Source organism: Microplitis mediator, chromosome 8, assembly GCF_029852145.1.
Source record: "Microplitis mediator isolate UGA2020A chromosome 8, iyMicMedi2.1, whole genome shotgun sequence".
Classification (NCBI taxonomy): Eukaryota; Metazoa; Arthropoda; class Insecta; order Hymenoptera; family Braconidae; genus Microplitis; species Microplitis mediator.
The window spans coordinates 6,810,919-7,285,565 of record NC_079976.1 but is presented as its reverse complement, the minus strand read 5'-3'; the positions used below and the strand labels follow the sequence as shown (position 1 = coordinate 7,285,565).

The window sequence follows — 474,647 nt, the reverse complement described above, 5'->3', positions numbered from 1 at the left end:
AATCCAGAGTAAATGCAAAGCGGGTGACTGTTAATTTTTTTACTCCCCTAGAAGCAAATTTACTCCGAAAGTAAATTTTAATTTTAATTAGATTGTAATTTTTAAATTGTAATTTTAAATTTACCGGAGAATCACAAAAAAAAAAAAAAACTAAAAATATGCACATGTAGCAAATTTAAAAAACTATAGGTGCAATTTGTTCAAATATTTTTTTTTGAATGATTTATTGCTTAAAAAAAATCCAAAAATTATCAGATGTCGGCCAACTTCCGTTTCATAGTTTATTTTTTTATTGAAACTCCGAATCGGAGTGAATGCGGATTTAAATAAAATCCAAATCACTCAGATGAAATGGCAAACTCCCTATTTACTCCGCCTGTGTAAAAAAAATGATTAAAAAAAGGTTCAACAAGTGTTGACTATTTTAAACTTCAAAACGTGACGACGACGAACTTTTTTTAAACTTTTAAAAATTCAAGAGAAAAATCAATAAATATTTTTATATTATTAAGATATTTCAAAACAAACAACGTTCAGAAATAATTCAAAATAAGTTTTTTCTGAACCTATTTTTCACTGATAAATTTTATGAAACCCAGCACTTGATAAAGCGTTAAAAAAAGTTTACAAATAAGTCAAAATCGATAATTTTTAGTATTGCCGATTGTATTTTCAAAAGTTCAAAAATTATTTGGAAAAAAGTTTGTCATTGTGTCACATTTTAAAGTTTAGAATAGTCAACACTTTTTTTCAACGATTTTTTTTTATACAGGCGTATGCGGAGTGTTTTTTTTAAACTCCGAAACTGCTGTTGACAGAATAAATTCGTATGTAAATAAAATCCGTAATCACTCCCAAGTTTTTACAAGTATCGTTATGATAAATATATTTTTTTAATACGGTCTTTATTTATTAGTTCTAGTAATTTAATCAATAGTTTTTACTATTAGTTTATTACGTTTTGTAACAATATTTAAACAATTTTAATTGCATCAGTTACTAATTAATATGCCGCATATTCGCCATAGAGTTTACAGTTTTTATGCTGTTTAATTATTTAGTCATTTTCAATAACGAACTGTCTGACTCCATATATTTTAGAAAAATTACTGAATAATTGAATTTTTTATAGGGTCAGAAACTCAGTCCTGAACTACTTACCGTAGAAAGTTTCAATAATTGGATCTTTTACTTTACCGAATTCAATTTAATTTTTTAAAATGATTACTGATATCGATTTATTTATTTTACAGATTAATGGGTGTTTGGAGTAACATAAAACGAAATCTTGTTTCAGTAATAGTTCCGACTGTTTGCGGTTTATTAATTTACGCAGATTGGCGTCATACACGTTTGTGGAAAGAACGAGTCGCTAAAGAAAATTTACAAATCCAAAATCAACAATGATTAAATTCATAAAAAATATGCCTCCAGCACAATGGGAACTGATAAAAGACATCCCACTTTTCATTTCGCCGATTGTTTTTGGTTACTGCGTTGGTTGGTTCCTTCAGAGTCACGAAGACAACAGAATGTCAAGATTTCGTGATAAATCGGCGCTATATGGCAGAGAAATGAAACCAGGTGAACCACCATCTTGGCCATGAATTTAAATTTATTTATTAAAATAATAATGTTGGAAATCAATTAATTAAAAATGTAGAAAAACATCATTTTAAATTTAAAATACAATTTAAATATTAATAAAAATTATAAATAACGATAATTATTTATAGTATTCAGACAATATTTTTTATTTCGTATACATAAATATTACAAATCCTTTTTTTCTTTTTTTTTTTTTTTTTAAATTACAAACTGAATAATTTTGTTTTTTAAATAAAATATTTACATACTTTAAGGGTATTATCAGACAGGGTTCTGTAACAATCAAACCGAAGACAGTTCAACCGACGACACTTAAATCGAACGACAGTTCAGCCTGGCGACATTTCAACTGAAAATAACCTGGACCCCCTTATTTAGGTGCCCTCTTATCAGGGATTTTTCGTCGGTTGAAATGTCGCTAGGTTGAACTGTCTTCGGTTTAATAGTTGCGGCGCCATCAGACAGTGCCCCCACTTTTTTAAAAATATGAAATTACTTTTTACTGTCATCACTATTAGAATTTTATTAATTAACTTGAAAAAATTAAAACCTGAATTGAAAAAAGGACAAAGTAGTAGCAATTTCGCCAAGATATAGAATTTTAAATTTTAAATTTCCACTGGAAGTTACGACATCAGAAACATCAGACAAATTTGGAAGTAAATGCTACTGAAAACCAGTAAACTCTGGTATGTATTAAAATGAGTGAGTGAGTGAATGTCAGAAAATTCTTAAATTGACAAACTCTAACTCATATTGTATTTAATTGTGCTTATTGTAATTGTAGTCTTTAATAATAATATGTATAGCATATTGATTTGTGATCACAAGGAGCAGCCTCCATGATCGCAAATAAATAAATTAATTTAAAAAAATTACTTACAGTTGTTATCAATTAGGAGTTGAACGAAATTTATCTAATAAATTTTAGTCTACAAAATTTGAAAATTGACATGAAAAGTTCACTGAAATTTATTTTCCAAATTTCGTTTAACTACAAATTGATATCAATTGTAAATAATTTTTTTTTAATCTATACCTCAACGAAATCACTACTACGTTGTCTTTTTTTTCATTAAGGTTTTAATTTTTTTTTTTTTTCAATCAATTGATAAAATTTCTATACGCTTATGACAATCGAAAGTCAATGAAAATTTTTTAAAAAGTAGCGGAGGTGGGAGGGGGGGGGGCACTGTCTGAAAATGGCCATAAAACAAAGAAAAAAAATAAAAAACAAAATCATCGAAATATACTAAATTTTTTATCTTTAGAATTTTTTTTCCCCGTTTGATTTGAATTCAATTTTAAATGGCTGCTATAATTTTCTTTATCACTAAAATTTTCATTCGACATTTTTTTGGCTGTTTGTAAATTATAAGCCTGCCTTTTTTTCTGTAGCCACTCATTAGATTCTTCATTCCAAGATATCGGACGATTTCTTGATTGACTTTTATCTTTTTTGACTCTAAAGCTTTTAGATTTTTTACCATCTTCCAGATCTAAATATGAATATCTTCTATTGCTATTATGATCGACCACATTATTATTATTATTTGCAGTTGTTGACTTAACATCAATTAAACCGTAATCTTGAAATTTAGTATTCCTATCATAAGAATTAATGATACTGTCACTTATACGTTTCAACATTTTCTCATCTTCAAAATTACTTTCCGGTATTTTATCGTTCATTATTCGCGAATGACGTTCACTCGAGGATCTCGTAAGAATGTAGGGTTTTTTAAATATTTCCGGATCAAATTTTCTCGACGTTATAACTAAAGACGAATCACCAACATCAGCCGAAAGAGTTGAATCCAAATCATCGTAGGTAATTTTCGGTCTTCTCTTACTTCTGCAACTACTGTACGCACTTATCGGTAATGTATTTCTACTCATTGAATTCAACGACCCATTTTCTAATCTCGATACTTGTGACTGCGATCCAAGACTCCCAGTAACGAGAGAACTCCGTGAATTCGGTGGATTCTTCATGTTTTTGTCATCCGAAAAATTAATTCCCGCGGCCAATGACCCGGTTTTTAAATTAGTTCGCGCAACAAATTCTTTATTAATGTGTTCGTTTAAAATTTTATCTGATTGCTGATAAGATTCTAAACTTTCCGTCGAACTCAGCTGTCTACTCGCTCCACTTTTAGATGAATATGTTTTCGAAAGCTCAGAAAATTTATTTTCGATATCAGCGAAATCGATGGAATCAATTTGCGATTTTCGTTTCAAATATAAGTCCGCGTGTTTAAGTTTATCTTTGAGTAATCGCTCGAGAATTCTCAACTCTTTTTCTTTTTTAAAGAGTAATCTTTCTCTGTCATATAATATGACTTCTTTATCTTTAATGGCAGCTTCTCTTGCACGCAACTGCTCCAATCTCTTCATCCAATTTATTTCAAATATTTCTTCAGTGACAGCTTCTGGACGTTTTGTCGTCGTGGTACAGCCGTTTTTATTTCCATGACAACACAATTCGTCGATACAATTTTCCGGTGTCTCTCCACGTTCGTCAATTGACATTAAACTGCTTGTTCTCATTGGCGGCTTAGGTAATAAATATTTACTATGACTATTATTTTGCTTGGGTAATAATTTTAATGTCACATATTCCGCTGTTTCGAATCGCTCGCGATACTTTTGATACTGCGGTTTTTTGTAAGTCGAGCATGAATAAGGAACCTCATAAATCGGCTCGTCGATTACGTTATATATATTATTATATTTATTTTTATCATCTTCTTTTGACAGTAACTTATTATCTAAAGAAGATTTTAATTTTTTATTTCTTAAACAGGAAAATGGCACATCGTAAATAACTTCTTGATCACAAGTTTTTTCTTCAACTTTTTTCTCTGCACAATAAATTGCAGCAACGGGTAAATTAACATCAGATTCGGCACACGATTTAACTTTATCTTCAATATTTTTATCACTACTGTCTATAATACCCTCGGATTTTTTAAACATTTCTTTTTTATTTTTCATTTTTGAAACTTTCACATCATCAATTAAATTGTCATCATTTTTCGACTCGCGATTTAAAATCGGCACAATAAATGCCTCGGATCTGAACATTTTGCTCATAATTTAAATGCCTCACATTCACAATTTGTAAATTATTTTATGATTGAGTTCGTATATTTATTGGAGACACGTTTTTTTTTTTTATTATTCTTGTATTGGAAGAAAATGTTTTCATAACAGTCGCGGTAAATGTTTAACAATTTGTGAATTACTAACAGAAAAGACGTTTAAAAGCGTTACATTCTCACATTGTGTTGAGAGAATTATGAGCGGCGTCTTGTTGTAACGGTCGAAATCGCGGAGGGTACCAAGGACCTTAACTAAAGTAACAACAATGCTGACTAAGACTAAGATATGCTTACTTTTTAAGTAGAGGGGCAAAGAAAACATCTTGGATTGGGGTCCGGTGGCAGGTTGAGTTGAGAAGCAGGTATAGAATTACCTGTTCGCAAGATCGTTTTGTGGGTTTAAATATATATATATACATATAGAGAGAGAAAGAGAGAGAGAGAGAAATTGAATGTATGTGTATAAGGGACAAGATTTTTTTTTTTTAAATCGCGTGCAAGAGAAATCTTCTACTATATAGGAAGTTGTTAAAAATAATCAACACTAACCCGTTATAATTAATTGAAAAAATTTTAATATTTGTTTTTTTTTTTTTTTTATTTATTCTTTATGTAAAAAATATTAATTATTTCGAGTAATTTTTTTAAAATAAATTTTTTACTGAAACAATTTATGTAATTAGAAATATGGGTGCATTCCGAAATGCGCTGCAGCGCAGTACAATTTTTGCGCAAAACAATTGCGTGTGTTTTTTTTTTAATATTTTAAATATTTCTATCATATTCTGCCGCCATTTTATTTTGATTCACGATTTAAAATTTTTCTCCCATTTCTAATGTTATTTTTCGAATATTTAAATTTACCGCGCAAGTAATAAGAATAATTAATAAATTATTGATGAAAATAAAAAATTTCGAGTTAACTTTTTAGTCTGATTAATATAATTATTGACACAAATAAATTTTAATAAAATTATTAAATTTCAATTTTGAAATTTCGCGCCAAGATGGCGCTACTGCGCGTTGCTGTATTCAACGTTCAAATTCTTACTGAAGTGGGGGGGTCGAATGATTGCAAAATCGATTGTTTTGTATCAACTGGCGGTCCAATAGCGGCAGCCAGTATCCTTGACAATGGCAGTAGTAGTTCAGATCTTTCTTTACGTTTAAATTGAAACACAGTATTGCAGTTAATTCGCGGAATTATCCATAAAATTTATTGCTCATAGTAATAGTTTAATTAAAATGTCCAGTGTTTGTAAAATTTGAATTGTGCAAAGTATCTGTGGTGTTGTTAAGTGTTCAGTGCTAGTGTAAAGTGTTGCGAATTGCTGATGCTGATAACTTCCAAGTTCCTGAGCAAAATCATCTGGCATCGTTTGGTGGGAAATAGCAGTTAAGTGACGTTTTTTTAGCTGTAATGCACTTGGAGAAATTTAAATTAAATCTCCAAGTGTATTAGGACACCCTTCTGCATATTATTTCCCCACCAAGGTTTGTTCAAACACTCAAGTGTTTTTTTTTTTCAATTTTTTAAATATTTTTCTATCATATTATGCCGCCATTTTATTTTGACGTATGATTTTAAGTTTTCTCCAATTTTTAATAATTTATTTTTCAAATATTTAAATTTACCGCGCAAGTAATAAGAATAAGTAATAAGGGTGCATTCTGAAATGCGCTTCGCTACAGCTGCTCGCAGCGCATTTCGGAATGCACTCTATGAGAAAAACAATTTACGAGAATATTTTTTTAAAAAGTTTCAAGATTTTTTATTTTTTATGATAATTAATGTACTTATATTTATAAATAATAAAAATATATTGATGATTTGATTATTATCAAGCATTTCTCACTGAGCCTTTGACAATTTTTACATCATCGATCGGTCGATCATTTTTATCAGTTTCTACGAGGCCTATTCGCTTAACTATTGCCATTCCCGAATGTACCCTTCCTGCAAAATAGAAATATAAAATATAAGTTAATTTGTTTTTCATTATTTTGAGTTTACAAGTCATAGTGTTACAAAAATTAAAATCACAATGGATCTTATTTTATTTCATTAAAATAATTGCCTTTTTATTGTCTATAAGCCAATCATTTTTAAATAGTTCATTTTAAAAGCGATAATTATTTGAAAAACCATAATTTCAATTTAATTTTTTTTTTTTTTCCATGAAATGTAAAAGACCTAGTACCCGATCAGAGAACTAGTACTCGATTACTCCATGTATTTGTATAGATATATTTAGTAAATATAGATATACAAAAAACCGTCTATAAAGCACACCTGCGCTTTCGCGCTTGAGGTGTGCAATACATGAGTGATCAGGTACTGAGTCTCTTACCTCGTAATTGATTTTTAAATATTTTAAATTTCATAAAAAGACTTTAATAAAATCTGGGAGTAATAAAATTGGGAGTAATTACGGACTTTATTTAAATCCGAATTCTCTTCGTCACTCGGAGTACTAGAGTTTAAAAAAAAATTCACCCCCCTTACAAAGCTGTTTTCAGATAAACATTTTAAAAATTAATTGATTAAATTTCTGGTGCGTGTTAGTGTCCGGGAGACTTAATTCATTTGCGACCATATAGAAAAATGATTACTAGATAAATTCTATCACATTTTAGTCGCTCATTTCTCGGAATTTACCGCGCAAAAATTTTCTTCTTTACAAAAAATTTTTTGTATCGCTTGTCTACCTGAAGACGGGACGTTTTTTGCGCAACGAAAAAAAAAATCTACTAGGTGACTGATTTCTAAAATGTTCGGAACTACCCCTCAAGTCGCCCTAAGCAGTCGGATTCCATAAATTTTTTTAAATTTCGTTCCGCGAAAAATGGTCCGATCTTCAGGTGCGTTATCGCATAAGAAACCATACTTTCAAATTGTAATTTCTAGTAAGCCTCAAATAGATTCAAGTTTGCAATGAAAATATTCTTAATGAAATTAAAATTTCATCTCTTAAAAAATTTCTTACTACAAAAACATAAAATTTATTAAACGTCTACTTAATAAATTTACGAAATTAAATTCGGAGCAAGAATTTAGTGAACCATAAATTCAAAATTAATTTAAATAATAAAATGAATGAATTACCAAAGATTGCATGTTTGCCATCAAGCCATTGAGTCGGCGCTAACGTTATGAAAAATTGTGACCCATTGGTATTGGGACCAGAGTTAGCCATTGAAAGTATTCCAGCGCCTAAAATAAATTACAACTTTATCAATTAATATTCAAATTATCTGTTATCATTCCCATGTAAAAAAAATTAGTTCCAAAAAAGTTCCGCATGTGGAACTTCTAAACATGAGATAGATTAAAACTTCGAATGGAACTTTTTTGGAACGTTAGTAATTTGATGGTATAAAAAAAGTTTTTATGAGCAAATTTAAAGTCAGAAAAGGACGTTTTTGAAATTTTTTTGTATATGGAAATTTTAAAAAAGTTCCATAATCACCACTTTTGACTTTTTTATGGACTAAAAAAGCCATTCAAAAATCACTACTTTTGCATCTTTTGTAGACTAAAGACGTTCTAGAAACATTTCAAAATAGTTTAAAAATCTCCACTTTTTAATTTTTTATAGAACTAAAAAAAAACGTCCATAAAACATTCCAAAAAAGTTCCAAGAACGTCCTTCTTTTACTCTAAATCTGCTCATGAAAACTTTTGTTTTACCGTCAAAATTACTAACGTTCCAAAAAAGTTCTATTCGAAATTCTAATCTGTCTTATTTTTAGAAGTTCCACATGTGGAATCTTTTTGGAACGAATTTTTTTTACACGGGTTATCAGTAACATTAACTCATAAATTCAATTATACCTGTGTGTTTCAAATCATCATGAATCTCGTCATCGAAACACTCTCCATAAATTGACACCCCGCCTTTTCCAGTTCCCGTAGGATCACCTCCTTGTATCATAAAATCTCTGATAACCCGATGAAATTTAGTTCCATTATAGTATCCCCTTCTTACAAGTTCTGCGAAATTTCTACAAGTATTTGGCGCGTGTTTCCAATATAATTCGACACCGATTTCGCCCATACTAAAAATATAAACAATACAATTAGGACACAAATTGTTGGTAGTTGAGGTTATTAATTGTTTAGAAATAATAAAATTTTATATTTTACTTACGTAGTTTCTATAAAGACGAAAGGCGGTTGCCAATGTTTGTCAGGAATACCAGAAATATTTGTTAAGGCCATTTTTTAAATTAATTATTTGTTACTTTCTTTGAATTATATTTTAAAATTTTTTGTTTACAAGTTAACGTGCACGTGTGTATTTCATACGGAGTACTTTATTACCTTCAAAGACTAAAATCTCAAATGAAGCTCTATCATAACCAGAAAAACGACAAGGAAACTTCGTGCTGCGCTTAGATGGCGCCTCGTGACTGTTTTTTGTTCAATGGCCACTTTGGCTGGTAAGTTGTCGTCAACTTGAGCGAAGTCTGCAGCCCGAATTGGACGGCGAATTCCCAGCAAAAGTTTAAGGGTATTCCCAGACAATGCCCCCCACTTTTTAAAAATATTCAATTACTTTCAAAAGTCATGATGGCATTAAAATTTTATTAATTAATTAAAAAATAATTGAAGCATTAATTAAAAAATCTGGGCGTCGGTTGACCCTGCGGGCCAGCCCCAAAACTTCCCGCTGTTTTCGAGCTCAAATAGTTCAATAATTGCATTTTATAGACCCATTTTCAGCACTTGAGGGGCCATATGATGGCTGTAGTGTTAATGTCTCGGTGTAAAAATTTTGGTGTGAAAATTACACCAAATTCGGTGTTAAATTTAGATGGTGTGAATTTATAATTTTTACACCGCCAAACGTGTAAATGGATAATTCATGATAATTTCGCGTTAAGAAAATTAATCATACAAATATTTAAATGTTCAAAATATTATTTAATATCAAAATAAAATTAATAGCATTAAAAATGTTCAATGATCGTTTGTTGCTCATTAATCAAAATTACAACGAGTAACGCGGAATGGTGTAAAAAAAGTAGATTAAACGATGTTAAAATTACACGGATGGAAAATTTACACCGAGAGAATTTTACACCGTTATTTCACACTACACAGCCGTGTAAAGTTCTCTGGATCCATTTTTACACCGTAATTTTTTACAGTGTGGTGTTGGTTCAAAACAATTAATTACTAACATCATTAATCCGATAACAATCATTAAAAAATTTTTAGTTAAGTACGGAAATAAAATAAAATAAATAGTATAGGGCCAGACAACGTAAGGACACTAAAGAAAAAATTTCCTTTTTTTTTTTTAATGAATCAATACATGATACATTATAGCTCATTTGCTTAATTAAACTTCTCTAGGGTCATCTGCTTTCTTAAAATTCATAAGTCAAAAATACTCCAACCAGTGATATACTTGGGACTGATTCGCAGTGAATATTCACTGATTTATTTTCCGAGTGGAGGGTAGATTTGATAGGTGCATTTCTTAACTGGTTGACCTGTACACAATTTCGACGAATGGTTATAGTCACAGCAATCTCCCTCGTCCCCGCACTGCAATAAAAAAAATTTGTAAATCGATTGACCCTGCGGGCCAGCCCTAAAACTTCCGGCTGTTTTCGAGCTCAAAGAGCTCAAAACCGTAATTTTAAATATTTTTAACTTGACAGATACAGGCACTCGGCTACGATTCTGAAAATAATCGCCGACATCTGATGAAAACTTTATTTTCACGAATCGAGGTGAAAACAGTAACTTCCCGAATTTTTCGAAAATCTTTGATGTTCTTAGCGGGAAGTTAAAATCTTTTAATACCATATTAATAAATAATAATCATTGTAATAAATACTAGGGTCATATACTGTAAAAAGATTGCGGAGTGAACGCGCATTAAATCCAGAGTAAATGCGGAGCGGTTGATTTTTTATTTATTTAATCTACTCGGAGTGAAACTCACTCCGAAGAGGAGTTTATTTTAAGATCAAAATTCCGAGTCAGAGTGAATGCGGATTTAAATAAAATTCAGATCACTTCGAAATCCTTCCGCTGAAAACAAAACTGTCTATTTACTCTGTACGTGCCCTGATGTTTTTTTAACTCCAAGTGACAGAGTGCATTTGGATTTAAATAAAATCTGAATTCACTCCCAATTTTTTTTTACAGTGTATAGAATAAAGTACGTAACTGCGAGCCCTCTCCCTGCCATAACTATGAACAAAATATTTAATATTGCACTGTAAAAAATTTGTCAAGTGAACGCGGATAAAATCCGGAGTGAATGCGGAACGGATGACTGTTTATTTATTTTATTCTCTCAAAGTAAAGTTTACTCCGAAGGGGAGTTTATTTTAATATTTAAACTCCGAATCTGAGTGAGTACGGATTTGAATAAAATTCAGTACTACGATAAAAAGACAAATTCCCTATTTACTCCGTATGCAAAGTAATTTTTTTGTAAAAACTCTAAAACTCCGAGTGATAAGGGGAATTCGGATTTAAATAAAATCTGTAATCACTACGAATTAACTTCCGATATTTTACAATGTAATGTGTAGATTTGGGTGGCGCAAAAAAACCGACTATTTTTTATTTTTTCGATCTCGCATGAAAATTTGTTGGTTTACGATGTTTTGAGAAGCCTCGCCAAAAATCAGCTCGATAAAAAATTTTCAAGAGGTCGCTCACGAATTTTGAAAATATAAAAAATGATGGAAATTCGGAATTTTATTTCTAAATTTTTTTCTTTCTCGTGGCAGCAATAGTTTATACTTGTAAAATCATGACTATGCTGAAAATTTCAGCCCAAAATTTGAATATTTGAACGGCGCTCAAGAATTTTGAATATTAACTGATAATATGTAACTAATAGTTTGAATTAGTTTTTATAACTCAATTATTGTCATTTTACTTAAATATAAATTTAGCATAACCAAAAATATACAGGACAGTCTTAAACAATAAAATTTGGTAAGTTTTGAATAAGCGAAAAAACCTAAAAATTGAATCAAAAAATAAACAAATATGTAAAAAACTTATTATTTCTATTTCTCGGGTTATATTTTCATTCAATGTCATACAAATTGATGGTGAGAAAATCGAGAAGCTTTATTATTAATATTTAAGGGTCACTCAAAAAGGTCCAAAAGACAGCACTCGGAAACATTCAAAATTCTTGAGTGAGGTTTAAATATTTAAATTTTGGGCTGAAATTCTCAGCGTAGTCATGATTTCACAAATATAAACTATTGCTGCCACGAGAAAGAAAAAAATTTAGAAATAAAAATCCGAATTTCGATTATTTTTTATATTTTCAAAATTCGTGAGCGACCTCTTGAAAATTTTTTATCGAGCTGATTTTTGGAGAGGCTTCTCAAAACATCGTAAACCAACAAATTTTCTTGCGAGATCGAAAAAAAAAAATAGTCGGTTTTTTAGCGCCACCCTAGTGTAGATTTACAAAAATATCAATTCTATACATACCACATCTCCCAAATCTTGACATCCTTTCTTATGTGTAACACAACTCTCGGTTAACAAAATAATGGCCAGTACGATACCCAAAATTAAATAAATTTTTATCGACATTTTATTTATTTAATTATTATACTGTTCAAAATATTTGAATAAAAATATATTTATTCTTGTGAGAAACAAAATTCAAAATTTATTTATGCTGGCAGTTAGTACGAGCACTGTGGAGTAGCAATTTCAGTATAATTGGTAATAGACTGATTCATATATTTATATATATATATATATGAGTACCTACTCAAAAAATGCTATTAAAATTTTTTTTTAAACTGATGACAGTATTGCGAGGTAAAAACACCTTATATAAGTCATATTGAGTTCAACCAACGCCAATAATGATTATCATTTTAATTAACATTTGACATAAATTTTTATGTGAAAGAATAGTCTTTATTTTTCAGCTTCTTTCGATACTTAGATATATTTTTGGGGAATAAAATGTCATTTATCGTAATTAATTTCAAAAATAGATAAGAAAGTAATTACGTGAAATTAATTAAATTTCAAACTCAAATTTTAAAGTCGTAAAACTATTTGGAGTGTTCATGGATTTTAATTCACTGCGTCACTCGGAGTTCCGGAGTTTATATAAAAATCACTCCAAATACGGAGTAAATAGAGAGTTTGTTTTTTCAGATGAGTGATTTCGAAGTCTTCTGAATTCCATTTTAATCCGCATTCACTCCGATTTGGAATTCTAATATTAAAATAAACTCTTTTTAAGTTTCAACATTAAATTAAACTCCCCTTCGGAGTGAATTTTTCTCTTATGAGAAAAAAAAAAAAAAAAAATTTGGGCATGCGCCATTCTTCTCGCAAACAGAAGCAAAATATTCAAAAGAATCTACTGGTTTCTTTAAGCAAAAGAGGTGAGAATATTTTTACCTTTTTTCGTTTTGGAAATATAGTATATCGGAACAACTTATCCCCGGAACCTTAAGGCAAGGTCTCCCCTACTACCATAAGTAGTAATTGTATTTTTATTATAATTACTATTATTAATAGTTATTAGTAATAAATTATTACATTACTACCTCTTTCAATAATATTAGTATTTTTATTATTACCATTATTATTCATAGTTATTTAACTACTATTGTATTTAACAGTTACTCTATTTCTATTATTGATAGCAAGTGATACATTGTCATCATTAACCGCAATTACATGAACATGAACATGTATTTTCATTATGATCAAAATCTTCAAAAGAAGTTTTTACAATATCATCATTGAAAGAATTTTCATTTTCATTATTATTATTAATTGCCGAATCGAATAAGTCTGCATTATTTGAATCTTTTTCCATAGGACTGATGAGATCATTCGAAAAACATTCGATTGTATTAAACTGAGTGCGATAACAATCTTCATTTTTTACCACTGGATTATTATTTTCAACTGAACGCGCCTTTAATAAATCAAAATATCTCATTATTATTTTATTCTATCATCACTACAGCATATAATATATAATATATATTAAATTCGTTATATTATTAGGTGTGTGCAAGAAGTGTTCTAATCGAATGTTACAATTCAATTCGAAAAGCCGAATAATTTGACTTGGATTTAAATTTTTTTAATGAATTAAAAATTCACTAATATTAGAAAATTTCAGATTCGAAGATTTCAGTTCGAAGATTTTTGCTCTCTACTTAAGATTGATACTAGAGTATGTGATAAATTATAAAAAAAAATTTTAATGCATATTTAATTTTACAACTTTTAAAATTAAATATATTAAAAAAATAGCGAATAATTAAAAATTTGAAATTTATTCAAAAAATTTAAAAATAACTTCGACTTTTCGAATTATCCGTAAGTTTGAATTATATGCACACATCTGATAATTATTTTAATTTATTTGTTAATTATTATTACCTTCATTTCAGCGAACAAACTTATGAAAAAGAAAATCCAAAAATTTTTCAGAAACATTATTATTATTTTATTTTTATGAAAAATAAAAAATTAACTGAACTCATATGCTGCTAAGTGTATTATTGACCGTTTAATTTTGTGATAGGTATTTATATTATTGCTATTATCATTATTATTTTAGATTAGAGAGATATCGTCTTTTTGACAACAGCAATCCAAAGATAATTTTGTTTTTCATGTTTTGATCAACTTGAATTGTTATTATTGTTAAACTTATTGCGACCCAATTATAACATTAAGATTGATATATTTTTGAACTCATTGATTTCCAATTATAGGAGTTGTCCTTGAAAAGACTAAGATTGATCAGAGTTACGATTAATGAATGAATGGGATATTATGAGGTTGCTCAAGAATTTAAACATGAAAGTTATTTTAAAAATCTACAAAAATTTAATATTTTTTCTTTTATTTACGACAAACTATATTACATGAAAAGTTAATGATCTATTTAAAATTCAATCTTCAATTATCAGTTTTAATTGATAGCTAAAGAATTTTAAGTTTGCTAGTATTCACCGGAAATGTCAAACAATATTGAAATTGATTATGATTTCAATTTTGACCTTGAATAACGCTCACGGAACAATTATTCTTGGTTGGAATATTCTATGATATAGAACATATATAGTGACATATGGAGTCACGTGGGGCAAGTGTGCGCAATAAGTAAGTGTACGCACCCTTGTCCCACATGACCGTGTTATTATTCAACAATATAATCAGAGTATATGATATATATGATTCATTTCAGAACTATAATATTTCTTATCGTCTTCAATCACAATAACTTATTTGAAAGTTACTTTAAATAAGACAATTTTTCTTTTATCCACTTTTCTTCTTGCTTTACCCCTGAATATTCATACCAACCATTATGCAATTGACTTGTCAATAATCCAGCTAGTGAGTATTGTGAGAAGTAACTATCATTTCGTCGGCATAATATAGGACTGCCCAATAAACCCCGTTGAGTATCCTAATAATAATTTATATTGATCATATTATTATCTTAGTTACGATGGTGACAATATGTAATAAAGAAAAAGAAAATTAAGTAACATATGAGAGATCAGAGTACGATGGGTTGATATCTGAGAAAGGAAAAATTAAAAACTAAATTTAGCAAAATTGACAATTTTCGAGCTCTCCCCAAGTAACACATGCTTGAGCAAGATTCTGGTGCCAGTGTATTGAGCAAAACCTCTGGTCACTAGTGTCTTTTTCTACATATGGGTCTTGCGCAAGATCATGTAGCAAGAAATCGTCATCAAGACTTGCGCATGACTTGCTCAAGGCATTGTACACAAGAATATTGAAGATATCTTAGATACGGTGCAGTTTAAAAGTTCCTGATACATTTCTTGCACCAGTAACTTACGCATGGCTTGCTCAAGATTTGCTCAAGGCTCAAGGTCTATTTTGAGACTTGAGCAAGTCAAGCGCAACTATTTTCAACTATAGTCTTCCTCCAGAATTAAGTTATAATCTGGCGTGAATTTCTTGCGTACACTCTAAAACCAAGTGTGTTACAAGTGTATTATTTTAACACATATTAAATGTGTTCTATGTTCAAGGCCATAAACAAAACTATAGTTTTTTGTAGTCACTTAAAACACATTTCACGGTGTGTTAAAAATCTATAGATTGCTTATGGCGTTTCAATGTTATTCGACAAGTGTGTTAATTTCGACTACACAGTTGGTTTTAGAGTGTAAGACTTGCACTAGATTTGCTAGTGAAATCTAGCCACAAGTGTCTGCAGCATAAGACACATAGGTAGGAAAAGACTAACGTCTATCGAACTTGAGACCAGACTTGCTCAAGTCTTGAACAAGATTGTTATATAGGTCCGCTAGTTCGGAGTATGTAAAACATCTTACTCGGGGACTAAAAATAGTCTTTTAATAGCGCTTATATATTTTGAAAATATGTGAAAAATATACTCAGAGATTTCAAATTTGTCGTAGTCACATGTCGAGCTCTGATCTTTATTGATATTAATTAATATTGGTTGTAAACTTACATATGATTTGAGATTCAATTTGTCTAGAGTACCGAAGAAATTAGCATCCGAATCAAATTCAATGGATACATTATTATTTGACTGATACAAGTAATCGTAGGTCTTATTATATCTACCAAAAAGCTCAGAACGAGTCATGATTGATTCTCTAATTTTTTTGGGTGTATAACTACTGGTTTCGTCATCTTCCATAAATATTAGATGGACACATTCTTTTTCAACGTTTGCATCATAAATATCTTTCAATGACAATGATTGTGAAATATTCATTGGTCTCAAAGAATCGATTGGATGTTCGAAAGACATTATGACAATGCCTGGAACTGTATCTTTACCGATCCACTTTATGTTCTGTTCATTAGCTATGATCATTGTAATATAAAGTAATGTAAAATATTGTTGCGCTGAAGTAAAAATATATTTAGATATTAGGGAATTGACTTACTATATCCAAATGTTGTCAATCTATGCGAAAGATGGCCTTCAATTGATGTTATTTTATACAACTCATTTTTATTTAAATATGCAACAGTGAAATCACTCTTCCAGCTAAAAACTCCAGTTGCATAGGATTCGTAACTGAATTAAAATTATTACGAAAATAATTTAAGTGAAGTAATACAAATATTTTATATTTTTAATAAGATGTAAAAATAGGAAGAGACCAATAGCGATACATTCTCTAATAGCGGGGCAATAATTATTTCTTTTGATATATAAAAAAAAAAATCAGAACTATGATAATAATTTTGCTTTTATTTTTTTTTTTTTTGTACGCACGGTTGCTAACAAAATTTAGTGTTTGTGAGTATTTTTGAATTAGAAATTTATTAATTTTTATACTTCGCAATATTGAAAACAGTTTTCGAGTCACTTATAACAAGGGTTCAAACGCATAGATGTAAAAACATGACATTTTAAACCTGTCAATGACTCGCTATTAAATTTTAGAGCTTCCCACCTGTTGCTTTATGATTGACTGTACTATTATCGAGTTTTCACAGCTTTTCTCAAATTTTATTTTCTTTCACGTTAGTATTAACCCGTCAGCACTCCCGTGATTTTTAGTGTCTCGTTTGCGCTGTATGTATAAGTAGTTCTTATACTTAACTATAGAACTCATTCATTCTTATAACATCTCGATCAGAATTTATGAGAAACTATTGGATTCTATGGGTTTTTCTAAACAGGGCTGTGAGCAAAATGCTCATAACGGGAGTGCTGACGGGTTAATTGTGGTACATCTTTTATAATGTTTTAAAATTCTTCAAATATTGTTACGTCTATTAAAAGTTTCAATTTAAAAGTGTTACTATTTTATAACTAAATTCGTTACTGAAATTTCCGAATTTCCTTAGCTGTATCACTTTTGGTCTCGTTACCCGACGAATAAGTTTTTTTTTTAAATTTAATATTGGAATTAATTTAAAATGTTTGAAAGTAATTAATTAATTAAAAATGACCATCTTAAATAGACATAATACTAACGGTTGAGCACATTGTTCAGCAGTAACAAGTGCGTTTGGATGAATCAAAATGCCCAAACACCGGTAAACCCATATTTCAGATGAAACTTGTTGATATATGGGTAAAACCCATTCAATATTGTTCTCTTCCAGCCATTTTTTCCACATATAAGTCTTTTTTGGAGTTTTGATTGTTGAAGACAGTACATAAGTTTCTTTCTCTCTACAAGTGATAATTATAATTTATACATTTTTTTCTATAAGGTAAGAGACCCATACGGAAAGATTGGAACCCGACTGGTTACTGTTCTGCACCCGACTCAGTACGGTGCTGGAAGAAAATACTCGATTGTGGTGCAGCACCACACTGATTACTGTGCGAAACCTGACTGAGTCAGATGTCTATATCACTCAGTCAGGTTCCAATCTTTCCGTGCAGTACCCGATCAGGGAACTAGTACCCGATCACTCATGTATTTTTATATCTATATTTACTAAATTTTACTAAGTCTAGATATACAAATACATGGAGTGATCGGGTACTAGTTCCTGATCGTGTACTAGGTCTTTTACTTTATATTATTATTTCATTACATATTAGAAAATGAAATCTTTTATTGAAAGTCGTTGAATCAAAATTAATAAGTTTAGGGTATTATAAAATCAATTTGAAAAGTCTTAAAAAAAAAGAAAAAAAAATACGGGAATTCAACAAAAATTAAAGACCATGTCATTATACACTGAGAGAAAAATAAATTTCAAAAATGAATAGAAATTTTAAGATGACAATTTTAAACATCGTACTTGAAACAATAGAAACCCAGGATAAAGTTTAATAACAGAATGTTTCTGTTATTCAAATATGTTAAAGTAAGATGAAAATTGTTGTTAGTATGAACTACGTAATATTGAAAGAAATTTATTAGAATTCACTATAGAGGTGTATTAAAAATCGCTTCAATTAACAGCGATATTCAATAAAGCGTTTTATCAATTATTTTTCATAATGTGAGTTTATAGTTATCTCTAAACTATAGTTTCGTATAAGTGTAGCACATAATCTACCTAGCTTGGGGGTATACGTATGACTTGACTTTGTTTATTACGGCCTTTGAAGGCAATATACATTTTTATGAACGTAATGCGTCTTAACTTTTTTTATTCAGTTTAAAAACAGATCATCGACAGCCATTTTGTAAAAATAACTTTCAAAATAATTATTTTATCGACAAATGATCCAAGTAAATCGAGATATAGAAAGTCGTTTCATTGATTTCAGTTAATTTGATGCAAGATTTTAGCGTTTGATTTAATAAGAAAAATATTTCGGGGTTTTTGAGTCAATGGATAGTAATCATTTTTTTTCTGTTGAGATTTTCAAATATTTCTTTTACTATAAATATAAACTCATATATTATTTCTTGTTTTTTGTAATTAAGAAGACATACAATTCCTCTAAAATATTTTTTCTAGATTATTTTAAAAAACAGAATACATAGTTTTTTGCGTACATCAGAATTAAGCATTTTTTAAGTAACTATATTTCGTTTCAATCTCTTTTATCACGGAAGAAAGTAGTCTACATATTTTTCAATCATAAATTTATAAAAAATTAAAACACATACGAAATTCAATATCATAATATTTACAACAACAACTGAAATATTGATCACTTTTCGTAACAGTACAAAATGAAGCTATTCAGCAAATGTAATACGTATTCAAAAATTACCTTCTTTCATGCAAATCAGAAAGTGATGCAAATAAAAAAATCATTAGAAACGCTACACATGATGCTAATAATAATCTTGAATAATCGACCTTATTTATCGATTCCATGGCAGTGTACTTTGTCATCCTCTTATTTTAAATTTATTTATTTATTTTGATATATACTACACAAGTTTTGAAACTTCACAATTAACACTCAAAGAATGATACTAATCAGCGTTAGTTACACTGTATACCTGTTATCAGACCATTAAGCCTGAAATAGATTTGTCATGAACAATAGTATAAATTCTATTGTTACAACGCTTTTTATTTAAACCAAAAATATACTGTAGTCACTTAAGAACCTCCCACTCTTAGCTACAAAAACAATTAAGTATGTACGTTATCGTAACAAAGTAATTGGGCATAGCATGCGTTAGCATCCTCACATACGCGGATTGTGATTAATGGATGTTCTGTTTTTCATTTATGATGTTCATTTATATAGTGTAAAAAATTTGCGAAAACGCGGGTTAAATCCGAAGTGATTTCGAAGCGGATGACTGTTTATTTACTTAATTTCCTGCTCGGAGTGAATTTCATTCCGAAGGGAAGTTTATTTGAATATTAAAATTCCGATTCAGAGTGTACGTGGATTGAAACGAAATCTAGATACCTCTGAAATCACTCCGTAGAAAAGACAAACTCCCTATTTACTCCTTATACGGAGTAATTTTTTAAAAAACTTCGAATTCTGAGTGGATTCAGATTCAAATAAAATCCTAATCACTCCGTTTTTGAAGTGTAGATAAATAAGGATATATAATACAGATAATTTTATTTAATTGAAAGTTATATACCAAAGAATGTAAACTCATTATTATTGTTATTTTTTCATCGGTCAATAAATTTTAATATAAAAAATCACCATGAGCTTTTGCACATCAGCTCAAAATACATAACAATATCGTGCGTACAATATTTGATTCTAGTATTTGATTACATATTTAATAGGATTTTCTTGTTGCTTCATTTTATACACTAATATATTTTTATTAATATCCTTCCATTTATTATTATTAATTACAAATTAATTAAAAAACAATTATTTTTTTTACATAAACAATCATATATTTTTTTCTCACATATTTGTCTGTAATAAAATAGTGTAGTAATCAAATACAGCTAAAATGATTTGCAAAGAAAAGTAACTTATTGTTGTCCTTTATAAATAATGTCATGATTAAAAATATTCAAGTAAAGGAAATTTTCTAAGAATCATAAATTTGATTATTAAAATAATTACAATTAAATTACGAGTTGGGAAAATTTTTGTTTACCCAATGACGTATCAGAATATAGATACCTACTCTATTAATAATGTGAGCTACACATAAAAAATGATTTCTTGGCATGAAAAATTTTTAGTCTCCCAAAGAAATTTTCATTTGCCCCAAGACATTTTTTGCTTTATGAATTAAAAACGAAAATTATCTTGGGGTGGAAAAGAAATTCTTTGCGTCAATAAATTTTTTCTAGTCGTAAGAAAACTTTTGTTTCCATTTCATAATGCAAATTTTTTTTGCGCCAAGAAATAAATTTTTTCTGTCTATACAATACACAAATTTGAAATTAATCACAGATTATAATAACTATTGACATGAAAAAGGAAAAATATAAGAACATAAGTGATTACTCCAAACGCATGATTATTAGAAAGTCTATCACAAAATCTCTCTAACACGTTCAATTTTACGAACAGCAATAATAGAAACCACTTAACTTTTTGAATGTAGGTGTTTGGTAACTCGTAAAGGTTGCATAGGTCATTAGCACGTAAAGTTGGCACAGCAAGAAGTACTTTGGTAGTCATAATAACAATAAATAAACTCTGAAAATAATAAAAAATTAATAATTCTTCTGTTTAGTGATGATTAAAAAAATATCTACACGGAAAGAAAATTATGGGAAGTTTTGCTATACATTATGGGAATGGTTCCCATAATGGAATGGGAATAGTACCTATACTATTATAGGGATCGTTCCTATAATTTATGGGAAAAGTTCCCATAATAGTATGAGAATAGTTCCCATACCATTATGGGAACCATTCCCATAATGGTATGGAAATAGATCCTATACCAATATGGAAGCCATTCCCATAATATTATGGGAACTTTTCCCATAATGGTGTGGGAACTATTCCTATAATATTATAGGAACTATTCCCATTATGTTATGGGAACCACTCAAATAATATCATAAAATTTTCATTTTTTGCAAAACAGTGTAAAAATTTCCCGAATATTATGGAGAGATCCAAATGAAGCTTCTTCGACGCTAAATTTGTTAAAAAAAATTTTTTTGTTAAAAATTTTAATATTTTTGCTAAATATGGATTTTTTTTTCAATGTTTGAATTTTTGTTTCTATACTTGATCAAATTTCTGTGTATTGTAAAAGTAATTGCCACACTTTTCTTTAAATTAATTTTTTCATGATAGTATGGGAACCATTCCCATAATGGTATAGGAATAGTTCCTATACCATAATGGGAATTATTTCCATAATATTATGGGAATAATTCCCATAATGGTATAAGAACTATTCCTATACCATTATGGGAACTATTCCTATGATTTTATTGGAATAGTTCCCATCATGGTATAGGAATAGTTCCTATAATGTTATGGGAATGATTCCTATAATTTATAGGAATAGTTCCTATAATTTATAGGAATATTTCCTATATAGGGGAGGGAGGGGCAAAAGGGGGTACTTAAGGAAATACCAAGTTTTCGAGGACTCAAATACGCTAAATCTTTTTTTTTTAATGATATTCAAAGTAAATAGAAGAAATTTTCATTTACCGTCGAAAAAAAAAAATTATTATTTCTGCGGGCAAAATGGGGTACCTCCTAAAAAAAGGTAAAAAAAAAATTCTGGATTTTAAACGAATTTGATTAAGTTGGATTTTTTTTAAAGTTATTTACATGAATAAAAATTATATTTTACATGTTAATTGGATACAAAAGAAGAAAAAAAATTTTTAATAGTTTTTATCATAAAACAAACGTCATTATTATTTTTTAACTGACAATTGATTTGTGAAAAAGTTTATCAAAAAAAATTCAAAGTAACGCTTAATTATATTTACAGAAGTGATTTTGGAATGTTTAAAAACCATTTAAAACATGAAATTTTTTTTTATCAAATTTTAGGGGTACCCCGTTTTGCCTACCCTACCCCTTCCCTTATTATAGAAATGATCCTCATAATATTATAGAAAATATTCCTATAAATTATAGGAACCATTCCTATAATTAGAGGAACCATTCCCATAACGTTATGGGTATCATTCCCATAATTATAGGAACTATTCCTATAATTATGGGAAACATTCCTATAATTATAGGAACTGCTCCCATAATATATGGTTGTAATTCCTATGATGATATAGGAAAAAATTCCACAAAATTATGGGAACAGTTTCCATAATTTTCTTTCCGTGTATATAATTATGATATTTACCAATGTCAAAATAGAGATATCCTTCAAAATGTTGGCATCAATCGGAGACTGATTAACTTCAGAAGTCCAGATGAATCTCCGCATTCTTTCAAAGAACGGTCTAGGAACATCAGGTATAGAATATACGGATTTATGCGTATGTGAGAACTCTTGTAACTGTAACATTAAATAATTATGTTAATATTTAAATTGTTACGTACGGAATGTATGTAAAAAGTAAAATTAAATATATTACAGCTGCTTCAACTCGGACACTATTTTTCCCACTTTTTTTCAGTATCTCCTCTACAGTTTTTTTAATACTATGGATCTAAAAACAAAAAAAATAACGTAATTTTTTTATCTAATAATAGCTTCAATTTAATAACTTATTACTCAATTACTTGGATTTTTTCATCATATACAGAAAAAAACGGATTTCAAAGTTTAAGTTTAGACAAAAAATGGACGAATTTTTATTATGCTGACGAGCAAATTTGAAAAAGGAAGTTGATTTAGATAAATAATATTCATTGCAATTTATAGATAAGTTTTAAGTGTAGGGGAGGGTGGGGCAGAGCCGCCCCCCTAAGCCAATTATTACTATTATTATTAATAAATTGTTTTCATCATTAAGACTGTATTTCTTTCTCTTGGCATCTATTTTTGGTTTTATATTACTCGAAAAAACTTTTTTAAGGTGTAATTAATCGTTCTCTCTCGATTACCTTAATTACTAATTGTTATTTAATAAAAAAAAAAAAAAACAATTCTATAGTTTTCCTTAATTTAAAAAATTTATCAACTAAAAAAAAAAATTTAATTTTTGTAAATTTTTAGTGACCAAATTTGCCTCTTACATGGAGAAACGGCCGAAAAATTGCCCCAAATGTCATGCGTAGGGGTAAAAATGCGCAAACATATCGGATTAATAGTAATTAGTCGAAAAAAAAAAATTTTTTTTTTTCATCAAAATTTCAGGGGGCCGCTCTGCCCCACCCTCCCCTATAATAATTTTTTGGCGACTCAACTTCCTGTTTAAAGTTTGCTCGACAGCATAATAAAAATTTGTAAATTTCGTAAGCCCATTTTTCTTTGTGTACAATTACGATGTGGAATGTAACCCGAAACCATTAATATATCTGATAACTTTCACAGAAAAAAGAATTTCTTGGTGGAAGAAGTGTTTTGCATTATGAATTGAAGACAAAAATTTTTTGAAGACTATAAAAAATTTACTGGCGAAAGAATTTTTCCTCACCTCAGAATATTGTTTTTTGTTCCAGAAAAATTTTTTCTCGCCCCAAGGAAATTTCTGATTTCAATTTATAATTAAAAAAGTTTCTTTGGTCAAGTAAAAATTTTTTGCGCTACCCTGATTAAGAAATATGATTTGCTCCATGTTAAGTGTATATCTATATATTCGTCGATTCAAATTGTTTTAAATCATTTCAAATTATTTTGAATCATTCCAAATCATTTTTTTTAATCAGGGCAAGAAATCTTTTTTCTGTGTACTTTTGACATAAAGGAAAAATTACTATTCCGTATGTAAAAGATACAAACGCTCAGTAATTTTAAATTTATGATAGAAAATTTATGATATTGAAATTAGCCGTTCTAATAATTTTTTGATTATTTTCCAAGACGATAAATTATAAAAAAAAAATATTTGGAAATTTCGTACTAATTAATTTGTTGAAAAAAAAATTCAAAAATTGTTGACTGCCTGTCAATTTTGTAATCATGATAATTTTACTTATAAATTAGTCATATTTAACTTTTGCCAAAAGTAAAAGCTATCGGATCCCATTAGGATTTCGATTACTTCCCACAAAGTAATACAGGCTTACTTCTTTTCCACGTACACGGAAATTTGTAAACAAACGTTAATTTGTTTTTGTCAAAGTAAACTTATCATTACTTAGAACAACAATATATTTAATAAGATTATTATTATCATGAAATAACTGAATATTCTAAAGTACGCAGATTATAATTTTCAACGAATTAACATCGTTTAATCCAACCGTGTAAATAACTAATAAGAAGTAAGAGTAGTAAAATGAAATAATCAAGGAATGTATCGAAGTGTAAATAAATAATATTTAAGTATTACCTGATCTTCTATAATGAAAAAATAAACAGCACGACAAAGAAAGAAGATTAATAACAGAAAAACATCTATGAGTTCTAGGTTAGCTTTGCTACTGCATCTACCTTCAGTAAAGTATGCTTTGATTGTGTAAGTTGAAAATAATGTCAGTTTCGTTATCAAATGAATGGATGCTACTAAAATCGAATTTTCATAAATATCCGAAGTTCCATTCCAATACGTACATATTTTTATATTGACTACATTGAGCTCATTAATAATGCCGGTGATTGATTCTTCACAAGCTCGTTTTCTATCTGGTCTAATTGTCTCCAATTCATTAATTTTACGATCAATATTTTCGATTATTTCTGATGTTCTTAGTAATTTTTTGCTAGTAAAGACTAAAGCTGGTAAATATGATATCACAATATACAAATTAAAGTAAACTGATACATCCCAGTATGGATTTCTAATTGATGTTAAGCTGAACATTCCAGCCAAAAATGTAATCAACAGAAATATTCTGTCACTCAAATTCTGAGTAAATAAATATCCGTTGGGACTATCAGTTGTATCACTTCCTAGACTTCTTATGATGTACACGTAGTCATCTATAAGAGGATGATCCATGCTACTATTATAATCCTTAATCACTGAGGAGAAAGCCATCATGTTATATGATATTACGCCGAACGTTAATAATATTTCTTGATAAAAAAAATAGTCGTCTTCATGGTATTTGAATTGAGAATAATCGAGTAGTATGAGGAGATTATAGAGGCTACCGAAGAAATAGAATACCGAATAGAAGATCATTTTGATTTTTATTGTTCGTCGTTAGTCCTTTCACTTTTTAATTCAAAAAATTTAAGCACTATATTGAGTTTATTACACCGATATCAGGTTACTGAAGACTTGTTTATATATGTTTCAATTACGATACTAGATCACTTTGTTTTGTTCACTGTTTCACGATGGAAGACTACGACTGACTAAATTGGAAGAATGAAAATGGTCAAGCGTACGTCAGTGACGCGCTTTACTGAATGCACTTACGATAGTAATATTAAATATGGCTGCTACGATTGGTGAAAATATAGTGGTACCAAAAAAGAACGCTTTACACACCAGCACAAGAAGTACTGGTCTATTATTAACCGCGCGTAAATTAAAATTATATTAATCGCATTTAGACGATCATGTTTTTTTTAACGTCACGAGGGATTTTTATACATAAACAAGAGATGGAAAAACAAATAAATTTTATTAGTTTACTCTTATTATTATTATGATATTTAGGTGAAAAAGATAATATATTTTTTTGATAAATCTTAAACAATTTTCAAATTAATGTTATTATCAATGAATAAATAGAACGATTTTGAACCAAAGAATAAAATTTCTTTGAAAATTCTTTCTTGATCCAAGTGAAATTTCTTATTTGATCGGAGGAAAAAATGATTTAAATTGAGAAATTATATTTTTCATAGAAGATATACTCGAACTCGGGCGTAACAATAATTTGATCAAAAGCAGTAAGGTTCATTAATAATACCACTCTCTTCTCAGATCTCGAAGTTATTGTTAAAGACTTTATAATATTGTAAATCACTTCGATTTAAATTTCACTATTCTCTGCTTCTTGCAATCTATGTAATTACGATTAATCCTTTGGTTTAATATGTTAGTGTTATTAATTAGGATCGCTCTTTCAAATTGTATTGCGAACACTGTATTGAATGCATACCTGTAAATTATAAACTTTATGTATTGTTGATGGTCCTGAAGGAGCTTAGAACAGGATCAAATAAAATTTTTTTATCTATCTATCTATTCTCCAACAAACTCTTTATTTCTTAATAAATCGGATTTTTATACTATTGTTAATAATAAATTCAAGTAACCAGTTGACTTCAACATCCAACAGGTGGCTGCTCAACCCCTTCATAATTCTTAACATAATTATAAGTAAGTTTGGGACACGTTTAATTTCAAATTAATCGCTTATTCGAAACAACTGTCAGTCTCTTTCAACTTGTTTTCTTATATGAATTAGCTATGATATAATGATTCAAATTTCATATTCTATGTTCTTATGTTGACACTCAGCACTGAATAACGTAATTCCGATTACCGGAATAGATGGCTTAAGTCCTTTGACTCAAAATAAGGGACTAAATAGCATGCTGTGTACGTCATCTTAGACGGAACATAATATATCAGTAATTTCAAAAATTTTAGGGGATTTTAGTTATAAAAATATAATAAAAGCTAAAAACAGTTTAGAAATGCAAAAAAATATCAATTTTTATTGTAATTAGACTCATAAAAACATTCATTACAAGGAAACAATTTTTAAAAATTCACAAAAAGTTTGAGAAATTCAGTTTGTTTATAAGTTCACATTCAATTGGTAAAAAAAAATATTATATCATAATTTATTTTGTATCTGACAGGCATAAATGAAACAAAACTCACAATTTATGATACAATTTTGAGAATTTTAACGAATTACAGAGTTAATAGTCAATCGAACCATCCACGACGATCATATAATGTTATAATATTTCGTAACTTTTCACAAAATCTTTCATTTTGAGAATATTTAAGAAATCCTGTGAGGTTTCCAGCAATTTCGTTGAATTCCAAGTCAAAAGTGATTATTTGAAGTGCCGTAAGATAATGTGAAAAATGTAATCGTGCATCCTGACGATATTGATTATCAAAGCTTTCTTTCGAGTAGAATTCAGCATCAACACCGAATAAAGTTAATCTATTTTTGAGAGTCTCATAATATAGATCAAGAAGCTCATCATAGTGATTCTCGAAAACTTCTTGATCAGTACTGGTGGCAAGAAATAATGCAAGCTCGTGTAGTGGGCTAGCAAATGCGTGGTTTAGAAAATCGACAAATTTGACATCTTCAGGAATACTTTCATCTGGGCTTTGACAAAATACTATATTTAAAATTGTAAAATCTCCATGAATTATTGATGTCCATGGTTCGAGCGGCGTAGATGTCCGATGATCCTTTTCTAGCTCATATAATTTCACACACGAATCAATATATTGTTTAATCGTTGAGTCACTTGCTATCATTCTAAATATATTATTGACGACCTCGATCCATTCTTGAGGATTTCTTACCTCCACTGGTGTAGATTCGTTCTTCAAAATCTCGAATTCTTCTGGGTTATTGTGTTTCATAGCTATTCCAGTAGAATGAAATTTAGCTAAAGCTTGTACTCCTAATTTTGAATGAATAAGATTTGCACCAATTTTTCGATCATCTTTGTAATAACCTTCAAATTGTAAATTTTCTAAAACAATATATCTACCATCATGTCCATGCAAATCGATTGCAGGATTGGGAATTAATTGTGAACCATAATGAACTGAAGCGATATTGAGTACTTCACTCTCGCTTATACCGCTATCAATTTCAAATCTTTTATACGCCGGCAATATTGTTCCATACATAAAAATTTCGTTTTTGAATAACGCTTCAAGAAAATATGTTTCTCGAAAACATTTAACCACTGGTAGCATTTTTAAGGTTACAGCACGATAATCATCTTGATTATTATCTTGCGGCTTAATAAATTCTAAATAGATGCTAATGATTTTACCACCCAATTCTAACTCAGTGCTGTTACAATATTCGATAGTTAATCTACCACCAAAGACGATTCTTAATATTGCTGAGAAACTGCTTAGATGGACTGTCGTCATCATTAAAAATTAAACGATATTTCAATTGAAAATAGTCTTCTTTTAAAATGTATAACTTATGTAACAAATACTGATATTTTATTAATTCTAAGTGCAGCAAGTGAACATAGAATAGTATTGAAACTGAATTAGAATAATTCATTCAACTAGTTTTATGTGTCCTTACTAGCGTACATTTTTGGCGCGCAAGCGCAGGCGTGTCATTTTTCACATATTTTGAGCCAATCACGTTTCGAATAGTTCGGCTTTACATATTTTTCATATCTTTTATCTTGCATGGAAAAGCTATATATTGTTTAAAATATATAAAAATATATATGGTGAATATGTGATAATTATATGGCGGCAAAAATATATATATTTATGATTCTATGTTTTTTACATATATTGGATAATATATTTTTGATAATATATTTCTTTTTATATAATGTTTTATATTTATCTATATATATTATCTCATATAATGCTCAATATATATTTTTGTCAAAGATGGATGTTATATATGCAATTTATAAAGTATAATATGATAAAATTTATATATATTATGACTCATATAATTAGTGATATATTGTCTGTATGTAATTGATCATACATGGAAGAACTTATATGTTTAAATCTATGGTTTGCGGTATATTGGATTATATATTTCTCAATATATTAAAAATTATATTTTTCTCGATATATTGAAAGTTATAGTCTTTATATATCTATATTTTTTTGAAAAGCTGCCCGATAGCATAGAAATGAAAATTACAAACTAAAATGCATGGTTTTTATTATGTAACATACCATAGTACGAAAAAATATGTATGGTACCATATATTTTGCAATATATTGGACGTTATATGTTGCAAAATATATGGAGTACCATATATTTAATAATATACTGGAAAATTTATATAAAAAATATACATCATACTCTATATTAATAAATATATCATTTTCAATACAATATATCAATATATAATAAAATATACCAAGATGTTTATACTAAACATACATAAAAAAAAGTTACATTGATAAAGATATAATTAATATATTGTAGCAATATATTTTTTTTCAATATAATATAATATATATATACGGCAAAAATATAAATATTATTTTATATATTCCGCAGTATATACCATTATAATATTCATATATTTTCAAGTATATTTTTTCACATATAAAGTTTTTTCATGCGGGATATTATAAGGATATTTCGAGTTCTTAGCCAGTTACGTTACTAATATTTTGAATTCATAAATTTTTCATGTCTTCTTACGGTTACAAACGTTATACATAATGATATTTGTATTAAATATGAAACGTTATCCAAGGTCTAACAATATAAAGGATGATGTTTGTGGTATACAAATTTTCTGCATTAAATATCATGAATATTAGATGATTTAGCCTCGGGTTTTAGAAAAATAGAAAAAAAAAAATAAAAAAACTATAACTGTAAGATACATAATAAGGCAACTTAACGTCTCATTTAATTCTTGAACGAACGAACTTTATCGTCAATAAAATGTGTAGTAGAAGGATCAATTTATCGATGCATAACTCGTTTGTTCTTCAAAAACATAAACTTTGATTCTGTTTTAATTAATTCCTTAAGAAAAAAAAATTAACAATGTCCTGTAATAACTTTTAGGATAAACATTTTATAAATATATGCCGTCATAAATTTAATTTTAATTTAATGATAAAGAAACTGACATGTGGATTAACAAAGTAAAGACAATTATATATAGTGTTTAGAAAACCACTATGTTTGTACAGCTCTACTGTTTGGTCAGTTGAATACTTGAATGATAATTTTTGGATTTAGTGTATTTTGAAATTTATTACTGAAAATAAACAAAAATCTAAAATCCCCGATGAATAATAGACAAAGATTAATATATAAATATGTTTCACCAACAGTACTTGATAGTATTTAAAATAGCACATAACCACTAATTGCCTTAAACTAAATAATTGAGTTTAATCCCTAAAGACAAATCTAGTTTTAATTGAAGAAGGTTCTTAGAAGTGTAGAAATATCTAGAACTATAAGGTGATGCACATTGAAACTTTTCGGGTAAACAGAAATCTCAGGTAAAACTACTTATGATGAAACCTCTAGTTTTAAACTTGAAAGCTTCTCTACAACTTTATTTATATATATATTCATTTTATAACTTTATCGACTCTAAGACAAATCCCTCGTATACAATTAATGCATACGGAGAACATCTTTTTCTGGTATGAGGGTCAAGCTCAGAATTTGATGATCTTAAAATACGGGTTCCTTTGTGCTCGCTACAAAATATAAGATTATTATGCAAAGTAAATATACAAACAACATTTGGCCAAAATCTATTAAACGCATTATTTTGACTTCCGTTATTTTTTCGTGATTAGAAAAGTAAAATTTGGTTAGTATTGCCCACCCTTAATATATTTTTCTCAACTGATACTTAATATAAGTTTTCGTGCATATACTCAAAGTGAATATGAATGTTACAACAACCAATAGGTTGACAATCAAATGCTACTCTCAACTTGATGGGAAATTAACCGAAACTGTTTTCCCGTAACTTAATAAATTCATACCCTGATAGCACGAGTTGCTCGTCAAAAAGTTGGTGTTTATTAATTTGCGACCCACTTTACGACAAATTGGCGACAACTCTAGCTTTTACAACTTTTGGCTACAGGTTACCGCCAACTTTCTGAGAAAGTTGGCGGCAGTAAAGATCCGCATTTCGAAGGCAGCTTTCTCAAAAAATTGAAGGCAACTTTCTCAAAAAATTGAATGCAACTTTCTCGAAAAATTGAAGGCAACTTTCCGTCAACTTATTGGATTTACAACTTTCTCAGAAAGTGTCTATCAACTTTGGAACATAAAATATCAGTATAGTTTATTAATATAGTTAGAACATAATATATCAAAAATTTTAGATGATTTTGGTTATAAAAATATAATAAAAGCTATAAACAATTTAAAAGTGCAAAAAAACATTAATTTTTATTGTAATTAGACTCATAAAAACATTCATTACATGGAAAAAATTTTTAAAAATTCACAAAAAGTTTAAGAAATTAAGTTTGTTTATAAGTTCATATTCAATTGGTAAAAAAAATTTATATCATAATTTATTTTGTATCTGACAGTTATAAATGAAATAAAACTCACAATTAATGATACAATTTTGAGAATTTAAACGAATTACACAGTTAATAGTCAATTGAACCATCCACGACCATCATAAAATAAAATAATTTTTCGCAACTTTTCACAGAATATATCATTTCTCGGAGAATTTTGAAGAAGTAGTTTTGGGAGGTTTGCAACAGCTTCATCGTTTATTCCCACGTCCAAAGTGACTATTTGAAGTACCGCAATACAATGTGGAAAATGTAATCGTGCATCCTGAACATATTGCTTATTAAAGCTCTCTTTCGAGTACAATTTAGTATCAACACCGAATAAAGTTAATCTATTTTTGAGAGTCTCATAATATAGATCAAGAAGCTCATCATAGTGATTTTCGAAAACTTCTTGATCAGCACTGATGGCAAGAAAGAATGCAAGCTCACGCAGTGGGCTAGTAAATGTGTGGTTTTGAAAATCGACAAATTTGACATCTTCAGGAATACTTTTATCTGGCTTTTGATGAAATAGTATATTTAAAGATGAAAAATCTCCATGAATTATTGATGTCCATGGCTCGAGCGGCGTAGATGTCCGTTGATCCTCTTCCATCTTATATAATTTCTTACACGAATCAACATATTTTTGAATCTTTGAGTCGTTTTCTATTAGTTTATATACATTTTCGGCGATCTCGATCCAATCTTGAGGATGTTTTACTTGGGCTGGTGTAGATTCTTTCTTCAACATCTCGAATCCTTTTGGGTTTTTGTGTTTAATAGCTATTCCAATAGCATGAAATTTAGCCATAGCTTGTACTGCTAATTTTGAATGAATAAGATTTGCACCAATTTTTCGATCAACTTTGTAATATCCTTGAGTTCTTAAATTTTCTAATGCAATAAATGTATCATTATCTTCATAGAAACCGATTTCAGCATTGGAATTTAATTGTGACCCATAATGAAGTGGAGCGATATTGAGTACTTCACTCTCACTTATACCGCTATCAATTTCAAATCTTTTATACGCCGGCAATATTGTCCCATACATAAAAACTTCTCTTTTGAATAACGATTTAAGATCACATATTTCTCGATAATCTTTATTCATTGGTAGCATCTTCATGATTACAGAACGATTATTATCTTGATCAGTATCTTTCTCATTATTAACTTTTAAATTAACGCTGATGATTTCACTTTGATAATTCTCACCAACTGATAACCCATTGGTCTCTAAATTTTCGATCTTTATTCCACCACCGAAGACTTTATTTAATAATAATCTTATATTTTTTTCACGGTTTTCCGACATGATTAAAAATTAAACGATACTTCAATTGAAAATAGTCTTCTTTTAAAATTTATAACTTATGTATCAAGTACTGATATTTTATTAATTCTAAGTGCAGCAAGTGAACATAGAATAGTGGTGAAACTAAATTAAAATGATTCACTCACCTACTTTTATATGTTCTCCCTAACGTACATTTTTCGCGCGCAAGCGCAGGCGGGTCATTTTCCGCATATTCTTAGCCAATCACGTTTCGAATACTTTGGCTTTACACATTTTTCATATCTTCTATATTATAAGGATGTTTCGAGTTCTTAGCCAATCACGTTACTAACATTTTGAATTCATATAGTTTTCATGACTTCTATATTATAAAGATAGTTGTGGATTAATTTCATTATTACGGTGAGAAACTTTATATATGATGATATTTTTAATCAATATGAAACGCTATTCAAGGTCTTACAATATAAAGGATGATGTTTGCGGTATAAAAATTTTCTGCATTGAATGCCCGATAGCATAGAAATTAAAATGACAAACTAAAATGCATGATTTTTATTATGAAACACACAATAGTACGAAAAAAAAGTATGGTACCATATAGTTTGCAATATATTGGACGTTATATATTGCACAATATATGGAGTACTATATATTTTGTAATATGGAAAACTTATATAAAAAATATACATCATACTCTATATTAATAAATATATTATTTTCAATACAATATATCAATATATAATAAAATATACCAAGATGTATATACTAAACATACATAAAAAAAAGTTACATTGATAAAGATATAATTAATATATTGTAGCAATTTTTTTTTTCAATATAATGTAATATATATATACGGCAAAAATATAAATACTATTTTATATATTGTGCACTATACCACATTTTAATATTTATATATTTTCAAGTATATTTTTTCACATGTAAAGTTTTTTCATGCGGGATATTATAAGGATGTTTCGAGTTCTTAGCCAGTTACGTTACTAATTCTTACGGTTACAAACTTTATACATAATGATATTTGTATTAAATATGAAACGCTATCCAAGGTCTAACAATATAAAGGATGATGTTTGTGGTATAAAAATTTTCTGCATTATATATCATGAATATTAGATGATTTAGCCTCGGGTTTTAGAAGAATAGAAAAAAAAAAATAAAAAACTATAACTGTAAGATACATAATAAGGCAACTTAACGTCTCATTTAATTCTTGAACGAACGACCTTTATCGTCGATAAAATGTGTAGTGGAAGTATCAATTTCTCTATGCACAACTCGTTTTTTCATCCAAAACATAAACTTTGCCTCTGTTTTAATTAATTCCTTAAGAAAAAAAAATTAACAAGGCCCTGTAATAACTTTTAGGATAAGCATTTTATAAATATATGCCGTCATAAATTTAATTTTAATTTAATGATAAAGAAACTGACAAATGGATTAACAAAGTAATACACTTATATATAGGGTTTAGAAAATAACTATGTTTGTACAGCTGTACTGTTTGGTCAGTTGAATACCTGACTAATAATTTTTGGATTTAGTTTATTTTAAAATTTATCACAGAAAATAAACAAAAATCTTAAATTCCCGATGACTAATAGACAAAGATTATAAAGAAAAATTTATCAATATTTCGTGTAAACAAATATTTATAAATATGTTTCGCCAATAATACTTGAAAGTACTTAAAATAAAAATAGTACACAATCACTCATTTTCTTAAACTAAATAATTGAGTTTAATCCCTAAAGATAAATCTAGTTTTAATTGACGAAGGTTCTTAGAAGTATAGAAATATCTAGAATTATAAGGTGATGCATTTTGAAATTTTTTGGATAAGCAGAAATCTCAGGCAAACCTACTTATAATATAACTCCTAAACTTGAAAGCTTCCCTACAACTTTATTTATATATATATTAGGGTGCTTCAAAAAAAAAACGTTAATTTTTTTTTTTCGCTCTTACCCCACAAAACGTTAGTGGTTGCCGAGAAAAAAATCCTCCCAAAAGATGCGCTCTCTAGCTCAACTCTAAGAGGTCGCTATTTTAATTTTAATTTCCCATCTGATTAACATGTAAAAATTTTTTTTTTTTTTTGCAAGTGTAATTAATTGTAAGCTGCTGAATATTTTTTAAATTTATACATAGATCTTCAAAGTTGAGTCCTCAAGCTTTCCAAAAACCTATGACAAGTCATAATTACCATTATTCAAATGTCAATTAAAGCTATCTAAAAAGTATCGATTTTGTAATTCAAAATGAAATTGTTAATTTTCGATTTTTTTTTTGGCTAGCTTCAATTGGGGATAATTATGACTTGTCATAGAGTTTTGGAAAGCTTGAGACATCAACTTTGAGGATCTATGTATAAATTTGAAAAATATTCAGCAGCTTACATCTAATTTCATTTAGATAAAAAAAGACGCCTGTGAAAATTAGAGTTCTTAATATTAACATTAAGAGGTTCCTCATCGCACTTTTATATTTTCTATAAGAATAACATGGAAAAAATTTTTATTATGTCTTCTGATTTTTATAAATAGCTAACGATGCATCATAGGAATAATTGGCAGGCATATTTTTGTAGGGAATTGAATGCTCTACAAAAAAAGATTCTTATCATTTTTTATGGAATCTATTTGCTCAAAAGTTATTTGAGGTTTAAGTCGAATTCATGTTAAATTTTGAGATTTTCTTACTTTTCCGGCGAAACTATCAGACCTATTACAAAATATCATTAGACCTTTTTTGTAGACTATTTTATTCCCTAGAAGTTATTTCTTGTAAAGTTTTTTCGAATTCCGCATTGTTTTCTAGTTATTTTTATTTTAATGTCATGCTCATAAAAAAATTAGTCTTCTGATCGATTTTAAGAGCTTGACATTAAAATAAAAATAACTAGAAAACAATGCGGAATTCGAAAAAACTTTATTTGAAATAACTTCTAGGGAATAAAATAGTCTACAAAAAAGATCCAATGATATTTTGTAATAGGTCTGATAGTTTCGCCGGAAAATTAAGAAAATCTCAAATTTAATATGAATTCGACTTCAACCTCAAATAACTTTTGAACAAATAGATTCCTCAAAAAATGATAAGAATCTTTTTTTATAGAGCATTCAATTCCCTACAAAAATAAGCCTGCCAATTATTCCTATGACACATCGTTAGCTACTTATAAAAATCAGAAGACGTAAAAAAAATTTTTTCCATATTATTCTTATGGAAAATATAAAAGTGCGATGAGGAACCTCTTAATGTTAATATTAAGAGCTCTAATTTTCACAGGCGTCTTTTTATATCTGAATGAAACTTTTGAACCTGTTTCCGAGAAAAAAAAAATTTGTTATTTTTTGGATCACCCTAATATTCATTTTATAATTTTATCGGCTTTAAGACAAATCCCTCGTATACAATTAATGTTTTCGGAGAACACCTTTTCCTGGTATGAGGGTCAAGCTCAGACACCTTTGTGCTCACTGCAAAATATAAGATTATTAAGCAAAGTAAATATACAAACATCATTTGGCCAAAAATCTATTAAACGCATTACAGTTTATTTACTTATTGACTTTCATTATTTTTTCGTGATAAGAAAAGTAAAATTTCGTTAATACTGTCCACCCTTAATATATTTTTCTCAACTGATACTTAATATAAGTTTTCGTGCATATACTTAAAGTGAATATCAATGTTACGCCAACCAATAGTTGGGCAATTAAATGCTTCCCTAAACTTGATGGCAAATTAACCGAAACTGTTTTTCCGTAGCTTAATAAATTAATGGTTGCGCAGTGAAACTGGTTATCTGCGCACACTTCCCGCCCGATAGTAAAGATACCAACGGCTGTTGGTACCAAAGACAGCTTGTTGTTAATCGGACTGAGAGATTGTAGGCTACATCTGCCCCTGGTATGAACTAATAGATGCAATTCAAAGAAGAAACGCTATCACGTATTTTCTTTATCAGACACCACCAATTTCTAGAAAAAAATCTAGTACACAAGTACGAGCATCAAACAGACCCTTCCATTCAACGAAATGAATGACTGTCCGATTCAAAAAAAGCGCGCCGGTGAATATTCAAAATTTTACGAAAATGGGATACAACAATAGGTTACACAATCTATTAAAACACTTGGAAACTTTTTTTCATTTTTATATTTATACCCAAGTAAAGAAAATTAAATACAAATAATTTTGTAATTATCATGATTTACGGCGATAGCTTAAATCTTTGGTTTAGATATTTTAAAGTATTGTCTAAAATAATATATACTATTAAAAATGCAACAGAAAATCATAATTTTTGTACGAATATATAAGTAATCAAACTAAATGAATAATGTGAGTAATTTATTTTATCAGTTTCTTAATATAATATTTTTTAGGAACGTAGAAGTTTTAAGCATGAAGCCATTAATTAAGTGCCACAATAAATACCAATATGTATATCATTTTTTTTTTAACGCGGTTTTTACAACGTTCTTATTAACTACTTCGTACAGTCTACTACGTTTACATGATAGTTCAACCACAAGATGGTGAATTATTCAATTAAAAATACATTTATCAACAGTTAATAAATGGAATTATTTGGAAGATGATTATAGTTAACTTATAATTTGAATAAATTAATTAATTAATTAATTAACTTATTATCATTTTGTTACAGGAACAACATAGTAAAAAAAAATTTATAAATGCAATTAACAGAATATTTTATAATAGTATATTGTGAGTGTATATCCTGAGTTACACACTAGATTTTTCATGATCACCTGCATTGGAATTTAATGTTTCAGTGTCAGCAGCCAGTCAGAAACAAGTTAATTTAAGACCAATGATGTCATCAACTATTAGCGTAAGCGTAAATTGTCGTGTAAATAAAATTAATGGTCTGAATTTATTATTAAATAAATGACAAGTATCAGAGTTTAAATTGCGAAAGCCTTCAGTCAGCGGCAGAAACTTTATTTGTTTGTTCCCACGGACGAAACAAGTTTGTTTCTGCCCGCTGACTGAATCATTCACATTTTACGCGTTTGCTAATATTCATTCGCGGCATTGGACTGAAATTATCTTCTTACGACTGGCGGTAGAAACAATGAAATCTTAAGTTTCGATGCTGGTATCATGAAATAGTATATTACATACCAAGGGAGGAAAGTGGGATATTACAACCCCCGTGTGTAATTGATAACCACGTGGATTGGGTCGTCCTACCTTCCTCCGTGGTGTACATACAATTTTTCACCAGATCTACACACTGAGAGAACAATTTATTTGAGCCAAATAAGATTCGTTTCAAGCAAATAAATCCCATATTTGAATGGACCCAATTTGAGACAAAGATATGGTTCATTTGAATGAAATCATGATTTGTTTATAGTTAACAAATCTTTGTTTTGAATTTTTTTTTAACCAAGATTTGTTAACTATAAACGAATATATATTTGAATGAAATAAATGATTTTGTTCAGTCAAATAAATCTATTTATTTGGCTCAAATAAATTGTTCTCTCAGTGCACCTGAAAGTTGAAATTTTTACCTCCGTTTGTGGGAAGAATGTCGCACGCGCTGATTCTTATCATGCATTTTCTCACAAAAGAAGAGAACGACTTTCTTCCCTCGAAACAGGGCAGGAATTTAAACTTTCAACGCAGGTATAGTTAAAAATAATTTCATTACTAAAAAAAAGTATACTCAATAAATGAATTGTTAATTTATGAAGAATATTATAATTTCGTTGAAAATTTATAATTTAATTTTCAATATGAATAATTTTTGTAAATAATCTTTTTTAACTTTTCGTTGTTTAGTGATATTTTTTTTATATAATTCTGAATTATAATGATTTATGAAAGGTACTTTTATAGTTGATCCCGTCTAATATATACAAATATATAGTTATGTTATAGGTGATAACATGAACATAATTACGCATGATTTCATTTTATTATTATTATTATTAATATTATTATTGATACTGTCATTGTAACAATGAAAAATCAAATCTTTTCATAAGTTTAAAATATATACCACGTAGGGGAGAAGCATTTTATCTTATGGCTTGCAGTATTAAATTTTATTGTGATTTAAAAAATCACAATCGAGTCGTTTTATTGCCAATTTTTATTTAAATTAACACTATACTTAGTAACGATATATTTATATCATAATTATTTACTCACATCTTTCATATATTTAATACATCAGTGTTTTAAAAATTTTTAAATTAAAAAAAAAAGTAATTTAATAAATAAGATATGTAAGCCGATCATTTTTAATGATCGTTTCATTTTTTGAAGCTTAGTAATAAAAATTTCTTACAATTTACTTATTACGAATTTCAGTTTTTAAAAAAAGTACACATTAGTATACGTAACAATTTTACGCATTCGGGGACATATATATATTATAGTGGTCGTTGAAAATTAAATTTTCTCGGGCGCCCCACAAAATCTTCTTTTTTGTAAAAAAATACGTGAGGAATTTGGTTTTTTTGTTTTAAATAAAAAAAACACGTGCCTTAGGACGATTAAAGTTCATTTTTCGATACAATCGCGGTTTTTTTTAAATATCTCATTAAAGATGCAGATTAAAGGAAAAAATCAGAGGAACAATTTTGTAGGAAATTAAATTCTTGACAAAAAAGGTCATGTTCATTTTTTTTATAAAATGTGTATTTATGAAGATATTTTAAAAAAACTTTTTTAGATCTTATCAATTGAGCATTTTAAGGAAAACGAATGTTAAAAATAAATGTACCTGAAGATCGAAACGTTTTTCGCGCAAGGAAAATGAAAAATTTATGTAATTTGACTGCTTAAGGGGTAGTTGGAAGTGGCCTGCAATTTTCGGCTGACATACTAGCGCGTGCACGAAACATTTCAAAACTCTAGATCCAGTAGACTTCTTACTTGTCATTTTGTTTTTTGATTTTCGTTTCGCGAAAAATGTTCCGATCTTCAGGTACATAAAAATGACATTTTTTCTTAAATATAGACAACTTCGTAACTCGTAACATATCAATCATTAATGCTTATTGTAATTTCTATATACTTAGAAAAATGTTATTTTCAAAATTTGTAATCCTTCAAACGCTCAATTCATCTGATCTAAAAAAAGTTTTTTAAATATCTTCATAAATACACATTTTATAAAAAAAATGAACATGACCTTTTTTGTCAAAAATTTAATTTCCTACAAATTTGCTTCTATGATTTTTTCCTTTAATCTGCATATTTCATGAGATATTTAAAAAAAACCGCGATTGTATCGAAAAATGAACTTTGATTGTCCTGAGGCACGTGTTCTTTTTACTTAAAAAGAAAAAACTCAGTTCCCCACGTATTTTTTCACTAAAAAGAAGCTTTTTATGGGGCGTCAGAAAATTTAATTTTAACGACTACCCTAATATATATATGTAATTTGAAACTACCGTATTTCAATTATTTGTTTGTTAAAATGCATTAAATGCATATTTAATAAATACTTTTTGATAGTTTTCTTTATGTTAATACTTATTACTAATTATTATAATTATAATACACATCTAATTATGCATCCGTATGATTGTTCAATTAAATAATATCGAACATATTTTTAAAAAATATTATTAACAAGTTGGTGCATATCCAAGATTTTTTCTTTGAAGAAAAAGTGATATTTCACGGAAAGTCGGACGACTATTTTCGTCTCGTCTCCAACATTCCAACATTAAATCGTAAATGTCTTTACTAGATGTTTTTGGTTTCGGTAAATATTCAAATAATACACGTACTTTTGTGTCATTGTCATTCCTACCATTATGACAATTTACATTTTCGGTGTGTAATTGTTCAAGATTTTCAACAACTTCTTCGTCGGTTAGATCCTCGTAAGGCACATGCCGGCCGAGATTCAAAATTTCCCAAAGTGTAACCGCAAATGCCCAAACGTCGCTCTTAGTCGTGTATTTTCTCTGTAGATAATTTAAGGAATTAAATAGTGTTGTCAATTAAGAAATACTTTCGACTTAATAATTTTACTAACCAAGAAAACACATTCCCAAGCCATCCAACGCACTGGTAGTAATGCGCCATCATTAACTTGATAGTAATCACCAGCATATAGTTCATTATCTGTGCCAAAGTCGGAAATTTTTATAAGATATGCCTTACCAACTAAACAATTCCTGTAGACAAATAATTTTATTATTATTATTAATATTGTTTTTATTTTTATTAATGTTATTGTAATTATTAACAGCAACACTGTAAAAAATCGGGAGTGAATTCTGAGTGGATGTGGATTTTATTTCTTTGAGTTCACTCAGAGATCAAGAGTAAAAAAAAAATCACTTCGTATACGAAGTAAATAGAGAATTTGTTTTTTCAGTGGAGTGATCTGGATTTTATTTAAATCCGCAGTTACTCTAATTCGGAGTTTTAATAATAAAATAAACTCCTCTTCGGAGTGAATCTCCTAGGATTACCCTATCAAAAAAATTCATGTGGGATTGCATGGGAACCCATAGGAACCCATATAGGAAAGTATGGCTTTATGTAAAAATCCATAGGAATTAATATAGGAGTGTATGGATTTATATAAAAATTCATTCGGGAAACCATGGGTATCTGGATTCCCATATGGGAACTTGACATAGGAACTAGGATAGATTCACTCCGAAAATTAAGTAATTGTGTTTGTTATGCTAAACTTTTTATTCCAATGATCTAGAATGATTGGAACGTTTTTCAATCCAAAAATAGTTAGTGTTATAATTTTTTTTTAATAGGATTAATAATATCAGGATGGTAACAGTTACTATCAGGATGGTAATATTTACTATCAGGATGATCATATTTACTTCTGCATTAAATTTCGTAACAGTTACTATCAGAATGGTAACAATTATAATTTCCGATGGTAACTGTTACTATCTGGATTATAAATACAACTATTTAGAATAATAATAATAATTAACTCTAGTTAACATACAGGATTGTAACAATTATCATCCATATGCTAAAAATTAAGATCTAGATGATTTATACAATCATCTCGATAATATTCACTACTATCGAATTAATAGTAGAAATTTTACGATAACTAGATAATAGCTTCTATTATTTAATTTTCTGAGTGTAGATTTCTTTGTGAGAAATTCATATAAGAATGTGGGTTTCTATATAAATAATTTCTATAGAATCCGGTGTATCAAAATTTCTAAGTATATCGTCTATTGATACCCATATATGAAAAAAAGAATAAATTAATATTCTATTAGCAGGATATTTTTTTTTCCATTAATTAGTTTGTATCAATAACGTGACACTTTTTGTTAATTTTCCTAATTCCTAATCCATACAAGATTCCTATATGGATTTAGAAATGGTGCAGATTCCTATGGGAAATCGCGTAAAAATTCTTATGGGAATCCATACTAGATTTCCATAAGGATTTGACACGGCATGAATTCCCATAGGAATCCATGTGTGAATCTATATTAGGACCTATGGTGGATTCCATATGGATAGGAAACCATACGGCAATCCATCCGATATCCCCATGTACGAACCCACGTAAGAATCTACGCTGGATTTCCCCATGGATTTTTTTGATAGAGTAAATAAATAAACAGTCATCCACTTCGCATTCACTCCGCCTTTAATCCGCAAATTTTTTGCAGTGCCCATGTAACTTTAAGATATAAATAAAATGTTTTTATAATAACCTAGTAGCTAAATCTCGATGAACGAAATTTAAATTTTCTAAGTATCGCATTCCTGATGCAATTTGGGCAGCCATATAAATAAGACAATTGAAACTAAGAGTTTTAACACCATGTGGCATAGAATGCGCATCTTCAACAGTAATATGAGTCTTTAAAAATTGACAAAGATCACCATGTTCTAAATATTCCATTACAACACAATAAGGTTCTTCACGACAACAAACTCCTAAAACTCTTGCTATATTTATATCTTCGAGTGCCGCTAAAATTCTTACATCCCGTTGGAAGTCAAGTCTTAAAATAAAGTAAATTAAATTAAATTAATATTCAAATTTTGAATTAATACTATTGTTAGTATCATCAATTACTTTTCTTTTTCACTGGCATCAGGCAGTAAAAATTTAACAGCAACAAGTCTTTTGCCGAGTGTATTAGAATCAGTACCATACTCGGGAATTCCTTCAGCTTCTGCTACATAGACCTAATAAAATATAAGAGAAAAAATTTTAATACAGAAATTAATAGAAAAAAAAGTTATTTTTTATTTTTATACCGATCCAAATGCTCCCTCGGCTAATTTAGAAAGCATTCGTAGTCGATGTCGTGGGAATAATGGTACTGTTGACTGTTCCAAGCGTTTTTTTAGTGCCGCAAGAACGTCTTGTTGTGTTGGTGACTAATAAAAAATTTTATATTTAGTTTTAAAGAACTAATTAAATTACTACGATTTTTTTTTATTTGCGTTAAGGGGCACCACTAGTGTGAAATTTTGAAAAAATCGATTTTTTTGCATATTTTAGTAGTATATACTTTTAAAAATAACATACTAAAATTTTAAGTGTATCTCATAGTTTTTTTGAGTTGCAGTCATCCGAAGGCGCTCATCGGTTCTCGAAACTTTTGCAAATTTGCTGCAGGTATGACTCGAAGACAAATCATCCGATCGTTTTGATTCTTATTGCAGTTTTCCGATTGAATAGAAAATGTCATTTTGGCAGGGAAAAAATCATCAAATTTTAGCGCAAAATTTAAAACGTTTTTTTTTTATTTTAATTTTTTTTCGATCGAGGGTCATGATATGGGAAATACCAAATTGTGATTGCAAAATAATAGAGACCCGGCCTCGCGGTGTGAGAAATTGTATGCTAGTGGCCCGAGTCGAAAAAAATTTACCACGATAGTGTTTGCGAATTATTCGCAGTTTTTTTCATGAAAATCCTGGTTCCCGTTCATTAAAACAATTCCAGAGTTTGAATGCAAAATGATCAAGACTCGGTCTTGTTCTGAAAAATTGTGTGCTAGTGTGAATTATTCGCAGTTTCTTTAATGACAGTTCTTATTTCCATACATTGATATAACTTTAATTTTTGAGCGCAAAATAATTGGGACCCGGTCTTGGTTTGAAACCTTTTAAACCAAACCGTTTTATACCTCCTAGTTTAATAAACTTTTTGGTTTTTTTGGATTTCATGCACTGAGAAGGTCACTGCAGCAGTAGGGGGACTTTTTTTTCAGGGTGGCCACAAAGAAATAATTTCAAAATTCCCTGATATTTCCTGGTTTTCCAGTAAAGTTTTTCATATTTTTCTCTAATTCAGAAATTTTATGCGTATCATTAAGATATTCAATTTATTATATTTTCATCGTCAGTAATTAAATCATTAGTATTATTAGATTAAACCAAACATTAAATTAGTATTTTATTAAAAATTAAAAAATTTTGAACTCTTGCAATTAAATTCCAGATACTTTTCAAAATTCCCTGATATTTCCCAGTTGAGTTAAATTCCCTGATAATTCCCGGTTTTTGGCCACTGTATTTTTTGGAATTGGGAGATCGCGACTAACTCGCTGAATTTGTAATTGTTCGGTCCAAAAATTTAATCATGTATTTATTGTATATCCAAAAATATGTCTGTACAACATTAAATCATTTCACGCAGTAGTTTTCTTTAAAAAAAATTTCCTTTTTCTGGTGATTACACTATTGGTGCCCCTTAACAAATAAAATCTAAAATAAAACCTTTTTATCATCAATGCGGCTGTTACGAGACGACGATTTTGAGAAAATACTGTCTTGATCATCACTGGCACTTACACTAGATACTGAACTAGACGCAATTTCGTGCGTTGAAAAGGTACCCTCGGGATTTAGAAGAGGTACGGTAACGACCTCTGGAACTGAATAATTATACAATTAATTAATTTCATTGCTCATCATATCTGTTTGGGTCACAAACACTCTATACTCATACCGGCAGCGTAATTGATACCAGTACCCATATTGTTCAACATCATGTCCTTCATTTCCATAATAATAGTGCTGTAGCTGTAGTACGGAGCGTATTTAAGAGCTTGATAAGGCTCTTGGTACTCATCTAATTTAACAAGGTCTAAAAGTCGATTGTCAAGTTCACGCGGTAATGTTGAAGTTGTGCCACCGCCAGCATATCGACTACAAAATTAATTTTCATTATCTAGTGTAAACACATTACTTTTAAATACAATATTATTATATTATGAATACCCTTCATCTTCTTCTAACGTGTAAGCCATTAGTGCTGCTCCTTTTTCGACAGTCGCACACGTTGAACTGAGATGTGATGGTACTTTAACTGCCACTGGGCTTGCAAAACATTTACGTTGTCTGTGGCGTGATACGATAAAAAATATTGCTACGGCTAACAGTAGAATTATTGCTGTAAGAACACCGATCACTACTGCCATGTATGTCGGATCATCATGTTGTGCAGTTAATACCGGAAGCTCACTATCTGATACTGTATTTTTATTATTTGTAAAAAACTCGTCTGGTAATGATGATAAATCGGTTGTTGCAAATTCTTCAGGTGTGAAATTACCATGAGCGATATCTTGAAATGAGTGACATTAATTTTTTTTTTAAATTACATTTTTAAAGCATAGACGGAAAAAAAGAATTTCTTGGAGCGAGAAAATTTTCTTGGGCGAGTAAAAATTTTTTGCAACAAGAAATCCTTTTTTTCTGTGTATGAAAAAGAATAAAAGAAAAGGAAAAAATTGAAACTGAAAATTAGTATAATTTCGACCACTTGAAAATATTTTCCGTTGGATTCGATTCTAGACTAATGTTACTAAAAATATGATACGACTTATAACAAAATAACTACACTCAGAAAATTAAATAATAGGAGTTACTATCTAGTGATGGTAAAATTTGTAGTCAATCATTTTTTCAATCTGATAGTAGTGAATACCATCTAGGTGATTGCCATTATCATACATATGATAATTGTTACAATCTAGATGATCTATGCAATCATCTAGATGATATTCAGTACTATCAGATTGAAAAAATGATTGACTAAAAATTTTACCATCACTAGATAGTAACTCCTATTATTTAATTTTCTGAGTGTACACTCAGAAAATTAAGTAATTGTGTTTATTATGCTAAATTTTTATTTCCAATTATCTAGAATGATTGGAACGTTTTTCAATCCAAAAATAGTCAGTGATAATTTTTTTTTAATAGAATTAATAATTATTTGATGATAACTTCTGCATTAAATTTTGTTACAGTTACTATCAGGATGGTAACAATTATAATTTCTGATGGTAACTGTTTCCATCTGGATGATAAATATAACTATTTAGAATGATAATAATAATAATTAACTCTAGTTAACATACACGATTGTAACAACTATCAACCATATGCTAAACATTACGATCTAGATGATTGTATAAATCATCTAGATAATATTCACTACTATCGGATTGATGGTCAAAAATTTTACCATAACTAGATAGTAGTTTCTTTTATTTAATTTTCTGAGTGTAGAGAAGTAATAGTATAAAATATAAAAATAAATAAAATAGTTTATAAATATTTTATTGATGAAATGAAATAATTACCGGAATCAAATATAACTTCACTGAGCATTATCCACTTTGATGAAAAATGGAGACGAAGTATTATAAATTTTCCGACACGGTGGTGAAGTTTAATTGTAATATTACGTGAAGTTTCAAATATTTTGTCTTCCATGTATGTATAGACTATTGGTTCACCACTAAAATAAGTTCCTCCAATACTAAATAATACATCTACTTGTGAAAATACCTAGAAATAATTTTATTATTATTTAAATCACTTCAACTCTATTCAATTTTCAATATAAATTAATATTTTTTCCATAGAAAAAATTGAAGTAAAAGAAAATATAATGAATTTAAAATAAATTAAAAATAAAACTGTCCCTGGTGGATCCGAACTACGGTAAACTACCGTAATTTTCCGTAATTAACGGCATTCGGAAGAATGATTACGGTATTTTACGGTAACTTGCGGTATTTTACGGTGATATACGATATTTTGCAGTAAATTGCGGTATTTTGCGGTAAACGTGCGGCAACAGTACGGCATTTTTACCGTAACTTTGCAGTAAAAGAACGAAAACGTACCGTAAAATTGCGGCAAACCTGTGGTATTTTACCATAAAATAAAGTATTGTCCTTTAGAACCTGTAGAAATAAAAAAGCATACGGTCCTTACGGTAAAAATTCCGCAAATCACGGTTAATTGCCGCCGTATTTAACCGGATTTCCCGTAAATTACCGAAATATGCAGCAAATTTGCCGTAAAAATATCGAATTCTACGGTAAATTACTGCAGCTTGCAATAAATTACGGTAATTTACCGTAATTCAGATCTGCCAAGGATAGTTTTTTTGAAAGTATGTCCGATAAATACTAAAATGGATAAATTGAATTTGAAAATTTTCAAAACTATAGAACACTACACGGAAAGAAAATTATGGAAACGACTCCCATAATTCTAGAAAAATTTTTCCTATACCAACATAGGGATTATGGCCATAAATTATGGGAACAGTTCCTATAATTATGGGAATGCTACCCATAACATTACAGGAATATGGTTCCTATAATTATAGGAATCGTTGCTATAATTTAAAGGAATTGTTCCTATAATATTATGGGAATCATTCCCATAATATATAGGAATGAACCATATATTTTGTAGGAATCATTCTCATAAATTATAGGAACCATTCCAGTAATATTATCGGAATGGTTCCCATAATTCTATTACAATAGTTCCTATACCATTCTGGAAATAGTTCCCATAATGGTATAGGCATTGTACCCATACTATTATCGGAACCCTTCTCATATATTATGGAAATCATCCCTATAATAGTATGGGTACAATTCCAATACCATTATGGGAACTATTCCCATAATGCATAGCAAAAGTACCCATAATTTTCTTTCTGTGTATAAAAATTTTCAAATAATTCAAAAATCTTTAATTATTTTTAAATTCTGAAATAATCAATTCTTTGAATTGAAAATAAAAAAGGTAAAAGAAATGTTTATCAACCGTTGAAATAAACGTACGATTCAAAAAATTACGTATGCGATTTAAAAAAGTTTTGTTAAAAATAAAAATTATTGTTACATACTTGAACATCTCTACTAAATTGATTATTGCAATAAAGATGAACAGCAGCGAATTCCCGTACAGTATCGAATTCAAATTTAATTTCAATAGGTTCATTATCACGTGTATCGTTTCTCCAAGCAACCCAGCCCTGACTACGTACTGAGTCATAATACCCCATTTTAAAATTATCCGGGCCAATTTTACTGTCAACTAATTGTCCCAAACCACGACGTAATTCACCATCCCAGTGACCATCATAACTTGCGTCAAAGAACTCCCATTCGTTTCCTCTCGTATCGCCTTGAGGCATCGAGTAAGCCACTATACCATCTATAATTATTAATTAAATAACCATTACCACTTCATTAAACTTAATGGCAATTACTTGAGTTCAATTTTTTTTGTTTCATTGTGACATAATTTAATTTAAGAAATAAAATAATAAATTTAAATTACCCGTCCAAAGGCAGCCATATAATTCGACCCTCATACAAACAGTCCGTCGATGATTACTGTAGGGTAAAAATCTTATTTTACTTGCCCATAATGGCGGGTCTAATTCATGTTTATTTTCTAAATATGTATTTGTATTCCCTTTGAGAATCTAAAGAGAATTAAATTTAATTATTAACGATATTTTATCGAATAATAATAATTATTAAAGAAGCTATTATTGAATACTGGTGTAAGAGAGAAAGAAAACAACAAAAGAAAAAATAAGACATTAAATAAACAGTAAATGAAAAGAAATACGCTTTAAATAGATAAGTAGGTATTTAAAGAGAAGATTTATTGAAGCTTTTACCTCCTTTCCTTTGATGTCTCTGTACCGTACCCATTTACCGAGCCGCGGGCGCCAATATTCTAACAAATAACCCTCTGCGTACTCAACTCCCACTCCATTTCCAAAACGGCCTTGAGTATTTGTACCAGTGATCATATGTACAGAATGCAAATCGATTTCGAGCCATTCACGAGGCTCACTGGTAATTTGTGCTTTAGGACACCAAGCTCCACCATGATTCTCTGTTCTTAGTCTGTTAATTATTCATACATTCATTATTGTCATTACGCTATTAAATTCAATTATTTTAAATATTAAGTAAACTGTTCGGGTCGATAAATTTTATCTGTTTTAAATCAAATAGAAATTTTATTTTTATTCTATTTTACTTCCCGAGTCGAAAAGTTTGTGATTTTAGTCTGACTGCATTTGGACTAATTGGTCTGTATTTGAACTACAGTCGATTTGTATTTAAATTTTTTAAAAAATTCTAAGCTGTTTTTGGTCTGAAGACAATTAAGAGACGAGCAACCTACAGTCACTACGTGACTGCCCAAATATCACTACTAAATTTATAAAATACGAAGAAAAAAAGGATTTCTTGCCGCGAAAAATTTTAATTTGAACTAAGAAATTTTATGCATTAGGAATTAAATACAAAAATTGTCTTGGGGCGAGAAAAGATTTTTTTGGTCAAGAAATAATTCCTTGCACCAAGTAATTTTTTCTAGTTCTAAATAAATTTTTGTTTTTAATTCACAATGCAAAGAATTTATTGGGGTAAGTAAAAATTTTCTTTAGGCGAGTAAAGATTTTTTGTGTCAATGAATCCTTTTTTTTTTCTATGCACACTTTTTTGGCTTTGAAAAGCTTCCTAAAACCAAAAGGGAGTATAAAAATCTATCATTTTGGAATAAGTAACGCGATATAAATAATATAGATATATATTCAGTGACATTCAGTCATATTTAGTGAGAGAATAATTAAAGTATTAATTTATTTATTTAAAGAAAATAAATACGATCGTCTTTTTTCTCGCGTAATTTAAATGTAATTTGAATGATATAGATAAATCTATTTATCTCAATACTTGGCAATTAAAAAGAGTTTAAACTATGAAAAGGCACAAATTCAAGTCAAGACCTATCTAATGATACCAATTTCAATAACATTAACTAATTCTATGATATAGATATGGCGGGAATAAAATTTTCCTTATTCTCTTAATAATATAGATTAGAAAAGTCTAATTTTGGTCTAGATAAAAAAAAGAAGGGGATATATTTTAAGAAATAAATCTGATTTTGATGTATAGCTGACCAAAATTAGACTACAAATGATTAAAAATAAGATTGGAAATAGTCTAAATAGAGAATAGTGCAGGCAAAAGTCGATTAAATTGCACATGTTAATTAAATACAAATAAAAAAGAACTTTGAATAGAAATAACTTAAGCTTTATATTTGATTTAAAACAGATCACATTTTTCAAACCGGGAATTTTTATTTGTATTTAATTAAGATGTGACGTTTAATCGAATTTTGCCGGTACTATTTTCAGACTTGTTTTAAATAATTTTTACTCGTGTTTTGGTCGCCTCTAGATCAAAATCAAACTTTCTTCTCAAAATATTTTGCCTTATCCTGTTTTTATCCTGACCAAAATCCGACTTTTACTGCCTATTATTTTTATTAGTCTGTTTTTGATTGTCTTGATATCAAAAACAGCTTAAAAATTTTATGAAAATTTAAAAACAGACCAACTAGTTCAAACACAGACCAATTAGTCCAAATACATTCTAGTTAGACTAAAATCAAATAACATTTTCGGCATGGGATACTTAAAATGTGAACTTTAATCGAATTTAGTCCGTACTATTCTTTATTTAGAACATTTTTAGACTTGTTTTCAATAATTTTTAGTCTGATATCGGTTGTCTCGAGATCAAAATCAGACTTTTACTGCCTATTATTTTCACTGTCGATCAAAAACAGCTTAAAATTTTTATAAAAATTAAAAAACAGGCCAATTAATCCAATTACAATCTCGTTAGACTAAAATCAGATCAAATTTTTCGACCCGGATGATTAATTAATTTTATTATTAAATGAATAATTAATAAAATATTGATTTTTAACCTCGATTGACGTGGTCCTACATTTCCACTATCAAAACTAGAACTTGCAGTAATATCTGCATCCAAAATTGCACCTGATTCCATTCCTAATGGATTTATACATTGCGCTAAAAAAAATTATTTTTAATAAATAATTTATTTCCAGTAATTAGTAACATTCACCCAGATGTAAATATTCTTTTTTATTTGTGATTAATAGAAAAAATAATAAAACTATAAAATTAGTATTTATATTCCCTTAATCTCAGATATTTAAACTACTAAATCTTAGTGTTTCCCCTGTTAGAATGTTTGTAAACTTGTGTCAAGCGAGAGTCAAAAAATATTTTAGATACAAATAGTTTAGCTGTAGAGCACGATAAATTAAGTATGTATATTTGTATTATAATGGTATAAATATAGAGAAGTAGAAACAAAAAATAAAATCACTCACAAAGATCTATACTGCGTGCTGTCGAGGCAATACAAAAAAGACACATGAAAAATCGCTGAATAATTAATGAGACAACGTCACAGAAGCGTGAGATTTTCATCGTAGTTCCGTTTTACGGGGTTCCCTCACTCTTATACTCTCTTACTGACATTAAGTCTATTTCATTATCATTATATCTGAAACGGAATAATAATAACACTAATCACAACTATAATAATAATAAATTTGCATATTTCATATAAAGTATTTTAATTAGCTTACGTTTTTTAAAAAATTTTAATTATTTATTTTTTTATTATAAAATAAAAATACACAGAAATAAAGGATTTCTTGGCGCAGAAAAATTTTTACTCGCTTCTAGAAAATTTTTTTACTTTATGAATTGAAAAACAAAAATTTTCTTGAGTCAAGAAAAAGTATTTACTCGCTCTAAGAAAATACTTATTTGCCCTAAGAAAGTATTTACTTTATAAATTGAAAACAAAAATTTTCTTGAGCCAAGAAAAAGTCTTTACTCGTCCCAAGAAAATTTTCATTTCCCCTAAGAAGTTTTTTGCATTTTTAATTGAAAACTAAAATTTTCTGAAGCCAAGAAAAAATGTTTACTTGCTCCAAGAATATTTTTATTTGCCCTAAAAAATTTTTTACACTATGAATTGAAAATTAAAATTTTCTTGAGCCAAGAAAAAATTTTTACTCGCTCTAAGAATACTTTTATTTGCTCTAAGAAATTTATTACAGTATGAATTGAAAAACAAAAATTTTCTTAAGCCAAGAAAAAATCTTTACTCACCTCAAGAAAATTTTCATTTCCCCTAAGAAATTTGTTGCATTTTGAATTGAAAACTAAAATTTTCTTAAGCTAAGAAAAATTTTTATTTGCTCCAAGAATATTTTCATTTGCCCTAAGAAATTTTTTACACCTTGAATTGAAAACTAAAATTTTCTTGAGCCAAGAAAAAATTTTTATTCGCTCCAAGAATACTTTTATTTGCTCTAAGAAAGTTATTACAGTATGAATTGAAAAAGAAAAATTTTCTTGAGTCAAGAAAAAGTATTTACTCGCTCCAAGAATATTTTTATTTGCCGTCAGAAAGTCTTCACTTCATAAATTGAAAACAAAAATTTTCTTGAGTCAAGAAAAAATTGTTACTCGCTTCAAGAAAATTTTTATTTGCCCCCAGAGTTTATTTACTTTATAAATTAAATACCAAAATTTTCTTGAGCCGAGAAAAATTTTTACTCGCCCTAAGAAAATACTTATTTGCCCTAAGAAAGTTTTTACTTTATAAATTGAAAATTAAAATTTCCTGAGTCAAGCAAAAATTTTACTCGCTCCAAGAATATTTTTATTTGCCCCAAGAAATTTTTTGCATTTTGAATTGAAAACTAAAATTTTTCTTGCTGCAAGAAATCCTTTTTTCCGTGTATTATTTTTCTCAAACATTAAACATAATTAAAAATAAACAAATATTTCATAACCAAAATTTGAACACATTCTCAAATATATATCTCATATATATTACCCAAAAGACTTTCAATAAACACAAAATATCAATAATACAATACGAAAACTATACCCAATTTATAGATGTTTGTTGATAAATAAAATATACATATACAATTTCATAATATTTACCCAATATTGATTAACACATTTATCATGCCTTTAATTAGTAGTTATTATTAAAGTGCTCTAATGACTATAATCAAATCAATAACAATAATAACAAAAATAAAAGAGGCAAATCCTACAGCGTGTAAAAAATTTTAATTAATTAATATCTGATAAATAAAGATGAAAATTAATGTTATTAAATGAGCTTACTTTTTTAATAAGCTTTCATTATTGAATTTGCATGCCCCAGTTTGCTCCATCTAACGATAGAAGAATCACAAGCACGCACTGTCGGATAAAAAATTATTGGTCCCTTCATCGATGATAAAATTTCAATAAAAGAATATTTTAAGCCCGGAAAATTTATTCTTGAAAAATTAGCCGTAGTGTTAAATAATTTTTTTACAGCATAACCATAAGTCAGTTTATTTTTACAGGAGTTATTGACAGCAGTATCAAATAAATAAAAATAATAGTTCATTATGGTAAATTTTCCACTTTATAAATCGTTACCGCGGTAATTTATACTGATTATAATGGGATAGAGTATAGAGTAGACTGTGAAAATTAAATACGATCGATAAAATTGTTAGTGACAATGCATATCATTCGCACTCCAAGACAAACTGAGGGTTGGTGAGGACTGAGGGTCGACCAACCCTCTGAGGGACGCAAATACTCGACGCCACCCTGACCTGTGGCGACACAGGGAACTCCAGTAAGCGCCAGATGTCGATCTTTTTCCCTCAGACGTACGTACATACGTACCAATGTACCTATGGTCCTGTGCCTTTCAACTTTCCCTTCACTTTTATTCTTTATTATCTTTTTTTTAGCGTTTTTTTTACCTCTGCTCCATTGATTTCATCGAACAAACATTGATTCTCTTTTATGTTTTTTATTCCTATTCATTTTTAAATTCTATTCTATTAGAAGTAGAGAGTATATTCTATATTATATCATCCATATGCTGTACTTGTACAGTCGTGTGTTGAGTATATAAAAAGGATGGGGAGATTGTAGACGAAAATGTGCGACGTGAGTGCACGAATAATTCAAACTTTCATTAAACATTTCTAGTCAAACGAGCCTGATTTTATGAATAATATAGAGTATTATCTCGGTGGAAATTCTATTTTATGTTTTTCAATTATTTTTTTTTTCTGGTGTTTAAATATGAAATAGGTTTGATTGTTTTTTAAATTATTTTATATGCTGTAAAAAATCGGGAGTGAATTCGGAGGCATTGCGGGTTTTATTCAAATCCGAATTCACTTTTACTCGGAGTTCCGGAGTCGAAAAAAAAACACTGCGTATATGGAGTAAATAGGAGTTTATTTTTTCAGCGGAATGAATATGGATTTTATTTAAATCCGAAATTACTCTGTTTTGAAATTTAAAAAAAAATCATTTTGAATATGGAGTAAATAGGGAGTTTATTTTTTCAGCGAAATGAATATGGATTTTATTTAAATCCGAATTTACTCCGTTTTGAAATTAAAAAAAAAATCTTATTGAATATGGAGTAAATAGGGAGTTTATTATTTCAGCGGAATGAATATGGATTTTATTTGAATCCGAATTTACTCCATTTTGGAGTTAAAAACAATCTTGTTGAATATGGAGTAAATAAGGAGTTTGTTTTTCCAGCGGAGTAATTTTGGAGTCAACTATATTTTATTTAAATCCGAATTTAATCGGAGTTCCGGAGTTTAGAAAGAAATTGATCCGCATATGGAGTAAATGTGGAGTTTGTTTGGCCAGCGGAGTAATTTTGGAGTCAACTAAATTTCATTTTAAATTCGAATTCACTCCGTTCTGGAGTTAAAAAAAATTACTTTACGTATGGAGTAAACGTGGAGTTTGTTTGTCCAGCGGAGTAATTTTGGAGTCAACTGGACTTCATTTAGATCCAAATTTACTCCAATTCAGAATCTTTATATTAAAATAAACTTCCCTTCGGAGTGAATTTTACTCCAAGGGAATTAAATGGATACCCAATTATCCGTTCCGCATTTACTCCATGTTCACTCTGCCAATTTTTCAGTGTATAATTACACTATTAAAATAAAAGTAATTATTTAATTACTGTTATTTAAAAAAGGACATTTTTTAAGTCGTACATAGGAAATTTTTTTTAGAGTAGGTAATAAATAACAATAAAATATGTATAGTTTAAATTCTATATATTCCATTATTACATGTTGTAGAAATAATTCAGCTATTTTAAAACATTTATTACTATTATAATATTTTCACTTTGTATTTTTTTTTGTATGTGTATTTGTGTGTGTGTAGAATTATTTATGTGCGTGTGGGGCACCATTAATTAATTACACTTGGTGGTTACTCAATATATAATTTATGTTACAATTATATACAAAAGGGGAGTTGAGTTTTTTATCGCATAGGTATTTTATAAATTACATTCATATGTACATAAAATAAATAAACTTGATTTTTTTTTCCTTTTTCTTTGTTTGTTAAAAATTCATACATATAACTTGCGCAGTTACATAGAAATTTTCGCACTTCTATTTATATTTTTATATTTATATGTATATATATAAATATATTTTTTTTACTCTTTAATTGAGAATCGTTGATTTCTTATCTAAATCTAAATTCTGTTAAAATCCCATTCGAGCTTCAAGATTTATAGGTGGGACGTTCCAGTCCAGAAATACGAGGCAAATTAAATGAAAAAAATATTAATTTTGAAATTTCCAAGATTCGTCTATTTTTATATTTTTTTTTATATTATAATCTACTAATTATTGTTCATTATATCTAAATGCTCCTTTTTTATTATCATATAATGATTGTATATTGTTTAAAATAGTTAATTAGCACAAGATTTTATTTTAAACCTGTGTCTAATTTTTTTTTATCAATTATTTTTGAAAATAAAAGTAGAGCAAGAAAAATAATTTTTTTTTAATTTATCAGGCTATAAAATTGCTTTTTAATATCAATTATAATAATAATTTTTTATCAGCAAATTTTATATGATCCTGAAATTAGCAGACAATTCAAAATTTTCGGATTTTTTTTAAACAATTTAATTTAAAAAAAAAAAAACTAAAAATATGCGCATGTAGAAAATTTAAAAAACTACAGGTGCAATTTTTTCAAATATTTTTTTTTTTATAATTTACCGTCGAAAAGAAAATCCAAAAATTATTAGACGTCGGCTCACTTCAGTATCATAATTTTATTCATTTATTTAAATTAAAGAAATACAGAAATAAATGATTATTTGGTGCAAAAAATTTTTTGCATCATGAATTGAAAGGAAAAATTTTTTGGTGAGAAAAAATTTCGTAGACCAAATAAATTTTGTCGTATTAAGAAAATAGTAGATTAGTATAAACTTATATTTTTAATCTTTGTCTCATTAAAAATTTATTTTTTTTTCGATAATTTTTGAAAATAAAAATAGAGAAAAAAATTACAATTTTATCAGTTTATCAGACTATAAAATCGCTTGTTAATTTCAATTATACTGATAATTTTTTATTAACAAATTTCATTTTTTTTTTTAATTATAAAGTACACAAAAAAATGATTCCTTGGCGCGAAAATTTTCACTCGCGCCAAGAAAATTTTTACTTGTCCTTGAAATTTTTTTGTATTATGAATTAAAAACAAAAATTTTCTGGTGAAAAAAAATTTCGTCGATGAAAAAAATTAGTATAAGATTTTATTTTTAATCTTTGTCTAATTTTTTGTAATTTGTAATTTTTTCTATTATTTTTAAAAATAAAAATTAAGCAAAAAATTAATTTTTGATGTCAGTATCAGACTATAAAATCGCTTGTTAATATTAATTATACTAATAATTTTTTATTAGCAAATTTTACTCATTTATTTTTTTTAAAATAATCAACATTTTTTTAGAATATAAATTTTTTTTTCGTTAGAAATATTTTTAAAAATCCGCTGTATCTAACGTTTACATTTAATTGATTATCATATCAGCTCGTATGTTCCTTTTTTTTTGTCATTTTATTAATTTTTTTTTTTTTTTTTAATTTAATTTTATTTTCTTTAAAAAGATTCTAACAATAAATTGTATAGTATTGCTGAGTTTGATATCATACTGTTTACATTAACGTCAGCGTAAAAATTCTCTTTCTAAATACACATTATAAATCTTTTCTACTTTAACGATAAAGATAAAAAGCAAAGCATTATTTACTTTTTTTATTAATTATTTATTTTCGCGAAAAATCCATTTCGAAACGACATTAAGAATTTAATAACGTTATTAGTCACAAGCTGGATTATGTTTGAATAAGTTATCATGCTTACCAGAAGCTTATGAACTAAAAGCCACTTAAAAAAATTTTCATTATTTAAATTATAATTTTTTACTCCCAAAATACTTTTTTTTTTTTAATAAATTTAATCTTTTCAAAATAAAATAGAAATTTTATGCTTGTAGAAGGAGCAAATAATACTATTAGATTGCAAAAAAAATATTAATTATACTGCAGTTAGCCGACGTCTAATAAATTTTGAATTTTTTTAAAAATGATAAATTATAAAAAAAAAATTATTTTAAAAAATTGCACCTGTAGTTTTTTCAATTTTTTACAGGTGCATATTTTTAGTTTTTTTTTAGTAATTTACTTGTTAAAAAAAAAAACCCAAAAATGTTTGTCGGCTAACTTCAGAGATGATCATGAAGTCAGCAGACAATCGAAAATTTTTTGTTTTTTTTCAACTCATTAATTAAAAAAAAAAAAAATTTAATAAAATGCACATGTAGAAAATTAAAAAAACTACAGGTACAATTTTTTAAAATAATTTTTTTTTAATGATTTATCGTTTTTAAAAAAATTCAAAAATTATTAGACGTCGATTAAATTCAGGATCATACTTCAGGATCATAAATATTAAATTAAAAAATAAACTTTTTAAAATACCTTTTTGTTTTCTTTGCAAAAATTCTGAACAGGTACAAATCCACACCAGATTCTCATTTCATACGTTATTTTTTATGCATTTATTATATTTTTCACTGTCATTTCGTATGAATAAAATATCGAGAAGAGTATCAGCATTACGACTTTTTAATTTAATATTTATTTTTAGTAATCTATTATTTATATGATTACATAAAAAATATTTGATCGTCCAGTACGCATCAGATAAATTGACATTTATCGTTTATTAATTTATTATTATTTTTTTTTTTCGTTTTTATTCGTATTTTATACTGCATTCTCGATATAAAACCCAACAAAAAAAGAGATCTAGAGACAAAAAATATTAATCGCTTATAGATTTTCTAGTTAAATAAAATAGAGGCTTAATTTTTTTTTTTTTTTTATATAAAGTAATGCATTTGTTTTCGTCAACGAATACATTTATGCATAGTAATACCTCACAAATGGAAGTTTCCATTTGACAACAATATTCATATTGTGACCCTTTTTTTTTATCACGCACTTAAAAATCATAGAACCACTTTTTAAAAGTAGTGGTTACTTCCGTCACTTGAACTGCTTCCATTCGTAAGTTATATGCGACTAAGAAACTGTTTTTCATACATCTATCGCTTAATTTTTTTTTTTTATCAACGATATGAACAATAAGTCAAAATCAACTGTAATCGCTGCTCATTTTTTTTATAATCGTTGTTTTATAAAAGTTTAGAAGTCATAAAAATAAGCCAACAAAGCTTCGATGAATCGAATATCTATATATACATATATATATACATTTAGACTCATTCGAAAAAATCGACTATTGTTTTTTTTTCTCGAAACCCCTTGTTAAATAGTTGCAGGGAGGTAAAATTAGATGCCTGTTAAAAGATGAGCTCTTAATATTTAGTTGCTCGTCGCAATTTTTTATTTCCCATCTAAATAACGAGAAAAAAAATTTAAGTTCCGAATTTTATACCTCCACAGGAACTCATTGTACAGATAAGCTCAGGACATAATTTTGTAGGGAATTAAATGTTGTACAAAAAAAAATTCTTTTCATTTTTTTTAAAATTCATCTGTTCAAAAATTACTGGAACTAGGAGTAAAATTGTCAGTAAATTTAGAGATCTTTTTACTTTTCCGGCGAAACTATCAGACTTATCACAAACTTTCACAGAATCTTTTTTGTAGACAATTTTATTCTTTACAAATTATCTCTGGTAAAGTTTTTCAAAATTCCACATTGTTTCGTAGTTATTTTCATTTTTAAGTCAAGCTCTTGAAATCAAAACACTCTTTTGTTTAAGAGCTTGACATTAAAATGAAAATTACTAGGAAACAATGCGTAATTTTGAAAAAATTTTTCAGAGATAATTTGTAGGCAATAAAATTCTCTACAAAAAAGTTCCCATAAAATTTTGTGATAAGTCTGATAGTTTCGCCAGAAAAGTAAAAATACTCCGAAATTTACTATAAATTTGACTCCTAGTTCCAGTAATTTTTGAACCGTTGAATTGATAAAAAAATAATAAGAGACTTTTTTGTATAGCGTTCAATTCCCTATAAAATTATATCCTGAGCTTATCTGTACAATGAGCCACTACCGAGGTATAAAATTCCAAAAAAATTTTTTTTCCCATGTTATTTAAACGGGAAACTGCAACGATTTAACCCGGAGTTCAGTCCAATACATATACATATATATATACACAGATGATAAATTTCATATTATATTAATAAGAAAATTAACATTTCTTATTTTCTCTATGATTTGCAATGTTGTCACAACTCAAATTTTTAAATTTGTCATCAATAATTTATCCTTCATTTTGTCTCTTTTTTATCTATATCACAATCGTCATCGGGTTTTTTTTACATACATGATATTTTTTATTGTTGGTTTATCCCTGTATTGTCAATTCTCATAAAAATTATGTTTTTTTTTTTAATTCTCTGTTCACTTTTTATTTTAAATTATTTATTTTAAAATTTTATTCTTATTATTTTTTATTTACTCGTTGCGTTGAAGGCGATGTCGGTTTTTTTTATAAATAGAGAAATAACAAAAATTTCACCTATTCCAATTACACTTAACATCTACAATTGGTCATTAAGTTCTAAGTGATTACGAATATTTCTATATTTAAAATTGCTGTATAGTAAAAAATAAAAGAGAAGTAAAAAACAAAATATAATACAGTTATTGTACGTGTGTTTGGATTTTTTTTTTAATTTTGGAGCACAAAAATTGATAAAAAGCCAAACACGTTTGTCGATTTTTCGTTACTCAGTTTCACAATTTATAGAGCTTCAGTCTTATAGCGTGGCAGTCGATTTGTTAATTACTAATAGCAAAAAAAGAATTTAACAAATCGATCCTATATATAGTATGTACGTTTGTATGTTAATATCATATAATGTATACAATATATTTAAATATCCGTCCAACATGAACTGACAGTATCGCAACTTATACAGAGGGATGAACTTGATAAAAAAATCACAGGTACGAAAACACAAAATATAGATATAATAAATATGAATATCGTATGAATTCGTAAAAGTGATATTAAAAAACATTAGATTAAAAAAGTTGCATATCATATGCAGTACACAATGTGAGTATATTCTTACGCGTATCTATTGTGCGTGTGCTCCCGACGTTTGCTTCCTCTTCGTTCGCGCTCAGAGATTAGTTGAGGGCTTGGAGAACTTGAATAGACTACGTTGTTAGATCCCCGAGTTGGTGGGACGCTTATCGGTGGCGGTGGCGGTGGAAAAAAACTCTGCAAACATGCCTGGAATACCAATTTATTTCATTTACCACCGCTTAAAATCAACTTGAGATTTTTTATGTATATATACAATATATATACTGTAAAAAATTTAGGGAGAGAACGTGGATTTAATCTGGAGTGAATGCGGAGCGGGTGATTGTTTATTTATTTAATTCCTTTGGAGTGAAATTCACTCCGAAGGAGAATTTACTTTAGTATTAAAACTCCCAATCGGAGGGAATGCAGATTCAAATAAAATCAAAATCACTCTGATAAAAGAACAAACTCCCTATTTACTCCGTATGCGAAGTAATTTCTTTTTAACTCCAGAATTCTGAGTGAGAGAGTGAATTCGATTGAAATAAAATTCGTAATCACTCCGAATTCACTCACGGTTTTTTACAGTACATATTACTGTCAGAAAAAATTTTTTTTTTTATTAAATACATCTCAAAAGTGACTGATAAAATAAAATCAGTTCTGTATCTCAAAAATTGAGCTGTCGCACGGGGGGTCTCCTTTCCCATTTAAAATACATTGAAAAAATTTTTTTTTCGATTTTTGGATTCTGAGATCTTGTAGGAAATTAAATTCTCTAGAAAAAAGGTCTCTTGTATCATACGCCTAAAGATGATAGAAAAAGAGTTATAGAAGTTGAAACTTACGAAAAAATCGAATTTTCAGGATGAATTTTTTTGTTTTTTATTCGTTAACTAGGAGGGTTTCTTCTTTTAATTATTTTGCTATTAAAATTCTTATAGAAAATTTAATTATCTATAAAAATGGTCCTTAGAGTCGTTTTAATAGAGCTCATAGAAAGGCAGTTACAGAGCTCTAAAGTTAAGAAAAATATAATTATTGAGAAAAAAATTTTTTTCATGCTAAAAATTTGATTTTTTCTCCCTAAGTTTTAACCTCTATAACTTTTTTTCTATCAACTTTAAGCGTATGACACAAAATACCTTTTTTGTAGAGCATTTAATTTCCTACAAGATCTCAGAATTCAAAAATCAGAAAAAAAGTTTTTTTCATTAGTTATTTACAAAATACAAAAAAAAAAATTTTTCAATGTATTTTAAATGGGAAAGGGAAACGCCCGTGCGCCAGTTCCATTTTTGAGATAGAGCTGAAATTTTAGTTTTTTTTTTTTATTTATGTAACCTAAGATATATTTAACAAAAAAAAAAAAAAAAAATTTCTGACAGTCTAATCTAATACATATATAAATGTATATACAATATATACATGTATACATACATACAGTGTATATATATAAATATGTATATACTTAGTCATAAAGACGCTTTTATTAAAACCCGAGAAAAAAAATTGTAGTAAAAAAATTATTTCTTCCAAGATAATAAATTATGAAAGTAATAAAAAAATATTTACCTTAGCGCTACCTCTCGACGATGTTTTTGAAAAGACACTTTCGTGTTCGCTACTGGTACTAGGTACTGGTATTGGAACCGCATAATCATATGTGGGATCTACGTAGTCAAGAAATAGATTAGTTGAAAATAATTTAGTTTTTTTATCTATTTTACGTAATGTAATAACTACCGATTACGCTACGCTAAATTTATTAAAAACAAAAAGCATTTACCTGAGCATTCAATATTGTCATGCAAATCCTTATTGTCAATAACAACGGTACTGTAACCATAATAAGTAGCTTGCGATGGTTCTCTGTATTTATTTTCATGAAAAGGTTCTTGGTATTCATCAAGTCTAACATCACCAAGCAAACGATCGTTCAAATCGCGCGGTAATGTCGTCAGCTTCGCGCCAGCGTAACGATCATCAAAATCTTCGACTCTATAAGTCATTAATGACGAATCTTTTTCACCAGCTGTACCGTAGGTTGATTCGGGTGACAAATGTTGGTGATTACCAGAAGGTATCGATTCTTTAGCATCAAGAGAGCTGGCGAAATTTTTCCGCTGACGGTGATGAGAAACAATGAAAAATATTGCGACGGCTAGTAAAAGTATGACAGCTGTTAGTACGCCGATTATTACAGCCATGTACGTCGGGTCGTCTTGTTTTGCTGTAGAGATAGGAATTTCCGCTTGCAGTGGAATATCTTTTGAGGTACTTTGGTTCTTTGTTCGTGGTGACTCCGTCGAGGGGGGAGATTCCGGCGTAAAATTCCCATGGGCTATGTCTGTCAACATTGATACGATAAAACATAAGTGGGATTGATTATTTATTTTTTTTCTTTTATTTATTTTATTTTTTTCGTTATTTAAACCTCTGTACTGTATATATTTAGGCTATAACTCGGTATATATATAAGATAAAAACAAAAAAATAAATAAATAAATAATGATAAAGAATGATATCAAGTGAAATATATAATATGACTCACCAGAATCAAAAGTGATCTCACTTATCATAAGCCACTTAGCCGCTAAAGTAAATCGTAACTTTATAAATCTACCAATACGATGATGAAGTTTTATTGATACATTTCGTGGTGTTTCGAATATTTTATCTTCTATGTATGCGTAAATTATTGGATCACTTATGTACCATTTTCCCCCGATACTAAATGAAATATTAACTTCGGAAAAAACCTAAAAAAAAAATAGTGTTAATAGGTACACGGAAAGAAATAGATAGTACTGGTTACTTAATATTTAAGTTCTTGTCCATGATCAAAATATTTCAAATAACTTAATCTTAGGAATTTGGACAATAAGTGAAGATGTTATATTATAAAATTTGCAACGTTTCGCTGATTTATTTCAGTTTCATCAGGCGAACTAAGAATCAAAAAATTCTCCTTGTTAATACAAATATTTGACATATGAAACAAAAATAAATAACAATAATTACTCTTATTGTTAACATCCTCGTCTAGTTTTTACAAAGTCAATAGATGCAATAGAGTAAAACAGCATATTCATAATCTCAAACATTTCCTCAAATTACAAAATCAACAACTTACTTAGATTCCTCTTAAATACTATTCAAATTAATAAATGAATAAGATAAAATAAAATTCAACAACGTTTGTCTGTCAAGTGTGTTTACAACTGACTCACTTAGATCATTTTAAATGTTGCAAATTTTATAATATGACATCTTCACTTATTGTCCAAATTCCCAAGTTTAAGTTATTTGAAGTACTGATTACTGTTCTGCGCAGTAATCGAGGAAAAGTATACGGAAAAAAACATTTTAATATGACTGATTTATATTAAAACGGGAGTAAGTCATTGCTCAACACGTACTATTACTTTTTAAACAGTAACCAGTGCTGTGCTACACAGTTCATTAAACATATGACGTTACTGTTAAAATAGTCGTTCATAGTTCAAAAGTATACAAACCTCCCAGCACAGCTCTTGTTGCTGTATAGAATAGAGGAACTTACTATTTAGTGACAGGAATTGTTACTTAGTTCTCGTAGATCTCCCTAATAGCCACTTTAGCTTGAAATTGACAGTAATTTGACAATTGAAATTACCGAAATTTGCTGCCCGAATTTGCCGACAATTTAACAACAAAACATTTGACGAAAAATTCAAGGAAAGTTTTGTAAAGTAAACTGTGCTATTAGGACTCATTAACCTCCAGAACAGTACTCAATCCTGTTCTGACATGAACGGTTACTAACTTCATATACGTCTGTAGTGTCAAGACCCGAGGAGCACACTTGCCTTTGTGACATCTATAAGATATCAGTTTTCAGGCTACTTTTTGACATACATAAGTATCGATAAGGCACCAATATAATGATAAAACGATCAGAAATTTATGTCACCAAAAAAATGTCTACTTAAAAGACTTAACACAAGTGACGACAAAAAGTAAATTACAAATAGTAGTAAAATAAGTCATCTAAATGACTTTTTGATTGAAATAAGACAGGAAAAACAAGACAACTCGTCTGTTTCCGGAACCAACATTTGTATGTCGTATTTATACCAAAAAAGGTGACTGAGACAAAAAAAAATTTGTCTTATCCTTTTAAAAGACATCTTTAAGACATCTTAAAGTTGTCTCTGTGCTACTTGGGGTATAGTAAAGACACATATGAAGTTAGTAATAGTTCATGTCAGAACAGGACTGAGTACTGTTCTGGAGGTTAATGAGATCTACGAGATTTAAGTAACCATTCCTGTCACTAAATATTAAGTTCTTACATTCTATACATAATAGCAACAAGAGCTCGGCTGCCCAATTTCAAAACACAGTAAGGGACAAATTTTTCAAAATCGATGTTTTAGTATTTTTAGTTCCAGTGGAATCTTGTGGACATGATTTAATACATATTAAAAAAAATTTATTTTTGTCAGTTACTGTGTTTTGAAATTGGGCAGCCGAGCTGTGCTGAGAGGTTTGTATACTCTTGAACTATAAACGATGACTATTTTAACAGTAACCAGTCACATCCTCCCCTTTCTGGGTAAACTTCGTAACTACTTTTTTTCCATAATTAAAATTATGAGTGAAAAACATTCTTTAGTACTGCTATTGCGTAAAAAATGCTTCAAACTTTAATAATTATAACAGAATGTTCAAGAGACTTTTGAATTTTAATATTTCCATTAACGCACATGTAACAGAATAGATGTTTTGACATGTACCTGAAGATCGGAACGTTTTTCGAGGAACGAAAATAAGAAAAAATAAATGAAAAGTAAAAAATCTACTGGATCTAGATTTCGGAAATGTTTCGCACGTCACCCGAAATGACAGGCCACCCCCAATTACCCCTAAATTCGCCTTTAGACACAAATTTCATGTATTATATTCATTTTCGTTGCGTGAAAAACGTCACGATCTTCAGGTACATGTTTTGATCGATTTCTGAAAAAAATATAATTTTGCAGTTACGAGATTTACCCAGAAAGGGGACGATACTTTTTATATACTGTATATATAGCACATCACTGATTACTGTTTGAAAAATAATAGTATGTGTTAAGCAATGACTTACTCCTGTTCTAATATTAATCAATCATATTAATATGTATTTTTCCATATACTTTTCGTCGATTACTGCGCAGAACAGTAACCTGTACTATTTATTTTTTTCCCTGTTACTTATTTATACGTCAATAAATTAATGCCAGACAGTTTTATTATATTTTATTAATTTTAACAGGAAGATAAATTTTAAACGGTACTTTTGATCATTTATATTTTTACGTCATCAGAGCAATAACTTGTTTTGATTATCATAAAAAAATAATTAAAAAAAATTTGAATAACGAAAATTAAAATTTTAATCTATAATAAGTAGATACTATTTAATAAATAGACAAATAGAAATTTAACAGAAAACCTGTTTTTTGAATATAGATGTTTTTAAAAAATATCAATATATGTATATGTATATGTATATTAAGCAATGTAATATTTCATTCATATAAAATACTTTCTATACTACAAATTATTTTTAATTCCCGCTTAGAAATTAATTTTATGTTACAAAGTGATGAAAAATAAATGTAAGACAGTAGAGTCTGGTTATAAGTCAGATCGGACGCTCTACTCACTCTCACGTCAGTTTAATTTTTTCCTCAAAGTAATAGTATAGACAGAAACGTTGCTTATAACCAGATTGCACTGTATGTAGAATATATAGGCCGCATAAATTTACCTGTACATCTTTAGTAAATTGATTATTGCAAAAGATATGAACAGCAGAAAATTCTCTAACACGATCGAATTCAAATTTAATGTCCAGCGGATGTCCAGCTCGAGTGTCGTTTCTCCAGCCGACCCATCCTTGACTGCGGTCATCGCCGTAGTATCCCATTTTGAAATCATCCGGGCCAGTACGACCATCCGTGAGTTGGCCTAAGCCGCGTTGCAATTCATCATCCCAGAATCCATCATATGTGGCGTCGAAAAATTCCCAGTTGCCACGTTTATCACCTTGTGGCATCGAGTATGACACAATACCGTCATTCCATGGGCATCCGTACAATTCAACGCGCATACAGACGGTGCGATAGTGATAACTGTACGGTAGAAATCGAATTTTCGTCGCCCAAATTGCTGGTTCGAGCTCGTGTTTAGATTCAAGATATGTATTTGTATTGCCAGGTATTACCTAATTGACAACAATGTCACTATATATCATATATATATGTACAGTTGACTATTAGAATTTAAATATATTTAATATCTATGGATCAATGAAATTAAAAAACGAAAACAAATAAATACGATACTGAAGTTAGCCGACGTCTAATAATTTTTTGAATTTTTTCAAAATGAATTATAAAAAAAAGTATTTTTTAAAATTGCACTTGTAGATTTTTTGATTTTCTACATGCGCATATTTTTAGTTTTTTTTTTTCTAATTAATTTGTTGGAAAAAAAAAATCCAAAAATTATAAGACGTCTGCTAATTTCAATATCATAAATAAATGTATAAATTTGAACAACATTAAATTTGTTAATTATATATAGGGGGGGGGGGGGGGTACTTAAGGAAATACTAAATTTTCGGGGGCTCAAATTCGTTGAATATTTTTTTTTTAATGACATTCAAAGTAAACCGAAAAAATTTTCATCTGCTGTTTGGAAATAACTTTGATTTTGCACGAAAAAGAAACTAAACTGAAACTACTATTTATAAGTAATTTATTTGTGTAATTTTTGTAAGATGAATAAAATTTTTTTACAAGAGAAAGAAAAAAAATAATGAGGTAAGACTAGATCTGAGTAAATTAAAAAAAATTATAAAATTTTAGGGGTACCCCGTTTTACCCATCTTCCTAAAAGTAATGATGTGGGTACTCATTTTACTCGTCATCACCTACACTTTAATACAACGACATTTATTTTGAAAACAATTTTTTTTTTTTTAAATAATTTTGATATTGAATGCAAAATAAATTAAACTGAGAGTACTATTAATTTTTTCTAAAATTTTAAGGATTACCCGTTTTTCCCCCCTCCCATATAACTATATACTGGTGGCTAAGTCAATTAAATTTTTCTAAAACCCACCTCTTCACCATTTACACCTTTATATCGGACCCATTTGCCGAGTTTTGGTCGCCAATACTCAAGAATATACGCCTCTGCAAATTCAACTCCTTGTCCATTTCCAAAACGTCCCTGAGTCGCAGTGGCTGTAATAACGTGCATAGTATGCAAATCAATTTCTAACCATTCATGTGGTTCCGTCGTAACTTGATGTTTTGGACACCATGCACCACCATGTCGTTCTTGTTTTAATCTTAAAAGACAAACAAAAAACAGTAGATAGAAAAAGTATATTATAAATTAAAAAACATCTTAAGAGCTTCGTTACCGAAATTATAAACGAGATAAGATAAAATATTATTAGTGTTTCTTTTCAGTGAACCATTAGATATCACGACGGTTTTTTTGTAGTAGCAAGAAAAAAAAACATTACATGTTTCCACAACTTAACTTGCCATTTCTCAAGCTGTCTCAGTAATTTAATGAATCGTGTATCCCTCTATTTCTCAATGTTTTCCCCTCACTCTTGTGACTCTCGCGGCTCTACCAAATAGAACGTGTTATGTCGTTTCACGCGGAGCATGCGTCACGAATATACCATGATAGTATAGTTATATTGTGAAGTGTAGAGCGAGCATGTGCACAGCGGGTTCCAAATTCTGAGCACATCAGCGGCTGATCCAGAAAGTATATAATAGAATTTATGATAATGGACGTAAAATAGAAAAAAGGGTCAGAAAGGGAAATGTATCGCAGGTACAAGGAGAAAAATATATATCAACCTTTACTTAAAAATATGAGTTTAAATTACTACATTCATTTTGTAATCTTAAAACGCTATTGAAATTGTATGATTTTTCCATTTACTAGTATATCTAGTATACTAATTTTTCATTTTATTATTTACCACTTATTCGATTTATGTATATTGTAAATTAATTTATAATCATGAATAAATGATATTTTAAGCTAATAATTGATCAGTGATATCGAATTTATAAAATAAAAGTTAGTAACTTTTGCAATTTTTCGGCTGGAAAAATCAGTATCTAAGATAGCAATTCTTACTTTGACCAATCATTACTTTTTAATAGATTATGCCATAAATTAATTAACTTTTACTAATAAGTCACGTATTTATACACCTGAAAGTAATAATATTTACTTATTTTTTAAAATAATTGATAGTAGTTTTTAGGAATCTACAAAAATTAGTAAACTACTTTGCATTAAGTACATAATAGTACTCATTATTGATAACAGATTCCACTTTTTACTATTATTTATTCATTTTTAATATTCTGTTTTTTCCGTGTATATTAGAATGAAAATAGGGGAGGAGGGGGCAAAGTAGGCCCCTTAAAATTTTCAAAACTTCAAAAAATATGGGGGCAAAGTGAGCCCCTCAAAATTTTCTATACGTCAATAAATTCAGATGGATAATAAGCTTATCGAAATTTCTTACATAATGAGGGCTAAAATAGACCACCGAAACTGTTCATTAAATATAATTTATTAAGAAAGTTAAAGATAGTAAAATTACGTTTTAAAGTTATATCGCAGCAGACTATTAAAATTACTTTTATATTATTAAAATACAATTGTTTTATAGTTATTTGCAAATATCACACGTGTAAAGAATAAAAAATATCAAATTCGAAATTTTTTGGAAGGCCCACTTTGCCCCTAATTTTCGATTTTTCAATTTTAATGGACGCAGCATAATGAAGTGAAAATAAGTATCATATTATAATTATTTTCCTTAAAGGCCCTACTCTGCCCCTAGCTCCCCTAAATCAATTAAATTTGTATTAGTTTTTCAACTTTTTATTATTATTGTTATTATTATTATTTATATGTCATCTGTATTGGTGCTGGTGTCAATTTTTATTTTTAAAAAATCCCTTTTTGTTTTGACGGAGATTCGAACCCTGATCTCCCGCGCGCGAGTTCTTTGCTTGGACTGTCGGTCCATTGTCTTCTTTAGAGGTTCAATTGAACGAAAATCTCTGAACTTGTAATACATATTCGTGAACTCTATCTCCACCAACTTTTAATTTTATCGATCTGATTTTGAAAAATTAGAAGCCGTTTATTAATTTTTAGTCGCTCTACAATAATACTACACCATTCATTTGGTTTACAGAAATTACTAAACAGATTGTAATTTTTGTATACTGTAGGGTATGTAATGCATATTTTTAGTTAGTTTTCATATTTTTACAGGGTAAAAAATCGTTAAATCGTATAATGAAATGCACTACTATATGTTTCGTGATATTTTGATACTTTCTTTATAAAAATTGCTGTTCGATTAACAAAGAGCACGAATGAAGTAGTAATAAAACTAATAATACAGCAACTTTTCAGATAAACATGTAGTACTAACTACCAATTTGTGATTTTTACTACACATTTAGTAATAAATAGTAAAAGTAAGGCACTCATTGATTTGCATTAGTATTTCTTACTAAAATATATAAAATATTAAAATATTTTCGAGACTCGTTTTCTCCGTGGAGATTAAATACAGGTATAAAAATGAAATGTTAATTTCTGTGATGGAAACAACTGTAGAGGTAGTCTACAACATCATCAAAGCTCTTATATCTCGATCGTTACGAGAGATAAATATATACATAAGTAGGCGTTAGGTGTATAGTGTATAGTGATATTGTGTAGCGTATAGGTTCAGTAGTAACTACACCACACGAAGTAGTTACTTAGGTATATTTTCGAGATATCTAAAACTTCAAAGAACTGCTTAGCGCACAAGCCAACGAACCCAACCGGCTGCTCTGGCAGTTAAGTGTCAAGTGCCAAATCACATAGTAAACGTCAGTGAGACAGGTTTACCAGTAGCTTAAGAAATAGATATGTAGCTTTTTAGACAAGAGATATGGGAGAAAGTTGTGTCTTTCTTATTTATATTATTACATATGCACTTGTCTCATAAACTTACCGTGCAAATTGTGGTCCGACGTTGCCGCTGTCAAAGCTCGAGCTTGCTGTGATGTCGGCGTCTGGAATGATTCCTGCTTCCATTCCCAAAGGGGCAATGCATTGTGCTGCAAGCAGAAAAAAGGAATTCGATATGCAGCCCATTACATATTCATTCAAAGTCTGTAGCTTGAGCACGACTACGACGAAACCCCATTCTCCATCCATTTGCTCGGACTCTTCAGTCACAAAAGCGTGCTTTCTAACTTTTCACTCCCACCTTTGTATATATGTATATATATATATACATATCTATATGCATATCTATAGCTACCAGGCGCGGATAAAAACGAAGAAATGCTTTCAGAAACGAAAAGTTTGAGGTGGAAAAAATTTTTTGTTACATGAATAAAGTATTATTGAAATATCTATGAGAGTTTCTTTGTGTAGCACACGGCAAAAAATAAATACTTCTCATGTTAAAAAAAATTCAGATTGTAATGGATAATATACGTGTAAAAAAATTTGTTCAAAAAATGTTCCTGACAGTGAACTTCAAAAATTGAGACAATTCTGAATGATACTGTCGGCCGACGTCTAATAATTTTTTGATTTTTTTAAAAATGATAAATTACAAAAAGAAGTATTTGAAAAAAATTTCACTTATAGTTTTTTTAATTTTCTGCATGCAGGAATTTTTTAATTGTCTGCAAACTTCGGGGTCATAAATTCTGAACTTTGAGTTGAACATTTTTGGAACTGTAAAATGATTAGAAGTGGGAAAAATTTTCAACTAGTGTGGACTCTTCGTGCAGTTTTTTTTAATTTTTTAGGCAAACTTGATTCGAATTTAAAATTTTATGAGTTCATAATTAGTTCCAATCACTCATTTTTTGAACTATTTTCCAACGACTACGAAAAGTAAAAAAAAAACTGACCCCCAAAAGTTCTAATAAAATTCAGATCTTCATAAATATTTTCATTTTTTTTTTGCCTCATACCGGAATAATTTTAGTAAAAGTCATAAATGTTCATAATTTCTGATTAACTCCTTTTTTTTAAATGTTTTTCAAACCCAAAAAATTGTCAAATCAAATCATTTTTGCTCCAAAAAAAACTTGCAGGCAAAGCCTTCACCAGTAAAAAATTCTTCACTTTTTAATTTTTTCAGTTCCAAAAATGTTCAACTTGAAGTTTAGACGATAGAGTTATATGATCAAGTTGCTGAAGAAGTCCCAATAAAGGGACGAAAAGTCCAATTTATGGTCAAAATTAAATTCTAATTTACTGTCCACCTCCTTGTGAATTTATCATTTTCTTAAGTTGATCTGAACACGATTTTAAATTAAACTTCACTTTCATGAGCGTTTTTTAAACGAATTTATTTTACACGGGTATATATATAATCTTGTTATACTTACATATGTCTATAGCGTCTCCATCGTTAAGATAGAGAATGAAAAGGTAAAAAAGATAAAAAAGCCGCAGGTTATTCATTACGACAGATGTTTTAAATGCCGATTACTTTCACGAGGGCTACTCGAATCTCATAGTCACTCGAGGATTCTTGTACGTCTGAAACATATTTAGAGAAAAGAAAAATTAATTTTATTACAGTTTTACGTACATTATTATATCTTAAATTAAATTTTATTCGACAATTATTATCGCTGAAACTAATTTTACAATTTCAGAATATAATTGAAAGTTATTGACGTAAAAAAAAAAAAAAAAAGAAAAAATAGGTACGTAGTTTAACTACCCTATGGCCCCTTATTCTCTTTGTCAGCCACAGTGATTCGTGTCGACTGGGCTGAAAGCGACGGACAAAGAGCGACATTCACGCTAGCAGCCATTATGCATCATTACCAAGATTACGATCAGACTCACGGAGAGTAGAGTGAACGAAATTGAAAGAGAAGTCGACTGGTAAGACTGCCGCAGATGCTGCTCTCTTTACTCCTTTACTTATCGTTGGTGGAATAAACTCCAGGCTAATCGACTATTTTATTTTCTTCGTTTGAGACATCGTTTATGCGACCACTGACTTCTTCTCAAGTACACAGTGAATGTACATGATATTCAAGAGAAACGGAAGAACAAGAATACTAGGCTGTAAATTATTCCGTTTTTTTCATAAAAATTTGAACATGGTCACCACAGATTTTTGAAACTGAAACTCCCTGACTTTTCCAGGTGTTCCAGTCAAATAATTAACAAATTTCCTGACCACATGTGATTATATTAAATTGGAAATATTTATTTAATTCAAAATAAAGTGAAATGAAACTTTATTTTATTATTTGTTAACGCTCATAGTTTTCCCGGGTCAAAATATTTGATCGGTTTTAAATAAAATAAAAATACTGTCATTTCAATTCAATTTTACTTCTTATTTTTATCTAATTAACATGGGAAATTTAGTCGAATTTTACCCGTACTATTTCCTAATTTAGACTATTTTCAGATTTGTATTTAATAATTTTTAGTCTAGTTTGGTCGCCTGGAGATCAAAATCATATTTTTTTCTCAAAATATTTTGCCTTCTTTTTTTTCATTCAGACCGAAATTAGACTTTTTCTGCGTATTTTTATGCGAACAAAAACAGTAAAGCAATATATGCACAGTATGCAATCCAGTTACACTAAAATCAGATCAAATTTTTCGAACCGGGTTTTTATTTATTAAATGAATAATTTTTATTTCAAATCTATGTTTTTATATAACTTACTCTGCAATAAAATATTAATAAACTTTTCATTTTCACTAGAATAAATTTCATAAATAAGAACGTTTTATAGAATATTAATAAAATATCAATCAAGTACGCGAATAATGAATACAGTGAAACTTATTAGTTCAATACTTATGTATACTTTAAATGTTTTTTGTTTTTAAACTTGTCAATATGCATGTTAACAGCTTGAAGATCCTGACGATTGGTTTCTACCAAAACTTTTTTTCTAATAGCCGTTTTAATTTCTAACTGCTTCATTTTTCCGCTGATGGAATCAATTTCTAATAATTTTTTGTCAAAATGGTCTTACATTTGAATTCGCACCGCGCCACTTTTTGAATAATTTTGACAGATAAAAAAAATTTATCAGATTTTTTCCGTAAAAAAAAAAGAAAGTAAAAATTTTCCCAGCTTTATGACGAAATTCCCTAACTTTTCCTTGATTTTTACAGTATATTTATAATTCCCTGACATTTCCAGGTTTTCCAGAAATGTGGCCACCTCACAGTAAAAAAGGATTCGTCAAAATCAACACATATAGTGTGTAAAACGAACGTTTTACACTTATTTATATGTTACTTTAACATGTTGTGTGTGAAAAAAAGTTACATACGCATATGTTAAAAGTAAAAATTTTCCCAGAATTTTTTCGTGATACTCGACATTATTTTTAACATATTTTGTGTGTTGATTTGCCAGTAACATACAAAAGTGTTAACAAATCAATCGATTGCGACAGTTGAAACAAGATAAATACTGTGTGTTAAATTGACACCAAAGTGTTAAAAATTCAACACTCAGAATTTTAACACACGCTTTTTTTTACACTTTGACGATTTGTTTTTTACTATGCATGTTAAATTATAAATTAAATATAAAATTTAAATAATTTTATTTTATTAATTTAAGAAACACGATAACTTTTCTGAATAATAAATTTTCGAGGAAAAAAAATTATAAATTTTAATCAGGTGTATAATTTTGTTCCTCAATAAAACATTTTAGGGAATAACTTAAATCCGGGATTACAATTGCGAAAAGCCCACCTGGTGCTCGCGTCGCGTTTACGATTTCCACGATCGTTGTTTCCGTCGCGAGGAGCTTTTGGTATGGGTATGTACAGGCATCAAATATATATATATATATTTATGTATATATATATAGCAGGCGAGGGAGAGACAGAGCTAAAACTGAGCATTGAAGCAAATGAGTAAGAGAAACGGCAGTCAAAAGCAGGAACAGTAATGCTTCGTCGACAGGCACATAGCCGCAGAAATGTAAATACCAGTTGGCCAATCAGACTGATTGCTCCCATTCGTACTGGGATGCTCGTCATTCATAGTAGACGGTTGTGCCTTCGGGATTTCGCATGGCAAGCCATTGAATCGACCTATTGTTCCTCAATAGGTGGTATGTATCTTCAACTCACCCTTACACTGCTTCGAGACTTAATACTCCATGCTCATTTTACAGATTAAAATGACAGCCTCCAATATTTTTTTAATGCCTTTTTTCAGATGCATTGCAGTTTTTTTTACTTTTCTTTTTCTTCTCATTTTTTAAACGAAGCAATTGGTCTATAAATGAAACAGCAGTGCTCAGAAAATAATTACTAATGAATTGTAATTCATAACCATCTATTTGTTAGTACGAAGATGGAATATGTAACCATTTATCATTTGTACAATTAATCTAGTGTACATTGTAAAAAATTGGGAGAGATTACTGATTTTATTTAAATTCATCGTTTCGGAGTTGAGAAAAAAAAACCGTCCGCACACGGAGTAAATGAAGAGTTTGTTTTTCCAGCGAACTAATTTTGGAGTGAACTAAATTTTAATTAAATCCTAATTTACTCCGCTATGAAGTTTTAAAAAAATCATTTTGCATGTGGAAAAAATTGGGAGTTTATTTTTTCGGTATCACGAATGTTTGCCTGCGGACATCAAATCCGCGACTTTATAATAATTTATATACTTTATAATATTTTATATACTTTATTTACTCATTTACTTTTTTCAGTAACATTGCAAGCGTGGGTGTGTTAACATACTATTGTAATTACACATACACAAAACTTTTGAAAAAAGGGCACATTACCGATTTACAACGTCGCGAAATTAACGTCTGCGGATGAAACATTAGGGAACCATTTTTTCAGCGGAGTGATTTCGGAGTCAACTGATCTTTATTTAAGTCCGCATTTACTCCGACTCAACGTTTCAATATTAAAATAAATTCGTTTTAGGAATGAATTTGACTCCCAATCGAATTTTCACCATTAAATTAAACTTCCCTTCGGAGTAATTTAAGGGGATTAAATAAATAAAGTCACTCTGGGTTTACTCCGCGTTGACTCGGCTAATTTTTACAATATATGCAAAAAAACCATGATAATTTCCGGTCGCTATGAGATATTTTGCGAGTTAATGATTTTCGATAGTTTGCAGTAGACTTGTATTTTTTTCCTGAATATTCAATGAAAATAATATAAAAAAAGTATGGATAGACTTCCATTGCATTTTTTATTGTCGCGTTATAAAGTTTAATATAGAAAATTCTATTAATAATAAATATAATACATAATAAAGAAATTGATTTTTCACTGGATATTTTAATAAAGCGTATAGTTATATATTATACACTTTGCATTTACTGTATCGTTACCTACAAAATTTCCATATTTTAGTATAATAATAACAATGTGACTGCTTGTGCTGAAAGCAGCATACATAAACTAATTGTGAAAAGTTTCACAAGCAGTGAGAGAAAAAAAAATTACAGACAGCTAAATCTTTTCGGTCTGTAGGTAACAGTTCAATTAATGTAGACGATTGAACAATAGACATTTAATTTCAGTAAACGAGTAAATGAATTTTTTTCAGTTGGGAAAAAATTTATAGGAAATTGAACCTGCTTTTAATTAACGATTATATACATCACTTTTTACTCGTTTTGTTCATTGAATACACTGTAAAAACTCGGGAGTGATTACGGGTTTTATTTAAATCTGAATTCACTCCGTCACTTGGAGTTCCGGAGTTTAAAAAAAAATCTTCGTATACGGAGTAAAAGGTTGCGCGTTTGGTTGAAAAATATCTACGGACAGAATATCCTGAAAATTGACGTAACAAAGGGATGAAAAAATATACCGGCACAAATATTTAATCGATTGAATTTTTTTACGGATATTTTGTCTACAGATTTTTTGTCTGATGGATATTTTGTCAATGGATATTTTTTTGCGGATATCTAAGCGTGTCACCGGAGTAAATAGAGAGTTTTTTTCCAGCGGAGTGATCTGGATTTTATTTAAATAGGCATTTACTCCGATTCAAAGTTGTAATATTAAAATTAACTCTTTTTAGGAATGAATTTCACTTCAAATCAGACATTTACAATTAAATTAAACTCCCCTGCAGAGTGAATTTAACTCCGAGGGGATTAAATAAATAAACAGTCATCTGCTCAACATTTACTCCCGATTTACTCCGTGTTCAATTCTCTAATTTAGTAGAATACACGTAAAAAATCGGAATGATTACGGATTTTATTTAAATCTGAATTCACTTCGTCACTCGAAGTTCCGGAGTTTGAAACAAAATCACTCCGCATACGGAGTAAATGGAGAATTTGTTTTTCCAGTGGAGTGATCTGGATTATATTTCCATCCGCATTTACTCCGATTCAGAGTTTTAATATTAACAAACTCTTTTTAGGAGTGAATTTTACTCTGAACCGAAGTTTCATCATTAAAATAAACTCCCCTTCGGAGTAAATTTCACTTTAAGGGGATTAAATAAATACAGTCATGCTCTCCGGATTTATTTTTTAGTGTAAAACGAACCAAATCTTGAATACAAAATGTAACTATTCAATTTTTATCATCATTAATACCCAATAAATTTTAAATTATTTTTAAAAAGTATTAAATTTTCAGTTACTTTGATAAAAAATAACAAATATCAACCTGTTTTGAATACAAGAGGTAATATCTCATTGATAAAAAAAAATAATGGTCGCAGTTCGGTTAATATCGGAAATCGAACATTGTTTTTCCACATCAAAGTAAATTAATGGGATATCGATTATCACCCATGCACTATCTGATGTATAAACTCCGCTCGTATTTTAAATTATTTCAGTCAACAAAATAAAACAAAGCGACCAACTATTACATGATTTAGATAAAAAGTAACCATATATACTTGAGTTTATCGATAACAACTGATATATTTTAGTGAACCTTGCTCGAACAATGTATAACTTAAATTTATCAAAAAATATATTAAATAATGACAGTATCGTAGAGTTGAAGATAAAAAAACAAAAGTAATGATAATGATAAATTGAGATAATAAGAAATATTGTCTAAATTAAATGTTAAGAGTAAGTGGCCTTCATAAAGACCAGGGTAATAAATTTAAATAAATTAGTCTCACACTTCCGGTGTTTCGTTTAAACTCTTTATAGAATTATATGGCATCAGGGTGTTCCCCAATTGAATATATACTCCCTTCTTCTCGGCGTCTATGTACTAGTTGTTCCATGAATACACGTGCGAGCATTGATTTATTGACGGTCATTAAACACTGACACTCGTATATGCTCAACCAATTAACATTGGCGAAAAGACTACTGGCAACAGCATCTCTCGTGTGAATGTACCAGTACATATTTATATTTATATACATACATATATATCTATATGTGTACACTAATGCAGGTGCATTTATTTTCTGTGTTTCTTAAATTTTCTCATATGCCATCTGTTCATACTCGTTTCTCAGCTTCTGCGATACGTCGTCTGCAAAGAGGGAAACGAGTATATTTATTTTACTCCTTTTCCTCCACTTCCCGGCACAACAAACTAAACCAGATAGAGTATACGGTTTATATTTAGATTATGCTCCTCGTCACTCTTCTCTCGACTGTCCTTGTCCGCCTACCGCATATAAGTACCCACCCTTGCCACTAATTTACTAAAAAAATAACAACGTTATTATAAACATAAATATTTAAAGAAGTTACTGGGAATAGTGGAAGAGCAAAAAAACATAAATAAATAAATAGTTAAGTACAGTACAGTACCCGGGTCGAAAATATAACTTTTGAAGTTATCGATTCGCCGACGGTTTTCCGAAAAGCTGTCGATTTTTGCGACTTGAATTTAATTTTTCTCAACTTTTAGAGTTTTTTTCATCTTAGTTTGAACTTATTCGTCTTTACTTCGAGCACGACAGTCATTTTTGCTGATCCAAGTCAAAAGCAAGCAGTATTTTTTAGTGTAAAATGTGTCTTTCACGTTTCACTTCACGGAAAAAAATGATTGACAATAATTGTAGTTCAGCTTCTAATTATTTATGTTATGTTCAATAACTAATGTCGTTTCAGTTAGTAAAATTATGATTTTAATTTTTAAACTGCTATAATTAACAATTAATCGTTGAAATATACTGCTTGACTATTTAAAATTACAACTTAAATTGAGTTTTCGCCTTGGTTTAGACTTAACTGGCTTACTTAGTCACGATTTAAGACGAAAAAGTCTAAACCAAGTCGAAATTCATTTGGTTTTGACTTAAATTATAGGGCGAAAAAATCGAAACTAAGGTAAAAAGCGAAAAACACATTTTACATTAGAAAATACTGCTTACTTTTGACTTGAATCAGCAAGAATGACTGTCGTGCTCGAAGTAAAGATGAATAAATTCAAACTAAGATGAAAAAAGCTCTAAAAATGGACAAAAATCTAATTTAAGTCGAAAAAGTCGAGATCTTATCGAAAAATCGTCGGCGAATCGATAACTTCAAAAGAAAATAAGGTGAAAAAAGTCTGAATCAAGTTTTATTTTTTACCCGGGATGTGTTTTTCACGTTTCATTTAGTTTTGACTTCGAAATTTCGATTTGATATACCCGGGTCAAAAATAAAATTTGATTCAGGCTCGCTTCACTTTATTTTGTTTTGAAGTTATCGATTTGCCGACAATTTTTCGATAAGATTTCGACTTTTTCGACTTAAATTAAATTTTTTTCGTCTTAGTTTCAACTTATTTGTATTTTTTGATCTTAGTTTGAACTTATTCGTCTTTAATTCGAGCACGATAGTCATTCACCTTACTTTTGACAACCAAGTCCAAAAATAAGTTATTTATTCGCCTTACTTCCGTCTCAATATATAAAAATTATTTCACCTTAGTTTTGACTTTTTCGCCTCACAATTCAAGTTGAATAAGTCTAAACCAGGATAATTTTGATTTGATTTAGACTCTTTCGTCTTGAAATTTAAGTTGAATAAGTCTAAGCCCAGTGAATTTCGACTTGATTTAGACTTTTTCGTCTTAAATCATGACTAAGTAAGCCAGTTGTCTAAACCAGGGCTCAAACTCAATGTATTTCATATCTCCGTAAAAAAAGTCGAGTTTGTCTTATGAAAAACGGCTCTAAATTTCGAGTTGGTAAACCGAATCTAAATCAAGTTTTATTTTTGACCCGGGTATATACATTTTAATTTTGAGATTTCAGAATTGCGGATTAAAAAAATAAAGAAGGATAAATGGCTCGTTGGTTTGAAACACAAACCATACCACATAATAATACAGCAGTCGGTTTAAGAGAGCGAAAAAGCCGCATCTTTTTCTTTGTAACGACGCCCTGCTTTTCATTGGCATCTCACTCACACTTATTCACTTTATACGTTACATTTACTCTCTTATATGCCGCGCAACGCCGCTGCTCATCCCTTTTCCTCTATCGATCGTCACACCATACCAGTAGAAAATACTGTCCCTCTTTGCTACGCTGTATACTGTGTATCACACTGTAAAATAGGAACAAAAGTACAAAATTCATTATTCACGTCAACGACGTGTTCATTTTTTCTCTTTTTTTCAATTACATATTTTAAACTTTATCTATACATGAATCGTTTATGTGCACTGGTATACTTTTTACTCTTTTCATTCTATTAATATAAATATAAAGTGAATTTTATATATAGGTCATATGGTGAGATCAATGCAATGATATATTGTTTGTATAAAATAACAACGGCAATATTGATTTAACTGTTAAGTAATTCATGCGTGCATATGATAAAAAAAAAAGCTCGACGAATTGAATATCATAACTGTTGGCAGACGATAAAATCCTATTTACTCTTTATAGTTATAGACGACTGAATATTAATTTAATGATACACTGTAAAAACCCGGGGTAAGTCCAGGCGGTGTAGGGGTTAAAATTTTCAGTTTTGAATTTCAACACTGAAAGCGGTGTTAAAATAACACCGCTGAAGGTATAAATACACTGTAAAAAATCACCGGGGTAAGTCCGAGCGGTGTAGGTGTTAAAATCGGCGGTGTTAAATTTCAACACCGAAAGCGGTGTGAAAATAACGCCACCGCCGGTGTAAATATTCTAGACCGGTGTTAAAATAACGCCGCCGTCGGTGTAGATACTCCGCTTTTACACCAGTTACTCCGCTTTTACACCGGTTACCCTGCTTTTAAACCGGTATTTTAACACCGTCGAATTACGCCTCCTACACCGATGTAATTTCATTTTAACACCGTGCGGAGTTAAAATGAGTCCATTTTTAACACCGCTCTTTTTACAGTGTATTCTTTATTGGTGTTAAAAAAATTGCCCGGTGTTGAAAATATTTTTCGGTGTTGAAAATATTTAACTTTGTGAATATTTTTACTTACTCGTACTACAGTTAGACAGTATTTTTATTAATTAATTAAATTATTGGTGATTAAAATGGTGGGTGTAAAATTGTGTAATTTTTAAATAAATTACGTATAACAAAAATAATTATTTAAATAAGTAGGGGAGGGGAGGGCAAATTGGGCCCTTAAGAAACATAATTATGTCATTAATTTTTTTTAGGCGTTTACTTCTTTTTAGACCCTTGATACTTATTCTCACTTCATTATGCTGCGTCCATTAAAATTGAAAAATCGAAAATTAGGGCAAAGTGGGTCCTCCAAAAAATTTCGGATATTTTTTATACTTTACACGTGTGATATTTGCAAATAACTATAAAACAATTGTATTTTAATAATATAAAAGTCATTTTAATAGTCTCCTGCGACATAATTTTAAAACATAATTTTATTATCTTTAACTTTCTTAATAAATTATATTTAATGAACAGTTTCGGTGGTCTATTTTAGCCCTCATTATATAAGAAATTTCGATAAGCTTATTATCCGTCCGAATTTATTGACGTATAGAAAATTTTGAGCGGCCCACTTTGCCCCTCCTCCCCTACATATGAAAATTGAAATTTCCTCCAGATAATATTCATTTAATATTTAAATTTTTTATATGTAATACATTTTTTTTTTTAATTTCCATACGAGTAATTTTTTTTACACCAATTTAACACCACCTACACCAGTATTATTGCATTTTAACACCGCTCTTTTTACAGTAGGATTAAAAATTTAGTAGATGTGATACTGTCATATGGATAAGGTAGGTATCGATATGAGTGCTCTTCAATTCACTAACCGATCCCCTAGTTTTGTATGGTATATATCTACATAATCCAATATCGTTTGTTAACCCGAACGTCGTTTGGACTACCCAGAGCCCTTGTATTTTTATTACGTCTACGGGGAAATCTAGCCCTCAGTTTCGTGTGCATATACCATCTGGTAGCCAAAGCCAACATGTCTCGCTCTAGCTCGTAAATCGACTTGAAGCACAAACAAGGAGGATTTCAGTACGCCCCCAAACTCTCATATACTCTTTCGAGTCACATAAATCGATTTTTTTTTCCTTTTTTTCTTTCCTCTTTTCTCATACTCTATATTTCTCTTGCTCGTTCTCTTGCTTTCCATTAACACCGGAATTTACTGAGTTAGGACAACTATTAGAGGGTGAAATTCTGTGAAATTTTATTTTTTGTGGCATATGCCGAGTCAAAGACTTCCTAAGATCTCTTGTATAAAATAGTAATAATAATTTAATTAAAAGATAAATTAAATTTTTACGTAATTATTTTTTTTTTGCGGCGCGAAAATTGAAAACGAACGGATATGGTGGGTGTCAGTTAAAGAATTGGCAAATATTCACGTACATCCGTGTCAATGATTCAGTACATTATCTTAGACCGGATGTGAAGACACCGCCGACGTTTATCGGACACGTAAACTCTTCTTCCCATTCGCCTCTTACTCCTCTACATGTGTAGTTTCCACTTGATTCACTTTGTTCTTCATTGCTTGTTGTTCATTAATATATATGTATATATATGTATATATGTACATCTTCTCTCTATATCGACCCTTATTTCATCAATATACGTACGCACGTCCTCTTGGCACGTGAGTCGCATTTATTCTTGCACTTCTCGGTTATATAGCGAAAGCCAATTTATCGGGGCTCTATATGAACATTAATCACAAAAGCGACACAAGTTTAGACCTCTAATGCTCACCCCACAACCAACGGGGTATATCTGGATGAAAATGAAAGCGCATGATGGATCGCCAAGTAATTTACTCCAGCAATTATTACATCATATAAATAAAATATACTGTACATATCCGGTTGATATCAAATTATATATACACTGAGAAAAAAATTACTTTTACATTTTTTTATATATACTGTAAAAAATCGGAAGTGAATTTGGCGGGATTGCGGATTTTTTTAAAATTCGAATTCACTCTCACTCGGAGTTTCGGAGTTTTTACAAAAAATCATTCAAAATTCAAAAAATCGAAAAGAATCGGCCTATTACTGGGTCGTGAATGGCTGCCAATTTTCAAGCATCGGTCGAAGATCGGCTAAATATCGGATGATAACGGTATGCCAAGCATGACAGTTGCAAGCATTGGCCAATCGTGGCAATCAATCATCGGCCAAAGCTTGGTATCAAGAACACTCGATCAAACCGTTGGCCAATGAACGGCGGTTAATTGTGTGCCGTTTTTATAAGCAAAAAGACGGCTGCCAATGATTCACCATGTACGGGCCAGTATAGTTAGCCATTTTTTGGCCATTTATTGGCCAGTCATTGCAAATCAGGCATCAGCCGATCTATGGGAAAATTTCAAAGCTCGGCGACTTTGTATGGGAAATAGGGCGCGTTTTTTCAACGGAGTGATTTCGGAGTGGTTTGAATTTTATTTAAATCCGCATTTACTCCGATTCGAAAATTTCACTCCGCAAATTTTTTACAATGTAAGAAATTATGCTATTGGAAATTTTCAATCTGATATATTTTTAGTGCAAAAATTTTGGGACTTCATTCAAAATCTTTTTCTTAATCGAAGAAAGCTGAGCTCAGCTCGAGATATGCTGTCTTTTTTTTTGGAGTACTGTAAATAAATTTCAAATTTCTTCTGTCAAGAAAATTATTCTTCAACTAAAATATGGAATGCCATTGACAATGTAATTGTTTTTACAAAACTTAATTTTTTTTTTCAGTCTATAAATATGATACATTTCTCATTGATACTGAAGTTCGCCACCATCTAATAATTTTTGATTTTTTTTTTCAAAACGATAAATTACAAAAAAAAAATATTTAAAAAATTGCACCTCTAGTTTTTAAAATTTTCTACCTGTGCATATTTTCATTTCATTTTTTCATTGATTTTTAAAAAAAAACCGAAAATTCTTACTGTCTACCACCTCCAGAATCATGAATTATTTATAATAAATTCTATATATATCCATATTAATTAAATTTGTGCGTGGAGATAAATACCGTAAATTATAATATAATATAATACAATATAATAAATTGATTTTAACCCTTAATATATACAATAAAGTATACACATACATTTAATCTCCATAAACCCAAAAGCGCATGCGTCCACGCTCGCGCACTCTTATATTTATTTTATCGATATTTAATTTTTCCCCAATTAATATATTATTTATATTTATAATAACTACAATATACCGACCACAGATTCCCCAATTATAATTATAATATAATTTTCCAGACATTTATATTCCACAATATATTTGCCATGTATACAATAAAAGTCATATTAATGAACGTGTATTCTATGCAAATATTAGTATTCAGTATATATGTATAATATATCATATATATAAATTCTAAATGAATGCAAATTATTGAATGAAATAATAAATATACTATTGATATTATATCAAAGATGACCTAATAGAGTCTGAAACAACCCCGAGAGTGTTCTCTAGACTGAAGTCATCAACCTAGAGGAGGCACACGCGATATCGACCTGTTAGCAAGCCAGCCAGCATCAAGTCGATATCAGAAGCAAGGCTGCCGGCATTGGCTCTATACTTCTATTGGACTGTGACTATAAACTTTCAGATCTAAAAAAAAAATCCGGCAAAAATAAGAAGAACAAGAAGAAAAAGAAAAAAATAAAGAAGTAAACTAAGAAATCTTCTCTTGAGGGTATGATATATTTTATTCATCACCTGACTAATATTCTTATATACTATTTTAATAATTCCTAATTGTCTTTACAATTCTTATATTGAATTATAGACCACAGTCGCATTTACATTTTTAACGAACGGCATACGCAGAATTATTTCTGCGTTTCCGCTTGATTCCCATCAGAGAATAAGAAATGAAGAGAAAAAAAAATTTTATACTTCGTTAATTAACTATTTAATTTATTCCTATAAAAGTCAATACTTGAAAAAAAAAAAAAATCTCACGCTGTGTCGACTGCTCCGAAAAAAATAAAAAACCGCCTAATAAATTAAATATACTTTTATATAGGATTCAATTTAAATTGAGCGGTAAAATTCCAACAAGTTAATTATATAGTATATAGATTTTATTTTACCTTTTTGTGACTGGTAATATCCAAAAAAACGGGCCAGTAAAAAAAAAAATAAAGTTATACATTCACTTGGCTCACAAAAAAACACAAAAACTTCAGTAATCCATTCATGGCTGGAAGTTTTTATTTAAAAACTATAAAATAAATAAATATAATAATATAATGTATAATTCACGATATGGAATTTAAATCACAAAGAATCACAGTGCACAAAAATTCACATTGTTATGATTATAAACGACCTTGAGAAAATGTGAGATACAGTTCGTGTAATGCCCATGACATTGGTTAACTATAATTCGTAATAGGTTTTAATTTTATGTACATGAGTAATTATTTTATAATAAACAATATTTTGGTAAACTGTATATATTTATATAAATAATTGAGTTTAAATTGTGTGTTTCGTGACCGCGGCGCGGCACTAACTGACAGCACTGTGATCAGAAGTGTGTGTCTGTATGAGCAAGAGCAGCGACGAACCTCGACGAGGGGAGAGACGGCGAAAACCCATGGGGAAGGGTCACGGTAGTTCGATCGGGCTGGAGCTCTAACAAAACTGCTGTTCCTAGTTCACCTCAGAGCCACCTAGGATATTATTTCCTAAGTTATTGTGCAGTCGGTATTCACTGGAGACTGGAACTGACTGACTGGAGCAGAGGTTTTGTTTCATTGTTTGGTGTCTGGAGCACAATGGAGAAAAGACGGCAAAAGACCCTGGAGTTTAAACATTACACAGTTGCGTAGTACAGCTGGACGATAAAAGTACCAGTCACGATTCTAAAATTAGATGACGTCTAGAATTTTTGAATTTTTTTAAAAGCGATGAATTGTAAAAAAAAATTTGTCAGAAATTTGAGCTATGGCTTTTTTACCCTGGTTAAACAACTGAATTCGACCGAATTAAAAATTTTAATTCTGTTATATTCTGCAAAACAGAATTCAACTGAATTGAAAATTTGAATTTGAATTAAACAGAATAAAACCGATTTAAAAATTTCAAATTCGTTTTAATTCAGTTTAACTCGGATTCAGTACCAGAAATTGGAGAATTGTTTTCGAATAAAACCGAATAGAATTATTTAAATTCGTTTTAATTTGGACAAATTCTGAGTTTTCTGCCGAATTAGACAGAATTCATTTTTAAACTAGGTACCGAATTAACAGAATTTAACTGAATTAAATAGAATTGAAAATTTAATTCTGCTTAATTCGATTAAATTCAGTTGTTTAATCAGGGTAATTTTTGACATGTGCATATTTTTAGTTTTTTTTTTGTAACTAAAGACAAAAATTTTCTAGGACTAGAAAAAATTTCTTGGATCAAGAATTTTTTTCTCGCCTAAAAATAATTTTACTCGCCGCAAGAAAATTTTTACTTGACCTAAGAAATTTTTGAATTATAAATTGAAAACAAAAATTTTTCTGGGGTAAGAACAAATTTCTTGAGGCGAAAAAAAAATTCTGGAACCAAGAAATTTTTTCTAGTCCTAGAAAAATATTTGTCTTCAATTCATGCAAAATATTTCTTGCGCCAAGAAATTATTTTTTTCTGTCTACTGACTTAGGGATCATAAAAAATATTGTAATCTTTAAATTATGGAGGGTAGATATACTTCTACCCTCCATACTTAAAACTTATACTTTAAAAAATAGCAGATTTAATATCGAGTAAATGCTGAGCGGGTGACTGTTTATTTCATTAATCCCCTCTGAGTTAAATTCACTCCTAAAAATAGTTTATTTTAATCTAAAGATTCAAAATGATTAATAGTTACGTAATCTCAAATCATTCCAAATTAGATTTCTTAATCAGGGCTTAATTACTCTGTTTCCGGAGTGTTCTTATTCAAACCCCGTACTCCAAATGACGAAGTGAATTCGGATTTAAATAAAATCCATAATCACTCCGTATTATAAATTTTCAAAATAAAACTTATGACAATAAACTTTTCACCGTCATTATGTTTATAGACTAAACTATCGTAACTTCAATTATTGGTATGTATCGGAAGTATTTTTCATCCCCCCGTGTTATTGTTCACCCAGAAGTACAAATAAGTTCATAAACTATCAAACTTGTAAACAAATATCCCAAAAGAGTTAATAGCCGGCTGATGGTTCAAAGATCATATTTCCAAATTCCAAAAAAAGCTGCATGCAGAACCACTCTGTGGTAGTTTCCATGGTGTCGCAATGAATGGACCATGTTAGTGATAATTACGAGAGCACGACAACAACAACGATGTACATAACATATATATATATATATATATATAGAGGAGTAGAGCCAAGAAGACTCCGGTTCGCAATAGCAATAGCACGTGAATGCGGGGTCGAATGGTTAAAGCCCATATCAAGGGGTATATAGAGTAGAGAACAAAGTATAACAGCGAGTCGTATCCCCTCGCCCTTAAACAATACTGTTGGGACTACCGGGAGTGTGTAACAACCAACTCGAGGGGTCGCGAAATATGTTGTAGAAACGAGACGGGCAACGTATGTGGTCGGCCGTTGACGCGGTATTTTATTGATTTTCCTTAGCCTTTTGGGGATGACGAGACTTGACGCGAAAGCTATGATGTTAATTATCGCACGGGAAATTTAGACGCAGGTGGGGCTAGTAGCCATGATGACGCCAAATTTAAGGAGCGCCGACACCCCAACTTTCTGTGGAATATTTCTTTATTTAGTTACAGATGGATAACTTTGATATTACTGGGTTTTAATGTTCCAGGGGTCGACTTTTATTATTGTATATACTACAGTATGTATGAATGCTATGATATCGATACTAATACTGTTACTATACGACTACTACTAGTGCCATTGGTATAACTAGAGTACGGGACTAAAGTCCTGACGACCACTGTCGACGTTGGCTTTCAATATATTGAGTCAACGGCTGTATGGGATTCAACGTCGCATTTCAAATACCTTTGTGTTGTACCATTGTCATAAATATATTCTTTTATTCCCTTTTTTGTGCCTGACATGATCCGATTATAAGTTTTTTTATTCTTTTTTGTTCCCTAAGTGGAATGCTTCTCAGATCATTTTGTTATTTTTCTTCATAAAGCCAACGACTTCTCTTTTGTATTACAATTATGCACTGTCACGGAAAAATATAACTTTTTCTGTCGACTGTTTTTCTAGTGACGTAAAAAATTAAGTTTTTCAAACGAATATTTAATAAAAAAAATTTATAAGTATGAGCTTTATTATAACTTTCTATTCCTGCCAGTGAAAATGTATAGAACAACACCCTGGTAATATTAAATCAAGGTGGATTGTATAAACTGAAATTGTATCCGGTAATATGTTAGCTAGAATTTATTTACTGAGTTTCTGTAAAAAAATTTGTTTGCTTTACAAGCGATAATCCAATAACAATAAAACAATTTTGGGAATGTAAACCAGACTCAAAAATGTAACGGAAATACAATTTGTAAAAAAAATGTATGAGGGTTAAGCTAACAAAATTATAATTTTTGAATAGAGAACTGTAAAAAATATATGATATTGACAATTGAAAATTTATAGAGGGAATTAAAAAAAAAAAAACCCAGTTTTTAGATCATTTGTGTTTACAGAAAAAAAGGATTTTTTGGTGCAAGAAATATTTTGCATTAAGAATTGAAGAAAAAATTTTTCTTAGAATTAGAGAAAATTTCTTTACGCAAAAATTTTCTTCTTGACTTACGAAAATTTTAATTTTATATTTATGATGCAAAAAATTTCTTGGGATGAGTGTAAATTTTCTTGAGGTGAACAATACTCATGTAGAAAAAAATTCGTTCCAAAAAGATTCCAAAAAGGATCGAATGTGGAACTTCTAAATTGAGACAGATTAGAACTTCGAGTGTAACTTTTTTTGAACTTTTATAATTTTGATAATAAAAAAAAAGTTTACCAAGGACTTTATATAAGCGAATTTTGAGTAAAAAAAGAACCTTTTAAAGATATTTTCATGATACCAGCATCGAAACTTGAAGTTTCAGTGTCTCTACAGCCCCTCAAAACTAACTAATTTCAAGTCGATGCTGCAAACAACTGCTACCGAATTCGTAATTCAAAAATACCTACATACAGCGGGCAGAAACATGCGTGTTTCTTCTCTTGAGAAAAAACACAATTGTTTCTGCCCGGTGTCAGTTATATTTAATGTTCATTTGCAGCCTTATTGCTCTCATTTGTTAACTTGTCACTTCAGTTTACTCATTTCATTTTTCAAGTGACAGTTTTAATTAACAAAATAAAATTACTAAAAAATGAGTGAAGATAATACTTTTGTCTTATTTACTATTTAATAACTGACTGTAAATCACATATTTCTCATTCTCTAACAGTTCTCCGCATCATCGGCTTGAAATTAACTTGTTTCTTACTGGCTGCTGACACTTAATCTTGAAGTTGGGATGCAGATAATCATGGAAAATATAGTGTGTGACTCAGGATGAAACAAGACGATTTTAGACTAGGGTGATGTCAGCCTTGGCCTGCGGCTCGGGCAGCCAACCTCACCTTAGCCTGAAATCGTCTTGTTTCATCCCTTGTCACACAATATACTATTTTTTACTCAAAATTCAGTCATATAAACTCCTAGATAAAATCTTTTTTCATTTATTATCAAAATTACTAAAGTTTCACTCAAAGTTCTCAACTTTAGAAGTTTCACATATCGAACTTTCGTGTAATTCTTTTCACACAGGTAATTGATACTATTCTACTTCTAAAATTTACCAAAATTTGTTGTATTCATTGTGAAATAAAGTTCCTAAACGAAAATAGTACATTAAGTATATGCAAATTGAATTTATTTTTATAATCAAAAATGTATTGGGACCTTGAACAATTTTTTTTTAAACCCAATCTTGTTTGTTTAATTTCTGAATTAATTTTCCGCATACCCCTGCTTATGCTAGCTTTGCGTAAGAGCTGATCCGCGCTTCCTTATACATAAATATATTTCATCGATGCGCGTGCTTAAATTGAGTTTTGCTGTATCCACACTATTATAAAATGATATAAAATGTAAATTTCTAGTGAGAGGAGACTTCGATTTACAACACGAAATTAATTTTATACCCATTACAGTTACTTTAAAATTCTTCAAAGAATATTTAAATTTATATTATCTAGTTTTCGGTTACGCGGTTCGTTAGTACAATGACAGTCATAATTCGGAATGAACCAATTTGAATTTTATTGCATCTCATATATTTATTACTACAGCAAAGAAATAGAAGTCTATTGAATTTAAATGTTGACGTTACAACCGGTTAGTAAATAGTAGTTATTTACAAGAATATTTAAATATGTAACTTTATTATCTATTCATTCTTGTCTAAACTTGTCACTATTCATTGATATTCTACTTATGAAAACCACAAAAAAAAACTCGAAAGTATTTATTTTGTCTGTTCACTGATAATATATATCACTAAGTGATAAAAAAAATTTTTTTTTTTTTGATACGTAGTAAATTATTTATAATAAAATAGAACTAGTAGTTCAATCAACTTTGGAAACGATATTGTTCGGCTTTGTTGTTTTGTTAAGGGCATTCTTCGACAGAGCCCCACACTTTTTAAAATATTCAATGACCTTGAACGGTCATAACAGTATTCAAATTTTATTAATTGATTTAAAAAAAATTAAAGCATTGATTGAAAAAAGGACAACGCAGTTACAATTTCGCCGAACTATAGATTTTTAAAAAAATTACTGAAGTTAAAATCGATAAGGAGTTAAACGGAATTTATTAAATAAATTTTGGCCTAAAAAATTTATTTAAAAAATTTTGTTTAACTCCTAATTGATATCAACTGTAAATAATTTTTTTTTAAATCTATGTCTCGGCCAAATTGTAACTGCGTTGCCCTTTTTTCAATTAATGCATAAAATTTTTTTTTAAATAATTATCAAAATTTTAATACAGTCATTACAATTGAAAGTCATGTAATATTTTTAAAAAGTGGGGGGCATTATTTGTGAATGACCTTAAGCTTAATTGCTTGACAAAATTTGTATTGAATAAATATCTCATTTCTGTTTAAAATACAGATTTTATTAACTTGTATATTTCGAGAAATGAGAACTAGTGGAATCCGCATAAAACCATTTTATTGTTGTTATTGATTGTATAAAAACGTAGCAGTATAAGATGGTTATATTTTATGAATTAATGATGAAAATTAATTATTTATACTACATTAATCATGAAATTGATGACAAAGTAATAATTTAGGGGTTCATAGGTATATAACGGTTGGTTTTGACAATACTGGAACTAATGTCTTTTTTTTTTTAGAGCGTTCGATTTCCTACGAATGTATTTGATGTTACCGTAAAAAAAATTTCAATCAAAACTATAATATCATAATTTTTATCGGTAATCATCTTTAACGGCCTGAATTTTTCAGACGGTTGGTTTTTCGCTATTTTGGCTACAAACCCTTTTTGAAGAATATTGTAGTATCTTTTGAAAATATGTCACAAACTTTGTAAAAGAAAATTCACTTTAACGTAGGGGTGAGGTAAAAACCTAGTACCCGATCACTCCATGAATTTTTATATCTATGTTTAGTAAAATTTAGTAAATATAGATATACAAATACATGAGTGATCGGGTACTAGGTCTCTTACATCAACCCTTTCACGCATAAGGGGCACATTCGTCCCCGCATAATTTTTCCGATTTGCAATAGTATACTGGCTAAGTAAAATCTTATTTAGATTTACAATTTCTTATTTTATAGTACTTTTTCAAGTTTTCGCGGAACACTTTCACATGCAATGGTAAAAGTTAGTAATAAAAAAAATACAGAATGCTAAATATCGCCTGGAAAATCACACCAATACATGCTCTCCATGTAATGTTCATTTATGTTATACTTCAGATCATAATTGTTTTGTATAGAATTTCATATTTAGTATTATAAATACGTATATACATTTAATAAATTGTATTTTCTACCATAGTTTGTGTTTATTTTGCAATATAAGCGCGCAGTATTTTATTGTAATCCATTGAAAAATGTATCCCTATTCCAAAAGCACTAAAATATACACAATTTCTGTCTTACGTATTACTTTCATGTCGAATTAGATCAAAATAGATAGATATAATATAAATCAACAAAAATATTTTTACTGTCTTGGAATAGTTATGAACGTGTAAGAGTTAAACGTACTCAGAGCTTTTCTCCATGTTATGTATAACATACTAATGGAAAACACTATAATACAATGAGCCGATGAGCGATTTTCATTATTTTTAATTAAAATAAGAGATCACTGTTTTTTTTTTAATTAAATAATAAGTTTTAGGTACTGAAGTTATAGGGTATAAGTACCATTAATAGCCACTGCTCCATTTTTGGACATTTAATTCGTTTTTTTAATTAATGATGTATAAAAAAACTTGTATTATTATAATGCGATAAAAATATCTTTGAATAAACTAAGAAAGTTAATTGTCATCGCATATTTAATGGATTACATTACTTAGATTCATCAAGTGTCCAAAACTGGCCAAAAATGGTACCTCTACCTTGTGTAATGTTCAATAATTAAAAGATTTTAATAAATTAAACGAAATAAAAATAATGATAAATTTTTTCCATACCTATGACTACTCAAAATTTAGATATGGCCTTAAATGACCAACTTTTGGACCATTCACCTTATGCTCATTATTTATACAGATTAATTAAGAATTCATATGAATATGCATTTAATATTTAGACATAACTAGTCACGCAGCGACGGCAGGTTGCTAGAAATTTATAATTTATTAAATGATAAAAATGTAATTTTTGAACACTTGTCTAACGTGAAGCTAAAATAAATTAACTATTTTTTTCTTACATAATTAATTACTAATTAATTGCTACCTAAAAGATGCTAAGTTGACATCTTCTAAATAGTCAATTAAATTTATCTATTAAAGGGCATAATTTCTAAAATAATTCAAACATTAATTCAATTTTTATAAAATTTTTATTTGCCACACCCCTCAGAAACATCTGGAAAAATTACAAAAAAAAATGATGATTAGAAAAATATCTATTGATATAAAAATTCAACTTTTTTCACAAACAGTTGGATTTTTTATTGAGGTTTTCTCCTCAATGGCAAAAGTTACTGACAGCTCAATTGAATTGTTACTTAATCTCAAAGCGTTTTTGATTGATTATGTTAAAAATAATTAATTATATAAACACATTTTAATAAAATCAAAAAAATTATACTTTCGAAATATTTAAGCTCATTTTAGAACTAGAATTGCATACTGGATTTTTAATTGTATGAATGATGTTTTTCTTCTTGATAGTCTTCAATGTTTTGTATTACATCATTAAAAATGCTTATGTAGAATATATATAAGTAACAAATTCAATTTACACCAATCAGATGGATGGGATGCCAACCCCTACCATGAACCCGTAAGTTGTAACTTTGTATTATAATTACAATTCAACAAATATTTTCATTATAAAATCACACAATTGTTCAGGATATCAGTACTAAATAATGATGACTGAATGAAAGTCCTATAATAAAATTTAGATGAAATATATGTGAAGGCAAACTATTCGTAACGTAATTGGTCAAAAGCGAAAAAATATATGCAAACGACACGAAAATATACATTAAAATAAATATATGAAAAACGACACGCGCGCGCTTGCGCGCGTAACATGTACGCTAGTTCTATATAAATAACATTCTATTCAAATCAAAATTTATCAAATATTTATATAATATAAGAAATCTATATAATAAATCTCTTTTGAAGTTTAATTTTTCAATATGTATTTTATAGATTGAAGATATGCATTTATTTTATGGTCCTAAAGATCGGTACGTTTTTCGCGGAGCGAAAATAAAAAAGCAAAATGAAAACTAGAAAATCTACTGGATCTAGATTTCTGAAATGTTTCGCAGGTGATAGTATCAGCCGAAAATTGCAGCCACTACCAATTAGCCCTTGTCAAATTACATGAATTTTTCTATTTTCATTGCGCGAGAAACTTTCCGATCTTCAGGTACATGAATTGTTTGTAGTTTTTAAATCATTTACAGATTTTTAAAATATTCGATTCTAATTCAAATATTAAATTTAAAATTACACATGATAAATTATATAAATTTTTTACTAAAATTTACAGCTTATTCTCAAGTTCATTGTTCGCATACGCCAAGTAAATATCTAATTTTCATAAATTATCAATCAAAAATTTGTACTTCTATTTGCAAAATTTTTTTGAAAATTTTTATTAAGATTTGAAAATCGATCAATTTTTCGAGACCGATTGTATTCAAATTTTCAAGACTAAATCAATAATACGCTACCGCTTATTCCAGATTCTACTTGTGTAGAAATTTGAATTTTATAATTTTAATTCAGCCAATCATTAAATAGTACAGATTTTAAATAATTTCTTATTATTTGATTATTTAAATTATTGAAGCGACTCAACTGTAATGAATGAAAATATTTTTCATATAATAAAAAGCCAACTAGGGTTCAGTACCTACCGAATTATTTATTCATCAGCGATTTCCATTTCTCCTGCATTGATGTCATCGATAAGATCGTGTGGTGGTCTTCCTTCGATGGTACATCCAACAGATTGGCAGGTTCCCAAAATTTCTTTAACAGTTCCACTGAGTTGACGAGACATAGAACGTGGTCTCATGGTACGGGCAATCGCAATGATGTCATCAATGGATAGATTTCCGCTGTGCTTGATGTTCTTTTGTTTCTTCCTGTCTCTTGGTGGCTCTTTCAGAGCTTTAATGACCAACGAAGCAGCCGATGGAACGACGGAAATTGTTGCTTGACGATTTTGGATTGTCAATTGAACGGTAATTTTCAAACCTTTCCAGTCGCTAGTGGCCTTTGCGATGTCATCACCAACTTTTTTGGGAGACTAAAACATAACATAGATTTGTCATCAAAAAATAATTTCAAATCCTTCTACTCTGATAGCCACACTTTAAAGATAGTTGCTCTGCAAGTTCTGCAGTAAAACATTTTCGGTTAACTTAACAACAAGTTTCTGGTAAGCCTCGGATAGATAATACTTGCGTGCAAATTGATGCAAATCTACTGCCGTCATCTGAATGTAATTTGACAGAAAAACTTGCCGTCGATTTGAAGTGAAATTTTCAATCAACTTAACGTCATTGTCTGACAGTAACACTTGTAGTCAAATTGAATTCAAGTTACAGACAATTTACTGTCAACTTAAAGGTAACTGTTTGCTCTCCAACACTTTCCTTTAAGTTGGCTTTAGAATATAGCAGTAACTTAAAGTTAACTTGTGGTTAAGGTGGCTATCAGGTCATATGATAAATATTACAAATAATTACAAGAATTAACAAAATTAGCAGAAAGAGATTTTGTCATTTTTTAAATAATCTAGAGTAGAAGAAATTTGTTTTTTTTTTTTTTTGGTTTTGAGTCATTATACATCAAAATGTATCAAGGTATACTTGTAAAAAAAAAAACTAATAATTTTTACATTACATTACCTAAAATGATGAGTAAAATTATGACAGCAAAAGTAGCAGACATCAGGAATTTTTTGAATTTTTATCAACAAGTTACGTGTAATTAAAATACAATTTTCAAAACATACATGACATATTTTTTATATGTAATTTTTAATGAATGTGAATTTAACTGGCAAGTGGAAATTTTGTTAATTTTTGAATAAATAAGTAAAATGTAAGTAAAATAAAAATAAATAATGTGTATTTAGATCAATGAAAAATTAGTACGCGGGTTTTTTTAAATTGCATTATTATAAATTTATAAATTGTCTCATGTTTGCTACACATTCACTCATAAAATTTTCCTGATCTCGATAAATTCAAATTTAAAAATCTTTGATTAATAAATTAAATATTAATATACAGGTATTCGAAATATGCACACAGATATTTTTAAAATTTCCTAGTATTTATGTTAATATACTATTTTTTCTTCATATTTGATCAATTTAATTAAAAAACAGAATTCAATACTCGAAAAAAAAATTAACCAGTTTCGACTATCGCACTTTCACTGTAATATTAAAAAATTTAATTTTTTTAAATTTTTCGTTCAAGTATTTTAGTGTTTATTTAAAAGAAACAATTTTTCTGACGTCTGCTACTTTCAGTGTCATAGGAATTTTGGATTTTTTGAATTCTATGGTAAAAATGAGCATGGAAATTTTGTTTTTAAAATTCTTACCAAACCAAGTGGACCAATTTTGGGAGCAAGTGAAGATGTAGCACCAACTTCTCCTCCAACACATCTCAAGAATACTGAAATTATTAAAATAAAAATTAAAATTACACGTTTACAATTACCAGTCTGGTATAACCTCAATTACGAAAAACTACAATTATAATAAAGAAAAAATAAATAAATTAAAAACATACCTTTCTTAACTTCAGTGGGATCAAATTTAGGTGGCATTTTGGTTATTTATTTAATAATAATATAAATTATTAAATAGATGTATTTAGATTTCGATAATACGAAATTAAATCACACCGAACACGCGTGAGACCACGGGAAAAAAGGACCAAGGGGGAGGCGCAAGATCTGACAGCGCCACCGCGCCGGATAACGGAAATGAGTGACAACAAATATAATCAATTTAACAACTAAATTTGAATTTCTTTTATACTGATTAAATATTCTTCTTTTAGATTATTGATTAAATATTAAAAAAAAAATGCGCCCTTATTAATTATTCTTATTACTTGCGCGGTAAATTTAAATATTTGAAAAATAAATCATTAGAAATTGGAGAAAACTAAAAATCGTACGTCAAAATAAAATGGCGGCAGAATATGATAGAAAAATATTTAAAAAATTGAAAAAAAAACACTTGAGTGTTTGAACAAACCTTGGTGGGGAAATAATATGCAGAAGGGTGTCCTAATACACTTGGAGATTTAATTTAAATTGCTCCAAGTGCATTGCAGCTAAAAAACGTCACTTAACTGCTATTTCCCACCAGACGATGCCAGATGATTTTGCTAAGGAACTTGGAAGTTATCAGCATCAGCAATTCGCAACACTTTACACTACCACTGAACACTCAACACTTATCGACACCACAGACACTTTGCACAATTTAAATTTTACAAACACTGGACATTTTAATTAAACAATTACTATGAGCAATAAATTTTATGGATAATTCCGCGAATTAACTGCAATACTGAGCTTCAATTTAAACGTAAAGAAAGATCTGGACTACTACTGCCGTTGTCAATGATACTGGCTGCCGCTATTGGACCGCCAGTTGATACAAAACAATCGACTTTGCAATCATTCGACCCCCCCCACTTCAGCAAGAATTTGAACGTTGAACACAGCAACGCACAGTAGCGCCATCTTGGCGCGAAATTTCAAAATTGAAATTTAATAATTTTATTAAAATTTATTTGTCAATAATTATATTGATTAGACTAAAAAGTATACTCGAAATTTTTAAATTTTCATCAATAATTTATTGATTATTCTTTTTACTTACGCGGTAAATTTAAATATTCGAAAAATAACTTATCAAAAATGGGGGAAAAATTGAAAATCGCTAATCAAAATAAAATGGCGGCAGAATATGATAGAAATATTTAAAATATTTAAAAATAAAATAACGCAAATGTTTTGCAGAAAAATTGTGCTGCACTTGCAATTTAAGTTGACTTCAGATTCTGCCCGTAGTTTGAAGTTAACGTACCGTCAAAGTGGCGGCTATCAGGGAAAATGCAATTTTTTTTAGATTTACAGTTGGTAAGTAAGAAAGTCGATCTGTGTCATCGGGATCTGTATAATCGATAATAAATCTGTATCATCGAGATCTGTATCACAAACATCTGCCCCCAGTTGAGAGAAAGAGAAAATTTGAATTGTAGAGGGAGCGGGTGATTTGTATTTAAATTATGAATCTCTCGTAGGAGGCGGTAGTGTACTGACATCAGTGGACACCAGTTGGCATATTTGCAAGTAAACAATATGGCGAGTAAATTTTTATACGCGGGTTATGTTGTGGTTTATATTTAGTTTATATTTACGCAAGTGTTTATCATTTTTTTTTGGATTAATTACTAGAAGTAAGTTTTTATAATTTGTTTATTGAATTTTATTATTTTCATTTTGTATTGATTTTTATTAAAGATTTTAACTATTGATAAGTAACGCGTGCATCTTATCAGCATGCTCATGCTCAATAAATTATTTTACTTTTTTTTTTTTTTAATTATTATCGCTAATTACTGATGCTTTTATTGATAATTGTTTGTTGACATTTTCAAGAGAATTTTTTTCTTTTTTAATTAATGAAATTAATTTTTTTCGTTTATGAAAATATTTGAAACGGTTTTATTGACATAACGTCAAATATTTCTCAAGCAAAAAATTTAATAATTTTTGCGGTAAAATTTTTTTATTTTTGAATTTTAAAATTTTAATTAAGTTGAATAATAAACAAATTGTATATTATTAAGGAATTTTTAATATTTTAACGACTCAGTAAATCATCAGGTAGTGAATTTAATGATCTACAAAAATAGTCTGATGTATTTTTTATACAAAATCATCTGAAAATGAGATATTTTCAAAAAAACCAACATGACATCCCTGTCAAAATTATTTTCATGATTCAAACTTGAAATTAAGGTTATCAATGATTAATTAAAAATTTTGGAGGAACAAATGAATTTGTCAGATAGAAAATTTTATGCTCTACAAAAAAAGTCCAGCACAATTTTCTTGTAAAATCAACCGGAAGTGAGATATTTTAAAAAAACCAACATGATATCCATGTCAAAATTATTTTAATGATTCAAATTTAAAATTAAAGGTAATCAATGATAAATTAAAAATTGTGGAGAAACAAATGAGCTTATCAGATAGAAAATTTTATGCTCTACAATAAATGTATAATGCAATTTTCTTGTAAAATCCACCGAAACTGAGATATTTTTAAAAAACCATCATGATATCCCTGTCGGAATTATTTTAATTATTCAAACTTGAAATTAAGGTAATAAACGATTAATTAATAATTTTGTAGAAGCAAAGTAGCTCATCAGATAGGAAATTTAATGCTCTACAAAAAATGTCTGATACAATTTTCTTGTAAAATCAACCGGAAGTGAGATATTTCAAAAAAACATTCTCAACACTCGACTACTCACAGACGTAAACTTGAAACAGTCCCTGGATAAAATGGTCGAAAAAAGTCTATGAATTAAAATCTTAAAGTTGCCCAGGAACAGTGAACAGGCGAAATAAAGTAAGATATAGTCTCGAGAATAATTAATTCATTTAAATGAAGCAATTACGTGTGCATAATTAATGTAATTACGTCTTACTTTCTTAGTTTTTTCTCTAAACTTTCACTCAGTCATATGTCATATTCACTATAATTTATAAGAAATAAATCTATATATATATACATATATATTTTTTTTTGTTTATACCAAACGTAATTATTGTAACTATTAATGAAGGCTGTTTTAAAAAATTAGATACTTCTTTACATGGCCTTAAAAAAAAAATGTAAAGAGTTTCTTTGAGAGAGAAAATTGAAAGTACGCCAGTTATTAAAGTATCAAGTATTCAACTTTATGATATTATTACATGTATACACATCTATATATATGTACATATATATGACCAAGTGGAGGTCGATCGAACGAAATAACTTTGAATTATTGAAATAACTCGATAGGTCATTATATTCGCGAGTCAAGTTCGTTAACGTTAAATTAAATACTGTATTAATTACTTATTTATTTATAAAATCAATTTTTTATTATTTTTTCAAATATCAGAATTGAATTATTGGAATAAAAACAAAAAGTTAAGGGTATGAGTGAGATATGAATAAATAAAATTAGATATATAAATGATTTGAAAGTTTTATTTATTGACAATGGCCTTGACCATCGGTAATAAAAGCCAAGTAAACTAGTAGAGCAAGTAAGCAATAGGTATTTTATTAGGCAGTCAACGGTGAAATAGAAAATTTAATATAATGCAATGCAATGCAAGCTAGTCGAGGTCGAGAAGGCACTAAGCGATGTCTTGAAACATTAACGTCGCTCAAGCTAAACTTTTCAGGTGCGATACATACTTACGTATGTGTGTACTTATAGATCATGTAGGTGTACTTACACGTAATAGTTACTTTTAGCATTGCGAATTTTTATTATGATGAGGTGGGATAGGCAAGGACGTAGATAACGTTTAATATTATGGGAATTTATTTTTTTAAAAATAATATTTACAGTAAAAGAAAAAATTCTGAAATTCAAATCTTTTGTCTTGATTTAACGAGAAATTCAGAATAAAATTTGAAATTTTTACCGCCATTTATAAATTTCTGGCTGTGAACAGTAAAATTTACTGGTACGGTAAATTTTTGAGTCATGGTAAAATTTCTTATATATTTATATATTTAATACCAGCAGACAAGTTTCTAGTAGCATAAAATACAAGCGGGTAATTAATTTGTTACTTGCAGTAATGAAAAATCATCAAGTTAAAAAAATCCGTGTGACGGTAATTTTTGTGCGGAATTTAAATAAATTCAAACAATTTATTGTCTAGCTTCTAAACTATTGGGTTTAGGTTAAAGTTGACAGAGATATTTTTTATAGAGAATTAAATTTCCTACAATAATTAACTAAGATATTTTAACCGTACCTTTGATAGTTTAATCAGAAATTCAATTCAAAATGTCCGAATAAGCTTCAAAAATTTCCAGGTACTCATAATAGAAATAAAATATTAATTTTCAAAATATCTCGTTGATTATTAGAGTTACAAAAAAATTGATAAGAACCTTTTTTGTAGAGAATTAAATTTTCGAAAAAATTTTACTCTATGACTTTCACCGAATTTTTGATCGTTGAGCCAGAATTTGATTCAAAATCACCAGTCCCATGAACTATTAAGCCCGCGTAAAAATATTAATTCAAATAATTTTTAACTCAACTTAACATTCTATTAATTTAGAATAAACTTAGTATAAAAATTCCTCATTATTGTAAAATCTTAAGTAATTTTTGTTTATTATTTACACCGAAAAAACGATTTCTTTGCGCAAGAAAAATTTTGTATTAGAAAATGAAAACAAAACTTTTCTGGGGACTATAAAAATCTTATTATCACAAGAAATTTTTTCTTCACCCTAAGGAAATTTTCGTTTCCAATTCTTGATACCAAAAATTTTTTTTGGAGCGAGTAAAAATTTTTTGCCCCAAGAAATTTTTTTTTTCTGCACAGAGAATTTTTTTCCTTACATTTACCCTACAATTTAAAGCAAACCTTAGCCAAAAACAAAATAAATACAGAAAATCAAAAACTGATTTCTTTTGCTTTATTTTTTATTTAAAAATTACTCGAAATTGGGTTTTTTTTATCCCATAATCCAACAGTATCTCGAAACGGGAGAGTAATTATTCATCCAGGCCCCGTTTTACTCACAATTAATGAGTAAAATTTACTAGATAATTCTCCCCGTGTAGTTCATAATCCTGCAATTTAATAAAACTACCGATTATACTAAACAATTGTACCAACAAAATCCATAAAAAAACAAAAAAACAACAACAATAAATAAAATAAAATAACTGAAACACGGCAAACAAAGATTACCATTAGATATCGTTATCACGACGACGATAACTTGATAAATTAGCTTCAATATCGACATATAAACCACCAGCAATGAAGTTAAATGGAATGATATATAAATGATAGCCGCACCCTCATCAGCCCATCCCTCGTTAAAACTCTCCCTTATTCCCAATTTTTTTTCTTACTTGTGTCCTTCGTCTCTTCTTCCTTTTCTCCTCTACCTCCTTTTATTGCCTCCATCTTCATATATTCTCTTAATTTTATTTTATTAACCCATCAACTGTCTGATCGCCAGAGATTCTCTAATAAACACCCGGCCCGAATACAAATTAATAATTAAGAGAGATAATATCCAATTTATTAGCTCACTTAATTAACGATAATGATTTTTTTTATTAGAATTTTTTTCTTCGTGATAAAAAAAAAAGTTATATTTATTTATTTATCAAGGTCACGGGAATAATCGTATTACGTTACAAGTGTCTGTAGAAAGAGAAAAAAAAAAGGGTTTGTAATATTAAAAAGCAGCCATTGTGCACTCACACAATAGATACGTATCTAGGTCTTGCACGGGTTTTATTAACCGTTTAATGACGTTAGATCTTATCCGCCAGACGTTAACGTAAACATCAGTGTAAACGAACGACGACAGACGATAGGCGTCGCGACGCTTTTTTATATTTTTTAATCAATCATATCATTGTAACAATAAATTTTGTACTTATTAAATTATTTATGAGTATTCATTTATTTATGCATATATATATTATATAACATATATCAAGTGATTTCCTTTTTTGAACGATGAATTTTTTTTAAAGCGATGAATGTTTAAAAGAAAAAATAATTTTAAATAAATAATGAGCTTTGATTAGAATTTTTAATTAAAATTAAACCTTGAGAATGTTGATAAAGCGACGTCACAGTAGAAACAGGAATGTTATACAAGTATTTATTCATTAGAGTAATGTGTTTATTTAGTGTGTAATTTTTAATTAAAGATCCAAGATTGATTATATTACAAGTACCTTATTTATGTTGAGTAGAAATCAAAATTCTGGCTCAGCGATCGAAAATTCGGTAAAAAGCATGGAGCAAAATTTTTTAGGAAATTTGATTCTCTACCAAAAAGGTTCTTATCAATTTTTTTGTAACTCTAATAATTAACGAGATATAAGAAATTGTTTCTAGTCCTAAGAAAATTTTTGTTTTCATTTCCTAATGCAAAATTTTTGTTGCGCAAGGAAACCGTTTTTCGGTGTAAATAATAAACAAAAATTACGTAAGATTTTACAATAATGAGGAATTTTTATACAAAGTTTATTCTAAATTAATAGAATGTTAAGTTGATTTAAAAATTATTTGAATTAATATTTTTACGCGGGCTTAATAGTTCATGGGATTGGTAATTTTAAATCAAATTCTGGCTCAACGATCCAAAATTCGGTAAAAGTCATAGAGTAAATTTTTTTAGGAAATTTAATTCTCTACAAAAACGCTCTTTTCAATTTTTTTGTAACTCGAATAATTAACGAGATATTTTGAAAATAAATGTTTTATTTCTGTTATGAGTAACTGGAAATTTTTGAATCTTATTCGGACATTTTGAATTGAATTTCTGGTTAAACTATCAAAGATACGGTTAAAATATCTCAGTTAATTATTGTAGGAAATTTAATCCTCCATAATAAATATCTCTGTCAACTTTAACCTAAACCCAATAGTTTAGGAGCTAGACAATAAATTGTTTGAATTTATTTAAATTCCGCACAAAAATTACCGTCACACGGATTTTTTTAACTTGATGATTTTTCATTACTGCAAGTAACAAATTAATTACCCGCTTGTATTTTATGCTACTAGAAACTTGTCTGCTGGTATTAAATATATAAATATATAAGAAATTTTACCATGACTCAAAAATTTACCGTACCAGTAAATTTTACTGTTCACAGCCAGAAATTTATAAATGGCGGTAAAAATTTCAAATTTTATTCTGAATTTCTCGTTAAATCAAGACAAAAGATTTGAATTTCAGAATTTTTTCTTTTACTGTAAATATTATTTTTAAAAAAATAAATTCCCATAATATTAAACGTTATCTACGTCCTTGCCTATCCCACCTCATCATAATAAAAATTCGCAATGCTAAAAGTAACTATTACGTGTAATCAAGACAAAAGATTTGAATTTCAGAATTTTTTTTTCTCTCAGAGGGAATTTATTTTGCTACAATTTTTTTCCTCTCCGATTAATATTAAAAGTAATGGATATGAGTTACGGTTTTTTTTTTATTGATAAGCTACCAGGAAGCCGATTGCACTTCTGATTCTGCAGATTCGACATGTTTTCCTTTTCAATGTTTTTTTTTTTATATGTAACTCTTCCTATCAGTAGGTGCGGTAAACACACCCATTGTTGACTCAACTTTTATTTTTAAATATAAATAATTTGCAATAAATAAAAGAACAATATTATACTTCATATATTATATATAATATTATCCAATTATTCAATTAAAATATAATAACAGCATAATTGAAAAGTATTACATATGCTAGTTATTATACAATGCAAATAGTTGACAGTTATTATCAGGATAAAAGTATGATAAATTCTTATCTATGAATTTTATTTTAATAACAATATGCATTAATTCTAACATAACTAGAGCGCTCTCGATAATAAAATAATTAAAAAACCACAAGTTGATAGGGAATAAAAATTACTATATAATAATATTAAGAATATAGAGTATATATAAGTAGTATAAACATAAGTATATAAAAAAAAGGTTAGATCATGAAGCGTGTCGTTGTGCGATAAGGAAGTAGACTCATGACATTTTTTAAAATGTCATGATATTAATCATTATACGTATATTTGTATTCATTTTAACGTATAATTTAATAGGAATGTAATGTATGTAAAGTGGAATATATTTTTATGTATATTTTTGGTAGAAAAAAAAGTTGTACCGCTGTTGTGCATACAGTAAAAAATACTGCGTGTCTGTGTTATAAAAACGGACCGTGTTAAATTATTTGTGTTAAATCAATACATTTTTTGTGTTACTTTAAAATTTTAAGTCGATGTATTATTTAACACTTAGAAGTGTTACTTAGTACAAAAATTTAAATTATCAATAATTATTAAGTGTTATTTTGAAATTAACACAGAATTTATATTTAAAAGTCAATCGATAGTTGCGGAAGAATTATTAGAAAAATTATTGTACCTGAAGATCGGAACGTTGTTCACGAAATGAAAATGAAAAGTAAAAAATTCACTGGATCTAGATTTTTGAAATGATTCGCATTCGCGCTTGTATGTCAGTGGAAAATTGCAGGCCGACCCCAACTACCCCTATGACAGTCAAATTACATAAATTTTTCATTTTCGTTGCGCGAAAAACGTTCCGATCTTCAGCTACATAAAAATGAAAATGAAATCGACATTTTATAAATGTCAATTTAACTCAATAATTTTTGCTAATAATATATTAGATTTACCATTTACTAAAAGCTGCAATGGTTATTGAACTAATAACAAAGATTTAGTTGTAATTTCTAATAGTTTCATGGAATTTTTTTTTTTAATAGTATATTGTGTGACAAGGGATGAAACAAGACGATTTCAGACTAGGGTGAGATTGGCTGCCCGAGCCGCAGACGAGAACTGACATCACCCGCAGTCTGAAATCGTGTTTTATCCTGAGTCACACACTATATTTTTCATGATTACCTGCATCGGAACTTTCAAATTCAGTGTCAGCAGCCAGTAAGAAACAAGATAATTTAAAGCCGATGATGCGGAGAACTGTTAGAGAATGAGAAATATGTGACTTACAGTCACTTATTAAACAGTAAATAAGACAAAAACATTATTTTCACTCATTTTTTAGTAATTTTATTTGGTCAATTAAAACTGTCACTTAAAAAATGAAATGAGTAAATCATGGTGGTATCATGAAAAATTAATTAATTAAATTATAAATGATGATTATAAGGCGAATACGATTGATTAATACTCCTTTGTTTTGAGATAAAACTCCAAAGTTGAGATTTGATTTATGAGTACATACTATTCTGATATATTTTAATTAATTAATTTAACCATTTATTTATTTATGGACTGTTTCTAACACACAGATTGTCTTGATTTTGATAAAATATTTTTTTGCAGTTCATATATATCTATACATACACAAGAAAAAATAATTTAGGTCTACGGTGATCTAAATTCTGCATATTACAGTTGAGATCTACAGAGATCGGGCTTGCCTATTTTTTAAATCTACGAAGATAAAAAAAAAAAAAATTGGGAAAATTACTAAACTCAAATATCAAAAATTTCAATTTTCACGGAGATTTCAAAATTTTATAATAAAAATGTTCTTCAAAAATTGTAGGTCATTATATACCTTCAAGGATCTCCATTCATTTAAATAGATCTCTGTACTCTGATCAAAGTACATCTCATTAGATCTAAGTTATTTTTTCTCGGGTATGTGTGTATTTATACATATATATTTATTTATAAAGCATCTTGTCATCACGATAGCGCCTTCAATTTAAAAAAATCGCCTTGAAATTATATAAATTCATTCTTTGAGCAATTACTTTTATCAATTTCAAATCTAACAAAAATTGATCCTTTCATTCAAAAAATATATTTTTCAAAATTTTAAAAATAACGAAAAACTACGATCTATTTTTATGACTTTATTCATCTTATAGTTTTTCAGTAAATTAACTTATTTTCCTTCTGTATCAAATAATATTAAAGTAGATATAAATATATTTCATTTCTTTAATCAATTACAGTAATTGCTACTTAATCTTCGAAAACAGCGGGAAATTTGGGGCCGACCGCAGGGTCAACTAGTTCCCAATTTTTTTTTCCTACTAAATACTAATTACTTATTACGTATTTTTCTTAATTGATTCCAAAAATTAAACTCAATTGTCTTCAAATTTAAAAAAAAAGTTAAATAAAAAATGGCGCCAAAGTAAAGGATTAAATTATACCGGCCAACGTCCGAGTCCCAGAACTTACATCACCGTCTCCATATCCATAATATAATAATATTATTACTTTACACATAGTTACCTATAGATATATATGTTCATACTTACATAAACATATATATAACATAACATACTGTTCAAGTACAAGTATACAAGTAAAGTATAAACGGGCGGGCGCTGACGGCAAAGTGGAAATAGCTAGTGGTCGTCAGTCGTCAAACACGCGAGCGTACGGTCAGACCTCACTTTACTCCATTGTAAAATCTTATATATTTATATATAAATATATATGACATACTATTTACATCATATTTAAATGCCTATTAAGTAACTTTATAAAAACATTTAATTTGCTATTGAATGTCCAATTAAATAAAAAAACCGCGAGCCTGCGAACGAAAGTGAAAAATATTTGAATTTAAAAGTGAAAATAAAAGAAATGATTTTTTAAATTGAGTAAATTTAAAAAAATTTTAAATAAAAATAAATTGAGCGGTGAATAAATGTTTTTTGTTGTTCGTAAATTTAATTGTAACTATTAACTGATATAATAGTGGATGTTGCGTGATCAGGCGTGTTTTAGATTATTAAGAGTTGCTGAGAGTACTCATTCATATATACAATTATTATATCTATATATAAGTGCATTGGACATATGACATACATGTGGTTTATTATTTACAAGCCAACTTGTTTTTATATATTATATTAATATATATGTGTTGAAATTATAGTTTACATTAAATATTTAAATTAATAATTACTGATTCGTCAAGGAAACAAAAAATTTAATTACTGTTTTATTTAATGGCGTCTGTTTTTATTTATTTAAACACACGTGACATTGGATATATGTTTGGTTTTTATGTCAAAAACAGTGAAAGTTTTAAATAATATATTGGGATTTATGGAAATGTTTGGTAAGAAATAGAAATTGTTTTTTATTGTTAATAATTTTTTTTTTTTTTTTTTAACCGCTAGAGGATGAAAAATTAATTATTACTTTGATAAATATTTTTTTTTTGTTACAATAGATAGGAAAATAAATCAAGGCCGGATTGCGCAATTTGTAGATGATTTTAATCTTTGATAGAAATAGATTTTAATTTTAAATTTAAATTTAAATGTAAAAAAAATTTTTTTTTTAATGAAGTTTTAGTTTGAGGATAAGAAATTTATAAAATTTTTTTGTTTTCAATTTGAGTACTGACTTTATTTTTTAATTTTGTCAGCAAATTTATAAAATAATTTATATATACATGTATATATTTGGTTAATTTTTTTTTCTTCAAACAAAAAAGTTGTTAATTAATAAAAAAAAAAAATTGGAGGCTCTACTACTTATAAGAAAAAAAAAATAATTATTATTTTTCAAAAGTAAATTTGGAGGGAAAATTAAAAAAAATAAAATAATTTTTCAAAACTGTAAAAAAAAAAAAATTTATTAAGAACTCGTCATTTTTTTAATGACAAATGTTTTAAAATAATTAAGTAATAAAACTGTTACATAAAAACGATTTTCCAAAAGTTTTCATGTGTGAAAATTTTCAAATTTATTAATCAAATCAATTTCATGTTTACATTTTAATTTAAAGTTACGCGCTCATATCTATTTTAAGTGTTAATCATAAACATTTTGCTGGACACATTAAATTGTTCTGAGAATTATATATTTACATTTCAAACAAATATAGATATGAAAATATATATGTATATATGAAAGTATGTAAACATAATATGTATGAAAAGAGTTTGTCGACAATGAGCAAATTCTACTTGTATGACGAAATAGTATTCATATAGATGAGTATTAAATATAAATATTGTATTAAATAACAAAGAAATGAAAAAAAATATATATACATATATATGAAATAGTGGATTTCTTTTTTAGTAGGTTTTGAGGTCAGACGAAAATTTTACAAGACAAGAATACAGTTACTGTTGTAGAATATGAGTACACGTGCACTCAAAACTAATCGCCTTGTTGTGAAATTTATCACTAAGTTCACTTTTTTTTCTTTTTTTTTTTTTTTTTTTTTTTTTTTTTTTTTTTTTTTTTTTTTTTGATAAGTAACTAATCAGTTCTACCCGAATGAAATCATCACCAAATTTTTGACATTATGTTTATTTATAACTCATTTCCGGTCGTTAAATACCAGATTTGTTTTATAGAATTAAACTGCCTACAAGCTCATTAAATATTTAAAAAATTCTAATTAGCCAATTATGATAATTTAATTATTGCGTTGTTTAAATAATTGATGCAATTTTTAAAAATGATTATGTCTTAATAATAATAATAATAATAATGGTAATTAAAAATCATAGTAATTTTAGCTTTCGGTAATAAATCTTCACAATAAATAAATCAGTAGAACTAAAAAACAATTTTTTTTTAACGATTGAAAGCCGTAACGCTCTAATTGAAAATAATAATAATTATCATCATCATTTTGCTTTTAAAATTAATTAAAAGCGCTATTAATTACTTAAAAGCACTATTAATGTCAATTAAAAATACGTCTATAATCGATAAAAAAAAAAATGATAATTACTGCGCCCTCGAAAATTAAAAAAAATTGATAATATTCTATCGACGACATTATTAAATTAACCAAGGTCTTGAACTTTTAACACATTATATATGTGTATATATATACGTACATCTATTTATAATAATAATAAGTATGTAATAATAAAATATATGAAATAAAAGTAAAAGTTTTGAGGCCAGATTGTGGATTGTTAAATTAATAATAATAAAAAAAAAGCCGCGTGGTTTTTCTACTCTCTTGTCCTCTCCCGTACTTTCTTGATCGACCACATATTCACGTGATGTACTGTCATTTGCTCCCTTATATTTCACCTAAAGACTATAGTTGTCCTTGATTTTACATGTATATATATAAAATATTTATTAATACATTATTCATTTGTGTCACTTATACTTTTAATCTATTAACCCTCCACATACTTTTCTTACTTTAAATAATATAAAGTATCATCAATACACTTGATAGTTAAGATTAATGATGGATTTGTTTGAGCCAATATTCAAGTCAAGTCATTATTGTATTAAACAAATTTTTTATATTTAATCGATAGCGAGTCTAGACTAAGTGTCAATTAAGCAAAATTAATAATTTCAGCAAAGTTTGCACCCTTGAAAAATGAATCATATATGCCCATATATGATTCATATATGACTTATGCATGCCTCAAATAGGCAAATTTTTATGCATACTTCATATATGTCATTATGTAAAGAATATACGATTCATATATAGAGTACACAGTAAAAAATATTGTGTATTTGTGTCGAAAACGGTTTGTGTTAAAAATTGTAGTGTGTTAAACTAACACAAAGTTTGTGTCACTTTATTTTGTAACATAAAAAATGTGTTATACACTCTTTATTAACACATTTTGTGTGTTACTGTGGATTCTTTGCGCCCTCTTGTGGCGATATTTCAACATAATCTTTGTGTTAAAAAGGGGTTACACAAAGTTTGTGTCGAAAATTCAACACAAATTTTGTGTCAACCGTTTTTAACACACAAACTGTGTTGATTTTACACAATATTTTTTACTGTGTATGTGTATGCTTCACATACGGTCAAGTTTCATATATGGCATATTTAGTTTCATTTATGCCCATATATAGAACAGATATGATTCTCATGCAAAATATACAGTTCATATACGGAGCATATATGAATCATATATACTTCATATATGGACAAATTTTATATACGCTCCATATATGTCTATATATGCAGCATATATGAAGAATATACAATTCACATAGATCACATATTAATTAAATATGGAGATATATGAACCATATGCTTCATCTATGAACCATTTTTATATACGCTCCATATATGACTCATATATGAATGTATATAGAGCATATATGAAACATGTATAAAAAATAGAGAATTCATATATAGATCATATATTAATCAAATATGGAGATATACGAATCATATATGGAGATATATGAACCATATGCTTCATGTATGAACCATTCTTATATACGAATCATATATGACTCATATATGACTGTATATAGAGCATATATGAAACATGTATAAAAAATAGAGAATTCATATATAGATTATATATTAATCAAATATGGAAATATATTTACCATATGCTTCATATATGAACCATTTTTATATACGAATCATATATGGAGATATATGAACCATATGCTTCATATATGAACCATTTTTATATACGAATCATATATGATTCATATATGCTTAAATATAGAGCATATATGAAACATATATGAATATTATCAATTTCATTAATGCATATACGGAGTATTTATGTTTCGTATATGGTCAATTTTCATATATGCTCCATATATGATTCATTTTTCATGGACCGTAATGAGTAATGAGTATTAATTTTTTTTTTTGTCTGATTACAGAACAGAGTTAGCAGGTGAAAACGGTATAATAATAAATAACAAGATAATAATATAAATAAATCGGCCGTGGCGTCGTGCAAGTGTGGAAAATTGTGGAGGGCATCGGTGACCATAAGTGACCCCACATGGACGCCGAGCCCCACGTGCCCATATCAACAAATGCAGATGCCACTTTCAACAGCCGAATATCCAACTTGACGTCGTTATTATTAACAATAATAACCACCAATAATATAAATTCTACCGTAACTATTACTATAGTAACTACAAATAAAAAATCAACCAAGTGCCTAAATATTTTTTACCGAGGACCAGAGTCCGACAACACCGCTGGCGGTGGTCGACTCGGGTTTATTAATATTGATGCATCATCATTATTCAAATACTTCCAAAAACAACAGACAATTTTGCATTTGTGTACATTACTATTATTACTACTATATATTTTTAATCCGTCCGGTTATTCCAAAGTACAGAAGAAAACAACGTAAGCTTGAATCATGTCCCGAAATACAGCTTCTGGTTCCGCCAACCAAGGTTAGTTTTACTATTTTTAGTTAATATTACTATAAACATATCATAAATACTCGATAATTTTTTATTGGGATCAACTATTTGAAAATATTTCAAACTAAAATCATAATATTTTTTAAAAATGTTTATCGTTTTATAAATTATCGCCGCTTTAGTCCGGAATCGGCTTATCCGAGATCAATATCAAACATTCGAATTTTTTAAAATTTACTCCAAGTTTCTCAATATTGAAAAACAAAACATTGATATTTTTGGCAAATTCTATCATATTTCAAAATAAAATGACAGCAACTATAAACTCAAATAAATTTAAATTGTTGTAAAAATAACCGAGCGGAGATTCAAAAATAAGCGGGAATATAAAATATAATAAAATGTCTAACAGTACCATCTGCCGTAGAGCTTTAACACTAAAATAATAAAAGGGTAGTAAAGACGAGGGAGGATTGGTATTCGGTTGCGCCCTCTTAGGCTTAAGCTCGATATAAAGCTTGTAAAAAGCTCCCTAGACATCCCTTTCTTACTTAATTTATCTTCAAAGCCGTTGCGTTATTATTACTTGTACCAAGTTGGTGTATTGGTAGTATTATATCTATGTAGTGATCATCGAAGAAAACAGATGTGTTACGACGCGTTACAGGCGTCGATGCTCACCTTAAACATCATTACTAACCCAGTGGATTAATTAACTAAATAAAAAAATATATATATATTTTTTATTTTATAGTAATTCGTATCGCGGTTGTTATTATCTCTGTGAATCCCGTAGTGTAAATGTGATATTGATTGTAAAAATATTACCAAGGAGTTAACGCTGTAACGTGGATGTGAAATAAAAACTAGTGAATAAACGGCGATCGTTACGCCCTTGCGTTATAGCTTGAGGACTGAAAAATGACGAAACTTGTAATGTCTAATAATTATTAATACTAATTACTCATTTTTTTTATATTAATATTTGAAATTCGAATAATAATAATAGTAGTATTAAGGCCTTAAGGTATAACGTCCTTGATTGTGAGGTAAATTATCCAACGATCTCTCGATAAGAGATTAGATAATAAGGTAATTCAAGTCTCTTGTGTGCTAAATTGTTATTTATTATTTTTTTTTATGTTAAAAAAAGAATAAATACGTTTTAATTCATTTTTTTTCTTGGAATTGTGCCCAGTAGAGAAAATTGTTATTTTGGATCTGTGACAATTTATTTTGGGGTCGTGATCTCTTTGAAGGCTTTTTTTGATAATGTTTTAATTTTTAAGTTTATTTTAATGTAACTGCTCTACCAACTGAACTATCGAAGAATTTTATATTCATTACTCATTAATAGACAATAATTATTATTTTTCTATTATGAGTATTGAATGTAATACAAATAAATATTTAAGGCGACTGTTGAAAAGGAATTTTGATTCTCTACAAAATTTTTGTCTTTAAAAAAAATCGTAGATTCAAGTTTGAAAGTTACAGCTTTTTATTAGAATAATCCTTAAAAAGTCTGTTTCGCTGTAACTTTTGAAAATCAAATTACGGATTTTTCAGAGACCAAAGTTGTAGGAAATTAAATTCCTTTTTTTTTATAGTCGAAGTATACATCACGAAGTGAATAATAATAAAAACTATCAAATAGAGTACAAAATTTACGGTTTATAGAAATGCTTAAACTTTCGAAAATGTTAAATTTTCCATTAATTACCGGCATTTAAAATAAAAATCTAAAAATCTTTCAAACTTTTTTTTTTAACAAAAGAAATAGACAGTAGACAAATTGATCTAGTTTTTTTATATCCAGTACACCGTGTTAATTCATGCCGCCGTAAAATTTGATTAAAACTGTGTACGCATACTTGACCCGGTTATCGATCTTGAATGAATTCCACGGGAGCGTCAGCGTCCATGCCATACTTATAATATTTTATTCACAACATCAACAATAATAATAATAATAATAATAACATCAACAAAACCAACTTATACTTATGCTAATGATAACGATAATAAAATATAGAAGTATCAATAAGAAAAAAAACAGAGTAGCGAATAAATTTAACAGATTGATAATTTAAAAAGAGAAAGTATTTGCTCACGCAATCTTTCAGCCGTTCTTCAATTAAATAAAGATATAAATAGTAAATACGAGTGCATTGACACGATGAAAAATTATGCTAAGATTTAAATCATAAACTTTCGCGTGTTTGTGGATCCGTCACCACGTGTTCGTTATTTGAAATAACAATATTTTTTTATATTTAAATCTTAAGGTCAAATTGTCTAAGACCAAGTCTGCTAGATATTAAAAGAGATAGTGTTGCTGTTGTTATTATTATTATTGTGATTATCATTGTGATTATTGTTGTTGAATCTTTTATAAGTTAAAAAAAACAAGTTGGGCGCCACTGGGAAACTTTACGTAATTCGATGTCTTTTGCTTTATATCTGGAAACTTTATCCTTCTTATTATAAGATTACTTTTTTAAATTTGTATTACTTAGTAGATTTATGTATTAATATTCACAGTAGTGGAAAATAATTTTTTGAGGATAAAAATATTACTTTTTTATGTACCAGATTTATAAAACAATTTTTTCTTACAATATTTTATGTATACATGGAGATAATTAATTTACAGTATTTTAAAAAAATCGCTATCTAAATTTAAAGTCTTTATCACCTTCAAATTTTCTTGATTTAAACAATGAAATTTTTTTTACATCTTGAAATGTTTTTTAATATTTCTATATTTAATGCTAGTAATAGATAAATTTTTAGTCGCATAGAATATAGGTTATGTTTACTTTCAAAATCACCCGCAACCCTATTTTTACTTGCAGTAATTAAAAGTATATTTCTTACTAAAGTTTAGCCAAAATTTTGATCAAAAGTCATTATAAATATTCTCACATGATTTCTAAGAATATCTACAAACTAAATTAAAACTATTAGTTCTCTCCATGCGTCAATAAACAAGAATTGTTTGTAATAAAAGTAAGAAATAGATTAATTAGAACAATGAGACTTGAATTTATCTTAGGAATTGATTTAAACAAGATCAATTGATGGTTAATTAAAATGTGTGTATCGCTTAACTCGAACATTAATAAGTGATAATAAAAGTAAATTGAAGAAACGTTGGATGTGACAGAGAAAGATAAGAAGGGAAAATTGTTGATAAAATGTCACCAATAAGCAGCAATAGTGATGAAAAATGTGAATCAACAAAGAGTAATAATAGTATTGTTATTGTTGATGGTGTGAGACAGCAGCAGCAGCATCAACATACATCATCAGCCTGATGTCACCATGTCAAAGTCATGTCACGTGACGTAGGATCTGGTGTAGTTGTTGAATATGTAACAGATGAGGATGAAGATGCTGTCTCGTTGGCACGGGAACGGTGCCACGGGCTAAAGGTTCGATTAGAACGTAGTAATACTGTTGAGTAGCATAGCGATGAGCGTCGAAACTGATACACTCGAACTCGAGGTCTTCGAGGTGAGTCCTATCCCTCTGAAAATGCCAGCTTAACATTTATCAAACTAATTATTATTATTTAGAAGAGGTTCTTATCTGGGACTTAAATTTCTTTAAATGTACTGGTAAAAAAAAAAAAATATTTACCTTAATTCAAGAGGCTGTTCCTCTCTTCATTACTAGATGCAATCACCCAATAATTATTTCTTGTAAATTGCTTAATTTTTTTTGTTTACTTTTAAATTAACACCAAAAAATCGGGAGCGAAGTCGGATTTTATTTGAATCCGAATTCACTCCGGATTTAATCCGCAAATTTTTAATAGTGTAATCATCCAAATCCACACTATCGATAAAACGAAGCCCTCCCAGCTTCTTTAGAATTTTTTTTATCACAAAATGACTTGAAATCGTGAAAAAAAAATGCTTTTTATTAACCCAAAGGTACGAGACAACGAAGATTGTACCGAAGAATCCTCTTGCAAACGAGCATCATCATCACTGTCATCATCTAAAATCGTTAGATCTTCAAAAGCCAAAGACATTGAGCCAATAGTGCTGGCAAATCCTACGACAAGTAGCAGTAGTACCTGGCGTAAGAAACGTAAACGTCGAAAATCAAAAAATAAGCAGCAATTACAGTTACAATTGCAGTCACAACAGCGTCCAGTTACAACTGGAACAGTAGCTCATCAAACAGTTGTTAATTTTCCATCGTCATCAAATGACGTTGAACAAACTGGTGAATGCTCAAAACGTGACTCGTCAAGTAGTCTCGGTGGTCCAAGTAATCGTCATACAACATTACGCGAATCATTGCTCACGGTACTTGGTAAATTAGTTGTATGGAAGGGTACGCGTTATCGACCAACCCCAACAAATCCAACTACAACAACATCAGCAACTAATTCGTCCTCAGCGCCACCCAATTCACCGCCACCTACTGAGTGTATTGGACGTGGAACTGTTTTTTTTTCCAGTGGTGAGTCCTCAGCTCTTTTCTCCCGTCTCCCCCAGCTCCCACTAAAAGTTATTTACTCAATATTTTTACCATTTATTTCATTATTTTCCGTAAGATCGCATGCGTATTTGAATGTATTTTAGTATAGGTTTCATAACAGAAGTATTTAGTCACCCTGCATAGGTTTCATTCCCTTGACTTGATCCTTGGAAAAAAAATTATCGAGTTTACTTATTAAGTTGCTCATTAATTCATTCATTAAATAATTTGTTGATATTATAGAAACGGAAAGGCGAATTCGTGCAAATAATCGCGAGTACAATTCACAATTTAAATATGCGGTAAGTTTATTATCTATTAAAGTCATTAATTACTACACTGTAAAAAATTAGGAGCTATCTGGACTTTATTTAAATCTGCATTTACTCTGATTCTGAGTTTAAATGAATCGTTTATTTGAGAAACCCCATAAGTCAAGAAAACAAAATTTTTCAGGAAACACAAAAAACATTTTTTTGGAAAAACTTGACATTAAAATAATAAATAAATAATTGAAGACAATAATGGTAGCGTCTCTGAAAAAGATTCCAACCAGAAAAATTTAATTTTTTAACTGAAACTACTTAAAAAAATTATTTAAAGTTGATTGACTTATGGGGTTTCTCAACCAAACAGAAAAAAAAGTTATAAAATCATTGTTTTTTTAAATGTTTGCACTCAAATCATTTATTACACTGATAAAATGAAGTATAAAATGTGTATTTGAACTCTGACAGCCAGAAATTACAAAAAATAATAATTAATTTAAACATTTTAATTAGACATAACAGTCAAGAATAAAACGACATTTGAAATTTATTGCCAAAAAAAAGCGCGAATTTGAAATAAAAAAAAAAAAATTATTTCTGTAAAACTAAAACTTTATATGTTTATTTGAGTCATTAGCTTATGGGGTTTCTCAATTAAATGAAATCGCTGTCACCCCATTAATTGTTTTTCAAATGCTGATTTGATGCATATTTTGATTAATTTCTATGGGGAGACATCCAAAGAACCCATAAATGCAAAAAACCCAATTTCGAAATAAACATGACTTATGGAGTATCTCAAATAAACGATTCAAATATTAAAATGAACAGTCATCTGCTTCACATTCACTCCGGATTAAATCCGCAAATTTTTTACAGTGTAAGTCTCTGTAACCAGACGTCGGCTGTATTAATCTGTTTAAGTCCAAAAAAACTTATTAACAAATAATTTTATCGTTATAAAGTAAATACAGACTGACAGACGCGACAATAAATAAATATCCGTCTAAAAATATATGAAGACTAATAAATCTAATGGATTTATCGTGTAAGTTAAGATTTATATTGTATCCAATTTGAAGTGGATGCTTCAAAAAAAAAAGCTTTAGGTGACAGTAAAGATGCGCAATAATTACAGAAGCAGCCTAGTCTTCTTACAGAGACGAATAATTTATATAAAAATAAAATAAATAATAAAAATAAAAACATAATTTATAGAACAATTATATAAAAACGTCAAAATATTCAGTATTGACGTTCCTGCCATTGAATTTGTTTGAACAATTTCAACGTTTGGCTAATTTTTACTTCCTATGTCTGCTGGTGCTTCAAATGATTCCTGCAATATCATCATTGACCCCAATTACCACAGCAATACCTCTTATTGGGGTACTTACACTCACTGCCGTCAAAGATGCCTACGACGACTTTGTAAGATTATTTGTTTTTTTAGCCCCTTCCCGCCCTTGCTTCTATTAATTAGTACCCTTATTTATGATAATCATTAAATGAATTGTAGCAACGACATAGCAGCGATTCACAAGTAAATAATAGAAAATCACAGACATTAAGAGGTACTCAGCTAAAAGTTGAAAAATGGTCACAAGTACAAGTTGGTGATGTTATTAGAATGGAAAATGATCAATTTGTTGCCGCAGATGTTCTTTTATTATCAACAAGTGAACCTAATGGCCTCTGTTACATCGAGACTGCTGAATTAGATGGGTACTGATAATTAAATAATCTTTACTCATATATTTTATGCAATTTAGTTAATTTATTGATATTGTTTGATAGTGAAACAAATTTAAAATGCCGTCAATGTTTGCCTGAAACTGCTGAAATGATGGACAACAACGAACTAATTGGCGAATTTGACGGTGAAATTGTTTGTGAAACGCCAAATAATTTATTAAATAAGTTCGATGGTATTTTAACGTGGAAAGGCAACAGGTAAATTAATTTTCAAGTTAGAGATGAAACGCGATTTCAGACGAGGGTGGGTTGAAGTTAAGAAGCCAAAGGCGAGGGCTGCCATCATACTGACTCTGAGGTCGTGTTTCATCGCATGCTAGTCACTGAGCCAGTTGAAATGAGACAATTTAAGACCAATAGGGTTACAATTAACTAAGAAACTAGAAATTTCATGTCCTACGGATTAAACCCATTACTTTGTAGGCAGTCCACAAAATTGCATTGGTCTGAAATTAGCTTTACTGACTAAACCGGCATTGAAACTCGGGATTTTTAATTCCGAAAACACAAAATAGTATATTGTGTGACGAGAGATGAAACAAAACGATTTCAGACCAGGATGAAGTTAGCTAACACCCGCAGTCTGGAATCGTGTTTCATCCTGAATTACACACTAGATTTTTCATGATTACTTGCATCGGAACTTCAAGATTCAGTCCCTATCTGAAAATTCCCATAGAATCCACTCAAATACGACAAAAACCGCATAGAAACCAACACAGTCTATAGGATTCTATGCAGTTTTTGTCGCAATTGAGTGGATTCTATGGGAATTTTTGAATAGGGGTGTCTGCAGCCAGTAAGAAACAAGCTAATTTCAAGCCGATGATGCGGAGAAGTGTTAGAGAATGAGACATATGTAATTTACAGTCACTTATTAAATAATAAATAAGACAAAAATATTATTTTCACTCATTTTTTATTAATTTTATTTGGTTAATTAAGACTGTCACTTAAAAAATGAAGTGAGTAAACTGAAGTGACAAGTAAACAAATGAGAGTAATAAGGCTGCAAGTGAACATTAAATATAACTGACACCGGGCAGAAACAATTGTGTTTCTTCTCAAGGGAAGAAACACGCATGTTTCTGCCCGTTGTATGAAGGTAGTTCTGAATTACGAATTCGCTAGCAGTTCAGGTCTGAAATTATGATTAAGAAGTGACAAGTATCAGAGTTCAAATTGCGAAAGCCTTTAGTCAGCGGGCAGAAACATTATTTGTTTGTTCCCAAAGGACGAAACAAGTTTGTTTCTGCCTGCTGACTGAAGCATTCACAATTTACACGTTGCTAATATTAATTCACGGTATTGGACTGAAATTAGCTTCTTTCGATTGGCTGTAGAAACACTGAAACTAATTTTCGATCCTGGTATCATGAAAAAATAATTTTTCTTTAGGTACGCACTGGACAACGATAAAATAATACTACGCGGCTGTGTGCTGCGTAATACACAATGGTGCTACGGAGTGGTAATCTTTGCAGGCAAAGATACCAAATTAATGCAAAACTCAGGAAAAACAAAATTCAAGCGAACCTCCATAGATAGACTATTAAATCTACTTATTATTGGAATTGTATTTTTTCTTCTATCACTTTGTTTATTTTGTATGATCGGATGCGGTATATGGGAAAGCCTAGTCGGCCGTTACTTTCAAGCATACTTACCCTGGGATTCGTTAGTGCCTACAGATCCACTCGGGGGCGCCACAGTAACTGCCCTTCTAGTATTTTTTTCATACTCAATTGTTCTAAACACTGTTGTGCCAATAAGTTTGTACGTAAGTGTCGAAGTAATACGTTTCGTCCAGTCATTTTTGATAAATTGGGACGAAGAAATGTACTACGCCCCGACAAACACCCACGCACGGGCACGTACCACCACATTAAACGAGGAATTGGGACAAATTGAATACATATTTTCCGACAAAACCGGCACATTAACCCAAAATATAATGACCTTCAACAAATGTTCCGTCGCCGGCAGAAGTTACGGTGACCTTATCGACGACGTAACCGGCGACATTATTGATCTCAGTGAGGTAATTTTAATTTATTTAACTAAAATTTATTTTATTTTATCAAAACCCTCCTCAAGTACACATTTGCTAGATTTATTATTACTTTTTATAATTAAATGTTAATGTTAATGGAGTTGCTATCGCACTCCGCGTGTATTGTACGCATTATTCAGCATGTGTATGCTGCATGTAGACAGACAAATCAGTCCAGAAGCCTGGAAAAGACACCGAGATAAGGATGCACTGGAAAAACGGCCAAGAGTTTGTGCGGCAGCAGCCAAAGATCAGTGTTACCGCTACTTTGCACCAGCCTCCGGTCAGTGCTAACGCACGGCTGCTGGAACAGGCTGACCAAATATCCAGCACCACTCCCGAACCGGCCATCAACGCCAGTCTGAGCGATCCTATCGATATTTCAGTACGCATGCTTATTTGTTTTTTGTTTTTTTATGGTGCCTACTTGAGTCTTTGCTTCGCTTTCACTCTGTTTTTATTAATCATCTTTTATCTTCAACCTAACCTATGAATTTTAGATAATCGACGATGCTGGAATGGGCTCTGCTAATAATTTATGCAATTAACTTTATTAATTTTTAATTAAATTATTTTTTTTATCATGAGTGTCAATGTGACAACATCAGACAAATTTAAAATTATAAGTAAATAGAGTAAATAATTCAAAAAATATTTATAAAAAATGCACTTATTAATTTTTGAATTTTTTAAATGCGCATTTTTTTTAAATTTAATTTTATTAATTATTTAGTCTATTTATTAATCATTTTAAATTTGTCTGATGTCTGCTACATTCACACTCATTTTTTTATCAGTTATTTCTGTTCGCACGTTTTTTTTTTTTTTTTTTTTGCAGATTAATTGGAATTTCCAGTCAGGGTGTCTAGTGATAAAAATCTAAGTGTCAGAAATTTTTTTAAAATTTCCGCCAATAAAAGTAAAAATTTTTCGAGTTTAAATTTAAACTTAAAAGCTGCGCTGTTTTATGGCCCATCGTTAGGGTCAATAAATTATTTTCTAAAAATTTTCTAGACATTCTGATCTAAATATAAAAATAATAATTTATAAATACTAACAAAATAATATATAAATAAATTTATGTTATATAAAAAGAAATAATATGTAAATTTTCCAGACTGTACCCCCATTGGATTTTTCATTTAACGAATATTACGAGCCGGACTTTAAATTTTATGACCCGACATTATTAGAAGCCGTACGTAAAGAGGATGAGAATGTCCATTTATTTTTTCGATTACTGGCATTATGTCATACTGTTATGCCAGATGAAAGAAACGGAAGAATTGAATACCAGGCCCAGTCTCCCGATGAATCGGCACTGGTATCTGCGGCACGTAATTTCGGATTTGTGTTTCGCGAACGTTCGCCAAATAGCATAACCATTGAAGTAATGGGTAAACGTGAAATATATGAGCTCCTGTGTATATTAGATTTTAATAACGTACGAAAACGTATGTCCGTAATATTACGACGTAATGGTCATTTGAGGCTGTACTGCAAGGGCGCCGATAACGTCATTTACGAGCGTCTGAAACACGGTAGTGAAGAAATAATGCAAAAGACCCAAGAGCATTTAAACAAATTCGCCGGCGAAGGTCTCAGGACGCTTTGTTTGAGTGTAAAAGATTTAGAAGAAAGCTTTTTTAACGACTGGAAACAAAGGCACATGGAAGCTGTACTAAGCGGCGAAGATAAAGATGATAAATTAGACGCCATTTATGAAGAAATTGAAAAAGATATGACTCTCTTGGGCGCCACTGCTATTGAAGATAAATTACAGGATGGCGTACCGCAGACTATCGCTAATCTAAGTCTCGCTGGTATTAAATTATGGGTTTTGACTGGCGATAAACAAGGTAATTTTTATCATAATGTAATGTTTCTTAGGTAGATTTTATTAAGTCTTGCTATTGTACTTGTCCTCATGGTCGATTTTTCTGGAATTTTCCCATAACCTATCATAATTAGTTGAGTAGGTTCCAAAAATATCACACAGAAAAAATATTGCTGTAATAGCAATACCGTTAGGTTACAGTAACCATCTAAAGTTTGGAAAATCGTAGATTGCTATTTTACCAATACAATGTTTTGTTAAGACGCGTTTTCATTTGTTTCTCTATTCGCACGTAAGTGAATGAACGGTACTCTCTTTGTTGCACTTGTATAGTAAATGGGAACTTTGTTTAAGATTTTCTCGTAAACAAATGGAAGTTATCAAAAAATTGAAGTGCACTTCGCTAGTTCATAGGGTAAAGCATCGGGTCTGTGTCGTTATTTTGCGCTTAGGGCTTTTATTTCAGAGAAAAACTTGGACAAAATTATCTAATAACCGTTTTTAAATCAACTATCTATACAGATGGTTGCTACGGCAATACGTATTGTTATATTAACAATACGTTTTGATATATTAATAATTTGGATTGCTATAATAGCAACCTATAGGAATCGTTAAAACAGTAATGCCGAGTATGGGGAATATAACTAAAGGATATAGTTAAATTGACTGTACCACGACTGGTTACCTTCGGACCAAATAACCTTGAACGAAATATGCTGAAAAAAATAACTTTGTTATAAAATAACTAGAAAAACAATAACCTGAAGAAATTCACATAAATCTATAACGATGAAATTTGTACTTGAAGGTTAATATTGTGCAGATTATTTAATAGCAAAGTTATTTTTATCCAGGTTATTTTATAACGAAGTTATTCTAGTTCAGGTTATTTTGTCCGAGGGCAATTTGTTACGGAACCCAAATACTTTTATTTAAAATTGAAGATAATCAATGCAGTCATCTAGTATTGCCAAACCAACGATACATCTTATGACAACTATCTACCATTAGCAATACTTCAGGTGGTTACGATAATCACATTTTCTCTCCAGAGCACTCGGGAAAAATTTATGTGCATGTAATATAACCAGTCTTGTCATCACAATATCGCCTACAATTCTTATCGGATCCTAATGAAATTTTCTCCACTTATTTTGTGGATAATTATCTTGATTCAGTCAGAAGATGGCGTGAATCGGTCGATTAGTTTAGAAGTTATGGTTGTTTGAAATTTTTACGATTTTTTTAAAAAATCGTTTTTTCACTATTACAGTTTATATAATTTTTAAACTAAAACTTATAGACAATTTCTGCAAAAAATATCTTAAAGTTTGTTTTAATAAGCTTCAATTCTCGATGCCTGTTTCGTCCAATAACTTAATAACCTTGAAAATTTGAACAAAATCAGGAAAATTAGTAAATATGGTTTGAATCAGTGATCTTTTAGCTCTATTTTGTAGCAGATTAAATAATTTTTTAATCTCACAGCTACATCATTATTTTATTAATAATGAATTTCCAAAATTTTTAGAATGTCTTTAGAAAAATCTACCTTCCATCCTGGCTGCGAGATGGCATTTTTTTAGGTTAGATCAGTACTTATTACAATAATTTAATAAATTGTTGCAGAAACGGCAATTAATATTGGATACTCGTGCCAACTGTTAACGGATGATCTAACGGATGTGTTTATCGTCGACGCGACAACTTATGATGCCGTTGAAACTCAACTAAATCGTTATTTGGAGACCATTAAAACATCGTCGGGCCAGCACAGAAAACCGGCACTCTCCATCGTCACATTCAGGTGGGACAAGGAAAGGTCAGGCTAACGAAAGAGACGGAGTACAGTCTAGTACATTTTTTCTATGCATTTTCTCCCATTCTCAATTACAATTATTATTATTATTCTTATTATTATTATTACATTGTCATATTAATTATTACTATTGTTGTTATTGACTGACAAGCATTGACACCAAATTTAATGTGGCACCGTGCCCCTCCCCTGTCCCCCTTCTTGTTATGCTTTAATTGTTTTTTTTTTAAATTAATTACGCCTGACAAATATTTTTATTAAAAATATTTTCTTGGGAATTCTCTCTTCTATTTATCTTTTTCATAATATATTTATTGTTAAATATAGTTTTAGGGCTCCATACGATTTCAAAATTTTTTAAAAAGTAATTTAAATTAATTATAGATTAATTTACTAAATCGTTAAACTATACTGCAAATTTACGAAAATTTTAATTGTTGGTTAATTTAAATTTAAATTCGGCATTTTTTATAGAAACTGATGAATATTTATGACCCTGAAATAAGCAGACAATTAACAATCTTCGAGTTTTTTTTACAATTTAATTAAAAAAAAAAAAAAAAAATATGCATATGTAGAAAATTAAAAAAACTATGGGTGCAATTTTTTCAAATAATTTTTTTTTAAGTTATTGTTTTCAAAAAATAATCCAAAAATTATTATAAGGTAAAAGATCCATTACCTGATCACTCCATGTATTTGTATAAATATATTTAGTAAAATTTAGTAAATATATATATATACAAATATATGAGTGATCAGGTACTGGGTTTCTTACGTCGGCTAATTTCAGTATCATTAATTTTTTTATTACTGTGAATTATTACTTATGTATAATTATTTTTTCTTCTTAAATATTTTTAAAAATTCATAAAATTCTTATAGTTCACTAAAAATATTTAAAGTATATTACACACAGGTCGGAATGTCGTATTTTCTTCCCTAGGTGTGTAATATACTATTATATTATGACAAGTTTGGCTTTCTGGGCAGGGTCGCGTCGAGCAGAGCCGATTAATGTCGGTAATACCCGAATGTAATTATAAATTTTTTTAAAAACATAAAGAGGTTAGATGCTACTTATTATTGACCCATTAGCGTGTGGATAAAATTTAAATTTTTTATTTAATCATCACCGATTTGGTAAACAGAATCGAGTTCTGTATTTGTTATCAAGTTATCATCTTCGTCTGACGACGATGACGATGAATTTGAATTTTTATTCTTTAACCTTTTTAAGAAATGATTAATTGCATTCGGGTGCTGCCGCCATTACTCGGCTCTGCTCCGAGTAGCCCACAGCAGGAAACGGAACTTGCCGGTAGTAATTTCGGAATAAAAATAATTATGACGTCATACACGACGCAGATAATTAACTTATAGTAAAAAAATACAATTGGAGCAAAATGGAGCCCCATTTCTATATAAATAATTTATTTAAAATGCATAATTAGTGCAACATTATTTGCATGTAAATTAAAAAAACTATTTCATTATTTTAAAAAAAATTTTTTTTTTTAAATATTTAAAAAAATAAATTAATTAGAGCTTGGGAACCCTACTTATGACTAGAACAAAATAAATAGAAGCTTACGTGTGCTACATAATAACAATCACTTGAAGATAAATTACATTTTTTTTTATTAGAAAAAACAATATATAAACATATATTTATATATAAATAAATTGGTGCTTGATTACTCACTCCTTCTCTTTCTGACTGCTTAATAATCTAGAAAAAAGAAATTGTTATTAATCTAGAATTATATTAATAATGAATTAATTATTTAATTAATTAATTTAAATAATATCGGCTTGTTCTGTAATTAATAGATAAATATTTAAATTAAGTCATTAAATAAAATCATTGCACTGGGCGTTTAAAGAGGGTGTGGATATGAATCAATTAATTAATTTTGATTACTTATTTTTTTATTTCTTTTTTTTTTTTAATGATACAGCGATACAGAGTACAACCGCGACGAGCCTGAAGATGAAATTGAATCTTCGTCTGGATTTGCTTTAGTAATTAACGGACATTCATTGGTCCACGCACTCCATCCTCAGATGGAAAAATTATTTCTTGATGTTTCTAGCCAATGTAAGTAAATTTATCTGTTATCTATTAAGTTTGAACACTAAGGTGCTTTAAAAAAATCAACAATTTTTTTTTTTCGCTGACACACCTAAATATAGTTGTACACATCGAAAACAAATTCCCTCAAAGTTTGAGCCCTTAACATTAATTTTAAGTACTTCCTTTTTTATTTCAAATTATTCTGATTTATAAAGCATGTCGTCGGTGATAGTGCTATACCACTTAACGTCGTTCTGCAATACAACGTAACTTCAGTTGTCAAAATCGCGTAACTACCGAAAACGTAATTTTACAGGACTAACTCTGATAGCCAAGTTGGCGAGAAACTGGCATCAAACTAACAGCCGCAAGTAGACGCCAAGTTGGCCGCAAAAGCTGGTATCCAAAGTTGATAGACTCTTTCTGAGAAAGTGGGTGGCCAAAAGTTGGCAATCCATAAGTTGACGGAAAGTTGCCTTCAATTTTTTCAGAAATCTGCCTTAGAATTGCGGCTTTACTGGCGCCAACTTTCTGAGAAAGTTGGTAACCTGTAGCCAAAAGTTGCAAAAGCTAGAGTTGTCGACAAGTTGTTCGTGAACTAATGAATACCAACTTTTTCACGAGCAACTCGTGCTATCAGGGAAAATAAAACTAAATATTAAAAAATCTATCCAACCAAATATTAAATAGTTGTCCATGTAAGTGTAGAGTATCATTCTATATGATATAAAACACTCAAATAATCGAAAACGATAAAATTATAATTTAAATTATAAAAAAGGGCTCTTGAATTTAGATGAAGATGGTTATTTAGGTTGAGGTTTATGATTTTTGTAATCATAACACGTTTATTAGGAGAGATAATTTTTTGATATTGTGATTTATCAATGTTGTTGTTCATGTCATCGCTTATTTTGTAATATTAACTAAAAAAATTAATAACTTGACTTCAATATTATTTCATCAAGAACTTAGACTAAAGCAGTATAACCTCACAAAATAAAAAATGTACATCAAAATATTAATTAAAGTTGAAAAATAATTTTTTTATTTTTAGTAATACTGATGTATGTTATGCAAAAAAAAAATCTACATATTATGAACATCAAATCTCATTTTTGCTATTTTTGAAGTTACTCGGTATTGCAGAGCGACGTTACGCGGCATTACACTACCACTAAATTGAATAACTTTTTTTTTTAATTACTATAACTTAGCCAGATTTTAAGCTATCGTTTTGAAACCAGTTTTTATTTGTAAAGTATTTGTTGCTTTTTGAAAGCGTATAAAACGATTTTGCTCTCTCGATCCATGTTGATAGTATCAGCTCCGAAAGTCAGTTTTTTCACTTTTTTCACATATTTTTGTTAATAGTGAGAGAACGGCTCATCTTACGAAAAATATGCATAAGATCAATCTTTTAGAAAATTTTGTGCTCTAGAAAATTGTTCATTACACTTACACTGCTAAAGTGCACTGTTGATAAGATACAAGCAGTTGAATATTTAACATTAAAAAAAATTCGTAAGCTTCATATAATAAAAATTTTTTTTCATGTAAAATTTTCAACTGCTTGTATCTTATAAACTTGCGTACAATTTATCCTTAAAAAGGCTAATTAGATTTTTAGCTAAAACTAGTTAACCTGGTTAATATTTTTCGATATAGATAAACTGCAAATGTATAAATTAATAATGAGCTGTTTAAAAATGAATAAATAAATGATTTAAAAAATAATTTTGACAGGTAAATCAGTGATTTGTTGTCGAGTGACACCTTTGCAAAAAGCCATGGTGGTTGAGTTGATTAAGAAAAACAAATCCGCCGTGACGTTGGCGATTGGGGACGGAGCTAACGACGTCTCGATGATAAAAACCGCCCACATCGGCGTCGGCATCAGTGGACAAGAGGGTTTACAAGCCGTATTAGCTTCTGATTACTCAATCGGGCAATTTAGATTTTTAGAACGGCTGCTGTTTGTTCACGGCAGGTGGTCTTACTACCGGATGTCCAAGTTTTTACGTTATTTTTTTTATAAAAATTTTGCATTCACCTTATGCCACATATGGTTTGCCTTCTTTTGTGGATTTAGCGCACAGGTCAGTAATACTGTTTATATATTTATATGTCTAAGCTAAGTCTTCTTTTAATAGGACATTATGTGACGAGGGATGAAACAAAACGATTTCAGATCAAGGTGAAGTTGGCTGGCATCACCCGCAGTCTGAAATCGTGTTTCATCCTGAGTTACACACTAGATTTTTCATGATTACCTGCAATGGAACCTAAAGTTTCTGTGTCAACAGCCAATCAGAACCAAGTTAATTTTCGACCAATGGTGTAATCAACTATTAAATTGTCATTTGCAATTTATAATTAAGCAGAAACTGTAAATACTATTTATTATCTACACTAATTTTTATAAAACTTAATCACAGTCAGAACTGTCATTTACGTAAATAAAATTAATGGTCTGAAATTACTATTAAACAAATGACAAGTATCAGGGTTTAAATTGCGAAGGCCTTCAGTCAGCGGGCAGAAACTTTATTTGTTTGTTCCTAAAGACGAAACGAGTTCGTTTCTGCCTGCTGACTGAAGGTATTCACAATTTATGCGTTTGCTAATATCAATTCGCGGCATTGGAATGAAATTAGCTCCTTTCGACTGGCTGTAGAAACTCTGAAACCTTAAGTTTCGATGATGGTATCATGAAAAATTAATTAATTAAATTATAAATGATGATTATAAGGCGAAGACGATTAATTGATACTCCTTTGTTTTGAGATAAAACTCCAAAGTTGAGATTTGATTTATGAGTACATATTATTCTGATATACTTTAATTAATTAATTTAATTATCTATTTATTTATTTATCGAGTGATTTATTATTTAATTGTTGATTAATTTTTGTTAACTAATTTATTTTCCAGACTGTATTTGATCCGATGTATATATCAGTGTACAATTTATTTTATACTTCATTACCCGTATTGGCTGTTGGTGTATTTGATCAAGACGTTAATGACAAGAACAGTCTTATGTATCCAAAATTATATACACCGGGAATGCAAAATTTATTGTTTAATAAAAAAGAATTTTGTTGGAGCGCTTTACACGGTTTCTGGGCCAGCTGTATACTTTTTTTGGTACCTTATGGTAAGTTTACATTTTATTCATTAAATAAATATATCGCTCTTAAAATAAGTCAATCAAAAGTTCTGACAATCAATTAATGCTCACCAATTTTCAGTACTTTTAACTAACTGTCAATATTCTTTATTTATTATCAGTACTTTTCAATGATAATGAGTACGTTTTATTGAATACCGGTATTTTTCACTGATGGTCAGTATTATTTTACTGATGGCCGTTACTTTTTACTGGCTGCCAATGATTTTTATTAATTACTAGTACTTTTTACTTATTATCAGTGCTTTTCACTGATAGTCAGTAATTTTCACACTGGCTATCAATAACCTTTACTGATTGTCAGTATTTTTCACTGATGATTAATCCTTTTCACTGATTGCTATTAACTTTAACTGATTATCAATATTTTTTACTGATCTCATTAATTTTCACTGATTATCAACACTTGCCATTAATGATCAGTACTTTGAATGATTGTCAAAATTCTTCACTGATGATTAATACTTTTCACTGATTGCCAGTATTCTTAACTAATTATCAATACATGTCATTAATTATTAGTATTTTTATTGATGATTGGTACTTTTTATTGATAGTCCGTATTTTTGACTAATCATCATTACTCTTGACTGACTAATAATAAAAATAATAAATTAATTTATTCAGGAACATACAAAGACGGTGTATCACCAAAGGGCTACGTACTTTCAGACCACATGCTGCTGGGCAGCGTAGTAGCAACTATATTAGTTATAGTTGTCACAGTACAAATAGCCTTGGACACGTCGTACTGGACAATAGTAAATCATTTTATGGTCTGGGGTTCGGTTATTTGGTATTTCATACTCGATTATTTTTATAATTTCATCATTGGCGGCAGTTATGTCGGTAGTTTAACTATGGTGAGTAATTTTCTAATTTCTAAAATTATTAACTTATTTAAGGGCATTCTCAAACAATATTCCCCCCCCACACACACACACACACACTTTTTTAAATTAATTGATAAAATTTTGATACGCTTGTGGCAGTTGTAAGTCATTGAATATTTTTCTAAAGTGAGGGGGAGGGGGAAAAGTCTGAATGCCCTTAACTATTAATTAAAAAAATACTAATATTGCATTTAAATAAAAACAGGCAATGTCCGAAGCAACATTTTGGTTCACGACAGTGATATCGTGTATAATGTTAGTGATACCAGTTCTGTCATGGCGATTTTTCTTCATTGACGTACGACCAACTTTGTCCGAACGGGTAAGACTGAAACAAAGATTAGCACAAATGCGTTCTCGTCAGTCTCAAGATATCTTAAGAACTCCATCAACAAGAAGAACGAGACGTTCATTACGTTCTGGTTACGCATTTGCGCATCAAGAAGGTTTCGGGCGGCTTATAACCTCTGGTAAAATAATGAGAAAATTACCAAATGGATCGGATTTTAAATTTGCCATGCCGTTTTCAAATAATGTTTCAAAACAAGTAAGTGCCGCTACGACATCTCCACCACCACCATTTTCATCTAATGACGTCAGCACGTCCGCACGTAATAATTCGCACACTAATAATCTTGATACTATTAATCTGTGAGTTTATTTCGTTATTTTTTTTTTAATCAAGAGAAACATTAAATTGAGAATTGGTATAAATAATTATTCCCACTGAAAAGAAAATAAAAAAAACCTTTCAAATGAGTATCCACAACTAGGGAGTGATTATATTTGTTTTAATCGGATCGAATATTACTATTCGATTAGAAATTTTATTATCATAATCATTCGATTTAAATTTTAAGTATTGAAATTATTTTGAAAGATACTATGAAAAATTCGAATAATTTTAATAGTTTGAAAATTAACGAATAATTTGAAGTACTCGAAATTTAACGAATAATTCGAACTATTCGGTTTATTGATAATTTGGAAGTATTCGAAAATTGGAGAATATGAATAATTCGAAAGTTTACATGGCAATATTCGAATAATTCTTAGAAATTATTCGAATTATTCACAAACTTTAAAGTCTCAGAATGAATAAAAAAATTCCAGCTAGTCAAAAGCTTATGAATAATTCGAAGTTTTCGAAAATTTACGAAAAATTCAAGTTGTTCAGAAGCTTTCGAATAATTCGAAGCATTTTAAAATAAACGCATGATTCGAACTATTCGAAAGTTTATGAATAATTCGAAAGTTCACATAAAAATATTCGAATAATTTTAAGACTTAAAAATTATTCAAAATTTTAAAAATCGTTCAAAATTTCACAAATAATTTTAATTATTCGAACGCTCACGAATAATTAGAAAACTTAAGAATAAACAAAAAAAATTCCAACTAGTCAAAAGTTTACGAATAATTCGAACTATTCGAAAATTTACGAAAAATTCAAGTTTTTTAGAAGCTTTCGAATAATTTGAAGTATTTGAAAATTAACGCATAATTCGAACTATTCGAAAGTTCATGAATAGATCGAAAATGTTATAAAATTTTAAAACTTATGAATAAATCGAAAGTTTACATGAAAATATTCGAATAATTCTAAAACTTAAAAATTATTCAAAACTTTTCAAAATTTCAAGAGTAATTTTAATTATTCGAACATAATATTATGAACTAGTCAAAAGTTTACGAATAATTCGAACTATTCGAAAGCTCAATAATAATTCAATTCCATTTAAATTTCCGAGTCATTCAATTCGATTTCTATATAAAAAATTAACCTTTAATTTGACAATTAATCGAAAATAAAAAAAAATAAACAATAAACTCACAAATTAATAAATTTTGGCATTTTTTTACGCATTGAATAAATCAATAAATTATTTATTAATTAATCACCTATTAAAAATATTAATTAATAACTAGAACAACAAAAAAAAATATATATATATAGATAGATATACATCTATATAAATATAAATAAAAATACGGTAATAATTACATAGTATTCGTCTTGATAAAAACGTCTTTGTATGATATGTCACTAAATAAAATGAACTGTAATTATATTTATTTAAATATAATTAAATGTAAAATATATTAAATTGTTTACGATTAACGGTAATAGATACATTGATAATTGCCTTTATAAATAAATATATATTATAATAAATAATAATTACAATTATTATAAATGTATCATATTATTCCAGCCCATTTAAATAAATATTTTTTACGGGTATAAATCGTCAAGAGTGTTAGTCATCACACCAAAAGATTTTAATGCCTTCGATTTATACATTAAAATTGTATTAATATTTTTGGGTTGGAAAATAATTAAGTTCGGCGACGGTCTTTTTGATGATCGCCGGATACGGAAGTGGGGGAAAACCTGCCATGCCGAACTGTCTAAATGCAGTATTGATTGTAAATTGTAAATATTTAAAAGAGATAAATATATATATATATATAAATATATAAATATTATATATATATATATATGAATATATATTAAATAATTTTTTTTTAAATTTATTATTTAGTAATTTGAATTATTTAATATATATTTATTAATAATACTATTACATATTATAATATATATGAATATATTAAATGTTAAGTATACATTTTTTAAAGAAAGTAATATATAGGTAGAAACAAACAAACTAAAATAAATAAATTTATATTGATTATGGAGGTTTTAGTAGTTTTTGTAATTAAGCCGAAAATTAATTTTTTTTTAATTAAATTTTAAATACAGAAAATTTCAGGATTTTTTTTTAAGTTTATGGAGGCTCTGGAATTTTTTTTAATTTTCTGGGGGTTGTGGAAATTTTTTTAGTTCGAAAAATTCGGGATTTCTTGCAATCTGTCAACTTTACCAAATATTTTAAAAAGTCGTAGAACTTTCTTTGATATTCTAGAAGATTAAGAAATTTTTTTTTATGTTTCTGACGGCCGTAGATTACAATTTTTTTAAACAATTTAGAAAATTTCAAAAATTTCTAGACTGTTGAAATTTGTCAGCTATTCTAGGAACGTTAGAAAGTCCTTAATATGGTCCCGGAATCTATAAATTCCCTAATCATTTGGGAACTTCTACAATTTTTCCATGTTCTAGATTTGAAAAACTAAGACATTTTTGACCAGTCGCAAACTTTCTAGAAGATTGTAAAATTTTCTAGAATACGTATGTTCTAGAAATTTTCCCAAATATTCTAGAAAGTTTGAAAATTTCTCAATATGGCTCCGAAATTAATAAATTTTATGATCTAGAAACTAAAAATTTTTCCAAATGCCCGGAATTTCAAAATCTTCTATAATTCTTTCGACCAGCCACGAATCTTCTAGAAAATTTTAACGAAACTAATTTTCGAACACAATTAATTTAAATAAATTAGACTAAAATCATTTAATTATTCACCAAAAAATTGAATTTATTTTGCTTGTAAAAAAACCAAAAATTTTTTTGATTTAATTAAATTTAGAAAAAACACTAGAACCTCCTTAATAACAATACAAAAATAATTAAAAGTAGATAAATTGTATCGCGAATGTTTGCCTTGGACTGATTTATTAAATATTTCACTAAAATATTTAATATTGAAACATTTAACGAGAATTAATAAAAAAAAATAAAATAAAATAAAACTGAAGAATATTAAAAAAAGAAAAAATCAAGTAGTGAAGAATAAAAAAATAAAAAAAATGTATTTCTACTTTTTAATATTACGACGAAAGCTTGAGGAGAGATAGTCTGCATTGGGAAAGTGTTCCACAATCAAATTATCATTTACTAATTAAAAAAAGTAAATAAATAAATAAAAATACTATTAAAAAATAAATAATTAACTAAAATAAATAATTAAATTAAATTTATTTTTCAAATGTGCCTGACGTTAATATTCAACATTGTTGGATTATTAATTGATTAATTAACTGTTTTTATTTAATTATTAAATTTATTTAAATAGTCAATAGCTAATTTTATTAATTAATTAATTGATTGATTAAACAAAGGATCTATTCATTTTCTACTGCGTGAGTTTAAATTATTGTCTGTAATTTAAAAGTCGCAATTATTTTTTCAATTAGATTATTATTATTAATTATTAATTCATTAATAAATAAATATATAAGATATTGTTTAATAGAATTGTTTTATGAGACTGCACTTGGGAAATCCATTATCATTTTTTTTTTCATTTGTTTAAATGAATAAATAATTTTTTGTGCATCATATTTTATTATTATTACTATTGTTAATTAACATCAATTAAAATGTGCTAGATTAATTATAATTATTATTAAATAAATTATAACTGTTGTAAAAATATTGTAGTATTTCAATTGTGATTTATTTTATTATTATTATTATTATTATTATTATTATTATTATTATTATTATTATTATTATTATTATTATTATCATTATTATGTAAAATATTTAAGTGGTCTCTTAAATAATAATAATTATAAAACTGTTTATTATTTTTATTTTGTATAAATATAAATAAAATTTATTTCGTAATATTTAATATTTTATTATTATTAATTAATAAAATTAATTAACGAATTAATGTCTTGTTTATTATTGTTGTCATTTTATCAAATCTCAATTACTATTTCAGAATATTTGGTTTATTTAGTGGATCTATACTTATATTAATTACTATTAATTCATACAATTAATTATCTTATGTACAAGTATGTTAATTTTGAGGTTAATTGTTTATCAGATACAAATTATTGTATCATCAATCAATTTTATTAGTGTATGATGATATGAATTGTAACAGTAACTTGATTAATTAATAGTTGCAGTTATTATTTAATTAATTAGTAAAATGGGTTTCGATTGTTTCTAGATTAATACAATCCTAAGTGTTATCTAATGTGTTATTTGGTTAATCAATTAACATAACAATTATTTTATTAATTGGCAGTGGCAATCGTTATTTGGTTAATGAATTGTTAAAACAATTATTTGATTAATCGTGACATAAATAATTGGATTAATTGTGATTAATGTTGTTTGATCGATTAATTGCTATAACAATAATTTGATTAATCGATTATGACAACAATCATTTGATTAATCAATTGTGGCAACAATCATTTGATTAATCAATTGTAACAATAATTATTTGATTAATTCATTGTGATTACTGTTGTTTGATCAATTAATTGTTATAACATTAATTTGATTAATCAATTGTAATAACAATTATTCAATCAATTAATTGTTTCAACAATTATTTGATTCATCAATAGTGGCAACAATCATTCGATCAATTAATTGTTATAACTGTCATGTGATTAATTAATTGTTACAACAATTATTCGATTAATGAATTAAGGCAACAATCATTCAATTAATTAGTTGTGACAACTGATATGAGATTAATTTATTGTTACAACAATTACTTGATTAATGAATTGTGACAGTTGTTCTTTGATTAATCAATCATAAGAACAATTATTTGATTAAACAATCGTAACAACAGTCATTCAATCAATTAATTATTATAACTATGATTTGATTAATTAGTTGTTACAACAGTTATGTGATTAATGAATTGAGGTAACAATCATTCGATTAATGAATCGTAACAACTGTTAATTGATTAGTCATTATCATGTGTTACCATAATTATGTGATCAATCAATTGTTACAACACCTATCTGATTAATTAATTGTGACAAAAATTATTCAGTTAATAACTAGTATATACTACAACTAACTATACCAAATATATGTAATTATTAACAGTCTTCCATTAGAAAAATACCTTTTTATTTTTTAATTATTATTCTCCTAATAATTATGATCTGTAATCATCAAACTTTTAATTAAAGAGACCACATTATATAATTTAATTACTAATTATTAATTAACGCATTTAAAAGGCACATTTATTTATAAAAAAAAATTGTTTATTTATTTATTCAAATAAATTCTAACTTTGAAAAACGTCCATTTAAAATTTATTATTATTAGACAATTAATTAACTGGCAATAATTATTAAACAATTATCTTAATTCTAAATTAACAAATAATGAATAAAAAGGAGCATAAATCAACGTCAGGTCTATTAATAAATAAATAAATATTATTTTCGTTGTCTCAACGCACCGTGATTTCATATTGTTTATAATTATTATTAACTATGTTAGCACAAGCTATTGTACTAAAAAAAAAAAGTTTTATGTGAAAATGCAATCATAATTGTCAACTCACGCATATTTAATTAATATTAATTATTTATTAAATGTAAAAAAAGTATATATATTTTTAATTTACTTGTTAACTATTAATTACTATTATTATTATTATTGAATAATTATTTTTAACATTAATCTTGTTTTCAATTAATATATGAATTTTTTTTTTCAAGAATAATCTGTCCAAAAAAAAACAGTAATCAGTATTGATTTAAATTGTAATTTATAAAAATAATAAAAAAGGCAGCGATGCAAATAAAATATTTTTCATGTTTATTTTCCTTGTGTGATAATCTTTATATTTCGTAACTGTAATACGTATTCGTTAAATATTTTGTAACAACCATCTAGATGACGCTCTTTGTAAATTCTTGTAGCAGTTTCGTGCGAACTGTTACGCCATTGGAGTTAATCAACTGATTAACACACTAGGTAGGGTTATGTTTAAGTATTTGAAAAAATTCGTTCCTTAATTTAATTAATGTAACGGAACCTAAGTCCAACTCCGCCGACCGGATGCCGATTCCTCACCCTTTTGGGCATACTCGCACTGCGAAATCCCTTCTTTTCTACCATAATGCAAAACATTGAGAAGCTCAATATTGGCGAATGTTATAACCCTTAGGATCAGAGATCCTGTGCGTGTGGGTACCGAACCAACAGCCACTACGAGTCCGTGCCCATCAAATCGTGGTTTCTTCCGTTGCCTTCCTAAGAAGATACCCATTTAAATTCGTTCCTTAAGGGTGGCAATTACTAACCGAATTTTCGAATCATACTTTTCTAATTACAGTCCAGTCGCGTTATGAGTCCGCCGACTTGAATTTTTTGGAAGACATTTCCCCTCTATGACTACGAAAATAATCATGTACACACTCACACGCTTGCAAAGTAGGGGAAGTGTGAAATACGGCGTTCGACTGCTGAGTAGAAGTAGGGGTACAGGAATTCTTAGAATTATATTCCCCTACACCCGTGTAGGTGGACTCATAACGCGATTCGACTGTACGTCTTGAATAATTATGCGACTCGAATGATGAAAATCTTTTGAAGAAGTATGTCTTACATTTTTTCGGAAGTTATAATAAAATTGCTGTAATAACAATCGATTAATAAGTTAAAGGAGAGCAAAATTCAAAAATTTGGTTAGTACGACCCAGCCTTAATTTGTACTAGATGCATAATATACTAAAATTGTCCCTGCAAAAGAGTGAACCTCGGGTGTCTCGGTTTTTACTCCCACTCTAGATGTTCTATGTACTAAATATCGTCACACTTTTTTTTACGCATGCGTTTAGAAGTTGAGAAATCTTCAGGTGTCGGTAGTGGGAATGATTTCCGAAGTTCATTCTTTCGGGGTCAAGTTTGACTTCTTATGATCCCGAAGATCGGAAGGTTTTCCAAAACTTCCCCTTAAGTCAAATTACATAAATTTTTTTGATTCTCGTTATGCGAAAAAACATTCCGATCTTCAGGTACATCTTTTTTATAAAGATGGTGGATTAATTCCGGTTGGTTAATTGGTTCTGATTAAAAAGTTTAAGATATTGAAAAAAAGTTTTATTTAGAAAAATATATATCTACAAAAATAATAAATAAATAATTAACTAGCGGCTGAGACGTAAAAATAATGCATGTCGTGATTCTTTGGCGCCGGTAGTCATGTATTTGTCATAAAAGTCTTGGACAAACTGTTCGATTTTGAAACCAAACTTCTGATAAAGAATCAACGCGGGATTTGTTGCTGATACATGAAGGGTCACATCCTTGCCCATCGAAGTTTGGATCAGGTGGTAGAGCATAAAAGTCCCGATTCCTGAATTACGCCACTCGGGTCGAATCAAAAAGAACGAGATATAAGCTTCGTCGAACCCAATATCAGGGACGAGAATTCCAAATCCTATTATAAGTTTTTTATAAAGCACCACGCAAGTAAAGTCTGGGTACTGCAGGCACTCAGTTACTGAAAAAATTGTTTAAAAAAATAATCTTAATGTTTAAAGATAAGATAAAAGTCCCTATACCCGATCAGTATCATTAGTCGCTCACTTCACACGGAAAGATTGGAACCCGACTGGTTACCGTTCTGCACCCGACTCAGTACAGTGCTGGAAAAAAATGCTCGATTGTGGTGCAGCCCCACACTGATTACTGTGCGCGACCTGACTGAGTGATATGCGCACACGACTCAGTCAAGTCCCGCACAGTAATCCGTGTGGTGCTGCACCATAATTGAGCATTTTTTTCCAGCACTGTACTGAGTCGGGTGCAGAACAGTAACCAGTCAGGTTCCAATCTTTCCGTATACTCATATAACAATCTTTTTCAAGGCTTGAACAAGCCTAGTCTCAAGTTCGAAAGACGCTAGTGTCTTTTCCTACTTATGCCTTGCTGCAGATACTTGTGGCTAGAATTCAATAGCAAGTCTAGTGCAGGCCTACACAAGAAATTCGTGCCAGATTATAACTCAATTCTGGAGGAAGACTTTAGTTGACCATAGTTGCGCATGGCTTGATCAAGATCTGCTCAAGGCTTAAAATTGACCTTGAGCCTTGAGCAAATCTTGAGCAAGCCATGCGTAAGTTACTGGTGCAAGAAATGTGCCAGGAACTTTCAAATTGCACCTTATCTAAGATATCTTTAATATTCTTGTGTACAATGCCTTGAGCAAGTCATTGACGATTTCTTGCTACATGATCTTGCGCAAGACCCATACGTAGAAACAGACACTAGTGACTAGGAATCTAATTATATTAAAATATGATGTATCAAAGTATTTTACAATAGATTATAAATTTAAATTGATTGACTGTTTTCAAAATCGTGCTCAGCCAGCGATTTTTAATTTTAACATTCGTTCGTCAGATTGAATTCAAGTTACGTTTGGTTAAAATTTATGAAGTTTGATATTACGAAATAATAAAGTAATAAATTTTATAAATTATTCTCCAAATCAATGAACTTATACTTCATTTTATAATGTCTTAGAGCGACTGTATTTTTAAAAAGTGGCGGGCACAATCTGAGAACGACCTTAATAAATTAATTATCAACATTTTTCTTCAAATTTTTTTCTGATTTCAAAACTACAGATAAGGTAAGAGATCCAGTACCCAATCAGGGAACTAGTACCCGATTACTCATGTATTTGTATATTTATATTTACCAAATTTAACTAAACATATCTGTATAAATACATGGAGTGATTGGGTACTAGGTCTTTTACCTTAATAACTAACAAAAATTGGAAAATCCAAAAGTGCACGCCTCGAAAGCTCATGTTATGTTTTTTTTTAAAAGTTAAATTTCGAATAAAATTGAATATCCTGCCCTTTTCCCATAGAAATTTCCATGGTAAATATACGGTAATAAAAGTAAAAAAAAAGAAATAAATAAGGAGAACATTCCTAATGAAAAATGGCGGCAGTGTGTGTTTGTTTACATGTAAGATTGCCGGTTTTAACCGTAATGATTTATTTTTAAAAAAACGAGAAGGCCTACGGTAGTGATTTTCGAAAGGAACCTTCTTTGCTTATTTCTGAAAATTTTGAAAAAAAAATTAAGTAGTTTCGTCGTCGTTCTCGAGATATCCGTACCACGTCGTTTTTTTGAACCACAGACTAATGGACGTCCACGATAAATTTTTTTTAATGAACTTTTTTTTATATTAATACATATTAGACAAATTAAAAAAAGTATCAGGATTATTTATTAGTGTTTCAGCTTTATATTGATGTGCTTTTCATAATGTGTAAGAGTAATAGAAAAAAAATATATGCACTTTAATGAGTGGAAATCGTGTGACCTTGACAGGTCGGTTATAAAGCACAACCTCTCCGCTTCGCTTCCGAGGCGTGCAATAAAAAGATGATTTTTCATTTGATTTATCAATTTATATTGAGTGATTTAATCTCAGACCAATGAAAAGTGAGTGGGTATAGAGGCTTTTACTTTAGTTGATGCTAATACTTACAATCAATTCCCGGCCAAAAGAACTGGCAAGCGAGGCTATTAATACCCGGGATGTGCTGCGGCCTGACATAGGAATAGTCGACGGTCGCCCTGGGTCTAGGCCTCCAATCGGGCTGTTTGCCATTAACCTTAGCCTCCAGTTCCTGCATGACCTCCAACCACAAGGGCCTGCAGCTGTCGTCTCTTCTAATGAACGGCTTCAACCCTCTCTGCGTATACGGACTGCAAATTTCTCCGTTCTCGCAATAGCCCATCAGTCTTTGTTCCATTCTCGCGGTTCCCAAATCCCTTCTGAATCTATCAATAACTCTCTCCCTTCCGTTCCTCGAGACCTTTTCCTCCATCTTGCCTCTCCCAGCCTCATCCCAGTCGACCAGTTTTACATTTCCCAGCCTTTTTATCCTCCTGACAACTAACTTACGATAGAGCCTCCGTATTCTGGGAGTCATTTTATCAACCCACGAGCTATTTATCGTCGACAATAAATATTCTTCCTCATTTTTATTCATCCTGACCCTCTTTCCCTTGTCCTCCTTCGTCACAGAACTTTCAACACAATCGCGTTTTTTTTTCCAAGGGTAGTCGCGTTTTTTCGCGCTACTGAATAATGACTGAGGCGGTTCTGGTTCCGTGCTACCGGTGCTGCCGTTGCTATCATTACTGTCATCATCATTACCATCAGTATCTTCATAATTATCATTATTATCATTACTACTAAGCATATCATGCATCCAATCAGGATTGAATGTTTTAAAAAATTGCAGCAAGTCAGCATCATCACTAAAATTTTTTAGGTCGATGTCTAAATCATCAGGATTATCATCCTGATCACCTAGATCTTGATGATCATCAATATGTTGATCTAGATCATCAAGCTGATTGGCAAGATTCAAATCAATGCCTAAATCATTGTCCTTGAGATCAAAATCCTGCAAAACCTTGAGGTCTTTTAGGTCGAAATCTTTGATGTCAATTGACGAAGACTCTTCTGATTGATTCAGATCGACATCAATGTCATTTAATAAATTGTCATCATCATTAGTAGCAAGGGGATCAATTTTATCTGGGAGATCATCATCAGCAAACAAAAAATTTGATAAAATTTCCGTAGGTTGGACGTACTCACGTGAAAACATCGAGGGCGTTTGAGTCCTGGAGGAATCGCCGTAGCTGTCATCGCAGGAGCTGGACTCTTCAATTACTGGTGATGAATTTAAACTAGTGGTTGGAAATTCTGGCTGCTGATGGAGGTTTTGGTTCTGTAGATAATTCTGGTACTGATGCTGGTGATGATTCTGATGCTGCTGAAGAGTTTGAATCGAAGACTGTATTTTAGCACGACGTTTGCGGTCAACAATCGCTTGGTCATTTCTGGCAATCAGCACTTCTGGGGGGTCGTTATTTATGAGCTTCCAGTAACCGGACTCTGCAAGTTCATCAAACCCGGACTGGAAAAAGATCTGGCCCTTTTTAGAAGAGTGCGATAATGCACCAGAGATTGTACCCTTCCAGTTCTTCTTTTGCTTGACATTCTTCGGGAACAAAATGTCCCAGTGCTTCTCCACGAAGGCGTTGACGTTCAAGTTCCAGTGAAAGTATCCCCGGTTGCTGATCCCCGCGGACTTGGCCCTCAGGTTGTACAGAGTCAGGATCACGATACCCAGCCAGGATATTTTCTGACGAATCAGAGTTTCTTCGTGCAGGGGGTGACACTCGACGCAGGTCAAGTCGAAGAAGACGTCGCCGATCAGTCCACCCGGTACTCCGCCACGGCGGAGACATCGCACGTGCACTGGCTCGTTACAGGAGATGCAAATTAAATTTGGATTCTCATATGGGTCACATAGTTGAGTACAATACTTGCAATTTAGTGGTTTTGATTCTTCAGGATCTTCAGCTCTTGGTTCTGATACTTCTGCTGCTTCACTCATTGTTTATTCACTTGTTTTTCTTTATTGTTGGGATTTTCATGTGTGATGACACTAGGTTATAACTACACGTGTTTTGTTGTTATTTTTACATATATGTGAATATATATATGTGTGTATAAGATGGCGCTCTTAGAAAATTTGTGCACATGCGTAATGCTAATATTCAGATTTAAAAATTTTTATATTCATTTTGCGACAATTTTGCAATTGAATATTAAATTTATGAGCCTGAAGTGAGCATGAGTGTGAGTGTGGCAAAAATCAGACAAATTTAAAATTCAAAATTTTTAAAAATGCGCATTTAAAAAATTTTTAAATTAATAAGTGCATTTTTTATAAATATTATTTTTTCATGATACTGAAGTCAGCAGACGTCTAATGATTTTTTGATTTTTTTTTAGACGATAAACCAGAAGAAAAAAAATATTCGAAAAAAATGCACCTGTAGTTTTTTTAATTTTCTACATATGCATATTTTTAGTTTTTTTTTTCTTCAAATTTAATTGTTAAAAAAAAAATCCAAAAATTTTGAATTGTCTGCGAACTTCAGGATCATATTTTTTAAAATTATTTACTCTATTTGTTTATGATTTTAAATTTGTCTGATGTCTGCTACATTCACACTGAAGTGAGCAGACAATTAAGAATTTTTAGATTTTGTTTTTTCAATAAATCAATTACGAAAAAAAAAAAAAACTGAAAATATACGCATGTAGAAAATTGAAAAAGTGACAGGTGCAATTTTTTTTTATAATTTATCGTTTTTAAAAAAATTCAAAAATTATTAGACGTCGGGTAATTTCAGTATCATAAATTTATGAGCCTGGAATTAGCAGATAATTAATGAGTGTTACTTTGGCTGACAATTGACAATTTTTTAAATTTTCGAATGAATAAATAAATAAAATTTAAGAAGAATGAAAATTTAAAAATGCGCACTTAGATAATTGAAAAAAAAGTACCCGCATTTTTTAAAAATTTTATTATTTGTTTATTTATTTAAAATTTATAAATTATCTCATATCTGCGACATTCGCACTCATGACAATTGAGAATTTTTGGATTTCGAATTTTTTTTTCAACAAATCTATTACGAAAAAAAAATATGCGCATGTATAAAATTAAAAAAGATAAAAGTGCAACTTTTTAAATATTTTTTGAAAAAATTCAAAAATTATTAGACGTCAGCTAACTTGAGTATCATTTAAATTATGAGCCACTGAATTGATTAGTGTCAATTTTAAAATTTTGAAATAAATAAATAAAATTTATGTAGAATAAAAATAAAAAAATGCGTATTTAGATAAATAAAAAATCAGCACGCGCATTTTTTCAAATTTAAAAACTGTTTTATATCTACTATACTCACACTCATTTAAAATTTCTAATTCATAATTTCAGGTTTAGTTTAGTTTATCCATTTACGATCATGGAGCTGCTGCTCCTTGTTATCAAATTTCAATAATGTTATTTTATTATTATTATTAGCGATAACAATTAAAATGAACTCAACAAAGTACAATATAATTTTAGACGCTTACTCATTCCTTCTAACAAATATAATAGTTTAATTTATTAAGGCTTACTGATTTTATAGATCCATTAAATACAAATAGCATTCACTTCGAAATTCATCTTAAGTTACTGATGTCGTAACTTCGATTGGAAGCGAGTTCCAAAAATTACAACCCGTAATCAAAGATGATTTCTGGTAAGTCATTGTTCGAGCAAATGGAACTAGAAGAGTATCCGTCTTGATTAAATCTCAACGAGATGCAACGTTGGGCCTAAGGACAAGTTTCAATTAAGAATTCAAAAACTAATTTGAATTTAAATACTCAGAATTAAAAATAAAAAAATACATAATTATTTACCAAAAAATTATTATTATTCATTACTTATATTTATTACAATACAATTTTATTTTTTTACAATTAAAAATGTATAAAATTTATAATTTCAATTTTTACTTATTAATATAATTATCATTTATCATTATAATTATAATTATCACTTACTAAATTACACCAAATAATTATTAATTAATTATAAATTTATAAATTCTTATAATTTAATGAGATGTTTGTTTGTCATTTTTCTAAACAAAAAAAATTTGTTTATATTAATATATATATGTATAATTAATTAATTAATTACTAATAAAATTACTTATTAATTTGTTTAAGTAATATGTTCTTAATTAAATAATATGATAATAATAACACTAATTATTATTGTAAATATATAAATTAAAAAATTTCAATTTATAAAAATTAATATCAACGCATTACATTAATCATGTAATTAATTGTCATGTAATTGCATTGGATTAAAATAAATTTGTAATTATAACTATTGAAAAATTAATTTGTCTAGAAAATTTTTTATATTTATAATTAAAAAAAAAAGAGAATAATTTTGATCGTCTAAAAAAATAATTACAATTTATGTTAATTTATGAGTGTTAATAATTTACGAGATTCATTAATTTCGTTTGATCAATTAAGAAGGCCGTGGGTGATTAAAAAAAAATTAAATAATTTAAAAAACACGCTGTAATAATAATGATTTAACGCGCAAACAATAATTTTCCCAGGCTGCGCCGTAACGTTTATGACAACGCGCGTTATCGCGAAGTGCGCGATGGACAAGGACGATGGTACAGCATATCGCTGACCAGTAAAGTAAGACGTTGGTGTTTGCTTCAATGAGAACCATTGCCCAGTTCATTATTATGTCCCCAAGATAATTTGGGTGTCGGACTTTTCCCCAGAATCCGGATACTATCAATTTTTTTCCTTTGTCTGTCGATATTGTTTCAAGACCTAGAAATTTTTTTAAATCATTAGTTGGTTGTTTGATTATTAGGTTACTTAAAAAAAAAGTGATTTTCATTCTCTCAGCTGATGTAAAAGTTTCTATAAATCGAAAAAAAAATTCTATCAATAGGACAATTTTTCATTTCAATTTCAGAAGTTGGCGCACGCTATTCTAATTTTTCAATTTTAATAGTTAGGAATTATATTTTTTTATAAAAAATCCTATAACTTGATTCGATGTTGAGTAAAAAATTTGAGCCATAAACATTTTTTGTAGTAAATTTTATGCTCTACAAAATTGCTCAGGAGCTCAAAGACCCTAAAACGAACGGTTCAAAAGTTACAGGTATGGAAAGTTGATGACTTTTTAAAAATAAACGTTCACTGTTTTTACACCAAACTGCTACTCTTCTAAAATTTGTTAAAATAATAATTTTGGTCGTAGCTGAGTTTTATTCAAAGTGAATTTGATAAAAAAAATTATTACGAAGGTCATACAAGCAGAAAATAATAATTTTAATAAACAAGTATTTATTAAGCATATTGATTAATTATAAAGTAGGGAATTTTTGTTAATGTTTTTGAAGACTTTTTGTAATAAATGAACTGTTACAAAAACTTTATTCGATACTTTTTGTGAGAGTAGCAGTTTTGGTGTAAAAACAGCAAATGTTTATTTTTAAAAAGTTATCGGCTTTAAACACCTGTAACTTTTGAGTCGTTCATTTTATAGCTTTTCAGCTTCTGAACAATTTTGTAAAGCATAAAATTTTCTACAAAAAATTTCCACGACTCAAATTTATTACTTAACGTCAAATAAAGTTATAGGATTTTTTATAAAAAAAAATATAAAATTCCCATGTTGTTAGTATTGGAAAATTCAAATAGCGAACGCCGACTTCTGAAATTGATGATTCTGAAGTTGAGCGACGTCTAATTTTTTGATTTTTTTAAAAACAACAAATTGTAAAAAAAAAAAATTATTTGAAAAAATTGCACCTGTGGTTTTTTTAACTCTCTACTTATGCATATTTTCAGTTTTTCTTTTTTTGTCTATCATAGAAACTTTTTTTACAACAGCCAAGAAAAAAAAATATCGATTTTTTTGAGCCCCCTATTCTTCATATAAAATTTTAATTAATTTATCATTATGATATAATTATTTTTATATCATAAAATATTTCACATTGACCATTCGGAGCAGAAGCTTCGATTCAGTTAAAAATTTAATCTTTAAAAAATATTTAAAATTCATCACTTACTTATTACTCATTTAAAATAATTTTATTGTTAATTTGTTTAAATTAATTATAAATAATAAAAAAAAAACTTACGTAATGATTCCTGGGAGTATGGATTTGAACGGAAATGATGTTTTTGTAAATTACTCCAACGGTAAATAACGTAACCAATTAAAAATGCCAACACTAAAGGCGCCAATACATAAGCAGACTTATTTCTAAAAATAAAAAAAATTAATTAGTTTAAAAAAATTTACAAGTAAATAAATAAATTACCGACTAAATACTTACACTTGTTGAGCCAATAAATATCTAGGTCCCAAAGTTATTAAAAATGGATACAGTAAACTAGCAACACATGTCATGTAACCCGTACCTTCATACAAAATTCTAAAGCTCGTTAAATTTGTTTCTTCAAAAAACAAACCGTCAAAACAATAAAACATTTGCATCATGCAAACAATTATTACAGTAAAATTTAAATTTCCAAGAGACTTGAGTGCCGCCAAATCTTTAAAGTCTCCAAAATTAAATTCCACAATTTCCGCGCTTTTTAAAATTACCGCCATGTTTATCATCAAAGTCCCGATCAAACTTATCCTGGTTAAAAAAAGTTTAACATCCAGCTTAGCAACTCGCGGATTGATTTCCCTTCCTTGCCAGTAGTCATAAATATTATATCCAGTAGATCCATAAATATTTGCAGTTGACAGCGGAATTTTCCCGCCTTTTATGTACAGAATTACTGACAAGAATGATCCAGTGATCCAGGACAGTACTGACAGACGTAAAAGATTTTTCATAAGTAAATTAACTGTGTCGTAGCCAAAGTAGTCACCAAGTTTGAAAATTATCAAGACAATCAGTGCGATGTAAAGGCCTGTAATTATTTAAATTCTTAGATAAGTTACAAATTATTAATTATCATTATCATCATCAATTAAAAATAGTTAATAATTACCATTAAGTCGGTACTGTAGTCTTCCGCTTCTCATTTGCATGCCATCAGCAACTCGACCAATTGGTAAAAATGATAGCGCAGCAACGAGAACGAGAAAAGCTCCATATCCTAGTGCGACGTATCCATTGAAATAAGTTTGGAGTTTACTCGGTACTTTGAAACCATCAAGAAGACACTTGTTATTGTGACAAGCTATTTGTGGTAATAATACTGCGCAAGGAAGTAAAATAATGATAAGCATTGCGCCGATCCATCCGAACCATTCTTGTGGTTTGCTAACAAGTTCTATTTCCAATGTTTTTTCCTGTTTTTTTATTTTATCGGTTGTTGACGAGTCAGGGAGAACTTCTTCTTCGTAATATAATTTTTGGATATCCTGGGGTAATAATTAATTTATTAATTAATTGATTTATTTATTCTATTGATTAAGGGGGACCACTAGTATGAAATTTTGAAAAAATGATTTTTTTTTTTTTGCATATTTCGATAGTCTATAGCTTCAAAGATAACATATTAAAATTTAAAGTGCACATCTCGAAAAGTTTTTTTGAGTTACAGCAATCTGAAGAACGGCTTATCGGTCGAAAATGCATTTTTCAAAATTGCTGCAGTTTTAACTCGAAGACAAATCATCCGATCAATTTGATTCGAACTGCAGCTTCTTTTATTTATGTTTCTACGTACCACAAACCTCCAGTTTTTCGATCGAATCAAAAATGTAATTTTGGCAGGCCAAAAATCATCAAATTTTCGCGCAAAATTTGAATTATTTTAAAAAAACTCCGCCATTGTATTAAATTAAAATTTTTTTCTTAGCCCGCCCGCGTAAAAAAATTTAATTAATGATGTGAATTTCATCTCGAAACTCAGATCGTAACACAAATATGACTTTCATCATGAATTTGTACCAACAACTTTAACCACAACAAAATTATGACTCATTCAAATTTTTATTCAAGTGATCCGAAGTTGATTAAATCAAAACTGATTTACGTAAATCAAGTACTTGATAGGAGACATTTATTGGTAATTTCTGAATTGATAAATTTGACAAAAGATAATAATTCAGTCAAGTTTTTATCCAAGTCATCCCAAGTCCAATTCAAAGACATAATAAATTAATTTTAGAATTGATACAGATTTACTAGACGAAAAGTTGGAGTAAATTCATGATGAAAGTCATATTTGTGTCACGATCTGAGTTTCGTCATGAAATTTAAATCTAAATTCATTATGAACAAAGTTTTTTTCTACACAAGTGAGGGTCATAGTACGGGAAATAGCTTCTAGTTTAAAAAACTTTTTGGTTTTTTTTATTTCATGCACTGAGAAGGTTTACTGCAGTGGGGGGGACTTTTTTTTTAGCTTTGGGAGATAGTGAATAATTCGCTAAATTTTTAATTTTTTTATCCTTAAACCATTAAAACGTTTGATGCAGTAGTTTTCTTTAGAAAAGTTACCAAAAATCATAATTTTTTCAGGTGGTCACACTAGTGGTCTCTCTTAATGGGAATTTAAATACTTACGGGTTCACGTTGAACTGAAAATCCACGTTCTTTAGCATCAGCGAGGTATTCATACATAATTGTTTTGCGTTCAACAGGTAGCGATACTGCGCGATCGATACCACGGAGATTTACTGAAGACTCTTTCATGAGATTATTTAGGATGCGGACTGAACGTCGTGTTGCTGTGGTTCCTTGCTGGTCCTTGAGACGAGATTGCAGAGGAATAAGCTCGGATATGTCATCGGATTCACTCATCGTACTCTGAGAATCTGTTTTGAAGCCTATTTTTATAGAGGAGTAATTTTTTTAGCCGTTTTGTTAGAAGCGTTGGATTTAATTGTTAGTTAATTTTGTATAATCACTAGGAAAAGTTTGAAAAATTATCTAATCTAAAATCAATTACGATAAAATAAAAAATAAAAATATGCACATGTAGACAATTTAAAAAATTCCATGTGCAATTTTTAAAAATATTTGTTATTTTATAATTTATCGTTTTAAAAAAAAATTCAAAAATTATTAGACGTCGGCTAACTGCAGTATCATAAAAAATTCTACAATAAAATTAACTTCAAAGATAAATTTTATTTTTAATTAGCAGCAAATTATTAAAATTATTAAATTTTTTTTTTCTTAGTCATCACAAGTTATCAAATTTCTATTTTTCTCAAAAACTTGCGGTCTAAAAAATTTTTTCCCGCAGATTTTCATGTAAAAATTCAAAATATTTTTTATAAATTTTATAATAATTAAATTTAATTATCATTGATAAATTTAAAAATCTATTGGTTTTTGTTCTTAAAAAAAAAAATTAACCCGGTAATTAATTACAATCAGATCCGACTTAAAAAAAAAATTAAACGAACACAACTATCACATATTTACTTAAGTGTTAAATTACTCAAGCATGCAATTGCCCAACAAAAATTGCTGATCAAACAACTCACTTTTTTCGTCATCAGATCGCTTGGATGTTATCTTCAGCGGGCGTTTAGGTCTTCCAGGTGAACGACCCGGAGACCGTCGACTAGGAGACCGTCCGGGTGATCTCCGGCTTGGAGATTTACGTGCTGGAGATTTTCTAAGCGGACTTTTATATAATTTTCCCCTGATCGTTCTTGCTGTACCCCTAGATGGTCTCTCCGGCTGTTAAATATTCAAAATTAACAATCTCATAAATCATCGTCCTGAAGTTAACAATTTCCGGTTTTTTTTTTCAAATCAATCACAAAAAAAAAAAAAAAAAAATGCACATGTAAAAAATTAAAAAAACTATAAGTGCAATTTTTTTTAATATTTTTTTTTTGTAATTTATCGTTTTGAAAAAAATCCAAAAATTAGTAGACGGCTAACTCCAGTATCATCATAAATCAGCAAAAAAAATATATAAATATATGAATTACCTGTATATTGTTTTCCAGTACTGTATGCTCTTTACCACCTTCGAATTGTATAACATATTTATCACCTCTAGCAATTAAAATTTTACCTTTTTTAAACTCATCAATATTTGGTGGCTTTGCCAGAACTTGTTCTCCCGCCACGAATTTCATCTCAATAAATTTTATTATTTAAATATTTTCTTACTCTGTAATAAATTATAATAACACTCAAATTATTATTATTGGATAGATAATTTAAAAAAAATTTTAAACTCTAGTTTATTTTTAAATTTTAAATAAAAAAAAAACTAAACGCGGGTTATACAAATTTATTTATTTGAATTTGGCTGAGCCTCATTTATTAAATAAATATGTAGATTTTTTTTTAAATTAATGAGTAATAAGTAGATGTAATGAATAGTACTTACATATTGCAATGAGAATGTTAAATATTTAATTTCCTTTTTTTTTGGCTTGTAAACGACACGAGAACTCAAGCTTGAGGTTATAATTAAAAGCTGTATTTTTTTTTGGGCTTGTGCTTGTACTGTACTATATATTTATATATATATGTATGTGTATGATGTGTACTATGTATTTATATATGTATATATATATATGTATAGTTAGAAATAGTATGGACGCTTAGTAATTTAGTAGAAAAGTGTTCGTAAAATAAACGCGTCCAAGCCACGCGAGTGCGCGTCACTGCAATGGCGTAAAATGTGTTCGTAAATCCGGTTCAAAATGGCAGTAAATTTTAAATGGCGGGAGTTTTTTGTAACCAATAGAATTGGTGTTTAAGCCGCCGCCAGGGGGCACTGTGACGCCCACCAAATACCCGGGAAATTTAAATTTAAAAAAAAAAATAATTAATTAATCAAAAAAATTGTATGAATTATCACGTGTACTGACTAATTACTTTTTAATATCAATGTAAATAAAAAAAATTGATCATTAATTAATTAGAAACAAGTAAATATAAATTTTAGATGTCTGTGGGCACGTAAAATTTATACGCATATTAGCAGCAGACAGAAATCATAAAAAAATAGATTTTTATTTATATTTTTTATTAATTAATTATCTTTTTTTTTATTTATATTGATACTAATTACAACAATTATTCATAATCGAGATACTAAGATCTGTTTACTTTAATTTCACTTTAATTAGTACACTTGATAATTCATATATTTTTTTTTATTGGACATTAACTTTTTTTCAAATAATTTAATTATGAATTTAAACTTTCCCGGGTAAAATATTAAATTCAAAAATAGAGGGCGTTTTGAATTTTACGCGGGTTGAGTTTAAATTTTTTGTACCAAATTGTGGAAATTTTAAATGTCAAGACTGATTATTTTGACTTATTAATTAATTAATGACAATTAAATAGAATAATTACTCAATTAATTTGTTTGTATTTTATAAAGATTTATTTATGTTTTAATATATATTTAGTTATTTATTTAAAATGGAGGGCGGTTTAGATAAAATAAATGATAATTTTGTGAGTATAGGTTATGGTTGTGAAACTTATTGATGCTAATTATTAATGATTAATGATTAATGATTGATATTTATTTTTTCTAGGATATTATTATGAATAATATTGTGAGGACACATAAAAATTTGCAGGTGTGCGTTGAAAATTTTCCGAAGCTGTTACTAGACCCGGCGATTGAGAGGGAGATTGATAAAATAAGATCTGGATTTTATGAGCTGACTAAGAATAATCAATTGCTGATTGATTCTTTGATTAATTCAAAGCGAGGTAACGGAGTTTTGTTTGAAAAATGGAAATAATTTTATTTAAAAGCTAAAGGGTCGAGATGAAAAAATATTTTGAGATTTATTTTAATGAGACTTAAAAAATTGATGGAGACATTAGATAATTATTGCACGCCTCATAACGCGAAGCGTTTGAGGTAGTGCTCTACTCTCAACACGTCAAGGTCAAGCAATTTTCTGGCCTTAAAATGATCTTATTACGTTCATATTTCATCGATAGGATAATATGAGTACACGTATATTTTTGAATTTTCGGGAATGAAACTGATAATGTATTGGTACGGAGCTATTTTTAAATTTTGTAACTTGGCGGGAAAAAATTTTTTTTAGACCCAATTCGTGTCGACTCTTGTTACAAAATTTAAAACAATTAAAAAAAAAGAAAAAATGGAGTAGTTTTCCAAATACTCTATAAATTACAAAATATTTCAAATACTTATATCTTCTAAAATATCTATGTTACGTAAAAAGTGATGAGAACCTTTTTTATAGAAAATTTAATTTCCCACAAAAATGTTCTCATTCATTTTTATAAAATTTTCGATAGTTTACCCATAATATTAATTTTTTAAATTCAATAAAAAAAATCGGGTGTATTTTTCTAGATACTCCATAAATTATAAGATATTTACAATAATTATATTTTCTAAAATATCGCAATTACATAAAAATTAATTAATACCGTTTTTATAGAAAATTAAATTTTCTACAAAAATGTTCTCATTCATTTTTATCATATTTTTGATAGTTTACCCATAATATTAATTCATCACTTCTCAAACCCCGGGTCTCAAGTCTATTATATAATTAATTATTAAATTTATACAGAGAATGAAGAAAAATTATCCCAGCTGCAAAAAAGTTACGGCGATTTATTTTTAAAATACCAAAAGCAGCAAAAACAAATTGAAGAATCCGAGCAAGAAATAATAAATTTACTTTCACAAACTGATGAGCAAAGTAATTACTGTACACATTTAGGTGCAACATTATCAAGTTTGTTATGGAAGTCATCAAAGTATCCGCAATTAATAAATTGCTGGTTAACTGAAGTACGTTTACCCTAAAATAAATTAATTTTACCTCCCACAAAATTAATAATTTATAATACATATTTTAGAAACAAGATAATGTATCCAAATTAATATCAATAGCCAACACAACATTTTTATCATTTATTGATACGTTCTCTCCAAATTTACCTCCATTAAAAAATGATATCACTGAATTTGTCATGTCATTACTCGGTACTATTGCGAATTTGACATCAAGCGGACTTGGGCGCCAGTTTTTGTTGAGTTTTGAAGATGGCAAAGAATTTGTTAAGCAATTAATAAAAATACTGGGATCATTAGCTGGTGAAACTGGCGAATCACTTGCTCAGTAAGTATACTAACATATATATTTTCATTGTAATTACACTGGAAAAATCTTTGAACTCGGTGTAGTGCAAATGACTCGGTGTCAAAATTTTCTGTGAAAATTACACCAATTATTGTGTTAAATTTAGGTGGGAATTAAAAGTTTTACACCGCCAAGGCGTGTAAATGTGTAATTAATGATAATTTTGCGTTAGGAAAAATAATCATAAAAATTCGGAAATGTACAAAATACTATTTAAAATCTAGTAACATGGAATGGTGTAAAAAAAGTAGTTTACACCCTTTTGTTAAAATTACACGGATGGATAATTTACACCAAGTAATTTTTACACCGTAATTTCACACTACACAGCCGTGTAAAGTTCGCGGGGGCCATTTTTACACCAAAATTTTCTACAGTGGACACTGTAAATAATTTTTGGTGTGAAAATAGTTCTTCGAAGACTTTACACGATCTGCTAGGTGTGAAATATCAAACGGTGTACTTTTAACGCGGTATGAGTGTTTTTTTACACCATTCGGTGTTATTATCTCAATTATTGTCCAATAATATAATCTGACGTGAAAAATTATTAAATAATGCAGTCGAACTCCACTAACTCGGACATGTAGACTTCGGAGGAGCGGAAATTTATTGGAATTTTTGAGTTAACGGATGCCCCTTCTGCCTTAAAAAGTAAGTTATGACGCATGTGCTCTTACATCAAATAAATGACGCATATATAAATATAAAGACACATACAAAAATATAGAATCGGGTGGGAGGCAGCGTAGCTCGTAGTAGGGGTCAAGATTCAGGGGAAAGTCTGAGTTAATGGAATTCGTATATAGGCTGCGACACTAGTATATCATTAATATTATTGATGTAGATCAGTTTTAAAATAAAAAATTGAATATCTAGTGTCGAAGTAATCAAGAGTTTTAATAAAGAACTTATTCATTTACACCACTGGTGGTTTGAACGTTCTAATTCACACGGTCAAAAAATTAACACCGTATGTCATGTGACCTTCACACCGGCAGTGTTAATAATCTTAACACCAAATAATTCACACTACACCGCGGGGTATAAATTTTTCAAGTGTACAATGTTCTAATAAAAATGAATTTTTAGAGTCGTTTTGATGATTTTGTACAACGTCAGCCTGAATACTGAAGGAATGAAGTATTTGCTGGAGTTAAAAGTCCAAGAATCGATTGTTAAATTTATTGATGATAATGTACCGCTCAAATTACGTGAATTAGTACTTCGTCTTGCCCAATCATTGACATACGATTTGGTGGATTTTTATGCGCTTGAGCATGTGGTGAAAACTCTTCCCATGGGAAAAATTTCAGCTTGGGCTGGGGGTACTGATGATCTCGCGGTTATTGCGCAAGGTATTATTGTTAATATTAATAATAGTCAAGCTAAAGCTGATACTTGTAGTCTAGTTTCTTCTGTATAATTATTATTTTTTTTATATCAATTCTCTGTGTTGTTTGTAAATAAATTTATTAATAAACTTAAACTTTATGAATCGGAGTTTTAAATCAAGACTTTGGTAAATTTGAAATACTAGATTTTTTATGGGAAATAATTCGTCAATTAAATCAGTAATATTTTTAATTGAAAATTTGAAACCTTTTTTTTTTGCAAGTATTTTTTACTTGGCTTCTAATAAAGATTCTGGCTAAACAATTAAAGATACTGGAAAAATTAAAGAATACTTTTTTGTAGGAAATTTAATTTGCTATAAAAAAGGTCCCTGTGAATTTTTCTATAAATCTAATAATTAACAAGATATTTTAAAAATAAACATTTAATTTCTATTAAAAACCACTGGGGTCTTTTCCCGCGTGATCGGTACTTTTGAATTGAATTGCTGGCCAAACTATCAAAGATTCGGTAAAAATAAAAAATATCCTAGTAAAATTTTATAGAGAATTTAATTTCCTATAAAAAAGGTCTCTTTCAATTTTTACTTGAACCCAATACTTAAACGCTGAAGATCAAAATAAAAATTTACCTGTATCCGCGTAAAAATTACCGTGACAGATGTAGTAATTTTTTAATTGCCGCAAACTAATAAGTTACCAATAGCCAGAAATTTTACCGTCACTCAAAATTTTACTGGACAATAAATTTGTATTGATGGCATTTAAATTTTGATTCAAAAAAATTTTTTAAGCACAAAAAAATTTTCATAAAAATTTACTATGATTCCAATGATAAAATTTTTTTCCATATAAAAGTATTTTCTAGGTCAAATAAAATTCTGAACCAGGTCAGTTAAAAATTTTAATCCTTTTTAAAAATCCATAGGAAAAGTTTTCTAAAAATCCTCAATTAATTAACAAAATTATAAAAATCTTTAAATTAAAAAAAAAAAAAAAAGTATAAAATAATTTTCTCCTAGATCCAAAAAAATTTTTTGTATTATAAATTAAAAAAAAAAAAGTTTTTTTGGGTCAAAACAAAATTTTCTTGGCCCAAGAAATCTCTTCTAGTCCTCAGAAAAATTTCTGTTTTCAATTCATAATAAAAAAAATTTCTTGCACCAAGAAATCCTTTTTTTCTGCGTCTAGTAAATTAAACAAGTAAAGAGTCTAGACCTGGTACTAGACTGCAGACAAGGATTTTATGACGTTAATTTTTGGGTATGAATAATAATAATAAAAGTATTGTATATAATAACAAGTGTATCGATCTTGCCAAGGGTATTCGTGTAGACGGGCGTGTGCTTACCAGGCGCCAGTTAACCAATCAATGAAACCAACACAAGTTTGATCATGGCCCAGTCTCCAAGTCCCCAGTCCCCAGTCCCCAGTTCCCAGTCTCCGGTCCAATAATCTAACTTGTCCCTTTCTTCTCTTAAAATCATATATATTTATATGATAACAAAAGATTAGTCAATAGCTTTGTATGTGTAAAGCTCATCATAATAGCCAGGAATCCTGATGACGGCCATCAGCTAGAGCCAGAGTGGTATCAATTGGTGGGTAGTCCGGCGCGTGCTCAGTAGCTGGTGATCGCGCAAAAGTAGAATTATGGAATAGAAGAAGAGGTGGAGGCTGGGTTGGTAGGCGATGGTGTGCATGGGTTTTAAAGCTCCCTTGGACGCCAGGAAGGAACAGAAGGCGACGGCCGCCGTCGGTTTATTGATCCCGGGGCGCTGCGGCGCTACCCAACCGCGGGATCAGCTGCACGACTATTGTCATTTTTAATAACGCATCCATTTAAGTCTATTATTATATACATATATATTAAATATATATAGAAATTTTAATTATTCAACATCGTTTTATTTACATAAAAGTGTTTATTGTTTCAAAAGTGATTGTTTATTGACTCAAGTTCGCGCAACTTATCGCGGTCTGTGAATTTTTTATATTTTTTTTTAAAAACTAAAAATACTAAATTTTAATTTTTCTTTTTTTATAAACATGTGAAATAATAAATTTTTATTTTAAAATAAAATATAATTTTTTTTCAGTGGTTTTTTATTTGCCGCGAAATTTAAAAAATTTATCGGATTTTCGTTTCACGAAATTTGATAATAAAAAAAATATTACTCCGGAAAAAAATATAAAAATCCAGAGGTCATTTGAAGGTCCTGGAATAATAATAATAATAAAAAACTAAATCAAGGCTGTCCTAGTTTCGAATGAGACTACTTATACTACAAAGTTCGATATTTAGATCAACTTGAAGTAGCACGCGATTAAGGATCAATTGTTACAAGTGAATCGCCCTAGTTTGTTGGTATGCTTAAAAAAAATTAATTAATAATAATTGTCCATTAAAATTGTTGACTAAATGATAAATATATAAATATAAACAAAAGTGTATTTAATCTGACTAATGAACGAGGATAATTTATTTGACATAAAGACCGACTGGGTCACCACATTTAAGTTTTTCGGAGGATTTTATACTGATGTAAAATTTAAATGTCCTCGAGTATGTTGGCACAATATTTACGTTAATAAAAAATTATACGGGAGACAAGTTTATTAATTTATATTTAAGTTATTACTGTTATCGCGCCTAAAAGGCGCTTAAAATGGGCCCTACTAGCAGCAGAGAGGACCAGTATGAGGAGCCGATTGGTGAAGATGAAGGCCTACAGATAAATCCCCGTCCTATATCTACTGCTGTAAGTTTCATACATTTATTTTTATTTTTATTAATTATTTGCTGCAAGTGGGCTGGGATAAATATATCATGTTATAGATATAGATGTATATGTTTAATTGACGAGTTATCATGTGAAGCAATTTGTTTAGAGAATTTTTTATTAAGCGTTAAGAATATATGTGAGTAATTATTTAGTGTCTGCTATGTGTGAGTCATATTTTATTTATATTTCTTTGTGTGATTGCGATTACTTTTTATTTATAGAATTTATGGGCGATTGTTTGTGATTATTATTAATGGTGTATGGATTTTTCTAATTTTGGAAAATTTTTTTAACTTATTTATAAATTTTGGGAAATTTAAATTTTTGAAAATTTTTTTGTACTTTGGGTTGGAATAAAAAATTTATTTTATGTGGGAGGAAGTCTTGATAAATTTAAATCGAAATTTCGAGAGAGAATTGTAGTGCGTAAGTGAAATTTAAATGGTTTGACTACTGCAGAAAAAAAAAGTTTTAGAGTAAAAATTATTTGAAGTTTTTTAAAAAAAATTGTTAATGACAATAATTACTTTACTAATGACTAAATATAACTTTTTATCATTTAAGTCTTTGAAAGTATATTTTTAACCGTAGCCTGTTTGAGTTCAACCCGAAAAAATTTGACGAGAGAACTGTCGTGCTCAGAAAAAAAGGATTTCTTGGCGCAAAAAAATTTTAATTGTACTCAGAAAATTTTTCTTCGCCCTAAGAAATTTTTAATAAAAAAATTTTAGATTGTAAAATATTTTGAGATTTAAATTTTAAAATAGAAAAGTTGTAAGAAATTTGCGGAGTGAACGCTGATTAAATCCGGAGTGAATACGGAGTCACTGTTTTTATTTAACCCCCCCATGAAATTTACTCCAAAGGGGAGTTTATTTTAATATTAAAACTCTGAATTGGAGTAAATGCGGATTCAAATACAATCCAGATCACTCTGAAATCACTCCGCTTAAAAAAACAGACCCCCTATTTACTCCATATTCGTAATAATTTTTCTAAAACTTCAAAATTCCAAAAAATTTAATGGATAGAAAAATTTTGTTTTTGAATTTTCGAAAATTCAAAATTTTTCAAATATGAAATTTACTCAAAAACAAATGATTTTTTGGCGCGAAAAATGTTTCACATTAAGAATCAAAAATAATAAATTTCTTAGGGCGAGAAAAATTTTTTGCACCAAGAAATCTTTTTTTTCTGTGTACTTATTGAAATTTTAAACAGTTTTGTACCCAAATAAAAAAATTTTTAGTAGAAACGCAATATTTTTTAAATTTTGACTCGGATTCTTTTATTAATTGCCGTAATTTCACGAACTTCACATGTAACTTTTTTTACAAATTTAATCGAAATTATTTTCGAAAAATTTAAACTTAAATGATTTAAAAAATTTTAATAATGATAAAATAAATTAGAATTAACACACTCTAATTGCTCTGTTTGATATATAATTATTTTAAAAATAAAATCACATTTAATTGGATAAATAAAATTATCTAATAAAAAACAAATTAAATATTATGCAAAACATATTATATGCTACATAATCACTAATATACTATTTATATACAAAATGCCTTTCTCCTCTAATGTAACATAAATCTCTACGTAACTATCGTGTATTTATCCCCAGAGTTCACTTAAAAAAATGAAATAATATAATTTTATTTATAATAAAAACAATAAAAATTAAAAACCTATTAATTATTCATAGAAATTGAGGTCATTGATCTTTTATTAAGAACTTTGTACTCTTTGTCTCGAACGCAATGATGAACAGTGAGTAATAAAATATATGTGGGTGGTCATTTGAATGTTATGTATCATATAAATAAATAAATTAGTACTAGTTTAAATTACACTCATTAACTGATGATGTTGTTGCTATTTAATTAAATTCAATGGGGTCTTATATGTTTGAGTTCAGTGTAATTGTCAATGTAGTTGTCAATGTAATGTGTAATGCAATGTATGCGTGAAGTTTTATTAAATAGAGGGGGATAATTGGTAGAAATAAGTCAGGGGGAAGGGGGAAAAAGAGTATCTGGTTTAGTAGTATAGTGTAGCTGCGGGATGGGACGTCCGTTTAGTGATAAGTTATACCAGAAGCATTTTAATAACTCTTGTTATACGAGCTGGTTCGTTGGATACGATAGTTAAGATAGTTTGTTATTTTAATTTGTGTGTGGACATTTTTTTGAATTGTTTTATTGAGGGTAATTGTAATTGTCCGGTATCGGGCATTTTGCACTTTACTTATAAATTAATTTATTAGTGGGATTCCCACTTAAGAATGTCTCCTAAGAATAAGGTATGATATTTTTTTAGGTTTAAAAATTTTTTTTTTGAAAATTTTTTTTGAAAAATTTCATGGTATATAAAGAGAAATTTCGTAACTTTTTTTTTGAGTTGTAGGATTTTTTTTTTAATTTTATGGATAAAAGATGACAGCAAATGAAGGCAACTTTTTTTTGTATGAAATTTTTTTTTGAAAAATTAAAAAATTTGAGTTTTTTTTAAATTTGGTACTGAGGGATCTTAAATAAATTATGGTCGTTATTTTGACGAAAATTTTTAAAATAAATTTTGGTAATAATTTTAGTAAAAAGTTGTTTAAAAAAATTTGGTACTAAAGTTAGCCGGCGACCAATAATTTTTGGGTTCTTTTTCAAACAATAAATTATGAAAAAAAAATATTTGAAAAAATTGCACCTACAGTTTTTTAAATTTTCTACGTGCATATTTTTAGTTTTTTTTTTTTTTGTAATTTATTTGTTGAAAAAAGAAATCAAAAAATTGTAATTGTCTGTTAACTTCAGGATCATTTAAAAAATTTGAATTTTGAAATTTTTTAAATTATGTTCATGATGGATTTCTTCTATGACTCATCGAGCTAATTTGAATTTGTATAGATCACTTTATAAGAAATTACAAAATTTATCAATCAATAAATAAATTTTTTTTTTTTTTTTAAATTTTTAATAAAAAGTAGAAATCAAAATTTGTTTTTACAATTTTTGAAAAACAATAAAAATAAAAAATTATTTCTTGTAATTTTGTTAAAAAAATCAATTATTGAATTAATTAATAAATTTTATTTAAAATTCATAAAATTTTGTTAAAAAAAAAATTAATCATAATAAATTATTTAACCAAACAATAATAAAAAGTGATAAAATAGATTTTTTTTATCTTAGATAAAAAGATAATCATAAGAGATTTGTTTTATTGTAGCACTTAAAATGTACTTTACACCTACAAATTACACAAAAAGAAAAAAAAATATCAAAGACTCGGTGTAAAAAGTATTTGATACTTTTTATCGTAATTTTTATTATCCCATCTATCTCATAATCACTTGGTTATCAAAATAATGATATTTGTTGGTCATGCTATCATAAGTAGATCGCCGTCAAAACTCTTATCCGTTTTAATCTCTTATATAAAACTTAATGAAATTCACAAAAAAAAAAAATCTCTTTATTTAGAGCCTCAATCTTAGAAACTTTATATGAAAAAAGTTTATTATTGATATTTAATATAAGAAATTAAATAAACTTTGCAGGGAGTATTTATTAATAATGATAAGAATAAAAAATAATATAAATTATTTCCGTTGCTGAATAAAATTACCATTTTATTGACCTTCAATTATACAAGTTCTCGACCATTTAAATATAAAAATGTATATAAGTTCAATTACTTGTTTAACATTAATAATTATTTATATAATAAATACATTTTTTTTCTGTTTGTGAAAAATAATTAATCGATTAATTAATTAATTATTATGTTCAATGAGCCAGCGGATTTTTAGTGAGAATTAATTAATATTAAAAAACGAAAATTTAATTTATTTGAATAATTAATTTTTAAAATGATAATGAATTAGAATTTTTAGAAATCTATTTTGAAGTTCCCGCTAAGAAAAAAATAAAAATTTTCGAAAATTCGGGAAATTATTGGTTTTGGTCCGATTTTCGAAAATCGAATTTTCAAGAGATCTTGACGGTTTGAGATTCTAGGAAGCTATTCTGACTAATTTCACGATGATGTCCGAGTGTATGTATGTGTGTATGTATGCATGTATACATGTATGTATTATGTATGTATGTACGTATGTAAATATCTGTACACGGAAAGAAATTTTCTTGAAAAAATACCGTTAAATTCACTGTAATCGTAAGACATAATGCAGCGCTTTTATTTATTACCATTTTTGAAATAAAAATTACGAAAAAATTTAATTATTTTGTGGTAGACTTCATAAAATTTACCGAAAACCGAATAAAATTGACAATAGACTACGGTAAAATTTGTTGAAAAAAAGTTAAAAATTTCTTTCAGTGTAACTTTGGAACGGATAAACCAATTTTGATCGTCAAGGTGTCATTCAACGCAGCTTGTCAATATCTAAACGCTGTAAAAAATTTTAATTGATCGGTAGGGTGCGTTCGGAGATATTTCAAAAATAAAATTTTTTAAAAAATGTTTTTTTTTGATAACTTATAATGTGCTCGATGGATTGATTCCAAAATCTAATCAGCTTTAAAACTTTATAAGCCGCGTCGAATGCCACCTCAACCAGCAAAATCGGTTCACTCATTCAAGAGAAACCGTTGTCGAAAGAAATAAGAAAAATGTTTTCTTTTAGTTCTTTCGAAATATCTCCAAAACGACCAGATAAATCAATTCCAAAATCTGATCAGCTTAAGAAAATAAAACGCGTCGATTGCCACCTCAATCGTCTCAATCGGTCAATTCGTTTGAGAGATATCGTAGGAGAAAAAATGGTAAAAAACGTTTTTTTTTCGAAAAGAACGGCACACAAAAAAATTTTCGAGCTTGAAAATGTATTCACAACAATTATTACGAGCTCGAGGAGCTCGAAAACAGCGGGAAGTTTTGGGGCTGGCCCGCAGGGTCAACCGATAGACCGATTTTTCTTTTCAATATTGATTAAAAAATAATTAATAGAGGTAAAAAAAAAAACAAATATAAAAATAGTTATTTTAAGTAGAAAAATTTAAGATATTTAAATTCATTTGTGATATATTGCCGGGGGCTTATATTAAAGAATTTAAAAAAAGAAAAACTCATAATACATTAGTAATAACAGTTCGGATAGCAATGTTGAACCTATACTGATAATTAAAGTGACTCTTGTTAAAAGAATATTTGTTCAGTACTTAAGCAGTGAATATTACATTATTAATTTGATATGTGAGTTTAAAAAATAGTTTTCGTGACAGAAGAAAATCCAAATTTTTACACATGGAAATAATAACACAAGAACAATTTTTCATTGAATATTTCACGGTAAAAATCAGATCTCAAAATTTTATTATAATTACGGTGTGTAAAGTAATCCGAAATTATTAATGGATTCGATAGCTTTTACTTTCGGTATAAGTGAAAAATTACTATTCCATAAGTGAAAGATACAAACACTACAAAAAATATAAATGCTTAGTAATTTTTAATTTACGATATAATATGTTATTTTTTGTCAAAAGTAAAAGCTATCGGATCCTATTGGTGACTTCGGGTTACTTTCCACAGTAATTTTTGCTAATTTTTTTTTCCGTACACTTATTGCTAGTGAAAAGTATGCCACTATTTTAGTTATTACTAGTATTGACATACTTATTACAGTAAATAGTGAATAGTAGTCACTATTTTTACTATTTAGAATTAAAGAGGTGTCTGAACTTTTTTCTCTATCACACTCGAGTTGATAAACGTTACTATTCTTGTTGCACTTGCGCAGTAAATGGAAACTGTCCACGTTTTTCGCTTCAACGAATGAACATTTTTTTTAAATGAAAACGTAGATCGCTAAATTATCAAGTAATGTATCGAGCTTCGTTCTTAATTTTGCGTTTAGAACTTTTGTTTGACAAAAAAACTCTGACAAAAATTACTGTAGGGCTTCGAACAGAAAATTGGAAACATTTGAAGAAATTCAGTACACAGAAAAAAAAAACATTTGTCCCAAATAAATCAATTTATTGGTGACTTTTTTTTAAATGTTTTTTTATGACAAACAAATGTATTTTGTATAAATAAATATGACAGTTGATTAAAATAATTTTATAATTTGACTGAAATATGTAATTTATTTGTGGTAAGTAAATGATATGTTTGTGGTAAAGATATTAAATTTGTGACAGATAACGGAAAATTTTGCGATACTTGACATATATTTAAAGCACATGGCCAAACGAACATTTATTTGCAGCAATCGGATAATTTCTTTACCACAAATAAATCACTTATTTCACGCAATCAAGCTGCTCAAATATATTATATCTTTCTCGCAATCAAGTATTTATTTGGCCATATCTAAATATATGATATTTTTGGCTGAAATAAATAATAGTCAAATAAATTTTTTTTTCAGTGTAAGAATTACAGTTTCAAAAAAAAGATTTTGGATTTTATTAAAAATTTAGTTAACAGTACACTGGAAACTGTAAAACTTCCTTGGTTAAGAATTCCGATTGAGTCTGATTGAAATCCGATTGGGTATGATCGGAATGATTCGTTTTTAATCGGAAAAAGTGCATAAAAATAAAATATTAGTTTCCGATTAAATACCATTCAAAATTTTTAGTTGAAATGAATCGGTTCCAATCGGAAAATAATAATGGAATAAAAATATAATTTTCCGATTGGAACCGATTCATTCCGATAAAAATTTTGAATGGGATTCAATAGGTTTCAATTAGAAAATAATATATTTTTTTGGAAATTCTCGATCAAATCCTATTGAAGTAAATCGGATTTCTCAACCAGGGTTTTTACTGAAAATTCCGTTTTATAAAATTATTATTTTAAACTGTAATTTTCACATTATTTTTTAAAGTGTTTCTTGTTTTCTATTCGAAGCGCCAAATTAGTATACGAAATTATAATTTTTCTTGTTTTCTATTTTCCGTACACTTTTGAAAAAAAAAAAGAAAAGAAGGACCATTGAATCTCGAGCTAAACCCAGAGCTCTTCGATTAAGAAAATTAATTTGAATGAAATCTTTGAATTTTTGAACTGAAAATATTTAGATTCCAATGAATGTGAATGCAGCTAACAATTGTCAATTTTTAAAATTTTGAAATAAGTAAATTAAATGTAAATCGAATAAAATTTAAAAAATGCAAATTTACAAAATTTTAGAATCAGTATCTGCATTTTTTTAATTTTTATATTTTTAATCGTTTAATTCGTTTATTAGATTTAAAAGTTCAAATATAATTTTTCCTTGTATAAAAAAAATACAATGTTTCTAAAAGTTATTTTTTATTTGTTTTCGAATTGCTGACGAATTAGAATTTTTTACAATACGAAATTATTAGCCCTGTTTTGAGGTTCTAAAAAACAAGACTTAATTTTAAGTTTCTAATGTTTGTATGTAAATTGAAAACAATTAAAAATAAATCACCGTTACACCTTAATTTTAAACTTGCATTAGAAATTCGGTATTTTTTACAAGAACCTTAAATATTTTTCTTAAAATTTTTAAAAATATTTATCGTCAAATTATTGTGGGTCATCTATTTATTGTTTAAGTTTTTAATTTTAAAATTTTTAATATCTCATTTTTTAAAATTCAATTCAAATTTTCTGTCTTAAATTTTGAATTTTTCTCCAAACAATTTTTTCTTGCAACAAAATTATAAATCCCGAAAAAACAAAATATTACAAAAACAGAAATTCATGTTACCAACTGTCGTTACTTTTCTAGATGTCGCTCTTGTCACAAAACAATTAAACAAAAACAAACAAACAGAAACAATAAACATTAAAGTAAAAAAATAAAAATGTAGTCATACATGCACAATATAACGGTATAATTTGTGATAATGTCGTAAAAAAATAACTTTATAGTGGGGAGTAAGAGTGATAAAATAAAAATAATAACATGGCGTCTCCGTCTGGTCACACTCAACGTATTCTACCAACATAAAATGTTTTTTTCAGTCAGTCAGAGTCTGTAGCAAAGTATAAGTATCCAATCAAATGCAAATGCACTCTGGTGTCGTCAGTCGTCGCGTAATTATAAAGAGTAGGCGCTTTAACTCCATTAAAATAAATAACAATAAAATTTAATTATACTAGACTGCACTCTGTAACTATTACACACCATTTGTTCTATAATCTAGACTAAAGGCTATTTAAATAAACATTTTATTACAAAATTCTGTTCTCATCACTCAACATAACCCTATTAATATAAAAAGTGATTTAAAATAATAATAATAAAGTATAAATATTTAAATATTTATTTATAATTTACTTTGTTCTGGTGTCGAGTTCTTTGTCTTTATTTTTATTGTCGTCTAAAAATATGTAAAATAAAATATAAAAGAATATAATTTATTTAAATAAATTAAAGGTTAGCGCGTAAATTTAAATAAAGGATGATAGTTTAAGAGTTTAAAGACCTCAGTTTCTTGTTTACGAAATATATTTTAGGATAGTTTTTTTTAAATCGAATGATGCCATATATTTTTGTGAAAAATAATATTTTTTTAATAAAAGATGGCAGCTGACTATGACGAGTTTATTTTATAAAATTCGTTGTCATCCTGTGTTACTCGTAGTGCAAGTGCTGATACATTTATATTTATTATTTTAAGAGTGATTTAAATATATACATATATATTTTTTTATACTTTATTATTGTTATTAATTAATAAGGAAATTTGTGATTTTAAATATTTAAAATGTCCCGGGTGTCACTCAACAAATCTCAGTACAGCCAATACGGCTCGAGAAGGGTTAGAAAAATCAGTACGGTGGGTTTTTTATTATTTTTACTGTTTTCATTTGTTTGTTTAATTGTTTATTTTTTTTACAGGCATTTAAATATGTAGTTAGTGTTAACGAGCGGTAATTAAGTTGGGCTAAGAGCTAACCTTGATAATACATTTGTATGGCTTGTTAATTTACTTCTAATTAGGTTTAATTAAAATGAGTAATTACTGAGATTTATGGAAGAATTTATTGTCAAAAGTACGATGATTTATTTCTTTAATTAAGTTATTTTGTTTGTAATTTAAATTTGGAAAAAATGGCGGTTAATTTGAATTTAGTTTAAATATCAACACAAAAAAAGATTTCTTAGCGCAAAAAAAATTTTTTTGTCTGTGTAATTATTGTTTTTATTAAAAAATATTATAAAATCCAATAGATTCTCATAAATTCTTATAGGGATTAATTAGAAAATTTAATTTACGGATAATTGGAATTATTCGCACAAATATAAATGATTTTCTGGGGCTAAAGCTATTTTTTAAAATAAAATTTTAATGCGACGTTAAATGATAACTCGAATATAGAATTTTATTTAAAAAAAAAATAATGAACTGAAAGTGTGACTTCAAAATTGTAACAGTATAAATTTAAGAACTGAAATAACGAAAAAAAAGACAAAATGAAAATAACGGAAGTATAATTTATAAAAAATAATAAATTGATGAATAGTAAAGAGGATAAATTTGAATAAGGAAAATTATATGAAAAAAGGAAACATTGACTGAAGAATTATTTTTTTAGCCTAATATTCTTTGCAATCTAGAATTTTTTATTTCTGTGTATGATTGTCTTTAAAAAATTAATTAATTATACGCATTCCGAATAAATTTCATTGTCGATAGCTCTGTTCTTATCGGGCCATAAAAATTGAATTATTTTTATATAACAATCAAGTTTTTATTAACTCTGATTTACCCTCTTTACTATTCAATAATTTATTGTTTTCTATGAACATTCTTTCCATTTTTTTTTTATATTTTATTGTTGAATTTTTGTTATATATTTCAAGTTTTGTACTTTCAGTTCATTTATTGTTATTTTATTTTTTTAAATGGAAGTAAGTATTTGATAAATTGTCATTTTATGAATACTGCATTTCAAATGAATTTCCGCAATAGATAATCAGATCATTGATTAAAATTTTTCTGATAAAATTTCGTAACTTTATTTGTTTATCTGTTTTTCTATTTACGAATATTAAAAAGAAAACAAATCTTAAGCGCATTATTAGTTTACACAAGCATTAGATTAATTATTATATAAATATATATATATTTTATAAACTTGCAACTAAAAAATATAAAATACTTAATATAGAGATAACTTATTAAACTACAATGAATGTATTTTGTTTATTGTTATTTAACTCGATGATTCAACATCAGCATTGTGTTATATAAATTTATCATTATCAATATATATTTGATTAGAATTGATAAAAGTAGATAGTTGACTGCAATAATTATTAAAGTAGTACATGAAAAACAAGTTTTTATTTTATGTTCAAATGTATCTACGACATTAACAAGGTTTCTTATTTTTCTTTTGTGGATCAAGGCGCTCGTTTAAATTATTTTGTTAAAAAAAAAAAAAAATAATGATGAACTTCTGTTTAATCATTTTGTTTCAATGACTTGCAGTAAACTCATTTCCGCGCATATAATTTTTTTAAATTTTAAATTTAAAGAAAGATAGTTTCAAAAATACGTAAAATTAGTTATTATAAATAATAACAATAGTAATAATAATTGAAATTATGTGCAAATAGTTCTAGATAAATATTAAGTATGTCAAGGATTTCCTTTCTCTTTTGATAAATATTTTTCACCATAACCTATTTTTATTTATGATATGGAAATTTATGTAATTTATCAATCAAAATATCCTTTAAAATTTTGTCTCATTTCAAAAATTCGGAATAGTGTTTAGATGTAGCTTCTTTTTTTTTTAACTAAACAAAAAACCAAATCTACGTTTCTTATTTTCTAAAAAGCAAATAATTTTGAATTGAATCGAATAACACTATTCGATTAAAATTGAAAAATTTTAATTACTCGAAATATTCAAATTATTCTTTTGTTTTTTAAGTGTCCGAACACTTAGAAGAATTTAAAGTATCCGCCAATTCTCGAATTACTCGTAGATTTTCGAATTATTCGAAATATTTGAATTATTCGAACACTTGAAAGAATTCAAAGTATCCGCCAATTCTCGGATTACTCGTAAATTTTGGAATTATTCGAATACTTGGAAGAATTCAAAATATTCAAAGAATTCAAAGTATTCGCCAATTTTCGAATTATTCGTAAATTTTTTGATAATTCGATTAAATTCCAATTATCTGGTTCGAACTTTCAATATGAAATTTGTATCTAATTTATGATAAATTATAAAAAATATATTACAATAATTTACAAATAGTTGAGTTTTTCCGAATATTTTGAATAGTTCGTTTCGCACACCCCTATTATTTCAATAACTTTTTTAACATGTCCACGGCGGCAGATTATTGACTATAAAAAAATATATCCTTTAATTTTCAAAATTTGAAAAATTTTTTGATACTGCATATACTGGAAACTAATTTTTTTTTTTTTTTTTGTAAACAATTATCAAAATAATTATTTTCGAATAAACTAAGTAAATTAACTATCAATTATTTATTATTGTTACAGACTGAGAGTGAATACTCAGTAGAAGAGCAAACAAGACTAACAGGAGTCGATACTGGTGGTGATGAAACATCACCGGATGATGATGCCGGGTCATTGTGTGAATATCACGATATACCGCCTCCTCCTGATGGAGGATATGGTTGGGTAGTAGTTATAGCCTCATTCATGTGCAACATGATAGTGGACGGTATTGCGTATACATTTGGTATATTTTTTGAAGAATTTGTAAATTATTTTGGAGAGGGCAAAGGAAAGACTGCTTGGGTCGGGTCTCTACTATCTGGGATGTATCTCAGTGCTGGTAATATTTTCTCATAAATTTATCAATTAGGGGCCGATCAGAAAATACGTTCGCACTTTTGGGAGTGGGGGTCTAAGAAAACGTAACGTTCGCAGCTCAACAAACAATTTTGCAATTTTACAACGTCATTCATTTCATATTTATAAATATATCAATATTGATATGTATATATTTCTGTCATAATGGGGAGGGGGTCTATCATTTGTCACGCAATATTGCTAGGGGTGACGTATTTTATGAACGGCCCCTTAGTTCATTCATTAATCAACCTATTAATAAATCCATTAATTGATTAATTAATAACTTTAGGTCCAGTTGTTAGTGCGTTAACAAATAGATACGGATGCAGAGCCGTTTGTATGGCCGGCAGTTTTATCGCGGCAACTGCATTTGTATTATCAACATTCGCTTCTTCTGTAAATATGCTTATGTTAATTTATGGTGTTATGGGTGGTAAGTTATCGTTAATTAAATTGATTAATTAATCTTGAATCTTTATAATATTTTTTTCTTTCTGTTCTAGGTATAGGATTCGGTTTAATTTATTTACCGGCAGTAGTTTGCGTCGGTTATTACTTTGAAACCAAAAGATCTCTAGCTACGGGTATCGCTGTCTGTGGATCAGGTTTTGGTACATTTGCTTTCGCGCCTTTAGCTAATTTTTTAGTCGAAACATACAGTTGGAAGGGTGCTCATTTAATTTTAGCTGGACTTATACTTAATTGTGCAGTAAGTTTATAAAACTCAAATGATTGAATTCTTAATTTTACAGCACCCGTGGGATGAGAAAAATTCTCACGCTTCGGCACATGCGTAATTGCGCGAAAATTCTATACTTTTGGTAGAAAAATAATGTTATGCACTTACTCAGTAATGGCGCGATTATAGTTTATTTGAATATTTGAGTACTTGTTTTTATTTTTAAATTTTGTAACCATTGACCAACGTAACGGCTGAAAGAAATGGCGACGAGTGCCGAAAAGATCCGAATTCACCCGAACCGTATTAAATTTTACGCCTTACTTTACTCGCGTGATGAAAAAAAGTCACGGCTTTTTAACATAAATATTTTTGAAGTGTTTTCTAAGCTCGAAATAATTTTTAAATTTCATAATAGAAAAAAAAGCATAAAATTTTATGAAGACAAGAAAAACTTCACGGTCATTTAGTTTGAAATTATTTTGAAAGAAATATTTAAAATCAAGCGGGCAAAAAAATCATAGCGCGGGTGCTGAAAGGTTAAAATTCAAAATTATGTATAAATCATAACAAGTAATTTATATTTATTTTAATAAGGTATTTGGTGCATTAATGCGACCTCTAGAGTACCAAAAACCGCCATCAGTAAAACCACTTCTCCAGCGAATGGCCGAAGAGAAACGTTTTCAAATGGAACGGGGGTCTATCGGCGGTTCGTATTTCATGGTGCAGTTACCAGATGGCTCTATGGAGAAACGTATGAAAATGCCGATAAATATAGATCCCGGTGTACACTCAAGTTTTAATCTCGATCAACTTGTACCCGGTAAGTTGGGTTAATAAAAATAAAATAACTTAATATTTACTAACAATTAATTATTAATTTATAAAAATATATATTATGAAGGTTATTATAACTCAGGGACGCCATTAACGCCAGTACCGACAGTGCCAACTTTACCAACAATCTCTGAGGTTAAAGTCCAAGAGCATTCGAGTGCAGCCACCAGCAAAAGCGGTAGTTTAGACCTTAAAAATTCAATAATTAAATCTAAAAGTAAAAAATCCATTGACGAAACAGCCAATACCAAAGATACTGTTTTATCGGTAGTCGATAAAACAGATAAACCGGAAATGGAATTTAATAAACCAATAATACCACGTAATGCATCGCAACCAGCATTTACTACTCACGTTCAAGGACTTCCTAAGAATGGATCGGTACCATTTTTTGATCGTATCCGTAAAACAAGCACTGGAGAACGATACAAGCCTAGTCTGAGTGCAATTAAAAATTCTAGAACGACCTTAAATAGTAATGGAGACATTCGTAAGAGTCTACATCTCAGACTGTCTGCTAGCAGTATGTTGGGATCAAGAAATAATAACATGGAAGCTGATGTAAATTTATACATTATTATTATCTGGGCTTGTAATATTATTTATCAAGAGTTTAAACTAATTATTATTACAGGACGGAGAGAGTATAACATTTACAACAAGTAAATCTAGTATTCCAAAGCCAAAAGCCGCGATAGTACGTCCTCTATCTCGCAAGGATATTTTTTATAGCGGTAGTATAGTAAATTTACCAGAATACCAGAGTCAGAAATCAATAGCTAATTATCGACAATCGGTAATTTCACTTCCTAAATCTGTTCGCGGTGATACGCGTGATGGTGACATGGAAAAAGGTCCTGAGCGTAAGTATTTTTAATTACTAATCCTGATAGCCATCCAGATAATCAAAATTTATCCGCAATTAAGTTACGGAAAAACAGTGTCGGTCCATGTGACATCAAATTGAGAGTAATATTTAACTATCTAACTATTTAGTTACAAATTGACTTCAACTTTCCTTGAAAGTTGACGACAATCTGCGGCCGCAGTATGAAGGCTACTTGACACAGAATATTTCTGTCAAGTCGTTGGCAAATTTGCGCGGCCAACTTATTGATGTCAAATTGGCGACAAATTGTCATCAATTGTTGCGCACCCCAACAAGTTGCAGGAATGTTAGCGTCAATTTTCAGCTGTAAATTTACGTTAAGTTGCGGATGAAATGATTATCTGGGCAGAGTTTATTAATAGAAAGTTGGTGTCAATTTATGCGCACTCAAACTTGCAATAAATTGGCGTTAATTTACTATCAACTTGGCTATCAGTAAATAACTGCTTGTTGTAATTAATTAATTGATTAATTAATGAATAATTATTTGTTTAGAATCACTATGCCCGTGTTTAGAATTACCAGAATCATTTAAAGAGGCCTTAGGAACAATGTTAGATATGTCCTTGTTAAGGAATCCTGTATTTTTATTAATTGGTATTAGTAATGTATTCGGTATGGCTGGTTTATATGTACCATTTTTTTATTTAGTTGATTCAGCAATTAAAGATGTAAGTTCAATTATTATTTATCAGCATCAACCCTTCAGGACCTACGTGATGAGAAAAATTCTTACCCTCGACGCAAGCGTAACCGCGCGAAAATTTTAAACTTTTAATAGAAAAATAATATTATGCACTTACTCGTAAAATTTATGAAGTTAAAAAAAAATCCAGGGTCATTCCGTTTAAAATTATTTTGAAAAAAATATTTAAAGTCAAGGGTAAGAAAAAACTCATTGCCCGGGTGCTAAAGGGTTAATGTATCATCTGTATACAATTTACTGTAATACATATATCACTAAATTCAAATTTGTGTACAGAGGGTTAATTATTTTATTGACTGATTAATAAATTAATTGAATATTATTTTTTTTTAATCAACAAGGGAGTGGACAAACATGAAGCGCCATTTTTATTATCAATAATTGGTATAACAAATACTGTTGGACGTGTCGTCTGTGGTTTTGTCGCTGATTTTCCACAAGTTAATTCATTATTATTGAATAATATTTGTTTATTAGTATCAACAATATCCGTTGCCATGACGCCATTTTGTGAATCCTATACGTCGTATATTATAATGGCGACATTTTTTGGTACTGCTATTTGTAAGTATCGATTTTTTAGGTTATAGTGATATTTAGTAATAGAATATATAAATATATAATGTTAATTTATTTATTTTAAAGCTGGATATATTTCACTGACGTCAATTATCCTAGTAGATTTACTGGGTCTAGATAAATTAACAAACGCATTTGGGTTATTAATACTGTTCCGAGGTGCGGCGGCCATTATTGGCTCCCCATTGGCTGGAAGTGTTTATGACGCAACTAATAGTTACAGTATACCATTTTTCATGGCTGCTTTCTTCTTTTTAATCAGTACGATCACCAGTTTTATGGCGCCTGCAATGAAACGTTGCACTACACCACAAGTAATTATTTTTTTTTTCATAGGCTTTATAATTATTCTCTATGTACGAGAAATATTCAGCGGTTTAAAATTACCGCGACAATTACAATATTGATGAGATTGATTTTTAAAGATTTTAATGTCAATTAGAAATTTTTGACATGAATCGCAAAAATTTCTTTGAATATTTCATTTCCATGGTAAATTAGAAATTTCTTGGTAAAATTTTCGCGAGACCTTTAAAAATATGAGTCAACTTTTAAAATTACCAGCTATTCAATTTTTTAGTTGTAATTAAAAATTTTTAGTCAATAAATCCGTTATCGTGGCGGTAATTTTAGCGGGGATTCAAATAAATTTGAACCTTTGTCTGTATTGTCTAAACTATTGGGTTAACGTAAAAGTTGATGAAGAATTTTTTGTAACAAATCGAATTCTCTATAAAATTTGACTGATGCATTATTACCGTATCTTTGCTAGTTTGGCCAGAAATTACATTTAAAAATAACGATAACGCGGGAAAAGACTCCAGTGATTTTTAATCACAAGTTCAATACTTATTTTAAATATATCTCGGTAATTATGAAATTTACAAGAAAATTCATGATCATCTTTTTTATAGAGAATTAAATTTCCTACAAAAATGTATTCTTTAATTTTTCCCGTATCTCTAATAGTTTAGTCAAAATATTGATTTTTAGTCTATATCTGCAATAAATGAAAAAATTTGAAATTTGATTTCTTTAAAGGCGCCGCCAGTGATAATGGATACCCTAACACCCATCGACGAGGACATAGAAGAAGAAAACGAGGACGACATCCCTGAAATAATAGAAACAGCGCCCTCACCATCGGACCCTCCCGAAAAAGAAATAAAACAGATAGAGTCCGTTCTATAAAAAAATTAAATTTAAAATCTCGTCCATTCTCAATCTTTAAATTAACACTAAATTAATTAATTAATCAAAAATAGCACAACTTTTTGTTTTCCTCTCATTACTTAATTAGTGAATAAAATTACCATTTATAAATTATGAAAAAAAAACCTCAATCAGTATCAATCAGCAGTATACTTAAATATAAAAATTCAAAAATTAAAACTTAATGCGCTTATGCAATTGCATATCTGTTGATTTAATAATTGTACTTAGAATAATTAATTAATTAGTTAATGATAAATAATCACGATTAATTAAATTTTAAATAAAAAAAAATATATGAATATTTTCTTCTGCTTTCGAAAAAATTATATCGTGATTTTTATTATTACAAAAATTTTTTTTGACTAAGTTATTATATAAATATATATATATACATATATATATTAATAAAATAAGAAAATATATATGTACATAATAGTACATTTAAATAATTAACTGTTGCGGAATATTTGTAAATAAATAACTAATTAAATAATTAAATAAATAAACTAAATAGTATGTAGTTAATTAGATAGACGCATCGTTCGCATATATATTTTATTATAATGACTTAATGATAAATAATATTAATATTAATAATAAATAAAAAAAAATCAATATACTCGATTGATGAAAAAAAAAAAAGTTTTTTTTTATTAATCCGCACCAGTTAATTTGTACTTATTTATATCTATATTTTAATATTTATTAATAATAATTATATTAATTAAGCTTTTTAATAATTGATTAAAATTAATTTTAAAAGTGCCATAGGCAATCATTTTATTGTTAAGTAATTTTTTTTCTTTTTTTTAATGATAATTTATGTGAAAACTCGGTAATAATTAATGATTTTTTTTTCTCAAGTATTGTGTGCGCACATATTGCGTGTTTGTGTGCATTTTTTTGTATATTATTAAGCTTGTATGTGTGCGTGTGAAAAAATAAATAATTAATAATAATAATAATGAAGAAGTATTTCAACGTTGCGCGAAAGATTAATTCATTGATTAATCTAACATATATATATATATACATATATATGAGATAAAAAGAAATTATTGCCTACGCGCATCGCACGCTGTTTTGTGCATATGTTAATAAATATATGTGTATATATATGTGTGTATATATATATGTATATAGATATATACATACATATACATATATATATGAAAATATATGATATGGTACAAAAAAAAAGAAATTAATTTAAAAAAATAATGATGAAAAATATACTAGAATGTTTAACGAAATTGATATATATATATAAATGAATTATGAATTTTTATTGAAATTTTTTGTTTTATTTACCTGAACTCTATTTTTTTATTTTTATAAAAATTAAACTGAGGTAAGAGACTCAGTACCTGATTAGGAAACTAGTACCCGGTTACTCATGTATTTGTACATATATATTTATTAAATTTGACTAAATATAGATATACAAATACGTGAGTAACCGGATACTAGGTCTTTTACCTTAGTGCAAATAATTTTTTTTATTAAAATTAATTAGCGAATAGAGATCGGAAACATCAAATGGAACATGAAGTTTTTTTTGAAATTTAAAAACTAAAACTTTGTGTTTTAAGAAATTATTAATAATTAATCCGTGGAGGATAAAGAAATTTTGATAAGAAATGATAACAGGCAACTAGTATATGTACACGGAGAAAATAGTCGTCTCAAAGCCTAGTAATTTTATTATGCTGTCGACCAAACTTGAAACAGGAATTCTTTAAGGGAAGCATCAAAAAATTTATTATGCTCATACAACAAATTATTGTGCTGAGTCATAATACTTACTACACGCGAGAAACTTGTCGATAAGCTTTAATAACAATTACTTTCATACATTATAATAATTGTGATGCGGCATAATAATTTTTAAAAGAGCATAACAAATTTTTGGATGCTTGCTTTCCTGTTTCAACTTTGGTCGACAGCATAATAAAAATTGCTAGGCTTCGAGCCAACGTTTTTCTCCGTGTATTTTTTATGAATAGTGACACTAATTTCATTACTCTTGGGAATGATTCTACACAATATTAAAATTTTTTGTCCATTATGATGCCTTTCAGTAAGAAACTCAAAAAGGCCTCGAGAAAATTTTTTTCGACTAGAGGATAGCGGATGAGGCTGCCTATTTATTTCTATCAGTAGTTCGTAGGTGTGCTCTGGTAAGGAGTAACTCCACACAATGTTATCATTTTATGTCTATTATCAGGCCTTTATTAGAAGAAACTCGAAAAAATCCCAACAAAATTATGATATTGAAGTTAGCCGACGTCTAATAATTTTTAGATTTTTTTTCCAAACGATAAATTATAAAAAAAAAAAATTTTTTTAATTGCACTTGTAGTTTTTTTAAGTTTCTACATGTGCTTATTTTTCTATTTTTTTTTTTTTTTCATTTCGAATTATGACCGCATCCGATGGGGAAAGATCAAGAAAAACGCTTCCGTGTATGATTTTCCTGACCAGTGGCTCGAAGATTTTTACCTATGGGGAAAATCTTTACAATACAAACGTTTTTTGTTCCTTATACTATCCTGTATTAGAATACTTGACAGTTCATATAAAAATTACTGTAATTTGAAATTTCAAAAGCTTCAATTGTTTAAATTTAAATGATCCTGAATTTAGCCGACGTCTAATAGTTTTTGGGTTTCTTTCAAAGTAATAAATTGTAAAAAAAAATATTTCAAATAATTGCACCCATAGTTTTTTAAATTTTCTACATGTGCATATTTTGGGATTTTTTTTCTTTTGTAATTAATCAATTAATTGAAAAAAATTCAAAACTTGTTAACTGTCTGCTAATTTAAGGATCGCAAATTTAATTATGCTACTATTTTAATGCACAACTCAAATGCAAAAGGTATGTACGAAAATTATCTCACTTCATAATCATTGCACCTCAATATTTAATTCGCGCTATTAACCAGCGCCGCAAATTTCTTTACCTCTGTCGGTAAAATAATTTTTCCTCAACTCTATACTTCAATATTCAAATTTAACTTATTCACATTCTCGTAAAGAAATTAATAAAAAATTTTCATTGACTAAGTAATTAACAAAAAAATATGAAATTCCAGTCTCATATATTTTTATTTTTTTAATTCATGAATAAATTAATTGATTGTATAATAATTAAATATACATGAATAGCTAATTAATAATAAATATACAAAAGCATTTAGATAGTAAGAGTGAAAGGAAACAGCTTTACTTAAAAGTATATTTATATATCATATATAATAAATATAAAAATATATGTAGAATGTTTAAGCAGCTTAATATTAAAGCTTTCATAAAAAATATAAATAAAAGGTCATTGTAATTTATATAAATATATACATTTATACATATATACATATATATATATATATACATTCATATATATATAAGTAGTCGACCCACTAAATTGTATTTGTCTCGTCATGTGTCTTGATCGCGTTTGGTAGTTGGCCAAAAAAAAAAATTTTTTACTTACTACCTCCACGTTCGCATGTACCTCACTCACTTCTATCTCTTTTACTCTTTTACTCATCTTTATCTCATATATATATACATATATATATATATATATATATATACGTATTAAAGTAGCCGGTTAACTCTTTTCGTACACTATATTCTTATATTAAATTTCTTGTTATTCACTTGCTGGCTGTCTGTCTGTTCACATGCCATTAAATATATATTTTTGATAAATTTATTATTAAATATATATGTATATATATATTGTAAACATATACATATTTATTATTAACAATTTTTTTAAAGTAATGTAAAAAAAAAAAAATTTCTGGGGAGAATGTCTATTATACGACCGAGGAATATATAAATAAGGGAAAATGGGTTGATTATAATTTTGAAAAAATTTTTAGTGAGTGATAAAAAAAATTTAGTTTTCCAAATCATTAAAAAATTCGATGAGTGTAAAATTGCGTCGAAGTAACCGGTATTCGATACGATACCAATACAGAGGTTTGTTAATTTTTTATATAGATATATATATGTACATATATGTATAAAGATATATAAAAGATATATAATTCCCGTTGGCCTCCAGTCGATCTTGTGTGTGCGTTCAGTTAATTTCGTATCGAATTATTTATTTATTTATTTATGTATATATATACATATTAATATATATACATATATATATTTACAAACTTTTGTTTATAAATTAGTCGATTAATTGAATAAAATAGGGATATCTATATATGTATATACATTTAACAGAGTTTTAATTAGATATTTTTTATGTTGGCTAAAGACCAAAAATTCTCCGCCACGTGTCTATTAAAAAATATATCAAGTGAGCGAGAACGGATTCTGTTATCAATACGATAATATTATTGTTATTAATAATTCGGTGGTTTAATCGTCACTCATTATTATTATTATTATTATTTTTTTTTTATTTTATTTTATTGGATTCATTTAGTGGAGGTAAAGTTTCTTATTTTTTAATCAAATTCAAGTGGGGGTGGGGGCAAGTGGAAAATTTTAAGTTTGTGATTTATTTAAATTGTGGTATTTATAAAAGGTTCCACGACCTCGTGGATATGTATATAAATTTTTTTTTTTTTTATTATTATTTTTTTTGCGGCTGCACTCTCCCGCCGAGTCTGCGCGATATTCATTCGCGCAAGTGACGCACGTGGTTACCACTGTGTCAACACACGTGCGTTATTCATACAAATTTTATGTTTATTGTTATTATTATTATTATTTTTAAATAATTCTATCAGATCTTTAATTGAGCGGCTGACAAAATATTTTTCTTTAAAAAAAAAATCTTTCTACAAAAAAATTTTTTTTCATGACAACTTATTGCTATTAATTTAAAAAAATATAAATATATATGAAGTAAACGACCTAATCCTCAATCAGGGATTAGTACTCGATAACTCTAGGTATTTGTATATCTATATTTATATATACGAATACATGGAGTGATTGAGTGCTAGTCCCTGAGCGGATATTAGGTCTTCTACTCTATATATATATATTTTTGAAATTATAATCATAAATTAATTTCTACTGAAAAAATTTGATTAAAATTTATAACACTTGATATATATGTATGAATATATGTGAAGTATTTTATTGTCTTTATTCAAACAAACCAAAATTTTTTCGTATATATATCCATATATATATATATGAATTAATTATCATATGAATCACTTGTGACTCAAAAAATTATTATTCCGGACGTAAGACTTCCGATGAAATTTTTTTCGACAGAAACCGAAAAAAAATTTATCTATACACTGTAAAAAATTTTGGACTCGGTGTAGTAAATGATGGTGTAAAAATTTTTGTGTGAAAATTACACCAAATATCGTGTTAAATTAAGGCGGTGCGAATTAGAAACTTTTACACCGTCAAGAGTTAAACAAAATAGAGTAGGACCTCGTTATAAGACTAGCTCGGGGCTGTAGAGGAAAAAATTTTTAGAATTGAGGTACCTCCACTGTTGTGTTAATCATTAATAATTAGAATTTTGTCGTTTTTTTCTGTTAATTAATCATGTGATACCACGAAATTTTAAATATTCTTTATGAAAATAAATTATTTAATCTACAATCTTTATGTATGTAAATTTTATCATGATACTGAAATTAGCCGACGTCTAATAATTTTTGGATTTTATTAAAAATGATAAATTTAAAAAATTAAATATTTTTAAAAATTGCACCTATAGTTTTTTAAATTTTCTACATGTGCATATTTTTAGTTTTTTTTTTTTGCAATAGATCTGTTGAAAAAAAAAATCCAAAGATTGTTAATTGTCTTTTAACTTCAGGGTTATCATTTTATCTCGATTTTAGTCGTAATTGTCGCTAGTCTTATAGCGAGGTTTCGGCACGAAACTTTTACTTTGTTGGTGGGGGAAGCGTTCCAAACGAGTTTTAACAAATTGAGGGGAATCTACTGTATATAGATAAAATAAATTTTATAACGAGTAACACGGAATGGTGTAAAAAAAGTAGATTACACCCGTTTGTTAAAATTACACGGATGGATAATTTACACCGTTATTTCACCGCGTAAAGTTCTCGGGGGCAATTTTTACACCAAAATTTATTACAGTCTACGGCCAAAAAACAAATTTCAAAGAGTCATATCACCAAAAAAACAAGATGATTGAATAACCTCATTGATATAAATATATCATGAATAAGTCATTTTGATTTATTTATAGTCGTTATATATTTTATTTAAATAATTATCATTTTTACGCGCGATATACTAGAAGCGAAATGTTAGTAAATAAATATGTGAAATAAAATAAAACAATTGTAAATACTAAAGTGAAATATTATTTTTTTTTTTTAATGAGATAAGAGTGAGTTTGAATGAACTTTGTACTGAACATATGCTCGGTGCTCTGATTTAATTATGTATTTTTCTCAATGAATTTTTTAAGTATCTTTCAAGAGAAATCAGTAAAACGTCACGATTTAAGATTTAAAGTCATTTATTTAAATCAATGGCTGATAGTCATTGGAAATGTATAGGACTATCCTAAGACCTTTGTTCTTATTCCTTTGTACATATATATATACTTTTTTCTTTGCCATTTTTTTATATTTTATTGATCTTATGATCTTATTATTAATCATTAGAGTTCAATAATCGCCAGTCAATAATTGAGTATTTATTTTTTTTATAAATAATTATTTTGAATAATACAAATTAGGGAGGGGGGTAATACTGTGGAGAAATTAATGAAAATAAATAAAAAATGCAGTGACGGAGATTCGAACTCACGAAATTAGATTTGAGTAAAATTGAGGTTTAAAAGTTATTTGAACTATTAGCGATACGGTAAAAATTAATGAGCACAATTTTGTAAGAAATTTAATTATCTATAAAAATTGTTCTTATTAATTCTTTTATAAATTTCATAATTAACGAGATATTTTAAAAATAAATATTGAACTTGTATTAAAAATCACTTGAGTCTTTTTAAGCGTTATTAGAACTTTTAAATTAAATTTATAGTCAAACTATCAAAGATACGCTGAAAATACTTCAGTTAAAATTTGTAGAGAATTTAATTCTTTATAAAAAAAGTCCTTAGTAAATTTTACGTAAACCCAAGAGCTTAGACGCCAGAGACAAAGGTTTAAATTTATTTGAAACCGCGTAAAAAATTACCGTGACAGTAACGGGTCTTTTGACTGAATATTTTTTCATTACTGCAACTAAAAAATTAAATAGCTGGTAATTTTAAAAGTTAACTCATATTTTACGCCAGTACCTAATCTCAGCATAAATATAAACAGACAAAATTTTACTATAAAGCTCAAATTTTACCATACAACTAAAATACAGAAACTAAATTTTTAGCCTCTTTGCTTCTTCTACTACACTGTGAAAAATTCCCAACAAATTTTACTATGGGTGCATAGTAACACCGGATTATAAGAAAACTGATTCAAAATTTACAAGTGTCCCATAATAAACGTATGCGTGTAGGCCACAATCGTGTAGTCTGCGCATACGTTTATTATGGGACACTTGTAAATTTTGAATCAGTTTTCTTATAATCCGGTGTTACTATGCACCCATAGTAAAATTTGTTGGGAATTTTTCACTGTATAAAATTTTATGTACCTGAAGATCGGAACGTTTTTCGCGGAACGAAAATAAGAATAAAGAAATGAAAAGTAAAAAATCTACTGGATCTAGATTTCGGAAATGTTTCACACGCCACTTGGAAATGACAGGCCACCCCCAACTACCCCGAAATTCGCCTTTAGACACAAATTTCATGAATTATTTTCATTTTCGTTGCCTGAAAAATGTTCCGATCTTCAGGTACATAAAATTTTCAACCCACCGCATAAATTTTTCCATGCAGCCGAAAAAATTATCCCTCAGCGAATCTTCCAACTCAAATATTTCCAAAGTTAAAAAAAATTTCAAAAATTCTTATCAGACCTTTTCAGTCGGCCTTCAAACAGCCAAAAAAATTTCCTAAAATCTCTCCCCAAAATTACAACCAGAGTCGCTCACTTTATATAAATCAAACAATTGAACCTAATCAAAAATTGTCTCTGCCTTCACTAAATTTTCCCACACAATCGGCAAATAATTCCACTGCTCAAAATTTCAAAATTCCCCCTCAAATCCCTAAATAAGCTCGTAATTTTTTATACAAACACCAATTGGCGCCAATTATCACAACACCGTAATATAAATTCCCCCCCCCCCATTAATAAGTCCATTTAATGAAAATATTTTCCAACTCCTACCTCGCGATTGTCAGTAAAAAAATAAATATTATTACAAATACAAAATCAATAAATAAATACATAATAATAATTATTATTATCATTATCATTTATTTTACTGCGTAAAAAAATTTCCACTTTAAACGTCATTAGTACAATTACTAATTAACAGTAATTTAATAAAATAAAAATTTAATTACAAACTAATAATAAAGATATCAAAGTACATACGCCTTATAAAAACTTAAAATTTATTGTCTTAATAAAATTCCCCAATTCTCTGATAACATTTTTTTCAATGTTTCACTCAAACAAAAGCACTTTGATGATAATTACCTGCTGTTGCTTCATGTAATGTCTTTATTATATTCCAAATAAATTTAAGTATTTAATTATATTTATTTTTTTGTAACAATTTCTCGCTATCTTACATAATTTAAGTGATAAAAAAAAATTGTACCGCTGTATCAAAGTCAAATAATAAGTGTTTGCTTTTTCGACTATTTAATTTAAAATAATCTTTTTTATTATTAAATAATCGGTATTATAAATCAGTAAGTAAATATGAGTTTTATATAAATAATGTATAATAGTTATATTTTATATAAATTTTTTATGTCACTTTTTTTTTATTTAACTAAACCTTAAAAAAAATTTTTTTTTTGGCTAATATTTAATTTTAATAAATTTTCTATATGTTTAGCTAGAGGAATAATATATGAGTATATATTATTGTAACATATCTAAACAGTACAATCTTTTTATGAGTGTAATTGTAGTGATGAAACAGTACGTCCCGAGACACGATTCAAGACGCAACAAATTCGGTTTCGGACGGGATACAATTGTTGATAAATAAAAAAATATATATATATATACATATATATAAGTATTAAGGCGAAAAGACGCAGTTGTATTTTTAGTTGTTACTTATTTTATTTATTTATTTATTTAAAATGTAAGTGATGTTTTATACAGTATTTATTTTTTTATATATTTTATATTTGAGATTCCCGGGTAATTTTGAAGTGAACGGAAATATATTTATATCGATATAAATAAATTTATACAAGTGTTTTAAATTATTCAGATTTTATAAAAATGACTTATATTTTTTTTTTTTGCGTCTACGGTTTTTTTTTATGTAATAATTATATTTTATTAAAAATAATAATATTTTTTTTTATATTTAAAGAGACAATTAAATAATAAAATTAAATGATCCTGAAGTTAACGGACAATTAAAAATTTTCGGATTTGTTTTTTAACAAATCGATTATAAAAAAAAAAAAAAATAAAAATATGCACATGTAGAAAATTAAAAAAATTAAAGGTGCAATTCTTTTAAATATTTTTTTTTTTATAATTTATTATTTAAAAAAAAATCCAAAAACTATAAGACGTCGGCTATTTTCAGTATCATTCAAATTTATGGATTTAATTTTGACAATTTAATAAAATTAATTTTTTTTCGATCTACTAGAGATTTTTGAAAAATTTGATACTATAATTTTCATATTTATTAGAATATTAGATGGATAAAAAATATCTGATTAAAATAAATAAAACTTTGACAACCGGAAATTTTATTAGAGTTATAGCGTAAGAAAAAAAATTTCCACGATTTTATTTAAATGAAATAAAATTATGTATAAATAAATGTAAAATTTTAATTTGAATACCGGTTTTTTTTATTCTCATGATTCACAGAAAATAAATTATACAAGCGATTGTATTTTATTAAAAATATAAATACAAATAATGATATGCACAGGGTGATTTAAATTGAAGGCCGTTAAAAGAGTTCGCGACACCAAGTCAAGGTCTCTGAAAAAAAATTTAAGCCGGTGCCCGTGGACAATAAAAAAATTCAGGGAGTAGTAAAAGTGACAGATAGAGTAATAGAATAATTCGGAAGTCAATCCCATGGGCTATAATAGATTTTGTCGGCAGTTATTACTATTATTATTATTATTATTATCAAAGCTAAAATGTAACTTGATTATATACTTGATCTTTAACACATTAAATTTTATTATTTACTCCTAACTCTTTAGACATTTAAATAGCTCCCAAGAATCATTCACATCTTTTACCGACTCTAATTTATGTCATTTAAATTCTTCAATTTAATTTTTTTTTACTATCATTCATTTAATCTAGATATTTCCTTACGAAGTCTCTAATAATAAAAAATAATAGTAGTACTAATAAATTTTGATATACTTGATTTTGAATTGAAATTGTGGCTGAACTATTGAACTTACGACCAAAGCCATAAGCAACTTTTTTGTAGAAAATTTAATTTCCTATAGAAATGTACTGATATATATTTCTCATATTTTCAATAGTTTACTCATAAATTAAGTTTATAGATACAAAAATATTTATGCAACTTTATCTTATTGATGAATTAGGAACTTTAAATTATAATTGCAAGTTTTCTATTAGATATACGATGAAATTGCATAGGAACAAATTTGTAGTAAATTTAATTTGCTACAAAAAAGTATTCTATGAATTTCTTTGTAAACTCAATATTTAACCAGTTATTTTAATTCAAAACACTTAAGTTCTAATTTGATTGATGAAAATAATAATAATATTAATAAATTTGATATACTTGATTTTGAATTGAAATTGTGGCTGAACTATTGAACTTACGACCAAAGTCATAAGAAACTTTTTTGTAGAGAATTTAATTTCCTATAAAAATGTACTGATATATATTTCTCATATTTTCAATAGTTTACTCATAAATTAAGTTTATAGATACAAAAATATTTATGCAACTTTATCTTATCGATGAATTAGAAACTTTAAATTGTAATTGCAAGTTTTCTATTAGAAATTCGATGAAAATGCATGGAAACAAATTTGTAGGAAATTTAATTTACCACAAAAAAGTAGTTTGTTAATTTCATTGTAAACTCAATATTTAACGAGTTATTTTAATTCAAAACACTTAAAGTCTAATTTAAAAAAAAAAAAAAATAAATAATAATAATTTCTATTTAAATAACAGATTTTTTTCCATTGAAAACATTTTATACTCCGATAACTTAACAAATAATTAATTAAACTCGCGATTTAATAATAAATATATTAATTACAAATGACTAATTACAGCAATATGATGAAATATATATATAAATTTTTTAATAAATAATGATAAGCAAGTACAGTTACCGCGTGACAAGATAAAAAATATTCGCCCGTTTATAATATAAATTATATTTTTATTTCTCTTTACTGTTAATTATTATCAATATTTAACGGACTTAATATTAATATAATTACATTCATATATATCCATATATAATGTTATTACAGTTTGATGCCCTTGTCGTGGCAGTGATCATACGACTATGGCCCCGTCATCAACAACAGAAAGCAAAAGTGACTGTTGTGAATCAACAAAACACCCACCGGAAAATCTTAAGAATGGTAACGGTAAAAATAACGAAGAAATTCAACTCGAGGATTGCAATGACACTGACAGTGAAGTAATTATTTATATATCAACTTTTTTTTTAATCAATGAAACTAATGGGTTTTTTTAATTTTATTCAAATAAATTTACTTATTAATAGGTGGAGGTGGATATGGTGGTACCACCAGATGGTGGATGGGGTTGGGTAATTGTTGCTGCATCATTCATGTGCAATGTTATTGTTGATGGTATAATATTTAGTTTTGGTACATTTTTAGACCCGATTGCTCAAGAATTTAAAGTATCAAAATCGAGAGTAGCATTTGCTAGTTCGTTACAAACTGGATTTTATTTAATGGCTGGTAAATTATTTTTTTATTTTATGGGTATATTTAAAAGAAGACAAAATTAAATAAAGTAAGAGAACCAGTACCCGATCACTCATGTATTTGTATATCTATATTTACTAAATTTTATTAAATATATTTATACAAATACATGGAGTAATCAGGTACTAGTTTCCTGATCGGGTGCTAGGTCTTTTACAGTGAAAAAAAAAAAAAAAAAAAAATGCAATGACGGGATTCGAACTTCGGAAGTAACATTAGTAATTTTTTTTTAATATGGCCATAACTTTTGAATGAATGAATATTTTTACATTCAATTTTTTGAATATTATCCCGGGTAAAAAATAAAACTCGATTTAACTCTAATTCGGTGTCGCTGATTTCAACACCCGTAATCGTTGAACATGGGTCATTAGCGGCTGTCGCTATTTAACCCTAAGAGTACACTGGGGGGTCATTTTGACCCCAGAATTTTTTTTATCCTGAAATATTTTTCAAGATAGGTTTGATTTTAATTAATTTTTACACCGTTAAAAATTAGTTAATTCAAAATAATGATAGTTGTATTCAAAAGAGCATTGTTTTACCTACAAAAAACGTCATGACGTGCATTCCGATAAAATGCATAGTTTTTGAGATATAACTCTTCAAAAGTGAAGTGGGGCCAATTTTACCCCGTGTGTACTCCGAAGGTCTGTTCGGAGGTGTGTACTCCGAGGGTTAACTGTTATTCTGTAAGGAAAAATCTGAATAAATTCGTAGGTATTTTTTGGACTTTTATGCGATAGAGTTGTTGCCAGCCCCGAAAATCCCATTTTCAATAAACATTTTCATCAAAATTCGGAGGCATGCAGGCTGTTTACCGTAGAATATTGGGACACCAACGACCCATGTTCAACCGATTAGGGTTAATAAAATCTCAACTTTTTCGACAAATTAAATTTTTGTCAACTTTCAGAGCTTTTTTCATTTTAGTTTAAACTTATTCGTATTTTTTTTATCGTAGTTTCAACTTATTTGTCTTTACTACGAGCCTGAATAAAGTTTTATTTTCCCCCGGGTAAACCAAGTCAATTTCAACTTGATTTCAATTTTTTCGTCTTAAATCATGACTGCGCTGTAAAAAAATCAGGAGTGAATTCGGAGTGATTACAGATTTAATTTAAATCCGCATTCACTCTGATTTGGAGTTTTAATATTAAAATAAACTCCCCTTCGGAGTAAATTTCACTCCGAGGGGATTAAATAAATAAATCGTAAAAAAAAGTCGAGTTTGTCTTGTGAAAAACGGCTCTAAATTTCGACTTGGTAAACTAAGACTGAGTCAAGTTTTATTTTTGACCCGGGTACTGTTGAGAAAAAGAAAAAATTGGCTAGATTTGAAATGTTTAAATAGGTTCCATGACAACTGATCCACGATAACTGATCCCCGACAAGTATCACACGATAATGGATTCCACAGACAACTGATCCTACTGACAAATTCATAAAGTAATTAATTATTAATTAATTACTATGACATGAGTAATTAAAATGAACTGTTGTAATTATAAAAAGTTAAATTATGTAAATTAGTTGTTGATAAAAATCAATTGTTGATGGGATCAGATGTCGGTGGGATCAATTTCTAGGGATCACTTGTCGTGGTATAAAATTGTTGGGATCAGCTGACGACAACCGTTTAAATATAAATAATAATAAAAATTTATATTACAGGACCATTTGTGTCGGCTTTAGCAAACAGATATGGATTTCGATCAGTAGCTATTGTCGGCAGTTTCATCAGTTGTTTGGCATTCGTATTATCGTACTTTAGTACATCGATCGAATTTCTTTATTTCTCTTATGGACTTATCGGTAATTTTCATTTCATCATTTTTAATCTACTTATATATAAGTATATTTAGTAATTTACTTTATCAAGACAATGTACTTGTGTTATAAATAATTGATCTCTTATAAAAGTATCTTATCATGTTTCTTTGACATTCCGATCTTATAAATAGATAAAAAAAAATAAATATTACAAAAAAAATTCAATATTATTTTTAAAATAAAATTGTAATCAGCTTAAGTTTAAATAACTCATTAAATATTGAGTTTACAAAAAAAATAAAAGAATCCTTTTTTTTAGCAAATTAAATTTTCTATAAATTTGTTTCTGTCTAATTTTGTCGTATCTCTAATAGAAAACTTGCAATTCCAATTTAAAGTGTCTAGTTCATCCATAACATGTAATTTCTCATCACATAAATATTTTTTTATCTTTAAACTTAAATTGTGACTAAACTATTAAAAATATGAGAAATATGTATTAATACATTTTGATAGAAAATTAAATTCTCTACAAAAAAGTTGCTTTGGACTTTGGTCGTAAGTTCAATAGTTTAGCCACAATTTTAAGTAAAAGTAACAAAAAATTTTTACTTTTAATTTTAGCCAGTTTTACTTTAAATAAATTTTTTTATTATTAAACTTTTAGGTGGAATAGGTGCAGGATTAATTTATGTACCAGCAGTAATAACAGCTGGATTTTATTTTGAGAGATGGAGAGCATTAGCAACCGGTATCGCGGTTTGTGGTTCCGGTATTGGAGCATTTATTCTTGCGCCTGTATCTCAAATTTTAGTTAAAAATTTTAATTGGCGGCAAGCCTTACTTATTCAATCTGGTTTGTCATACATAATATAAATTACAAACAATATATAAATATATAATTGAAAAATTTTTGAATAAATATAATTTGTTTTAGGAATGTTATTAAATTGCGCGATTTGCGGCGCAATGTTTCGGCCACTGAAACCCTCGCGAATAAAAGTTAAGAAGTCTGAAGTTAATCAAGAAAGAATTCGTGAAGAAGTTAAAAGCCCGCTGGTTAATGGGAAAAGTGTTTCTACTCATTCATTGAGAGGCAGCCAACATTTAGCGGTGGGTTGGATTTTTGGGACAAATAATAATGCTGAGTATCCTACTGCCGCTCAAGTCATCGCTAGTAATCCAAATATTGTCAAGTAAGTTCAATTTTTGAGTGAAATATTTATTTAATCACTACTACGTAGGCACTAATAATTAAATGCTAGAGATTTTCTTCAGAAATTTTGAATAGTCGCAAGAAAATGATTTTAAATATTTGAAAATTTTTAAATATTCCCGCGAAAAAATAATTTAAATCTACAAAGATCTGAATCCGTTTTTCTACTTGGGTCTGCAAAGATCTAGAAATATGCATTCTTTTGACCCTTGACGACCACATGGGGTCCCAAAATCCTAAAAAATTTTCAACTCCGAATTTCCGTATCTAATTTTCTAAATTTTGAACTCAAAATTTCTATTGAGATTCTAAACTCGAAATATCTCGATAACTATTGAGTTTAAAAAAAAATACAAGATACCTTTTTTGTAGAGAATTAAATGCTCTACAAAAAACATTTCTTATCATTTTTTTATAAGTCTCATATTTAACGAGATATCTTAAAAAATAACTATTCACATTCTATAAAAAATTACTTGACTCTTCGTAAGCTCTATCAGTCTTTTAAAATCGAATTTCCGATTAAACTATCAAAGATACGGTAAAATGATTTCAGTAACTTTTTTTACAGAATTTAATTTCCTATAAAAAAAGTCTCTATCGTTTTTTTCTTAAACCTAATAGTTCAGAGACTAGAGATACCAAAAGTTTTTTTAAAAAGACGTAAAATAAAATGTCTAAAAAAAAAATATTAGCTCATAAAATCTTTTTTTATGTCGTCACATATTTTAATATTCCCTCAAATCCTCTCACTATAAACAAAATAAATTCTTAATTTCACCTTCACTTTAATTTTTACTCATGAGTTTCCTTGATATAAAAATTTCTAAATAAAAAAAATGAAATAAATAAATAATTAATGATAATTATAATTAAAATATATAGATCAATCCACTCAGCACATAATATACTAGGATTGAATGGTGATTTACAGTTGAGTTCATCGGAAAAAAGATTGTCAGTGCCACTTTATTCAGATTTAGATGTAACAAAGAGTATTGAAATTAAAAAAGAAGAAGAAAATAATTTACTTGACGTGGGTGACCTAGAAAAACTTAATGGTCGATTATCTACAACAGTAAGTAATGATTTCTTTATACATATATATATATGACTATATGAAGAAATTTATTATCATTCAATAATATCAATACTGACAACAGATAATTGATAAATATCAAATCAATTATTATACCAGTATTTAATGTTGTCAAATAAAATTATTAATAGTACGATAAATTATTTAATGACCTAAAAAAAATTTTTTTTTTTCATTTCAATAAATATTTGATGAAAAATAATAATGTTGTATATTATTTATATTATGATTATGATTATGATTATGAAAAAATGTGTATGATATTTCAGTTACAAGTTCGTCGACACACAATAAGCGGTCGTCGTGATCATGGAAGTCAGTTATCATTAAAGAAAGCCGGAAGTAAACGTCATCAGCCAACCTCTAAAGATCCTCAACGACCGTTTTATCGTGATGACATTTTTTATGGCGGCTCGCTTGCACGATTACCGCATTATAAATCACAAGTAATTTTTTCTTTTTTTTTTTTATATTTTGGAATAAAATTGTTTTTAGTTTTAGAAAAATTTTTTTGGAAAAAATGACCGTGATAATCAAATTCGTGACCGAATTTGGCGTTATATGAGTACCAAGATCGATATATTTTGATAAAATAACGATTGATTAATTTATTTGCTAATTAATTATGTAAAATAAATTTTTTTTTACCATAGTGATGTGGGTACTCAAATGAGAGGGAATTTTATGACAAATTCAACTGTTGAAGTCAATTTTTAATTTTGTGAATAACTGAAAAAAATTAATTAATTAATTAATATTTTTTCATTTTGGAATAAAATAGTTTTTGGTTTTAGAAAAATTTTTTTGGAAAAAATGACCGTGATAATCGAATTCGTGACAAAATTTCGCGTAAAATGAGTACCAACATCGATATGTTTTGATAAAATGATGATTAATTAATTTATTTGGAAATTAATTATGTAAAATAGATTTTTTTTTATCATAGCGATGTGGGTACTCAAATGAGAGGAAATTTTCTGACAAATTCAACTGTTGAAGTCAATTTTAAATTTGATCAAAATTTAAACAAAAAAAAACTAATTAATTATTTTTTTTTTACAAAATTAATAAACTGATGTATAATTAAATTTTTAAGTTATCATCAGTGGGTTATCATATGTCTGTAACAAGATTACCAACAACAACAGATGTCGAGGAAGAAAAAAGTGGCCGATGTTATCTTTGTCCCGAGAGCGTATCACGTATTTTAGTGACGATGTTGGACATTCAACTACTAAAGAGTCCATCATTTTTTATTCTCGCGATCAGCGGTGGTCTAACAATGATGGGGTTCTTCGCACCATTCACTTATCTACCTGGTACTTAATAATAATACTCATTTTACTTGTTAGTAAACAAATAAATTGAACCTAATTAATGATGATTAATCTCAATGTGATACTAATAATAATAACGAACGATATGTCAAGGGGTTAGTTAAATTTTTTTTTTTTACCACCAACAGATCGTGGTATGTCTTATGGATTCGATAATGAAACTGCGACATTTTTGGTATCAACAATTGGCATCACAAACACGATTGGTCGTATTGTTTGTGGAACTTCGACAAGTTTGCCGGGTGTAGATGCACTTGTTGTTAATAACGTATTAATTAGTATTAGTGGTATCGCTACAATTATATCAGCATTATCACATTCTAAAGGATATCAATTTTTCTATGCTGCCGTCTATGGATCTAGTGTTTGTTAGTATTTTTTTTTTTTATTCATATTTTATTTTATTTAATTAACAACATCGTGTATATTATGAAAAAAAAGTACTGATCATCAGTTAATATTCACTTATAGTCAGTATTTTTCACTGATTCATATTAATTTAAATTTAACTCTACTAGTGTTATCAGTGAAAATCACTGTTTGTTTCCGTGAAATTGTAGCTGAGTTGCCAGTAAAATTCACTGATAACTGCAGTGAAACAAGAACGCTGATCTAATCAGTGAAATTAATTGCATAAAAAGTCTCAAGTATATCATTAATTCAATCAGTGGTATGTTCGGAATTTGCCACAAATTTCACTGATCGTCAGTATTTTTCACTGATTCATTTTATTTTTAATTCAACTTTACACTAGTGTGATCATTAAAAATCACTGTTTGTTTTCGTGAAATGGAAGCTAAGTTACCAGTAAAATTCACTGATAACTTCAGTGAAATAAAAACGCTGCTATAATCAGTGAAATTCACTGAATAAAAAGTCTTAAGTATATCATTGATTCAATCGGTGATATATTTGGAACTGTCAGCGAATTTCACTGATCGTCAGTATTTTTCACTGATTCGTTTAATCAATGCTTTAATTTAACTGATTTATTTTGGATCCTAATAATTTAACAGTAAGAATGAGCCACTGTCTTAATCGTTTTTATAACAGGCAGAGTATACGAAATTCGAAAATCGAAATTCAAATTATTCGAAAATCAAGAAGATTTTCAACAAATAGTTCGATTCGATTCAATAAGAAAAATTCATAAATTCGCTCTATTCGCACAGCCCTAGCAGAGTTTTAATTAATTCCAGCTATTAATTATAAAATTAAACTTTTTCTTATGAATTTATAATACTAAAGCTGTAGTTCTTAAAGATTTAAAAAATTAAAATAAACATTATTTTAATTTACTTTTCAGCCGCCTTTGCTGCACTAAGATCCATTCTTGTAGTCGAGCTCGTGGGATTAGAGAAACTTACGAATGCATTTGGACTATTGTTGCTATTTCAAGGGGTAGCTGCATTGATTGGTTCACCGCTCGCAGGTTTATATAAAACATTTACTTGTCTGATAATTAACAAAGGATATAACCAGATAACTATATAAATTCCCTAGGCTACGATATCTCTTTATTTTATTTTTTTTTTTTTTTTGAATAACTTTATTACTCTAATTTAGTAACCTGCAAAATTTGAATCGCGGCGCGCAGTAATCAAAATTATAAATTTCTAATAAAACATTTTTTTTTTTTTTTATCATCGCGGCTTTTTATTTTTAAATCTCCAACAAATATGTGATACTAGTATAAATATTTAACGTAAAAAAATTTAATAATTGCAGGTCCGTAAATAAAAAAAAAAAAATTTTTTTTTCAAATTTTGTATCACGTAAATTTCTTCCAAATTAAAAAAAATTTATTACTACCCGAGCCGAAATTTAAATCGTAGATTGAATGTACTAGACGTTGAAAACGTAAATTCAACCTTTGAAGACGTAAATAGCTGTAAAAACGTATTTTAGACGTAGTTAACGTACGAAAACATAAATAAGATATGCGTAATCGTAGATACAACCTTTTAAAACTTGCAATTAAAAAAATTAAACTATATCGGAAACATTTGATTGTCAAAAAAACATGTCTAGCAGTCAGAAGACGAGAAATAGAAATTTTCTCTTTTGGGTCTTACAGACTACTTAGTAGCTAGGAGACCAAGAATATAAATTCTCAACAGCTGTGGTATATTTTGGGCCTTGTGAGACAGTTCTGTACCGATGGGTAGTTTCTTATGCTCCATTGGGTCTTACAGACTATTTAGAAGCTGGGAAACATTTATTTAAAAATTTTCAGCGGCTTTTTAAAATCATTTTGAAGCCTTGCAAGAGATAACTCTAGACTCTATACTCTCTAAACTAACTCACGAGCTATCAGAAGATTTATCTCCTGCAAGGCTTAAAATATTTTTCAAAAGCTGATAACAATTTTTATTTCTCGTCTTTTGGCTACTAGGCATGTTTTTTTGACAATGGAATGTTTTCCATAAAGTTTAATTTTTTATTGCAAGTTTCGAAAGGTTGAATCTACGATTACGCAAATCTTATTTACGTTTTCGTACGTCAATTACGTCTAAAATACATTTTTACAGCTATTTACGTTTTCAAAGGTTGAATTTACGTTTTCAATGTCTAGTAAATGCAATCTACGATTTAAATTTCAACTCGGGTACGCGCGGTGATTAAAAATTTCAAAAATAACTGAATTTGATCAAAATCAAATTTAAAAAAAAAATAATTTTGTTTAGCTCAGAGCTTAAATAAATAAATAGAGATAAAAATTGACCGATAAGTTTAAAATAATTATTTAAAATTATTATTTCAGGAAAGCTAATGGAAGCTACTGGTAACTACGACGCGTCATTTTATTTATCAGGTACCTTAATACTCTTATCAGCAGTTATCTGTTATCCACTTAAGAGAATAAACGACTGGGAAAAGCAGCGTAACAATGCCAAATCAGATATTGAGAATTGTTGATTATATTTATATTTATAACAATTTAAATTACTAGGCAAGACTGCTCTATTGCTCTATTGCATTATTATTATTATTATTATTATTAATAAATTTATTAATATAGTCGTCATTAGAAGGTATTTTATATAATGTGCGTGATTTAAAGCACATGGAGTCAATATAATTGCATTTAATATTTAAATTTTACCGCCCAATTATTTTTTTGTTATAAATTTTATTGTAAATATTTTTTTTTGTTTATAAAAAAATATTTATATGTAATTACAGTGAATTGGGTCAATAGTTATTGAATTTAAAAATAAATATCCCAATTCATTTTATTGTAAATATATAAATATATATATATAAAAGTCTAGTGGAATATATATGACTTATGAAAATAAGTAACGAGTGGGCATTGAGTAAAGCATAATAATTACTCATCAAGTCTATTTATCGTTAATTATACACCGATTGCCATAATTATTTAATAGTTATTATTATTATCAAAAAAAAAAAAATATACATATATACATATAAATATACATGTTATGTTACTAGAATGAGTTAATAATTTTTGAGTAATTGAGATTTTAAAATAGTTTGTATGAATATTTGTAAATATTTAGTGATTAATAATACAAAAAAAAATGTTATTTTTCCAAAGAATTTCACGACTTTTCTTTTTTTTATTTTAATATCCAAGGCTTGGGTTTGGGTAAAAATTAATGAGATATTTTGAAAGGTGAGAAAATTCTGCATTAAATGAGTACCAACATCGATATATTTGGGTTTGATACTAATTAGGTCAATATGGTCATACTATAATTTGATGTAGGGGGGGGGGCTTAAATTTTAAATTAAATTTAAACGTTAAATTATTTTTTTTTAATGATATTCAAAGTAAATAGAAAACATTTTAAACTGCGGTTAAAAAAAAGATTTTATTTCTTGCGGGACAAATGGGGACCCTCTAAAAAAGGTGAAAAAAAATTCTGGATATTAAATAAATTTGATTAAATTAAATTTTCTTGTAAGTAATTTACATAAAGAAAAATTACATTTCACATAATTATTGGATGCAAGGGAAGATAAAAAATTTTGAATAGTTTTTATTATAAAACAAAAGTCGTTAACATTTTTCGACTGACACTTTAGATTTTTGAAAAAGTTTAATCGCCTACTTTAAGGGGTAACGGTAAACAATTTTTGATTCAATTTAATTCACGGACAAACACTAGAAACCTAAAATAGAGAGTCTTTAGCGTTTTTAAAAACTTTAACATAGGGCTAGAAATTTCGTATTTTAAAAAATTCTAATTCGTCTCCGAGAAAAATTGTTTTAAAATTCTCATTTACTCTACGAGTGCAACAAAGATAGTCCTGTTTATTTTTCTGAGTGTGAGAAAGAGGTCCGGTAGCGTATCCGCTTAAATTGGTAATTTTCTATTTGTTAATCACTATTTATTCAGTTTCAATTCCAAAAAAAAAATTTTTCAAAAAGCGATTATATATTGCTTAAAGTAATGGATTAAAAAATTATTAATAGTTAATTAAATTTCAAAATTTCAAAAATTGTAAACATTCTCAAGTTGATTATTGAAATACATCTGAAGTAATTTGACATTGGGTGTTCTTTTATTGCAAATTGATAAGAAAAAAAATCAATTGATTTAAAAATTTTTTTTCAAAAATCAAAATAATACTCAATTACATGTACAAGTGATTTTGGAATCTAAAGAAGCATTTAAAAAGAAATAATTTTTTTATAAAATTTTGGGGGTACCCTTTTTGCCCCTCTCCTTAAAAGTAGTGATGTGGGTACTCATTCTACTCGTCATCATGTATACTTTAATGCTACGACATTGATTTTGAAAACAATTTTTTTTTTTAATTTTGACATTGAACGTAAAATAAATTAAACCAAAAGCACTATTTATAGGTAATTTATTTAAGTGCAATTTTAGTAAGTTGAGATGAATAAAATTTTTTTACAAGAGAAAAAAAAAATAATGAGGTAAGAATAGATCTGTGTATATATACCTGGGCCAAGGTACGACTGCAGATACATTGCGACATAGTGCGAGTAGGGTGGCAAGGTAGATTCGTGGGACGCGGGGGTGGTGGGAGGCCATTGAACGTCAAGTTGTGAGCCAGAGAGGGTGGATTTGCCGGCGCACAAAGGGGTGAAATGCTCTGCGGCGCATGAGGAGAGAGAGATGCCCGTATATATACATGTATACGTATGAGATGTTTCTGCAGCATCCTGCCAGCTCTCTCTTATTCACGTGTAATTCTCTCACCCTCTACTCGGCCAATGGATAATATTCTCCTCCTCGCAGTCGGCTGTGTTCTATTCACCTAGAACTAGTCTAGTCGGCCCTACACGATTCTCTAGCTTCCTTCTGTACCTCAGTACAGTTGAGCCCAAAGCCGGGTTTACTACTCGACTTAATAATAAATCATTTTTAAATTTTACTAAACCCTTTTATTTTTTTACTTTAAATTTATAATTAATTAATTCAAAAATTCATCCATCGAAAATTTTTCCTTCGAATTTTACTCAAAATTTGTTCTTTAAAGTTTGAAAAGAGAAAATAATTTTTTTCAAAATTCCCGGTTATATTTATTTGAAAAAAAGTTATAAATAAATTCTTTTGTAGTTGATAATTATCAAGAAAAAATAAAAAATGAATTTCTAAAATTTAATTAAAAGAAAGTAAAATAAAGACGGAAAGTTATTTTTATTTTAATTAAGAACCGTCTAACGAACTTGTAAATTTAATTGGGACGTACATAGGTAGTAAAGTAACAATACATATTGTTTAGTTAACAAATGTCTTTGGTCCAGTACTCATCAGTCACGAGTAGTGAGCAATTATTATTCAAAAAGTGAGTGCGTGATTGAATTAATATATTTGTAATTTATTATTTATGACCAATAGTTCATTAATCAAGTGCACTTGATAACTTAAATATATAGATATATATATAGAGAGAGTAAATATAAGTATATATATTTATATATATTGGGTGATAGTTAATATTTGAAGATAATTCGTACAACATTTCTATTTTTCTATGACGAATTCTTACGTTACGTGACCAAATTCGCAACCATGTCTAGTGGACAGAAGGATTCACGTTATGCATACATTGCATGTCCTTTGCATGATTCAAGTAAGTGTAACATATATATATAGACATATATATTTATGTATTTTATATTTAGATAATTTGATAGTTTAGCTGGGATCGGTAGAAATTCGTTGGGAGAAATAGGGTAGAAAATTTTACAGGATTTTTTTTAAATATTTTAGTATTTATTCGTATATGACATTATGTATGAGAATAGTATATATATGAGAAGACATATTTTAGGAATTTTTTATAATAATTCAGGTACTTTAGACAAATTTTATGACTAGAGGATTTAAGAAATGAAATTTATAAACGCGACGAGCGAAACTAAGAGCGGATTTTATAAAAAATTTTTTATTTTATACACACAAAAAAAGGAATTTTTGGTGCAAGAAATTCTTTTCGCGCCTCAAAAAATTTTTGGTTCCAATTCTTAATGCAAAAAATTTTCTTGGAGCGATTAAAAATTATTTGCGCCAAGAAATCGCTTTTTTGTGTATATTTATAAATTGGGAGAGATAAATTTAAGGAAAAAATATTTTAGTGCATGGAAAAAGTAAAGAACTTCGATTTTACTGTAGGATTTGAAGTTTTTTTGGCTGGTAAAAATTTTAGGTGTAAATGGTAAAATTTAGTTTCTATATTTTAATTGTGCGGTAAAATTTTGTCTGTATTATATTTATGCTGAGATTAGGTACTGGCGTAAAATATGAGTCAACTTTTAAAATTACCAGCTATTTCATTTTTTAGTTGCAGTAATGAAAAAATATTCAGTCAAAAAACCCGTTACTGTCACGGTAATTTTTTACGCGGATTCAAATAAATTTAAACCTTTGTCTCTGGCGTCTAAGCTATTGGGTTTACGTAAAAGTTACTGAGGACTTTTTTTTATAAAGAATTAAATTCTCTACAAAATTTAACTGAAGTATTTTCAGCGTATCTTTGATAGTTTGACTATAAATTTAATTTAAAAGTTCTAATAACGCTTAAAAAGACTCAAGTGATTTCTAATACAAGTTCAATATTTATTTTTAAAATATCTCGTTAATTATGAACTTTACAAAAAAATTAATAAGAACAATTTTTATAGATAATTAAATTTCCTACAAAATTGTGCTCATTAATTTTCACCGTATCTCTAATAGTTCATCCATAATTTCAATTTAAAGTTATTCATAAAGTCCACCCATAAGAATATTTCAAAAACCATCATCTCTTTCTATAATAAAAAATTATATCAAAGTATTATAAATAAATTTCCTAATTAATTCAACAGCAAAACCTTGAACTCCTGAAAAAATTTTACTCTCTACCCTCAAAATAACTTTCAAATTAAACTTCATTAATTTATAAATTTTATCTCTACCCGAATCTACGAAAATTAGATTAATCACTGAGATTAATAATTCATTACTTTTATTTATGAGTGGCACAATATAAAGTTAATTATTTAATTTCGTACACACATAATTTAAACTGACACATTTACGGAGCTACAAGTTGTATATTAAAACTATTTATTTATTATACTATACTATACTGAGAGAGGGCAACCCGCCAACGAGGAAGTGATAACGTCTGTTAAAGGTCAGGCATTGAGTACCTGCAGTGATATTTTAAAAAGTATATTATAAATTCAATATTTCGATTTAATAATAATAATTTATCTACTTTTGGTATTTATTTTTATACCTTATATTTTTCAAAACCTAAATTATGAAGATTTAATTGAATATTTTTCCGCTCTAATTTAAAAAAAATATAACTTATTATTATTATTATTATTATTATTATTATTATTATTATTATTATTATTATTATTATTATTATTATTATTATTATTATTATGACAAAATTTAATTAAGTTAGACAAGTGATCAATATTTTTTAAACTCTCTAGGGAAATCAATCAGTTATTTGAATAAAAAATATATATATCTATATATATATATGTATATTATTAAGTGAATGATTGAAATTATAGTTTAGTTGTAAGTTAATAAAAAAGCCTTGTGATATTTATAAATGCGTATTTACCTTGTTGATCTATTATTAAGTACAGTAATTTTAGTTTTTAAACTCTTGCCAAATATATACGTAATATCTATACGGATAGAATATTATTAAGTGTCATATCATTTTGAGTTTACTACTAAGATAAATAAATATAATAGCAATGGTAGTAATTACTTGTAGTAAAACTAGTGATAGAAAAGTTAAACTCGAAAATAAAATATTTATTTTGATAAATCAAAAAAAATTTTTCGAAATTTTATTTATAAAAGTTTGATAAAATTTTTTTTGTAAATTATCTTTGTAATTATTGATTTTTTTTTTTTTCTTAAATTCTAAAAAGCCTTTTTTGTAGAATTTTCAATTCTCTACAAAAAAAAGTATCCAATAATTTTCTTAAAACTGAATAAACATTGAGATACTTCAAATTTAAAATTTCACGAATTAAATATGAAAATTTTGGGTTATTTACACTGTAGAAATCGGGAGTAGATTAGGTTGGAGTGATTACGGATTTTATTTAAATCCAAATTCACTCCGTCACTTGGAGTTTAAAAAGAAAACGGAGTTATTTCGGAGTAGTCTAGATTTTATTTGAATCCGCATTCACTCTGATTCGAAGTTTTTACATTTAAATAAACTCCCTTGTGGAGTAAATTTCACTTTGAGGGGATCAAATAAATTAACAGTCATACGCTCTGCATTTACTCCGGATTTAATCCCCGTTCATTCCGCAAATTTTTACCGTGTAAAATAATTAAATTGTTATTCAAAAATTTTAATTTTAATAATAATAATAATAATAATAATAATAATAATAATAATAATAATAATAATAATAATAATAATAATAATAATAACAATGATGATATAATAGGATTACGTGAAGAGTTTATAGCAACTCAGGTATATATAATATCAAAGAGTTTATGTGGTATGTCAAGTTATTGTCGAGTTTGCTTTGCTCAGTTGTTTGAAACCTCTAGGGATTATGCAAGTCTCAACTGTGACTGACAATGTTTTACATTAACCACATTATGTATCAAATATTTATATATATTCTCAAAAATTACTTATTAGACTGAATTAATGATCCTGAAAATTACAATCATCAAATTTCGTTTTTTTTTGTCAACAAATCAATTACAAAAAAAAAAAAAAAACTGAAAATATGCACATTTAGAAAATTAAAAAAACTACACCCGCAATTTTGTCAAATACTTTTTTTTTTATACTTTATCGTTTTGAAAAATAATCAAAAAATTATTAGATGTCGGCTAACATCAGTAGGTACTAAATTATCCATATTTAATTTTTTATATTTAAACTTGCGGCTCAATAGACAAAAATAAATCAAATGTAAAACAATTGAGACTCAATTAATATTCATAAAATATTTAAAAATTTATCAAATTAAATTACCGCAGAAATTAATGTCAAAGTTCATTGATCATCTTAAAAATATAAATATAAATTTTAAAAATATCTTGCAGTAAAAAAGTCGCATTGTCGTAATAAACGATACTATTATCAAGATTTAATATTATTTAAAGATTAAAAAAAAAAAAAAAAAAACATTTTTCAAAATTACGAACCATTAAATATGAGGAAAACAACTTTAATATTACAATCTAACTCGATACAATTTAATCGTGCATGACATGTTTAATACTTTTTTTTTATTATTGTTATTATATGTTTCTATTATTATTGTTATTGTTTTATCTCAATAAAATCACATAAGCTTGCCAAAATATCACTCGCCGGAAGTAATATAAATCTCTCTTTGGAATCTCAAAACTCGAAAAAAAAATTTAAAATGAGCACAGCCAATTTTTTTCATTATTCTCTAGTGACTTTTATTTTATATACACACATATAGAAAAATATATATACATACATATAATGTATATCTATATCAACGAGGCCATCTTCGCCATTGAACTCAACTCGTATATTTTATTTTACCTTGACCGTAACACCGTGACTTGAAAAGCTCCGCGACTATCGTATAGTAAGCTTTATGTTACAGTACAGTTCAATAGCTTTTAATACATATATTATATGTTTTACTATTTATATTGTGATATTTATTAAATATTTAAAAATAAAAAAAAAAATATTTGTCTTTTATGCTTTGGAAGATAAAAATTTTTTTTTAATTTTCATTTCGCGTTTCAAATAAAAATCTTTCAGATCTTTATTAAAAGGTTTTTTTTATTTACAGAAATAAATTTTAACAAAAGTATATATATATATATATATATATATATATATATATATATATATATATATAAGCTCCTGAGTTGAAAGCTTTCAAAAGCTCGACATAATTTCTCAAAAACTTTTAAATATGAAAATTTCTAACAATAGATTTTTATCTAAATGATTTATTATAAAATTTCTTTCTAAGCTTCCGGTTATATAAATTTATTAAAAAGTTTTAATTATTTAGTTAGAGATAAGGGAGATTGAGGCAAAATGATCTCCTTAAGAAAAAAGGACTTATATGTAACATAAATGTAAGCCCATTTCGTCCCCAGGGACTCGTTCTACCCCAGTCGTTCTACATGACTGACTTAATAGAGATATTTTGAATAGTCAATCAAAAATATCGTAGTTTTTTTTATGAATGACATTAAACTTGATTTGAGTAATAAAAATATTTTTATGTCTGTAAAAGTGAATTTATTAAAAGTGAAATGGAAGTTTATCACCAGGAAGTTATAAAGGCTGAATGTATTATGTACTAAGTACTCTTACGATTTTAAATTACCGAGTATTAAATACTGAAACTTGAGAAAATATATTTTCAAAACAACCCTTGTAAAAATAATTGTTGGAGAAAGGTTAAAAAAGTGTTGACTAATCTAAACATCAACACTTGATACAATGAGGAACTTTTTTTAACGATTTTCAAACTTATGGAAATACACAGAAAACAACAATTGACTAAATACTACAAATTAACAGTTTTTAGTGCAAAATACTTTCAGAAAGAACGGATTTCGAACTAATTCTGAACATTTTTCGTTTTAGCATATCTTAATAATATAAAAATATTTATTGATTTTTCCCTTGAATTTTCAAAAGTTTTAAAAACGTTCAAAAAAAGTTTGTTTTTAGAAATTTTTAGAAATTTTATATGGACATTCCATGAACGTTCCAGAATCATCACTTTTGACTTTTTTATGGACTAAAAAAGGCATTCCAAAATCACTACTTTTGCATCTTTTGTAAACTAAAGACGTTCCAGAAACATGCCAAAATAGTTCAAAAATCACTACTTTTGAATTTTTTATAGAGCTAAAAAAAACGTCCATAAAAAATTCCAAAAAAGTTCCAAGAACGTCTTTTTTCGACTCTAAGTTTGCTCATAAAAACTTTTTTTTTTACCATCAAATTACTAACGTTTCAAAAAAGTTCCATTCGAAGTTCTAATCTGTCTCATGTTTAGAAGTTCTACATGCGGAACTTTTTTGGAATCTTTTTGTAACGAATTTTTTTTACATGGGGTGTCACGTTTTAAAGTTTAGAATAGTTAACACTTTTTTAACAATTTCTTCTACACGGGAAATCAATGCTAAAGATTAATAATTATTTAACAAAGAATATATTATAATCTAAATAATAATAATAATAATCATGTATTAATTATTTGCTGGATAAATATTAAATCAAGAAGGAAAAATAATTGTCCTGCTAAAACATTTTTCACTTTCAAAAAATGTATCGTAATTAATCACAGATTTATCTTTTATTTAAAATTTAATAAAGTAAACAACTTAAATTTCGAACTCTGTCCTTGTTTCTGGCACACTAGTTGTATAGCCGCAGTTATTTCCAGTGATTATGTGCAAAACACCTGGGCGGTAAATTTAAAATAAAACAAAATAAAATTACGATTTTAATTCATTTTTTAATTTAAAATTATTATAATTAAAACTATTGAAACAATTTCCCATATTATTGAATTAATAAAATGAAAAAATAAAGTTGTACTGTACTTTTGCGACCGCTACTATAGTTATCAAGTGGCTAAACTTCTGAAGATATAAAAACTATAATCCGTAAAAAAAATAATCCAGATCTAACGAGATCTGATTAGATCAACAAGGATCTAATTTTAAAAAATTTTAAATTTACATTGACCTTCTAGATCTCTTTAGATCCAAAAAAATTAACAATAATACCCAACCCCATTAATTTCCTCTAGCCCTCTTAGTTACCGCGACGTCCCGTTTTTTTCTCCTCAAGGGCAATAATTTTTCCCAAGCCCCCAATGATTTATTACCCCGGCCTTTTTTTTTAACTAAAAAAAATGAACATCCTATCGATTGATAAATTCACGCATCTGAAATCTACAAGGTTGCCTCCTCGAGTTAACGTAAATCCGACCACGTGAGTTGACTCTTTCCCCACTTATATAAAATCTACCTGAGAGCGTCGCGACGACTTTGTACTCCCAGTACGAGGACGCGTCTCGTCCAGGTAACTTTATACTACTCCCTTATCAATAACCAGCCCTTATTTATTTTTTTATACATTTATTTACTTTCTTACAACTTAATATCCTCAAATGTATATCCCCATACCTCAAACTGTCACATTTAATATTAATTATAATTGACTATTCGCTAAAACTTTCCACGTGTAGTTGAGTGAGTTTGCAAACTTTGAGACATCTATTTTATTATTTATTGACTTAAGTAATTGTTATCAGCCTTGACATTGTCAACAATAATAACAAGCAAAAAATATTTATTAAAAAAAAAAAAAGTAATAAATTGTCATGACAAATAATAATAAAAAATCTAAATGATAAAATCAGTAAAATGTCATTTTATTTAGTGAAGTGAATTAGAGCCAATTGTTAAAATGATAAATGAAATTACAAATTTTAATTAGGAACCTTGAATTAAAAGCACAAATTATTAGTGTGTGTTTGTAAACATAAATAGATATTACGCTGTAAATAAAAATAAACAATAGTCAAAATGAATTTGATGTTTCGTAAGAACTTCAGTGGGGAAAAAGCTTCGGTTGGTGAAACACGATCAGGTATTACGGGTGTATATGGCCCGTGTTTGCCGGTAGCTAGTGCACCAAGTGGAGGTTTAACGGGACCTGGTGGTGCTCGGATTGGTATTCGCCCAAGTATTGTTAATGCGAGTGGTCGTGGTCCTATAAGACGTAGTCGTGAATTTGGTTATTCACCGATGGATGACCATCCGACCCATGCATATCGCACTCATTTATTTCTTTCACCGCCTTCAGGTGCCGTCGAAGAACCGACTGATCGAATTGGTCCTGGTCCCAGACGAAACTCATCTTCCCATGTTATTAAATGGGGAGGCGGTGGAAATATTAATAGTAATAATAACAATAATAATAATAATAACAACATCAATAATAATGTCGTGGGAACCAAGAGGAAGCAAAGCAATCAGACCAAGGACATTTCGGAACCACCGACTCCTACTGCTTCCAGACAGGTATGTATCGATTTATTGCCTCGATTGGGAATTACATTTATTTTTTACTGCTGGGTAATTACTTTTTTAGTAAGAAATTCTTTTAAGACAATTTTAGAATCGCTTTTGGTAAAGGATCAAAGCTAAGGAGGATATGGGGGATTAATTATTTGTGGTGGGGGTGAGAAGGCTAGATTTTGGCTGAGTGTTTTTTTTAAACGATGTTTTTTTTAGAAGATGGGTGATGAAGATCGTGGGCGTGTCTCAAGGACGGGAAAATTCACTATTATTAGATATACATTTTCTTGCTCGGGAGTTTAAAGCGAATAAAGTGTCGTGATGTTGGAAATTACGGTGGAATTGATGGTTTAATTTCGTTGGAATTTTTGTGGATTACATGGAAATATTTAATGGGAAATAATGCAATTGGAATTGAGGAAGGAGATTTTGCTTTTGGAATTTTTTATAGAAGAAATTTTTATTTTATATTTATAAATTGGGCGAGTTAAATTTGAGGAAAAAATATTTTAGTGCATGGAAAAAGTAAAGAACTTCGATCTTACTGTAGGATTTGAAGTTTTTAGGGCTGGTAAAAATTTTACGTGTAAATGGTAAAATTTAGTTTCTATATTTTAATTGTACGGTAAAATTTGAGGCTTATGGTAAAATTTTGTCTGTATTATATTTATGCTGAGATTAGGTACTGGCGTAAAATATGAGTTAACTTTTAAAATTACCAGCTATTTAATTTTTTAGTTGCAGCAATGAAAAAATATTCAGTCAAAAGACCCATTACTGTCACGGTAATTTTTTACGCGGTTTCAAATAAATTTAAACCTTTGTCTCTGGCGTCTAAGCTATGGGGTTTACGTAAAAGTTACTAAGGACTTTTTTTATAAAGAATTAAATTCTCTACAAAATTTAACTGAAGTATTTTCAGCGTATCTTTGATAGTTTGACTATAAATTTAATTTAAAAGTTCTAATAACGCTTAAAAAGACTCAAGTGATTTTTAATACAAGTTCAATATTTATTTTTAAAATATCTCGTTAATTATGAACTTTATAAAAAAATTAATAAGAACAGTTTTTATAGATAATTAAATTTCCTACAAAATTGTGCTCATTACTTTTTACCGTATCTCTAATGGTTCATCCATAATTTCAATTCAAAGTTATTCGTAAAGTCCACCCATAAGAATATTTCAAAAACCATCATCTCTTTCTGTAATAAAAAATTATATCAAAGTATTATAAATAAATTTTCTAATTAATTCAACAGCGAAACCTTGAACTCCTGAAAAAATTTTACTTTCTACCCTCAAAATAATTTTCAAATCCTTTACTAATTTATAAATTATATCTCCACCCGAATCTACGAAAATGAGATTAATCACTGAGATTAATAATTCATTACTTTTATTTATGAGTAGCACAATATAAAGTTAATTATTTAATTTCGTACTCATAATTTAAACTGACACATTTACGGAGCTGCAAGTTGTATATTAAAATTATTTATCACATTATACCATAAAAAAATTAATAAGAACAATTTTATAGACAATTAAATTCCCTGCAATATTTCGTTCATCAATTTCTACCGTATCTTTAAAAGTTCATCCATAATTTCAATTCAAAGTTTCCATAAAATCCACCCATAAAAATTTTAAATTTTTAAATACTTTAGTTTAAAAATTAATCAATAAATTCCTGCCCCAAACAAATACCTGTATACCACACATATATTTACGTCTCCATAATATCTTCAGTTAATCTTTTTCAACCTCAATCACCATTAATCAAAAAAATCCGTCCCTAATTTCGCTTCAAATTTTTTTTAAACGTAACCACACACTAATGGTTAGAAAAAATCGGTCATTCCTCATAAAAAATAATCTGCCAAACGTATCTCCAGAGCAATAATTACCCGACTCACTCAAGCAAGCTAGAGTAATTGACCATGATTGTGAACTTTATCGCACAATCTCACAAGCGCGAACTTTATGTGACACACGTGCACGATCCCGATAGGATAATAATAATAATAAAATTAGCAACCATTGTTCCTGCATGCATGACTACATCCCTTACATAAAATCATTATTATTATACAGTATAATAGCACATATATAGTTAAATACATATATAGGTAATTCCAAACACCAGTTCGACTGCCAGATGACTAAATCCAAATTCATTTTTTCCGCATTAAAGGAAACGATATATCGTTACTTTGAAATAAAATTTTATCGCGTGTTAAATAATTTTATTAATAGTTCTTTTATTTATTTATTTTTAATAATAATAATAGAATAAAAAGAACTGTCCCGATGATTTAAATGAACAGAGATGTTTATATTTATAGTAAATAAAAATATATAAATTTATATGCTTGGACATTAATCTGTCGATGTCATAATATATCATTTGGTTGCTAGTAGATTTTATCGACTCGATAGTACTGTTGTACATATATATGTATATATATATATATATATATATATATATATATATATATCATTACCTATATCGTAAACTTTATATACAAGTGAACTCGTTTAAATATTCATATGTTGGTCGTTGGTAAGCCTCAACGCTTTTACAGTAGATGTAAAAAGTAAAATCTTTTTATAATACTGAGCTTAAAAAAAAAAATAAAAATAAAAATGAAAAAATGGAGGCTTTATTTTATTTATTAAATTTAAAAATGGAAGTGAGAACTAATTTATATTTTTTTTTTAATTTCCCGCCAAATTTATATTTTATTCAAAGATATTGATAGGAGTCATATATTTTTCCAACTTTCCATAAAAATGTAAATTTTAAAAGATTTGAATTTATTTAAGTGGAATTTCAAAAAATTTTTTCGAACGTTTTGCCTGAAAAATTATTTTACGTCATTTCTGTTAATATTTCATATAAATTTAATAAATCAACGGATTTATATAAACCTTTGAAAAATTGGTTATTTAAAAATTTAGATTTTTATTTTATGACCTTAGTCTAGAATTTTGAATTTTATTGGCAATTTTTTATAGGTGTCATTTAGCGGTAATAGAACTGGAGGAATATACACACCGCTGGTAGTTTCTGGTAATAGTCCACCGAGAGGTGAACCAATATCACTTGCAACGCTGGATCGTGACTGTTTTATCATTCCATTAGCGTCTTTGGAACGTTTCCTTCCAGCTGGAGTCCCGGTAATATTTTATTGCTTTTTTATTTTATTTTATTTTATTTTTTTAGAGAATTTTATGATCACATTGATTTGACATAATTTTTTTTAACGCTGACTATATAGACAAGTTTTATGATAAATTTATCAGAAATTAAATTTCCTCTAGTTTGAGTACCCACATCGATATATTTGAAAATGTGACTCAAATTGCAAAGTGGCGGCTATTTATATTACTATTAATTAATTAATGGTGTAATTAATAACTTGTTGAAATGTATAGTTGTTGGTACTCATTTTACGGGAAATTTTATCAGCTAACGAGATATATGTTTTTTATTTGATAATAATCAAATCTAAAAAAATTGTAGCGAATGTAAGAGAATGCGGAGGAATAAATTTTGAGATTAAGGAACGAAATGTTTGTTTGTATTTATAGCATGCACCGATAGCAGATAAAAAAAAACCAGGAAGTCCGTTATCAGTTTTGGAAGTCGAAGACCCTAAACAATGTGTGCTGGCGCACTTTATGACGCCTCTTGAGCCACTAGATCCTATCGTTGAATCACCAGTTGCGATGCCGTTAGTACTGCAGAGAGATACCGCGGCTGAATTAATTGCGGAAATTGCACCCTCAGCGTCGCAGAGCATTTTGTTGACTAACATGGAAAGGAATGGTAATCTATCCGGATTTATTATTTACTTTTAATAATTTCTGATTTGAATAAAAATTCAAATTTATTCAGATTTTAATTAAAATTTTTCTCTGCTAAAATGAATACTGATTCTTGTTAAAAATTCAATGCCGAGTACCCGCATCCCAATATTTGTACTACACAAAATTTTCGAAAACCGAAATTTTTGAAAAAAAATTTTTTTTTTAAAGTTAAATGTAGATTTTTAAAGTCTATTAAATGCCTAGTAAAATGAGTACCCACATCCCAATATTTGTACTACGGAAAATTTTCAAAAATAAACTTTTTGAAAAAATTTCTTTTTTCTAAATTTGAATGTGGATTTTTAAAGACCATTGAATGCTGAGTAAAATGAGTACCCACATCCCTATATTTTTATTACATTAAAATTGAAAAAAAAAATTTATAGTTTATGAAATTTGAGTTAAATGCATATCTACTAGCCAATATTTAAAACAAAAAATAAACTATTATTTACAGCGGATTTTCCTTTTATAACGTACTATTTAATAAATAAACATAATACGGATCCCGCTGATTTTTATCAAGAAGTTCAATGCGCAGCATTAAGAAAATTCGATCCGCGAGACCTACGCTATGCTGCGAGTCATACACTCGATTTGTTCAATGAAGTCGCAACGATAGCGCGACCGCCTTTAGAACCACCTGGTGGAAGACCACCGATCCCGTCCACCGGATACATCGTATCTATTTTTAAAGTCTTCGAGGGTGATGATGGCCTAAAATTTGAACAAAATTGGCTCTACTGGACCGGTAAATACTTTTTTTTAAATTATCTAACTCTATGTACTTATCGACACTAAATCAAATTTTGTTTCGCAGGAGCCCGAATGATTTATCGTTATTTACCTAAATCCGTAGGACTAAAACGCATAACACTTCACAAGTCAATGTCACAAGGAGACAAAATGTATTTACTGATATGCGAATGTTCACAATTACAGGATAATTTATCAGCGGCGGCAATTTTGTTACCAGCATTAAGAGCGCGTTTGTGTGGTTACACAGGACTCTATCGACCGTCAGTATGTTTCTGACTTGGCAGTAAAAAATAGTTTATTTAAGTAGTACGTAACAAGGAACCAGAATCAGTAAAAGTAAAAATAATTTTTATCGACTGCTGATAATTACTGAGTCGGTAAGAAATATTTTTAATAACTGTACAGTTGAAATTTTCTATCTTTCATTCCAATTTTAATTATCAGCTTTAAATAATTTTTCATCAGTCACTTCTAAATTCTACATTTATTTGTTATCGACTGTTGGTTTCAATTCAGTCAGTAAATAATAATTTTTATGAATCATGCCGTCAAACTCTGCAGGCAAAAAGTATCGATGAACTGTACTACCAAATGATATCAATAAATTAATATATATATATATATATATATATATATATATATATATATATATATATATATATATATATATATATATATATATATTAATATAAATTAATTTTATCGACTGCGCTATTAAATTCTACCGGTAAAAATTATTTTTATCGGCTGCGCTACTGAATTCCGCCGGTAAAAATTTATTTTATCGACTGCGCTAGTAAATTCTACCGGTAAAAATTTTTTAAATCGCCCGCGCTATCAAATTAATCACTTGAAAAAATTAAATTTTCTACAAAAATAAATTTTATTTTAATTTTTTACCGACTGAAATATAACTAACGGTCGATAAAAATATTTTCTATAAAGAATGAAAAGTTATCAGAATTTTTTCCCGATAACGATTTAAATTAAAAAAATTTCCGCTCTATATTTGTACGACTAAATAAAAATATAAATTTTCAGCAACTTTTGAATCGTGCATTAAGATTTTGTCTACGCAAACTAAAAAGTAATAATAATAATAATAATAATAATAATAATAATAATAAATTAACGTATACGACATATCATATTCAAATAAGCTGTGATATATTTTATCACAATCACGACCATCGCTACTAGATAATAAAATAAATAATAAATAAATAAAATTGTAATAATAATAAACAAAAGTGACACTTTTTTATAGAACTTCTTTTTAGATTATTCCAAAAATATAAATTTTTCTAGACTTTTAATGCATAGAAAAGCATAATTATTATGCTCGTTAAATTTTTATAGTGAAAGAGGCTCAAAGAAATAATAAATTTTTCTAGATTTAAAAAAATTTAGATTCTCATTAAATAAAATAATTTAATTAGATAAATGCCGAAGCTTTGACAATAGTTAGTTATTAATTTACTAAATTGTTTTTAATAAAAAATAATAAATTAAAATGGAGTACAGTAGTCACTGATTGTGAGGATAACAAATAACAAGAGCCCTAATTAAACAAGAAAAAAATATTACCATTAAAATAAAGAGCCTTGATAAATAATAACTGTGATTAAAGTGCGTATTTAATAATGATGCATAAAACATAAACACAAACTGTGATTACATGTTTCGAAAAAATTTCAATTATTAAACCTAACTGTTCTGCCTATATTTATTAATGTAATTACTATCTATTGAATTATGCTAAAATAAATATAATAATTATCGACCAATCATTCCTGAGATTTTTTTATTGTAATTATTATTATTATTAATATTATAAATAACTTTTTTACAGATAATTAATAAATAATTAAAACTAACTGATGATTTTTTTCTTCATGAGCTTAATTAGGGGAACTTTGTTCCTAAAAAAAATTAATTTATTGTTAATAATTTTTTTGTCAGATGAATTTGTTGAGAATTTTTTTAGATTTCATTTAAAAATTTGGATTTTAAATTCTGTTATTAATTGAATAGAATGAATGCGGGCACTGCTTATATTTTTTTGTTTTAATGTAACGAATAAATAATCAAATAATGGAGAAATTAATTAATTAGATTTAAATTTCACGGAAAAATAATTAGAATCTGCGTAAATCTTCAGCTAAAGGAGGACAAATTATCAAAATTTTGAGTTTGAAGGAGACTTGACTATTGAGAAGATTTCAAATTTGAAGAGGACTATTGAGGTAAATGTAAATTTGGAAGGAGGAAAGAGTCAACTTGTGGAAAGATTTAGCAAACAGTCAATTATAATTAATATTAATTGTGACAGTTTGAGATACGGGGATATACATTTGAGGATATTAAGTTGTAAGAAAGTAAATAAATCTATAAAAAAATAAATAAGGGCTGGTTATTGATAAGGGAGTAGTATAAAGTTACCTGGACGAGACGCGTCCTCGTACTGGGAGTACAAAGTCGTCGCGACGCTCTCAGGTAGATTTTATATAAGTGGGGAAAGAGTCAACTCACGTGGTCAGATTTACGTTAACTCGAGGAGGCAACCTTGTAGATTTCAGATGCGTGAATTTATCAATCGATAGGTTGTTCATTTTTTTTAGTTAAAAAAAAGGCCGGGGTAATAAATCATTGGGGGCTTGGGAAAAATTATTGCCCTTGAGGAGAAAAAAACGGGACGTTGCGGTAACTAAGAGGGCTAGAGGAAATTAATGGGGTTGGGTGTTATTGTTAATTTTTTTGGATCTAAAGAGATCTAGAAGGTCAATGTAAATTTAAAATTTTTTAAAATTAGACCCTGGTTGACCTAATCAGATCCCGTTGGATCTGGATTATTTTTTTTACGGATTATAGTTTTTATATCTTCAGAAGTTTAGCCACTTGATAACTATAGTAGCGGTCGCAAAAGTACAGTACAACTTTATTTTTTCATTTTATTAATTCAATAATATGGGAAATTGTTTCAATAGTTTTAATTATAATAATTTTAAATTAAAAAATGAATTAAAATCGTAATTTCATTTTGTTTTATTTTAAATTTACCGCCCAAGTGTTTCGCACATAATCACTGGAAATAACTGCGGTTAGACAACTTGTTTGAGGAAACTTTCAAATTCTCAACAAATAATTAAAATTCTACATAACATCTATTATTTAATTATAAAATTTTTACCAAATGATATTTTGTTGCTAATAAAAAATTTTTAATATCCTTTGGGACCACGAAATCGTCTTCTAGCGTCAATCTAATAAAAAAAATTATCATTTGTTAATAAACATAAATTATTAACTCATATTTTTATAACGTTTAATAAAAAAAAAACTTGATACATACAATCGAACGTTTGCAATCATATAAAAGTATACGTAATGATTGACATTCATCAGGTACACTGCCATCAGTTACTTTAAGACATTCTTTAGGTGTTTTTTTATGCTAAAATGATGAAATGATTAAAATCTGAAGGTAAACTTTAATTATCAAATATCTTATAATAAAAATAAATTTGAGGTTATCACTTACGATTTTACAACAATCACTTTCTAATAAACACATTTTTAAATTAGCTCTGACACCCGCGCAACGTGTTTTGTCTTTAAGCTCTTCATTTTCACGCTCGTATCGCATCATTTTGTTAAATTTTTTTGTTTTCTTTAATAATCATACAAAAACCGTAACGATTCATCAATATATATCTCATTGATATTTATTCGTGAGAAAAACAGAACGAGCTGTGAATTCTGTGATAAATTTCATCAGCTGATTTTTATTTTGTTCGAAATAAGAAATGGATTACAGCGAATTTCAAAATGGCAGAAATTATGGCGCGAAATGATAATTTATTTGAATTTTAAAATATATGAGTGTGAATGCAGCAGATTTGAGATACATTTTAAATTACGAATCAACGAATTAGACAATTGAAAATATAAAAATAAAAAAAATGCAGATACGGATTTTCAAATTCTATAAATGCGCATTTTAAAAATTTTTATTCTATTTACATTTAATTCACTTATTTCAAAATTTTCAAAATTTACAATTGTTTGCTACTTTCATACTCATAGAGAGTGCATTCTGAAATGCGCTGCGAGCAGCTATAGCGTATATTTGAAAAATAAATTATAAGAAATTGAAGAAAATTTAAAAATCGTACGTTTAAATAAAATGGCGGCAGAATATGATAGAAAAATATTTAAGAAATTAAAAAAAAACACTTGAGTGTTTGAACAAACCTTGGTGGGGAAATAATATGCAGAAGGGTGTCCTAATACACTTGGAGATTTAATTTAAATTGCTCCAAGTGCATTGCAGCTAAAAAACGTCACTTAACTGCTATTTCCCACCAGACGATGCCAGATGATTTTGCTCAGGAACTTGGAAGTTATCAGCATCAGCAATTCGCAACACTTTACACTAGCACTGAACACTCAACACTTAACTACACCACATACACTTTGCACAATTTAAATTTTACAAACACTGGACATTTTAATTAAACACTTACTATGAGCAATAATTTTTATGGATAATTCCGCGACAATTTCGTACTTTCTCATAATCTTGGTTTGCAGATTATTAACATTTTCCGGATTTTTTGTAACCTTTCAATTACAAAAAAAAACAACATTTTAAATATGCGCGTGTAGAAAATTAAAAAAGCTTTAGGTGCAATTTTTTAAATATTTTTTTTTTCATAATTTATCGTTTTTAAAAATTTAAAAATTATTAGACCTCCGGTAACTTCAGTATCATCAGAACTGATCTATTCAATGATCAACTTCAATAAATAATTATCAATTTATATTGTTCAATTATGAATAATAATGAACACGTAACACCAAATAAAATACTATCACAATCACAACAACACTTGATTTTTATCTCCACTTAAAAAAAAACTAAAAATGATGCTGAAAGTAGCAGTCATTAAAAAATTTATTTATTTAAAATAACTAAAATAATTACTAGCAGGTAATGATTTCAAAAAATTTACGTGAAAAATTTTCAAAATTTTCCTTGAGGATATTTTCTAAAAATTTTTCTGACGACAATTTACTCGGTAATAAAAAAACTAAAATTTTTATGATGCTGAAGTTAGTCGGCGTCTGATAAATTTTTGATTATTCTAAAAATGATAAATTATGAAATTTAAAAATTGCACTTGTAGTCTTTTTAATTTTCCACAAGTGCATACTTTTTTTTTTTGTAATTTATCATTTTTAGAAAAATCCAAAAATCATAAGACGCCGACTAACTTCAGCATCATGAATTTTCATACATCGGTTACTTTCAGCGTCATAACTAAATCACTGCATCACTTTATCAATTAATAAGCAATTAAAAACTTTTAATTATTTATAAAATTAAAAAAAATTGAGACACCAGTCACTTATTCACTCAAATCACACTTTAGTTTAATAAAATTATAACGGTAACTAAAAAATACACGCAGCGACTCCCCGAGTTCTGAGTCCGCGCGACGCCATCTGGATTCAAAATTATCAACCAAAACTGACACATAAATAAACCACGTACTAATAAAAAATTAAAATTTATACGTGTAATGTTTAATTAATTGGTAATAAATAAATATTTATTATATATTTAATATTATGATTATTATTATTATAAATTAGTTTAATTATAAAAAATGGTTTTTAAATTAACATGAAAAAATTAAAAGATGATAAAAGGTATACCATAATTACTTCTACTATTATTATTAATTTAATTGTCATAGACTATTGAATAATTAATTTATTCTGTAATTTAAATTTGATGTATGATTATAACCTGGTTAGGAAAATAATAAAATGATAAGTGACTTTTTAAATTTAGACATATTCCCTATCAAAGAGGTAACCAAAGAGACAAGTCACCTCATTATGTGTTTCTTTATTCGGATGACGAAGTTGAGGATGAGGAAATTCCGTTACAATTACGAAAGCAACATAAATCATTACCGAAAAAAATTGAGGTGATAATTGTTAATTTAAAACCTGAGGATACTTTGCAAGCATTATCACTGCGCTATCATTGTACTGTGAGTACTAATTTTCTCGTTAAAAAAAAATGATCAACTGTAAATGCAAGGTGGTCACAAAAAAATGATTTTGAAAGTCCCTGGTTTCCCGGTTTTCCACATTTTTCCCTGAATCAGAAATTTTATTCGGGGCATTAAGATATTCAGTTTTTTTGTCGATAATTAAATCTGATAATTAAATCATGCGAGAAACAAAAAAAAAAGTCAATAAAATAAATTACTATGGCCTACTTCTGATTACTCGATGTTAATAATATGTAGATTAAAATATTTAATGAGGAATTTTATGATTAAAATAAATTTGAAATTAGTGATATTAAAAAAATTACAAATTTTCAAGTGATTTTCAACAGGTTGTAGCTCGAAGGAAAATGGTCGTGCAACAAAAAAAAAAAAGCAAATTGTAGCTTCAAGTTTCTAGTTTTCTGATCTCGTCATAAAATTTTTTTATTTTTCACGGTTCCGGAGTAATCAAAAATCAATGATAATTATCGAAAAAAAAATTATTGAAGCCCGAAGACCGTTTTTATGACGAGCAAAAATTTAGAAATTTTTTTTTCGATGGTTTTCTTTTCTAAGGATTACTCCGGAACTGCGCATAATAAAAAAAAATTCAAGGCCAGATTTAACGACAAGACACTTGAAGCTACAATTTACTCTTCGTTTTTGTTGTATGACCATTTTCCTTCGAGTTATTACCTGTTGAAAATCACTGGAAAATTTGTAATTTTTTTAATATCCCTAATTTTTGTGACTAGTGTACTATTGAAAAATTTTAAAATTTTGAACTGTCACAATTAAATTCTCTGATACTTTTCAAAATTCCCTGACATTTCCCGGTAGCATTAAATTTCCTGATGATTCTCAATTCAAAAAAATTTATTGAGGCCCATAGACAGTTTCTAAGACAAGCAAAAATTTGGAAAATTTTTTTTCGAAGGTTTTCTAAGGATTACTCTGGAACTGCGCGTAATAAAAAAATTTCAAGACCAGATCAGAAAGATGTGCCGTCAACTGACCCCAACAATTTGATACCACAAGTGATTCCTACAACTTGATCCTACTGTCAATTGATTTTTATCAACAACTAATTTATATAGTTTAACTTTTTATATCAGTCAATTTTAATTACCCAGGTCATAGTAATTAATTATTTTATGAAATTGTCTGTGGAATCAAGTGTCGGGGATCAGGTGTGAACCAATCAGAAAACTAGACACTTGAAGCTACAATTTGCCTTTTTTGTTTTTTTTTTTACGACAATTTTCTTTCGAGCTACAACCTGTTGAAAATGACTTGAAAATTTTGAGTTTCTTAAATATCCCATAATTTTCCTGACTAGTGTACTGATAAAAAATTTTCAACTGTCGCATCTAAATTTCCGGATACTTTTCAAAAATTCCTGACATTTCCATGATATTTCCCAGTTGCATTAAATCCCCTGTTAATTTCCGATATTCCCGGTTTGTGGCCAGCCTTAAATAATTAATCAATACAACTGCTCATATTTAACTAATGAATTATAGATATCTGAATTGAAGCGTATAAATAATATCCACAAAGAAAACGAAATCTACGCACGTCGTGTTATAAAAATACCCGTGCAACCATTTTCCGTTTTGACAGAAAATGAAAAATTAATTGACATTGATGATCAACCAGATCCATCGGATCCAATACCAAGTTCTAGTTCCAGTGCCCAATTAATAATAAATTTATCAGACGGACATGTATCAAAGGAAACAGATATAAATACTCTAATACTCAATTCAGTATGTGAGCCTTCAAATAAATTTACGAGCAATCAAGACATTGACATAAATGCTGATGATGAGACCAATGAATTATTAGCAAGAGAACCAAGAGATTCAACACCTGAAGCTAAAGTTATTGATTCATTCAAATGTTCCGGTGCTGATTGGGGCCTTTCTTTAATTCATTTGATACTATTGTTTTTATTACTGGGAATTATTCTTCCAATTATTTATATTTTTTATATTGCCGAGCATTCTGACCACCATGTCATTGTCAATGATAATAGTAATAATGATAGTCTTATTAAAAAAATATAAACAATTAATTAGTTTAAATAATTAAATTGACAATAATTACAAATAAATAAAATCTCAATACTTTATAATTTTAAAAATTAATGTGCCTTTGCGTACCTGAGATGATAAATTTTTTTATAGTCTATTATAATATTTTTAATTAATAAGTTTTACAGTAATGATGATAATTATATTTAAAATTAAATTAATTAATTTTTGTCAATTTAATGTGATAAATTATTGACAGCTAAAATATAAATAGTCTATTGTTTAAATTGTAAAATAATTTGTCTATTAATTTTTAATTTATAATTATATTGAATCATGTTATTAATAAAAGTAATTAAGTAAAAAATATATCATTGAAATTAATTATCAATCACGAATTTTTAATTTCTTTTGCGCGAACTATTTTTATTATCTATCAAGTTTAAATTTCCGCGGGAAAATTCAAATTAATACTTTGTCAAAAAAATTTTTTTCTTCTTAACAAGCGAATCTCCAGATTTAGAAAAATTTTATTTGAATTTTCTATAGAAAAATATTTTGATCAGTAGAAAAATTGAACTAAAATTCGACGGATGCCAGAAATTTTTTTTTTTTTATAATAAATTTATAACGCCCGTACTTACATACAGTCTCGTAATCGTAAGGTCAGTAGTAGTCTTCAGTACTGATAAATCAGGATATATATAATTTATAACAGGATTTATTTCATGTTCTTTAATAAAAAAGAAATAAAATAAAATAATCAATTTAATTTTTTTTTAATTTTTATTATAACTTTTTTTTATAAATTATTAGTGATTGAGATGGAGTAATCACTTTAGTCCTCGACATTGAACATGTTCTGTAACAGAAAAAAATACATATATATTTATATATAATTTACAGCAATTAATTAATAAAAACAATTTATTTATTAATTTATTTAATCAGTAGACGATTAATTGTCGTTCAATTAATTTTTTTCAGAAGACCGTCGTCAAGCTCATCATTTAAACAATTTAATTAAATTACTTAATAGGTATTAGTAATTAGTAATAATTAATCAAATTTACCTGAATGTTTTTAGAACTTTTTGAAACTTTTTTTGGAGCTTGTACTTTTCGATACTTTCAAAACATTGAAACGTACGGTTTTACTCAATGGACGACATTCACCAATGGTTACAACATCTCCAATTTCAACATCTCTGTAATAATCATAAATCATTAATCAAGTAATTAATAATAACTTAATAAATTTATTAAGTAAAACGTAAAACAAATTAATTTGGAATAAAAAAAAAATCAGTAGACGATTGTAACTTCATATAAATTTTTCAGAAGACCGTCGTCATTTATCATCATTTTATGAATAATTTATAAGAATTTTAAAAATAATTATTTTTCAATACAAAATTTATTTTGTATGAAGACAAATAATCAATTATATCATGATCTAGGTCAATAAAATTAATAAATAATCAGCTATGAAAATTAATAATAATTTTTATAACAATGAAATAAAGAAGTACCTGAAGCATGGACTAAGATGCACACTCATGTTACGATGACGTTTTTCAAAACGACTGTATTTACGCACATAGTGCAGAAAATCACGTCTTACGACAATGGTACGTTGCATTTTCATTTTCTGGACTACACCAGTAAGTATACGTCCACGGATTGATACATTGCCCGTGAACGGACACTTCTTATCTATATAAGTGCCCTCAGTTGCCTAGAAAATTTGTTACTATTATTAGTTACTTTTCAAACCCTTGTAATTTTAAAAAATGAAAAATATTTTTGATTTTGACAAATAAAAATATTTTTAATTATAATTTAAGAAATGTTTATTAAATAAAAAAAAACGATCAGGAAGTTGGCAGACAAATAACAATTTTTTTATTTTTGTTCAACAATTAAAAAAAAAAAAAAAAAGAAATATACACGTGTAGAAAATTACAAGAACTAGAGGTGCAATTTTCTGAAATTTTTTGTTATTAAATTATGGTTTTTAAAAAAAAGTCAAAAAATTGTTAGATGTCGGCTAATCTCAGTATCATAGAAAACTGAGTGTGAATGTGATGATTCTGAAGTTAGCAGACAATTAAATATTTTCAAATTTTTTTTCAACAAATTGTTTACAAGAAAAAAAACAACTAAAAATATGCACATGGAGAAAATTTTAAAAACTATATGTGCAATTTTTTTAAATATTTTTTTTTTTATAATTTATCGTTTTTAAAAAAAATTCAAAAATTCTTAGACGTCGGCTAATTTCAGGATCATGTGAATGGAGCAGACATCAGACAAGATTAAAATTATAAATAAATAGAGTAATAGTTAAAAAATAATGTTTATAAAAAATGCACTTATTAATTTCAAAAGTTTTTAAATGCGCATTTTTAAAAAATTTTATTTTATCAGTTATTTACTCTATTTATTTATAATTGGAAATTTGTCTGACACCTGCTACATTCACACTTATATAGAAAATCGTAATTATGAAAAAAAATAAAAATTCAAAAACTAACCTCACGGGGTGTTTTAAACCCAAGTCCGACATTACGTGTGTAACGTACAACAGATTTACGGGTTTTTTGTTTCAATGATTTTTTACCAACCAATGAAATGGCTTGTTGCTTTTGAAAAGCACGCTCCGTCTGTAATTATAAAAAATACATAAATAAACAATTACATAGTTAATTAATAGATAAATTAAATATATTCAAGAAAATAAATGATCAAAATGTTCGAGCACGCGGCGTGTCACGTGTAGCGTCACTTAAAAATCAATATTTAAATTATTCACGACTTTAAAGAACACAAATAATTGTTTTTATAATTAAAAATAATAATTGAGTTATTTTGCAAGTTAAATTTGTGAAAAATAATATATTATTTAATATATCTGTGAGAATAAGTAAAAAGATGAACGCATACCTGATCCGCCATGGTGAGAAAGAAATTTTGCTGACGATCAAGCGAGCGACTCAAGATGGGGGCAGACGACTAAAGATCTATTTCCATGGAAATTTACTTTTTAAGGCCAGTTTTCAAACACCCGCCATATTTAAAACCCCGCATTATAAAAATTAAAATTGCTAGCTGACATGAGACAAATTATTAATTTTAAATAAATTAAAACAATAAAATTAAAAAAAATGCGCTCACTGATTTTCCAAATATTCAAGTGCGCATTTTTAAACTTTGACTCCACTTACACTTGATTTATTTATTTATTCGAAAATTAAAAAAACTGACCACTGTCAGCGTCATTCACATATATATTTTATATATTTACTAGACTACTAAAATTTTGGATCAAAGAAACGACCCTTCATTAATTAAATTAATTAATTTACGATTTAATAAATAAATTATTTATTTTTTTAAGTTCAAATAAATTTCAATAGATGGCGGGAAGATTCAAATTTCCAGATCGTTTATTTTTTAAACTTAAAAAGACCTTGGGCCTTTCTAATTATTCTAATAAATAATAATTATTTATTAATGAATTTTTAATAGTTATTAAAAATAATTACATAATTAATTTTTTTTAAATTACTAATTTTTTAAAACTTCAAAGATTTAAAAATTTCTTTATTTTACATCTAAAATATTTTTATTGTTATTAATAATAATAATAAATATCAATTGTTCATAATAATAATTCGTTGTAATCTATGTATATATTATATATGAAGAATAAAATAAAAGGAAATGATAGTAACAAGACGTAATTCATTAGCTCCCACTCGTTATACTGACATTATTCAATAATGTTGTCTCTTTTTCTCATCATCCTCATCCGTAGTTTAAGTTGATAGTTGTCTTTAACATCACGCATGTAAAGTTTTAAGTACACATGATACAAGATAGTTTAGATAATATTTTTATAAATAAAAACCGACACATTGAATTTTGTATTCTATTTTATTAAAAATTTTACTAAATATACAAAGTTATGATTTATTAAATCAGTTAATTAATTAATTAATCAGTTTATTTATTTATTTATTTATTCAAAAAATGACAACTAAATACAGACTGAGTGATAGCGAGAGTAGTGTTACATTTAGCAATAGCGGCTCCACACCAAACGGTAGCTTAGGATCTGAAACAGATGATGAACCTCATGATGATTTATCTAAGTATGTTTATTTATTAATAAGTCAATAAAAAACATTTTTATTTCAGGATTTTATGGGTGTGTTATTAAGAAGTCTTTCAAATTTTTTCGTCTTTAATTTTTGCTTTAATTAAAAATTCTTCACTAGTTTATAAGTTACCAAAAAATAGGGATTTTTTAAGCTACTGAATTTTAAATTTAAAAAAAAAATTACTTTCTTATATAAATTAATTAATCACATAAATTATTAATTACTCAAACTACATAATTTTCAAATATGAATTTTTTTTCATATATTTTAACATTAAGTTCTAGCATTCAAAATTTTTTTTTATCCCGCTATTAAATTAATTTAAAAAAATTTAATTATTGAATTATAATCAATAAATCATCAATTTTTAGTAAACAAAAGTAATAAAATTTTTAAAAATTAAGTCGAGTAAATTTTTAATAAAAGAACTTGAAATTTTCTTCATGAATTTTTTTTTAATTAGAAAATGAATTGATTACTTAAATTTTTTTTTATCCCGCTATCAAATAAATTTCAAAAAATTTAATTAGAAAATTCTAATTAGTTAATCAGTAATTTTTTATTACACCTGTATATATTTTTAACATACGTTAATAAATTTTCTCTGATAAATATTGTTAATTATTTTTCATTTCTCCTTAATAAATTAATCATCAAAAATTTTTTTATCACAATTCTAATCAATTAAAAAGAAAAAATCACAGTTCAATAAACTTAAAAATAAAAAAACATATTCATTAATCTACTCCATTAATAATTTAATTACCTCCAATAAATTATTTAACAAAGCACCTGTAAAAAAAACAATTAATTAGATAAACAATTGATACAGTAAAACAAAATTTAATTATACTTACATGTGTCACTATCTAAATATCACCGAGATCAACAATATAAATATTTACACAACTCAGTTTTAAAACTCGCGTAATTATCACTACACAGTCTGAAGGCTCTCGTACCAAATGAAACCACTGAAGGCTTATATATATAAATATTTTAAAAACATCAGTTCTTAAAATATTCCCAAATGGTTAAGGTACGTTAATGTTAACATTATTTTATATTTACATTCACTGAAACGTGTTGTGTTCAGTGATGCGGCGGTAATACTAATTTATTATAATATATATTATAATGAGTTGCTTTACTCGCTTCGATGAGAAATACTTGATATCTTAAGTATACTAAGTATATCACTTCAGGGTTATCAGGTCATTTTTATATTAATTTTTTTTTTTTCCATTTAATATTTGCTTATTTTATTTAAAACTATACAAGGACATCATTTTTGTTACATAGATTTAGTTCAAGTTAAACTTGATAACTAGTTAGTTATTTGTTAGTGTGTCTAAGTAGAATTAGCTAATAGATTATATTTATTTTGTTAATATAAAATGTTACCGCGATATGACGTCGGTAGTGCGGTTTCTTTGCAGAGGTGATGGAATTTAAATTTTGTATTTATAAAAAATATTTTCCCGGCAAAATTGTTTTTTGTAAATTATGTTATTATTTTTAAAAAATTTAATAAATGTTTTTATTTTTAATTTTAGAGTCCCGTTGCAAGCACCGCCGAGAAGAAAAAGTAAAATAATGGTGATGAACCAAAAACATGACTCGGGAAACGATCTCGCGGATATACAGAGTCCGAATTCAACGATAACGAGTGTGAACAGTATTAGCAGTTTACTGAAAGAAAAATTACAATTATCGATACCTCAGGCGCTGCGCAGTAGCAAAAAACGTCAGAATGATGATTACAGGTTGATTATAATATTTTATTTATTGATAACATTTTTTTATCGGGTTATAAATACAATTTTTTTTTCAGACTACGAGCTTTTGTGGGATTTTTGTTTTTGTGTGTGATATTTTTGGTGGGTTTTGCACATATTTATTACACGCAAAATGTCCTACAACGCGCTTACTTTCAAAAGTTCAGGTAATTTTTTAATTTTTTAGTAAATTTTCGACACTAAAATTTTTTTTCAAAAAATGAATGTGATTTTTGAATCATTAATAAAATTCCGCGTAAAATGAGTACCCACAACAATATATTTGGTGAAGATAGTCAGTATGTGATTAACTAATTAATTAAATATTAATAATTTAAAAAAATTCTAAATATATTGATGTGGGTATTCAAACTAGAGGAAATTAACTTCTGAATCCAAGTGTGCAACATAAAACTTTTTTTTCAACAGGCTTAACAAAAACGACCGCTCGCTTCACGTGTACAGTAACACGGGTACGGAAATAGTGTCAGCAAAATTAGGGATTGGAATTCCTGAAAACACTGGCGTGTTTCCCTGTCTCCCGAACCACCAAAGAGCAGATTCTATATGTTTAGAATATTTACACTATTCCCGACTCTACTTGTCACACAGCCAACGGGAGTCAATGCACTGCTACCACCTGACCTGGCAGAGTCTAAACTCACAGTTCAACCCCACGGACTGTTTCGACTGGTCTCTGCGTCGCGGGCACTGGTACGGTGGCGGTCAAATTCAAAACATGGCCTACCCCTTAGATTCCGGGAAACTTGACCTATCGGCTTTCATAACCGGGGACATACGCCGCCATCCCTTCGGGAACGTCCTCAAACGATACTTCCTAAACTCAAAAGGTGCCACCATAATCATAGACCCCGAATCGCCTCTCTACATTTCAATAAACGCCAACAAGACCAAAGAATTCTGTCTCCAGGCAAAACACGACGAGTTTGCTTACATAAACCACCTGACTCCTCTGCCCCAACTTAAATATTCCATCTGCGCAGCTGACAACATCACATATCTCCATTCATTGATGGCCGAAAAATCACTCTGGGACGGCCTCAAACCCGATGAACTCCAAGCAGTCGACGTTCTTCTCTCAGAACCAATTTGGCAAATTTCTCCGACCAATGAAGCTGCGATCTACAACTACACCGAAGACGTAATTGCTCTAGGGTTCCTTCGCCAAGGGCACGTATTGCTCAGCGAAGAGTGGCAATCTAGTCCAGGTGACTTTGTTCTCGACGAAAATCGCTTTCCTTCAATGGAAGAGACCATCAACATAATCCGCCGTCGCGGGTTCCAAGTTGTCTTCACAATTCAGCCGTTCATATCCACAGAATCAGTTAATTTCAAAGACGCCATAGCGAACCGTTTGTTGATATCCGAAAGGGGAAGCGATCCGCGAATTCCCGCATTGACTCGCTATCACAAAAGCAACAGTGCCGGTGTCCTGGACATCACCAACAACAAAACGCTGCCTTGGTTACTAAAGAAATTGGAGGATCTCAAGAACAAATATCACATCCAATCATTTTATCTTGATCTGGGAACGGCCCATGACATGCCGCATTACTACAAATGTGAGCAGCCTCTGAGAAATCCTGATCACTACAAAACTCTTTTTACTAAAGCGATAGTCGGTTCGGTTCCTGTGTTGGGAGTCTCGGGCGCTATTTTGCGGCCCAAAGCCCCAGTCTTTGTAAGCTTACCCCCATTTCCTTCATCTTGGAAGGCCATAAAAACGGTAATTCCGACAATTCTGAGTTACGGAATGATCGGGTTCCCTTTCATTATGCCCGGAGCTGTTGGGGGAGATGTTGCACTTCCTATGTCTGATAATAATCCTAACAATGATAATGAAGTTAATTTGCCGGACAAAGAACTGTATGTAAGATGGCTGCAACTATCGACATTCTTACCGGTTATTAGATTCACGCATTTACCGAGCAAATATGACGACGAGAGTGTTCTGGAGATGGCCAAGTCATTGACTACTTTGAGGCAAAAAACAGTGACGCCTTTGTTGAAGAAGTATGCCAATGAAACGCTCAGCTCGGGACTGCCGATCATAAGGCCGCTGTGGATGTTGGACCCAATGGATACCGCCTGCCATGTTGTCGTTGATGAATTTTCCGTAGGAGAGGAGCTAATTGTCGCACCAATTTTGTACTCTGGGAGCAGGCAGAGAGAAGTTTATCTGCCCTCGGGGGTCTGGAGGGATGGAATTGATGGGAGTTTAAGAAAGGGTTCAAGATGGATTCATAATTATCGGGTTGCTGAAGATAAAATTGCGTATTTTGTTAAAATGCCTGATAATATTTTGTTTTGAAATAAAATTTTTTAGTTAATTTGTGATTTTTACTCTAATTCGTAAAAAATTATGCACTCTTTTAAAGATATTTTTTAAAAATATTTGGATATTAATTTAACATTTTTTTAATGCTAAGAAATTTTAGAAATTTTTAATTCAAATACTAGATTTACAATTTTTGGGAATTATTTTCGAGTACCGAACTTCCAAATCATCAGTTTTGAAATTTTTTTAAAGAATTAGAGGATTACAAAATTTTTGATAAAATAGTGAATTATAATTCTTTTGAATTCATATATTTTTATATAAGTAATTTATGTTTTTTAGTTTTCAGCGGTTTTTGAATCAGCACATATAAATTTTTGATATTTTCAAAACAAATATTGAGAATTTATGAAAATTTATATATTTATTGAAAATATTTTATATCTACACTGCAAAAAATTTGGGGAGTAAATCTGAAGTGAATACGGAGCGGATTCCTACTTATTGAATCCCCTCGGAGGGAAATTTACTCCGAAGGGAAGTTTATTTTAATATTAAAACTCCAAATCGAAGTAAATGCGGAAATAAAATCCGTAATTACTCCCGATTGTTTACAGTGTACGTCAAAAAACTTCTAATTTTGAACTTTTTACGAACGTTTTTTTATTCTTATGCGGCTATTGGTTTCCAATAGGAACTTTTTTCGAAACGAAGGTAAAATGTAGTAAAATTACGTTTTGAAAAATTTCTATTTTGACTCAAATTTCATTCATGTAAACTTCCAGTTAAACATTTTTTTTACTCTCAAAATTACCAAAGTTCTGAAAAAGTTCCACTTGAAATTCTAATCTGTCTCAAGTTTAGAAGTTCCACACATCGATATTTTTTGGAATTTTTTTTACACTTAAATATATTTTGAGATATAGATTCTGAAGTATATTGTAATTTTCACTACATTTTTTTCCAAAATTAATTCAAAACGTTTCAAAGAAAATCATAATTCATATATATTGAGAGTTAAAAAAAAAATAGAACAAGTCAATAATGTCTACAGACTATAATCTAAATTGTTTTGGATTCGATCGTCCAGAACACGACCTACACATATTAACCTCCATATATTTATACATATATATGTATATACATACACACCTAATCTATGAATAGTAAATTTAAAACGTTTTGATCGTTTGCCAAAGTAATAATTATCAAAACACCGCAACTTCCGATAGCCAAAACATTAAACCCCAGTTTTAAAAAAACAAAATTTTAAAAATAATATCTTAAATTAATTTATAATATGTTCGTGACTATTAAGCCACGTAAATAAGAGTTTGATCGATCGCGTACACAATGAAGCTAAGAAAAGTGTAGTATTAGTGTAATAGTCACAAAGTATTACAAGTTGCAACAGTATACTCAAACTTACTTGCGACAAGTTCAAAGTTAATGATAAAATGAAGTCTTTGAGAAATAAACCCACTTGTGGATATTTTGGTAACAAATTAATTCAACGGTCAGCTGATTTTCATTCATCAACAGGTAAAATTTTTAAATTTGTCATTTTTTTTCCTTTTATAAATTTAGTTCGTTACTCTTTCACATATTTTTTTTTTTTTATTGTTGTTATTATTCTCCCTCTTTACTAAAATTCACACTCTGGCAATTGTAAGTCAGAAGGAAAGTAGTTTTAAACTGATACTCATGTGGTTAACTTCTAAGAACGTGTATTTTTATTTTTTTTCATTTTTACGTTTGTTACAAATTTTTTTAAGTTAATTTTTAGTAAATAAAAGTAATAAAATTTTGAAAAATTATGAAGTAAATTTTTAATAAAAAACTCGCATTAATTAATCAATCAATCATTCAAAATTTTTTTTACCCCGCTATTAAATGAATTTGAAAAATTTTAATTATTGAAATATAATCAATTAATCATAAATTTTTTTTTATTTTTACGTTTGTTAAATTTACTGTTAATTTTTAGAAAATAAAATTTTTAAAAATTGTCAAGTGAATTTTCAATAAAAAACTTGAAATTTTGTTAATAAAATTTTTTTTATTATGATATAATTAATTCATTATTTAAACTTTTTTTTGATGAATTTTATTAGTAAAACATATTTAAGATTAAAGTTTTTTTATTAGAAATTTATTTGCTGTTTATTTGGAGAAAAAAAATTTTATTTGACATTTTTTGAAGGATTGTATTTTTTGCGGCCGTTTCAATTTAAAAACGCAGGGTTCATAAGACTCTGTCTTGGGACTTAAGTCCCCTTGAGTCCCAGTCCCCACTTACGACTCTTACGCTTTAGTATGATACGTAAATTACATACTACAGGTGCAGACTCGACTTTCGTTCGTCAAACGTTTTGTATATAAGTAATTTTCTTTCCGACACGTGTGGATATTTTTCATCACAAAAAAAAGCCAAATTAATAATGTGGTGTAATTAAATTTAAACATTACTGATTATTAATTAATATTTTAAAAAATGGTGATTGGTAAGAAAAATCAAAATGATAACCGTCATTTACTAGCGAGTATTGACGAAATGAATAATGGGAAAATTCATCAAGCGGAAAATGGTAACTTTTTTAAATTTTATGTCAAAATAATTTATTTATATATAACTAATTAACTTTTTATTATTAAGTAATGATTTAATTAATTTTATTGTCTGTATTCATGAATTTAATGTCGGTCAGGTCATGAGAAAATTATCTGAATATAATATTATTTACATTTCGATCTGCTCTAGATAACGGTTACTTGTCTTACAATTGCATAATAATTGTTAATTTTTTTTTTTTTTCTAATTAACGAGTGACTGACGATAATTGAGACATAACAGAATTTTAAAAAACCAGTGAAACTGAAGGTCGGGAGGTCGAATCCCCATCAGTGTACGGAAAGAAAAAAAATTAAATTCGAGAAAAATTGTTTACTTGATTAAATTGAAATTTATTTACACAACTAAAAAAAAAGAAAATTAAAACTCCAGCATATTTTTATTTCAATGCAGATTTCTTTGATTAATAAAATCATTTTTAATTAAATTCATATATTTAACCGTTTGAAACACAATGAACACTTGACTGTCGTACTCAATCGGTCCAATTAAAATCCAGACATCGACCTCTGTAATTTTTTTTTTTTAAATCACGGGCTCAATAATTATTTTTATCTTCAATAGATCGAGAAACAGTTAAATAATTTCTAGAGATTGTTTAAAATATTTTTTTCTGCTAAAAATAAATTTTGGAGTGGTAACATTTTAAGTCATGCGCAATAATAAGCGTAGGTTCAAAAAAACTAAAATTGTCTATAACAATAGGGGATCTGAGTTACGGTAATTTACCTAAAGCTACCGTACTTCAGGGTAATTTGAGGGATTTTATCGAAAAATACGGTATTTTACGTCACTAAACGCGGGATTTTATCATAAAACACCGCGTTTCATCGTATGGTGCGGTAAAATTTCGAATTTCATCGTAAAATACCGTAAAGTACGATATAATACAGTATTTCACGGTAAAGATTTGAATTTTTTCAGAATGGCATAATACCGCATCGTTAGGACACGTTATCGTACACAGAAAAAAATGATTTCTTGACGTAAAAAATTTCTTGCGCCAAGAAATTATTTTTTTCTGTATAAGATATCGTATAACACTGAATTTTTCACCGTTAAAATACCGTACACTGTAAAAAATTTTCGGAGTGAACGCGGATTAAATTCGGAGTGAATGCGGAGTATGGATGACTGTGTAATTATTTAATCTCCTCAGAAAAAAATTCACTCCGAAAGAGAATTTATTTTAATATTGAAAATCTGTGCGAAATGGAGTGAATTCAGATTGCAATAAAATCCAGTTCACTCCAAAATTACTTCGCTGGAAAATTAAATTCCCCCTTTACTCCGTATGCAGAATGATTTTTTCCCAAACTCCGTAACTCTGAGTAATTTTTACAGTGTACGTTACGAGACGATACCGTAAAATCCTGAATTTTGCGGTATACAATCACTCAAATTAAGATATTGTACTGTAGATACCGTAATTTTTTTCCAATACCAGAAATTACCGCAATTTTCGGAAACTCCCGGTAATTTATCGTAACTCGGATCTGCTAGGGAATTTTTATAAAATTTATTAGAGCTTATTGATCTTGAGAACCTTAACAAGTTCTGAGTTACTGAATTTTTTTTCAAACTCAAAAATAAAAATAATAAATCAGGTGGTTAAAATAATATAGAAAAATTCAATTGATAAAAAGTTAATAAATACTTTTGAAGCCTAAAAAAAAATTCTTAATAAAATCTATAACACCTGTAGAAGGAAATTATTGATCGGAAACGTGGCTACCACGCCCGCGATTCAACCCCTACGGCATTCACCCCCAAGTCTATAGACATTTGCGCATTCACAACCCCCACTATATATCATCTGGCTCTCGCTTAGTCTGAGAGAATCGAGGTTTTATAGTTATTGAGAATGCGAATAACGTTATGATTGTTCCAGCCGCCTTCATGCACGTCAGGGAAAATATCAAAGACCTGGGTAAAGTCGCCGACGATACTGATTTATTATTCCTCAAGGGTTTATTAGACAGTCCCGTTGTCAATTCACTGGTCAGGGTAAGTAAAATTACTTATTATTGATAAACTACAAGAACTATCGACATTTTTCAGTAAATTTAATTTTTATCTTTCAACCACCCGATGCGTGTTTTAATAATTTACTTTTGTAATCTACGAAAATCAACTTTAATTATTTTTTTAGGTCAAATTTTTTGACAGTAATTCAAATGACCTAGAGTATTGAACTCTTCAGTTGAATTCATTGCTTGTTTTTTAATTAACACTTGAAATTTAATTAATAAATAATTCAATAAAAAAATGTGGTGTAAAAAATTAAAAAATGTTTGATAGGAAAAAATTTTAATAACAATTTTAAAAGCAATAATAACAATGTCACGTGCGTAATTACATTTAAATGAAAGACCTTTTTTTCTCTGTTTTTTTTTTCTTTTTCTATTTATCTCTGTTAGTCATTGCACTCACTATGTTGTCAATTAGCATTGCTTTAATATGACGTATGAGATCACATGACCAAGACACTAGATTTTTATCAAATTTGTTAATTTAATTAGTAATTAATTTTTTAGTTCAACGAAATTGAATCAAAAAGAAACTCTGGTAAATTTCGGAGTAAAAAATTTTTTAAAAATAACAATAATTAAAGAGTTTTGCAGCAAAAAGTTTGAAATTCACTTTTACAAATTTTCATGATACTAAAGTTATTCGACGTCTATTAATTTTTGAATTTTTTTAAAAACGATAAATTATAAAAAAAAAAAAATATTTGAAAAAATTGAACCTGTAGTTTTTGAAATTTTCTACAGGTGCATATTTTTAGTTTTTATTTTTTCGTAATTGACTCGTTGGAAAAAAAATCCGAAAATTGTCAATTGTCTGTTAACTCCAGGATCATAAATTTTCTTTACCGTACGTTAATTTGTTAATTTTTTTAAACTATAAAATTTGTGTTAAAAATAATAAAACACTTTTGTAAAAAATTGAATTCTCTGCAAAATTATACATCATAATTTTTTTTCATATCTTACAGTTTAGTATGACACTGAAATTATCCGACGTAAAATAACTTTTGAAATTTTTTAAAAACTATAAATTATAAAAAAAAAAATATTTTAAAAAATTACACTGACAGTTTTTTTAATTTTCTACATGTGCACATTTTTTTTTTTTTTTTTTTTTTTTTTTTGTAATTTATTTGTTGAAAAAAAAAATCCAAAAATTGTTAATTGTCTTAACTTCGAATCGTGGTTTAGTCACAATTTCAATTTCCAGATTTAAAAATTATAGAATTTTATAAAAATAAAAATAAATTAATCGTGTTAATTTTTTTTTAATTAAAAAAAAATTGATAGTAAAGACGTCCCTGGTTTTTTAATCATATAACGAAGCATATAATATAATGCATACCAGAAGTAGAGAATGTTCATGTCCCCACCTGTTTTTTTATTACAAACACCAAGAAAACTCAGCAAAACCATTAACTGTCCGCGGGATTTAATACGGGATACCGTAGTCAGCATACAACATATATTTATATATATACATATATATAATATAATCCATGGGCAATAGTATATACCTACAGTTTATATGAGAGTCTACAGGGTCTACAGTCTACAGTATTAAAGCATTAAAGCATAAAAGAGAGAAAGGAGGTGGTTTAGGCGCGGCTTCGTGGCTTTGTGACTCTCCGTGACGCCTGCTGCTGTAATACTCTCATTCGTTTATATTTTTACGTAAAACACAGTAATCTTAAGTTGTTTATCCGTCCATAAATATTTTAAGTCTGTTACAAGTTATTTTATTTAATTATTGTCACTATTTTTAAATATTTTTAATGTTAGTCTTGTGAAATTTTTATATTTTGTGAAAAAATGAAAGTTCTGTAAATTGTGTGATACTATTGTTATTATTATTACTGTTATTAGTATTATTATTGAGAGTAACATTTAAATAGGTAATGAATATGTGCCACGATTGGAGTATTTGATTATTTATTTAAATAGATTTTTTTTTTTTTAGTGTAAAAATTATTATTTTTATTATTAAAATAACAATATTGTGTATTTTATTTGTGAGTCGTTATGGTATCGTAATTTTTAAATGATGACTAACTAACTTACATCACTGACCTTTTACTCCCACTTAAAAGTCACTAGAGCAAATAATAATTAAAATTATTTTACTTTTTTGGAGTTTTTATAAAATTTTAACTAAAGTATCTAAGATACGGAAAAAAATATCAAAAACTTTCTTTAGGAAATTTAATTCTCTACAAAAAAGGTCTCTTTCAATTTTTACGTAAAGTGAATACTTTACTGACAATTTAATCTAAAGTATCAGATCTATGAATTTTAAAAAAATCAGATTAAATTTAAATTCTAAAATTTTTGCTAAAATATTGAAGTTACGAAAAATATTGAAGGCTACATTTTTTTAGGAAATTTAATTCTCTACAAAAAAGGTTTCTTTAAATTTTAACGTCAAGTGAATACGTTTCTCATAATTTTAATTTAAAACATCAGATCTATGAATTTGAAAAAAATCCCCTGAAATTTGAAATTTAAATTCTAAAATTTTGGCTAAAATACTGCAGTTATGAAAAATAGTCAAGAATACATTTTTTTAGGAAATTCAATTCTCTACAAAAAAGATTCTCATAAATTTCAACATAAATTCAATGCTTTACTTATAATTTTAATTTGAAGCTACAATTTAAATTTAAATTACACTAATTTTGTTTTTTTAATTTTTTATATTTATTTTACAGTTACAAGAAAGATTGGAAGAACCCCCTAAAGCAATAGAACCAATTTACCCCGAGATTTGTGACGTAGCTGAAGAAATATCTTACGTGTTTGAAACGTCATTAAACTACGAAGCACGTGAGTTGTCACGAATTTTAAAAAAGTCTCACGTGAAGGCACTTTTGGAAACGCATGACGCAGTCGTAGAAGTACGAAAAGCTCCACCAGCTTCAGTAACATCTCTAGGTATACCATCGTCATCAGCATCCTCAGAATCTTCACATAAATCAACGATGCCGAGTAGCGAAAGAACAGAAACTGTCCGGGTCGTTGGCCTGCGTCGTCAGCCAAAAGAACCTCTGGTAATTTGCACAACAATTATATGAATAATTTAATATAAATATAAAGATGCGTATTTAATATTCTGTGTGTTTATGTACAGGGATTGACGGTCCAAGTTGACGATAGGGGCAACTTAATAATTGCGCGGATTCTCGGAGGCAGCACAGTCTCACGTCAAGGTCTCCTTAGACCTGGAGAAGTTATTATGGAAGTTAACAATAAACCTGTTCATACTGCTGATGAACTTCAGCATGCGATACAAGCAGCCAAAGAAAATTTATCATTGAAAGTCGCTCCAGGTATCTCCAGTGATAATAATAAGCCCATTAAATCGACTGTAAGTATTTTTTTCCTCACTGTAACTTTTAATAGCGATAACTATTGGACGGTTCGATAGTTTTTCATATAAAAAAATAGCTTAGCAGTTAGGCAATTTCATGATCTATAAAAAAGGCCTGATACAGTTTTTTTGCAAAACCAACCGGAAATAAGTTATTTTTAAAAAAACAGCTTAGAATCCATTTTTGATGGAATTTTTGAATATTTTATCTTTAAGTCGCTGAAATTGAGGAACAAATAAAAATTTTTGTATAAAAAAATAGCTTAGCAGTTTGGAAATTTGATGATCTACAAAAAAGGTCTGATACAATTTTACCGTAAAATCAATCGGGAATGAGATACAACAAAAAAATGAATTCAAAGAAACCAAAAGTATTGAAATCTTAAACTAACAAAAATAAATTTCTAGTGTTACATGCGAGCACTGTTCGATTACGACCCATCAGAAGACACTCTCCTTCCATGCCGGGAAATAGGGTTACCATTCAACCGAGGTGACATCCTACAGATCGTCGACCAAGCGGATCCTAACTGGTGGCAAGCCCGCCGTGTCGAAGGCGAAGGTCTCGGCGCCCCGGGTCTAATTCCCTCTCTAGAGCTCGAGGAGCGTCGCAAAGCCTTTGTTCCTCCCGAGGCAGACTTTGTCCATAAAATCGGTATCTGCGGGACTCGAGTATCCCGTAAGAAGAAGCGCAAAATGTACGAATCGAAATCAAACGGCGAATTCGATAGCGCCGAGCTACTCCTCTATGAAGAGGTCGCACGAATGCCTCCTTTTCGTCGTAAGACTTTGGCACTCGTCGGACCACGAGGTGTCGGCAGAAGGACTTTGAAGAACCGCTTAATTAATAGCGATCCTGAAAAATTTGGTACCATCGTTCCCTGTAAGTTTTACTTTTTTTTTAATTAAATTAATTTTTTTATAAATAATTAAATAATCTGGTTTTTATAAAATTATTTAGACACTTCGAGACCTCCAAGAGTCTTGGAAGAAAATGGAAAAAGTTACTGGTTCACAGATCGCGAGTCGATGGAAAATGATATCAAGCAGCATCGGTACCTTGAGTTTGGTGAATATGGAAATCATCTTTACGGAACAAAATTAGATTCAGTCCGTGAATTAATTCGTGCTGGTAAAATGTGTGTACTGGATTGTAGTCCAGGTGCTTTGAAAACTTTACACAACAGCACTGAATTTATGCCCTACGTTATTTTTATCGCGGCACCGGGAATGGAACAACTTAAAACTCTTTACGATCATGGAAGATCTACTGGTGCGAGCAGTCGTAATTTAACCGTATGTAGTTTTTTTTACTTTCATACATTTTCATACATTTATTTATTATATCGATCCTGTATGCAATTTAATTATTTATATAATTAGTTAATTTTCTTAATTGTAGAAGTTGCACGTACTTATTATTTATATCATTAATTTAGAGGAAGGTCAATTTTTTTTTCATGGTAATGAGTTGATTTGTACTATAAAATATTTACTGGCGGGTTAATTCAAAAAATTTATAAAGAAATTTTGATTGAGCTCAAATTTATGAAAAACTATTTGTTGTATGAAAAAAAGTTTTAAACATTTTTTGTAGTAAATTTTGTGACAAAAAATATGAGCCTTTAAAAAAGTATGTACGATAATTAGAGACTGAGATATGTCATTTTTAAATTAGTCTAATTAATGCATGAAATTAATTGTATTTTTTTATAATTCTTTAGAGCTCGAATATTTTGAAAACTAATAAAAATATTGTAAAATTTATCATTGCACTTTTTGTAGTAAATATTGTAAGGAAAATAATGAGTCCAACAACGAGTCGATACGATAATTATAACCGGAGTTATTGAAAAAATAAATGTTAAAAACCTTCCTCGGGAGTAGTCATTAAGTTAAAAAATAATTTTAGTTTGTATGCAAGTTTAAATAATTTACTGTATGTTTTATATATTTTTTTTATGTATGTGATTGATGTACGAGTAGTTTGATCGTCAAAGCTCCATACGATACAGTTCCCGACGTGCTAGGACCTTAGAATCACTTGCATCATTGTACGAGGTTTGTATTTCGCATGCTTACTTATATATTTTTTTAATTTAATAAATTAAATTATCATTAATTCATTAGTCATTATAATGTTTATAGAATCTACTATCAATTAAGTAATCAGTGATTAATTGAATTGATTAATAAACAATGAGTATTTATAATTGTATAAATTTTTGTTTAAAAATAGGAAGACGATTTAAGGTCGACATTAGAAGAATCAGCTGCCTTACAGAGAGCTTATGAAAAATATATCGATTTGGTTATCGTTAATGAAGATTTTGACAATACATTTCGTCAAGTAGTTGGTGCATTGGACGCATTGGCTACTGAACATCAATGGGTACCTGTTAATTGGATCTACTGATTTTTATACATAATAAATTAAAATATATACGTCAGTAAATAATTATATGAATAGTGAAATAAATTAATTTGGTTGATTTATTATTATTATTATTATTTTTTTTTTATCTAAGTCGAGAAATTGAAAATGTATTTAAAAATGCCGTCCATTTACTCGTAAGATTTATATTATTATTAATATTATTATTATGTTATTATTATTATTATTATTATTATTATTATTATTATTATTTTTATAATTATTATTAATTGTTTTAGTTCAATAAAATTGAATATAATTTTTTTTTTTTATATTGTAAAGAAGAAAATATATAAATAAAATTGTTAGTACAATAAAAATAAATAGATTTAAAAACCGCCAAGTGTCTAATTTGGAATAATTTTTTTATGATGTAAAAACAAATAAATAAATAAATAACAAAGAAATAACTTCCTGGAGTTTTAATATTTATAGTGAATTACTAGACATATAGAGGGTATTTAAAAGTGTGAAATTGAGAGATTCTTTACCAAATATATGTAATTAGGGTAAGAGCACCAGTACCCAGCCTTTAACCAGTAGCCAGCCGGTCATATACTTTAACATTGGCTCATAATTTATATAGATATAATTTAACATGAGGTGGCTGGCTACTGGTTTGGGGCTGGGTACTGGTGCTCTTACCCTATACATTTATATTTTCTACTAATAATACAAGTACCAGATATAAGTTGACACATCTACACTGATCGAAAGGTTATCTTGGTTCAAAGAGAATTATCTTGAGTCAAGAGAATATTTAGGAAAATGGAATAAATCTTGGTTGAAGAAAATTTTCTCTTAATTTTGATTATTTTGATTCAAAAAGTTATGTTTTCGACCCAAATGGGTTAAAGTTTTAAGTTAAAAATATATGATTTTAGTTCAAAAAGAAAAAATATTTAAAGAAAGTAAATTGTTTTTTGAATTAATATTTTGAATTTCTTCATTCATGTATATTGAATATTTTATTCTATGAAATTTAACTTCTCTACGTAAGGAGTCAGATTTCTTAAACCAACTAGTGGCTATTGCTTGAAACAAAAATAAAAAAAATTCAAGTCAAGAAAATCAAGCTCTTGGTTTTTTTCCATAGCAGCATTCGGATAACAGGAGCACTCGAGTCTATGCAGCTTCTCTACTTCGGACACTACTTTGTGTATGCACGTAGACGCCCGAAGATCCCAAAAAAATGAAACGAGTCTGTTCAGCGCTGGCGCCGCATATGTGCAATTATATGTATATTACACACCAATATTCTAATAGTATTAGTTTATTAATTATACAATTAACTAATTCATATACATAAATTGTTTTGAATTGAAGTGTTCGGTAAAAATGTAAGTTATTGTAGTTATTAGTCATTATATCTGGTGTTTTTCCTGATTCACGTTAAGTTAAATGGTGTCGTTTCAATCACAAAAAAGTAAGTTAATTATTATTTATGCTGTTTTTAATCATATCAGATACTCAAGTTTGTTATCATTTCTGATCCTAAATTTATATAAAATTGTTTCCTTTTTAGTGTGGTATATATCATGCAGTTGATGCTGTCGATGGAGCCAGGATAAATAACCTAACCTTTCATTTATTTTTGTAACAAAAAAAAAATTTTTTATTGTAATAAAGAATCAAAATATATTTTGATGATTAATTGTATATACTCTGAAAATTGAATTTTTAATAAAAACAATTAATTTAAAATTGAACTGAATTATTGTATTTTAAAATAAAAGTATTTTTTATTTTACGTTAATGTATAATTTAGTTTTAAAATGAGTTTTTTATTTTTTTAATCTAAAATTAATTGTTTTCAGATAAAGTCTACATTTATTTTGAACTAAATGTTATCAAATCTTTAAATAAATTAATTTTTACTTGGAGTAAGTTAAATGTGCCTCCGTTTAAAAACTCGATGTATCGAAATGAATCGATATCGACTACATTCGAGAGAACGATGTTTTTAGAATGAGTTGGTATCTTCTAAAACCAAGAGCTAAATTTTCTTGAGCCAACCAAGTTGTTTTCTTGTTCGGAGAAACTAAAAACATTTAAAGCAAAAATTTATATTTTTAAATCAAAATTGAATTTCTTTATTGAAGAGCTTTATATACTCTAATTAAAAAAAAAAAATTTTTTTACCAAGAGAAAATTTTTTCAAACAAGAAAAGAGGATATTTTAATTTAAGAATTTATTTTTGGAAACGATTTTCTTCTTGACCCAAGAATTCCTTTTTTTGTGTGTAGGTTCTTTACTTATCCATTCTACGACTTTACTTATTACTTATATTATTCATATTCTATTTTCCTGCACTCGGATATAATCTGTCAGTTAAATATTCATGTCTGAATGTAGCAGACATCAGACAAATTTTAAATTATAAATAAATCGAGTAAATAATTTAAAAAATAATAATTAGAAAAAATGTACTTATTAATTGTATAATTTTTCAAATGCGCATATTTTTAAAATTTTATTTTATTAATTATTTGCTCTATTTATTCATAATTTCAAATTTGTCTGATGTCCCTTATTAAAAGAAACGATTTGAAGCGATTAGAAAAATTAAAGTTTTAATACTTTTTAATGCTTTTGAATACGTTGAATACTTTTGAATCGCCCTTCTTATGAGAGTTTAACACTGCAAATCGTTTCGAATCGTTTCTTTTAATCAGGGGTCTGCTACATTCAGACTCATGAATATTCTGGACTATCAGAAGTGTATTTCTCTATAATTATTCTATATTTAATTATCATGGAATAAATTATTAGAAATTGGAGAAAACTAAAAATCGTATGCTAAAACAAATGGGCGGCAGAATATGATAGAAAATATTTAAAAAATTAAAAAAAAACACTTGAGTGTTTGAACAAACCTTGGTGGGGAAATAATATGCAGAAGGGTGTCCTAATACACTTGGAGATTTAATTTAAATTGCTCCAAGTGCATTGCAGCTAAAAAACGTCACTTAACTGCTATTTCCCACCAGACGATGCCAGATGATTTTGTTCAGGAACTTGGAAGTTATCTGCATCAGCAATTCGCGACACTTTACACTAGCACTGAACACTCAACACTTAACTACACCACATACACTTTGCACAATTTAAATTTTACAAACACTGCACATTTTAACTAAACATTTACTATGAGCAATAAATTTTATGGATAATTCCGCGAATTAACTGCAATACTGTGTTTCAATTTAAACGTAAAGAAGGATCTGGACTACTACTGCCATTGTCGATGATACTGACTGCCGCTAGTGGACCGTCAGTTGCTACAAAGCAATCGAGTTTGCAATTCATTCTCTCACCCCCACTTTTGCAAACATTTGAACGTTGCGCACAGCAACGTGCAGTAGCGCCACCTTGGCGCGAAATTTCAAAATTGAAATTTACTAATTTTATTAAAATTTATTTGTGTCAATAATAATATTAATTAGACTCAAAGTATACTCGAAATTTTTTATTTTCATCAATAATTTATTAATTATTCTTTTTATTTGCGCGGTAAATTTAAATATTCGAAAAATAACTTATTAGAAACGGAAGAAAAATTAAAAATCGTAAATCAAACAAAATAGCGGCACGCTACAGCTGCTCGCGGCGCATTTCGGAATTTACTCTAATTAACAGATGGAGACACCTGATGCATTAAGGACATAACAACTTATCGTTATCGCTATTTTTTTTTCTCACATTTCCATTATTAAAAAAAATAAACGAGTTTGTTATTCACTTGAAAACAAAATATTATGCCGTCGGTCATATTATTTTGTTGCTTTACTACTAAAATAAACGTTGACACGTTAATGAAATTTTTTAACTATGACTGAACAAATCCAAGTAAGCAGATTCAATATTATTGTAGAAAAAAAAAACAATAAAAAACTTATCAAATGAGTATAATTTAAAATACAAACAATTACTTCAGCACAAGTAATAAAAATAACAATGATTAGTATTTTTAACGTTACAGAGTATCGAAAAAAAGTTGGGGACAATGATAAATATCCATTGGTTTCCTTTAACTTCGCAAGGCAACGTTTACTCAATGTCAAAATTATGTTCGCCTTATGGCACAAATAAAATATTAGTCGCTTCATTAAAAAGGAAAATATTTTCTTGCGGGTATCAACAGAACAACACTAAAATTCTTCGACCATTAGTTAAAGAATTACTTTTTACTTACATACCAAGTAAATAATGTTTGCATATTTTCAAATTTACAAGCAATGTAGCGGCTCGTAAATATTTTTATTTTAATGAATATAAAATTTCTAGGTGGTGCCGAAATAATTTCTGTTGACGCTTATAATAAGCATCATTCTGATGAAGAATTCGTCATAGGAATAACAATCATAAAACCTAGTAATGAAGGCAGTATAGAAAGATATTTAAATATTTATTCTGAAAGTACCGGCGATGGGGAGAATAGCGAAACTTCTATTGAAACAATTGCTCAGAATTGTCTTACTGTTGAATTGACTTATACGCCATATTTATTGTATCATACTACTATACAAGATGAAGAAATTGGTCAAGAGGCTTGTATTTATTTAATTTTATGCTTACTAGTTTTTAAAAATCTGAAAAACGCTTGACTCTGTGGGCCAACTCCAAAACCTCCCGCTGTTTTTTGTCATGTTTCTTATTGTTTATTAATCGACTCAACAGGTTGTCTGGCTGATTTCTGGTAGTGATAATCAGTTGCATATGATTCGTGAAGATAAATTGAATCATGGATATACAGAATTTCCATTAGATAAATATTTTCCGGAATTAGTTAATTTACAAACTATTGTTTTGTGGATTAATGTTTATTACTACAATAATAATAAAAGGTTTTATATCAACATAAATTGTTAGGCCAAAGACATCCCTATCAAAAAAATCCATGTAGGGCTGCATGGGAACCCATAGGAATCCATATAGAAAAGCATGGATTTATGTAAGAATCCATAGGAATTAATATAGGAGTGTATGAATTTGTATAAGAAACCATAGGTATCTGGATTCCCATATGGGAAATTTATATAGGAAACTATGGGTACCTGGATTCCCATGTAGGAACTTGGATACATGGATTTCTTTGTGAGAAATTCATGCAGGGATCTGGGTTTCTATATCGGTAGCACGACTTGTAGTTCGCGGATAAAATATCCCCGACAAAATATCCGCGATAAAATATCCGAATACAAATTATCCGATAGACAAAATATCCCCGGACTAAATATTCAAGAGACAAAAATTCGTGACAAAATATCCTGTCGATAAATCTTATTCAGAAAAATATATTCTAAGTGAAAAAATAATTAATTTGTGAAAAAAGGGCACATTACGATTTCAAGCATATGTGTTGATCTATTTTTAATATCACACACTCAAATTTTATGTGCAAATATATTAAACATTTCTGATAAAAGGATAGCTTACTATTTATATGAAAAGTATTTATATTATAAGATATTTTGTCGTGGATATTTTGTCTTCGGATAATAAGTGACGGTACCTCTATATCATTTCTATAAAATCTGGGGTACCTGGATTTCCATGTCTATCGTATATTGATACGCGTGTATAAATAAAACAACAGATTAATATTCCTATAGGAAACCATACAGGAATCCATCCGAAAACGCCATGTGTGAACCCACATAGGAATCTAGACTGGATTCCCCTGTGGATTTTTTTGATATGGATGTTTTTAAATGTAAGAAATAAATATTTATATTAAAATTTTAATTTTAGGAGATTAACTGCAGTATCGTGTGAATGTGGTCTAGTAAAAGTCACCTTAGTTGATGTAGAAAATAAAAAGAAACTAAAAGAATGGATGCTTCGTTACGATAGACCTGTATCGAGGATACAAATTTTTTCTCAGCGTAATAATTTATCCAGTCAAATGTTTACTAAAGGTATAGCTTTTATTTAAATTATGTTACCATGTGTATTAAATATTTATTTTAATAAATAAATATTCATTTTATGGACATTGGTACAGAAGATGACGTGAATACTCAGCCAAATTTAAATATTTTAATTGTTAATGCACTGGATCCATCGATAGTATTTACGTAAGTTAATTTCAAGATCAAATGAATTTAATGATAAGATTATTGAATATTATGTAAGTAATTATTTTGTAGAGATATTTTACGGTATGGTATGAAAAAAGAAGTAGTTTTACAAACAGGAGATAATACAGATTGTATTTTATCATCTTGCGTTGCTGACATCAATATGGATGGAAATAATGAAATATTATTAGGAACTTATAGCCATGAAATATTGATCTACATATACGATAAAAGTAAATGGATTCTAATGGATAGAAAAAAATTTGATTCACCAGTTCACTCAATGTGTTATTTAGATTTAACTGGGGATGGCCTTAAAGAATTAGTTGTGTTGACGCAACGAGGAGTATATTTCTTACAGGTATTTATTGCTCTTTTTTTACAAAGAATAAACAGTATATTGTGTGACAAGGGATGAAACAAAACGATTTCAGACCAGGGTGAAGTTGGCTGACATCACCCGCAGTCTGAAATCGTGTTTTATCCTGAGTTACACACAATATTTTTCATGATTACCTGCATTGGAACTTAAAGTTTCTGTGTCAGCAGCCAGTTAGAAACAAGTTAATTTAAGACCAATGGTGTCATCAACTATTAGCGTAAGCGTAAATTGTCATTTGAATTTATAATTAAGCAGAAATTATAAATGCTATTTATTATTCACAATAATTTTTATAAAACTTGATCACAGAACTGTCATTTACGTAAATAAAATTAATGGTCTGAAATTACTATTAAACAAATGACAAGTATCAGAGTTTAAATTGCGAAGGCCTTCAGTCAGCGGGCAGGAACTTTATTTGTTTGTTCCCAAGGGACGAAACAAGTTTGTTTCTGCCCACTGACTGAAGCATTCACAATATACGAGTTTGTTAATATTCATTCGCGGCATTGGACTGAAATTATCCTGTTTTTCTTGACTGTAGACACTGAAACTTCAAGTTTCGATGCTGGTATCATGAAATAGTATATTGTGTGACAAAGGATGAAACAAGACGATTTCAGACTAGGGTGAGGTTGGCTGCCCGAGCCGCAGACGAAGGCTGACATCACCCGCAGTCTGAAATCGCGTTTTATCCTGAGTCACACACTATATTTTTCATGATTACCTGCATCAGAGCTTTAAGATTCAGTGTCAGCAGCCAGTAAGAAACAAGTTAATTTCAAGCCGATGGTGCGGAGAACTGTTAGAGAATGAGAAATATGTGATTTACAGTCACTTATTAAATAGTAAATAAGACAAAAATATTATTTTCACTCATTTTTTATTAATTTTATTTGGTTAATTAAAACTGTCACTTAAAAAATGAAATGAGTAAACTGAAGTGACAAGTAAACAAATGAGAGTAATAAGGCTGCAAATGAACATTAAATATAACTGACACCGGGCAGAAACAATTGTGTTTCTTCCCAAGGAAAGAAACACGCATGTTTCTGCCCGCTGTATGAAGGTATTTCTGAATTACGAATTCGCCAGCAGTTGTTTGCAGCATCAGCTTGAAATTAGTTTGTTTCGACGGGCTGTAGAGACACTGAAACTTCAAATTTCGATGCTTGTATCATGAAAAAAAAATTATCTATTATGTTTTAGCATGAACCAAAAGAAGTGGCTGACTTGTGGAGAAAACGATTCGAAAAACTCATGAAATCTAGTACTCAAATAATGACGGATAATAAATAAATAAATAAACAAATTTTTTAATCTTCAAATAAATTTAATGGGTTGAAACATGATAAACTCATCGAAAATGTTTGAGATTATAATTGAAAAATTAAACCCAATCGAAAATTATAACTAACAGAGGACAAATAAATTTAATATATATTTTTGATAATAATACACTTTTAATAATTAAATTAAAAAAAGAAAAAATATAAGTAATAAATATTAGAATATAAAAGTAAAGTATCAAATTGAGAAATCATTAATATTCACAAATTTATAAATCATTTTATTAAAAGTTTGAAATTTTATCGCGCTATTGTAACAATTATTTGGTTTTTTATACAAATTGTTCTTTTATATTTATTATACAACCCTTCTCACTTCAAAGAAACGTTTGAGATAAAATATTTGACCAACAGTCATGGCAGCTAATACAGTAGCTTCGAAAATCGACCACAATACCACTCGGAAATTAGTGCTTTCATTGATAGCACGATGATTACGATCACGTACCTGTAATAATATGAAAATTTGTATATATTTTTTTAAAGATAATTATATACATTATTTAAGGTAGTTGCCCTGCTGCAATATTGTCAAAAAGTTATCAATTAAAACGAGACATTGGTTTTGTTTGATACTGTACCAGTGAGTACTGCTCATATATATGTATACACAAATACTGTTAACATTTTCTTAAATTATAATCTGACAACGTCGCATCCCTGGTGGAAATTTTTCGGAGTTTTCTCTGGAAAAACTCTGAAAAAGTCTAGAACTGAGTTTTTCAGAGAAAATTCCGAAAAATTTCCACCAGGGATATGCTCTACCATTTACTGTATAGAGTACTAAGTACACGGAAAGAACAAGATGGTACTGACTATTATCCTGGATTATACTCAGTTACATCTGAGGTAAAAAAAAAATCGGATAGTAATCACTTACATCTGGATTATACTCAGTTCTATTTCGGATTTAACTCAGTTACATCTCATATGTAACTCAGTTACATCTTAGATTATACAATCCTAGATAATGACCACATACATCTCGATTATACTCAGTATTATCTCAGATTTAACTCAGTTACATCTGAGCCATTTTCTTTTCTAACGCATGCATGTCTGGTATAAAAACCGCAAATACTACTATTCATACTCGCGTACAGTGTTGTCAGATTGTTTCTGTTCAATTAACCGACATGTATATTTTTTTATTTATTGTTAAACTTTGCGTTGCTATGGGGTAGAAGTACCATTTGCGGCCACTGCTTTATTTTCCACCAATAAAGTGGAACCTAATCTTACAATTAATCTTCTCAATAAAACAATTTATAGATAAATTGAGAAAAATATAGATAGCCCGAACTGGGAATCGAACCCAGACCGTGTCGGTTTCGCGCCGAGTGCTCTACCAGTCGAGCTATTAAGAGAAAAAATCTCTCAATACAAAACACAGACCTCACTTTGATGCATTACTGTCTAATCTAGCGAAGTGCGCTTTAATAGTTTCATAATATTCGTTTGATTAAGAGAAAAACTCGGCCAAAGTTTCCATTTACTGTATAAGTGCAACAAAGATAGTACCGTTCATGGACTTGAGTGTAATAGAGAAAAAAGTGCGAACCCCAGTTAATGAAAAAGTACTTTTAAAAAATTCTATTGTAATAGTGTGATAAAAGTATCTTCGAACACATTTAAAAAATTGATTATGTCATCGCGAATTTTACAAATTCTTTATTTAAAATTTCTAAGTGGCCAAAACTGGCCTTAAAGTGTCAAAAAACGGTATTTCTACCCTATCTCAAGAATCAGGTGGTGAATACTTTTTTTTTAAATTCAGGATAAATTCATTAATTTTCTGTCAGTATTTTTATCAGAATCACGAACGCGGCTTGAAACGCATACTCCTCATTGCTCGCAATGTTAACGATCCGAACTTTGATTATAAATATCTCGAATTAGAGATGGTCAATCGAGTGCAAATTTTAATGGCAATCGTATCTCAATGCCCTTAATAAGTATAAAAAATTTGATACTGAAGTTAGCAGACGTCTAATAATTTTTGGATTTTTTTTTTAGACGATAAACCATAAAAAAAAAAAATATATGAAAAAATTGCATCTGTAGTTTTTTTAATTTTCTACATGTGCATATTTTTAGTTTTCGTTTTTTTGTAGTTGATGTGGTGAAAAAAAAAATCCGAACATTACTAATTGTCTGCTATCTTCAGGATCATAAAAATTTTCAAATTTTCTGACACTATGCTCGTCACCCGACAACTACTTTAAAAATAATACCAAGACATACCGCCATGTACTCTTGTTCATTTCGGACATCACGTAACCCATTGCCCAAGTCAGTAATCATGTCCTCCAATTTACGATGATTGACAGAATCGTCATCAGTTGGAACATTTTCATCTTTGTTTTTAGTGGGTTGATGAACATCGATATTGAACATGACATTTTTAGGTGTCATTGTGCTCTTTTTATTACTAAAGCAATAAGTATATCGTCCATCGACGTTAGCAGCAAATGTATATTTGCCACTTCCTTCTTGCTCGCCTTCATGAATAATTTTTCCATCTGGACCAAAAATCTTAATGTCTATATCTAAAAACCCACCTTCAGCGACTTCAAATGTCACTCCTACGAGGAATAAAATAAATATAATTATTAACTATTCAAAATAAGTAAAAATCTTAACAATGAGAAAAAAAAAATAAATAAAATAACTAACCCATTTTCGTATCCTTGTCAATTTTTTCAAAGAAACATTCTTCTGCATGTGCATCTACAGTTACAGTATAAGCATTTATACTGCAAATACTACAAAATACCAACAATAAATTAAATAATAATATCATTTTTATATTTTTAAATAAACTTTATTCTTTACACGTATCTGTCAACGTTGATTATTACAAAATTTTATGTCTACTTCTAGTGCCACGTACGTAGTGCCGGCGTGATTCGTAATAAAAATCTAGGGAATTTTTCATCATTAGTTTCTGGAAATATTTATTGTTATTACTAGCGAATGAGCGCGAGTGTAGCAGATATGGGGGCCAGAGCCATTGTCCAAAAGAAATTCGTTCGATGCAAAATATTCGATATGCAAAAAGTTGTCGAGTAAAAAAATTCTTAAAAAAAAATATCGATGAATAAACTAAAAGTTTAAAACTTACGGCCAGTTTTTCAAACCGAGTTTATTTTTATCCGCGTTTTAATTGATATTGCTAGTATATCTATGTATTAATAATATATAGATATACCAGCAATGATAATTAAAAACCGGTTAAAAATAAACTCGGTTTGAAAAACTGGCCATTAAAGTTTGTAGCAGTAAAAATTTACGAAACGAAATATTGGGTGGATTCCGAAATGTGCTGCAGCAGACCGCCCTGGTGGAAATTTTTCTGACTTTTCTCTGAAAAATTCTGAAAAAGTCTTTAGAATTTTAGAACTGAGTTTTTCAGAGAAAATTTCGAAAAATTTCTACCAGGGCGTGCAAGTACGGCACAGTAGCAGCACGATTTTTGCACGAAACACTTGCGTGTTTTTTTTTTTTTTTTAATATTTTAATAATTTCTATCATATTCTGCCGTCATTTTATTTTAATTTACGATTTTTAATTTTTCTTCCATTTCTAATAAGTTATTTTTCCAATATTTAAATTTACCGCGTAAATAGTAAGAATAATTAATAAATTATTGATGAAAATTAAAAAATTTCGAGTATATTTTTTAGTCTAATTCATATAATATTGACACAAATAAATTTTAATGAAATTATTAAATTTCAATTTTGAAATTTCGCGCCAAGTTGGCGCTACTGCGTGTTGCTGTGTTCAACGTTCAAATTTTTGCCGAAGTGGGGGGGTCGAATGATTGCAAAGTCGATTGTTTTGTATCAACTGGCGGTCCAATAGCGACAGTCAGTATCATCGACAATGGCAGTAGTAGTCCAGATCCTTCTTTACGTTTAAATTGAAACACAGTATTGCAGTTAATTCGCGGAATTATCCATAAAATTTATTGCTCATAGTAATTGTTTAATTAAAATGTCCAGTGTTTGTAAAATTTAAATTGTGCAAAGTGTCTGTAGTGTCGTTAAGTGTTGAATGTTCAGTGCTAGTGTACAGTGTTGCGAGTTGCTGATGCTGATAACTTCCAAGTTCCTGAGTAAAATCATCTGGCATCGTCTGGTGGGAAATAGCAGTTAAGTGACGTTTTTTAGCTGCAATGCACTTGGAGCAATTTAAATTAAATCTCCAAGTGTATTAGGACACCCTTCTGCATATTATTTCCCCACCAAGGTTTGTTCAAACACTCAAGTGTTTTTTTTTTATTTTTTAAATATTTTCTATCATATTCTGCCGCCCATTTATTTTAACATACGATTTTTAGTTTTCTCCAATTTCAAATAATTAATTTTTCGAATATACGCTACAGCTGCTCGCAGCGCGTTTCGGAATGCACCCATGATCGAAAAAAAAATTCTAAAATGTAAAACAAATCAAAATACCATTTATAGAAAATAATGAGTAACAGAATTGTAAATATTTGAACTGAAATAAATAAAAATAATCGATGTCGTTGAAACAAATAGTCAGTTGAGCTCAACTAATAGTCAAAATAAAGCAGATGTTTCACGTATACGTGAGATCAAAAATTGACTTCGATGAGAACTCTCTAGATGATCAAAATTTAAAATCAAAAATTGAAACTTGATGTAAAAAAACCAGAATCGGGATCTGTGTCATAGACATCCGTCCAAAAAGTTTGAACGAACTAAAAATTTTTTATAGATTTTCTTCTACGTTGGCATGTCCTGATTTTTTATAGATTTTCTTAGATGGTGAAAAGTTCTGTTTTTCTATGGAATTTCTGTAGATTTTCTATGAATTTTTTTAGACGGCTATCTTGGTCACAACCACGATCTGGATGGGGAAAAATCCCAGCCCTTAATTCTATAAAAATCTTTATAAATTCCATAAAAATCACTAATCTCTATATAACGTTATATAGAGATCAGTGATAAAAATTCTTGAATTCAACATTTTCCTCAATTCCCAAGATAGTGACCACTCATTCCAGTCATCTGCGCATGCGCAAAACCAACTCTACCCCTTCTGCGCACGTTTTAAATTTGGCGGTAAAAAAAAAAATTCAAACTTATAAAAATCATAGCTTGGTCATAATTTATATAAATCACACATATTTATAAATATCAATGACTATTTATAAATTTCCTTGACCTAATGACTGCATAATGATAAAAAAAAATTTCAAATGTCGTCTGCTTTGAAGAGGAGTTTTCCGTAAATGAAGACGAGCCCAAAGGTCACGTGATAAGGGTCAGCTGAGCCCAAAACATAAACAAACGACTGTGAAAAACAAAAAAAAACTATATATTTTTTAAAATACAATAATAAAATTAGTTATAAATGACGAGTAACGGATTTATAGCCGTCCACGTTGGAGCAGGACATCATTCCGAGTCATTGAAAAAAAAGTATCAAAAATTGTGCCGAGACGCCTGTAAAATAGGCATCGAGTGTTTGAAAGACGGCGGACGTTCTCTGGACGCGGTAGTTGAAGCAACAATGATTCTAGAGGATTCATCACTGACCAATGCTGGTTTCGGGTCGAATTTGACTTTGAATGGTGACGTAGAGTGCGACGCGAGTGTCATGGACGGTAATAAATTATTATTTGGAGCAGTGGGAGCTGTAAGTGGTATAAAAAATCCAGTATGTTTAGCAAAACGTCTATGCGAGCATCAAAGCAGTAAGATAAGTTATGGCAGAGTACCACCCAGTGTTCTAGTTGGACCTGGAGCCCAAGTATGGGCATCAGAAATGGGCATCGCAACTTTACCAGCAGAGGAATTAATTTCCACAAAAGCTAGAAAAATTTACCATCATTATAAACGTAAGCTAGATGACAAAGACACGAGTAAAATATCAAAGCGTAGAATGGACACTGTGGGAGCTGTTTGTGTTGATGCTTATGGAAATGTTGCTGCTGCTTGTTCTAGCGGAGGAATTATTTTAAAATATCCGGGTCGAGTTGGACAGGCGGGAATGTGGGGCTGCGGTGTATGGGCACACAATGGCGCTTGTTCAGTTGCTGCCAGCACTAGTGGATGTGGAGAACATCTGATAAGGACTACGTTGGCTAGGACGATTGCTGAGGCTATTACTGGAGCTGCTGATCACGTTCCGAGGCTACACGATACCATGAAAAATAGTTTTTTGGAATCGGAATTTCTTGATGGGCTTGAATCAAAATTAGGCGGCGCTATTGCGCTGAGATATTCTAGTGATGAGGCTACTGGTGATTTGCTATGGACACATTCCACAAATTCAATGATACTGGGACACATGAGCTCACATGACGCGACACCAAAGAGTTGTGTTTCTTCGTTGGACGATGAACTTGTTGGTAAAAAAGCCGTTGTCGAGGGTATATGTTTTAGATTGTAAGGATATTTTTTTATGGAAATTCGAGGATTGTTATTACTGTTGGGTGAATAAAGAGATTTTAAAGTACATGTACAGATTTCCTTTATTGAATGATGAAAAGGATGGGGAGAAATTCGGCAGTGCGTTTTTTGTTAGACTGGAAAGTAATTTTATTAGAGGGGATGCTGTCGATGAGTCCAGAGAAAAGCTGTCGAGGTAGAGAACGAACAAGGTTCCTGATTGGTTCATTACTTCGGCGAAGGATACGGCTGTAAAAGATTATTCGGTTTTAAATATTTTTTAATTCGAATTTTCGGGATTTTTTTGAATGAAAAATTTAAGGGAAATGGAAATTATTTTACGGAGCTGGAATTTTTTTTTTTAAATGAAATTTTGGCTAAACTATTGGAGATACGATAAAAATCTATCAGTACATTTTTATAGGAAATTAAATTCTCTATAAATTTGTTCATGTACATTTTTATTGTATTTTTGATACTTTAATCAGAATTTCGAATACTAGTCTTATAAACTGAAAATTTTGATTTTATTCAAGATTTTGTATTTGTAAATTAAAATTTTGGCTAAACTATTGGAGATACGATAAAAATGTATCCGTACAATTTTATAAGAAATTTAATTCTCTACAAATTAATTTCTATACATTTTTATTGTATTTTTGATAGTTTCACCAGAATTTTATATTTCTGTGATATTAACACGCGATTACTTCGAAGTTCCTTAAAAAAATTAACAAAAAATAAAATCAATTAAAAATTTCTCATAAATTTTAGGACCCCCATTGAATAAACTCAAAATTTCATTAAAAATCTTTAAAAAAAAGTGTCCTCGGAATTCCTTTCCGATTTCTTTTGCTCCCTAAAACTTTGAAAGAAAAAAAAGAAAAAAATGATCACCTCCTGCAGCAACTCCAGATACAATATTAGGCTGCTTCAATTTGGGAACATCTTCCACAGTCTCCTTAACTTGTCTAGTACTCAACGATCGTAAAAATGACGGAGTATTATCTTCAGGTGTCTTTAATTGCGACACGTGATTAGACGTCAGCGCAATAATATTTTTCGCTTTCTCCAACAAACCAGAAATCTAAACCAGAATTTTAATTATTTTTATTTTTTCAAATTATTAATAATCGGTTACTAGCTTAAGGCTCTTCTCAAACAGTACCTCCTACTTTTTAAAAAAATTCAATGACCTTGAACTGTCAACAATATTAAAATTTTATTAATTAATTTCAAAAAAATAAGAGCATTAATTGAAAAAATGACAGCGCAGTTACGATTTCATCGAGACAGATTTTTAAAAAAATTGTTTACGGTTGATATCAATGAGGAGTTAAATTTGTTAAATAGATCAGTAAAATTTTTATGTCATTATAATTTCGAATGAAAAATTTTTTAGGCTAAAATTTATTATGATCCTGAAGTCAGTAGCTAATTAAAAATTTTTTTCAAAATTCAAACTAAAAATTTGCACATGTAGAAAATTAAAAAGCTATAGGTGCAATTTTTTTCATAATTTATCAATCTTAAAAAAATCCAAAAATTATTAGACATCCGCTAACTTTAGAATCGTAAATTTATTTACAAAATTTCATTTAATTACTAACAGGCAACCTGCAGTCACTACATAACTGCCCAAATCTCACTACTAAATTTATAAAATACACAGAAAAAAAGGATTTCTTGCCGCAAAAAATTTTATGCATTATGAATTAAATACAAAAATTGTCTTGGGGCGAGAAAAGATTTTTTCGGTCAAGAAATAATTCCTTGCACAGAGTAATTTTTTCTAGTTCTAAATAAATTTTTGTTTTCAATTCACAATGCAAAAAATTTATTGAGATGAGTAAAAATTTTCTTTGGGGAGTAAAGATTTTTTGTGTCAATGAATCCTTTTTTTTCTATGCACACTTTTTTGGCTTTGAGAAGCTTCCTAAAACCAAAAGGGAGTATCAAAATCTGACATTTTGGAATAAGTAACGCGATATAAATAATATAGCTATATATTCAGTGACATTCAGTCATATTTAGTGACAGAATAATTAAAGTATTAATTTATTTAAAGAAAATAAATACGATCGTCTTTTTTCTCGCGTAATTTAAATGTAATTCGAATGATATAGATAAATCTATTTATCTCAATACTTGGCAATTAAAAAGAGTTTAAAGTATGAAAAGGCACAAATTCAAGTCAAGACCTATCTAATGATACCAATTTCAATAACATTAACTAATTCTATCATATAGATATGACGGGAACCAAATTTTCCTTATTCTCTTAATAATATAGATTAATAACTGAGGAATTTTTTTGAAAATCTATATCTCGACAAAATGTAACTGCGATGTCCTTTTTTCAATTAATGCCTCATTTTTTTTTCAATTAATCAATGAAATTTAAAAACTGTCATAGCAGTTCGTCATTGAAAATTTTACAAAAGTGGCGGGCATTGTCTGAGAATGATCTTAAGTAATTAACTTACAGTATCAATAAATGCTCCAGCAGATGCTAAATCAACAGCATTTACTAACATGACACAAATATCATCTGTCAGAGCATAAATTGTTGACACATTTGTTGATGATCTGCTAACTGTTCCCAGTACTTCTGATTTATTTACAACGTAATCTTTTATGAAATCTAAAAATCAATAATTAAATTAATTACTTGTAATAATATTTAATTGTTATTCATATAATTACCTGTAAGTAAATCAGTTTCGACGATAATTAAAGTTTTAATTGATGAAATTTCATTTTTTAAATCAATTTTAAAAATCCTATAAATATAAAATTAATTTAATTAATTGCTGATATTTAATTATTTTAAATCAAGTAATGATTAATAATTTGTGATTAATTAATTTTATAATTACAATGAATTGTCATTTTCTTGAGTATCATCATCATCTTCAGACCAGAATGCTCGTGAACTAGGATAGACAACTTCTCCAAATAGACTAGACATCTTTTAAAATGATTATTTAATTAATAATTAATTATTAATTATTTTATTTAATTAGATAATAAAACTTTTAAATACAAAATAAAGTAGGTTAGATTTTTATTTAGGAAATAGTGATGCGCAATCGAAATCGATTAATCGAACAATCGATGTTTTCGTTTCGATTGTCGATTTTTTTTAACCGATTGTAGGCCTTTCGATTAATTGAAAAAAATCGATTCTTTTTTTTGAAAACGATTTTTAAACATCGATTTTTTGTAAAATTAATTAAAGAAAGATTTTTTTTTTCACTCATTAATTCAAACATTATAAAAATTTTTTGACTAATACAGCCAAAGAAATGATAAACAACTTGAGCGAAATGATTAAAGATATAGGCAGTTTATAATTTTGTAGATCAAAGTTTTATGCTATTTGAAAAATTAAACAACAATCGATTTTAACAATCGATTTTTATTCAAACGATTCTACAACTTTAAAGTTGCGATGAAAAAATCGATTTTTTAGAAAAAAAAATTATTAATTAAATACAATACTTAAATTATTCAGAAAATATTTTTAAGTTTTAGCGCCATGGGTAAATTAGATGGCGTTGATGATAAGCGAGCTACTTAAATTCTAACCATATCTATAATATCATATATAACATAAAATCAACGTATAATTGTTTTAAAATTTAAATATGGCGTATTCGTTCGGCTTATATATCTGAATAATCGGAAATATGAACTAAAAGAATAAAAAAAATTTAATACTAGTGATTAAATCGTATTCGAAATATTTTATTGGCTATGGGTAGTTTAATTTGGAGACATTTTATAAAAACCTCAGACGGTGGAATGTGTAAATATTGTAAAAAATACCTCAAGTCTAAAAACACCACGACTAACCTACACAATCACCTAATGTCAATTCATAAAATTGAAGTTATGCGAAGAACTAAAAAATCCAAGGACCAACCACCTGAAAATAATTTAAACTCTCATTTAAATAATCATTGCGATGATGCAAATAAAGATCCCGTAATCGACATAGAAAATAAAGAGGTACTGTATAAATTCACAAATTGATAATCCATTATTTTAAGATAATATTTCATAATTGTAAATGTTGAATTTTATTTTAGACGACAGACAACAATAATAACGATCATTTAAAAGTGACGAATCAGAAGCCAGCAGCAATCAAGGTTTGTTATTGTGCTATTTTAATTATTGTTACTATAATATTACGAATAAGTTTAAAAAACAACTAATATTTTTCCTTTATTTGTATTATAGACCACGCAGCTACAAATTACCCAAGTTATAAAAGATGTTAAATCATACCAAGGTTTGTGCACTTCATCAGCATATTATTTGACTATGACTAAACTTTTATTATCGATTTTATTTCGTATTTATTTTTTTTCCAGATGGTACAGGAAAAGCTGAACAAATAACTAATGCGATTTTGTATATGATAATTAAAGACTGCATGCCATTTCGCACAGTTGAAAAAGGAGGATTCTTAAATTTTATGAAGCTTCTCTCGCCACTCTACAAGGTTCCTGGTCGGGATTCAATATCAAGGATGGTTGATCATAAGTATGATCAAATTTCTTCAGCAGTCAAATGTAGATTTTTGAATGTGAACGTTGTAAGTATCACCTGCGATGTGTGGACCGAAACAACCAACACTCAGAGCTTTCTAGGTGTGACAGCTCACTATATTTACAATGATGCTTTGACATCATCAATTATTGGCGTTACTGACTTAAATGAAAGTCATACTGCTGAATATCTGGGCACGGTATTAAAAAATATATGTGAACAGTGGAATCTTCCAACGATTGCGGCTGTAGTTTCAGACAACGCATCGAACATCACTGGTGCGATCCAATTAAAATTTAGTTCATCTAAGCATCTCCCTTGTTTGGCCCACACTGTTAATCTGGTCGTAACTAAAGCAATCCAATCAACTGAAAATTTGGATCTTTTATTAGAAAATGTCAAAGATATCGTCTCTTATTTTAAGAGATCGGTAAATGCAGCAGATGAACTAAAAAAAATAACTGGTGATAATTTTAATGAGCCAAGTAGATTGATTCAAAGCGTAGCAACTCGTTGGAATTCCACATTCTACATGCTGGATCGTTTTTTATTATTAAGAAAAGACGTTACCAATGTTCTGATTTCACAAACTAGTAAAACGCCTAATGTAATAATTGGTAATGATATAGCAATATTACAAGAAATTACTGAGTTATTAAGACCATTCGAGGGAGTTACGCGAGATGTTAGTGGTGCAAAGTACGAAACATGTGGTAAAATAATACCAACAGTCTATAATTTATTTGAAGATTTAGAGGCATTATCATGTAAATCAGACGTAGCGAAAAATTTGAAAAATAATTTGAAATGTGAACTCAAAAAGCGATTTGATAAAATTGAATTTAATGCAATACCGGCCATCGCCATGCTATTGGATCCACGTTTTAAAAAAATGTATTTTCAATCCTCTTTAGCTGCATCTAAAGCAATTTCTCATGTAAATGACAAATTACAAAGTTTAAAAAAGTCAGATGAACAGCGAGTCGTTAATAATGAAAATGAAATCTTAAAATTACGAGGTATATGGAAACATCACGAAAAACGAGCTGCGGAATCTATGAAGTTTGTCGAAGAAAATAACATTGGTCATCATTTTGAACTAAAACAGTATTTAAAAGAACCGCCAATTTTAATTAATGAAGATCCGATTCAATATTGGAATTCACGTAAAAGTTTTTTTCCATCTCTCTATAAAATTGCAGAAGAATACTTAATTATTCCGGCGACGTCGGTTCCTTCAGAGAGACTTTTTTCCACTGCTGGCCTGATTATGACAAAACGTCGGAATCGTATAAAACCAGATAAATTTCAAAAAATTTTGTTTCTGCAATGTTTAGATGATAAAGACTGGTAAAAAATTGAAACCAAGTAGCTATGAAGTGATTGTAGATTAATCAGTCAGTATTTTTGAATAATCTGGTCATGAGTAATTATTTATTACTCTTATTAGTATTATAAATTATAATATGTAAATTTGTGATTGATTAGAATCTCATAGAAACGTTTAAAAATAACTTTTACTAAGAAAGTTTAAAAAAAATATTACTAAACATAACCAAAGGGATTATAGATCAATTGATCAGTATTTTTAAAGAATATGGTTTTTAGTAATTATTTATTATTCTTTTATTTTGAAATAATATTACGTTGATATTAATTAAAATCTTATAATAAACGTTAAAAAATATCTTATGCTTATAACGTTGCAATATAGTATTATTAAGTATAAACAAAGTGGTGATATACTAATCGATAATTATTTAAAAATAATCAGTTATTTAGTAGTTATTTATGATGTTTAAAACACGTATATGATAAACGTTTAAAACTGTTTTTTACTAAAAAGATTAAATAAAAAATTATCAAACATGAACAAAGTATTTTATTTGTTATTATTTTAAATATAAATGACCATATGAAAATTTTATGTTTCAAAATACAAACTTATATTAATACGCGGCGATACTTAACTTTAAAATAAAATTTCGAAATCGATTTTCAACAATCGATTGTTAAGCTATCGATTCTGCAACTATAAAGTTGGGAGCGAAAAAAATCGTTTTTTTTTTTTTTTAAATCGATTATTTCAATAATCGATTGTTTAGACACGATTAATTACCATAATCGATTGTCTTCAGTCGATTCTATTCGATTGTGAACAATCGAATAGTTGCTTCGATTTCGGCAACACTATTAGGAAATGATTGAGTTAATTTTTAAGTTTGAATTCTACCGCCAGGTGGCAAAATAAACCGCGAAATTTAAATTTACGAATTAATTTTTTTTAAATTATTTTTGATCAGTAATTAATTAATTATTGATAAAAATAATTAATTATTTTGAAATTTTAGATAATTTGAATAAATATTTACCATAAAATAATTTAAATATTACCGCCATTTTTTAAACCGCCATTTTTAAATAACAGCTGACTGCTGTCATGTGTCACGTCTTTGTGTTGACATAACAGTTTATTATTAATCAATAATGACGACACTTGCATCTAAAATTGAATTCCATGAATTTTGTCATTTATTAGAAGAAATTTTGAAAGCGCAATCAAAAAATAAAATAAAAATACTGACAGATTTTTTAAATAAATGCCGGGAAATAGGAAAAAAATTAAAAGATGAAAATCCTGATGCTGTAAGTAAATTATTTTTCATAATTTCATAATAATAATAATTATAATTATTATTAATTTTACAGGACATTTCATTATTTCCAATAATGAGATTGTTATTAGTAAATAAAGATCATGAACGAGGACCGTATGGTTTAAAAGAAAAATCATTAGGAAATTTGTATGTAAGAATTTTTTGTCTAGGTAATTCTGATGATGCAAAAAATATTATTAACTACAGGTATTTATTATTTTAATTAATTATTTATTTATTTATTTATTTAATTTATCAATTTAATTTGTAGATTACCAACAGAACAAAAAGTACAAACTAATGATTTTGCTGAAAAGGTTTACTGGACATTGAAACGCAGGCTTAGAAATGCCTGCAAGTTATCAATTGAACAGATTAATTTTGTACTAGACAAAATTGCTGAAAGCAATAGACAGAACAAGAGCAAAGATAGCGAATTTATATACTTGGTACAGCAATGTGGTGCTTTGGAGGTCAAATGGTTGACGAGGATCATATTGAAGAGTATCAGAATCGGACTCGGTGAAAAACAAATTCTCAATGGTAAGAATTTTATATTTTATGCCCAAAAATTCAATGATACTGAAGTTAGCCGACGTCTAATAGTTTTTGGATTTTTTTCAAAACGATAAATTATAAAAAAAAATATTTGAAAAAATTGCACCTATCGTTTCTTTAATTTTCTACACGTGCATATTTTTATTATTATTTTTTTTTTGTAATTGATTTGTTGACAAAAAATCCAAAAATTGTTAATCGTCTTCTAACTTCAAGATCAATGAGTGTGAATGTAGCTGACAATTGTTAATTTAAAAAATTCAAAAAAAGTAACTTAAATGTAAATTAAATAAAATTTAAAAAATGGACATTTATAAAATGTGAAAATCAGTATGTGCATTTTTTAAATTTATGTATTTTTAATTGTTCTATTCATTTATTTGTAATTCAAAATTAGTCTCATATCTGCTAATAAATAACTGAAAATAAATATTAATTTTAGCGTACCACGAGGACGCAGAATCATTCTTCGGCGAACAATCAAACTTGCGCGAAGTCTGTGATGTTCTTTATAACCTAAAATATCGGATAAAAAAAACTTCAAACATATCAGTTCTCTCGCCTTTTAAGCCCATGCTTCTCGAGCGCCTCAGCATCGACAGACTTCCTGAGCTCTTTGTCAACTGTCCCGAGTACGTGGTCCAAACAAAATTTGACGGTGAGCGCAGCCAGCTGCACATGATGAACAATAAGTACAAGTACTACACCCGCCATGGTTATGACGTAACCAACCATCCTAGTTATGGCGAGTCTCCCGCTTCTGGTTACCTGACCTCCAAAATATCTGGCCTCCTAAGCCCGTCATGCAGCTCAATAATCCTCGATGGCGAGCTAATGGGCTGGCACAAAGAAAAGTCTTGTTTCGGATCAAAAGCCATGTCCTTTGATGTTAAAAAATTGACTTTCAAAAGTGTCTTCCAGCCTTGTTTGATGGTCTTCGACATAGTTCTCTACAACGACCAACTTACTGTAAACTTGCCTTTAAAAGAGCGCCTGAAAATTCTAGAAACCGCTTTCACTCCCAAAGATGGCGTCCTGATGCGCAGTAAAAATACTTCCGTAACCCGCGTAGACGAAATTCTTGAAATTTTCAACCAAAGTCTAGACAAAGCCGACGAAGGAATCGTCTTAAAAGATTCTTCAGGAGTTTACAAACCAAATTCACGGGAAGGGAACAAATGTTACAAACTAAAGGCCGAGTATTCAAATAATTTAGTTGAGGACATTGACCTTCTGATAGTTGGAGGTTATTACGGCCAAGGAAAACATTCTGGAATGTACAGCAGCTTCTTGGTAGCACTGGTAGTTCCTGGGGCCAATGAAGCCTCGCAGATTTTTAAATCAGTCGTCAGTGTCAGCACCGGGATAACTGGAGACAAATTAAAGGAACTGAACAACCGATTCGCTGATCACTGGACCTCCGAACGACCCACTAATGTCGTAGGCCCGAAAAAGGATCCACCGGACTCCTGGTTACCGCCAGAAAAATCACTGGTGCTGCAGATCAGGGCTACTGAGCTCATCAGATGCGACACCCAGCCTACGGGCTACACCCTGAGGTTTCCGAGAGTCAAATTAATTCGGGATGACAAACCCTGGTATGACGCATGCACGATAACAGAATTCAAGAGCTTGATTAAGAACTGGGGGCCGGTTAATAAGTTGACTAAGCGGCATGCCAACGAAGAAGATTTAAAATCTTTGGGAACTTCCAAGCGCAGGGAAACGGAAAGTAAATTTACTAAGCCTGTGAGAATGGACGAGAAACATTTTGGGGTCAGGGCTGCTGACGTTGAGCGCCAGACCCGATTAATGGAGGGTAGAGAGTTCTGTGTGATTAATGGAGAGCTTGATAATCATGCAGGTGGCGTTGTTTTAACGAAAGAAAATATTGAAATTATTTTACTACAGCATTCAGCGAAAGTTGTTCAGAATCCGGGAAAAAATACTTTCTGCGTAATCGTAGGGAATTCCGAAACAATGAAAGCTGTTAATTTAATTAATTCGGGTAAGTATGATATTGTAAAAACATGCTGGCTAAAAAGAGCGACGATTGAAGAAAATTGGGGTAAATTGGTTGATTGGTTTCCTTGGGAAATGCTGGCGATGCGCAAAGAAACCAAGGAACGATTGGGGAAAGATTATGATATTTATTGGGACAGTTATTTTATGCATGCTGATGATGAAAGTTTGAAAAGGTCTTTAGATAGAGTAGATAAATTTGCTGAAGAAAAAGTATTCGAGCAAGAAGACTACGAGGATTTGGATAAAGAGTTTTGTAATTTGGAGGTTAGACTCTTTGAGCGCGTGGTCGGCCATTTTGTTGACGATCACTGGCTTAAAAGACCTTTTTTGTTTATGAAAGGAACGATAAGTGAGAATATTGATGAGTTTACTACTCATGTTTTTGTGGGAGACGTTTTTAATAGAATTGATATCTATAAAAAAATTAATGACTCTGGTAAAACTTTTATTAAAGTTCTCAACAGGATGTGGGTCAAAGATTGTTTTGATAGAGGATCTTTGTTACCAGAAATAGATTATATTGTTCAATAAAGTTGTTATTTTTATACCTAATATATATATGTACTAGAAGGGTTTCGCGCTGACGCGCGCCTATTATTTTTTACCTCTTGTATTGTTTTGATAACTACTTTTGATGTTCCCTTCATGAAAAAGTCGTTATTAAAAATATTCATCATGGATGTCTATTGTCTCTATTAGCCCCTAACATAACCAATCATCTCCATAGCAACGGTTGCTATGACAACAGTCCCCATAGCAACCTTTGTCATGACCAACCACCTCCATAGCAACCGTTGCCATGACAACAGTCCCTAAAATAACCTTTGCCATGACAATAGTCCTCATAGCAATCGTTGTTATGACCAACCATTTCCATAGCAACTGTTGTCATGACCAACCACCTCCATAGCAACCGTTGCCATGACTACTGTAGTCATGGCGACGGTTGTCATGACGACTATAAGCGGTGACATAACACCAACTTTTTTAGAATAGATCTATATAAAATTGTCCCTACAAAAGAGTGTAACTCGGCTGTTTTTGGTTTTTACTCTCACTCTGAGTGTTCTGTGTACTAAATTTTCTCCCACTTTTGCTTGCGCATGCGCAGTTTAGAAATCTTCAGCAGTGGAAGCAATTCTCGAAGTTCATTTTCTCTCTGAGACAATTTTAACCATATATTCAATCTATTTTCTTATAGATATACAAAATTTTTTGGTTAAAAATTACCGTGACAATAAATTGTAACCTCTTCTTTTCCAAGTAGGGTCTAAACTATCGAGCTTGAGTAAAAACTAATATAGACCTTTTTTATAGAAAATTAAATTTCCCACAAAATTGTATTCTATAATTTTGAACGTATCTTTGATATTTAAGCCGAAATTTAGAGTAAAAGTCCGGGTATGAAAGACTTCAATTTTTTAAAATAATAAAATTCATGTTCAACTGAACATATAACGCAATTTCTTTTTTTTTTTTAAATTCAAATCTTATTCCGTTAAATAATATAATTATTTATGTTTAGTTCTTCCATTTGTATTATTTTATAAAAGTTACGTATTTCTTGTGTAATAAATTTATATTTTTACTGGCAAAGTAATTAAATTTTTTTTTACTAAAAACAACCGAGAGGTTAAAATGAGCACAAAGACTCGCATTCAATCATTGTGCATTATGTTAAAGTAAAAATACAAACCAAAGAAGCCGCGATGAGCTTCGTAATACTTTTTTGATATACAAAATTAGTTATTTATTTTTTTCAATTGTGTCAAATTTATAATCATATCAATATTCTAATGTTCAAAATTTTTCAAACGGAGAGGAGCTTTTAATTGATACAAATTGATACAATCTTTAATTTTAAAATATTTATCTTTTAAAAGGACAAGACAATTTTTTTTTTGTTTTAAAGCCAAATTTTTTTTATACAGATAAGACGTACAGATGTTGGTCATAGGAGTCACAGGAAATTTGTGTTCTTTTATCCGTCAAAAAAAAGTCATTTCAATTAAAAAATCGTTTAGATGATTTATTTTACAATCATTTGCAATTTACTTTTTGTCATCGCTTGTATCAAGTCTTTTAAGCAGATATTTTTCGATGACAAATTTCTGATTATTTTGTCAACACATTGGTGTCTTATTTCAGGCCAAAAAACTTCTATCTCATAAATGTCGCAAAGCCAAGTGTTCTACTTGGGATACTTGGCATTAAAAAATTCCATTTTAATGTCAAGCTTCAAAAACTAAAAGTGTTCTGATCGATTTCGAGAGCTTGATATTAAAATGAAAATAACTAGAAAACTATGCGGAATTTTAAAAAACTTTATCAGAGGTAATTTGTAGAGAATAAAATTGTCTACAAAAAAAATCCTATGATATTTTGTGATAAGTCTTATAGTTTCGCTGGAAAAGTAAAAAGATCTTGAAATTTACTGAAAATTTGACTTCAAGCTCCAATAACTTTTGAACAGATGAATTTATCAGAAAATGATAAGAGACTTTTTTTGTACAGCGTTTAATTTCCTACGAAATTATACCTGGAGCTTACCTGTACAATGGCCATTGCCGAGGTATAAAATTCCAAACTTCAATTTTTTTTCCCATGTTATTTAAATAGGAAATATAAAATTGCGATGAGCGGCTTTTAAATATTAATATTAAGAACTCATCTTTCGAAAGTTTCGAGCAAAAAAATAATCGATTTGTTTGAATCAGTCTAATATATGTTTGTTTGAAAAAAACGAACGTTTTTTATTTATAAAACATTAAAGTTACAGTTGTATCTATAATATAAAAATTTTCCAAGTATTTGTATTTTTAAAAAAATGAAAATCCCGCCCAAGTTTGAAGGAGAGCCAGCAAAAGACGTTAAATAATGTGAAATGTTAAAGTATGTCACAAGTCCCGAGACACTAAATCATACTAAAGATCTACTTATAGACATGTCACAGTCAAAATGAGACATTTATTAATTGAGTTTGAATATCTGCTAGTTTTCGTCTTCTTGACTACTATTTTTTTATTTTATTTTTTCGTTCCGAGAGCAACATGTTATTATTTTCCGCAACAGCATTTATTTGATGTTACTTCCTCTTGTTTTGTAACTAAATCACCGTTAGTGTCACTATAGCAGTCTTCAAATCTAATTGTGAATTCAATTTAAATTAACAATTTTAATTACTTATCAAATTATTTTAATTTAATAATTTTTAAATAAATACAAACGTTTTTTTTCTCTTGCAACCACATGGATAAACTGACGACCGCCTTTATTAAATTATTTGAATTATTATTAGTTTAATTTTTTTAATTATTTGAATTTCAAATTATTTTTTTTATAATTTTTTAAATTTAAAGAACTTATAAACTATTGAGTTTACAGAAAAATAGAAAGAATAACTTTTTGTAGGAAATTTAATTCTCTACAAATTTATATTTATACATTTTTATCATATTTTTAATAAATAACTTAGAATTTAAATTTAAAGTCTTCGATCTTAAAAAAAAATAGAAAAATTTGCCTGCATTAATAGTCCTGGAGTTTAAAATTAAATTCCGATTGAACTATTGGGATTACGATAAATTTACATCAATACATTTTTGTACAGAATTAAATTTCCTACAAAAAAGTCCCTCATACATTTTTCCGTAAATTCAATAGTTTAGCCATAATTTTGATTCAAAGTACAAAAAATTTATTATTCTTGTCATTTTGACTTAAATTTATTTTTAATTGGATTAATTATTTATTTATACAATTAATTTATTAATTTTGAATACGTACCAACGATGACACATACAACGATTTCGTTTTCTAATAAAATAAAAATATAATTTAATTAATTAATAAATTAATCAATAATTTAATTTTAATAATTAATTTATAACTCTAACTTACTCTCCTCCTTTTGCTTTTTGCCGCTTGAAATCTCTCTCAGCTGCGGCGCACAAACATTCAATTTGTCTATTGTAAAATTAAATTTTAATTAATTAATTAATTAATTGATTAATTAATTGATTAATTTATTTATCCTTACTTTTCTTTCAAAAAACCAGCGTATACAAAAAAAATAGTAAAAAAACTAAAAAAAAATTTGCTGATATACCATGAAATACTTGTTGTACAATGTGCCATTTTATTAGAGTTAATTTTCTTTCCGTTTAAAAAAAAAATTTTTCATTTCCAAATAAAGACTGAATTTTTTTTTTTTGGTTATTGAAATAATTCGTCAATTGTTTTTAAAAATAATCTTTATTGCTGGTAAATGAATCTTTAATTTTTTTAAAAAGTTTATTGGGCGCGTAAATTTTTTTTTATTTAAAAATTTGAAAAAGAGAAAAAAATTTTTGAAAACTTTTTCTTTTGTCTTGTGACTTAAAAACGTAACGACGTTGACAAGCTGTCAACGTGTATCTTTATTCTCGACAATAAAAAAAAATTGTGTCAACAACTTACTCATTAATATTTTTATTCAAAAAAAAAAAAAAAAAAAAAAAAAAAAAAACATATTTACAGATATATATATAAATTAAGTTTTTAGATGACAATTAATCATATGACATTAAAAATAACTATATCTTCTAAAATATCAAAGTTACATAAAAATTTATAAGGAGCATTTTTGTAGGGAATTGAATTCCCTACAAAAATTATCTCATATATTTTTATCATATTTTTGATAGTTCACCCAGAATATTAATTTTAAAAAATTCAACCAAAAAAACGTTTGAATATTTCTACACATTTTCAAATTACAAGTCACTTGAGTAATTATATCTACTAAAATATCAGTTACATAAAAATTGATAAGGGTCATTTTTATAGAGAATTAAATTTCCTACAAAAGTCTCCTGATTCAGTTTTCCCATATCTCCAATAGTTTACCCACAGCATTAATTCAAAACTTAAATCAATAATTTGAATTTTCAAAAAATACTTCAACTCCAATTAAATTTAAAAACTAAAAAAAAAAAAATTTCCATATCCATTTGAAATAAAATAATGTAACAATAACAAGTTCCCAAAAATTTACAAAAGAAGCAGTACTTGTTTTCCAAACTAAAACTGAATTTTAAACAGTTAATAAAATAATTAAAAATAAAAATACCAAGGATATCCGTTTGCTGTATATTAACTAAAGAAAAACAATCTAAATACTAATATTAACTGTTGGCAACATATATATTTAACATACAGACAACTATAACTAACAAACCAAAGCATTAACGAGCTCTTAAAGTCTAGTCAACCAAAAGAATACCATTTGGTAGCAGCTGTCATTCTTTTTATTTTCTTTGAATCTTCACCTAAAATTCAAAATTATCATTAATTTATTTAATAAACTACTCATTTAAATTTATTAATTACCACTACCCTTAATTTTAATTAATTAATTTATCTATTTATTAATTAATTAATTAATTTTAAAGAAGGCGGTACTTCTTTAAGTTGGCGTGGCTACTTTTGTATTCGACCAATAGCTTATACTGTTTTAATACTAAAAATATACACAGTATGATATATATGTATATATGTATATGTGGGTGCAAATGTATGAAGTAGTAGGAGAAGTTATATACTTGTCATTGAGTCTTAGAAGATAATGTTGAGTAAGAATTGCAAAGATTAACATCTTGATAATTATTTTAAAATTTTTTGAATTAATTTATTAATTAATTAATAAAATTAGTGATGGATAAATTAAATAATTTGAAAATAGAACAACGATTAAGAAGTCCTAAATGTGCTAGATGTAGAAATCATGGAATAATATCAAGTCTTAAAGGACATAAGCGGTCTTGCAGATGGAAAGATTGTAACTGCCCTTGTTGTCTGCTTGTTGTTGAGAGACAAAGAGTTATGGCTGCTCAAGTTGCTTTGAGAAGACAGCAACAAAATCAGGGTATTAATGGTAATTTTTATTCAACTAATGATTCGAGACAGACTATTGTTAGGAAGTTGAAAAATTTTCGGAGTTTACAAGTTACTTCGACGAGAATTGATTTGCATAATTTTTCAAATCAAGATTGTGAGTACTGTTATTTGTTTTTTTAAATTTGTGGCTTTGTTATTGAGTTTATGAAAAAATGTACAGAGACATTTTTTGTGGGGAATTTAATTTGCGACAAAAATGTGTTCTGTGATTTTTGCGATATCTTTGATAGTTTAATCAGAAATTTAATTTAAAGTTCCAAGGCTCGGAAAAAAGTTGATTTTTTTATAAAATTTGAATGTTTATTTTTTTTTATAACTTTTAAACTATGGGATTTATAAAAAAAGTAAAAGAGACCTTTTTCATAGAACATTTAATTTCCTACAAAAGTGTATTCTGTGATTTTTGTCATATCTTTGATAGTTTAGCCATAATTTAAACTTTAAGTATTGAAAGTAGAATTGATTAATAAATGAATAAGAAAAAAATAATTTTTTTGTTAGTTCGGGATTCAATTTTCCGGTTGGCAAATGAGGATAAATATTTAACAAACCCGAGTCCAAGTACGTGGACTAGTAACTTGGGTACTCAGCCTGAAAATAATGCATGTAATGAATCTATAACGCAATTAATACAAACGACAAAGGTGAATTATCAAGACGAAGAAATAAAAAGTGAAAATGATACACAACAGCCCCGATTATCTTTTAGTGTTGAATCAATAATTGGTACTCGATAATTTATTTATTTAAAAAAAAAACATTTATTTATCTATTTACACTATTAATTAACAATATATATATATATATATATATTAATTAATTAATTAATTATAATAAATTATTTATCACTTTCAAGTATTTTGCTACGCTTCTTCATATATAAATTCATTTGAGAATAATCTGTTAGAGTTATTTTAATTATTTCATTAAGTATATTTGGCCATTCTTCTTCAAGTGATTGTAATTTTTGTATTGCATCAACTGTTTTATCAATGTAATTAGATAAATGTAGTTTACCTTTATGTCTCAGTATCAAATCATCCTAATTGTTTTATAAATAAATAATAATATTAATTAATTAATTTAGTTTCATATAATTTATACATTTAATGTGTAATTTTTAAAAAATTGTCTTTAAAAATTTCTAGCGTCTAAAATAGTGAACTTACGTTAAAATTGATGAGGACCTTTTTTGTAGAAAATTTAATTTGCTACAAAATTGTATTCTTTAATTTTTATCGTATCTTTGGTAGTTTAATCAGAAATTTAATTTGAAAGCCAAAAAAATTGTGAAGAAAATTCACGTGATTTTGAATAAAAATTAAAAATTAATTAAAAAAATTTTTAGAGCCCAAACTAATCAGCTTACATAAAAACTGAGAAGGACATTCTTTGTAGAGAATTTAATTTCCTACAAAATTGTACTCCACAGTTTTTATCGTATCTTTGATAGTTTAGTCAGAAATTTGATTTAAAAGCCAAAAAAATTTGGACAGGAAATTCACGTGATTTTTAATAAAAGTTAAAAATTATTTTTCAAAATTTCTAGAGCCCAAACTACTCGATTTCCATAAAAATGGACAGAGACCTTTTTTGTACAGAATTCAATTTCCTACAAAATTGTATTCTTTAATTTTTATCGTATCTTTATTAGTTTAGCCAAAATTTTAATTTAAAGTTAAAAGCAAAACTCCTGAGTAGTGAATATTTAAAAATTACACATCCAATTAATAATAATAATTATTAAGATAAAATGATTAATTACTTGTGTAATATTTCCACGTCTCCACTGTAACGCTTCCTTAGCAACAACATTTCTTAAAGCTGGATCACTGTTGAATAAAAATTGTTTGGCAGTGATTTGTTCACCATTTTGTCTCTGAATTTTTTCTAAGTGCAGCCGGTGTAATAACGGTTGTAATAAAGTTTCTGGTAATGACCACATTACAATATCTACTAGACCAGAATATTCTTTATTCGCCATCTCAACATCATTCTGATTTATCTAAAGAAAAAAAAAATATATTACCTTATTAATAAAAAAAAAAAAAAAAAAAATACAAATAACTAAATAAATATAAATTTTACCTCTTTGCCGTTAATTATTTTTAACCCCCAGTGTGAGAGTCGAAAAATTGTATAAACTCTCCAATTTTTCGAAATAATCGGATTACCCTCAGCTTCTATTTGAATACTTGTAAGTCCTTGTACTTCAGCAAGAGCATTAAGTTGTCCTAGATGGCTAATATTTGTTTCTTTAAAAATAAAATGCTGACAGTTTGGAAATCTTATTTTTAATTTATTTAGTACCGTCGCCACTCCATTAAATTGAACATAATTAAATTTAACCATATTAACATCATTAGCTTTTACGATATCCCATGATCTATCTATGTAACGTAATGCACCTTGCCCATAGACATTTAAACAACGACCAACAATTTCCACTAAATAATCACCACCTTAAAAATTAACATCTCGTGTATTAAAAATTTTTAATAAAAAAAAGAAGTTAATTCTCGGATTCCTGATGCAATTCCACGTAAAATGAGTACCCACATCGATATATTCCGGTGTAGTCAATTATCGAGTACTGAACAAGGGTCCAAAATGCTCACATACGTCACATTTATCAAAATATATCGATGTGGGTACTCATTTCAACGGAAATTTCCTCCCCGATTCAGTAGTAAACTTAATTTTTCTGTAAAAAAACCCCGAAAAATACTAACCCTGTTCTTTCTCCTTGGGGGCATTAAATTGAATAGAAGGTGCCGCAGGTGTCATGACCGCGCGATGCTTAACTCTGGCAGTTGCTGCTCTGTTACTTTTATAACTAACAATTTTTTTAACCTGCGCACTCTTGACCCTCTGACTCCCACTAGCCTTATCCTCATCCGAATCTCCAAAGTCTTTGCTCGCGGTCGAAGACTGGCTGCTAAATTCCTCTTTGCTATCCAAGCTACTTGATTTTTTTAGACTCATCATATTTATTTGCCCGTAACTCAGCTGCCTTCTAGTAGTGCCTTGGACGAAATTGTAAAATCTCTTAGAGTCCGTCGCTAATTGAAGCGAAAAATCATTTTTTTTCCCAATTCCCAGTCCAAAATCTTTCTTATCACCAGCAGTCGCTTCATTACAAAAATTATATATATTTTTATCATCAATTGATAAAGTTCGTAGTGAACTTATAACATTATTTTTAATTAAATGATTTCTTAATCCACTTTTTAGGCTCTCGTGACTTTCGGAACTTTCCAATTCGCTGTCTGTTGAATCTGTAACTTCATTTTGACTCTTTCCGTTTACATTTCCATTATTATTAGAATTGCCATTGCCGACATTGTAACGACAATTAGCGATATTATTAATAATCGGCACTAAAATTGGCGGCAATTTAAAATCTAAAGCAAAATTTATTTTATTTGAATCGACGTTACTCTGAAGCTGATGATTAGAATTCAAAAGAGTATCCGAAGAATTGCTACGACGTTTGAATTGAATTTTTTTCGCGTCTATTTTTTCATTAATGGAACTCAAGCTTCCGTAAGTTCCCGAAGATTTTTGAGTATGCGACTCATCAGTTTTTAATTTTACGGTATCAAATTTTGTAGAATTTTGGAGGTTGAATCCACGGATGCGTTCATTTTTTATATTCAGTTTGTTGGTACCAGAAGTGAAGCATTTGGTCTGCGATCTTAAGAGATCCCAATTTTTTTTTGCATTTATTATGACTTCTTCCCGACGTACGTTTACGCAGACTTGAGTACTGAGGTCAAGAAATGCGGAATTTGACTGCTCTTTTGTCAGTCGCCAGGCCATTGCGGCTCGACGGACTTGTTCATTTACTTGCATCGTCGAGAGAATTTGTAGATTAGGAAGATAAGAAACCAGAAATGAGACACAATCGGCATTTAAAGTCACGGGATTGCCGTCGATTGTAATTTCACGGATCTCTAGAGCTTTTGCTAAACTTCCCATGTCTTCGATTCTGTAAATAATTGAAATTTAATGTATGGTAATTTTTAAAAAATTGAATATTTGATCTTTTGGAAACTGACTTTTGGAGCCTGGACAAATTGTGGTTTAGGTCTTAAAAGTCGGCTCACTTTTAAGACCTAAAATTCTTTCAGAATTAATTGAAGTTTTTTTTTGAGGAAATAAAAAATGGCGAACTTCGTTTATCACCTTAAAATTTTTTTGTATTTTTTTCTGAAATGAAAATTTTAAGACAAAAATTTTGAAAAATAAAAAAACGTCCCAATTAGTAAATTTTTGTAGAAGTTATATATCCCATGATCTATCTAACGTAACGGACCTTGCCCATAGACATTTAAACATTGACCAACAATTTCCACTAAATAATCACCACCTTGAAAACTAACATCTCGTGTATTAAAAATTTTTAATAAAAAAAAGAAGTTAATTGTCGAATTCCTGATAAAATTCCACGTAAAATGAGTACCCACATCGATATATTTAGGTGTGGTCAATCATCGAGTACTTAACAAGGGTCCAAAATGGTCATACGTCACATTTATCAAAATATATCGATGTGGGTACTCATTTCAACGGAAATTTTCTCCCCGATTCAGAAGCAAACTCATTTTTTTTGTAAAACCAAACCAAACAAAAATATTCGAAAAAATAAAAGCCTTTTTTTTTTTAAAACTCATAACTTTTTTTGAGTTGGGTAAAAAAATTTGAAAATTTCATAAAAAATGATTTTAATGGGGTAGAAAAAAATTTTCAGTCAAACCGAAAGGGTCGGGGTCAAAAGTAGTCGATTTGGTATGGAATAAATTCGATCGGATTAAATATTTAAAACCAATCGCTATGACTTTGAAAAATTTTTATTGACCCAATTTTTTATTCATCATGAGAACTTTTGAGCATCAGACTACAGATCAATCAACTAAAGTCCATAAGTCAGTTTCCATAGACAACTTTTCTTAAAAAATTATTTTTAAAATTTTCGATTGTCCATAAAAAAATAATTATTACTTGTGTATATCATTATTGCTGAGATATAATTTTTGTAACTGCGGAGTCTCACTGAATCCCAATAATTTTTTTATTTTATTCCTTTTCAAATTAAGTTCTTTCAGCGCAACCAGTCCATGAAAATCATTAAATCCAATCATCTTGACATTATTACCCGCTAAATTAAGTACTTTAAGTGATGATAAATTTTCTAGCCCAGTTATCTGGACAATTTGATTCCCATGAAGATCAAGAACTTCGAGTTTTATCAAAGATCTCAAGCCCTCGATTTTTTTCACCCGATTTTTTCCAATCAGTAGGACACGTAAATTTTCCAGAGGCGCCAGATCGTAAATTTTTTCGATCTGGTTGTCATAGAGATCCAGAAAAACGAGTTTCGTTAAATGAGCAAAATTGTTGCCTTCGATCCGTGACAGAAGATTGTGCTGCAGAGACATTAAACGTAATTTCGGCTCGCCGATGATGTCGGGAAAGCTTGTGAGCCCCCGGCGATCGAGACAAATGCGATCAGGATTTTTTTCGCGCTCGGCAGAAGTTCTCGATGCCACCACGGTGGTGGTTTTATTACCGCTGTCATTAGTCGACTGCTGCTGCTGCAAAGCGACGACATCGCAGCCACCAACTTCTGCATCATCAAAACCAAAAGTTGAACTCGTTGGCCTGCAGACATTTTTTTTATCAGTTAAGTATAAAATTTGAATTATTCACTTCATTTCACGTACAAAGAGTACCAACGCCATTATGTTCTTATGAGTATTCTAATTACTTGAATTAGTTTTCAAAAATACTTTTTTTTTTACTTCATCAAAAGATATTGATGTGGGTACTCAAACCACCGGAAATTTTCTTCTGAATGAAACTGTGCAAGTTTTTTAAACTTCCCGCCAGGAAAATTTCAAATTTTCAAAAGACCGGGAAACTTATTTTTTAAAAATTTCACTTGAACGAGAGTACTGATAAAAAACTTTTGTTTGTACTTACGTTAGAGTACCATAAGATCTTTTGGTAGTTAGTTTACTTGGTGCTGGTGCACCAGGTAAGACAGGTAAGGCTGGAGCTATCGTAAAAAATTGAGCATCATCTTGATCATTATCATCAGCATTTATATTTGTCGTTTGTGCTGTTACTGTTGCCGATTTGCCGCATAAATTAAATGACAATTTTTTACTCTATCGAAATAAATTAATTTCAAATATTTAATAATTTTTATTCATTGAAAATATAAATATTAAGTGAATTTTTTTTTTTTTAATATAGTGATGTGGGTACTCAGATTAATAGAAATTTCCTGATTGACAAGACTATAGTATTTATTTTTATAAAAAAAAATTTTCCATTGAAAAATTTTTTTTTTTTTATTTGATGATAAAAAATTTTTATAAAAATTCAAATAACTTCTAAATTATTGAGTCTACAAAAAAAAGTATAGAATACTTTTTAGTAGAAAATTTGATTCTCTATAAATTTATTTCTATACAATTTTATCGTATCTCTGATAGATAACTTACAATTTTAATTAAAAGATTTTAGTTCATTAATAAGATGAAAATTTCACAAAATTAATATTCTCTTGTCTTTAAAATTAAAATTCTGACTAAACAATTGAGAATACGGTGAATATATCTCAATATATTTTTATAGAGAATTAAATTCTCTACAAAAAAGTTCCTTTTAACATTTTCCTTAAATCCAATATTTTATTCACAATTTCAATTCAAACTATTCAAAATTTATTGTTCATTTCAAAATTTTAATTTCAATAGGAAGAATTACGATAATTATTGTTATCATTATTATTTACCTGTGTTTTATTATTGCTTATTGGCATTACATAACCAACCCTTATCTCATATATTTTTTTAACAACACCCATTAACCATAAAACAAAAATTAATCACATATTTTCCATTTTCTATTTATAAATTCTCATATAATCCAAACAATCAAAATCAATCGACTTCACTATTCCAAGTATTAAATTTATTTTTGTTTGTCATTGCGCTCTTCAATCCACCCTATTTATTTTATATAAAACTTCAAATAATAAAAACACATATATATTTTTGTTGTAAAACATTCAAATTTACTTTTGTAATCTTCTGTGCATTTTCTTTTCATTTAATTTTCACTAGAAAAAAAAACTGAATATTCATTTTAAAAAACAATTTAATTTAAATTTAAATATATATTACTAATTAAATACTTTTATTATTCATTATTCATAATTACAAAACATGTAAACAGTTATTTTAACACCTAAATACTCAGTACTTACCGTAGTTACGGTCTCAGTTGTCAAAACACAAATAATGCGCGCGCAAAATTTAAAATATTTGAAAACTGCGCTTGCGCTGAATGATAATTCGCACGTGCGCAGTAGAGAGAAAATAATAAGAAACAATTTTTTAACTCGTAAAATATATAAATAATAATCATTACAATTTAATTACTTGTAATAATTAACAATGGCTTTATTAAATGTAGTACAGATATTTAGACATAAATTAATTATTGCCAATACTTGTTTGTTACCGAAAAATACTTACGCTGTGGGAGGTAATTATAATTTTTTACTACTCTAGGTTATAAATTTTTTGAATGTAAAATTAAATATTTATTTAATTTTGTTATTATTACTCTAAAAATTGAATTTTAAATTTAAATCCTGATAAATTTGAAGTTTTTTAAATTCAATTTTAAATTCCGCGGGTTCTTTAAAAAATAACTTCTTTGAGATTTAAATAATTTTAACCTAAAAATTTTAATAACAAATTTGAATTTTTAATTTTAATAAATTTAAATTTAGTTGTATAAATTTGAGTGTAACATGACTGTGAATGTAGCAGACATCAGACAAATTTAAAATTATTGATAAAGAGAGTAAATAATTTATAAAATAATTTAGGATAATAAAATTTTTAAAAAATGCGCATTCAAAAAATTTTGAAATTAATAAGTGCATTTTTTATAAATATCATTTTATTAAGTTTTTACTCTATTCATTACTAATTTTGAATTCGTCTGATGTCTGCTACATTCACACTCATAGTGTAACTTATTTTCAATTTTTATTACAAGTATTTTAAAAAATAGCCAAATGTTTTTCAAAATTTTTCTATTTTTTTATTAAATATTTTACTAAGAAACTATTTCATAAAAATTTTGATTTGTCCATCAAAAAAACTTATGATCCCTCTAAGTTCAAAACCATGATCCTGAAGTTAGTAGACAATTAAAAATTTTCGGATTTTTTTTTTTAAATCAATTACAAAAAAATGAAAACTAAAAATATGCACATGTAGAAAATTTTAAAAACTACCGGTGCAATTTTTTCAAATTTGTTTTTTTTTTATAACTTACCGTCTACAAGAAAATCAAAAAATTATTAGACGTCGCCTACTTCAGTTTCATACAAAATCACGATTTAGGAATTCAAAAATCAAATTTTCATTCATGTCTTCTTACTAGTGCAGCCAGATTATGTGCGATATTTTTACCCCCTCCTGCCATTACACTCCATGCTTATCACGACGGAAAGGGGTAAAAATATCGCGCGATTTGGCTGCACTGCTTCTTACTAGATGATCTAGATCTACATTTAAAATCTACAGTTAAATCTAAACCACAATTTTCCAGGCTTTAAAAGACAGTTTCCAAAGTACACGATCATTAATTCAACTTTCGATCATCACAAACAATTTACGCGCCAAAATTCATAATCCAATAAATATTTAAATTTGACGTTCTTTATATATGTACTTGAAGTTCGGAACGTTTTTTGCGTAACGAAAAAAAAAATTGCACAGTAAAAAATCTACTGGATTACTACATGTCCAAAATATTTCGCAATTAGATGCTGATATGTCAGCCGAAAATTTTAGGCCACCCCCAACCGGAACTACGCCTTAAGCAGTCGAATTACATAAATTTTTTTTCATCTTCATTCCGCGGAAAACGTTTCGATCTTCCGGTACATTTTTATATTCTCTAGATTAACCCTTCAGCACCCGCGCTATGAGTTTTTCTCTCACACTTGCCTTCAAATATTTTTTTCTAAGTAATTTCAAATGGAATGACCAAGTGAAATTTTTTTTATCTTAATGAAATTTTATGCTTTTTATGATTTTGAAATTTTAAAATTATTTTGAACATAAAAAATATTTTCAAAAGATTTATTTTAAAAAGCAATGAGACTTTTTCTCATCACGCGAGTAAAGTAAGGCATAAAAATTAATACGGTTTGGCTCAGTTCGGGCAGTTCCGAATCTTTTCGGCAATCACCGCCGTTTTTTTCAGCCGTTAAGTCTGTCATTACTTACAAAATTAAAAATTAAAAAACAAGTACATTATAGAAAATTTAAAAATAAAAACAAGCGAAATATTCAAATAAATTATAATTACGTCATAATCGGGAAAGTGCATAATATTTTTGTTTTATTTGACTTAAAATTTACGATGCGCCGAAGCGTGAGACTTTTTCTCATTACGCGGGTAATGTTTTACGTTGTTCTAACGCGGGTGCTGAAGGGTTAAATAAATAAACTGTAAAAAAATTGCAGAGTGAACCCGGATTAAATCTGGAGTGAATGCGTAGCAGATGACTATTTATTTATTTGATCCCCTCAGAGTGAACTTCACTCCAAACAGGAGTTTCCTTTCATATTAAAAGTCCGAATCGGAATGAATTCAAATTTAAATAAAATCCTTAATCACTTCGAATTCACTCCCAATTTTTTACAGTGTAATTATTTAAAACTACATATTAATTAAAGAAATTACAACTTAATGGACAGTAAACTCTACCAACGTCTTCTTCAATAAATATCCGTATAATAAATTCCGTATATATTTATTTAAATTAACCACTTATCACAATCCGCTGCTAATAAACCCACTATCAATACTTATCATCATTATTATCATTACAGTCGGCGGAGCCTTAGGAAAATTGAAGAGACCCAAAGGTAAAGGTATAGGGACCGCTCAAGAAAAAATAAAACTTCCGGTCGAAACTGACGCACACCGTCTGGTCAATTACGTCTGCGGGTCAAATATTCTCAAAGAAGGTGGTGAAGATGTAAAGATAAAACCCGACTCCGAGTATCCCGACTGGCTCTGGGAGATCAACATCGGGCCGCCCAAGACCCTGGACGAGTTGGACCCCAACACCAAAGCCTACTGGCGTAAATTACGCAAGATGTCGTTGGTCGAAAATAATAAAAAAATTAAATACCGTATTCTCGGTCCCGTTTAATCTGTAACTTTTTTTTTTTAATTAATTAATTAAAAAAATCTTCATACATAATAAATTTTGAATTAATCATCTGTTTACTTATTACTCATTACCTTGAATATTTAGTGATAAGAATTTAAAAATAATGAATTTGCAAATAAGGGCGTTGTCGGAAATGTTAATTTGGATTAAAGGATAAAGATTATTGTAATTATCTTTATTATGATCAATAAAATGGATTTAAAAATTACAATTAATAGTAAATTATTTGATTTTTTTTTATTCGTTCCACGAAAATTAATTTATTCTTATTATCTTCGTAAAAAAAAATGATTATTCTGGAAATCGATAAAATCTAGACTTGATGATAAAAAAAGTAAATAAATAAATTTATTTTTGCATGACATTAAGCATTAAATGGCGTGAATTATTTATTATTAATTGTATTATGATTTATGTAAATATAATATATAGATTTTAGGCGTATGATTTATTTATCCAGGTAAATAATGAGAGTAATAAACGTGCGATTAATAAAAATAATATTTATCGCTATTGCTAATTAAATAATGGTTATTTAATAGCTAACGTTAATGCGCGATTAAACACGATAGTGAATGGTATAAATACTGGGCGATACCTGGTGGGTTATCATTACGGACAAGTTCTTCCTTGGGTAATAAGCCGAATTTTCTTAAGGTACTGTTTATTTTTAATTATTATTGTATAAATTTGTGGGACTTATACTAGATTTTTAAGTCTGGCGGACTCAAGTTACGAATTTGAGTTTATTTTTATAAATGCACTAGATGATAACTTGACTTTAGGGGAGATAATTTAAACTTGGAGATTCGGGAATGAGACAGTTGGGTAGAGCAGGGAATTTCCGTTAGTTTGAGTACCGACACGACTATATTTTGAGTGAGTCGAAAAATTTCGAAAAAAAATTTTTTTTTTTGTGAAATTTTTGACCTTTTTGAGTATGGACTTGTGGGTACTCGTTGGAGAGGAAATTTTATTTTGTAGAGGATCGCGCTGATGTTTTTTTTAAATCAATTAATTTTTTGTAGATGCGAGTCGTGATTGCGTTTGCGACACTTTGTTTGGCAACGTGTGCTGCTAACAGTACGTAGAAAAATTGTGATTATTTTTTTTTATAGTGTCCAGCTAGGATTTTGATAAATCTGATTTTTTTTAGAAAAAATTGTCTGCTACTTTGGTAGCTGGTCAGTTTACCGCCCGGGCAATGGAAAATTTGACATTGGGGACATAGACCCGACGCTGTGTACTCATTTGATTTACACGTTCGTTGGATTAGAAAATGCTGACGTAAAAGTACTTGATCCCTGGCAGGATTTACCGAACGATTATGGCAAGAACGGATTCGGCCGTTTCAATGCAATGCGAGAGAAGAGTCCATCGACCAAGACAATGGTAGCGATCGGTGGCTGGAATGAAGGTTCAGCAAAATACTCCGCGATGGTGGATAATGCGGAATTGAGGGAACGTTTCGCAGACAATGTTGTGGCATTTGTAAAGAAATGGGGCTTTGATGGATTCGATCTCGACTGGGAATATCCTAACCAACGTGGTGGCTCAGCTAAGGACGTTAAGAACTTCATCGAGCTGCTCAAAGTTATGAGACAGAGGTTCGATAGAGCGGGATTGATACTGAGTGCCGCCGTAGCTGCCGCTGAAACGTCGGCATCTCAATCGTATGATATTACTGAGATGAGCAAGTACTTGGACTTTATAAACCTGATGGCTTATGACTTCCACGGTGCCTGGGAACCCTATACTGGTCTCAATGCCCAATTGCACGCTTCCAAAAGTGATTCACTCGAAACCCGTGGATTGAATTCGGTAAGTATTTAATAATTAATTTAAACATTTTTCGTCGTGTCCTGAAGAAAATTTATGTAAAAATGAGTACCGACATCCCAATATTTGTAACAAGTCACCAGTAGTCAAAATAGCAATTGAAAATATTTTTTTCGATTCCAAATATCTGGTTGCTGGTACTCATTTTGAAGGGAATTTCGCTGCCTGTCTAATGCAAGTACTCAACAAATTTAAAAAAATTAAAGGAAGCAGCAGTCAAGTACTGGTTATCCAAAGGAGCCCCCAAAGAAAAATTGATCCTCGGAGTCCCGACCTACGGACGTGCCTTCACTCTCGCGAATCCCCAATCCCACGGAATTGGAGCCGCTTCCTTAGGAGCTGGTGCCGCAGGACCTTACACCCGAGAAGCAGGAATGCTTGGTTACAACGAAATCTGCGAGATGCTCAAGAAAGGCGGATGGAACGTCAACTACGATGAAGAAAGACACGCCCCATGGGCACACAAGGATCGTCAATGGATCGGTTTCGACGACGTCAAGTACGTCTACTATAATAACAAAATTATAAATAACAATAAATTAAATAATTAATTATTTTTTTTTAGATCGATAAACGCAAAGGCCGAGTTCGCTAAACAGATGGGTCTAGGTGGTGTCATGATCTGGTCTATCGAAACCGACGACTTCCACGGAATTTGCGGTGAAAAATACCCACTGCTAAGAGCAATCAATGCCGTTTTTCTCGGCGGTAAAGAGGCCTCCCAAGACCAGGATATCGTTGACAATAATGATATTCCCAATGAAGTGGACGAATCAAATAACTCAGATGATTCAACTTCAACTTCAACAGACAACGAACCTATACCTCCACCACCAACTCCCAGCGGTAATTGCCAAGTAGCAGGACCCGCGGGCGTACCAAATTCCTGCGACTTTGTAATGTGTTCTTTAAATGAACGTGGGGAATTAAACGAGACTCCAATGAAGTGTCATCCATCTCTTTGCTTCGATTCTGAAAAACTCGTTTGCGACTGGCCTAAAAAGAATTGAAACATCTCCACCCCATGTTGAAACCAGAACCTAAACTATGTTATTTATTTAATAGTTAACTTTGTAGTAACTCTGTTATTAAACCTTGAAATATAATTTATCTTATCGTTAATTCTGTTCATTATAAATTATCTTATTTATTCAATTGATATTTTCCAAGTTGTACACCTGTCCGGTATTGCGTAATGTTTGCACTGTTCATCTTTACTTCATATTTTGTTTGGTTGGTAGCAATAGCAAATCATGGGATTTCCATTTCTTTGTATTTCGCAACTGCTCTAATTTGCGAAAAACTGCTGCGATAAATTAGTCTAAAAATTATTATGGAAATAATTTTAATGTTTATTATTTTATTTATTTCAAAAGAAATATATTTTCTTCTTTAACAAATAGTCCAATTTTACGTGATCGTAACTAATCCTGTTAGATATTATTCGAATCAGATTTTGAGAAAATATTTGCATTCAAATATTCAAGAAGAAAATAAAATTAACGGAAGTACTTGCAAAATTTTTAAATTGTCTGTAAAATTTTCTAAAATTCTTAAATTATTGGAAAAAAATCAAGAATACAAAAAAAAAAAATTAACCCTAATCCGGTGTCGCTGTTTTCAACACCCATAGGCGTTGAACATGGGTCATTAGCGGCCGCCGCTAATTTAACTATGTTATTTTGTAAGAAAAAATCTGAATAAATTCGTAAATCTTTGGACTTCTATGCGAGAGAGTTGTTGCCAGCCTTGAAAATCCCTTTTTCAATAAACATTTTCATCAAAATTCGGAGGCATGTATGCTGTTTTCTGTAGAATATTTTGACACAAACAATTTATTAATAAAAATTTTACTAATTAATAAATTAGAACAAAAGGAATGTTAATTATGAATAATTATACATTGAAAAAATTTGCATAGTTTTATTATGATTATTTTTTTTTTTTGGCAACAAACATCTCGTCCATTAATTAAAACAATGATGCACGTGCAAATTTTTTCTATTTATTAACGAAAGATTTTTCGTCACAATTAAAAATTTTATTGTGGCTTAAAAAATGATCAAGGCTATAAAATAATTTATCTATTTAAATACAACACTTAAAATAACAAAAATAAATCCAATAGACTACGCGCTCATGCATCAATGGGTTATTTATACATGACGATTTATTTTACTATCAACAGAAATAAATTTATCCAACTAAATATTAGTAGTAAATAGTCAATAAATTTAATTTTTATCGCAGATGCGATAATTATCAACAATTATGTTGATAAAAAAATCATATAAATACCATAGGGCTCCCAAAAAAAAATTATCAAAACTTGTTCGTTTGATACGAAATTAGAAATTCTTCTCACAAAAAGGTATGCTAATTATATATTAAGTAATTAAATTATTTTAAACAATATCGTAAAATTTTTTATTACATAATCACACGGAAAAATAATAGTACTTCGAAACTGTAAAAATTACATTATTTAAGACGTAGTAATTATTACCGTTTTGTATAAAACTTTTTTCAGTTCTCAATAGCGTTTTATTAATAACTAGGGCCAGAATTTTTGCATTAATTTAAAAATAATTAATAATTAGTGGTGTGAAATTTTTTATATTACAGGGAAAATATTGGTCTTATTAAAAAATTCTTCAAACAAAAGTTGTAGGAAATTTAATTAAAAAAAAAAAAATGTCTCCTGTAATTTTTTCTTAGGACTAATAAGAAAGCCGTAATTTCAAAATTAAGATTTTCATAATTAACAAAATTTTGAATCATTCATTATGAACCTTAATTCTTGAATTACGGTGAAAATATTGATCGTATAAGAAAATCATAAGAGACATTTTTTTAATAAAATTAAATTTCCTACAACTTTTGTTCGAAAACTTTTTTACTAAGACTGATATTTTAACCGTAATATCAAAAATTTAAACTACTTATTTCAAAGATAAGGCAAAAATCTTGTCCCTATTGATAACAAAGTTTCTTTCAACTTACAAATATATGAGAAACCGCAAAATTTGGTATCTATAATTGTAGTTACTTTATTACAAGAACGAGTCTTAATTATTACAGTGCAAATTATAAAACTTGAAGTTTTTTTTATACAAGGACCGTTTTCGCACTTAAAACTGTAATTTTTCCACTGCTATTTTTTCCGTGTAAATATTTAACTTCAAAATTATGAAATAAATAAATGAATTATTTTTTTTACAGATGCGTTTCTTAATTATTTTGGCAACTCTTGCTTTGGCTGCGGCCTTTCCATCATCTGATAATTGTAAGTAATAATAAAAGTATATTACACACCTAGAGAGGAAAGTAGGACATTCCAACCCACGTGTACAACTGCCTACCCGAGAGCACCTGCACCTGCACCTGAAAGTTTAAATTTTTGGCTCTGTTTGTGGGAAAAATGGCGCATGCTCTAATTGTTATAATTTGTTTTCTCATAAAAGAACGACTTTTTTCCCTCTAACCAGGACAGAAATTTAAACTTTCGCGCAGGTATGGCAAAAAAATATTTTTTTACAAGTAACCTCTATTGTAATTTATAGTTTCGATTTTTACTTAGTCAGTCTGTAGCTAATTTTAGACCAATGTAATGTAACGGGTTCAGAATCATCGATTTCTTTTTTAGATCATCAAATTTTCCGGCAACTAAATTCATTTTATTCCTTTTGATCCGAAATTGTCTCTTCTTAATTAACTTCAGACCTTAAAACTTCTCGTTTCAATGCAAATAACCATAAAAAATCTAGCGCGTGGATAAATAATACGATTTCAAACTTTATGCGTTGGCAGCTTTGGCCTTCGGCTACAGTCAGCTTCACTTTTTAATGATATTGAAGTTAGCCGATGTCTAATAATTTTTGGGTTCTTTTTAAAGCAATAAATTATAAAAAATTGCACTTGTAGTTTTTAAAATTTTCTACATGTGCATAATTTTAGTTTTTGATTTTTTGTAATTTATTTGCTGAAAAAATAATCCAAAAATTTTTAAATGTCTGCTAACTTCAGGATCATACTTTATAAATCGTCTTGTTTCATCTCTTGCTAGACAATACGTTATCTTAATAATTTATTTGTATTTTTTAACAGTTGGTATTCAAAATAGTAAAGATGTAGCCTACACAATGGATGCGGAAAGTACTGATGATGATATTGTCGAAGATAATGAAATAAATAATACAGATGACTTGAGTAATGATGCAATTGATATTCCAAAGGAATCAGCTGACGATTCAAATGATGCAATTGATATTCCAAAGGAATCAGCTGACGATTCAAATGATTTAGATGACATTCCAAAGGACTTAGCTGACGATTCAAATGATTCAGATGATATTCCAAAGAACTTAGATGATGATTCAAATGATATCCCAAAGGACCTAGATAATGATTCAAATGATATTTCAAAGGACTCAGATGATGAATTAAATGACTCAAACGATGGTTTTAAAGATCTAGACAATATTTTAAAAGACTTGGATGATAAGATAAATGATGGTTCAAACGATTCAACTGAACCAAATCCAGCAATTGAAGATGAACATACAACAGAATCAGTAAAACCAACTAACACTGGATTATGCACCCAAGTAGGCAACATTGCGAAGCCAGGATCTTGCGGATTTATTATGTGTGCTCCTGCTGCCGGTCGTAACAAATTCATTGAATATTGGACACCGTGTCCTAGAGACACTTGTTTCGATCCAGAAACTAATAGATGCGAATGGAGTTAAGCTATTTAATTACCGGTCAGACGGTAGAAGTTAAAATAAAAAAATATGTATTTGTAATTCTGTAATTGAATTTTGAAATATAATTTAATAAACAATTATTTCGTTTTATTTTTTGTTTTAATGTTTAAATGATTTATTATTTTGTATTTATTGCTAATTAAGGTTTGATATAATTCAATTAGAAATTTTCTGATTATGATTAAATCTGACGAAAATTTATAGACGTCAAGGTGACGGCAAAAATTTGATGGTGCAAAAAGTTGACGGTAACTTGTAGTAAATTGAAAAGTAAAATTTTGCTTGTCAAGTTTTTTTTCTGCAACTTGAAGGCAAACTTTTGGGTTCACTTGCACTCCAATTACGGCTGTAGGTTTACTTTCACTTGTAGTTCATTTTTTACTCATATTACAGTCAAAACTCGGAACAGTAGAATTTGATGCAAACTTGACGTTAATCCGACCGAAAAAACTAAACAGCAAGTTTTTGTAGAGAAAACAAATGTTTGACTATTGGGGAATCTAATTGAAACTCAATCAAATTTTTATCAGATTTAAATATTTAATCAGAATTGCGCGGGAGTGTTTCGAGTAACTGATTGAATTTCAGTTGAATTCGATCGGAAAATAATAATTTTTTATCGATCATTTTTCCGATTGAAAGTCAATAGAAAATTTCTAATTAGAGTAGAAGTTTTCGATCAGATTCAATCGGAGTCTTTAATCAAGACTTCGTCTTTCCATAGAAGAGCAGATAATAATACATTCAGTCAAAGAAAAATAGTTAAAAAAAGACAAAAATCTTTATAGGAACTGTTCATTGCAAGCCCTCTTTTCTTCGTACTTAAGTTATCTATATTATTAAGAGAATAAGGAAAATTTTGTTCCCGCCATATCTATATGATAGAATTAGTTAATGTTATTGAAATTGGTATCATTAAATAGGTCTTGACTTGGGTTTGTGCCTTTTCATAATTTAAACTCTTTTCAATTGCCAAGTATTGAGATAAATAGATTTATCTATATCATTCGAATTACATTTAAATTACGCGAGAAAAAAGACGATCGTATTTATTTTCTTTAAATAAATTAATACTTTAATTATTCTGTCACTAAATATGACTGAATGTTACTGAATATATAGCTATATTATTCATACCGCGTTACTTATTCCACAATGACAGATTTTTATGCTCCCTATTGGTTTTAGGAAGCTTCTCAAAGCCAAAAAAGTGTGCATAGAAAAAAAAGGATTCATTGACACAAAAAATCTTTACACACCTAAAGAAAATTTTTACTTACTCCAAGAAATTTTTTGCATTGTGAATTAAAAACAAAAATTTATTTAGAACTAGAAAAAATTACTAGGTGCAAGGAATTATTTCTTGACCGAAAAAATCTTTTCTCGCCCCGAGACAATTTATGTGTTTAATCGATAATGCATAAAATTTCTTGGTGCAAATTAAAATTTTGTTGCGGCAAGAAATCCTTTTTTTCCGCGTATTTTATAAATTTAGTAGAGATATTTGGACAGTCACCTAGTGACTGCAGGTTGCTCGTTTTATTACAAATTGGCAAAAAACTGACCAAGGAAAAATGAATTTAAAAAAATTTTTTTTTTATTCAAAATTATAAAAAAATCGGGCTGCTCGATGTGACGAAGTTACCCTATACTTTTTTAGAAACTAGATAAAAACACTTCAAGTAAAGGACCTAATACCCTATCACTCCATGTATTTATATATCTATATTTAGTAAAATTTAGTAAATGTAAATATACAAATATATGAGTGGTCAAGCACTAGTTTCCTGATCGGGTACTGGGTCTCTTATAAAAAAAAATGTATTTTGCTGATACTGGTGTCGCATTATATCCCATTTCTCACGAAATTAAAAAAAGGATTAAACTATTGAGTAAAAATAATTTTCACTTGTTAGACAAAAATTTATCTATTTATATATAATATTTCAATTGTTATCTTTAAAAATTTAATCTATGGACTTATCTAATAAATTTGATTAAGTAAATATTAGTATCTATAATATATTGTAACAAATAGTCGATATATTATATTTTATCGCGTAGGGCGATAAAAATTCATATAAATTCTATGGGACATTCTGACAAATTATCACTATTTTTTTTTTTTTTTTAATATATCGCAACAATGCGCATTTTAATTGTTTTTGCAATAATTTGTTTGGCTGCATGCGCTGCTGAGAGTAAGTAAAAATTTGTGACTATTTTTAAAATAATATTTGGCTAGAATTTGAATCATTAATTTTATCTGGCTTTAGAAAAAATTGTCTGCTACTATGGTAGCTGGTCAGTTTATCGCCCGGGAAATGGAAAATTTGACATTGGGGACATAGACCCGACGCTGTGTACTCATTTGATTTACACGTTCGTTGGGTGGAATGGAAATGACATAAAAGTACTCGATCCTTGGAACGATTTACCGAATGGCTTGGACGGATTTGGTCGATTCAATGCTCTGCGTAAGAAGAGTCCATCGAGCAAGACATTGGTAGCCGTTGGCGGCTGGAATGAGGGTTCAGTGAAATACTCCAAGATGGCGAGCAATCAAGAATCGCGGGAACGTTTCGCGGACAGGGCTGTGGCATTTGTGAAGAAATGGGGCTTCGATGGATTCGATCTCGACTGGGAATATCCTAACCAACGTGGTGGCTCAGCTAAGGACGTTAAGAACTTCATCAAGCTGCTGAAAGTTATGAGACAGAGGTTCGATAGAGCGGGATTGATACTGAGTGCCGCCGTAGCTGCCGCTGAATTGTCGGCATCTAAATCTTATGATATTGCTGAGATGAGCAAATACTTGGACTTTATAAATCTGATGGCTTATGACTTCCACGGTGACTGGGAACCCAAGACTGGTTTCAATGCCCCATTGCACGCTGCCGCAAGTGATTCATACGAAGCCCGTGGATTGAATTCGGTAAGTATTTAATTACTAATTTAAACATTTTTCGTCGTGTCCTGAAGAAAATTTATGTAAAAATGAGTACCGACATCCCAATATTTGTAACAATTCACCAGTAGTCAAAATAGCAATTAAAAATATTTTTTTCGATTCTAAATATCTGGTTGTTGGTACTCATTTTGAAGGGGATTTTGCTGCCTGTCTAATGCAAGTACTCAACAAATTTAAAAAAATTAAAGGAAGCAGCAGTCAAGTACTGGTTATCCAAAGGAGCCCCCAATGAAAAATTGATCCTCGGAGTCCCAACCTACGGACGTACCTTCACTCTCGCGAATCCCCAATCCTACGGAATTGGAGCCGCTTCCTCAGGAGCTGGTGCCGCAGGACCTTACACCAAACAAATAGGAATGCTTGGTTACTACGAAATCTGCGAGATGCACAAGAACGGCGGATGGAATGTCAACTACGATGAAGAAAGACAAGCCCCATGGGCACACCAGGATCGTCAATGGATCGGTTTCGACAACATCAAGTACGTCTACCACAATAACAAAATCATAAATAACAATAAATTAAATAATTAATTATTTTTTTTTAGATCGATAAAAGCAAAGGCCGAGTTCGCTAAACAGATGGGTCTAGGTGGTGCCATGGTCTGGTCTATCGAAACCGACGACTTCCGCGGAATTTGCGGTGAAAAATACCCGCTGCTAAAAACACTGAATGCCGTTTTACTCAACGGTGAAGAGGTTTCCCAAGACCAGGATATCATTGGCAATAATGACATTCCCAATGAAGTGGACGAATCAAATAACTCAGACGATTCAACTTCACCAGACAACGAACCTAGACCTCCACCACCAACTCCCATCGGTAATTGCCAAACAGAAGAACCCGCGGCCTTACCAGGTTCCTGCGACTTTGTAATGTGTTCTTCCAATCATCGTGGCGGATACTACGAGACTCCAATGAAGTGTCCTAAATTACTTTGCTTTAATCCTACGGCACGTGTTTGCGACTGGCCCAAAAGGAATTAAATCACCCGCCCGGGTTAAAAAAGTTATATGTAATTATATACAATTATATGTGGAAAATGGCCCAATATAATTACACATAAGGTAAAAGCCCCTATACCCGCTCAGTACCATTAGTCGCTCACTTTAACTGTTTAAGGCGTTTTTTTATAATTTTTATAAAAAAAAACTACAACTAAAAATATTATTATTGATAAATAATTATTTGTGAATCTAAATATATTAAAATATGATGTATCAAATTATGTTATAATAGATTATAAATTTAAATTAAATTACTGTTTTCAAAATCGCGCTCAGCCGGGCATTTTTTACTTTAACGTTCATTCGTTAGATTAGATTTCGGTTACGTCAAATTTTTCAAGAATTGTGATAACTATATCTTATTAAATACATTTTTAAAATTCATGAAATTTTATATTATGAAAGAATAAAGTAGTATAATTTATAAATTATTTGTCCAAATCAATAAACTTATCAATTGATATTGTCTTTGAGCGACTATAGGGCCATGTGTTGGTCGAGTAATGGTACATGACAACTTTTAGTGAGCGACTATGGGTACACTCAAGGACCTTATTTAAAAAATTAATAATAATTAATTATCAACATTATTCTTCAAACTTAAATTTTATTCTAACACTCGAAACTTCAAAAAATAACTATAAAAAAAAAATATGGTTTGTCATTTTATTTATTAATTTATATTGAGTGATTTAATCTCACTCCAATGAAAAGTGAGCGGATATAGGGGCTTTTACTTTACTTATGTATAATTACTTATATTTACATTTTACACAGTTTTCAGGGATAAAAAAAAGTAAAGGGACTTTTTGCTTTTTACAATGCATCTATTTTACAGCTGATTTATGTAAAATGGGATGATTATATAAAGTTATATGTAATAATATACAATTTATATAAAATCATATATAAAAAAAACCATCAAATATATTTATATATAATTATATATACAGTAGAACCTCTATAACTTGAACTCTAAGGGAGAGGCAAAAAAAATCGAGTTATAGAGTTTTCGAGTTACAGAGGATTTCGAGTTAGACAGCAGGAGCTGTCGAAATTGATGTGTATTGCAGTGAATCCTAACTAATTCTAAAGGTATGATAATTTTACAATCGCCAACAGAAAACCTGATGTCAGCTATAAATTCCATTACCATTTCGTAGAACTGGTACTCCTAATAAGATACTTACATACGGTAATAATTTTAAATTCGAGATAAAGACGTCCAAGTGTATGTATTCGAGTTATGGAGGGTAAAAATGTACCGAAATAGCTTGTAGGGACTCACTAATTATTTCGACTTATAGAGGGTAAAAATTTCGAGCAACGGAGGTATTGGGGCTTGGAGGGAAGGGGATGAAACATTTCTTCGAGTTTAGGAGGTTTTCGACTTATCGAGGTTCAACTTACAGACTTTCTACTGTATTATTTTTTTTACTAGGGTATTTAAACCTCATATAGTAACCAGAGTTTCAAATTGTAACATCATTTACTAAATAATTAATTAACCCTGTAATGACCCCATAATTTTTTTTTTAATTTCATGCGTAATAGGAAAAATAAGAAACGGGGAATTAAAAAAAAATTATTCATATTTGGTAATAAATTATTGTACGATTTACTACACCACATGATTTAAATCAAACAGCGTAACTCTATACCCGGTTGATTAAACACAATAAATATAATTTTTCATTCTGTTTGATGTTTAATATTTAATTTATATTATTTGTTATGTAAATATTTACGATAGTAGCGTAACATCTGGAAATTGTGGAGTGTAATGAAGCTTACGCTCTACTTCAGTCTTTTGTGATTTGTTTCCTTTTGTCGGAATTATATTGACGATAGTGTCAGTCAGCTCCACCGGGCGCAGTGACCCGAAGAAGTCTGTCACTGGCACTTGTTCAGGATCTCGACGGAATAAATCCCGTCTCACGCCCACTGTTGATAGGCAGTAGTGTTTCGGACAAACTTTCAACTGTAAATACATTTTTTTTTTTAAATAAAAGGTTTCATTGGTAATTCTGAGGTGTCTAGCAACTGAAAAAAATTTATTTTTCTGATTTTTGCCTTCAATTAAATTTTGTAAAAGTTCTCAATAAATTTCCTGCCTGAAATTTTAATAGAACTTTTAATTTCCTCAACTGTTAAGTTTCCAAAAATTTTTATGACAACTAGACACCCCAATAAAATTAATTTTTTAAAAATTTCTATCATATTTATATGGAATTTAAGGGAACTAAAATTTACGACCGGAATTAATTAAATTTGGGAAAAATAAAATAATAGAATAATTAGTGAGTACTTACAAATTCACTGAGTTTTTTGGAACTTGACGGTTCAACTTTTTCTAGAAAGTCCAGTGCATAATAAGTATATCGATCAATAATATAAACACCGATATCTGGATCAACGTGATGCTGAAAAAATAAAAAATAATTACAGTAAATAAATTATCTATGACTTTGATAATTTATCAAATTTTTATATAAATCTTGGGGTAAATTGTTGAGGAATAAATGTACTTTGATACAGAATTTATGAAGAAATTGAAACTTACGAAATTATATTTATTTTATTAAGGAAAATTCAAAATTTTTCAGTGAAAGTTTTAGAACTTTCAAAAAAAAATAGAGTGATTGGTTTTTTGAAATATCTAGATAAATATCGAGTTTTTGAAAAAATTGCAAGAAACCTTTTTTGTAGCAATTCAAATTCTCCATAAAAAAGGTATCATGTGCTTTTTTAAAAAACTCAATAGTTACCAAGATATTTCGAGTTTAAAATTCCAAGAATTAGATGCAAAAAAAAAAAGTTATCAAAGAAAGTGTGATTGGTTTTTTTGAAATATCTAGATAAATATCGAGTTTTTGAAAAATTTACAAGAGACCTTTTTTGTAGCAATTCAAATTCTCTATAAAAAATGTATCATGTACTTTTTAAAAAAACTCAATAGTTATTGAAATATTTCAAGTTTAAAATTTCAAGACTTAGATACAGAACTATTGAGTTCAAAATTGCTGCTTTTCTGTATCCAAGTGGCCACTAGAAATTGCCTGGATTTAAAATTTAAAAAGATCAATTTCGAAATTTTCAATTACCAAAAATAAAAATAAAAATATCATTAGACAGATAAACAAATCAATACTTACAGATAATGAATCTTCGCCAACTTTACTGCTAGCGATGGCCAAAATATTTGGCGAGTAAATTTTCTCGTACATAGAACTTGCTTGGCAAGTGTCCACAATGAACAAAATCTCATGGTACCGTCTCTTCTGCCACATCTGTTCCAAGGCATCAGCGAGATCCTGACTAGTGATTTCCTCCGAGTCCTGGAACTTAAGGAATCCGTTGCCCCCGTGACCGGTCAAGTAAATAAAAATATTTGACCGCTCGTCAGTAAGCAGTTGCTTGGATCTCGGAGTTCCTGGTGGCAATCTGCCTGTCAGCAGACGAACGAAATTCTCGACAGTGACCTCGTAGCCTCTATAGTCAACCTCGACATCATCAGCGTATACATTTATGTGCTGCTTTACGTTATTGAAAACAGTCGCCGGTCGAGGGTTTCTGGGATTGCAGGCCATGTCATCAGCCAGCATCAGAATTATTTGGGAGTCTGGTATTCCTAGACGTTTAATGCTGTGGTAAACTGATAGTGCGTTTGCTTCATGACGATAATTGAACCAGAATCTGGATGTGCAGACCAGAACTGCCCAATTATTTGAATGACCAGTTTGAGAATTGCTGGGGAGCTGAAATTTTTTTATATTTTTTATTTGTTTTTTGTAAATATAACCTATATATATTTTACTTACTTCCCATGACCATGATAAATTTAGATAAAATAATAATATTAATAATGATGATGATAAAAACTGCATTTTATTTATTTACACTTAATTTAATTTGATTTAATTTTTTTTTTATAAATAATTGTAATAAATATATATAAGTTGCTAATAATTGTTTTGACGTTTACGTATTTACAGTGAATTTAATTTTTTCAAATATAGAGGACGCATGGCGCTAAGTTTAAATTTGAATTTTTTATTTGGCGCGAAATTTAAATTGGTATTTTTGAAAACTGGTAAAAGTAAAAGTCGTATAATTGTATGAAATTATACATTTATTTATTTATAATGTGAAGGAAAGAGTGGAGCAAAATGCGACACCACTTTTTAACAAAAAAAGAAAATATTTTACTATATTCTAGAGATCCATTAGTGAAGAATCATAAAAGGAGTAGAAAAGAAAAACTTTTTTGGGTCTTGGATCCTTCAGGGATAGACGTCTGGTATTTCTCTGGAATCTTCGGAAAAGGGTCAGGGCAATACGTCCGTATTTCAACTGGTCAATTTTTTTATTTTGCCTACTGATCATTTCCCGCTATTGTCATGGATCTTCTAGTGTAAATTAATAGAAAATACTAGCGGGAAAAAATTAAATTTGAGTTGAAACCTTCACATTTGCATGACTCTGGGCATCTCTCAGGAAAGTCGATGCACACGGAAAAAAATAACTGTTGCTGCAACAGGAATAGGTCCTGTAGCATGAGTTTATTCCTGTTGCAGTCACAGATTTTCTGTTGCAACCACAGGTTCTCAACTCCAGTAATTCACATTATTATACTTATTACGAATTCAAGACTGTTCCTGTGACTGCAACAGAACTGATCTTGAGAATACTACAGGTCCATGTCCTGTTGCAGCAGCAGTTTTTTTTTTCTTACGTGTATATAAAAAATTTTAAACTTGAAAATAATTTAAAAAATTTTAGTGATTACTCAACATTAAAAAATTTATTTAAAAAAAAAAAATTCATCTTTTGTTTATGTAATGAAATGGCGGGAAAATTTATAAATATTGTAATTAAATTTATAAAATGAAATATATTCACAAAGTCATTAATATTTTGTTATTTTCCATCTAAAATTTCCATTATTTAGTTTAAATTTTAAAAACTAATTTTATCAATAATTAAAAAAAAAAATAATAATTAATTACAACATGGGTTTTTACCAAACTTAGTAATTAGTAATTCAGTAATTAATAATTGACAAAGAAGAAATTGGTATTATTAAAGTGGGGTTTTACCCAAATAAAAAAAATTCATCAGTAAGTAATTAATCGATTAAAAACAATAATTAAAATATTAATGTACTTTTGGTGACGTTTAAATTTTTAAACAATGACACTGCTATTCTATTTTAAATTTCTTTTGTCAATCAAGAACAATAGCGAAAACTATTATCGATTTAAGGAATAATAGTGTAATCAAAAAATCATTTATCAAAGCAACGATTCCTTATCAATTTGAAATTTGAAACAAAGAAATCCTAAGTATATATATAAAAAATAAACTGTGATTTTTTTATTTAAAGTCAAGTATTTTAAATTGTAATAAAAAATAATTAATCGCTGAATAAAATGACTCGAGTAATAACGTCGGGAATATTTTTAATTCTTTCGATATTAATAAATTCAAGTACATCTACTCCAGCATTGCTGCTGAGTTCTATGGGTCTGATAGATTTTGCTGATTCCATAACAACAAAAATTCAAAATATGATGTTTTTGAGGGATAAAACTATTGGTAATCCAGATGCACTGGCCGAAGAAACATTGAGAGAAGTCAAAGGATTGTCAATGCAAATGGAGGAGCTTAAAAATTTTTTAGATCAAAAAACTGATAGTTCAGCTATGAAATTAAATCAAGCAAATATAAATAATACTGAATTGAGTAATGCTGTGAAGACTATTAGTGACAGCCATTTGTCAATTGATTTGGAAAGCAATAGCATGAAGAATAGATAACAGGAGACCGAACGTAATGTTAAATGAGCGTCCATAAATTGGTGTAACTATTTTTCAGCACAAGGTGGCGCTTTCATCAGCAGTGTACTGAATTTAAACGTTGGCGCCAGATCACAGTCGAATCAATTGCTAGAGAAATAAAATTTCCAATAAATGGAAAATGTCATCGATAATTTAGATATAATTATATAATTGAAATAGTTATAAATTATTTCCAATAATTATAAAACACAATTTAAGAACAAATAATAATTTATCAGAGCAGTTGTACCTTTTTCCTTTAGCACTGAAATACCGAACAGTACTATTTTTGTTGCATGTGCACAGTATTTCTCTTCAACAAATGAAAATTTATTAAGAAATAAAAAAGTAGATTGCTAGATTATAGAGTATGGCATTGGGCTCCCACCTAAGTATTACATCAAAACCTAAACTCTATAATTTATGAAATTCAAAATAAATAAGTTAAACTATCTGTAATAAATAAATAATCGATCAACTAAATCAGTTATTTAAAGTATCAGTAAAAAATTAGTAATTACAGTTAAATTATAATCTCTCATATTTGATAAGAGTATGCTGAATATATATAAAAATAATGATTAATCAAAACTAATTACTTATAGTTCATTTAAATTACATCGGTTTTAAATTTTACTAAAAAGAAATTAGTAACAAAAGTAAAAAAATCATAATTGTTTGTATTATTTAATTTGAAACAAAACTTAAATGATTCATACAGAGTCAAGTCACATATAAAAAACATAATTTTAATTTTAATATTTTAAAACAATTACAAATTTATGAATTATGAATAAAATTAATAAAAACAGTAAAAATTTATTGAGCTAGAGTAATTTGGCATTTTTTCGATTTCTTTTGGTTTTCATTTTTTTTTCACAATTTCTGTTATTATAGGATTTTGCCAAAAAGTGTCCACGCATAATCAAAAAATTATTAATAATGGTCCTAGTTAATTTTTTTTTATGTTCATCACATCCTACTAAAGCAGGAATTTCTGATTTAGAAAGATCATTAGCAATTTGATACATAGTGTTTGCTCACGCGACTATAAATGTAGTTTTTTTTTTATTATTATATTTTATTATATATATTTTTGTGTCGCTAAAGTCCGTGAGAATTTTCAAATGTTTAAATTTTATTCTCTCGGCAAACTTTGCTTAAATATTTGTGCCTTTAAATAATATTTATCATAAGTCCAGTATTTGCTTTCTATATTTAAAATCAAATCCTAATTGTTGTATGTCGAAGTACGGATAGTAACAAAAAACTTAAACAGACTAATAATTTATGACTTAATCCTCAAGGGTTCAGTCCTAAGTCTCCAAAAAATATCCATTTTTACCACTGTCCCGCCAGCTGAACTAAATTACTTTATTACTCCTTCGATCCTAAAATACTTTCCCATGCCTTCTTCAAGCCCATGTGTTTCTTGTATTGTTCTACCGTAGTACAGTACTTCGAGAGTTCTATCCTTTTCCTTTCCTTATTGGTCTTTCCTTAGTTTCTCTCGTTCGTTCTACCCTTCTTCCTTCGCCTATCTGCCCCTCCTGTCTATTTTCCGCTTGCCAATCAGATGTCCAAATTTTCCGAAGACACCCCCAGCTGACCTTTTTCCCACCCACCCTTGGGGACTCTGACGTCACGATCGGGGACTCAGACTCAAGTTCGTTCTTTTAAGACATAGTTAGTTATCAACCATCAGTTGACCCGATCTGTCGAGATTCTTTTGAATTCTCTCCATTATCCAAAATATCATTTGTCGAGACTCGCCGAGTTCTCTCCGTACTAATTAAACCGTATTCTTACTTCGACTTATAACAACCAAGAATTATTGTTCGTTTAACTTGACCATTTTTTACAATTTAAGTTTATACCTAAATTTCATTATAATTACTTTTGTTTGTATTGTAAAATCTAACGGAAGTGCATTAAATTATACAATCATTAATAAGACATTAGTTTTGTTCTTATTAAATTTATCATGAATTTATTTAGACATTCCTTTTTGATTTAAATATTTTTTATGATAAAAAACACATAGTATCAATAGTAATGGTCTTAGTACCAACGGTGGTCAATACTATTCTCTCTAAATGTTCTATGAGAACAAATAGATTTTCACTAGGATAAATCAAGTAGCCGTCACTCATAATTTTGATATATTTATCGCGCTCACTTGGGTTATTTGATTGCATACATTGAACACAATCAAAACATTTGGAGAATCTATTCATTTTCCTAGCTATATATCCAGCAATGTAAGAAATTACATACTCGCTGCTATAAGCTACATCATAATCGTGTTGCAATCGAGGATCTGGTAAATGTTCATGTTCAATTTCTTTTTTTTTTGCATCTTTTTCTGTTTCTTCATCATCATCATCATCATTATCATCATTATTATCATCATCATCATCGTCATCATCAATGAATAAGTGGTCATAATTCATAGAACAATCATTATCAGTGACACTATCAACGTAACCTGAACTTTCAGTTTCATTTTCAGCAGCGCATATCTCGTCAGAGCAACCGTTTTCAATTATTTCGTCAATTTTTTGCAACCAATCTTTTTTAGGAGCAACAGCAGCAGCTAAAGATTCTTTTGTTTGGATTAATGACTCAAGTAGTTCACCAGCGGTGACATTAGATCCTTTAGGCGGAGTTGCCAAAGAATAAGAACAAAGTAAGCGCAATACTTGTCCGAATAGAATGGGGTCTGGATGGTCATTACTACCGCACGCACTACGGATTATCCCAAAAAACTTCTATCAAAGAAGTGTCAATATTAAAAACTCCATACATTTATTTAAATTGAAAATTAGTCTTATAATTTGTTATGATTTTTATATATACCTCTAACATATCCTGCGTCACACGAGCTGTCATTAAATAACTGTAACCGCATTTGTCATGTAGAAAATCTAATAATTCTAAAGTCGACTGTAATGAGATTAAAAGTCCTGACAAAGTACTGGCGGTAATTGCAAAAAAAAAATCATCGGAATTCATATCATCGAAATCATTTGTTGTTTTACTTTTTCTTTTCTTTACTTTTTCATTTTTTACTTTCAATTTCTGTTTTTCTTTTTCTTCTGTTGCTTTTGACTGCCATGTACGTAAATAATTTATAAATTCAACGATTGCCTACAAAATAAAAAAAATAATATCAATTACTCAATAATTATGTTCATGTATTATGAAATTAGCAAAAAAAAAACGTATAATTTCACGGTTTAAATTATTAGTTAATTGTTATTCCAGCATTTTTTCGTTAGCAGTCAGCGATTGTTTATTTCGGTGAGGGCAAATATATACCTTTTTAGACAGATTCTCATCATCAGGTCTCAAAGCATCCATGGGTGTCCTTGACATCATTGCTTTAATCAGATTCCCGACTTTAGTGATAAACGCAATAGTTGCGTCGCTATCTTCCAACTCCGGGCAATTTGGTTCATTTTTAAGCGTTTCCATAGCTGCTCGAACTTTTTTAGAAAATAACTAAATCCAAAAAATATTCTTATAAATATAAAACTTTACTTTTAGCAGCATAATAAAATTAACCTGAGCGTAACCGTCAAAAATATAGATAATTTTAATATTAAGAATTTTTACCTCGATAGCAAGAGGTACATTCATTTTTGTGAAGCCTTGTGGATTGACATTATGCATTGATAAATTGTGAGCCATCCTCAAATTCATATTTAAATGTCCTTCGTATTTTAATAATGCAATCCAATGAGATTTCTTGACTATACCATCTGGAGTCTACAACCAAAATTCATACGTTTTTTAATTATAGCATTCTAGTAAAATAATTTTTGTCAAATAAGTACCCTCGCAGATTTGAATCACGGTGGAAACACCGTGGAAGTGTAAACACCGTGGATCCACCGTGGTTACACGGTGGGTTTGTTCCATTTCACCACCAGGTATACACAGTGTATCCACTGTGATAACGCGGTGTATCCACCGTGATTCCACGGTGGGTTGACCACTGTGTATACACGGTGTTCCCACTGTGATTACGCGGTGCATTCACCGTGATTCCACGGTGGTTTTTTGCTATTTCACCACCGTGGTTCCACGATGTATCCACCGCGTAATCACAGTGGGAACACCGTGTATACACAGTGGGCAACCCACCGTGGAATCACGGTAGATTCACCGCGTAATCACAGTGGTAAAATGGAACAAACCCACCGTGTTTCCACCGTGATTCAAAAATGCGAGGGTAGATATCCTACCCAAAATTGTAATTTTTCCAAAATTTTATTTCGAAGACACTTCAGTAAATGTGGAAAATCAGAAATAAACCAAAGCCGGCGTCCAAAATCATAAGGATGCTCACAACTACATTGACCATCAGATATTCCAAATAATTTCCACGCACCACGATTCCATTGGGCTCCGTCACAAATAATCGCATCAACATAATAACCAGCTTTTTCGAGCAATATCACACACTCAATAATCAATTTGTGCAGAATATCACCAGTCACAGCATTTTTGCTAAAAAATTGCCCGACTACTTGGACCCAGTGACCTTGAAAAGGTTGGAACATAAACACTAGTGCATGGTCAGCTGGGGTGCTTTTAAGATGATCTGGAGTATAATCTCCTAAATTCACAAAACCATCTAATTTTAATGTTTTGCGATTTAATGCAATCCCTTCACTCAAACCAATTTCATCAAGTAGCAAAGATCCTGAGAAAAAAATATTTGGTTAATACATAACAAATCCAAACACTAGAGCAATCCAAGCGCCCATTTATTGCAGATTTTGATAAGCAATTTTCGAATGAGAAGTTTCTACCGTTTACTGACTCATGAGTTATATAGATTTCGTGTAAGTTTACAAGCTTTTAAATCAAAATATATATCATATATGAGTTAATGTAAGCTTTAGTATGAATAAAAAAATATTTTCAGATTATATAAAGAAACATCAGCAAGAGAAAGTATACATTGATTAAGTAAAGCACAGGAAAGTGAAGAAAAGGAGACGTGTGATACTTCAGGAAATATTGTTTTTTTAATAGTAAACTCCAACTTTGTTGATGAAATGGCTATAAAGCAATTATCAAACTGTGATTAGTAATACTTGAAACAAAATGCTGAAGGTATTTGTTAGATACAATCCCGCATGAATTTTGTGTAATGTGATGGCTATAATACCCCGTTTTTGATACTCTTCCATACGTGAACCTTTAAGTTTTAGTGTGTCGAAGACGGCTTTAGGGAAACCGAACGCGCTATCTAGTTTTTGAATATACCGATTCAAAGTGTCTTTACAAGGAAGTGGAAGAATTTCTTTTTTTCGAATCTGATCATATAATGCACTGCCTTTAATTCGCATTAAGAGACATTCGTATACCCACTCAGTCGAATATCGGCGCTGTTTAGCGTTAGTCGCTTTCGCCGCATTGAAACAAGTACGCACAGCTTCTTGCTGTAGAGGTGGTAAATCCGAAATTTTTTTTAATAATGTTGTTTCTTCTAAAGCGGCACAATCGTCTTTCATTTTCAAAAGATTACTTTTTAAAGTTTCATTCTAAATTAAGGAAAGTCAAGTATCTTAACAACCAAATATTAACGAATTATAAAACTAGAATAATGCTCAAATTTTTATCAATAACAATATTATTAAAAAATATCAATGATAAAAAAAATTAGCGAGCATGATCGAATTAACTGAAAAAGCTGAAATATGCGACTTATTTTTCGTTGAACATTAAACTTAATTTATGTTTGCGACAATATATTGAGTTTAAAATCGACATTTCGGATAAATATTGAATCTTCTATAATGTGTACTTTTTACGAAATGATTACCAATAACATGTATAATGAAGTTGCAGTGTTTTGTACTTTGTTTAAGAAAAACATTAGATAGATGTATATAAAAACCTGAAAACAATTTAAAGACAACGACAACTAAAGAATTATATGATTGCTAGAGTGCAAGAGTGAGACACAAAAGATTGTAATAAAAGGAAAATTATTAATGTTAAAATTTTTGGATGATAACAAAGCATTTAAATCCTGATATAGATATTATAGCAATGTCAGATTTACATGTTAAATTACTTAAAATTATTCATACAAATTTCTTAAGACTCTAAAGTTTTTATTTATGATTTATAAAAAAACAATTAAGCCAACAGTAATTATCAATAGAAGAATTTAACCACTGCGAAATCAATAGTCATAAAATTTTAGTTCTAAGATGTTATCAGATAAAAACATCTATTTCTTGGAAATTAACATTTCAACATAATATTAATGAGACAAATACAAACAATTGATATACCTTTTCACTGAGACGTCTTATTTTTTTTTTCTCTAAAACCAATTCAATCTTTTTACTATTATATAATCCCTTAAAATCTTTACTTTGTTTATTATTCCGGTTTTGTATATTTTGTCTTGCTTGTCGACAAGCAATGCATCGGTATAGTGGCATTTTTTTCTTATATTCATCAGATGACAGAATACCTTTACAACCAGATGAAACTCTTAAAATTAAAAAAATTTTTTATTTAATGGCTTCAAAATTTGGCTGTATTTCATAATGAATCCATTAAATAAAAATTTATTAAACAACAAATAAGATTACTTGTTTTCATTATATCCGGTTCCACTGCAAAAATAATAATTTTCAGCTTTATTTAAAATTTCCCAAACAGTTTCGATTTGTGGAATTTCTTCAGATAAATCGATACATACGTCTGTACACGCATTTACAATCTAGAAAATAAAATATAAAAGTTAGTAAAATAATACGGCTGTTTTAAAACTTTCTAATAATAAATTGAAATAACTTACTGTAACTGTTAAATCGTTTTTTATTTTTAGATGACATTTAAGTTTGAAACAAGTTGAATCTAAATACGATAGTATTATAGTTTGGTTATGATCAAACGTCCAACTCCAATTCCTTGGTAAAGGTTTCACTTCTAATGCATTATAAATATCATGTACAGATAACTGCTGATCATTATTATTTTTAAGTTCTACATTACAATTTCCAGAAATTAATAAGACACTTTCACTGTTTGATACAGAATTATCACTTGGGTAATGAACACTACTCATGCCATTATTGTTTATATTACTCCTATTTTCATTATCAACAACATTATTCAATAATATAGGATCATCTACGATAGAAGTAGTTAAAATATAATCTTGCCAAAAAAGATCAGCATGTTTTATAGCGTTTACATTTTCTAAATTATTGACAACAGGCTGTATTAATAAGGAATTATTTTCTTGAAGGACATCAACGTTGACTTCGTCATCAACAATGTCCATAGAATTGATAACTGATAAATTATCATTATCGCAGCCACTATCATAACATTGATTTACATTTAAGTGAGGTATTGCACCTGGTTTTATTGTAGCTCTGCACCTGTCAGATACAAAAACATTTCCATCTGGTAACGTTGTGCTATCTAACTTAATAATATCAGTTTTTTTAAAATGTAATTCACAAACACAGTTTGTTGATTTCAACTCTTGGCCAATTGCTGTGCTCCATTTTTCCAGTAAGTCTGGCTTCTTTTTTTGAGAAAAAAATGATTAACAAAATAATTGAAAATAAATTGGCGTAATTTTTTTTTGAGGTTACTTACCTTTGGCACTTTGAATAAGCGATGTTTTCGTAAATGTAAAATATTTTTGTCTTCTTGCACTTTACGACCACTTAAACAACCATTTACTACACAACACCGTCCCATTATTTTAATTGTTTATAAAAAAAAACAATTTTTATATCACAAATTGAACAATGGCAGAAATTATCAACTATCAGTTTCAATCTAAAATAATAATAATAATTCAGTACGTTGGAGTTCGGACTGCTGCTAGTGGCGAAAATAAGAACTATGATCTCTACACTTTTTTGAGGACGTAGAAACGGACGAATCGCCTATACCATTCGGTCTCCTGTTATCTATTCTTCATGGCAATAGGCTTAGATATAATGGCCGCTCCATTTAATTGGAGTACTGGTAAATTAGATCTCGACAGAGCCGGTTGGATGACTCCGGGAACTGTTCATCGAGAAAATATGTATGTATTTCAATATGTATGTATTTCAATTAACTTAATTTTTATTTTACTGCTTCAATACAACCAACTCATTAATAATTAAATATAATTGATTATTTAATTATAGCTTTGGTCGAGCAAGAACAGATCTTGATGATCCACTTAAACCACTATTTAGTTTACCGGTTCTACAAAAAGGAATTGTTAAATTCGCAAGATCAGATTTAGCTAAAGATGCTGGACAAAGTGTTTATCCATATTTTGATTCGCAAGAAGTAGTAACAGATCCCAGTTTTCCATTGGGCGGTATTGGATTATTTAAAAGAGGTACTGAAGGTTTTGGTGGTTTCGTTGCACCAAAAATATATACAGCAAATATTATAAAGGATCATATTCAATATACCGTAAACAATATGTTGCAGCAGACTATATATAAATAGTTTTATGATTATCGAATAATTAATAATGTTTTTATTTTAATTATTTTAATAATATGATAAATAATTCAGAAATTTTATGAGAATCTTTTTAAAAAATTAATTCAATTTATATCGAATGTATTGCTGATGAAATACCTCTGAATACACTAGGCTTAAGACGTAGATAAGTAGTAACGTAGAGGCCATTTTGAAAACATAAAAATAAAAAATTTTTTAATTTTTTAAAATAAAATTTGTCTTGAAATTATAGCGGTATTAAATACACGTATTTTCCATTTAAAACTTTGGCTGCCGTGGCTGTAAATTGACAGGAATTTTTTTTCATTTATTTGGAAGCAATTTAGGACTATCATAAAAAAAAATTCAAAAATTCTCAAAATAAGGACCATCCTATTGATTATACATAATTATATGCAATTCATATCTAGTAATATATAATCCATATATAATTAGATATAATAATATGTATGTAAGTATTTATAGAAAATAGCCCAATGTAATTATATATAAATATAATGGGTTTTTTTTTATATATAATCAAGACAATTTGCAAGTCTTCCTGATTGTCTTGCTAATTGTCTTTATGGTGTTCTTCCCTGATTAAACAACTGAATTCGATCGAATTAAACAGAATTGAATTTTTAATTCTATATAATTCAGATAATTTCTGTTAATTCGGCAGGAAAACCAGAATTTATCCAAATTGAAAAGAATTTCAATAATTCTATTCGGTTTAATTCTATTTAATTAGAAAATAATTCTCAAATTTCTGGTTCTGACTCCAATCTAAACTGAATTAAAACAAATTTAAAATTTTTAAATCGGGTTTATTCTGTTTAATTCAAAAATAATCCTCGAATTTCTGGTTCTAACTCCGAATTAAACTAAATTAAAAAATTCAAAATTTTTAAATCGTTTTTATTTTGTTTCATTACAAAATAATTTTTGTTTTTCTGAATATCGTTTTAAATTAAACCGTGTTAGAATTTTTTAAATTGATGTACTTGTGTTTATTTGGGAAATAATCCGCGAATTTTTTATTCAGATTTTGAATGTTACCGAATTTAACAGAATTAAAATTTTTAATTCGGTCGAATTCAATCGTTTAATCAGGGTTGCTAATTATCTTTCTGATTGTCTTATTGACATATTTTTTTTACAATCTTAATTTCGACGTTCTTTTATGACATTCGATATTTGAATATATCTTTTGAGTTAATTCACGTGAATTTGCTCGCGATCATCATTTTGATACAGGGAAATTTGCGCGAATTCTTTTCTTTTATTCTTATTGTTGAGCACAAACTTCCGTGCCTTTTATTAATCATACATTAATTATATACAATTTTATCTAATTATATGTAATTAAATATAATTAGCTAAGTAATAAATAAACTGTCATTTAATTATATATAAATCGTAATCTATATGCGATTTTTTCTACCCGGGTGTGGCAATACATTTAATGTGTATTAAAATAATAACTTGTAACACACTTGGATTTAAATTAATAAAAAAAAAATTTAATAAGAAATAACTGATACAAGATAACGCATTTTTATTTGTGCTGGATTATTAACAATAAATTCATCATGATTTGAAAAACGAGAATTTGAATTTTCTATCCCAAGCTTACCATAAGGCACAACAACATCTCCATCAATAGTAACACAATCATCTGGGTCAGGTGACCACGTACCTCTAACGTAAATTGAATTAACTCCAAATGGTAATTCTTTATTAGTATTCATTGTGTATGAATGACTATGAGATTCCATAATTTTACCCAACGCAACTTCACACAAAAATATAACACCGTCTTTTCTAAAACCACAATAAGTTGCTGATTTGGAAACTGAATTTGAAAAGTATATTCCAGTACCAAAAAAACTCCTTGGAGCTGCAGGTGTTTTAAAACCGTCATATACAATTGACGGAATATTAGAAGGTCCGGTTCCATGCCAAAGTAATTTCTTATTTTCAAAATTTTTAGTGTATCTGTCATTATCACAAGGTTTTTCAATGACAAAAACATTATCTATTTTATATTGCAATTGATCACGGTGCATTGATTTGGTATTTTCAAAATATTTTTCAATTATTTTAAAACGTTCATCATTTCTATCGAGTACATTTATTGTCGTGTTCAATTGCTTGTAATAAAAATTCATTAAGCTAAAAGATTTATTATCATTATCATCACCATTGGATTGACATGTAATTTTTTTGTCCAAAAATTCACGTATTCTATCATACTTAGCTTCAAGTTTTGTGATTTTAAGTTCAAAACGCTTTTTCTTTGATTGATTCGCAGATAATTCAGTTCTAATAGTGATAGGTTCATCTGTTATTTTAATTAATTCAATTACTTTATTTTTAACATCAACTGTATGATCTTCCATCATTCTTGCCAAAAAATCACTGTCAAATAAATATTTTATGATAAGCTCACGAATTGATAATGGTAATTCACTATTATTAATATTATTATCTTTTATTTTAGCAAACACATAATTTCTACTTCGTTCGGTTGCTTGAATGTTAAATTTTTTAATGCATACTGACAGTGGCAATGATTCAGAACGTTGGCGATGATTAATAGTATCAAAAGCACCCCAATTTTGTTCAAGTATATAATCTTGATCAGGATCGTTTTCAAATAATCCAAGTATTTGCACTCTATAATAATAATACATTTTTTCGCCATTATGTGATTCTTCTTTTGTCCAAATCATTGAATATTTTTTTTCAGGTGTCGTGTACACATAAGCTTTTGATTCTAGCGCTGGATCCATTTTTAATGCTGAGCAATTCTCAATTAATTCCTTCATTTTTGCTTCTTGTAATTTTTCTTGCTCAAGTTCATCCATTTTATATATTTTTATTATTTTAAATACGTTATATATGACCAAATTAATGATTCATAAAATTAATACTTGTCTTGTAGCTGAAAAAAAAATACATATATATATTAACACGTGATAATTTTGCTGTACTGATGCTGATTTAATATTGAAATTTTTAGTGCTTACCAGTATCAAAAATATATATTTTGATTATATATTGTATTGAGTATGACACAATTATATTCAAAATATTAAATTGTAGTTATTTGATATTTTTGTTTTACTACCAGTTTATTTGTTGTTGTATTTTTTTAATTGCACTGTAGTCAGGAGGAAATGAATTTATTAAAAACAAAGCTACGAATTTGAGACAACGACTGCTGACTTATGACTTTGGGAAAATACGAAATGGAGATCAATGGAGATAAAGGATCAAGATATTTGGCAACTAGTCAAAAACTACATGAGCGCCATCTAATATCTGGGATAAATAGTTTTACGTTATCCCAAAAGACTTTCCAAGAGTGGGCAAATAGCAAAAAACTTTTGTTTTAAAAAAAAGTTATCAAAAAAAATGTCATCATTTATTTTGCGATGTAAAAAGGTAGATTTTTTTTCCAACAAATATCACTACTAATGTTCAGCTAAAAGTTTTTTTTGTTTGGAAAAAATGACTTTTATGATAATTTTTTGATAACACTTTGTAAAGTTTTGTTAACAAACAGCAATTAGTTTTTTGATACCAAAAAAATAAAAAAATGACAACTTTATTATACTGATCTGTAAGATTCAGAATTTTTTCTGTACGTTAACAAATTGAATGTTTTTACGTTGACTTACTGTTTGATGTAAAACGATCGACTTGTTAAACACGCGAATGACATCATTTTCAAAATGGCAGTGTAAATAAAATAGTCATCAAAAAATAATTTAAATAATGACAGCATTTTTTAGTTGTCAGTTGTCAAAATAAAGCTTACATTAAAATATAACAAAATTTTTGCTTAAAATAGTTAACAAAACGTTGACAACTCAATGTTTTCTTTTAAATAACGTAAGAAAGTCAACATTTAGTTGACATTTTCGGATAACAAATTGTCAGCATTAAATTGGTAACTTTTATTTATCCCCAAATTGTCGTCGTTCATCACGTTATTTTATGATAACTATCTGCTAACATTTTTTATATTACGTTTTGATGACCGTGAAGTTAGCCGACACCCGCCATTTTAAAAATGAAAAAGCTTATAACAATAGAAAAAAAAAAAATTTTCAAATTTAAAAAAAATGCTCGTGTAGATTTTTCAATTTTCTAGACGAGTATTTTTATAAAAAGATTAAAAAATAAATACTCGAGATACAATTTGAAATTAAATTTTAAGATTAATTATTTTGTATTCAAAAAGTTTTACAAACCTCATTACTTTTTGATTTTTTTATATAATTTTTCAAAATCTAAACGAGTATTTTTTTATTTTTCACTTTTCCAATTTTTTAATCTGGAAATTAGCCGTTTTCGAATAAAATGTCTTGTAATTTAAAAGAAAACAATATATATATATATATATATATATATATATATATATATATATATATATATGTATCAGGGTGATTCATTTCCGCAAAAGTTTTTTTTTTTTAAGTGCTCAAGCAAAATCTCAAATCTCTGGGTCTATATTTTCTATGGGATTTCTCTGGGATTTCCAGAGAATTTAACTTGCAATAATTCTATATTTTTTTTGAAACTCCGAGTGCTGGGTCTATATTTTCTATGGGATTTCTATGGGATTTCTCTGGGATTTCCAGAGAATTTAACTTGCGATAATTCTTTTTTTTTTAAAAACTCCGAGTGCTGGGTCTATATTTTTTATGGGATTTTTATGAGATTTCTCTGGGATTTCCAGAGAATTTAACTTGCGATAATTCTTATTTTTTTTTAAAACTCCGAGTGCTGGGTCTATATTTTCTATGAGATTTCTATGGAATTTCTCTGAGATTTCCAGAGAATTTAACTTGCGATAATTCTATTTTTTTTTAAATCTCCGAGTGCTGGGTCTATATTTTTTATGGGATTTCTCTGGGATTTTCAGAGAATTTGTCTATGGGATTTCTATGGGATTTCTCTGGGATTTCCAGAGAATTCAACTGGCGATTTCTGAGACTCTTTCAATCGAAAGTAACAGATAATACCGGAGGAAAAAAAATATTAGAATCCTAGATTGAGCAATCTTCATCGAAAAAAAAATTTCTCACCAAATATGAGCTCTTAATTCCAATGCTAAGTACTTGCCATTAGATTTCAAAGATTTCCCATTTAAAATACACGTAAATTAAATTACTTTTTTTTTAACTTTCTAATACTCAGCTGCGTTTCATGATATCAAGGCGGTTTTGGTCGCAAATTGTAGGGCATTTGGTGTTCTTCAAAAGTGCCCATAGTTACTTAGCTGTAATTCCAGCTGTTTCACGTGTCCGTTGCGGAACTCATTTTTCCTATGAAATTGACCTTTATTGGCTTGCAGAACATAAACCAATGAAAGTACATCAAAAATGTTGATAGAAATTTTATAGGAAATTTTATTGCCTTCGAAAAAAGTCCTACGAGTCAAGTCGCTAAAGTCCGAGTTATAATCATTTTAATAATTTGAAAAATATAATATAAAAAAAAAATTATAATTGATATTTTCATTAATTAATTTTTATTTAAAATAACAATTCGAGTATTTTTGATCGTTTAAAAAAAATACTCGTTTAGAAAATTGAAAACTCTACACGAGTATTTTTTCGAAATTTCAAAATTTTTGTTTTCTTTTAAATTACAAGACATTTTATTCGAAAACGGTTAATTTCCAGATTAAAAAATTGGAAAAGTGAAAAATAAAAAAATACTCGTTTAGATTTCGAAAAATTATATAAAAAAATCAAAAAGTAATGAGGTTTGTAAAACTTTTTGAATACAAAATAAGTAATCTTAAAATTTAATTTCAAATTGTATCTCGAGTATTTATTTTTTAATCTTTTTATAAAAATACTCGCCTAGAAAATTGAAAAATCTACACGAGCATTCGTTTTAAATTTGAAAATTTTTTTTTTTTCTATTGTTATAAGCTTTTTCATTTTTAAAATGGCGGGTGTCGGCTAACTTCACGGTCATTACGTTTTGGTAACATATTTTTAGTAACCCTGTGGAAAAGGTCTTATAAAATCTCATAAAAAAAATTGGCTATGAGAAAACGATCAGTATTTGTCCACGAAAAATCTCAAAAATTCTGATACAATTATTTTCTCATAGATGGTGCATCCAAAAAATTTTTTTCTTTAAATTCTCATATAAATTATCAGAATCTATAAGAAACAGAAGCTGTAATATTGTGAGTATAAGTATTTATAAGTTTTCGAAAAATGTAAAGTTTACAATTGAGTAGATTTTGGAAATGAATAAGATTGTATGAGACGATTTCTGAAGTAATCATACAAGATTTGATACTGATTAATTAATGTGAGTACAGTTATTTTCCATATAGTTTATATGCTAAATGATTGAATTTTTTAGCATGAATTCAAAAAGTTTCTATTATGTATACTCAAGAATATTTGTATGAGTATTTACGCGGAAAATCTTTAGCAATCTATTCACGAAAAATCTATGAAATTGAATCCGTTTATTTATTCATCAAAAATTACTCAAGTAAATATTAATATTAAATATTAAAGTCATGATGTATTATGGGATATACTATAGTACAACCCAAACAGGTACTTGTTGGTCTGTTAAATGACAGAGGAGTACTCGAATAAAATCGTATTGAAATTTGGAATATAACACTTCTGAAATAAATGTCTTACCAGGGACACTACAAATCGTAGGCGCGATCTCGTGGCGAGCACCGAACTACTCCCGCTGCTGCTACCTAGCACCGGTGACTTTCCCCTTCTCCATATCGATCTTTTCTCCCGAGAAATTTTTTCTCTTGGCTTAAGCAACTTTTGTTATTTTGTTCGGAGAATACAAAAAAACTTGCGTGAAAAGAATAGTACTTGTTCCGAGAAATTTTATTCTGTTTAACCAAAAAAATGCAATATCGCTACAAAAAAATAATGCACCAAAAAAAAAAAAAAATGGGGCAAGATAAATTACTGGGTTTGTAAAAAATCACATAGAAACTTATATTTTCACTCATCTCCGAACAGTTAAAATATTTAAAGTACAAGAAATAGTGATAATATTAGTATTTTTGGTGTAAATTCTTATAAAAAAAAAATGAAGTTAAGCAATTATTTTTGAATGAATCTGATAAAATTAATATTTTATGTGAATGGAAATTATTTATAAAATCTCATAAGTACTCCATAATATTTTATAAGTAATAGCCTTCTAACTAAAACTTACAAAAACTCATAAATCACATAGCTTTTAAATTAAAATTAAATCTTTTAAGTTTTTACAAGTTAATTCGATTATAGATTTTCTTACTAATTCTCATAAAATTTTTATGAGAAAAAGGTCTGCATTTGTCCATGTGATTCCTGATTCAGTCTCATAAATTTTCGAAGAAATACATGTTAAATATTTTCTCATAAAATATGACAAATATTTTATGATATTCAATAAGATATTATCTCCTAGGATAACTCTTACTAAAACTTATAAATTCTGGAAATTTCATATAAAAAAATAATCTTATTGAGATTTTGTAAGTATTATAACATTGGAATTCGCCTGATCAATTCTTATTGAAAATAGATTAGAATAAACTGTAACAATCTTATAGAAGTGAAAGTACTTATTCAATCTCATAATCGTTGGCGGAATTCGAGTCACAAAATCTCATAAATTAAAAAATCTTACTCATTCTTTTAAAAATCTAGTACGGAAATCATGATAGGAACACATCAAAAGCTTTGACTCATAGATTCTCATAAAAATTCATATGAGAATTTTTTTAAATCTCATAGATATTTTCGAAGCTCATAGATTCTCATAAAAAATATTCAATATCTTATCAGAATTTATGAGAGCTTTTCCACAGGGAACTTTAAGATAGCTTTTAAAAGTTGACTTTTTGAAAATTCCATTGGTATTTTGGATAAATTTTTAAAAATATGTAAACACAAAAATATTACTAAAAGTTTTTCAGATGCTTTTATAAAAATTTTTTTCTGTCAGTATTTTATTAAAATTTTTAAATTTACGAGCCAGTTTTTTAAACCGAGATAGGGTAGAGGTACCATTTGTCGCCACTGCTCCATTTTTGGAGATTTAATACTTTATTTTAATTGATGAAAAAGAGTAACATAAAATTTCCATTTGAATATTGGGACAAAAGTATTTCTAAACACTTTTAAAAAATTAATCATCTGATTGTGACTTATACGAATTAATTAATTAAAATTTTTCACATGTCCAAAACTGGCACTAAAGTGACCAGAAACGGTACCTCTACCCTATTTATAGTTTTTACAATCGATTATTAATTCTTAACTATATTTATTTATTATCAATATCTTTTTTAATTATTTACACTCATTTTTTTTTTAATTTGGGTTATTATTTTCAAAACATTCATTTTCAAAATTATATAAATGCTTGCAATAAGAAAACTTTAAATAGCATTTTTGCAAGAATGTACCAATAGTATATTACACACCTAGGGAAGTAAAGTAAGAAATGTCTCAGATCACATGTAATTGTTGGCCGAGGCGAAGCCGAGGTCAACAAACATGTGATCTGAGGCTTTCTTATTTACTTCCCGAGGAGTGTATACTATTTTTCTCCTCGACGGAGGCGGAAAGTGGCAACTTCGTTTTGCACAGCGGGACGAAAGTTGACGCTTTCCGCCCGGAGGTGAGAAAATTACTTTAATTTTTATCTTAATTGACGATTTAATATTTAAACTCAACTCGATTTTCCAAAACGTTTATTCCCATATAATTAAATTGTGTTTTGATTTAATATTTAAAAAAAAATAAAAGTTTCTTATCGAAACAAAATTTTTAGTTACTAAAGAATTATTTGGTACAAAAATTTAAAATTTTAAAATCGATCTTTTATAAGTGGACACGTTTTTGCTTATTTACTGCCAAATATGTATATATAAGTATCCTCAATAATATTATTCAATTAATTGAATATTTTTCTTGGCTAAATGTAACAACTAAAAGTTTAAAAAAATAAGTTTAAAATATATAACTCCGTACTTTATAAATTTATCAATTATTTCTTTATTTATTAAAATATTTATTACCATACATTTAATCACTACAGAAGATTTATTACTTATGAAAATAAAAAAGTTCATTCACATGAATTAAAATTAAAGTATTGTTATTTACGTTTAAAATTTAAATATTAAAATATTAATAATACTTTTTTTTTGTATTAATAGCACATAAAAAGTAATTTAACTATAAATGTTTAACACACCGTGGAATGTGTTTTAAGTGACTAAAAAAAATATTGTTTTGTTTGCCTGGGTAAAAAATTACATATATAAAATTATATGCAATTCATATATGACCCATATATAATTAGATATAATAATACGTAGTTATAAATAATATATATAATGGTTTTTTATATAATCATATATATAATTGTATATAATAATATGTAATTGTACATAAATACTCCCTGATTTAAAAAAACGATTTAATTTTAATACTATATAGATATATATTCATCATTAATTTAAAATTATATATATTTTTTTTACCCGAGTGTGGCAACATATTTAATGTCCTTGATTAAAGAAAGTGATTTACTCAATGATGACTGTCAATCTATATAGTATTAAAATTAAATTGTTTTGAATCATTTTTCCTAATGATTAATGGATTAAAATAATAACTTGCAACGCACTTAGATTTACAATGATACAAATAAAAAAAAATTACTTAAAATTGACTGATACAAGATAACGCATTTTTATTTGCGCTGGATTATAAACAATAAATTCATCATGCTGTAAAGTAGTACCAGTTGAATAAGATGTGGTAAGTTTACCACAAGGTACAACAACATCTCCATCAATAGTAACACTATCACTTGGGTCAGGTGACCACATACCTTTACCGCAAATTGAATTAAACCTTTCTGGTAATTCTTCATAAATATTCATACCGTATTGTGGTCCATGACATCCCATAACGTTACCCAACGCAACTTCACACAAAAATATAACACCGTGCTTTCCAGCCTCACAATAACCTGCTGATTTGGATACTGAATTTGCAAAGTATATTCCAGTACCAAACATTCCATGTCGAGCTTTAGTTGTTCTAAAACCTTCATATAAAATTGACGGAACATTAGAGACATTGGTCCCATGCCAAAGTAGTTTCTTATTTTCCAAATTTTTAGTATATCTGTCATTATCACAAGGTCTTTCAATGACAAAAACATTATCTATAGTTAATCGCATGTGACTATGGTTCTCTGATTTAGTGTTTTCAAAATATTTTACAATTATTTTATAACGTTCATCATTCCTATCGAGTACATTTATTGTCGTGTGCAATTGCTTGTAATAAAAATTCATTAAACTAAAAGTTTTATTATTATCATCACCATTGGATTGACATGTAATTTTTTTATTCAAAAATTCACGTATTATTTTATACTGAGCTTCAAGTTGAGCGTCTGTGGCTGATGCCAGAGCATAATTCTTTGATCGATAATTAGATAATTTAGTTCTAATATCTTTAAATTCATCTGTTATTGTAATGAATTCAATTATTATATTTTTAACATCAAATGTATGTTCTTCCATCATTCTTTTCAAAAAATCAATGTCAAATATATATCTTATGATAAGCTCACGAATTGATAATGGTAATTCACTATTATTAATATCATTATCTTTTATTTTAGCAAACACATAATTTCTACTTCGTTCGGTTGTTTGAATCATGAATTTTGTAATGCAAAATGACAGTGGTAATGATTCAGAACGTGTGCGATGATTAACAGTATCAAAAGTACCCCAATTTTGTTTAAGTATATAATTTTTCTCTTCGTTATGATCGTTTTCAAATAGTCCAAGTATTTGCACTCTATAATAATAATACATTTTTTCGCCATTTTGTGATTCTTCTTTTGTCCAAATCATTGAATATCTTTTTTCAGGTGTCGTGTACACATAAGCTTTTGATTTTAGCGCTGGATCCATTTTTAATGCTGAGCAATTCTCAATTAATTCCTTTATTTTTGCGTCATGTATTTTTTCTTGCTCAAGTTCATCCATTTTATATATTTTTATTATTTTAAATACGTTATATATGACCAAATTAATGATTCATAAAATTAATACTTGTCTTGTAGCTGAAAAAAAAAATACATATATATATTAACACGTGATAATTTTGCTGTACTGATGCTGATTTAATATTGAAATTTTTAGTGCTTACCAGTATCAAAAATATATATTTTGATTATATATTGTATTGAGTATGACACAATTATATTCAAAATATTAAATTGTAGTTATTTGATATTTTTGTTTCACTATCAGTCAATTTTTTGTTGTTTTTTTTTTAATTGCACTATAGGCAGGAGGAAATGAATTTATTAAAAACAAAGCCACGAATTTGAGACAACGACTGCTGACTCATGACTTTGAGAAAATGCGAAATGGCGATAAAGGATCAAGATATTTGGCAACTGGTCAAAAACTACATGAGCGCCATCTTATATCTGGGTTAAGTAGTTTTACTTTATCCCAAAAGCTTCTCAAATGGCCTAATGATGAAAAAATTGAAATATGGGAGGTCAGTAACTGCATCTTTTAAAATGGTCAGAATGACAGTGAAATCAGCGGTGAGTTTAAAATTTTATTTTTTAAATTAATAAATTAAATATGAACAGAAATTAATTTTATAAAATTTATATCAAAAATTTTTTTAATTATTTACATACATTTTTTAATTTTGTCGATACAAATTGTCAGCTGTTTGATGATTTAATTATCATAGGTTAGAAAAATTGTAGCATTAATTTTAAATATTCGGATGATGAATAAATATTAGAATTTTTTGTTTATCACTTAGGGCCAGTTTATTTTAATCTGAATATTTTTAAATTCGAAATTAAATTATGATTGCTTGTATATTTATTTATTTAATCATGATGTTGAAAAGTAGCAGACATCTGACAATTTTAATGTTTTTACTGACGGATTACTTGTTTTTTGAATAACTTTTTAAAAATATATATACACAAAAATTTTTTTAAGTGCATTTATCATAACTTTTTTCTGTCAGTATTTATTTAAATTTTCAAATTTAAGAGCCAGTATTTTAAACCGAGATATTTAATTAATTCTTAACTTTATTTATTCATTATTAATATTTTTTTTTAATACTTTCACTTTTTTTTAAATTTAGGTTATTATTTTCAAAACACATATACTTGAACATACATTTTTAAAATTAAAAAAATTTATACACGTTCACAGTATTCATTAATGAGCAATTTCACTTCATTGTTTACTTTCTTTCTTATTATGTTGGCAGTTCTTTAAACTCGGCTTAAATAAAAATGTCGGATTAAAAAAAAAAACTGACCCCTAAGGCTGAGCCTTACTAACCAAATTTTTGGATTTTACTTTTTTTAATTACAAATCAATTATTATTACAGCAATTTTTATAGCTTCCGAAAAAATGTATGACATATACTTTTTCAGAAGATTTTTATCATTCAGTGACATAATTATTCAAGACGTAATTTGGAAAGTGAAAATCGGTTAGTTCTGCTCACCCTTAATTCAGAACTTAAAAATACGCTAAATGTAACAAGACATAAGGAATTTTTATGGTGATTTTAAATTACATGTCACCAAAAGGCCCAGACCGAAATTAACACAATTAATATTGAAATTGAAACTACAAAAAAAAAATATGATACTGAAGTTAGCTGACGTCTAATAACTTTCGGAATTTTTTCAAATTGATAAATTATAAAAAAAAAAAAAGTTTTAAAAAATTGCACTTGTAGTTTTTCTAATTTTCTACATGTGCATATTTTTAATTTTTTTTTTTGTAATTGATCTGTTGAAAAAAAAATCCGAAAATTGTCAATTGTCTGTTAACTTTCATTAGTAAAAAAAAGTGTGTCCTGTTTATTTAAAATGATTAGAGTCAAGATTCAAGAACTCTCCTGAAAAAGATGATGAACAAAAGAATTATACGTAGGTAAGTATTTGTATAAAATTCAAAAAATTTAAAGCAATTATGGTTCATTTAAAAATAACCAAGTAAATTATACGCGTAAAATTAATGCGGTTATCTTTAGTTTCATAATTACAAATCCAATATAATAATTTGCTGCATAACAAAAATTTATCAATGGCTACTTTGATAAGTTTGCATAAAAATTAAATTTCATTATAATTAAAAATTAATATTTTGTTGACCATGAAACTCACTGACGTGTTTTTCACAATAATACTGCACTTTATATAAATAATTAAATTATTTATAAAAGAGCGTGCGGTGAATTACACGTACATGGATATTAGTTATGAATTTTTTAATATCAACGCTAGTACTTCACGCGATGTTGAATAGCAATATGTTAAATAAGGCAACGATTGTTCAAATACAAGTATTTTTGCAAACTTTGTTGAACATACAACAACTAAAACAAATCCTTGCAATAATTCAACACTTAATACTCCACATGTACATTAAAGAAATTTAATCATAATGAAATGGTTTATAAAAATTTTGTGGCTTATGTACCTGATTATCAACAATAAAATTGACATAGGAAATGGTCTAGTACCTCCATATTCTTTAGAAATTCAAAAGCAAATGGTAACTAAATTTTTAATATAAATAATTTACTCATTTGAAATATTCATTTATTGATAATTAAATAATCAATAGGGAGAGACACTTGAGTCATGTTTCTCTGATCGTCTTAATACTGTCATTACAACAGCAGACTTGATTGATGTATACCAGCAAGCATCATGGCACTCGATTAATTTAAACGTGATTATAATTGACGATAACTATAAATCAAATAATACACTACTATTTCCTAATTCATTACCAAGCTACATATTGCCAGCGAATTCAGTTCAAAAACTTGAAGCTACTCTACACAAATTAAAGTCCTTGCCGTCGTGGAATATCGCGTCACTATTTTTAATCATCAGCAGTAGTGACAACAAGAACTGTGATGACGATGCGTCATCAAAAGTGCTGGAATTGCTATGGGAAATGGATTTACTGTCATCATTTTACATTTGTCCTGATCAGCCTACTGCTGGAAATGACGACACAAAGCTCATATTGATATATACTTACAATCCATTTACAAATTACGCACCCTATCCGTGGCAAGAAGTATTCCCTTTGGTTGATAAACCTAATGAGCGATGGACGCTCTTTAAGCAGCCATATCTCAAAGGTATCCTTATCAATACTTCTCTGCCCGGGTTAAAAATAAAACTTGATTTAGACTCGGTTGAACTAGTCCAAATTTAGAGCCGTTTTTTACAAAACAAACTCGACTTTTTTTTCGGAGATATGAAATACATTGAGTTTTCGCATTGGTTTAGACTTAACTGGCTAACTTAGTCACGATTTAAGACGAAAAAGTCAAAATCAAGTCGAAATTCACTTGGTTTAGATTTATTCGGCTTAAATTACAAGGCGAAAAATTTAAAACTGAAATGAAACGCGAAAAACACATTTTACACTAAAAAATACTGCTTGCTTTCGACCTGGTTCAGGAAGTCCAAAGTAAAGTGAATACCCTGCTTAGAAAATCTCATAGAATCCATTAGATTCTCATAAAATCCCATAGAAATTTTATAAGAATGAATTCGTTCTATAAGAAGTGCTATAGTTAAGTATAGGGCCTTATACATACAGCTATAAGAATCTATCGGATTTTTTAAGCAGAGTAACTGTCGTGCTCGAAGTGAAGACGATTAAGCTCAATCCAAGATGAAAATAAGCCCTAAAAGTCGACAAAAATTAAATTTAAGTCGAAAAACTCGAAACCATATCGGAAAATCGTTGGCAAATCGATAATTTCAAAAGAAAATAAGGTGAAGCGAGCCTGAATCAAGTTTTATTCTTGACCCAGGTAACAACAACAATTATAACCATTATCTATTTAAAATGAATTCAATTACAGAAAAAATAACATGCCCCAATGTTACCTTCGATAAAACGAAATTTCTCAATGGCCATCCTATAACTGTCATAGGTAACCCTATTCTGAAGTCAAACTTTACTTCTAATAAAATCTACAACGTCACCAGTTTACAAGATAAATTTCCCTACGGATACGCAATATTTTTTCGTACATTATTCACTTATCTAAATGTAACTCCGTTAATTAATTACGAGCACTACAGTCTTTACGCTAAAAATCCAACCGACGGTTTTGTTTCCGTTTTCGTTAATACTTCCCACGATCTCGGTATGAATAAACGATTTCTTAGTGACTCTTTCGATCATCGCGTTGATGTTTTGAATTCGTATATGGAAAATGGCTTTTTAATCCTCACGCAAAAGCGCAGCTTCATCTCTGCTTTTGATGAAGTTTTCAATAGTAATAATTACCGAATAATCGTCATAATATTTATTGTATTATTTATTACATTTTTAATCATTACTGTTAATAATAATTATCAGTATGGTAAAGCACTTATAGATATTCTAAGACTAATTATTAGCACAAGTTTAATTACTCCTTTGGATAAATTGTCTTTGCGTATTATTTTTTTAGTAAGCTTTTTATCGGTATTTACTTGGGTTCCTACAATTCAAGGAAATATTTCAGCATCTTTAGCTAAACCCGAAAGACGAAACGTAAATGTGCTAAGAGATTTACTTGAATTAAAGTATCATGTTTATTATAATCCAGTGTTGCATAGTAGTATTATTAGTCTTGGATTGTGGTCAATTTCGGATCAAAATAAATATTTACATACTATTGATTACTCTAATTTCGATTGTTACGATAAAGTTTTAAATGATTCAAGTAATGCTTGCATTGCATTTAGTGTTCGTCAATTAGATGCGGCATTAAAATATAATTTGTATGTTTCACATAATTTAAGATTCAAATCATATTTTGAATACTCGACGAGAATTAATTGGTCATTGAAAAAAAAAATTGAAAAATATGCTGTGAGGTTGAAACAATTTGGAATTCTTGATTATTGGGATAACCAGGGATTATATATTCCGTTAAGAAAAATTAAAATGATTGAAAATATTGAAACTGCAACACAGTATAAACAATTGGCAATTGATGATCTATTATTTGCGTTTATTTTTTTAGCAGGTGGTTTGTTTATTTCGGGAATAGCTTTTGGGATTGAATGGGTGGTAAATTTTGCTTATAGTAACTTGGGTACTCGGAAAAGACTATTCAACTTAAGACAAAAATTAGTTTTTGTTGATGGCAGAATTTTTGTTTCCAATGAATATGTTTAGATCATTAGAAATTATAAAAGTTTTTTTAAGGGCGGGAAATTAGCCAGTTGCTAAAGAAGTCAAATACCTAGGAATACATCTCGATAGACGACTAACATGGAAAAAACATCTAACCACAAAAAGAAACGAACTCAACATCAAATTAAACAGAATGTACTGGCTGATCGACAGGAAGTCCCAAATGTCCGCTGAAAACAAGCTATTGCTTTATAAGACCATCCTAAAACCAATTTGAACCTATGGCATCCAACTTTGGGGCATCGCAAGCATTAGTAACGTCGAAATCCTTCAGCGATTTCAATCCTAGACTCTCAGAGCCATCATCAACGCACCGTGGTTTGTATCCAACAAAACACTCCACAAGGGTCTACATGTTGCCACAGTTAAAGAAGAAATCTCGCGTTACAGCATAAAATACCAAGCCAGGATCCACAAACATCCGAACCCCCTAAGCGTATTAAAACTCTGATGGACCTTCCACAGTGTTTTTAATATTTCATCCGCACTAGAATATTTTGCCAATGAGTAAAGCTCTAATCTACACGTTGAACTCTATCATCGCGACTATTTATTGTCGTTAGACACATTGTAGTTTTGGATTTAATGAATACAAAAAAAAAAAGGACGGGAAATAATAAGTAGTAAGTAGGAACGTGGAGAAGTAAAAAGCGTAATGTCATGTTTAGGGATATGGGATTTTTTTATTATTGTTAATTAATGTATTTTAGATAAATTAGAATCAGTATTTTAAGATATTGGCTCACCATTTTAATTGTAATTACTAATAGCAGCAATTTTAGAGCACACTAACTTATAGAGCGATAAAAATATTAATAGCGACTTTACTGATGATAACAATAACATTTAACTCATACTCGATGATAAAAAGAGTTAAGATATAGAAAGACTTAAAAAATATAAAAAAAAAACTTGTGTAAATCAGTAGGATTTATTCTTTTGTAAAATCAAATTGGTTATTACAATTTTGATTAAAATGTCATCTGGGTGGTGTATTATTTGTGTAATTGTATTGTATTTAATAGTTTTGAATAGTTTTGTAGAAATGTGTTTTCCATGTCGTAAATATTCAGATACATACAGACCATACATGCATCGTCCGAAATATTTAGTAAGATTGCCAAATTCAAAAAAATTAAATAATCTTGCACTTATTGGTACTCATTCGTCGTTATCATACAGTATCGGTGTACAAAGATTTCAAACACAAGATCTAAATATTGTGCAACAATTGAAGTATGGAATTCGTGTTTTGGATATTGGTGTACGTCGACAATCAAATTTATTTAAAATTTACGCGGGCTATGTTTTCATAGAAATTACATTTGCAAATCTTTTGGAGCACCTAGATAAATTTCTTGGTGAAAATCCTGGTGAATTTATAATTATGTTTTTGCGTGAACTACATTCTCCAACGTATGATGTAACTAAAAGTAATTGTCATATTATTGATTATTACATTAATTATGTTAAGGGTGGAAAGCGTTTGGTTACAAATTGGCAACATAATGACCCTATTGGAATGTATCGTGGTAAAATTTTATTAGCTAGTCAGAATGAATTATTTAGTGAATGTACGTTTAATATTAAAAAATATTGTCAACTTCAAACTGTCAAAGTAATTTCATTTGGTAATAAATATGCCTATTTATTGCCTCCTCTGCCTGAATTCTTCTTACCAGCAAACGCTTACAGTAATTTTAAATGTTCTATATATGATATTTCTCTGGATGATGGTGTAAATGATCGTCGTACTATTGCTAGAGATGGTGGCCACAGTTTTAAAAAGATCTGCCTTGAACCAATCAATCATATGATGACACAGAAATTAAAAATTTTTCATCCTGCTTTATTGATGGTTATCGTTGATTATGCAACTCAAGAATTGATGGACAAAATTAATGATTGTAATTTTCCTAATACGTCATGGCGATCTTGATGGTAAAATTTAATGCTGTAAATTTGATAACTCTTTCGAATAGTTGGTGTAACGTAAATTTATGAATCAAGAGATATTTATAGAATCATTGTTAATAAAAGTGAGCACGATAAAAAAAACATTAAACTCATACTTGATAGAGTTGAGATATAGAAAGACAAAAAATAAAAAAAAAAGTTTTTAGAACAGTAAACTATATTTTGTTGTAAAATCAAGTTGATTAAAATGTCGTCTGAGTGGTTTATTATTTGTATAATTTTATTGTACTCAATAGTATCAAATAATTTTGTGGAAATGTGTAGTTCATGTCGTAGATATTCAAATGCATACAGACCATATTTGCATCGTCCTAAATATTTAGTAAGATTGCCAGATTCAAAAAAATTAAATAATATTACACTTATCGGTACTCATTCGTCGTTATCGTACAGTATCGGTGTACAAAGCTTACAAACACAAGATTTAAATATTGTGCAACAATTAAAGTATGGAATTCGTGTTTTGGATATTGGTGTGCGCCGGCAATCAAATTTATTTAAAATTTACGCGGGCTATGTTTTTATAAAAATTACATTTGCAAATCTTTTGGAGCACCTAGATAAATTTCTTGGTGAAAATCCTGGTGAATTTATAATTATGTTTTTACGTGAACTACATTCTCCAACATATGATGTTACTAAAAGTAATTGTCATATTATTAATTATTACATTAATTATGTTAAGGGTGGAAAGCGTTTAGTAAAAAATTGGGAACATAATGGCACTATTGGAATGTATCGTGGTAAAATTTTATTAGCTAGTCAGAATGAATTATTTAGTGAATGTACGTTTAATATTAAAAAATATTGTCAACTTCAAGATGTCAAAGTAATTTCATTTGGTACTAAATATGCCTATTTATTGCCTCCTCTGCCTGAATTCTTCTTACCAGCAAACGCTTACAGTAATTTTAAATGTTCTATATATGATATTTCTCTGGATGATGGTGTAAATGATCGTCGTACTATTGCTAGAGACGGTGGTCATAGTTTTAAAAAGATCTGCGTTCAGCCAATTAATCGTTTGATGACACAGAATTTCGAAATTCGTCATCCTGCTTTATCGATCGTTATTGCCGATTATGCAACTCAAGAATTGATGGACAAAATTAATGATAGCAATTTTCCTAATACATCATGGCGACCTGGATGGTAGTAATTAAATTTAATAAATGGATATTATTATTATAATTATTATTATTATTATCAATGTTGTTATTATTATTTATTTCATTTTTATAAAAAAATGTTAATGTACTTTTTAGTTTACTAAAAATTAATGTATTAGTTTTAGTAATAACAAAAGATAATCAATAAATTTAGACAAAGTTAATTAATAATAATTGTTTCCAATTAATATTCTTATCTTAATTGCGGTGGATAATTAAATAAAGTTTTATATTTGTAGACTCAAAACACTAGATATTAAGGATTTTCAAGTCTAATATGAGTGATTATCGCCAATTAACTTTTATTTAATTTAATATACTGGTAGAGTCTTATCAGTTAATAGTTTTTAACGTTTTGTGAGAGTGTACAAGATAGTAAAAAGCTCATAATATACTTTTTTTGCTAATTATTATTCTTATACTATGTATATTTCCCGTTATGGAAATTAAAAATTTTCAAAATAAGGGAAGTTATTGGTTTCAGTTAGATTTTAAAAAACCCAGTTTTCATTAGATCTCGACTTTTCAAAGTCTTTGGAAACTATTATGATCATTTTCAGATGGACGTACGGTTACTTAGTTTCGAAAATATCGTCGTTCAAAAATCAACTTTTTCAGTAAAATGTACTTTATTTCGGTCTTTTTGAGCTCAAGCAGAGGCTCATAAAATGCCCGCACATACATGTACATTGTAGTATTTGTTACTTATAAATTAATATCACTTATACACTACAATAATAACACACTTATATTAGAAATAACAACACCACAATTAACAGCAGTAAAAAAAAGCAAGAGCAATATATAGTTTATTGAATACAGACATGTGCTGTTTTTATGTCAAATTAAGACTGACTGATTCTAGTCGCGTTTCTATAAAACAAGAGAAGAAGGCATTTGTTTTCTAGCTATTCAAATATTTTAAAGACCAGTTTTACATTCGTTACAATATATATTAGGGTGCTCCGTTTGAAACGAAGATTTTTTTTTTTTCGTTCCCCATCAAAAATCTTGTTCTACATGTAAAAATAAAAATTCAGTGAAATTTTGAGCTCTCAATAACAATTTTAAGAACTGGAACAACGTCGTTGAAGTTTTCCCATGCTAAAAGCATGTAAATTTTGATTCTTTTCTTTTTATCGAATAAAACTCAGCCCCATATTCACGTATCTTATCGGTTCAAAGTTTTCTTGGAAGAGAATTGTATGCTCTTTGAAAAAGCCTGTATGTGCTCAGCAGTACCTTCAACTACAGCCCTCGTGGAAGCCTTGAAAGTCTTATTTCCTACAAAATTAGTGGTTTTTTGTTGTTAACTTGCAAACGGTTGACTTTTGGGAAAAAAAGAACATGACATTTTTTGTATGAAATTTAGTCTTCTACAAAAAAGTTCTTATTAGTCAAATCTCTAAAATCAATATTTGAAAAGATATATGAACTTTAACTAAGTAAAATTCAAAATATTAGCTAAATGTCAATGTTCAATACTATAAAATATATTCAGTTATTAACTTATGGTAAGTATCAATTAATGTATAAAATTTATATAAAATAAAAAATGCCCGTAATTATTCATCGAAATTGTTCTTAAATACCAACCTCATTTGCAATTCTTTTCAAAAATTGAATGATTAAAACACAGGTTTGAAAAATCTCGTTCGAATTTTCAATTTTCTTGGGACCTAACAGATGGATTATATTCGAAAAAACATGGTTTATGTAATGGTTTTTAATTATAGAACCGTTAATTTTGATATTTAGCTGATATTTTGAATAATTTTTTTTCCGTTTTAATTAATTAATGTGATATGTATTATTACGATTGCATGTTTAAAACGTGACGTGCACTACAGTATAAATATTTAATCACTGCATTATTTGAATTATTTATACTCCCAGTAAAAACTGCGTCGTGGTAAAAAAAGTTATAACTTTAAGTTAGTAATTACCTCTTGATAATTGAAAAAAATTATATTATTTCACGTTCTATTTAAAATTCTATTTCTTCACCAAATAAAATAATAATCGGTCAAATTTTTTAAAAGTTCTTTAACTTCAGCCACAAATAAATAAAAACCGGATATCTAACAGCTATAAAGTTTTCAGTGTTTATTACGGGAATTAAAAATAACTCATGTATGAAAATAAAGTAATAAAACTTGTTTTCAAAGATCATTGCTTTAATAAATGGTATAATTATAACATTAATACAATAAAATATTGAATTATAACTTTTTATAATTATGTTGCACCACTAATTTCAAAATGGCGTATAAGTTTTTCATTTTTGACGGCTTTAACTCTAAAGTTTATGGGATATGAATGTTCAATTACGGTTTAAAATTTACAGCTTTGGTATTTGAATTTTCAATCAAGATTTTAAATTTATGGTCTGTTGGGATTCTCCGCTCCGGTGCACTGAGGCGCCTGCAATGTACCCGGGTAAATTTAAATTCATAAGTAAATTAAATTAGTAGAAAAGAAGTGAATAATCAATAAAAAAAAAATGTATTAATTATCAGTATACTGATTAAAGTGAAATTTAAGTGAACAGATTTTAGTATTTCGATTATGAATAATCTTCGCAAATAGTATCAAATTAAATAAAAAAAAATCGGTCGTTAATTAATAGAAACTAATAGAAAGTTCGTGTGCGAAAAAGGGCGTCACCGTGCTCTGGGGTCGCGGGTCCGAAAACACCATTAAAGTCTTGAGGTATGGAATTTTCAAACAGAGATTTAAATTTGAGACAGTCGGTCTTGAATTTTGACAGTTAATTGTACTAGAAATTTAATGACAAAAATGTTGGGATTAAAAATTCTAACCCATTGCTTATAATTTCACAATACAAAATTCTAACAGTGGTTATGAACATTAGTCTATACACAAAGCAGCGACGGCTGCCCAGTTTCAAAACACAGTTACTGACAAAAATAAAATTTTTGAAATATCTCTGATTAAAAATATTGATTGAAAACAATTGAGAAGCGGTCGCTCCATGCAAACTGTATATCTATATATACAAATGAAAAAATTAAAATCAATTGAAATTATTGAAAAGAATTCGAATTTCATCTCTTTTAATTCTTTTCAATCAATATTTTTAAACAGGGATGCATCGAATCATGGTCACAAGACTCCACTGGAACTAAAAATACTAAAACATCGATTTCGAAAAATTTGTCGCTTACTGTGTTTTGAAATTGGACAGTCGAGCTATTAAGCTAGTATTTTTTTGTGTTGATAAAATTAAATAATTATTTTCATAATTAATAATTAACATTTTCGTATAAACTTTGTGACCAAACGATTCAGAAAAGATTGAATTATTTTATTTTGTACATTTAATTAACTGCATGAGAAAAATTTTATCCAGTATTCCGTTAAAGTCTACTGAGGCTTTACTTGCAAAACGTTTTTGTTAATAACAAAAAAATTACAACTTTTTTTGCTAGGTTTTTATACCGGAAGATTCGCCAGATTTTTCTCTATTTTTTATTTGACTTAGGTATTTTTTCGCCACAAAGCTTCGTAGTAGGGGAAGTAGACTAATAATGCCATATAAAATATAATTAATAACAAGACTCAATAGCGTTTTTTAAATCATTATCACCAAGATAACTAATTATTTCATCAACACAGTGTTCCGGTAATAAAGGAAACAAATTACCAATAAAATTATATTTATCAACAGATAAAATTATTTTTCTTTTAACTGCAGAATCAAAAGATTTTTTCAATAATCCCCGATAAAGCGGAAAATAATTAACATACTCCAGGCTTTTAAAAGCATCCTCAATATCTTTAAGCATTGAATACTTTGACACTTGATGCCTCGATTTCTTCAAAATATCATAATAAAAAATTCCCGTATTTCCAATTTTGAACTTCTTCATTTTTTCTATTTCTTTGAAACAATTTTCTATAAAATTATCCGTAACGTCTATTTTATCACCATAATAATCGTTAATAATTTTAAAATTATCTTCTCCAACATAAAAATTAACACTTTTCAATTTGTAAATATGATCTTTGAATAATTTGAACATCAACGGTACACTTTCCCATCTCAAATGATAATTATTGTCAAAACTATCAGTCATATGCAATGCGGTACGGCCTTCATTATCAACAGCTTCAATGTCTGCACCATAGTCTAATAATATTTCGATATATTCATCAAATGCAGCATCTGCCGCAGAATGTAAAGGCCTCAATCCGTTATTATCACAACAATTAACATCAGCATTACGTTTCAATAATTCTTCAATAACATCTTCCATATCTTCTTGTTGAACGGCATAATTAAGAGGAGTTTCGCCATTAATATCTTTAGCATTAACATCAGCGCCATAATAAATAAGATTTTTAATATTACCGGCAAACCCGTTCATTATCGCGGTATGTAAAGGAGTCAAACCTTTCAAATCAGCAGAATTTATATTTGAATTATTTAAAATTAAACATTCAATTATTTTCCATGATGAATTTTGTACTGCGAAATGTAATGGCGTCATATTATATTTATTTTTTACATTTACTTGGGCGCCATATTTTATAAATAAATTTACAATTGCGAACGATGACGAACATACGGCATTAAATAGAGGCGTATTATTGTCTAAATCTCTAATATTTATATTGGCGCCATTTTTGAATAATAGTTCGATAATATTCAAATCTGTTAATTGATTTGTGTAAAATATACACGATTTTGATTCACTATCAATTCTGTTAATATCGATATTGTAGTTTATTAATAATTTTACTATTTCGTATTCATTGTTATCAAATGCGACGTGTAATAATGAACTTCCTTTATAATCACCATATTTTATAATTTCATTTACGTCAGCACCTTTTTCAACAATTATTTTAACTATTTCGTACTCGGCATTTTCAATTGCTAAATAAAGAGCTGATTCGTTGTTGTTATTATCATTATTTGGTGGGTTTATATTTGCGTGGTTATTTAATAGTAATATGGCTATTGAAGTGTGGCCTTTTTTTATCGAATCACATAACAATAAATAACTAAAATCGTACCATAAATTTATGTAATCAGTTTCTTTTATTATTTTAATTAATTTATTAACTTCGTCATAGTCACCTCGATGAACAGCATTCGATAATTTACGATTTATTATGTTGTTATTCAATGCAGCCATGTTTGTTATATTATTAGACATCTAGGATCTGAAAAAAAATAATTAAGAATTAAGAAAACTATTTTATAAAAACTTACTATTTTTAAATTTATTGATAATTTTATTTGTTTGTTTAATTACTTTATTTATTATTCGAAAAAATAAACCAATTACATTGTTTTTATCATTGTTATTGTTTGTATTTTTTTTTTTGTTTTATTTTCAAGTGAGCTAGTCTATTTCTAAATTTATCAGCGTTTTTTAAATTTATTTTTACGCTTTTTTAGATGGAAAATTCTATTTTAATGCGCTTGCGCTATAGATCTTACGCATGCGCATTCAATTTTGCGCGGCCTTTTAGAATGCAAACGAATTTTTTATTTATATTTTTGTCAATATTTAAAAAATCTGTAGTTGACGTCTAAATTAAAAGTAAATTGATATCAGTTTATTCTCGCAAACTAATGTCAAGATGACTGCAAAAATTTGACCTATAAATTAAATGACACAAACTTGCTGTCAATTTAAAAGTAACAAATTTTTGAATTTTTTGCAAACAACTTAATGAAAATTTTTGTCTACTGGCAGAAAATTGTCATCAATTTATAGTTCAAATTGTCATCACACTAAAATAAAAAGTTGACAGCAATTTATCACTGATTTGAACGAAATCTACTGAGAAAGGATTTGCTTTAAAAAAATAATAATAAAGCTGACAGTAAATTGACGTTAAATCTATAACCTCAACTTGACGTTATATTTATTTGGCAGAGTTTATGGGCGCCAACTTTCTGATGTAAATTTGGAGCAGTTTTTGTTTTTGTTTTATTTGATGTAAGCAACTTGATGACAATTTTATTGTCAGATTGATGCAGTAAATTGACGTCAATTTGTATTTGAATAAATATTTGAAAATTCAAATTTCAAAGTCGATGTAAAGCCGACGTCAAACAAATAAAACGATTAATCGCAATTTCTTGCTACGCAAGTAACGTTATCTGGTTGTAAACTATAGAATTATATAGAATAGAATAAAACAGAAGTCAATAAATGATATAGGTTGTGTGATAAGTTGAAAAATAAATGTAAATAAGCCACGTGGTTACATTCATTGCTTTCAAGTCGTCGAATAAAGACGTTCTACGAATTTAAACAAAGTTATTAATTATAAATTTGAAAAAGAAAATATTTAAACAGTTTTAAAATGGCAATAAATATTCGTGTTGATTCACCAAATATTAAATATACTGAAGAATTTATTCAAGCTAAATATGAATATCAAACAACTAAAATTACTGAAAATAATAAAAATAATGTTACTGTAAGTATTATTTATTAATAAAATATTATTTTAATTTTTATTTCAATTAAGATTGCATTCATTAGTTTAAATTAAATTTTTTTTTTATCAATGGAATTATTGTGTGCGTTACAAATTTACTTGTAGGTTGAATTCAAGTATTGATTTTTAGTATGCAATAATTAATTAAATTTTAAAAGATAATTAATTTTATTTTTCAAATAAAAATTTTTTATTTTTTTTTAATTGGAAAAAATTTTAAAAAGTAAATGATATTATTGCGCGTTATAATTCGAGTTTTAAAATTTGATAAAATAATTTAATGGGCTAAAAAAACTATTAATAAACTAGTCAGTATTAAATAAATTAAAGTAATAAAATTTTTAATTACTCAATAATTTTTTAAAAATTTTATCAGATAAAAAAACAATTATTGACAAGGTATCAATTATTTTTTTTTTTAAATTCTTTTATGTCGTTAATGACAAAAAAACCTGCTATTACGGAATTTATGTATATATTATATGTATATATGTATATATTATATATATATATCATATTTTTTTGCAACTTGATGCCTAATTACAAAGATTTATAAAAGTAATAAATTTTTTTTAATTCTCTAATGATACCGGCTTTCATTTTGACCCCAGATTATTTTCAAATTTTTTTTATTTTTTAACAAAAAAATAACGTGACTAAGATTGAGGCTTCTTTGAAAAAATAAAAAATTTATGTCTAGAATTAATTCAAAGATAAATTTTAAAAACTCTTGGTCATTTTTTTAAGCTGTCACCGTATGACATATGACATTTTACAGGTGTGTGTAATTGAAGGTTTAAATTAAAAGTCAGAGGGTTGCAGTACTAAATATTAACCGAACTCCATTTAATAACGACCTACATACTCTTAAAGAATTTATTTATCATTTTTTGTTTTTTTTTATTTCGGATATTTAGGTACCGGTCATTAAATGGAGCTCGGTCAATATTTAGTACTATGGCCCTATTTAAATTAATAATTTTTTTCTATTTGTTTTCAAGTACATTTAAAAAAGAAAGTTTGAAAAAAAAAAAAAAACGCCCTAATAAGTCAATTTTTTAAAAAGTGACAGCTTATTAAAAAGAAAAACGCTTTTTTTTAAATTCCAAATTTTATTTTGGTCGGACAAAAAAATTTGAAAAAATTCTGAGAAACGTTTTTGCCAGTATAGAAAATAAGAAAAAATTTACAGTCAGAACATAGGGGGTCGGGTTTCAAATTTCTCATATTTTTATAGTTAACAATTAAAAAAAAAATTCAATTAATTTCTATCGAAATTTAATTTAAAAATATCAATTTTTTAAATAAAAATATTTCTTATCAATAGAAAAAAATTTAATTACACGAATAGAAATTGTAAAAAAATTCCTTACATTGAACAAATATTTGAATTCAAATAAAAAAAAATTAGAAAGTTAAATTTTCCATAAAAATAAATTTTATCTTTTACTGTAAAATTACAAAATAACTTTAAAATATTTATTTGTTGTTTGTTCAAGCCATTAATATTCTTATCTATTAAGTTATCAGATAATTACACCCAATAACAATTAGATAAAAATCATTATTTGTTTACGAACTTACAGAAGTTTAACTTACGTATTAAAATTATCATTTTTTTTTCTTTCTAATTAATTGACATTTAAAAAATAATAAAATGAATATTTTTAGTTATCACCAGAGTCGCATAAATTATTGATACGGACTCAAGTTAAATTACCAAGAATAGGAGTTATGCTTGTAGGATGGGGCGGTAATAATGGCACTACATTTACCGCAGCTGTATTAGCTAACAAATTGAAATTAAAATGGGAAACAGTACATGGTGTCCATGATGCTAATTGGTATGGATCAATAACTCAATCATCAACTTTATTACTTGGCTGCGTAGGTCATGAAGAAATATACGCACCTATGAATTCTTTTTTGCCGATGATTAATCCGGATGACATTGAAATTGACGGATGGGATATATCAGATATGAACATTGCTGATGCGATGAAACGCGCTAAGGTTCTAGATATTAATATTCAAAATCAATTGAAATCACATTTGTCGAAATATGTACCGAGAAAAAGCGTTTATTCTCCTGATTTCATTGCTGCCAATCAGGTTTGTAAAATTTATTTTTTATGAGGATTTATGAGAATCTAACGAATTGTATGAAATTTTTAACCGGGAGGAGGAATCGAATTCGATTTAATTGGAAATACAGTCCAGTCCAGTACACTCCAGTCGCGTTATAAGTCCGCCGACTTATATTTCTTGGAAGACATTCCCCCTCTATGACTACGAAAATAATCATGTACACACTCACACGCTTGCAAAGTAGGGGAAGTGTGAGATACGGTGTTCGACTGCTGAGCAGAAGTGGGGGTACAGGAATTCTCAGAATTATATTCCCCTACACCCCTGTAGGCGGACTTATAACGCGATTCGAATGTAATAGATAAATTAAAAAACGCGGGAAATTTTTAATATTATCTTCAAATTGAACTTGGAATCAATGGCATTGATTTTGATAAATAAAAATGGAAATAAAAAATTTTATTGGGTCGTTTAAAATTAGTTACGAGCAAGTTGACGACAACTTCAGCCTCTGTAACAATTGACTACAATTTGTTACCAACTTTCACAAAAAGTTGGCTACAATCTACTGCCGCAACCTGTCGTCAACTTTCTCAGAAAGTTGACGTCCAGTTGCCAACTTACAGAGATGTCAATTTTTAAGGTTTATTCCGGATAGCCGCCAGACTGCCACCTGCAGTCTTGTTCACTAACACGCTCCGCGATTGCAAGCAAATATAAGATTAGAATTAATGGAATTAAATCTAAAAAAAACTCCAAAATATTAAATATTATTTCTAATTGATTCTAATAAATTTTAAAATCAATTTCTCAACTTACAAGCCGTCATTAATAATCTTTATTGCACGACTCATAATGCGAAGCATTAGGGAGTGCTTTACGATCGAATTTGCATATATACTGTACAACTTCCGTTTTTTTACAGTTTTTTTCCTTGTTCTTAATTTATTTACTTACCCTGCTTAGAAAATCCGATAGATTCTTATAGCTGTATGTATAAGGGCCTATACTTAACTATAGCACTTCTCATAGAACTCATTCATTCTTATAAAATCTCTATGGGAATTTATGAGACTCTATTTAAACGGGGTACTTATATTGGTTGGTATCGTTCATACCTAATTTATCACTCTTAATCACAATCATTCATACTTTATTAGTGTGATTTGTTCCCTAGTCTTTGCGGGTGTATATTACTATATTTATAATTACTCAACTTATGACTTATTACTGACTAGCTTTTTTCCTTTTATTTTTTATCACTTTTTATCTATTTACATTTCTTTTGCTTCGTTTGTCTTTTTCCTGGCTAGGCTTTCAAATTTTCTTGTGTATTCCATGACTTCTCTGGTTGACTTTCCTATCCCTAGTTCCCTCATTCTCTCTCTTGCTTGTTCTGTTTGTTTGCTTTGTACGAACTTCCAAGAGGTTATTAACATTTTGTATTAAAGCCGTAAAATAAAAAAAAAATATCGCAATGCAGGATCAATTTTTTATATCTCAAAATTAATAGCCTGTGTTCATATTACCCCTTTACGATAAAAAATATCTAACTTTTTTTTTTACATATTACAATAAATTTATATATAAAATATTATTGTATCTAAATTACAGAAAGAGCGTGCGAATAATTTAATAACTGGTACAAAATCAGAGCAACTGAAGCAAATCCGCGCTGATATAAACGATTTCAAGTCAACTAAAAATTTAGACAAAGTAATAGTTTTATGGACAGCAAATACTGAAAGATTTGCTGAAATAATAACAGGAGTCAATGACAATGCTGATAATTTATTAAAATCCATTGCCGATGATCATTCAGAAATAAGTCCAAGTACTTTGTTTGCTGTAGCTGCTGCCTATGAAGGCTGTACTTATATTAATGGATCACCACAAAATACATTTGTACCCGGCTTAATTGAATTTGCTGAAAAAAAAAATATATTTATTGCCGGTGATGATTTCAAATCTGGCCAAACAAAATTAAAGTCCGTATTGGTTGACTTTTTGGTTACCGCTGGTATTAAACCAGTGTCTGTTGTCAGTTATAATCATCTTGGTAATAATGACGGTTATAATTTATCAGCACCGCAGCAATTTAGATCTAAAGAAATATCTAAAAGTAATGTCGTTGACGATATGGTTTTATCAAACAATATTCTATACAAACCGGGTGAAAAACCAGATCATTGTGTTGTAATTAAATATGTGCCATATGTTGGAGATAGTAAACGTGCTATGGATGAGTACACATCAGAATTAATGTTAGGGGGCCATAATACAATCGCTGTTCATAATACTTGTGAAGATTCATTATTAGCAACTCCTATTATTCTGGACTTAATTATTTTGGCTGAATTATGCTCTCGTATTACAATCAAACGCATTGATAATGATGACGATTCTAACAGCAACGACGGATTCATTACTTTCCAAAGTGTATTGTCACTGCTTTCGTACTTATGCAAAGCGCCGTTAGTTCCCGCTGGCGCCCCATTGGTTAACGCATTGTTCAGACAACGTGCGGCCATTGAAAATATACTGAGAGCTTGTTTGAGTCTACCGCCTAATAATAATATGATGCTGGAACATCGTTTTAAATTTTAAATCCGATATATATTTTATTGAAGTAATGTTTTAATAATTGAATATAATTATATTATTATTAAGACATTTTTATTTTTTTGTTTGATGGACCAAGGAATGCTTGAGTACCTTAATAGTAATAATAATTAAAGATGTTCATAGTAAATTTTTTAAGAAAAAATTCAATTAATTGATTAACAGAAAATCCAGAAAAAAATTTAATATTTCTCAAAGGTTTAAATAAATTTATTGAGAGTTCGGTCAAAATTTGGTGGTTATTAAAATGCGCGCGCAACTGTTCAAATCTGGTATAAAGTCCCCAAGCGGCATAAAAAAAATTGATGACTTTTTGTTGAATTCTAGTTCACAATCGGTTACATAACAAAAAATTGTCACTTTTTTTGTGCCGCTTGGGCCCGTCAAAGAATGATCTCTTCCCCCACTATTCTTCTACGATTAAGTCATTACTGCGCATGCTGATTAATGCAAACTCGTGGACTTCATTATAGCCGAGTAGTGGGAGAAAAGTCCATTCTTTTGGAAATTTAATTATACTGTCTTACACTTTGCGTAATAGAAAAGAAAATAACCTAAAAAATTTACTATAGAATATTTTAAAAATTTTTCATGTATTTTTCTACCTCACTAATGTTAATCACAATCATTTAATTGCAGTTTATTCCAGAAGTTGAAGTATTATTGATAAGTGAAACAAACTTTTTGTTGAGCAAAAATTGTATGCTTTTTATTTTGTGTCAATTAATGAAAAAATAAATATTGTCTTATTGAAAAAAAAATTTTTTTATTTCATGAATATATATAAATTTCAAAGAGAGATCATACTACATACTATTATAATATATATATGTTATCACATTTAAATGATAATAAATCATGTTAATTTGACGTGTGTACATATTTATATAATTTCTATCATCATCACTCACAATAGGCTGATGACGATTATCCAATTCTATTTAAATCGGATTCTTCGTCTGAAGCCCTACAGCAATATGTTTTTTTTTCTTTTTTTAACAGAAAGCTAATGTTTGATAAATATATAATAACCCAATACGAGTTATGAATATCAGTATCGTTTCTGTATTGCCGCTGAACAGAAGTGAATTTCTTTTTTTGTACACCAACAAAAGTACTGTTGTAAAATTTATAACAAATATAAGCAATTGAGTTAGTATTAAAATGTGTCATAAAAAAATCAAAACTTCAAACAAAACTTTTATGAAGATTCTGCAATTACTATTAATTATTGGTTTAATTAATTCAATTTTCATAGAAGGTAATGAAAAATTTTTAGTAAAATATTGAGAACAAATATCTAGTCAGCTTAAACTAAAATACTTGTTTTATAAATCAGTTTCTCGTAACATGATCCAGGTTCCCCCGAATTGTCAAGAAGGAGAGCTTCCGGATATCAATGGGATATGCAGAGAAGTTTGGTGAAAGAATGTGGTGACTGCTTCAATCAGGTTTACTAATTCATGTAACGATTACCATCACAAGTTGCTGGTCAAGACCCATGTAATTTTATGGAAATTTCATGGACTTGCACAAGATATGACGTACGAATGATAATTTAGTAGCAGTCTTGTGTTAATTTTGCAAAAGTGTCTTGCGGAAAACCCTTACAAGTCTACGTCTTTGTGTATCTATGAATCTGTCGTAGGATTTTACGCAAGATTTAAAGTCAAGATTTTTGTATTGCTTGCTCATGATACTGTGTGAAATAATATTACAGATATCTTACACGTGGTTGGTAAAATCATTTACGCATTTCTTGAGCAAGATTTGATCAACAAGGGCTACATAAGTATCTTTGTCACTTTACATGCAATATAAAACTCTTGACCAATATCTGCTGCAAGACTCAGTCATAAAAAGACAAAGACGTAGACAAGTAGAACACCGATGACCAGATTTGCGCAAGATTTCAATTAAATTGTTACATAAATATATTAATACCCTTAATATTAAAATGTAAAGCAATCATAAGTATATATATGTAACATAAACTGTAATAATTAATGATTGATTTTAATTTTATCATTATCTGGTACCTCCGTAACACATTTTATTTTTCAAAATTTTGTATTAGCACATATTGTTAAAATATACAAACTTAACTAAAAAAATTATAAACATTGATTGTCTTTGCACATTTTTTTTAACAAAAATCTCTTTAGAAACCAACAGCACCTGAAAAAAACAAAAACGTTTACAAAAAGTCCCAAATTAGAGATTTTTCAGAACGAGGGTAAACTGTAGTAAAAATACGATTTAAGAAATATGCTTCAAACAAGTTCTTTTCAAAACTCGCTCCTATAAAATCTTACATAAATTTTTTTAACTTCCGGCTCAGAAAATCGATGATTTTCGAAAAATTCGGAAAGTGATTGTTTTTACTATCAAAATTACTAAAGTTCCTCTTGAGATTCTAATCTGTCTCAAGTTTAGAAGTTCCACATATGAACTTTTTTGGAATTTTTTTACACAGGTAAATATTCGATATAATTATATCGAGTGATGATATTATTCATTTGTAGCACTTTAAATTTAAATGAGGACTACTGGGTCAGCTAGAGGTACTGTGTATTGAACTTGAAGTCATTTGGAGAAAAAGAAACCCGATATCTTGAGCAATTCTGCAGCAAATCTGAGCTAACATTGATATATAGTAGACACATTGATTAAGAATTGCTGCAAACTGTTTCTACAGATTTTCGTAAGTCTTTAAGAAGAATCTTAAGCAAGATTTGATGAAATCTTGGCAAGTATACTTATGAAATACATTTTCAAGTCTTGTTTAAATCTACCGTAGGAAATTTGCTGAAGGGCATTCGTCATGTAACTATTACTCAAGATAATACTACCAGTGGTATTGTCATATCATATATATATATATATATTGTAACAAATGTGAAACTGATCTTTTTAAATATTTGAATAGCTAGAAAACAAATGCCTTCTTCTCTTGTTTTATAGATGCGCGACAAAAGTCAGTCAGTCTTATATTGACAACTAAACAGCATACGTCTTGTATCAATAAACTATATCTTTGATTGCCTTTCTTTTGCTGCTGTTAATTGTGGTGTTGTTATTTCTAATATAAGTGTGTTATTATTGTAGTGTATAAGTGATATTAATTTATAAGATACCAGTTACTACAATATGCTATTTTGCCAGCATATATTCTCGGATCTATAATTATACGTATGGGCTTGCAGGAAATTCTGAATTCTTATACACAACAACATTTATTTTTATATATATTTATTTAAAATATAATTAAATTACCGTCATGATATATGACAGCGGTAATTTAACACTAGTGTCCCCTGAAAATGAGAGACAAAATTACCAGCGGCCGGTAAAATGACTGTCAGTTAATCATGTAAAATTCACTCACACTTATTTTATATATATATATATATATATACATACAGTATACATTGTATGTCTAGTCGTACATAATTATATATATAACGATAAAAATATACACAATTGTTTGTGTGTGTATGAAGCCTCTCAGTCTCAGTAAAAGAGACAGTATACGACTGCAGTCGGATCATTAACAGTCCGGCTAAATTATAATAATAAAATTGTCGTTTATTAAATTTATTTATATATTTATTTGTTACTGACATAAAATTTTTAAATTTATATTTTTAAAAAAACTAAATTATATATTAATATTGTAATTATTTGTAATTATGGATCCCGAGGCATTTTTAGATTTGGCCAATCAGGTCATTAAATTAAAAATGTTTCCGTATTTCGATATCGCACATAGTGTATTGTGTGCGCTGCACGTCAGAGAGGATTTAGGACCCGGTAAGTTAATGCCTACCCGACCAGCTAATTCTATATTTAAAACTTCCCAGATTATATATTTTATTACTATACTATCTATACTTATCTATTATTTTATTTATTTTTAAAAAAATTTTCTTCATTTCTTAACTTTTATTATTTTATTTTTTTCTTTGAAAAAATTATTCCGGTCATTAAGTTTTACACTTAATTAAATTTCATTTAATTAAATATAAACAAATTAGTAACGATTTTGAATTACTTCAATTTATTTTAAATTTTTAATTTGAATTTTTAAAAAGAGTAAATTTTTGTAGAATTAAAAAAAAAGTAATTTTAAGCTTTTATAATTTTGAATTTAAAAATTAGTAATTTTAAATTTTGATGATTTTGAATTTTAAAAAATAGTTGCGTTTTTTTAAAATTTTTTAGTTGAAAAATTTTTATTTTTTTTTTAATTAAAGTTTTAATATTTATAGATATGTAACTATTTAAATTTTGGCTTGCGCTCTTATCTATTTTTGTAATATTTTACCCTTGATATTTTTATTTTGAATTGAGAAAAAAATATAATTTTTATATATATTACATAAATTTATTATACTTTAGACTATTTTTTATATAATTTTATGTTATAACTCATAAATAATTGAACTAACTCCAAAATTACTAAAAATAAATCTTGTAGATAATTTAGTTCTCTAAAAATTTATATTCATATATTTTTTATATATTTTTAATACACAACCCAGAGTTTGTATTTTAAATTTTCAAACTCCAGATTCCAGCGCCAGATAATTTATTAAAAAAAGTTTTTATCTGCAAATCTAAATTCCGGCCAAAATATCAAAGATACACAAAAAATTTATGATAACAAATTTGTAGAGAATAAAATTATCTAAAAAAAAGTCTCTATCAATTTTGACATAAACTTTATAGATAACGAGTTATTATCATTTAAACTACAAAGATTATAATCTTAGAGAAGTCTAATTTTAATTTATAAATAAAATTGATATTAATTATGATGATATTTGTATGTATATATTTTTTTTATGAAAATTAGGGGCACAAGCATTTTCACGTAAACATCCGATATCATGTTGGCTGTCAACAATGCTAGTTGTATTTGCCGGTGGTATGTTATGCAATGGATTATTAGGTGAGCCAATATTGGCCCCATTGAAAAATACACCCCAAGTATTTGTCGCAACGGTAGTATGGTATGTGATATTTTATACGCCCTTCGATATTGGTTACAAAGTTGCTAAATTTTTACCTGTTAAAATTTTATTCTCTGCAATGAAAGAAATATACAGGTAAATTACACTGGTTATTAATATTCAAATATATATATGAGGGCGTTTAAAAAAAAACAAAAATTTTTTTTTTCTCTTAACCAGGCTCAAAAGTTTCGTTTAGATGTCAAAATAGTTGCCGAAGTGAGGCGAAAAAAATTTTTCGATCGTAAAGCACACTCTGATGCTTCACATCATGAGCCGTGTAATAGGCCTCTGAAATAATGAGCCATTAATATTAAGGTTGTCCGCATCACACTTTTCGATTTCCCATAAGAATAACACAGAAAAAAATTTTTTTTTCTTCTGATTTTTGAAACTAATGAATCATAAATTGCATTGTAATGTCCATCAATTATTTTTGTAGAGAATTGAACACTCTACAAAAAAAGGTTTCTTATCATTTTTTGACAAATCCAACTGTTCGAAAGTTATTGGAGCTGGAAGTCAAATCTACAGTAAATTTCGAGATCTTTTTACTTTTCCAGCAAAACTATCAGACTTATCAAAAAATGTCATAAGACCTTTTTTGTAGACAATTTTATTCCCTACAAATTATTTTCAATAAAGTTCATTCGAATTCCGCATTATTTTCTAGTTATTTTCATTTTAACGTTGAGTTCTTAAAATCGATTAGAAGACTATTATTTTTATGAGCTTGACATTAAAATGAATGTAACTGGAAAAAAAAAAATTTTTGTTTTTTTTGAAACGTCCTAATATACATGTGTACATATATATATATATGTATTTATATTAATATATTTTTAATATTTAAAGATGTAAAAAAGTTTACGATGGTGTTACACACGCCGGAAAATTATATCCAAGTGCATATCTTATTATGATACTTATTGGTACACTTAAAGGTAAATAAATATATTAATTTACCATTTACTTAATTAATACTTAATCAAAATAATTATTAAATTAATTATTTTAGGTAACGGAGCTGGATTTACAAAATTATTTGAACGTCTCATTCGAGGTGTTTGGACACCGACTGCAATGGAATTTATGCAACCTAGTTTGTATGTATTTTACATTTAATCAATTACTTATTCAAATAATTAATTAATATATTTATTTATATATAATTTTATTTAATAGCCCAACTAAAGCATGTATGGTTGCATCTATAATATTTGTCTTGGACAAAAAGACTGATTTAATATCCGCGCCACATGCTCTTGTATACTTTGGTATTGTTATATTCTTTATATACTTCAAGGTAATTATTATATATTTATTTATTTATTTATATATGAGAGTTGGAAAAATATTATAATATATCATTTCATGATATTTATACATTTCATATTAATGAAGTATTTTAAATTTTTAATTAAAATAATAGACCCGGGATTCCCTAGAAATTTGGGCCTATTCCTAATTTAAAACTCCAATTTTAAATCTGATCAAAACTCTATCAGATTCAATCGGAAAATAATAATTTTTTTTCCGATTTCTGATTAACTTTCAATCGGATCCATTTGATCTTATGATTAAATTTTCGAAGACATCAGAACTTTCCGCTTTTAATTTTCCAATCGGATTCAATCGGAGTTTTTAATCAGCGATGATGAGATGATTTCATAAATTGCAACTGAGCATTACATAAAAAATTTTATTAAATTCATATATTTTTCAACTGATAACATTTTTAAATTATTAGAATTTAATTTAAGTGTTCATACTACAGATTATTTTCTAAAATAATTTTTCTGTACAACAAAAAAAAAAATTCGCCTGAAACGAACGTGAATTTTTTTCCGAAAATTAAAATTTATACATAATTATAATATTTTTCCATTGTAATGAAATCTAAAATCTTATTTATAATAACATTAATAATTTTTTATTAGTTATCATCAATTCTACTGGGTATCCATGATCCATTTGTACCATTTGAGAACCTTATCTGCCAAATATTCTTCGGCGGACTAATGGATCGTTTTACAAAATTATTCGGACGTGGACAAGCCAAAGATGAAAAAGCTGACGCAAAAAAAAATAACTAATTCATTTATTTATTTTTTTTTTTCATTATTTATATTCATTCATATACACACACATCTTAATCTTCCTCTTCGCCTTCCGTTTTTTTTTCAATTTATCATAAATTTTACAACCGGTCAAAAATTGATATTAGAAACTTTTAAATTATGTTATTTTTAAAAATTTTAATACGCTGACGAAATTTTATCCGGTTTATAATAATAATAGTTTAATTAAAATCTAGTCATACATCTAGTCACTTTTAAATATTTCAGGTAATTGACGTAATTAAATTAATTTTAACACTAATAATAATAATAATAATATATGAATTGCTCATTAAAAAAATTATGACATAAAAATAAAATTTTTACAAGGATATTTTTATACCAATAATATGGTTCGATCACAATAAATATCAAATAAAAATTATAAGTACCATTAAATAATTAAAATAATTTAAAAAAATGTCCATTGTTTAATTAATAAATAAATTATTAAAAAAAAAATGTTTTTTTTAATAAAATTAATTTTTGAAAAATAATTAATTAATGTAAATTTTGTGTGCGAGTGTGCAGCATGATAAAATTTATTTTTATTGCTTTTTCTTATTCTTTTTCTGTTTCTACAAATCTTACTTTAACCAAACGTTCGGTTTATCGAAGGGATTTTTATTCAGAGATTACGTTCATCAGAACGGACATTATACACATCCGTCACGTTCTTCATTCCTACATTGAGAGAACAATTTAGTTGAGCCCAATAAGATTTGTTTCAGGCAAATAAATTCCATCTTTGAATGGACTCAATCAATACGTATTTGAGACAAAGATATGGTTCATTTGAATGAAACAATGATTTGTTTATAGTAAGGCCAGGGTTTTTGCTTTGATTTAAAAATAACTAATAATTGATGGTCTCAAATTTTTGATATTACGGCGGAAATATTGGTCGTATAAAAAAATTTTTCAAACAAAAGTTGTAGGAAATTTAATTTTTTATAAACAATGTCTCCTATGATTTTTTTATACGACCAATATTTTCAGCGTAATTTGAAAATTAACATTTTCATAATTAACAAAAAGTTGTATCATTAATTATGAATCTCAATTTTTGAAGTACGGTGAAAATATTGGTCGTATAAAAAAATCATAGGAGACATTTTTTTTATAAAATTAAATTTCCTACAACTTTTGTTTGAAAAATTTTTTTATAAGACCAATATTTTCGCCGTAATATTAAACATTCGAACCATTTATTTCAAAACTAAGGCAAAACTGGTGGCACTATAGCGCCATTTGTTAGCTACAAAAAAAATTATATATATATATATTTGAATGAAATAAATGATTTTGTTCACTCAAATAAATCTATTTAACTTCATATGGGCTAAATGGAACATTATGTGGAGGAACTCCAAATCTATACTACATCGTATAAGAAATAATGTATGGGAAGAACCTCCATCATCTAACAACCGTACGAATCAAGTAATTTTTACACAGTTAAGAATAGGTCACACTAATATGACACACAATTATCTCATGACACGAACACCCCCCAATATATGCCCAAAATGTGAATCAACACTAACAATCCAACATCTTCTAGTAGATTGTCCAGGTACCACAAACAGGACCATCAAGCTACCAACGGAAATAACAATGTTTAAATGACAAAAACAATTTAATTACAGTTCTAAACCTGCTAGGAAACTTAAAATTGCTCAATAAAATGTAATTCTCACCTTATGTAAACTGTACTATATGTATACTACAATCGCTCATGACCTTTTTTGTTTATGCGACTTTGAAATAAATAAAAAAAAAAAATCTATTTATTTGGCTCAAATAAATTGTTCTCTCAGTGTACGCTTCTTCGAACATAACTTTTATCTGTTGTTCGTTTATTCATACTCGTTACACACTCTTACTTTTTATGCAAGTGTGCGTTTCACGTAACGTCTTTTAGGCACAGGTCGTGGCACCCATTGGGTTGTGCAATATATAAAATTTGATATTTGTAGACGCGATACAATTAATTTAATTAATAATAAACTATTTATTATACAAAATTATTTTCCAACATACATTACATAGATAAAATAAAAAATGAATAAATTAAAATATTGATTGAAGAAATTCTTTACGGCTTTCATTTTCATCAGCAGAAGATTTCAATTTATTCTTTTTCTGTCGTATTTCCATGTCTGTTTCACGTTGTTTTATTTCAGGAATAATGAACTCTGTGGTTTCACCCTTTTGTTCTTTTAGTTTCAATTTCTTACTGCGATCAAGATTGTAAGCGAAGAATGTACTCTCACGTTTAGCTTGAGATATTTCTGTGCGCAAACGTTGCTTGTGTACGGCTTTTTCATAAGCTAACCGCTCACTTAAATGGATCCATTTAAATCTAAAATTTATTTTATTAGTTTTATTTTTGAAAATAAAAAAAATGAATTTGTAATTTTTTTATATAAAATTTATGATTCCGGTCATAATTCCTGACATAAAAATCCAGGACAAAATATCAGAAACGAAAAATCCGAGACAAATTTTGATGTTTAATCAGGACTTATATTGATTTTTTAGATTCCCGACAAAAATTTGTGACAATTATCGAGGATTTATCAGGATTTTTATCTAGGGATCAAGTTGATAAAATTTTACTGCCTAGTACTTTCTTGTCCCGGATGTTATGACCAGTTACCAAAATTTATATCAATATATATTTAAATAATAAAATTACCTTGATAAATATTTAATATTCCAAAGTATATCATAAAATCTACTTCCTTTTCTTGTGGCGATTGGCTGCTTATTAAGTTTCTCAGCAACAAATTTAGCTATTTTTTTACTTTCAAATTCAACCCAACCTTCAGAAAACATTCGAGGCGCTCTTTTATTTTTATTTTTCTTTGTTTGTTTTATTTCAATAACTTTACTCTTTGTTGGTTCTGCAAACAAAAAACAAACATTTTATCACATAAATAAATTTTTAAAATCTATCAGTGGGTAGAGGTACTACTTGCAGCCACTGCTCCATTTTTGGACATTTAATACTTTATTTTAATTAACGAAAAAGTGTAAAATAAAATTTTTGTCATTACGTATTTTGCGAATTATTTTATTTGAATTCTTCAAGTGTCCAAAACTGGCTGTAAAGTGGCCAAAAACGGTACCTCTACTTTACTACAAATTAATTCAAACTGAAACTGACAGGCATTCAAAAAATTTATATATTTTTAAATAAATAATTTAATTTCAAAATATAAAAGGATTTTTAAAAAGCCGCATTAATTTTTTTACATTAATGTTTTATTTAAATAAAAATTCAAAAATCTCAGTTGTCTCTGGTACTTGGGTTCAACTGTCAAAAATAAATTAAAAATATATAAACAATATAAAATATATAACAAACTTACTTTCACTGTTAGCTAATTGTAAATAAACACGATCGATTTTTCCATAAACTGATAACATTTCACGTAGAATAGCACAGTTCATATATTTTGGTATTTGTGATATATAAATAATACCACGTTTATATTTTTTTTTTCTTTTATCATCATTTTTTTTTTCTTCTTCATTTAATTCATCGCTCACTGAAAAATCGACACTTTTTTCATCTTCTGAATTTTCATTTTCCATTTTATATTTTTATTTTTACAAAAATATATATAAATATACAAATATATAACCTCTAAAAATATTTAAAGTCAACACGTGAAAGATCTGGGACTAAGTTACCGTATTTACAAAATTACACACAAGTACAAACTTTATAAATATATAAATATATGAAATGATGGTCGAAAATTCCCTGGGAATAAAATTAAAAATAAAATGTTACTAGAAATTCAAAAAAAAAAATATAAAAAAGTAACTAGAAGTAACTAGAGTTTATCGAGGACGTGGAGAGACGTGACTCTTATAATTCTGAGATTAAAATAATATATTATATTATATATATGTATGATTATTAAATTATGTTGAAGTAATTTTAAATTGTGTACTTGTTTAATAATTTTTTAATAAATAAATTAATGTAATTGGTAGACAATTTATGTTATAAATTTATAATTCAAAATAAGAGTAATAAAAAAAAATAATAATGTGGTTAGAACAGTGCGATAGTTTTGCCGAATTGTGTCGTAGTTACTTGCCCTATTATTTATTAATTGTATTACCAATTTTTATTGTCGTATCTCCAGTAAATCCGGTGGCAGCATCACATGAATTACCTGTTTATCGTATGCATCAGTATGATTTACATGGAACTCCACATGGTAAATTTAATTATTCATTATTGTTATAAATAAAGACGACTTTAAGTAATGATTTTTTATTTTTAGTTTTGTATATATATTTATTGGTAATTTTAATTATTAAATTTTATGGAAACTTGGAATTTATTGTCGGGGATTAAATGATGTACAAGATAAATTTTATTATTTTAGTTTAAGGAAATGTTTTATGTTAAAATTTATAGTTATTTTTGAAGCTGCTAAGATAAGATATCTTTAAGAAACGTATTTTGAATATGAGTACTGAAATACTATTATGAAGAGGTATTTTAAGTGGAGTATTAAATCATTTTTTTAAATAGTATTTTAAATTGGAGTACTACATATTTTTTAAAAATAAATTTTGCAGTACAAACACTTGATACTTTTTTCAAATATGAGTACTAAATACATTTTTTTTAATACAAGTACTCAGTAGTGGTATGAAAAAGTATTTTAAATGGAAATACTAAATATTTGAATGAAATAGTATTTTATATACAAATACCAAAATATTTATAAAAAAAGTATTTTAAATACGAGTACTAAATACTTTTATAAAAGAGTATTCTAAATAAAAATACTAAATATTTTTAAATAATAGTATTACATATACAAATACCAAATTACTTATAAAAAAAGTATTTTAAATACGAGTACTAAATATTTTTATAAAAGAGTATTCTAAATAAAAATACTTAATATTTTTTAGGAGTAGTATTTTAAATACAAATACCAAAATATTTATAAAAAGGTATTTTAAATACGAGTACTAAATACTTTTATAAAAGAGTATTCTAAATAAAAATACTATAAATACTTGAATGAAAAAATATTATAAATACGAATACTAAATACTTTCATAAAGTTGTATTCTAAACACAAGTACTAAATATTTTTAAAAATTAGTATTCTAAGTAAAAATACTAAATATATTTAGGAAAAAATATTATAAATACGAACACTAAAGACTTTTTATAAAGTAGTATTCTAAATACAAATACGAATAATTTTATGAAGCAGTATTTTAAATACAAGTACTAAATATTATAAATCCGGATATGAAATAATTTTATGTAGTAGTAATTTAAATACAAGTAATCAAAAACTTTAATTAATAGGATTTTAAGTAAAATATTTAATCACTTAAAAAATAAAAAAAGTATTTTAAACATTTTTAATTAATTAATTACAGGTTGCAGAAGTGCATCAATACTATTGGAAGGACGCGGATTAAGTAATTGGCGCACATCACGTCACTGTGTGATTACGCGACTCAATGATCTGACACCAGATTTATTCTATACAATTAAAAATAAAGCTGGAGCATTAATTGTTATGTTACCTAAAGATATGACTAATTTAACAATTGATGAACAACAGGTTAATAATTTAAATAATAATTAGAAAAAAATATATTGTCATTAATTTGCAAACTTATTGATTTCGATAATGGCACAAATTCAAGTCAACACATTGATAACGATGCCAAATTTTATCATCCAGATATGGCTGGTTCAAAATTTCCCCTATTCTCTTAATAATATAGACTAAATAAACACTAAAATTTATCAGTATTTTATCAAGTAAATATTCAGGATCATATATTTTATATCATGCCTCCACAAATTTCATTCTTAAAACCTTCATAATAAATTTCAAAATTGACGTCTATGATTTTTTGTCCTTTAATAAAATAAGCGAATAATAAATAAATAAAATTTCAAATCTATGTCTTGTAATTTAAAAAATTAACTCCGCATGTTAATAAATTTTATAAAATACTTTTTTTTTGTTCTAGTCAATAGCATTGTTAGAAACTACGATGTTAACAAGTGGTGAAATAACAATACCGATATATTTTTCACCATGGAACGATAATTTAAAATCAATAGTTAATGATCTAGAGATTGGATTTTCTAAAAATGAACCCGTTAAAAGTAATTCAGAGGTTCAATCATTAATAGATATTGTATCAGCAAGTGGTTATCAAGTTATTGTCAGTGCCGGGCAACCAAACCCACGTAATGATGTTAAAATAGCAACAATCCATGGTAAATTATCAGGTACTGGTGCTGAAGATAAACTGCCAACTATTGCATTGGTTGCTTACTATGACAGCTCGAGTGTTATAACAGTATGATATTTTTTTTCTTAATAATTAATTAATTTATTTACTTATTTAGTTATTAATTAATAATTAAAATTTATTATTTTTAGGAATTGTCCGTGGGGGCAGAAAGTAATGCATCAGGTGTGTCGATGTTATTAGAACTTGCAAGAATATTTTCAGCGCTATACTCAATAAGTAAATCACGCCCGAAATTTAATATCGTATTTGTATTGAGTGGCGGTGGTAAATTAAATTATTATGGCAGTAAAAAATGGCTGGAGGATCAATTTGATGGTCTTGAAGGATCTGTTATTCAGGTATAAATTTTTATTTAATTTATAAAAAATATTTCGAGGGGTAAAAGTTTAAATTTAAAAGAATATTGTATTAGGGAATTTTTTTTTCTTTTGAAGATTTTTTTTAATTTGGAGTTTATAATGAATTAGTAGGTACTTAGAATTTAAGGGCAATTTTAGAGAGTAACATCCCCAGGGGATATAGGCAGTGAATCTTGATTTTCTATCGACAGTTTATACCCTAATAACACGTGTTTGAGCTCGATTTTGGTGTAAGTATCTTGAACACGACCCCTAGCTGCTAGTGTCTTTTTCTACTTATGTATTTTCGGCAAGATTGTGTATCAAGAAACCTATGTCAAGATTTGGGTATGTGTTGCTCATGGTATCGTACACAAGAATATTAAAGATATCTTGAACACGGTGCAATGAAAAAGTGTCTGACGCATTTCTTGCACCAGCAACACAGTAAGTACTAACGTATGGCTTGCTCAAGATCTGCTCAAGGCTCAAGGTCATTTTTGAGCCTTGAGCAGATCTTGAGCAAGCCATGCGCAAATATTTTCAACTATAGTCTTCCTCCAGAATTGAGTTATAATCTGGCACGAATTTCTTGTGTAAGGCTTGCACTAGGCTTGCAATTTAAATCTGGTCACAAGTATCTGCAGCAAGACACGTTCGTAGAAAAAGACACTAGAACCTATTGATCTTGAGATCAAACTTGCTCAAGAATTGAAAAAGAGTGTTATATATAACACTATCCGTATACGGATAGAATTTCTTAGAGGATGGATTTTGTCAGAAGTGAAGGCTGGGATGCCCACTTTTGGCACGTAGAAATGATAATAGCATTATTTGGAAGAGATTTTGACAATAACAGGGTCAGAAAAAAATTTTTATTTAAATTATAATCAGCAAGTCCTGATTTTATATCGAAAGTCTATAGAATTTCTTAGAGAACGGATTTTCTTGAACGTGAAGGCTGGGAACGGCTAAAAAAATGGCGGTTAATGACGAAAAAGATCCGAATTTACCCGAATTCACCCGAACCGTATTTCATAATTATAAAAAGCATAAAATTTTATGAGGACAGAAAAAATTTCACTAGGTCATTCCACTTGAAATTATTTAGAAGAAAATATTTAAAGTCAAGCGTGAGAAAAAAACTCATAGCGCGGGTTCTGAAGGGTTAATACCCGTGTAATTACTTATAGTTAATGATTAATATATTTTTTAATTATAGGATGCAGCATATGTGATTTGTTTAGATGCTGTGTCACTGACAAATAATTTATATCTCCATGTATCGAAACCACCGAAAGAAAATTCATTTGGATATTTATTTTACAATGAATTGAAAAATGTCATTGATACTTACAACAGTAACAACAACAACAACGATAATAATGATGATAATGACAGTGATGATAATAATTTAAATTTGGAAGGTATCCATAAAAAAATAAATCTTGCTGATGAATCATTGGCATGGGAACACGAACGCTATAGTATAAGACGATTACCAGCAGTAACCATATCATCATTAAGGAGTCACGATAATCCTCTAAGGACATCAATACTCGATATAAATGATTTAAGTAAAACAAAATTAGATAGATTATATAGAAATACAAAATTAATTGGCGAAACGTTGGCGCGACGACTTTATAACCTGAATTCAACAGAAATATTATCATCTCCTGTTGAAATATCAAAAGAATCATTGGAAGTTTGGTTTAATTACTTAACCTCGCAATCTCGTTCAGTTCCAATTTTATCAGATAGTAAAAATTCGTACAATCCATTAGTTAATTCATTGCATGAATTTATGCAGAGATATTTGACTGAAGTTAAAATAAATAGTTATTCAGCAGATAAACGTGATCCTGAATTTGTATTTTACGATAATACTAAAACAATAATGAATATTTATAGTGTTAAGCCGGCAATATTTGATTTGTTTTTAACAATTGCTATTGCTGTTTATTTATCAATTATTTATTTAGCTGTGTATAAATTTTCTAATTTTTATTATTTTGTTGAACGGGTTGCTGGTTATAAAAATAAAGTTGCGTGAATTATTACATATATATTAATTATATATATGTATTAATTTATCATTAATAATAATTATTATTAGTTAGGTAATTATGCAGAGGTGGTCTCATTAATTCATTATAAAAAATGTGACAATTGGGATGTCATTAAAATTTTTTTTTTCGTAAAAAAAAAAAATTAATGGATTTTCTAACCTCCAAAAATTAATGAGACCGCACTTGGATAATTATTGTTACTAATTTGTAAATAATAATTATTTAATGATTACACATAATTAATGGGTAATTTTAAATAATTAGTAATTATTATTAATGATAAATTAATTTTTTTTTGTTAAGTAAAAAAATACAAATGTCGATTTTTTTTTGTCAGAACTGAGTATTAATTATTTCGGATAATGTTAATAATTAATCAATGAACAAAGTGTTTGATTTAATCTAAAGATAATTAATTGGTGAGTGAATTTTACTGTATGAATTTGAAGAGAGTTATTATAATTAATTATAAAGTAATAGAGCAATAAATATAAATATGTATAAAATAATCTTCATTTTTTTTTATTTCCCCTGTTTAGAAAATCTCACAGAATCCAATAGATTCTCATAAATTCCCATATAGATTTTACATGAATGAATGAGTTCTATGAGAAGTGCTATAGTGAAGTATGGGGCCTATACACACAGGTATAAGAATTCATCCCAGATGTTACTCAGTAATATCTTAGATTATACATCGCTAGATTATACTGGTTACCATCCTAGATGGTAACCACATACATCTGGATTATACTCAGTATCATCTCAGATTATACTCAGTACTATCTGAGATTTAACTCACTTACATCTCAGCCATTTTTTTTGTAGCGCATGCGTATCTAGTATATACTCGTTGTCATTAATGCCTGGCCCCCTGTCTGGTAAAGATTCTATAGTCTGGGGGACCAGGCATTAATGACAACTGTACTACACGCGCATGAGTTAGAAAAAAAATGGCTGATATGTAACTGAGTTAAATCTCAGATAGTACTGAGTATAATCTAAGATAGTACTGAATATAATCCAGATATATGTGATTACCATCTAGGATGGTAACCAGTCTAATCTTAGATGTTACTAAATATAATGTAGATGCAACTCAGTATAATCTTGATTATTCTGGGTACTATCTGGAATTTTTTTTTACGTTAGATGTAACTGAGTATAATCTGGGATGGTAGCCAGTACCATCTTGTTCTATCTGTCTAGTTTAATTATAATTAATAAAGTTAAGACTGGCAATTCATGAAAAAATTTAGCTGAAATTTTTTTAATGATTATTATTTCCTTTTGGCAAAAATACTTCCTTGCATTTGGAAGCGCCATCTATTGATTACTTTTTGAATGAGCGAGTCCTGCACGTTCGTAGTTTCCAATTTTTCTTTTTAATTAATTGTAATGAACGAATTAATACATAAATTTTTTATAAAAAATATCCTGTAGTAGAATCAAGTCGTAGGTGGCGTTCACTTAACGAATTTTGGTACAGTTATTAGTAAATATAATTAATTTTTAAATGAAGCGTTGCATTAAAATGCAAGGATGAATATTCACATAAAAAATTTATTGTCATTTTTTATTTTTATAAAATATTAAAAATTACAAATATTTAAAATACTTTTTGTTTGTATTTTATTAACTCGTAATATTATTTATTAACCCACTAACGGACATAAAAGTTTTTCAAAATCTTAAGATCACAGTAAAAAGAAAACTTTTTTGATTAGACTCCACCTTTTTTTTTTAATTAAACAAAAATAAAATAAAAAATTCATAGTTTTCTTCATACAAATATAAAAAACGAATTTCCAATAATTTTTTTTGAAAACAATACAAATTATAAATATTTACTAACATTCGTTAAAAATCTATTACATAAAAAAAAAGTAAAAATCTATTACATAAAAATGCAAATTGTCTGTATTGTTTATAAAATTTTTTATACACTTCCTATACTACTTCCCCCACTTTTTGTACCTAAAACTCGAGCAGCATCAGCTGATACAAAAATTTACTGTAACTTTTTTTTCCATGCAATTTAAAAAAATATTTTCACCCTTATTATTATAAACGTCACTGGGATCTCTTATCACCAGACTAATAGACACATTATTATCACAAATTAAATTAATGTCTATTAATCTCATTGATCATCAGTGTCATGATAATTATAAATATTACAACTGCCAAAATTTAAGTATATCATTAATTAAAATATACTTAATATTTTTATATGACTGCGTTCGTCTCCTAAAAAAATTAACTAAATTCTTATTTTTCAAAATGGCGTACATAGTACAGTTGCGTCACAAAAGAATGACTTTACTCCGCCAATGTTTACAATCGTTATTACTGCGCATGCGCATCAGGGCAAAGACAATCGGCAACTTTAATTTGTACCGGGCCATGTTGCCCTCGCCTTGATGGTCCCAAAGGAGATGGATTAAATTAGAAGAATTCAATACGACCCGGTACAAATTAATGTCGCTGATTTTACATGCGCGTCTTATTGCTAAGTAGTGGAAAAAAATGTAATTCTTTAGCGGACTTAACTGTAAAATGTATAGTATGCTCGGAACAATACTTAGTATTGTTCAGAACTTAGTTACGGAAGCTGGGTCAGGTCACCTTCAACTTGAAAGAAAGTGGCTCTATCTCGCGTCCGCTTTCAACTTAAGAAAATGGCACCTTCGTGTCCACTTTCAACTTGTGCGCATATTGAAAGTGGACGTGAGGATATCACTTTTCCACAAGTTAAAAATGGACACGAGATAGAGCCACTTTCTTAGAAGTTGAAGGTAAGCTGGCCCAGCTTCCGTACTTAGTTAACTCGAACGCAGCCATATTAACCTAGAATTATTACATATTTGTTAACAAATAAAAGTATGATTAACTTAAATTATTAAGTCACGTTTCATATATTAAAATAATTAATTTAAAAATTACTATTGATTAATTGGTTGGTATAAAAAAAAGTATTGTTTTGTACGACGATCACGTTCAGTTTCGGCTAATTGCCCAGCATTAAGACCATTAACTTCTCCACATCTTGAGCTTATTTTTTTTTTTACTTGCCGACTCCATTCATCGATTGATAAATGAGTTTCAATGTCATTAAGAACTTTGCATACATCGGTAATAAACCAGGATCCTTTAATTATAATTAATTACTGAAATCTCTATTATATATTAAACTAATAAAAAAAAGTTTGGTTACCTTGTTCCTTATGACGTATGGCAACGTAACCTTTCATGGTAGATTTAAACAATAAAAATTCTTTCCTATAGTCAATTTTTTTGGCTTTCAATTGATTGCCATCAGCAAACAAATTTTTGGGCAACTTTATATTTTTATCACTCGAACTACATCCATCAACAGCGAGGTTATTTTTCGACGAAGCGATGCCAGTCGTGTCACCTTGACAAGCTTGAACAATAACTAGTTTCAATGTTTTTGACATTTCTTTCAGGCAAAGACATTTTTCTATGTCTTCAAATGTTATTTTTTTGTGATCACTGGAAATTATCCCATCTATTTATTGATAAGAAAAGATATACATTAATTTAAATTCAAATTTAAAAAGAGATCACAGTCGAGCTCCATTGACTTGGACAATTAGTCTATGAAGGAGCGGAAATTTCTTGAGATTTCCGAGTTAACGGATGCCCCTTCTCCCTTAAAAAGTAAACTATGACGCATGCGCTCTTACTTCTGCATGAATGATGCATAGATAAATATATGGGTGGAAGACAATGTAGTAGGGGTCAAGATTTAGGAGGTTCTGAGTTAATGGAGTCCGACTGTAATTGTTTGGAGGTTAAGTTACCGGGATATCCGTGACTCAGCAAACAAACAACGAAACAATCGTAATGTTTTGTTCTTCTAGTCGCATAGTGATGAATTTTTCTAACGATTTCATCGGCACGAAGATCTTCATAGCAACTTATCTCAAAACCTAAGTTTTTAAAAGTTTGTTTAAGATTTTCAACGTCTGCTTTACTGCCAGCACGATCTTCATACTGTAAATTACTTTGTTTTATTAAGTTATTGCTATTGTTATTATTTTTATTTTTACGGGGTAGTCAGATAAAATACTTACTGCAGTATTAGGAAAATTCATTTCATTAATAATTAAACACAGACCATTTTTAATAATTATTTTATCGGAATCGATTTCCTCGATTTTCTTTTTTAAATTTAAAGATTTTAATTTTGTAAACAATGATAATTTTCCATTGTTATTATTATTATTGTTAATAAAACATTGACTTTTATTAGCAAATTTTTTATTGTACCATTCAATATCGTGGAAAGTCGGTTTGTCAAAGTGTCCAAGTGGTTTTAAATATTTTAATAACGCACTTAAATCACCTCCAGCTGTAAAAAAAAAATGTATATATACACTTTTTAAATCGTATATACTAAAATTAAAAAACAATAACTAATTTATACTTATTCTCAATGACTATATAATACTTAAAAAAAAAAGACCTTAAATTTTTATATTAAAAAAGTGGCAATGGCTTTGTTCATGATTACTAACCCATGGAACAATTATCAATTATCATCATGAGTTGCTGGTCAAAACCCTGATCACTAAAATCTTTGTATATAAATTTTCTGGACTTACAGAAGACGACATACGAAAGATAATTTAGTAGCAGTCTTGTGTTAATTTTGTAAAAGTGTCTTGCGGAAAACCCTTACGTCTACGTCTTTATGTATCTATGAATCTGTCGCAGGATTTTACGCAAGATTTAAAGTCAAGATTTTTGTATTAATCGCACATGATATTGTACGAAATAATAGTGCAGATTTCTTACACATGATTCGTTGATAAAATCTCTTATACATTTCTTGAGCAAAATTTGCGCAAGAAATTCAATAAAGACATACTCACGCATTACTTGCGCAAGATTTGTTCAACAAGGGCTATATAACTGTCTCTGTTACTTTACCCCTTCCTTTGGCCTTCGACATATATAAATATATATACATATTTATATTTATCGCGCTTGTTGAGCAAATCTGTCGCAAGCCATGCGTGAGTGCCTTTAATAAATTTCCCGCGCAGGTTTTGCTGAAGAAATGCGTAAGTAATTTTATCAACAAGCCATGTGTTAGCTTGCACAATTCTTTAGATACAACCCTAGTGGCAATATTGATCAATTCTGGAGCAAATCTTGAGCAAGTCAAGGAGAATACAGCGAAATATTGTATCCGAATGTGATAGCTACTAGGGAATATAACCCAAAGTTTTTTGTAAGTCTGCGAAAAACTTTAAATTTAAAAGTCTTGACTAATATTTGCAACAAGACTCAGTCAGCAAGGCGTAGACAACTAGAATACCGATCACCAGATCTGCGTAAGATTTCCATAAAATTGTTATCTAGGAAGTTCTGAACAATAATGAACTTAATTTACTATACTCTGCACAGTTTAAAATTTTGTGTTCTTGTGTATAAAAATTCAATGGTTAAATATTTTTTGTCAATTGTTTGACACGATCAAGTGTAAATTTAACTAAAGTTGAATGTGTTGTTTGACCTCAACAAGTTTTAAACCTGCATTATTATTTGACACAAGTATAACGAGTTAAATTAACACAAAAAATTTAGTGCACCGTATGGGACATATAATTTGAGTTACATTCAACATAAATTTTTAAACTGTGTGTACTTGTCTCGTATGAACACCAGCAGCAAATATTGAAAATATTTCGAATTCACACAATAATTTAATACTTCACTTTTTACTCAGTGATATAGGAAGTGGATGATATCGTAGAGGAAGTGGACGACGTTACATATGAAGTAGATGGCATTGTACAGGAACTGAAAGCTCTTATATAGGAAGTAACAGATATTGTGAAGGAACAGGAAGCTCTTGAATAGAAAGCGGAAGCTCTTGTAAAAGAAACGGATACACTTGTTAAAAAAACGTAGACGATATACAAAGTTCATCACTTTTTTTTTGTGCTAATGAAATTTATGAGAAAATTGAGTTTAAGTTCCTGAGAAAAATACTAATGATTAATTTTAAAACCGATGGTTAGAATATGTTAAATTTTCTTAATTAAACTGCCAGTCAAGTATACTATTGTATATTGTTTCTTTTAAAACGCGATAACCTATATATTTTATGGCGCTCATACAAAACTAATCGACTATCACCATCATAAAAAAAAAAATTTAGATTTATGGGAGATTTTATCAAACTCATTGAACTCTAAGTTTTTTTTTCAGTATTACTCAATTCTTTTTTAAATAAACTTTTTACAAACATCTGACAATTTATATATACAGATATATGATGCTGATGATTGTTATAAATTTTTATCGATGATAGAAATTTTATTATTTTTTATGATACTAAAAATACGCGGCATTTAATTTGAAATTTTTAGTAAATAATTATTGAAATTTATTTACTGTGGGTAATTTACAATAAAATAATTTACTCAGCATTTTCTTTCGACTAGTTTAAGTCAACATTAGTAATTTTTATCAATTTGCTGTAAAACTAAACTGACATTTTTTTTTATGAATAAAATTTTATGAGTAATTTTTACTGCTGTACTTTTTGCATCATAAAAACAGTAATAATAATTTTGTTTATTATTGAGAATAAGGAAAATTTTGTTCCAGCCATATCTTTATGATAAAAATGTTATAAAATTTGGTATCGTTGTAGAAGTCTTGACTTGAATTTGTGCTTTTTCATGGTTTAAATTTATTTTTTATTGCCGAGTATCAAGATAAATAAATTTATCTGCATAATTTGAAATACATTTTAATTTCGCGGGAAAAAAGACAATGGTATTATTTTCTTTAAGTAAAATAATATTTTAAATATTCTGCCGCTGAATACAACTGAATATTAGTAAATATGTAAACAGCTATTATTCATATTAGTAAGAAAGAATAAGAAAAATTTAGTCCATGACGTCTCTATGATAATAAAAACTAAACAAATTTAATTTGGTAACAGTAAAAAGGTCTTGACTTATGACTATTAGTTCAATGTCTTACCGTTTTCTAAATAATTATTAATATATATAAATTTCTCGCTAAAATATATTGATATGATAGTATAAAATTACTGATCTCAAAATTTTAAAATATTTTGAGATTAAGCATACGGAAAGAACAAGATGGTACTGGCTACTATCCCGGATTACACTCAGTCACCCCGAGTCAAAACACAAATTCTAGTTTAGTCCTCAAAAGCCTCAATGAGAACTATGAGGTGTAAATGCGAATAATTTATCGATTTTAAATTATAACTAAGATCTCAAAATCCTCAACGAATGAAAAGTTATATTTCGGACTTTGAAAAATTTTAGATAGAAAAGGGAGGGGAGAGAATACGTCGAATGAGACTTTTGAGCTTCAAATGTGGATAAAATTATTCCTGTACGTTTTGGGTATTTTGAGGCTCTAATCCAGATTATGTTATTTCAGTTTAGTCCTCAAAGTGGTAAAATTGGTCGTAACTACTACTTTGAGGACTAAATGAAGATAACTTTCTGTACTGTTGTCAATCTTAAAATTCTAAATTGATCCTGAAAACCCTTATTGAGAACTTTGAGACTTAAATCCGAATTTGCTTTTTGACTCGGGACATCTGAGGTAAAAAAAAATTTCAGATATTACTCAGTACTGCCTAGATTGTAAAGAGTTTCATCTGAATTATATTCAGTTTCATCTCAGAGAGAAGTTTTCAGTGGAACAAAATAACTAAATTTTTTCTAAGAATCTCGTGATTATACAATTATCGAAATCAATCAGTTTGCGAATTAATGACCAGATTTGCCTTATTAAACTTCAATGACATTAAAAATTAAAAAAATATCTGACTGTTAATTAGTAAGGTTTTAATAAACAATTAAATTTGAATCAGACTGCATGTTGTTCATAATAATTACTATCAATAACGATCATAATAATAGTGTATATTTATTTACCTGGTGTAATTTTAATAAATCCAATAGATAACCAATAGAGCGCATGAATTTCCATTAAAAATATATCCCTCAGCCGTTGATCACTTTCAAAACCAACATCTTTTTCACTGTAAATTGATTTCAAAAATTCCTTCGTCTCTTTATCTCCCAGCGATTCAAATAATTTGAATAAAATTTTATTGGCAACGTTTATTTTGCCAACAATCCGCGATTGCAGTGGACAATATTGCTGATACAAATCATCAACAATCAATCCCAGTTGATTAATAATCATTTTGTTATTAATAATACACAAGGCTTCAATAAACTTATCCTTCCAATCAGCAACATCGGCAATTAAATCATATAATATGTAAACACTACCCTCGTTATTTTTATAGTCTTCATTAAAAATAACTTTTTCATTATAGCTGATTAACTTTAGCATAAAGTTATGATAAATGTTGGCATTAATTTTATCGGCGATACATAGAAATATGATTGATATTTTTTGGTTTATATTCAAATCATTTTCTATGATATTTATTATATTTTTGTCAAGTACTTGGGTGTAATTTGACAGATTTGATTTACAAGGTAATGCGTCTGTTCTTAAAGTACTCATTTTCTGTAAATTTATAAATTTAATTATAATTATAATTATTTAAGAGGTTAATTAACTTACGTACGATATAAAATGTATTTGAATAATTTAAATAATAAAACTTAAAAAAAATTTGAAAATAAACTTTTTAAATCACATGGTATTGAAATATTAATAATTATTGACCATTTAATTTTTGAATTGAAATAAATATGAAACAGTATTCATATATAAGTGAAATATGAGACACTGCCATTGTTTTTGTTATCAGCTAAAAAATTCCGCGAAAAATAATTTTATTGGCTAGCGCGCAATAAAATATTTCCAATAAATGCGCATGCGCGGATTTATAAGCACGCGAAACTTTTAAATTTTGACATTAAGGGCGTGTTCAGAAACACACTCTGGAAGAGAAATATTCAACTTCTGCGTTCAGAAATATCCTCTAGTCGAACCATAGATGCGATTTAACATTACAAAGGTACTAATCACACTTGGATAGGTAATTTTTCACCGCCAGAGTATATTTCTGAACACGCTCTAAATTTTTATAAAAATTGATTTTTTTTTACTATAGATAATTAGTAATTAATTGATAAAATTATGCAGATTTAGAATTGATAATTTATTATTAAAAAAAATTATTGAATTAAATTTTGAATTACGCGCTTTTACTTTGCGCGGCCATTTTGAAATTACAAACGCACATGCGCGACTATGGCAGCTAAATTGGCGCGATAAAGTGGACAAAAAAAATCGTTAGCTAATTTTTGTTTAAATAATTCGTTGTTTTTATTATTTTAATGGTTAATTTAAAAGTTTGTTAGTTTATAAATAATGAATTTGTCATGTGCAATTTGTTGCTCGCGTTTAGATCCGAGTGATGATATTTTTTCAACTAGTTGTGGTCATGTTTTTCATTATCCGTGTTTGACACAATGGCTGGAAAGGTTAGAATTTTTAGTTATCTAATATTGTTTATAAATAAATCACTTCATATATTTATATATTTATTTTTATATTTTAATACAAGAAAATAACAAAATGACGAAGTATTCAAACTAATGTAGTTTTTAATTTTTAATCTAAAAGTTCAAACAAAAGTTTATGTTTATTATTTTTTCATGAATTAAATAATTATATATATATATATATATATATATAATTTATGAAAAAATAATAATTTATATTTGCAATATTAATAATACATTTTTTTTATGTTTATACTTAAATATCAGATAAACTATTGGAGATACTATGAAAATGACAAGGACCAAATTTATAGAGAATAAAATTCTCTTTAAAAAATGTATCAGTCATTTTTTTCATAAATTCAATATTTTAGAAACTACAAGTCCTAAAAGTCAATATTCAATTTTTCGAAAAAAGTCTTAATTTTTTTTAATTTGCTTGCAACTCAAAAGTTTAGACAAAATTGAAGATTACAAAAAAAATTAAAGAGACAAAATTTGTAGAGGATGAAATTCTCTTTAAAAAATCTATCATTCATTTTTTTCATAAATTCAATATTTTAAAAACTACAAGTCAATATTCAATTTTTCTAAATAAGTCTTAATTTTTTTTAATTTGCTTGCCACTCAAAAATCTAGACAAAATTAAAAATTACAAAAAAAATCAAAGAGACAAAATTTGTAGAGGATGAAATTCTCTTTAAAAAATCTATCATTCATTTTTTTCATAAATTCAATATTTTAAAAACTACAAGTCAATATTCAATTTTTCGAAAAAAGTCTTTATTTTTTTTTAATTTGCTTGCAACTCAAAAATCTAGACAAAATTCAAAATTACAAAAAAAATCACAGAGATCAAATTTGTAGAGGATAAAATTATTGATAAATTTGTCCCTGAGCATTTGTTATTTTAATCTAATAGCTGAGAAGATAGAGCCCACAATAAATAAATAAAAATTTGTATTTTTCTATTGATTAATTAAATTTTTCAAATAATTTCATTAATTCATAAATAATTAATAACTTGTCAATGAATTTAATGTTACCAGGTCAAAAACATGTCCTCAGTGTCGTGAAAGAACAAGTAATTCAAAAATCCATCGGCTTTATTTTAATATAACAGCCAACGACTCGATTCGCGATGACGCTGTTTTACTTCAAGAGCGAGTTGATAATATGCAGTTTCAGGTTTTAATGAAAGATAAAGAAATATCAAACCTAAAAGGTGATGCAAATAAATATAAACACCAAACAGCTGGACTGAGAAAGGAAGTGTTGAAATTAGAAAATGAACTACAGCAGAAAAATACCGCAATTGGTGCTCTGAGAGAGCAAGCAAAACATTTTAAAGCTGCTAGCGAAGAAGCAAAAAAATATAAAGAGCAAGCTGATATATTTAAAACCAAATTGGAAGACATTAAAGAGTAATTATTTATATTTAATTAATTAATTCATTACAAAATGTAATTATGTATTTATTGTTTTATTAACTTTTAGCGTTCAAATGATTTTAACATCAACCGATTCAGAAGTTGATGACATTATTACGTCAACTGATGAACGCAAACTTTCAATTTATGTCACTGTTTTAAAAAGGTATCAAATTTTTTATAAATGCGGTAATTAAAAATATTGATGATAAATTTGTATTCTTATTGATAGAGAGTTGACAAAATCTGGGGAAAATCGTCGTGTACATAGAGAACAAATAAGAAAATTAAGAGATGATTTAATGAGAGCTAATGGAGAAATTGATCGATTACGCGAACAATTAAAAAGAACCGCGTAAGTACCTATTAAATTTCTTTATATTTTTATTCATAGTGTATTCAGTAAAAATGATCTACCTAAAGATCGGAACGTTTTTCGCGTATCGAAAATGAAATGTATACGTAATTTGACTGCTTGAGTAGTTGGGGTTGGCCTGAAATCTTTGGCAGATATGCTAGCGCGTATGCGAAACATTTCAAAAATCTAGATCCAGTAGATTTTTTACTTTTTATTGATGTACCTGAAGATCGGAACGTTTTTCGCGCTACGAAAATGAAAAAAAATTATGTTTGACTGCTAAAGGGGTAGTTCCAGAAGTTAGGAGTGGCCTAAGATTTTCAGCTGACATACCAGCATCTACATGCGAAACATTTCAGAAATCTAGTCATCCAGTAGATTTTTTACTTTCCAATTTTTTTTTTGTGGCGCGAAAAACGTTCCGATTTCCAGGTACATTTTTACTTTTGTTTCGCGAAATACGTTCTGATTTTTACAATTTGGAAATTCACGAATAATTCGAAAACTGACGAATAGTTCAAATATTTTGAATTATTCGAACATTTCTAATATTGAGTTATTTTTGTCAAAGTTTTTCTCTCAAACAAAAACTCTAAACGTAAAATAAATATCAAGTCTTTAATGGCCTGGGTCCAAGTTACCCCAGGAAATTAAAAAATTTTATTTCTACTACTTCTATTTCTACTTAATTTCTAGTAGTTTTTAATAAAATAGTGGATTATTAAAATAATTTTAAAAAAATCTATTTTAGAAATATTGAGGGAGTTATGACTAGATTGGAAACTGAAAATACAGAGCTGAGACACCGTTTGGAAGAAATACTGGACACGCAGAATATCAAAAGTAATGATAATGAAACGAAAAAAGATAATGGAAAAAAAAATTCGATGAAAACGAATTCGCAGACTAATATACTGACAGCTAAAGATACCAATGCTACGAATAGTAATAATAATTTTAAAAGTCCCAGCCAAGTTGATGATGACATTGATTTGACTTTGGTAAATCCCCGTTACAAAGTGCAGAATATGGTGCCGGATATGAAAAGAAAATTATCTACTCTTAACACGGGATCTAGTTTGTCTGGTAATTCAATTTTGTCAAAAAAACCACGTCCTGCATATGATCCAATGGTAATTATCTATTTAAATTTTTAATATTATTAGTAAGTTCATACGTTAGCAGTAATCTTAGTGGAAGAGATCTCCGAGGTTTACTCTCTTTCTGGGTCGAGATTAATGGGGAAGGTGTCTGTAACACAGATTCTGATGACACAGATGTATTAATGATCCAAATCCCGTTGATTCAGATCCCAAATATCCAGATTCCCAATGACACAGATAATCAACCGCACTCAGATTCTGATGACACAGATTGACTTTCTTACTTACCGACCGTAGATCTTAAATACAAGATTTTCTTAGACGGTGATCCTGATAGCCAAATTGGCTATAAACTGACGTCAAACTAACAGCCCCCTGTCTAGAAAATCTCATAGAATCCAATAGATTCTCATAAATTCCCATAGAGATTTTATAAGAATGAATGAGTTCTACGAGAAGTTCTATAGTTAAGTGTAGGGCCATCTGAAATTTTTTTTTACGTCGGATGTAACTGAGTATAATCCGTGATGGTAGCCAGTACCATCTTGTTCTTTCTATTCTTACAATTTACAACACAACAACTCTGGTGTCTCATTTTTTTTTAATTTATAAAAATTAAAACAAAATAAATACTTTCACGTGTGCTTGCTTACAATTTTTGTAATAATAGCCTCCTGTAACACCAAAAGTAACCACTGCGAGCGCTTCAGTCGATTTAATTTCTCCTACCATGGCTTCACTCAGAGCAAATAGGACCTTATACAATCGGAGACATTAATTTGAGTCGGTTTCTAAATAGATTCAAACGTAAAAACCAACTAAAACCGACTCAAATTAATGTCCCCGATTGTACATACAGCTATAAGAATCTATCGGATTTTTTAAGTAGGACCGCAAAAATTGGTATTTCCAAAGTTGATAGACACTTTCTAAGAAAGTTGGTGGCAAAAGTTAGCAATTCCTAAGTTGACGGAAAGTTACCTTCAATTTTCTCAGAAACCTGCCTTCAAATTGTGGCTCTTTCCTGGCGCCAACTTTTTCAGAAAGTTGACGGTAACCAAAAGTTGCAAAAGCTAGAGTTGTCGACAACTTGTCGTCAAGTTGGTCGTAAACTAATGAATACCAACTTTTTGACGAGCAACTCGTGATATCAGAGTATTTTCCTATGGGTTTTCTATAGATTTTTTATAAATTTTCTTAGACCGTGACGGTGTGTCTCCGTGTATCTTAACCTATGCATCATTTATGTAGATGTAAAAGCGCATGTGTATAGTTTACTTTTTAAAGAAGAAAGGGCATCCGTTAACTCGGAAACTCTAATCAATTTCCACTCCTCTGTAGATTAACTGTCCGAGTTAATGGAATTCGGCTGTATTGCAAATCTGTATTACACCCTTAATAGCATCAATTTTTCTTCGGCTTTACGAGTATAAATATTTTATTAACAGAAATGTTTGTTCTTTTGTGAAAACCGATTCACAATTAACGACAGTTATAGGTTATGAATTTTGTTTTGATTGTTCGACAGCATTTGTCACTATCTAATCTACTCTACTGCCCCTAGTGGATTTTGTCATAAGTGCGATTGGAAAAAAAACTAATACCAGTTCTTTATATAATTTATCTTAAATAATACTTTGTAATATATTTTTTACAAAAGATTATTATATTTATTACTTAATAGGCTCTAACAAGACCACGGGATGAAACGTACATCTCAGACGGACTCGGTGGTTATAAAAAATTTGAAGAATTTCCTACTGGTAATAAAAATATAATTAAAAAAAAATCAACCGTACGATCAAATTCAGCATCGGGACGAAAACCAAAATCTCAAGCCAATGATTTGCTCAATCGTAATCTTGATGAATTTGTCGACTTAACGTAAACAATAATTATTTATTTAAAAAGAAAAAAAATCAAAATTTTATACAACATATTTATTTATTTATAAGAAAAACAAAATAGACGACTGATCAATAACTCACAATTAAAATAATTGCGTTTTATTTATGTACTTTATTTTTATTCATGTATTTGGTTTATGTTTATATTTATTTGTTGAATATTTTTAATTAATAACACGTTATTAAAATGTTAATTCATTTAACAAAAAATCCAGTGGTTTAATTTTACACACAGTAACTTTTTTTTTAGTTGATTAGAAAATTCGAAAATAATAATAAAATAAAATCAAAATGATGAAGTTATGATGTTTCAATAATTCATTAATGATTAAGAAATGATGTTTTGATTATTGTCATTGTCATAATGTTTATTGATCAATTGAATTTTAAAAATAAAAATGTAAATAATTTTATAATTAATAAAAAAATATAAAATTATTAAATATCAATTTTTTTTACTGAACTATCATTTTTTACAATTATCAAAAAGTTTAACGATGTAAATCTAATGGAGGGTTTGTGTGTGTAGCTAAATATTCTTCCATTTGTTGCTGTAATTCTTGAGCTCGAGATCTCCTCCTTGATGCTTTCGTACCCTGTACGATTCCAATTATAATTATTTTGAATATTATCTACAAAAATAAATAATATTAAAATTGGAAAACTTGTAAATTTTTTTAACTGTTAGGATTTATTCAAATTTTTATCAGTGGCGCGTAATTAGTGTAAAAATTATCATTAAAATTATTTCTAATCTAAAAAAAAGTAAGAGTATTCCCAGACTATACCTCATATATTTGGCAAATATTCAAAAAGAATCAACTGTCGTTACCGTATTACAATTTTATTAATTACTCAAAAAGAAGTTGAAACATTAATTAAAAAAAGGACAACGTAATTCAAATTTCGCAGAGATAAATTCAAAAAAGTTGGAAAATCTGACATGCATAACTCATTTACTCATTCAAAAAGTGATCAATAGGGGACGCTTCTATACACAAGAAAGTATAGCCAAAATTTTTTCATTAATTGCCAGTTTTGTTTTGATTAATTATTATTAAACTAAAAGGATTTGGATAGAAATTTTCATAAAGGGTTTTCTATTTAAGACTTCAAATGTAATAAACAATAAAATAGATTAATAGGTTATGTATTTTTTAAGTTAATGTGTTTACCAACGTCCGTACAAACTGACGGCCATCACAGTTTTTTTTCAATCATTATTTTTAAAAGAAGCGAATTTAAATTGGGTTCGTTTTATTTATGAATAAATTATCTTTCAAATGGTACGAATTTTGTTCTAGTTGAGAATATTTGAATGTGTAAATATGAGTTTTACGTGAGTGAATCAGATGGGATCGAGTAACCGGTAGCAGATCACATCTCACTGCTTCGCAGTTGAGATGTGCAAAAAAGTTACTTACAGTTCTTATCAATGTGGAATTGAACGACAATTTGTAAATAAATTGCAGCCTAGAAAATTTGAAAATTCGGTTTATAATATTGGCATGAAGATTTTACTGCAATTTGTTTAACGAATATTGCGTTTAACTTTCAATTAATGCTTTAACTTTTTTTTAAATTAATTGATAAAATTTGAACGCGGTTATGACATTTCAAGGTCATTGAATATTTATAAAAAGTATGTGGTATTTTCTGAGAATGGCCTTAAAAAAAACTTAACTTACTATCAGAATAATTATAAAAATTTTTTTTTTTGACGACATTTTTTTACAACACCCCGTACTTTGACGAGAATCAGTTCCTGGATTCGCCTCAACATCGTTCATATTTATATTTTCTTTAGATACTTTGTATTAAAATATAATTTCGCTGACAACTGATATAAATTTAAATGATCACTTGGTATTTACTTAACATTCCATATGCTGTCAGAAACTGACTATATAGTGAGTAATTAAGTAAAACAGTCACACGTAATGGATCATCATTTTTTGTTTATTTTATTTTTAATATAAAAGCACGTTTTAGTGATAAATATTGCAATATATATAAATATTTAAAATAAAAACAAATGCAGTATTTTTTTTTTAAACAACGCGATTCATCTTATTTATTAAGAACTGAGAATAGAATGAGTTAAATATATATACATATAATTCGATATTTAATTTTATACATATATATATATATAATGGCCTTAGATAAATGCAGTAGACCCTTGAGTTTTACTGTAATTTTGATATTTCGTCAGTTAAAAATTTTCAATACGAAATTGGTCATGCGAGGGTCCGAATTTTCAAAACTTTTTTTTTGCGGACCTATTGTTCGTAAATAAACTTTTCGTAATCCGTTGATTAGCGAAAAAAATTAACTCAGTTTATTTGAATTCATAATCAATGTAATTATTCAACAACAAAATTTTCTTTTTTAATTTTCCAATAAATATCTTAGTATTTTTCCTTTAATTTTTTAAAATCACCTTTGAAAATTGAACTAATATTTCTTCGAAATAATGATATTTGTTATCGTATCGCCATCTTTACGTTCAGTTATTTTTTTAGTAAATTTAATCATGTTCATTGGCAACAGGAATGAATCTTCACTCAAAACTTTATTATCAATAATAAATTCTCGATTATTCAAATAATTAATAATTACATTTAAAAACCCAATATATTTGTTAGCCTGCTTAACAAATATAACCACATCCTTAACTGATTTATGTTGAGATTTATCTATTTTAACTTTGATATTATCAATGTAATGCTTTACTTTATCGATAAATTTTTTAAATTTCTCCATGTAGAGTTCAAAATTTTTCTTCATCATTTCAGATACGTCTTTTACCGTCCATTCATCTGTCATCGTAAGAACAATACCTTCTTTTAATTGTTTTACTTTCCTCTTATACAATTCACGAAAATATTCTACAACTTTTTCTATTTCCGACAATACAATTTTGTAATGTTTTAAAATATTCGACCAATTTTCGGCCATTGATTCTTTATAATCTTCATAATTTTTCATTTCAAAAGCTTCCATTACAATTTAAAAGTCTACCAATTTCAATTCCTTATTTAAAATTATTTTTCTATACTAATAAAACTTTTTAATTAATAAAAAATTTGTAATTTAAAATTTAAATTACTCACTGCTTATTTAATAAGAAAATTATTCTATTACTAGTCACAATATTTATATAAAACTATATATAAATAATATGAAACCATATGATGAACAAAATTACACATAAATTTCGAATTTAAATAAAAATATTAAAAATGGCGGGCTTACGTTTAATTTAAATTCGATGTTGATTCACCAAATGCTTCGTTCCGACTGTCCTCCATTTTAAATTCAATTCCCCCTCTCTTTTTACTGCGCGAGCGCGCGGGTGCGCGCTCACCCCCACCACTTGCGCAGTAGACTCCAAGCTGAGGGACTTAGAGTCTGGGCCGTTGGATACTTTGAACTTTATTACTAAACTTGCACGTGTTTTTGTTATCGTGACGACGTAATTATCATTTGCTTTAGTGGTTACCTCACAGTCATTATTTAATTTTTAAAGATTATATTTAATCTAGTGTCATTAATAAATTTAGTAGACACTGTAAATATCCAAAGGTCACTTCAAACCAAACTTTGTTTTCGTTGTTGTTTCTTAAATATTTATTATTATTTTCAAATCACGTGGATAATAATAAAAATAGTAGTGACTTTTATGGCACGTGGCCCTATCGGGACAATATTCAAAAAGGAACCAAAAAAAAAATAGTAACTTTTAATTAATTAATTAAATGTGTTGTTAAAAGTGTCGAGTGTTAGTGTTTATTTATATACTTTTTTTTTTGTAAACAATCAACATCAGTTTATTTTTTTACAAAATTAAAATGGCGGGTGTGTATAAGTTGAATAAATGTTTTTTTTTTTTTTTTTTTAATTAAATTGTAACAATTTAGTTAATTAATTAGTGATGTATAAATAAATTTTTTGACTTTTTTTGTTTGGTGAAAAGAACTTGAAAAATTGAATTTTTTGTTTACGAGTTTGAAGTTAAAATTTAAATTAATTAGTGTGATTATTTGTGTCAGTGGTTTGTGTTGTGATAATTGAGTTTTAGTAAAAAAAATATAAACAAGTTTGTGACAATAAATTATAATTTAATTGATAATTCAAAATGGGTGATTATAGCTCGGGAAAAATCAGCTTTTTTGAGAGGGTAAGTTTTATTTTAATTATTACTTTTAAATAATAATCATAAGTATTTTTTTTAAATTACTGTCAATGCAGTAGACAATCAGCTTTTGAATTTAGCAGAGGTCAATTATTTTTGAAAAATTATACATCAGAAAGTAAAATATTAAGAGAATTAATTTTTCAGTGTGAGTGTAGCAGATATAAGACAATTTTTGAATTTTAAATAAATAAATTAATCAATTTAAATCTTGAAATTTTAAAAAATGCACGTTCTGATTTTTCAATTTTCTACATGTGCATATTTTTAGTTTTTTTTTTCGCGTCAATGATCTGTTGAAAATATTTGATTGTCTGCTAACTTCAGGACCATTCACTTTTTGGTTATCAAGTAAAAACAAAAAAACAGTTTTTTTCATTTACAAAAATCATAATTATTTATTCATTACTCAATAGATCTTTAAATTATTCATATTTCACAAAACGTTCAGCCTATAAATAGTTGAGTCACAATATTCAGCTAAATACATACGTTGTTATTACATATATTATTTTTATAGTTCAAAATTAAAAAAAAAAAAAGAAAAAAAAAAGAGAAAATTGATTATTGAGTTGTTCATTATCATTTTATTTAGTTTTGACAAAAGTATTAATTAAATTACATAATATTTTAATTTTGTGGTAGAAAAAAAAAAAAACGAAATTATCTCATACATATTTTCATGCATTACCTCTTTCATATGTTAGTTATTTATTAATTATTGATAATTGTTAACACTAACGAACTACTTAATATTGTTTGTATATAGGTGGAAATTTTTTTATTGGACTAACGATCACAGCTATTTTTTTGTTTATTCATTGTTTAGTTTATTTTTATTTTTTTTTTTTATTTATTTAGTTTTTTCTATGTGTGCCTATATAATATATTTATCATTATATATTTATATGTATATATTATATTTAATCAATAATTTATTTATTGATTCCAGGTTTTATTAATAATTTATTTATTATTTATTAATAATATGATTATCATTGTTTCGTTTTTTTTTCTTTTTTTTTTTTTTTAATTTTTTTTCATTTATTTGATCATTGTTTTTGCTTTGAAAAAAATTTTAAATCAAGTGGAATTTGATTGCACACCAAGAGAGGAAACCAGAACACTCCAATCCGTGTAATTGCGTACCCGAGCCGAAGGCTACGGTAGCAAACACGTGGATCGGAACGTCCTACTTTCCATCGTGGTGTGCATACTATTTTTCACCAGATCTGTACCTGAAAGTTTAAAATTTGTCTTTGTTTGTAGAAAGAATGGCGCATGCGCTGATTTTTATCGTTTGTTTTCTCATAAAAAAACAAAGATTGACTTTCTTTCCTTCAAACAAAGCAGGAACTTAAACTTCCGGCACTGGTGTGGTGAAAAATTTTTATAAAGATCTGTACTTTCTTGTCTTTATAATTAATTAAATTTGTTTTATTTGCACACCCTTAAAAAAAACAAGTCTTCATATTTATTAAATTATAAATACACACCATTTTACGATAAATAATTAATGGTGTGAAAATAAACTTTACTTGGATGTTATTTGCACACTTCTTATATTCTTAAATAAACTATACTAGTATTCAGATTAATTCATCCAGTTAATTAAAACTGCACACCTTTAACATTTACACAAATTAAACTTATGTGTAAATAAATTTATTAATTGTTAAAAAATGCACACCCCGTTGAGAAAAATTACGTTAAGGTGTGACATAACTAAACTGATACATAATTTTATTTTCACACCATTGGATCTATAATAAGAAAAGAAACCAAATTAATTAAATTTGCACACCCTAAATATTGAATAAACACACGGTGTGCAAATAAATTTATCCAAGACGAAATTTTCACACTCTACTTTCTTACGATGATAAAATACAAATAGGTTTCGAAATAAATTCAGTAATAATTAAAAATGCACACCATGTTAACCAAAATTATTTTAAGGTGTGCAAGTAGTTAAACTATTACATAATTTTAATTTCACACCAGTTATTCTTTAAAAAAAATATCAAAATTAATTAATCGTGAATTAAAATTGCACACCCTCTATATTAATTACATAAACGGTGTGCAAATAAATATATATAAACTTCCAGCTGCACATTCTATAATTTACGTTTACACTAAAAACAACCGCGTTTTCTAAATAATAAATATATAATTACACACCTTTCATATATTAATTATGCAAGTATACAAAATAACCTTAACCCTCGTTAATAATTACACACCTTTTACGTTCATACTAGACACTGGTGTGCAAATAATAATCTAATTAAATATTTTTTTCTAATTAATGTACCATTTTATTTATTATTTTATTACGTAATAAATAATTGTTTAAATAAACAATAAAGTAGTGACCGCTCATTACTTTATAATTTAAAAAAACAATTATATATATTAAAATTACGTATTTAAATATTATGATAAATATTTAGCCGATATAAATCTCTAAAAAATAATAGTATTTTTTTAACCAAATTTCATATTCAAATAATAAATTATCAAGATAAATATATCTAATGTTGATTATTGTGAACTATTAGACAACAAATCATTTTTTTTATCAATTATGTGACGCATGAGTTTATATACTAAAGTGAAAAAATTTAGCCTTAAGAAATTTTTTATCCAAAATAAAAAATTAAATAATATCAGCTCTATTCTCTTATCATATTTAATTAATTAAAATTTATTGAATATTTTTCAATATAAATTTTTTTTTCATTTTTCTTTTTTTATCAAACTTTGATTATTATTTTTTTTTTCTATTAATTAATTAATACTAAGTAGTTAAAACTATAAAAATTCATTAATTTAATTCCTAAAATTCCGTCATATTTTTGTTACGTATCAAAATATTTGAAAAAAATTTTACAAACTAAAAAAAAAACTATTTTTGTAATTTAACAGCATCAATGCTTTTCTTCCCTTAATTTAACTTTCCGTTAGGACTAATTATTAATAAGTAAAAAAAAAAGTTTAATAAGTTATAATAATTAATGAGGTTAATTAATTTTTTTTCTAAATTATATATCGGCTATTGATATATTGCATGCCTTTAATATTTTGTTGATAACTATTTTACGATATTAATTAAATAATCGTAATAATTACCAATTAACATGTTAATTAATTAACGATTAATTTTCAACACGTATTATCTTCACGGTGCATTAATTAAAAATTAATTACTTGATAATCCAATAAAATAAAACGAAAAAAAAAAAAGAATGATTTTTGATATTCTATCATTTTAAGCGAAAAAAAATTCTAATTTTAAAAAATTGATTAATATTTCTTTTAATTAATGAATTTTCAAATCATAAGTTTCTAAAGTTTTTTAATTACTATTTTTATTATAAATTAATTTTTTTTTGTTTTGTTTATTTAATTATTTTTTTTTTCTATTTTTTTTTTTCTTAATTTATCACGCAGTCACAGCTAAATCCACACACCTTATCCATAATCGACAATATCACATTAACGCCAACATATTTTATTATGTTTTTTATCTCGTATCATTATTAATTAATAATAATTTTTATAATTAATTATAGAAATGGAAAAAAAATTCAAATAATGATACGAGCTCAGTCGATCACAGCAGAATTTATTTCACAATAAAATTAAAAGTAATTTTCTTAATTGTTTATTTTAAGTTTAAAAAATTTTTAAATTTAGATCAACTTGGAGTTTTAATAATTTATTATTAATTTGTCTTGTTAGTAAAGCTTAATTTTTTTTTAATTGTGAAAATTTATAAAATAATTACTGCTGACTTTTATCGGACGATGAAGCTAGTAAAGTGCAATCTCGTTGCAGTGGTTTTACTCTTACACGGTAAAATTTTGTACCTTGAGGCACGTGGTAACGATTTTCCGTCTGTAAATAATTAAATTATTTTTATTAGGATTATATTTATATTTTAAACTTTTTTTTTTAATAAATATGTATTTTTAAATTTCTTTTGAAATGAGTACCCACAACCCTATAGTTTAAAAACAAAAAAAATTTCTATAAAATTTTCAAAAATTAAGAATTTTATTTTTAAAAAATAATTGGATTCTTCGTCTATTTTATCAAATTTCCTTTAAAACGAGCCCCCACAACCTGATCTTTTAACAAAAAATTTAAATTAACCTAAAATTGAAACCTTTAGTTATCAAATTTTCAAAATTATCAAATTTTTTTTTTGAATAATTTTAGTTTTCGTATTCTTTGTCAAATATCTTCTCAAACAAGTACCCACAACCCATATCCAAATAAAAAATTTTCCCACTCTTAGAAACTCCAAAAATAAAAAATTTTATTTTTAAAAAATAATTCGATTCTTCGTCTATTTTATTAAATTTCCTTCAAAACGAGCCCCCACAACCCGATCTTCAAACCAAAAATAAAAATTTCACGTAACTTTCAATCATCAAATTTTTAAAGTTATTAAAAAATTTTTTTTCTCAAAATAACTTCATTTTTCTTTTACTCGTTCTAATTTCCTCTGAAACGAGTACCCACAACCCATATCTAAACCAAAAACTCCCACTTCCAGAGCCTTAGAAAAAAAAAATCTTACCTTTTTGGCGTGACAATACTGCTTATCAATGACCTCTCCAATAACATAAATTTGTCTTGGCAATCCATCAGGCCCAGTTTTTAATTCCAAAAGATCCACACAATCAGAATGTAGAAAATACATTGTCCTTGATTCCTGTAGTACAATGTAACTAGTGTGTACAGTATCCCACAGTACAACAACGCAATCGCCAGGATTACAAGTGTGTAAACTTATTGAAAATTGGCTTAGCAAACTGTTGGTACTTTTAATAAGTTTTTCACGAAATAATCCTCTAACAGCTCCAGTATCGTCATTCGTTTCTGTAACAACAGCCACTGAAGCAATCATATCTTTGTCACGTGACTCAATAGATGATGCCATACCACTGTCACTTACACCGCCTCCACTTCCGCCCCCACCGCCAGTATTTCTTCCACTATAGCCACCACGTAGAGCCCTTTCTTTAACAAGTTCTATTTCTAATCTAACTTTGTCTGCTTCCAATGCATCAACACGTGCTTCTATTGATTCACGGCTTTCTCTTGATGCTTTTAATTCAACACTGAGACGTTTATTGTCAACTTCAAGTATTTCTAATCTTCTTATGAGTGATTCCGTGTCATCTATTGATTCTAGTCGTACTTTTTTAGACTCCGATACGTCGATATCATCTTTGCTACTTGACAGTAATGTTTTTAGAGTATCAACAATTCCACTACTTGTATTTCCGCTTATGACTCCAGTATTCGAACCACCGGAACCACTTTGGCTCATTTTCAAACGCTCGTCATTTAATTCCTGACGTAATTCATCGCGTTCTAGTTCCAATTCATGCAATTGTGATTCCCGTTGTTTCAAAATTTTACGGTCCGCAGACATTTTGTTTTCCAAATGATATTTTTCAGCCTCGAGACTTTTTAATTTCTCTTTGAAAGCTTGATGAGTTGAACAATCGTCTTCAGTAAGACGTCGGATTATTTCTTGATACTGACGGCATTCATCAACTAGAGCTGTTTCACGTAATCGCTGTGATTCTAACTCAGATGTTAATTTTTTAGTTGACATTGCAAGTGCGTATTGTAATTTAGCTTCAAAATCAGAAGTTTCTTTCACTAGAGCTTGACGAACTGCTTCGGCTTTTTCTGACTCGAGATTTTCTCTTGTTTGCGCGAGAATCGATTCGTGGTTCGATAATTCTATTACATCGGGACGCTGAAATTTGAAAATAATTTTTTTTTAATTATTTAGATCTAGGATTTAATAATTTTAATTAGAATTTTGCTTTGTGTTTAAAATTTGAGGCGATAAGTGCGCGCGCATTCTGTACCGCCATTTTGAAAAAAAAAACGAACTCCATTTTGTTATACTTAGATTTTGAAAGTGTTAAGACCTAACGAAATCTCGAATTTAAGATTTCAAATTACGTTTTGAATATTTATGGGACTCGAATGATAAAAATATTCCGAGAAAGTTTGTCTTCTGTGTTTTGTCGGAAGCTACAAAAATCGTTGTAATGATAATTAATTAATAAATAATTAATTAATAAAACAATTTATTAGAAATCTTGAATTCCAGATTTCGTTAGGTGCGGCCCAAACTTGATTACTTTAATTAAATTAATATTGAAGATTAATTACATTTGCATTTAAAATTTGGTTCTAAAGTAATTTATTTTTAAACTCAAAATATCGAAATAACTATTAAGTTTTGAAAAAAATACAAGATACCTTTTTTGTAGAAAATTTGAAGAGCTACAAAAAAAGTCTCTTATAATTTTTCAAAAATAGCAATATTTACAGAGATATTTTTAAAAAATCAACTACACTTTTTCTATTTATAGTCTTTTTTTGTATTTTAATTTTTGGAATTTAAAACTGAAAATATCTCAATAACTATTAAGTCTTTTTAAAAAAGTACAAGACACCTTTTTTATAGAGAATTTGAAGAGCTACAAAAAAGGTCTCTTTCAATTTTCTAAAAAACTCAATATTTACGGGTAAATAAATAAAAAATAAAAATGCAATTTTAAACTACAATTTGAAAAATATTATCACTTAGATGTAAATAAACAACTACCTCAATTTTTTCAAGACTTGAATCACTTGGACTACGTTCCATAACAGTTGAAGCAGCCATTAATTTAAATCGGCCTCTTATGGTTTCAATTTCAGTTTTAAATTCAGCTTGTAATTTATCAGTTGTCTCTTTAATTAATTTTGACTGATCGGCACGTGTTGTAGCCAATGTATCTTCCAATTCACGTATTTTTTTATGGCTCTCCTCAAGCTGTAACGTCAGTGAATTCATTTCAATTAAACTAGCCTCGCGTGCTTGTGCCAATGCATTATCTTTGTCTAATCTAGCCTGTTCCAATGCTTCATTCAATTGACTTTGATATCGTTTTTGCAAATTACAAATTTCTTCTTGCTGGAAATCCAATTTTTGACGCATTAGTTGAGCTGTTAGCAAACGCTGTTGTTCACCAAACTCTCTTTCCTTAGCGACTATTGTTGACTTTAAATTACGTATTTCTTCATCACGTGATTGAATTAACTTTTTAGCGTCCGCTAATTCTAATTCATGATCAACTGTCAATTCTTGCTCACGTTCACGCAATATGCGTTCACATTCATGTGAATGTAAAATTAATGCATCATTAATACGTTCGCTAACGTTGATCATACCATTTTTATCAGTGTTTACTTTTTCACGTAATAAATTTAATTCACTTTTAAATGTCACTATTGCGTCATTCATTGCTAATTTTAGGGTACTTAATATTGTACGTAAACGTTCTACTTCACTGCGTGTGTTACCCAAATTTTCCTGTAAACATACAAAAATTTTTTTTAAATTAAAAAAAAAAATTTTATTTTGATTTATTAATTTTGTGTTGAAAAAATTTTGTTAATAATGTTAAAAAAAAAAATAAACACTTGATTTTTAACTTTAAATAGAAAAAATAATTTTTGTGTGTTAATAATTTAACACCTGAATGTTAACAATTTAACACTTGAATGTTAGTAATTGAACACGACTTTCACATTAAAATAAAAATTAATTTTTTGGGTATTATCAATTTAACACTTAAATGTTAATAATTTCACACTTTAATGTGAACAATTTAACACTTTAATGTCAGTAATTGAACACGACTTTTATATTAAAATAAACATTAATTTTTTGTGTATTAATAATTTAACACTTAAATGTTAACAATTCAACACTTTAATGTTAAAAATTTAACACCTTAAGTTAATATTTTAATAAAGATTGAAACTTTTTAAATGGTCAAAAAAAATTTAACTCTTCCAAAAATATTAACACCTTATTTTTAAAACAAAAATTAGAGTTAATTTTTTTGTGTAATAATTAAACATTTAGATGTTTATACTCAACTGTTAAAAAAGTTAACACTTAATTACTAACAATTAACACGTAATTTTTAAAAAATTGTTTTTTTTTTCTATTAATTAATTAAAATATTAAAAAAATTTAACAATCATAGAATTTTTTAGGTGTTAATTTGTTTAACACTCAAAACAAAAATTTTTTTTAAGCATCCATTAAATTTGAACAGAATTTCTGTTTAAAAAAAAAAAATTCAAGTGTTAATTTTTATTTAAACTGTTAAATGTAATTTGAAGTAACTAACAGATGATAGAGTATGAGTTTTATTGTGATATTGTTAGTACTGTTGAATGTTATCATAAATAAGTTATTTATTTTGTTTTATTAAATTTATTTAAATGAGGAAGGATAAGGAGTTATATAGTGCGACGGCGTCAGCTATCCTGGAAATAAATAACTTAAACTTATAAATATATAAACTGATGATTTATAAATAGAAATATAATAACTGAAATATGAGTAGTAAAAAAAAATTTTAGACATGCAATTTATCTAAAAAATATTTAAAATATTTTTTAATCTATATTATATAAACATATATATATACGATTAAAATTTAAATATAAATTATTAAATGAATGAAGAAGAATTTAATAAAACCCTCTAAGGTAAAAGCCCCTTTACCCGCTTAGTACCAGTAGTCGCTCACTTTAACTGTTTAAGGCGTTTTGTTTATAATTTTTATAAAAAAAAATTACAACTAAAAATATTATTGATAAATAATTATTTGTGAATCTAAATATATTAAAATATGATGCATAAAATTATTTTATAATAGATTATAAATTTAAATTAAATGGCTGTTTTCAAAATCGCACTTAGCCAGGCATTTTTTACTTTAACGTTCATTCGTTAAATTAAATTTAAGTTACGTCAAATTTTTTAAAAATTTTTATAACTATATCTTATTAAATACATTTTTAAAATTCATGAAATTTTATATTATGAAAGAATAAAGTAGTATAATTTATAAATCATTTGTCCAAATCAATAAACTTATCATAGTTTAATTGATATTGTCTTTGAGCGACTATAGGGCCATGTGTTGATCGAGTAATGGTGCATCACAACTTTTAGCGAGTGACTATGGGTACACTCAAGGACCTTATTTAAAAAATTAATAATAATTAATTATCAAGATTATTCTTCAAACTTAAATTTTATTCTAATACTCGAAACTTCAAAAAATAACTATAAAAAAAAAATGGTTTTTCATTTTATTTATTAATTTATATTGAGTGATTTAATCTCACTCCAATGAAAAGTGAGCGGGTATAGGGGCTTTTACCTTATATGATATATGAATTAAAAAATATGAATGAGTCGTAAAAACTATGAAAGAAATAATTTAATAAAAGAGTATTAAAAAAAAAAAAAAAAAAAAAAAAAAAAAATATGAAAAGGTAGTGGAACGTTTACGGCTACGACTACTAAAAAAGTGGTTGTGAGCTGTAAATGCGTCCAGTACCTGAAGAAGAGAAACAATAGCATGTCCATCATCATTTTGATGTTCACTGAGGCTGCTCGGCAAAGATTCATCGATATAAAATTCCGCATTCATAAAATCATTATTTATGCTTGGATCAGCAAATGGACTACTTCCACCACTGTCTATTTGTCTACATATTTGTACTTGCTGTTGTAATTGTACTTGCTCCAGCTCCTGGTCCTCCTGTTTTTTTTTTAATTGTGATTTTAATTGTTGTTGGCCGTCGCACGTCACTGGACGTACTGAGGATTCAGGAATTGGACAGGATGATATTGAGGAATTATTTTTATCTTGTGATAATAAGTTACTATTATCATTATTTTTTATAAAAACATCATCATCATCATCAGGATTATTCGATTCACGCAATGACTTAATACCAGCTACTAATTTATCATTACGATCAATGGAATTCGATGATGATGATGATGATATGGATAAGGAAGTCGATGTGGATGTTGATCTTGAGGTTAATGACTTTATGTTACTTAAATCAATAACACGCGATGATTTTTTTTTTGATAATAATGAGGATATGTTTTTTGATTGTGATAAGGATATTGAGGGAAATATGGAGGATTGCGAACAACCAACCTCCAATTGTTTATTCGGCATCATTAATTTATTCTCGTAGGTATTAACTCTTTCTTGTTGTTGTTGCTGTTGCTGTTGTTGTTTTGTTGCCGAGGATGTTGAATCTGTCACGACATTTTGTTGGCTTATTTTTTCAAATTCGTCTGTGTCTGTTTCAGATTCAAAACCAACTCTGTAGAAAAAAAAAATTATTAAGGCGGGAAATTTATTTTTTTAAACACTATAAATTTTTTTTAAATTTATTATTTAAAAAAAAAAGATAGCGGATGAGATTCGAATATCAACACGTGAATTTTATCAACTGATATTTAAATTTAATCGGTCAGTGATTAATTTTTATGAATGTATAAATATGTATATATTTTTTTTAAAGTTGATTGATTGCTACAGGGAAAAGTAGGGCAAAATGAGACAATTTTTTATGTAAATGTTAATTTAGTTTCTAAAAGAGTAGGGGTAAGTTGGTCACCAAGTAGTGTGACCATTTTAGAACTTTGCCAAAAAAAAATTTTTTTTTTAGATCATTTTATTTCAAGTCAATTTTTTTGCTGATTAGTAATGAAGTGACAGTAAATAATTTTTTATGTGTCAAAATTGTCACTCTATTTGGGATGACCAACTTACCCTATATTTTTGTAAAGAATAGAAAGTCATTTACAAAATGAGAGTTTTTTTAATTAAAACGTCCCACCCCTACAATCAATTCAAATTTTATTAGTAATTAATTTCCCTCATAAATCAAAATAATTAGAAAATTTTATCACGACCGACAACGTTTTTTGTTATTTACTATATTGTTTATGGAAGTTGGAATTTATTTTATTAAATAAATATTTTTATGAATTTTGTTTAAAAAAAAAAAAAATTACCTGTGAGATATTCGATCGCTGGTCTCTTTAGTAGACGATACATCAACAGGCATTGAAGTTGTACTATCATCTTCTTTTATTATTTTATTAATATTATTAACATCACTACTCGTTACTGAAGTAAGACTCTTTGATAAAAAAAATTGTGTTATGCTATTTAAATCGGCCGTTGAAATGGAATCCGTGAGATCGGGTAATTGAATTTTAAGTGATTCCATATCTTCCGCAGTCAACTGTTGAAATAAAAGTAAATATTAAACTCAGATGCGTTACTTTCCATTTCAATTAAAAACACTGTATTTTTATTACTATTGTTATAATCGCTCTTTCTTTTTCTACGCGGATCCATTTTAAATTAATCAAGCAAATAAATTTAATTATCTGGATTGTTTTTTGAATAGAAATTTTTTGAAGATGAAAGTGAAGAAAATTGATTGAATTTTCTTGTTTTTAAAAAAATTTCCTTTAGTTTGAGTACCCACATCGATATATTTTGGACCCCAATAAAAAAAATCAAAATTTTTTTTTCGAATTTTTGAAAATAACTAATTTTAAAATGCACGAAATTTGATGACGAGTCAGATGAATACTCACATCAATATATCAAATTAAATTTTTATATATATACATGTAATTAGTAATCGATTTATAAATTAATGACAATTAATAACTTATTTAAATATATTGTTGTTGGTACTCATTTAACGCGTAATTTTATCAGCTACTCGAATATTATATTTATTTTTTAAATAAAAAAATACTGTGCGCAAAATATATAAAAATATATAAAACGGATATTAAAAAATTACCTTAGGCAATCCATTATCGAAAACAGTCGGGGCTTGGGTAGCGAAACTAGGTGGAAGGTCCTCCAAACCCGGAAACAGGGTGTTCAAAAAATGTCCCTCGAATTTACTCTGAAATTCTCTACGTCTATTAATTTCCTCATTGTGTACTGTTAATAATTGACAAGCAAGATCACTCGCCCACACCAAAAATGCTTGTGAAAATGTACGTCTTCTAACAACTTCACTGACAGCGTCCATATACATTTGTGGTGCTGTATGTATTTGCTGAAGAACGTCCAAATGACGACGTAATCGTTTTAAATTTTCGTGGTACATAACTAATTTACCATCAACTTCTAGCATTTTATTTTCAACATACATTATCCATTTTAATCGTTGATATATGTTTACTGATAATTCTTCTTTAGCTCGTGTACACCTAGTTTAAATATAATTTATGTTGGTTTATTAAATCGATTTTATAAATTTTAATGTATTGATTAAAATTAAATCGATGCATACTATAAATTTAAATCGATAGATCGATTCTATAAATTTCCATTAATCTAATCAATTAAAAAAAAAAAAAAATGTCAAATTACCTCCTACGAATATCTCTTAATTGGCTATGATTTTCCATCATAACCGCCAATTGCTTACGATGGCTTGCACACAAATCCGGTAACACACTAGCATCGCCCAAATTATTAGCACGTGTTTGATTTTGATGAAATCCCTGTGCCAATTCCCCTTGTTCTTGTACTAAACGTTTAGTCTGTGCCATTAATTGCTCCAATGCAAATAAACGTTCACCCAAACCCTTGATTTCCTTCATTTCGGGTTTATTTGCAGCATCAATAGCCATATTAACTTCACTCTGAAGCGCTTCCATCATTCGTTCATCAAATTGTTCAAGCCCACGTGAACATTGTTCAGCAACTAGTTCTATGTTGCTCTGATTGTCTTTAACAGATATCCAACGTAATAAACTCATTAACTCACAGTTATTTTGTTGCATGTAGTCCTCGGTGTCATCTGCATCATAGTAACCCTCGGCTTGAGCTCTCAATGCCGGTAAAATCGGTATCTTTGATAGAGTTTCCAAGTCACTATGAAAATTAGTAAGCACATCAATGTATTGGTGACGTTCTTCTAAATATTGGGTAAATGATTGATGCAATAAATCAGTTTTTGAATTGAACATGTGAGTTATATCTTCTAAATTAGCTACTACTGCTGCCCATCCTTGTTGTTGGAGATGTTGATCATGAACTAGTCGTTCACATGTTCGTGTTTGTTCACGGGCTATTGCACAACATTGTTGGGCTAATTGGGCACGTGCTACTAATGTTGCATAGGTCGCAGGCATAGATAAGGAAGCATTTATTTGATCTACTAAATCGACATCTGTAAAAAATTAGTTTTTTTTTTTTTTTAAACTTCTTTCTCTTGAAAAAATCAAAAAATTCAACTATCAATTGCCATAAAAATTATTCATAATTCGGCAAATTTTCATCTGACATGAAAATGGTTCCAGACAATTTTGTAGAGAATTTCATGCTCTACAAAAAAAGGTCTCTTAGTAAAAATTGATAAATGCATAATTTTCAAAGTTATAAGCAATTAATCAATTCAAAATTTAACCAAGTGTTTATATATCATTTATATATAAATTTTAAATTACTTGTAACTTATAAACTATTGAAGTTATCGAAATTTTTTGTGAGACTTTTTTTGTCGGCTATTAGATTCTCTATGAAATTATCTAAAAACTTTTTTTCGTAAACTCAAAATTTTAAAAGTTACAAACAATTAATCAATTTCCAAAATTTAGCCACTGATTTGTATCATAAATTATAAATTTTAAATTACTTGTAATTTATAAACTATTGAATTTATCGAAATTTTTTATCAGACCTTTTTTGTCGGCCATAAAATTCTCTACAAAATTGTCTTTAAACTTTTTTTCATAAACTCAAAATTTTTAAAGTTATAAGCAATTTAACAATTATTAAAACTTTAAACAGTCTCAAAATTTAAATTGTTTCTTGTATATATTTATTATTCAACATATAAATTTTGAAGTATTCAATTTATTAAAATTTTTTATCAGTTGTAAAAATATTTATAAAAATGTCTTAAAAAATTTTTACGTAAATTCGGAAGCTATGATTAATTTTTTACGAAAAAGTAAAAAATTAATTGCCGCCTTTTGTCAATAATTAATTAATATATCAAAGATATAATCAAAAAAAATTTAACGATCCTTATCTACATTTACGGAAGTTATGAAATTAATATAAATTAAATTGAAGAATTATGAATATGATGGCATTGATAAAATAAAAAAAAAAGATTTCATAATAATAATAATAATAATAATAACAATAATAATAATAATAATAACAGTAGCAATGATTAATTAATGTTAAATAAATTTCCAAGGTTATAAATGTGATTAGTTACATCGATTACGTCAACACTTTTTTTTTATAATTATTATTATTATATATTTTTCCATATTTATTTCATTACATTTCTTATGTCAACTTGGCTTGTTTTATTGAACTTGAAAATATGATATTACGCCGTATGTTAACTGTTATTATATTATTTCAAAATAACTACCACATTTTTCATCTCATAATTAATTATATTTTGATAAGTAATAATTTAATTTTTTATTTTTAACAGGAAGTTGATAGTGTCAAAAAACTTAACTCTTATCTTAATTTATTAATTTGCTTCTTTTTTTAAATGGTAATTTTTTTTTTATTGAGAAAGGTAATTTTTGATATTTATTTTATGATAAAAATATTAAACGAAAAAAATTTATTGAATTATTGCGATTTTATTTGAAGCCCGTTTAAAAAAAAATTGTTGAAAAAAGGTTGAAAAAGTGTTGACTATTCTAAACTTCAAAACGTGACACATCAACGGACTTTTTTTGAACGTTTTTTAAACTTATGAAAATTCAGGAGAAAAATCAATAAATATCCTAATACGAAAATCGTTGAGAAATAGTTCAAAATCGGTTTTTTCTGAACGTATTTTGCACTGAAAAATGTTACTACGTAGTATCAAGTCAACTGTTTTTTTCTGTTTTTTCAAAAGTTTAAAAATCGTTTAAAACAAGTTCGTCATTGCGTGACGTTTTGAAGTTTAGAATAGTCAACACTTTCTTAACCCTTTTCAACAACTTTTTTTTACATGGGAGTATTTAAATAAAAAACATAAAATAGATTTTATTGCATTTCCCTGTGTTACACATGGAGGACACATGCGCACTAATGGCCATAGGAAACCATAGATAAATAGATTAGGGTACAGTCAGCTGTTAGAGTGACAACCTCCCCGACGTGATATACCTGCGTTGGGCTCAATTCTTACGTTAAAAAAAAAAAAAAAACTATTAATCATTGCAGCTGAAACCACGCCAAGTTTCAGCTGCAACTCAGCGGGATATAATACTGAGTCTGTATCTTACCCGTAGGTCAGCGGTTCGAACCTACGGCACGGCTGGAATTATTATATTGCGAGTTACGAAAGAAAAGACTAAAGAAAACCTCTTTTTTATTAAAAATTTTTTTTTTAATATTGAGCGATTTTTTGTTCAAGTTTTTGAAATCAAATTTATTAAACATTTTTTTGTTTTTACTAGAAACAGTTTTTTTTAAATTTATATATTAGACTGATTCAAAAAAATCGATTACTTTTTTTTGTCGAATTTAAAGAGAATTCAATATAGAATAGAATAGGATGACAGACAACGGCGATTTGTGAGTTGGGTTTGACCCAAGCTCTCAAAAGACCGATTCCTGTACGGTGCATAAAATGCGCCAATGTCTTGACGTCTAACGGTTCATCGCAATTTTCTATTTTCCATTTAAATAGCATGTAAAAAAAAAATTTTAAGTTTTGAATTTTGTATCTCGACAATGACTCATTGTACATATAAGCTCATATAATTTCGTAGGGTATTAAAAGCTGTACAAAAAAAGTCTCTTATCATTTTTTGATTAAGTCATCTATTCAATAGTTATTGGAGATAGAAGTCAAATTTTCAGTAAATTTCGAGGTCTTTTTACTTTTCCACCGAAACTATTAGACTTATCACAAAATTTCATTGAATCTTTTTTGTAGACAATTTTATTCTTTACAAATTATCTCTGATAAAATTTTTCAAAATTCCGCATTGCTTTCTAGTTATTTCTATTTTAATGTCAAGCTCTTCAAAAAAAATAGTATTCTGATCAATTTCAAGATTTATTTTTTACTGTTTCGTTAATTAAACTAAAGTATTAAGTGTCAAAAAATGGAGCAGTGGCCACAAATGCTACTTCTACCCTATTTTTAGTTTAAAAATTCATCGAAGAAATTCAAAAAATTTTAAGATATTCAGTTATTTAAAATCTCCATACATTTTAATTTTTTTAACATTTTCATTTTGCAAAATATAAAATATAAAAAAAAATTTATAAAATTAATCAGAAGTAATTTTTGAGTCAAGCCTCGAGTGCAATAATTTTCCAATCATAATAATAATAATAATAATAAAAACAAAACAATACATTATTTCGTATCTCGTTGACCGAATTAATAAATGAGTGGGTCGTATTAATTGCCACATATATGTGAATACTAAATAAATAAATAATAAATAGTTAATGTATTAATATATGACCAATTGCTGTCTGCATTTATAAATAAATAAATAATTAATTCCAAATAGTAATAATAATAATAATAGAAAATAAAATGAATCATGGCAAGTGACTTTTGCACTTTATAACCCTATTAATACACCGCGCTCTTAATAAATCATTTATTTAGTTCAAATTATTTATTTATTATTTTACTATCGGATCTAATGACACTGATAAAAAAAAATCTCTCTTATTAGTATAACTTTTTTTTTTAATTAAAAAGCTCAAAAATTTTTTTTTCTAATAGCAAAAGGGTCAAAGTCTCAGTATTATATCTAGGCTCTTTTAAAAGTCTTCATGTTTTATGTTACGCAATGCAGTAAGTCAGTACGTCCTCGATTCACGCGCTCAACTCTGCGATAAAACGTTTATATATATATAAACATATATCTATATATGTTGTATAAGTGTATGGATATATGTAATGTATATAAATGTACTGAGAGAGACGAGTAAAAAAATTGTCGTACGATTGGCGTCCAACAGTCTGCTACGCCAACTCACTTTTGCTTACTCATATTTGTATACTTTACTGAAAAATTATTATTATTATTATTATAATTATTATTATTGTTTTTTTTTCATCGTTTAATAAAAGAGAAATTATGCTGTTAATGCTGTTATTATTTAATGGTTGATAATTTTTATTTTATTTAATTTTTTTTTTAATTTTAATTGTCTGGTTTTATTGTTTTAGTCAATTGTTTGTTTGTTTATGTTTGTGTAGACATTATTCAGCTGCGTAGCTACTTGTATTACATTAATTTTAATTTTGTTTTGTGAATAAAAATTTATTTTTGTTTACTTTATTACTTTTTTTTTTTTCGCTAATTTTTTTAAAATTTAAATTTGGATGCCTGGGAAAAAATGTTTTTATAAAATTTTATGAAATTATACTGATGAAATTTTGTAAAATTTTTTGAAATTTCATAAAATTGTATACAATTAGGGTAGAGGTACCATTTGTGGCCACTGCTCCATTTTTTGACATTTAATCCTTTATTTTAATTAATGAAAAAGTGTAAAATAAAATTTCCATTTTAAGAGTGGGATAGAAGTATCTTTAGACATATTTTAAAAATTGATTATGTTAGTGGGTATTTTACAAATTATTATATTTTAATTTTTCAAGTGTCCAAAACTGGTCCTAAAGTGACCAAAAACGGTACCTCCACCTTACATATAATTTCATAAAATTTTACATAATTGTTATCAAGATCCCAAGGAGTTATAAGTATGAAATTTTATATATTTGTATAAAATTTTATAAAGTTTTACAAAATTTTGTAAAACTTCATAAAATTTTATACTTCATACAAACGATGGTTTATTTTTTGGGGGATTTAATATTTGAAATATCAATTTTTAAAAAATTTAATATGCTACAAAAATCCGAAATTGAATTTCTTAAAAAAAAATTCAATGATTTTATGAATTATTAATTTTTCTTGGCATATATAGAATTTAAAATGAAGAATGTACGTCTAATTTAATTCACAACTTTATATTTGGTATAAACAACAATATATATATGTATGTAATTATTAAATGTAAATTTATATTATTGACATATTTTTTAATTTATCAGAGAATAAATTTCTGACATGATTATTTTAAAATAAAATTTCTGATAAATAAATTTATATATATATAAAAAAAAGTATATGGGTATGTATGTATGTATTCATGAATAATAAATTAAATTAAATGCAATACAAATAGCTACGCACTAAATAATGTCCACGACGAACATAAACAGACAAACAACAAACAAAACCTTAAAAAACAAACAATAAAAAATTATTTACTGCAATTTATCAATAAATTTCCCTAAATTAATTTCAAATTTTATTACTTTTTTTTCTATTAAGATGAATTAAATTAACGGTAATTAAATTATAATTGTATAATTAATTAGATAAAAAATTAATAATTAAATTTACAAGTAGAAAAAAAAAAGTTGAACTTGATCAGGAAATTTCCACTATTTTATAAATAAAATTGAATAAATAAATAAATGGGAATTTAATTAAATATTTAATTAACGCCGGACATGAGTAATTGATGAGTAGAATAAAATGTATAAAAATGTGAATTACCTGTACTGTAATCAGTGTGGGGAATAGGTGGTACTTGACTTTCGATAGATGCTTTGCTGAACAAATAAATGGGATTTGTGTCTGTGCCAGCAGAGTATGAGCAAACTCGTGCATGATTATCTAAACTCTCGCCACCGCTCATCAGTAACACTTGGTGTATTGCTAAAACCCCACATTCTCGTTCAATCGCTTCCTTCAGCTCACCGACACTGGAATTTTATATATATTGTTAATAATATAACCCATTTTATTAATATTTATTTATTTATTATTACTGTTATTAAATTTATATGGTTATCTTAAATCTATGGAAAATTTTTATCTGCAGTAATTAAATCAGAATTTTTTTTCTTTTAATTAATTCTTTAATTAAAATTTTATGAATTTAAGTACTGAGTAATTACGAATATTTTTTTTTCCATTAAAATAGACAAATAATTGTTTTTTTTTTAATTAAAAAATATTTTCTTTTTGCTAATTTAACAGTGTTAAAAAATTAACACTGTTAAATAAATTTAACACTCATTAATCAGACTAGTGATAGTAAAATTTAATTAACGCTTTTTATTGCATATATAACACATTAATAAAGTTGAAAAATTAACACTGTTCATAAAATTTAACAGTATAATATGGTAAAATTAAATTAACGCTTTTTGTTACATATTTAACACTGTAAGTGTTAGAAAATCAACACTGTTAACTAAATTCAACACATAAATCTGACTAGTGATGGTAAAAAATTGAAGTGTTAAAAAATTAACGCTGTCAAATAAATTTAACAATTTCTATTAAATACTTAACGGTTCGAGTTAAAAAAAAGCCACTGTTAAAAAAATTTAACACTCATACATATGGCTAGAGACATTCACATAAAATGTATTAACAAATAAGATCAATATTTAACAATTTATGTGTTTAAGAAAATTAACACTTAAATATTGTATAAGTGATCAATACATTTTTAACAGTGTAAAAAAATTTTTTAATAAATTTAACACTCGAAAAAACTAACTCAGTAACAAATAAATAAATTTTTTAATTCTAAAAATTTTAAATATATAATTTTATGATTTTTTAACACTGTTAAATGTTACTTATTACAATACAAAAAAAATCATTTTGTTTTCTATCACTAGAAAATTTTTTTCAATGAATAAATATTTAAATAAATTTCTTTGTTAGAAAAAAAAAGTCTAAACATTTTAAAAGAAAAAATGAAATCTCATGAAATAAAGATCTAACATATGATCTTACGTTTTAAGTATACCCATTATATATATATATATATATATATATATATATATATATATATGGTTAACTACTTATCTACATATATATATGCAAATTCTGTTGTAAAGAGTACAGTAGTTTAGTTGTCAGATTGTAGCATCTTACACTTTTATATATATCTACATATATATACATATATAAAAGACAAGTGATACTAAATGAAAACCGGGTCGCACACCCAACAGACCCCATTCCCACTCTTATTATTATTCCCTAGCTGAATTAACTTGCCTATTTACTATTTTTCTTTCTCTTTAATCTCAACTCTTAGCTCTCCCAACTCTTTCTTAACATTATAACTATTTTGTATCTTTATTATTTCAACTTTTTCTTTATCTAATCACTCCAAACAACTATACATCTATAATACATATGTATACATAACAAATCATAACAAGTATATGTAATCGGCATCGCGAAATAGACCGCGAAATTTTTATTTACTTTTTTCTAGTCAAAACAAATAAATAAATAAATATATACATATATATATAGTATAAAATGAGGCTTGACAATTTATCAGGTTATAATATGATTTTGATTTAAAATAAATATTTATATAAAATAAATATCAATGACTTATTTTATTGGTGTATAAAATTAACTACTTGTCATTAATAAGTAAATAATATTCTATATTTATATTTATAATTAATAATTAATGTAGTATAATTTAAAATTGTTTTAATTATTACTGTAGAAAAATGAGTATCTGTGACAGCAATTTTTAATTTCACTAAAAATAATTCATGTTATTGATATATGTCAAATTAATTTTCTTTTATAATTAAATTGTAAAATTCTAACTATAAAAGCTTTGATATTTCTGTGTACGAAAAATTGTTGACTATTTTAAACTTTAAAACCTGACACAACGACAAACATCTTTTAAACTTTTAAAAATTCAAGAGAAAAATCAATAAATATCTTGATGTTGTTAAGATATTTAAAAAAAAAAAACGTTCAGAAATAGTTCAAAATCAGATTTTTCTTAACGTATTTTACTGAAAAAATTTATGAAACCTATCACTTTTAATGGAGCGTCTAAAAAAGTTTGCAAATGAGTCAAAAACGATAATTTATGTACCTGAAGATCGGAACATTTTTCGTGAAACGAAAATAAGAAAAAAGAAATGAACAGTGAAAAATCTACTGGATCTCGATTTCGGAAATATTTTTCACGTCACCCGAAAATGACAGGCCACCCCCAACTACCCCTAAATTCGCCTTTAGACACAAATTTCATGAATTATTTTCATTTTCGTTGCGTGAAAAACGTTCCGATCTTCAGGTACATGATAATTTTTAGTATAAAATCAAATGTTTTTTTCTTTGTATTTTCAGAAGTTTAAAAATCATTTGAAAAAAGTTGGTCAATGTGTCAAGTTTTGAAGTTTAGAATAGTCAATACTTTTTCACCGATTTTTTTTACACGGGTTTATTTATTTACTTTTTTAATAATTTACAGTAGTAATTTTGAATTGTTGAAATCCATCAAACTACTTTGCATTAAATATATAAATATACTGATTAGTGATATTGAATTCCACTTTTTATTTTATATTGATTTCTTTTTACTTTTCTGTGGATTTGTTTTGACTAGAAAAAAAAATGTATATATATATATTGCTCAATTATCATTAATTTAGCCTTGACTCTTAACAATAGATAACTTTATTACTTTTTTTTAAAGAATTTATTTTTTTTGAATTATCATATAAATTATAAGCCTCATTATTATTATTATTATCATATATATTGAATAGATATTAATAAAAATGAATTTCCGCTTGTATTACGCGTATTAACTTGGCTAAAGTTACGAATTGACACGAGCCAACATTTAAGTACACACTCTTGTAACCCATTAAATCTATACATATATATATTTATATGTACCTATCTATCTATATGTTGTGTCCATCTATATATCTATGACATCGTAAGTAATATTGCGTCAACGCTACGAAATTACAAGCAAAGTTACCAGCCAACTTTGATACGTAATTTTTTCTTTTTCTTGCTTGCTTGTATTTTTATTTTTTTTTTTAACGGCAATCTGGTCAGGTTATTTCATCATTAACCTCATCTCCATTATTTTTATAAGATCTAATATTATTTTTTAGAAATTTATAAAATTAATTTGAAAAATAACAAAAAAATAATCAAAACAATGATTGATTTTTATTTTGTTTCTGTAATTATTTTTATTATTTCATTTGCCGGGTAATAAAATGGTTAAAAATAAGTATTACGGTAGTGAGAAGTAATTTTGTTGAATTATAAAATATTATTTTAATAACATCAATTTTTTATTTTTGTTTTAGAAATTATTTAAAATTTATGAAAAATTTTGAAAGAAAAAGTTTTGCTCATAATTTCTCTAGTAATACTGAGTGTTAATTGTGTTAATATTAAATTTTTATGTTAACTTTTAACAATTCAAACTTATAATCAACAATTTAAGTGTTAAATATTACTTTTTCTTAAAAAAAAAAATATTTAACACTGTTAAATATATTTTAAAACCTTAGATTAAATATTTAACACTGTTAACGAAATTTAACGTAAAAAAATGATGCAATTTAACAATTAATATTGTTAATATTAATTTTTTAAATCAGTTAACACTTTTATTAATAGAATTAATTTTGTTACATATTATTTAACAGTTAAAAAAAATTAACACAGTTAAAAAGTTATACTCTTACAGTGATGTCTATTAAAAACAATTATTAACAGCATAAGTGTTAACAATTTAATTTAACATTGTTAAATATTATTTGACACAATTTCAAAAAATTAACACAGTTAAAAAATTAAATTCGTGCAATATTGTCTATTAAAAATAATTATAAACAATATAAGAGTTAACAATTTAATATAACATTGTTAAATATTATTTAACACAATTCAAAAAAATTAACACAGTTAAAAATTATATTCTTACGATTTCGTCTATTAAAAATAATTATCAACAATATAAGAGTTAGCAATTTAATTTAACACTGTTAAATATTATTTAGCACTGTGTTAAAAATTTCATGCTGTTGAAAAATTCAAAATTATTAATTAAATCAAAAATGAATTTTTATTAAAATAAAATTCAAATTTTACAATTAAAATTTTTTTTCACTACTAGTTTAAGTGTTAAATTTATAAAATTAATTTATTAACACTTGAGAAAATATTCTCAGTACTTTTACTAATTCAATAAAATTTTTATCACTCTAAAAGTATACAAATAATATAATTAAACTTAATCACTTAACCAACAAAATTATTAATTAAAAAAAAATAAAAATAAAAATACTCACGTTTGAAGTGCTAATTTGATGTCAAAGGTTAACGTAGCACCAGTATCAACATGAAATACATACAACATTTTCGAAATTCACTTAAATTAAATCTTCTTCACCAAAATTTATTTAATCCAAAACAAAATTTGTAAAAAACTCAGCTACCAAAGAGTGAAAAAAAAGACTAACAATTTATCAAAAATATCCAATAACTTGAATTTTAAATATAAATTTATATCACATTTAGGGTGCATCCATAAATTTAAATTCCCCAGTTTTAAAATTCGATAATTTTTTTCATAAATTCAAAGTCGACTCCAATTTCAGCTCCAACTCCAAAAACTCCATCAAAATTTTATTTATTTATTCTCTTCTTCTCTTTACTTGTGTACTTATTTATTATTATTTGTAATTAAATTAGAGACATAAAATATGTCCCTTAGTAACCCCAGTAGTCAGCTTTGGGGCCGTACCCCACGTATCTCACAATTTGCGAGGACGGCCCCGTTTAATCTGTTTTTTATCATAGATTCACAAACAACTATTATTATTTTTATTATGATTAATTATAATCAACCATATAAATTACGTTAATTAGTAATTATGAAGGTAATGAAAATTTATCATAAATAATAACTTTCAATTTACATTCATTCCCAAGTTTTTTAAAAAATCTTTAATCTGTCAATCAGCTGGTTCTTCAAAACAAAGCACTTGCGTTTTTAATTATTTTTAAATTTATTATTTATCTATATCAATATATATTTATCTATTGATACAAATTATTAAATTATATTTAATTCCACTTGTTTGTTTTTATATATATTTAATTAACGTAAAAACTAATATATATTTATATTTATATATATTATTATTAAAATAATAAATGAGAACAAAGACTGCGCGTTGTAACAAAAATGAATGCGCAAGACAGCGAACAAAGAAAATCACGATTTTCTATCTAACTATATTTTATATACACACATATATCTATATATGTGATCACTTGTGTATATTAAAAACCGTAATACATATATATATATGTATATGTATATATATATATTTGTTTTTTTTTTATTTAATACTGTCAGTTATTTATATTAATTTATAAAATAAACTTGACAGTTTTTGTTATTAAATTTAAATGTCTGTTAGATATTTCTTTGTTTATATATTTATAATTATTGTATATTCAGTTATAGTTTAAATTAAAATAATAACTAAATAAAAAATTTATATCTTGTTTTTATAAACGTTGAACAAACTAACAGTGATCACAACACGACATTTTATTTAATACTGACGCATCGCGACGCCAGCTGTTTACTGCGCGTGGAAACGCTTTTAAACCTTTATATACATATATATATATATATACATTTATTTATATATATACATATATATAGAAAAATATACAATTGCACTGGAACGAAGTATCGCAAGATATTCCACTCGCTCTTTAAATGGCGCTCGCACATGCGCAGATATTTATAAACCTGCGCAGTAAAAAGTTTTTATGCGCAGAAGTATATGCGCGTACAAAATTTTAAATAGGTTATGTTTTTTTCTTTTTTTCGATGTTATTAATTTTAAAAAACTACTTATTAAATAATTTTTTTGAAATTTTAAATTTGACAGATATTCAAATTTTATATTTTTCGCGGGTTTTATTATTTATATTTGAATTTTTTACTTTATTGGCTCTATGCCTATTCACTTATCTTCCGTGTGGAGTATCTTTAATTATTGTAACTATTTTTTTTTTTTTTTTTATTATTATTGATTGTTTTAATTTTTTAAAAAACGAAACATTCGATTTTAAAATTTTTTAAATTTTATTATTGAGTTGAATTATTTTTCACTGTTGATAGAAATGTGACAAGTAAATTTTCATTTTATTGCATCATACTCATTTGAATAAATTTGTGTTCTTTTATAATATTCATGAATTATTTTTTATTAAATGATTATAATTTTTTTTTGTGACAGCGATAATAATTTTAAAAAGATTTAAAATCTTATCAATCGCACGTGGAGATTTTAATAATTTTATTTAAATATAATAATTATTAGTTTTAAATAGTTAATTACGTTTTTTTTTAATTACGCAATTTATTTTTAGTCACTTTGGTTGATCATTAACTAAATTTTAATGAGATTTTGAATTTTAAATATTCGTTTCTTTCTAATTTTTTAAATTAGCTATTTTTGGTTTTATTTAAAAAATAAAAATAATTAATTTTATGAATAAGCTTAATAGATTCGTATTTAGTTTAACTAATAAATGACCTTGAAATTTTTTTTTTATTAACTGCACATTAACTTACACGTGGAGGTACAGATTAAAAAAAAATACCGCGCAAAAATTTATTTTTTAATTTAAAATGCGCAATTTTTTATAATTAACCATAAATATTTATGTATGTATATGTATATCTATATTCTTATATATCAACTTGATAGTTTTTTAAATTTTCAATAGGCATTTTTTTTTTACTCCAAAATTATTTTTTTTTTAATAATCAAAATTTTCTCCAATAATTTTTTTTTAGTCCGAATACGTCATAGTTTTATTTAAAATGATATATATATGACAATTTTATTTTATTTTTACTTGATAAATTTTTTTTGTACTGAATTTTTATTTTTTAAAAACACAAAAAAATTTACTCCAATTATTTTTATTTCAAAGACGTCATACATTTATTTAAAACCCAATATAAATTTTCTTATTTAAAAAAAAAAGAATATTGTAAATTTACTTGGCCAGAATTTAATATTTCGAAAACTATTTAAAGTCAAAATGAACTAAAAGTAAAAAAAAAATAAGAAAAACTGCGATAAATTAACCGTTAGAACGTTACGTCTTCGAAAATAAAGTCATTCACTACGACAATTTTAAATAAAAAAAAAAAAACAATTTTTAATCCTACGAATAAGCAGTACAATAATATAAATAAGAAGTGTAATCGTTTTCAACACAAACTTTAAGGTCAAGAAGAATCTCAACTTTGAAAACTTATAGCCTTGAGGTCCAATACACCCACAGTAAAAAAAAATCTAAATAAAAAGCAACAGCAACAGTAATAAAAAAAATGTTAATTTGAATAGAGAAAAAAAATTATAGGAATAAAGAGTTACGTTGTTTTAAAAAATTTTTTTTTTTTAAATATATCAAATAAAGATACATTATAGTTTCATTTAAAAGAGTGAGAAATATATTTATATTTTGAAACGTGTAGAAACATGTTGGGACTTGCTTACATATATATATCTATATATATATGCAAGCCTCAACATGTTTCTAGTTGTATCGAAGGTTTCCGGCTACTCCAATCCATATATGTACTACATAATCTATATATATATGTAAATTTGTGTTTAATAGCAATCCTATTACATTATATATATATATATATACATTATATATATATATATATATATATATATATATATATTATAGTTGATAAATAAAAGAGTATTAACAATTTAATTGAGTTTAGTTTAGTCTAGATGTTTAAATATATATATTTATATATGGCTATGTGTATATAAATGGATGTATATGTGTATAGATAAATATATAGAGAGGGATAGAGATAAAATATGTATATAGTGATGCATGCGAGAATTGCGTGAACAATAATACGAGGTCAGAACACGCACGTGCACATGCACGTCAGGAGGTCGTTATTAGAGAATCGCGAGAGTTGAGGCGACGACCTGGGAAAGCTAATTAGTTACTTTCCTATTATTGATTCTTTTTTACTTTTATTATTATTATTACTATTGTTGTTGTTATTATTATTATTATTATTATTATTATTATTATTTGATGGATGTAGTTTTTTATTATTTGTTCTTGGACTTGTTTTTTTTTCATTTTTTTTTTTTAGCTGAAATTTATGATGTATAATTTAAATCGGTATGAAGAAGTATTAGATGTTGAAAGATACAGATGATTATGATTATTGAAATGGAATTTATTCTATTACGTGTTAAGAATTGATCATTTTTTTCTGGTATCCTAATAATTTATGAAATTTTTAAAATTCATAACTTTTGAAGAAATTCAAATTTAGAGATGGGAATGGGATCATTTTAAAGAGAAAACTTTGAGGAACAATTTTCATCTTTGTTTGATAAGGTTTCGATTAATAGTTTTCGAGATATCGATCTCAATAGATGAGAATGCGGGATGATGAGATTTTTATGGTAAAATTTCAAGTTTTGAACTTTTAAAATTTGTAACTTGGAAACTTATTAATATTAAGGAACGGAATTATGCTCATTCCTAATTAGTGACTTTTAGCTACAACTTTTGTATAAAAGATTTTTGTCTAGGATTGAAAACTTTGGAGATATTAATTATTGAAGGCGAATAATTTATTTGAGATACTACAGAGTTGATGAGATTTTTTTTTTTGGTCACTTTTAAAATTCATAATTTGAAAACTTGTTGAGATTAAGGAACGAAATTGGGCTCATTTCCAAGAGGGAACTTTAAGGAACAATTTTCATTTTTGTTTGATCAAGTTTCGATCGGTAGTTTTCGAGATATCGATCTAGATAGATAGAAATAGATTAAAAAATGATTTACACCGTCAAATTTTGACTTGTAAACTTTAAAAATTTGTAACTTTTGAACTAATTGAGATGTAGACTTTTTTGGTCTCATTTTGAAGCTTAGAACTCTAGTTACAATCTTTTTATGTTTTATCAACTATGCAATAGCTTCTAAGATATCGGTCAATATAGATACGTCTATCAAAGCCGGAAATTTTTTAAGGTTTTTGGGCCGCCAAAATATTGATAATTTATTGTGATTAAAAAAGGTCAGAACTCAAAATGATAATTACAAATTAACAAATTTAATTGCTTATAAAATTACAATAAATAAAAAATATGATAAAATAATAATTTTGAATTTCGTTTATTTTATTTTGTTTATGTTATGAGTTGTCACTTATTGTAAAGATAAAAATATGTCATACACTTGAGGTCAATTACCGAGTAAATTTTGATCCAGACGTTGTATAAAATAATAATAATAATAATACTAATAATAAGAATAATGACATTAATAACAATAATACTGAAATAATAATAATAATAATAATAATAATTACAATGACAGATATCGAATGTTTAAAATATAAACTAGGGTCTGATGGTAAATTTCCAGAGATATATAAATAAATTATGAAAAGATATTTTCCTACTTATTTATCAAAAATAATTTACAACAATCAGCTTTTTAAATTTATTTAGTTTTCTTTTTGTTTTATTTGTTACATTCAATTCATAATCTCATAATTATTTTTAAATAAAAATACATATTATAAATAATTATTATCAATTTATTTTAAATTCTTACATGATAACTGATATATATACATATATATTTTAGTAAGTTGTTACTGTATCAGACATTTTCATTTTAATTTATTTTTGTGCGTTATTATTTTTTCTATCTTAACAATTTTTATTTAATTAGTATTAGAATTTTCAGATTGGAAAATTCGAATAAAAATTTCCCGCTAAAAACTTAAAAAAAAATATGTTTAAGCGTTTGCGCAATTGGATTTTTTATTCATGTGTTAAGGTGAGGATTTCGTGATAAATTTTAATTAATAGATTTAATAAAATGTTTGTAGAGACCGGGACGTAATGAGTCGTCTCTAAAATTTGGCAAAGAAAAAAAAGTTGATGAAATTAAGTAAAAAAATTGGTCTGTCAGTTGACCCTGCGGGTCAGCCTCAAAACTTCCCGCTGTTTTCGAGCTCGTTGAGCTCGAAAACATTATTGTGAATACATTTTCGAGCTCTTCGAGCTCGCAAATACTTTTGTATGCCATTGTTTTGTAAAAAACCATTTTTTAGCATTTCTTTCTTCCACGATATCTCGCGAACGAATTAACCGATTTTGATGGTTGAGGCGGCAATCGACGTGTTTTATCAAGTTCTAAAGCTGATCAAATTTTGAAATCGATTTATCGAGTCGTTTTTGAGAAATTTCGAAAAAACCAAGAAAAAAATTTTTTTTGAATTCTTTCGTCAACGGTTTCTCTTGAACGAATGAACCGATTTTGATGGTTGAGGTGGCATTCGACGCGGCTTATAGAGTTTTAGAGCTGATTAGATTTTGGAATCAATCCATCGAGCAAATTAAAAGTTATCCAAATAAAACATTTTTGAAAAAATTTTATTTTCGAAATATCTCTGAACGCACCCTACCGATGAAGTTCAAATTTTTACGGCCTCAAGACATTAACAAGCCGCGTCGAATGACACCTCAACGATCAAAATCGGTTCATCCGTTCAAGAGTTATGAATATTTACATACATACATACGTACGTACACACATACATACACTCGGACATCATCGTGAAATTAGTCAGGATAGCTTCCTAGGACTTCGAAACGTCGACATCTGATGGAAATTCGATTTTCGTAAATCGGACCGAAACCAATAACTTCCCGAATTTTTGAAAATTTACAATTTTCTTAGCGGGAAGTTAAAAATACTTTTTAAAATTAATTTTATCGGTCTATTTTGCCCCCAAAATTCAATTTTAATTTTGTTGATATAAATTGCCGTCATATTTTTGTCTTTCCTACAATAATATTTTTTAATTAAAGTTTTTAAAATAACGCGTAAATGAAATAAAAATAGATATGAAATTTAAATTTATTATTTTATAGCTTCCGTTGAACGAAAAAAAAAAATTATAAACATTGATCTCTTGAATTTAAATTATTCATTAATTAAATATATTTATACAAATTAATGTAAAAAAAAGAACTAAGTAATATACTCGATAGTAAAATTTGACAATTCAATTAAGTATTTTTAGTTTAATTTTATTTTAATTGATTCCAATATTTTTTTATGAGATATTTGTGGTTATTGATAATAAAGGAAAATAAATTATAATTAAACACAAGAGCGAGAGAAAGACAGAAAAGTAAATATAAAAGAGATATAAATATAAATATGACGCAGTTTCTGTTGAAGACAAAGCGTTGTTTTAAACTTTTACTCTATTATCTTTAATAAACATAGTATAATAATATATAAAATGTAGGTGTTTTAATAATATATATTAATATATCAGTATGCACGTAATTCAAATTCATAAAAAATGCATTACGTAAATACACTATTTTATTTTCAGAGCGTACTTTTTTTATATCTAATTATTTAAGTTTTCTTTTTCGGAATAAATTTAATTTATAGAGATCGGGGCGAAATTAGACATTACTGTTTAAACAATAAATAGATAAGCAATAAAGTTTCAACTTACAAAAAATAGATTTTTCATATTTTTATACCAAATATTTCTTGGTAGCTATATTTTTAAAAAAATTTAGTGTTAATTATGTTTTGAATCATAAAATTAAAAAAATTTCATTCATAAATGAACAAAATAAACAAAAACATGATCCATGTATAAAGCACGTATGTTCCATATAAGCATTTGTATGATCGCCATATACTTCAAACATGACCAAGTTTCATATATGATCAATGTATGTGAGGATATATGATCAATATATGATTCATACCAAACACCAGTTTTGATATATGCTCCAGATTTGAGAATATATTATCAATACATGCTACATATATGGTAAGTTTTCATACATACTTGATATATGTGCATTATGATTAATATATGGCTCATATATTTCGAATATATGGGCATATATTTCGAATATATGGGCATATATTCGAAATATATGGTTCGTATATGCCGAATATAAGGGTATATTTGATTTATATGTAACCAATTTTGATATATGGACATATATGATCAATATATGTTTCATATATGGTCCATTGTCATATACGTTCTATACATATGATCAATTTATGACCAATACATGTTCCATATTGATCAATTTTCTCTTACGTTTCATATATGCCGAATATATGGACATATATGATTCATATGTGAACAATTTTTATATATGGACATATATGATCAATATATGTTTCATATATGGTCCATTGTCATATATGTTATATACATATGATCAATTTATGACCAATACATGTTCCATATTGATCAATTTTCTCGTACGTTTCATATATGCCGAATATAAGGGCATGTATGATTTATATGTAACCAATTTTGATATATGGACGTATATGATCAATATATGTTTCATATATGGTCCATTGTCATATATGTTCTATACATATGATCAATTTATAATCAATACATGTTCCATAGTGATCAATTTTCTAGTACGTTTCATATATGCCGAATATATGGACACATATGATTCATATGTGAACAATTTTTATATATGTTTGATATATGGGCATACATGATCAATATAACTTTCTTATATAGTAAATGGTCATATGTTGACTATGCATAGATGTATAGGGCTTATGGCTAATCGTCATACATGCTCCATATATGATCAATTTGCGCTTCAAATATTGCAAATTTTTGCTCGAATAATTTCAAGATAAATTATATTTAAAATAGTCATAATTTTTTAACACAATTTTCTAAAAATTGCTTTTCTGTTTGTTGCAACGTTATTTCTTGTCTATGTTCAATTACAGTTTGTAGAAATTAGCGGGGCGCCCTGATTAAAAACTCCGATTGAAAGTCTATCGGATTTCAACCGGAACACAGAAAAAACAAACTTTAAAAATTACTATTTGAAATTACAACCCGGAACCCGGTTGTCAATATGGGGAATTTTAACATTTAAATAGTAAATTTTATAATACGTGTCGTCTATTTTCGAAGTATCAGTTACGATTTTTAAAGTTCAAATAGTAATTTTTCTTAAGAACCGTTTTCAGATAATTTTGTCCAAGCTTTTCTCTGAGATAAAAACCCTAAACGCTAAATAAAGACACAGACCCGATGCTTTACTCTATGAACTAGCGAAGTGCACTTCAATTTTTTGATAACTTCCATTTGTTTACGAGAAAAGCTTGGACAAAGTTTCCATTTACTGTACAAGTGCAACAAAGATAGTACCGTTTATCCACTTGAGTGCGAATAGAGAAACAAATGAAAACGCGTCTTAAGGAGACAATAAATTTCCATACTTATCCTGAAATTACTCACGTTTTAATCATAAATGACAAAATTACTATTTAGAATGATGGTATTTACTGATCACTTTGTCATTATATTATTTGTCATTCTCAATTTATATAGTTCATTTTTTTCCGTGAACCAATCGGATTCAATCGGAATTCAGCGGTTTCAATCGGAGTTTTTAATCAGGGCGGTGGTCACTTTAAATAATGTTGGACATTTTCAATAGAAAAAAAAAAAACACTTTTTTCTTTCAATCCTCTTAGATGATTTGAAAATAAAAAATTTATCTAAACAATTTGCTTTTTTTTAAATATTTATTAAGTATATTATTATTTATTTGTATTACAATATTTATATATTTAATAATCGATTGTTTAATTATTGACAAATAATTATAACAGTTGCAAATAATAATAATAATTATTATTATTTTGGTATTTGTAAATTATTTATTTATTATTAATTATTCAGAAAGTATTCGAGTACCTTGGAAACTTAAAAAGGCGAAGAAGGCACACTACACTTCGTATATATATTTATTTAAATTTAATAAATAACATATATAATTTATTTAAATATATTTTATATTATTATTTATTACAATTAAAAAGCTAAAAAATTTTTCTTTATTTACTTCAAAAAAAAAATTTTTTTCTTAATTTTATTTACAAATAATTATCATTTTTTTTTTTTTTATTAATTTTATAATTTCAATTAAACAACAACAAAAAATAATTAATTATTTTAATTAACATAAATTTAACAATAGGCACTGCCTATAAAATTTTTGATTCAATATTTAATTAATAAACATCCAATTAAATATAATTTGTCACAACAAATCTATACATTTAATTTAATTACGTATATATTTATATATAATGTACATTAACATATAATAATATAAATATTTATTAATTTTACGAATTTATAATATATATTATTATGTATTTGTATTTATTTATACATATTTTATACAGATATATTAAAAATTATCAATGTGGAAATATTGAGTCCTATTTCCTATTTTTTTATGATAAAAATTTTTTTTAAGTTTAAAAAATTTTAATAATTTTTAAATATACTAATTTATCATTAAAAATATTTGTTCGTAGCATAAAAATCGTTTATTCTTCAAAAATCGCAAAAATCGTCTTCGTAATTCCTCACAAAAATCTGTATTACCGACAGTCGGTTAAAAAATTTTATTTATTGACATTTGTCAAAATATTATACTGGCAAAAGAGTCTTTATAAGACGCGTTAAATTTTTTTTTACCAGTTGAAAAATAAATCACGTTGATGTTCAATCAAGTGATTCGCGTTTAATTATAAAAATACAATAATTAATTTTTGAATCAATTATTATTATTTAGCTTTTTTTTTAATCAATAAGGATTCGCTACGTTAATAATTTGAAGAACATCAGGGCCAATGATATGTTGATAAAAAGTACAAGCATCACTAATTGCTGTCGCGAGAACCAGTCCTGTAACAATTTTCAAATTGATTAATTATTATTATTTTTGTAGATTTTGGAAGAAAAAATTTTTTGGTCTGCTTTACTGACAGTAAAAGATCGAGTGAAACAAATAAAAATGTCTTATAGTTAGTCACACTCAATTTCCAAGAGGAAGGGATTCAAAAATTGAGAATCTGTTTTACCGACAGTAGGCAAGTGCTGTTAAAATTAATATTAGGGATGCCTTGGGATCGTGTGATTGATTTTAGGAGCAGGCAGGCAAAAACTTTTGAGGATCTGTTTTACTAGCAGTGGGTAAAAGCGGGTAAAAATAATATGAACAATAAAAAGCGTTTGAAAGACTCACTTTGACCTGGGGACTGACTAGATAGAGAAGGGGATTGGCCCTGAGTCTTTCACTTTCGTCAATTTGTCTTCGTATCTCCTCTCTCCTCATACTGCTCAGTACGCTGACTTCCTCTCGAGACAGCGGACTCGTCGCTGTCAATTGGATCGGCTGGGCAACGTCAGGCAGTGATTTTTTTCTTTGCAATGGCATCGCTGGGACTGGTATCGCCTAGTTAAATTTGGTATACAAAAAAAAAGAAAATAAACTCTACTTATAGTACTTTTCATTTTAGTAAAAGGTCATTCGATGGTTTCGTTTGTTGGTAAAGTAAATTTATGGTAGCAAATTAACTCAGTCGGTAAAAGTTTTCATCTCAGTCGGTAACATTTAAAAAACATGATACAAATCCGACACCAGAATTGAGTATGCTATCAAATATAATTTATAATGAATCAAAAGATTTTTTTTTAGTTACCCGCAGAGTAGAATTACAGATCTATGTTACTAACTAAGTCAACATCAGCAATTATTGATCACAAAATCAATTTGTTTTTTTTTTTAGAATTTATTGATTTATTTACACGACTTCAAATCTAGTGTAATTTCTTATTACCGATCTAGTAAAGTCTGATCTTCTTTACCGTTTGCGTTGAAATCTGTTATCATCGGCCGATAAAAAATTTAGTTTCCGATAAAAAAATTTTGAAAGTGTTGGTTAATAATCTGAGCCTGCATTCATCTTTTTTATCGACGTGTAAAAATCTATTTTACCGACTGATTTAAGAATTTGCATTTGTCGACCGAGAAAAAATCTAGAAATCAAGTAAAATAATTTTGAACTTCATGTAAAATCGAAAATTTATAAAAATATGATAAAAAAAAATTATACCTCAACAGGAGGTGCAACAATCCATGACTCTGAGGCTCTACGAGCCATCAGAGCTGGACTACACAAAAGTGCTTCCTCTTCTTCATCTGGCTCTGACCAGAACATTTTTAACCTTGTGCTCTTTTTATAATTTTTAAAATATTAATATTAATATACAATTCTAACCTTGTCTTAATATTTTTTTTTTTTTTTTTATCAATTTCCCCACTGAATATTCATAAACTATTTAAATTCAAATCACGTTCAAAACATGATTAAAAAAATAGTTATTAGTCTAATAAATATTCACCAGATAATTAATCATCACTCTACCACGCGATGGATCAAAACAGTCGGACATTTTTCAAAATTAATAATTAAAAAATTTTAATTAAAAAAAAAATTTTTTTATAGTTCAATTTTAATTTTTTTTTTTTTTTTTTTTTTGAAAAAATCAATTAAGCAGTTAATTAAAAAGGAAAATAAATCAAAATAATATAGTTAAATAATAAAGCGAGGTTTAGTTATGAAGCTAGAGCACAGACTGATGATCGGATGTACCTCGTATGACAAAAATAACTCTAGATACTTAAGAGACAACTCCCTGAAGATGTCCCCACTTAGTCAACATCGAAATAGCCAAAAGCTTAACCGTGAATTATTTATTTATTTATGTTTTTTTTTCTAGTTTTTTCATTCTCATATATTTTTTCTACCCACACAAATTCCGAGCACTTAAAAAATTAAAAAAACATTTTGACGTAAATATTTTTAAGAATTTTGTAGATCTTTTTTGGGGGTGATGAAAAAAAATGAATTATATAGTTATACATATGTAAATATATACATTTATATATAATGAAGTATATGAAAATGTGATATATGTGTAGATGAGTGTAAATAATTAATATTAAAAAGACAGCAGTGTCTAAGTTTAATTCAAAAATAGACTACACGAAAATAACACTAGTCGCTAGTTAACTTGTACTAACATTCGATTGGACTTCACAGGGATTGAGTGAGACAATTTTTCAGACAATATATATATGTATATGTTGATGTTCATAGTTTTTTAATGAGTCATTTTAGTTTAGAGAAATAAATTGTGATATAATTTTATTTTTTTCGGGAACTTATAAAGCTTTGAAATTTTGTAATTTTTGAAGAAATTCAAATTTAGAGATGGGAACGGGATAATTTTAAAGAGGGAACTTTGAGGAATAATTTTCATTTTTGTTTGATAGGGTTTCGATTAATAGTTTTCGAGATATCGATCTGCATAGATCTGCGAAATGATGAGAATTGTATGGTAAAATTTTCAGTTTTGGACTTTTAAAATTTGTAACTTTGAAACTTATTAATATTAAGGAACAGGATTAGGCTCATTCCAAAGTAGTGACTATTAGCTACAACTTTTGTATAAAAGATTTTTGTCTAGGATTGAAAACTTTGGAGATATTAATTATTGAAGGTGGATAATTTATTTGAGATACTACAGATTTGATGAAATCTTTTTTTTGGTCACTTTTAAAAATCCATAATTTGAAAGCTTGTTGAGATTAAGGGACGAGATTGGGCTCATTTTCAAGAGGGAACTTTAAGGAACAATTTTCATTATTGTTTGATTAAGTTTCGATCGGTAGTTTTCGAGATATCGATCTAGATAGATAGAAGTAGATTAAAAAACGATTTGCATGGTAAAATTTTGACTTTCAAACTTTAAAAATTCGTAACTTCTAAACTAATTGGGATAATCACTCGTTCTTGGTCTCATTTTGAAGCTAAGACCTCTAGCTACAATTTTTGTTCATGTCCTATCGACCTCCAAGCAGTAGTTTCTAAGATATGGGTCTATATATACATACATCTAGTCATATTCACTTACTGTGGAAAATTTCTCTGCATGTTGCAAAAAATTAACTTACCCCCCACCCCTATTTTTTCTATAACTTAAAAATAGGAGAATTAGAAAAACAACATGCATCTATATACATATTTTTTATAATTTTTTGTTAATTACAGCATAAATACATTTAATTTATTCTAATAGTTTCGGTCCTAATTTTAAACAATTTATCATATCAATGGACTCCAATAGATTTTCATAATAAATTATATTCATTATTACGTTAAATATTTGTGTAATTATAATTACAAGAAAAAAATTAATTAAACTTTACAAAAAAATTGTAGTAAATATTTTTTTGGGAAAACTTAAATGAGAAAATATTTGTGCGAAAATAATTGTTACCCTCATATATATTATATGTATATTTGAATGGACATTTTTGTTTAATTATTTGATATCTTATCGTTACATATATTAATTATAATTCAAGTAATTAAATATCATTTTCTTTTTTTTAAAGATTAGATGAAAAGCTCGAAATTTTTTTTTTTTATAATTTACACAACGCGCTTTAATTGTATATTATGAATTTCATATATAAATATATATATATCTATATATTCTGTTACATTTAAAATTAATAAGCTAATTAATATATTTATTATTAGTTTGTTTTTAAATTATCATTTGTATAGTAATTTTATTTTATTTATTTATTTTATTATTTATCAGAAAATTCAATATTCTCTTCTTGGCACTTTTATTTGTCATTTTTTTTTTTATTCAAACAAATTCATTATTTTATGTAACTCTCTCTTAGTTTTTTTTTTTTTTATCAAGGCAAAGTTATAAATAAAATTAATTTTCATTTAATAATTAATATTAATTCGTAGGTTTATTAAAAAAAAAAAAAAAATAAAAAATCAGCCTTCAAAAAAAAGTTATAAAAAATTATCAAAAAAAAAAAAATCAGCCTTTAAAAAATGGAAAACGTAAGTAGTAATAAATATATTACATGCATATGTATGTAAAAATAAAAAAATTGTCCATAGAAAAGTTTTGAATTTAATTTTTGAATTCAATTCTTTTTGTGAAAAAAAAATACAAATTTTAGAAGACAAATTAAAAATGCATGAATTTTTTATTTTTATTTTTCGTAAATAAATCAACAGAAATTAAAAAAATACATTAATTTTTTTTTAAATAAAAATGGTAGATCACTTAATTTTCTACAAAAAATCTTTGATATTTTTTTTTCATACGTCAATTTATTTAGGCAATAAATCGCATTTGAAATGAATTATAGAAAAAAAAATAAATAATCCGGAGTAAATTTGAAGTGGATACCAAGCGGCCGACTGCTTATTTATTTATTTCCCTTGGAGTAAAATTTACCTCGAGGGAGAGTTTATTTTAATATGAAACTTCAAAATCAAATTGAATGCGGATAGAAATAAAATTTACATGACTTCAAAATCACTCCGCTAAAAAAAACATTTTCCAATTTACCCCGTATAGGGAGTGATTTTTTTTTACTTCGGAATTTCGAGTAACGAAATGAATTCGGGGTCAATTAAGGCCCACATCCACCCGCATTTTTATAAAATAGAATTCAAATTCCAAAAATTTTAATTCAAAAATTAAATTCCTAGTTTTCTATGAACTTCAAAAGTGACCGAACAATATTAAATATATACAAGAAAAAATTAATTTATATTATGTATGTATACATATTTATATATATCACAGGTAATAAGGATCCTGGCATAATAAATATTTCAATAAAAGTTCATTATAATATTTTTTCATTATAATTAATAATATCAATAAATATTTATCTTTCGTTTCTTTCGTCATCAAGGCGCTTCAGTTTCTGGACATTTTTAAAATACACACATATATTTTTTTCTTATTATCTATTATATTCATAAATATCGAATCAAATAATTAATCACACGATTAATTCAGAAATCCTTTTTTTTCTATTGCCAAAAATATTATATTTTTTTATTATCATAAATATTATCTATTGGATCGAATTTCTTTTAATAACTTTACGAGAATAAATTCATATTTATATTAAATGTAAACAGTTAAATTGTCAGTGTATATATAAAGTGTGTCAAGATTCAAATTTTTTATTTATTTAATAAACTATAGATTTAAATATTTAATAGCATGCGTTAGAAAAATAATTTATCTGACAAAAGGCTTCGTGAAGGTGTGGAAGAGAGTAAGAAAATATTTTTAAAAAAATACATATGTATATATATATAATATATACAGAAAAATATAAAATAAATAATTTTCATTTTTGAAAATTTAAGGGATTTTATTATTTTTTTCTTAAATAAACGGTCCCCGCCTCCACACCAATCACGATTTTTATTGTTATTATTATTACTTTTTTTTTATAGATCAATAGCATTTTTAACCGAGCAACAATTTTTTTTTTTCTCAATAAATTTTTACGTTTCAGATATATTAGGGTGCGTAATTTCAGAGCAACATTTTTCTTGTGGAAAAAATCATAGTACACCACAAAAGAAAATTTTTCGCGCAAGAAAAAAAATATTAACTCGATTACGGATCTCACTCATAAAAAAATTCGATTTCTTATTTAAATAACAGAGGAAAAATTTTTTTTTAAGCTTTGAGTATTTTTAACTTGTTAACAAATCGAGTAGACTAATAGATATTTTTGTAGGAAATTGAACGCTCTCCAAAAAAGGTCTCTTATCATTTTTTTATAAATTTTTTTCAAATTAAAGTTTAAAGTACAATAAATTTCGATATTATTTGACTTTTTTGGCGAAACTATTAGACTTTTAACAAAATGTCATAGGACTATTTTTGAAGACCATTTTATCTCCTACAAATTATCTCCTAAAATTTTTTTGAAATTCCGATATGCTCTTTATTTATTTGTATTTGAACATCAATTTCTTTTAAAAAATCGTGTTTTGATTATGATCCTGAAGTTAGCAGACAATTTAAAATTTTCGGATTTTTTTTTTCAACAAATCAATTACAAAAAAATAAAAAATGAAAATATGCACATGTAGAAAATTTAAAAAACTACAGGTGTAATTTTTTCAAATTTTTTTTTTTATAATTTACTGTCTTATTATTAGTCGTCGGCTAACTTCAGTATCATGTTCTGATTTTGATTGATTGTAAAAATAAAAATAGTAGATTTTGAAAATTGTAGAATTTGAAAAAACTCATGAACGGGTAAAATCAAAAATGATAGGAGACCTTTTTTCAATTTCCTACAGAATTGTGTATTAGTCTATAATTTTTTCCCGCGCAATTAAAAAAAAACTGTTGCTCTGAAATGACGCACCCTAATATATGTATATAATATATATGTATATATATATTTTTTCTTATATATTTATTATTAACTATTAATAGTATACATTTATTTTAAAATATATCAAATATATATATATCTTTATATATATTATATGCAGAGAAAAAAAATTGGAGGGCATCTGTTTGCATTATTATTATTATTATTGTTATTATTATTATTATTTATTAGTATTTTTTTTTCATCAATTAATTAAATAATTAATTATTTTTTTCAAGTGTAAAAAATCTGAGTTTTATTTTTAAATTCATTTAAAAATTTTTTTTTTTTTTTTTTTAATTATATCAGATTTATATAGATTTTATAATAAGCTCGGACTTAACTTACTTGCATTGACATTTATTTATATGTCAATGTAAATTAAATTTTAATTTTGAAAATTTCAAATAAATCATCGCGATAATTTTCTATTTCAAGTTTTCTTTCCTCTTGAAAAAAAAAAAATTTTTAATATTAAAATACCCTTTGAAAAAAATCTTAAATTTTGTAGAATTGTAAAAAAAAATAAAATAAAAGTTCGATATTAATTAAATAAATTGTTAATTAAAAAATACTCATAGAGTAGCGGGGGCCTTGGGTGTTGCGTTGAAGGCGGGGACCGTTCCTCTCGTGTCCTGGGTTAGCATGCACAAAATACACATGACAAAAACACACAATAATAAAAATAATTTAAATAAATAAGGAAAAAAATTATTTATCAGCTAGTTAAGTAGTTAATTGGAATGAAAAAAAAATTTGAAAATTTTAATTATGGTAATACTGGACTAAATTATTGAGAAAAAATTTTTTTTATTTTAATAACTCACTTTTATTTTCCCGCCGCCGCCAGCCCCGCCACCACCGATTGATCCGCGAGCAGGTGTAACATACAAGCTCTCAGTACGTTTAGGTTGGACAGCACTAGGTATTATTTCTTGACCGGTACCACGGCGTCTTAACGCACCTTCAAATTGGCTGGTTGTTGGTGCTGTGTATGTTGGTGTAGCTGCACCACTTCCAACAGCTGATCCGTTTAATGGTGTTCCTGATCTCATTATACTTCCGCCTCTTCCAGTTCTATAAATTTGAAAAAAAAAATTCAAATTTTTTTACCCCTCAATTATCGAATCCTGATACAGTGGAAGCTAAACGGGCAGCTCCCACTTTTTTTTTGAAAAAAATGGAGGAAGGGGTAAAATTAAGAAGTGTATAAGTTCCCAAGTAACACATGCTTGAGCAAGATTTTGGTGGCAGTGACTTGAGCAAAACCCCTAGTTAATAGTGTCTTTTTCTATGTATGGCTCTTGCGCAAGATCATGTAGCAAGAAATCGTCATCAAGACTTGTGTATGACTTGTTGAAGGCATTGTACACATGAATATTTAAGATATCTTAGATATGGTGCAGTTTAAAATTTTCTGGCGCATTTCTTGCACCAGTAACTTACGGCAGGTACTTACGCATGGCTTGCTCAAGACTCAAGGTCAATGTGAAGCTTTGAGCAGATCTTGAGCAAGACATGCGAGCTATTTTAAACTATAGTCTTCCTCCAGAATTGAGTTATAATCCGGCAGGAACTTTTTGTGTAAGGCCGGCATTAGATTTGCTATTGAAATCTAGCCACAAGTATCTACAGCAAGACATAGGTAGGAAAAGACACTAACGTCTATCGCTTGAGACCAGGCTTGCTCAAACCTTGAACAAGATTGTTATATGAGTTATAGATTCCACTGTAAAAAAAAAAAATTTCCGGAAGCTAAAATCTTTGTCGATATAGCAAATTTATGAAAATCTTACGCAAGCCTAATCACCAGTGTTCTAGTTGTCTGCGTCTTTAAATGACTGAGTCTTGCTGCAGAAACCGGTAAAGACTTTTAAATTGAAAGTTTTGTGCAGAGTTATAAAAAACTTTGGGTTATATTGTACCTAAAGAATTGTGCAAGCCAACGCATGGCTCGATGAGAAAATTTCTTACACATTTTTTGAGCAAAACTTGCGCAAGAAACTTATTAAAGACATTCACGCATGGCTTGCGATAGATTTGTTCAACAAGCGCTATATATAGATAGGGGCAGAGATACTGATATAGCTCTTGTTGAACAAATCTTGCGTGAGTATGTCTTTCATAAATTTCTTACGCAAATTTTGCTCAAGAAATGCGTCAGTGATTTTACCAACGAGCCATGCGTAAGAAATCTGCACGATTATTTCGTACAATATCATGTGAGTAATAGAAAACTCTTCACTTAAATCTTGGATAAATATCTTGCAACAAATTTATGAATATATAAAGACATAAATTTGTAAGGGTTTTCCGGAAGATATTTATACAAAATTAACACAAGACTGCTACTAAATTGTCTTTCGTATGTCATCTTGTGCAACCTATGTAATAGCTATCAAAGATTTTAGTGACCAGTGTCTTGATCAGAAACTCGGGATGGACATTGTTGCAGGGGATTCTTAGTGGTTGAATAATGGGAAGCTTTAAAGGGTCAGTGGTAGTAAAAATAATAATAATAACAGTGGTAAAATAAAAATGAAAGTAATAGTGGAATAATTCTAACCTTTCACCATCTTGTGATTGTTTATCAACGGACGGTTGACGTGATCCAATTAAGCGGTTTGTACGATAACGATCAACGGAACTATCACGGCTTGGTGGTCTTTTGTAATGATCCAATCTAAAAATACAAATAATTAGTCACAAATATTAATGGCAATTACAAATAATTTGTAAAAAATACGCGAACTGAGTGCGAAGTGGATCATTTTATATAATTTTTTTAATAGAAATTTATTCCAGCATTCAAACTTGTAATTAGAATAGGTGTGGGTTAAAATAAAATCCACAGTAACTTCGAATTACCTCCGGATTTTTTACGCTAAATGTGCAACAATGTCGATTTCTTACCGATCATTCAAAGACTGGGCATTGACGACCGTGTTGGGCCGATCTTGTTGATTCAAAACTCTACTATTTCTTCTTAAAGTGCTAATGTTTTGTCTCAATGCATCGGTTGTGTCTCCGTACTGATTTTGTTGTAACTGTTGTTGTTGTTGTAGTTGTTGTTGTTGAAGTTGTTGTTGCTGTTGTTGATGAACTTGTTGTTGCATTTGCTGTTGCTGCATTTGTTGATAAGCCATAGAATTATAATTCGCGTTTCCGTAATTATTCATTCCCTGAATATAATCGTAATAAACATTAATTTATTACCCGAATTTTTTTTTTAGTTTATTGTTAAGGGAAAAGTCAAAAATTCTAAAAATATTAACTCTACATTGCTTTTTTTTTGTTTTTTATAAAAAAAAAAAACAGAAAAAATTTCGTGGAAAATTAATGTGGGGTTAAAATCGATGTATCGATTTATCACTCCTATATATCGATTTGAAAATTTTAATCGATATTTAAAATCAAAGTTTATTAGTGAAGAAATAATTTTTGATAAATCGATTTACGACTAAAAATTTAAATTCTTGATAGATCGATTTAAAATTTGAGGTATCGATTTTAATACTATCGATTCAGGAAATTCGATATACCGATTTGATAATCGATCTATTAATTCAGAAGCTAGTATATCGATTTAAAATTATGAATAATATTGATTTCGAGATATCGATTCGATCTTCGACCTATCGATTTAAAAAATTCAATAAATCGATTTAATAATCGATGTATTGATTCAGAAGCTTAAATATCAATTAAGATTGTTAAAAATCGATTTAAATATTGAAATATTGATTCGATTTTAGATCTATCGATCTAAAAAATTCGATATATCGATTTCAATTCTATAAATACTCAATCATAAAATTTTATTACAAACAACTAATCAAATATCAAAACAAAATATATAACAATTCCAACAACAAAAACCCATAAAATTATAGCTTACACCATAAATCTGTTGTGGTAAAAAATTGCTAGGGGCCATACTCGTCGGGTCGTATAAACTCTGGTTTTGTTGATAAATCTACACAAAATAATAAAATAATCCTATGGGGTCCGCGTATCAAAATCATTCATAAATAAAACAAAAACTAAAGAAATTACGATTATTAAAAAAAACAAAGCCAAAATATTAACCTGTTGATTAGGAAATTGATATCCATGTTGAGGTAGATATCCACCGGCGCCACTACCGCCACCTATGACACCACCAGTAGAAACACCACTATTGGTAATTTCTAAAACTTGTTGCGTATTAGCCAACGGCCCTAAACCAAATTGCCCGACATTTTGTGCATACGCATTTGAATTGTTCATCAATAGTCCACCTTCACTAACACCACTTACACCACTCCCACCACCATAACCATAATTTTGACCACCACCATATTGTCCCATAAGTCCGGTATTTTGTGTTACAGGGTTTATTACAGAACTATTATTATTAGTATTATTATTATTATTTGTTAATGGTATTTGATTGGTCATTGGTTTCATACTAGCACGTCTTATCGATTGTGTTAATGATTGATTAAATGTTTGAGTCGAATTTCCTTGATTCCCAATACCGATACCCGCACTAGCGCCACCAACTGAGCTAGGGTCCGCTGCAGCGCCACCTGCCGTAGCGTCAGTAGACTTAACTTGGGTGTTTTCTAACGCTGATGATTTAGCGGAAGTTGAAAGGATACTTTTAGAAGGTTGTGTATCCTGAGGTGGCGGAACGTATTTGGGTATCTCACGATTACGTAAACGTTCAAGTCCCGGTTCACGAAAATCTGGGGCAAATTGTTTAGCTGTTTGTTGAGCTAAATCTGAATCTTGTCGCGCATGATCGGCAGCAATATCCGCTAGTTCCGCTTTACCCCGCGCTGTCGCTGTACGTGAAATAGAGATGTCGGATTTTTGTAAGGCCATTTTACTGGAACGTATGGCTGCGCTTACTGCGGCGTCTATCCTTTCACGAAATTTAGCTGATCTTATTAAAAATATGTGTTTCTTTTTTTGTGAGGTTATCAACACGTTGTTTTTATATTTTCCCTCTTCTTTAGAACCGTCACGAAATGTCGTCACTCCGTAACCATATTTACGGTTATTGAACCATTCTCCTTCGTAACGTAAGCCGTCACTACGTTCAGAGACACCAAAACCTGTTCGTTTATCATTTTTCCATTCTCCTAAATAAGTCTCAGTGATTGAGGCTTCCAAATGTTCATCCTGTAATTATAATTACATTTTTATATTACGGTAATTACTTGACATAAAAATTGTTCGCTGATCTGAGTAGACAATAAAATTCCCTATCAAATGAGTACCAACAACACTATATTTCAGAAAAGTCAAATTTAACGATTTTTGAAAAATTCCGCCATTTTGAATTTTTAACTTCTTTCAAATATATCGATGTGGGTACTCAAACAAACGGAAATTTACTCAGAAATCCAAATATATTACTACTTTTATTTTTAAAAAATTTTTTATTACAATTTCATGTTACGAAAAAATTTTACGACTGAAAATTTTTTTTATAAGAAAAATCAATATGATTTCGGAATAGTTGATAAAATTTTCCTTTGAATGAGTACCAACAACAATACATTACAATAATTTTGAATTTATAAACTTTGTACGACTCATGATGCGAAGCATGAGAGAATGCTTTACGATCGAAAAATTTTTTTCGCCTCACTTCGGCAACTATTTATACTGTTCCGCTCTTTTTCAAATTCCGCCATTTTGGATTTTTTTACTTCGTCTAAATATATCGATGTGGGTACTCAAATAATCGGAAATTTTCTCACAAATTAAATAGTACTAGTATAAAATTAAAATTACTTCAATAACGAATGACGCATTACTATCGGTATGTACTGACGCAGATGCTTGACTATGTGAGCTCTCAGTTGACATCCATGACGCAGAACTAGCATTGCTTCGTATACTACCAACAGTACCACGTTTTTCTAAGTCACCAGTACTTCTTTGCTTACGAATTTTTAAACCCTACAAAAAAATAGTATATTAAACAACTTTGGAAGTAAAGTAAGAAATGTCTCAGACCGCATGTAACAAACATGTGATCTGAGGCTTTCTTATTTACTTCCCTAGGTGTGTAATATACTATTGTCATTTACATTAAAAAAAAAAAAAAGTATTTTTTGTACCGAAAGAATTCCTTTCTTCAATGATTTCTCCGTCAAACTTTTTCGTCTCGCAGGTGGATCATCACTTCGTGCTTTTAATACAAATCCACCTCGGCTATCATCAACCCGACGATCCCTTCGATCTGTTGGTTCTGGTGTCGGTGGTACTGCCGGTGCATCAGTGCTTCTGAGTGACGTTAATGATGCACGGATTTGTTTTGGTGGTTTATAATGACTAGCTAATCCAAATGGCGCACTTATTCTTACTCCATAACCATGGCGCATTCCACGTAACCACTGCCCCTGATAAGTTCCTTTAAATTTTCAAATTAATTAATTTATTTATTTAATTCCTCAAATATTTTTTTATTTTAAATACATCGTGATTCATTTACTGTCTAGTTGTTTTTTAACGTCACATTTTTCATGTTATATTTATTTTTGATTAATGACTTACTTATTTGTCATCACTCATATTTTTTTTCTAAATATTTTCTTGACTAATGTTTTTTTTTACGGCGGGAAATTTTTTTTATTCGAATATTTTAAAGTTTTTTATAAATAATTTAAGTGCTAAGATTTTACGTCATAATATTAAATTAGCTGACAAAAGTTTTCAACAATTCATAGAAATTAAAAGTCAATTATGAAAAGTTATTGACTTTTTTTTTTAAATTAATAAATTAAAAATTAAAAATTTTATTTATTTATGAGTAATCAGATAAAAAATTTTTTTTACCCACAAAAAGGGACAAGTTGATCCGCTTGAATATTGCGGGAAATTTGAAGTTTTTAGTTGAAAAAAATTTGAAAAATTCGTTATTCTTTTTAACTAAACACCAGTAAAATTTTTTATTTTATATATTTACAATTTTCTATACAAATTATGACCGATCCGAGCTCAATCGAACTTGATTTTTTTTTTCTTAACAAAAATAAAAATTAAATTCTATTAATTTTCGATCAAATTAAGAATTCTTATTTTCCAATTTATTATCCGCATATTTGTAATTTTATTTGGCATAAAAAATTTTTGGCAAGATACATAAATTTTCGTAATTTAACGCGCGAGCTTCGTCATCAATTATAATAAAACATTGTAAGTTCAACGGTCATGATAAAACTATAATATTTATATTTAACATCTTAAATAATCCAGCTCTAAATAAAAAAAATTCCTAAGATCTAAAGAAAAAAAAAAAAAAAAAAAAACAGTAAAATAAAATAAAATAAACAACCCAAGGAATTTAAAATTTTCTCTAAATTAATTACACAAAAATTTTTTTTACCAATCCCATTATACACAATTATTAAATAATAGTATCATTAACAATAAGAAAAAATATATATACAAATATATTTTTAAAAAACAATTGTTACAGTCCTGGCTTTTCGGTACGTGGCAAAAGCGGCTCGACCGCCTGAAATAGCGCGCCACGTATCATCATCCAATGTAGTATAGTAATGGTAATAGTTATTTTATTTAACTCGTGTTGTACAACATATATATGTTTAAATATATATATATGTACCTCGTGTTTAGTGAATAAGTATTGGGTGTTGGCGTGAATTAGTCTTGCTAGTGTGTATTTCGGTCTACAGCTTCTTTCCACTATACTAGGATCTTGAACATCCCACGAGGCTATCGCCCGGGAACTTTTATAATTTTATTATTATTATTTTTAACTTCCCGCTATGAAAATTTTAAATTTTAAAAAAAGGGAAGTTACGCTAAAAAATTAGCGGAACGAACGTTAATTAAGTCCGGAGTGAATGCGGAGCGAATGAGTTTGTATTTATTATATCCCCTTGGAATGAAATTCACTCCGAAAGAGAGTTTTTTTGAATATGGAAACTCCAAATTGGAGTGAATGCGGAATTGAATAAAATCTAGTTCACTTCAAAATCAATCCACTAAAAAAAAAACTCCCCATTTACTCCGTATGTGGAGTGATTTTTTATCAAATTCCAGAACTCCGAGTGTCAGAGTGAGTTCAGATTTAAATAAAATCCGTAATCACTCCGAATTTACTCCCGATTTTTTACAGAGTATTGGTTTCGGTCCGATTTTTAAAAATCCAGTTTTCAGACAGAACTTGACGTTTTGAAGTCTTAGGAAAATATTCTGAAAATTTTCAGATGGACGTACGCATCCGCGTGTGTGTGGATGTAATTTTTTTTTGTCATGCAAAATCTTTGGAGCGAATCAACCGATTCGAGCGTTCTTGGTGGCAATCAAAAGAGCTCACTAAGACTTAGAACTGATTAGACTTTGAAGTCGATGGGTCGAGTAGTTTTCGAAAAAATAAAAATTAGAAAAAATCTTTTGAAAGTTTTTTTGGTATGTCTCTAAAAACAAATTAGTGAAAATCACTACTTGGCAGTGAATAGTCACTTATTGCCAGTGAAAAGTATACCACTATTTGAATTAGTGACATACTTTTCACTAGTAAACAGTGAATGGTCACTATTTTCACTATTTCAAATTTAAGAGAGTAATTCATAAACTACTTGTCCGATTTGCATCAAAATATAATGAATTCAAGTCTTGGTGAGCTCTTTTGGATGATTCGTTCCAAAGATATCGTCGGACAAAAATGATTTTTTTCAGTGAAACGTATGTCCTTCGGTTTTTGGAGCTCGAGGGGCTAAAAAATTATCAAGTAATAGTTGGCGAGCTCTCTGAGCTCGAAAACAGCGGGAAGTTTTCAGATTGCAAGAATATTTACTCTAAAAAAATATATTATTTTTCTCAGGGTGAAAAATTCTCGAAGTGAACGCGGATTAAATCCATAATGAATTCGAAGCACAAAAAAAACTTCCTATTTATTCAGTATGCGAAATGATTTTGTGTTAAATCAAAATATTTATCTCTTTTCCAATTAATCTTCAGCACTATGATTTTTCCAACTTTTCAATTCAAAAATTAATATTTTCATAAAAAAAATGTTAGAGCGAAGAAAAATTTTTTTTTCGACCGCAGCCTATTCAAGTCAAAATTACAAGTTATCTATCGAAGATATGAAAAAATTGTATAGAAAGGAATTTATACAGAATTAAATTTCCTACAAAAAATAATTCCATAAATTTTTTCATAAACTCAATAGTTCATAAGTTATATCAAATATATGAACTGTAATTAAAATTTTCTTTGAAAAATTTATTTAATTATAATTAATTTTTTTTTCAAAACTTGTAATTAATAAATTGAATTTATTTGTACTCTGGGTCATGGTCAGTCTAGTATTTTCCGATAAAAATTAATTTTGTTTTAACTAAGATATAAAAATAGAATTTTTTATTACTCTTCCGTTAACTAAAGGCGGGAATTTTTTAAAAAATGAATAGCTGTCAGTGATCTAGATCGTCAGTAATTCAAGTGAATTTTGATGAGTATAAAATCGTTAAATAAAAACGATACACTAAATTTTGTTTTAGTTTAGTTTAGTTTATTCATTTTAAGAGTTGTATGCATCTAAATAAAGCTCTCAAGAGGCAATGAAGCAGAATGAAATGCAATAAAACTTATCTGCTACACTAATGCTACTGTTTTTAAGTGGTTTTAGCTATTATTACTATTTAACCAATCAAAATTTTATTTTACAATATTAAATTTAGGCTGATGATAATAAAACATCAAGTGAAGATAATAAATTTATATTTATTTAATTTTAGATTATTGATTTATAAATTTATTTAATTATCACATTCGTTTATTTAACAATTTAATTATACAAAAATTTTTTCATTCAAATTTCGATTTAATTAAATTTAAAATTTTAATTATTGAATTTTTTTTTCACTGAGTACAAATCGTCGCTTACTAAAGAGAATTTAATTACGAGTAAAATGAGTACCCACATCAGTGAATTTAAATAAAATGTTTTTTTGTTGATTAATTAGTTAACAAAATTTTTTAATACATTTAGCAACTGAGATGAAAAAAAGTTTTTATTGTGAAAATTATCAAGGTAATTATTTAGTCATCATAAATTTTTTTATTTATTCGAATAATTTCACCGCGGGGTGTTTAATAAAAACTATTAATCAATTTATATTTTTTTATTAATTGCCAATGGTGACACGCGTCTTGGTCCCCGGACAAAACATCCCCGACAAAACATCCCTGACCTCGGAGCTTTATTGTCGGGGATATTTTGTCACGAGGATATTTTGACCAAGGATTATTTGTCTGGGGATATTCTGTCGTTTTTTGTTTTTTTTTTTATAGTTATTTTTTGAAGTTTCGAGTATTAGAATAAAATTTAAGTTTGAAGAATAATCTTGATAATTAATTATTATTAATTTTTTAAATAAAGTCCTTGAGTGTACCCATAGTCGCTCACTAAAAGTTGTCATGTACCATTACTCGACCAACACATGACCCTATAGTCGCTCAAAGACAAAATTAATTAAACTATGATAAGTTTATTGATTTGGACAAATAATTTATAAATTATACTACTTTATTCTTTCATAATATAAAATTTCATGAATTTTAAAAATGTATTTAATAAGATATAGTTATAACAATTCTTAAAAAATTCGACGTAATCTAAATTTAATCTAACGAATGAACGTAAAAGTAAAAAATGCCTGGCTAAGCGCGATTTTGAAAACAGCCATTTAATTTAAATTTATAATCTATTATAAAATAATTTGATACATCATATTTTAATATATTTAGATTCACAAATAATTATTTATCAATAATAATATTTTTAGTTGTAATTTTTTTTTATAAAAATTATAAAAAAACGCCTTAAACAGTTAAAGTGAGCGACTAATGGTACTAAGCAGGTATAGGGGCTTTTACCTTAAACCATTCAAATCTTTATGAAATAATTTCTTTGCATTAAAATATTAATTAATAATTTATACTTTTTAAGTATCAATAAAACATTTAAAATGTATATATATTGATTTGAATTAAACTGTGAGTCTTTTATTCAATTAATTAATCAATTGCACTAAAGCTCACAAATTATTCGAATCGAATACTAAAATTCCATTGAATATTCAAATTAAATAATTCGAAAAGTTTGAATTATTTGTGAGAAAATTTTTATTATCTATCGCAAATTAAATTAAAATTTTATATTCGTAATTCGAAACAAATTTTCTAATTCGAATTGTAAAATTCTTAGTATTTATAAGCTCTAGAATGATTCGAAAAATTTTAATCATTCCTGAATTATTTGTAACAAATTTTCATTTACCAAAAAAATTATGAATTCGTAGTTTGAATCGAATATTCGTAATTCAATTCTACTCATAATAAAAACTTACTAATAATAATTAGTGTCGAATATTAAATAAAAATATTCCACTGGAAATTCGAATCCAATGATTCGAAAAATTTGAATTATTCACAATTTTCCGAGCTATTCGAATTATTCGTAAATTATCGAATTGTTTCAATTACCCGCCAGTTTTAAAATTTTTAAATTTATTGAAATATTTTAATTATTCGAATATTCAAATTTTAATGTAAAAAAAAAAATTATAAAAAATTCAAATCATTCGAATAAAAAAAAAGTTTTACTATTAAAAGTAAATGAATCACAATTCATTAATTAATTATTTCTAAATTTCAATTAAAAACAAAAAAAATATTCAAATTTACCTGAATCAGCGTAAGTTTCCGAGCCATAACCATCTTGTAATCCACAAGCCCAAGTTCCCTCGTACCTAGCAGTTGAAGTTGTGGATTGTCTTACACCATAGCGACCTTTAAAGCCTTGAGTCCACTCTCCACGATAAATCCACCGCCCTCGTGTTTCCATACCCAGCCCATGACGTTTCCCATTTTGCCATTGGCCCTCATAAGCCGAGCCACTAAAATACACACACACACAAACATATAAAAAATAAATATATATGTATATATTTACACCCAACAAATTAAGACGACAAAATATGACAGGAAAGAAACGAAAAAAAAAAAAAAAACATGAAAATTAACCTCGGCCCAGTTGAGTCTAAATTTAAAAAACGAAAAAAATTTTCAAGGCTAGAAAAAATTTTCCTCATCCATCAATTAACTTTAATAATAACAAATAAAATATAGTAATAACAATAATGATAATATATTGAATAAATACCCCGTGAAAATAATATTAAACACGAGTGACTGAGCTTTCAGGTCGAGGTCACAGTGACCTAGACTCGACGTCGTACTTGAACCCTCGACCTAATTCACAAGTAAACTCTCCTATTTCCCTACGCTAGTAAATGTCCTCAGAATTTTGAAATCGGTTGAAACTGACAGCTCAGTAGTCGAACCACTTTCATGTCAGCCCTAACTTAGTTTACATTTTTTTACAATTTATGTGTTTCCATAATTTTATTTTTTTTAATCAAATTTTGTTACAACTCCCTAGTTGTCGCGAAATATATTACATAGCTATCAGCGATATTTATGATCATTAGTAATCATTTTTTTTTGCGTTGAAAATTTTTAAAAATTCTGAGACGTGGGATTAATTTTTTTTGTAGACATATGAAATTTTTGAATTAATGTGTCTAATTTTGATGGGCTGTGTTGAAAAATACTATCGGCTTCATTCATATATATTTTTGAAATAGCGATCACTTGAACTGTTTTTTTTTTTATATAAAATAAAAATTTTTACTGAAAAAAATCTAGTAACTTTTTTATTAAAAGAAATTCATAGATTTTTTTTCAGACAAAATATTCACTGTTAAGATCGAAAAAAATTTCTGGGAATTGATTTTGTTAGTTCTGGAGATTTAAAAAAAACATCCCTAGGATTTACAAAAATCACTAGAAGTGCGAAGCATTAAAATTTTCTTTGGCAGCAACTTTTTTTCAAGAAAAAAAATTATATAGAAATTTATAAATCACTAGGAATTTAAAAAATCTCTAGAAATTCAATTTTTATACACGAGCAAAATAAAAATTTTTCGTGTATTTTCAAAATAAAAAACATTCTACACAGAAAAAAAGGATTTCTTGGCGCAAAAAATTTTTACTTGACCCAAGAAATTTTTCTGTATTATAAAGTCAAACAAAACTTTTCTTGGGGTAAGAAAAAATTTTCTCGGAACAAGAAAAAAATTTTTTAGGCGAGAAAAAAATTCTTGAGCCAAGAAAAATTTTTGTCTTCAATTCATAATACAAAATATTTCTTGCGCCAAGAAATTCTTTTTTTCTGTGTAAAAATTAGGAATATAAATTTAAAACAATTTAGCATTTATTAAGATATTAAGCCTTCTAATCTGCAAATCAAGTATCTGACCCATAACTGATGGTCGTGAGTTCGATTCTCAGTTCCGGAATTTTTATTAAAATTAATTAAATAAATTTGTTTGTTCCAAAAATCCGTAATTATTCTTATCATAATTTTTACTAATAAATAAAATTATCTAGACTTGAAAAAATACTGACCTTGGCCAGGTGTAAACTCCAGAAACTTCAAACCCGTAGTGCCAGCTACCGGAATAAGCTCCTTGACCTTTGGGACCAGTGCAAACACCATGCCCATGAGCTTTTCCATCTTCCCACCCACCGCAAAAAGTCCCGCCGTCATCAAAATCAAACCTCCCACCATTAACTTGGGGCCGACTAGTGGAATTGCCGGCAGCAGTACCCGAGGCAGGGCCCACTTGCGATGGACTTGTCGGCAATTGGGCCCCACCAGCGACTCCATTGGGCGCCACGGGGCCCCCTTGGCTCTGCTGTTGTTGCTGCTGCTGTTGCATCGCGTTCATTCGTCACCAGTCGCGTGTATGACTCACTCCCGAGCAATCTTCTTCCGTCATCCTTGCAATTTTGACACTCAATATGACCGGCTCGTCAGATTCCTGCATAATTTTACTTATTTACCATCCTCACACTTTTTATTCATTAAGTAAAATTTTCTAAACAATATTTTTTTACAACACTCACAATTAATTTAATTTTTTGAACGAACTAATTTACATTTTATTTTTTTTTTATAAATAAAAATAAAGTTGTTTATAAATTATCAATACGTTTGGCAATTCTTTAACTGTCAAGCCATTCCGATCCGTCGACGTGGCTCGTATAAATCGGCCAGAGCCTTCTCTTATTCTTTTCTCTCTCTCTCTCTCGTTTACTCTCTTACTCTCTTATAAACTGTAACTCAGTCGTGATCAAAAATAACCGGCCTTCGCCCTCGTAAGAGAAGAATCAGAGGAAAAAGAAAGAGGGTGAGGTCGTGAGAATAACCAGAATATTAATAATAAAAAAAAAATTTTTATTTCATTTTTTATTATTTTTTTTTTTTCCAAAAATTTGTTCAAAATTTTCTCTATCTCCAAAATTTACCAAAGTTTATACTGACTCAGAAAAAAAATTCATTAACTCGAAATTTAAATTAAAAAAAAAAACCGCGAAATTTAAAAATTCAAAATTTTTTTTCTCAAATACAAAAAAAATAGCATGTGGGTTACAGAACGCGTGCGCATTGATCGTATTTAAATTTATATATCAGCAACATATGTGGCGCTAGTGTAGTAACATAAATACACATATAAATAAATATATATATATACACATATATATAAAAAGCTCATATACTGACATGAGTAAGCTCGCAGGGTCTGGTGCTACTTTACCACCGTCTAATGTTACGCAATGGCTTCTATAAGCATCCGTGATCTGTTTGGAATTTATTCCCCCACATCAAATTTTTAACTTTTACATCAAATAAAAAAAAAAAAAAAACAAGAGATGTTTGAATTTTGCAAATGAATTTTAAAAAATGAATGATAATTAATTGCTATATGAAGCGTCTCTAGTCGGTCAAGTGAGACTAGCTGGCCTAGGGCTTCTATTTATATCATGGGGTAGGGAATTGTTCCGCGCTACTAGTGAGAAAACTAGTAGAGAGAGTAAGTTTGAGAATTACTTTCGTATGTGAGTAAGTGAGTTAAATTATTTTTATGTATTAGTTCGTAAGAGATAGAGATTGGAATGGGGGGAGAGAGAAAAAGAGAGAGATACCGATGAGCTTACGGAACCACACTCGTTGGTCAATGCAAAGAGACCGGGTTTAAACCATTTATAAATAGGAGAACAAGTTAAAGAAGAGTTAACGTATCGAGGAAAATCAACCAGTTAAATTTTACACACGATTTTATAGTATATATATATCATATATATGTATGTATGTATCTATCTAGTGCGTATATATAGTTAATATAGACATATATATAAATAAATATATAACCACGCGGTGGCAACGTCGCTCAATATTTATGACGTCCTTATAATATCGTATCGATTTGATGATCTGTTTTTTTTTTTTTTTTTTTTTTTTTGACACTTGAATAAGTAGGGACCTTTTTTCTAATTGATTGGATTTATAAATTTATTGGATATCATTTCAGTTTTTTTTCTTTTATATACAGAAATATTTTATCGATTTTTGAAGATTGTTTTTTTCTGTCTTTGAAACAATTTCATTTATGAGCAATTAGATGATTGTGTTTTGTATTTGTTTGGGTGGCTTATTTTTTCTTGGTAGGGTAAATAATTTGTTTTGACTGGGGGAGATATTTACTTATTGGGTATATGCTGGAGCTTTTTTGGTAAAATGGCAATTGAGTCCGATGTGAGGTTTTTTTGTAAGTGATTTTTTTTTGTGTTAAAGAGATTGAGTGATTTCTGTATGTCAAAATAATTAGGTTCTAATTCTAGTAAATTTTTAATTGAATTTAATCTAGTGAATTTTTCCAACGAGTGTCTAGTAAATTTTTTAGTTAAAGAAATTTAGTAAATCCTTTAATAACAATCTAGGGAAATTAATATTGAAATAAATCTAGTAAATTTTTCGGTCAAAAAAAAAGAATTTGTTTTGAAAAAATCTAGAGAATTCACAATTAAAATAAATCTAGTAAATTTTTTTGTAAAAAAAAACTAGTAAATTCTTCTTAAAAAAAAAAATCGAGAGAACTCTCAACTAAAAAAAAATTTAGTGAATTCTGTTTTTAAAATATTTCAGGGAATTTTAAATTTTGCAAAATTTAGAACCTTTTCGTTAATCTAGGGAATTTTTTAAATCCAGCCTTACCAACCTCCGGAAACAAATACCTAGTGTTTACTTAGTGACTTCAAAAGCACTTAAAATTTAAAAAAAAAAATTAAATTCACGTAACCAATTAAAAAAAAACACAAAATCACCATCACTTCACAAATTTATTTTTTCCTTTTCATCATAAAAAATTAAAATTACCAACTCACATTTTTAAAATCCCTATTACATTTTCCTCTAAAAATGAATAAGAAAAAAAAAATATGTACTACTTAAACTGTAGGTTAAAACTAAAATATTAACGCGCCGTCTTCCATCACGAGTACTACTACCACTTTTTTTAAAATCTTCATATTAATTTTTCTCTCTCACACTTCTCTTTCCTTCTCCCTCTCCCTTTTTTAATTTCCCCTTCTTATTCCATTTGTTTCGCCTCTTGGTTTTCATCAACTTATACTTCTACTACTTATACTTGTACTTCTTTATTTCATTTTCTTATTCTACTACTTCTCTTCTCTGGTTTAGTTTAACTTGCAAGTAAAGCCAACGAAAATTCGGTCACGGAAATTTCTACGTCGCGGAACTTTAAGATGATCACAATTAACACAACACAACACTAATAAATTTTTAAATCTTAATAAATAACTATATATAAATATATGATCTCAATAAATAATAAAACAATTTTTAAAAATTAATACCATAGATCCTCTTGATAAATATAAATATATAACTCACTTTTATTAAATCATTAGATGGAAAAAAAAAATAAAAAAAAAAATTATTTATTTTTACCTGCATTTATTAATTTTTGATTGCAATTGTGATAACAAAATTTGTAAATTTTTTTTTTTACTTTTTTATGTTTCATTAATATTTTTTTTTTTTTTTTTTTTTTTTTTTTTTTTATAAATAAATTTTTTTTTCTAGGTACTTGGACTAGGACAGATCCGTATGAATAAAAGTAAGTACAAGTATCCGCAATTGTCAAGGTGGTGGCATGATTGCGACTACTGACTACTGAAGTCGCCGGCGCAGCCCTCAGTAACGTCGCGACTTTTACTATTTCCCTACTGCTTTGTAACACATGCGCTCTTTATTCTTATTTCATTTCATACACCGGTTACTTGGATTATTACTCAAAATATTGCATCATATATCTATTAGACTGAGCCAAAAAAATCGGCTATTTTTTTTTTTTCGGTACTGTGAAAATATTATTCCTGATGACCAAAAAAATTATTGTGCAAGTTTGAGCCCTTAATATTGATATTAAGGGGTGTATCGTTACGACTATTAGTTTTTTGACAGAAATTTTATTTTTTACCCAAAACTTGTAAATCATCTATCTGAAAAATTTGAGCAATGTATATTTTAAAGGAAATTGAATTCCCTACGAAAAAATCTCTCTTGGTAAATTGACGTAAAACGAGCCGTTGCCTTGTAACTGTATCTTAAACATTGATTTGTTTTTTAAATTCTTTGTTCCTATTTTGGATTTTTGTAACTACTAGAAATATTAAAAATTTTGTCATGATACATATTCTTGAAAGAAATTTAATGCTCTTCAAAAAAGGTCTCTTAACAATTTTTGCTAAACTCACTCCTCCGAAAGTTATTCAAAGTTGAAGTTGAGTCAAAACGACTTCAATAACCTGAATAACTTTCAAAGGAGTGAATTTAGCAAAAAATGTTAAGAGACCTTTTTTGTAGAGCATTAAATTTCCTTCAAGAATATGTATCTTGACTAAAAAAAATTTTAATATTTCTAGTAGTTACAAAAATCCAAAATAAAAACAATGAATTAAAAAAACAAATCAATGTTTAAGGCACGGTTACAAAGAAAAGGATCGTTTTACGTCAATTTACTAAGAAAGATTTTTTGTAGGGAATTCAATTTCCTTTAAGAATATACATTGATTAAATTTTTCAGATAGATGATTTACGAGTTTTGGGTAAAAAATGAAATTTCTGTCAAAAAACTAATAGTCGTAACGATACACCTCTTAATATCAATATTAAAGGCTCAAACTTGCACAATAATTTTTTTTGGTCATCAGGAATAATATTTTCACAGTATCGAAAAAAAAAAAATACTCGATTTTTTTGGCCCAGTCTAATATCTATATACATTTTAATACGTATACGTGTATATGGCCATTTTTTGATAACTTTTAAATTTAAGTTTTCATAAAATTTTTTATTTTTGAATATATATATAATTTTGAATTGAAAAATTTGAATTAAAAAAAAAATACTTTATTAGTGAGAATTGATTAAACAGTTTGCTAATTTATCGTATGCTACTATAATGTAATTTAGTGTTATTGGCAATTGATAAAAAAAAATTTTTATAGACCGAAGATAAATCTTGGGTATTTTTTTTTCTTAAATATAAGCAAAGATTTAAATAATTGGTTGTAATAAAAATAATTTTTTAATGTGGAATTTATTTAAAGTATAGAAAGATAGACAAATTTAGTGCGGGGTAAAATGAATTACCAAAAATAAAATGAAGTGTGAACTTGCTCCATTTTTTGCTAGGCTGCTAAATAAAATTTTTTGAGTAAAATAAAAAAAAATTTTTTTTTTCTGAAATTATGTCTCATTTTACTTCGGGTCACTGTCCCTGATAGCCAGGGTTTCTCGTCCAAAAGTTGGTATTTAATTAGTTTCGCGACCAACTTGACGACAAGCTGTCGACAACTTTAGCATTTTCAACTTTTGACTAGATGTTACCGCCAACTTACTGAGAAAGTTTTCTGAGAAAATGGAAGGCAACTTACCGTCAAATTATTGAATTTCCAACTTTTGCCACCAACTTTCTCAGAAAGTGTCTATCAACTTTGGAAGTATCAACTTTTGCGGCCAACTTGGTGTCTAGTTGCGGCTGTAAGTTTCACGCCAGTTTCTCGCCAACTTGGCTATCAGGGGTACTACCGGAAATAAGACCAAGAGCTTAAAAATCCTGATTCATAGAATTTCTCAGCAGACTAATGAGCCTAGAAGAAACTTGATTAATTCAAAAATATTTAGATCACGATATCTCGGAGCCCAGTTCCCCAATTGCGTTTTATTTGGTATTGCGGTGATTGGGAGAAATGAATCATCTCATTAAGGAGATTAGATCGGTTTTACCCGACTTTCTTTTACTTATATTTTTATTGATGTTTTCAAAGGAATCAGTGGGGCTAAAAAAACTCTGGTTAGTAAAGTAAATTTCGTAACCAGTACTGATATAATTTGAATTTTATTACCTCACTATTAATTTTGTTACTGAAAATTGCGCTCAAGTTTCATCATTCTTTTAAATTCTTATCAACTTACTACAACTTGTTATCAGCCATTTTTTTTTTTTTTTTTTTTTTCATTTTGGCGCGTGCTCAATCAAATTACATACTCATAGGAATTGATAAGTGATAATTTATTTATTTCATGGATGATGAGTTGATTAAGTCATTTTTTTCATCATCAATAATTTTACATCTTTTTAAAAAAAAGTTAAAAAATAAATCAAGTAAATAAAGGGATAATTTTGGTTGAAATTGCAAAAAAAAAAAAAAAAAAAATAATAATAATAATAATAATAATAATAATAATAATAATAATAATAATAATAATAATAATAATAATAATAATAATAATAATAATAATAATAATAATAATAATAATAATAATAATAATAATAATAATAATAATAATAATAATAATAATAATAATAATAATAATAATAGCAACAATAATAATTAAAACATCAGGAACATTACACGGAAAAAAATGATTGACAATAATTGTAGTTCAACTTTTAATTATTTATGTTATGTTCAATAACTAATGTGGTTTCGATCAGTAAAATTATGATTTTAATGTTTAAACTGCTTGACTATTTAAATTACTATTTGATCCTTAAAAAACTACAAGACACTTGTCAAAAAAATGCATCTGTTATTAATTTCTTACGTTGTACTCCATAATATTTACTGAGATTCGGTCTAAGCGCGCTGTTGATGAGAATCTGATTATTATTTACTAATACTTTTTTTACGTGTAATAAAACTTAAAATTACAAGAACAAGAACAATAACAAGAACAAAAACTAAAACATCAACGAGAAAGAGAACAACAACAACAAAAATATGGTAACAATAGTGACAACAACAACAATAGTAACAAAAATTACAGTAGCTTCACCCCCGATTAAAAGAAACGATTCAAAACGATTCAATTTTTCTACGATATAGATATACATTCATCATTGAGTGAATCGTTTTGTTTAATCATGGACTAAAAACATATGTGACGAAAATAACAACAATAGAAATAACAACAAACGCAACAACAATAATAATAGTAATAATAATGATAATAATATTAATAATAATAATAATAATAATAATGATAATAATAATATATAACAAATAATTGGAAAAAATTGATATATCTTGAAAATTGAATAAAAATTGATAATACAATTAAAAAAAACAATAACATAATAATAAAACAACGTCACGATTTCATCATTAATTAAAATATGCGTAAATTATCAGTTATCAATTGCACATACATTCCCACAATTAATGACAATTAATAACCGATAGCAATAATATTTTCAATAAACGAGCATACAAATAATTTATTATTTAAAATCCTACGTAAGTGAATAGCTTAAAAAATAAATAAATACTATTAGGCGCATCTAACGTAACAACATCGAATATTGCGTGTGTCTAATTCAAAGATATATATCTCAAATAATAATAATAATAAACGATATAAAAAATATTAAGTAGATAATGTAGACGCCGCGGAGGTATATAAAAACACATGAAGGTCAAGAAATAAAGTTAGTCGATCTCAAATCTTGCTGCAATTCGAATTCAATAATCAACTCAAGCTTGCAATTTATTTTTTATTCATTCATTTATTTAATTAAATAATTAAGTATAATTTATCACAGTGAAATTTAATTAAATAACGACATAAAATAATACTTCACACCTTACAAACCACAAAAAAATTTTATTTTTTCGGATGTGGATATAAATTAGTATATATCTATATATTTATAAAGAAGAATATATAAAAAAAGAGAATAATTATTTAAACAAGTTTGAGGTAAGTGTTTAATAAGCATATGTAATTTTATATTAATCACATATATACATATATTTGAAAGGGTTTCAAATTTCAAACCAGTAATAAAATTAAAATTGATCTTTCTCTCTTGTGGCATTTCAATACAAATATATATATGTAAAATACACATATATATATATATTTAGTAAACATATATATGTGTTCGTATATAGCTTCATGTAGTTACACGAAAGTATACAAGATTAGTTTACCTGTAACTTTATAAGGATGCGTACGTCGATATCTCGTGCAATGTCACTCGAACGCGTTTCGATAGAAATTCGTTTATTTAAGTATGAATTTTTTAATTAAAACAGATTTTTTTTTATTACAATACGAAGTGAAATATTTTAGTTAATTCCTTTTATTAAATAGCAATAATTTATTTAATTCGATTTAATTTAATAGAAATTTTTTTCGTCAGTATCCGAATTATTTGAAATAAATTGAATCAATCCCCGATTAGAATTATTTAAAAATTTTTGAATTATTTGATTTGAACTTTGAATATAAATTTTTATTTTCCTTGTAATAAATTATTTAAAAATTTTTATAATTAAATTTTTTGAATAATTCAAAAATAAAAAGTTACGAGTAATTTCAATTTTTTGAAGTTTGAAAATTTATAAACAATTTGAATTTTTTTTTAAATTTGAATTTGAAAATTTAGAAAAAACTGTCGCAATTTTATTTATTTAAAATAATAATTAATTTTTTAAATTATTTTCAGAAAAACATCAGAAAATAACAGCAACAATATGGATTATTTAAATTTAGGATTCCTTGCTCTCGAATTACGCGACACAGTTTCAAAAACATTGACATCAATAAAGAGTGAATTGAAATTAAGTTTAAATGAACAAAATCCAATAGAAGTTCAAAAAAATCCAAACAATCATAATAATGTCAATACTAATTTAAAAACAATAACACTCGAAGAACTGTCGTGGCATGACACAATTGATGACTGCTGGATCGCAATATATGATTACATCTACAATTGCACTGAATTTATTAAAAAACATCCTGGTGGTGGCGACGTTTTAAGTGAATACGCGGGCAGAGACGGCACGCTTGCTTTTATCAGCACAGGACACTCAAAATTAGCTAATAATTTATTAGATAAGTATCTGATTGGTGAATTACCTGCTCATGAGCGACTTTTCCGTAGAGAAGACGGCATTAAAATAATTATGTCCAACTGAAACATATATATATTTTTTTATACTCAAGTAACAGAAAAAAAGAAAAAAATTATTTATATTACTGACACAGAAAAAAGAAATTTTTTTATTAATTATTATTTAAAAAATAATTAATTATTTATTGTAATTATTTTTTTTTAAAGAATTTTTATACTTTTTTAATGTATTTATAAAAATGTATTATTTTTTTAATTTAATAAATTAAATATTATTTGAAATTCCCGCGTTTTTAAAAATAATTTTATTTAAAATTCCCGCTTTTTTTTAAATTTCCCGCCAGATGTCACTAGCGCGAAATTCAAATCCTAACCTTGTAGCCGGTGAAAAAAAAACTTTATCCTTAACCTCACAATAAATAATTTTAAAAAATAGTAAACAATTGATAAAACAACATATATTAAAAATGCAACGATTTAAATTATTAATAAATCCACTTTACAATAATATTATTTCAACACATAAACGATTGTCTATAAGACAATTGTGCACTGAAATAAAAAATTCAAATGAAAGCAATAATAAATCTGAGCCAAAATTAGAAGACGGAAGTGTTAATAAACTAGATAATAATGAATTAAATATCGATACTAGTGATAGTAAAGACGATAATAAATTGGGCGGATTTGCAAAAGCTTTTGATAAATTTAATCAGCCGGAGCCAGAAAAAATAGTTGAAGAAAAAACTTTTGCATCTTTATTAAGAAATTCAAAATTTATTGACGTAAGTTATTTCATATATTTATTAATTATTTCAGTAAAATTAATCATTAATTCTCATAATATAACAAATTTTTTTATCTCAAATGAATAAATAATTTTATTTATTTAATTTAACCAAAGAATTTTTTTAGCTCGGAGATCCAGAAGGCAAAATCGTAACTGGTCAAATATTTCACATTGTTGATGATGACTTATATATTGATTTTGGATACAAATTTCATTGTGTATGCACACGACCATTCAAAAATGGACAGTAAGTATTTTTTCATGATACTGAAATTAGCCGACGTCCAATAATTTTGGGATTTCCTTAAAAACAACAAATTTGAAAGAATCAGAAATTTAAAAAAATTGTACCTCTAGTTTTTTAAATTTTCTACATGTGCATATTTTTAGTTTTCGTTTTTTTTTAATTTAATTGTTGAAAATAAAATCCGAAAATTGTCAACTGTCTGCTAACTTCAGGATCACATTTTTTCATGATCCTGAAATTAACAGACAATCAGATTTTCTTTTCCAACAAATAAATTACACAAAAACGAAAACTAAAAATATGCACATGTAGAAAATTTAAAAAACTACAGGTGCAATTTTTGTAAATATTTTTTTTTTTATAATTTAACGTTTTAAAAAAGACCATAAAATTATTAAACGTCAGCTAGCTTCAGTATCATATTTTTTCACCATACCTGCACCGAAAGTTTAAATTTCTGTTCCGTTTAGAGGAAAGAAAGTCGTTCTGTTCTTTTATGAGAAAACAAATGATAAAAATTAGCACATTGTTCCAACTCGGTCAATTTTTTTTTAATAATCTTCTAATGTATTTTGTAAAACATCAGCGACGAAAGATAAAAAAAACTGATTGAATTTTTGTACCTGAAAATCGGAACGTTTGTCGAGCAACGAAAATACAATAACAATTGATTTTAATTTTTAATTTTAAGTAAAATTGATTATTTAAATTAATTTTTTCAGAGACTACGTTAGAGGAGCAACAGTAAGATTGAAAATTAAAGAATTAGAATTGTCGACAAAGTTTTTGGGTGCAGCTAAAGATTTAACAATATTGGAAGCTGATTGTGTGCTACTTGGTTTAATACATTCACCGATGAGAAATGTTAAAAAAGTGCAGCAATAAATTACAATGAAGAAAAAAAAATTTGTATTATTTAAATATATATTAATAATTAATAAATAGTTTTAATAAAAAATACTTATTAATTCAATTAATTAATTATTATTCTCAGATTTTCAGCCGTCTTCTGCTTCAAAAAAACTATAGATTCTCATAGACTTTAAAGAAAATTCACCGCCTGCGAACATAAAGAAAATTTATAGAAAATCAGTATCACTGCCGATGCCCATGAAAAAATAAGTTTTCCATGATACCAGCATCGAAACTTGGGGCGTGTTCAGAAACACACTCTGGAAGAGAAATATTCAACTCCTGCGATCAGGAATATCCTCTGGTCGAACTAGACGTGTGATTTAACATTAATTACAAAGGCACTAATGACACCTGGATAGGTAATTTTTCATCTCCAGAGTGTATTTCTGAACACGCCCTTGAAGTTTCAGTGTCTCTACAGCCCGTCGAAACAAGCTAATTTCAAGTCGATGCTGCAAACAACTGCTAGCGAATTCATAATTCAAAAATACCTTCATATAGCGGGCAGAAACACGCGTGTTTCTTTCCTTGGGAAAAAACAATTGTTTCTGCCCGGTGTCAGTTATATTTCATGTTCAATTGCAGCCTTATTACTCTCATTTGTTTACTTGTCACTTCAGTTTACTCATTTCATTTTTTAAGTGACAGTTTTAATTAACCAAATAAAATTATCAAAAAATTAGTGAAAATAATATTTTTGTCTCATTTACTATTTAATAAGTGACTGTAAATCACATATTTCTCATTCTCTAACAGTTCTCCGCACCATCGGCTTGAAATTAACTTGTTTCTTACTGGCTGCTGACACTGAATCTTCAAGTTCCGATGCAGGTAATCATGAAAAATATAGTGTGTAACTCAGGATAAAACGCGATTTCAGACTGCGGGTGATATCAGCCCTCGTCTGCGGCTCGGGCAGCCAACCTCACCCTAGTCTGAAATCGTCTTGTTTCATCCCTTGTCACACAATATACTATTTCATGATACCAGCATTGAAACTTGAAGTTTCCGTGTTTACAGTCAGAAAAAACAGGATAATTTCAGTCCAATGCCGCGAATGAATATTAGCAAACGCGTAAATTGTGAATGCTTCAGTCAGCGGGCAGAAACAAACTTGTTTCGTCCCTTGGGAACAAACAAATAAAGTTTCTGCCTGCTGACTGAAGGCTTTCGCAATTTAAACTCTGACACTTGTAATTTGTTTAATAGTAATTTCAGACCATTAATTTTATTTACGTAAATGACAGTTCTGTGATTAAGTTTTATAAAAATTAGTGTCAATAATAATTAGTATTTATAGTTTCTGCTTAATTGTAAATTGCAAATGACAATTTACCCTTACGCTAATAGTTGATCACACCATTGGTCTTAAATTAACTTGTTTCTGACTGGCTGCTGATGAAACTTTAAGTTCCAATGCAGGTAATCATGAAAAATCTAGTGTGTAATTCAGGATGAAACACGATTTCAGACTGCGGGTGATGTCAGCCAACTTCACCCTGGTCTAAAATCATTTTGTTTCATCCCTCGTCACACAATATACTACTCTCTACAAATTTTTTTCAAATCCCAAAATTCCCTCCTCATTTCCACTCGAATTTCCTTTAAAAAAAAAATAAAATTCAAAAGTTCAAAAACTAAAATTTTGCTCGTCATATTCAGTGACAAAATAAACAAACTTTCAAAAGCAAAACCAAAAATTCTTTCGAACAAAAATAAAAAGCAGTTTCATATAAACCCCAAATTCCTCAACAAAATGTCAGAAGTCAAAAGTTTTTTTTTTTACCATCGGTAATAAAGTCCGCCCAATTACCTCCTGAGTAGAGACGCTGCACAATCACATCACACATCATCACATAAAGTATACCCACACATATTATACACATATATTTATACACCTACATAAATTATATATATGTACACACACATAATATATATATTGTGTAAAATAGTGTTGTTTTTCGTGTCTCATATTAGTTATTACACATTGTTTGTTCTATGGTCTTAGTACGCACTCGTCTAAGTCAACATCTGACGTGATTCTGACGACAATTTAATTTATAACGAATTATAAAAAACGTTATTGCGAATAATAATAATTATTATTATTAAATATCAATAACAACGCAACTATTATCATCAATAATACTATAACTAATTAATCAAGATCAACAATCATATATAAATATATACATATATATACACTTATATATACATTTACAAATTTACACATATATATAGATATATATAAAATGAAAGACATAAATTAATATAAAAACTAAAACTATTTAACCATTACCTCGAAATAAAAAACGCGTAGTAGTGTCGAAAAATAATGAATATATAAATACATATATTTGTGTATATATATATGTATTTATACATTTATATATATAGATATATATAACAAATATAAGACTTATAGCGTAATGCATTGGTTATTAGTGAAAAAAAATATAAAAAAGAACATATATTTGAATATTAACTCATTGCGCTTCAACTTGAAATTGATATATTAATTAATTTAATAAAATAAATCATTTTTGTAAAATATATATAAATATATATTTATATATTTTTTTAATTAAGGTAATTTGTGTTGTGAAAAATAAGTGAAATTATTTATATTTATATGGATATTTAATATAAATATATTTGGCTATTGATATATGTATATATTTATATTTATATTTAATATATATACATATATGTATTTTTTAAAACTTGTACTCTATTATTTTTGTTTTTTTTTTAAGTTGGATTTGAGTATTTGGAATCAAGAAGGATGAGCGTCATAGCGTCTGGTCAGCAGCAACAGCAAGTTGTTAAGGAAGGCTGGTTACAGAAACGCGGTAATTATATATTTATATATATGTACATACACATGTATGTGTGTATGTTCATTTAATTATTTAATTATTTTTTTTTATTACTCATTTGTTGTTGTTATTTATTTTTTCGTGATAGTAAACAAGATCGTAATTAATTTTTTAAATTATGAGGAGACAAATTAAATATTGACGTTATTATTTTTTTAAAATGTAGAAGTACTGAAGTTTAAATGTTTGTAGATATTTTTGCATAAGAAGTAAAGGATAAATAACATTTTCATTATTTTTTGATAATGAGGTACTGGGAATTTAAAAAAATTTGAATATGAAACCAGGAATTCTGTAAATTGACTTTTTAGAAAATTATTTATTGTATTTTATTTTTTTATTTAAAAGGAAATAAAACTTTATCTGTTTAGAAGAAAAATTTTGATGCATAAAAATATTACATTTTATAAATTGAAATCCATTGAAGTATAGTTAAAAAAAAAAGAAAAAAAGTTTTCTGCAGATGTTGTCATATATGTGACGTTTATATTTATTATTAATATGATTGAATCAGTGGTATAATTGGAATTATTTTTCAGTAAGAAATACTGACCATCGGTAAAAATCACTGATAATCAGTGAGTATTTGCTTACGGTTAGTGAAAATTACTGGCAGACAGTTGAAAGTATTGACAATCAGTGAATATTTACTGGCAATCAGTCGAAAGTACTGACAATCAGTGCAAATTATTTGCAATCAATGAATATTTACTGGCAGTCAGTCGAAAGTACTGATGATCAGTGAATATTTACTGGCAATCAGTCGAAAGTACTGGCAATCAATGGCAATTATTTGCAATCAATGAATATTTATTGATAATCAGTGCAAATTATTGACAATCAGTGAATATTTACTGACAGTCAGTCAAAAGTAGTGACAATCAGTGCAAATTACTGACAATCAGTCAATATTTACTGAAAAATGATTAAAATTATTAATACTGATCATATCAGTGGTGTACTTGGGACTAGTTCTCAGTGAAAATTCACTGATTGTCGGTACTTTTCACTGATTCATTTTCAGAGTAGAAAAAAAAAATAACACATCTATATATAAGGTAAGAGACCCAGATCAGGGACCTAGTGCCCGATCACTCATATATTTAAATTTCACTAAATATACAAGTACATGGAGTGATCGGTACTAGTTCCCTGATCATGTACTAGGTCTTTTACCTTATACTTATATTTTACACAAGAAATGTGAAGCATAGAGTGTGCTCTGTTCCTTAGTACTAATGCAGAATTAATGACTGAAAAAAAAAATAACCAAGTTTTTATCTTTGGCAGGTGAACATATAAAAAATTGGAGATCGCGTTATTTTGTGCTGCGTGACGATGGAACTCTCGTTGGATTCAAATCAAAGCCTGATCAACAAATGGCGGCAACTGCACAGCCACTTAATAATTTTACAGTACGTGGATGTCAAATAATGTCAATAGACCGTCCTAAACCTTTTACATTTGTTATACGCGGATTACAATGGACTACGGTAATTGAACGTACTTTCCATGTTGAGACTGAGCAAGAACGCGAGGACTGGGTTGCAGCTATCAGGTAATTAATTTTTTTTTTATAAATAAAAATTTACTATTTTATCGTTTGTAATTATATATTTTTATTTTACATAATACATATTATGTAGAATATTTAAAATTCTATGACCGCTGTACAGTAATTAGTTTAAATTTTATGACCTTTTAAGATGCAGTATTTTAATTTTATGAATCGATAAACACGTTAACTTCCGGTACACGTTTCTCGTTAGTTAAAATAAAATAACTACACTATTAGCTGAGTTGAAAAAAACTTTTGATTACAACACGATGATATTAATTTATATATATTTTTTAAAAATAGTTATGTGTAATTTTAAATTATGATAATTGCATCTTATTAATTTTTATTACTTATTGTGATGAGGAGTAAAAAAAGTTTTAAATTATAGCTTTATTTTATTCGTGACACTTTTTTTTTAGAAATATATATGTAACTTTTTTAGAAATATATATAACTAAATATAAAGAGAAAAAGAATTCCGGTAAAAATTTTTTTTAAGAAAGTCCATTTTGCTCCAAAAAAATTTAAAATTTTCTCATTCCTTTAAAATTTAAATTTTATACAAAAAAAAATTCTAATTTATAATTCAATCAAATTAAAAAAAAAAAAATATAGATATGTCGCAGATAGATTAGCGAACGAAGAACAAATCCAACAACAATCACAATCAGATCAACAATTGCAGCAGCAACAGCAAATGCAACAAATGCAAATATCATCATCATCCGAAGATGTTGATATGGAAAATGCATCATCGTCATCAAATAACGGTCGTACAGATTCAACAAGTTCACTTGGTATTGATTCATTACCAAGTATTGATGAACTATCAGCAAAATTTAGTGTACAAGGTACATCAAGTAGTAAAAGTACGGGTAAAAAAAAAGTAACACTTGAGAATTTTGAATTTCTAAAAGTACTTGGCAAAGGTACATTTGGTAAAGTAATTTTGTGTCGTGAAAAATCAACCGGACATCTCTATGCTATTAAAATATTACGTAAAGAAGTTATTATTCGTAAAGATGAAGTTGCTCATACGTTAACGGAAAATCGGGTTTTACGTACAACAAATCATCCATTTTTAATATCACTTAAATATAGCTTTCAAACAGCCGATCGTTTATGTTTTGTTATGGAATATGTTAATGGTGGTGAACTATTTTTTCATTTATCACGTTCACGCATATTTTCGGAGGATCGTACTAGATTTTATGGTGCTGAAATAATATCTGCATTAGGTTATTTACATTTAAATGGTATTATTTATCGTGATTTAAAATTAGAAAATTTATTATTGGATAAAGATGGTCATATTAAAATTGCTGATTTTGGTTTATGTAAAGAAGAGATTACTTATGGTAAGTTTATAATATCGTTATTATTATTATTATTATTACTGTTGACAATTAATTTAAAAAATTTAATTTTATTATTTATTTTTAATTCTATGAGGCATTTTATCAGAATCTACGAGTAATTTTTATCATTTCTATAGAGAAATTTTTTTTTACTTGTGTGGGGCATTTTTACTATTTTTGTGAAAAATTTTTATAATTATCAGGCATTTTTCAAAAATTTATGGGGTATTTGTAAAAATTGTATGGGAAATTTTTATGAAAAATCATTATAATTATATGGGGCATTTTTATAAAATTTATGAGAAGTTTTGATAAGTTTCATAAAAAGTTTTTATGATTCTGAGGCATTTTCACTATTTTTATCGAAATTTTTTTTAATTATGGGGCATTTTTTAAAAATTTATGGGGTATTCGTAAAAATTGTATGGGAAATTTTTTTTATTTTTATGAGAAATCATTATAATTATATGGTGCATTTTTATAAAATTTTGATAAGTTTTATAAAAAGTTATTATGATTTTGAGAGATTTTTACTATTTTTATGAGAAATCTTATAATTATGAGGCACTTTTTAAAATTTTATGGGGCATTTTACAAATCTGAATTAATTTATAAGAAATTTTTCTTAATACACAAGACATTTTTTAAAATTATGAGAAATTTTAGTAGTCTCTGAGGCATTTTTCTAAATTACAGATGCATCATTACTTAATTTATGAGAAATTTTTATTACCCCCAAGAAATTTTTTTAATTTATGTGTCATTTTAGTTATCTCTGAGGCATTTTCATAAATTTTAGATGCTTCATTAATTAGTTTATTAAAATATTTGCTAATGTATATGACCTTTCTCTGAACTACTCTTACAAGCCCAAAAATTTTTTTTGCCTCATAAAATTTTCTAATAAATATCAACATTAATTTCCACTCTCTACATTCAATTAATAAAAAGTTTTTTTTTACTTTCCCAATTAGGACGAACAACGAAAACATTTTGCGGTACTCCAGAATATTTAGCCCCCGAAGTGCTAGAAGACAACGATTACGGTCGTGCTGTCGATTGGTGGGGCGTCGGTGTCGTAATGTACGAAATGATGATCGGACGTCTTCCATTTTACAATCGCGACCACGAAAAATTATTCACCCTAATATTACTCGAGGAAGTTAAATTTCCAAAAGCAGTTTCTAATGAGGCTAAAGATTTACTAGGAGGTAATTAATTTTAAATAATTAAAAATAAAACTTAATAATTAATTAATTAACTAATTGATTAATTTAATTACAGGTTTATTAATAAAGGATCCAAGTAGACGATTAGGTGGTGGTCCAGATGACGCTAAAGACATAATGTATCACGCGTTTTTCTCATCAATCAATTGGACAGATTTAGTTCATAAAAAAATACCGCCACCATTTAAACCACAAGTAACATCTGACACCGATACACGTTATTTTGACAGTGAATTTACTGGTGAAAGTGTCGAATTGACACCACCAGATCGGGGTATACTAGGCAGCGGAAGTGGATTAAACTCAATTGCCGAAGAACAGGAACATTTTCCACAATTTTCTTATCAAGATAGTCATTCTGCCGCAACATCTATTTCCGTATCTATTAATCACTGACATAAATTTATTACCAATATTTAATTAAACGAGTAATTTTTTTTTTTATCCATTATTATTATTGTTATCATCATTATCATAATCATAATAATAATAATTTTTAAAATACTCGGTTAATTTATTTATAGATATTATATTAATCTAGTTCATAAATTGTAATTAAGTCAAAAAAAAAATTTAATAATTCAGTTTTTTTTAGTAATTTGTCATAAATAATTTATTTATTTACGCTCATTATAAAATTAAAAAAATTTTTTTTTTATAATTATTAATTTTCATTAAATTCATATCGTATATAAAAAATTATTTGACCGGGAAAATTTATTTAAATTAATTTTACTATGCATGAGTAATTACTTAACATCTAAATTATCAGGATAAAAAAAAATATTTATAATTTTATAATGAGCGTAATTTTTTTTTTGAAAATTTTAAAATTACACTTTTTTAGAAAAATTAAAAAAATCAATTTCTTTTTTTTTTTTTTTTTTTTTATTAAAATAATTTAACAGACAGTATGAGACTGATTTGACTCGATAAAACTTAACGAAAATAATTATTTCATTACAATAGCTTATAAATAAATGGATAAATAATAATAATAATAAACAATAGAATTAAAAAATTGTACATAAAAATATGAGAAAAAAAAAAAAAAGAAAAAGAAATGAATAATTATTATTTATGTTTAATTAATATTTAAATTTGATGTAATTTTTTTTTTGTCTTCGTAATGTATTTTTTATGTGTAATTAATTATAATTAATATTTAAGAAAAAATAATTACTAATAATAACAATTAATAATAAATGTAATCGAATATTGAAATGAATAATTGATTAATTAATTAAATTGTATTTCGTAAAATGAATAAAAATAAAATTTAAATTTTCGTAAGATCAAAAAAAATATGAGTGAAATTTTACCAAATAATTTATTTATTTATTTATAAATTTATATCCGTTTATAATTAAAGAAAAATTTGGGATTTTTTATAATTATTCTGATGCATTTCGAAAAAATTTAATTTTCATTTGATAAATTTGATATTTTATCAATTTATATTTTTTTTCATTGATTATAATTAATTAATTAATTAATTAATTATTTATTATTAACGAAAAAACTATTGAAATACAATAAATATGAGTAATATATATATATATTTATATATCAATATAGATATATATATGTATATAAATATAATTATTAATGACTAAATATAATAATAGTTGTTAAGTTATTAATAAATGTAATGTATAATTAAAATAATATAATTATTAAATATATTTATATTTTAACAATTAAAATACAAGAAATTAAAAAATGCAAATAACTCGTTTTTTTTTTCAATTAAAAATATATGACTTTTTACCCATTAGTATATTTTTTTTATTTATTCAAACTACAAGGTCATTTGCGACCACAGCTTCTACATATTTATCTACATAGTAACATTTCAATTTATAATTAAATTTCTTTGAACAATTTTGACTTTTTTAAGAAAATTAAGGTTTTGTTGCATCCCGATACGGTGTTGAAACATTCTTCTAAAGATTTGGGTAGCTTGGAGATTTCTCTGTAGGCCGACAAGTTGGGACACTCAATTATGATGTGTTTTATTGTGATTTCGTTATCACAGTATTGACATGTTGTTTTAGGTTCTTTAGATATTAAGAAGGAATGAGTCAATTTCGTGTGTCCTATACGTAGCAGAGTTAGTACTACTTGGTCTCTCCTAACAAATGTTGCCAATGGGTTTAGTTCAAAGGTAGAATCCCGAGACTCCAGTATCTGTGCGTGTTTCGCTTATTCCAGGTATCCCTCCAGTAATTCAGCGTCTTCCTTTTGATGTACTTCTTGAATTCAGTTGGAGTAGTTTCAACGGTATCATCAATTGTCTCGTTGAGCAAGGATTCTTTTGCTAGTTTGTCGGCTTCCTCATTCCCCTTAATTCCTTGGTGGCTGGGATCTACAATAATTCGATGGTTCCGTTACAGCTTGTTAGTTCATTTATTTTATCTTGTATGTTTAATATCAACGGATTACTACTATCAGGGTTGGCTAATGCCGTCAAGCAGGACAATGAGTCCGTAAATATGGCGACTTTTTTAAGTTTTAGATTTTCTGAAATTATGAGTAAGGTCTTCATGATGGCTGTTGCTTCAGATGCGAAAATTGTGAGAGAATCATGTGAGATAATATTTTTTTTTTAATTACTAAAAAATTACCAAACTTTCAGTAAAATTAATTAGAAATGTAAAATTAAATGATTAATTTTTTTTTAGAATTTGTTGCATTTATTTGGGTATGGATATAAATATATGACTAATATACGAATCAAAAATTCTTGGAAAAATAAAATATGATTATTTTAATTTTATGCACCAGCGGTAAAAGAAGTTTTCCCGTGAGAGACTGATCGTGATGTGACGGCAACTCTTCCCCTACTACTTAAAGATTTTTGTTTGCGCATGGGTATTTAGAATGTTATTTTTGAATTCTGTAGTAGAGAGGAGAAAAGAGTTGAAGAAAATTCTACCCTCATTGTGATAACTGAATTCATTCATTTTTGACCTTTTGCTCGTTGTCTAAATTGAAAGTCCGGTAATAATTCAAAAAATCAAATTAAATTTATTATTTATTTATTTGAAAGATATGTCAATTATTATATAGTATTATTAATTATCATAGTAAATATACAGTTAAAATTTCATCTTTGGTTTATTATAATTTTATTTAATTCAAACTAAATTATCATCATAATTTGGTAATGGTTTATCTTTTATTAACCACAAAGTGTCGATGAAAGCGCCATTTTTATCGTCTGAAATCTGCAAACATTTTTTTTGTTTTAGTAGTAAATAGTAATTATTAAATATTTAATTTTGAAAATTATACCTGCTCTATATACATATGAGTTTTATTAAATACTTTCATTCTTGTGTATCCATAATCAGAGCTACGATAAGCTGACCAAGATGGCCGTTTGGGTACAAATTTTTCTCTGCCTTCTTTACAACCAGCAGATCCTGTTACAATATGTACTGGTGCTTTGTAATTTTTGTATGGCTGTTGATAACTACCATTATAAACCTATTTTAAAAAATTGATTATTTATATTAATTTGAAGTAATCTATTTGTTTTAACTTCCCGCTACGAAATTTTCAAATCTATCCTGAAAAATTTGGTGTTAAATCACCGCTTAAAGTCGTCATGGCAACGGTTGCTATGGATACTGTTGTCATGGTAACGGTTACTATGGAGACAGTCGCCCATGGCAATGGTTGCTATGGATACTGTTAACATAGCAACGGTTGCTATGGAGATGGTTGGTCATGTTAGCGCGCGAAAGCCTTTTAGTTTTTAAAAAAAGGGAAGGTAACAATAAAAGTAAAAAAAAATTTTCTGTTTTTAAATTTTCGTTGCATAACTCGTAAATCGCTCGGCCGATTTGTTTCTAAGTTTGATCAAATCTAAGTCTTACAAGCTCTTTCGATTGCTGCAAAGTGCGTGCAAATAGCGAGAAGTTTTGGGGTTAGCCCACAGGGTCAACCGTTTTTCAAATTTTTTATTTTGAATACTCGTATTACCTTAAAATTGTACATTGGCCACATACGTTCATAACTATGCTCATGCGCCCAAATTTCAAGATCGACTTTATGCTGGTAAAATAATTTTTCTAAGCCAAACCAATTTAAAAATGGTAACCCAACGCGTACTAATGACTCATGATTTGTGCAGTCATCTGCGTTTTTATTACTACAGTACATTGGACGATGACCAAATGTTACAATCCATGGTCTTTTTGCTCTTTTGATGAAAAAGATAAAAATTTTATAGATTTATTAAAATCAGTAAATATTGTTTTATAATTGTGGTGAAGAAAAATAATTATAATAACCTATTTTCGGGTTTGTTAGCTTCTTTAAGATCGCTATCAAGCCATTCGTATTGTTTGACAAGTTGTTTGATTCCATAGTTCATGAAATAATATGCTTCTGTTTCGATAGCGATAAAATGTACTGGTCCCATATTAAAACTGTACCATAAGCCCTCTGAATTACCTGGCATTGAAAATCTCGCTCTAAAATAATTAAATATTCGTTAAGTATTGAGATTAAAGTAAATTAATACTTAGTATTGTCTTTGAATGAATCAGTGAAAAATACCAATAATCAGTCAAAAGAACAGTCATCAGTGAAAAGGACTGATAAAATAGAAAAGTACTGATAATCATGAAAATAGTTAATAACACTGAATAATTACTGATAATAAATGAAACTACTGACGATAGAGAAAAGTAATGTCAATGGTAACAAAATACTAACTTCCAGTGAAAAAAAAAACTGCCAATCGTACTAAAGACTGATCGGATTGAATATTCACTGAACAATCAGGATAAAGACGTAATGTAGAGAAGTACTGACAGTGGGAAACAAGAATGACAATCAGTAACAAGGATCGATAACAGTGAAAAGGACTAATGACAGAATAAGATACCGACAATCAGTGAAAAAGCTTAACAATCAGTGAAAAGGGCTAATAGTACTGGATATTTTTACTGAAAAATCGGTGAAAAGACTGATGATATAGAACTACTGACAACGGTAAAAAATATTGGCAATCAGTGAAAAAGACTGATGACAGTAATGACAATGAAAAGTACTGATTCACTGAATCAGTGAAATAATCAATGAAGAATAATTTTGAATATATAATAGGTTATTAATCAGTGATTTACGTGGGACTATTCCTCAGTGAATTTTCACTGATGGTCAGTACTTTTCACTGATTCATTTAAATTTTCGTTTAAAACAAAATTTTCTAGCTTTTCTTCTACAATAAAATTACCTGTAATTACTAAAATTATATTTTTCTTCATGATTACCCGGTACAGTCATATAAGGTAAGTAAGCAGCGACACTTTCGATTTGTCTCATAAACTCATCACCAACTCTTGCATCATCAGTATTCATATCGTAAGCAAAATCTCCAACATGAATAGCAGCATCATATAAACCTTTTTGAGTATCTTCCTGCAATCGCGCTAAACTCTGAGCATTTTCATTCCCCATATCGCCGAATATTACGATCTGGGGTTTCCATGTTTCACTGTCCGGTGGTATTCTCACGTAAAATGCATTAGACCATCCCAGCTCACTTCCACAGTGATAAACTATAATAATGACAATACTGATTATTAACAAAGAAAAAAAAATTATCATATATATTGATAATTTGTAACGAATAAAAAGAATAAAATTACCATATTTTTTTCCAGGTTTCAAATCTTTCAAATAAACACGATGTATATACTGTTGACGTCTCTTATCCCCTCCATCAATAAACAAATTTCTCGTACCCTTTGAACGTGTTATGAAACCATCGATTCCATACTCAACTATTGATTCCTTTGTATCATTTTTTGTACTCCATGTTACCACAAGATCATTTATTTTTTCTAATTATTATTAAAATCAACCATCAAACATCAAATAAATTCAACTAATAAATAACTATATACAATTCATACATTACTTATAATAAATATATAAAATACCTCCGTAAGATAAATGTACAGCTTCTGGTTGATAATGAATAACTTCCGCTGATGTTATTATTGATAATATCAAAATAATTAGTGCTCGTAAAAACATTTTCATATAAATATATGTATATAGATTCACTAATTTTTGTTAATTAACTTAAATTTTTTAAGTAAAAAAAAATTTACTTATACTATCGTTTTTAATTACTCATTTTTTAACGAATTAAAAGTCGGGCAATTATTTTGTAAAAAAAGAATTTGATGAGGATTTAAGTTTTTAAAATATAATAAATGTATATGACACACTTTGTTATATTATTAATATCACGTCGAGATATTTTGATAAAAATATTTAAAAAAAAAAAATTATGCTTGTAATGCAATAACTCTTTTGTATATGTGAGCTTACTGTACAACAAGTATCGATATTTATATAAGTATATATATATGATATATATATATATATATATATTCTTTGTGTCTATTTAATCTATAAGTTTATTTATAGATATAATGAATAACAAAAATAATCATAATGTTTTAATGAGAAAAAATGATAATTATTGGGGGGGAAAAATTTTTTAAAAATCTAAAATGACCAATGAAATAAAGTATATAAATATAACAATTATTTCAATTGGTTTCCCGATTTTAATTATATTTTTTATTTCAATTTATGTTAATCGATAGGATGAATATCGAGATTTAGTTCAATCGATGTCAAGGAGAGAAGAATCGAGATTTATTTGTTCGAGTACTTTAGAAAGTGGAGGCAGAGAAGTCTGGTGGTATTGGGAAGAGTTTGAAAGCGCGGGATTGGTATTAGAATTCAAATATGTACTTTAGAAGAGAAAAATAAAATGGATGAAAAGATCGGTCATTAAATTTTTTTTTTTATTCTAAGTGAGTAAATAATTTAGTACTTTTTAGCGAATACATACATTTTTACTTTAACGCTGAACTTATTGTAATAGTGATCGTTAGTTATTTCCTGTTATTTATGAATTGAATGCGTATTTTTTCACTTATTCCTCAAATTCTTCAAAATTTTGCGATACTAATTTCGAACCGCATTATTTAAAAACCTTTTAAGCCATCGTCGCCTGACGGATTTGCTTTGAACTAAATTCAAGTTCCCAAGTGACTAGTGATGTGGAGCTGACCGTCAGGTCATTTTTTGACCTCAAGTCATGGTCACAAGACCGTCAGTTAACCGTTTATAAAATGACGGACCATTGCAATTGTGGCGACATCTTACAAACGCCTTTATAACTTTTATACAAATTCAAATCTTGAAACCGCCATTTTTAAAAAAAAACCACGAGATCAGAATACGAAAGGAAAAAAAAAATTTTTTAATCATTTACGAGAAAAGATTGCGTCCAATCATCTAGCTGGTTGTGATTGACTAAATTCATGACCAAGCCCAAATTAGTGACCAAAAATTTGATGACGGTCACGAATCATCTAGCTAGATGCGACTGACCAAATTTGTGACAAAAAATTTTTTGGCGGTCCGAAATGACGGACTATGACCGAATCATTTCGACTTAAAACAGGTCCGTCGGTCACAAGACCGTCAACGGACCGTCTTGTGACCGAAACTCGAAATAACGTCATTCCGCATCACTACGAGTGATCAAGCTCGCTTTTTGTTAGCTTTTAGTTGCCCGTTCCATTAACTTTTTGTTATTCCTAGATGTTAATAAAATGATGACAAATCAAATTTAAAAAAAAATGTCAACAAAACATCATATTCAAATATAACGAAATATTCGCCAAAAATAGTTAACAACTTAACGTTATTTTTAATATAATGTAAAAAAGTCAACATTTCCGGATAACAAATTGTTAGCATTAAAATAGTAACTTTTATTTATCGCCAAATAGTCATAATTTATTATGTCATTTTATGATAATCATTTGCTAATAATTTTTGACTTACGTTTTGCTGACATTTTTCAAAAATTTCATTTGTCACCATTTTATTAACATCTATAAATGACGGTAAGTTAATTTGGAACGGGCCACTAAGAGCTACCAAAAAGGGAGCTTGGCCACTTAGGAACTTGCATTTAGTTCGAAGCAAATCCGTCAAGCGACGATAGCTTAGAACATTTTAAAATATTGCGGCTCGACATTAGTATCGCAAGATTTTGAAGAACTTGATTTAAAACTAAAAAATACTCGTTTAATTAATAAATAACAAGAAATAACTACCAATTATTATTTCAATACGTTCAGCATTGAAGTAAAGAGGTATGTATTTGCTCAAAAATACTAAATTAATCAATCCGTTATATATAAGGAAATTTTATTGATAAGATCTGTCAAATCAACTTTTCCTGATATTCCAAAGAACTTCATACGAAATGGAATAAACCTCAAACTTAATAATAGATTCCATAGATAATAACCTACTTTCAGAAATTTATAGAATATAAACTTTTCATTAGGAAAAAAAAAAACGTTATTTAAACTTTCAAATACACTGACCGAAAGGTTATCTTGGTTCAAAGAGAATTATCTTGAGTCAAGAGAATATTTAGGAAAATGGAATAAATCTTGGTTGAAGAAAATTTTTTCTTAATTTTGATTATTTTGATTCAAAAAGTTATTTTTTCGACTCAAATGGGTTAAAGTTTTAAGTTAAAAATATATGATTTTAGTTCAAAAAGAAAAAATATTTTAAGAAAGTAAATTGTTTTTTGAATTAATATTTTGAATTTCTTCATTCATGTATATTGAATATTTTATTCTATGAAATTTAACTTCTCTACGTAAGGAGTCAGATTTCTTAAACCAACTAGTGGCTATTGCTTGAAACAAAAATAAAAAAAATTCAAGTCAAGAAAATCAAGCTCTTGGTTTTTTTCCATAGCAGCATTCGGATAACAGGAGCACTCGGGTCTATGCAGCTTCTCTACTTCGGACACTACTTTGTGTATACACGTAGACGCCCGAAGATCCCAAAAAAATGAAACGAGTCTGTTCAGCGCTGGCGCCGTATATGTGCAATTATATATTACACACCAATATTCTAATAGTATTAGTTTATTAATTATACAATTAACTAATTCATATACATAAATTGTTTTGAATTGAAGTGTTCGGTAAAAATGTGAGTTATTGTAGTTATTAGTCATTATATCTGGTGTTATTTCCTGATTTAAGTTAAGTTAAAGGGTGTCGTTTCAATCGCGAAAAAAGTAAGTTAATTTTTATTTATGCTGTTTTTAATCATATATCAGATAATCAAGTTTGTTTTCATTTCTAATCCTAAGTTCATATAAAATTGTTTCCTTTTTAGTGTGGTATCATGCAGTTCATAGTGTCAATGAAGCCAGGATAAATAACATAACCTTTAATTTATTTTCATAAACAAAAAAAATTTCTTATTGTAATAAAGAATCAAAATTTATTTTGATAATTAATTGTATATATTCTGAGAATTGAATTTTTAATAAAAACAATTAATTTGAAATTGAACTTATTTATTATATTTTAAAATAAAAGTATTTTTTATTTACATTGATGTATAATTTAGTTTTAAAATGAGTTTTTTATTTTTTAAATCTAAAATTAATCGTTCTAAGATGAAGTCTACATTTATTTTGAACTAAATGTTATCAAATCTTTAAATAAATTAATTTTTACTTGGAGTAAGTTAAATGTGCCTCCGTTTAAAAACTCGATGTATCGAAATGAATCGATATCGACTACATTCGAGAGAACGATGTTTTTAGAATGAGTTGGTATCTTCTAAAACCAAGAGCTAAATTTTCTTGAGCCAACCAAGTTGTTTTCTTGTTCGGAGAAACTAAAAACATTTAAAGCAAAAATTTATATTTTTAAATCAAAATTGAATTTCTTTATTGAAGAGCTTTATATACTCTAATTAAAAAAAAAAAAATTTTTTACCAAGAGAAAATTTTTTCAAACAAGAAAAGAGGATATTTTAATTTAAGAATTTATTTTTGGAAACGATTTTCTTCTTGACCCAAGAATTCCTTTTTTTGTGTGTAAAGTTTTCTTATTTTTTCAAAAAATTTAGATTTTCAATGCTATTTTTATGCCTTATGATATTAATTAACAAATTTCAAAGCCGTGTAATAATAATTAATAGTTTAAGTTAATACTGAACCTTTTTATTACTTAAAATCAAACACGTGGTGATTTTTTTAACAATAAAGTTGTACTGTAGGATGTTACGCTAAAATGGCGGCGGCATTTTACTAAGGATGATAACAATTTTTTCGTTTCATCACGTGTCACATCATTATTCTGTAAAATTCATTCATTCTCACAAAATCTCTAGATTCTGTTCTGAAAATGTTCTGAAAATCTATTAGATTTTATGAGACTTTTTAAGTAGGGATGTATGATTTCCTTTTCTCGGGCAGTTCAGAAAATAAAAAAATCTGCTTAGAATTAAAACATGTAAATAGAAAATATTAATTTTTTTCAAACTGAAAAAAAATTATAGTTTGAGGTTTATAAAAATACAATAAACATGACTGACAATAAAATTACACAAAAATACTTGGTAAGTAATTGAGGTTTTTATCTTTTACAGTGAGTCCGAAGATAACACATTTTACGGCAAAAACAGGAATTCAAATCAGTCTCACTTTACATACAGCAACATGACATCTGGAAAATGGTTTTTTACAAAAGACCAATTGGTTAATTCTCCAAGTAGAAAATTTGGCATCGACCAAAATAGAGAATTGAGTTATAGACAGCAATCAGCAAGTTTGAATCACGACATTGGTCAAATATTGAGAGTGTCCCAGTTGTGCATAAATACTGCCGTTGTCTACATGCATAGATTTTACATGTTTCATCCAGTGACACGTTTTCAACGGTATGGAGTAGCATGCTCGGCATTTCTTTTGGCAACAAAAGTTGAAGACCAGCCTAGAACAATAAAGGACATAATTAATGCTTGTAAAGTATGCTTCAAACAAAAAAACGTTCCTTTTGAATTCCTCGAAAAATGTGAAGTAAACCCTGAAAGTATACGTCTCAATGAAGGAGTCATAATGGGAACATTCGGATTTGATTTTACCATTGAACATCCTCATATTCACATCAGCAAATTTTTCGACTTAATGAAACCGAATCGAGACATATCGCGCAGCTCTCATTTCTTGGCTACTGAGATTATTCATCTTACGACAATGTGTCTTGAGTACAGATCATCAGTTATTGCGTGCCTCTGCATTTACATTGCATGTAAGTGGACAGACTGGGAAATACCAATCAGTATAGATGGGAAATATTGGTTCTGGTACATTGATCCTAGTGTTACAATCGAGTTGTTGAACGAGTTGACAAATATTTTTCTTGATATTTTTCATAAATCGCCGTCACGTTTCAAAAGAATGGTGATGAGTATGAAAAGAAGACAAGAAAGTATTAATGTGGTAGCTTCTGAAACAGAGTCTGATATTGGGACCAATAAGACTTTGATTGTTGATGGTCTACTTAAGCCAATTAATGGAAGCAAACCACTGAATTCGAGTGATGGCTTAACAAATGCATCTGGTACTTTATCAATGAGTTCGGAGCAGCATCGTCACCGGAAACAATCACCAGGATTACCAGTTATGTCATCTAATGGGACTATGGATCGAATAGAATTAAAAAATGGTGAAGGAATCAAAATATTGCCAAATAATTATAATTTACAGCATTTAGATCTTAAGCAAATACAAAAACCAATAGAATCTACTGCTACCATAGATTTGTCACTGTCGTTGGTAGTTTATAGTTCGGAAATATGTGATAACAATAATAATGATCGTAAGCGTATGAGAGATTTTGAATACTCGAGCAATCAAGTTAGTAAAAAAACTGCGATATAGGATTTAATGTTAGTTAATTATTAGTATTACTGTGATACGATTTATAAAAGACAAAATCATATATAATTTAATTTTTGGTATATTGCCAATAGGAATAGTAATTTTTATATAAATTTTAAAAAATAATGTATTTTGTAAATATTTTGAAATAGCGAAAAACATGAAAGGATAATTATTCTTGGTATGTCGAGTGTGTACATAATCAAGATTGTAAATATATGTAATTAAATTACTATTATATATTTTTATAAATAATTGACTAAAGATATATATAGTAAGTTGATTTTTTATAGTATTTATGATAAATGAAAACAATCATGACGATTTGAGTTTTCATGTTTTAAAATTTTATTTATTTTGGCATTATGTCTCTTGAAATTTTTTTCAAATAGAAATTTTGTAAGCAATATCTTTTTCTTATTATTTATTCCCTTTGAAATTACTTGTGCATGGAAATATTGATATGTAAAAAAAAATGTAGTTCGATCTCCAAAAAAAATTTAGTGATCTATGAAATTCTTATCTTACTTTCACGAATATATTAATTTTTTTCACCCTTTAACGAAAAAAAGTAAACATATACACTAATGCAAAAAATTAAAGGAGCAGAAAAATTTTATAAATTTTTTAGTGATTTTTGGAAGGCTGTAACTTGGTGAAAAATGATCGTATCGAGATTTTTAAAAAAGCATTTTATAGCTTTAAATCTCTAGTTTTGGTGCATTTTTTCAAAATTTTTTAAAAGCTCCGGTTATCGCGCAAACATGAAAAATACCGCGAGACAAAAAATTTCTAAATTTTTTTTTTTTCGAAGAGCCCACGGACCGCGAAAAAATTCTTTCAACTAAACGAATGCATAGTTCGTTCAGCAAATTTATTCAGCTTCGATTTTTTTTTTTAACCTTGTAGGACGATTTGTCGCAGAGATATCAGCTTTCAAACAGAAAATGATCCTTTTGGCTTTGATCATCGATATTTCAGGTACCAATGATCACACGGAAAGTTGAAGGGCGGCGGTGAAAACTTGAATAAATTCCCTACAAGACCCTGTCATCATTTTTTGAAAAAAAAAATTTTTTTTATTTTTAACATCCATTAGAAGTAAGTACAAAAAATGACTTTTTTTGGTTTTTTAGTAAATCAACCGCTACTCTGCAAATATCGATAAAAAAAATAATGTTGCCAGGGACTTTTTTAGCTTAATGTACCCCCAAGACTCCTGTGAATTTTTAAATTGATCTATCGAACCATTTTTTGGGAATCATCGATCAAAGTTTAGCTAAACAATTAAAGGAGCAAGTTTTGTTCCCATAATTGTGTAATCATAATCAAAATGAAAAAATTATTTTTTTTCGACTTTTCTCAAATTTTTGCGTTGGTGACTCAGCAAATACAAGGAAATGACAAAAAAAATAAAAAATTTCCAAAAAATGTAAAAAAAAAATCGAAGAAAAAAAAAAATTGAAACTTGTTTTTTGTGTTCTAAATTTTTTTTTTTACATTTTTTGGAAATTTTTTATTTCTTTTGTCATTTCCTTGCATTTGCTGAGTCACTCTGTTTTTTGCAAGGTCTACTTTCTGCATGGATGCACCTATATAGTTGTTTCTTTTCTGCATGATTGAATAAAATTTTTTCGTTAATTTTGAGTTAAATTTCATAAGTTCATAATGTATTTTTAAATAAATTAATAAAATATTCGACTACCGAGTCATAGATATAATAACTAATAATTTAACATATTTTCATTGAATATAATTTTACGATCGATTGTATAGCAACCGAATAAAGTTGAATGTAATGTCATTTCTTTTTGTGCGTGACTGTGACCTAGAAGCTTTCATAATTACGCTACACAATATTGATTTGCATAAAAAAATAAATTCACTTATTTTGCACAACGAGAACGGAACAGTAAAATGTAAAAATTTTTCTCACTTACCTTTAAGGAAATATATATTATATTGTTAATGATACACGATTCAGAATAATATTGATTTATTGAATCAAACTCCCTCAAAATTTGATGTTAAAATAATTATATAAATAAAATGTATACAATTTAAGTTATCAGAATTTATAAACAGCATTTAAATCAATATACTTAATTGAAACACGGAAAAATTGCTCATATCTGAGTATTTATTACAGTTTCGTATAGTAGTAAAGCGCTGCGACTCTGAAACTGTAGAAAATACATATTTATCCCAGGCATAATAAATATTACAGTTTTAAACTTAAAAATTACATTTCAAACTAGAAAATTTGCTGCTTAGAATTGTATTAATTTTATTACAATGAAAAATTTCTAAAATTACAGTTTATGCCTTAATGTTTGAAGATTTTTGCCCCGAAGTTTTTTCCTACTATAGAAACTTTAATTTTTCAACTTTTTTTTTTCCATGAAAGAGAGCATTTCTTAGTGAATTACAGATTTTAAGAATGCTTTTACACACGTTTTTGGATAATGTGTCTCTTAATAATTAAAAATTATCACACCAGATTATTTTAATCGTTTTGCAATTAATTGATAAATAAATTTTGTTACAATAAATTCAATGTGACTATAGAATTTAAAAGAGGAATCAGATTTGATTCAATATAATTATTAAGTGATTGTTACATTGCATCGGTTAGTAAATATTTTCGTCAACCAAAATTTAAGTTTATATTTTATTGTCGTGGGCGCAGCCATCGAGCAATGATGTACTCAATCCCGAATATAACAATTGCAAGAAGCTGGATAAATGCAAAAAATATGTAAGCATATTCTAAATCTATCGCGTCTACTTTGTCGTAGTCTAAAATTTTTTTCAATCTTTCCTTAGCTTTCATTTTTTTAAGTGTATTCCGAATAGGACGATGTATATGTTTATCTATAAAACCTGATTCAATCGCTCTAAACGTTTGCTGATCAACCCGATCTTTGAGGGGCCAGTCTTTTCGAGTCCAATGGACGAAACTAGTTTTAAATACGAAATTTTTTGAAATTCGTAAATTTTTTTTTAGAACTCCAGTCACTACATACTGAATTTGATAAATACAGGCAACTGTATCATCCATACTAGCTCGTTCGAAACAGCGGTCTGGAAGTTCTTCGTCAACGGGATGTAAATATTTCATATCCTCAACAGTCGTCCAAATTTCAGTTCTAATCATCGTTTTATGTACTGAGGGGTGATAATAGATGTGATATCGATGATCATGCAAGTCTTGAAGTGTTTCTATCTCAAAAGATGACGGGCGAGTCAGTATCGCAGATAATTGTGCGTCAATAGCTGGACCGAACATAAATACGAACAACAACGCAGTAAAAAGATTAATTTTCATGAACAGCCGGTCAACAGGTGAATCCATACCCATTCTTAATAGCAATTTGAAGACATCCATAAAAGCCGGGAGAATCTGATACTCGTTGCTCAACATAATTACTATTATAAATAGTATGAGAATGAGAATTATTGCGATAATATCTCCAACATCAAATACACTAAGAATTTGATTAAACGGTGATAAAAAACTTCTTTTTTGTGTTACTATAGCAAATTCACCTTCGAGAACTCCCGGTACTATGTCAAATAACTTACTATCAGCAGAATTGAGAGAAAATAGCGTCGCACTAATATCATGAACACGATTAGCCAATAAACGTTTATCTGCTTGACCTCCATAAATGTTAATCGGAGTTATGTTTAAGCTAGGAAAAACGTACTTCTGTAGAAATTGGTCAACTGGCGATAATGTAGTTACTTTGACTTTATAACCGTGTAAAAACTGCGTCTTATCGAAGTTAAGAACATCACATAACATTTTATCTGAAACAAAAATAAAAATATATATTTTATTGCTACAATGATATTTTTTATTTTCATTCATTATTATTTACCATTTATGAAAGGTTGTTCGTAGAAGGCAGATCTTAAACCCCAATTAAGTTTCTTGACTTCGACCCATGGATATGGCGCTCGATGGGTGAATGGATTTAAAGTTTGCAGCATTGTTCTGTTGTCGTTTCCTTGACATATCACAAATGATGATAAACATTGGAATAGCCATAATGTGTAAGTCATTTGTAACGCATTTTTGCATGATTGGTCAGTGTTACCGATGACATAAAACACTGATGCAGTATTCCATAATGGTGAGTCCCTTATTTTTATCATAAGATTGATCAATTGCCTTTGAGTATCTACCGATAGAACGTATGTCGGATAAGCTGGATAATAAAGTTGGATATCTTTTGCGAAAAAGTCGTCGTCAAGAATAATAATCGGTGCTGTCAAGGTGTTGGATGGATTCTGATAAACAGTGTCAATGAGGTTCGGAGTCATTGCGATCGGATTTGACACATTTGAATAACATAATTCAAGTAGTTGACTCTGTTAAAAAATACAGACAAAACAACTAGTTAATAATCATAATGTAAAAATTTTTATCAGCGTTTAATTTAACGCCTTAAAATATTTCAATTTTATCTAAAAAATTTTCAATGAAAAAGACTCTGCGAGCACGGCAGCTAAACAGTACCAGTATTTAAGATCGATTTAATTGCTCTAAAGAATGTTACAGTTACCACAATACTAATCTTAATGAAAATAAAAAAATGATTTAGTTCGTTGCGAAATCACTGATAGTAAACTCCTATATGGAATATTATAATATAAATAATAAATCAGACGTCAATAATTGTAAAAATTTTTTTTACCATATGTGTGTGTATTACTGAAGAGCTCGTTGAATCCGAATGCGTGGAGAAATCATTTTTATCACACGTCACACTAACAAAAATTAAACACATAATAATACTGTAAGCCCACATATTTTTTGTTAAATTAAAAAAAAGCTATTTGCTACCAAAGCTAATTCGAAAAAAAATTTAACTTAATATATTTTAATAAAACACGAATCAAATTTATTGTTATTAATTCTATAATATTATCAGAATAATTTTTTTCCAAACATTTACACACAAGCGTCTATTTTATTTACCAGATAGTTTATGACAAATTTAAATGCTTTTACTTGTTTATAAAGGGAATGAAAAGTGGCTGATACAACTTTTTCGAATACCTCATTGGCTGTTTACAATCGAAGAAAGGGATCGTGTGCGCGAATAGTTATTTAGTTCTACTATTATGTAATATAAGGCAACATTTATGAATATTTGGATTGGTTATTCCTACCATAGAGTTATATGAATGACCAATCCGCAACCGCCACAAATCATAAATTTTATCCGTTGTTCCACGATGAGCATTAGAGTTAATATACTGACATTTCTTCCCGTATTGATTTAACTCGGAAGTGACTACCTCAGTCAATGTCGAGGTGGGAATTCCCAGGAAAAAAAAATCCATAAAATGCCTTTATATAAAAATAAAAAAAAAATAAAAAAAGTCAAATATGTTCGCACTATAAATTTATGTAAGAATATTAACGTATATGAAGCTAATATCAAAATAAAATTCATTGAAGAATAAAAATAAAATTTGATGACTGACTAATCAATATTAAATTAATAACTTCACATGAATTGTGTTCTCGTTCTGCTTAGAATTGCAAAAAATATTTTTGGCTCAATACAAAAATACAAAACAAAATCATTTCGACGTACGAAAGCCAAATTATGCATATGATTCAAATTGGCGTTGATGTGATTTGTTTGTGATCGGAATCTATGAGAACTTTTAAAGATTCACGACAATCATATCTCAATATTTTTGTTTTAATTTTAAATCGGATTTTGGTATCGACACTGGCCTTATCCTTCCTTATCTCCTTCAATCCTAATTCTCGTTCCCCATAATACAAAATAGTGAAACGTTCCACGTAAATATTACTGTTTGCGTGTGTGTGTGTGTGTGTATAATTACTTACTTTCCTGATTAACAACATTATTTAGTTGATGTAATTGACCGAGCTGGCTAATTACTGGTTTAAAGTCAAGGTACAACATGATTATAGTAGAATTGAAAAAAACTCAATCTGAAAAAAGAGGCAGGATATTAAATAAAACATTTAATAAAAAAAATAAAATATAAACAAATCAAAGAAATGATTAAAAAATTGGATAAAATTTCATAATTAAAAAAAAAAACAAATTACTATTATAAAGTGAGTATAAAATAAGAAAAAAAAGTATTAGAGCAAAATGATTAGAAAAAAAAAAAATGTCTGATTAAAATATGTACTTTTCGATTTTCCAATATTTGTTTTAAAAGTACAACGAAGCGGGTTCAGATGTGTTACATGTTTTTGCAATTAGTTCTCTGCATTGATCCATTTTTTTATGAGCTCGTGTAACCAACAAGCTTCATCGATATGCATTAAATACCATCTTTGGTATTTATGGCAACAAAGAATATATTTAATTATTTAATTTTAATACTAATAAAATTTATTGCACTACTACTAATATATTTTGTTTACAAGTGGGCTATGATCCAATTTTCGAGTCGGATAGTGAAAGGATTAATCCTACCGCGAATTATTCTAATTAGTTGATTTGAACATGGAATCGAACTATTATACTCGATTAGACTGAAACATGACTCTCATATACGTATACCACGCGCCTATGTAGTTGTTTAATTTTTGGATAATTGAATAAAATTTTTCCGTTGAGTTAAACTTAATGAGTTTAAAACGTATTTTTAAATGAATTTATAAAAAATTCGACCACCGAGTCCTGTATATAATAAATAATTTAATATAATTACATTAAATATAATTTCCCGATCGATTGTAAAGCAAACGAATAAAGTTTAATGTGATGTCATTTCTTCTTGTGCGTGACTGTGACCTAGAAGCTTTCATCATTACGCTAAACAATATTGATTTGCATAAAAACGTTAATTTTGTTATTTTGCAAGAGAACAAAACAATAAAATATATAAAATTTTCTCCCTTACCTTTAAAAAATATATATAATAATGTTAACGACACAAAATTCAGAATAATATAGCGATTTATTAAATCAAACTCCCTCAAAATTTGATGTTGAAATGATTGTATAAATAAAATGTGTACAATTTAAGTTATTACAATTTATTAACAGCATTTAAATCAATATACTTAACAGAAAAGAGAGCATTTCTTAGTGAATCACAGATTTTAAGAACGCTTTTACACACATTTTTGGATAATACATCTCTTAATAATTAAAAATTATCACGCCAGATTATTTTAATCGTTTTGCAAATAATTGATAATTAAATTTTATTACAATAAACTCAATATACCTATAGAATCTAAAAGAGGAATCAGATTTGATTCAATATAATTATCAAGTGAATGTTACATTGCATCGGTTAGTAAATATTGTCGTCAACCAAAATTTAAGTTTATTGTTTATTGTCGTGGGCGCAGCCATCGAGCAATAATGTACTCAATCCCGAATATAACAATTGCAAGAAGCTGGATAAATGCAAAAAATATGTAAACATATTCTAAATCTATTGCGTCTACTTCGTCATAGTCTAAAATTTTTTTCAATCTTTCCTTAGCTTTTATTTTTTTTAACGTATTCCGAATAGGACGATTCATATGTTTATCTGAAAAACCTGATTCAATGGCTCTTAACGTTTGCTGATCAACCCGTTTTTTAAGGGGCCACTCTTTCCGAGTCCAGTGGACGAAACTAGTTTCAAATACAAAATTTTTTGAGAGTCGTAAATTTTCCTTTAGATTATGCAGTATATTCAGAGTATTATAAATACACGCAACAGTGTTATCCTTACTGGCTAGTTCTAGACAGGAGTATGGAACTCCTACGTCAGTAGGATGTAAATATTGCATATCCTCAACAGTGGTCCAGATTTCGGTTTCTATCATATCTTTATGTAATGAGGAGTCGTAATGGACATGATATCGATGATCATGCAAATCTTGAAGTGTTTCCGCGTCAAAAGATGACGGGTGAGTCAGTACTGCAAATAATTGTGCGTCAAAAGCTGGACCGAACATAAAAATGAACAACAATGCAGTAAAAAGATTGATTTTCATGAACAGCCGGTCAACAGGTGAATCCATACCCATTCTTAATAGCAATTTGAAAACATCCATAAAAGCCGGGAGAATCTGATACTCGTTGCTCAACATAATTACTATTATAAATAGTATGAGAATGAGAATTATTGCTATAATATCGCCAACATCGAATACACTAGTAACTTGATTCAATAATGATAAGAAACTTCTTTTTTGTGTTACTATAGCAAAATTACTTTCGATAAACCCCGGTACTATATCAACAAACCTATTATCAGTTGAATGGAGAGCAAATAACGTTTCACTGATATCTTGAAAACGATTAGCAAATAAATATGTCTCTGCTCCACCTCCATAATTTATTATCGGAGTCATGTTTAAACTCGGAAAAACGTACCTCTGTAGAAATTCGTCACCTAACCCTGCCTTAGTTACTTTCACGTTATAACCGTCTAAAAACTGCGTCTTATCGAAGTTAAGAATGTCACATAATCTTTTATCTAGAACAAAAAATAATTATATATATTTCATTGTTGAATTGATATTTTTTATTTTAATTCATTTTATTATTTACCATTTATGAAAGGTAGTCCGAATACGGCTATTCTTGGATCTGGAAGTTTAGCTCCATGTTTCATCCCCGGAAGTGGCTCTCGATGGGTGAATGGACTTAAAGTAAACAAAAATGATCTATCGTTCATTTCTTGACATATGACAAATGATGATAAACATTCAAATTGCCATAATGTGTAAGTCATTTGTAATGCATTTTTGCATGAGTGATCCGTGTTACCGATGATGTAAAACACTGACGCAGTATTCCATAATGGTGAGTCCCTTATTTTTATAATAAGATTGATCAATTGTTTTCGAGTATCTACCGATAGCACGTAGGTCGGATAAGCTGGATAATAAAGTTGGATATCTTTTGCGAGAAAGTTGTCGTCAAGAATAATAATTGGTGCTGTCAAGGTGTTGGATGGATTATGATAAACGGTGTCAATGAGGTTTGGAGTCATTACAATCGGATTTGACACATTTGAGTAACATAACTCGAGTAGTTGACTCTGTTAAAAAACCAAGAAAAAAAACAAACAATTTATAATCATAATTTGAATATTTTTATCAGCGTTAAATTAATCGAGCTAAAACATTTTAACTTTATCTAAAAATTTTTCAATGAAAAAAACTTTGTTAGCCATGTATAGCTACACATTATCAGAAGTTGTATCAGTATTTTTCAAAATCGATCTTATCGTTCTAAACATTGTTACAGTTAGTGAAATACTAATACTAATGAAAAATAAAAATAACTCAGTTCATCTCGAAATCACTGATAGTAAATTTCAATACGGAAAATTGTTATAAAAATAATAAATTCAACGTCATTAATTATAAAAAATTATTTTTACCATATGTGTGTGTATGACTTGTGGTCTCGTTTGTTCCAAAAGTTTGAGAATATCATATTCATCACACGTCACACTAACAAAAATTAAACTCCAAATAATAATACTTGTTAACATTATTTTCATTACATTTAAAGAAAGCTATTCGCTATCAAAGCTAATTAAAAAAAAATTTAATTTAACATATTTTAGTAAAATATGAATTAATGTTATTGATTCTATATAATTATTAGAATAATTTTTTTCCAAACATTTTGATACAACCGTCAATTTTATTTACCGGATAGTTTGAGACTGATACATTTGAACGCTTTTACGTTTTTATAAAGGCAATGAAAAGTGGCTGATACAACTTTTTCGAATACCTCATTGGCTGTTTACAATCGAAGAAAGGGATCGTGTGCGCGAATAGTTATTTAGTTCTACTGTTATATAATGTATGGTAACATTTATGAATATTTGGATTGGTTATTCCTACCATAAAGTTATATGAACAACCAATCCGCAACCGCCACAAATCATAAATTTCATCGTTTGTTACACGATGAGCAGTTGATTTAATACACTGACATTTCTTCTTTTATTGATTCAACTCGGAAGTGACTACCTCAGTCAATGTCGAGGTGGGAATTCCCAGGAAAAAGGAATCCATAAAATGCCTTTAGAAAAAAAAAAAAAAAAAAAAAGTCAAATATGTTCGCACTATAAATCTATATAAGAATACTTACACATATGATTTATAATACTAAAATAAAATTCTTCGTATAATGAATATAAAATTTGATGATTGACTAATCAATATTTAATTACTTATTTTAACATGAATTGTGTTATCGTCTTACTCAGAAATGTAACAAAAATTTTTGGCTCACTATAAAAAATATAAAAGAAAATCATTTCGACGTACGGAAGCCCAAATGATGCATATGATTTAAATCGGCGTTGATGCGATCGGAATCTATGAGAACCTTTGAAGATTCACAAGAATTGTATCGCAATATTTTAATTTCAATTTTAAATAATAGGATTTTGGTATCTGCACGTTGCTGTCTGCATTTTGGTATCTACAGCTGTAAAAAAAAACTGTGGCTAGACCACGCTATCTCGGGATTAATTTCAACGCCAAGAAAGGTGTTAAAATAATACCGGTAAAAGTGTTGCATTTTTTTCCAGTATTGTGAGGTGTTGAGAAAAATTAGTTATAGTTTTGAACTATCAGAAGGTGAATTGTATTACAAATATAAAATTCAATTTTTTATATTTTCGAAAATTGATAATTTACCAAATTTATGGAAAAATCAGTTCTCTTATGAAAAAAATCCGAGTTAGAATGAAAATAACTATCGTATTGTTCCTAAATATTTAATTTAATATGGGATCATAAATTTATGCAATCGATTCAGTTAAACAAAGTGACATTGCCTATTTGATAATAGGTTATAAAATTTTTTTCTATATCACCTGACATACATTTCGTAATTTTACCGACAAATTAGTATTATTATTTTTTTTCTGTTTTGTACATCTTTAAGCATTTTTACTTAAATCCTCATAATTAAAGTTAATATACTCAGTGTGTATACCGTTTCAACTTCGGCTGGATAACCTAAAAAAGGCAATATATTAAAAAAATATTAAAATTAAAAAAAAATAAAAAAAAAAAAAAAAAAAATATTAAAAAAAAAAAATTAAACTGCGAATAAGATAAAAAAATATTGAAGTAATATAGTTCAAAAGTTAAACAAAATTCCATAGTAAAAAAAAAGTAAATTAATATTAATAATAAAGTAGGAGTAAAATGAATAAAAAACAATAAGCTATTAAAATATGAACTTTTCGATTTTCCAATATTTGTTTTAAAAGTATAATGAAGTAGGTTTAGATGTGTTACATGTTTTTGCAATTAGTTCACTGCATTGATCCATTTTTTTATAAGTTCGTGTGACCTAAAAGTTTTATTAATATGCATAAAATAACATCATCTTTGATATTTACGGCAACAAAAAATGTATTTGATTATTAACTTGTAATAATTGAAAAATTTATTGCATTACTACAAACATACTTGATTTACAAGTGGGCTATGATTCAATTTTCAATATTCGAGCTGGGTGTTGAAAGGATTAATTCTACTGCGAATTATTCTAATTAGTTGATTTGAACATGGAATTGAACTATTATTCTCGATTAGACTGAAACATAACTCTCATATACGTATACCAGGTGTCTATGTAATTATTTAGTTTTTAGATAATTGAATAAAATTTTTCCGTTGAGTTAAACTTAATAAGTTTATAACGTATTTTTAAAGAATTTATAAAAAATTCGACCACTGAGTCATAAGTATACTACCCGCAAAAGGGGGCACTTAAAGAAATGCTAGGTTTTTGAGAACTCAAATACGCTAAATCTTTTTCTGTCTAATGATATTCAAAGTAAATAAACAAAAATTTTAGTTGCCATTAAAAAAAAAAAATGTTCACTTTTGCGGGCAAAACGGGATATCCTCTAAAAAAGATGAAAAAAAAATTTCTGGATATTAAATAAATTTGATTAAACTAAATTTTCTTGTAAGTAATTTACATAAAGAAAAATTAAGGGGGCAGAGGCAGCCGATCGGTTCCCGAGTGGCTCGGGCGATCACTCAAGTTAAGCAGCATCGAGCACACTGACCGAAAGGTTATCTTGGTTCAAAGAGAATTATCTTGAGTCAAGAGAATATTTAGGAAAATGGAATAAATCTTGGTTGAAGAAAATTTTCTCTTAATTTTGATTATTTTGATTCAAAAAGTTATTTTTTCGACCCAAATGGGTTAAAGTTTTAAATTAAAAATATATGATTTTAGTTCAAAAAGAAAAAATATTTAAAGAAAGTAAATTGTTTTTTGAATTAATATTTTGAATTTCTTCATTCATGTATATTGAATATTTTATTCTATGAAATTTAACTTCTCTACGTAAGGAGTCAGATTTCTTAAACCAACTAGTGGCTATTGCTTGAAACAAAAATAAAAAAATTTAAGTCAAGAAAATCAAGCTCTTGGTTTTTTTCCATAGCAGCATTCGGATAACAGGAGCACTCGGGTCTATGCAGCTTCTCTACTTCGGACACTACTTTGTGTATACACGTAGACGCCCGAAGATCCCAAAAAAATGAAACGAGTCTGTTCAGCGCTGGCGCCGTATATGTGCAATTATATATTACACACCAATATTCTAATAGTATTAGTTTATTAATTATACAATTAACTAATTCATATACATAAATTGTTTTGAATTGAAGTGTTCGGTAAAAATGTGAGTTATTGTAGTTATTAGTCATTATATCTGGTGTTTTTTCCTGATTCACGTTAAGTTAAATGGTGTCGTTTCAATCACAAAAAAGTAAGTTAATTATTATTTATGCTGTTTTTAATCATATCAGATAGTCACGTTTGTTATCATTTCTGATCCTAAATTTACATAAAATTGTTTCCTTTCTAGTGTGGTATATATCATGCAGTTGATGCTGTCAATGAAGCCAGGATAAATAACCTAACCTTTCATTTATTTTTGTAACAAAAAAAAAAAATTTCATTGTAATAAAGAATCAAAATATATTTTGATGATTAATTGTATATACTCTGAAAATATAATTTTTAATAAAAACCATTAATTTAAAATTGAACTTAATTATTGTATTTTAAATAAAAGTATTTTTTATTTTACGTTAATGTATAATTTAGTTTTAAAATGAGTTTTTTATATTTTTAATCTAAAATTAATTGTTTTCAGATAAAGTCTACATTTATTTTGAACTAAATGTTATCAAATCTTTAAATAAATTAATTTTTACTTGGAGTAAGTTAAATGTGCATCCGTTTAAAAACTCGATGTATCGAAATGAATCGATATCGACTACATTCGAGAGAACAATGTTTTTAGAATGAGTTGGTATCTTCTAAAACCAAGAGCTAAATTTTCTTGAGCCAACCAAGTTGTTTTCTTGTTCGGAGAAACTAAAAACATTTAAAGCAAAAATTTATATTTTTAAATCAAAATTGAATTTCTTTATTGAAGAGCTTTATATACTCTAATTAAAAAAAAAAAAAATTTTTACCAAGAGAAAATTTTTTCAAACAAGAAAAGAGGATATTTTAATTTAAGAATTTATTTTTGGAAACGATTTTCTTCTTGACCCAAGAATTCCTTTTTTTGTGTGCACGATCGCTACTTGGTTGGGTAACCGTTTAGCCACGCGTTGAGCTCGATCGGAGGTCTCTAACCGTTAGGCGCGGGAAGAGGATCTAGTGATCGGTAAAATGGGAATTTTATCGATCACTAGAGCCCCACTCAAACCGACCTGTACTGGCAATAGTTTTTTCTGTCGTTTCCCTTGCCCCTATACTCCCACAGCCAAGGTGGGGGGTAGGGTATCACCGTAATAGTACAGTACAGTATAAGCCCAAGTCGGGCCACAGCCGCACAATGAAAAGCAGGAAAAAGTAGAGCAGTTGAGATATAAAGGCAAAAAGTGGAAAAGATCGTAATTGCGGCTATACACTAGAAAACAATTAAAATTTAAAAAAATGAAGAAAAATTACATTTTACACAATTATTGGATGCAAAGGGAGAGAAAATTTATTTTATTGGTTTTTATCATAAAATTAAAGCCATTAACATTTTTCGACTGACACTCGATTTTTGAAAAAGTTTAGCAAAAAATATTGAAAATAATGTTCAATTACATTTACTAAAGTGATTTAGGAATGTTTAAAAATATTTACAAAATGAAATTTTTTTTCATAAAATTTTGAGGGTACCCCGTTTTGCTTACCCTACCCTGTTTTGCCCCCCCCCCCCTCACCTTAAATAATCTGATATAATTTCATTAAATATAATTTTTTGATTGATTGTATGGCAAATGAATTGAGTTTGATGTAATGTCATTTTTTTCTTGTGCGTGACTGTGACCTAGAAGTTTTCATAATTACGCTAAACAATATTGATTTGCATAAAAGCATAAATTCACTTATTTTGCACACCGAGAACGGACCAGTAAAATATGTTAATTATTTTCACTTACTTTTAAAGAAATATATATATATATATATATATATATATATATATATATATATATATATATATATATATATATATATACAGGGTGATTCAGAATTACCTTCACAGCGGGAAATTTTGAATAGAGGAGACGATTCTGAGCATTAAGTTCCTTAGCCATTTTTCAAAATTCTCAATAGTTTTTGAGTTAATTAAAATCTAAATTGACCAATCAAAGACATGCTTTGAGATTTAAAAAAAATTAAAAAGAATAATAAATAAGTTTGGCAACGCCGCAACAGTAAACTTCAAGTTGTACACTATTTATTTAATTTAAAAAGTTCGATTTGTCACAAAAGAGAAACAAAACACACAATTACAACATAGAATATATTCGTATATTTTGTTTTATCTTTTCTCTTTTTATAGAAAGAATTATTAATGGAAAATAATGCTTTTATTAAAAATAAAGCTTTTGGAAATTCGACAAAACAAAAATTACAGATTTTTAATTATATGATGAGCAACCCAGATTAAAAAAAGAAATTTGAAAACTAATTGAATTATGTTTTACCAGAATAAAAGCAATTTCAAATAGACAAATATATAGATACACATTATTTTAAAATCTTTTATTCCGCTTGCTCTGTCTCGCTCAAGACTTTGCTAAGCGCTCATTGTACGTCATACAAAACATATTTGTAAAGATCTCGCTGATTGTCTTGTTAAACATCATCCAAGTGATCTTTCTCGGCGATTAGCTATCTGACTATCTCGCTTATGGTCTTGCTGGTGATCTTTCTTAGAATTTTGCTGGTGATCTTGCTGACCATCTGGCTGATGGTTTGCTGGTGGTCTTGCTGAAGGTCTTGCTGGTAGTCTTACTGGGGGTCTTGCTGGTGGTCTTGCTGAAGGTCTTGCTGGTGGTCTCGCTGGTGGTCTTGCTGAGGGTCTTGGTGGTGGTCTTGCTGGTGGTCTTGCTGATGGTCTCGCTGGTGGTGTGGTCTTGCTGGTGGCCTTGCTGGTGGTCTTGCTGATGGTCTTGCTGGTGGTCTTGCTGGTGGTCTTGCTGAAGGTCTTGCTGGTGGTCTCGCTGGTGATCTTGCTGATGGTCTTTCTGATGGTCTTGGTGGTGGTCTTGCTGATGGTCTTGCTGGTGGTCTTGCTGGTGGTCTTGCTGATGGTCTCGCTGGTGGTGTGGTCTTGCTGGTGGTCTTGCTGATGGTCTTGCTGGTGGTCTTGCTGATGGTCTTGCTGGTGGTCTTGCTGGTGGTCTTGCTGGTGGTCTTGCTGGTGGTCTTGCTGGTGGTCTTGCTGGTGGTCTTGCTGAAGGTCTTGCTGGTGGCCTTGCTGGTGGTCTTGCTGATGGTCTTGCTGGTGGTCTTGCTGGTGGTCTTGCTGGTGGTCTTGCTGATGGTCTTGCTGGTGGTCTTGCTGGTGGTCTTGCTGGTGGTCTTGCTGGTGGTCTTGCTGGTGGTCTTGCTGATGGTCTTGCTGGTGGTCTTGCTGGAGGTCTTGCTGATGGTCTCGCTGGTGATCTTGCTGAAGGTCCTGCTGGTGATCTTTCTGGTGGTCCTGCAGCCAGATGGTCAGCAAGATCACCAGCGAGACCACCAGCAAGACCTTCAGCAAAACCTTCAGCAAGACCATCAGCAAGACCCCCAGCAAGACCACCAGCAAGACCCCCAGTAAGACCTTCAGCAAGACCACCAGCAAGACCATCAGCCAGATGGTCAGCAAGATCACCAGCAAAATTCTAAGAAAGATCACCAGCAAGACCATAAGCGAGATAGTCAGATAGCTAATCGCCGAGAAAGATCACTTGGATGATGTTTAACAAGACAATCAGCGAGATCTTTACAAATATGTTTTGTATGACGTACAATGAGCGCTTAGCAAAGTCTTGAGCGAGACAGAGCAAGCGGAATAAAAGATTTTAAAATAATGTGTATCTATATATTTGTCTATTTGAAATTGCTTTTATTCTGGTAAAACATAATTCAATTAGTTTTCAAATTTCTTTTTTTAATCTGGGTTGCTCATCATATAATTAAAAATCTGTAATTTTTGTTTTGTCGAATTTCCAAAAGCTTTATTTTTAATAAAAGCATTATTTTCCATTAATAATTCTTTCTATAAAAAGAGAAAAGATAAAACAAAATATACGAATATATTCTATGTTGTAATTGTGTGTTTTGTTTCTCTTTTGTGACAAATCGAACTTTTTAAATTAAATAAATAGTGTACAACTTGAAGTTTACTGTTGCGGCGTTGCCAAACTTATTTATTATTCTTTTTAATTTTTTTTAAATCTCAAAGCATGTCTTTGATTGGTCAATTTAGATTTTAATTAACTCAAAAACTATTGAGAATTTTGAAAAATGGCTAAGGAACTTAATGCTCAGAATCGTCTCCTCTATTCAAATTTTCCCGCTGTGAAGGTAATTCTGAATCACCCTGTATATATAATAGGGTTAACAATCACTCTAAAACCAAGTGTGTAGTCAAAATTAACACACTTGCCAAATAACATTGAAACGCCATAAGCAATCTATAGATATTTAATACACTGTGAAACGTGTTTTAAATGACTACAAAAAACTATAGTTTCGCTTACGGCATCAAACATAGAACACATTTAATATGTGTTAAAATAATACACTTGTAACACACTTGGTTTTAGAGTGATACGAAATTCAGAATAATATTGATTTATTGAATCAAACTCCCTCGAAGTTTAATGTTGAAATAATTGCATACATAAAATGTGTACAATCTAAGTTATTGAATTTTATGTGCAACATATAAATCAATATAATTAAAAATAGAGTATTTCTAAGTGAATTGACAATTTGAAAACGCTTTAAATACACAGATTTTTGGATAATACATTTCTTAATGATTGAAAATTATTACGCCAGATTCTTTTAACCATATTACAATCAGTTGATGAATAAATAAATTTTGCAACAATAAACTCAACATGTCTATAGAATCTAAAATAGGAATCAGATTTGGCGTGTCTGAATAGTTAGAGAATTTGTTAACTAATGTAAGGAAGTCAAAAGTGAAATGTATTCAAGTTTATTTATATTATTCAATACATTTGTCAACTGATTGTGTTACATTGCATCAGTTGGTTAATTTTATCGTCAAATTAAATGTAAATTCATTGTTTGATGTCGTGGACGCAGCCATCGAGCGATAATGTATTCAATCCCGAATATAATAATCGCAAGAAACTGAATAAATGCAAAAAATATGTAAGCATATTTTAAATCTATCGCATCTACTTCGTTGAAGTCTAAAATTTTTTTTAATCTTTCTTTTTCTTTTAATTTTTTAAGTGTATTCCGAATAGGACGATACATATGTTTATCTGTAAAACCTGATTCAATCGCTTTTAACGTTTGCTGATCAACCCGTTTTTTGAGGGGCCACTCTTTCCGAGTCCAGTAAGTGTAACTAGTTTTAAATAAAAAGTGTTCTGAAACCCGTAAATTTTTCTTCAGCTTAGGCAGTATATAAAGAGTTTCATAAATACACGCAACAGTATTATCCTCACTGGCTAGTTCTAGACAGGAGTGTGGAAGTATATCGCCACCGGGATGTAAATATTTCATATCCTCAACAGTCGTCCAAATTTCGGTTTCCATCATATCTTTATGTAATGAGGAGTGGTAATGGACGTGATATCGATGATCATGCAAATCTTGAAGTGTTTCCGCGTCAAAAGATGACGGGCGAGTCAGTACCGCAAATAATTGTGCGTCAATAGCTGGCCCGAACATAAAAATGAACAACAAGGCAGTAAAAAGATTAATTTTCATGAACAATCGGTCAACAGGTGAATCCATACCCATTCTTAGAAGCAATTTGAAAACATCCATAAAAGCCGGGACGATCTGATACTCATTGCTCAACATTATTACTATTATAAATAGTAAGAGAATGATAATTATTGCGATTATATCGTCAACATCAAGTACACTAATAACTTGATTAAATAATGACAAAAAACTTCTTTTTTGTGTTACTATAGCAAAATTACTTTCAACAACCCCCCATACTAAATCAACATACCTACTATCAACTGAATCGAAAGATGTCAACGTGTTACTGATATCTTGAAAATGATAAGCAAATAAATATGTCATTAGACTACCTCCATGACTTATAATCGGAGTCACGTTTAAATTCGGAAAAACCAAATTCTGTAGAAATTTGTCATCTAACCCTCCATTAGTTACTTTCACGTTGTAACCATCCAAAAACTGCGTCTTGTCGAAGTTAAGAGCATCACACAACATTTTATCTGGATCAAAAAAAAAAAAAAAATACACATTCAATCGTTAGAACAATATTTTTTATTTCAAATCTTTAATATTTACCATTTATGAAAGGTTGTCCGTATAAGGCCATTCTTGGATCCAGAAATTCAATTCCCTCAATTCCTATCCATGGATATGGTGCTCGATGGGTGAATGGATTTAAAGTAAACAGCAATGTTTGATTGTTTATTCCTCGACATATCACAAATGCAGATAAACATCCAAATTGCCATAGTACGTAAGTCATTTGCAACGCATTTTTGCATGATTGATCAGTGTTACCGATGACGTAAAATACTGATGCAATATTCCATAACGGTGTTTTCCAAATTTGCTTAATAATATTTAACAATTGTCTGTAAGTATCTACCGATAGAACGTATGTCGGATAAGCTGGATAGTAAAGATGGATATCTTTTGCGAGAAAGTTGTCGTCAAGAATAATAATTGGTGCTGTCAAGGTGTTGGATGGATTAAGATAAACAGTGTCAATGAGGTTCGGAGTTATTGCAATCGGATTTGACACATTTGAATAACATAACTCGAGTAGTTGACTCTATTGAAAAATAAAGAAAAAACAACTAGTTAATTATCATATTTTGAAAATTTTTACCAGCGCTAAATCTGACGATTCAAAACATTTTAACTTTGTCGAAAAATTTTCCAATTAAAAAGACTTTGTCAGCCATGTATAGCTAAACCTTATCAGAAGTTGTATCAATATTATCTAAAATCGATGTTATTGTTTTAAACATTGTTACAGTTACCGGAATACTGATATTAATGAAAAATAAAAATGACTCAGTTTATCTCGAAATCACTGATAGTAAACTTCAATACAGAAGATTGTTATAAAATTAATAAATTCAACGTAACTAATTATAAAAAATTATTGTTACCATATGTGTGTGTGTGACTGGTGGGCTCGTTGGTCCCGAAAGTTTGGGAATATCATATTTATTACACGTGACACTAACAAAAATTAAACTCAAAATAATACTATTATTCCACATAATTTTTGTCATTTTTAAAAAAAGCGATTCCCGACTAAACTTAATTGAATAATTAATTTATTCAACCATTTTTACTTAGAATATTGATAAATTTCATGATTATTAATTTTATAGTAGTATGAACGATAATAGATTAGCTGGACAATTTTTATGTAAACGTCAGATTAGATGGATAAGTTTATTCGAACTGACTCATCTTAATCCTTGGTATCATAAAAAAAACCGTTCATAAAGCACCCTCAGCGCTTTTGCGCTTGAGGTGTGCAAAACATGAGTATGTAAAGCCTTGTTTCCTGACGTCTGATTGGCTAATTTACAGTGTGGAGGTAAGGATTATGCGCGTATCATAATCTAATCCTCCTACTCCACATAATAGACATGACTAATCTATGAAGCTCTTTTCCAATTGTTTGATTGGCTATTTATTGTATAGAAGTATAAAAGAAGTCGGGACGCAAGCGCAATATAAACTCCTCCGGTAATATCATGAATCAAAATTTGGAATGTTGATAAGCCACGAAGCATGAAATTTATTGTTTTTGCCGAAAATCGCGTAATGAGCGATTTGACGGTTTTCATTCATTCCTTCAATTTTAAAAGATTTTTTTTTTAACCGATAATCCTTAATTCTGCGAACAATAACATGAATTATTAAACAAAATTGAAATCATGTTCCCAATTGATTTTTTTACAATCCTAAAGAATTGTGAGTATAAGGAAAAAAAAATTCGAAAAACAGAAAATTTTGAAGAAAACAATTTTTTTTTACAAACTAATATATTACTTTGCATTTTTAATGGGTAGCTGTTTCCGTTTGCGTGTGAACGTGACCTTAAATATCCATTTATTTCTTCTAGTGATATCGATTTATCAAAAATAAAGGCCTAATCTGCACATTTGCAACAACTGAAAACAAATAAATTTTTCAACTGTTTTTGTAATCAAAATTTTACTAGTTAAATTTTTAGTATTGCAGACTATCAATTTTATTTGTACTTATCTATCAAATGTTGAATTTGATCAATAATTATATTTAATTTCATTAAATTTAATGTTATGATCGATTCTATGACAAGTGAAAGCTTTCAATTCAATGTAATGACATTCCTTCTTGTGCGTGACTGTGACCTCGAGCTATAGTAATTAGCAACGATATTGATTCATTCAGAAAAAAAATTTCCGTTTGCCATAATGGAACAAAATAATAATTGTAGAGTGATCAATATTTAGTTTTAAAAAATTATGTGCATATATATACGGACAATTTATATTTCTAACTTTTTAAGTTTTAGGAACTCATTGATCCGAATTTGAATCATTCATAAATCAAGTTTTAATTTAAAAATTTCAGATCTTTTGTTAGACTGCCAGACTACAGAAAGGAATCATTCGGGATACAGAAATTCAAGAGGTTCCAATAAAATAATCATGATTTGTGGGTTTTTGATTGTCGGTAACATCTGCAGACACAGAAGTAAACGTAGACCGAAACAGTTAACTGCAGCGATAACTTAAGCAAGTGTTGATACCGAGAAGATAATAGAGACACTGTTTAGAAAATCTCATAGATTCCAATAGATTCTCATAAATTCCCATAGATATTTTATAAGAATGAATGTTCTATCAGAAGTCATGTAGTTAAGTATAGGACCTTATACATACACTGTAAAAAGAGCGGTGTTAAAAATGGACTCGTCTTAACTCCGCCCGGTGTAAAAATGAAATTACACCGGTGTAGGAGGAGTAATACACCGGTGTTAAAAATATCGGTGTTAAAGCGGGGGAACCGGTGTAAAAGCGGGGTAACAGGTGTAAAAGCGGAGTAATGTCGGTGTAAAAGGGGTGGTCGATTGCGTCCGCTTGGAGTATTAACTTTAAAGATTATAAAACACAAAAAATGTCAGTTCTTTATGAAAATTAATAAAAAATATCATTTATCAACTAGTATAGTGATCGAGTAAGTAAAAATATTCACAAAATTAAATATTTTAACACCGGTACAGAATATTTACACCGGTGGTGGCGTTATTTTCACACCGCTTTCGGGGGTAAATTTAACACCGATAATTTTAACACCTACACCGCTTGGACTTACCCCGGTGATTTTTTACAGTGTACAGCTACACGGAAAGAAAATTATGGGAAGTTTTGCTATGCATTATGGGAATGGTTCCCATAATGGTATGGGAATAGTACCTATACTACTATAGGGATGGTTCCCATATATTATAGGAATAGTTCCTATACCAATATGGGAACCATTCCCATAATAGTATGGGAATGGTTCCCATATTGGTATAGGAACTATTCCTATAATATTATGGGAACCATCCCTATTATATCATAAAACTTTTTTTTTGCACAATAGTGTAGAAATTTCCCAAAATTTGAATTTTCTGGAATGTTTTGTGCTGACAAAAAATTCTTGTTAAAAATTTTAATGTTTTTTTGCCAAATACGGTTTTTTTTTTCAATGTTTGAATTTTTGTTTTTATGTTTAATAATATTTCTGTGCATTGTAGAAGTGATTACCACACTTCTTTAAAATAATTTTTTCATGATAATATGGGAACCATTCCCATAATATTATAGGAATGGTTTCTATAATATTATAGAAAGTATTCCTATCAATTATAGGAACCATTCCTATAATTATAGGAACCATTCCTATAATTATAGGAATCATTCCTATAGTGTTATGGGTATCGTTCCCATAATTATAGGAACTATTCCTATAAGTATGGGAAACATTCCTATAATTATAGGAACTGCTCCCATAATTTATGGTCGTAATTCCTATGATGGTATAGGAAAAAATTTCACAAAATTATGGGAACCGCTGCCATAATTTTCTTTCCGTGTATAAGAATTTATCGGATTTTTTAAGCAGGGCAGAGAAGATTACTAAGCTAACCCTTAAATGCACGGAATAAATAGAATATTAAAAATGAATAAATAACAGTAAAAAGTGGAATCTGTTATCAATAATTAGTACTATTATGTACTTAATGCAAAGTAGTTTACTAATTTTTGTGGATTTCTAAAAACTACTATCAATTATTTCAAAAGTAAGTAAATATTATCACTTTGAGGTATAATACTTGACTTATTAGTGAAAGTTAATTAATTTATGGCATAATCTATTAAAAAGTAATGATTGGTCAAATTAAGAATTGGTATATTAGATACTGATTTTTCCAGCCGAAAATTACAAAGGTTACTAACTTTTAAATTCGATATCACTGATCAATTATTAGCTTAAAATATCATTTATTCATTATTGTGAATCAATTTACAATACACATAAATCGAATGAGTGGTAAATAATAAAAAAAAAAATTAGTATACTAGATACTGATTTTTTGTTAATAAAAATACCGAAAATTTTTAACTCTTATTTTATAAATTCTATCCCATAGACTAATAATTAATATAAAATGTTATTTATTCGTTATTATAAATTAATTTATTATATAGGGGAGGGTGGGGCAGAGCGGCCCCCCTGAAATTTTGATCAAAAAAAAAATTTTTTTTTTTTTTGACTAATTACTATAAATCCGATATGTTTGCGCATTTATACCCCTACGCATGACATTTGGGGCAAAATGGTCAAGCCCAAAATTTTGAAAAAGTGATTTTTTCATATTTTTATCGTCAAATAAAAAAAAAATGATTATAATTCCGAATTTCTAGCCCTACGCATAACACCTGGGGCAAAATGGACCGGCCGAAACTTCCAAAAAAATTATTTTTTCATATTTTTCGGCCGTTTCTCTATGTAAGAGGCAAATTTGGTCACTAAAAATTTATAAAAATAAAATTTTTTTTTTAATTGATAAATTTTTGAAATAAAATAAAATTATAGAATTGATTTTTTTTTTTATTAAATAACAATAAGTAATTAAGGTAATCGAGAGTGAACGATTTTTTACGCTTTAAAAAATTTTTTTCGAGTAATATAAAACCAAAAATAGTTGTCAAGAGAAAGAAATACATTCTTAATGATGAAAACAATTGAAAAAAAAAAAACGAAAAAAAAATTTTTTTTATCACTTTTTGGAGGGGGGCCGCTCTGCCCCACAAAAAAAAAAATTTTTTTTTCAAAATTTTGGCAAAATGTTCATAAATTTGTTCGAAATAGGACAAAACTAAAGTGATCTTATGGTTGAAAGCCACAAAAAATAATAATTGGCATAGGGGGGCCGCTCTGCCCCACTCTCCCCTACTCATTT

The 474,647-nt window shown here is 28.2% G+C and overlaps 55 protein-coding genes and 1 long non-coding RNA gene across 98 annotated transcripts; 27 read left to right on the top strand and 29 right to left on the bottom strand.

Moving 5' to 3' along the window:
- Positions 1-6,497: 6,497 nt before the first annotated feature.
- Positions 6,498-9,051, bottom strand: LOC130672868 (peptidyl-prolyl cis-trans isomerase-like 1). Its single transcript, XM_057477634.1, has 4 exons — positions 8,864-9,051; positions 8,548-8,771; positions 7,819-7,926; positions 6,498-6,669 (listed from the first exon to the last, which is right to left on the bottom strand). Exons 1-4 carry the CDS (start codon positions 8,932-8,934, stop codon positions 6,554-6,556), a joined length of 519 nt encoding a protein of 172 aa, XP_057333617.1. The 5' UTR covers positions 8,935-9,051; the 3' UTR covers positions 6,498-6,553.
- Positions 9,052-14,689: 5,638 nt separating this feature from the next.
- Positions 14,690-18,044, bottom strand: LOC130673071 (uncharacterized). The gene is made up of 4 exons (XM_057477972.1): positions 17,705-18,044; positions 16,662-16,795; positions 16,217-16,578; positions 14,690-15,169 (listed from the first exon to the last, which is right to left on the bottom strand). Exons 1-4 carry the CDS (start codon positions 17,848-17,850, stop codon positions 14,993-14,995), a joined length of 819 nt encoding a protein of 272 aa, XP_057333955.1. The 5' UTR covers positions 17,851-18,044; the 3' UTR covers positions 14,690-14,992.
- Positions 18,045-20,264: 2,220 nt separating this feature from the next.
- Positions 20,265-26,064, bottom strand: LOC130673511 (uncharacterized). The gene is made up of 4 exons (XM_057478535.1): positions 25,024-26,064; positions 23,161-23,235; positions 22,926-23,081; positions 20,265-21,286 (listed from the first exon to the last, which is right to left on the bottom strand). Exons 1-4 carry the CDS (start codon positions 25,816-25,818, stop codon positions 21,032-21,034), a joined length of 1,281 nt encoding a protein of 426 aa, XP_057334518.1. The 5' UTR covers positions 25,819-26,064; the 3' UTR covers positions 20,265-21,031.
- A 1,244-nt stretch (positions 26,065-27,308) lies between these two features.
- LOC130673512 (uncharacterized) lies at positions 27,309-28,866 on the bottom strand. Its single transcript, XM_057478536.1, has one exon. The coding sequence runs from the start codon at positions 28,735-28,737 to the stop codon at positions 27,529-27,531; it is 1,209 nt and encodes a 402-aa protein (XP_057334519.1). The 5' UTR covers positions 28,738-28,866; the 3' UTR covers positions 27,309-27,528.
- Positions 28,867-31,708: 2,842 nt separating this feature from the next.
- On the bottom strand, positions 31,709-33,304 carry LOC130672831 (uncharacterized). Its single transcript, XM_057477588.1, has one exon. The coding sequence runs from the start codon at positions 33,176-33,178 to the stop codon at positions 31,952-31,954; it is 1,227 nt and encodes a 408-aa protein (XP_057333571.1). The 5' UTR covers positions 33,179-33,304; the 3' UTR covers positions 31,709-31,951.
- A 4,048-nt stretch (positions 33,305-37,352) lies between these two features.
- Positions 37,353-53,974, bottom strand: LOC130672730 (discoidin domain-containing receptor 2). 3 transcript variants are annotated; one of them, XR_008990763.1, is made up of 16 exons: positions 53,538-53,974; positions 51,710-51,885; positions 51,278-51,383; positions 49,161-49,392; positions 48,812-48,959; positions 48,375-48,685; positions 46,804-47,011; positions 45,434-45,779; positions 45,162-45,361; positions 44,930-45,087; positions 43,460-43,582; positions 43,275-43,387; positions 42,907-43,200; positions 41,223-41,364; positions 38,717-41,151; positions 37,353-38,453 (listed from the first exon to the last, which is right to left on the bottom strand). XR_008990763.1 is itself a non-coding variant. In XM_057477435.1 (15 exons), the coding sequence occupies exons 2-15, from the start codon at positions 51,807-51,809 to the stop codon at positions 40,807-40,809; spliced, it is 2,826 nt and encodes a 941-aa protein (XP_057333418.1). In that variant the 5' UTR covers positions 51,810-51,885; positions 53,538-53,974; the 3' UTR covers positions 37,353-40,806. The 3 variants fall into 3 exon arrangements, 2 of the variants coding, with proteins under 2 accessions (XP_057333418.1, XP_057333419.1); XM_057477435.1 differs by having other exon boundaries at positions 37,353-41,151; XM_057477436.1 differs by lacking the exon at positions 53,538-53,974 and adding an exon at positions 53,349-53,364 and having other exon boundaries at positions 37,353-41,151.
- A 3,368-nt stretch (positions 53,975-57,342) lies between these two features.
- Positions 57,343-85,968, bottom strand: LOC130672732 (discoidin domain-containing receptor 2-like). The gene is made up of 9 exons (XM_057477437.1): positions 85,494-85,968; positions 72,360-72,513; positions 70,961-71,066; positions 68,020-68,251; positions 66,659-67,114; positions 63,413-63,620; positions 62,648-63,208; positions 62,434-62,531; positions 57,343-61,062 (listed from the first exon to the last, which is right to left on the bottom strand). The coding sequence occupies exons 2-9, from the start codon at positions 72,433-72,435 to the stop codon at positions 60,895-60,897; spliced, it is 1,905 nt and encodes a 634-aa protein (XP_057333420.1). The 5' UTR covers positions 72,436-72,513; positions 85,494-85,968; the 3' UTR covers positions 57,343-60,894.
- A 7,507-nt stretch (positions 85,969-93,475) lies between these two features.
- On the bottom strand, positions 93,476-97,091 carry LOC130673339 (60S ribosomal protein L12). Its single transcript, XM_057478314.1, has 4 exons — positions 96,933-97,091; positions 96,742-96,815; positions 95,037-95,431; positions 93,476-93,520 (listed from the first exon to the last, which is right to left on the bottom strand). Exons 1-3 carry the CDS (start codon positions 96,967-96,969, stop codon positions 95,045-95,047), a joined length of 498 nt encoding a protein of 165 aa, XP_057334297.1. The 5' UTR covers positions 96,970-97,091; the 3' UTR covers positions 93,476-93,520; positions 95,037-95,044.
- Positions 97,092-98,465: 1,374 nt separating this feature from the next.
- On the top strand, positions 98,466-135,113 carry LOC130674044 (phospholipid-transporting ATPase ID). Of its 7 annotated transcripts, XM_057479321.1 has the most exons (16): positions 107,416-107,678; positions 107,756-108,103; positions 111,628-112,164; positions 116,875-116,933; positions 118,119-118,331; positions 118,420-118,625; positions 118,698-118,853; positions 120,054-120,696; positions 120,869-121,093; positions 121,826-122,567; positions 124,178-124,370; positions 126,329-126,468; positions 128,191-128,543; positions 129,379-129,604; positions 130,265-130,500; positions 130,736-135,113. In XM_057479321.1, the coding sequence occupies exons 3-16, from the start codon at positions 112,128-112,130 to the stop codon at positions 131,183-131,185; spliced, it is 3,879 nt and encodes a 1,292-aa protein (XP_057335304.1). In that variant the 5' UTR covers positions 107,416-107,678; positions 107,756-108,103; positions 111,628-112,127; the 3' UTR covers positions 131,186-135,113. The 7 variants fall into 7 exon arrangements, with proteins under 7 accessions (XP_057335305.1, XP_057335304.1, XP_057335306.1 ...); XM_057479322.1 differs by lacking the exons at positions 107,416-107,678; positions 107,756-108,103 and adding an exon at positions 98,466-98,618; XM_057479323.1 differs by having other exon boundaries at positions 107,416-108,103; positions 111,633-112,164.
- A 3,236-nt stretch (positions 135,114-138,349) lies between these two features.
- Positions 138,350-142,743, bottom strand: LOC130673412 (cysteine-rich protein 2-binding protein). Its single transcript, XM_057478403.1, has 2 exons — positions 140,733-142,743; positions 138,350-138,722 (listed from the first exon to the last, which is right to left on the bottom strand). The coding sequence occupies exons 1-2, from the start codon at positions 142,660-142,662 to the stop codon at positions 138,367-138,369; spliced, it is 2,286 nt and encodes a 761-aa protein (XP_057334386.1). The 5' UTR covers positions 142,663-142,743; the 3' UTR covers positions 138,350-138,366.
- A 2,216-nt stretch (positions 142,744-144,959) lies between these two features.
- LOC130673230 (delta(14)-sterol reductase TM7SF2) lies at positions 144,960-151,248 on the bottom strand. 2 transcript variants are annotated; one of them, XM_057478187.1, is made up of 8 exons: positions 151,002-151,248; positions 150,595-150,779; positions 150,139-150,337; positions 149,210-149,460; positions 147,684-148,059; positions 147,014-147,602; positions 146,816-146,940; positions 144,960-145,487 (listed from the first exon to the last, which is right to left on the bottom strand). In XM_057478187.1, the coding sequence occupies exons 2-8, from the start codon at positions 150,742-150,744 to the stop codon at positions 145,204-145,206; spliced, it is 1,974 nt and encodes a 657-aa protein (XP_057334170.1). In that variant the 5' UTR covers positions 150,745-150,779; positions 151,002-151,248; the 3' UTR covers positions 144,960-145,203. The 2 variants fall into 2 exon arrangements, with proteins under 2 accessions (XP_057334170.1, XP_057334169.1); XM_057478186.1 differs by having other exon boundaries at positions 144,961-145,487; positions 149,210-149,472; positions 151,002-151,242.
- A 659-nt stretch (positions 151,249-151,907) lies between these two features.
- On the top strand, positions 151,908-157,380 carry LOC130672920 (heat shock factor 2-binding protein-like). Its single transcript, XM_057477710.1, has 6 exons — positions 151,908-152,086; positions 152,170-152,350; positions 153,196-153,419; positions 153,488-153,750; positions 154,864-155,129; positions 157,226-157,380. Exons 1-6 carry the CDS (start codon positions 152,051-152,053, stop codon positions 157,372-157,374), a joined length of 1,119 nt encoding a protein of 372 aa, XP_057333693.1. The 5' UTR covers positions 151,908-152,050; the 3' UTR covers positions 157,375-157,380.
- A 268-nt stretch (positions 157,381-157,648) lies between these two features.
- LOC130672918 (monocarboxylate transporter 12) lies at positions 157,649-174,749 on the top strand. 4 transcript variants are annotated; one of them, XM_057477707.1, is made up of 11 exons: positions 157,649-157,888; positions 169,399-169,699; positions 170,009-170,152; positions 170,223-170,428; positions 170,996-171,224; positions 171,321-171,799; positions 171,873-172,101; positions 172,623-172,798; positions 173,175-173,397; positions 173,479-173,726; positions 174,454-174,749. In XM_057477707.1, the coding sequence occupies exons 1-11, from the start codon at positions 157,796-157,798 to the stop codon at positions 174,601-174,603; spliced, it is 2,478 nt and encodes an 825-aa protein (XP_057333690.1). In that variant the 5' UTR covers positions 157,649-157,795; the 3' UTR covers positions 174,604-174,749. The 4 variants fall into 4 exon arrangements, with proteins under 4 accessions (XP_057333690.1, XP_057333689.1, XP_057333692.1 ...); XM_057477706.1 differs by having other exon boundaries at positions 171,306-171,799; XM_057477709.1 differs by lacking the exon at positions 157,649-157,888 and adding an exon at positions 159,999-160,220 and having other exon boundaries at positions 171,306-171,799.
- Positions 174,750-178,323: 3,574 nt separating this feature from the next.
- Positions 178,324-195,904, top strand: LOC130673331 (monocarboxylate transporter 14-like). 5 transcript variants are annotated; one of them, XM_057478305.1, is made up of 12 exons: positions 178,324-178,620; positions 186,222-186,394; positions 186,482-186,683; positions 188,385-188,525; positions 189,151-189,339; positions 189,421-189,679; positions 190,585-190,777; positions 191,068-191,244; positions 191,895-192,117; positions 192,264-192,503; positions 193,442-193,567; positions 194,900-195,904. In XM_057478305.1, exons 2-12 carry the CDS (start codon positions 186,257-186,259, stop codon positions 195,052-195,054), a joined length of 2,043 nt encoding a protein of 680 aa, XP_057334288.1. In that variant the 5' UTR covers positions 178,324-178,620; positions 186,222-186,256; the 3' UTR covers positions 195,055-195,904. The 5 variants fall into 5 exon arrangements, with proteins under 5 accessions (XP_057334288.1, XP_057334291.1, XP_057334289.1 ...); XM_057478308.1 differs by lacking the exon at positions 178,324-178,620 and adding an exon at positions 178,949-179,088; XM_057478306.1 differs by lacking the exon at positions 178,324-178,620 and adding an exon at positions 183,109-183,239.
- A 1,776-nt stretch (positions 195,905-197,680) lies between these two features.
- Positions 197,681-211,556, top strand: LOC130672979 (uncharacterized). Of its 2 annotated transcripts, XM_057477803.1 has the most exons (7): positions 197,681-197,925; positions 198,161-198,213; positions 205,465-205,682; positions 208,702-208,863; positions 209,278-209,515; positions 210,014-210,307; positions 210,377-211,556. In XM_057477803.1, exons 1-7 carry the CDS (start codon positions 197,870-197,872, stop codon positions 210,589-210,591), a joined length of 1,236 nt encoding a protein of 411 aa, XP_057333786.1. In that variant the 5' UTR covers positions 197,681-197,869; the 3' UTR covers positions 210,592-211,556. The 2 variants fall into 2 exon arrangements, with proteins under 2 accessions (XP_057333786.1, XP_057333785.1); XM_057477802.1 differs by lacking the exons at positions 197,681-197,925; positions 198,161-198,213 and having other exon boundaries at positions 204,685-205,682.
- Positions 211,557-211,642: 86 nt separating this feature from the next.
- On the bottom strand, positions 211,643-214,080 carry LOC130672980 (cytochrome c oxidase assembly factor 5). The gene is made up of 4 exons (XM_057477804.1): positions 213,857-214,080; positions 213,668-213,769; positions 213,506-213,578; positions 211,643-212,237 (listed from the first exon to the last, which is right to left on the bottom strand). Exons 1-3 carry the CDS (start codon positions 213,962-213,964, stop codon positions 213,537-213,539), a joined length of 252 nt encoding a protein of 83 aa, XP_057333787.1. The 5' UTR covers positions 213,965-214,080; the 3' UTR covers positions 211,643-212,237; positions 213,506-213,536.
- A 1,761-nt stretch (positions 214,081-215,841) lies between these two features.
- On the top strand, positions 215,842-218,701 carry LOC130672611 (lysM and putative peptidoglycan-binding domain-containing protein 4). Its single transcript, XM_057477250.1, has 3 exons — positions 215,842-216,030; positions 216,176-216,380; positions 217,907-218,701. The coding sequence occupies exons 1-3, from the start codon at positions 216,005-216,007 to the stop codon at positions 218,450-218,452; spliced, it is 777 nt and encodes a 258-aa protein (XP_057333233.1). The 5' UTR covers positions 215,842-216,004; the 3' UTR covers positions 218,453-218,701.
- Positions 218,702-219,186: 485 nt separating this feature from the next.
- LOC130672612 (40S ribosomal protein S11) lies at positions 219,187-221,424 on the bottom strand. The gene is made up of 5 exons (XM_057477251.1): positions 221,365-221,424; positions 220,956-221,084; positions 219,951-220,156; positions 219,493-219,626; positions 219,187-219,281 (listed from the first exon to the last, which is right to left on the bottom strand). The coding sequence occupies exons 1-4, from the start codon at positions 221,374-221,376 to the stop codon at positions 219,503-219,505; spliced, it is 471 nt and encodes a 156-aa protein (XP_057333234.1). The 5' UTR covers positions 221,377-221,424; the 3' UTR covers positions 219,187-219,281; positions 219,493-219,502.
- Positions 221,425-222,423: 999 nt separating this feature from the next.
- LOC130672613 (uncharacterized) lies at positions 222,424-223,581 on the bottom strand. Its single transcript, XR_008990746.1, has 3 exons — positions 223,442-223,581; positions 223,351-223,376; positions 222,424-222,538 (listed from the first exon to the last, which is right to left on the bottom strand). It is a non-coding gene; the product is annotated as an uncharacterized LOC130672613 (long non-coding RNA).
- On the top strand, positions 222,440-226,713 carry LOC130672609 (myogenesis-regulating glycosidase). Of its 2 annotated transcripts, none has more exons than XM_057477243.1 (4): positions 222,440-222,575; positions 224,141-224,350; positions 224,419-224,529; positions 224,792-226,713. In XM_057477243.1, the coding sequence occupies exons 1-4, from the start codon at positions 222,454-222,456 to the stop codon at positions 226,692-226,694; spliced, it is 2,346 nt and encodes a 781-aa protein (XP_057333226.1). In that variant the 5' UTR covers positions 222,440-222,453; the 3' UTR covers positions 226,695-226,713. The 2 variants fall into 2 exon arrangements, with proteins under 2 accessions (XP_057333226.1, XP_057333227.1); XM_057477244.1 differs by lacking the exon at positions 222,440-222,575 and adding an exon at positions 223,886-224,025.
- Positions 226,714-227,844: 1,131 nt separating this feature from the next.
- Positions 227,845-237,192, top strand: LOC130672610 (MAGUK p55 subfamily member 2). Of its 5 annotated transcripts, none has more exons than XM_057477246.1 (8): positions 227,845-228,203; positions 231,185-231,300; positions 234,032-234,370; positions 234,451-234,687; positions 235,099-235,573; positions 235,652-235,986; positions 236,677-236,751; positions 236,930-237,192. In XM_057477246.1, exons 1-8 carry the CDS (start codon positions 228,119-228,121, stop codon positions 237,104-237,106), a joined length of 1,839 nt encoding a protein of 612 aa, XP_057333229.1. In that variant the 5' UTR covers positions 227,845-228,118; the 3' UTR covers positions 237,107-237,192. The 5 variants fall into 5 exon arrangements, with proteins under 5 accessions (XP_057333229.1, XP_057333230.1, XP_057333228.1 ...); XM_057477245.1 differs by lacking the exon at positions 227,845-228,203 and adding an exon at positions 229,074-229,249; XM_057477247.1 differs by lacking the exons at positions 227,845-228,203; positions 236,677-236,751 and adding an exon at positions 229,062-229,249.
- Positions 237,193-240,791: 3,599 nt separating this feature from the next.
- On the top strand, positions 240,792-245,325 carry LOC130672793 (KICSTOR complex protein kaptin-like). Of its 3 annotated transcripts, none has more exons than XM_057477534.1 (8): positions 240,792-240,974; positions 241,108-241,327; positions 241,413-241,675; positions 241,806-241,972; positions 242,880-243,046; positions 243,136-243,205; positions 243,278-243,569; positions 244,800-245,325. In XM_057477534.1, the coding sequence occupies exons 1-8, from the start codon at positions 240,957-240,959 to the stop codon at positions 244,887-244,889; spliced, it is 1,287 nt and encodes a 428-aa protein (XP_057333517.1). In that variant the 5' UTR covers positions 240,792-240,956; the 3' UTR covers positions 244,890-245,325. The 3 variants fall into 3 exon arrangements, with proteins under 3 accessions (XP_057333517.1, XP_057333518.1, XP_057333516.1); XM_057477535.1 differs by having other exon boundaries at positions 240,793-240,974; positions 241,091-241,327; positions 243,133-243,205; XM_057477533.1 differs by having other exon boundaries at positions 240,794-240,974; positions 243,133-243,205.
- LOC130672796 (transmembrane emp24 domain-containing protein 2-like) lies at positions 245,138-247,831 on the bottom strand. Its single transcript, XM_057477538.1, has 3 exons — positions 247,616-247,831; positions 247,184-247,524; positions 245,138-245,387 (listed from the first exon to the last, which is right to left on the bottom strand). The coding sequence occupies exons 1-3, from the start codon at positions 247,740-247,742 to the stop codon at positions 245,238-245,240; spliced, it is 618 nt and encodes a 205-aa protein (XP_057333521.1). The 5' UTR covers positions 247,743-247,831; the 3' UTR covers positions 245,138-245,237.
- Positions 247,832-250,324: 2,493 nt separating this feature from the next.
- Positions 250,325-251,365, top strand: LOC130672794 (threonine aspartase 1-like). The gene has a single exon (XM_057477536.1). It carries the CDS (start codon positions 250,325-250,327, stop codon positions 251,363-251,365), a length of 1,041 nt encoding a protein of 346 aa, XP_057333519.1.
- Positions 251,366-251,398: 33 nt separating this feature from the next.
- On the bottom strand, positions 251,399-254,455 carry LOC130672795 (uncharacterized). The gene is made up of 5 exons (XM_057477537.1): positions 254,244-254,455; positions 254,071-254,147; positions 253,851-254,008; positions 252,262-252,451; positions 251,399-251,613 (listed from the first exon to the last, which is right to left on the bottom strand). Exons 1-5 carry the CDS (start codon positions 254,333-254,335, stop codon positions 251,399-251,401), a joined length of 732 nt encoding a protein of 243 aa, XP_057333520.1. The 5' UTR covers positions 254,336-254,455.
- Positions 254,456-254,852: 397 nt separating this feature from the next.
- LOC130672792 (E3 SUMO-protein ligase ZBED1-like) lies at positions 254,853-257,672 on the top strand. Its single transcript, XM_057477532.1, has 4 exons — positions 254,853-255,378; positions 255,459-255,521; positions 255,613-255,664; positions 255,747-257,672. The coding sequence occupies exons 1-4, from the start codon at positions 255,124-255,126 to the stop codon at positions 257,276-257,278; spliced, it is 1,902 nt and encodes a 633-aa protein (XP_057333515.1). The 5' UTR covers positions 254,853-255,123; the 3' UTR covers positions 257,279-257,672.
- A 694-nt stretch (positions 257,673-258,366) lies between these two features.
- Positions 258,367-261,716, top strand: LOC130672764 (DNA ligase 4). Its single transcript, XM_057477482.1, has 4 exons — positions 258,367-258,570; positions 258,634-258,788; positions 258,853-259,124; positions 259,582-261,716. The coding sequence occupies exons 1-4, from the start codon at positions 258,412-258,414 to the stop codon at positions 261,693-261,695; spliced, it is 2,700 nt and encodes an 899-aa protein (XP_057333465.1). The 5' UTR covers positions 258,367-258,411; the 3' UTR covers positions 261,696-261,716.
- A 2,167-nt stretch (positions 261,717-263,883) lies between these two features.
- On the bottom strand, positions 263,884-265,403 carry LOC130672768 (uncharacterized). The gene is made up of 5 exons (XM_057477485.1): positions 265,204-265,403; positions 265,065-265,130; positions 264,951-264,980; positions 264,392-264,433; positions 263,884-264,308 (listed from the first exon to the last, which is right to left on the bottom strand). Exons 1-5 carry the CDS (start codon positions 265,299-265,301, stop codon positions 264,221-264,223), a joined length of 324 nt encoding a protein of 107 aa, XP_057333468.1. The 5' UTR covers positions 265,302-265,403; the 3' UTR covers positions 263,884-264,220.
- Positions 265,338-267,905, top strand: LOC130672766 (uncharacterized). Its single transcript, XM_057477483.1, has 2 exons — positions 265,338-267,195; positions 267,603-267,905. Exons 1-2 carry the CDS (start codon positions 266,859-266,861, stop codon positions 267,836-267,838), a joined length of 573 nt encoding a protein of 190 aa, XP_057333466.1. The 5' UTR covers positions 265,338-266,858; the 3' UTR covers positions 267,839-267,905.
- A 34-nt stretch (positions 267,906-267,939) lies between these two features.
- Positions 267,940-274,362, bottom strand: LOC130672763 (leucine-rich repeat-containing protein 49). Of its 2 annotated transcripts, XM_057477481.1 has the most exons (8): positions 274,193-274,362; positions 273,907-274,120; positions 273,087-273,274; positions 272,106-272,765; positions 269,834-271,092; positions 269,190-269,563; positions 268,867-269,106; positions 267,940-268,143 (listed from the first exon to the last, which is right to left on the bottom strand). In XM_057477481.1, the coding sequence occupies exons 2-8, from the start codon at positions 273,976-273,978 to the stop codon at positions 267,940-267,942; spliced, it is 2,997 nt and encodes a 998-aa protein (XP_057333464.1). In that variant the 5' UTR covers positions 273,979-274,120; positions 274,193-274,362. The 2 variants fall into 2 exon arrangements, with proteins under 2 accessions (XP_057333464.1, XP_057333463.1); XM_057477480.1 differs by having other exon boundaries at positions 273,907-274,362.
- A 105-nt stretch (positions 274,363-274,467) lies between these two features.
- Positions 274,468-277,426, top strand: LOC130672767 (39S ribosomal protein L54, mitochondrial). Its single transcript, XM_057477484.1, has 2 exons — positions 274,468-274,661; positions 277,034-277,426. Exons 1-2 carry the CDS (start codon positions 274,571-274,573, stop codon positions 277,357-277,359), a joined length of 417 nt encoding a protein of 138 aa, XP_057333467.1. The 5' UTR covers positions 274,468-274,570; the 3' UTR covers positions 277,360-277,426.
- Positions 277,427-277,934: 508 nt separating this feature from the next.
- Positions 277,935-280,341, top strand: LOC130673457 (acidic mammalian chitinase-like). Its single transcript, XM_057478472.1, has 5 exons — positions 277,935-278,037; positions 278,409-278,463; positions 278,537-279,201; positions 279,426-279,718; positions 279,785-280,341. Exons 2-5 carry the CDS (start codon positions 278,409-278,411, stop codon positions 280,227-280,229), a joined length of 1,458 nt encoding a protein of 485 aa, XP_057334455.1. The 5' UTR covers positions 277,935-278,037; the 3' UTR covers positions 280,230-280,341.
- A 1,017-nt stretch (positions 280,342-281,358) lies between these two features.
- On the top strand, positions 281,359-283,984 carry LOC130673458 (germ cell nuclear acidic protein-like). Its single transcript, XM_057478473.1, has 3 exons — positions 281,359-281,590; positions 282,442-282,505; positions 283,327-283,984. Exons 2-3 carry the CDS (start codon positions 282,442-282,444, stop codon positions 283,968-283,970), a joined length of 708 nt encoding a protein of 235 aa, XP_057334456.1. The 5' UTR covers positions 281,359-281,590; the 3' UTR covers positions 283,971-283,984.
- A 2,108-nt stretch (positions 283,985-286,092) lies between these two features.
- LOC130672859 (chitotriosidase-1-like) lies at positions 286,093-287,998 on the top strand. The gene is made up of 4 exons (XM_057477625.1): positions 286,093-286,189; positions 286,265-286,923; positions 287,148-287,440; positions 287,507-287,998. The coding sequence occupies exons 1-4, from the start codon at positions 286,135-286,137 to the stop codon at positions 287,943-287,945; spliced, it is 1,446 nt and encodes a 481-aa protein (XP_057333608.1). The 5' UTR covers positions 286,093-286,134; the 3' UTR covers positions 287,946-287,998.
- Positions 287,999-289,551: 1,553 nt separating this feature from the next.
- On the bottom strand, positions 289,552-291,965 carry LOC130673459 (putative GPI-anchor transamidase). The gene is made up of 4 exons (XM_057478474.1): positions 291,788-291,965; positions 291,122-291,724; positions 290,279-290,389; positions 289,552-289,947 (listed from the first exon to the last, which is right to left on the bottom strand). Exons 1-4 carry the CDS (start codon positions 291,851-291,853, stop codon positions 289,711-289,713), a joined length of 1,017 nt encoding a protein of 338 aa, XP_057334457.1. The 5' UTR covers positions 291,854-291,965; the 3' UTR covers positions 289,552-289,710.
- A 2,901-nt stretch (positions 291,966-294,866) lies between these two features.
- Positions 294,867-301,686, bottom strand: LOC130673269 (uncharacterized). 3 transcript variants are annotated; one of them, XM_057478236.1, is made up of 9 exons: positions 301,451-301,527; positions 301,314-301,376; positions 300,639-301,227; positions 300,430-300,560; positions 300,124-300,328; positions 297,425-297,577; positions 297,128-297,310; positions 296,666-296,956; positions 294,867-296,577 (listed from the first exon to the last, which is right to left on the bottom strand). In XM_057478236.1, exons 3-9 carry the CDS (start codon positions 301,125-301,127, stop codon positions 295,831-295,833), a joined length of 2,199 nt encoding a protein of 732 aa, XP_057334219.1. In that variant the 5' UTR covers positions 301,128-301,227; positions 301,314-301,376; positions 301,451-301,527; the 3' UTR covers positions 294,867-295,830. The 3 variants fall into 3 exon arrangements, with proteins under 3 accessions (XP_057334219.1, XP_057334218.1, XP_057334217.1); XM_057478235.1 differs by having other exon boundaries at positions 294,867-296,574; positions 300,639-301,376; positions 301,451-301,686; XM_057478234.1 differs by having other exon boundaries at positions 300,639-301,376; positions 301,451-301,676.
- LOC130673271 (uncharacterized) lies at positions 301,003-303,854 on the top strand. Of its 2 annotated transcripts, none has more exons than XR_008990860.1 (3): positions 301,003-301,363; positions 301,660-301,905; positions 301,996-303,854. XR_008990860.1 is itself a non-coding variant. In XM_057478239.1 (3 exons), the coding sequence occupies exons 2-3, from the start codon at positions 301,780-301,782 to the stop codon at positions 302,306-302,308; spliced, it is 423 nt and encodes a 140-aa protein (XP_057334222.1). In that variant the 5' UTR covers positions 301,159-301,363; positions 301,660-301,779; the 3' UTR covers positions 302,309-303,854. The 2 variants fall into 2 exon arrangements, 1 of the variants encoding a protein (XP_057334222.1); XM_057478239.1 differs by having other exon boundaries at positions 301,159-301,363; positions 301,660-301,889.
- Positions 303,735-305,894, bottom strand: LOC130673270 (poly [ADP-ribose] polymerase 1-like). Its single transcript, XM_057478238.1, has 2 exons — positions 305,341-305,894; positions 303,735-305,255 (listed from the first exon to the last, which is right to left on the bottom strand). Exon 2 carries the CDS (start codon positions 305,176-305,178, stop codon positions 303,832-303,834), a length of 1,347 nt encoding a protein of 448 aa, XP_057334221.1. The 5' UTR covers positions 305,179-305,255; positions 305,341-305,894; the 3' UTR covers positions 303,735-303,831.
- Positions 305,895-311,766: 5,872 nt separating this feature from the next.
- Positions 311,767-314,321, bottom strand: LOC130672996 (poly [ADP-ribose] polymerase-like). 2 transcript variants are annotated; one of them, XM_057477836.1, is made up of 3 exons: positions 314,069-314,321; positions 313,561-313,891; positions 311,767-313,474 (listed from the first exon to the last, which is right to left on the bottom strand). In XM_057477836.1, exon 3 carries the CDS (start codon positions 313,395-313,397, stop codon positions 312,045-312,047), a length of 1,353 nt encoding a protein of 450 aa, XP_057333819.1. In that variant the 5' UTR covers positions 313,398-313,474; positions 313,561-313,891; positions 314,069-314,321; the 3' UTR covers positions 311,767-312,044. The 2 variants fall into 2 exon arrangements, with proteins under 2 accessions (XP_057333819.1, XP_057333820.1); XM_057477837.1 differs by lacking the exon at positions 314,069-314,321 and having other exon boundaries at positions 313,561-314,058.
- A 1,301-nt stretch (positions 314,322-315,622) lies between these two features.
- LOC130673523 (uncharacterized) lies at positions 315,623-318,612 on the top strand. Its single transcript, XM_057478545.1, has 3 exons — positions 315,623-315,966; positions 316,039-316,567; positions 317,303-318,612. The coding sequence occupies exons 1-3, from the start codon at positions 315,856-315,858 to the stop codon at positions 318,610-318,612; spliced, it is 1,950 nt and encodes a 649-aa protein (XP_057334528.1). The 5' UTR covers positions 315,623-315,855.
- A 5,246-nt stretch (positions 318,613-323,858) lies between these two features.
- Positions 323,859-327,213, bottom strand: LOC130672951 (putative ankyrin repeat protein RF_0381). Of its 2 annotated transcripts, none has more exons than XM_057477769.1 (2): positions 327,062-327,213; positions 323,859-326,969 (listed from the first exon to the last, which is right to left on the bottom strand). In XM_057477769.1, the coding sequence occupies exon 2, from the start codon at positions 326,960-326,962 to the stop codon at positions 325,346-325,348; it is 1,617 nt and encodes a 538-aa protein (XP_057333752.1). In that variant the 5' UTR covers positions 326,963-326,969; positions 327,062-327,213; the 3' UTR covers positions 323,859-325,345. The 2 variants fall into 2 exon arrangements, with proteins under 2 accessions (XP_057333752.1, XP_057333753.1); XM_057477770.1 differs by having other exon boundaries at positions 327,095-327,169.
- Positions 327,214-327,972: 759 nt separating this feature from the next.
- Positions 327,973-333,725, top strand: LOC130672952 (inositol-3-phosphate synthase 1-A). The gene is made up of 3 exons (XM_057477771.1): positions 327,973-328,241; positions 329,934-330,374; positions 331,965-333,725. Exons 1-3 carry the CDS (start codon positions 328,125-328,127, stop codon positions 332,955-332,957), a joined length of 1,551 nt encoding a protein of 516 aa, XP_057333754.1. The 5' UTR covers positions 327,973-328,124; the 3' UTR covers positions 332,958-333,725.
- Positions 333,726-336,473: 2,748 nt separating this feature from the next.
- On the top strand, positions 336,474-340,129 carry LOC130672728 (trimeric intracellular cation channel type 1B.1). Its single transcript, XM_057477433.1, has 6 exons — positions 336,474-336,785; positions 337,831-338,083; positions 338,843-338,931; positions 339,006-339,093; positions 339,173-339,293; positions 339,928-340,129. The coding sequence occupies exons 1-6, from the start codon at positions 336,665-336,667 to the stop codon at positions 340,081-340,083; spliced, it is 828 nt and encodes a 275-aa protein (XP_057333416.1). The 5' UTR covers positions 336,474-336,664; the 3' UTR covers positions 340,084-340,129.
- Positions 340,130-342,097: 1,968 nt separating this feature from the next.
- On the bottom strand, positions 342,098-343,830 carry LOC130672729 (activator of basal transcription 1-like). The gene is made up of 3 exons (XM_057477434.1): positions 343,485-343,830; positions 342,809-343,016; positions 342,098-342,472 (listed from the first exon to the last, which is right to left on the bottom strand). Exons 1-3 carry the CDS (start codon positions 343,708-343,710, stop codon positions 342,181-342,183), a joined length of 726 nt encoding a protein of 241 aa, XP_057333417.1. The 5' UTR covers positions 343,711-343,830; the 3' UTR covers positions 342,098-342,180.
- Positions 343,831-343,949: 119 nt separating this feature from the next.
- Positions 343,950-349,327, top strand: LOC130672726 (BOS complex subunit ncln). Its single transcript, XM_057477430.1, has 5 exons — positions 343,950-344,348; positions 345,541-345,728; positions 346,147-346,482; positions 346,566-346,775; positions 347,998-349,327. Exons 1-5 carry the CDS (start codon positions 344,174-344,176, stop codon positions 348,829-348,831), a joined length of 1,743 nt encoding a protein of 580 aa, XP_057333413.1. The 5' UTR covers positions 343,950-344,173; the 3' UTR covers positions 348,832-349,327.
- Positions 349,328-350,481: 1,154 nt separating this feature from the next.
- On the bottom strand, positions 350,482-357,678 carry LOC130672727 (caspase-8). 2 transcript variants are annotated; one of them, XM_057477432.1, is made up of 6 exons: positions 357,479-357,678; positions 356,815-357,421; positions 352,948-353,225; positions 352,675-352,867; positions 352,065-352,379; positions 350,482-351,998 (listed from the first exon to the last, which is right to left on the bottom strand). In XM_057477432.1, the coding sequence occupies exons 2-6, from the start codon at positions 357,416-357,418 to the stop codon at positions 351,793-351,795; spliced, it is 1,596 nt and encodes a 531-aa protein (XP_057333415.1). In that variant the 5' UTR covers positions 357,419-357,421; positions 357,479-357,678; the 3' UTR covers positions 350,482-351,792. The 2 variants fall into 2 exon arrangements, with proteins under 2 accessions (XP_057333415.1, XP_057333414.1); XM_057477431.1 differs by having other exon boundaries at positions 357,483-357,678.
- A 423-nt stretch (positions 357,679-358,101) lies between these two features.
- On the top strand, positions 358,102-363,400 carry LOC130673433 (E3 ubiquitin-protein ligase TRAIP-like). The gene is made up of 6 exons (XM_057478435.1): positions 358,102-358,347; positions 359,418-359,792; positions 359,866-359,964; positions 360,031-360,153; positions 360,908-361,289; positions 362,944-363,400. Exons 1-6 carry the CDS (start codon positions 358,235-358,237, stop codon positions 363,145-363,147), a joined length of 1,296 nt encoding a protein of 431 aa, XP_057334418.1. The 5' UTR covers positions 358,102-358,234; the 3' UTR covers positions 363,148-363,400.
- A 3,876-nt stretch (positions 363,401-367,276) lies between these two features.
- LOC130673431 (RAC serine/threonine-protein kinase) lies at positions 367,277-439,262 on the top strand. Of its 2 annotated transcripts, XM_057478433.1 has the most exons (7): positions 367,277-367,349; positions 424,492-424,525; positions 434,547-434,642; positions 435,960-436,227; positions 436,846-437,588; positions 438,563-438,799; positions 438,873-439,262. In XM_057478433.1, exons 1-7 carry the CDS (start codon positions 367,308-367,310, stop codon positions 439,211-439,213), a joined length of 1,761 nt encoding a protein of 586 aa, XP_057334416.1. In that variant the 5' UTR covers positions 367,277-367,307; the 3' UTR covers positions 439,214-439,262. The 2 variants fall into 2 exon arrangements, with proteins under 2 accessions (XP_057334416.1, XP_057334417.1); XM_057478434.1 differs by lacking the exons at positions 367,277-367,349; positions 424,492-424,525 and adding an exon at positions 434,209-434,379.
- LOC130673429 (RB1-inducible coiled-coil protein 1) lies at positions 368,363-391,808 on the bottom strand. 2 transcript variants are annotated; one of them, XM_057478422.1, is made up of 10 exons: positions 390,504-391,808; positions 385,894-386,102; positions 379,691-380,495; positions 379,110-379,527; positions 378,301-378,533; positions 377,432-377,603; positions 376,817-377,020; positions 374,014-374,763; positions 371,956-373,149; positions 368,363-371,267 (listed from the first exon to the last, which is right to left on the bottom strand). In XM_057478422.1, exons 1-10 carry the CDS (start codon positions 390,569-390,571, stop codon positions 371,154-371,156), a joined length of 4,167 nt encoding a protein of 1,388 aa, XP_057334405.1. In that variant the 5' UTR covers positions 390,572-391,808; the 3' UTR covers positions 368,363-371,153. The 2 variants fall into 2 exon arrangements, with proteins under 2 accessions (XP_057334405.1, XP_057334406.1); XM_057478423.1 differs by lacking the exon at positions 376,817-377,020 and having other exon boundaries at positions 390,504-391,807.
- On the bottom strand, positions 400,389-424,590 carry LOC130673430 (uncharacterized). 9 transcript variants are annotated; one of them, XM_057478424.1, is made up of 12 exons: positions 424,357-424,590; positions 420,951-421,366; positions 419,166-419,377; positions 413,561-413,853; positions 413,232-413,399; positions 411,534-412,613; positions 411,343-411,420; positions 410,358-410,626; positions 410,011-410,127; positions 408,272-408,521; positions 401,391-401,600; positions 400,394-401,050 (listed from the first exon to the last, which is right to left on the bottom strand). In XM_057478424.1, exons 2-12 carry the CDS (start codon positions 421,271-421,273, stop codon positions 400,964-400,966), a joined length of 3,087 nt encoding a protein of 1,028 aa, XP_057334407.1. In that variant the 5' UTR covers positions 421,274-421,366; positions 424,357-424,590; the 3' UTR covers positions 400,394-400,963. The 9 variants fall into 9 exon arrangements, with proteins under 9 accessions (XP_057334413.1, XP_057334407.1, XP_057334409.1 ...); XM_057478426.1 differs by lacking the exon at positions 424,357-424,590 and adding an exon at positions 423,601-424,299; XM_057478425.1 differs by lacking the exon at positions 424,357-424,590 and adding an exon at positions 423,605-424,299.
- LOC130673435 (uncharacterized) lies at positions 428,255-430,003 on the top strand. 2 transcript variants are annotated; one of them, XM_057478439.1, is made up of 2 exons: positions 428,255-428,676; positions 429,428-430,003. In XM_057478439.1, exon 2 carries the CDS (start codon positions 429,456-429,458, stop codon positions 429,900-429,902), a length of 447 nt encoding a protein of 148 aa, XP_057334422.1. In that variant the 5' UTR covers positions 428,255-428,676; positions 429,428-429,455; the 3' UTR covers positions 429,903-430,003. The 2 variants fall into 2 exon arrangements, with proteins under 2 accessions (XP_057334422.1, XP_057334421.1); XM_057478438.1 differs by lacking the exon at positions 428,255-428,676 and adding an exon at positions 428,870-428,990.
- Positions 430,224-431,835, top strand: LOC130673434 (28S ribosomal protein S28, mitochondrial). Its single transcript, XM_057478436.1, has 3 exons — positions 430,224-430,623; positions 430,754-430,875; positions 431,598-431,835. The coding sequence occupies exons 1-3, from the start codon at positions 430,306-430,308 to the stop codon at positions 431,758-431,760; spliced, it is 603 nt and encodes a 200-aa protein (XP_057334419.1). The 5' UTR covers positions 430,224-430,305; the 3' UTR covers positions 431,761-431,835.
- Positions 439,263-441,841: 2,579 nt separating the features above from the next.
- LOC130673310 (acid phosphatase type 7) lies at positions 441,842-445,078 on the bottom strand. The gene is made up of 7 exons (XM_057478285.1): positions 444,778-445,078; positions 444,484-444,678; positions 444,069-444,393; positions 443,119-443,301; positions 442,808-443,027; positions 442,115-442,309; positions 441,842-442,047 (listed from the first exon to the last, which is right to left on the bottom strand). The coding sequence occupies exons 1-7, from the start codon at positions 444,878-444,880 to the stop codon at positions 441,958-441,960; spliced, it is 1,311 nt and encodes a 436-aa protein (XP_057334268.1). The 5' UTR covers positions 444,881-445,078; the 3' UTR covers positions 441,842-441,957.
- A 4,333-nt stretch (positions 445,079-449,411) lies between these two features.
- Positions 449,412-450,635, top strand: LOC130673326 (cyclin-T1-like). Its single transcript, XM_057478298.1, has one exon. It carries the CDS (start codon positions 449,412-449,414, stop codon positions 450,633-450,635), a length of 1,224 nt encoding a protein of 407 aa, XP_057334281.1.
- Positions 450,636-452,539: 1,904 nt separating this feature from the next.
- LOC130672942 (uncharacterized) lies at positions 452,540-455,612 on the bottom strand. The gene is made up of 3 exons (XM_057477758.1): positions 455,339-455,612; positions 454,520-455,012; positions 452,540-454,448 (listed from the first exon to the last, which is right to left on the bottom strand). Exons 1-3 carry the CDS (start codon positions 455,450-455,452, stop codon positions 453,307-453,309), a joined length of 1,749 nt encoding a protein of 582 aa, XP_057333741.1. The 5' UTR covers positions 455,453-455,612; the 3' UTR covers positions 452,540-453,306.
- Positions 455,613-457,598: 1,986 nt separating this feature from the next.
- Positions 457,599-460,293, bottom strand: LOC130672953 (uncharacterized). The gene is made up of 3 exons (XM_057477772.1): positions 460,035-460,293; positions 459,197-459,689; positions 457,599-459,122 (listed from the first exon to the last, which is right to left on the bottom strand). The coding sequence occupies exons 1-3, from the start codon at positions 460,155-460,157 to the stop codon at positions 457,984-457,986; spliced, it is 1,755 nt and encodes a 584-aa protein (XP_057333755.1). The 5' UTR covers positions 460,158-460,293; the 3' UTR covers positions 457,599-457,983.
- Between the last annotated feature and the right edge of the window lie 14,354 nt (positions 460,294-474,647).

Excerpts from the sequence above, each read along its gene's own strand:
- LOC130672868 (XM_057477634.1), bottom strand. The coding sequence starts at position 8,934 with ATGGCCTTAACAAATATTTCTGGTATTCCTGACAAACATTGGCAACCG. Across the intron at positions 8,772-8,863 it reads TTCGTCTTTATAGAAACTAC|TATGGGCGAAATCGGTGTCG; the intron begins GTAAGTAAAATA and ends TTATATTTTTAG. Across the intron at positions 7,927-8,547 it reads TGATGATTTGAAACACACAG|GCGCTGGAATACTTTCAATG; the intron begins GTATAATTGAAT and ends AATTTATTTTAG.
- LOC130673071 (XM_057477972.1), bottom strand. The coding sequence starts at position 17,850 with ATGTGGAAAAAATGGCTGGAAGAGAACAATATTGAATGGGTTTTACCC. Across the intron at positions 16,796-17,704 it reads GCTGAACAATGTGCTCAACC|TTACGAATCCTATGCAACTG; the intron begins GTTAGTATTATG and ends ATTTTAATTCAG. Across the intron at positions 16,579-16,661 it reads ATTGACAACATTTGGATATA|CTAATGAACAGAACATAAAG; the intron begins GTAAGTCAATTC and ends CAATGATCATAG.
- LOC130673511 (XM_057478535.1), bottom strand. The coding sequence starts at position 25,818 with ATGATCTTCTATTCGGTATTCTATTTCTTCGGTAGCCTCTATAATCTC. Across the intron at positions 23,236-25,023 it reads TTTTCATTATAGAAGATCAG|ATCCATAGTATTAAAAAAAC; the intron begins GTAATACTTAAA and ends TTTTGTTTTTAG. Across the intron at positions 21,287-22,925 it reads ATATCTCTATTTTGACATTG|AGTTTATTTATTGTTATTAT; the intron begins GTAAATATCATA and ends TATTATTTTCAG.
- LOC130673512 (XM_057478536.1), bottom strand. The coding sequence starts at position 28,737 with ATGATGACGACAGTCCATCTAAGCAGTTTCTCAGCAATATTAAGAATC.
- LOC130672831 (XM_057477588.1), bottom strand. The coding sequence starts at position 33,178 with ATGTCGGAAAACCGTGAAAAAAATATAAGATTATTATTAAATAAAGTC.
- LOC130672730 (XM_057477435.1), bottom strand. The coding sequence starts at position 51,809 with ATGAAAATCTCACGCTTCTGTGACGTTGTCTCATTAATTATTCAGCGA. Across the intron at positions 49,393-51,277 it reads GTAGGACCACGTCAATCGAG|ACTAAGAACAGAGAATCATG; the intron begins GTTAAAAATCAA and ends AATAATTAACAG. Across the intron at positions 43,388-43,459 it reads CCGAGGGAGCATTTGGATCG|GTCTATGTAGCAGAAGCTGA; the intron begins GTATAAAAATAA and ends ATATTTTATTAG.
- LOC130672732 (XM_057477437.1), bottom strand. The coding sequence starts at position 72,435 with ATGAATAACCTGCGGCTTTTTTATCTTTTTTACCTTTTCATTCTCTAT. Across the intron at positions 68,252-70,960 it reads GTCGGACCACAATTTGCACG|ATTAAAACAAGAACGACATG; the intron begins GTAAGTTTATGA and ends TTGTCTTTTAAG. Across the intron at positions 67,115-68,019 it reads AAGGTGTAAATGGTGAAGAG|GTAATACCTGGCAATACAAA; the intron begins GTGGGTTTTAGA and ends GTTGTCAATTAG.
- LOC130673339 (XM_057478314.1), bottom strand. The coding sequence starts at position 96,969 with ATGCCACCTAAATTTGATCCCACTGAAGTTAAGAAAG. Across the intron at positions 96,816-96,932 it reads TCCCACTGAAGTTAAGAAAG|TATTCTTGAGATGTGTTGGA; the intron begins GTATGTTTTTAA and ends TAATAATTTCAG. Across the intron at positions 95,432-96,741 it reads AAATTGGTCCACTTGGTTTG|TCTCCCAAAAAAGTTGGTGA; the intron begins GTAAGAATTTTA and ends GTTATGTTTTAG.
- LOC130674044 (XM_057479316.1), top strand. The coding sequence starts at position 115,473 with ATGTCACGTGACGTAGGATCTGGTGTAGTTGTTGAATATGTAACAGAT. Across the intron at positions 118,626-118,697 it reads GAGACTGCTGAATTAGATGG|TGAAACAAATTTAAAATGCC; the intron begins GTACTGATAATT and ends ATTGTTTGATAG. Across the intron at positions 118,854-120,053 it reads TTAACGTGGAAAGGCAACAG|GTACGCACTGGACAACGATA; the intron begins GTAAATTAATTT and ends ATTTTTCTTTAG.
- LOC130673412 (XM_057478403.1), bottom strand. The coding sequence starts at position 142,662 with ATGAGTGAAGCAGCAGAAGTATCAGAACCAAGAGCTGAAGATCCTGAA. Across the intron at positions 138,723-140,732 it reads CTTTTGGCCGGGAATTGATT|TAACTGAGTGCCTGCAGTAC; the intron begins GTAAGTATTAGC and ends CAATTTTTTCAG.
- LOC130673230 (XM_057478186.1), bottom strand. The coding sequence starts at position 150,744 with ATGAAATTCGTGGCGGGAGAACAAGTTCTGGCAAAGCCACCAAATATT. Across the intron at positions 149,473-150,138 it reads GCGATCTGATGACGAAAAAA|GCTTCAAAACAGATTCTCAG; the intron begins GTGAGTTGTTTG and ends CTATAAAAATAG. Across the intron at positions 147,603-147,683 it reads ACTACAGTACCGACTTAATG|GCCTTTACATCGCACTGATT; the intron begins GTAATTATTAAC and ends AAATAATTACAG.
- LOC130672920 (XM_057477710.1), top strand. The coding sequence starts at position 152,051 with ATGGAGGGCGGTTTAGATAAAATAAATGATAATTTT. Across the intron at positions 152,087-152,169 it reads ATAAAATAAATGATAATTTT|GATATTATTATGAATAATAT; the intron begins GTGAGTATAGGT and ends TATTTTTTCTAG. Across the intron at positions 152,351-153,195 it reads TTTGATTAATTCAAAGCGAG|AGAATGAAGAAAAATTATCC; the intron begins GTAACGGAGTTT and ends AAATTTATACAG.
- LOC130672918 (XM_057477706.1), top strand. The coding sequence starts at position 157,796 with ATGGGCCCTACTAGCAGCAGAGAGGACCAGTATGAGGAGCCGATTGGT. Across the intron at positions 169,700-170,008 it reads TGGGATGTATCTCAGTGCTG|GTCCAGTTGTTAGTGCGTTA; the intron begins GTAATATTTTCT and ends TAATAACTTTAG. Across the intron at positions 171,225-171,305 it reads TCTCGATCAACTTGTACCCG|GTTATTATAACTCAGGGACG; the intron begins GTAAGTTGGGTT and ends TATATTATGAAG.
- LOC130673331 (XM_057478305.1), top strand. The coding sequence starts at position 186,257 with ATGGCCCCGTCATCAACAACAGAAAGCAAAAGTGACTGTTGTGAATCA. Across the intron at positions 188,526-189,150 it reads TTTCTCTTATGGACTTATCG|GTGGAATAGGTGCAGGATTA; the intron begins GTAATTTTCATT and ends TTAAACTTTTAG. Across the intron at positions 193,568-194,899 it reads GATTGGTTCACCGCTCGCAG|GAAAGCTAATGGAAGCTACT; the intron begins GTTTATATAAAA and ends TTATTATTTCAG.
- LOC130672979 (XM_057477802.1), top strand. The coding sequence starts at position 205,185 with ATGAATTTGATGTTTCGTAAGAACTTCAGTGGGGAAAAAGCTTCGGTT. Across the intron at positions 208,864-209,277 it reads TCCTTCCAGCTGGAGTCCCG|CATGCACCGATAGCAGATAA; the intron begins GTAATATTTTAT and ends TTGTATTTATAG. Across the intron at positions 210,308-210,376 it reads AAATTGGCTCTACTGGACCG|GAGCCCGAATGATTTATCGT; the intron begins GTAAATACTTTT and ends TTTGTTTCGCAG.
- LOC130672980 (XM_057477804.1), bottom strand. The coding sequence starts at position 213,964 with ATGATGCGATACGAGCGTGAAAATGAAGAGCTTAAAGACAAAACACGT. Across the intron at positions 213,770-213,856 it reads AAAGTGATTGTTGTAAAATC|CATAAAAAAACACCTAAAGA; the intron begins GTAAGTGATAAC and ends TCATCATTTTAG. Across the intron at positions 213,579-213,667 it reads ATGATTGCAAACGTTCGATT|ATTGACGCTAGAAGACGATT; the intron begins GTATGTATCAAG and ends TTTTTTTATTAG.
- LOC130672611 (XM_057477250.1), top strand. The coding sequence starts at position 216,005 with ATGAAAAAATTAAAAGATGATAAAAG. Across the intron at positions 216,031-216,175 it reads AAATTAAAAGATGATAAAAG|ACATATTCCCTATCAAAGAG; the intron begins GTATACCATAAT and ends TTTTAAATTTAG. Across the intron at positions 216,381-217,906 it reads CACTGCGCTATCATTGTACT|ATATCTGAATTGAAGCGTAT; the intron begins GTGAGTACTAAT and ends AATGAATTATAG.
- LOC130672612 (XM_057477251.1), bottom strand. Across the intron at positions 220,157-220,955 it reads GGTTTAAAACACCCCGTGAG|GCAACTGAGGGCACTTATAT; the intron begins GTTAGTTTTTGA and ends CAAATTTTCTAG. Across the intron at positions 219,627-219,950 it reads CATCTTAGTCCATGCTTCAG|AGATGTTGAAATTGGAGATG; the intron begins GTACTTCTTTAT and ends TGATTATTACAG.
- LOC130672609 (XM_057477243.1), top strand. The coding sequence starts at position 222,454 with ATGACAACTAAATACAGACTGAGTGATAGCGAGAGTAGTGTTACATTT. Across the intron at positions 222,576-224,140 it reads CCTCATGATGATTTATCTAA|AGTCCCGTTGCAAGCACCGC; the intron begins GTATGTTTATTT and ends TTTTAATTTTAG. Across the intron at positions 224,530-224,791 it reads GCTTACTTTCAAAAGTTCAG|GCTTAACAAAAACGACCGCT; the intron begins GTAATTTTTTAA and ends TTTTTTCAACAG.
- LOC130672610 (XM_057477245.1), top strand. The coding sequence starts at position 229,156 with ATGGTGATTGGTAAGAAAAATCAAAATGATAACCGTCATTTACTAGCG. Across the intron at positions 229,250-231,184 it reads AATTCATCAAGCGGAAAATG|CCGCCTTCATGCACGTCAGG; the intron begins GTAACTTTTTTA and ends TGATTGTTCCAG. Across the intron at positions 236,752-236,929 it reads CACTTGCATCATTGTACGAG|GAAGACGATTTAAGGTCGAC; the intron begins GTTTGTATTTCG and ends GTTTAAAAATAG.
- LOC130672793 (XM_057477533.1), top strand. Across the intron at positions 243,047-243,132 it reads CAGTCAAATGTTTACTAAAG|AAGATGACGTGAATACTCAG; the intron begins GTATAGCTTTTA and ends ACATTGGTACAG. Across the intron at positions 243,570-244,799 it reads GAGGAGTATATTTCTTACAG|CATGAACCAAAAGAAGTGGC; the intron begins GTATTTATTGCT and ends ATTATGTTTTAG.
- LOC130672796 (XM_057477538.1), bottom strand. The coding sequence starts at position 247,742 with ATGATATTATTATTTAATTTATTGTTGGTATTTTGTAGTATTTGCAGT. Across the intron at positions 247,525-247,615 it reads TGACAAGGATACGAAAATGG|GAGTGACATTTGAAGTCGCT; the intron begins GTTAGTTATTTT and ends TATTCCTCGTAG. Across the intron at positions 245,388-247,183 it reads ATGAACAAGAGTACATGGCG|GTACGTGATCGTAATCATCG; the intron begins GTATGTCTTGGT and ends ATATTATTACAG.
- LOC130672794 (XM_057477536.1), top strand. The coding sequence starts at position 250,325 with ATGACGAGTAACGGATTTATAGCCGTCCACGTTGGAGCAGGACATCAT.
- LOC130672795 (XM_057477537.1), bottom strand. The coding sequence starts at position 254,335 with ATGTCTAGTCTATTTGGAGAAGTTGTCTATCCTAGTTCACGAGCATTC. Across the intron at positions 252,452-253,850 it reads CTGGAGCATTTATTGATACT|ATTTCTGGTTTGTTGGAGAA; the intron begins GTAAGTTAATTA and ends ATTCTGGTTTAG. Across the intron at positions 251,614-252,261 it reads ATCTGGAGTTGCTGCAGGAG|CCGTATCCTTCGCCGAAGTA; the intron begins GTGATCATTTTT and ends AATCTTTTACAG.
- LOC130672792 (XM_057477532.1), top strand. The coding sequence starts at position 255,124 with ATGGGTAGTTTAATTTGGAGACATTTTATAAAAACCTCAGACGGTGGA. Across the intron at positions 255,522-255,612 it reads AGAAGCCAGCAGCAATCAAG|ACCACGCAGCTACAAATTAC; the intron begins GTTTGTTATTGT and ends TTTGTATTATAG. Across the intron at positions 255,665-255,746 it reads AGATGTTAAATCATACCAAG|ATGGTACAGGAAAAGCTGAA; the intron begins GTTTGTGCACTT and ends TTTTTTTTCCAG.
- LOC130672764 (XM_057477482.1), top strand. The coding sequence starts at position 258,412 with ATGACGACACTTGCATCTAAAATTGAATTCCATGAATTTTGTCATTTA. Across the intron at positions 258,789-258,852 it reads AAAAATATTATTAACTACAG|ATTACCAACAGAACAAAAAG; the intron begins GTATTTATTATT and ends TTTAATTTGTAG. Across the intron at positions 259,125-259,581 it reads TGAAAAACAAATTCTCAATG|CGTACCACGAGGACGCAGAA; the intron begins GTAAGAATTTTA and ends TATTAATTTTAG.
- LOC130672768 (XM_057477485.1), bottom strand. The coding sequence starts at position 265,301 with ATGGCACATTGTACAACAAGTATTTCATGGTATATCAGCAAATTTTTT. Across the intron at positions 264,981-265,064 it reads CAAAAAGCAAAAGGAGGAGA|AAAACGAAATCGTTGTATGT; the intron begins GTAAGTTAGAGT and ends TTATTTTATTAG. Across the intron at positions 264,434-264,950 it reads CGTTGTATGTGTCATCGTTG|GCGGTCGTCAGTTTATCCAT; the intron begins GTACGTATTCAA and ends AATTTAATAAAG.
- LOC130672766 (XM_057477483.1), top strand. The coding sequence starts at position 266,859 with ATGGATAAATTAAATAATTTGAAAATAGAACAACGATTAAGAAGTCCT. Across the intron at positions 267,196-267,602 it reads TAATTTTTCAAATCAAGATT|TTCGGGATTCAATTTTCCGG; the intron begins GTGAGTACTGTT and ends TTTTTTTGTTAG.
- LOC130672763 (XM_057477480.1), bottom strand. The coding sequence starts at position 273,978 with ATGGGTGTTGTTAAAAAAATATATGAGATAAGGGTTGGTTATGTAATG. Across the intron at positions 272,766-273,086 it reads AGATCTTATGGTACTCTAAC|GCCAACGAGTTCAACTTTTG; the intron begins GTAAGTACAAAC and ends AAATGTCTGCAG. Across the intron at positions 269,564-269,833 it reads CCCCAAGGAGAAAGAACAGG|GTGGTGATTATTTAGTGGAA; the intron begins GTTAGTATTTTT and ends TTAATTTTTAAG.
- LOC130672767 (XM_057477484.1), top strand. The coding sequence starts at position 274,571 with ATGGCTTTATTAAATGTAGTACAGATATTTAGACATAAATTAATTATT. Across the intron at positions 274,662-277,033 it reads AAATACTTACGCTGTGGGAG|TCGGCGGAGCCTTAGGAAAA; the intron begins GTAATTATAATT and ends TTATCATTACAG.
- LOC130673457 (XM_057478472.1), top strand. The coding sequence starts at position 278,409 with ATGCGAGTCGTGATTGCGTTTGCGACACTTTGTTTGGCAACGTGTGCT. Across the intron at positions 279,202-279,425 it reads AAACCCGTGGATTGAATTCG|GAAGCAGCAGTCAAGTACTG; the intron begins GTAAGTATTTAA and ends AAAAAATTAAAG. Across the intron at positions 279,719-279,784 it reads ATCGGTTTCGACGACGTCAA|ATCGATAAACGCAAAGGCCG; the intron begins GTACGTCTACTA and ends ATTTTTTTTTAG.
- LOC130673458 (XM_057478473.1), top strand. The coding sequence starts at position 282,442 with ATGCGTTTCTTAATTATTTTGGCAACTCTTGCTTTGGCTGCGGCCTTT. Across the intron at positions 282,506-283,326 it reads CTTTCCATCATCTGATAATT|TTGGTATTCAAAATAGTAAA; the intron begins GTAAGTAATAAT and ends ATTTTTTAACAG.
- LOC130672859 (XM_057477625.1), top strand. The coding sequence starts at position 286,135 with ATGCGCATTTTAATTGTTTTTGCAATAATTTGTTTGGCTGCATGCGCT. Across the intron at positions 286,190-286,264 it reads GGCTGCATGCGCTGCTGAGA|AAAAAATTGTCTGCTACTAT; the intron begins GTAAGTAAAAAT and ends ATCTGGCTTTAG. Across the intron at positions 286,924-287,147 it reads AAGCCCGTGGATTGAATTCG|GAAGCAGCAGTCAAGTACTG; the intron begins GTAAGTATTTAA and ends AAAAAATTAAAG.
- LOC130673459 (XM_057478474.1), bottom strand. The coding sequence starts at position 291,853 with ATGCAGTTTTTATCATCATCATTATTAATATTATTATTTTATCTAAAT. Across the intron at positions 291,725-291,787 it reads ATTTATCATGGTCATGGGAA|CTCCCCAGCAATTCTCAAAC; the intron begins GTAAGTAAAATA and ends AAAAAATTTCAG. Across the intron at positions 290,390-291,121 it reads TTGGCGAAGATTCATTATCT|CATCACGTTGATCCAGATAT; the intron begins GTAAGTATTGAT and ends TTATTTTTTCAG.
- LOC130673269 (XM_057478234.1), bottom strand. The coding sequence starts at position 301,555 with ATGGGACGGTGTTGTGTAGTAAATGGTTGTTTAAGTGGTCGTAAAGTG. Across the intron at positions 297,578-300,123 it reads TAAGACGTCTCAGTGAAAAG|ACTCCAGATGGTATAGTCAA; the intron begins GTATATCAATTG and ends TTTTGGTTGTAG. Across the intron at positions 297,311-297,424 it reads ATGTACCTCTTGCTATCGAG|TTATTTTCTAAAAAAGTTCG; the intron begins GTAAAAATTCTT and ends TTTTGGATTTAG.
- LOC130673271 (XM_057478239.1), top strand. The coding sequence starts at position 301,780 with ATGGCAATAGGCTTAGATATAATGGCCGCTCCATTTAATTGGAGTACT. Across the intron at positions 301,890-301,995 it reads ACTGTTCATCGAGAAAATAT|CTTTGGTCGAGCAAGAACAG; the intron begins GTATGTATTTCA and ends ATTTAATTATAG.
- LOC130673270 (XM_057478238.1), bottom strand. The coding sequence starts at position 305,178 with ATGGATGAACTTGAGCAAGAAAAATTACAAGAAGCAAAAATGAAGGAA.
- LOC130672996 (XM_057477836.1), bottom strand. The coding sequence starts at position 313,397 with ATGGATGAACTTGAGCAAGAAAAAATACATGACGCAAAAATAAAGGAA.
- LOC130673523 (XM_057478545.1), top strand. The coding sequence starts at position 315,856 with ATGAAATGGTTTATAAAAATTTTGTGGCTTATGTACCTGATTATCAAC. Across the intron at positions 315,967-316,038 it reads TAGAAATTCAAAAGCAAATG|GGAGAGACACTTGAGTCATG; the intron begins GTAACTAAATTT and ends AATAATCAATAG. Across the intron at positions 316,568-317,302 it reads TAAGCAGCCATATCTCAAAG|AAAAAATAACATGCCCCAAT; the intron begins GTATCCTTATCA and ends ATTCAATTACAG.
- LOC130672951 (XM_057477769.1), bottom strand. The coding sequence starts at position 326,962 with ATGTCTAATAATATAACAAACATGGCTGCATTGAATAACAACATAATA.
- LOC130672952 (XM_057477771.1), top strand. The coding sequence starts at position 328,125 with ATGGCAATAAATATTCGTGTTGATTCACCAAATATTAAATATACTGAA. Across the intron at positions 328,242-329,933 it reads ATAATAAAAATAATGTTACT|TTATCACCAGAGTCGCATAA; the intron begins GTAAGTATTATT and ends GAATATTTTTAG. Across the intron at positions 330,375-331,964 it reads ATTTCATTGCTGCCAATCAG|AAAGAGCGTGCGAATAATTT; the intron begins GTTTGTAAAATT and ends TCTAAATTACAG.
- LOC130672728 (XM_057477433.1), top strand. The coding sequence starts at position 336,665 with ATGGATCCCGAGGCATTTTTAGATTTGGCCAATCAGGTCATTAAATTA. Across the intron at positions 338,084-338,842 it reads GCAATGAAAGAAATATACAG|ATGTAAAAAAGTTTACGATG; the intron begins GTAAATTACACT and ends TAATATTTAAAG. Across the intron at positions 339,094-339,172 it reads GAATTTATGCAACCTAGTTT|CCCAACTAAAGCATGTATGG; the intron begins GTATGTATTTTA and ends TTTATTTAATAG.
- LOC130672729 (XM_057477434.1), bottom strand. The coding sequence starts at position 343,710 with ATGGAAAATGAAAATTCAGAAGATGAAAAAAGTGTCGATTTTTCAGTG. Across the intron at positions 343,017-343,484 it reads ACAATTAGCTAACAGTGAAA|AACCAACAAAGAGTAAAGTT; the intron begins GTAAGTTTGTTA and ends TTTTGTTTGCAG. Across the intron at positions 342,473-342,808 it reads AATATTAAATATTTATCAAG|ATTTAAATGGATCCATTTAA; the intron begins GTAATTTTATTA and ends AATAAATTTTAG.
- LOC130672726 (XM_057477430.1), top strand. The coding sequence starts at position 344,174 with ATGTGGTTAGAACAGTGCGATAGTTTTGCCGAATTGTGTCGTAGTTAC. Across the intron at positions 344,349-345,540 it reads TTTACATGGAACTCCACATG|GTTGCAGAAGTGCATCAATA; the intron begins GTAAATTTAATT and ends AATTAATTACAG. Across the intron at positions 346,776-347,997 it reads TTGAAGGATCTGTTATTCAG|GATGCAGCATATGTGATTTG; the intron begins GTATAAATTTTT and ends TTTTAATTATAG.
- LOC130672727 (XM_057477432.1), bottom strand. The coding sequence starts at position 357,418 with ATGAGTACTTTAAGAACAGACGCATTACCTTGTAAATCAAATCTGTCA. Across the intron at positions 352,868-352,947 it reads TGAATTTTCCTAATACTGCA|TATGAAGATCGTGCTGGCAG; the intron begins GTAAGTATTTTA and ends AGTAATTTACAG. Across the intron at positions 351,999-352,064 it reads CATACGTCATAAGGAACAAG|GATCCTGGTTTATTACCGAT; the intron begins GTAACCAAACTT and ends TTATAATTAAAG.
- LOC130673433 (XM_057478435.1), top strand. The coding sequence starts at position 358,235 with ATGAATTTGTCATGTGCAATTTGTTGCTCGCGTTTAGATCCGAGTGAT. Across the intron at positions 358,348-359,417 it reads TTGACACAATGGCTGGAAAG|GTCAAAAACATGTCCTCAGT; the intron begins GTTAGAATTTTT and ends TAATGTTACCAG. Across the intron at positions 359,965-360,030 it reads TATGTCACTGTTTTAAAAAG|AGAGTTGACAAAATCTGGGG; the intron begins GTATCAAATTTT and ends TCTTATTGATAG.
- LOC130673431 (XM_057478433.1), top strand. The coding sequence starts at position 367,308 with ATGGGTGATTATAGCTCGGGAAAAATCAGCTTTTTTGAGAGG. Across the intron at positions 424,526-434,546 it reads ACAGATCCGTATGAATAAAA|TTGGATTTGAGTATTTGGAA; the intron begins GTAAGTACAAGT and ends TTTTTTTTTAAG. Across the intron at positions 434,643-435,959 it reads AGGCTGGTTACAGAAACGCG|GTGAACATATAAAAAATTGG; the intron begins GTAATTATATAT and ends TATCTTTGGCAG.
- LOC130673429 (XM_057478422.1), bottom strand. The coding sequence starts at position 390,571 with ATGTTGTATGTATTTCATGTTGATACTGGTGCTACGTTAACCTTTGAC. Across the intron at positions 379,528-379,690 it reads TTAAGAGATATTCGTAGGAG|GTGTACACGAGCTAAAGAAG; the intron begins GTAATTTGACAT and ends TATTTAAACTAG. Across the intron at positions 377,021-377,431 it reads TGCCGAATAAACAATTGGAG|GAGGACCAGGAGCTGGAGCA; the intron begins GTTGGTTGTTCG and ends AAAAAAAAACAG.
- LOC130673430 (XM_057478424.1), bottom strand. The coding sequence starts at position 421,273 with ATGAACGCGATGCAACAGCAGCAGCAACAACAGCAGAGCCAAGGGGGC. Across the intron at positions 419,378-420,950 it reads GGAGTTTACACCTGGCCAAG|TGGCTCGGCTTATGAGGGCC; the intron begins GTCAGTATTTTT and ends TGTGTATTTTAG. Across the intron at positions 411,421-411,533 it reads ATCAATTTCCTAATCAACAG|ATTTATCAACAAAACCAGAG; the intron begins GTTAATATTTTG and ends TATTTTGTGTAG.
- LOC130673435 (XM_057478438.1), top strand. The coding sequence starts at position 428,926 with ATGCGTACGTCGATATCTCGTGCAATGTCACTCGAACGCGTTTCGATA. Across the intron at positions 428,991-429,427 it reads ATAGAAATTCGTTTATTTAA|AAAAACATCAGAAAATAACA; the intron begins GTATGAATTTTT and ends AATTATTTTCAG.
- LOC130673434 (XM_057478436.1), top strand. The coding sequence starts at position 430,306 with ATGCAACGATTTAAATTATTAATAAATCCACTTTACAATAATATTATT. Across the intron at positions 430,624-430,753 it reads GAAATTCAAAATTTATTGAC|CTCGGAGATCCAGAAGGCAA; the intron begins GTAAGTTATTTC and ends GAATTTTTTTAG. Across the intron at positions 430,876-431,597 it reads CGACCATTCAAAAATGGACA|AGACTACGTTAGAGGAGCAA; the intron begins GTAAGTATTTTT and ends TAATTTTTTCAG.
- LOC130673310 (XM_057478285.1), bottom strand. The coding sequence starts at position 444,880 with ATGAAAATGTTTTTACGAGCACTAATTATTTTGATATTATCAATAATA. Across the intron at positions 444,679-444,777 it reads TGTACATTTATCTTACGGAG|AAAAAATAAATGATCTTGTG; the intron begins GTATTTTATATA and ends AATAATAATTAG. Across the intron at positions 442,310-442,807 it reads GGCCAATGTACAATTTTAAG|GTTTATAATGGTAGTTATCA; the intron begins GTAATACGAGTA and ends TTTTTAAAATAG.
- LOC130673326 (XM_057478298.1), top strand. The coding sequence starts at position 449,412 with ATGACATCTGGAAAATGGTTTTTTACAAAAGACCAATTGGTTAATTCT.
- LOC130672942 (XM_057477758.1), bottom strand. The coding sequence starts at position 455,452 with ATGTGGGCTTACAGTATTATTATGTGTTTAATTTTTGTTAGTGTGACG. Across the intron at positions 455,013-455,338 it reads CAGTAATACACACACATATG|AGTCAACTACTTGAATTATG; the intron begins GTAAAAAAAATT and ends ATTTTTTAACAG. Across the intron at positions 454,449-454,519 it reads CGAACAACCTTTCATAAATG|ATAAAATGTTATGTGATGTT; the intron begins GTAAATAATAAT and ends TTTTTGTTTCAG.
- LOC130672953 (XM_057477772.1), bottom strand. The coding sequence starts at position 460,157 with ATGAAAATAATGTTAACAAGTATTATTATTTGGAGTTTAATTTTTGTT. Across the intron at positions 459,690-460,034 it reads AAGTCATACACACACATATG|AGTCAACTACTCGAGTTATG; the intron begins GTAAAAATAATT and ends GTTTTTTAACAG. Across the intron at positions 459,123-459,196 it reads CGGACTACCTTTCATAAATG|ATAAAAGATTATGTGACATT; the intron begins GTAAATAATAAA and ends TTTTTGTTCTAG.